Source organism: Anabas testudineus, chromosome 14 (genome assembly GCF_900324465.2).
Source record: "Anabas testudineus chromosome 14, fAnaTes1.2, whole genome shotgun sequence".
Classification (NCBI taxonomy): Eukaryota; Metazoa; Chordata; class Actinopteri; order Anabantiformes; family Anabantidae; genus Anabas; species Anabas testudineus.
This window is the reverse complement of record NC_046623.1, coordinates 1,020,722-1,597,437: the sequence shown is the minus strand read 5'-3', so window position 1 is coordinate 1,597,437 and position 576,716 is coordinate 1,020,722. Positions and strand designations below refer to the sequence as shown.

General features: G+C 38.7%; 2 protein-coding genes across 5 annotated transcripts in view; one reads left to right on the top strand and one right to left on the bottom strand.

Annotated features, from left to right (window-relative positions):
* Nucleotides 1-171,916, top strand: part of opcml (opioid binding protein/cell adhesion molecule-like) — a 262,498-nt gene extending 90,582 nt beyond the window's left edge. The window contains exons 2-8 of one of the 3 annotated variants that reach the window (XM_026370142.1): nt 20,421-20,496; nt 86,546-86,781; nt 117,114-117,239; nt 165,501-165,638; nt 167,771-167,891; nt 168,800-168,951; nt 169,225-171,916. In XM_026370142.1, coding sequence (XP_026225927.1) covers nt 20,421-20,496; nt 86,546-86,781; nt 117,114-117,239; nt 165,501-165,638; nt 167,771-167,891; nt 168,800-168,951; nt 169,225-169,325 — 950 coding nt within the window. In that variant the 3' untranslated portion in view covers nt 169,326-171,916. Of the gene's footprint in view, nt 1-20,224; nt 20,497-86,545; nt 86,782-117,113; nt 117,240-165,500; nt 165,639-167,770; nt 167,892-168,799; nt 168,952-169,224 lie in introns of those variants that run through there. The other 2 variants (XM_026370141.1, XM_026370143.1) reach the window with 2 other exon arrangements.
* Nucleotides 171,917-197,073: 25,157 nt separating this feature from the next.
* ntm (neurotrimin) lies at nt 197,074-540,150 on the bottom strand. Of its 2 annotated transcripts, XM_026370325.1 has the most exons (9): nt 539,999-540,150; nt 304,155-304,245; nt 227,503-227,735; nt 214,846-214,971; nt 202,270-202,398; nt 201,056-201,176; nt 200,703-200,854; nt 199,747-199,782; nt 197,074-197,380 (listed from the first exon to the last, which is right to left on the bottom strand). In XM_026370325.1, the coding sequence occupies exons 1-9, from the start codon at nt 540,057-540,059 to the stop codon at nt 197,280-197,282; spliced, it is 1,050 nt and encodes a 349-aa protein (XP_026226110.1). In that variant the 5' UTR covers nt 540,060-540,150; the 3' UTR covers nt 197,074-197,279. The 2 variants fall into 2 exon arrangements, with proteins under 2 accessions (XP_026226110.1, XP_026226109.1); XM_026370324.1 differs by lacking the exon at nt 539,999-540,150 and having other exon boundaries at nt 304,155-304,327.
* Between the last annotated feature and the right edge of the window lie 36,566 nt (nt 540,151-576,716).

Here is a 576,716-nt window from a genome sequence, read left to right as displayed (position 1 = left end):
TTTTTGCAGAATGAAATAGTTTAGAAATTCAAAGTCTGGCATATTGTGGCCTGGATATGTCAAGGGTAAAAATTAAGGCATGAGGCAGATAAGAAAAAACATAAATTGCAGACATTACATAACATAGAGTATAAGAGAGTTGTTCTGATGCTGAAGCTCTAAGGACTTTACATAGGTTTTATATTGCTAATTTACTGTGACTCGTCAAGCCCAGTTTAAAAGACCGAAATGCACATTATCTCTTCAAATGTGTAAATGTTGGTTATGAGTCATCACTGACCACAGCAGTTAAAATTCAAAGGAGGATCACTTAGTTGAAACAAACTTTATGACAGTGAGAGATGTGGCTTACCAAGTCCTTCTTGCTGTGACATTACTCATCATTGCCAGTTCAGTCATTTCAGGGTTAGCCTGGACATCCATCATCAGTTGACTTGAGAGGCTGCTATTGAATGAAGGGGGATTGGGATATTTATGGACAAAGAAAGCAAATATCCCAGCTGCCTGTGGCTGGAAGCACCATCGCTGAGTTACGTCATTAGTGACCCTACTTATTTATGGCGGGTGACTTCTTGCACTCATGTCAAAAGACGCACTGTCAAGGACCCTGTGTCTCTCAGCTGACAGAGAATGTTTATGGTATTATATCTAAAGAGTTTTTGCTGTGCATCACGTCTTAAGCAAGATGCTTCTCTTGCTCCTCTCAACCCAACCATGACTTTTGATTGAGCGCCAGCTAGAGTTTGAAGCAATGGGGCTCATTCACAAATATTTCCTTAAGCTGTTTCTTAAAATTGCTTTTGCAGAACGTTCATTCCATGTTCTTAAATTGCATATTGGTGCCTTCGTTCTTACATTATATTGGTGAATATATAGCCCCTAAAAGGACATGAGACTGAAGGGCAGTGTGCACACAAGGGAGCTCACACAGAAACTGAAAAGAAAAATTGACGTCAATAGAGGAGTAGTTTGGAGGTTCACAAGCTGAAGCTAAATGAATGTTTACACACAGTTATCTTTTCTTTTACAATGTTATAATTTCTACATTTTTGTTGAAACTGTCAGAAAAGAGTAATCCTACTACAGTATGTGGTTAGTATCAAGGTAGTGGCCGGGTGTTATTAAGAGGTATTTCTATTGCCACCCTAGTAACATAGATGAGGAAGCCAAAACATTTGAAACACCTCTTAATACAAATAACTCCAGATTTAATCGTATTCACAACCAGTAGCTTTAAACTGAAAGTCATGTAGTGGACAAGCTTCAGTATTCATAGGATATTCATAACTGTGTTTCCCGATGACAGCATACATGACTCACCCCTCTGCTGATCTGCTGAACTCCTAAAACAGTATATACAACTAATGTTGACCTACAAATCCCAACAGATCACAAAACTGTGAAGAAATTTGCAAGAATCCCAGAGCGCTGCACTTGTATTAAGTTTGGAAGGAAAGGGAGAAGATGAATATTTAGAAAAGAAAGATATGAAAAAAAGAAAGACACAAACTAATTGAATTAACAACATCAGAAATTGAGAAGGACACAAGAAACAAAGAATCATCCATCGCTGGACTCTTTAGGAAAAGGAATCAAAGTAAGGACGTCATTTCCAAAGTACTGTGATCTTTCTAGGGGGTTGTTCCTTTTTACAGAGATTTTTTTTAAGTTTCCTTATAATTCCATGGGCTGCTGAACACCGTCATCTCTAGTTTCTCCCTCCAAGTTCACCTTTAAAGAAAATTCACTTGAGTGCATCCTCAGCACACCTGATTTTGGCTCGTCTAATTCAGAGTGCATTTGTCATCATCATCGATGGCAAGAATTTGGTGAAAATATGCTGGTTCTTTGGGGTAATACTTAAAATATAGTATAGTTTGAGGCTCTTACTTCCAGGTGGAGACTTCATTATGCTTATAGTTAGGGGTGTGATGACATAAATGAGTTGGAGCTTAAATGAGAAAGCCAGATGTGTATCTTAGTAAAGTTAATACACAGTCAATTTATTTTTAACTACAGAACTACAGAGATTTCAAAACCATGCGAATTATCACCAGGCGGTGTTGTAACTATATTTTGAGTCAGTGGTATAACCTCAAGTCACTGCACACTGTGGCTGTTAAAGCAAGTCGTACTGACAGCGAACTGCATGGTCATCCATCAAGCTGTATTTGGAGAGTTATCTAACCCTTTCCAAGAGGCCTGAATTAGTTCATCCTGCCTTTGCAATCAGTTTATCCAAACTGCCTCAATATTTTACTGACATACCTGTAGAAAAGTGTTACATATGGTCATTACTCAGGAGGCGAGTGATGCGTATCAATTCACAGCATATGTACAGTACCTGAGCTATGAAGTGTTCAACTTTGCTCTCCTCGGGGCATGTCATGATGAAATCAATTGGAAATTAGATAACTGTCTTTGTCAGTCAGTTCAGAAATATCATTTCTCAAAGTAAAATTGCAAAGAATTCAGGTCTTTCACCATTTACAGTACATAATACTGTCAAAAGACTCTCAAAATCAAAACACACTCTTGGCATAAAAGTTGAGTGGAAACCACTGTTGCATAGCTCCATGACCTTCAAGGCCTAAGGTTGCACTGAATGAGAAACCATGTCTCTATGAATATAGCCACAGTGGCTTGGTAAATCTGCTGAAACACTAATACACAAGAAAGGAGTTCAGGAAGGGATTTAAATGACAATAATGTAGCTAATAGATTATGATGTATTAACCACCTGGCAGCACAAAAAGCAGTTCAAACTAGAGATGTGTGTCTTTGTCAAGTTTGTTTGTTTCGCAAATGTGAAGTGAGTTGACAATAGATATTTTCATTAAAGTGAGTTTATCTGTATGTTGCCACGGGCATTTGCCTTTTTATTGCTACTAACTAAAGGCCACTTTGTGAAAGGGGAAATAGAATGGATGTTGATTAATTTTTAATGTAGATGTACACAGTCAGAAATTAGGTTTAAGGTGGTTCTCTCCTTGAATCCGTACATAAATTCAGCTGAAGACCTGACCATTTTAGATGATCTGTGAGGCACATGTGGAACAAATATAGACCATATTTGTATATTTATGATATCAACATCGGAACTTGTGGTAGAGTACTTTTTAAGGCAGCTTCTTGTGCTTTCACTTGTGTCTCTAATATGTGCATGTAAGTAGGTAGCCATGAATTTTGTTTATGTTAATATGGTTGTCAATTTTGTCTATTGGTCAACCACTTTGGTCCAGACTGAAATATTTAAATTATCAAATGGATTTACGTTAAATTTTAAATAGTACCACCATAGTACTTTAGTTCGGGAGAAGGTTTGTTCTAAACCAATCACATTTCCTTCAGCATCACTTGTCTTTTGTGTTAAGTGTTAATTACCAATGATTCCAAAACTTAGCATTGGCATGGAATCTTTGGTATTGTTCACATGCACTCAAGCTGGTGTTAGCATTTCAATGTGTACGCTGCTGAATCTCTTGTTTCACGTAGAGTTCACCTCAAAAATTAATTACAGTGCAGGTGAGTGCATGCTCAGTCTGTGAATGTTTCTGACATTATTGCTCCCAGGCTATTAATTTTTATTCTTGTTAATTAGCACACCAGCAGCCAAAAAAATTTGACCATTGTTGGTGTGTGAAGGCACGTTGGTTGCAATTTTAAAGTTAAGTGAATATATTTTTCTGGTGAAAACCAAACTGAAACCGGCAATGCATTAATTTACTGATGACACCAACTACTACTAGTACTACTACTAATACTACTACAAAACCTGCACTTTGCCACCTTGCATCTTGTGTTAAAATGTTATTTAGCTTTATTATTTTATTATTAATGTGTATTGGGTTTTAATTGAACTAATATCTTGTCTTGTAAATACACACACTGTAAACATGACCTTGTTCCCACAATGACTTCATTTGGGTGGTATGTGGAACTATAACCTGGTATTTATTTATATTTTCTTACATTTCTTTTGACTGAAGATTTTTAATAAGTCAAGGTCACAGTAACCTCATGTTCATCCAGTTCTTACTGTGAATGTGATGAACTGATTAGGTTTTTGGGGTCAAAGGTCAAAATCACTGTGACCTCTTGCAGGTAAGTATGTATACTGAAATGTCCCTGTTTTGCTTTCAAGCAAAGTGCAGTGATTCTAGTTAAATTATACTTTGATGCTACATTTAGACACTTACTGTAATATTAATATGTAATTGTGAATTTTACTTTACTCTTTTAAAACCAAGGATTTTATTAAGTGACCTCAAACTTTTTCACAGTAGTGTAAAAGTATAGGCTTAAATGATCTTAACTTCACACTCCTCTGTTTTATAACCATTCAATGCCACAATCAAGCACAGTAACAGCACAACATCGCTGAGACACTGTTGCTATGTGTTCAGTGCACACAGAGAAGATGAGGGGAGGTACCATTGTTCTTGCCTTCACTGTTTGTCAGTACAGACTTTATAGGAAACAATAACAGGTTTGGAGATGAGCCTATTATATATATGCTGTGCTCCTCATCACATGATAATAGGTTTGTGCAATTCTGTATCATTTCCGTTCAGAACACTTAAATACCACATTTTAGCTGTCTTTATGCCACTCCCCAAGGCTTTGTGCTTTGGGCCCATGAGCAGAAGAATGGTTTATATTTGTCTTCTCTTTGGCTTTTGATAAAGATAATAAATCCATCCTCCAAACCTTTTCACTCATTTTTTGCTGTACAAATTGTGAAAATTGAAGGCGCCACATTGCATTCTTAGCTTTGTAATGCCATTCAGTGCAAACACACTGGCCCTCAACATCAAACATGTAAAACTTAGTAAAGAATTTGAGCTTTCAATAGCTACTTCCACAGTACGAAATAAACAGCTGAATGCAGCTTGTTGCATTTGTGATTCAAAGGGAAGGTTAAAGCTGCTTTAATGTTGCTGAATCAACTGGGGAAAAATATTTCATGACTGATTAATTTTTAAAATAGTCACCTTTTTGATGGAATGAATTTAACATGAAGGCTTCAAATTGAACTCTTTACGCACACAGAGACATAAGGAAGATATCTTGATCTCAGGAAAGACCTGCTCTGCCCCGTGAGTAAATGGGACATGGGGATAATGAATATTGAATGAGCATATCTACTTCAAGCAATCATCCCCATTGACCAAATCCCATCAGCACACAAATCATCTGTGTGGCTATGCTGAGTTAATTAAGATCTAGTGTGTGGAATTAATCGAGTCATGCCATTGCAAATGTCTTCAGTCACTGGACCTGTGCTGTCTTATCCACGTACGTTTACCGCCATAAGGTGGAATGAAGATGACATAACATAGGAAATCATCACAATAGAAAATGTGGAATTTCTACAATAAGCCAAAACCAATAGGGATACCAAGTGGAGATGGTAAAGGCTGTTATGTATTTCTGCATTGCTGTTTGTGTGAGTGGAATATCGTTCGGGCTTTTATCTGGGGAAATACTGTACCCGCTCAAGCCTCTTGGACTTCTACAGATAAGAAAAATTAGTGAGATTATACCTCATTTTTCTTCTCAATGCCAACATTTTCCTTCCCATTGCCAGCTGTAATTGTGCCCTCCAGACTTTTCTACAGTGAGCGCAGAAATTGGTTGGCCAAAGAAAACAGCCTGGCTGAACAAAATGCCCCGATGAGCCATTTGCTGGAGTTGTTGTGACACATGAAGGAAAACAATTACTTTTTATTGCGTTAAGTTAATTAAGTAAGTGGTTTAAAAAAAAAAAAAGCAGGAATATGATCCTAGTTCTTAGACACTGTCTCAATTTCTGCATGACTTCACGTATTTAATTGTTCTAAGTGATAATGTATCATTTATCAAGTCAGAAAAGACAATAATCCATGTGGGAAACATATATTGCACCTCCAACTCACTGATCGTTTAGTTGGGAAAAGCAAAATGACTCATGTCAGGATATATGTTATCTTTGCTAATGCCACACTTCTCCTTTTACTTTATTAGTAAGAAGGTGTCCCCCTTCTTTAAGGCACATTTGTCTATTTACACTGTATTTAAAATGCCGCCATGAAGCTGCTCCAGTGTGCTTTTCACACAGTTAACTGTCACCCTGGCTGTAACCATGTGACATTCAATGTGGAGTATAACTCTTCTAACATGCTTGTTATACTTGTTATAAGTATTAAACCATTACTGGTGAATGCACTGTCATGTGCTTTTGCCAGTTTAGAAATTATTTACTTTCAAAACAAAGTTAATGCACTTCGAGTACAACATAAATGTCATAATAATTCAAGTCACCAAATAACTGATCACCTTGGTCTGTTGTCTCAAGCTAACTACTTGCACTTCGTAGTGGTCTCCTCAGTTCTCCAGTGAAGCATTATGTCAATGCGTTATCACTTAAACACATTGCTTGATCAAAGCAGAACAGTAATTAATAATATAGTGAACACAATGTTTGAAAACTGTATTTTAGTTCAAATCATGTCATAAACATTGTTTCTCCTGCAGTAAAACAACCACAGTATCTGGTCTCACAATAAAACATCATCATAATTTCGCACTCCTTCTCTCCGTTGTGAGCATAGGTCAGGGGTAGGCAACCTTGCTCTTAGAGAGCTCAGCTTGTTTTCCAACAATCCCTGCACTCACAGCTTCTCATAGGCTGAACACACACTAAACATGCTGAACTGAATACAAGCAGTACTGGGCTGTGGCCTTCTAGGAAGAGGGTTGCCTGCCCCTGGGATCGGTCCAACCTGCTGTTATCATTCCCATGGCCGTGCCACTCCCGGCATGTAAAATGGTGATGCCAAGTGGTAGCGTTAGGGGTATGAGGATTTTATTACAGAGACTACCTGTTTGCTTCTAGACAGTTACTAGAAGTGATTGGTTTAATCTTATATACCCATGAAATAAAGGAAAAACAGGTTACCAAAATATCAGCCTATCTATTAGTCTATTATCTTGCTATTACTGAGCTGTAAAATGCTACCCAATTAGTCAAAGAGAACAGTTGTGTGTAAGTGTACACAGCACGTGTTCATGATATAGTATTCTGCCTTTGCCATTTCAAATAATCAAGGTAGAATCTTTGTATTCCTCAGCTGGTCTGATGAGTTTCACATACTACTGTATCACATTGATTTTTCACAGTCTGGGCTGGGGTGTGGTGATAGTGCACATCCTCCCAGCACCATCACTGTCAATATTTCTTTTGTTAGTACTGGTGTCCATACACACACATACACACACACACACACACACACACACACACACACACACACACACACACACACACACACACACACACACACACACACAGAAACAGAGCTGTTGCTGGGCTGATCCAAGTGTGAACTTGGCATGCAAGGCCCTGACCACTGGCATGCATTTGAGCACAGTAGAACGCGCACAGCTATTTGCAGTTCAAGGTCAAGCTTAATTACATGGCAGTTTAATACAAATGCAGTTTAAATTGCCTGACTGTGTGATGAACATGGAAACAACAAAAGGTGAATACTAACCCTTGACTTTTCATGTTTGTTTCACGCTACAAATTTTTTTTTTGTTAAAATGGGTGAGTTGATTTTGACAGGGAGCACGAAAGGAACATAACACATTACCATTAAGTGTGCTGTTACAACATTGTTGAATTTAAGATTTTTGTTTTGTTGACCTTATTAGAGACCTTTTGAAATGTTGTGGTTTTCTGCATTCATTTGTCAGAAAATGTGATCAAATCTTCATAATGTGCCTAAAATAACAACACAAACAATTCTGATCTTTTATGTCTTTATTGAGAACAACCATGAAAACCTCATAATACTAGTGGAAGACGTACGTGAACCCTTGGAATGAATAACTTGTTGATCCCGCTTGGCAGCAATAGCCTCAACCAGGCACGTCCTGTGGCTGCGGATCACACCTGCACAGTGTCCAGGAGAAGTTTTAGCCCATTCTTCCAGGCAGAACTGCTTTAGGCCTGTCATATTTTTTAGACACCTCGTGTGTGTGGCTCGTTTCAAGTCGTTTGAGCCACTGTCCTTCCATCTTATAATCACGCCCCCTTATGGAGACTTTTTTTTTCTGTCTTGATTCCACATTTCCCAGGTTTACTTGGCATATACTGCTTGAATGGACACTGACCTTTGAAAGGGCCCACACGTTCTGTTTCATTTCCAATCCCAGTATAGCCATGACAATGGCAGATGATGAGTGGCAGATGCTCCACCCACTTGTCCCTAACCTTTTAGGCTGCAGCAAGCTTGTTGTGTGGATGACGGCCAAGTCGGGTATCGGCCTGTCAAAATGGATCATCTGTGACAACATATGAAATGTCAACAATGACACGGTGGCAATGGAAAGAATCTACACGCCATAAACTAGAGGTGGATTCATTTCTGGTTCTCTATACACGAGACAGAACCAACAGACCCAACTTTTCGTGAATGTCTATCCAGTCTAAATCTTTTGAGTTCTCTTTGAACCCCCATCCATTTTTGTTATATTACTAGGACTATAGTTCTGATTGGTTCAGGATCAGGTCAAAGCAGAATTTAATCAGTTTGGATTATGGTATTTTTTGTTGGTCATAGGGTCACTTATAACACTCTCAGACGACATGGTACCTTATCTCATATGGGAAACAGTAAGGGCAGATTTCTTTTCTTTGAATGGAAGGTAACAGGCTTAGCAGCACCCTCCTCATCATCACCTGGTTGTTTCTCATCAGTTGTTTTACATTCTGGGTCATATTCTCTGTCCGGCTCCGCTTCTGACCATTCCTCCTCTTATGCATGTCCACTGTCAGTCATTGTGATGCCACAGTGTGACAAATTTCACAAGCAAGCTTTATATACCAGAGCAGTGAGACAGGTACAGTATCCTGTATTCATGTGTGTGCGCACATGTGTGCATGCAAGAGTTATTTAGTGCACTTCTGTGGGTGGGTCTGCCAAACTGATGGATGCACATGTTCACAATCTCTTCTACGCTCAAAAATTGTAATAAAAATACCCCGCAAAAAGAAAAAAAAAGTTAAAATATTCCACCTTAACTAGCGCTAGCACTCCATCCTGCTCCGCCCAACCTTTCCTCTCCCTGCTCTGCTATACTCTTTTACCATCTGCTACTCTCTGTTACCCTCTGCCCAGCCCTTTGAATATTAGTCATTATCAAATTACAATAAGTAAGAAGCTACAAAACTTACTAATCAAGCAGAAATTGACCAGAAGGGCGAGCCTCACACAAAAGTCTTTTTCCAAACAAAATCATTCATACAGTATGTGATTGGAACACAACAAGTCAGCTGGGGAAAAGGGAATAAGGTGTTTGAGCCATGTAAGATATAGATTTTTTTCTAAATTTCCATGACAGCACAATAACAAAAGGACATCAAAACATGATCAACACTACAATGAGTGTTACAGTCACTTTGCACTCTGCTTTCTTGGCAGCAAACTCAGCAATACGAGTTGCATAACCCAGATGCTAGATGCTGTTTTTTCTTTTTCCATTCCACATAGGCCTATTCTGTCTTGAGGCACTGATGTGTGCAAATAGTTTTTAATTACTTTCAGCTTTCCAAAGTTTCTCTCACCCACACACAATCGCTGAGACTGTCAGTAGGATTCTGGTGCAAACGTCTTCAAAATTCTCCTTTCACTTTTTCTTTTTCTTTTTCACCCTCCTTTCTCTCTTTAAATTAAGCCTGCACAATCTGTTAAGCTTCTGCATAGCTGACATTACTTCAAAAGACATTAAGACGAGGATGACCTTGCCCCAGGAAGCATTAAAAGCAAAGTAACAAGCTGAGTTTTGATTGTAAGTGAAATGTATGGTAGCTTTCAAATGAATAACATTCAGTTTTTGGTTTTATACATAAGGCCAAATGCCTATTTTCAAAAGTATATGTTTTCATATGCTTGTATCTGCATATACATATTTTCAATGCAGTTCAATGCCACTGTGTAGTGTGCACAAGAGGTCATACATGCAAAGCATGTTTAGTCAGTCTAGAGTTTAATTACATAGCTTTACACAACCTACATCTGTGAGCTTCAAAAATGAACTGAAATGACCAACATTGTCACCACAACTGGGTTTGTCTTTTCAAATTAAATTAAGAACTTGTGTCCAAAAGCCTTTTATGCTGTCCCATCCCACACCTGACATCAATACATAATCAGGCAGATTTTGTTTTTCTCAAGCCATTTTGTTGTGTGTTTTGGGTCATTGTCCTTCTGCAGAGTTTAATCTGGCGTACAAACATTCTCACATTGTCCTGAAGAATTTTTTGATGCACTTGGGAATTCATCTCTCAATCACCCCTCAATGGCATCATGTTTTACCTACTGTAGACTCATAAACACAAATGTTAGCCAGTTTAAATGATGCCTTCAAATCTTTGGCTGTCACTCGGGGTTGTTCCTTTATCTCATTAATGAGTGTGTTGTGCTCTTGGTGTCATTTTGACTGGTCGCCCACTTCTTGGTAGAATAACCACAGTCCCAAGTGTCTCCATTTGTAGATTGGTTGTCTAACTGTAGACTGGTGAATTCCTAAAGTTATTAAGATCACTTTGTAACCCTTTCCAGCTTAATGTAAATCAACAATTCTGACCGTAGAGCCTCTGAAAGCTCCCTTTGGTGAGGCATGGCCCACATAAGGACATTCTTCTTGTGCAGTGCAAATTCAAAAAGTTTGATAGTTTTTTGTCAGTCAAAGTAGCTCTAGTCCACACCCTCTAACTTATTTCCTTAACAAGACTACAGCATACCTAGAATTTGCTAGCACCTGACACAAGTTAGCTAAAAGTATTTACAGTGTTACTTTTTCCACCAACACTATGACATTTTTTTTTGTTGTTGTTTTTAATAAAAAAATGTTAAAATTAAAAAGACACAAAATTCACATACTTTTTCTTCTATCACTGTAGACATCCAGCATGTTTTTCCCCATTGAAATTTGTTCCCTTATTTTTTTTTTTCAGTAGTATATTATGTTGCAGCAAAATAACAAATCAAAAGATGATATATATTTTATACAATACATTCTCAAAATATACAGCACAACATTCAAAAACATTATAACACCACTCAACCATCTTAATAAAATATGATAACATTAAGTAGTTTAAAAAATGGTTTAATATGTTGCTTGCTATGTTATCATGTTAATTTAAGATGCTCAGTATTCTTTCTTTCCCAGTGTTGTCTGAGTTTGTTAAGAAAGCTAATAATAGGAACCACAAGGGCTGCTGACAGAGGTGACTGCATCATACCATGCAGGAAAAGTACATTTGGACAGTCAGCATTTTCTTACCCAGTGTTACACAGCTGGAATTCCCTTCCTGCTGATTTTAGAAGTCAAGCAACATATGGGCTATTTGCAAAAAAATACAAATTTGGTTGCTGGGAAAAAAAGAGACCCAACATAATATGAATTACTTTTTACCTGCCTCTGGTCTTTGGCCCTTTCATGCCAGGCAGCCTTTTGTCTTTTTGTCTTCTCCCTGATTCCTAACTTTCCAATAAAACCCAAAATTTGTTGTAGTTAGTGTTATGTAGTTTGACTTTTTTGTATCCTTTGTTCATGCTTCTCAGATATTTTTAACAGTGCTGTATGTGTATTTTTATGTTAAATCTTTTATGTGACATAAGATATGTCATATATGTCACTTGTGTTCTGTTTTTGGTTGTTGTTCATTTGGCTGCTGTCTCCCTGTTTGGTCAACATGACATGGCAACATGTCTTCCAACCTTAATGCCCATTCGGCTCTATCCCCTCATTTGACACAGACCTCTGTGATTCTCCAACAAGAAATGTGAGCAGTTGTGTCTAGAGTGTATAGATACACTGGTCTGTACCCAGTATGCCTATTCAGCCATCCATCCATGTCTATAGATGCACTGCTTAATTTGAATTCTATAATAAAAATGGCAAATGGTTGTGGCTGGTTATTGATTGGTAATGTGGCAGTTAATCTGCAATGCAGTAAGAAATTTAAATAAACTTCAAGGTAAAAGTCAGGGTGACTCTTTTAGGTACTTGATATCTTTGTTTCCCTTATTGCATTCAACCTTTCTAAACTGATATCGTGATCCTATCTGCACCATCTTTTAGAAGACAAATCAATAACAACCCTGAGGAGTCTTGTACTCTAACCACATTGGCTGCACATTTTATTCTTCCTGCATATCTTCGCAACAACTACATTATCTTCCCAATATTCCATTTATTTCTTTACTGAAACTGGTGATGGAGAGATAGAAAGAGATTAACGTGACATAGTGCAAAACTCCTGGGACTGTAATTGGTTGCATTGTGATTACAGTGATTACAGTGCACCTATGAAATCATATTTATTGTACACATATGCTGGACATAAAGAAACACCATCATTGGCAGTAGGTGTAGAACAATGAGTTGCAGGCAAGTGTGCATTGCATATAAAGACTATCATTAACAATTGAATATTGCAGAGGTCTATGATGGTTTAGTTGCTTGTAGCTACAAAGGGCACCAGCTCAACACAAGAAGAAAACCCTTTAAATTCTTAATTCTTTAAAGAACTGTCAAAAGTTTGGACTCAGTCTGGACTTTTCGTGAAAAAAAAAAAAAAACATCATGGGTAAGCAAAAAACAATCTCAATAATTATAACAACAATGTACTGAAATATAATTAGCAATTATGTAGCTGACTTGTGCCAAAACAAGGTAAACAGGGAAGGGAAGATGAAAAATCATGAGTAAAGTCAGATGTCCTCACGAGACAAGGAAACTGAAGCAAAGACGGATCACAAACCTGGCATAATTTTGTACACCAACGAATGACTGTGTCAACACATGTTTTGCCAAACAGCAAAATGCTCTAATCTACACTGATATTAATCATTAGCAAATGTATGTGTGTGCAGAACAGCAATGGGTCATTTCAGGTATTCGCTAATGAACAGTAACTTCACAATTAACATGTTGGTTAAAGTGCTTTCACACATCTTCACTCTATTTCTGATGCTGCATGCTCCCAGTTTCAGGTTCCTCCAATGATTATAAATTTAATAGTATTGAACCAAGACATGAAATAGCCTGTTTGTTATATTAAATTCAGTGGAAACATGTTGAGCGTATGTGGATAATGATACATAGGGGTATTAAGTCTATCTATTGATAATTATTGATATAATTGGGATAAATATGAAGAAGATGATTGTTCAGGCCTAGGCTGCACCCTATACACTCTGTTTTTATTTCTGGCTGTGAAAAATAAATCTTCATTTATATTACCTGCTGATAGACTCCTGCTGATGTACACTAAATGATGAACTGTCTGAAATTGCAGCTAACCTCTCTTTAAATTCCCCCAGAAAGAAATTCCCAACTTTCCCAGACTGCCCATCCATCTGTCAGTGTCAAATACAATCCGAGAGCTTTCTATTCCAAAGTATTAGTTCCATTTGACTAATATTTGAATGGAAATTGCTCAGTCAGATGCATTCACCTTGAAGTGAGCAGAATCCATCTTTGGCATGACAGTTTCTGCTTAAATAAGCATCACAGGGAGCCGCTCCCCTCGCTTCAGATTGGACACTGTTATTGTCACTGTCTAAATTGTTTCTAACCTTAGGGTTAAAGACGGCAACATTTGCATACATACAAATCAGCTCTTTAATGTTGATGAAAGTGCCGTTGAAATGCAGTCGCGCCGACTTTGTCCTAGATGCTCTCAGAGAATAACAATGGTATTGTGTTGACGGACGCAGTTACCAAATTGTTGATTTTTTTTTTTTACTAATAAATTTCACTGGAAATGACCCATAGTATTGAATTTAGAAATATATAATTAAAAAAGTGACTTTTGTTCATTAAGGAAAGAGATTTTAATTGTTTGCTAATGCTGGATGTTGTGCAAATGTCTTTATTCTAAACATAACTAAATACTGACATCATGAGATCATTTCGCTCTTCATTAGTCCTGTCTCTTAGTCCTAACACGCTCCAAAAAACTTATTAGGCTTTCTCCGGCCCAAGGTAACTGTCGAAATACCATTGCAAAGCCATCATTATCCAAACCAATCTCAGATATGATTCTGCCCAGACAGATGTGTGCCATAACAGTCTCACACTCTTTCTTCTATTTTATTATTTTTTTTAAGCAAAGAAAGAAACAAATTTCCAATGTAACAGTGTGAAGATAAAATGTTCGGGAGGTTAAATTCAATCTCTTTTGTACTCAGAGTGTAAACATGCCACCATGGTTGTAGAAACATGCACACACAAAGACACACACTGGGCTCTTGTTGATGCCTTTCATATTTTCTAGGCTCTCATAAAAGCTGGATACCTTAATGCAGGAGGATTTAGCTTTGACCTTCAAGCAGCTTTTATGTCCATTACTTGTAGTCGATAGAGTTCCTAAAAGTGGTCAGAATATTGACTGATTGGATGAGGGGGAAAAAAATAGTAGTATAGTATGAAATGAACATGCAGTGAAGACCTATCAACACATTTGTGTGCAAACTTTGAATTCAGACATGAGTCCACAAAAGTCAGGCAGAGGTCAGTAGTGGAGCGTCCGATGGTGTATCTGTATATCTGCTGAACACACGCCTGCTGGGAGCACGAGGGAATATTACACCTATTGATAACACAGGAAGTCTGAACATTCGCGTCATTTAAAGGTAGCAGCTTCTTAAATAATTCATGCACTTGTGCCGTGCATGCGCCGACTGACTTCGCAACACACGTCGCAAAGCGTTAGCAGGGCGAGGGCTGGAACCGGATCAGCTCTGACAAAGACCAGCAAAGCTCATTGGAAAGGAAAGAAGAGGCCAACTTTACACTTTAAAGCCTGACTGCAGACATAAACAACCCGCTACCCACATGCTGTGACTGCAGCTAAGGTGTCTGATTAAAGCTGTCTGATAAGTCAAGACTGAGACAGATGCAGTTATCGGAGATCAAAGTTGGAATCATGGGCAGCTCTCCATGCCAGGAGCACTTAGGTTCCTACAAGTATAAAGCAGACCTGAATTAAGCTTCTATTTTATTTAAAAAGAGAAAATATTTTTTTTTTCTTTGACTTAGACAAAAGAAGAAACTGGTTTTGTGGGAACTGACTCTGGGTTTTGTCTTTTCTCAGAGACAAAACCCAGAGCCAGTTCTGCTGTTATTTTACCCTACAATAGGAAATTGTTGGGGATCTTGATATAAATCCACCACCCTCTGCCCAGCGTGTTTAGCTTTTAGCTATTTTAAATTACAGTTTATTAATTACAGAAATTATGCTCAATATTAATACTAAATATTACAAAGCCTACCAGTCGAGCAGCAACTGCTGACCTTCTTTGATTAGAAGGGTGAGTCTAACTGCAGAAATTAATATTTCTACACCACTGCCAGAGTTGTTCAATGAGTCACATGAGCCTTCGAAAGCAGGTCTCCAAACTAATGAAGTTAACACACATTTTGGAGCATAAAACATTTAATAGAGAAAAAAATTACCAAGTGTAACTTTAATTAATACAGTAGTTATAAATAGTACATACAATATAATATTGTATGTACATTGCAATATATAAATATTGCAATAAAACACACATTGGGTGGTGGGTAGAGTGGTTGTCTGTCAGTAATGAATCTAAAAACATGTACACGTGGGTGGCCAGGGGCAGAAAGACTCCCTAAAAGTTAATACAGCAGTACTTCTTTGTTGCTGTTAGCATAGCTAAGGAAGGGGGCAGTAATGACCTGTACTAAATTAACATGAGGATCAGTTGATCTGCTGGCTGACAGCATTGGGATGAGTCCAAAGACATAAAAAGAAATTAAAAGATGTGAAAAATATCAACCTACTTTACTATCTTGAATTGATAATATGTTAAATGAATTATATTTAACATAATATTAAACTTACCTATTAAATGAGACAGCAAGACTACATAGATCATTTTTACCAGCTATGAACAAAACACAGGACATTTCCACACTCCGGTGTAAAACTACTGTTGCTGTTGCTGCTACCTGAATATCTTCCAGGTGAACTGGACTTGCTGTGTGGCTGACCTGCAGAAAATAGTGTAGTTTGCAAGGAACTCTGCAAGGACGTTTGCTCATAGTAGCGCTGTCTGATTTAGAGGTTCTTTAACCATCCACAGACTGTTTAGGAACTAAATACTCCTGCTGTAAGATGAGATTTCCTTTAGAAAAACATACTTTGTGGATAACATCATATAAAGCCCCCTCATGAATCAGTTCAAACTGATTATGTTTTCCACACTCCTATTGTTTAGGCTGGCGAGTGACACATGATAAGACAGTGACACAGTAAGTTCTTGTGTGATAAAACTTTGATGGACTGACCTCACAATGTCAGGCTCTCATGGATGCGTTGCATAACAGTGGTGTTTGTGTGCCAGTAGGATCTGAGCTTCTGCAGATGACTGCATCCATTGAGTGAGCGCTCTTTATTCAGTCTACCCATGTTTTTTGCTTAGGGTATTAACTTGCTTTGGTCAGAGGCCCCTCCATTGTCTGCTAGCTCTGCCCATCCTTGCATGATATGAATGGAGATTAGCATGGATTGTTTGAATAAACCACACAGGGGCTGGTGTTAATAGACGCAGCAGGAAATTATGTGAATGTCACTGCATGTATAAGTAAAATAAATGAGAAACACAATCTGCCGAGAAGAGCTGGACTGTTTACAGCTGCAACCGATCAGAAAAGATGGTGATTTAAGTGAAATGACTTTGTTCGTTTAAGCATGCTAAAATCAATACCTCCAGCTCCTGTTTTAGAGCATGGCTAGTTGTTCCAGGCCACATAGTTGAGCTTTTCTTCTTTTCCTCTCCCTCTGCAAGTGTTTGCGTGTGCTACATCAAGAATGATTCATGTGGGCCAGGCGACAATCCAATGCCATTCTAATTTGTCATTTCTGCATGCTTGGCACCCTCGCTCGAGGTGGAGCCTGGACAAGGTTGTGGGATGTACCTGACCTGCTGTAAGGCAGAACAATGAGGGTCAAAAGCATAATGCACATGACATGGATTGAAATGGATTGCGGACTTATTTTACAACACTGTGTGGAGTTGATTGCAGAAAATGCTGCGCTTAAAGTCAATATCGGTGACTCCTGCCTATTTCTCTTGACCAAACATCGCAGCCCTAATCGACTGAGGAGGGTGTCTGTGAACAAGCTCACACCCTCCTCCTTGCATCCTTGACTCTAATTAAGAGCACATATCTTACATTTTGCTGAGGTCAGGGAGGGGTTTTAATTTAAAAACCATTAAGACACGCACATAGCCAGGACTTGTGTTGCATCCTAGGCAGATATAATTTCAATTAAGTCTTATCTTCGCCCAATTTCTCCAGCAAAAGACATCATCATAATTCCACAATAAGGGGCTGCAGATACACTGAACAGTCAATGTGCTACGCTGCTCATACGGGATGTTACAGCACATGTTGACTTGTGTATCTATAGCCTAACCTGTGATCTGTGTGGATTTTCTGAAGTTTGAATCAGGGGTGAAAACAGAAAATACATATGAATATTTAGTTTTATTGTCTCATCAAGGCCCACTTCTATAATGCTGAAGCATTGCAGCAAATTGGACAAAGAAGTGAGAAAGCCTCACACCTATAGGCTGCAAATGTCTTTGCAGCACATTATTGTGCAGCACACTCGTGCTCATCTTAAACAGAAAGACTTTTAATGTGAAGTCAGTTGAACGTTTGGCAAGATTGATGAACGCACAACAGAACGCAACGACTAGAAGCCACTGATTGTTTGCCTCTCGCACAAATATTTGATACCAGACGAGAACAATGCCATGTGTCACTTGTATGTTTCCCCCCCCAAAGTGATGGCATTCAAAGCTGCCAGTGTGTTGTCGTTTGTTGCCTCCCATTCAGCATCTTAACAGCGTGCTAAATTGATGTTAAGGTAAAGAAATTATCTTGTTCAGTCTTCTCATGAGACTCAAAAGCTGTCAGAGTAATTCTGAGTGCTGCTGTTAGACGAGCAGCAAAGTGCCACTCTCGTCCCTTGTGGCCAGCATCCCCACTCTATGCATACAGATATGGATAGGGAGAAAAAGAACAAGATCACATTAGTACAAAAAAAGTGCATGTGGTTTGAGCGACTCTCATTAATGTTAAAACTTATCCTAAAAGTTAGCTCTTATCCTCCACTTCACATCAACTGCATATTTTTGAATAAATTACCCATCGGTCACCTGGTATGTTTAAAAAAATTAAAAGAAAAAAAAGAAACAGGCACCTTACAAAAGCCTGAGGGCCCCCGACGGCTTTTATAATATTATTATTAAGTCACCTTTTTTTTTTTTTTTACAATTTAGCACAATGACAGGATGGACAAAAACGGTGTTTCAGATTAAAAGTTCAAGATCTGCTGCATTTAAATCAACAAAATGGCTATGCAGCTTTTAATTTAGCACATCAATACAGATCTTTCCTGCTGAAGGTCAGTGGGGCAACCGTTCATTAAAACCAGCTATTTCGCAGCAGGGTTCTTGACTTGAATCCTGTGGCACTTGTTTTTCCTGAGGTTAATGTTAGACTGCATCTTTTGATACTTGGATTCTCTCAGCAAATACACTCGATGGACACACTGATCTGCAGGTCGGTTCTTTGCTTTGCTACAAGGTGGTCATGCCACTTTCTAGTTTGTGACCACTGAGTTGGCATAAATTCACAATTGTGTGTAACATAAGCACAAACCAGAAATAATGAAGACCTTGAAATCTGATTTTAACATGTAAAAACAAATTTCCATGGTGCTCCTGGGAGTAGTTGCCTGGTTAGTCTCCTAGCCTTGCTTGTTCTTCAAGTGATCAAGTGATGGAAGGATGTCACCCACTGCAAACTCATTTGGAGTCCCAAATAACATCACCTATTTTATTCTCAGTAGTAGTTCTGTGTCATTCTTAAAGAACAATTCTTAAGGGACATGTTAAATTGTTCTCCCTCTAATTCAATCAAGTGGTCCTTCACCTCTTTCACTGGTTGGCTGCCAAATAAATGCGCTCTGAAGTCCCATTTTAAAGAGATGTAGTCCCAATGACCTCTGTCTTCAATCATTCAAAAGCACACCAACAAAAAAAAACAAAAAAACAACAGAACTGTATTTGAAGTGCTGTGAAGCGGCACTCGTAAAAGTGAGTGAAGAGTGTAAACCCTGTTATTAGAATCGTGCTTTTGATTCTCTCTCCGATTGCATTTGTCTCCAGTAGATTCAATTATTGTGACATTTTGTTTAGTAACCTGGAGGGGCCCCCCGGGTGCCCCTGCTGCATGGCTGCCCACTCTGACAGTCACCAGTGATCCCAATTAACATGAGAGTGAATATTCTATTAACAGGTCCATGTGCAGCTATTGTGCTGACTCACGTGTGCACGAGTAGTGCTTCTGATAAAGACACATTAAATGATTTATTATTTAAAGTCTCCTTAAAAATCTGTAGCCCGGCTGCGTCCAGCCAAGTCTGGGAGCCATCTAACCCCTATGAATGCGAGCGCGCAGGTTACCATATGGTCCTCCTGGAACCAGAAGTGATGCTACCTGGATAGAGAGAGAGAGAGAGAGAGAGAGAGAGAGAGAGAGAGACAGAGTGGGGTGGGGGGGGGAGAGAGAGGTACTTCAGGGGATGCAGCCTACTTAACGACAGAAAGATACTGAAGCGAATTCAGCTTTTTTATGCTTGTGGTGTTCGCGGCAAAGAATACATAGAGGGAGAGAGAAACACACAGACACACACAGACACACACACACACACACACACAAGGAGACTTGGCTGATGAATCCCTGCGAGAGCATCCATTTCACGGCGATTACAGTTTGAAGCGGAGGAGACTGCGCGCATTTCTCCGAGAAACACGGCGCTCCTCTCTCCTCCGAAGTCAGTTTCCTAGAGCGACTGGCGGGCGGAAGACACCGTCCTCCCCCCCACCCCCTACCACTTCACCCCCCCCCCCCCCCATCTCTCTCTCTCTCTCCATCCTCCCTCCTCCTCTGCGTTTATCGACACAGACGGTATTTCATAACGCGTCTGTTTACTTGGAGCGAAACCAGGTCGACCGCAGTTCCAGCAGGGCTACGGCGCATCTTTGGTCGTGGAGTGGAATTTAGCGAGATCCGCGCGCGCACACAGCTCCAGACGCAAGGGGGGGAGAAAAAAAAAAACAAAAAACCAGGAGGAATATCACATCCGACGGTTCAAGTTTTTTCTTGGAAGTTGCGCATTGACAGAGAAAGAGAGAGAGAGAGAGAAACAACAACAATCCCAAACAAAACAAAAGCAAACATGGGAATTTGCGGCTATTTGGCGGTGCCTGGGAAATGTCTTGTCGTCCTAGGACTTAAATTGTTATTCCTTGTACCTGCAGGAGTTCCAGCCAGAAGCGGGGATTCAGTATTAAAGGACAACATCACCGTCAGACAGGGGGACAGCGCCGTCTTAAAGTAAGTCTTTAACTGTATGTCATCACCACATCACTGATCCCATCTTCTCCCGTGCGCCCACGGAAGGGGTGGGGGTGGGGGTGGGGGGCACACTGGCTCCTGCTTTACGCCATGTGCTGGTCCGGGAGTTACTAGAGGTCACCACAGCCTGTGAAATAACGCACGGATGCTGCTGCTGCTGCTGCTGCTGCTTTCAGAGCTGTGATAAGCTGCACACGCTGCGTGCGCGCCGTTTTGTCATGTGCAAGCAACACAGTTGAACGCGCCAAACCTGGTCGTGGAAGCTCTCCTGCTCGTTGCCCTTGAATGATATTGATCCGGTTGGTTAATGTCTTGTTGAGGATGCACGGAGCTGAGATCCTCAAATTCGGCGTGAGGATGGATTGTGTGCGTATCGATCTGCGGGGGTTACGCATCCATAACTTTAATTTGCAGGGCCGCGTTGTTTTCGTTACACTTCACGAACTGTTTTAGAGTGTGCACACACACGCACACGCACACACGCACACACACACACACACACACACACACACACACATACAGCTACTTGCTGTTTGATTTGAATTTAAAGCGTCTGTAAAATGTTTTATAGTTTGTAATGTGACTGGCAAACTGGCTGTGCACTCATGAGAATGAGGCTCCTGCTGTAGCAAAGGTAGTAACAGTGTGTGATAGAAATAGAAAAAAAATAAGAGGAGGTGTGATAGAAAATATATGCAGCACTAGAAATAGAAATAAGCAAATGTATGCACACATATGAATCATTTCAGCACCGTACATTTGCACGGCCTTACTGCATTATACTATGTAATGTGAGAAGACATACATTTGTAGCACTGCTGTGAATGTGACTGTGTGCTGATAGCATATGACTTTACCATGTCTTGAAAAAGGGCTGCGTTCAGTACCTCGAGCTGTCAGAGCAGGGCAGCAGAGCTCAGGTGGCCCTCCGACTGCCTGAGGAACTGGACAAGTCAGCGGTGTTACTGTGTGGCGGGGTTGACACAGATGAGCAGAGAGACAGCTTGATTTTTTTCCAATTTCGCTAGATTAGGTGGAAGGTAATCGTGTGCTGTAGCCGCACCTGCTCATTACCGATGAGGAGGGTGGGGGGGGGGGGGATGAGAAGCGTTGTCCACTGTGATCAGTTCAGTCCTCCTCGTCTCCCCTCTGCTCTGTGCAGCTGCTCTGTTGGAACTAAGCTGGTTTTCCTCACCGCTGTGTTCATCCTGTCTTCATTCTCACCCTTTATCCATGTGCAGGCCTCCACTCATTAGCAGAAGTTGTTTAATAGTTGTTAGAATCTATTAAAACCATTCATTTCTCCATCTATCAGGGTGAAATCCATCTTTTTACATTTTTGTCGAGCTGCATTCGGCGGCAGCAGCCAGAAAGGCTCCTTTGGCAGCCTCGTGTTCTCCTTTTCTCGCCCTAAACTATACACCTGACAATAGGTGAGTCATCAAAGAACTTGTGGAGCTGCCATGACCCTGAGTTGAATCCTAACAGGAGAGGTGTAGAGAGGAAAACTCGAAAGCTGACAATATAGTTGTGCAGTGTATCCAACATGCTGTCCTGGAGGAAGATGAACTGCTGCCTGTCAGTACGCTTGGCAATCCAAATCCAGGAAACCGTGCTATTCACCCTGCACCGCTTTGAGCATCTCCCCGAGCAGGAAGGGGCTGGATGGTGTTAAAAGCACCAGATAAATCAAACAACAACATCGTTCTCATCCTGATTCCAAGCTTCTGCTGGTAGGAATAACTTCTGTGGAGCTGCTATATGATAGCATTGTCTGCACATTGGACAGCTAACTGCCATATGCCCGGGGCACCTCTGAGCCTGATACACGTTGGGTCCCACAGCCTTGCTTGTGCAGAGACTTCTTTACCTCCCTCATCGTCCAAAATGGCAGTAATACAGAGGCTTGGATGGGAAGCAGGCTGCAGGGGTTGGGACTCAGGGAGGTGGGCCAGGCACAGGAAGCTGTAGAGAGAAGGGTGGTGGTAGAGTGGTGGTGACCTTTGATTTGATTAACAGAATGGGAGAACTAGACAGGCTGGAGATGATAAGCACTGCAATGTGTCAGTGTCGTCATGTGAACGTTTTATGACCACAGTTGCATCATATTGTAGATTCAATTTCAGAATGATTGTTCGGCCACATACAGTAAGCATGGCGCTAATGTCCTGTAATATTGTTGTAATATTATACTTATGTAATGGCAGCTAGTATGTCACATTTTCCTGAGGCTACAATCATTTCAGGTTCTTTGGATCTCTTATTGTACAACAACTGTTATACAAACAGTGATACACAGGTTTAATAATTCCACACTGGCTCAGTAAGCGTTTCTATCTCACATCAGAAGTGGGAAAATGCTGCTCTGAGCCAATTCACACAGTCTAAATCAAGAGTTAAACGCTTTCAGGCCGGGAAAGCTACAACATTTGTGCGGTCCCGGCAATAAGTTTTTAATGAACGATTCTTGCTGCTGTGCTGAGTGATTTCCTGTAGCTGGCAAAGTTCCTAGGGCGTTATTTTATTTCCACTGGGCAGTATTATTAAGACAGTGAAGGGCAACACAAAGCTGTATCAAAGCTGTCTCAAATAAATAAAAAAAAGGGAATGATAACAGGAATGTATGCAGAAATGAGCGGGAGGACAATTAGCATGGTTGAACACAGCTGTAGCAGCAATAGAAAATGAAAAACAATGAGAACTGGAAGTCTATGCCAGTTGAAGCCAATATATCATGCATCTACTATGAAACTTTGCTAGTAATTCAATTTATATTGTTCCCATTTTGATCCTTTGTAATTCATAAATGGCTGGACCGCAGCCAGTATTTGTATTAATGCGACAGCTGTAATAAATATGTACTGTAACTGTAATTAGCCGCTGATGACCATGACAGGTGACAACACACAGACACGTCCGGGTGGCGAAGCAATGGTAGCAGAATGCATCCAAGTGTAAAGCATTAAATGACTCATGGTGGAAATTACAGTACAACCAGTTTGGAGCCAGAGGGCATTGATTCTAGACGTCCGTCAGTGGAATGCCACGTTCCTGTTTGCTGCGAGCGAGCGTGCTGGAAGCATCAAGTGAATCAATGTATTTGTTTAAACCTGCACAATTGACAACTTGTGATGGTTGGAGGCGCCCAGACACACACTTTACCACAGATCTCACTGTTCTGTGGCTTCATATGGGGGCTGTTTGAATCCCTCACCCACCATCCATTAATGCACAGTCCCATTAGTCATCCTGCTGTTTTTTCCCCCCCTCACTAATGCACCTTGCATGGCTTTAAGCAGTAAGTAATGCTGACCACATGGACAATCTATAATGTGAATTTGCTTATATAAATACTCAAGCAGCTTTTATTGACCTCGTGAAAAGCTCCACTTCTTCTTCTTCATTGCTGTACATTTCTTCCTTCCAATTAAAATATTAGAATTATACTGAGTTAAAGTTTTATTCAAATAAATATAAAGAATATGTGGTTGCATCCAAAGCAGCCACTGGGTTGCAAATGTTTCCAGAACCATTTGTAAAAAAAAGGCACGCTTTTATGTGCCAATTATTTTTAATTATTTTATTATTTATTTATTTCACTAACATTTTGTTTCCTCCCGTCAAAATCGGCTAATTTGAAGCCCACGCTTCCACACCACGCTGCAGTCCTTGACACTGCTGCCTCTGTGGTTGACCTGTGGACGCTCGCACATAACCACTTTTGTGTCACACGGTGTCACCAACTGTTCATTTTCACCTTCAACATGACGAGCTTTACTATCGCTGTCCTCTCCGAGTTCCCGGCCCCCGTTCCGACTGTGCAAGTTGCCCCGGAGCCAACGGCGCGATGACAAGGTCAACAACCCGCGCTGGCTTCTGACCTATGATCATCATGCCAGTTGTGTTTATTGGAATGTCAGTGATGTGAAGTGGCCCTGTGCCATTCGGCAGTATCATTAAATTTAGACTGTACATGGTGTGGGCACACAGGATTTCAGTGCTCACAATTTGATAGAATGTTCTCGGATACCTAAGTTTAGCCTCTTCATGTGTATAGGAGGTAAGTGTTAGTGGTCATAGCACTTGTCCTTCCTTACCCTTGCCTGTACTGACAGTGTAGTTATGAATGGATACTGACCTGCTCTGCTTGGTAGCCTGCACTTTTATTTCCCCTGCTAACATCCAGAAAAGTAGCACCATCCAGCCATCCTGATTGCATCTTGTGTGGATTGCATCTAACTGAAGGCTGTCTGGGGAAGAGCTTGTAAATCTTGTTTTCTCTATTACCATTGTCCTTAAGGAGAGCAACACCTACTAGTCTGGCTTGATGATAGCAAGGCTGTCTTACAGCTCCCCTCCCACTCTCGAAGAGAAGTAATACACAAGCCCACGTCCCTGATGTGTTTCAGGACACGTCTGGAAATATTAACTGAGAATCACTGCTTTCCCTCGCCGCCACTGCTGTGTCCCTGGCTCTCAGTGGCACCACTCCCAGGCTGAGGTGATGTGCAGCCCACCTTTGTTACAGTCTCTGTCTTATCCTTCTAAAACAGAGCGTGCAGAGCAGAGTGACAGCTGTCTGAGTGAAGACACACCACAATTCACACCCCGTTCTTAAAGAAGTGTGTCTCCTGTGCCGTCGGAACTTGAATCTTTGTAGAAGGAAGTTTTCTCATCCTGTGATTAACCTGATCTGTGTTGATGTTTGAGAACAGGGTGATGCAACAAATTCAGGGTCAGCTCCTCGCACTGCAAATACATATGTAAGCACAACACCTTGATTCAGTGTAGCACATTTACAGGTAAACAAACATCAGCATTGAGAGTCTGTCATTACAGCACTTAGGCTTGTTGTTCAGAGCTGCCTTTTATAGCTACAGTAACCGACAGTAAAAGGAGCTTTTGACTCAAAGATACCTGTTTGCTTCTTGTCTTTAAGTTTGAGGACAACAAACTGTTTGTGAATTTCCATATTCACATTACATATCACATGCTAAATTATCAAATTAAATGGCAATCATTAAAAATGGAAGCACTGAATTGCTTAATAAAAATAAATAACAATAATCATCAGACATATGACATTTGAAGAAATTATTTTGGGCTGTGGGAATCTGCGATGGATGTTTTTTTTTTCCTTTTAATTTTCTGACATTTCACACAAAAAATTGACTTCACTAATTAAAATAATGCTAATATGTGGTAAAACAAACAAACAAACAAACAAACAAAAACATAAGCTGTCAATTTTAGCCCTTCCAAAATTAAGTTAAGTTGTAAGTAAAATTTATGTCATTTTTAAAATCTCTTCACAGGAACTGATTTGACTGTGATATAATCATGTTTCCTGCAGTCACTTGCAAAACTGCACAGTCGTACAAATTTGATGAGGTTTGTATGACTCAGTCACAAATGTGTTGACGAATATTATAATGGAGATGAGCTGAAACTGAATCTACTACTGCTGAAACTACTAAAACTGGGTTAAGAACTGTCCAATGTATGAAGGTCATGTGGTCTGATGAGTCCAGATGTACCCTGTTCCAGAGTGATGAGTGCATCAGAGTAAGAAGAGAGGAGGTGAAGTGATTGAACACAGATTTTTTCGTACCCAATTGTCTTCATGCCTAGACTCAACCAAACTTTGACGTTTCCACAATTGTAAGTGAGTATTTAATGCATCCGCCATCATTCCCATGGCATCAAACAGTGAGACTAAAGTATCCTTAGTGTTTGTAAGTCCCCTGGGGTCTCATACAAAACATCAGTATCTGATGCTGTGGGTAAGAATGTGCTGTGTGTACACGATGCAACTGAAAGAAAAGGAATTGTTTCTTCCTCCTCTTTTTCTTTTAGTTTGACCTTTTCAACATCCCTCCTTTATTTAGTCTCTGTTTTAGTCTCTATGTAGCTGTGTAGTAGTAAATATATTAGCTATATACTGCATATAGTTGTGTTTGTGGCCCGTGAAACCTTGAAAGTCTGTGGCACTTTGAATCTAAGTCTAGTGTTTTTCATCTCTCACTCAGAAGTGATGAGAAGTACTTGCCTCTAATGAGCAGGCGTATTATTTCCAGCTTCTGTTTTATTGTATCTTCACTCAGCCATTATTCCGCACGCTTTTCTGAAATATTTGGTGGAGATGTGCAGGATATTCTGATTGAAAGGCTGGTTTCAAGTCAAAAGAAATGAAACAAAGCCCTACCCTTAATTGCAGCCTTTCAGGCAGCTGTGTAGAACTGTAATTCTGTCTGTTGTTCAATAGACGGTGTCATTAAATCTGCAAGGCTTTCACTGATTCCCCAACAAAACACCAAGGATAAGTGTTTTATTTTGTTTTCATTACATACAGTACAGTAACTTATGTTTGGAAACTATCCAGCTGAAGTAAGAAAGATGCATGGCATGTGGAATATTAAAACACTGAGGCTCTGTGATGCTTTTATGTTCTTACCCACTTGCTTTCTCTCAAATCGGAGCTTGCACACAACACCGGGGTGTTTTCTTGATGTATGATGAAGGTTTTGGAGTATATGAGCCACGTTAAATAATTCAGTGACACAGCAACTGGTTCCACTGAAAAGGCATCCACAGGTCTCTGTATCAAGCCCAGAGAGGTACAGAGTATTGAGTGGCAGGCTTCAAACAGCCAGGGCTTCATTGTAACAGTGAATAGATGTTTTTTTTTTCAAAAGCAACAGACAAATTTCGTAGAATTACAGGTCAAGTGGTTGCATGTTGCATACTACACTGCCTCAGTCCCTCTGCTGTCTTTACAGAAAGGAAACCGTTAACTAGCTCCTGTCTCTCTCTCTCTCTCTTTAATTGTGCTTCAGGCATTGACCTAGGAAAACACCACAATGCTTGTCCACCACGACGATAGTTTGTTAAAACAAAAAATCTGAATCATGCAAATGGAAGCCTAAGGGGCGTGGGGGCGGGGTTAATGGGAATGGAGTGAGTTTTTCTATTCTTTTTTTATTATAATGCATCATTTCAACCAATACATCTCAGAAACCCACCCAGTCATGACAAATCATGACTTCTCCCTGATGATTTCTCTACAAACTCAAACTGCAAACAACCCTAGTATGGATACATACAACAGTGACTTCCTTGCTTACTAAAAATCTGGAATTATGTTTTGATGCAGTTGCTGGAAATTGTTGGAATCACTATCCAATTTAACCTTGTTACTGGAATTTGTTGCATTATCAGATGCATATTTCACTGATTACTATCCATATATTACCATATATTTACCCTGCAAACACAGTTCTACTGAGTTTCAGTAAAATATATACCTTTTGATGTTTCCCTACCTGCCTACACACCACATCGACCATAACAATTCCTTCATTGCCTGTATTTATTTATTCTCTGTGCCTTCGGCCCTCATCCTGTTCAGAAACTACTGAGTTCGGAAGCAGCTGGACAGAAACAGTTTTACTATGCATCAGTACTAATATTTTATGTCCAAGACAACAAAGAGATTTATTTGATATAATAGATAGTCATTTTGTCTCAATACACTACAGACATAATGCACCAATGTATTCAGCATCGGTGGAGTGCAAGTGGAAAGCCTTTTACCACTCCACAACTGAGTGCAGTGGTTAAATCTGAGGGCAAAAGTGTTTCAGATGTGCCCGCCCTGATGGTCACATGACTTATGAAGTTCAGTAACACTGATACAGTGATGTCATCTACTGTAGCTTGCTTGATCAGGTAGGCCCACTTTATATGTACCTGACGTTGTGGTTCTGATTTCCACATCCTGTTCTTCAGTAGTCCACCAGAATTACATCAGTCTTCTTCCAGCATTCCCTGCACATCTATCTTATACAGGTTGGGTTTCAGCATCTTTGTGTTGTCGTAAATCACTGAGATAGTCATTAATTTTTAATATCGGGAAACCTATGCGCCGTGCTACAGTCCCACTAGATCCTCTACTTCTGAGAGCTAGCCACATCCATTACAGCCTGTCTCTGCTGTCCCCTCTCTGTGCATGTTTGGCTGCACTTTTCTGATATCATTAATACTCATCAGCAACACCTTCCATTCATGCCATATTCTGCCAGGCAATTTACGCTCTACTACTTTCACTTTCCTACCTACTTTTCTCCTTCCTCTTTTTTTAGAACATTCCCATCCCTCTTACTCATCTACCTCTGGCCCAGCACTTTCACTGCCCCAAAGTTTCCATAAAGCTGGGAACTGCACATTATACCGTAGCTCTGACTTTGGTGTTAAGACTGGCCAAGATGAGAAAAGTCTGTTAAAGTTAGGGCCTTTTTTTTCGTCAGACTACAATTTTGTAGCAGTTGCAACCAGGCAGGTAATTTCTGCACAGGATGGATGTCACCTCCACCCTTACTACTGCAATGAAATGCCCCCTTTTGATTGTGTGCCAAATGCTGTCAAGCCTATTAAGAAATTTCTAGATCTCTGTGATAGAGGCTATTATATGGTTACCCTGTTCATCAGGTTTCGAGGTAATTAAGCTTAATACGAAGTTCAAAAAACAACCAATCTTTTTTGCAGGCTTCTCTGCAGCGGGTCATCAAAATGAGGCATTTTCTTTAACTTGTTTGCCTTTTTTTGGTAGGGGGGGAGGAATCCACCCTTATTTTTGGGGCACAGTTAAATTCACACCTTGGTTTTGGTTTGTTTTTTGGTGGGGTTTTGGGCCTTTCGAAAGACGAATGACCTACACTCTGTACTGTCCCTGAGTGCCTCACTACATCAATGACCAGTACTCTCCCTGAATGCAGTGCACCGGAACAACACCTGACACACCACTAACGCTATTTTGAACACCATGTAGCATTAACAAAGCCAAATGATGCCCTTTTGCAACAAGAAATTTCAGATTTTGAAGATATTGAATTTGGGGTACATCAGGGAGTATGAACAAGCTGCAGAATCGCAGCAGGTTGTGAGTCTTGGGTTGTGTCCTAGTTCTAGAAGATGGAATCGCAACATGATGCCGTGGATGTGTGTTTTGGTTTCAGCCTCAGTCTCAGAACCATTATGCCCCTACTTTTTGGTGAAGTAATAAATTAGCATTTTCTTTTTCCATTTTGTATTCACTTTGTGAATACAAATCCTGCAGGATTTGTATAGGTTTGCATAGTGCCACATCAACTTACAGTAGCTTGAGTTTTTGTTTGCTTAGAAATGAAAAATACAGGTATTCAAAGAGTATACCCATTAACAAAAGGACTAATAACCCTGATGATAAACTGCAGATGGGTTTAAAGAAGTAGTCAACTCAAAAGGTGCATAGTTGCAATTCGTATGCCATTTTAAAATTTGAATAATCTTACCAATTCTGTGTACCGGTACTTATTTTTCTAGAGATGACAACCAACAAATCCCAGGCATCTACATTATGTGATTCAAATATCCCCATTCTCTTACCCAGTCTGCTCATTTGAAACTCTATAGAGTTCAATATGGCAATTCTTGGCATACAAGCAATGACAGACTTACAAAACCTTGAATGAATAAAGATTGCAATGCTTAGTTAAATTACAACATGGGAGACATATATCTCTCCTGATAGTGGAGCCGCTAACCCTGTCTGACTTTCCAAAACAGAGAAGCAGACAGACCCCCTACACCTTCCCTCCACAGAGGGAACGATCTAGTTTGGAGCACTGAGCTGAATATATTTGCAAAATAATGAGTGAAAAGTGATTTTCCTCAATCCTTAAGGCTGGTAGACAGAAAGTTAATTTTGATATTCCCCATGTGTTATGTGAAGATAAGTATGTTAAGATCTGTTAATTAATGACTAACATAGCTTAATTACTGACCTCCGTAGCATGAATTGTTATGTTTAATAAATCGTGGTGATTATGGGGGGGACATTGAGGAGCTAGTGTGCTCTTGTGTCTTGTAATAACTGCTGTTATTTTCCATTTGCTGCTACAGTTCTGTTTGGCTATCAGGTGCTGAAAAAAGTAGGACATTCTCTCCAGAGGTGATCGAGCTGCTTCTAGAAATGCTGTACATTTTACATTAGCACACTGTGTTTGCTTGCTACTACGAGGGGGCATCGGTTTTACATTTCAAGAAACAGACTGCAGCAGTAGAATCTTTCCAGTCAGAAGACTAAGGGGGCACACCAGATTTGGAGCTAAAGTGGGACCCAAAATACAGAAACTGACTTCTTACTAAAGGCACTAGAGAATTACAGTTTTCTCCTATTTCGTGCTGCAACTTGTTGCAGAACCTTGGTTGATTTGATTACCGCCTCCTTTCACATTTAAGTATTACCAAATGAGTTCTTGGACTCTTGGTGGGCATTGAAGCAGCTCTTGTAAGCTTGTATGCCATGCTCTTCGTCCGTTCCACTTGAGCTATCTATCATTTCAGAAATTAGATGTGTCCGACCATCTGTCAACTCAAAGTACTGGTCTCTCATGACCACACAAATCATTCCTAATTCTCCTGACACCCTTCTGGTCCTGGATTCCTGCTGCTAGTCGACTAATGAAACAGATCCCTCTAATGGGGGAATATGGCAGAAAAAGGTGCCTCTCCTTGATTCAGTTCCCAGCCAATGCTACCTCAAGGATAGTCCAGCTGAGCTATCCTTATAATTAAGGATGGAACTGATGTATTTTTCTTGGTTTATTGTGTTCAAATGCTCAATAAGGTCAGTGCAGTGAAGAGACCTAGCTAATCCTGATGGAGCAATTTCAACATAAATACGAGTGGCTACAGAAGTCAATTAGGAGCAGAATGCAGTAAATATGGCTGTTAAATGGGGACTTGGCTGCCAGCCTTAGCTTATGCTGATCACAATGTGAAAGCATTCCATTGAACATGTCTATCATGTACCAGACAGTGCATTACAGTGATTATGTTGAGATTAGCAACTTGTTTATTGCTCTCTGAGACTATTTTTAATGACTGTATCCCCCTCAGTATTAATCAGAGGCCTATGAAAACTGCATGACTGACTCTACCTCAAATATAGTATAGAAACATGCATGCTGGAAACAACAGGCTACGTTTAAATACTGACAGGTAACTAACAGTCAGGTGTCTATCATATGTTGAACCATACAACATTAATTTAAAGAGAGGTAGCAGTTTCCAAAGCAAAGGCATCCATCTTGGGACGTACAGTGCATCATCCCTGTGTACCTTTGCTCCACGCTCCCTGCCTTTCTGATTGATATCGCATTTTAATGCACACAGTTTTGGTGTGGCTGTTTCAGGCAGGCTCAAATCGATGCCCTTGTTATATTTCACTGACTGAGGACAAGGAGGGAAAGGGAATTTGTCTCAGTCTGCCATCTGATGGTGCTCATTAATATGGATAAAACTGACTAGGAGTCATCTGGGAAGAATGTCATACCACATTAGACAAATAAGTGGCTGAAACCACTGGCTGTAATGAATTGATTTGCTTCACATTGATCCCCCTCCCATCCCCTCTCTTCCTGTCTCCCCTGTTAATCACATTTGGGAATCATGTTCATGTTGTGAATGTGTGCAATTAAGAAATATTAAATATTCTAAGTGGATGGGGCTTGATTTGGCATTTTATTTTTGTACCAATCAGTGTGTTTGTATTATGTTGAAACACAACTTGCAAAATCTGCTAAATGCTATATTCTTTGGCAATCGATACCTATTGAATATGATGAATTCCCAGAATTTATATACTGAACCAACGTATTCTGGTTTGTTTTATCTTTATTCAAAGGAAAATCAGCTGGGATTATTTCTGCTTTTCTAACAGCACAACAACTTTTATAAAACTCTTCTTCACATTCACTCAGCTGGACACATTCACTTTGGGATCTGCCTTGTGCTGCTAAAATCTTCTACTGATGGCCACTCAGCAGCTCCAGTGGAGAAGTTGGGAGTTCACTTACTTGGTCAAGGCTATATTGACAAAGATTGCTATGAAGAATAGACTGTTGATATGCTTGTGTATTAGTTTTTGTGATGCACTGTATCCTGTACAATGTCCTGCAGTATTTCAAAGATGAGTGGGGAAGGAGTGCATGATTTAACAGACTGCAGTGCAAATATCACATCACAAAGCAATCCCTCTGAAAAGTTTTAACTAGCTAAGCTTTTGCCAGAGCGCATATAATGATTATGAAACCTGAGGCTAAATCAGCCAACAAAATCTGTGCAGAGTGCTACAAAAAAGAAAAACATCTGCATTAATTCTACTTAGTTGGTTTTGAAGTGCAGCAGCTTTTAAAGTGACATCTGCTGCGTGATCCATGTGAACACCACTGTCTTTTTCTTTTTTACTGTTCAGTGTACAACCATCTAGACATAAGGCCACTTTTCTAACCTGTAGAGTACAACCTTGTCACCTAGAGAATCTGTCTGGAGCTATTGCTCAGATAATAAATGGAGGTCCGACAGGAGGAAAAAACAAGAAACTACTGTAAAACATTTCTGACATACACTCTTTAACTCTGGAAAAAAAAATCAATAAAGCCAATTTAGAAGAATATTTTTCTTGTTTATCAGAAATGGTCCATCTGAACTAGGTCAGTTTTTATTTGTCTCTGTCTTTCTTTTGGGAGAATATTATCCTATAATAGTAGAAGCTATACGCTTTCACTTCCATGCTCTTTCCATCACTGTTCAAATTAACAAATTCCTTTGACTGCCATGTGGGGAAATTGTTTCTCAGACTAATGCAGATTGTTGACGCTGACCAGTAATCAACAGCTCAGGCTGTTGCATCAGAAGTACCCCAACATTTTCAACATCATTTAGTGCTGCTGCTGTTAAAAACGCTAATTAAATGTCTTTTCAAATCAGTCCACAATGGAAAAAAGTGCACATTATTAATATGCAGAGGAAAGCAGTAGCATCATTACATAACAGGCATTTATTAGTTCTGGTACTGTATAACATGTTCACTGAGGCTCTAATAATCATATTAGGTTAATTTAACAGACAAAGCTCTTGTATTCTTTGATAATAAAATGCAATGCAGTATAAAAGTCAATACATTTTTTAGAATAATAACGTTACGGATTGAGTGATTTATTAGCCAGGCTGACATATCGCCTGAAATTGCAGATAGATTGGCATGGTTGTATAGGCCAGTTGATAATTTAGTAGAAAATGCAGCACAGAAATGTCTCCTCATATAAGATATCGGAATGGCAAGGCCAGTTTATTCGTGTTTCCTCATTTTGTACACATGTATTTGAAAGATTGGAGCAATATAAGAAGAAAATTCCTTTTATATCCCGCTATTTACACCTGTATAGAAACATCATGAACATATCACCTTTAGTGTCATATTGGCAACATTTCAAGTGGAAAAAGTGCGTCTTGTTACCCAGGGGTGTCCCGTGAGCTTGATGGTTTAAGCAATAAATAGGTCTACTTGGTTTTAACTGTGCAGTTGTTGTTAAAATAATAATAATAAGAAGAAGAATAATTGATACTTTATTAATCTGCTTGGGGAAATTTTTTGTGGACAGACTGCTCCCTTGAGGCGCCAAGTTTTCAGGGTTCAATGTCTTGTCCAGGGCCACTTCCACATGTGGCCAGAAAAAAGGAGGAACTGGGAATCAAACCCCCAACCCTTGGATTCTTAGAAGACTGTTGTCTGATGACTGTTGTGCAGCATTGCCAATTTACCTACCGTGTCCCCAGATTTACTGACTTTTAGAGCCCTTAAACGTTTTCTTTTTTTTTTTTTTTTTTTCACAAAAACCGTATCAAGCCCAGACATGAACTACATTCTGTGAGAAGGTGTATCCCTAAGACTGTCGGTCTTATTTTGTGTGTGGGGGAGAAGCTGAATCAAAGAAGTCAATCACCAATCACACATTTCCATTCTTTGTCTCTATACGACTTCTTTTATGTTTTAGTTGTTTTTTTTATTTTTAATTAAAATATTTGGGTTTAATTTTCCCAAAACACTCGAGTAGCAGGAGTTGATTTAATGTTTAAATTCAATCAATGGTCTACATAAACAAAATAGAATAATAGTATCAAAGTAGAGGATTTTATATGTTTTAGTGTCATAACTTTGCTATGCAAGAATTGTACACAATGCTCGCAATATGATTTTGTCACCACACCGTTCAGCCCTAATCATATTATCATTTCCATTGAAATGAACATAATTAAAAGTGTTAATTTGATTGTTTACAAAAAGCAAAGAACAACATGTCCATAAAGCTGTGCTAAATTGAAACAATTAATTTTTTTTATAAATAATTAGCCCATTTGTGACCTTTTTTGCTTTTAAACCACACCTTAACAATCCTTCAGCATTAAACGCAACTTGAAGGATTCTAATAACCAGATACTCACTCCTCAACAGTAGTATGAACATTAACATTGTTTGTAAAAGTACAGAGATGAGCCACAAAGGTTTTAGGTTATACACTGATGACGCTAAGGCTAGCATCTACACCAAGTGTGGAAGAAGAAAGAATCATGGGCCAAAGCATACAAGCTCATCTATGTCATGTCGGTAGATGGTAGATGAATTTAGAAATCTTTATCTGCTTATATACAGAGAAATGTATCAATACACATTGGGCGGAGCTTCATCATGATCCAAAACACTCGAACCACTCAGAAGAGGAGTTTATCAGAGGGAAAAAAGTGGAGTCAATCACCAGACCTTAGCCCATTTGAACATGTATGTCACTTGCTGAAAAGGAGATTGAAGGGAGAAACATCCCAAAAACAAACGACTGCAGGAGGATGCAGTAAGAGCCTGGAAAAGACATATCAGAAGAAAAAAAACAACCATATGGTGATGTCAGTGTGTCACAGGCTTGATGCAGGTATTTCAACAGGATGTGCACCAAAATAATAAGTTTTATTTACTTTAAAACTACTTGTTTCAAAAGTTTTTAGATTTAAAATTTGGTTGATCTGAGGTCATTTAGAAAAAGGTTGTTTGTTCACTAGAGAGCCTTGAAAAGTTGACTTTTATGCAGGTAGGGTTCTTTACCACAGTGATTTTATATCTTATTACAAACTCTTCAGTAAGTAATTTCATCAAATTAGGACCAAAAATAGTTAGAGTTTATATGATGTGCAGTGTATTGAATAACAAACATTATAAAGCCTAATTGAAATAATGTGTTGGCTCTTAATTATCCTTATCTATACTGATTACTACATTATTCGTCAGTGTGTTACATTAACAGGGGCAGAAGTTACTACATCGCCTGTGAGGCCATTATGTCTCTCTACTGTGTGCTTTCATTACTCTGTGCAGTATGTGCTCGTTTTGTTCACTCAGGGTGTTGTATGTGTGAGAAGCTGAGGTGAGAGAGACGATTATGTATAATTGAGTAGGTCAGTGTGTTGTGTTTGACCCACATAATTTAGTTCCTGTCTTTGTCTTTGGATTCCTTTGAAGAGGGCAAATCCGGAAGAACCAAATACATTTTATAGAGGTGCAATATCTGTGATTCAGAGCAATTCACCACAACATTAGTCAGTAATAAGCTGTTTTGTCACTTACAGTGATACCATAAAGGAAAAGCCTTTAAAAGGATAAAACTGTTTATCTACAGTATGTTTTTTTTTTTCATTAAAGGAGATCAGAATTAAATTCAGATCACGGTAGATGTTTTTCTTTAGGTGTAGATGATAGTTGTACTGTGTAGACTGTTGTTGATGTCAGTTTTTCTCTCACAGTTAATTATTGTTTTTTTTATAGTACTCAGTTATTCTGCTCTTGTTTTTTGCAAGATAAACATCCTTGTGAGGCCTCTGCAAATGTAGAATTTGACAAGACATAATTTGTGTTGATCACAAATATGGCTGACTAACAGCAAGTATATATGTATCACATTGCATATTACGGAGAATAATAAAAGACAAATTTTCCCTTGAATCAAGTCACTTTTCACCAGGAAGCTGATTGTTATTCTTAATTTTGTTACCTTTTTCCCACCAACGTCCTGGTGCATTTTCATATGATTAACCTTTTATCATTTTTCAACATGTGGGAGGACAATAACCTGATCTAAATAATAAGACTATGAACCTGACAGGATCTAATTAATTTCTCTATGCAGGATACTGTATAACCTTTACCACTCTAACGCTTACTGTCTTGGCAGTCAGACCAAAGCCTAATGGTTGGCCTGAAGTGCAGTGAGCCATAAGGAAGCCATAGACTATAATGATCACTCAGTAAAAAAGTACTAGAAAATATGAAGTTGAGGGTTAGACAAGCTATAAAAAGCACACTTTTCACCCAGTGGAATAAAATTAAGAAAGGTTACATTGATCAAGCATTTAATAAAAAAGGTAGTTATGTCTAGATTCCAAAAATTTTCAAAAAATTTTAAATGCTTTGTTCTTAGGTTTTACACACCTGTAAATTGTATTACAAAATTAGAGCTTTGGATTCTTTTAGGATGCAGCTCTGTTGCAACCTGTGGACAGCATGTGGCTGTCAGTTGCTTTATGTATGGATTTCAGAAATACATTGTCAAATTTGTATTTAAGCAGTGTGTACCTACAAAATATAACAAGTGACTTTGGGAGCAAAAACTAGAAGCAACTTTGGGTCAACATCCGAAGATTGAAGCACTAACTCTGTGGTTAGTGACTGATCCCTGGGGTGCCTTAAGAAAGAAAAATGTAACCGTGACTTCATACACAACAACATTATTAACAGAGCACTTTCGACCATCGAACAGTATGTCCATTCTGTACTGTCCCTGAATGCCTCACCAGTGTGAACTGACAGCTCCAGCTACGTCTTCTATATAGACACGGTCTTACTTTCTTAATGTAAATCTTGCCGACAAAGCAAGTCATAGGTCCTCTTACAACAAGAAGTCAGATTTCTGGGATGTTGTATTGAATTTGCAGTTGTCAGGGAGCCTGCATTGATATGCAGGAGGTGGGATCACAACGGCAGTGAATTATTGTTGTTGGTGGAGGCAGCAACGTATTTATTAACTTTTTCCTTTTCTTTTTTCCCCTTCCTCTTTCATAGAACCTTCTTTTTTTTTGCTTTTGACCTTTTCTCTGTGGATCATTTTTCATCAGTTTTACTTCCAGGTTTTGCACTCGGATTCACCTTGGCTCTTACAGCTAGTGATTTCAGGATACAGAGAAAGAGTCAGCCTTCTCGTAGCGGCTGTCTGAGGTTGCTCAGGAACACATTCTTGCTATTGAAACACATGTTTTTAATTGCTTGTTTCAGTCAGGGTACAGCACCCACATACTATAGTCTTGTAATTTCATTTTGGGTGATCATTTTCACCTTCCCAGCAGGGTTCATCGACAAAGCCTCTAAATATACCAAGCTCTCAGTGTATTTCTACCCACAGCAAACAGATATGATATTGATAGCTAGTGACAAAAAAATATCCTCAAAACCAAACCAAAGATACCAGATGCTCCTTCAGAACCACTCGGGTCATATGGCAACCTCACTAAGATGAAGGATCAGGAGGCACGTGGAGGGCAGCTCGCTCCTTCTTCAAGAGTCACAGAAATAGAACATAGAAATGCAGGCTGATGTGACAGCCCCACCAAGAAGCGAATATCATATGGTTAACTGCCCGGACAAGGTGGCTAACCTTCAACTCAGTTAAGTGAGGTGAAGAGCAGAGAGGGTCAAACGTAATACATAAACTCAGAGCTGGCTCTAGCTATTTTGGTGCCCTAGGTGGGATTATGGCTCCAACTCTTTTTTGGATTTTTGAGTGTACAGTTTAGACTGAGACATGATGAACTAGCTAGTGACAGAGGCTGTGGAAATCAAATGCAGTAAATTATTGTCACATAACACTATGCAAATGATTACTAATATGTTATATTATTATGTTATTTATTTATTTATTTTTGCAGCAACAACAGCGCCCCCTGCAACAGGTGCTGCCCTAGGCCTGCAAGTTGGGTTAGCGAGTGAGCTGTGGCCACTGCCAGGGACACTCACCAAAACCCCATCAACCTTAAACTAGAAAGAATCAAGGCAAGAATACCATGTGTGAGAGACAGTGAAGAGTAGAAATATCCATTAAATGCACTAACTGAGACATGCCAATGTCTCCATTTATTTTAAATGAGCTGTTCATTCACTTAATAAATGGGAAGATGAGAATCTGAATATGTGTGGCAGGAAAAAGATAGTCACTGACTAAATCTGAGCACAATTTGCAAAAAATTATATTAAAATTGTAATTGACAGGTGTGGAAGTGAGGTAAATAACACTGGATAGGAGGAAGCGTAACAATAACACGTGAAGTGATTTACTGTTGCCAAGTGGCTTTCAACCAGAATTTAACAACTAACCCAGAGCACAATTACTTTAGGTTCAATGTTCAAATTACTGGATTTTTATGCCTACACATTTTTTATTGTCTGCTGGCTTGTTGAACAGTGAGATTTCATTGCTGTAAAGTATTTCAAGACACACTTTTACCCATCTTACAGATTTGATTTAGATCTACTCAAGGCTTGGTCACCTCATCAAGGTCATTCCGATGTGCTCAAGCAAAGTGCGGTTCAGCCTACATACATATTACATAGTCTCTTCCTAAAACTAAGTCTTTCTCTTCCTGTCTGTTTTTATATAAATTTATTTGCATACCACTGTGACTATAAGTTACTTTATATTAACTGTCATTATCTAATTAGCAGCTGTCACTATTTCAGAGAGGTAGCAGAGTGATTCCCTTGCAGAACATCACCAATCAAACTTAGAGGAAGTAAATTGACCGACACACACCACACCTTCTGGATTTGACATTCAGATGTAACTGAAAATAGTAAAACATTTGATTACATCTTACTGTAGGTAGAGGTAAAGGACTTTGCACTCAACCAAAGTCAAACACTAGGGGTTAGAGGGTGCATTCAACCACATTCCACAGAAGAAAAAATAATGGTTCGCTTATGCGAAGCCACAGAAACTTTTCAGCCAGTGCCCACTTCAATTTTCACCAACATGTGTCAATCTGCTCATCACATAACAGGTGTGTCAAGTGGCCTAATGCAATCAGGGGCATCCCCTAAGCTGCCTTTCTGGAAATAACACAAGATCCTTTTTATTATTCTGTCCCAGTCCTAGTCTGTGGCAACACATTTAAATGAGGCCTTTCAGGGGTCCATGTAACCCCAGGAATGGGAATATCAGTGTAGAAAAGAACTAGCTTCTCCTTATGTTTTACTGTACCACTATGATTACAGGGTGAAATGCACACAGACCAGAACAGAGCAAACATGCCACAGATCATAAAAAAGCTGCTCCAAAAAAATCTGCAACAATAATAACAATAAAAGCTACAACTGGATAATTAAATGTCTGTATTAGTGTCCACAGAATGACATGACAATGATGAATTTCAGTACAGCATTAAAAACCATCCCCATACTGTACTTCCATTTCTTTTGATCTTCATAGTGAACAGCATGTCTGCCTTTGTTTCTGTTGTGTGGTAATAAAGTCGATCAGAGGATTTTTTCCACTGATTTTGTTTTTGATGCATTTTTCATACCTTCCCCTGAATGCATGAATGAACAGCAGTCAATTTATAGACCTATGGTTCACTTTGGAAAACATCTTTCTGAGTTTGTCAGATTCGAACCCAATAGCTGCTTTGTATTAGATTTCAACTGAGCCACCATGCTGCCAATGTTGATAATTGGCCAATCAATATTGTTCACTGCCAGTGTGATGCAGTCAGTTCCCATGTACTCACGGGGACTTAACATGTCTAAACCGTGCAGATACTCTTTTACACCACAGGTGCTTCATTGATTTAAAAAGAAAATACAACTTTTAAAACCAAGAAATGCAGAAAGACTCATTCAAAATAAAAAGTATTTTTCATATCAAAGAAAATGAATAATAATAATAATAACAACATACAGTACCGCGAAAAAGTCTTAAGCCATCATTCAAATTTTTTTACCAATGCTATGTAGCCAAATGTATATTTATTTCTCAGTTTCTTGGCTGCTCTCTGTCCACAATTCTAATCAAACTTCTTCTGACTATGGAAGGATCTATGAGTCCTGAGGTAAATTATATTGAACATCTGTGGAAAGAGCTAAAACATGCCATCTGGAGTATGCACCCGGGACAGCTTGAGCAGATTACTCATGAGTAGAGGACCAAAATAGGTGCAGGTGCAGTAACTCTCATTGAGAGTTACAGAAATCGCCTGATTGCAGTGATTGTCTTAAAAGGTTTTGCAACCAAATATGCAGCTACAGTTAAGTTTTAGATTTTTTAATGATTCTGTTGAACCACGCAATGTCTGAGTTTCATAAGTTAAGTTTTAGTAGAGATTTTGGAGTGGCAGTAGCTCAGTTGGTAGAGCAGTCATCTGCAATCCCCAGCGGTTTGTTTCCCGTTTCCTCCTGGCTACCTGTCAAGGTGTCCTTGGACAAGACACCGATACACAGTTGCAGCAAAGATATGTATTGTCTGGCAGCGGTCCAACCTCAATTTAGCCAAGGGGATCAATAAGGTATGTCAATATTATTATTAAAATTTCATTTAGTATTACTTTTGTCAGCTTTATTTCAATAACCATTGTGGGTTTTCATTCTTTTTTTCTTTTTTTTTCTTATAGGGTGCCAACAATAAGGCTAGTTTTTATTGTTTGTCCGCACTGTTATCATAATTCAGACCCCATGTCAGGGGCTTTTTGGCTGGTTCAGCATGTATCAAAACAAAGTTTTCTGTGCAACTTAGCAAATGAACAGAAAGAATAATGAATCATAGTGCCATCTACAACTTCTTTATCAGACTTAATTAGAAGTAGCTATAAACCATCTGTGGTGAGCAAGAGTGGTGTGAAAATAGTAAGAAAACACTGCCAAGTGTTGCTTTGTTTACGGTTTGTAAGTCTGCAGTTCTAAGTTTTCTTCTGCTTTCTCTTTTTGAATGATGAACACAGACTACTGCCACCTGCTGATATAGAGACTTATTTCTTAGTGACATTTTTTGGCCCATTAGCCCAGCCAATGTAAAACAACTCCACAGTCGATCTAAGTAACTCTTGATGTCATAATTTCTCCGGTACATATTTGGAGATGGGGGCCAACATCCACAGTCCTGTACTTATCTAATATGAGTTAGCTAGCTACATTAATATGATGTTTCAGCAGTCTGAGATTATTAAAGCAGTTGGATATCTTCCAAACTTAGAGTCTAGTGTAAAATTCCCTCATTGCATTTCCATTGACAGTGTCAATTGTCAACAAACCTTGTCAATTATCAATGGACACTAAAACCGGTTGTGTGTTCATTGTAAGCTATCAACTTAAGATGTTACATTTGTAAAGTTAAAACTTATATTATCTCCAGATAAATGTTAATACACTTTTGCATTAAGAAAGGGCTGTGGATTTGGCCCCCCGTTACTTACATAAGAACCATCTTTAGGAGGCATCTCTTAAAGTCCAGAAGTAACAGAATGAATTGTTACAGCAATGGAATTTTTTGTACAAATCATTACAGTTAGTGTCTAATCTAAAACATATTTGATATATCAGTACCAGAACTTCGACTGGCTGTTTGTTAATTTTATTATTTTCATCACACAGCTAATAGCCATTTACTTAGATAAGTGTACCATCCAGTATGATGATATTATAATTGATGCCATTGATTAAATTCAGCAGTAAAGATTGAGAGATGAAAGTGTAGTAATTAGCAATTTCCATCTGTCACATCACCAGAGGAAACAGCCCTTGTGAACATGTTTAAAGAGGCAAAGATAAATCAAACAAGTATCTTGGCTATGAGACAAATGCCTAAAGAAAATGGAAAAGCCTGCTTTTAGCATAGCCTAACAAGTACTCTGATTTGCCCAGCAGCAACTTAATGGGCCTCCAGACCTTTGGAGAGACAAAACAAATGTAAGCATTGAACTTCAATGTTATTATTAATATTATTATTTATTCTTTTTAGGGAAACAGTAGACTGTAATAGTATATTCCCTGGTTGAAGATAACTGTGACACATTGCCCACTTATCTCAGATGATGTATTAAACATTTAAAATGATATGCAGGATATTTCTGTTGCAGGAGCTGAACGGCACTCTCCTCAATCATGTAATGATAGTAGTAGCATAACTGGTACATGATGAGTCCAGTCTCAGTAATGGGGGTTTCACTGCATGAATATTAAGGCTGTGGACATTTAACCTTAATCTGACTGTCCAGTGTCCCATACTTGGCATTGAGAATAATGAGAACCATGAAAAGCAGACTGTTGACAGCAAACCATTATGACCCCTTTAACTCTGCACTAAATTTGTAGCCATCAAGTGGAGACGGCACACTTGGCTTCTGTGGGGGTCACAGCTATCGTGGCCATAAAGGTTTAATTACAGGGCTGGGAACCAAGTGCAGACTGTCATGCATTGTTATTAATGGATTATGATCCAGTACTGCTTCTGCACATGGAGACATGCAATATAGTGGATTTTGCTATACTTTCCTGTTTTATAATGCTATACAATTTATATACATATACAGATTGGACATCACAGTGTTTAATTTGTCTTTATTAAGATAAAGCCTTACTTGTATGGGTGTTTTAACCATGGAATCCATATTCACTATAGTGATTAAACAAGCTCTAACCTCCAATACCTATAGCATATATAGAATCATTTCTACTGACTAATTCATGTAACATGCAAGAGATATAGAAAGAGAAGAGTATCTTGTAGTATTGCACTAGTAAAAGGTCTACAGTTTTATCACATGGGTTGCTAAGTTCGCTTAGATATCCATGCTAATTTAACTCTTGAAAACATTATGAAATATTGCTGGCTTCTAGGTCAAGCACAACATCACATAGAAAATGACCTATTCAGTAGTTTTTACTAAGTGCTGTTCATACTCTTTTGGGGGGTTTACATTGATCTGTGCTTACATGTATGCATCAGTATTTGAACATTGCTGCAATTGTTCTTATATTTAATTCAGTTTATTTTTAAGAGTGCCAAATCAATACATACAAATTTAAGCACAGACATCTAACATTATTACCCAAACCCAATAGCGTTCAACTAACAGTAACATAGAATACACCTGGAAGCATGATGGGAGAATGATTTTTAGTTGATCAAACTAGCTGTTGAATAATTGTGTTTCTGTTGCGTGACTTATCTATTAATTGTCTAATCATGTCAGATATACCTTCCACTTATGTTGGGCAAAGAAAATCCTGTAAATCTCCACAGCAGTTTCCAGTTTTATTGAATCCAAGCAATGGCAATGAGCGACTTCATAACCTAGCAGCCCGACATCATTTGTTGTAAAACGCCACAGGACTGAACTTTTAAGTGACCATCCCCTGCTTGTGTGTGTCAGCATGAACCATTACTGGAGCCAGCCCCTCAGTGTGCTGCCTTTATATTACACAATGTAGCTTTTGAGTTTTATTTCTTCACCTGATGGCATTTCTGTCTTGCAGAAAACCATTCCAAAGACATACCGGAGCAACACACAAACAGCAGGCCAGCAAATTTTGTTCAGAAATGTTTTTTTTTTTTTTTTGGCACACACACACAGTAACCACACAGGAAAGACAGAGTACTGCTTACTGCTGGATGTTATTAATAATAGATAATGTATCAAATTTAGAAGGAAGCACAAATAGGATGGTAATTTTCTGACATATGAAATACTCTGGCAAGGTGCACCAATAGATTAATACCTAAACAGGTACAAAAGTGCTTAAATTAATCATTGGCTGGTCCTTGTTTGTGCCCCTGTGGATATAGAGCTCACATTGGTGGAAAATCTATAGCTGTGATGGAGCACAGGGTCAATGATGTTGTTCTCCACAAAGTGTATTGCACACATTTGTCTGCCTTACAGGTGGCACATTTGCCTGGCAAATAAAATAGAATGCTTCCTGACCATGGCGGTACATCTGATAAAATTAGCTCGGGAACAAGGGCAGGGCCACCTTCATAAGCCGTGATAATGGTCTGCCTTTGCCGTGCACTTTCAAACTTTTTGGGACACTCGGCGCCCTGCTCTAAATCCATCAATTGTCTTAAGTTAAATGAGCCGTGTCACTTTGGATCGGTGCTGCACTATCCTCCCTTAAGAGACACACACCAACTTTCATGTTTTATCTGTAGACTAGAAGTAGAAACATTTATGATTTTTAGTTGGAACCAGTGCCTGATGATATTGCTTTGTAATCATCATTTATTTTAATAAAACTAACTTTTCAGGGTAATTACATGATGAAAAGTAATATTTAACCAACATAAAGCAGTTTTGAAAAAAAAAAAGAAAAGTCAGTTTATGTGAAAAAAAGTTTATGTAATGTGTTTGCAGATTGCAGATTTTTATAGCAGAAGGCCTCAGCAGAAAGTGATGCATATCGAAATCATTGTGCAGGCTCAGATTGATTGGTATATAGAGTTATTAAGTCTGAGGCAGGATTGGAGTGGAGGCTACAAGAAACGTCTTTGTGTTTGAGAGGCAGAAAATCTGATTCCATATACATAATCTCTTTATCAGAAGAATGGATTTCATCCATAAGACAAGTAGTCAGTTTCATAAACTCCTGAAATCTTAAATCTCAAGATGAACTAGTCCACTTGCTTTGAATCTTATCATGTCATATGGTAGCTGTAAGCCGTTGGTATCAGCACCATAGAATTGAGTTAGTAGGCCCCTGCTCCACTTGCCAGTACTGTGTCACAGGTCCGTCTTCGACAGCCTTCTCATGGTCAAGTCTCCCACATGTTAGTAAAACCGAAAAACAAAAATCAAAGTGTCAACCAGTTGTGGTTACAATAATAAATGTGGTGCAATGTTCCACTGCAGACTTAAGGTTTATAAATTTGAATAAAATTATAACATTGACCAGTTTGAAATAGAAAATTAAATTGTGTTGCTATTTCCAAAACCCTATGTTTTATCTCCCACCCATCCACCCTGACCTCCTCAAAGTCATATTGTGATATCTCATTTATGTCACCAACTGCTATACATCTGAAGTCTTATGTTAAAGCATAAACACTAAAGTGGATTTTTTCCAACCTAATATATAGTTGCTATCCTCTAATCTTTTAATTTAAAAACAATTTGTTATGGGTGAAAAACAATTTCTAATCAGATCATCTGTAAAGATGTTTAAAGATAACATTAGTAAGGCATCTAACCTGCTAATGCAAAGTGGCTTTGGTTTGTCCTTCGTTTGTAGTCACTATAGTGTGGTCAAGACTTTTTCCACACTCGCTTGCTGAGAGAATATAATTAATTAGTTCATTAATTTTATTTTGTAAGAGACAATGATAAGAGAGCTAGAGATATAAAAAGATTTGATAAATAAGGCAGATAAGAATAATGGATAAGAGCAAGATTTATTGTATACTATATGTTTTTTTTTGGGGGGGGGCGGTATTCCTTATCTAAGCAACACAGGGTTTTCAAGTAATCAAAAGTTATTTAGTATGAGTAAAATTAAAGGGCTTATTCTGCAAGAAATAATGTAGATTTAATGGGGCTAGGGTGCTGATAAGGTGAACAGTTCAGTAAGCAATTACAATTAGTTTAAATCGTTTCAGAATTAAGGCACTCTAGAGTCGTGTAGTATGTGGAACCTATGCATAAATGTATTTATTTTGAATATTTCTAGACTGTGGCCAGTTCATTTTCAGCTACCTTATTGGTTTGTTTGAAACCCATTTCCACACTTGGAATGGGTGTGCTTGGTAGCAGATGCTTCAATTTCAGATCATAGCACTAGCACACACAGACACAAACATACACACACACACACGAGGGGCTGAAATCATGCCTCCATCAGCTGTGGCTTGTCTGTCGTACAGATATCGATTTACAGGCCAGTTATGAGCTGGCTCTGAAGCCATCTCTGGAGTTTTATAGAAACATGATAAACATCATCAATCTCTTTGTACAGCCTTCAAAAGGTGGCAGATGGTTCATAGCCTTTTAATCAATTGGGATTCAATGGTCCAATATACCACATGTAATAGTGTTTATGCTACTTTGGCCCACTGTGTCGTGAGTTCATGCTGATAAAGTCAATTCGGTGCACCTGTTAGTTTTAAAATCCAATCCAAAACATTCAGCCACATTTTTTTTCATCTAATATGAGCTGTACTATAAGGCAGATTGCATACAATACTTGTACAACATACAACATGTTCATTATGTTGAATTTTTTGATAATGAACTGATGCCTGACTTTTATTTTACATTTAGATACACTCCCATCCAGAGGTATTAGCAAAGTGAGGGTAGTTCCTTTACTTTAGCTGTAGACTGAAAACATTTGAATTTTACATCAAAAGATGAATATGAGACAAAATATCAATATGTCAGCTTTTATTTCCAGGTATTCACATCTGGATTCAACACACAGAAACATTGTGAGCACAGAGAGTGTACAAAAGTACAAAGGCTGTACCACAAGATGCAAATCATTCGTAGAAGAAGAATAGGAAGCCCAGGTTGAAATTTGCCAAACATTACAGAAATGACCCTCAGAAATTCTGGGACAAGTTATATAGATTGACGAGGCACGATTAACATTTACCAAAGTGATGAAAAAGCTAAAGTTTGGAGAACCAGCTCAGCTGTGAAACACTGTGGAGGAATGGGAAATTTTGGTGTTGTCAGTGGGTCACAGGCTAGATGTTGTTATTGCAAGCAAAGGAGTTGCAACTAAATATAAATTGTTATTCGCTTTAATCTATTTTAAGTCTACATTTTCAATACTTTAGCTCATATGAAAATTGGATGGGTTCAAACAAAAGGTGCTATCTTCTAAGTTGTGTCTTGGATCCAGACGTAAACACCTGGAAATAAATGAAACGTTGATCTTTTTTTTTTATATTCCTCTTTTGATGTCAAACCCAAATACAAAAATAAAGGATCTGGCCTTTTGGAGGGGAGTGTATGTTGAATGGGTATTTTGAATATTCAAAAAGAAAATCTGCCTTTGAAGACACATTATGCCACCATGTGTGGCAGACCAGCATTGCAATAAATGTAATATTAATGCCAATTAAAAATTGTGGTTTTGCCCACTGAAATCTAACCCATTAACATTTTCACGCCACTGTGCTTGCTTCCTATCAGCCCATTCACATAGCTAAAATTAAACAAACAGAAAAAGGAATAATTGCGTGACAAGCCCCGTGTAGCTACATAGTAAATCATTATTATGTGACAGGTCATTTAAAATAAAACCTGAAGCCAACATATAGTACCTAATATTGGACTGCATAGCTATTTTATGTTGAATTAAATTAAAACATGAATTGGTGAATATCACACAGGATGTTGCAGGCATAAAAGTCATAAAATTCTGAAAGCAGCTTCTTCAACTTTCATTATTTTCTGCATGGGATGGAAATGAGTTCACTGTCAGACCTGAGGGGTCTTTTAAATCTTGTTCTGGGCCTTTAAACATGAAAAGTTTATTATTTCCTGATCACACTCATATATAGGGCCACCTAAAATGTCATGATCATCTATTAAGACACAAAGGAGATTCTGTTAAACCTTTGTAAATGGAAGAATCAGTCATGAATGGAAGAGCATTTGAGAGTTCAATGTGAAAGACAGCCTAATGTTCTCGAGTGTGAGTTTGTATTCACAGTCAGTTATTAAGAGTAAAAGAAGAAGTTGTTAAAGTGGGATGGTATGGAAAAATACACAGCATTAAAAAGTCACACTTCAAAAATAACCCTCCATCATTTACTTTTACCAAAACCGTGTTGATGATGCTGGGAAGAGACTTAAAGGTACTTGGGCATTAACTTTTATCTGTGTGATTATACGTGCCGCTGGACAGAGAATATACTGCTCTCAGTTCCAGTATTGTGCCTACCTGCTGTATATCCTCTGGATTAACAACCTCCAGAATGAAATTAAGAAGCCACTTACTGTGAGGCAGTGAGCTTTCAGATAGATATCTCCTCATTAAATAAGGCACAGAGTAGCCAGCCAATTTGGCTGCAGAAGCTCTGGCAACAAAGTGTCAGTGAATAGAAGTACACAGAGTGATGCCACCAGAGAGAGTAGAGGCATCAAATTAAACTGATAAAGTAAGACATAAAGACACTGCGTTTGTCAGAAGATCTCAATATCTGAGCTAAACTAGAAAAGGGTGATTTTGTTTTTTAAATTAATGATACTTTCTTATTATAAAAATTGGTATAGACCACTTAGTGGCTCCTTTACCCCTAAAAAGAGCACTGGTGTAACCGGATTCCTGATTTCTACGTTACACAAGCAGGCAGCCTTTTGTTAACGAGCCAACTTTCAAGTGAGGAACGCGGCTCCAAAAGCACTGGAGCATAATGTCTCCTACATCTTGGTGTGTTTATTATGCTTCACCAGGCTTGCATGTCTGAAAAACTTTTTTTAAAAGTATTACAATACATCGTTCAGCTCGGTCTGCTCTTACTGGCAGTCTGCTCGTGTTCAGCACAATCGCCACAGCCGTAACACTGTACAGTAGGAAAATCGCAACAGATATTTGACACAGCCTTTAATTAGTCAAGATAAGTCAAGTCACACTGCTCACACATGGGTGCCGCATTCAAGCAAAAATATAGACCACCTTCTGCTTAAGCTTTGTCCTTTTGACAGACTGACATAAGTGGAATTAAGGACAAAATATAGCTCAATTTAAAGAAAATTATGAAAAAGTAGAAGGAAATGGCATAAGATTTTAACACATAATATTCTTAAGAGCTATAAATGTGACATTCAGATGATCACCATGTCTGGTCTGATGTATCAGCTCCCCAACCACAGAAAGGACATCCACCAGAGAATGGGATCTGAGGTTGGTGAGCTTCAGTCTGTGGATAGAGCCCAGTCCTGCTCTTTGTGAGGTGGTGAGATGGATGAGAGACGGTCTTTTCTTCTCTATGACTAAAGATGACCACATCATCCAAGTAGCAGAACTGGGGTGACGTTTTCTCATGTGAGAACAGTCTCTGTTAGTTCATTGAAAATGGGAAGTGCTGCTTTGAATCCAAATGGCATCACTGCACAGTGATACTTACTTAGTCATTGCAGGCTCACTAACCTCCATCACGGGGACCTTTGAGTAGACAAGTTGACAACTTATTCTAAGTTAACTCATTAGAAGCTGCTTTTTAATGCCTTAGATACCCTGCCCAAGGAGCAGAATTAGTCCTTTATTACTACATGTAATAATAACATACAAATTGTTATTTGTGGGGATTTATTTTCTGTGATTAGATCTTGTGTGCGTTTATCATCGGGAATTTCCCAAATACAACTGTCAGCCTCAGATTAGGGCTCTGTTCTCTGAAGACCTGGTTTAACTGGAGGACTTGCGACCACAACATATCTTTTTTCCCACTTCTTTGTTGTTTGACAAATTCTATCGCAATCAACTGGTCAAGAGTCAGAGTCCAAATTAACACAAAGGCTTGGCTGTAAACACAAATAATTTCTTCAGCTGGGGGTCCTGTGAGTGGTACCTCACAGCCTAACTGCCCATGCAGACAGCTTTACTTGCTCAACAGTTATCTTTCTATCCCCCTGCCAATTGTCACCACATGCCCAGTGCTGATTAGGTGACCACTGCTGAGACCTGGAGTACATTGTTTTCTGGGAGGTGATTAACTGGGTTGCAAACTTTGATGCTGCCGAGAGGAAACTCTCAAAAAAAAAAAAAAACTGCCCCGATGCAGTGGCTTCACAAATGTCCTCCACTTTCCATTGGTTTGGATTAATCCAGTGCTAATAAGATGTTGGTAGATCTGAGTTGGCATTCCTTCCAGCATTACGGTGGGGACTTAGAGAGAGACTCATTCATAGTCCGGCCAGTCCCAAATTACAACTATTAGTAACAATAACACTATTAACTACACAAAGTAGAGTTGGTAGCTACTCACTACTCTTGTGTTAAAGTAGATCGACAAGCAAGCCAATGGCTCTGACTTGATCCCACATCAATAAATACCCTTACAATGTAGATCGCTGTCGGCACAGCTGGCAGACTATTCTACCGACTGGGGCTCAGCTTGTAGAAAAGTTGTCCATGAACCACATGATTGGTGGCTCAACTCCAGGTTTCTTCTGGCCACATGTCAAAGTAACAAGACATGGAACCCAAGCTGTATCACCTTGAATTTAGTGGCTGTCAAACATCAATTTCCCCTTAGGATCAAGTTTTACAAAGTAAAAAAAGTCTTGTTATTTATGTATGTTTAATGGGTGGATGTTGTTCAGGAGATGGCACAAGTGTCCTTGGGCAAGATACTGAAACCCAAGTTCCCCCCAGTGAGTCAGCAGCATGGCATGGCAGCTCTGCCATCGGTGTGTGAGTGTGTGTGTGTAAAAGCCTTGAGTGCCAGTTAAGACAGTTAGGGTAGAAAAACACAAAGATTATGCCATATTTTTATAGGATCATTTATTTCTTTATTATTTTGAATTAGTCAACAGTATTTGTGATTTAAAGTACATTTGATATTGTCACTTTAAACAAGTCTGAGGCACTGCCACAAAATAGTCCTTTCCAGTCACTCCAGCACCAAATACTAGCTAGACAATCATTAGTCCATTAGGTTTTCAATTTATCTAGTCACACACCTATTTTAGAATCAATCAACCAATTTTAGGACCAGTGCTGCATAAAAGTTGTATAAGAGTTTTTGTGTCTCTGTGTGCGTGTGAAGTGTAATAATTCTGAAGAAGAGACTAAGAGAAATAAATTAGATAAAGTAGTAACAAACAATATGTGTAAATGTGGGCTGGTTTGGTAAGAGGTGGGGACGTGTTACTGCACCACACCCTCACTTCTCCCACACAACAAACTGCTTTTTCCAAAGAAGAAACGATGCAGGTCTTATAAAGCAACTTAAAAAAAAAGAAACATGGAGGCTTCTCTGCACAATTGTTTCTTTTATATTTGCATTTTCACCAGATAATCAAAAGTGCAACATGTTCTATCATAAAGAGCAAATATTCATCAGTGTGTCACACCAATGCACTGTCTCCATTTAATGTGCTGACCACCTCCGTATTACTCTCACCATGTGTCCTATGACACACATCTGAGTAATATCTGTGAGAATACACTTTAACTCTAGAAAGTGTGCATGCTCCCATCTGTTGTACTGATGTAACAGAACATCATGTTCACAAAAGTCTTTTTAGTGTTCATTTATTTATTGGTTAAAAGTAGATTGAAGTGGCTGTTTAGTTAAAGGAGTTAAAGAGACAAATTCATATTTTCCCAGTAATTACTTCTGTCAAATCATCATCTGTTGAAGTTTGAGTCTTTATGAGGTCTTTCTGCTTTGTCATGCTGCTCATACAATTGTTGGTGTTCTTCTCTTTATTCCTAACAAACCACAGATGTAACATAACAAAGATGCATCGGACAGCATTCACATTTTAATAACAGCACGATATTAAAAACGTGAAAAGCTTTTGCCACATAGGACTGAATCCCATCCATCTATTTCCAGTTGCTGTAAAGACAAAGACAGCACAGCTCAATAAAGATTATTCAGTAATAGCTGATAAGTTTTTTATATTTTGTTCAAGACAGAAATAAAAGAACTGTAGAAATTAAAGATTTGGATGATTTGACTGGTCTCTGCTTTCGCAGCTTTCTTGATGATGAAATAACCAAATTGGAAAATTGATGACTTCACTTCAAAAATAGTGATTTATCTAATATTACTTCCCTTGTATAACATGTAAGGATCCTGAGGATGCTGTAATAATCTGCACTCAATTGTTGTATGTCAATAATAAACTGGATGAAAAAATGTTCATTGAATGGCAAACATGATCAATTATAAACATCATAAATATATATACTTAATTGGGTTGGTCTTGGACTGTGGCTGCTTAATTACAAGGTGATTTCACTTTATGGAACTCTAATTCTGATTATGAAGTTGCTGTAAAAACAGCACGACTTCCATGTCGGTGTAGGTGTGCACGCAGAATCACAATTGTTCAACCATGTTTGCAATCTGCCATTATGATAAAATCTGATATGAATGCATGAAGATATCAATTATGTTTTAGTCTACAGTACCAGAATGGCATTACAGCGATGGGATACAAGCATGACTAATTAATTCCAGGTTACACAATGGTTACACAAATTCACTTGAATGAATGTGTACGGGCTGATGGAAATTCATTCTGTCATTTAATCTGCTGCTGCTGATCCTCCAGTGGAATGAGAGAAAATGATGTGTACATACAGAACAACACAAAGGCTCGGCTGTATTGGCCTCACTCTGCCAGGCTTCCCCTCATCAATCTTACTGTGGAAGGCTCGTATAGGGAGCCAGCTGGGCCTGTTTTGAGGCTGCGATGCTTGACAGCTTAAATAGAACAGCAGGCACGATGTCCACTCTGTGACAGAATAAATGGTGTTTTACGGGCCCGCCCATGTGCCACAAAACGACGCGTCTCAACCTTACCTGTGTCACTGCGAGCGCTGAGGTGCCAGGCCTGGTATTAACTTTTATTCTAAGGTTGAATGGGCCTTTGATTGACCAGAGGATAAGTTCTCAGGGTGGCTATGGAGGACGGGACTGGCAGGATGTTCAGGCGAGGGGGCATGATGGCCTTTCGCCTTCAGCTTCACTGCCTTATCAAATTTGTGTTTTTTATTTTTTTCTTCTTCTCTTTTTGTATCTGAAGCTGTTTTGCTTTGGACATGTTGACAGCTTACATGTCCGTGTACCTCAGAGCTGTTCCATTCTTCCTCATGTCTGCGTTATAGATCAAACATGGGGTCAACAGCTCATCAGCAGGTTAATGATTTCCTTTAAGTGCAGTAAGAACCTTGTTTTAGTGGAGAGCTCTGATACTTAAGCAGCAGGAATGCTGCAGGAGCTCTAATTGTTTCAGGACAAATGGCACTTGAGTACTGTACTGTTACTGCTAATCTCACATGCTATATGGTGCATTAGAAATTAAGAATTTTTCTTTGTGCAGCCAAAGGGAGAAAAAAAAATAAAATTAAAGCGACTGACGAGTCTCCAGCTAGATGCTGAACAGACTGAGCCTCACTCATGGTGAGCTCAGCAGCAGTCCCCTAATCCAAACCTTAACCAAGCCCAGAGGAGGAGCCACTCATGAAATCCCACAGCAGGACTGACTAGACTTTGTTGAGAAGCGAATGGCTGCAGATTTAATATTATTCCATTTAAAGACGGGTTAAGTATATTCTTTTACAAAGCCGCCATTGTACATGTAAGAGAAGGCTTTTTTTTTTTTTAGACTATAACATTTTCTAGGCTAGAAATTTCAAATCTTACCCCACCCATTCAGGTGTTTGCCTTTGCTGTAAGAGAGAGCGAGAGAGTGAACACAACATGATGATGAAGATAACGAGAATCTGCAGTTGGAGAAAGGGTAGGCTGAGCATCAGGTGCACTATTTTCTCTGACATTGTCATTGCACAATGATAAGCTGTTACACAGGGCAGAGGGGGAATTTGACTGCAGGCGGAATCTAGGCCATGTGTAGGAATCATCTTCAATTTGTAGCCTCCCAGATAGCCCAGGGGAACAGAAAATCGTTGCTCCATTCTCTATTATGGCCCTGTTTGTAATTAAATGGAAACTGAATGCTGGATTGCAGATCCTGGCTGCCTGAAATACTCCTAAATGCACTTTTGCAGGTATAGGCAGTGGCAGTGTGTATTTCTCTGAGTTCTTTCTATGGTTGTGTGGCCAAGTCTTGATTTGAAATTACTGTTGAAACCATTGTCACATTTAGATTGGTCCTCACAACTGTGGGGTAAAAGTTACGGTTGGACATCCGATTGTGATGGCTAAGAATAGAATAATGGGCTAGGAAATGCATTATGTCTTCACAGCTATATGAAGACTTGTGTGTATGTGCGTCATGCCTGTAGTTGAAAGGATTTCTGTGTGTGCACATGTTTGCGTCCTGTCAATGGGGAGGAGGCCATTGTGCACTGGGACAGCTAACCAGTGCCAGGGTGTATTCAAAAGTTGATTATGTTTTTGGCTCTGTGTTGCTGACAATTACAAAGTCGTTCTGCTTTAGAGAAAATTCTACTAGAAAGCCAATGTACTCGCTTTCTCTGTGCAGAGAATCTGCCAGTTTTATTCCAATAGCCAAACAGAGAAAGGGCTTTTTTCCTGCGGTGCTGGGAAGCATCGCAAGTGCAGATGACACATGGACAGGCGCTCACACAAAACACATTAGGAATACATTCTCCATTGTGCATATCTTTTAACAACACTTCGTGTTTTAGCCTCAGTTGATGGCCCTGCAGTTTGGAGTTGTTAGGATCAAACATGCCAAACATCCTGGTTATAGACACAGGAATAGTGGAACAAAAAGGAAAAACGGGGCTTTTCACATTAAAACAGCTCGTTGTGTTCCTCTGTCTGCTGTCTGAAAATCAGAAGACATGAAATCAAAACATTAGATGGAGACCAAATGTGAAATGAACTCCATCTTCCATATGGCATGTGTTTGCAGTCTAGTCTGCAATGCAGTTTATATTTGGAACAGAGCCATTGTGCCAATCATCAGTCCAGCAAATTATTACTTCAGTCCAAATCAGTAACATTGTTGAAAACAAGGAGAGCAAGGCAGCTCTTATGCATAATTTATATCAGGATCGTATTGGTGAAGTATCTGTAATTTAGACTGTTCACGCTGGGGTTGACTCTGTCATTGCATTGCATCACATTTAAAAGGTCAACTTTCAGTCATCAGTGTGCTGAGTGTTTGACATCCTGCCTTAATGTCATTTGGTTTACTCATCGCTTTGCCCTTTACAGCCCTGACACAACAAGCCGACTTCAAAGACCTAGTGCGACAGCTGCGCAGCCTCAGATCTGTTGTTAGCCCATTAAAATAAATGTAATTTAAATTATATTTAAAAGCTTTATGAAATATTGTAAATTTGTGTCAAAATATAGTTTTTTTTCTCTGGTCACAACTTTTATCCAATTTGTAACTTGGATAAAAGCGACAGCTAAATGACTAAAATTAAATTTTACCTGATTTTTTTTTCAATAATTCAATAATTGTTATTGAAGGTTGGTCACTGGGGATTAGATGGAAACAGTAAAGCTGAAGTTAGGGATGGTTTTGTTCTGTTTTATTAATTTATTTTTGTTTTTTTTGTTTTACTAAAACTAAACAAAATTTAAAACAGCTTAAATTATTTTTGCAGTTATTTCCAACAGTCACACCTACTTTAAACTTTAATTTAGGATTATTGTTCTTTATGTAGTTTTTATGTTTTTATAACAGTACATACAGTACAAACAAATATACTCATTAGTAGAAAGTACATTAACTTAACTACTATACTACTACTAAGTAACTACAAGTTTAAATTTTCTGTCAATTTATTGACATTTCAGAGTCAAAAATTATACTACCATATTCCACTACATTTAAGTGATAACTACAGTTACTTGTTACTTTTGACAATGATATTAGTAAGTGAAAGTTCAGAGTGACTGTAAGAATTTTCAGGTGTGAATTATAATAATTTAAATTGATTCAAAACTGTGTATAATGCCTTTAAAATCAATTATAATCAAATCCTCACCAGCTGTGATAAATACATACATGCATCAATAAATATAGTCCAATAATAATCAATAATATTCATTGATATGAAATGAGCAGTACTTTTACTTTTGATACTCAAAGTATTTTCTGATGTAATACTTTTATACTTTTACTTAAGTAACATTTGGAATGTTAAAAGATGTGGAAAGGATCTGGCTGCTTCCTCCACCTCCGCCTGGCCTAACATACTGCATCTCAGTATGACGAAGCAGAAGAAAACTATTTCCAGCCCTTGAAGAATGTAATCATTATGTGGGGAAAAAGCTATGGTAATAATTTTGGTCTTTGTGTAGAACACGTACTCACTTCAACAGCACTCAGCTACAGTGCAATACAGTGTCTGTCAGACAGCAAGACTCATGGTTCTGCATGTGCAGATGCGTTCAGAAAACGCAGTGGTCAGTCATGTGACAGGTTTCAGATGATTTCAAAGCGGATCCAGATCAACTGGCATTATTTATTTGCTGCTGAAGATGGGACTGCTTTTTTGGATTTTCTTAAAATAAATGTTTTCCTTCTGTGGAGCCCCCCGAATGCAAAATTAATGTTAAAGCTCCTCTTGGTTTTGCACATTGCCAACTCTAAATTGAGCCAGCTGTGTGAATTTAAATTACCCCCACATGATATATCTATCTTTTTATTGCTTGTAGGAGTAGAAACTGTGGAGAAACAAATAATGCATCGTGTAGTGGTTACATTGCTGCCCCCGTGCGAGAGACTGGGGATCAAATCCTGGCTGCGGCCTAACTCCAGTAGCTTGCTTTGGATAAAAGCATCTGCCAAATGACTAAATGTAAATGTAAACGTTAAAAACTAATTTGTCTTTATTACTTGGGAACTTGGTTTGGTTCGTGGGGACTCAGTGATCTTCACTGTCACACTGTGCTGTGCAGGAAATATACTGCATATTCATGTAACCTTCACACATCTTTCCTCACATGTTCATGAATTTATCCTTAATGGTATAAAACCTTCATGAATACTTCTGACACTGTAACTCTGTTTTTCCACCACTATAACTACATCTAGCTTCAAGTAAGTGTTAGCTTGTTTGAACTTTATGTAACAGCATCTTTAATTGAGCTCTAGCTTCACGGAGTGCAACCTCACCTTGTTAGCTAGTGAGGAGATCTGTAAGGAGCCATGACACAATGTGTGATTTGCATTTGTTTCATCACTTCTCCAAGAGTACAATTGCACACAACCAGTTTTGTACCATGCCCCTTTAAGGAAGCACGAGTGTATACTATTTTTACATAAATGTTTCACGGTTGTCAGTGAAGCTGCTGCAGTTCGTGTACCAAAAGGCAAGCATTGGGAGTTAAAGTGAGGGGGGGGGGGGGGGGGGGCTTTATTGATTGGTGCATGTGCGCTCTTATATAGCTCAGTGTGGAGATTCACATTGCCGATCCACAGTTGGAAGGCCTCGTTTGCGCAGAGCTGTCCTTGATCAAGAAGTGTTTGATAGCTGCTCAGCGAGTGCTTGGAAACAGGAGGAGGTGGCTTGTACTTGGCCAGGATGGAAGAGTGTGTGTGCGTGTGTGTGTGTGAAGGAGTAGAGATGACAGTAAGGAAAATGAGAAGTGCGCTTTGACAGCGAGCTCGCTCAATGCGGGGGTTTGCAGCTGTCTTGTGCTTATTTGTTTTATGCCGTAAAATGGGCATTGTCGGGTTTCTCGCATGACTTACAGTGGAAAGTGCCTTTCTCTGCACAACATGGTAAACTATTTTTAAGGGGATGAAACATGGTGATTACGATATCAGGTTTTCATATGGAATGAAAACCCCATTCAACTTTTGTGGTTGCTCATTGATTTGTATCCAATATGGTTTTGTAGCTTCTTATGAAGAACACCGTTTCCCATAAGCCCTGTAGGCAATTACAGAGTAAATGTCACGACTCAACAGTAGAGGTGAGCCCATGTGCAAGAGTGTTGTGTGGATGTGTACCTGCTCTATGCAGATGTTTTATTTCATCATTTTTCAAGATGGTTTCAGCACCTTACTGGACAGACTTTTGATTTTGTCACATTTCTATACTTGCCCTATTTTTATCTATCATTCGCATTTAACTGCGTGGTTGAAAACAGTTCAGAAACCATAATAGTAATAATAATAAACAACAATAATTTGGAACTGTGGATATGGACAATCATTAGACGCCAATTAATAAAACTTTTTTCTGTGGTGTGACAAACTCAGAACAGATATTTATTATTATCTCTCACCGACTTTAAATCAGTTGAGATTTACTGATAATTGACTTGATGAAATAGTTTGTGTGTTCGCTGCTGTCACAGCGCTAATCTCAACTGAAATCATCAGCATTTCAGTAGGCCCGGTTTAATTAGAGGAAAGACATTTACCGAAACCCTCTGCCCTCCAGACCATTAGAGCAAGTTTTGACATTCTTTTGAACAACAAATGTCAACTGGAGTTAGTTCACCCAAGGTCATTTTGACACAGCCTGTGCTGCCTTTAACTACCACTGTACACACACAACCTGGGTGTAGCTTCATATAATGAGACTTGGAAACATCACTCATCTGAAAACTTAGAGTCGACTTGTCTGTCTGAAGTCTTCAATTAGGGTTGATCTTTTGCCAGCAAAGAGGGAAACTACAAATCTGTGCGCAATATGGTAGCACCACCAATTAACGATACAACTAATTTCACTTTATTATAGTTTCCTTTTTCATTTTTTTGCAAAATGCGAGCTCTTCCACATCGTTTGCTGGCCTGTCATGTCACTGTGTGTGTGGGTGGAAAGGGGAGCCTAATGGGTCACGCTGCGAGTTTCCTGGCAATTAGCCTGTCGTTCGTAGATTGATTTGTCTGTAAAATGGAGGTCATGTTGTGAGGCGTTGAGACGTCTCGGCCCAGAGCCTGGAGCCCAGAGCATATACCGTGGTCTTCTGGTGTTCGTCTTCTCTGCTTGAACTCATATGCTTTGGCAGCCACAGTTATTCTTTTGATGGGTTATTAGCTGTCTGCCTCTCATCCCCTGGTGTGTATGTGTCTGCATGTATGCTGTCTGAAATATCTTGTTACTTCCCTTCTGTCCTTGTTACGCCAAAACACAAATCGAGCTGCTTGATGTACAGTAGAAAAAATGGAAGCTTCTTTCCGTAAAGCAGAAAATGCATCTTTAATTGCTGCCATCAATCTGCTGTATAAATCATAAGCTAAACGATGATGAGAAATGTAATAGTGAAAGTACAGCATAATTTCCTTCTTTCAAGTGGAAGAGCACAATTTTCGAACAATAGCTAAAAAAAGATCACGAGTAATGCATATTTTTACGTGTGGAAGTACTAAATCTAACATTAACTCAGGTAAAATCGTTTTCAAAAGCATTTCAGTGTTCAGCCAATCCCCGTTGTAAAGACAAATGACACAGATTAAGGGGCAAAGCAAAGCGTTCTCTGTTGTTTGTGGCTTCAGACGCAGAGCGACGAAATTAGTCAAGTGTTGAGATGCTGATTGGCAGCAGCCGCTGTTTCTTTAAACAAGCATCTGGTGAAATATTGGACTTGAAACAGCAAATGAAAGCTGATGAATCAGACAAGAAACCGTCCAACAGAGCAGTGCTGCCAACATCTAGCCAGTTTTTTACAGTAGGCAGTGTGGAAATCCCCTCCTAGACCTGCATGCACTAGTCCCTCCCCTGTTAATTTCAAATTAATTACTCATACTTGTGGCATATGGTGATAGAGTGTTTATTCATTATCACCTCTGAAGGTGCACTTGCCACTGTTTAGGTGAGACATCTAGGTATATCAGCCCTCATCTGATTAATATGTTCAGGGCCACTGCAGTATGCAGATAGCAGTGCTGGGGCTAGAGAGAGAGTTATACCTGCACGCTGGATTTGAGTACAGATACAACTTTCAGATGATGGATCATGGCTATCCTGCAGTTGATGGCTCCACCTGCAGAACATACCGTTTCACGCCTGCTGTCACTTTCTCCCTGTGACTTTAGAAATGAAAACTGTGGCACAAGCTGGAGCCCAGGCCCTTGACGCCCTGTGGCTGGGATTTTCTGCAAGTTATCAGGCGCTGTCCGTAGTAATTCAGATTGATGAAAGATAAGGAAAACTGATTGTATGGGATGATGGACAGCTGTATCACAGATAAATCTAGCTATCTCCGACCCAGCTGAATTGACAATTGTGAGCGCAGAGCGGCTTCTATTTCAGACTCTGGTAGTTATTCTGCCTCCGTCACGCATGTTAGTGAGATGTCAACTGAGAGCTGAAACTCCCAGTGCTCTGCCATGCAAGCAAGGATATGTGTGAAATGATGTGAAAATTTCCAGACCAAATAACAAAATTGATATAACTCTGAACAACACAAAGGTCTGCTCTGTCTTATGAATATGCCTGCAAAACCACTGCATTAGCTCTTTGCAGGGGATAGGTAATATGATCAAAGGCAGGCTGTGCACAGCTTCATCATTTCCCTGCATTTAAATCTTAGTTTTAGTTAGAATTGTAGCTGTTGGTTTCCTGTTTAATTTTGATAGTATAGTGTATATTTTATGAAAACGTGCCAGCCATCATATCATAAAGTATGTGTCTCTGGCCACACGTAAATACAGTAGCTTTTATTACTATTTAAAACACAACTGGGGAGCATTACTTACTCAGCACTACTGCTTGGTAAGGCCCACCTCATATTAAGCTACTACTAATAAAAATATGTAATCCAATAAACATTTTAAACCACATTTATAAAAATGTAGTTTATGCCCAATTTTAGCTTCATCTTAGTTGCCTATACAGGTTGTACACATTTATTGATGCACTTCTATAATATGAAATGCTTGGTCCATTGCACAGCAGTAGATGGTAGGCAGCACGCTTCACTAGTAGTGTGGGAGTGGATATTGATCCAAAATATTAAGTTGATATAGTAAGTTAGTGCCTCCAGTAGGACTTTATACAGTATAGTCACCAGCACAGCATGTCATTTTTTTTCTTTTTTTAATCTCTTTTAGCTCAGGGCTAATCTTCCTAGAGATTCACAATAAAACATCTCAAAAATACTAAACATGTGGTGCAATAAAACATGCATGTTAGCAGATATAGGACAAGCTTGTAGTCCACGATACATCAGTGTAACCTGTTAGACATACTGTGAACCTTTACTGAATTCTTTCTTTTTGTTTTTACCCTTCCCATTAATTTAGAGCCTTTTTTTCTTTTCCTCATATCTTGCACCATTCCTGTTGCCTGTGTAATTCTCATGCAGTTACGTGATATCCTTTCTGAAAGTGTTATAAATAATAAGTATCTGGCACTTAAGACGATGACTCACTTGCTGCCAACATCACAGTCAACAAGGTTGAAGCTATTAATTGTGTTTATCATCAAGTCAAATGTAAATCCTGGCTATAATAATACAAATGTCATTATTACATAGCAACAGACTGTACTGACCAGACACATCAGTTATATTAGCTACTTTGCAGAGACACAGACATTATAGCTAACAAGCATGGTCTTTACATTAACACAGTCACATATCAGTAATTTCTTCTCACAAGTCTATATTTTGGCATCATACTTCGCCAGAATTAACGCCCAGAAACTATCACAGTGTTTGAAAACCATAGACATATTTCACAATGTACTAAAAAAAAAAATAAACAGATGCAGGTCCCAGTTGTATAAGTTTGATGGAGTCATTGGTGGGGTCACTGGTCTGTGAGTGTGGTGTATTTACACTGGGGAGAACTTGTAAAGATATTTTTCCACTTTTGTAATGGAGCACAGAGGGTCATGAAGCTTTTCAGCCATAACACTGAGGCTATTTCCTCATCATTTTATCGTCTCTCATTTCTTTCTTCTTTGGTGTAATATTTTTCAGTTTGGGTAAGCTGCGATGCTGACTGATGATGCTTTCAGACCTCTCTTGCCCTCTTTTTCCTCGCATCTTTGCGAGGCTCAATATCCAACTAAACCTTGCTAAGGAGGCCTCCGGGGCGATTTAACATTGCAGTTGTGTGTATGTGGTGAAGAATATTCAGCAAACAAACCCTGTGGTGTACGGTTGTATCTCAGCTCTCCCACCTCATCTGTTCCACCACAGTCACCTTAAGAGTTATATTGTTCATAATGCACTGCGGCTAACCTATCAGCAGCTTGTTTTTAAGACTGTATAGTTCAAGCTGCTTCAGGCATTAAGATTGTGATGTGTTAAAACTGGTCTTGAGTGGTACAGCATGGCATACAACTTTTTATTGATACTTCACATCCAAATCAACATGTTGCAGTGTTCATTCATATTGATTAGCTGGATTTTTTTTTATTTCGCTGTAAGATTGAGAAAAGTTTATTTTAACATGCCTGTGTAGAGATAATGCAGAAGATAATGTTCTCTTTAAATCTGTAGGGGTGTAGATAGGGGTGAGTGAAGTGGGTAAAAGATCATCACAGTCTTTGTTCAACAGAATCCCCATCCACGTTATGAATTGCGATCCTTCTCAATTTTGAGATGTAGTCAAACCAAAAAAAAGAAGCAAGAACAAGTTATTTGTCTAATGCTAGGGGTGTAATGCTTCTGAAAAAGAGGCCTGAACAATGAACGTTTTTGTCATGAGAATCATCTGCTTTGTCTGTAGACTGCAGAAAGTCGTATCTATGTTAAAGGTGCTGCATGAGCTGTCCTTCAGCTTTAGCGAGGCGTTCAGGGACAGTATTTGTCATTTGTGTTGTCAGGTGGTCAGACCCAGAGTATAGGCTATCCATTATTTGAAAGCACTCAGAGCCCAATCAAAGGTAACAAGGTTAAGTGTTCCAAATTGTTGGTTATTTAGTTAAAAACCAGCATTAAAAAAAGGAAAATCACTGACTCAAAAATTGAAGTCTGAACCGGACAGTTCATATGAATTGACATCATCACTTGGAGGTGCAAACTGGTGAGGATCCAAAAAGGTGACAAAAAAATGATTCTCACCCAAAAATGAAGAAATAAGAAGTGCTTGGCACTAAGGCAACTGGAAGATACTACAGCTTAAGAATACATATGGCCACTGAGGGAAGAAGAGATGATGTCTCACTCTGTGCGAGTTGCGATGGCTGAGCTGCTGTTTGACATTTGTATCAGCAATAACAACGACCTGTGAACTGAAAGCTGTTCCATGAACATTGTTTACATTAAACGTAGCTAACAACCCAGATCATTTCTCAAGTTTGACTTGAGTCTGTAAAACATGTCATATTAATGCAAAAGTTAACTCTGACTTCTAGTCTTTTTTGACAACAGACACAGGGTGAACGTCGTGACTGAAAATGTGTAAGTACGCCTACTCATAGATGATTGGGATGAGAAGTGAAATGTGAGCCTGTGGACACTTCACTTCTGTGGACCAATCACAATATAGGAGCATCAGATCGCCCACACCATCTGTGGCTATAACAATTTTTTCACCAAGCGTTTTCCTGGATGGATGGATGCCAGTAAAGGAAAGATCCGGAATGCTGTTATCACTATTCCATCGCCAAACCAGCACACAACAACAATAACCTTAAACCTGATCAGGCAAAATTTGGGCTTCTGTTTTCTCTCTGAAACCGGATCAAAGGCGCATGTGCTACGATTGTGTTTGGCGGGCTGTTTCGAGATGGCACAATCAGCACTGCAGGCAGCAGTTGTAAAACTGGCAATGACCTCCAAAAGATGAAACAGATAATCTAAAAAGTGTGTTGTCAGCTCCAGCATGATACTAAACACTTAAGAATGCCACATTATATATAGTGTGGTGCAAAAAATGCCAGAAAATGCTCTGGTTGACAGGCTTGAAATGGGGATATGTGAGGTCTTGTCATATTTAAGGAACTATATTGAAACTATAATGAAATTCTTTTTTGAATACATTATGTGGAAGTTTTTCCTCTTGGACTCAAACATAGTTTGAGCTCATCTGATACCCAGTACTCCCGGAAGACCACAATTTTTCCAATATGCCATTGTCATCTGCATTTCAAACAGTTATGCTGAGGTGCTAAAAAAGGACACAGTTTTTCCCTTCAGAACACCATCCACAAACTGATATAGTGCACATAGCTCCATGTGCTGCAGAATAAAGGACCAGCTGTTTCAAATGCCTACCCACCTGCGATTTTCCTCTGAGTTGTTTTGACTGGCAGGTATTTATGAGCCTCACAGACAAATCAAATATCTTGCGGAGGTCTATCAAAATGCTTGATGTTCTATGATGTGCCAAATCATCCCATTTCACAAAGGTAGCATTATAATCATTTGTCGACACACTCACATTCTCAATGAAAGACTCTTTCTTGTTCTCATCGTCGACAGGATGAGTGAAAGGAAGATGTGGTAGTTTATCTCTATGCTGCACCCACCACACAAGTCAATCATCCACTTGTGTGCTGTCATAACGGCCTGGAAGGTGGCAAGTAAAGTAAGATAAAAATAGCATTCTGGTAATACAGCTTTTACGTTTACTATTGTTTGCTTGCTGCAAACAAATATCAAGGCAAAGCAAAAACTATTAAAAAACACATTATGAGATGCTGTAGCATGACATTTGTTGAGAGTATGTTGCAGTTTGGACTGGATAAAACATGACTGCATGTGAAAACCTAAGAATCTTACCACCTAACAAGACAAAGCATACTCATTGGCTACCAAGCAAGTTACAGGGCTGATTCGGGGCAAGTGCAAAATGTTAAACAAGTTAATGTTTCAACAGGCAAAGAACCAGGAAAACTAGTTCCAGAGTGAGAGTAGAGTACCGACCCTGTCAATCACAACAAGTAGGTAGTAAGTTTGTTGGACCAGTAGTGTTTGGATCCAAGTGTAAGCTCGGGACCAGTGCTTGTACTTGAGACATTTTAGTGCCTGTTGTTGTGCTTGTTGCAAATGTATATATTGGCATGATGATATGACTCTATAGTAGCTCTCCACTATAGTATGTGTTGTTTAATGGAGATTGAAAGAGACAGCTTCTGTGTTGTCAAAATCTCTGCCCATAAGATAACTAAATAAAAGATGTAAACCAACATTTTCAAGCTTGTCCTTCAGCAAATCACCAAGGTGGACTTTTACACATCGGTCATTCAATCTTTAAGGAGATTTCAGTCATTTCAGACATGTGTAATTGGTAAAACCCAAGGGTCCGGTGAGCTGATGACAGCTGAAGTGCGTATCGATGACCTTTTTGAGCAATTTGTGCAGCGGAACATCAGGGGAAAGGTAGTCGACTGTGTACAAGATATAATCTCCTCCGGCATACGTGGTGAAGTGGGTGCAGAACAGCTTAAATCGGCAGAAATCCAAGTGATAACACTTGGTCCCGGGCTATTTTTATGAAACTTGCCAGGAAGGCTGCACTTCTCCTGAGAGGATTGGCTATGATTGCTGGCAGGACTACCAACAGACTACCGCAATGATAGAACCGTGAGGGATGACATTTTTTCTTTCTTTTCTTTTTTTTTTTCAAAATGATTTCCTGCTAAATTGAACTCTTGATCTGGGGGGAGGCTTTCGGTTCAGACTGGATGATGGACACAGGGTTCCAGGGCCAGATCTGTCACCCGCAAATTTCCAGCCAACTCACGGATGAGTTTTATGGCTTGTTGATTCCTTTTGAGCTGCAGCTTCTCTAGAAACTTATTTGTCCCACAACACAAATTAAACACTTTTCCCACTTGCTGCTCTGTGCCAATGCTCCATACAGCAATGAAATCACACAGCAATAACTTATTTGCAGGTATCATATGCATGAATAGAGATGCATAATCAAATATTTTCATGGACTACTAGAGACGGAAGTGTTTATGTGACAGTGGGTTTAATTGTAGCCCTGGTCTTGAGCTGATTAACACTGTAGCATCTGTGTTTACTGCTTATGTAGAAGGAGAGGATGCAGGTGGATCATCTCATGATTGTTGATTAAACCTCAGACTTTGTGTGAGAAAAAAAGTACACTTACCATTAAATACACATCTCACATGCTTTTGTGGAACCCAGCTCAGCAAATGATGCTTTTATATCTTTGGTCTGGTTAAGGCTGTAACCAAACAGACCAACCAAACAGCACTGCAGCTGTTATTTTCTGTGCCCTGTCTGTAGACAAGATAATCACATTTTCTATTACACTGTTACACTCATCATCACATATGTAAAATTCTTTAGTTCTCAAAGTAAAGAAGCTGACTCAGACCAACCCCTCAAACAGCTCCCCATAGCTGTAGTGTCTTAAAATAACATTTTCATGTTTCAGTTTATGTTTTCCAAAACATGAGAATATATTGACAATTTACATAAATAGGAATTTGCAAACTTGCATGACAGTGTATTTTTCTGGCTAGTACATATATCTAGTTTGTTTTTCAGATATCCAGCCTAGATCAGTTAATATCTTTTTTATGACTCCACGTGGGCGACGGCCATGTTGGCTGTCGATCGTCCCTCGCTGCCATTCTTGTGAGATCAATATCTCAAGAACATCTAGAAGGAATTTCTTCAAATTTGACACAAATGTCCAGTAGGGCTCAAGGATCAAGTGGTTTGCTTTCTGTACTCAAAGGTCAAAGTCTCTGTGAGCTCAAGTTCACGAATTCTTGTGACTGCAATATCTCAGGAGTGTCCTGAGAGAAATTTTTTTTTAAACTTGGCCACTTGGACTCAAGGATGAACTAATTGCAGCTTTGTGGTCAAACGTTACTGTGACCACACATCTGGAAGACACTTTAATTACCCAGACGAAAATCTTTCTATGAATTAAGAAAAGTCACATCACACAGATACATTTAACCTCAAGTCATCTCTATCTCCACAGTGCTTGTAAATTCAAATCTGTGCTCATTGTGACGTCATATTCCATTAGTGAAATCAGACATGGATATAAGCCTATACCTGCTGAGCTGCTATAGAGACATAAGGAGAAAAACGTACTTTGTAAGGAAACTTACAATAACCTGACATACTGTAATATGTATATGAAACATCATTTGGTAATTAAAATAACACAGGACATTTATAAAAATGAGAAGAAATGGAGCCCTAATGTCAGTCTATAATATTTACATCTTCTGTGGGGTCGTTGAAATCTTTGGGTTTATTTGTGGGATTTGTGGACAGTAAAAAGCAAACAAAGCTACATAATTAAAAATTATAATTTGCACTGTTCCGACTCTATCATGTTTATACTGGGTTTTTTTGCATTTCACAAAACACAGGACTACTGTCTAGAGATCTTAAATCCTCAACTCATTAAGTTAAGAACTTAAAAGTGAAATTTAAATTCAGCATTTTGACATAGCATTGCACAAACACTGTCACAGGACAGTGAAACTGCTTTACTTTACGATTGAGCAGTTTGTTGGTATCTTACTTTCCTTTTTTTCTATCTGGTATGTTTGAACACCTCCAAGATAACATAAATACTTCAACTCCAGTTGAAAAACCGGTGCCGTTCCTAACGTGTGTGACCGTTTTTTGTAACAAGTCTCATTTATCATTTATTTGAACCACATCAGAGACACTTTCTAGTCCTGAGACAAGCTGCATTTGACAAAAACAACTCATGAAAAATCAATTCAGTGGGACATATCATGTAAACCTTGTTTTTTTTTTTTTTTGTGTTTTGGGGGTTGTTGTGAGAATTGTTATGAATTCCTTTGATGTGCCATTTGACATTGAATATATTTGCAACATGTTAAAAGCATTCTTGATATTTGAAGCATATACAATACCCGGTAAAACTGTGGGTGTGCAAAGATCGATGGCAGCTCAGTAAAAACATGTTATGCAGTACATTATGCAACTATGGAAAACAGGCCAAATTCAACATGGGCATAATGCTGAAAAAGCTATAACATAACTAGCAGAGAGCACCTGAAAGCTGCTCTGCAAATAAGACGCAGCTTGAAGGACAGTTGATCTGTTGAGGCAACTCTATCACTCGACAAGAATGCACAACTATTCGGCTAAAACCACACTTCTAAGAATTTTCTCCTAACATTTCACATTCTAAGTGGCTCGTCTGTTTAGCTTTCCAAAAGCCATTAATTTCACCCACTACAAACAGGGAGTGTGTGCTGGGAATAGCTGGACAACGTCTTACAGAGAGATTAGGGCAGGGTTAAAGCTTCAAAGCTAAAACACCAGTGATTTTTCTGCAGTTGGTTTTAGGGTCAGAAACCCAAAACAAGCTATGGTGCAACAATGTAAGGACAGCATGTGTGTGTAATTGCAGATCTGTGACAGATGCAAATGTGGATCTCCAGCATTAACGGCAGACTCACATCTGTCTATGGGATGACCCATACTGTAGCAGCTGCAAATCAGTGGTGAAAAATAATGTTTATGACGTGAACACTGATTAAAGTTCGATAAGGACTGGGATTGGGATTAGGATTAGGATTAGATCCAGGCAACAAAATTACTTAGGTTTAGGAAAACATCCTGGTTTGAGGTATCATGGCATTGATCTTTGGTTGAAAGCAGTGTAATCTGTACTTTACTCATCCATCCACTCATTGTGTTGAGTGGATGGTTTCAGAACCCTTTTGACCCTTAATAGGAAAACTGACAATGGATGACATTGTATAGAGCTGATGCTTTTCTTTTTGGTGCTGTAGTTTATTCTACCACAGTCTTACTCTCTGTCTTGTCTAAACATTGGCACTTAAATTAAATTAAATATAAAATACATTTTGCAGATTCAAATATTCAGCTAGGATTCTGACAGATTGTGATCAATTTTGAACTATTAAAGATCAGAAGGTCAATAACAGGAATTGATATGAAACATAAAGGACTTGGTGGAAAACCATAAGAACAGAAAAGTGGGTTTTAAAAAAATCTCATAACTGTGATGCACTATATATATATTCGTCTTGATCAGTAGGACAAAGAACACACATGAAGAAACAACTGTATGGATCTTATAACTGGGAGAAAAAGATAGTCTCTGAATCACGTTAATCACAATCAGAATCTGAAACCGCTGCTATTTATATTATTGTATATATGTATAACAACTTAAAAGAATATTTACGACCAGTTAAAATTGATTTCTAAAAATGTTTTTTTCTTAATATACAACAAAACCATTTAGATCTTTTAAAATCTCCAAACTCTACTGAAATTAGGAATGGCTTATCTTCTATATTTTAATAAGAACTCTTTTGCCAAATTATACATCCTCACTGAATGCTTAGAATTGCAGTGAACCTCTGAGACACAAATTCGATGTGAATGAATCATATTTACAAAAGGAAAATTACAGATAGATGTTAAACATATTAACTCCTCGAAAGAAAAACTAACATTTGACCGAGTACAGAATACTTGGCTATGCTAAACTTTTTTATTATATAGTCTTTAGAGCTTACCGGAAATGTTACAGATTTCATATTCCAAAATAAACAGCAAGGTCTATCTGACCTATGTAATACCCACTGTATTTTCTATGCAGTATTTCAGGAATTAAGTGATTTATTCACTTACACTGTAATGTAGCAAATTCAAGACAGATCAGGTTAGGTCCTGTTTATAAGCATACAAATGTATTTTACAATAAAGTTCATGTTGTCTGTCAGAGTAAAGGTTTAGGAGTTATTTAACATGCAAAATATAATAATAGCACCATATCTACTGTAATAGAACAGGATATTAAATCCAGATCAGACACGATGCAAACACCATCATGTGTGCTTATGGTTGCAAAGTGTGTGTTTTTCAACAAGTGACACACTGGTTTGCTCTCACCTTGACAGTCCAGCTGCCCTGCCATGCATGACTAGAGCACACTTAAAGGAAAGTGGCTGATTAATATTGCAACAGAGCATTAGTGTTTTATGCTGCCGGGCCGGCCGGTAATGGAAAACAAAGCCTCACTTTGATTTTGCTGCTCTAGGTTGTGATGTAAGGTGTACTGTTGTTTTCCAATATTCTACGTCCTGAGGAGAAAAGTGATTCCGTGAAGTGGTTTTACCTTGAACACACACATCTTTTATTAATGCAGGCATGTTTGGGTGAAATTGTATAATAGTTTTACAATAAATATCAATTGAGAAAAAAAAAAAAAGTGATAAATGGGAGTTTTCAGAAGAAATTTGAAACATGACAGGTTGAGTTAGTAAACCATTAATACAGTTCAGGCTTAGACAGGCTGGCTATTATAGGCTTTAAAAACAAGCAGAAAAATCTTTTGATACAGTCCAAAACTCAAGGGTGAAGCTGACCCCTTGAAGGGCAGCGTGATTTGGTCTTTAACGTTTTGCAGCAGTGTTTTGTAAAGGATGCAGTCTATGGATGTTTCACCTGTCTAGATCAGATTAAAGTGCATTGCCAAGTCTGGGGTAAGTAAAAGCATACATGACCTTATCCAGATCAGCAAATGAAAATTTATGTAAGGATTCAAAGCAAGGGGTAATGGGCATTTAAACATATAAATTCAAAAGGCTGGATCAGCAACCGCTCCTATTCTCTGACAGTGAGACCTGACTTTGCAGCTGTGCACCCTCTGCAGAGCTGGACGGATTCAAAAGGAGCACAGCTACACTTCTGTGGGAAGTTGAACAGGCTCAGCTTTATGCCAAGATGCTCCAACGCACTTCAGCTTGATTCTGACAGAAACTGATGCAGAGAGTTGTTGACTTCCAAAACCAAACAAAAAATAAACTAAATAAAAACACAAAAATGGAGGAAAATCTCGTCTTCACTTTCTAAGTTTCTCTTACTGAGTATTTAATATGTTACCTAACTGAAATTAACCAGCTACTGACAACTACTTTACACTCATATGTATGAATTAAGGACATTTCAAGTGTTCAACCTTCAACCTTAAAGGCTGACCTAATGGATTGTCACATAATGCATGGCAGCCCGATGGATGTTTGTTGATTTCTTTTTGAAATTTATGAATTCCTGCTGTTGCACAATTCTCATACATATAAAAAAAAAATATACAGTGTATGCATATACAGCTCTGTTATGGTTGTTGTCATGCTAGGCATTTTGCTTTCCTATACATGAGCAGACAGAAACACTTCCCTGGCTCTCCTGCCCATCAGACATGATGAAACTGTCATTTTATCTCCAGCATCTTCAGTTGAGAGCGTGTGGCAGGGCGTGGCAGTTTGTGACTGCATACCCCGTACTTGAGTCTTGGCACTGAAAAGAGGGCCAGTAAAGCTGAGGAGCTTGTTGTGTGCTGGTGTTGTCTTCAATGCTTTGTCCAAAAGAAGAAACGATGTATTTTGTCTTTTCCAAACCCAATCCTAGTACTCTGACAAGGCATATATCCACTGAGTTGGTGTTCAGTCACACTAGGGTGTACCACTTTATTGACTGTGAAAGTGGTCACTTAATTGGTGTACCACAGCGGCCATAGCCTTGTTGTAAGTAATGACTTTCACCCCCTCGGTGTTCAGCGCCTGTTAGAGGACCAAACTTGTAGAAACTTAACAATGGCTGCTTATTCTAACTGTAGCTCTATAAGAATATATTTGACTTCTCTAGTGGCCATGATACTGGCTTTAAAGTAGGCTATATTGTTGCCATACCTTTTTTTTAAATGTTAGACATGGCTTGTTTTCCATCAGGGAAGTGAGTTTAATGCTGACTGCATGTAACACAGTGGCTGCTGCTGTTTCACTGTGCCCTTATTTAATTTATAATCTAATATCACACATTGACACGGAACACATCACCACTCTGTTTGCTCATTTTATTCCCATTTGTATCATTTTTCCCCCTCCCCACCACAGTAATTAACCATTACTGGCACACAGCATTTTTAAAGGTTACAGTGGCATCTGGCTCAGGGAACATGTCCAGAACTGACATGGTGTAATCAATTTACAGGCGGCCAAATCAGTTCAAAATGAGTTTCTAGTGACTATGATGATTCGAATGAGCACACATTGACGCCTCTGTCACTCCCGCTTAGCATTTTAACAGAGACACAATAATCACGTTGGAATGGGAAAGCAGCTGCATTTTAGGAGTTCTTATTTTCCCTTTAAGGACAGTGTTTGAGATATGAATCGTGAAATAGATTGAATTTGGAAGCATCAGTGAAAACAGCGTACAGTAAGTGACTCTAAAGTTCAGATGTTTTCTCCATCAAACTGCTGCTGAATCGTGTCGAAATTTGGCCCGTTGAAGAAAAAAAAAAAACTCAGTTATTTTGTAATTCATTTAAAGTAATTAATGAAGGCTCCATATGACAGGCTTAACGCTCGCGGTTACATTACCCACAGGGGTGCTGTCACAAGTGAAACAAACCTCAAATTCCACCTGTAAAACCATTTGATTGCAAAAGGTAGACAAGTGTGATGTCAAATCTACTGAGTCAGCATTCTGCAGTGACAGTGTATGTCACTTGAAGTGGCGTTTACATGGCAGCCACCTATTACACGCTTCACCACTGCTTTGTGAATACACTGTAGTACACATATGCAGCAGTTTAGTTGTAAATAATCTGACGACATTAAAGCAAGATTACTAACACTGACTGCAGCTGGTCAGAAAGTGTTCTGAAGCTCTAGTGCTGAAACTTTGCAAAACTTTGACATGAAATATAAGTAAACATTATGTATGCATGAATTACGTATAATAAGTAATATAGTAACATCCAATAGTGTGAATTGTTTTTCCTTTTGTGATTCATTTTATTGTTGTGTCATACCTTTTTTAAATGCCCAGCACAAAAGACACCAATATACATAGACAAAGCCGGGCAGATCCACCTTGCAGTATCATTTACACAACAGCCAGTCTTTTCCAGGATGCAAATGTTGCCACTTTAAAAAGACCATCATTGAACAACCATTTCCTCTTTTCTTCATTAGTAATCCAAAGTATTCTACAATCTTGCAGAACCCCTAATTTGGGCTTTGGGTCTTGGGTCAGAAATGAGGGGACTTGTAAAGAACTCTGCTTTCACCTTCTTTTACCTATTATTCACGACCCTACACTAACAAGGGGGCACAAAAAATAACAGTAATGACGTGTTCACATTTTGTTTCACAACTGTAGTCTATGTATACACAGTATAATCAGGCACCAGTAACCCATAGTTACTGGATCTAGTTCTTAAATGAGCCTATTTAAGGCTAGAATACAACAAAGCGCTACATACGTGAAATGCAATCCATTTTACAGTTGACTTGCACAGCAGCAGTAATTAATGTTTCATTATGTACTCTAGCTGTAGCTGGCTGGATTGAGTTCTCTCATCTCTGTGAAGCCTGACTGCTGCGACTTTGCAGCAGGAAAATTACAGACTAGTGCACGTCATGATATAACAGATAAACTAAACTAAAAAAATAAAATGCACAGTGGTGAGTTACCCATATAATATAGCCTGGATGACATCATTTGTTTAGACTTTAACAAGCACTAGGGTTTAAGGCATGTGTGATTGTTACATATTAGAATCTGTGAATGCATGGCAAATGTCAGACCCTCTGCTCTCTGACAGTCAAGCGTCCTGAGCGATGAACCCATTCATCTTTCTTAACATTGTAAAGTGACAGCACATCAATCAACCCATCAGTTGCCCTCATGGGGACCATTAAGGTTTCAGCTACTCTAACTAGGGGGTATTACTTGTTGAGAATAAAACGCAAAAGTTGAATGTTCTGTATTTTTGACCTTACTATGGCATGATGGACTGAAATACCACTCGATGCACGTGCAAGCTGCTCTCACAAAGTCATTAGGATTAGCTGAACGGTCAGGGACTTTACTGGATTTCTACTAAAAACATAAACTCAGAAAAAGCAAAGAACGGCTTTGCATAATAAACAAATTAAGGTTAAATATGTGTATAACTATTGCAAGTAATGTTAATATTAATTCAGTCACACTATCTAATTAACCCCATTAGGAATTACAAAAAGCAGCATAGACTGCAAACTCTTTGAACCAAGTCAGGGCCACCACGAGTTGTATTCTAGCAATTCTAGGATTGCGAATGGCACACAAGATTTCATTTAATTCAATTTGATTTCAAGTTTAACAGCATTTTAAGTTGAAGGCAAAATGTGTGCGTTGTAATATATGTAAATAACTGAAATAAAGATAAGAAACCAAAAATGAAGAAAGGGACAGCATGAAATTTTAAATAGTTCATAATACACCAAATATTTTAAATGGGTGACAGATCTACACATGCAGAATGTGGTTTGACATTGTCTTGATAAATAAAGAAGACCTTCAGACCTTCCCTGAAAAAGACATCATCTAGATGGCAGCATATGTTCCTCCAAGATCTGTATGTTACAATCACAGATGTGCACGTTATCCATTGCATTAGGTGCAGTGATTAACCATGTTCACTGACTGTGGTTTTCTGAGGTGTCCTTGAGCCATGCAGAATTTCCACTACAGAATTATGACTGATTTTAATACAGTACCCCCTGAGGTTCTGAAGATCACACTCATTAAGTATTACTTTTAGTTTTTGGCCTTGTCCCTTGCACACAGATTTCTGAAGACTGTTTTAGTGAGATTATAAACTGTAGGGAGTATGGTGAACCAGAGCCCATACTTCTAAAGGAACATGAGACTCAGCCCCTCTGGGACATTCTTTTTTATGCCCAGTCATGATGTTGGCATGTTAACCTCATTAGCTGTGAGTTGTTTTTTGAAATATTTTCAATTAAATACAGGATTTAAATGATTTCCAAATTCAAAATGAGTTTTTAATATGAAATGTAATTCGGCCCCAAACTCTAGAGAGCTTCCACAGACCTGAGACATACTGTGATGCTTCCAGCTTCCTAGTAAAATTCCATTAGTGACTATACTCGTTCAACACTGTTAAAGAACTGAGCAGTAGTTAGACTGGGCGTGAAGCAGCTTTTAGGACACGGATTCGAGACTGTATGGCTTCCATCACTACACCTAAATGCTGTCGAATCATATGAGAAGCAGCTCTCCAGCAGCTTGGTTTATTTTTTTTTTCCCACAAAAGTGTAGTTATGGATACAGTTTATGAGAAGAGTCATTCATCTCCACTTGACTGAATGCTATTCCTCGTTCTTAGCCACTCGCTTCTGAAATCAGTTGAATTTCATTTGAGGCGGGAGACAGTGATCCTTGTTAGTGAAAGCCCCTGAGCATCTGTGCCATTTTTCAGCTGGTTTTAAATGTGTTTGTTTCTAACGGACATCACTTATGAACCATATGATTTTTTTCCCCTCATCACTTCAAGCTGTTTTTTTTAGAAGAAACAACACTAATGGTGTAATGATTGCATTACCAGACTGCCACTAGGCACTGAAAGCTGTCTGTGTGTACACCCACCATTGTAATGATGAAGAATCCTTGACATGAGCCTCGAGGCTGCCCACCAGTTATCTGTTACTTATGATTAAATGTGACAGGGCAGAAGCATCCATTTGGTGTATATACTAACCAGTGTCCATGACCTTGAATAGATGAATACTGAGTGAATAATTATGAATAATTTATGGTAATAATTTGTTGTGTTATTGAGTGCCTTGTGTTCATAGAGCAATAGCACTTTAAGTGTTTTTGTCATATGTAGCCATCCTGGTGGTTCTGGTGAGTATTTCAATTTAAGGTTTCCACAAAGAGGAAGGGAGATTAATCAGGTCATCAGTGACCTGTGTGTAATATATTCACAACAGCAGTGCGGTTGTTCAGTTATTTCTTGTACCAGAGGTACCCATGTGGCGTACCTAAGTGGTAGGTTTAGTATACATTGTGTGTGAATGAGAGTTGCATGAAGCATAAAACAACATGTTTAAATGCAAACAGATTGTAGACACAGGAGGAAACATGACTTATCATTATCCCTAAAATATAACTAATCCGATTTCACAGACATTAAAAAAAATAAATTGACTCTACCCCTAGATAATATTAATAATAATATCCATCCGTCTGCAATCATTGCTATAGACCTTGGTTATTGTTGTCCAAAAACAATCTCGTCATCCAAACATGCTGCTCCATGTGGCGAGATGCTTCTTCATTCTACAACACTTGGTTAAGATAGTTAAAAAAATATTTGCACTGAGATCACACACGCAGGTTTTATTCAGCATGCTGTGCAAAGATCCTACTGTCAGTTTAGAGCATTTGAAGCAAAAACTGTTAAAAATGTACCGACCAAGAAAAGTTATCCTGTAAAATGCCCATCATATACATCCATCCACTGTCCTTATAAGTAAAGGGTTATAGTAGGGCTGGACAGTACACAGGGTACACCTTGGACAGAATGTCAGTCTAATGCAGGCTGACACACAGAAACAGACAAACATGAACACTGCACTTCCACACCTACAGGTACTGTATGTTTACCTCACTGGTCTTGAAGATCAATACCAAAAGTAACTGCAAAGAAAAAAGAGGATCTGAGACATTTTTGGGGTCAGCAAATTCAGACCCATAACCTTGTACTGTAGCTGTGTAAGCTGTGATGTTGCAGTTCTAACCACAACACCACCATGCTGCCTGACATTACATATAGCCTTTCATAAATATACATAGTAATTATAAGCTGTAAACTAGCATGAATAAAGCTGATTAATAAAATGTAGTGGAATGAAGTATAAATTATTGTGTAAAGTACTACTGCAAATTTATGAATTGCACTTAGATCCATTCCACCAATGTATATTTGTGTTTCTCTGCAACTTGTGCACCATTTCATTTACAGTGAACCAGACATGAGTGTAACAAAGCAAGATTGAATCAGGTTCACTTCAGTGAGCCAGGCTAAACTACAAGAAATTCTTAATCATCCAGACCTGGTCCTGGCGAGGTTAGCTTTCATGGTTAGGTTTACCTCAGACCAGCTATGTAACTATTTCTTTAGCTGTTAAAACCCCCATTTTTTGCAGTACTGGCTCAGCAGTAAGTAAAACATCCTGTACTTGAAATGTCTGTCACACACATCCTGTAGGGAGTATTTCTCCACTCTCTCTGATTCACGTCTTGACTTTGATGGAGCACTGTGATAGAACTGGATTCCCATATGGCTGTCTCCTCTGACCCTGCAGTGGCTGTAGGAAATGACAGTATGAGTAATGCTATTCATCCAGTGTGGTCCATTGAATTGAAGGCTAGGCATTGTGTGGTGAGAAAACAATAATCTGTCTTTAATATGAATCCTTTGTCGCCCGTTCTGTCCCAGGGACTCTGCGGGGCAACATCTCACCGTGCTCCGTAACCTTCTCTTTTCAGGCACATTTTCCAAACTGCTTTCCAGAGAATGCTAAAGATATGCAAATCTGGCACTCGGTGTAGACTCGTGGCAAATGGAAATTTTCACAGGTGCTGACATTTCGGGCAGTGTAGCGTGGTGAACATTACGGGCTACATTCGCTTTACGTTTGGCAGTTGGTGGCTCCTCTGTTGTTGTTAACAATCATTTTGCATACGGTGGAATGGAGTATTCCATTTATTCCTCATATCTCCCAAACACAGAGCACTTCACAGAACAATGCACTTCACTTTCTTGTAACTGTTTTTAGGTCTGCAAGGGCCATGAGTGCCAAGTAGCATACAAGTATTTTTATTTATATACTATCCTGGCAGTCTGTGTTAAACTATACCTGTAGGTCCATGAGGGGGGGGGGGGGGGGCTGACTCACAGATGCATCTGTGTTCAGTGTCTTTTCTAGTACACAGTCCTTATAGCAGCATTGGGCATACAGTAGATGTGTATTTTTTTACTGAATGCTGCTGAGAATGCTGTTGCTTCAAGGGTACACTCCAAGTTCCCGTTTTTGTGCTTGGCATGTGAAATATTAATGTGGCATTGGTGTGCAGAAAAATAATACAAATAAAAAAACATTCTAGGTCTGAGAAATTATGATAGGAAGCACAGCTGGGCGGCTGAGCAGAATTGTTGTCAGTGTTCATGTGATTGTCATTCCGGGCATTTTTCCGTGTAATAAGAGCTCACAGTTGAGTCTTACATTCTTGTGCTCCCAAAGTTTAGCTGAGAGGAGCAGGTTTTTAAAAAACAAAAACTCCAGCACGCGACATGAGTACATTCGTTTTTGTCTTTTTTCGTCCCAGCTTCCAGTTGTCATTTCCAATTCACTGTTTGCGCCACGGTCCATATTGCTGTTGACGACAGTGTTGGCTCGGTGAAGATATAAACCACCATTTGACTCCTCCACTCACTGCTGGAAACTACTTTTACCCCGACAACAAGGACACTGCGAAATTGTAAACCCAGCAATTGTATTCTTTGGAGTGCAAACACATCTGAGTAAATGTGTTTAGACAAGCTGACAGGCTTCATGCAGTGTCAGTTTACAATAGAATAAGATAAAATATAAGCAATAAATGTTTTTTTTTCAGAGGACAGAAGCAAATATGAATGGACATGAGTGCACCCCTGAGACGGACGAGATTAGATTTAGGTGTACATTAAAAATGGACAGAAACATGAAGACACACTGGATAAACAGTAAATACATGCAGAATAATTCAGTGCAACCAGAGTTTGTACATTAATAGATGTTTGGCATTGGACTAAAGCTTTATGCTGTATCTGTTTACTTTTTTTACAGGCAAAAATATTTTAGCTCAAGATGCTACTGTTGCTTTGCTCAATACAATTCAGAAGATATTTTAAGTCTCCTGTGGTCTATGAAATCCCCTGCATAGTGCATTATTGGAATGCAAAGTAACAGCAGAGAACATCAGCTACTGAGTTAGAAATACTTTTGCAGAGGGAAATGTAGGAGTGTGACATAGAGCGATGTTGAAATGCTGTATTTGTCTACAGGCTGCGAGTGAAAAAATAGAAGTGCTCAACCAGAGTTCCTGAAAATGTACATTTCTATGAAACTGTACAGAAGTCATGTTTTGGTCTCTGAAATATGGAAAAATGAAAAAAAGAGAAATAAACTTGGGTCAAAGCTAAGCCTAACTGGTGCACTGTGGGATTTGTAGTCTATAGGATGGAAACATTGTCTGTCCTTTGTAGGTTTTTCTCTCCTTTCTTTTCCCTTTTCCTGTTCATATCTCCTGAAACAAAGATTTCATCACCATGATGACATTGTTAATTAGTTTGCGGTAATGTGTCCAACATCTACAATGATGCATTGTGCTGCTTTGAGCTAAAGGCTAATGTCAGCATCCCAACAGGCTTAGAGCTACAAGCTGATCTTGTTCACCAGCACTTCATAATTAGCACGGTAGGCTACAGCTGAGGCTGATAGAAATGAGTCAACCATTTTTTGGAGTTTTGTATTAATTGGAGTTTTTGTATCAATTTTTTTTGACCTGATGAATTCATCCAGACTCCACTCTTGTCAGTGCTTAGAAAACATCAGCTATAGCCCTTCAAAAATATTAATCTTCAGTTATCTTTAGATAACAGGAAGAGATTTCAAGGTAGGTCCAGTAAAACAAACTAAATAAACTGAATGAATTAACCTAATTCTAATTTCATCCATTTTTTCTCTGACCAGGGAACAAAATAACACAAATTCAATTAAAATAGATCTTTACTCTTGCTTGAACTTTGAAGTAAAAATCATGACAAAAAAACAATTAAACCCCACAAACCCAAACACTTGGGACTTAAAGCACAGCATACTGTACCACATTATACACACCAAATGATGGCTGTGATAGTTCGTCATAACATTACCTGTTTAAAGTAGTGCACATAAGAATCATCATTTAATGTGGTTTCACTGGGAGAATTGATCAGCTCAGATATTTTCTACTGACAGCATTACACTGAAAGCTACACCAGGTTTCACCAAATGAACAACAGCAATAGGAAAGACGTTTCCATTAGCAGTAACTTCATACAGCTGTAGGAGACTATACAGTAATACAGTGGTTGACAGCAGAGGGATACAATTCTAATTGTGGCACTGGATTCCACATTACAAATGGCGTTTCTTTACAGCTAAACTGTAACTGCAAATGAGCATAATTGAATTAGATTTTCTGTTAACATCATGAGAAGATGTTGATGGTTAACATAAATTGTAGTATGTCGATGCTGAACATATCCACCAAAATGTCCAGAACACTCACAGCGCTTGGTTTAGGGCTGGAAAATACTGGTCGGGTCTGGTCTGGTCTACAGTGTGTGTAAATTGGCATAACTCCTTTCCGGTTTGCACAATCCAGTCACTTAGTATGTTGCCTGGAAAACATAATTACATTTGGACTGTGCATAGGAATGTAATTTCTATGTTGCTCATATAAATCCCAAAATGGACATGGTAGGATATTCAAATAATTTCATGGATATTTTCTGGATTATGACTTAAGCTAAAAATAGAAACAACATTAACATCATATGAGTCCAGCAGCATCCAGTTGAACCATGAATATCAGAACATGTATAGAATCATTAACATCTTTACTTTGAACGTGGATCAGCAGCAGTGCAGTATACCAGAGCCACACGTAGGTAATAACAAGCAAGTAAAACCAAGAAAGGACAAAGGACAAGAAATTAATAACATAAAAGTGTTGGAAATGATCCTTTAATCACTAACCACTTTCTGTGTTGCAGCAGTAATGGAGATGAGCACTAGACAGAGGACAGACGATTTCAAATGAAACACAACTTCAAGTATCATCACACCAGGCACCGAGCACAAACCATTTTGGCATGAAGAGCAGTTGAGAAAAGTACACTGACTGTCAGCTAAGTGTTACGACAGGACAGTTTGTGACAGTGTCACCCACTGTTGGCCTCTCTCCAAGTACTGGAACTCATAAGTGCGGCCAATTCGTAAGCTGTCTGTCGTTTGATGTTAAGGTGATGTTAAGACCTAATGCGCCATCTTGTCAACTAGGTGTCTTAGCAGGGACAAACCCTGTCAAACCTCTGAATTAGAAACCACACATCAAGGTGTGTGTGTGTGTACCTTATATACACATATCAAATCAATGTTCCTCAACATTTGTTTTCGTTCATTTGGACATTTAAGCGTGGAAATGGGGAGTAAAAACTCAAGTGCAGTGTCAGAAGACTGGGTTCATAGCCAGGTATTGCATGTGTATTATATTCTGCTCTACTGAGCCTCCTGTCAGTAGAGAAATTGGTATTGTATTGGTATCTTCCTTTTTTTCTGATTGATTTCTCCCTGTCTGCCCATTGAACACTGCCACTATTGTGGCTGAGAAGAAAATATCTGAATGTTGTGCTGTCTCTGCACCTTTTATCTGCATGGATCAGATAATATACAAAAAAACAAACAACTAAACAGACCCATGGGTTTAATGTGGTTTAGGAAATTGTATGTGCATTTTTAAAGGAGACTTTATAAAAGTAGAGTCATCCATCTAGAACTCACAGAGACAACACAGCATAATCAGCCATAGTCTGTGGTGTTACTTTTACAAAACTCTCCTGCAGTGCTCTTGTTTCCAAAGCGTTCACGCAGTTACTTGCTGTGATCTGCAGTACATTGCTTACTGTGAGCAATTTGGCCTATATACTACCGCAATCTGTGCATTTCTGCACAGACAAGAGCATGTGTAGGAACCGTACTACAATTTATGGGAATATTTGTGGCTGTGGATGCACTTATGTGGCTTTTGAACACAAAAAACATGACACAATCCCGAAACTTTTGGCAAACTGAACTGAAACTATCGGGATGAAGAGACATCCATCCAGTTAAGTCGGTCAGTTTCCCCTTTAAAGGTTGAAGACGCACACTGGAAGGTCACTGGTTGAAATCCCAGGGGCTGCTGGGGATTACAGGGGAAAAATAAAATAAAATAAAAGATTAATATGCTCTTCTTTCCAGAGGCGCTCCTGACAAGGTGCCCTTGTGCACTTAACCTCTCGTAGCTCCACAGGACCGAACTGAAGCTCCCAGTGTGAATGCGAGCACTAGTATGAATATGAATGCAGACAAAGAGGAAGGATAGCACGGACTGCGGACATCATTTCTCCTTATCACACTCCCAGAGTAACTACAGAAAGAGACTAATAAAAATAAATTTTAATAATGAATTAACTATCTGAATTTCCTTTTGTTGCACCTGCAGCTTTATTCTCCTTTGCAGTAGCTTGGCATGCATTCTACTAAGTGCTAAGTAGCACTGCAGCATCTGGCAGGGACAATGCAGAGGGGGAGATAACCTTTTTGTAATAACATTTTATGACCCCATTTATCCCCAAACTGTGGACTGGAGTGCTTTTGTAGGAGTCTTAGTAGTCTTAAGTATATTGATTGGATGTTCTTGCACTGATATTCACATCATGTTTAGATGTTTAGATTTGCTACTGGAACATTTTTCTAAGTAATCCAGTAATTCATTATTTAAAAAAAACAAAGTTCCTTTTTTTTCAGTTGCTCTCCTTTATTTAGATCGATTATTTGAATAAAAACAATTGATATGTAACACTCAGCCATCTTACAATGTGCTCTGTGCTGAAGGACCCACTGTGGGAACCCAGCCCAGAAACAGAGGCTGTATTTTCACTATTATTCCTACAGCATTTAAAACTGATCAGCTGAAACTAAAAGGCCTTGACAAAAGCTGTTTGGACAGCTGCAGTTGATGAAGGCACTACTGTGTTGGTGTCTTGTCCAAGGACACGTTGACATATAGCCAGGAGGAACCAGGAATTGAACCAGTAACCCTGAAGTTTATAGATGACTGCGCTACCAACTGAGCTAAGCCAAGCATTCATAGTATAGCTCTACTGCTATAGGGAATTCAGACTTCTTACGGGTGAAAACACTCCAGAACTAACAGGTTGATAATGATTCTTTAAAAAAATAGTACTTTACTATCTTCGGTTGTTTCTTACAAGAGTAACATATTCTCTAACCTTAATGCCCATTATACATCATTTGGCCCTATCTTCTCATATGTTTCATGAGACTTTTTTGTTGTATGGGCGCCCCCACGTAGGGAAGCAGTTACTGTATCTGTTCAACTTGCACTCCTAGCAGCAGATCAAATTGAGAAACATTTCATTAGCTTATTTCGACTATAGCTTAACTGTGTCTGATAATTGCTTTTCAAAAATGTTGGACTACTGTAAAGCTAAAAGACCTGGTTGCATTTATGCACAAAGACAAAGAGGTTTAGGGCTTGAAACAAGATGTAACATGAAGTGCATCACCAGACTTGTTACAAGAACATCAACAGACAGTTTTTTCACAGTGGACTCAAACTATGGCCTCCTGTAGGAGATGCTTGTGTTTCATTTACCCATCCTGTAAATGAATGAGCCTGTAGTGTGTTGTCCATCTAGTCAGGTGTCCCCTTTACCGCCGTCCACCTCCTTTCTTTAAAGTGGCTGGCACTACTTAGCTAGTTTATGTGGGTCATACTCTTTATTTAAAAACTGAGATCTGTTTAGCATCACAGGTTTTTCAAAATTTGGCTGTAATTTCTCCAGTTATGTAAGATGTAAATCTTCTAAGCCTCAAATGAAAAGGACACAGTTTAATGACCATTACTGATCTTTAATTCTTTAATGTTTTACTTCCTTATTTAATACCATTAGGGCTTCTCAAGAAGACGTGACCTGTGTCAAAAAGCCTTGATTTCCATCTTTGCTTTTAGAAAAATAAGAAAAAGCTTTTATTTATTTTTTTTAGGTATATTCTCCCCAAGAGCAAACATTATGGAATCCAGTATTTCTTTTCAAAACACATAGTTTGCCTCATATTTGTTGGGAGGCAGTCAAAATGATGTTTCTTGATGGTATCAGTTCAGCAAACCATAACACTCCTCAAACACGCAGTCTTGTCTGGCTGCATTTTCTGATGTGCATTGATTTCCCTCTAATGTCTATCACTTCATCTAAATTGACTGCTGGTCTCACAGTTTTGGCTTTAAGATAACATTTTATGGAGCTACAAGAAGAAATATTAAGGTGCCTTTTTATATAAGACGTTATGTGAGATTGCAGTTCACTAAGCACCATTCTGTTATAGTTAGGTTGTAGTCACACACAGTCAGCCCAATCAACCATTATTATGTACTTCATGTTTTCAAGTGATGCTGGTGATACACTGGCTTCAGAAACTATTCACACTCTTCACTTTCTTTTATAATGTACTGTATTGTGATCTAGTTTTTATAAATAAATAATACAATTGCTAATATCGCTTTTAACAGACTAGGAGTGACATGTTTTTTAAAAATCAAAAATCAATCACCCACCAGGGATCCTCCTAGAATTGGTTGCCCTGTCAAAGTGTGTAACTGGACAGCTGGACGGGACTCGACAGGACAGGCCATAATGTGACCGAGAGCCTAACACTCAGTCTAACAGAGCTTCAGAAATCCTCAGCAGAGATTGTTGGAACTTGTTGAAAGGACAGTCATCTCAGTAATATTCCATTAAATCGACTTTGAGTAAAAGGCAAATGACAGCCCACTTGGAATTTGGCAAATGCAATTTAAAGGAGACAGATTTCACTGGTCTGATGAGACAATGTTTCCTATGAGGAAACCTGCTCTAGAGGGCACACAACCTGAGACTGGGGGGGCATTGTTCAACCAAGACACAGCGCGAAACTCTTGAAGTGTAATGAAATGTAATGACCATGACTACTGTATCTAGTTATTATGGTTATTTTTATATTTTCTTTTTAGCGTGAAAGATACTTTAGCCATTCTTCACAGCCTTGGTGAGACTGAATCTGATGGACCAGGTTTATATAGAGACATCTTCTGGCCTGGTCTACTTTGTGCTGCAAGAATATAATGGAAGCATCAGGCTATAAAAATCAAAATTTCTTTGCTAACTAAATGGAATTTCTCTCAATTAATTTAGTTTAGTAACTACTTCTTTAACTGTTTTCCGCTTTGCCAGCTTCATGTGTGTCCACAAATGTTTTTTTTTTAATGCATCTTGATGATTGGTGATGTTACTGTATCTTAAGATCAAAAAGGAAGAATGAATGTGTTTTCAATTTTACAAAGAACACAATAGAATATTGATCTCATTCAAATGTGTATGTGTAATTCCATTTCTAAACCACTGCTAATCGATTAATGAATTTTCACAATGATTAGCATTCTGCGTGTCTGGATGTTTACAGATACATTTATTATTTTATAGTGGTTTCTAGTAGTTATGAAATCTAAGCAGTTGGAGATTTAACATGAATCTGTATTTATTTAGTTTTTTCTCCAGCTTCATATTTTTCAGATTCATATTGACACATTTGACACAAACAAACTTCTTTTAGCATCCTGGTTGCTGATAATGAATCTCTTCATGTTTGTTGCCTGATTCCTTCTGATTCCCTCCTTTCTCTCACACCTTCCTTTTTCCCTGGGTTCAGCACCACAGGCAGCCTGCACACTTTAGTTTTTGCCAGCCCGTGTTAATCTGTGAACCTGAAATGTCTTGTTTTGCTCTATTTACTGTGTGTGTGTGTGTGTGTGTGTGTGTGTGTGTTTGTGTGTGTGTAAGACTTAGGGGTTAGCAAACACTGTTGGGTGTGTGAAGCTCTTGTGGCTCTTGCGCTCTGTGGACCGTGTGTGATAACGTCTGCTGAAACCAGCAGACTAATCAGATAGACTCTGAGGCTTTGTGCACTGAATTCATCTGTCAGTATGTGAAAGTTTTCAGAAATTTCCAGCTATTCTGGATTTAGAGACATTAAAGACATTCATGGATTTTTTTACATTAATGCAAACTCAATAACGTCAAATATTAATTTAACAAAGAGGGAAGAATGGCTCACTTTTTTCTATTCTTTTACTGATACAATCAATAATTAATTGTACTTTCCCTAAAGACAGCTTAAACATTTTTGTCGTGTTCATGTGGGTTTCTTTGTGGTGCTCAGGAGGCTCAGTGGTTTGGCATGCCCAAAGACATGCAATTGGTGACTCTAAATAGGTTTGAATGTTTGTCTGTATCTATATGGAAGCCCTGCACTACAACCCGTTCAGGGTGTACCCAGCCTTTTACCCAGTGACAGCTAGGATAGGTGCAAGGACCCCCGCCACTCTTAACAAGCAAAATGGTTAAGATAATGAATGGATAGATGAACCGTCCCTAAAGAAAAGACTGATCTGGTAGTTAGACATAAACAGCTACTCGCAGATAACAAATGAAAGCAAATGTCCTGAATTCTTGACCCCTACAGTAAGGGGATCTGGTGGGTCTGTTATGTATTGGGGTGCATTTTGTTTGGTTTGTATCCCTATTTCCTATTCAGCCGCCTATACAGTGTCAGATATGAACACTCTTATAAGTTTACTGCCAACCTCACAGTTTAACATGGATCTAATAGAAATTAACTTTGATGTAGACTGTAAAACGATAACACTTAATGAATGGTGGGCTACAGCGAAAGTAAATATAGAAGAATAATGTGATAGGTAAAAGATCACAGATGGTGTTTCATAGGTTCTGACATACATTTAGACAATTATGTTGTAGGCCAAATATCTAATGCATAATTTTGTTTGTTTCTCTCTACCAGATGCAATGTGGACAGCAAAGTATCACGAGTGGCATGGCTCAATCGCACCACCATTCTATTCGCAGGGAAAGAGAAGTGGTCTTTGGATCCCCGCGTCATCCTCATGGAAAACACAGCGATCACAGAGTACAGCATCAAGATCCAAAATGTCGACGTCCACGACGAGGGACCATACGTCTGCTCTATCCTCACAAACAAGAAGCCAAAATCCACAAAAGTGCATCTCATTGTTCAAGGTAAGTTGCCTTCTCAGCCCTGTCGGTAAATTCAGCTGAAAGAAATGAATGTGTCAAACAAGCAGTGCTGAAGCACTGTGCTGGTTTCTTTCTTTCCCCTAGCTGAAGCAATGTAAACTCAAGTTCTTGTGTGACTTTAACCATTAGAACTAGTCTTCAGTCAAATCAAATAAGAAATCATAGCGCTTCTGTTTTAGGATGGTGCCATTAGATGGAACTCAGCGAGCATTAGGCCTGCTGGTGAAACCAATCTCGATTTCATTCCAGATTGCTGATGGATATTGATTTAGGGCAAAGTACATTGAAAAATGTCTCGGCTCTGTTTCATTGGAAAGTTCTTTTACATCAACTGTCAGCGCTGAGGCTTTTGTTATCTTTTATGATGGCGAGTTTCCACAAACAGTTATCACCACCGCCCTGAGTCTGCATATGAGGTCTGGGTCATCTAACTGCAATAAGTTAACGTATAATTAAAAATGTGATGAAGTCGTTGCGTTAAAGCCTTCATTATGAGTGTCAAAGCTAATACACCACAACCTGTGAGTAAAGGCAGACCCAACCACTGGTGGTTTTAACATCAGTTGCAAATAGGAAAGAATTTCTCTTTCTTTTAGAATAAAATGTCATTTCTTTTTCTTTTGAAAGACACTGCATCCAGCTCATTGCTCATCTTATGAAAAATAATTGACATGAACTTCATGAAAACCAGTTCAACTTTTTGATATTCACTTTCATGAAATGATAATTACCATTGAGTATTTTTCACACTGTATAATTCATGATGATATCTCATTAACTCTTAATTGATGCTGAGAAGCATCAGGCCATGCTTTTAGTCAAACAATAGACAAGTATATTCTCGCACAGACAAGGAAGCACGTTTCCAATTATATTTCCCATGGATTTTATCTGTCCTTTTTCGAGTCCTTGAATAACCCAACCATCTGGATACTTCAAGCTGACTCTAAAAAACAGCCATGAGATCGGCAGAAGGAGCAGAGATAGTCTTTGATACACCAACAAAACAATGGTGGTGCTCTGTGTTGTTCACACCAAAGTAGGAATGCACCTGCTCTAACAGTAAGTCTGTATATGAGAGCAACAGTGTGCGTCACTGCTTCGAGGGTAGCAAACCGTAAGCCGCCTCCTGATAGGTCATTTTTGCCATGTAAAATTCAAGAAATGAACAAGTAATAGTGATATAGTGTAAGATGTTAATGATTATGTTAATCTCGCTCCTGTTTGCAAGATCACATTCAATAACTCTCATCGAGTGCACATAAAATACTGAGCACTGCAATAGACTTACAACCGATTAATTTAAGATAAAGAAAATATATATTAGCTCTAACTGCAGCACTGATTTCTGCTGTTTCTCAGCATAAATCTCTGGATGGCTAGCTAAACCAGACACATGTTTTAGAGGCAGTAGTTCTGTTGGTAGGGGGGCCAGTGGTTTGACTCCTACTGTCCAACAACAATTTCCCTAAGGAGATCAATAAAATAGTATAAAAAAATCTTGAGTTTCTTTCTATGCTGCAGGAGTCACTGACAGCTTGTTCCTCAGTCGGAGTTAACCAGGTGAAATTCCTGGTGAGACTAAATCATCATGATGTAGAATTTAGTATTACATTATTGTAGACGACATATACAGTACATGTATGTACATGACAGGTTTCCACAGAGGTTTTTCTTTCAGTTTTCTTTCTAGTAACTTTCCCTGAGGTAAAGGTCATTGAGGGAATTCAGATTTGCATTTCCACAGCAGACACAAATCCCTGGTAACATTAAGCGTATTATCTCGCTGACATATCAAAGGCGTGACAATGCAGCTAGTACGTGTAAAATGTGGTAATGGATCAGTCAGCAATGGCTATTGCTGCAGGCAATGCCTCAATAGTTCCTGCACCTTCAGAGACTATTACTTCTCAATCCAGGGACCTTTTTGGAAGTTGCCACTACTATCTTGGAAGTAAATCTATCCCCCGTTGGAAATGCAGGTAGAGGGAATCAGTTCCTCAAAGGGTTCTTATATGTTCTGCTTTGGGCGAAAAATAAATAAAAAATAAATAAATAAATAAATAAAAAGGAATAAGACAGAATGCATGTTTGTGAAGATATTTTTAGTTGTTGCTAATACAAATGGGAGAGGCAGCTGTAAAATCTATTTCTGAGCTCTCTCGTGTTTTGGATTAAAATCTGAGATTGACTCTCTCCAGGCTTGAAAAACATTGATGCTTCCATTTGAAGAGGTAGTGTCAGTGTCTGCTTTACAATGCAAGTGAGCACTTTGTCACTGATCTCCCTATGAATTCTTGATACACACTTGTTTGTCTGACATTACATGGCAGAGAGGGAATGGATGGCTGACTGGAGAGGAGCCTAGTGTAATAATTATTTCATACGACCTTTTGTGCTGTATAGTTTCTGTATCAGTGTGGTGGCAGTAGTGAAGCAGAATGTGATATTTTATGTATGCAATCCTGCTGTTTAATTGGTTAAAGGGAAAAACATGCAGGGAAATAGCATAGACTGGTATTTTTCCTGTCCTTACCATATTTTTAGGACCGAATGTGGTGAAATGTTGGGCTGACCTAATTACACACACGATGAATACAGTGTTACAGTAATTCACTGATACCATAATTGTCATTTTATTGTTAAACTTTGTGAGAGTTGGGTATTTTTAGGAAGAAGCAGGAATTTATGTCACACCCTGGAGTTACAAATGAATGGATTCAGTACATATTGCCACCTTTATGGAAAGACACATGGAGAAGTCTGTGGGGGAATGTTAGTGGTTCCTTTCGTCCCCATAGGCGTTCTTTTCCATAGCACCTCAGAAATGGAGATTGGTGTTGAACCTGTACACCGAGGACTCTGGAGGCTAGCATCAATCAGCTCAGTGACCTTGTCAGCTGTTACCCTCAGGAATATAGGGCATCTACTTCCATGGCCAGTGCACACAGGGAGTGGACTGCCTTCAGTTAAGCCACACTACAAGAAATAGTATTGTGGAGTCCTTTGTAATGCATAATATGGATATATTCAAGGACTAGAAGTGGCAGAGAAGGAGCCAAGGACTCTGAATCAACATCAAGTGGTAGTTATGCTGTGATGCCAACTTCAAGGACTTCAGCTCTGTTTCCTTAATGAGCAAAGGGCTTTGCAGTTTTCCACTTATTGACCGTCGCTGGAACACCGCTTATTTTTTAGTGTAGCTGCACCTAAGTTAGGTAGAGGTTGGCTAGTTGGTGAATTGATAGCACCAAGATGATGTTTACAGGTGAAAATGCATTGAAACTGGGTTTCTTTCCTTAGAGTCTTGCATAAATTCCAGGATTGCTAATATTTGGAATATTGTTCCCCATATTAGGACAACTACTGTATATCCTGGTAACACATACATTCACAACCCAATCATGCTACACTGGCACTAAGATGCTGCAGAAGCCACCATCATAGTTAAGAGTGAGAGTCAGGGATCACATATGACTAAAAGAAAGTATAATCTTATTATATTTCAAATATAAAATTTATAATAAATGTATAATATAATATATATTATATATATATTTATAATATATATTTTTTAACAGTTCAGCTGTTATGTTGGTGCATGCTTTGACAGAAATGAAATCTCCTGCCTGGATACATTTTATTTGTATATGTTCATTATCTATACTTTATAACTTGCCATTTATATTAATTGTCAATATATTAATATAAAATATAACCTGGTTTTAATTACATTCCCTAAAAATAAATCCATTTTCAATTGCACTTTAGTTTAGTTATGAAACGGATACAGCAAGTGTACAGTGAGTCATGCAGTCTGCTCTCTATCTGATCCATCTGGCTGTAATGTGTTTCATGACGAGAAACAGAGCAGGCCATCACAGGAGGGCCCAGTATTTTGCCTTGGGTTGTAGATTTATCCAAACTTTGCTGTGTCGGCGTGAAAGCAGTTGATAAAAGACAAGCTTTTCTTTGACCACTCTTCAGGTGTTTAGTAAACTTCCAGGAGCGATGCTAGAGTAGCTCAGTGGTTTACAGTGTTGCCCTAGAGCGGACAAGGGCTGTGTTCATGTCAGACATTTGACATTGTCTATTCACATGCAGGTCAGCTAGTGGAGGGGATGTTTAGTTCCTCATTGATTATATATGTGTATTAATTTTGAGATGGAGATGCAACCTGCACAAGGTTACATATGATTTCATGCTGCCTTATGCTGCCACTCTCTGTGACCCTGAAAGCCTGGAAAAGACACTGACTATATGAAAAATATCAGTAGATTTTATTTTGATTCAATATCACATATATTGCAAATTCTAGATTTTTTTTTATTAGACTATTGCAGACATGGCTGGGACATTGAGGCTACTCCTCAAGGCAAGCATGCTTCAAATTCCTGGAAGATTATTTATTCCTAAAGCTACGTTGGTGCCATGTCCATGTCATGGCCCATCATCATTTAACTCCCAAGGGTCTCTTCCTGGGTTTTTTTCTCTATGTTATATACACACTTCAAAATGCCTGTGTCATTTCTGATATTGTGTTTATGTCCTGACAGGAGCATTTGTTCTTGTTAAACTTTTTTTTTAATTTTGCACATTGAGCCTAAACAGAGTTTAAATGGATGGTGTGTAATTAAATTTGACCTACAGTACATGTAATGAATGGATGGAAGATGTTCATCATGGAACCTGTAATCCTTTTGACATAAAGTCAATGATCATTACAGATGGATTACTCTAAAGACAATAATTACAATGAACAATCAACATTGAAGACTGATTATAGTCTGTCTCAACCAAAGTACTGTGGCTAACAATAGTCAATTTTCTTATTTATTCAACCACACTTAAATGTTGATATTTGGGGTTTAACCACTTGGCAAATGGATTGTGCTTTTTTCTGTTTTGACAGCAAAGGCTCAGAAGCTCATACAGAGGAGTCCAAACAAACATAATAAACTGATAGGACAGGAAGGCAGGAAGTAACTAACACATAACTAGAAAAGGGCCCAAATGGTCAGCTCTGTAGCTCCAGCAGGAGGGAAGCTGAATTCCTCAGAAGAGACGACAGAGTGACAGGGGGAGACAACAGGGCACAGGTGTGGGAGCTGAGTGCTGATGAGCCGAGATGAGTCTTCAGGGAAACAGGGAGAGACCAGACAGAGGGAGGGGCTGTACCTGAGAATGAGAAGGTAACAACTGGTGAGAGACAGGCAGAGAAGGAAAGAAAACAGGATGCTGCAAGAAACCATGACAATTAAGGTTATTTTCTGTCCTATGCTCATTTGCTGTTCTGCTGTCAATGGTTGGAAAATGAAACCTTCCATTTAAGTGTGACTTGTAGAATTAATAAGATATGAATGATGTAGTTAATCAGCGTTGCAAACCAACAGCTGCATTATAAAGTAGTAAAGATATTATAAAGTTTATAATGATATTTAATATATTCTATATTGAAACAGTACATCCTTCGGTACTGAACAACACCTTTATTTTGGCACCATGGTTACATTTTATAAATAAACCTTATCCCTGCAACATCAGCTGCTCCTGTCACTGGTGCCAATCTAGATTTTGCTTCCTGAATAAATATCAATCAGTGGAGACAGATTCAATTAATTCTTGAACAATTTAGCCATGGTCACAGATTGGGATATTACCTTGCAGCAATGTTGTACTGTATTTTATTAAAACAAGAGGCAAGTTGGTGTTTACAGCAACTGGTTACTAAACAACCAGGATTGCTCTGTTCTACATGTAGGCAGCACTGTGTCTAATACCTTTTTTTTTATTTCACATACACAGTATGAACACTCTACACTCAAATATAAGCAAGGCTTGACAGCAACATTCACAAATCAGTACTTTAATGTCACAGTAAGGATACAGATTTTCTCTGTCATAATTCCAGTCTATGGAATTTATGTAATGCATTTTCACTCCCCTTACACACACTTATCTCACACTTCATCTTCTTCATAGTTGCAGTAACTAATGGTACAGCAACATGAAACCAGCCTGGCAATTTGCATGATTTAAGTGCTGTATGTGCATGTGCTCATTAATTTCTCTTGGAATGTGATCTGACACACTTCGTCTCCCGTTTTGCCTCTCTTCCTATCATCCGACAGTCAGGATATCAGTAACACTGCTTCTCTGCATTGGTTTGTCAAGGAAAATTTAGGGCTGCCCTGTAAGTCTCTGTAAATGTGAGGAATGTATGAAGGTGGTTTTCATGACGTTTTCCTGCCATTGGTTTGATCAGTGAGGAAAAGGTGCAAAAAGAAGATTTAGAGATCCACTACTCTTCTGTTGTCAGTGCACCATTAATAGCAACATGAGCCCAGTATGCTCCTTGGGCTCATGTTTAACACAGCGTAGTTCCATGAAATCCTACTGAAGTATAAGAAGACTGACACACACACACACGCACGCGCTTACACACAACAGTGACACAGGTGTATGAGGTCTGGGTCCCGCAGCTTACAGGGGAGAAGCACTTTGGTGAAAGGTAGACTGAAATACTTTGTTGAGCTCAGAATCATTTGATGCTTTAGCTGCAGGGGGAAAGTCTGTCATCAGGCTTAGCAGAGTTTAACTGCTACGTTCATGAAAAAATGCCATTACAGGGTGGACTGCTGAGAAATGGTGACGATGCATGAGTCTCAGGCCCAGTAGAAGAAAGCTTAGCATGTGGCACACTGGGACGCACTGGGGAGCCATCTTTTGTGCCTATCTCTGCAAAGCTTAAATGGCTCCAGCAGATTTCCTTTAGGGATTCCAACTAAGAGAACAGTGGTTAAATCTTTCTGTTTGATTGTATCAGTAGAAAATGCAGCTTGTTTATAAGAACAATACTTGCTGTTTCACCTTTTGTCAATACTGAGTTACATTGACGTCAGTCTTTCATTGACTATGCAGTTTTTTCAGCTGGCTTTGTATGGATGTAACAGATTATTTACTGATATTTAGAGGTGCTGGCAAGTGCACTTTGTTACCTTCAGACAAAGCCAGTGTACATGCTTACCCTTATTCCCACACTAGTGTCAGCACTTTGGTTTTCATATAAAGCTTAAGTGCAAAGACACGAGCCCTTGCAATATATTATGCATGGCACGGACAGTACAGTGCTTGTACAGTTTAGTGCCCTTTTAATGTCCAAATGTCCCGAATCCTAATCAGAATTCACGTGGTGAACTGTTTATGAAGCTGGGCAGAGTGCTTGAAGAAAGTAGGGTGCTTGCTGAGAACTTAGCATAACACTGGATTAAAGAAGTTTCCCTAAAATAATTATATTCTCCTGGCTGTTTGGCCATTACCCCAACCCCAGCCCCCATCTCCCAGACGGTGCCAAGAGCACTCTCATCTTAGACTTATTAAAACTATGTCGGTATATGGCTTCCTCTGCAAGCCAAGATGAAGGAGCCAGTGAATGGAGACTTTGTTAGTCTGTTTAGTCTTCTCAGCAGTACTGCCACACATTGCAAACGTGGGTCTGGACTGTAGGGAGCCTCTGCATGGTTGACGCTTCACACATTTGCTCCCATGGGAAGCCATTTGATTCATATGCCCATTTGAAGACATCAGTTTGAGAGAAACATATGGCATCTACTGAACAAAACGCTCGTGCACAATGATATGTTAGAAGGCAAAAGTAACTCAATTCAATTATAAAATACCCTAAACGGACTACAGGATTATCCTCTTTAGTTTCGTCAAGTGTAATGATGTAGTTCTGTGTTTTTCTGATTAGGGTCCAAGCCTGTCTCAGTCATAAAGAGAAGGAGAAAAGAGAAAGCATCGGTCCTTTCAATTGAATGCACACTGGTCTAATAAGCTTCAGGGCTCATTATAGAGTAGAGAGAGGCTTCTCTCTTTCTCACAAAATGCAAGTAATGAGGCATTTGAAATATTCCACAACATTAGGATAACTGAAATTGGAGAGGAAGCCCTATAAGCTTTGCTTTAAAAGTGCTTGTTCTTTCCTGAGGCTGATGGGATTTCGCTTTCAATTTCTCACCTACAGAGCTCAATGGCTATTTGGCCCAGACTGTACTGTTTCCATTTTCCTTTTTGGTACAATGGCTGTTTTCACACAAAGAACACATGCAGAGATGTTAAAGCATTTTCCTTGGCTTTCATATTTTATATTCAACTGCACTGTGTGGTCTATTAATTATTTGCTCTGAGACGTTTTTACATCCTATCCTGCAGTTTGTGACACTCTGATGTCTGACTTCTGGAAGTGGTAGTAAAATCAGGTGCAGTTCTTGGGATCCTGAGATGTTTTTCAGAACTGAACAATGATACACTCCTCTGAAGGGTAGTCAGTCTGCATATTCTTAAAAGTAAGCCCTGTTTGAGCTGATGGGGCCCATTGCTAAGGAGATTATCTCCTGTTTTTGAGGCGTGAAGCAGCTTAGCAATTCATCCCTATGGACAAGAAGCTAGTCCATTGCAGAGGCTCAAACCACATCTATCTTTTAAACAAAAATTGCCAGGATAGAACGGCAACATGACACTTTTTTTTAATTCCTCGGTGTTTAACTCAGAATCTCACAATTACGTTGTGATACACTGATTAGTGTTGGTTTAATCTACCTTAGAAAGTTATGTTTGCATTTTGAAGAGTTTATTCTCCTAATTACCTTCTGGTAATGTGATCATTAGCTGATGGTGCACTTACTGCGCTGTAGTCAAAAGGGTGTCAGCTGAAGTACATTATTAGTAAGAACTCTGTTTTGTCATTATCCGTGCATTATCCTAATAGCTTGTCTTCCTATGGGTCACGTGATTGCTGGAGCCTATCCCAGCTAACATTGGGCGAGAGGCAGGCGACACCCTGGACAGGTTGCCAGTCTATCACATGGCTAACATACAGAGACAGACAAACATTTACACCTATGGGCAATTTAGAGTCAGCGATTAACCTAACACGCATGACTCATGGACAGTTGGAGGAAGCTGTAGTACCTGAAGAGAACCCACACAGACATGGAGAGAATGTGAAAACTCCACACAGAAAGCTGTGAGGCAACAGTGCTTAACACTACACCACCGTGCCATCCTTTTCATCATTATGTTAACAGAACGTGATCCAGACAGCATTTAATGCAAGACTCCAGTGTGTGGTTGGGGTTAGGCAGGAAAGACACCTATATTGGAAAATATTGGAAAAATATTGTGACTTTGTTTTAAAAAAATGTGTTTGAAATGAAATCAGATCACAATCTTTCTCTACCAGTCATCCACGAACAATAATTTTCTCATTGACAAAAAACTTTAGGTGCTGCCTAAACCTTGTTTATTTAGTGCCTAAACCTAACCCAAGGTCTTATTGCTTAATCTAAACCAAATAGCTTTGCTTGCACGGTTGTCATGCAGTGTTTTTGACTCTTTGGGGGGAAAATAAATGTTACATAAGACAGCAACTACCATTTTTGCAACTGATGCCAAAAGGGGTGCTATTTCAAACAGATGTCTGCCTCTGTTGGTGGGGGCTCTCTTAAATCAGACACTCATGTGGGTCATGTGAAAATATCCTCATTATGTTAATAGAAAATATAATCCAAATGCGATTGAAAACATACTTAAGAACATTTTATGTTGCAATCATCTATGTGGCTGTAAATTCTGAGCCTGCGATTGAAATACAGAGTAAAATCAGATGCATTTACATCACTGTAGGTGCACTCATGAAGACACATCATGGTTTTCACTTATGGACATTTGTCCTTTAATGCATATGAATATTTTTTTATTGATCTAATTATCTAATGAATCATGCTTCAGGCCTAATTGGATCATGTCTAATTATCCTTGGGTCTTTTTGGCATATTCACACTTTTTCGAACACAAATGCCTTTTTATGTTTAGGTGGTGATTTAGGTGGAAGAAGATGTGCTGTAGCTGCAATATTTGAGACAAAATAACTGGTGGTCCAGATCCAGATTAGCTCAACAGCTTTACCTGGAGTGCAGAACTACACATGCCAGGGTGGAGCTTTGCCATGAAAGGCAGACTGATTGTTCAGTTACAAGCTGGGATATCCAGTAATCATTCATTCTGTGCCAGCAAAGCCAACTCTTTTTGTGATGACATAGATCAAAGGAGAGAGTTGAGGCTGTGTTTCCTGCCTGGGGCAACCGTCTCAGCTAGACTGGCAGTTTCTGATTTTGGCTGTTTCTATCTAAGAATCAACTTTACTTGCATTGCATTTATTTAACTTTGGCTGCTGAGAAACATACTTCATCTGGTTGCAGATTTAAGCGGCCCTGTTCCCTCTAAAAATTAACGTGTTGACTCAAAGGAAATAAATGCAACCGTTTGCATTAACCTTAACAAAGTTATGACAAGATCTGGTGAAATGAAGTTGAACCAACATGCTACACCGCACAAGGGGAAATAGCTTTTCTGCTAGACTTAAAAGCATTTTTTTACTACATACTAATTACTGGCAGAATAAACACAGATTTTTTTAAGTTACCTGCTCATAAATATTAAGATGCTACAAGTAGTTTTTTCCAGGATTTAGAGGAAACATTTAGGAAACAATTACTATAAACATTAGCACAAGCTTTTTTTTATGTTATTAATCAGTTAAATAATAATTTATAATTTATTAATCCCCTTGGGGAAACTCTTGTGGACAGGTAGCTGCATTTTAGGGTTCAGGGTTCAGTGTCTTATCCACTGTTAGGATGCCTGTCAACAAATATTATGATTTCAAAATGCAAGAATCTTTATTGTGGTCACAACAAACCCAAATATGATATACTGGTGAGCACAAATAAATGGTTTCATATTCCAAAAACACAACGATGGTGATGAATAAGGGATCCCTTGCTGGGGGTCAAATTTTGAATTCTGAAAGACATATTTTAGAAATATATGTAACATATGCACCTCTATTTTAATATCCGTCTAAATACCCCTTTTTATGCATCTTTTTGAAAACCTTTGAGCTGAGTGTTTACTTGCATTTAAAATAAGTGTATGCATGCATCCAACACTTAAGGCATTACGTATGTGTGTGTGCAGAGTGCACGGAGGAGTGAGAAAAGAAAGACATGCCATCAGAGCAGAGCAATTATGTGTGAATTTAACAAAAAGTCTAATGATCTGAAGTGAAGACAAAGTATCTCATACTGAAATCCTTTGATGTATTGGTCTAACAATAAGAAAATACCGCTGGCTGATTCCTATACTGGCTGCAAAGGGATCACTATTAAGAGGCTAGTTTAGGCCAAGCCTCCCCAAAACGCTCATTTCTTAAAAGTTTTAGTAAATCACTTGGCTTGTATGTTAGATGGCTGATTGTTATACAGTGACATAGCACATGTGTGTATGTGTGATTCTCCCCTCCTACTCCCAGTTCCAAGAAAAACCAATATACCACCAAGATAATAGTTAATTAAATTATTTTTGATTCAGATATGAGTCAAACAAAACAAAAGTGTTACAAATCCCAAAGTTTCCTAACCGAAATAAAGCTCCAAAATAAAAGACAGGGTTTCTAACCTAAAGCTAAGACTAATATCCTTCATAAAACAATTGTAAAATAAAATAAACTGTGCCCACGGTTACAATAATGTACTCAATATATACAGAAAAGATTTGTCTTTACATTCACACAGCTCACTTAACTAATTCCATTTCATAAATACACAACTTTCAAGTAGTTGAAGCAGATTCTCAATAAAGGGGTTTGATTGGAAGCAACAGGGGATGAAGAGGACGCAGGCTGTTGTCATCTGTTGTTATCTAACCCATCATCACTAGGGACTGTATGGTGGCTTTATGACAGATACTGAGGCAACACAGACGGCATAAGCAACTACAGGGGACAAAAGAACACAACTCTCTTGTGCAACATACTTTTTGAGCATGTCAATAAGGCACACGCAGGTTTTTCTTCCGATCCGGTGTGTGGATACTACAGTATAATCTGTTTTGCTGAACTGCTTACTGTACAATAATATAGACCCAGGGTTGTAACAGAGACTAGCGTGGTGATCCCACCATTTACTTAGCCTTGCCTGCCTGTGAATTTATATGTACTAATAGGAGCCCACGGCTATTCAGATCAAACACTGCAAAGTGACTTATCTGTGTTGCTGCACTAAGAAAAGACATAAAGTTGAACCACTTATTTTTCTGAGCAAACTAAAATCTACCAGCAAATTCACATAAACACCATCATCCACCTACTCATCCATTATCTTAAGCAGTGATTAGGATTTGAATTAAACTTAAATGTATAGAATTAAATGTGAATGAAAAAGAACCATTGTGACTTGTTCAATGATGTGTTAGAACAGTTTCCCCTTCAGTTCATTAAATCTCTGCAGCTTCTTTCCGCAGCAGGACAGATGTGCCAGGCCAGAGCGGAGTGACATTACACCGCCGATGCTATTAAAAGGCAAGAGGCAGCCGCCTTAAAATAGCAATGGAAATATTGTGCTAGACATTTTGCCACTCGGCTTTGCTAATTGTTATTTGTGCAATGAGCAGGTTAATTTAGTGAGAAAGAGAGCGAGCAAGAGAGAGAGAGAGACTTTGACAGACAACCAGCACTAGAAAAGTTTGCTGACCTTTAAAATTGTCTGTGTATTTTGGTATTAAAAAGCAAACGGTGGTGTAAAGGACACAAATAAACCTGACCTGTAGACCTGTTTGGCTTTTGATAACAGACAGGTGAGAGGTCTGTTCAGACAAAGCAGTGCAATGTTCCTGATCTTCTTCCCACCTCTATAAACATTTTATCAGTGTTTCAGCCCCACCTCCCACCCCTCGACTCTCGCACACACCACCCTCCCCAGGCTTGATGACTTGGCGCTTGCTATGTGTGAAGATAGGTTAATGTTACCTAACACATATCTGTGGGAAAACAGACTTCACTTCCCCCCCAAAAAATCTGCTTCTGGTTCTTAGGAACGATGTGTGTGTTTGTGTGTGTGTGTGTGTGTGTGTGTGTGTGTGTGTTCCAATCAAACTTCAAAAATGTGCCTCAGTGGACTTTACAATCTGTACAATATCGACATGCTCTGTTCTGTTAGACCCTGGAATCAGATACAGGAAAAACTCCTCAAAACAGTCTCAGGAAGTTTTATTATTTATTATTTATTTCTTAAATGTTATGTAAAGTAAAATATTTTCTTTGAATAAAGTTATTTTATAGAAGTAGTTATTTTAGACAAGGACTTTTTTCAGCATATTCTCTTTGCTAGCATATGGACTGTGCATAGTCCTTTTGAGAATATGCATGCATCACTAAAAACGAAGAATCTAGTTTGCAGTGGATCAAAAAAGTCTGTTTTGAGGGAGAGCGCGAGATTTAGTTATTCATTTGTTTATGCAATCGATACTTCTCATTTTATAATGTTAAATTGTGTTTAGATCTTTTCACATTCTGAAGGGTAATGGTCTGGACCTTGGAGGACGATGCATGGTTGGAGCTTCTGGATTTATGTGTGGGTTCTAAAACAGTAACAGGACACACTGAATTTAGCAAACAGGCAAAAGTTCAGCAGTGAAAACAATTATTCAGATCTGTACATGACCATTTGTGCTAGTTACACTTTCTTGTAAATGCACAGTCGGGACATTTGGATCATAAGACGACTTTGCCCGCTCTCCATGGTTACGCCTCAACTTTTTTTAATAATGAGGCTGGGGGTGCTGAAATCTCCTGCAGCACACAAAACTGATTGATTGGCATATGGTGCTTTTTTTGCACGCTGAAGCGCTAGTATACATCTGGATTGCCATCTTTCCAGACATCAATGGTTTGCATGTGGTCTCTTTAATTAAATATCAACAGTTGAGATCGGCCAGAAAATTCTCAGTGGTGGGTAGAGAGGCACTCAACTTTTTTTTACTTACATGTATAAATGAATGATATTTCCTGTAACTATCCCCAACTCTGCTAAAATTGTGGCAGTGTTAGCGGCAGTAGGAAAACGCCTCGGGTTTCTTGCTCATAAATTACAATCTTGTTGCTCTCTCATCATATTTAATTGCATCAAACTGTTTATTTGTACACTGACTATACATAGTCTAGTTGTGATGTGAAGCTGGGAGCCACATCAGACAGTTTTGACACACTATTTTTCGCCTCAAGTTTGCCCCAAGCCACCGAGAAGGACTTGTGTTGCGACCAGAATCTGACACTTCTTATCTGTCCAGAGCTTAACATTAACATGCTGGCATTTGCAATAGTTATTTTTGGCTACTTGAAATGTTGATCCATTTCAGAGATTACATAGACTGTAAATAGGTGGTTATACTCGTTGAATGTAAGCCTCTTTTGATAAGAGCTCAGAATGTAAAAGTAATATCATATCTTCTTCCTATCTCATTGATTGATCACATTTCCCGGCCCTCAGTTGTACTTAGCATGCCAAGAGTAAAGGTTCTATTACAGCCTGGAAAGTGTACATTTTTAATAATGGAGGCTTGGATTACATGGAGGATCGTGTGTGTGTGTGTGTGTGTTTGACCTTTATGAGGCATAACAAGAGCAAACAACTCATCAGTGAATCCAAACTCATAGCTTGAACATTACTCTAAATACTTTGAACACATCTTTAGGACACACTAATGTTCTCTCAACCAATTCTGGTGTTCCCAAGTCATTGAATAGTCATTATTACCATCAACTACATGCTGCAGTTTCAAACAGTTTTTCTTTCTTTTTATTTTTTAACTACATCATTTTTGTAGTGTTTGGAAGTGTAACCATGAAAACAATCATCTTGAACAAGTCTTTACTTAATACAGGGCGGGCTCTAAGTGCTGGTTTGAGCTAGGGCAGATACTAACCACTGAAATGGGTGGTTGTGTTGAGCTAGATAAATGTGGAGGATGAGTACTGTCCAGTGCCCTTCGGTTTTTAGAGTCAGGGCATGAAAACAAGTATTACTGATAATACCAAATATCTAAGAAAATTGCAAAATTTATTTGTCTTCTTCAATTCTGATTGTCATGAAACATGGAAAGTACGGAATTGTGTTTTGCATTCCAAGAAACCTCCAGTTCTTTCTAGTTGGGAATACTCCATTTAGTAATGATGGGGACAAGAAATGTTTTTGAATTGTGAAAAATGTCATCGGAGACGCCAAACCACACTCCTGCTGGCAGAACACATTGTCAATAGAAGGTCACATCTATAATACATTTTTCTACTGACTCTGACCAGAGCTAGGTCCCAAAAATACACAATGATCAACATACTTCATTCTGTGGCTTTAAAATAGAGAGACGGCTCATACTGTGGTAAACTATGTACATAACTGTCAAACTTGATTATTCACACATGTAAATGTCAAGGGTTAAGAAACAGGATAAAGACTGAAAACAACTCTTTGTTGTCTGAATTGTCACTGACGCACCATGCCTCCACTGAGACTTGAGCATATCTTTAAAATATTCAGCAGCATAGTTTGTTGGAGCACTGCAGGATGCAGTACATTTTAATTTGGCACAAACCATCAAATCTGTTGTGTGAAAACATGGCTACAGGCATGAGAAGGCAGCACACAGGGGTGTGGAGTGGAAGAGATGCAAAGGAGGACAAAATGCAAAAATAAATAAATAACTAGTTATCTCAACAGTGGCTGGTTTTTATGACTGACATATACACAGTTTAAAAACCATATTATTATGTAGATATAGATACATTTATACTCAAGTAGGAATGAAAATATGACCTGTATCATATTACGTGTCTGTTGGAGTTTCTTGTTCTGTTGATTCAATCAGTTAAAATCCATTACACATTTATCTAACACAATGGAAATAAGAGCCGCCCTGCTTTAAAACTGCTTATGAACTTTTGATATTCAATTCAAATCAAGACTTCTGTAATTGACATGACAGGATCCACTAGAGTGAGGACATATGACTCAATTCAATTCAATTCAATTCATCAATTCATCATTTTATTGTATAGCGCAATTTACAACAGAGTACGCAAGGCACTTACGTGTGTTTAAGACCTAAAAATATTTATACAAAAAAATAGAGAAACCCACAATCCATTGAGCAAGCTTTAGACATGGAGGAAAATCCCTTAAGACTCCAGAACAGCTCATGTGGCGCATTGCTGACCGGTTGGGGTGATGAAAGAAAGAGAGAAAAGACAGCAGGCAATAAAACACACACATCAAGGGGCAATGAACTGGACTGGAGATGTACGCTGGCGAGGTCCTGCAGAAAAGTACAGAGAGAGGGAGACAGAGAGGAGGAAACACAACTAAAAGAGAGAGAAGACACAAAGTTAATGACATGCAATGGTGGCATTTGCATTGATACAGGAGAAAGGAGAGAGGAGAGGAGCTCAGTTTATCAGTAGAGGTCCCCCAGCAGACTAACCTATAGCAACATAACTAAGAGATGGTTCAGAGTCACCTGATCCATCTCTAACTATAAGCTTTATAAAAAAGGAAAGTTTTAAGTCTAGTCTTAAATGTAGAGACGGTGTCTGCCTCCCGAACCTGAACTGGGAGCTGGTTCCACAGGAGAGGGGCTTGGTAGCTAAAGGCTCTGCCTCCCATTCTACATTTGGAAACTCTAGGAACCACAAGTAAACCTGCAGTCTGAGAACGGAGAGTTCTGCTTGGAAGATAAGGAACTATGAGGTCTTTAAGATAAGATGGAGCCTGATTATTAAGGGATTTATAAGTTAGGAGAAGAATTTTAAATTCAATTCTGGATTTAACAGGGAGCCAATGGAGAGAAGCTAACGTTGGAGAAATATGATCTCTCTTGCTAATTCCAGTCAGAACTCTGGCTGCAGCATTTTGGATTAACTGGAGGCTCTTTAATGAGTTATTGGGACATCCTATTAATAATGAATTACAATAGTCCAGCCTGGAAGTAACAAATGCATGGACTAGTTTTTCAGCATCACTTTGGGACAGGATGCTCCTAATTTTAGCAATGTTTCTTAGGTGAAAAAAGGCAGTTCTAGAGATTTCTTTTATGTATGAAGTGAAGGAGATATCCTGATCAAAGATAACTCCGAGGTTTCTTACAGTATTACTTGAGGCCAGAACTAAGTCATCAATGGTGAGAATGTGTTTAGACATAGTGTCTCTGAGATTTTTAGGCCCAAACAGTATAACCTCTGTCTTGTCCGGATTTAGGAGAAGGAAATTGGAGGTCATCCAGGCCTTTATGTCTTTTAAGCATTCCTGAAGTTTGACTAATTGATTAGTTTCTCCTGGTTTCATAGATAAATATAGCTGGGTATCATCTGCATAACAATGGAAATTTATAGAGTGTTTCCTAATAATATTGCCTAAAGGGGACATATATAACGTGAAAAGAATCGGTCCAAGCACAGATCCCTGTGGAACTCCATAGCTGACTTTGCTGTGCATGGAAGACTCATCATTAACGTGTACAAACTGAAATCTATCCGATAGATACGATTTAAACCACTCTAGTGCTGTTCCTTTGATTCCAATGACATGTTCCAGTCTGTGTAATAAAATGTTGTGATCTATAGTGTCGAATGCAGCACTAAGATCTAACAAGACGAGTATAGAGAGTAGACCATTGTCTGATGCTAATAGAAGATCATTAGTGACCTTTACCAGTGCTGTTTCTGTACTATGATGTACTCTAAATCCTGACTGGAAATCTTCATACAAGTTATTGCTACGTAGGTGGTCGTACAATTGCTTAGAAACTATCTTTTCAAGGATTTTAGAGATAAAGGGCAGATTGGATATTGGTCTATAATTCGCTAAGACCCCTGAGTCCAGAGTAGGCTTTTTGAGTAGGGGCTTGACTACAGCAACCTTAAAAGCCTGTGGTACGTAGCCTATTTGTAAAGACAGATTGATCTGATCTAATATGGACGTGCTGATCAAAGGTAAGACATCCTTGAGGAGTCTAGTTGGGATGGGATCTAAGACACATGTTGATGGTTTAGAGGAATTAATTACTGAAATTAATTCAGAATGATCTACAGGGAGGAAGCAGTCTAAGTACGAGCGTGGATCTAGAGTTGTTGTACAATCCATGCTATATGCAGGGATGATCTGATCAATTTTTTCTCTAATAGTTATGATTTTATTTGTAAAGAAATTCATGAAGTCATTGCTGCTGAGAGTTGAGGGAATACTAGGGTCAACCGAGCTATGACTCTTTGTCAGCCTGGCTACAGTGCTGAAAAGAAACCTAGGGTTGTTCTTATTTGCCTCTATTAATGAGGAGTAATATGAAGTTCTAGCTTTACGCAGGGCTTTTTTATATATTATTAAACTATCTCTCCAGGCTAGGCAATATTCATCTAAATTGGTGGAACGCCACCTCCTTTCCAACTTACGTGATTTCTGCTTTAAGCTACGGATTTGTGAATTGTACCATGGAACTAACTTCCTCTGACTCACTAGTTTCTTTTTCAGAGGAGCAACAGTATCAAGTATTGTTCCAAGTGAAGCACCAGTACTATTAACAAGATAGTCCAATTGTGCTGGAGTAACATTGAAATAACTGCCTTCCTCTGTGTTGGTACATGGCTCTGAAATAAAAGATGGAATCAGTTCCTTAAATTTGTCAACAGCATTTTCACATAAACATCTACTGTAGTGAATCTTATCTGTAGGTTTAGTAAAGTCTGGTACTGTAAATTCAAATGTAATTAAGAAATGGTCAGATAAAAGAGGGTTTTGGGGAAAAACTATTAACTGATCAACTTCCACACCGTATGTCAGAATAAGATCAAGGGTGTGATTAAAACAGTGAGTGGGTTTATTTACATTTTGGGTAAAACCAATGGAGTCTAATAGTGAATTAAATGCAGTGTTGAGGCAGTTATCATCAACATCTACATGGATATTAAAGTCACCCACTATAATGACTTTATCTGCACTAAGAACTAAATCAGATAGAAACTCTGAGAATTCAGTTAAAAACTCAGAGTAAGGGACAGGAGGACGGTACACAATAACAAACAGGACTGGTTTTTGATTTTTCAGGTTAGGATCAGAGAGGCTAAGAGTGAGGCTCTCAAATGAATTAAAACTATGTTTAGGTCTGGGGTTGATTAACAAACTTGAGTGGAAGATTGCTGCTACTCCTCCACCCCGACCTGTGTTTCTAGGAACATGATAATTAACATGACTTGAGGGGGTCGACTCATTCAGAGAGACATATTCATCCTGCTGCAGCCAGGTTTCAGTAAGACAGAATAAGTCTATTTTGATGGTCCATTATCAAATCATTACTAAAGGATTTAGCGAGAGATCCTGATATTTAAAGAGATCTGATATTTAACTCCACTGCATCACTCGGTCCTCTTATGCTCCTGTGGTAAAGTGTGAATAAAGTGAAGCCTCGCTCACAGCAGTATTTGGCTACTTACAGATAGCAGCAATGCTAGTCATGGAATAATGTTTATTAGAGAGAGATAAAATTACCTGCTTCTGACCACATTATCATTTTAACCAGTAAATGCAGCAGTCGGCACTGGCTCAAAATGAGAAGCTGCCAGCTGAATGTTTTGTATGTTAACATTTGATAATGATAAATAACATTTAGGTTCAGCGCAATTAGTAGATTTTTCCGACCTCACATCAACATACGCATCTATTCCACATGTTAGCATATAACACATTCTGATGAAACCAGAGTAGGAAACTGAGCTACGTGAGCAACAATCATCTGCCAATTAAACCCAGTTAAGGTTCATATTCCTCCTGTTGCCTCCCGTTCACTTTATCTGTGAAATGCTGACTAAAGTTTTTGTAAATCCACTCTGCTCATCGTCTTTTCGGTCTGTCGTCTGCTCTGCTAGTGCCGCTAAATACATTTCAACATTTAGATCTTGAACTTAAACTTCCAAATAATATGTGCAACTGTATTCACAGGAACACCAAGCTGCTTGGAGATGTTCTCACAGCCTTGAACATGTTTGTCTATAGTTTTTTCTATTGTCCTGAGACACCTCTCTACTGTGGTCCATGTTCTGTGTGGTACATACCGTGATACCAAACAGCACTGTGACTACTTTTCTTCCTTTAAATAGGTGGAATAACTGATTTCAAGTTTAAAGACACCTGTGATGTTAATTACGGGATGCATTTTAGTTTAACATGTCCCTATGGTAAAATTGTTTTTTAATCTTTTCCAGGGGTACCATCATTTTTGTCCAGGCCAGTTTCATTAGTTTTTTTTTTTATTTATTTTTAATCTGTTGGACCACATCTCAAAAGCAATGTCTGATATTCATGAGTTAAATGTTGTTAATATAATAATAACAATGTATATTATTACTTTTGTCAGTTTCACAATATTTCTGTGACCATTGTGTTTTTTTTTTCTTTAAGTGATAAGTACACAACAATTTTGTCCACGTCTGTATGCAAAAAAGATGACATAGGTTTGTGAGCTCTGCATGTTTTATATAATGACAGTAGCAACCTCACTCTGAACTTGAGTCATGAAATAATGTCACTGTGTGCGTTAAAATACTAACCACAGTCACTGTAATCAATGCCAGGAGACAAAACACAGGACTTTTGCTCTCGAGGAGCTGCAGCGTTTATTTTCTGACTACTGAATAGTTAGAGGTTTTCCACACAACCTACATGACATTACTTTCTGTTCAAACTTGCATCCACAGCATGTGGTTAATTGGGTCCCCTTTAACACTATAGGTGAATGCTGACTCCTCTTACACATGTGCATTCATCCGGCATCACTGAAAGCTTCTGTTAGTGTCGTTTACTTTTAATCCTCCTCTTACACAAAACACCATCTGCTTCCAAATACAGGATATTTTCCTATCCGTGTCCATCATTCTTCAACATCTTGTCAGCAGCAAAGTGCATTTTGGGAATGCTGAAATCTTTTAACCATTTAGTTTTGTCTTCCTGTTATTATGTCTTTGAATTTCATATAAAGCAAGTGAGCAGCAGTAACACTTGTATATATTTATGTTATAGTTATTTATTTATTTTCTTTAATGCTCAACAACAAGCTTTTTCATAATTTATTAATTGTTTTATAGAATGGAGCTCTTCGGTTTTTGCAAATCAACACTGCCCACGCAGCATGTCATCTTACTATTAGCAGCTTTGCAACTAGAAACATGTACGGGATTATAAAGAACACCATTAAGAATCAGTTATGGGCAAGCCATGTCCAGTTTACAGTAGAGGTGAAGTAAAGTAAAGCAAAGTTTTGGAGAAAACACTTACAACTTTTTCTCTATTAAAAAGAACTATAGGTCTCCAGCAGTAGGAGGAGTATTAAAATACTACACTGCTCTGCCCAGCACTTCAGGTAGTCATCATCATGAAATTACAATACACGAGGAAGCTCAGAAATATAAAAGTTTTTCTCATTGGCTAGAATGGCAACCCTCTCAGTTTCCAGTGTATTTCACAGCACTGCTAGCTCCTGGCTTTTCAGAGAGCCTAGGTCACAGGAGGCTTAGGCACATCTCCACATCAAGTATAGAGTTTAGGAGAATGTTTTCAGTTTAAAGAGTGTCTTATAATACTTCTTATTCAAGCATTTGCAAAATAAAAATAAATAACAATACAAGCATGACAGTACAAGTTAATATTCTGAAAGCAGAAAATAAATCCTAGGTGTTGTATAAGCAACAATATGTAATGTATCAAATGATGATGCTGTATCACTGTTGAATTACTACTGAATATTATATTCAAGTAATAGATATTATTACCAAACATCATTTAACAGTATTTAGAAAGTGCGATCCCCATGGGTCAACACCTGTTCAGGTGGAAACTCTTATTCAATCTGTCCTCAGAGAATAGAAATAGATGAAGCCTTCAGCTGAAGTAGTGAGTTGATCCCTTTTGGTTTGGGTGTGAAGCATCACTGAGGTGGTTTTACATTAACTGCACACATAAGAATCCAAATACGCAGATCCTAAATGTACTCACAATGAAAGTTCAATATATGTGTAGGCCTACGACTGAACACATTAGAGCTCCTAAATTAGTTGAACTAATAATTTATTAGTTGCATATTAAGTCAGTCATTTGAAATGGGATTTTGGTGATCATATTTTTTGCCCTCCATTTAAAGCTAGATTTTCCTGTCCAATTTCCTCTTCTGTAGCCTGGCTTCAGCATACTAATTCAGCCGGCACGCACAAACATTGGCTACAGAAACGTGTTCAAATGCTTTTAGATGCTTGAGCATGAACTGGGTTAACACGAATGCTGTATGTGGAGGGAGATAGAGAGAGGAAGACTCTACTGAAGGACTCTCCTACGGAGATGTCAGCTCTTTTTCTCTGGGTCTGAAAAGTAAAAAGTGTGGCCATTTTATGGTCAATGTAATATCAGATAATGTTGTACTGTGTAGGAAATAAATAGAGCTGCAAAATAAAGACTTGCAGGTTGAAAATGCATGAGCCAAGAAATGCTGAATAAAGAAGCCAGCAGTAGTATTAATCACAGTAAACTCAAAGTTCATAAAATAGCTAACATGCAGGACAAGTAAATACAAAGACTGAAAGGCTCGACTATCTCAGCCAGCATGTGTGCAGTGCTTTTCTCTGATCACAAGGTAATATATTTACACAGTGCATCATCCTCTGCCATTTGGTTTCACTTCAGTGCTGCTGTCATTACTTTAGACCGGACCCTGGAACACAAGATGTGATGGGTCCCATATGAAAAGCTGCCTTTGAACTGAGAAAGCTCAGGCAGTTTGAAGGCAGGTGTCACCGCTCGTGCCTTCTACCAGCCGGCGAGGAAAGTTAACCTACTTTATTTCTCCCTCACCAAAGCAATGAGCAGGCATCCCAAGTGTTTTATCACACTTCCCAGGCTGGTAGGTTTGGAGCTCTTTCCTGTTTCTCCTCTCAGTGTTGGGTGTGCCTCTGAATTAACAATAACCACTGACAAGAACACTGAATGTAACCAAGATATGTGTCACGGATGTCTGTTGTTCCGAGATGAGATGGCAGATTGGAAAACTCCCTGACAGTGATCCCTTTGATGTTTCAGCTGCATGGTAATTTGTTATGAAGGAAGAGTTAGCATCTATTATAGATTTGGTGAATGTTGGCACAGGAGCAGAGACTTTGATGTAGGGAGGTGTCAGAGGTTCAGGTTCACCATAATACAATCCTAAGCACAGCTTCTTTTCTTCATGTTCTCATTCATTTAGATCTAGCAACAAATCACATAGGTGGTATTTTTTTTTTGTTTGTCTGTTTTTTTTTTTTTATCTCAAGCTTTAGAGTACTGTTCTTTTGAATGCTGTAAAGGTATTGCTTAATTGTACTGAAGGAAATCTTTGAATGGTTGTTTGCATGGAGGCTATTTGACCATATTATGTAGTGATACAATACCTGATGATATATAATAATAATACATCATCATCATCCATCATAATTTGTACCAAAAAACGGCAAACGTTCTACACAAGACAAAACAAATCAATACATAGCTGAAGTTTGCCTATTACAGAAGAGGACAAAAGACATTTCGGCCATTTGTCCATGTCTGAGTTGCAGTGGCAGCAGACTAAGCAAGGTAGTCCTCATGACTTTGTCTCTAGATATGCTCCCAGATTACCCTGGGGGATCCCAAGGCACTACTGGACAAGGTGTGATATGTTTATCTTCCACCCTTGTTCTTGGTCAGCCCCAGGACGTGTTCCCCTATAAAACATACCTGGAACACTGAAAAGTGTCTTTAAGGGCATCACTGATGATATCCACCCTGTCAAGAAAATGTATAATAACAGCTTTAAATGGGTTGTGTTCTCATTTTTCTGGTCAAAATGCCATGACTAAGGGTTGAAATGTACATAGAGTAGAAGAGAGAACCCAAGAGCTTTACCTTCATGCTCAGATTTCTCCTCACCCTTACAGTCCTATCCATGGTCCAGGCCAGTGTGCTTGGTTAGCTGATGCTGCATCTTAGTAGTGTGAACAGAGCCTAGAGATATTTGAATTCATTCACTTGTGGTGTAGTGTGGAAGTGACTCAATCTCAAGCCAAAGGGAACAATGTACAGTACTATTTCAAGCAAACTACCGTGGCCTCTTCACTTAAGGGAGCTGACCTTCATCCCCTCTCTATTATTTTTTACCCATGCTATTGACTGGCTGTGGGGATGTCATTTTCTCTCTGATGGTCAGGCCACATGTTGACTGAAATATCTGACTGACTTTTGGATGGACTCGCATGGAATTTCAATCTCAATAATAAACATTTAACACAACACACAAAAAACACACAAAAATGACCAAAATTAACACAAAAACAGGCAGGTGTCACATAAATACACATACGCTACCTTTTGAAAGCTTGCGATCATGCAAAAATGTTCTAATTTTCCATGAAACCATATGTTTTTTTTAGCTCTGTTTATATAATTGCAAAAATGTTTGTAACAGTCAGTTACATCAGTTTTCCTTATAAATTGATATGTTTACATTTGCAAACACTGATGATGCACGTCTGTACTTCTATATAGATATTTCCTATGTAGCACTTCAAAGCGCCAGCGTTTGTTGCTGTAGTGTGGGTGTGGAACGTTATTGTTGGCTGTGTGTCAGTCATGTACTATTTTAAACCAGAACCAAGCAAAAAAACAAAAAATTTAGAATAATAATACAACCTGCCGTTCTCTGTTCTGCCACTGTTTGTCACAAAGTCGCTCCCTTATCCCCACGTGTAAATAAGATAAGATAAGAAATTTTATTTGTCCCACAAGGGGGAAATTGCATTGTCATTTTAAAAATCCCAACCAGAGGAGGTGATAAGAATTAACATCTCACTTTTTAAACAATAATCATTATATGTATTCTTTTTGTTGCCTGCTGTTCTTTTCTCTCTCCCCAATCGGTCGAGGCAGATGGCCGCCCACCATGAGCCTGGTTCCGCTGGGGGTTTCTTCCTTTTAAAGGGAGTTTTTTACTCTCCACTGTTGCCTAAAGCTTGCTCAAATGGGATTGTTGGGTTTTCTATATAATGTTTTTGTATAATTATACTTCGTAAGGTCTTAAACCTTACACTGTAAAGAGTCTTAAGATGACTTCTGTACAAATAAAATTGAATTGAATTGAATTGAATGTTACTGATTAGAGAAATCTGTCAGAATGATGCAGATAATATTGTGCAGAGAAATGTTTTCTGGGATTTTGGTGAATGCATGTTTTTCGCAAACCCACATAAATGGTTAATGGAATTATATTTGTGCTGAAATGCAGAGAGAGGTTAATGTTCAGATGCTGTCTTGTGCGCAGATGTTGACTAGGGCAGTGCTGACAGCAAATGGTGTAATCAACAGTCCTACATGTGGACAAAATCACATAGATCATAGATTTATCTGATAGCTTTGTCACAGCTACTAAATGGACCAATGGCTATTTGATTCCTACTTTTCTAGTACTGTAAACTTGATAGAGAGAGAGAGTAGGACCTTATTAAAAGTTGAGAAACATATTCTGTAGCTGTTATACTCCTGTTTGGGAAGCCAGGCTGAGGGAGAGGTGGAAAACCCTGAACATTCATATATAGGATGCACTCTGTCCACGTGAGATGGACGTTATTATAATTCGAGATTTAATAACTTACAGATTCTGCCTCCCTCTGTCTTCACATATACTGTATCAAAATAGCAGTGTTTTATTATTACTCTGATTTAATACAGAAAAAGCAATAACAAATGACTCTTCACTGAATCCGGACTTGAACTCAGACTGCTGCTATGGAAGTCCTGCACCCTGCTCATTTGCCACTGTTCATAGCGTCGGTGAGCTGGTCATCGTTTCTCTGCTGCTCTACACATGTAATAGGTCTACTTTATAGCCTATGATCCGTTTCTCAGTGGTCATCTGTCTTAAACATAGGCTACAACTTGTGTAAAGACCAGGTGCTGTGAGATGAGGATGAGCGCCACCTACAGATATTACACGGTAACACAGGCCATGCTGCAGCGCAGATGACGAGCAGATGCGATGTAGGTGGCCCATTCACAAGCCAGAGACTGGCACTTTTAAGCGCTACATCAGTACAATAAAACAAATTGCTGTTTCCACCAGTTTTGCAACATTAACAATGTCTACAATGTGATTTTTTTTTTCAACAACAAGGACATGACCTCAAACTTTGAATAGTAGTTTACATGCTTAAATCATATAGTACTTCTTGAATACTCTTCAGCAAGATAGACCATCGCCAAGGCAGTCAACACAGATATTTAACCTGCATAAACACTGTTGTGGGTGTAGAGCCTTATGCTCCATAAAGTCTAGCCCTAGGTCCTACTTTTTTGCTTATTAATTTTTAGTTCATAATATGTATCCTGTGAGTTTACCATACCTCTCACATACATTTTAAATTAAGGGTAAAGATAACTATTGGCCAAGCATTTCTATTTTTCATTAATGCTACGTACATTTTTCTGTACATACAGTATGCATTAGTAGAACCTTTGAAAGGGGACATACAGTATAATAGGTGCTTATTTACATTTTACTCTTATGTACTTTGCTAATTTTGAGAGCAGGAGTTTTGAAACTATTTTTTAAAGTTTTGTTCTGAATAGTTCTGACCCTTTAAACCCAATTTCTTGGAATCTTTTCTCTTTGTCATGAAGTAAAAATAGAGCAAAAAAAAATCTACCACATATTTCACTATTGCATTGTCTGACTGGAGAAAAGCCATAAATGTATAATTCATATTCTGACAGCCAACAATGTACGGTATTGTAACAATACATCCTATACCACCATGTTTTTGTGCTCAGCAGATAACGACACATTATTGTATGCCTGCCCCGTATCTGCTCCACTTTCTGTGAATAAAGCACATATGCCAACAAAATGATGGTTGACACTAGGAACAAAATATCATTACAAAGAAATACAATCACCTTAGTCGAGACCTTATGTTACATAAACACCCAGAGAAAGTATCCTTTTCCTCAGCATCTAGGTTTCATCTTTTAATTAATTACTGGCTGTAACACCTTGGCTGTGCTGACATGAAGACTGATGTGTCCCCGAGCCCCCAGTCATACCTACCAGCAGCCCTGGTGGCAAAGGAGTGGTGTTTTTAATCACCTGGCCATTGGCATTATCAAGCTGGAGAACCAGCCTGTTCATTCATCTCTGCCGGAGGTCAGTGTGGCTGAGGAAGTGATGACTGCTGTGTCCTCAAAACCACTGCACTTCAGCCCTCCATATTTATAGCCTCTTAAAGGCACCACATGTTACATTTTATCCTCTATGAATCATTACTACATTAGTTCTGTGGCATTAGTCTAATTGCTGTAAACAGAAGACAACTGCAGGGAGGCCTCTTCACTGCACCATGCAGGTTTGGCAATAAATCTATTGGATAATTTAGCAGTTTTCCTAAAGTGTCTCGTTCATGGAACAGAAGGTGTTTCTACTTTGAACATACAGTAAAACATACAAATAATTCTGGTTCCGTATTCAGAAAGTTTAAAATTCACATTATGAGAATTTTGAAAGCTTTTCTATATTTTAACAATTACAATACAAATCTGTCAGTGCCCAAAACAGGTTTAATGTATTTGTCTAAATATGTCTGCTTTTTACTTTTGTGAGAAAACTTTCAACTTTTGTGAGATTATAGCACACTACATTTCAAGATAACCAGAACCTTTTGTTTGAACCCATCCCATTTTCATGTGAGCAAAAGTATTGGCAAATGTGACTGACAGGTGTGTTTTGTTATCCAGGTGTGTTGTATTCCATTGATTATTAAAACAGTAAATGAAACTTTACTGCTTTCAAACTAAATGTCTACACTCAGTTTCAGATTTGGGTTTTGCCTGTTCAGACTGCATTCATAGTGAAAAGGTGTAACCAACATTAAAACCGGAGAGCTGTCTATGGGTGAAAAACAAGCAATCCTTTACCAAAGTTTGGAGAAAGAACAAATCTGCCATGGCTTGGGCTGTGTGGCTTCTTCTGGGACAGGCTCAGTAATCTTCACTGATGATGTAACACATGATAAACCCAGAAGTCTCCAGAAACCTTTTGTTTGCCAATTTAAAGAAAAAATACAGCAAAAATAAAGAAACTGGCCTCACCTTTTGTTTGGAGAGGAGTGTATGTCAAGCAAAAATGGATATGGCATGACAAAGCTTGAGTACTGTCAGTGTCCTGATATCACACCACCAATCTGCTGCTGAAAGATATTAAAGTCTATGTTTCTTCACTTCTTTTATAAGCTTAATTCCAACCGAGGGCTAAGACGCCTCCAAAATCAGAAGCTGTTGTGCTGTCATAGCCAACTTAACTAGAAAACAATGGCTAATAAACAACAGCATAATGGACAAAATACAGGATGAGATATAACATTGCTGTGGGACTCTCAGGCCTACACAACAACTGTTAGCACCTAACTTTACACCAATTTCTTGTGTTAAATATATTAAAACTTGAGCTGCTTTTTTAACTTAGTTGCATTAAATGCATTTTAGAATCTTTAGAAACATTTCTGACTCTTTTGAAACTTAAGACTTTGACTTGGATCATACTGTATTTCCTTTTTTAACCAACTCTGCTATATTTGCCTTCATACATAATCGAACAGCAACTGCAAATATGTTTTAGGCATAGATAGTGATTTGATCAAAACTCTGATTAAATTAATGATAAAAAAGCAAGTTTTTTTTAGCTTAATGCTGCCGCTAGCTTGATTCCCAAAAGTTGCATATTGTAGCTTTAAGCCAACATGCTTTTGTTGCCTAAACCTAAACCCAGATGTAACTTTAGATGTGAATTCCAGTCTCTGGTGTCACAGTTGTGCAATAAAAAAATTAATAGATTAATAAAACATTGCCCAGACATAAAATATTTCTTATAAATAGCTTTGGCTTTTTGCAGTCATCTTGTAAAATATCATATCCAGTATACAAAATTGTTTTTAAAATATGACCTATCAGTTTCTGGCAATTAGTGGTTTAATGATCAAACGATCTCACCAAGGTTTCCTTCTATTCCCCTAATAATTGTATTATCAGCCTTTATACTGCTTCAACTTTTGTGGATAGTATTAAAAATGCAAATCAAAGAATATTCCCTGCAACTTAAGACATTTTGGGTTAAATACACGAATAAAGGCACATGTGGTTGATGAATGCATTGATCACTTTTGTTTTTTGTGTATTTTGTTTCCAGACACAGTGAAGCAAAGATGAAGGGGGCAGAAGAGGTAGCCAGATGGCTGTGTAACATCAATCTCTCTTTATAGGAAACTGACAAAGAGAATAAAACAAAAACAAAACAAAACAAAAAATAAATAAAACAGAATGCCACATAATGTGCAATTTGCTAAATTGTTGAACTTGTGTCAACAACACTTTCACTGGAAAAGCATGGAACTGTACTTTCTCATTAAATAAAATGAAAATGAAACAATAAATTAAAAATTCTTCTCTTAGGAAAGTAAAAAGGTAGACAATAAATATAAACTTTTTGAGTAACTTATGATCCCTGAAAATCCAGTTTTTGGTGATCTCTTGTGATTAGAAAGTCTACTCTTGGGTGTGAACATGATTGTTGGGATTGGTTATAGGTGCAGCACATGTGTAAAGGTCTGCAGATAAAAATGGGGCAGTAGGTAAAAGTCATTCCAATAATATTAATTAATAATAGTAATAATATTAATAAACAATATAAAATGTGTATTTGTGTACCAGAATCATATTATGCAGATCCCATACTATGACAACACTATTCATTATGTTTATATATATTGAAAATCTGACAAATTAGTTCCAGTGTTTTATCACTACTTAATTGTATTGAACATGTTGCTGGGTATGTTTTACCATTATGTTAGGAATAGTTTCAAATGAGATGCTTTACTCACACTGAAAGTAAGCTGTCATTATAAATAGCATGTAGCATTTTTCTTTATGATATGGTGTTTCAATGTCATGGCATGCATGGGATTCTGACCCTTGATTTGGCTTTAGGCTTTAATCTCACAAGGTGCACTTAATTAGCAACCCAGACACACATACACACAGATCAAGCTGGTCCGGTCAGAGAGATGAAATCATGTTACTCCGAATCAGTCTGATGCTCGTCTAATGAGCAGATTGGCAAAGATGCATGATGAAGAAGAAAATCAATCATGTATAACACCACAGTGAGCCAGAGAATTGTCAAATTTGTCAGCTAATTTCATGCTAATTGAGTCCCCAACCCAGGGTTATTTTGAACCTCATCACTGTTCTGATCACATGGGGAAGTGGGCCCACTGCTCACGTGTCGTTAATTAAGCTAAAAACATCAATCAAGATTTTCCTTTCTCCTCTCAGTGCCCGCCAGGATCACGAACATATCGAAGGACATCACAGTGAATGAGGGCAGCAACGTTAATCTTATGTGCCTGGCAGTGGGTCGACCTGAGGCCAACATCATATGGAATCATCATTCACCAAGAGGTAAGCCTCAGGGGTTTTGATTTTATTTCATTGTCTTAGAGCTGTCTTTGTGTGAAGAACTAGAAATGCTGGTGTTTTTACTAGAATAGTTAGCTGAGAATAGAAATACAATCATTTGGTTCCTGCTTGAAGACTTTCACAAAGTTTAGGTTTGTGACATTTTCCAGGTGCACAGCCAGATGTCACATTATGGTCCTTGATATGATCCCATATTTTTGCATTTTTGTATACACCTGTATATTTTTCATAATTTTCTTGCTCTGTCAGAGGTAATTCAGAAATTTACCTAAACCAATGTTTCAGGAAAATTGCAGCATTACCTCAGTGTAAAGGTGACTGATCCTTCCTCCTACACGTCGACATTCCCACACAACACACACCTCCGTGACTTGCTTCACTTGAATATTCGCCTACGTGCAGCATAACCGTTTACTTCCAGTGGGATATGCATGTGTAGCTTTTGAGTTAACATAGCAATGAGAGGATTTACGATGAATAAAGCTAGACTTTTAATCTACTGACTAAGGTCTTTGTTTTCTTTTGAACTTGTTGGATTTGTGGAGTTAAAGCTTCACAACCTGTGACCTGACAGGACCCGTTTGGTCGGTTCTGTTGTATTGGCACCTCTCAGTCTGAGGGAGAGCCAGGGAGCTGTGTGTGTGTGTGCCTGTGTGTGTGCATGTGTGTTCTGTGTTCTAATTGTGTCTGCAGCGCGCTTCCCACTGAGCATTCAGCAGTGTGAGTCATGCGCTGCTTCTCTATAGGATCAGATGTTCAGCCTCCAACATGACATGAATGCTTACAGCCCAGCTGTTCCTCTCTCCCTTCACGTAATCTAGAGCCAACAGAATGTGGTTCTCGCAGCTCAGGCAGCATCCTTTCCCTGCCTAATTCCCCAATATTTACTCCTAATATCATGATTTCCTCACAGACCATTTGTTTGAAGTGCATTTTAATTACATTCTGAAAGGACAACTTTAATGACCACCAGCCAGATGGCGTTATTTACATTAACTCTATCTTTAGTAACATACCTTTGGGGTCTGAGAAGGAATTGATCCTTCAGATATACATAAATTTGGAAATTAAAAGCTCATGTTTTTTACTATCAATTTTTAAGTAATTAATATGTTGAATAATATTAATATGTTGCAAGCTGCAACTGTACCAAAGACTTGTTGATGTTGCAATGTTAACAATAGCGACTAATAAAATTGAGATTATGCAATTCCCCTTTAAAGCTTTTTGTTCAGTGAAAGTTCAGCTTCTCTTGGAATATTCCCCAAAGTTATAAATTAAGGAAAGCAGGAAAGAAACTAGCAGCAGGGAGGAGTAGGAATAAATTCACTACCCACAGCAGCAAGAGCAGCGGAAAATGAAGCAATACGATCACACTTCAGTCAAAGTAATTTGCAGGCATCCATTGCCAGGGAGTTCAGTATGCTGCATTTATGTATGTGTTATTGTCAGCAGAAAAGGTTATGGGTTATCTTACTTGACATTTTTCCAAGTTGCTCTAATGAAAGGACAGTCTATGTGGAGAAATGTTTGGCCGGCCAAAGAAATCCTTGCTGGGAGTCTGAATCTTAAATGTTTTCCTGCAGAGTGGCATTTCCCCAACTAGCTCCTCACCGTTTGCTTTTTTTTGTTGTTGTTGTTTTTGTTGTTGTTATGTTTGTCACTAGCGATAATGGACTGTTCCCTCAGAGGATAGTGCTTGTGTCTGTTAGTTTGGCATTAAAGGAGGCAGGCTTCTCCCACAGTTAAACTGCATTTTTAGAAAGTCTCAACTGTTGTGATGAAACCCGCCTTGACATTTGATAGTTGTTGTTTTTTTTTTTGTTTTGTTTTGTTTTTTGCTTTTTTTTTAGTACCATGGCATATCATTTAAAATGTTCACACGGTGTCAGGAACATCAGAAAATGTGCCATAACAGCAGATGATGCAGAAATATGCCTCACCTTACGCTATGAAAACGATAAGTCAAATAAGGAAATCTGCTCTGGCAACCGTAGAAGAAATACAGAAAGATGGGAACAATATTAAATTTGCAGTGCCTAGTTCTTTAACGAGAAGTAACCTCAATTATTGTCAGATTTCCTGTCACTGTTTCATATAAATCCTGTTGTCATTGCTCTATTGAATTAAGAAAGACCCTGAAGCCTATACAGTGCATGTCAATAAATTCTCTAATAAATGGTGACATAGGTAAGTAGGGGCCCATAAATGCAAAGCCTCTGTGTTAGTTTACTAAATATATGTACCCTCTCAATTGAAGTCCCATCTTTTTTTGTGCACTGCAATACTCAGTCTGCAATCAACCCAGTGGGGACTACATAAATTATACAACAGTGTCCACTAAATCACTGGCTGCTGGCTACTAACTAAAAGGATTAAAAGATATATGGTTGAGGGAAACAGTTTATTCAGGGGACAATGCAATATAGATTCCTCTGACCCATTAAGACTCATTAAAGCAGATGGGTTGTGAATGTACACTCATTCAGATGTCAGATTGTGCCTGTTTTCAAATGAATAGAGACATGTGCTGTCCTTTAGAAATGCTGTGATTCAGCTGCTGTCTTAGTGTCATTGGCTTATCAGTTAGAGCAGTGGGTCTTCTTGAAGCCATAACCACAACTACTACCATCAGTTTGATGGTTTTATGTTACAGGGTTGCACATTAGTCTCTCTAGAAAATTATGTTTATTATGTAACAGCTAATTTATTAACATTTAACAACATAACATTTATTGATAGAATGTGACCAGGATTATGTTTTTAAGTCAATAGCTGAATTATTGGCCGTGTTAGTCTGTCAGTTCACTCAAAGATACGGTGTTAATTACTGGGTGGATTGTGATGAACTTTGCTACACACATGCATTTCCTAACTTTGCATCAGCACCATCATCAAATACAAGTTTAAATTTGTCCACTGCTGCTACTGACATTCTGCTGTTTATCCTAAGCCTGAGAGAGGTTTTAGAGCTTTCTTGCTGCTTGTAACTGATTAAGTACCATACTCTGACCTTTTCATAACAATCCACAGCTACTTTAAAGAAGGGGGTATTTATTGTGTAGCTGTTTACCATCAAAACAGTCAAGCGTGGCTAGTAGTATCACTTCTCCACTTCCCTGTGGCGTCAGCATCATCTGGGAGACATTTCTGGGCCATGGCTCCCAGATGAGTCATTGTGCCCCTTCACCTGTAGGCTAAGCCTTTGGTACAAAATGTTGTAATATACAGCACATCTCCAGAGTAATTAATAAAATACAGTCACAATATAACCACAGACATTTGATGGGCAAGCATTAATTCTCTTGAGTGGGAACAGTAATCCATATGTTTAACTCCCACCATGTATATTGTCATAAAATGTGATCTGATATTCATCATCATTCAAGTCAAGAGTATTTACAAATATAATGTGCCTAAAGTAAAATTCAGATCTTTCATGTCTTTATTGAGAACAACCATAAAAGCCTCACAGTGCGAGTGAAAAAAGTATTTAAACCCTTTCCATAATGACCTTAAGGAAGCTAATTGGAGTCGGAACGATGAATTCCCAAGTGTATCAAAAAATTCTTCAGTATAATGTAAGAATGTCTGTACATCAGCTGAGCTCTCTAGAAGTTGGGTGATGCAACAGGCCAATGACCCAAAACACATAACATAATGGCATTAAAAAAAAAAAAAAAAAATCTGCCTTTTGGAGTGGACAAGTCAGAGCTTAGACCTCAACCCAATAGAGATGCTAAAGAACGACTTGAGACAGCAACACACATGAAACATCCAAAGAATATGACGGAACTAAAGCTGTTCTTGAAATTAATTAGTTGTTAATTCCAAGGGTTAACATACTTTTTCCACTAGAACTATGAGGCTTTTCTGGTTGTTCTCAATAAACTCTAATAAACACATAGTTACTAAACCACGTTCATTAAAACCCAACCATGACCCATGATTCTACTCAACGATGGACTAAGTAAAAGGTTATTATGTAACAGGAAAATATAGTTGAAAACTGGAACCAATATCACAGATATCACAAGTGCATTACAGTCTAGTCAGGGACATGTCCACTATAGCAGGCAAAACAGGGTATCGTGACTTATAAAAGTGAGAAACTTCTATAGCAAACTTGACAACGCATGTGGCATTTTCTCTCTACAATATCCACTTGTGGTAGATTAGACACTGGACACTTAATTCTCATGCATTCATTTATATGTTATATAGCTGCTGTTTTCTTTGTCTCTGCAGATTAAGTTAGGGAATGATTGACTTGAAGCAAGAAGATGTGTGAATATGAACGCTCACATTGATTTTTATCTGCCACCATGCGTTTGCCTAAATCTAACAAAGTGATGGTTGCATTTAGGTTTTTACTTGCCCACATAGATTTATATCTTTGAATGTTTCTGAATGAAGAAAAAGTGAATGCAACTTGTGATGCAAATTGTATTTATAGTACTTTGTCTATCTAACATTGAAGACTAATGAACAATTGAATGTAGACAATGTTTGTAATGTTTGTTTACTTTAAAACATGATGTATTTTTATGCATACAGAACAGTCTTTATGATGTTCTCATTCCTTTTTTTTTACAATTTAAGTCCTGACAAGTAAATTGTGAGGCAAAAAGCTTACATGACGTCTGAAGGCCTATCGTAAAAATTGGCAGTGGCTGACAGAACACCAGCAGCATGGACAGATGTTGTCAACTTGTGATTAGTCTCCCGATGAGTGCCATTCACAGTGTTATACAGCTAAAATGAATAGCATGCTATTTGCAGTGATGCTGCCATCCACTATGAACAATAGTCCAGCATCGCCTGCTGACACTGGTGAAGCAGTTATCACTGGGAGAAGAAAAAGCATATGTGCAGGTGTTCCTCACAAAACAAATGGAAGAGAAAGGATCTTTAGAAAAATTAAATTGCATGACAGTCACAAAATGTCTCTCAAACTGGAAAGAAAGAATTACATAGAATCTGTCTTTTGGATGAAGAATAGAAGACGCATGCCTATTTAAAACCAAGTTCCACTATCTATCAATAAAGTAATAAGTAATTAATTTGTAGTCTGGATCTTGAAAAAGCTTCAATATTCCAATATCAAAACATAAATACAAGCCTCTAATAAGAGTATTGGATCTGGCAGAGACAGTTAATAAAAGAGAGTCATGTCTCTGCACAGTTTCCCTTTAATATGATTAATAACTATTGCAGACTCTATCACTCAGAAATAAAGAGCTGTAAATGCAAAGTAGAAAGTAGTAAAATAATAAGTGCAATAATAGATGTGTGATGTACGTTTTCCCTTTATGTGGCAGTGTAGCACATTCACATGTGCTTTCAGATTGAAAAATAAACATTATTCTATTTTATTTAGTTTAATATTTAGTGACCAGCATTGCTTAGAGTACAACTAGACATTAAAATCTATAAATTAATTCAAACCTCATCTGGAGGCTCAATCAGGCATACACTCCCCTCTGAAAGTATTGGAAAAGTGAGGCCAGTTCCTTTATTTTAGCTGTAGACTGGCAACATTTGGGTTTCACATCAGAAGATGAATATGAAATAAAACATTTCAGTTTTTTTTTTCCAGGTGTGTAGGTCTGATCCGATGCACCAGTTGTTTGAACCAACCCATTTTGTATTTGACCAAATAAGTTGGAAAATGTAGATTTAAAATAGATAAAGTGACTCAATATTTAGTTGCAAATCCTCTGCTTGCAATAACTGCATCAAACCTGTGATCCATAGGCATCACCAAACATACTTTAGGCTTTCACTGCACCCTCTTTCAGTTGTTGTTTGTTTGGGTGGTTATTCTTTTCCCTCTATAGTTTGATCAGTTTGGTTTCATCCTTTTTTAAATTGGCAGACTAAATGTTTTTGTAGACTTCTGAGTTAATTTTGCTGCTGCCATCACGTGTTACGTCATCAATAAAGATTAATGAGCCTGTACCAGAATAAGTCGCACAGCACAAGCCATGACATTACCTCCACTGAGTTACACAGATGAGCTTGTATGTTTGGGGTTATGAGCAGATCCTCTCTTCCAAACTTTAGCTTTTTTTATCACTTTGGTAAAGGTTCATCTTTGTCTCATCAATCTACAAAACTTTGTCCCAGAATTTTTGAGGCTTACTTCTGTAATGTTTGGCAATTCCAGCCTGACTTTCCTATTGTTGCTAATGAGTGGTTTGCATCTTCTGAAAAAGCCTCTGCACTTTTGTGCAGAGACATTAGGTTTTCTGAAAACAGTCAATTGTTATACCCTCAGTCCTGCTATCTGGAGGTCGTTTGTGACAGCACCAACAGTTTGTTTTGTTTCTGTTGACAACTGCTGTCTATCAGTTCAATGTCTGTTGCTTAGTTCTGAATAGAAATCACAATTCTCTAGATCTTATACCATTGTGCAGTTAAAAGTGCTTTTCAATCCCTTTTTTGAAGCATACTAGCCTTTGCTCAAGTTAGTTTCTTTAAACCACCCAACCTCCTCTTTGTAATAATTTTTTGTCTGGGGAACTCTATATGTTCCTAACTTCCCCATGTACTTTTTGCCTCTTCTCATCCGAACCCATCATTGCAACTGCTACAGCACCACAGAGATGCCCACAGGGAAGAATGTTCAAGGACACAAGCAGTCGAAGAGGCCTCCACTCTGGCCTGTCTGACCACATTAGTAACATAACAACACCTCAGTTAAAGGCTCGCTCACTCTCCTCAGCTGTAGTTGGCTTTACCAGTGCATCCAATCATTAACCAACCCTATAGAACAACTGTTTAGCCGCCTTGTTGGTAATCAATCTAAAGGAGATGACTGGCTTTGGCTGCATAATGAGAAAGGAAATGATGCGTGCAGTAACAATAGCTATCCAGTGCAAACTATTCTTAATTCTATGATTTGTTGTGAAATGAGCTGTCTTTTTTATATGACCCCTATTCTTGCTGGTTCTTGATCCCACTGATACCTCTTGTAGAAAGGTAAGAAAGAAAGAGCACATTCATTATGCGTGAGTATTTTTGAATTTATGGAAGCAAGTATTAGATATGATTGACTTCTAGGCTTTGCTGTCAATCTTGAATCCATGACAGGTTTTGATATTCAGATTACCCTCAACTCACCCAGTGTCCTCTATAGGATGCCCTTCAACAGCAGCTACCTCAACAAGAAAATTGGCAATTTGTGAGAACATGGCAGTGAATGACCAACAATTCAGTCTCATCCTAATTGGTTGAATATGTGCATTCAAATTACAGTGAGTGGTGCATGTAATAGAACATCAAATGAAATATCACATACATGTGTGGGAAAGCAATGCATTCTCAACCACCTCAAAACAGACATTCATTCCTGATACACAAGACATTACACAATCACACACACTGATCTTTCAACACTTGAAAAAGTTTAATTCTGATGCTTTTTCTCTTTTCTTGTTTCCTACCACACAGTAGATGTTGAGTATATCCAGCTGTGTTTATCATGGCACCTGATTTTTCTGTAGGTTTGTTCTTGAAACACCCAAGTATCAGACACATTAGTGATGAACACATCATTTAGTTGGTGTTGGGTTTTAGGCATGTTCAGTCCCCAGCTTGTATTAAAGTAGTGTACTACACCACTACCACTCCTCGTGATCCACAGCCACTTTGATGCTCTTTATGCAGCTGCAATGAAGTTTGTGTGGTTCTTCTTGGCTCTTATAATTTGAGAAGAATATGTATCTATACCTCCAGTCCCTGCAGCCCACCTTATTTGGTTTGCATTGGACCTTCTATCCATACCCTCTGTATAACTCTGTCAGTTGAAAATGTTTGTATTATCCTTATATGTTTCCTATTTCAGATCTTCCCAGATGACACTGAGTTCCATCATGAGCACTTGCTTAGAACAGTTAAAAGTTAAGACAAAAATATGACCTATCAGTGTTATCCTTGCAATGTGTTCTGGAAACTTGCTTCCCAAGGTCTCCTTTCAGCTACCATTCACAAGCTGAAACTATCCCAGATGATTACCTGATGTCTTCCTCCTACAATAAAAAGGCATTACTGTGCCATGATCAGGGCTTCTCCATTGGATTTCTGAGTAGATGGTGTTAGCCACTGCCTCCATCAACGCCACTTATTGTTTCACCTGTACTTTCCCTGTCCCAAGGCTTTAGGACAGCAGCTCAACATGTCCTCCAAGAAATCTTTTGCCAGGAACAGTGGGCATGCCAATATATTGGCTGACCCCTATTTGTGTAGGATGGATAGACTCAGCATGACTTTGTGTATTGACTGGATCAAAAACCTGATGAATCAAAGTAGTTCTGAAAGATCTGCCCATGTGATCTAAGAGTATGGGTAGTTTTTTGGTCCCAATTAGTTTAGCTAAAATTTTGTCTATAACAATTTGTTAGATTTAGTCTAGTTTCAGTCATTAATTAAACATTTTAGTCAAATTTTTGTCATGTATAGATATATATATATATATATTTTAAACCATATCTGTTCTTAAGTCACAAAATGCCATTAATTGTCAGTGCCAGAGAATTGTCTGATAATGGGACATGTTTTGTTTTTTTTTTTTTTTTTGTACTTTTTCTAACTTTAAAATAGACAAATTACTAAACAACATGGCATTTTATAAAGCAATGTCAGAGCAAACAGAAAAAAGTATTTTGCTTTGATTTTGTGCACTATCCATGTTGTCAGCAACTACTAAGATCAAATGCCAGCTATCATATGAAATGTCACCACAGATAAAACTCTTGGTTTTAGGAGCAGTTTGTGGGCTTTAGCTGTCCCCCAATCAATATAGTCTGACTATTCTCACTATTATCCATAACACGTCTGGAGAAGCTTGACATGCATTTTCAAGACAATCATGAAATAAGAGAATCAAGATGAAAGTCAAAAATAAAGGCTTTACAGTTGCAATCCTGTATTAAAAACCCTTGTGTCTGCTTCCCATGGAGAGAACACTTTAAATCTCAAGATGATTGACTTCACCACAGTCAATTCATAACAAAAGCCTGTTTGGACATGTTCACAAACCCCACAGCTGCTTTCCATTGGCTCCTGAGTGTTGAGAGATGCAAGTGGAAAGAAAGAAAAAAAAGACAAAAATATGTATATATATTTTTTAGTTTTTTACTTAGTGCTGAAGCGCAAAATGGTGAAGGAATAGTTAACCAAAGTGAAACATTATGATACTAGAAAAATAAGATCTTGGAAAAAGTAAATGACTGTACAGAAGCATTGCTATAATCTTTGGTATTGGGAACTGAGTTGATGCCTGTGGACTGACCTGGTTATCTTACTCCAGTCAGGATCTGGACCTAAAGAGGCATCTATCCGGACTACTGAGATATGTTAAAAAAACGGAGGAACACATTAGATACATGAAAACTATTGTTCAAAGCTCTGACAAAATAAGAACATTACCAGTGGGTAAGATATCTTTCTGTTATGTCACGGTATGGTTAAAATAATGCAGTTACATGCTGTTTCCAAGAACTGCATAAACACGAAGTCACTGTGACCTTGACCCTTGATCACCAAAATCTAATAAAGGCATATAGTAAGAATTCACAAGAATGTTTACAAATTACTTATGAACTAATTACAACCACGCAGAAAAACATTCACTATTTAGAGCAAACAAGAAAACAAACAAAACATTTGTATACACCAACAACAGTAACTAGCCTTGCAGTAAGGTCATATTGTTGCATTTATTGTGTTGTGTTTTTCTGAGCAAAACCTCACCAGTGTGATTTAACAGTTTTTTTTTTTCATTTTGATATATTATATTAAACACTAAACATAAAAAGAACAGAAGAAACACAAAATATGAATAGAAACATTATGTATTTTTTCAGTGTGAAAACCACAAACATGTTAGATCAACTGTTTTTATGACTTAAAATAAAAAATGATTTAATCAATTAAAATGCAGGAAAAACTCTAATGCTTTTTGCTTCTGCCATAAAACCTTTAAAATAGCATCTTTATAAAGACAAAGTTACACTAAATCCCCTGTATTGCTAAACTTAGTTTCACACATAGTGTTAATATGTACCGCAAAACTCAAACTATGTACAATTATTTACAACAAAAATCAGTTTCTTCAATCACATTATTAATGTTTTTTTTCATGTGTGTCACTCAATGAAACACTGGGAGTTTCTCTCGCTCTCGGTTGCCCTACCCTCAGTTTTTTCAAAGGCTGCTTGGATGGGTGCTTTTGCACATGTACGCCCCCAAATAGAGAGGGGGTGTACCAACCAGCTTCCTGATGTTTTTCTTTTAGATGCTAGTTTATTCAGAAAGTAGAACACTGTGAGTGGATTTGTACCTTTTTGATTGTGAATGTCAGCAAGAACTGTACATTCAAGGTCTTTGCATATTATAATGACATAAGCAACATTGATTGCTACAATTAGCAGTGTGATCCTGATAATGACAGATATATATCTTTCTCTGGCTATAACGATGCTTAGCAAAGCTAAGATAAGGCCAATACAGCTGAGGAGTGGTATAAGGTTATCAGGTATGTGGTTTTACCAATTGGACTCCACAGTCATGATTTCTTAATATTTGCAGGCATATGCTGCAACGTGTGCTTTAGTTGTTTTTTATATTCTATTCTAATATTAAGATTCAGTTACACCAGAAGTCAGGATAACATAGGTTTTAGATCCACAGGCATGTCTGTCTTTGAGAGTATAAATGTTTGCATCGAAATGCACTGCTTTACCAAAAATTTAAGTAAAACAAAACAACTGTGAAAATGCAACTTCTCTTGCCTCTCTCCCATAAAACTGGGTCAAACTAATTGGTGCCTGATTGCCACCCAATAAAGAATTCATTGGCATAGAGACTTAGCTGTGCTCACACAACACAGCTCTATCAGTCTTGAAATGATTAAAAAAAACCTCTTCCATGCATATTCATGACTATTTCTTTTTGACTTTGAAATACTACAGAGGTCCCTCCAAGTCCTCCTTTCTGTCAAAGGCTTTAATGCTTATAACAAGGTGATTTTGAAGAACATCATGTATATATATATACACACAGTATGCATATATACACACAGTATGCATATATACACAGTAAATCCTGTGTATAGTGCATAATCTGACAGGGAGTATTGTGTGTGTGGTACCAACTGTTAGGAGCATATGAAATAAACACCAGTGCAGGGTTTTAGTGATGGCCAATGCCAGAAAGTTAGAACTCATTGGCTTTACATACACAGTGGTAAGAAAAAGTATGTGAACATTTTGGTCATTTTAAGTCAAGATTTTTTTTTTGGAATCTTGACTTATTTACAAACTTAATGTGCCTAAAACAATAGCGCAGAGATGTGGGAGAGATGACCTTGGCATTGTCCCACCTGTCGCTGTGACAGGCGCTGTGTCAGCAACAGCAGAGACAGAACTGGTGCTGGAACTGGAACTGGAACTGCTACAGTGGCAACAACAGGAACTGTTTTTGGAGCAGGAACTCAAACAGGAACAGGAGCAGGAGCTGCAGCCACAGGAGCAGGAGCGGCAGCAGCTGCGCCAACAGGAACAGAAACTAAGAAAAACTAAGAAACTAAGATTGAAGTATTTGGAAAGAACACACAACACTACATCTGGTGTTAAAAAGGGCATTTCCTATATAAAAACATCATCCCATTTGTAAAGTATGGTGGGGGAAACATCATGATTTGGGCCTGCTTTGCTGCATCAGGGCCTGGCCAGCTTGGAGTGTTTTAGGAGAAGTTAAATTCCCAAGTGTATCGAAAAATCTTCAGGATAATGTGAGAAGAACACAACAGAATGCCTTCGGAAAAACAAAATTCACCTTTTGGAGTGGCCTAGTCAGAGCCCAGACCTCAACCCAACAGAGATGCTATGGAACAACTATTACAAGAGAGTAATAGACATGAGCCATACAAAGAATATGACAAAGCTAAAGCAATTTTCCAAGACACAAAAGATCAGAATTTTCTTTTGTGTCATTATTTTAGGCACATTATAATAGCCGCTGCCACTTCACATGCCAAAGTGTCCTTGGGCAAGATACTGAACCCAAGTTGCCCCCGGTGAGTCAGACCAGCTCTGCCATTGGTGTGTGCTTGTGTGTGCGAATGGGTGAATGAGACGCAGTGTAAAGTGGTTTGAGTACCAGCTAGGTAGAAAAGCGCTATATAAGTGCAGACCATTTGTTACTAATTTGAGATGACCTTCTTTTGACTATATCAAACTCAAGACTGTAGTCACAACTTCACTCCTTGCTCTTCTTGTCCTGATTTAACATCACTCACTATTTAAGCTCTTAGGACCTGTCGTACACATGCGTGTACGTCACATTTTGGGTTCTTGTGCGTTCTAGCTGAGCACAACTGTTACACAGCCTTTCACATATAGGTGTGTAAAGAAAAGGACATGGCTAGTTTTAATGAAAAATGTTTTGAATGTGTTATAATTTGATGTTGTAGGCATATGATGATCTTCCTGAAACTGTTAAAACGATTATGCTTAGTTTTAATACTTATCAGGTTCCAATGAGCCCAAAAAGCTGAGAGAAATAAAAAATGCATATCAAATTAGAGCTCGGGTCTTAAGAGGTTAAGCATTTGCATAGCCAATCTCCTGTGCAAAGCTAGCACTAGCTGTTAGCAGGGCCTTTATACCGCTTTATACCTGCTTTTAAAAATACGCTGGAACCCTGAACACATCTAAATATCCCAAAAGTAATCTACATGTAAGAATGCAAATATCTGAGTCAGATGGCTCATAGATTACCCGGACTTTATCCTGTAATACCTTATGGCAAAGCCCAGGAAATGTGTATATGTCATATCCAGTGTATCATGTCATGCCTCCCACACATTTCCACAGGCGCCCCTGCCCTATGTGGAAGTCAAGCAGAGTTTCTCTCAATGGGAAAACATGGCTGACTCAGATAATCCAGTGTTTCTAAATTTTGACACGTCTGGGTACTGGACTGGATTAGTCACCACGGCCAGGGCAGCAGCGACTGCAGCGTTGCGACAGCAGTAGGACCACGAACAGGACTGGAACCAGGAGTAAAGACAGAAGCTGGGATGGCTGCAGCAGCTGGAGCGAGGACAGGAGCCAGCATGGCTGCATTGACAGGAGATGGAGCCGTGACAGGAACGGTAGCTGGGGTGGTGGTGCTAAGTATGATGGGCTTGAACAGCAAGCGGCGTGCAAGCGAACCAGAATGAACTGCTGGGATGAGCAGATCGGGTGAGCCAGTTGCTAGCAGGGCAGCTGGGCGGCAGAAGCCACTGCGGTGACAAGAGCAGGTGCAGCAGGGGTAGGCAAGCCCGGGGATCGGGCAGGTGTCAAGCGTGGCCGAAACAGAGGGACCAACACATTAGCCATGAAGGCGGGAGTGCAGCCGCATGATGGACGACAAGGCCGAAGGACTGGGGCTGGGGCAGCTGTGGTGGTGCCGAAACTGGCAAGCTAGGGGCTGGGAGCAGCTGCGGGTGGCGAAACTGAAGGAACTTGGGGCACTGCGGTGCGAAACTGAGGAATGAAGCTGGGGCTGCGTTGGCCGAAACTGAAGGAACTGGGGCTGGGGCAGCTGCGGTGGCCGAAACTGAAGGAACTGGGGCTGGGGCAGCTGCGGTGGCCGAACTGAAGGAACTGAAGCTGGGCAGCTGCGGTGGCCGAAACTGAAGGAACTGGGGCTGGGGCAGCTGCGGTGGCCGAAACTGAAGGAACTGGGGCTGGGGCAGCTGCGGTGGCCGAAACTGAAGGAACTGAAGCTGGGGCAGCTGCGGTGGCCGAAACTGAAGGAACTGAAGCTGGGGCAGCTGCGGTGGCCGAAACTGAAGGAACTGAAGCTGGGGCAGCTGCGGTGGCCGAAACTGAAGGAACTGAAGCTGGGGCAGCTGCGGTGGCCGAAACTGAAGGAACTGAAGCTGGGGCAGCTGCGGTGGCCGGGACTGAAGCTGCCGACTGAAGGAACTGAAGCTGAGGCAGCTGCGGTGACAGGGACTGAAGCTGAGGCAGCTGCGGTGACAGGGACTGAAGCTTCGGGTGACTGGAACAGGTGCTGAGACAGGAACCAGAGCTGGAGCTGAGGCGGCCTTGGCCGTGGTATCCGGAAGTGGAACCAGAGCGGGAGCCGAAGCTGGAGCTGAGGCGGCCTTGGCCGTGGTATCCGGAAGTGGAACCGAAACTGAAGCTGAGGCCTGGAGATTCCACCGCTTCTGGCGGAACTGCCGCAGGTATCTGGATTTAATGTAACTGACCGGTCTTGGGGCAATAGCCAGACGTGTACCGTAATACAGAGAATCCAGGTAATCGTACAAGTCATCATCCAGGTACGAGTGCTCCTCCTGGTAGCTGGGCGGGTAGGCAAGTCCCCCCCAGGCCAGGTCTCTGACGGAGTCCATTTTGTGGCCAGATAGTTCTGTCACAAGCTGGATGAACGACTCCATGGCCAGAGATCAGACAGGACAGAACTGAGTAGTCAATCTTTAATTTATATCGACAGAACACAGTAAATCAATGAATTGAATGAAACAGTCACTAGATGGGAGGAGATGAGGTAGGGTGAGTATGGTGGTCTGGTTGGTAACCGGAAGTGACGTCAAAACCAAGATGGCCGACCAACGGAGAGCACATGGATAAAATGGAGGACAATAGAGATGGTGAATGGTGGCGACTGAGAACCAGTGGAGAGTGTCCAGTAGTGTAACCAGAGTAACAGAATCACAATGACAAAACAGTCACAGAGTGTGATGAAATTCAATGTCCAAAGCAATGCAAATAAATGTCTTGTGTGGAAAAACAGGCTGGGGGAATGAACACAGGCAGTCCAAACTATTAATCCAAAAGGCTAAACTCAGGTCAAGGGTAATCCAGGTCATATACAAAGGGGTCCAAACAGTCTGAGCGGGGAAAAGAACAACGAGGGACAAAACAGAACAGAGAAAAACACTCACTGAACCAAAGGGGTGTACAGGAAGCAGAGTCAGGTCAGGCTGGTCCAGTGAGGGGGAATCCAGGGTAGACAGGGTGGAAGGGGTACAGGTCCGGGAAAGGGAATCAGGCAGGTACGGATACAGGTCTGGTACCGTGAGCAGGGGGAATGACGAGGAAGAAACAGAACTCACAGCACCAGGCAAGAGACGGGGTCCAGAGCAGGCAAAATCGGCAAAATCCAAAACAAATTAGTCCAAAAGAAAACGCTGGATAGTGTCCGGAAGTTTAGAACAGACTATCTGGCAGGGGAGACAGGTGAGCAGGCCGGTATTTATAGAGTGGGGGAAAGCAGGTGTTGTCAATTAAGTGAGTGTGTGTAATCAGACCGGGAAGAGGAAACAGGAAGTGGCAAAATAAGAGCGTGGGGGGAATCACAAGCAGCAAAGAGGCTGGAATCATGACACAGTGATATATTTCACATAGTGTTTTAGGAGGCTTTTCTAGGGGACAAGTGACCTGCATGATTGTACAGACAACTTCTTGGTGCAGATGATGTGAATTTGACATGTTGGGGTGCCTGCATAATGTAACATTCTCAACTGCTCGTGTATACAAAGCTGTATGTGATTGGCCCTGCTTCCTGGCTGCCAGCTTGAGCATTATGATTGGAGAGCCAGACTGGTGCCCTCCCAATCAAATGGAAATCAACTTCATCACAACTTACTACATGCTGTACATGTAATAAGGGTGGCTGTGAGGAGCTTGACTTTATGTATCTCCTTGAACTGTCTGTTTTGACAAATTAGTATCTTTCTATTCATACTAGACTTATCATACTTTTGAGGCACACTTTAAAGGGACTGGGCCAAGTCTACTTTTAGCAGTAACACACTCACAGGCACACTGTTCTGTAAATCTAACTGTAGGAGTGGGAGTGTTGTTCTAAATATGTCAGATACAGTAGGTAAGACCTTTTAAAAAAAACTGTGCTAGGAGTTCTTTTTTGGTTTCATTTTCAACACCTATTGTTTTTGATTTGTTTGACTTGTTTGACACATTTCATTTGCATTTGCATACCTAAACAATCTAACAATACATAACTCTGTTTTCTGTGTTTAAATATATCTGCACTTTTATCTTGCATACCTAACTTCCAGTAGTAATACATCTAGTTAGGGCACTTAAGTCAGCAAGCTAACACAGTTATGGGTGCACAGTAAAATAAGGTTGCCCAGCATAAAAAATTGTCAATAATAAAACTGTGTTTAGCAAAATAATTTTTACCTATTATTTTTATCTGTGTGAAAATCTATATATTTTTGTACTGTGCTCAAGGACATTGAGTTCATATGTAGAATACATAGGGCGAATCTCATTATAGTCAGTTACAGTGTTCATTGTTGGGTTTTCTATATCATTTTCAGTAGAATTATACTCTGTAAGGTCTTAAACCTTGCACACTCAAGTGTCTTGAGATGACTTCTGTTGTGAATTGACACTATACAAATAAAACTGAATTGAACTGAATCTGAAAGGTTGATGGCAGGACAATAGGTAAAGGTGATTAAAGTCCTATTTACATTATAGAACAGCTTAAACATGTTTAGTTCATGATTTAAAAAAAGTCATGAATAAATCTACATCAGCTTAACATTCTCATAAAATTGTTTTGCACTCACAACATCTTTCGTTTAAACCTATTCTGAATCCATAAAATATTAGTCCACTCTAGTTAAATAATTTAGTTTAAGGAAAGCCAAGGCTGCATTACAATGATCAAATCGCAGGGAAAATCAACACACTGATATGTTCTTTGTCCTGATAGAGATATATCATGACCTTGGGGAGCTTTTTAACAGGTAGAAGGATACATTTGTCTGAATAGTAGTATTAGTTCTTCCGTTTGACTCCAAGGTAAATGCCCCACAGGCAGCACAGTAGGAACTGAAGATCTGTCTTTCAACCAGCGCCGATTTATTTATTTAATTTTATTTTGGTACACACTAGTAGTAAAGACAACAGGAAAGTGGTGATTCATAAAAAATACAGTTGATATATTCTATATTGGGAAAATAAGTGACTTTGACTTTGTTGAGACATTATATTTCCTCCAAGCATCGATGACACAAACATTATGAAAGTTTTGACCTAATTGTTCCACCAACAAAACTTAATGTAATGCAACAATTGCAGCAACATCACAGTTGATAATGTTTGGAGTAAAGACAAACCCTAATACCCAGCAGCATTTGCTCCTGTGTTCTGTCTTTATATTTTCATCACTCCTACATAAGGGATTGTGTTTATTGTGTATCTTATACATGCATTGCTTTGGCCAGCTATATTATGTACATGAAATATTCCCCATCACTGAATAGTATGTGAGCAGTTTTAAGATTTCATAGAATTCATACAAAGTTTTTTGCAGCAGACTTCGCGTTATATTTGTTAGCATTTTTGATGATTTGGATGTTTTTCTGTGGCAAAATTATGTGGCATAATTTCCTTTTGTAAAGTAGTGTTTAACATCAACCATTTCTTACCTAGTACTTTACCTGGTACTTTAACTGGTACGACTAATGCTGTGTGGATCCACGGCCAATTCCCACACTAGATTGGATACTGTACCATTTACCTGCAGGCAAATCAGAAAAATAATTTATAAAGGGTTAAAGAAATGTAATATGTATGGGCATGGGTAAAAACTGATTAATGCCTGTTCAATCAATACCTGAACAACGGTATTAGTACGAAGAAGCCCTTGCATTTAGTCCTAGACTGATTATTATCTTTACTTAAAATTCAAAATAAAAGCTACCCAGTTCAGGTATTCACCAGAACGCAGGTCTAGCAGACATGTTGAATGCACTGCCGCCCTCATTAATGGTATTAAATTATTATGAATAATTATCTATATCAAATGGAAAATAACCTTCTTCATATTTCATCACTTCTACATTAGGGATTGAGCCAAGTATTATTGGCATCTTATACATACATTGCTCGAGCCAGTTATAGGTATATATATCTCTGAGATGGTTTTCTGTGGTATAATTTCCTTTTGTAAAGCAGTGTGTAATCTACAAAACAAGCAGTTGTAACTTAGACTGTTTTTAAAAGGCATGAAACCCAGAAAGTGAGATAAGCTACAAATAATGGACAAAACTTACCAATGAGGCTTCCACCCATCAGCTGTCAGTTGGATTCCAAACCAGTAAAAATAATAGATTCCATTGTAGCCTGGTAAAAAAAAAGTCCAATATCAAAAATGTCCTGCACATTTGAACGCAACAGATTCCTGAACTATAAACATTAAATAGCTCAGTCCCCCTTTCCTTCATTCTTGTGTGTTCATATCGATGACAGTATCCAAACAGGCAAACAATAGACTCATGAGTGTCTCAGGGCGTTGGGGTTCCTGTAAGGGTTAAACATTACGTTGGGTTATATACAGTATATGTTGTCTTCTCTTCATACACAAAATCTCCAGCAATGTCCATGACAGGTGTGATTGATAGCCATGAACCTTGTGGCAATATCTGTAGTCTGATTTAAATGTGTTTACACACTCAATTATACTGCAGACATTACCAATTACTGATATTTCAATTCTCATCTGCTTGCCATTTACTCATTCAAGTGACATTGTAGGGTCATCAGCTACGGTCCACTTTCCCTGGAGCTGGTACAGATTGAGAATCAGATTCCCGATTTGAATAAATGTCCTTCTGCTCATGTCAACACCATCCTCCATTTACACACAGAAGAACAAATACACAGTGTATAAAAAGGTGGTGAACACTTTAGTCCCAAGAGAAAGGTTGTGAACAGAGTGGAATGTTTTTAATGGTTTGGACTTTAGTGTGGGATCACAGTGCGCGTTACTATCCCTCTGCACCAGGGATTAAATGTTCAAAAACAAGACCAAAAAAATAAATAAAGAAAGAAAGAAAGAAAAGAAAAACATGCTTTGTGACCCATTTTGAGTGCTCTGGGAACACTTTTTCAGCCTTTAGTTGAGACAGCAGTGGCTCTGCAGCAGACAGCATCCCAAGCATTAATATGGATACAGCAAGTCAGACCGAGGGGAGTAAAACACAAGTTCCTGTCTTGTGTGAAAACTATTCTAAAAGGACTGGTGGTAGCATTAAAAACTGATTGTTAGTCATTTTCGGTTTTTATTGTGAGACCTACAGTAGCTATCATAGTTTTGTCTGGGGATAGATGACTCTGGTTCTGTAAATGAGTTCAGCTGAAGCAGGGAATGCTGGAGATGCTGATTTGTGAGCCACAGTGGTGGCTAGTGAAAAAAATGCACATGGCATTAAAATAAACCTTTCCCAATAAGCTGTTCTCTGGCCTGTGTACTTTTGGGAAGTCTCAAACCAAACTTTTTTTTTTTTTTTTTTTAATTTATTGACCAAATGCACTTTTAAAATCACAGTGTGGGAGTGTGTTGTTTGGCTGTTAAAGGTGGCAAAAGTAGTATGTGGTTGTGAGAGTACAGAATACCGATGTAGGTGTGTGTGTGTGTGTGTGTGTGTTTGTCCGTGCATGTTTTGCAGGGGACCTGGAGGGCTCACTCAAACTTTCTGTTTCACCCTGCCACCCACACAAGACACAAAAGACTGTGAGAAAGAAGTGTCAAACCTTCAGAAAAAGAGTACGGGTTAGGGTTAGGAAAACGGGAGAGGGTCTGAGTGCAGCAAGTCTAAGAGTGAGCCAGAGATGGAGAAAAAAAGAAATGCTGAGGAACAGGGGGGCACAGGTGGGCTAAAGGATAGATTAGTGCACCATGGATCTCCCAATTTGCCGTTAGTGGTGTCTTATCTGGAACATTTTACAGGTAAAAGCCATCAGAAAGCTTTGGACAGGTGCAGACTATTGGCTGGAATGGCTTCTGCTCTCCTGTCCTCCATCATTAATCACAAAGCCAATGCAAGTAATTCCCCCTGGAAACTAATTCATTAATAACACATAGTAGGTGGACATTTGCACTCACACCTGTTTCCCTTTTCAGAATGGCAGAGGGGTGGGGTTGGTTCACACTGCCTTATCTTTTGACTGAGGGTTAGGAGGAATAATGTTTCCTAATTAATTGCTATATATCAACATAATGAGTTGTTGAAATACCTGAGCTGCAGAGCGCTTCATTGAGAGGGGGAGGAGAGAGTCTGCTTTAATTCCTTTGAACGAGTTGCTTGTTTTTTTTTTGAAGACATGTTCCAGTTAGAAGCTTAGCAATGGCAGCTTATTAAACTGATGTTTTATCAATAGAATTCAGGGCACTTATTTAGACCCTGAATTTTTTCTCTGAAGTATAGTATAAAATACATTTAAAAAGGCATTCCTTTTTGACATCAATGCAGACCTGCCCACCTGTATGCATTTTTGAAAAGAAATTAAATAAAATACAAATATGCTAGTATGATTTGTTAATGATTAAAGTATGCAAAAAGGTGTTTGTGTGATGACTGATCATCTCTCAACAACAATGGCGCTATACCTGTAGCTGTAGACAATAAAAATAATCATTAGACTTTCATTTTTATATTCTCATTCTCATCAGTGTTTTGTTTTTGTTTTATGGACAAATGGTACAAATGGATTTATGATTGCAACTGTCATCCAAAGTCTCCTCTAACCTTGGTAACATGAGTAGTAAGTCATATCGATCTATTCGTCATTGTCTATGTAGTACATTTTGTTATCTTCAGTTGATTAGTAAGTTGGTTTTTGTGCAGGATTTGTTGCATATCTTACACTGCAGAAATAGAAAATTTGAGTTGTAAATAAAAGTTATATTCATACATTTATTTATTTTTAGTTTTGATATGCTAAAAGTGATACTGGTCATTATGTTCATCAGGTTGCCAGAAAACCCAGAGTAAAATGATTGCATCCATTAGAATCTTTTTAGTAGGCTATGCCTGTTAATATACATACAGTATACCGGATAACATGTACATTTGTGTATTGAATTTGTGCCCTGTATGACTTTAACACCGAAACTGTGTTGCCCTTTAGCTAAATTATGGCTTTTGCATTTCAGTAATGGTGCAGGTCTCGTGTTTAAGCCAACATCTAGCCCATAGACATCAGTCTTTCTATGTCTATTTTTAGATGCTCAAGGTCATGCTTACAGAAATGAGAATTTATTTCTCTAAACCTTTTCCTGCAAGAGTTTATGGTTAACCTACTGAAAATAGCTCAGTTTTCTTTCTCTCGGGTATGCACACAGCACAAATTTAAATTTCTGATGTTAATAGTCGGCTGTCCAAAATGTACTATGTATTATTTTCTATGTAAATGCTGAATATTTTTTACTTTTTTTTTTTTTTTTTAGAACTTATTTAGAACTTAGCACGGTATAATATGTTTTTAGCTAATGACTTGACTCCTGATGATATTCTTTACAGTAGTAACCTGCCCTTATTTTAATCCTCCACTGAGACACCTCACACCATTCATGCGCAACTGGAATTACCGGAGGTTTTTTTCTACTCAATCAACAGTACCCAGGTAGAGATAACAAGTAATTTAGGCGTGAAGGACACAAGATTGTTTATGAAACCCAAACCAGGTGGAGTGCCTGAAGTGTGTTGTTAATCACACTCTTAGGATTTTCCACTGCTTTAGAATTCAGTGCATTTTAGTGGCCTGCTTCTACCCTCTACCAAAGCTTGTTTCACTTCACTAATGCTTGGTCTTTAAGAATCAACTAAGAAACCTGGCAATGCTGTGTCTTCGTGACAACAGGCGGCACCTCATCTGAAATGTGATTTTTATTCCCATGCAAATCTAGTCACAAGAGAATAGAACTAATGTGCATATTTGTTATCCATTTATTACTACCTACCATCATTGACAATTAGGTTGTTTTAACCTTAAGCATGAAATAATTTGAGGTAAACGACTTTTTAATTAATTCAGAGATGTTACATCATCTTCAGGATGATAAGTCATCAAAATAACACGGTCATTGTTTTGAAAGTTATTATAATATACAAGTTTTAACAGGGAACTGAAAGTATAAATTACGAATTTTCCAGAAACCTGCTGCACATAGATCTGCTGTCGCCAAACTGCACTCACACCTGTTTTTACAGAACATGTTAACAATGTGATTATCTGGTTTTGGATGAAATGCTACATAAAGACGATTGTCAGCTGGCTCATCAAATCTTACCAAAACACCATCTGTCAATACACCAAATAGAATAACAATGAAATAACAGAACTAAAATGTTTCTGACTGTAAATCATACAAAGGTACTTAAGGATGCAAAAGTAAAATAGTAAGTAAAATACGTGAACACAACTATAAAGAGCATTGTGTGAAAAGACTGAACAACTCAAGCTACTGTTAAATTTTAATGTTGATTGTCTTTGTGAAACATTTAACTCTAGATTGTGGTTTATGTTTTGGAAAGTTTATATATACAGTAAATGACATTTATATAAAACATAAAAAAAATAATTAGTACAGTTAAATTGTGTATTGCAGGATTTATGTTTTCGCAACCTTTTCAGTAAAGCTTTTCGTTCAAATACAAGGAGCTAGTTGTATTTTGTATAAACGTGACAGACATAAGCAGACAACAACAGCAGGCCCTAAGTCGACATTAGCATTTGCATTGGCAATATAGCACCAGATAAAGTTCAAAGCATAAAGGCTGCATGAAGCAACAAGACAAACTAGCACACATACAAAGGCTGAGTGGGGTATACAAAAAGTCTATTGGGCTTGTAATGCTGATCAGGTGTGGCAAGTGTGGTTAGGGAGATTGACCAAAATGAACAAAGGGAAGGGGACAACATGGTGAGTATAAGGAAGTGCCAAAAGTAAAAAAAAACAAAAAAGAAAAAAGAAAACATGAATATAGTAATGCAACACAAGCAGGCAACAGGAGACACCAAAAGGATCTTGACATAGGCCATATAGGTGATGGACTGGAGGGGGCCCTGCTGAGAGAGGAGACCCACACCACTGTGTCCACGCTGCAATTAGATTGTTTATGCAAAGCCCTGGCTACAGAGCGGGATGTAAATATAAATGTTTTTTTCACTGTTATTCTAAAATAATTCACTGCATTTCACTCGCACAGCCTCAGGCACTTACACACCTTATCCACCGTGTTTGCTTTTTGGTGCTTTTTCTCGGTCTAAAAACCATAACCATACCTAGGGATGGTTGGCTAGTGCCGACTTTGCTTAATAGTATAGAAGGATCGCATTATGGGATCCCTCAAAATGATCGTGGTTGAAACTAACAAACTATTGTATTAAAGTAGTTATGGAACCAACTGGAAATTTAACAATGACAATTGCAGTTTCCTGTGTTTTTAAAAAATAGCACACAGTTTTAGAACTACCATTATTTGCATCACATATAAAACACTGGAGGAGGGAATATTTTCCTGTTATATAAGCTGCTTTTGTAACCCCAGTATACAAAACAGGTGACAGATCTTCAGTGCTAGCAGTTGCTAGCAAAAAGTATTACTGTAAAATATTACTGAACAGCTGGTAGAGCACCTGAAAAATGATCTGATCCATTCCACTTTTAGTTTAAAGGCAGCCATTTTACTGAAACTGCATCTTACTACTTTGAAATCATCAAGGCAAACTTAGATAAAAGAAGGGTGGTGTGAGCAGTGGTTTCTTCATCTTCATTAATTGGCTTTTAACACCCGTCAGCTATTCTTTCTACAGTAAATTATATAAAACAGACAGCTGCCAAATTCCAACCTTTGGGAATTTCTTGTTTTTTTGCATTCATTTTTCAAAAAATCTAATCTGATCTTCATCTAAATCAATAGTATAAACAAATATAATGCACCTAAAATAACAAAAAAAATTCTGATCTTTCATGTCATGTTTATTGAGAACAACCATAAAACCGTAATAGTGCTAGTAGAAAAAGTGATTGTTAACCCATGGAATTAATTACTGGTACTACAGTATACCCCCCTTGCTGTGGATCAGATCTGCACATCGTTCAGGAGGAATTTTAACCCAGCTCAAACTGCTTTAGCTCTATCATATTCTTCGGACGTCTCGTGTGTGGCTCTCTTAAAGATATTCCACAGCATCTCTAATGGGTTGAGGTTTGGGCTTTGACTCGGCCATGCCAAAAGGCAGATTTAGTTTTTCAAAGCTGACTTGCGCCGGTGTTTAGGTCATTGTCCTGTTGCATCACCCAGCTTTTACTTCACACTAGAACAGCCTTGCAGTAGTACACAGATATTCGCTTTTAAATGTGTTGAGGTAGACAGATGGTTGAAGACAATAGAGAAGCAGGAAGAGGGAGGCTGGGTGGAGCACATTGTATTGATTTTTAGTCTCATGTTAGCTCTAACTTCATGGCTTATAGTTGGAAAGTAAAGTGCATTTTTAAAGTGAAACTAGAAAATTTGGCAGGACACATTCTTGGACATATTGTTCTGATGATAGAATACAGATGCCAGTCTAGTTACAGAAGGAAAGGTTGAACAGTTAGTAGACTTTATCTAGACCTTTAAGGAACTTCAACTGGTCCCAGATGCAGAAACAGGTGCCTTTAAAAGAGCTAATCAATAATTCAGGAGTTTCTTGTTGGATCTTCTCCAAACCCAGCTTGAAGATGTTTTGGGGGAAAAAATGTGTGCTACCTCAACATAGCGTTGCACTTCCCCCTTTAGAAATGCAAAGCACAGCAAGGCCTGCAGCAGCTCACCTATGACCTTGAGTGTGTAAAATGAATTATTTGCAGCTTGTTTGAATCCTCATTGCATTAAAACATGGGTGATTGGCCTTTTCCCACCCTGAGTTACAGCACTTGCACTTCATAACTTCAGCTCTGAAAGGCTTTTAATTCACTCACCAGTTTTAATTTGAAAGGGCCTGATGAGGGAAAACACCTATTGATTGATCATTGTTCTCAAGAAAGGTCATGCATTTGAAATGAACAAGACAAATGGGGGCCAGGGAGAATGCTCGGCAATTAAATTATGATGCAGCAGGAGGTGGGGTTGGTGAGGCTTCAAGAGGAATAAACAGCACATTCAGGGAAGTTAACGTGACCCATCATCAAAGGTACATAGAAGAAAAGGAAAAAAAATATTCTGCTGTCAGAGGTGCCGGTGCAGTGAGGAGGGAGGAGAAGAGGGCATCATTACTCCAGGCTGCTGTTGTACCTCACTTAATAGCACAGATATAGAAAACAGACAAACAAACACACACTAAGCACATAGAACAAACAGCAGCCTACACTGCAAAGGTACACAATGGGGTGCACGAGGCCCTAGCTGATTTTCACAATTTTCACAATTCAATGTTCGCTCGCAACACAGGGAGGACTTCTTATTTTTTCAGGAAACATATTGGATGTGTCAGGAAAGTCAAACACGAGTATTAAAGCATATTACGTTTTTGCAGAGCAGCAGTAGTGATAGCAACCTTTTGTTGAGCTGAGAAACAGAAGAGGCTGGGATATACTGGCACTTGAAATATATCGTTCTTTATTATGTGAAGATGTACCACAGAGACTAACTACTGTATGATAATCATATTACTCATTAGTTGGCCTTATGCCAGTCAGATATTAGTCAGGTAAATCTTACCAGCAGTAGTATTTACGACTACTCATTAGAGCACAAACATGTCTACAATCACAGATTTATTACATACATGTTCACAATATCAATAAGACTAAGACTGAAATGGCAGTAGCTTTATCTTGCCATCCCTTCCAATGTATATTTGTTTTAGTATGAATTAAAAATAATAATTAAAAAAACAGTAGATATCAGTGGGTTGCTGAGTAATATCCCATACATTTCCCCCCATATGTTGAATAATATGGTAGCATGTCACACTCAGCACTGCTAGATAGCAAAAAAAAAAAAAAAAAGCTAAACTTATTCCCATTACTATTGCTATTCAGTGTATTTATGGAACTTTCTGGGTGTCTCGCCTCCCCCCCAACTTTTTTTTTTTTTTTCCATTTTTTATTTGTCAGACATTTAAGCAACCTACATACTGGAAAACTGAAGCCATTTTTTTCCCCATAATTAAGCCGTTATCTTGCCATAATTAGGGCATTGTGAAATAAAGTGTAACCATTTTTCAATATATAATTTGTTATGCTCTGCTGAGAAAGCAAAAAATTTTATCGCCATATATCAAATTAGACTGTCCCCATTCTGTCAAGATGTGAGAAACAGAGCCAAGAAAGTGGAAGTACTTTCTTGGCTGTGAATAGATTTTTTTCTTCGTCTTCTTCTTTCTTTTGCTAGAGGAGAATGTGGGTCACAAGCAAGTGAGAGCCCTACCGCGTTACTTTAATTTATGAATTGATATGATTAATCCCTCTCATTGTTCCACAGATGGGTTTTGATGATTTCAACTGAGTACAGCTGGTTGGTATTTTGGGCCTTTGGTGACTGATACCTGCATGTGTACAAATTTGAATTTCTTGGCAAAATGGCTGCCCTGTCTTCCTGCAAGGGCACCTACAGAAGCATAAGCTCATCATTTTCTTCAACATGTCCCAGAAATCCTCACCCACAAATGAGTATTTTATTCCGTCTGTTGAATGTGGGAAGCGCCTGATGAAATATATGGGCATTGTAATGAGTTCACAACTTTATCAGGCTTATCTGTTGTAAAGTAAATCAATGTTTGTTGATCTGATGCTGTCTCTCAGAGATGAATATACACTTAACACAGTCACTGCCTGCCTGAGGATTGGAAGGGAAGTGTGCATATCAGAAGCATGTCAATCTTTTGCCATACTGTCACTGAGATGATGCTGATTAATCTTTTCTTACATGATGAAGACTGGGAGGATGAAGACAAAAGCAGTGTCTGGTGGTTTTATTTCCAAAGTGCCGACTATCAAAGCAGAAGGAGATAGAAAGGCGTGTTGTACACATCTAATGTTGTTCTTAAAAGGATTAAATTTCAGTTACTTTCATTTTTTGCTTTTATTACTAGTGGATCAATTACAAGAAAATCATATGTCTATCTCTGTAGCTGTGGATTAAACAGATATAAACTTACATTTTACCTGGATCACATACTAATTGAACGGATCAGTGGATACAGTATTAGGAGCAAAGTACATTTACATTTTAAATCCACAGTAGGATCAAAACAAAGCTGAAATAATGCTACTGTGATGATTTCCTTGACGAATACCACACTTTCTCCTAGGATTGATATTTATATTGATTGGGAATATATTGAATAGTAACATATTGTCAAAAGGATCTGTGTTGACATAATTCTGAAATGCTTTTAATGAAATGATTAGACAAGGTCTGAAATTATAATATTGACATTTGCTTCCAGTACTGGCAAGGAATTGGCCTGTTCTTATCCCCAGGACATCAGATAAAGACGCTTTGCCAAGTCGTTGGCACCTCATACTGACATTAAAGGTTTCCCTTTTCGGTAGTATGAGATGCACAGGGATGTCAGTTCAGTACAATAATAACCCAGGCATGTCAATATTTGACACCTAGAGCAATGATGTGCTATATTAAGCCAAAGGTCCCCTTAGTGAGGAGGACGGAGTGGTTGGATGGGCCAAAAACATATAGGACTTTTCCACAGGAGACAGAAGTTCAAGTCCAGTGTGAGACACTATGTTTTTTTGTTTGTTTGTTTTATTACTTTTAGGTTTACAGAAAGAATAAGCCAATAAAGGTGAACATAGATTTATCTCCTTCAATTTTTAAACACTTTCCTGAATTGTACACTTACACATACTGCTGAATAGTATATTTGTACTAAGGGTATGATATAGCTAAAAAAAGTTGACATCAGTTGATGTATGTGCGTGTGTTTTTGGTCAGCAGAAAAAAATGTAAGAAGAAAAAATAAATAAATGATAAATGAAAAAGAATAAGAATGATCAGATTAGAAAAAAACTAAAAGAGTGAAGAGGTGAGTAGAACTTACTGATAAATATTCTAAAAAAAAATCAAAGGTGAATGTTGGGCAGAGGTGGTTTTCAACCTCCACAGTTCAGGATCCCCAGTCTTTGGTGTTAAAGTCCTGAGCTGTGTCTGTCATCATTCGCTTTACTTGTTGGTTATGTGGATGTTAGCCAAGAACAGTGCACCTTGACTGGCTCTAAACACACTCCAGGCTGGAATTACTTTGTGTTTTCCAACAACTGTAGGCAAAAGAAACATCTAATATAAAAACATACAGTACAGTACACTAAAAATCAAAAGTAAAACACAGGCTCATCCAAGTTGTGGTGGCACTGGGTCAGCTGGTAGAGCAGTCACCCATGAGGGGTCAGGCCAGGGTCAGTGGTTTGACTCCTGGTTTCTAGCTGCATGTCTAGTTGTTGCTGTCTGACAGCTGTCCTACAGCTATTTTCCCAAGATGATCAATAAAGTCTTTAAACAACTCAAAACAATGTCAGGGCTTGCTCCTGACAAGTCAGTGGGTGGTCTCCTGGGGTATCTCCTTCCAGATCTGGATCACGGCATCAATGAGCTACTGGGCAGTCTGTGGTGAGACTTGGTGGCGTCTGATGCACTGATACATAATGTCCTGTAGGTGCTCAATTGGATTTAGGATAGCAGGACCCACGGCACCAACGTAAGGTCTGACAATCAGGATTTAATTCTGTTGCCTGATAGCAATCAGGATATTGTTACCTATTCTATGGAGGTCTGTTTAGCTCCCCAAGGATATGTATCCCCAGGTCCTCATCCACCCATCACCATTGCGGTCATGCTCAAAGATGTAACACGCAGTATAGCATTCACAACAGCAACTTCAGACTCTTCCATGCCCATTAAATGTGCTCAGTGTGAACCTGCTATCATCTGTGCAGAGAACAGGGCACTAGTGGAGGACCTGCCAGTTCTGGTGTCCTCTGGCTCATGTCATTCAAGCTGAAAGGACATCAGGATTTTGTGCCACCCTCGTAGAGTCTGTTTCTGAAGCATGCACGCCAATAGCACGCTGGAGGTCATTTTGCTCTTGAGACTATTTCGGAAGCAAACCTTCTTGCATAGTAGATATAAGGAGAAAGCATTTGTCTGTGGTCACCATGTGTAAAACCATTCCCTTTCTGGGGGCTACCTTGCTTTTGCCTCTCCATTACCCCTTTTGTCACTTACTTTTGCACCAAAGCAGGTGAATCTAATTGCTATAAAGACTGATATCTCTGACGTTTAACTGACTTGGTGTTATACTATGATGATTTTGTGTGTTATTATTATTGTTAATATTTATTTTTTGTTCAGTGTACTTCAACAATCATTAACAACAATATAGCCCACTGAGCTGAATCATCACTCACCCTTCATTGACATCACGACATCACCATGGCTATTCAGAGGCCAAAATGTGAATCCATGACATTTTTTTTTTATCTGAAAATGTATTTATCCTTAAAGAATTGGATTTGTAGCATAAAATGTATTTTAAGAACTATTAGTAATTTTCCACAGAGAGAGCCCTTTGCCTTTTTTCACTCAATTATATGCCAGCACTCTGTCAGCGGGATCCCCATTTCTTGATAAAATACCTAATGCCGTGTTCCAACCCCGGATTTCTGTCACTGCTAAGCTGAAACTTTTGTGACAGACCTTCTGACAGGTATTGCTGTTCTAACCCTACAGGGATGACAAGGTATCTGTAGTGGGGTGAGAAATGCTACATGCTAAATGGCTGTCACACACTGGGCTGCGAGAGAACAGATGACAGTCACTTATCCATGGAGGTGTACATGGCTGTCAGAAGGCTCAGCTTAGAGCATTTGTGATTAAGGGGGCTCTTCCTCCACAGACCCTTGGAGTGGAATCCTGTTGCCTCTTGACACATTATTCCCATGATTAGTCCATGTTTAACCATCACAGAGCAAACAATGTCTGCTCAGTGTAACTGCAATTGTAGTGAATTGGGCCTGGAGTTGCCTATCATCATTAAAGCCGTGTGACATCAATGACTTGATGAAGAGGTTAATCATTGGTTCAGAGCGAGCATAATGGTTGTGTCCTGAGAGCAATTCATCATCCAGTCTGTAGCAGTGTGCATAAATACATAGATATCTAAAGGAGTGGATGCTTCCTTTCTATCCCGCAGCCCTCTCACTTGTCTTACTAGCAAAAACATTAATGAACTGTTCAATAGACTCAGGCTCTTTGGTCCCTAAAGCAATGGCTAATGGCTTGTGATCCCTCCAGAGAGCTACCTAAAACCTTCTCAACTAAAGCTGCTCTATCAGATAATTACCAAGTTACCCATAGCTGCTTTCACACACAGTCCCTTTTTTTTTTTTGCGTATTATAAAGCCAGTCGCACACCTGATGAAGCTTGAATGCAATGTGTATTCCCAGTTCATGTCATGTTTCCTTTCATCTCACATGTGTAACCACTGTCTCCACTCCGGCTTTGTCAAATGCCACAGGGAGTTCAACTGAGATGGTGTGCATGAATGCCTCGCCGGTGGATCGTTATTAATTATCATCAGGAAGAATTATCAGGCTGATGCAACACAGGCTTGGGAATTTCATGCCATCACGCACAGAATTTCTTAGGTTTTTGGAAGTCTGCACTAGCAGTTGATAAGAGAAAGGCAGATTTTTGACGGCATAACATGCCAAGACTGCAGCAACTGACAAAGTCACACTGTGTCACCTTAAATATAGAAGGTCTTATCAAAAATGTCTCCTTACTCAAAAAAAAACAAAAAAAAAACATGTTTGTAATTCCTATGACAGGGCCTCTTACTAGAGTTTCTCCTGATTCTGTCATTTAGTGGTCGGAACACTTGTTCACAGTCGAATGCTTGAAGTGGTGTCCTATGTCCTCTGCAGGTTGTCTGTCACTGATGATGCTTAAATAATTTCAGACTTTTTGGTCTTTTTTTTAAGATTTGTTTTTAGCAGAGCCATGGTCAAATTTCACAGGATTTTAGGAAGGCACACGTTGGAAATATAACTCAATTAAAAATAGCGAATCAAAGTTTCCTTCTTTTAAAATTTTACAACGCAATAGGCAACTCAGGCAACTCAGGCAACAGAATTTTCCAAATCAGTAAATACCAAATTAGTGTTTGTAGTGCAGATGGTATTTTAATACTTTGCTTTTCACCCACATCTGTAAAGGCTGTTAATGCCTGTTAAAGGACGCTTTTGATTTGTTTTAACATTGTTCTTGTGCATCTTAGAACATGTGCAGTTTTCTCCTGTATGTGTTGGAAATAAAAGCAGTGGAAACACAAAGACAACAGAGTGGTAATGCTGGTAAAGGAAGCTGGATCTAACTAATCTGGAATCACTATATGTAACTTGTAGAAAAGAACGTGGATGTGGATGAATTTCAGTTTATCCTTGACGACACACATCACCCACTTCAAAGTGTGTTCAGCCCACACAGAATCTGCTGTGGTATTTATTTAATAATTAGCAAACTGAGAAATCCAAATGCTTATGTGAACCCAGTATGATAAATATTGGAAAGATTAGCATTTATTTCGGTAAACACGGGTAGATGTGTTGATGGATAAGAGTTTGCTGAGACTGTGTTCAGACAGGTTTTTGCTGGGTAAAAAAACAAAACAAAAAACACAGCCCTTCTCATTGATTTGAAAGGAGTAACTGATGCAGCTTAGGTCAAAAATGATATGTCATGTTGTAAAAAAAAAAAGAAATAAAATTGAAGCTGGTTAATCTTCTTTTTCTACTTCATTTAGCAAGGTGCTGTATTGGCCAGTCACACACAATTTTGGTGTTGATTAAGATTCTTCCAGGTGAAGTTATCTGGAAGTTGAGTCATGGCAACTGGACTTCAACCAACTATCTTCAGACTGAAGAAGCTACTTGGATGAGTAGCAAAACATTTCAATCTAGAAGAAGTCCAGTTGCCATGACTCAACGTCCAGACAATTTTTGGTGTGTTCTTTGCAGCATGAATGTTTCATTTCTTCTGTTTACCTCAAGGTTGTGATGACCAAAGATAAAACTGTTGCTGCTGTGATAACTTTCCAGAGTTGCACAATCTTCTCTGAGAGTATCAAAAACTGCTGTGCTGTGTTTTTGGCATCTAATAAGCTTTAAAGACATTAATGCCACCACGTTACAAACATGCTCACAAGTGGACCCAAACCCTACAGAGACAAGTTGCAATTCAATTAGTGATTTAATAAAACAATCAACAATAGCAAAATGACCACAGTGCAAACTGAAGCCAATGAAACAGAACTAAATAATAAAAGACTACTGAAGTGGAAAGAAAAGATCACAAAATAGAAAACAGAAAATCACTAACCAAAGTCAGGAAGAAAAACAATCAAATAAACAGAAAAAGACAACAAAATCACAGCCGAGCTGGAGAAGAAAATGAAACACCAAAAAGCAAAACTCTAACAATTTGGAAAAAGACTAAGAACAGAAAGCACTGCAAAAAAGCAGGATCTAACTAATTACTACAAAGAAAAGAAACCTGAACTACCAAACTAGATACTCACAGTGAAAATATTGAAACTCTAATAATCTGAGACAAACCAAAGGAGAATAGGAGAAAGAATGAATGGGAGCAAACAAGGAAGACATGCTAGCAAGGAACATAAGTAAGATACAAGGTATAAATACACAAGAACATAAGAAAACATAAAACGCACTAATCAAACGAGCTGAGACAAGCCCTCGGAAGTGACAAGATAAACAAAGGACAAACAAAGCAAGTTCCGGGAACAGTGCCCCTGCTGGTCAGGTAGTCGAACAATGACAACATCAAGCACCACAACAATAGGGCAAATGCCTAAAGCCCCCCGTTCTTCATTGTGGTAATTTTTTAAAAATGGAGATACTGTAATTATAAAATGACTGTGGCACTGTCTAGTAAACGCTGTTAGTGAATTTATATAATTGCTGTAAGTACTACTTTTGACTGGCTGAAGTCGCCTAATGGTGCTACTTCCTGTACAGAGCTGATGGTGATTCAAAGAGCTTACACTGAGCTCACATGGACACACATAGAGTATATAAATAAAGGATATGTGCTGTAAATTTGCCAAGGAGTTATTTTCTACTACCATTCCCGTTGCACACAAGCAAATCCCCATCTTAAAATTGTTGGAGATGTGGTGTGGGCTTGAATGAACCAAATAAAGTCAGTACTCTTTAGAGGTGTTACTGATGGCGCTTGTAATGAATCCTGCCCCTGGTTGTTAAAAAATCAATTGCAAAACTGCTCTTTTATGGTGCATTTGATGTGTAGTGCTCCTGGTGCTGGGTTGCAAAGGCACTAATGCTTTCAAACAACTTACAAACTGCTCTTTTTGTAGGGGAAAGCGGGAAGTCCTTTCTGGTCTGTGGGGCCATTATTTCTCACAATCCTGTCTGCAATTATTCAGTATAATCACTTTCCAGTGATTGATTCACTCTGCGGTATTCCATTTAACTTTATTTCCGCTGACAATGTACAAACCCAATTTCCAGAAAAGTTGTGATTTTTTTTTGAAATGCAAAAAAAAAAAACTCCAATCTGTGATTCGTCAGTTAGTTTGAAGTTTTATAATCTGACAAAAGTAAAACAATAAGATTCTCAGGGTTTTCTGACCAGCTTAATTGTATGTGGTAGATACAAACAAATTTGGAGTTTCATGCTTCAACACACAAAAAAATTTTGGTACAGAAGCAATATACCATGATATTCAAGTGAAATCATTACGGATGGTTCCAAAGTTAGGAAGTTAAATGATGGGTTAAAGAAATACTGGAATAATGTGTGTCAAATGTGAAGAGTGAATTGCCAATTCAAAAATATTTCTCAATTCAATATTCTAAAGAATTTAGATCTATCACCATTTACAGATTATAATAGTGTCAAAAGACTCAGGGACTGCTGGGAAAGTCTTAGTGCATATTGCTCAAGAGTAGAAGCCACTGTTGAATGTACATGATCTTCAAGCCCTCAGATGGCTCTTTGTGAGAAACTACCAATGTGATGAAAAAGGGCTCAGGAACAGTTCGTAAAACTGACCCTGCACCCAGCAATACATTTTTAAACTATTTTACAAAGTAACTTACTTGTTAATTTAATTAATTTACAACTTCAGCAGTTAGTATCCTCAGTTTCTATATGATTAAAAAGTGTAATTAGAGGGAACGGAAAGATAATATTACAGAAAACCTCTAAAGTAATGTTCAAATTGTGTTACTGTAACTATACAATGCTATGTTAAACAAAAAACATATTAAAATTACATGAAATTACATCATTCATACAAACCTGCATACAGGAGTAATGCAGTTGGAATTTTATTTGCCTCAAAGTAATTTTTTAATTATTTATATAATTAATATCTAACATTAAACAAATTATTAAGAATTATTTTTTATTATTGATCCAGCAAAGATGATATTGAGTTCTTCTACTGTTCCTGAGGGCAGTAGCATTCTCCATTATTTTCACTATACTGTAGCTTGTTGTTTAACAAATGTCAGCAGTGTCTTAATTAGTCTGCCAACAAAAAGTCACAATTATCTAAGGGAAATCTATTCTCAGCATCTCATCCAGGGATGATTTCATATACACAATTAGAAATGTTACCATCAGTGATGGTCAGTGCTTTATTATGAAATTGTTTGCACTAGGGAATGTAACTAGAACTTAAATGTTATGGTGCAGCATTTCAACGTTAATTATAGTAATGTATGGTGGAGGATGGAGGATACAGACAGAATCCTGACTATTTGAACGAAAAGAGCAGACTGAAAATAAAGTAGAGGACAGTGATGAAGTGATGTCCAGACACAGGCTTGACTTCAAGTGTGTGCAGCACTAAACTGTACTGGGTAATATAACAGTTTCAGTTCTACTGATTCTAATGAAAATGGATAATCACCATAATGAATGAAATTATATTGAAGTTGGACTGTGATAGCGAAGTTAAGGAAGCAGTAATACTGAAGGCAAACATAAATTTTCACCTGAACAATGTTTATTTGGTGCCTAAACTTTACTTTGAAAAGTCCACTTAACAGTTGTTCAGTCCTTTGTTACACTATGTGTCTTTTGTCGCCAGACACCAAAAGGGAACTCCCGCCTTTATAAATGGGAGCATGCCTACAACAATTGCACACAAGTTACAACCTATTTGACTGTTGATGTTGGAGGACTTGGTGGGACATCAGTAGTAGAGTCCACCCCAACCTTCCCAAATGCCAGAGGTTTCTACAGATGCAGAAAGTATGAACATCGCTTTAGCGCTTACAAAGTGGATGGAGAGGCAAAATAAAGGTGATACTAGTTCCGCCAGATCCTGACCTGACTTAGAGTAAGCTGAAATTCACGATAAGCACAACAGTGACCATTACATTCAGTGAAAGCGCTTCACTGCTAACATGTATCTACTCTGGTGCATGCATTTTCAATTTGTACTGGATGAAGCCTTACAGAACAGAAAAAATAAAAGCAGTGAAAAATAGCAGTAAATGGGGAACAGCAGTGGTCTTTTCATTTTGCAAATCTTATGGTACAAAAAAGTGGATAGACACATCAGTGGGAGACAAAGTGAAACACACTGACAGTGGTCACCTCATGGTCAAGTGCCGTGGATTTGAAACTACATCCACAAGCAGTTTTCTCAGTTAGTGCTGTCAGGACCACATGACACCACAGTGGCACCTTCTGAGAATAAAACAAAGCACAATTTGGGCACAGCAGTAGGCACGTAGCAACTAAATTGTGAAATGAGAGCTCAGGTTTTACACAGACACACTGGTTTTACTATTTTCTGTAGGTGTTGCTGTTTTAAAGCCAGCAGCTTGTTGTTGATGGTGCCATTTAGTTTGTGTATTGATGAACTGCTGGTCACCACTTGACATTAATTGGTTTGATGCTCTTACTTTATCCAATTTTCTCTCTGAAGGTTTTGTAGCACTGATTAATATTCTCTAGAATTTCTGTAATAATTATGCTAAATTATATGTATCCATAATTTGATGTGCTAATTTAATTTAATATTAATTGTTCATTTGTGTTTCTCTGGATGTATTTCCCTGTAATATTTATCCATAGTGATTAGCTTAGTTCAAAGACAAAAATAATGTCAAATATTATTCATTACACACCCTACGCAACTAATATATTCATGTCCTGCTGAAGAACAAATGCTAATATTATATGTTGTTTACATTTATGAATGCCTTTGTCGACTTTGAAAGGTGTTTGAATAGCAGCCACAACTATCTATCATATAACCTTTGGTGTCCAAAGTCAGGTGAAGCTCAGACAGTCCCTTTCCACACAGACAGATGGTAATTGAGAGAAGCCATGGTGGTTAATATTTAGGGTGCATGCTAAACGACCACTCGAGCTTTAAAGGGCATATGGCACAAGTCATACAGGAACTAAATGGCTAGCGGGAACAGAAGGCCAATATCTTCTTCACCTTTTAAGCTGACAAAACAGACTTTGCATAATATATTACGATGCACATTGTAGTGGTGGGAAGGTGAGAACTTTGCTAACTATTAAGTTTGCCCAGTGGGAGCTTCTCAAGCTGGTGTAAAGTGTAACTGAAGCCTGCAGTTACACACACTTTAATCAAGTAATTATGATAGATGTCCAAGGGAATTACGTCATAATAAAACAACATCCTCATGTTTTGATTATGTGTAAGAGCTGCACGCATTTTGCTGCTAAACGTGACATATGCACCTTGATATAAATATTCTGATGCCAGCTGCTGCGCAGCGTGAAAATAAGATAACCCTGTAATGTAATATAATAAAGAGTTCAGGATATGACAGAGCAAAAGATTAGAGAGCAAAGCGAGCCAAAGATTCAATCAGTGGCTTAGAGAGCAGGATCAAACAAAACAAACCTGGGGCTGCTATCACTGAAACCTTTGCATTATTACGTTTGTTGACCGTCTTCGTCAAGGTTATTAAAGAAAAAAAAGTAAATGTGGAAATTTTAAACCTTGGTCTTATTCTTATAATTGTGGCCATTCTGACTGGAGTTTAATAACGTCATGCTTGACACCTTATTGCACAGACACCAAACGTCATAACTGGAAAAACAACAGGAAGAAACTTTAATGACAGGTTTTCCAGATGAACTTCCCTCAGGGTTACATACACTGTTTCTGCTCTCAGACTTGTGTCTGAGATAACCAGTGTACTAATCAAGTTAACTGTATGGTTCGCCTACTAACATCTACTGTATACAGTACCAGCAAATATTTACTCCCTTCATCCCCCAAACATCTTGAGCAGTAAATAAAAAGCAAAATCATAAACTGCATTCATTACTAACCAAATTTAAAGACATATAAAGGCAACATGGTCACATTCACCCTAACTACTATAGTCCATGCAGTTGTGCACAGAAATTTCACAGTTTCCCAGTATTTTCACTATTATCTGGAAACTGAACTGGACATCACTATGTAGTGTCAGTATAAAGCCTCCCAGAGATCTTTCGCAGATCGGGTAAACAAAACTTTTTTTTTTTCTTAAATATACTGGAATTTTAAAAGATACTGAGCCTTAGTGGGGTCAAAAACCACAAACGATTCCTATAACAGGTGTTTAAAGTTATGTCTATTTATGTGACAAGTATCTGGCTTTATTCTATGACACATGGCGATGCTAAATGTGCTGTGTAGCGGCACGCATATTGATCTGTAATGCATTTTCATTGCATCATGTCTCAGAACAGGGATGTAGATATAAGAATTTACTTAACATATAAACAGGAACCTAAGTAATGCTCTACTTTTTATGATGCCCCACTTTTGTTGACTTCTCAGTACAGCTGCTGTGTCATAATGTTCACAGCTCTAATTTATGGCAGCATAACTATGAGATGGTTCAGAGTCACCTGAGCCAGCTTCTTCAGTCTTTTAAGCCTAGTCTTAAATTTAAAGAGGGTTTCTGGTTGCACAGGAGAGGAACTTGATAACTGAAGGCCCATCCACATAAAAACTTTTCTTCATAAATTGTCACTGTCATTGTATCCCTATACAATTAATGTAATGTGTTCTAAATTACCATTCAACTGAAAATAACACTTTTCTACTGTCAACTGTTTCTACACAAACTAAACATTGTAAGCTTTATTGCATGACTGTTGCATTGGAGTTATTCCTAATAAACTATAGAGTGGACTTGCAAAAGCTCAGTTTGTCTTTTTGCATGCCCCACTTTTGTTGACTTCTCAGTACAGCAGCTGTGTCATAACGTGAGACACTGCTCTGTTAAATGACAAAGCTCTTAAATTAGAATTTACCCTGTGCGCACTCATGCTGCAAGAGGTTCTGTACAGGAGATCCCTTCATGGATGAAATGATCCAGTCCCAATGACCAGTGTAAGTCAAACATGGACTGTTGCTGTGCAGTCTCTTTGCTGTTTTAGTTTACTACATTTTCAGAGTTGCATTATACAGAGAGATGGTTAAAGAAAAATTCAATTAAATTCAGTTTATAAAGCACCAAATCACAACAGAGGTCATCTCAAGGCATTTTATAGTGTAAGGTTTAAGACCTTACAAAATATAACTGTATACAGAATTATACAGAAAACCACCAGACTCGACCAGTTAGGGTAAGAAAAAGAGGAACAGGAAAAGAACAGCAGGCAACAAAAGAACACCACCAACAACATGCAGCAAAAACACTAGACATGTTGGTAGGGCCAGTAACTGGACTCTGTAAATGTACAGCTCAGAGGCTGAGAATACCTGCAGAAGGTACAGAAAGAGGAAGACAGAGAGGAGGAAGCACAACTAGGGGAGAAAAAAGACAAAATGTTAATAACAGGCAATGGTGGCATATAAGTGCACAAAGGAGAAGAGCTCAGTGTATCAGTACTGTAGTAGTCACCCAGCAGACTAATCTATAGCAGCATAACCAAGAGAAATACTTACTTATAATACTATTATCATTATTTTTTTATTAAGTTGTTATTCATATAAATGGTGTTAACACATACTGTCGACTGTTTCTACACAAGCTAAACATTATAAGCTTTATTGCATGACTGTTACATTGGATTTATTCCTAATAAACCATGGTGTGGACTCTTTTTGCATGATAGGGACACGGGTTATGGATCCATTTCATCCAGCTGGACAATTAAATAACAAAGGTGCTCTGTACTGGAATGTATTTGTGACAGGAACACGTAGACCTTATTTGCCTGGAGAAGCAGTGCTGATTCACTCTCATGGGGGAATTGATTCCCTGATAGTGTCAGGTCAATTCTTGTTGTCAGTGGTCAGTGCCCTTTTTAATGGATTATGGAAATGAGCATTCAGAATCTGTGCAGCCCATACCCTAGTTTGCAAAACTACTGATGTGTACTGATAAGTCTGTAGATAGAGACGTCTCGACATACTGCAGATATGACAAAGTAAACGTTCACATAGAGTTCTAAATTAAGAAAACAACTAATCTGACAAATGGAACAAGGCAAACATTTATGTTTGTTATAAAGTTGAGTATGTTTTTCCTTTTCTTTTTGTAGATCTGACATTGAAGACAGAATTGTCATGTGTTTCTTGTAATGCATGCAGCAATGTTTTCCATTTGAATAACACTTCCATCTGTCTTTTATTCCCTGTAGATATAATATGAGTGAGCATTTAACAGTGATGGTTTGACAGCCGTTATTATATCGCATTCCTCCTGTGCAAGGTGTGAGTTTTGGTTGCCGTTGGTTGCCACCAGTTTCTAAGACAACTAGCGAGCTTTTGTAACCATTATTTATTTTAATTACACTTCCTGTTGAGGCATTTTGCTGAAAAAAATATATGTGGTTTTGTTTCCAAATGGCAGGCTCTGGGGTGTAATAAGAACAGATTGGCAGAAATTAGAGCAGCACACAAGAGAGAAAAACTTCCTCTGACAGCACATCTTTAGTGAAAACATATATTTTGACATTTTATAAGTACACAGAGATGCTCTTCATTTTCCTTTTCTCACAACATGACATGCTTTTATATTTTATAACTAAAGTCTACTGGACTAAAGAACTATTTACAGTGGCAATAAAAAGTATGTGATAAGCCAAGAGTATTAACAAATATAATGTGTCTAAAATAATGACAAAAACAATTCGGATTGTTCATGTCGTTATTGAGAGCAAGCAAAAAAACCTCCTAGTGCTAGTGAAAACAGAATGTGAACCCTTTGAATAATGACCTCAAAAAAAATAAATAAATACTGGAGTAAGGTACTAGCATACCTGGAGTCTTGTTAAGATAATTAGTGGATTATGTTGTGGATTAGAGCAACTATGACTCACAAAAAACACTTAAACTTTTTGAGTTTGCTCAACAGAAGAAGAATGTGCTCATGTGAGCCATGCCTCACCAAAAGGAGCTTACAGAAGATCTACAATCAAGAATTGATGATTTACATGAATCTGGAAAGGGTTACATAGTGATGTCAAAGACTTCAGAAATTCACCAGTCTACCGTTGGCAAACAATCTACAAATAGAGACACTTTAGGATTGTGGCACAGTGGAAGAAAAAAAAAATCCTCCTGAACAATGTGCAGGTCTGATCCACAGCTACAGGAAGCACCTGGTTAGGTTATTGCTGCCAATTGCTGCTTGTTTTTCCACTAGCACTATTAGGTTTTTTTGGTTGTTCTCAGTAAATACGTGAAAGATCAGAATTTGTTTGTGTTATTATTTAAGGCACATTATATTTGCTAATACTTCTGACTTGTTTGACATGTTTTCTGACAAAATAATGCAGAAAACCACACAATTTGAAAACTTGTCACTGTATAATTAGTTGATTTGCAGAGCTGTTTCTTATGTGGATCAGGTTGATAAAAAAATTTGAATGCAAAAAGTATTTTACTAAATAGTAGCAGTAAAATGTCAAAACTTGTAATCAAATGTGCCTTTTTCCATTAAATGTCTTGCATGTGTGATAATGTATAGGGGTAAGATGAGAAAACCTTTATTTATTCCACAACAGGGAAATTGCATTGTTGCAAAATCAAAGGACACGTACACAGCAGAGTGCCAAAAGTAACAAAGGTGTAAGATAAATAAGAAAAAAAAAAAAGTGGAATAACACTATAAAGCTACAAGAGCTGTAAGTGTGTACAATATATGGGTATGCATAGTATATGGACATCGATGGATAAATAAATAAATAGCAGGTAAAGTGACAGCAGTATATGGTGGTGACACACCTTAAAATACAGTATTGCACATGATAATAGTAGATGGATGCCATATGTATAGTCTTAGTAGTGTTTGTTGTAGAATGACTGCAGCTGGGAGGAAAGAGCTGCAGAATATCTCCCTCACACACTGAGGGTGGATCAGTATGCCGCTGAAGCTGCTCTACAGGGCAGACAGGCCACCCTGCAGTGGGGTGAGACTCATGGTCCAGCAAGGATGCTAGTTTAGCCAGGATGCTTACACATTACCATTACATTAACAAATTAACCCACATCACAAACTGGTGGAAATCTGATACATATCGACCAATGCAGTGACATTTATAACAATATAGGGTTTGATACAATGCTAGTGTGCTTGTGTTCCTATGCTAGGAAAACATATCCAGTATCATGCACCAATGTTAAGTAACCTTTGCCTACCTGCTACAGACATGAGGACAAATTTTAATGAATTGGAAATAATTCAAGATAAGTAACAGTGACAAAAGTAAAAGTATAGATGGCTGCAGGTCTTTTTCTCTGCTGTGTCTGAAGGAGCGGGGGAGAGCTTATGCAAAGACACCAACTCAAGTTTGTTTTTCTCAAGACGACAACATATCATATAATCTGCCCAGTAACTGACAGGGTACAAGCAATTTGAAAACGTTTTTTTAAAGAAGTAGGACACAAAATTGCAAGAAATGCAACACGTTCGCTCTAACCACACCCATACAGCGCTTGCTATGTTAACTGTAGTGAACTGTCTATCAAGCTTTGTATGCAAAGGCTGTTAATACTCTTGACTGATTCGGAGATCAGATCATATTTTTGACAAATTAATGCAGAAAAACATGAAATTGTTTACATATTTCTTCTTGCCACTGTATGTGAAAATCAGTTGAATTTAACTAAGGCGGCAGCAGTAGAGGAGAGAATAATGTCACAGACAATTTATTGTATAAGGTACCCAGTAAACTACACAAGAAAGGGAAGTTTAATTTCCTTTACAATTTAAAGAAATTATATTGTTAGAGATTACACTCACTTTTACCGTGTTACAGTATTTTGTGTAGTCCTAAAATTCATTAGTTAATATGCTAGTTACCTTTAAATAGAATGATGGCAGTTGCATGTTTGTCTGCACAGAAGGTTTTATGCTAATTACTGAAAGAACAACAGACTGCTTGTTGATTTTATATTTATTTAACCAGAATTAGAAAATGGGATCTGAAGTGGTATACAACATAGCAGCCAGTCAGTTAGTTATCAGTCGTTACCACAGCCATACTTATAGGTTCAGTAGGGCACCTACTACCTAGGTAAGTTAGTTTTGAGGAAAAAAGGACCAAGACATTTCCATTTTTCCTTATAGCCACCCTATCCACAAGTTAAATCAGAATGCAGGTAAAACAACGAAATACACAGTACAAATGACATCTTTTGTCATTTTCATTGATGCACATGTAGACTGTATAAAAATAAGTTTATACTGTTTACTCAAATGTGGCTCTGATTCATTGCTAGGACATTGTTGAATTAGTTAACAGCGAGAACCATAGGCCAGGTTAATCTTAACCAACAAATTGACCATCCACAGATGTCTCATTCAATGCTGTTTTTTTTATCTACAGCATGTGGAGGGGTTTACACCCCAATTAAGCATGGTATGTGACTAAAAGTAGAAGTTTTACATTTGTGAGAGTTATGTACACACAAATGCAACCTTTCTGGAACCCTTTACCTGTGACCACTGCGTAAAACAATTAAGTAACAGAAAATGTGTAACTACAGCAGCAATAGACCCAACCCCATGGGACTGAGGCAGCAGCTCTGCGGGAGTATGGTAATTGTTAGAGCCTCATGGGACAGGGGCGGGGGTTTATTGCCCAATTTCATAGTCCATACAAACCACATTGTGGTGCACATCTAATGTTCATTTTTCCTTGTAAATAAGGGGCCACCTAGAATGTTGTAAGCTTACTGTATGTCACACAATACTGCCAATCATGTGACTTTCTCAATGGACAGGAAACTGTGTATTCATCTCCTTGGAGATAAAGATTTTGAGTTAAGCTATTTTTGAGTTGTTTTTAAAATCTATTTTGAGCAGTTTGCTGCTGACCAAAGGTCTTAAGTACCTGAAACATCTTTACTTGTACTCTGAAAAGCATTTTTCCCCTGATACTGTCACTTCTGCAACTGAGATTACTATTCTTGTACTTATCTCTACATTTGGTGTGAGAAATGTTCTAAACACTGCCATTCTAGGAAGAAATGGAACTGGGGAATGTGCTTACAGTACAGGTGCAGGAAGGAAACGAACGTTAAGAGCATTGGCTGTCCCCAAGCTGCCTCCTCTGAGACCAAACAGTTGCAGAGAATATGGCTACACTGGCCTTCATATTGTAGCAGTGTTTTCATTCCCGAGGGAAAGAGTGAAAAGAGAGAGAAGGTGGTGCAAGAAGGTCATCAAGAAAAAGATAACAACGGTGGCAGATGCAACTAAAACTTTAGTGTGTCCTTCAACAACCAGACTGATGCCTCAGGCAAAGGTGTTAGTGGAATGTGACAGCAAGGTGAGGGAGAAGCGAAAAGGCCAGTGGCTGGTGTCAGCAGGAAAACCAGTCCTGAGGGAGACACCGTGCTTGCTGGGGCAGCTGGAGCGTCTAGCCATCAAATGGACCATAGGCCGTTTCAAGTACTGTCTGCTGGGTACAGAATTCAGCTTAGGGAATGACCATAAGGTCCTGCAATGGTTAGAAACCATGAAACTTTAGAATTACCTGCTAGTGGCTGTGAGCACTTCACATCAAGAGTTGTTTTTCAGGCAAGTGACTACCGGTCCCTGCTCTCTGAAAAAGACTGACCCTCTCTACCACTGACACACACTCACACATACACACATTTTGTAATTTATTTCTTGTGCATTTCTGTTTCTGTGTGTTTGAGGATGCTGCCTGTTACTGATGCTGACGTGGGTTGACACTTTTTTAAGCTTTGACTTCCTCCCCTTTGAGATCACCTGGTGAAAGCTTTAAAAGTAATAATATAGAATTCATAGTGACTCATTCTAATTCTTGCTGAATACATGACGGTTGTGCAGTCTAAATCAATGTACATTTTAAGTCGCGGCTGGTTAAATTATTCTGACTGAACCCATATGTTTCTGAATGATACTGAATGACCCTCACGCAGAAATGTTATTTTGAAGTCGCTAATTAAAGTAGTCATTTTGGTTCAAAGAACCTATTCAATAAAAGCTTGTTATAAAAAGATACACTTTTTTGTTGCTATTATTTAGTTTGCTTGTTGAAAGCCCTGTAATTAACCTTACTTTTTGTATGAACACTGGCAATTGCATTCTCTTTTGTACATGTTCCACTAAAATAACAGACTCAAGTAAGTGTGAAAATAGGGGCAAATGTACTGTCACACAGAAGTTAGCAGTAATCACAGGTTGTTTTCTTTTTTAGTTCAGTTTCCTGCCTTTGTCTCGGACTAATGGACTAGCTTGCAATTAATTACCATACAGGTAAATAAAATGACATATAAGGCTAGGTGTAGAGCACAGCCTTTATCCCTTTTGCTGAGTTTTCCTGCTTGTGCCAGAGCTAAAACTATAGGGATTTCCACTACTGTGCTCACCACACATTTAATAAGGCTTTTGCACCTGCTTTTCATGTGACACATTCCACCTCAAAGACTTTCATTGTATTTATGAAACCAGTGCAGAATACTGCAGTTACAACTTGGTCATTTAAGAATATGTGTGTCCGATGACTGTAATAGGTGAATAGTACATGCTAACATAAGTTGATGTATTCCATTGAGTGACTGTGAATTTTGAATATTGACATTAACCAAAGTCAGAAAAGAAAAAAAAAATGAAGAAAGCTGTGTGAAAGCTTAGAGTCTACAGCCATGCTAAGAGCACTGTTAGATTGTACCTAAATACAACAGTGCTTTAAGCTACTGCAAACCTATAGGACATATTCGGTGTCACCCAAAGTGACAGACTCAACAATCAACTGTGCCATCCACAGAGCCATGCTGCTGGCATAACCAAAGTGATATGAAACCCACTCAAAGATGAAGCACAAAGCATTTCAGGTATTCAACTTCTACATACCCTTTGCTAGATATTGTCATTTGGGATCTGGATAAAGCAACTTTATTTAGTAAAGGCCAATTCATGGTCTAATGATAAAAACATATAGTAAGTAGACAAGTGTGTTTCTAGTTGTTTAATGCAGCATAGCATTGCTAAAAAACGGATCCAAACGTGGCCTAAGACTTCGGCCTATGCACAAAAACGGACTAGGTTAAGACTCCAAAGTTCTGTGCTTTGTCACGCAAACACTATAATGCCTACTAGGTACAGTATTTCCAATTTCTCACACCCTCCCATGGTAGTGCTGGTTGTGGGTGCGATGTTGACCTTTAACATGGGCATGGGATAACTTACCACAAAGTAGGTTGTACCAAAACCACTATTTAGCTGTGGTATGAATTTATTTTAGTGTTTGACCCATATGTAGGCCAGGTAACAAATTTGTAATTATGTTCCTTTTTTTGTTTTTTATACGACACTATGGGCATCTTTTTGTGACCCAGTGTGTCACACCTTGGTAGTCAGTCATGTCTCCCAACTGTGCTAGGAAACCCACACAAACACGCTGGAAACATACAGTACACAAACATGCCCTAACTCCACAGAGAAGTGCCAGTTCATGGATTTGACTCAAAGACGTACGCAAATCGTACAGCTTGTATGTTGTGTATTTGGTTAACCAGGTCCCTGGTTGCAAAATGTTGCTCAGTTCCATCTAGATAGATTTTATTTCAATAGCAACAACATATGGAAATAAGCAGGCTGACCTAAAAGCCAAATAAAGACTGTCCCTTGCCTACTGAGGGGTACATTTGTGCAAAGCATATCGGTAACTACAATTAAAAGCCTTTACTGTGAAATTAAAATGGGTGCCTGTCAGCCTCTATTACTATGTGATCAACATTTTAACTTTTATAAAATTACCCATTTTTTTGTTTAAACTACCTTTTTACAACCTGCTCAGAAGAAGATCCTTTCCTACAATCTCTACAATCTTTTTTTCTATTTTAATGCTTGTAATCGGCCACCAGTAATCTTTTTACCATATCTTCACAGAGTGGGGTCTAGGCAGTACAGCTTCTTAAACAAATGCCTGTTATTGCTGGGCTGCTCCGCTGAGTGCTTTTAGACGCTAATTTGTGCCGGCTGCCACCCGGTACTTTAATGGCTCTACTATTAGTCATCCAGTCATGCTATACTGACACTGATGTTGTGCTGGAATTACAATATGGTCATCTCTGCAGACCACTGATGTTAGTGTTAATGGTGATTGTTTTTTTAATTGTTCAGCCAGAGTAATAAGCAATGATTATGACCTCTTTATATTAATTTGTCAGGGTAATTTAGATTGGCAGTTAAATTTGAATATTGCAACCCTGTCTGGGTATTATCTTTATGTAACCATGTCTACATTTTGACAACTCTGTGTATTTTGTTCAATGATCAAGTTTCTCAACAGGAGTCAATAGTGTATCGATTGTATTCTATTCACTTCTGTTCTTTTCTTGAGCAGTTTTTACAATTGTGACACGCCACTGTTAGCTGTGCCGTAATGAGCACACACATCCATTCCCAGCAGTGGGCTGAGTGGGAATCAGCAGAAAGTTGACACAAACCCACACATCAGTGGCTGCCTTCATTTGTAGTGACAAAAATGAGCAGATTTGTAGACAAACGTGGTTGATTTTGAATGGAAAATTCACTGGGAAAATGGATTAAACACGATCAGGTGCTTTGAAAGTTAAACTGGAATTTTTAGAAACACCCTGTAGTTTCAATTTTTATTTTCTCAAGCATCTGCTGGATTTTGTTAGGCTGGACTTGTTCCAAATTATCATTTTGGACAGTTGCATAGAAATGTTCCAGGCTGTGTCGGAATAAGGTGAATGATATTTTGTCTGCATTAAAAAACAAATATGTCACATCCCAGAAACACATTTAGTAGCTTTATACCATTAACTTAGATTTACATAATAAATAGATTTTAATTGTAGGTTTGGGGGCATGTAATGCTAAAATAAACAATAATGCAATATATATGCAATCTGGAAAGTAATAATCCAGTGTACTACAAACCCAATAAAGTAATGTGATTATAATTTGACTTCCTTCCACCCGTGGCCATCATTAAAGCAGTCACACAGTACCAGATAGTAACTCAACATAATGTTGTCACCCACACTCTGCCTAATATAGTTATCCATGATGAAAATGTTCAATTACCTGTGCTAGCAGTTCCCCTGGTTATATGCAACAAGCTGATTAGCCCAAGCCCACAACCTTTACAGTGAATCCCCCAGCCAGCTGCAACAGTGTCTGCAGCTAAGGATTTGGAAAACATAATGATATTATGCTAATGCAGAGATAGTGCTGGATTGACATTTCTCCTGATTGGGATTAGTGCTCCTATCCATTTTCCCACCCACACAGCAATAGCTTAAGGTTTCTCTGTCACCAGAGCATGCTTTTAACATTGCTGGTGTCAAGGGTAAATTGTGGTGTTACTCAAGTGGGCTTGTTTCAATGCAATTAGTTTATTTTCTTTGTGTAATGAGTGCATGCCCTGAGCTGTATGCCTTCTGCAGACATTTGGAAACAGAGCAAACACCAAACTCAGAGACAGACTGGTCCTGTGTTTTCTCATGATAATAAACTGTGCAAAGTGAGGTAATGTAACACTTGTTATGTAACTCTGTTTCCATTTGTTTCTGTCTATCCATTACTGCATCAACAAAAATGTATCCATAATATCTTACTTGATTGTCCAGTTTCTACTTGACTACTTAACCTATTTAAAACAGCTGCATATTGTCCTCTGCAACTCTAAGAGAGCTGTGTCATATAAGAGAAAACCACTTCAGATTAATGGGTGGTCTGGTGACCACTGTACTGTATATTTAAAATCTCTATTCCACATGTCAATTACATTTTACTGTAACTGAGTGCTTTAGGAAGTGATTAATTCTATCAAGGTCAAGAAAGGTCAGACTTATTGCTAATGTATTTTTTTCCTCTGTTTCTTTTCATGTCCTCAGGCACACATAAATTATTGACGGAGGGAGAACATCTAGAGCTGAGAGGCATCACCAAAGAGCAGTCAGGATCATATGAATGCATTGCCTCTAACGACATCTCCAACCCTGATGCTAGGACGGTGCAAGTGACTGTCAACTGTAAGGGTTTAAACTTCTGCATTTATGGTTGAACAATATGGGGAGGGCTTAAAGATCAGGACATGAATGGTAAATATATATGGGGCACAAATGCAATATATTCCTAAATGACAATGAATAGTGTAAACCCACATTTTTGAATGAGGGCCTGAAAATTACATGTGTAGTCTTCCTCTAACCCTATCACTATTGGGTTTTTCCCATTTGGGCTAAATCACACTAAAGAGAAATTTGCCACCCGGTGTGTGGGCCCCATATAAATAACCATAAAAAAGTCTATTCTAGCCTTACAGCATGATGTTGGTCTAACTATCACACCAGATTAAAGGGGTCTTTGTTAAGTGCATAGACTCAACAAATGAGCAAACAAGGCACAAAACAGTAATTTGAGAGAGCGGTCGGCAAGTCGGCAAGCTTCTGACAACACTATTGAGAGAGATGACATCTCTGGCTATTTATCCCTTTTGCTTGCACTTTTGACCACAACCAGGTTTGTTTCTAATGTTCTTACTTATTTACAGGCTGATTTTTTTACGTTTTCTTTACTTTTCACTCCCCAAATTATTGTAATTTTAAAAAGTTAAGGATTTTATTTGACTTGTACATGTTGGAAATATCTGAAAACAGAGGGTGTAGTCCATTTTTTGGTGACATAACCCAACCAGTCGTGCATTATTATGATCAACCAGACCTCTTCAAAGCACTGTTAAAGAAAACTCTCTGTTTTATTATATTTCCAACATGTACAGTTAAACCCAAAGCTATTATCACCTTTGTGAAGTCAAACACACCCCTTAACTTTTGCATTGTAATTACAATAATCAAAAGTGTTTATAGGTAAATTTCATCAAAAAGAGCAATGACAAAATCTCCATTAACTTTCCTCAAGATATTTTACTAATGTTCTGATCTGAAACAAGCAAAAACAAAAATAACAAAGCCACAATTATTAGCCCCCATATGATGCCCCTGACACACCTGACCAATCAATCAGCTTTTAAACCACATCTGAACTATAAATCAGTAAGAGACTCCAATTAGAGCCATTGATTGAGAGGAAGTACTCTTAAATCTTGTGTGTGTAAATTAAATTTAAAAGTAAAGAAATCAGTCTGTAATCAAGAAAGACAATAGATGCTCACACATTTCACGATGTCTAGTCTTGCCGATACAGTATTGGATACATCAGACTGTCTAGTTAGAGCAGAGCATGTAAATAACGTGAGCAACATAACATTTTCTCTCTTCTCTACCATATGTCTGAGCAAATGGTTAGAGGCACAAATACAGTAGTAAATAGGTAATGACATGTTCACATTATTGTAGAAAAAGTGCCGCACTATGCATTTCATGTTGTTTACCTTTTTTTTTACTCCTCCCAAACTCCCACAATGGCTGTACTAAATGACCCCACCTTAGCTACAGTACATTGTGAATTTTGGTAGCAGTAGATCTCTCTCTTTCAGACTTTCAAACTGTGTTCTTAACCACTTTTGGAGAGATTCAGATTTTTGTCAATTAAACACATTGTCTATATTACTGTCTGGTTTTGTTATAAGGGTCATTTGCATAATTTGGGAAATTCTGAGACACCTGGGACCTGTGAAACATACTGTGGGTAGATTCATTTTTTGTCTCTTTAGGCAGTGGCCAGTAGTGATTAGCTGAGCCTACAAAGGTCAGTGCAGCTCAGGTCAGCCTGTCTGACAAATGTGAACTCTCAGTGTATAACTACTCCACTTGGCACACTGTCTATGTCTTCACAGAGACGCAGCACACCAAATACATGGCAATGGCAAGACACGAGCTAAAGCTGTTTTCCACAGTAATGTGAACAGTTACTTTAGGAAAAAAAATATCAAATTTGAAGTTGAAAAAGGTCATTTAAGAGGTTCCTGTGCTGTTAAACATAGCACACAAGTGTTAACTGTCTTTTTTTATCTACTGAAATAGATTTAGGAGGATTTGTGCTTTGAAATCATATCTAGTCTGTCGTGGTTGAAGAAAGATTAACTCAGAGCATCGAATGTAGTAACCCTCACATTTAAAGAAAGTATGATGCAGCCAAACAACACAAAGCAACACTGTTTTCTAATTGTTACTGTCCTCTATATGATCACTTTGTTTTATAGATCCTCCCTTCATTTCTAAAGCGAGGGGTACGGGTACTCCAGTTGGACAAAAAGGAGTCCTGCAATGCGAAGCATCTGCTGTCCCAAGGGCAGATTTTGAGTGGTACAAAGAAGACCGCAGGCAAGTCTCCCAATCTGAGCTCTGTGATTTCTATACGCTTGGGATTGTTTGAAGTCAGTGGAGTTAGTTTATTTGAAATCAATGTCTAATAGCTTCGACACGTCCTTATTTCAAATTAGACTTTGCTTTTGATTTAATGAGATAATCCTCCATGTCCTGTTCTTTTTTACCTCTATTGGTGATGCTGTAATCACATCATGTAAAAATATTAAATGTAATAATAATAATACATTGAATCATAATAACGTCCGCTCGATTATTAAAAAAATACACATGGTCACCATAACCATCAATATTTTTACACCGTAACTGCTTTATAGGAGTGTGGGGCTCAGAGGTTCAGATTATATCATAATATAATGCAATTCTTTTCAGCAGTAAGCTGGAGAGTGGAAAGATGTTTATGAGCAGCCCCAGAGCTGGTAAGCTGATATAAACACAGGACATGTTGCACTGTTAAATGGTCCCTGACGGTGACTGCAGCATTGCTCGTTAGAACGAAAAGACAAAATCAGTCCTGAAGAACAAAAACGTGGAGGATACTGATAAAATTAATTTACTAGTATCATGAAATGAGACAAACAAACAGTAGCAGGGGAATGAGGAAATGGTGAGTAAAACAGAAGAAAGGTTATGTTCCACAGCAAGAGCACAAATACATGAATTCCAAAAAGCCAGTGAACTGTTTTCAGGCAATATGACAAAAAAATATTTGTTTTTTACAGCCCACAGATGTAAATGTATTTCTAATTTCATGCTGATATAAATTTGAAGTACATAAGATTTGCCAAAAGACCAAAATAAACACACACTTCTCACAAATCAAGAACACAGAAATCATGAAGAAGTTTCTTTCCTTGACTGCCCACTGGCAGAAGCCTTGACAGCTGTTCCCCTCTGTCTCACAGGCTCTTCAATGGCCTAAATGGGGTTAAAATAGAGAATCAAGGAAAGCAGTCGATGCTCATCTTTTTCAACGTCTCAGAGGAAGACTATGGGAACTACACGTGTGTTGCCATTAACACCATGGGAATCACTAATGCAAGCATAATCCTTTACGGTAAGAACACAAATGCTACATTACAAGATCTTAATAAAGGGGTCAATTATGTTTATATTATCATAATTTGCTTTGTAATTGACTACTTTTAGTAGCTTTTTTTTGGCATGCTAGTAATTGATTAAAAAGGTCACGTGTGGGTCACGCACTGGTTAAACTTTTAATTCTAGTTTATCACAGGTAATTGTGAAGCAAAGCTATGGTTCCCGCAGTGATTTTAACTGTAAAATATTGTAACACAGATGGTGTAAGTGTTACATTATTACCCTGCAGGTCCTGGCGCGATGCACGATGTGAATGGGGGGGCCGTGTTGCCACGCATCTCCACATGTCTCCTGCTGACTATAAGCTTAATCTACCTGCTGAAGTTCTGATGTGAAATGTGACAACCTTCAAGTTCCACTCGACACTGAACAGCAAGAACAGACTATTAGTCCTATTAGAAGAATGGAAATCCAAGAGTGCCAGTGGTTCACCTTAGTTCTCTTTATTTGTTCTTTCTGGCTTTGAATGGAAGTCTGTTCTCTGTTGGGTCACCAAAGGTGAGGCACCAATCCACAGATGAAAAAAAATTGATTGATGCTCTAATTTGTTGAAGATAGATGACTACTGAGTTTGTGTCTCCCCAAACTTTTTTTGTATGTGAAAAGGGAAAAAGGAAAAAAAAATACATGTAACTGTTGATAGTTGACTGTTTATTGCCCAATATTGAAGTGTACATTCAAATTATTATTATTATTATTGTGTCATGTCCTGTTCAATATCTGTATAATACCATTAAGCTTTTTTAAGTAAATGACAAAAAAGGGAGAAAATGCAATGTGATTGTTGAATTTTACTGTATTTTTACAGTCGTATGCAAAAGAAAAAAATCATTGTTCATGTTCAACAGTTCAGAATAATAAATAGTACACCATAATTTCTCAGGCAAAGTCCTACAGCATAGTGCATCCCAATTTTTATTTCCACTGTAGTGTATGTAGAAAATGTACAAATGTGTACAGACAATTCCTGCACTGTTGTTTTTCAAGATGCACATACTTCACACATCAAATGGCATTTTTGAAACACCTAATCACAGTGTCATAGCAGCTTCATGGTATATTCATGCTCAGTATTGAAAAATCTGAAATTAGATTTTTACTCTAAACTTTGCAGTATCATTAAGAACACAAGTGTTTGTCAATCAGTGTGCCGCTTTGTTTTCTACAGTGACAAATAGAATTAAATGAGTTGAAACCACTTTAACTGTTAACCTAGTGGTAGAATAATGGCATAACCAAGGTCAGCTTCATTCCTCTTGCAGAAAGTGGTGCGAAACCTCCATATATACCTGAAAAACCTGTGCAACTATGGTACCAAAGCTGGTGCATGGTCCTGCAAAGGCCTGGCACATAACCCTTGGTCTCTGAATATCTGCGCCTATCGATGATAGCCTAATTAATTGGAGGTAATATCAACCAAACCATTTATTAGTATGCTTGCTTCCACAATAAGTTAAACAACATACTTATAAAACCTGCAAAACTTATGAAAGCTACTAAAACCCAGGTACACATGCTGTACAGCATTTGTATACTGAAAGTGTAAAGTTTGAACACAAAACCATTCGGCTTCGTCTGCTTTCATTTTTCCACAAACGCTGATTATATTTTTGACTTTTAAGTTTGTGCTGCAACCAGTGTAATTTAATGGTAAATGATTGAGTTGAAAAAACAAAAACTGTTTTCACATGTATTAACTAGCCTTTATAGTACTTTTCTCAGGCAGCCACAGTGATCCTCAAGTAATCTTGGTTGAGGAGTGGACTTTTATGCAATTGAGGCTTTTTGTTTGCAGAGCCAAACACTTTGCAGCTTATCACAAATCATGTTGGTGTTAGTTTTTTAACCAATTACCTTATTTTATTAACACCTGAAATTCTAAATAACTATTCAAATTCATATGTTCACTATATTCACTTACATAATATTCTTTTATTAATTTTCATTTTATTGTCCATATGGTTCAATTACTGTTGTGTGGTATTGCAAATGCTAAATATGCACTGTGCTGCCACTACCACAATACAAAAACCTTACTTTGAGCAGAATAAAAACACACATGTGATAGTACAGTTAACTTAAAAAAATGTTCCTTGTAGCTGCTATGAAGCTTTTTTTCAGGTGTTATGAATGTGTGCTTTTAACCTGGTTTACCCCAAGATAAACAGCAGACACTGTTGGCTGCAGGAGTGACTGTCGTGTTTTGTGGTTGGTGGATGCATTTTTCAGTCTGCCTCGGACAGAGATTTTCTGTGAGAAGAATATTACAGCACAAGTGATTGATAATGTGATGTCCTGCTATTGTCCCATTCACTCCTGTGCATACCTATGAGTAAGACGTGTCGAAGACAAAACAACAAGGGATGAGATTTTTGTATGTGGGAATGCTTTTGTTGTACTCTTATGTGCTTGTGATGATGGTGAACCAGTCAGGTGCAGAATATGTCACAGGATGTGATTTCACTATTTGAGGGTTAGCAAGAAACACAAAGAGGTAAACTTCCGATTCCTGCAAAATTAAAGGGTTACTGTAACCCCTTTCATCCCATATAGGTGAACATGATCAATATTGATGTCAATAAGTGTGAATCGATTTGTTTTAAAATTCCCATTAAAACTGAATTGATACTAGATTTTCCTTAAGGTGTATTTTTGCATATGACAGCATTGTCACTGCCATAGTGACAACTTGTAATTTGTTTTTTATGGTTTAGGGATATAAAAGTAATGTATTCAATATTATCTATCAACCTCATTAATGCATAACTCTGGTAAATTTCAAGTTTGCAGAATTCACTGCTCATCTGTCTTTTTTAAATAGTTAAGTTTACACTGTATGATTCCACTGAATGCTGCACTGTTGACTTGTTTAATATGTTTTCTGACATTACTGGAGGTTTAAAATACAGTACTCACTATTGTGGAATAGTCATCGTATAATTGAGATTGCCAAATTGTCCATAAACTGCTTAAATGTGAACTCAAGTTGCCAATCATTTGTTCTGACATGCATTCCTGTCACTACTTAGTTTTTATTGTTTGTTTGTTTTTTTACCCTGCACTCTCCCTCTAGGAATTTTGCAGTTGTAAATGGTCTGCACTCATATAGCCTTTTTCTACCTAGCTGGTACTCAAAGCGCTTTACACTGCGTCTCATTCACCCATTCACACACACAAGCACACACACACTCACACTCACACACCGATGCCAGAGCTGCTATGGAGCTGACCTGACTCACCAGGGGCAACTTGGGGTTCAGTATCTTGCCCAAGGACACTTTGGCATGTGATGTGGAATTGAACCACCAATCCTATGATTTGAAGACAACTGCTCTACCTATTGAGCCACAGCCACCCCTTGTAGCAAGTGACTGCAACTCCACAAATATGCCCATATGCATTATGTGCTGGTTCTGAACTTGAACACAAAGACATAAAAAATAATTATAATGTTTACATGATTTTGCAGAATTTGCAGGCCCATGAGGCTCCAAGCATTGGGATGGTTGCAAAAATTATTAGAAAGACCATGCAATATTATCTTAGATATTTAAAAGGTTATACAAAGAAATTGCAACTATATTTGCAGTTTTTTCATGCTCCCATAATTTCTTTGAATGAGAATTTTCCACATAAAAACATAAACACGCCTAAACCACTGCAATATACTGTACATAGCAATTTTTGAAGAAGGTTGTAGCGAGTTTGGAAATTTTAGGCCACAAAAAAAAAAAACACTATGAGATCCTGGAAGGGACAGAGTTTTATACAGGATTAGAAATGGATTAACCCACAGATTATTGCCACCAACCCAGCAGATCCTTTCAACTGTACATAGCTTTTTAGCATCTTTCAGTTTGGTTTGATTTTATAGCCCACAGCTTTATTGTTTCAGTAGAAAGGCTTTTATGAGTTTTTGTACAGCACAGAATAACAGAGTAATCAACACATTATGACATGAAAAATTAAAGAAATTCTAGTATCTTCAAATATGTAAATATTGTTAATTTTTATGTTTATTGTAACTGCTCAGAATAAGGCATGTCCTGTTTCAAGTAGTCCAGTTTTTAGAGTGAGCTCAGAGAAACTTTCTTATAGCATGAAACTCTGCACGTACTGTAGCTACATCATTCATGATTCATAAAACATATGTTCTAGTAGAACAGTTCTAAGACAGATATTTTTTACCTTAGTTTGTTTGGTGGACATCATACAAAGCTCAAAGGTGCATACTGGACAAATTTGTCTGACAGCTAGATACACAACTTACAAATTGCATTGTTTCACCATGTCAAGTCAGCTCTGTTCATTTGTAGAGCACATCGGAGATGTAAGCTTCTGCCTAAAATTATTTCTGGTAACCAGGAGGGAGGAAAGTACAGAGGAGGCTATGTCATTTTTTGGTTCCAGTGAAGAGCCTTGCTGCAGCATTTTGAGTTAGCAGTAGACATTCTAGGAAAAGTCTCAAAGTCTGCAAAAAGCAGAGATAAGGTTTTATTTTTCCTGTAGGTATAAGATACTACTGAAGACCAAGTTTCTCATTTTAAAGCTGTTCAAAAAAGACAGAGATTCAAGAAAAGCTGAGTATGCCACAGGAATGATGAGGATCTCCATAGTACTCTTATTAATCTGGTTATAATTTTCCTGCCAGTTGGTGATTAATATTAATTTCAATGTAGTATAATTTCACCATACAGTGTTTACAGACGTAGATTGATATGAATTTACAAAATTGCACCTAACTAAACTGATTGTCCTAACACTCACAATAAAAGGTAATAATATGCTGTTGCTGTCAAAAGGTACAATAATCCAATTTTATACTGAGCTGTGGCCAGAAAGAAAATTTGAAGTATAAAATAAAATGATCATTTGAAAACATCAAGAACTGACAGATACATATGACATGAGGAACAAGATTAAATACTAACAGATGTGAACTGCATATGAACCTGCATCAGTCTACATGAGCAAAAGGCATAAATTCCTAAAAACTATTTACAAGATGGCACACAAACCTGTGGAAGGAAGCTGGAGCCACAAAGACACCCAGCCAACCCATGGACTCCAACCCCGGTAATATTAATTATTTTCTGATTAATTTTAATGTGTTTCATTTTGGTGGCTCTTGAGAATTTTTGTAATGATGTAAATACAACTCATAGCTGAAGTTTGATTGTTGACCATGAAATATCCACAGTACATTTTTTTGCTTATTACATTTATTTTAGAGGCTTTGGCATTGCTAATACAGAATATGACTTGAAAATGTCACCAGCTACGTGTAATGATGACTAATTCATTTTGAACTATGTAGTAGCTATTTAGCATGATATATTTACCTGGTGCAGAAAACTAGTAACTAAAGATGAAAGAATGGGTAATGGATGAGTTGTTCATTCTTATTTGCTTAATTGAGTTTGTGCAGCTAAGCAGTTGCTCTGTCTGATACTTATTAGCTATTCATTACTTAGTGATTCATTAATCTTGTATCTTCCTCAGTTTCTTATTTATCCAGCACCAAATTATAACAATATAATTTACATTGTAAGGTTAAGACCTTTTAGAATTATTTACAACATATATCTACTACATAGTTCTTGATTAATGCAAGACCTACTCATGAATGTTTTAATTATAATCAAGTCTTTCTTTAGTTTTTGTGTATTGAGTAGCAAAATGTTAACCACCATAAAATTGTATTTTGCAGTTGTAAAAGGCATCTATTTCTGTCCTCTGCATTCTTTGCACCTCTGCACACCAGTGGCACCACGCCCAGCCATTCTTAATAAACAGGAATATTCAGTGTCACTGCTGTCAGAGCTGATATGGATTTATACAGTCTCAGCACAATGACATCAGTAGCGAATATGTTAGATCCTGGGATTCTTCCAGTGTAACCTCCTTATCAGAGCAGAGCTGTAAATAGAGCAAAAATGAAGGGCAAGTTTGGTAACCGTGGTGTCAGTCAAGCTGCCTGTTAGGTCTTTGTGTTTTTTAAATGAATGGCAGGAGATGCACTCTAGTGACAAATCTGTGAGATATTAATGCAAATTCTTGCCTTGAGGTTTTCAATGTGTGAATACTTTTCTTACAGTTTCCACAAATTATAATCCACTAGTGTGCTGACACTACTGTTAGTTCCGTCCAAAGTATAACAGATATTTTCTTGTGAAGCGCACTGGCAGTTCATGCCAGCATCAAATGAGTAAGTGCCTCCTCATCCATAGGCCAAGCATTTGGCACTGCATTTTGCATTTAATTAATATACTTTGGAGATTGCGCTACATACAGCAAACCTTCCCAAATTACCACACACATCTAATGGAAATTATGCCCATTAACTACTTTCAAACACGCTTGAACATTTGACACTTCCACAATAAAATGCAAGAATTCATTCTCCATTGTGACAAATGTACTTTTGGACCATATTGACACAATGCTCCACATTTAGGTCAGCTAGTGCCTGAGAGGGACCTAACCTGAAAATGCACAACTGTATTTTTGGAAGGACACAGTTTCTTAGGATGTTCAGTGCCAACACTTGCCACTTGCAACTCTCATAGAAGTAAAACATATGTTAAATTTACTTTATGATGCAGCCTGTGTTCTAACACACCAAGGACAGTCTGTGTGTGTAAGAGAGACAAAGGGACAGTGTGTGTATTAAGAAATATAATGTGCACAAACAAATATTTCTGATCCTTTATGTCTTTATTAAGAACAACCATAAAAACATCATAGTGATAGTGGAAATATTATGTGAAGCCCTGGAATTAACAAATTGTTGACCAGACACTTCCTCTAGCTGTGGTTCCCAGCTGGTTATTGTTTGGGAGGAATTTTAGCCCATTCTTCCAGGCAGAACTGCTTTAGCTCTGTCATATTCTTTGTCTCATGTGTGTTTCTCTCTTCAAGTCGTTCCATATCATCTCTTTTGGGTTGATTGGTGAGGTCTCGGCTCTGACTTCTCCACTCCAAAAGGCAGATTTTGTTTTTTCTAAAGCCATTCAATTGTTTGTTTTGATTTTATTCTCCTGTTGCATCAGCCAACTTCTACAGAGTTTTAGCTGACGTACAGACATTCACATTATTCTGAAGAATTGGTACACTTTGGAATTCATCTCCCCCCCATTCACTGCAAGATGCAGAGGCCCTGATGCAGCAAAGCAGGCCCAAATCATGATGTTTCCTCCACCAAACTTTACAGTTGGGATGAACTTTTCATGATGATATGCAGTGCCCTTTTACACCAAATGTGGTGCTGTGTGTTCTTTCCAAACAATTCAATATAAATTCATCAGTCCACAAAACTTGTCTTGTGAAACAGGTTCTTGACAGAAATGTTTTATGAAATCGTAATGCAGCTAAAACGCTAAACCTGCCAGTGGTCACACAGCATGATAAACACAAACAATGTTCCAATTACAATAACTACATTGCTTCTTCAAGGTACAGGAAACAGATTTTGCTTTTAAAGGCACAGCAGTCTATGGCCAGTCCAATTTAATAAGCAACCTTTATATTCAATAAAAGTTTTGTAAAAAGACCCTCATGAGGGGTTGATGATGTCCTGTGTATCTTCTGGCAGCATTCAGTAATGTATATGCTTGCTTATGACCTTCTGTAATTTGTTGTTTCATGTCTCACCATCTCAATTATCCTTCATCACAAATGTGACAGTACAATATAACAAATTCAGTAGGTTCTCTGCAGAAAGGTGCAATGTAAAGTGATGTTCTTGCTTACGCACACTTCAAGTACTGGACTGATGAACCATGAGTCATCCAGACCTTTATTTTTTACTGCTTTGTCCTTGAACGTCCTCATTAACGTAACAGCTAGGTTAGGATTAATAGACTTAATGATTAATACAAGTGCTCTCTAAGCATCCATCTACAGACATTTATTCTTTGCTGCCTTCAAATTAAAGTTCATGAGAAGATGGGAGGTACTGTATGAATGGCTGTAATTAAAACTAACAAATATGAAAAGATCATCAGTCGGCCTCCCTGTTACTTACTCTGATTGAGCCACAGGTGTGATGATCATGATCATGCTAGGGAATCCATCATGGTGTACTGTGCTCCTACCTCACCAAACATATTCCATCACATATGTTCACAGTAAGTCTAACGTTTCATGTCAAATCAATGATTTACGAATTCAACCCTGACCATAAACCATAAATAGAATGCCAAAGCTAATGTGACAGATTTCACACATGCAGCGCTGAAGAAACACTTGGTGTAAAATAACCTGAGCTACAGCCTGTAATGCAGGGGACATGAAAAGAAGGCTTCTGTATGGCGCTGCCTTCTTACTGGTTCTTCTCTGTGCAAACTCTCCAACCACATGATTAAATCAAACTCTCTGATGACTCCTGACTCTTTGCCAGTGCTGAAAAAAACTGATGCATCTTTTAGTCATCTGAGGCTTTGAGTTCTGCTCCACATCTCTGCTTGTAAATAGTGGAAATATTTGGCAGCCTGGCTGTTGTTTTTTTTTTTTTTTTTTTGTCCCTGTACTTTCTATGTTTTTTTCTGCTTCACCATCATTACCATCTTTAACCTTGTATCTTCTTTTTTGTATTTCATAACCAAATATTTCCAACATCTACAATTACCCATACTGAGCTTTTTTTCATGGCTACCATTAGGCAACCATATAAAGATATTCTGACTCAAATAAACACTCACATTTGGATTCAGCTACCCTTCCTGCTTTATTAGACACAATACAACCCTGCACAGTCGTTGGCCTTTAGTCACCCTGTCAAACCTAATTAATGCGTTTTTGTATTATGTAGTTTTTGGCTTCACAGACCCACTGTCAGATAAGATGAATCCATGTTTGTGTGCTGAAGATGAACCAATAAATGCAGGACTTTATTTGTGAAGAAAACAACAACATAAATGTGATAATGTGTTCGTTGGCCAGCTGATAAAGCACTATGGGCAGTGTGTGAGAGTGTGAGTGGGCGCAGCTGGCTCACTGCAATGACAGGTCAAGGCCGTGGTTGCAGGGGAGGGATCACATCAGAGGCCTGTACAACTGCTGAATTCTCCAGTCATCCATGTGGCCAATGTTGGCCTGTAGATTAAACCATCTCCATATCAGAGAAAGTGTTCATGTAGTTTCAGTACTACACTGTAATACATTTTCATACTCATATGAGTGAGATGGCACGTGGTACCACTCAGAATAGGCAACAGACTGTACCATGCAAGAATCCTTCACCCTGCTGGAGGCACAGAGATTCAATCCAAAATATGTTTTAGTCTGTTTGTGTTCTGGTTTTAATACAAATCTTACTACACTGTTGCTCACATAAGGATCTGACCAGCTTCTGGTTGTCAGGCTCTAAAACCTGCCTCATCCCTACTATAATATAGTAAGCGAGTATTTCTTTTTCTTGTATTAAAATGAAGCCCTATAAAACATAACGCGTCAGTCTCATAATATACTCATCTTCCTGTTCTCTTTAAACTGATAGCCTTCTACTGCTTTTAAAACTTCATGAAAAAGACCTCACAGGAGACACTGCATAATGCTAACAAACATGCCCATTACATTAGGCAACTGGGAGTTTCTGCTAACATGACTTTGCAGCTACATCAAATACAAGTTATTTGTGCCAGATTTAAGTTTGACCTGCATCAGCACCTTACACTGTCTGTAGATTTATCTTCACTGCCAACAGAACTATGGATGAGTTCCACACTATTTGCATTAATTGCAATAATTAGCTGCATGAATAAAGTCTTCCCATGTTGTGCAGAACAAAAGTCATGTTTGGTCACTGCATGCTCTGACCTTCCAAGGACCATCCTCTCAGACATGCCACATAAATACACTCGATCCGTGCCCTTGACTGTGCTCTCGTCTTAAGGTGGGACAACAACATCAGTCACTGCCAGTGGCTTGCCGCCACATTAATTTCTCTGGGTTTTGAATAGACTATTCCTGCGATACCTGCGGGGATGGAGGGATCACCTCCATCTTCCTGCACTGTGAAAAGGCAGCTTGTGTCTCTGCTGTGTGCTGACCACAAGGTACAGTTTCATAAATAGGATAAAACACAGAAGGAAATTCCCTGAGTTGATATTTCACAGTGATTAAATGTGAGGTGTTGCCAATGAAAATTTTATTTTAATATGTGTAAAAACCGACTTATTCAACTAACTCTACTCCACAGTTTCCACATTCAAATAACATTACAACAACACATGATGCATTTATGTCCCCATTCAACCTCACAGCATTAATCATCTATGGTGGTTATAGACAGTGTTGGAGTTAATGTAAATTCAGACTTCCTGTATAATAAATTAAAACATGCTTCAAACAGGCAGAATCTCCTGTGGCGTCTGTCTTCTAACAAAGCTACAATGTCACAGTGTTCCGTGCTTCTGACTGATCATTGATTTATGCCTCTGCACTTTGTGCATGTAGATCTATGTATGCCTGCAGAGTGTTCAGAAAGTTTCTAACCCTCTGACTCACTCCACACTTCTGGCATTATAGCCAATGCAAAATGCAAAATGGATTCATTTCACTTCATTTATTTATTTATTGTCATAAATCTAGACAGAATTTTTTCTTTTATTCTATGTATTGCAATTGAAATCTGGAACTGTCTCATTTCACATTACATAAATTCACTCCCTTGACTCATTACTTTATAGAAGCATTTTGACAGCTAGTACAGCTTCAGGGCTTCTTGGAAACATATGTAACAGCATGGCACATCCTGATCTGGGATTTCCTCCCAGTCTTCCCTCACAGATTCTTTCAAGCTCCGTCGAGTTGGACTGAGGGGCATTTGTGAGCAGTTATCTTCAAGTCATTCCACAAATTCTCAGCAGGAAGCCCGGGCTTTGACCAGAGCCTCTCAAAGACTTCCACATGATTGTCTGAAGCCTTTCCAGTTGTAATTTGGCTTAGGGTCAATGCTCTGTTTTACAGCATCACCCAGATGTGTGTGAATGTGGGTCTACTCATAATTCTGTTTCTAACTGTATATGTGTATATGTTTCCTTCTAATTCATGTCTAGTCATTTGAATGTAAGTCTGCTGTCTCAAGGACACTCAAAAGAATTTGAATGCAATTAGGAGTGACACTGCAGAGAAGCTGAGCACTCACTGACTAAAACACTTTGCGCTTTTCATTTTTTTAATTAACTTCTGGAAGGCCAAGTGTAAATGTGTGACAAAAAAGACATTTCGCGTTTAATGCAGACTGTAGCACACTGTAAAAATGTCCACTTGACAAGCATATATCTTTTAAAAACTGTCAATTCTGATATGTAAATAGATATGCTGTAAAATAATAGAGACCATATTATGCTAAATCTACTGTTATATAATGTCATTTTGTGACTCTGGTGCATGCAGACACACACCAAGTATGTTAGAAGTGCAGTGCCATTTTTTTTTTTTTTGCCATTTTCCTATTTCGCAGAAACCAATCTATTTATGGCCCATCAATTTCCCGCTTGAAATTATGTATTGTCGAGTCTCAGGTAACCAATCCCTGCTTAGGCTTTTTTCACCATTCAAAGAAACCTCTGCTGAAAACTGCAGTCCACCATTGCTACTACATCAGACACACTCTAAAAACAGCACAATAGTAGCAACAGGGCACAAAGCACGGACAGACTTCACTTGTTGGATGTATAGATGAACACAGAAGTCACCATCACAATGTGAGGCAACACTTTGCAATTTTACGTTGAGGAACGTTTATCTAAAGATTGATGAATCTCTGCCCGGCTTTACTTCTCAGAAACTCTGACTCCAAAAGATTCATGTTTTTATACCCAATCATGTTACTGACATGTTGCCAATTAACCTAATTAGTTGAAAGATATTCTTCCAGCTCTTTTAGTTAGTACCACTTAATTTTCCAGTCTTTTGTTGCCTCTTCCCAAATTTTTTTGCCATCCATCCATTCATCTGCTGATTCGGGGCCGGGTTACTGGGGCAGCAGTCAAAGCAGGGATGCCCAGATGTCTCTCTCCCCATACTGGACTCTAACTGGTGGTGGTCATCTTGACAGAAAGGTAAAAGTCCTTGTTTCTCTTCAATTTATTCGGGTTAAAGCAGACAAAGCATTTCAGATTTCAAGTTTCATCAGAAGGCAAATGGTTAAATTCAAATTAAGGCAAGGAGAAATGTACATCTACAGGAAATCAGACTTCACTTACACCAGAATCAGCTGTCCAGCCTCAGGATCGGGACACCACAGCATAAGGTTAGCAGAGCAACATAATTATTTCACCCTGGTTAATCTTCATTTATTATGTAAGGCTGATACATAAATCGTAATGGTGAAATGTTACAGTCTAAACTACACAGAAAATACAGTATTACATTATGATGTCATTATATAGATGATACCGACTTAGCTTATTCAAATATGATTATTTAGGATGAGAAAACGATGCACAGCAACATCTCTGAGCAGGTGTTGCTCAACTGGAACAAAAGATATACATATAACCCAAATCTAAAGCACAGCACCAAACCAACACAGCTATTTGTGATACTGCAAGTACAGTGGATTATTGTTAAATTAGGTTAAAACAGGGATTTATGTCCCAATCCATCCATGACCTGAAATTGTGTGCACAGCTACTTTCAGCTGAACTATAGAAATTACAGTTCTCTTCTGAGATTTAAGTGTTAAAGCACTCTTTATTTTAGATTTCTAGTGAGTTATTTTGGGGTGATGATGATACACAGTGTGACACAAAAAGCTTTTTGTACATTAGTCTGTTAAACAAATGTAATGATTTAGGGGAACTGCACGTCCAGTAATCTAGATCTAGATTATGTTTGCAAGTTCCTAAAAACAGTATGACTAAACTGAGTGACGGAGACATACATACACAGACATAGTCCTGAAAAATGCGAGACGAAGAGGTGGGAGGTTAGGTGTTGGTGAGGTGGTGAGTCTGTGTGCATCAGCAACTTGTCTCATGCAGAAGTGGGCAGCAGGGCTGGGCTGCTCGTCCAACTGAGAACACACTGGAAAAAGGAGCCGTGAAGCTGCGAATGTGTTGCCAAGGAGCTGCTCGAATAAACAGTCTGTGAAGAACAGACAGAGAAGGAGGCGAGAGAAAGCCAAAAAAGCCATAGGAGAGCCTTCATGTGTGCCGCCAAGGGGGGATGGGGGGTGAGAGGAGGGGAGGTGTGTGTGTGGCATAGGGAGCCAAACTGGTATCTGACATCCGGGCTTGGTGTGAGAGATTATGGGGAATGGACACTCACTGGAACTGAGATCTGCAAGGAGCTGCAGCCTTCCCGGCAGCAACCACCAGTGGTGGGGATGTTTTTGGATGCTTTACAGGGAAAGGAGCAGGAGCAGGGAGAAGGCCGGCATGGTGCTGATTTATTGAGGGGAAGTGATTGGAGGACGACATTAGGGATGAGGGATGGTGATTGGTTGAAGGTTTTCCAATCAGCTGGTTCCAGCAGGTGAGTGGCAGCAGGATGATTATGTTATTTTCCCCCCTCGCTGGAAACACTGACCGGCTACATTTCACATCGTCACTGTCATATTGTCTCACATGACATTAAACACGAATAGTTTGATGAGGTCTGGAAATGTTTGTATCATCATTGGATTCCTTTATTATATATGTAAAAGTTTAAGCAGAAGGACGTGATGAGACAGAGTCAGACATTTGATGCATGCATACTGTGATTTTTCACAGATCTCTACCTAGTTTGTGATGCTAACAGTCTTCCCAGAGCAGAGGTGTTGTATTCCCTGTGTTCCTGCCTGTGATAATAACACCTCCTTCGTCTACTCCTACTCAGCATTGATTAGATGTCACATTGGGCCAGCACTTTCCTCACCTGTGAAACACAAATGCACTGCATATACGGCCTGCTACAGTACTCTGTGTTTTATCGTGTCATGTAGATGTGTGTAATGAAGAATCGGACTCTGTGTGGCTGAGACGTACATTTGTTCCCAGTGAGATCTCAGTGGGTTTCATTTCAGTAAAGTGTTAATTTCAGGGTCACAGTTAGCCATGACACAGATGGCTGTGTACACTATGTATTGTTCACTGGAAATAAAGTAGTCTTGCGCTTTCTTTGAGCAGTGTTAAATTATGGACTGTTAAAAGACAGCCGCTGGAGTTGAGAATTCAATTAACATATCTGCCATAAGAGAAACAGAACATTTAAATTCCACTCCATGTCAGGTGTTTATTTTTGCTTTAATTCAGTGAGCAACCTTCCACTGTCCACTCAAATAAATGCATTCTTTCAGTTAGATTTTTCAGTTTGAAAGGCCATACTTTCCATACTTTAAGAGTGTGATTTAAAGCATTTAGCTCCTGTCTTAGATGATAAAAGCCAGAGAAGGCCGACATTTGGCTGAGCTCCAAGAGTAATGGTTAAAGCAAAACTCCACTCAATCAAATCCAATCCAATTTTCTTTAAAACCTCATTGAATAATGGATCACCTACAGAGCAGCTCAGGGTGTCAGCTCCATACATTCAGGTGGTTTAAAATAGTTCATCTTTACATAATCATGCCTTATATCATACTGTAGTTATGTCTCACACTGAACCTTATGCAATTAACACCCCTCAAACAGCTTCATTTGCATCTGTGTATCCGTGTATATACATGTGCTTTGCTTTGTAACTGTGTCGCTGCTGCATATTTGGCCCAAAGGTAGTTCCCTTTGATATTATAAAAATACACACGCACACAAAAGACAGCTGTTGGAATTTCTTTTTTGGATTTTCACTGGGAAGTGTCACCATTTCTAAGACTTCGTATTTTGTTGCTCAAAGCACAGTTTCTGGCCTTGGATGAAAGCAGTGAGGACTGCGAAGGTTGATGGCTGTCAGCTCATTAATCATATTTTCAGGGGGAGAGTTGTTTTGGAAGATGCATCGCTGTTCTAGCATGTCTCATGCACAAAGCAAACACACTGGATGAGATTGTTTGCATGGGGAAACAATCTAAATAAATCAAGTGATTCTTTTTTGGGTTTTTTTTCCCACTGCCTCTGTTAGATTGACACAGTGAAAGCAACTCTTGGTGCCTCTGCTGCTCAGCAGGTTAGGAAGCTAATTTGGCCAAAACCCTGCAGGTTACAGGTCAGTAGATCATTAGATCAACCAATCAGAGTGTCTTTGTAACAAATTTAATCATATTAGAACAATGTTCTAGTCCGATAAGTATTATTTTTAAGAAATCATCTGCAACATAAATGAATGAAAAGGGCATGTGAATAATGTGTAGAGTCAGCAGAATCCCATAAGTCAGAATTTACACCTTGTGTTGTGTTCATACATGTGTTATTCACTATGTTTGTTGGTCTGTTGGACCTGCTGCAATTTGGGGTTTTTACACTTTTATGTAAAAAAAAAACCTCAACATGTTTTCTCCATTTTGATTACAAGCAATATTTTTCTTTTTTATCATTTCTATTTGGGATAGAGGATAAGCAGATAGTGATCGGATCCCGCAAGACAGAAGGTAAAAAGTGAGGGAACGTGAGCGCAAACAGATGTTGGTGCTTGAATATTGCAACAATTGCATGTTTTAGCCAAAACACAAAACTGAGTCGGGAAGTGAGTTTGAAAAAAAAAAAAAATTAATCACATCATTTTTCTTTTGATAAAAAATGAAAATGTGTCAGACCTGAACACCATACAAGGGATAAAAGCGCTTTGGTTACTTTGGTCAATATATCCGTACTGTGTTAACAGAGGACTCAATCTATTGCAGTTTTGTTTTCTGAAAAAAAACTGATATTGCCACGATATCTCATAATAACTTCCCTGGCAGGAAGAGCAGGAACCTGCTAGCTGATATCAATGGTGCTGAGAACAACACACAACAGCCACTGAATGTTTGGCAATTTGAGGGTTTGGTTTCAGTATGTTGAGTAAACACCTTGATGCAGGGCCTTCTACCAAACGTGGGCAAATATGCTTTCAAGTGAAAACATGCTCCCAGCACAGTGAGAGTGAAATAAATCTGAATAAGATTTGCATGTGTCAAGTAGGTGCAGTTGATTTGAGGGAGACTCAGAACTTCTGGGAGACTTAGGATGTCTCCTTAGGCCCAACAGACAAAGCTTTTCCCGTCTCCTCTCTACTCAGTATACCTGTTGGTCATATGAATCAAACCATTACAACATTAAACAATCTTTAAAGAGTCTCACTACAGTACTGTATGACTCGTTTTTGCTGCTTTTTAAAGATATACAAGTGATAACTGATCAAGTTTACCCCTCATGCCTTACCGTAGCTATGTGCTTGCTGCAGAGACCACTCAGTGCTACACACCCATCTTGACTCTCGTGCTGCCCTTGACAGTTTTCATATATGATGAACTGCGGCCTGCTGAAGATGCTGACGGGGTCTTGCCACAGCTGTTTGCGTACCACAGTCAAACAGTACACTCTGTACATGTTCAAAATACCCGTTAGTGTATGCTATTTTGATTTATTTATTATCGTCTCCAGGTCATTATGTCTACTGTTGTGAGTTAGTATAGTTTTATTTACTGTTCCAGTCCACAGTTAGTCTGAATAAAATTTTATCTGTGTTATTAGCCTGGAGCTACATATTTTGGGATAATGAAGCATATTGTTTTATTTCCCCCAGATACTCACATACTATATTATCGAGTCCTGCAGTCTGTCAGACTGAAAGGCAGAACATTCAACACTTGAAGAAAAATAACACTTTAACCTGCCTGCAAAACATGTTTCAAGCAGCTACAACTACTACTACTACTTACTTGCAATTTCAATTTATGTAGAAGGTGAAATCAGCCTAATCAGTGACATTCATTATTTCTTCTTAATTAACCACCCACGGTAGTAAAATCTAACTTTTATAGATGTAAAGATACATTGGATTTCATAAAAAAAAGAACATCCCCTTAAGGATTTGATTTTTTTATTATTATTTTAATTCAGAAAATCTTATCATAGGCCAAACACTTATTTAATTAACAAAGATAATTGTGTGAATTCATGCTTTTGAATAATAGATAGGAAATAAAAGGAAGTAAAACTCAGCTGTGTTTTTTTTTACATCCATTTTTTGTGGAAAATGCCAATAGGGAAAATTTGGAACACCTTGCAAACAACAATATGGGATGTAATTCCTGCCATAATCATGCATCAATACAGTACAGTGAGTGCAGATCATTGATCCTCTCTCATGATGGCTCCAACCCTGACACACCTACTCTCACAGTGCTTCTGTATGATTGTACATTTCTCGACATGTTTATCATATAACTTTATGTTTGTTTGCTACAACAAATAGTATTTTTCTGAAAAACAGTTGAAAAAGCAAGTGGTGCAGCGGGTTAGTGTTGGGCAGAGGGGTGGGAGATATCAACATAAACACTCGCCTGGAGAGCCAACAAGGTCAGGGCTGGCCCCAGGGGTGACCAATTAGTTAAAACCTCTTCGACTGTGTCCAGGAACTTGATAAAATTCTCAATAATAATTTAATAAATTTGCAATGTAAACTGTAGCCACACAATCTTAAATTTTGCATTTGAAAACTATAAATCCAACTAATCAGGAAGGATTTTGCTTTTATATAAACAATAATTAGTGCTTGACAACACTGTAAGAAGTGCTTTTGAGTGAAATGTGGAAAACAACATCTCTTTGTGAATCTGGGAAATGCAGTTTCAAATGAATTTGTATGGAGGAAGCACCAACAAAGCTCCTTTCAGCACAGATGTTATTCTCTTTGGTTTTAATAAGCGTTGCGTTCTTCCTCCTCAGTTCTTCTCTTCTCAGCTACAGTTCACTCCAAGTCCTGTGAGACAATCAGGCCTATCAAAAGATGTTTACCAGCCATTTAGATCGTTTGCTTGCCTCAATGAGAGAGGACATGAGGAGTGTGGAAAAAGAAATCAACAACTTTTGGAGACAGAGCCTTAATGATTTTTACTCTGTTTTGACATTAATTAGGTTGAAATATAGTGAGGAGAGCGGAAAGGAAGAGATGGTTCCATCTGGGAGTTAGATAGTAGATGGCAAGACATTTCTCCGGTGTTTAAATGTCTATCATGGGCCTCTAAGTGGGCGCTCTGCAACACAAATACTGTACATACTGTCTAACAATTAGCATTTACAGTAAATGCAGGCTGGCAAAATGAGTCTGATTGTTCTAGCTGTCTCTGGGTATCTAAGCATGATAATGAATGACGGCTGATATTCCCCTCACCTTCACTGAGAACGTTGGGGAAAGCAGTCATTAAATTGATTAAATTGTAATATTAAACTGGTTTAGCTCAAAACAAAAACAGAGTCATTATTGTGTTAAATAAAAGCCAAAGAGCAAACTTCATTTACATTTCAACAACTAATGGACATGGGCATGTGGTGAAGGGTACTCGACATATAAACTCTGTAGTTCCATATGGAACCCCATAGTAAGAATTCATCTACTTTTACTGGCTGCTCAGAGAGTGTTTATTAAAGTGTAAGGGAGAACAATGGCTGTAACTACAGTAACTGTATAAACAAAAATTGTGACAAATTAAGTTAAAATAAATGAGTAAAAATACATTCATTTTATGTTAGAATTTTAGATTTACTATCAAAGCTTTGAATTTTTATTTTCCATATTATGTTTGTTCTGCCCTGGAACAGAAAGTGCATACATTTAAGAAGCTGTATTTAGGTTAAAGAGAGTTGGAGTGGAAAAAGTAGGGCTTATTCACCCTACTCTTAGGGCCTACTTATTCTTAGACACAAAAAACTATCTCTCAGTGCTGTAAGAGTGAAGCCAACCACTACAAAAAATGTTAAGAATGCAGTAATCATGCAAGATCAAATCAGTTAAGACAGAAACAAAAATTATTCTCTGAAGTTTTTGTTTTCGCTTATTATCAATGTATCGTCCTACTGGTTTAGTTAGTTAAGTTAAGTTAGCACTTAGAAATAAATGCTAATGTTAGCATAGAAATTAAAGTGTTCCTAACGATATTACTAATGTTGGCATGATCACATCTAAACACAAAGCACAGGTTATTGTTAATGCTCTGTAAAGCAGAGGAGGTTCTAACTATAAACAAAACTGACATGGTATCATGGTGCTGACATCTACAACAATGTTAGGCAACCACAAAGAGAAATATTTATCATAGAGTAGGCTGAGGCTCAGATATTTCCACGTCCCAACGGAAAGTCTCATCAACAGACCCACAGCCTCAGTCTTTGGTTGTTACCACCACCTACTATGCAGTGACCAATCATTCCAGTCAATCTTTCTGCAACTGGTGACAGAGTTCAACTAAAGTAATAAAATCCACAAGACTAGATTGACAGGATGCTGTTTGAACCTAAAAAAAAAAAGAAATCAAGAGTCGTAGAACTCGTATCCCCTTGGCTATACTCATGAACATCCAATGGAGTATAACCAAAGTAAGTATTGATTTTTGCTTTTTGTTTCTTTCTTTTTTCTGTTTTTGTTTTTTTTCCCCAAAGGACTTGTGCAAAAGAGATGTGTCTCTTGCGGGCCTCAGGAGGATAGAGACACTGAGAAGTCCTTTGGCTATGTGAAATATTTATAACTGAAAACATCAGGAACACAGTAAAACAAACAAGCAGTGGAAAACTTTAACAACAGAAACATGGGTAGAAAAAAAATGCAGAAATAAAGAGCTCTTAAGCCTGCGACAGGCCACCTCACCGAGACGACCCCTGGCTAGTACATCCTTCCTTACCAGTAAGCACAGAGCCTTTTCACACACAGCTGACCTTGGATTGTCTGCTGCTTCCACACAATATCCCCAAACTCAGGAAGGTACAGTGGATGCTGAGTAAAAGGTTATATCATACCTACGGCTTGTTGACTTTGCTCTGAACTATTGTTAAAAAGTTTACTTGCATGGACTCACAAGTAGATTATTTATGCAGAGTGGAGCTATAGGGTTTTTTTTAGCAACTGAGCGAAAAGTTTGATCTCTTACAACCTATTGTAACTTTAAAATATAATGAGATGGTGGGATGACCATGTTAGCACATTCTGCCTTTTTTCCCTTTAATGCCAGTTATGAACATACTGTACAAATGAACATCTGAATGTGGCCATAATCCCAGAACAATTAAACTTCATTCAGTTTATTTGTATAACACCCGACCGAAGACCAGGACCAAAGATCTGCATCTGTTCAGTTTGGTCTGTATTCTGGCTGTATTCATTGTTTTCAGAGGATGAACCTTAGAACTGGATGGACACAAAGGTACAGTTCTTTATTTTATGACAAATTGATTGCAAAACTAATGGTACTGTGTCCAGCCTCCACTGTCTTCATATACCTTTGCAGACTTTGAAACTAATTATAAAACACACGTCTTTAGAGTGACAATGCCCCTTCTTAGGCAGCAGGGTGGTGCTTCGACTCTGGTCAGTGCACGAGAGGATTGTCCAGCTCAGACCCAGACGTTTGCCTCGGACCTTAGGTCTAGTTATTTCAGGAGAAGTGTGTTGCTGGCAAATGTTGCATGTGTCTCACAAAAGATGTCTTAAGAGTCTGTCCAGCAGTTTAGTTCTCTGATCACTCAGTTATTTTGGTAACATTCCTGTCAGAAGTGCATCTATATAAGGGTAAGTCCCACTGATTGTGTGGGGCAGATAATCTGGGGGTGCAACTAAAATTTAGGGGTGCACAGCGCACCACAGTACCCCCTAGACATGGTACTGAGGACGTGCCTGCCAAACATGCTTGTTGTGAGCACCCTCCTACTTGGTAAAACCGATGGTTATGCCACTGCTTTACTGTCTTACAAACGGTAACACAGCCGGCAGTTCATCATAAAGTCTAAACTTCTACAAATACAGTATGTTATATGTATTTCATTACATACAGTACCTGAAACATAGTGTGTTGGCTTTGATTTCAGGGTCACAAGGCAAAGGAAGTCATTTTACAATATCTAACAGTCTCACTGTTTTCAGTGTCTTGTGTATTGAGCAACACTCAGCTGCAGAGAGCAGATGTTTGCATGAATTAAATATCTGTTGATGCTGAAGTAGAGCGGCGGGGAGTTAACTGCAAAGCCGTTTTTCTTATCGCTGCTTAAAAATGCAATAAAAAAAAATCACACAACTTGAAATACTGTAAATATCATGAACATGTGCATTATTTATCACACAGTGAGCACTGCTCTGGGTCACAGGCATCAATGTCAGCGACAACTCACAGTGGAAACTATAAATACATATAAATTCACCTGCTGTATTGATGATTCATGTATCATCTACACAGCGGGCGAATGAGAATAGAAAATTGCTTTTATATGCGGCTGCAGTTTGCAATTAACATTCATGGTGGGTGAAGAGAAACTGATTCAGAGTGTTATGGCAGACCTCCTGCTGCATTTGTACATAATTGATGTACAAGACCCATTAAAATACACTGTATTTAGGCCTAAAGACACACTTGAGTCATTTAGAGAACTGCAGTGAAGGGTTGTTTGTAATGTGGCGGACAGACCACAATGAGCTCTGTGCAAGGTCAGGACTTCTGAGGGATACACAAGTCAATAGGTTTGTCCTGTTTCCAGTTTAATGCCACTATGGTGAACCCGACTGTGTGTGTACCTGGACAGTGAAGTACGGCAACAAAAGCCTGATTTGTTCTAGAATGTCTGCAACACACAGAAAACAAACAGCAAAGATATATTTCAAACACACGATTTTAAGATACAACATTTTATTATTGTCAGTCTTAAATATGAGCACACACTGTTCATCAAGAAAATACATATGAACCAACAATCCTTTACAATACAGGGAGTCAAATAGCATAATGTCCCCCTCCACTTGTGAACAATCCAACTGAAGGGAGCCCTGTGAACGAGAAGCCAGGCAAAGGGCAGGATGTTTTTTTTTTTTTCCTTCTGTGAATCATCTAAAATAAATCCCATCAGATCATGAGACTATACTTCATGCTTCTGCTATGATAAATCCCCTGGCAACTGAGACAGAAGTTTGATTTCTGACCTCTTAGCACAGTTCACGACTTTAGTTCCAAAGAGGATGTCCTCCAGACTCCAATGCAAAATCACACAAATGCCACAAAACACCTAAAATGAATATTACTATCTCCTAGGTGCAATACAAGTTCAGTCATTTTCTAAATTGGTATCAAATTTTCTTCAAAGACTGCTCTCTTGCCTTGCACATATGGAGACAATGAAAACAAATATACCCATAGCTTTTAGTTATTTTTTTTTTCCCTCAAAACTCAGCCCGTGTTCCAACTGGGTCCATATTTGCTTAGGCTGAAAGTAAGAATGAGCCCTGAAATCCCTATGCAGTCTTCAAACAGACAATGGAATTGGTCATATCAACATAAATATGCAGCTCCACTGCCAAAATATAAGCCTTCACGGGCAGTAATTCAGAATTAGCTGACTGGAGTCGGGCAGAAACTGAAAAGTTATGTGTGTTCAGGCCTTTTCAGTACAGTTCCCCAGCTGAACTCTGGGGGTGGATCAAAAATGTTTTACTCGTGTATTCCTGCGCTCCTCTCCCTGGGTGTAGGTTTTATCATTAGAAATTTGGCTTGAATGGGACTTTCAGTGTGTCTTGCTCATCCTTTGTAAAAGTCATACTTGGTTGGGGTTTGGATGCATTTGCATCCGCTCTAATAAGACAGCACACAGGCTGACTTTCTTTATTGCTTCACAAAAGGAAACCGTAGAATGACTGCCTACTGCTTTGTCTGAAAGATGATGAATTATTTTCAATTACGCGAGCTTCTCATTTCTCAGTAAAACTTGTACCTCATCGGCTGCTGTGTTCGCTTCGCCTGACCATGATGCATGTTATATGCAGCTGTTTACAGCGGGTGGAGAAACAATCCGTTTTTAACTTTAACTCCTGTGGAGACAGACTGTAAAAACAGGGCGTTGCTGTATTTAGCACATATCTGCAATCATCACACTGAAAGGGACCCCTTAGCTTTCATAATGGAGAATGAGTCCAGTTAACAACAGGACAATATAAAGTCCAACTGAGAGCTTATTAGACTGTTTGCAACTAAATGAGCCATAACATGGCAAATAGTTGTATAGTGCAACACAAAAGATCACACTGTCTCAATAAATGTAATTTGATTGTTTATTTAACTGCTCAGCAAACCAGCATGTTTAACCTTGAGGCTACCAGTGCTCATAATGCTGTGAGAATACTGGTGCTATGTATTACAAAAGGCCTCAGGTCAGAAAAAAAGCCTAAATTAAACCTTTAAAGACACAGCCTACAGAGGAGCTCTCCTCGTGTTTTCTCTCTTCGCACATTTGGAACAGCGGGGATATGAGATGAAGGAAATGAAGATGATACTTTTCTTTTGGCTGCATGTGGCTCAGACCAAGGCCAACACGTAGGAAATGTGATCTAGCAATATTTCCAGCAGTGATCTGACAGGCGCTCACTGTTTTTCCATCTCCACCGAAAAGGCAGAACACACCTCATCCTCAGATCACAGATCAGACTGCGATTTACCTCAATCCTGCTTCCTCAGCTCAGTGCTCCACAGTTCACAACACTTCAGCTGTAACCACAGATCTCACCACACTTAATAAAGGATTTTTCTGTTTGATATTGACAACCGGCAGGGGTCCTCTTAATGATGCATCTAAAACCTGAATATTCATTTGCCAAGTTTAGGTTTTAAGTCAGTGCTGCTCATTGCAGACTCAAATCTGAATCGCTGCCATAGTGACGAAGTGTATTAGTAGGTTAAATTTGCCACCTACTTATTTTTATGTTTTTCTAGAGATTCCTAGTGTGTTATGTGTTACCAGCAATCTCTGGTTTGTACATATCTGCTTCTATCCTATATGTAAACACTAGCTTTGTCCTCAGTAATATATATATATATATATAATATGTAATATGGTACCAGCTCAGCTCTACTCTACTTGCTTTTGGTACCAGGTGCTTCATTTTCCAGATAGACTCCAGATGCCCCCTCAATACAGCTGGTCATCAAAGTGGTGCCACATGAAACATCCTCTTCAATGACACACACGGGAACAAAAGAGGATATTGAAGGGATGCTGCTTTTGATTCTCTTTATGCGGCTCTGGTTTGTCACAATAAGCATAAAAAATGTGTAAAAAAAAAAATCAGAAAAGTTCTGACTTTAGATGAGGTGACTGTAATTGCTCAAAGGTGATGCAGTGGTAGTAATGCGTCTCTCTAACCAATAGGTCTGTTTCTTATTGTCACTTTAGCTCACCTCGATGGAAGCGATGTACCATGTAGGTACCAACTACAGCTTTAGCGTGATGGAAAAACCACAAGTAGAGTAGAGCTGAGCTGGTGCAGTGGAAAAACACTAAGAGTGTGCTTGACTTAACAAATTCTAGTGTATTCTAAATTATTCAAATTAATAAATGACATCGAAACACAATATCACAATCACTCATAAACTGCAAACGTCATCTGCATTGTCCTTTGAAGAACCTGTGGATTTTTTTTGTCATAGCGACTACTACAGCAGTGTGGTACAGTTTAGCAAGGGTTTCTGTAACTGTGCATCATTAAGACAGCACATATGAATGCACATCCATGACCTGATCTGAGTATTACTGTGAGCTTCTAATTGCTGTGGTATTGCTGAACAACTGCTCAGAGGTATGAATAAAAAAAAAAAACACAAAAGTAAAATAAATGACCCAGTTTTTCCACTGTGTGCTTGGCTGTTCTACAAAAGAAATGCAGGCAGAAATCCACAATAAACTGCCTTAGCTCAGGAGAATTTGTGTGCGAGTGCGAGAAAAAGAGAAGGCGTTTGTTTGTCAGTTCATATTTCCTGGCAAACTGTGAGGCAAGGTGTTTTCACGTTTGCTTCCTTTTCAACTTTTCAAGTGAACTCAAAGTGATGAGGCTTCACACAAGCCGCATCTGCAGGGATCCAGCACAGACCTCCTTGGGAGGTGATCTGACTTTATTTCATCCTAAATGTGGTTAATCTTGTGTGCAAAATAAAACGTGGGATCAGCGGTGCCATCCTTCAAGCCAGGATGGAATAATTACAATGTCATTTCTAAACATCAATGTGCAGGAGATGAATAATAGTCTGTGGTGCCTGTCTTTCTTCCTCTCTCTCTTTGTCTTGTGTGTGAAAACAAACCATGATTAGCCTGTCAGATTCAGCTGATGATTACCCAGATCAGTTTCGGTAATGGCCCTATCTGTTTCATGCATTTTTGATTTGAATATTGGCTCTTTTTTTTTTTTTCACGCGAGGGAGCACAAACCTTGAGCTACAAAGCGTCTGAGTTTAAAAGAAACTCTGAGGTGCACATGGACGATGCACTAAAACGTCACTCGAGTGGCGAGCCAGTGAGAAAGAGCATGAATTGTACTTTAAAAGAAGGAAATGTGAATGAGAAGAGAGCAGAGACTATGCTCTCGTACTCACTGTCAACTAAGTTCCCATTTATTTTAAAAACAGCTAAATGTGAACACACGTTCAATAAGAGCTGCTAGATGATAAGAAGCACATCATTGTCCCACCACTAAACCGACACAAACACGTTTGTTCTAATTTACTGTTTCTGTTGCACGTTGTGTTGAATCCTACAAATTCTTAAGTCAGCTCTGTCCCATGAAGTTATATTCAATGCAACTAAACTGCTATAGCAAAATAAAAAAGCAATCACCGGATGGATTACGCTCTGATACAACTTTTGAAAGAATAAACCACTATAGTGATTGACAGAAAGCAATTCCCAAGATGAACAAGCGACACACTAGAGAGTTTGACTCCTGGGTCTAGTGTGTTGTTAGGTTCATGCAGTCTCATGCAGCTCATGTTTGTCTACATACGAGGCATTTGGGTCCAATGCAAAGCGAAGGTCACCTGTGTTTTCGAAGCACTCAGAGCTCCAACACAATCACTGTGGTTCTGTACATAAATGCAGGAAAATAGACTTGGAGCCTGAAAATACGTTTCGGATTGGATTTATGCTCAAGTGATTGCAAGCCGGGACACTAGCTGTGTCGACAGCTAGGCTGATTCAATAAGAATCAAGCGTACACATTGAAATTCTCTCTTTGTTTGGAAAACTGTCAGATAATCTCAAATTACAAAGACATTATGTACTGTAGTTTTAAGGTTGCATATAACCATTAAAACAGTTCTAAAAGACTGGGTATTGTCCCTGGAGCATCTAAACATAATTAGTTAGAACACATTTGCCACTTATGTTAATTATCAGCAGATCTTTGTCACATTAATAGAAGTTATAGTCACACTTCCAACAAAAACATATTGGTGATTGCAGTTTAGTTGTATAGAAAGATAACATCAGGGTTGTCAGGGTTGCTTCAGTGCTGCACATAGTCCAGTGATGCATTTGAGGTACTTCCACAAACACATTCTGCGCAGATTTATGAGATGCATGATTAAGAAAAAAAAAAAAAAAGTCTCATTCACACTATAAAACCAGTAGCCTAACTCCTAGTCTTGATATTTTGGTGTTGTCACTCAGCGCTTTCCCCGACGGCAGGCTGGACCCTGAGTGCAGTCTAGCAGTTGCTGCGAATCACTTGCCAACACAGGAGACATGATATAGATAAATTACTGGCTTTAATTCTTGCTGCCGTGTTGAGGTTACTCACTGTTGCATAAAACCCTCACGCTCATAACAAAATAAGGTAATAGAGGTCTGTTGTTTATTTACTGCTTCTCAAAATGCCTGCGATACTGTCTGCACTGATCTTCCTCCACAATAAGAGAGATATGATTTTCTAGTTTTCTCATATATCCTGCCTTTTCTGATAATGCAAGCTATATATCAAATGATAAGAGCAGTTGTAGCCTTTTCTTTGCTCAGACCTCTGATCAATCTCAGTTATTGCAATTGGCTTGCATACTTTACAGAAAGCCAGTTCTCTTTCCTTTCTGTTACGGCTGAAAACGTAACGGACATTTCGTGATCAGGAAAAACACACTGTACGTTTTGATTTAAAGGTATCAATAACTTTAGATTACTGTTCAACCCATATAAAACACAGCATGTTAACCCTTTAGTTTGTGGAAGGACTGTTGTATGGAAAAGTGTTGTGTTTAATGTGGAGGTGTAAAAAAAAAAAAAAAGTGCAATATATGTATGATACATGTAGAAACTGCTATAACTCTTTGGGTTACTGGAGTCTAAATACATGCAAAACGTGTTGATTATTTTTGTGTTTACATGATCTTACTGAATGCTCTCTAACCTTCCACTGCTGGTTTAGATCATGAACAGCAACAGTTTCCCAAATTAATGTGCTGTGTGGAAATTGCATGATGTTCAAATAAGAAGCAACAGCATTAATACATTTGCATTACTTAAGTCAGACATTGACTCCACACAAGTGGAGTAAACTGTGCCTCCATTTACTCAATGAAAATGATTCCTGACACAATAGCTGTGTACAACTGTACTGGTATATGACAAACAAAACATAACATAAAACTAGGGTATTTGTCCTAAATAATTACAACTTTATATTTTCCCTCTTCAAAAAATATGTAAAACTAAGCATAGTCAAAAAAAAAAAAATTAATATTAGCATAACACAACTGCAAGTATATCACTGTAACGCTAAGAACAAAAATACTTGAAGGTCAAAAACAATTCTGCTTTCAACAACCAGACTGATAATTGTTATACATTAAAATATGATAATACCAGGCTTTCAGCCTCAGGGTAACCTAAATTCCTACTGCTTCACTGTCTCGGTTTGACTTTGAGGTATTTAACATTCACCTCTCATACTTGTGGTAAATTTGTCTCTTCCTGGAGTAGAGATGAATATGCAATGCAGTTAAAAATTAAGACAAATCCATTTGAATAAAAGACGCCACATTTAAAAAAAATCTTTTCTTTTTTTTACACCGAGACACTGTAAATGTAAAAAGAGACAATCCAGAATAATATAATTTAGAGAGAACAATACCCAACACAACTCAATTAAAATGTGAAACATTAGTTACACCCTTAAAAGTAAAGGTTAAAAAAAAAAAAAAATTGTTATGCAGTTATTTAGTGGGTCAACATCATTATGTAGCAAGGTACTTCATACACTCACTGTGCATCAGTTTATGGTTCTGGTTGAAAAATACACACACACACACACACACACACCCACACACACACACACACACACACGCACGCACACACACACATTCCCCATACATACAAGCGCACACATGCACACGGGCATGCCCACAATACTTGTGTGGAAACCCATTCCTCTTCAAAATCTGAGCAGGAACGGCAGAAACACTATGAAGAGGAGACAGGTGTGTGAGTGCACCCCCATCGTGCCGCCGCTGCCATCCTGAACTGCTATCGGTCCTGACGGGAGGGGGAGAAAACACAAGGTAGAAAGAACAAGACACTTAAGTAAGTGAGGTAAGTTTCACCACTTTGTGTTAGCACTACTGAAAGTTAGTTTTTAAATGAATGTTCTGTTATAACAGTTCATTGGCTCAATTCCCTCCCAGCCTGACACACAATGTGCAACTCTGTGATTACTATGGACTGTATAATAAAAAAGCCTGTTTGTTTGTGTGAGAACAGAGGATGACTTTGACACTTTGCATTTTACACAAACCAGTGTACGTAATTACAGTGACACCAGAATTATTGGGGATTAGGAGGTCTGTGTAACAAGGTTCTGTTAGTGGCATCAATAAACAGCTTATTAATCACTAGCTATTTCCTTTCCTTTCTTTCCTGCTCTGTAGCTAAGATTCCATAAAGACCTAAAGTGAATCGAGTGGCTGATAAACAATGACCACTGGACTACTGAATCTGTAACCTGTGCAAACCTGGCTCCTAGAAATGACAACAAGGGTGAATGTGTTTGCAGGAAACATAATGAGGTCTGGATTATGGTTTTATCAGCAGAATTAGGACAATATTTGAATTAACATTTCTGCCAAGTTAGAAAATGTCTGAATGGATCTGTAAAATTCTGTTCACTTCACTTGTTTTCCTAAAGTATCTGATCATTAAAATATTTAACATGCTTTGGTTTCACAGTTTTTATAATCATGGTTAAGCACTCACAGCATCTGATTAAGGATATGCTGGTCCTGCACTAAAAATGTATCAACCGTGTTTTCATACATGTCTTACATGTATCATGCAACTGATATGCTTCTATTTTATCAGTTTAGCTTTCTACATTGGATGCGTATTGGCTCATGTTTCAGACTAGAAGCATGTCAACTCAAAGCATTTTATATTTCTACGTGTGTAAAACCTACCACAGAGAACATCAAACCAAGTATTATACTCATAGTGCTGGGGTTAAAATATGTAACAAAATGCCCAGACAAACCTGCCTTTGTAAAATACAGCAACAACCTCTATTAGATGAGGCAGGAGGGGAATGTTTAGTGCTGTTGAGTGTGTTGTTCAAAATGCTCAGCAGCACACTTTGTGTAAATGATTTGACTTGAAAACTCAATCACAACTGACCAAGAAACCTGGAATTTGAAGCGTTTTAGGAAATATTTTTTTACAGTATGAAATAATAATGAATATAGTGCATATGGATGTAAACTATGTGCAGTGAATAGCATCATAGCACACTTGGACACATTTTTCAATATGCTGCCGTACAGTACACAATCAAGATCCTCAGTAGCTATGCACCTGCAGTATTCGATTAATACTAAAGGTAAAGGAAAAGGTTTACAGTAACCTATTATTGAAATGCAATGCAACTTTATGAGGCAATGAAAAAGACTATTTTCATCATGCTCTTTTTAAGGATGAGGCAAACACCATGTAAATGAATGCATTGTATGAGGATTGAGGACAATTTTGAACTTTTTTCTTTGATGCTTGTCACACAATGACTACTCATTTCCCTTAGATTTCCATGAGTTCACCACAGCGTCCTTTGGGGCATCTATCCAATTACCATGCAACACTGGATTATCCCTAATCCCACGTATGGATAATTAGAATAATGACGTTTAATTCAAAGCAATTTATACAGTTCTGTTGCATTAATGGAGTGAGTTGGCTTACAAGATGCCGCAACCGGCAGTCACAAGGACACTTTAACTGACAAGTTTGTGGGAGATGTATCACTGCACTAATGCCAAAGTTCCACACATTATAACACGTTTAAAGGAACAGTCTATTTACAGCCATTATTTGCAGATAAAATACACTACTTTCACATTTAGTAGAGATGAAATACATGTTTAGGCATGAATAACAGTACACACAACGCACAGTTTATGAGGATGAAAGACGGTAAATACTTACATTGGGGGAAATGGCATGCAAAAATCAAAATGAGGCCAACATCACACAGAGAGGTGGTTAGGTTTGGAAAAGAGAAACATGAAACATGGTTAGGACAATGAGCTGCAGCGGCCATTTTCACAAAGATCCACATGACACGTGTGTGTCACTTTATTAGTTTTCTTCCTCAAAGGTGGCGCCTGCCACACAAAAGCACTAACACATGAATTCATAAAAAGAACAAAGAGTTAAAACAGTACAATTTTGACAGGATCAAAGAGCAAAGAAATAATTTGTCTCTTCTTGTTGGATACAGAGGAATCACTGTTGGATTCCAGTGATGCCGCAGCCTAACTCCCAGTTTGTGAAAATGGCAACGTACGTCATGTTCCAGCATGCGGTTTAATACTTTCGATCCACAACAGTTGAAGTGCACACTGGTGCAGAATACTAACCTTGCAATAGCGTCGAGCTAGTGGGTTCAATTACCACTACACCAGGGAAACAAATGAAAGAGAGCAACATATCGGAAACAGAACAGCAACACGTCATTGACAGCACTTGTAAAAAAGGATGAAAAGTAGGCTGCTGAATGGACTTTTGAAATCATAGCCTCACAATTTGGAGTTTAAACTGATAATAGTGCCAACAATCATTCATAAAAGGTTAAATCACATGTTCACTTCAAAGATAAAACTCAGTGGTAATTTGATTCTCGCTGATAGAATGACTATAACCTGCAAGCTTCTTGTTTTTAGTGATGTCTTTTCTTGATGATTTGTAACGGGCCCTGAGAAACAACACCAGGCTGTGAGATGTTTGGAATTGCAGGTTAGTCTGTATTATTTTAATTTTTGGTGCTTAAAACAATCAATAAAAATAAAAATTACATGATCATAATAGGAATAGACGAAAAAAAAAAAAGCCGAATCAGGAGCTGAAAAGAAGCTGCTGTTGTGTCTGTGACCGTAGTTTGTAACGATCTTGTGTGTGGGCTACATTTAAAGTTGCTGTGGACTGATTCAATATGTCCTCTGAGAATAAACGAGCGGGGAAGTCGAACCTAGAAATGCACAATTACTATAAAAAAAAATTGTAAGACAGTGAATGCACTTTAATGAGCTTCAGAAAAAATCTTAATAAATAATGTATATGCTGTTCATTTATGTGGGGTGCCAGTAGGACATCCGCCAGCTCTAATGTGCATGATTTATAGGAAAAAAAAAAAAGGAACGGCATTAAGTCGTTTAATGAAGTCATGCACAGCTTGAACCCACCAATAGTAAGCACAGGTTTATGTTTTCAGGTTAATAATAAATTCACATAAAAGCAGACGGTGGACCTCCATATTTTTGGGTAATCTTCATATTTAAGCTGCTGCATTCATATGCTCAATCTAAAGGTAGCTCACCATACAGAAGAAAGCTTGTGTTTGAGCTCCCCAGTATGTTCGTGGCAACGCAGGTGTAGTTGCCATAATCTCCGTCAGACACGTTAAAAAATGTCAGCTTTGATGCTGATCCAGTATTCACTATCTCCATGCCATCGAAGCCATTGAAGATCCTTGATGGGAAAGAAAATAGATAAATAAATCACAAGCAAACATTCAAAGTCACAGTGAAATCACTAACAATGACTTTAGTAATTATTAAGCAGCTAATCGATAACCATACCTCAAAACTCTGTTGTTAGTAACAATTCCCACGCACAACACATGCATGCACACCTTTCTGCCTACTTAAAATGCAAATGTAAACCCATTACCTTCTGTCATCTTTATACCACTCAAAATCTGCCTCAGGCACTGCATCAGCTTCACACTCCAGCACTCCCCTTTGGCCCAGTGTCACTCCAACATATCTGCCCTCTGACACAGTTGGAGCATCTACAAGAAGGCAGCGACACATAAGGGCACTGTAATCAGGACTACAAGGCAGCAGAAGGCAGGAATATCAGGAGATGAGGTCATAGTGGTTTTATTGTCCTTTTGTTTTTCTTCCTCATCCACAATTTAGATTTGTATCAGTTCAAATTATTTACAATATCACACTGTTGAAACTGCATGGTGTTAAGATATGATGAAGGGGAATTATTCAGGATCTACACTCTATTCTCCTTCTTCTACAGTAATGACACTGAAACTTAAAGTATATATTATATTATATTAAGTATATGACATTTGAGCCTCAGTTTTACAACTGTACTTCTGGTTTTTGCTGACACTGAATGATTTTGTCACTTTGACGAAGAAAAGTATACAGGAATATTGGAACTGCCCACTGGTGAGTAGGAGAAGATGTAACTAGATAATGTTCACCATTTGTGTCAAAGATGAAACAATAATTCAATTATCAAAATTGTTCCAAAATTGTCTGTTATTAAGCTAAGTGCTAGTTTTGGCTCTGCTACAGTCTCTGCCACAGAGAATTGCTGCTTGGTGCCGAAAGCCAGCTGGCTGCCAGCCAAATTCCAGCCAGTTCCTAGCCAGCTACCAGCCATAAACACACCCACTCGGCCAACATTCAGTTGCAGAGTGTTACCGTTAGATGGTGCCTTGTTTACAAAAACCCATTCCCACATAAATCAATGTAATTGCCGGCAGTAGTTTATGCCAACTTTATGTCACTTCCTTTGTTTAGACCATGGGTTAAGATTTGCAGATTTATAGAATTTGCTGGAACTAGACAAACCACTTGATCATTTATTATTCATATATTTTTAACAAAAATAAACACATATTTTATCTTCAAATTCCATCTAAGGATGGAAAAAAAAAACATTTGTCATGTGTATATTTTTTCTACTTGAAAACTTTGCATTACATTAATAATTATATACTATTATAATACTTGACTATTCTTTTGATTAAACTATGTTGAACTACACAAACTGGATTCATTTAGCTTGTCTATGGATTAATTGACACAAAATGTGTCTATGTGAACTATTTGTTGTTAGTCTTTAAGCAGTAGACTCACAGTTGACAGTGATGTCTACCGTCTGCAAATCTGCGTCAATATCATTCACAGCTGTGCATTCGTACGTCCCCGCTCTCTGTCTGGAGATGGATGGGATTTCCAGGTATTCATCATCTGATGCCAGGTCCCCTATGAAAGATCACATGCACAAAATGAAAAACAGTCATTCAGGGTTAACATGAGTGAACAGCAGTGCTCTGGATCAGTGTTTTCACACTGTTTGGACAGTAATAATAATACTGATATACATTATTGAGCCCATTGTGGTTGGACAGTTGCCAGACGGTACATATCGACGCTATTACAGGGCTTTGGTGTCTTGTCCAAGAACACCTTGATCCTGTTGCCTGGGATTCAAACCAATTCAAACCAATGGTTCTAATATCAGATTTTTTTTTGTACTAACTAAACAAAAAGGGAAAAGTTCAGCCCAAACGGCAACACAGAAATCAAAGATCTAATTTCAGCAGCAGCATTGGGAATGACAACAGATCCGGTTAAGTCTTTTTTTGCAACCTGGATCTGTGATGACAGGGAAAATTCTCAGTCACATTTGTGTCAAAACTTAGACTCGTAAATATCGTGACATGTGCCCAATTCTGTCTCTTTCTCTGACGCTCCTCTGTTGTTTCTTTCAACAATTACAAAGACCAGTTCTTGAGCTCACTGACATTTTTCTGAGGATGTTACAACACTTGGTGATTATTGCTTTATTCAGCCCCCACTCATTATCACTGGTCTGTCAGAACTTTTCATATTATCCTCTTTTTGTGTGTCTTTCAAGCCCTCAAGTGCACCAGGACTACTACTGAGATATGGGAACAGGGGAAAATGCCAGGCTTGCTCCTTTTTTTTTTTGTGTGAATTTGACACGCTTGACAAAGATGCTTAATACAGCACTCAACATAAAGAACAAAACACATAATTGACTTCAAACCTCCTCCCAGGATGTTGGTAGATGACAGTAATAAATTGCAAATGGATTCACTTTGCTGGGCTTAGGCACATTACTGAATTGCACCTGGGAAGATTATTATGGAGAAAAGTGCTCACTGATCACCTGACAAGGGGTATCAGGAGGACTCATATAGGTGTTCCACTCTGTTCCATTTCTTTGCCTCTTGTTTCTTTTTCAGCTTGGCCTTCTCTCAAAAGAGGCAACGTGTCACCAATAGAGACTGCAGTGTCAGTTAAAGCGAAGCAGCAAGACACCGAGGAGAGTTAATCAAGACAAGGCTGCCAGGTGATGCGTCTCCTCAAAGTACAGTACTCACATTGAGCATCAGTCTTATGGCTGGTAGTCGTTCTCCATGACTGACACAAGAAATCAATGTTTCACTGTAGTTAATGACCTCAAACTAAAGTCATAGATATAAGAAAAAGATGCCAATAATAGCAGCAAGATCCCACACGTCTAATATTCATAGTATTGTTGTGTCTGAAATGCGTGGATGCTTGCTTTGCTTAAAAATAATCAGGTCACTGCTGATGTTCAAAGCCTTGTTCTATAGCATGACAGGGTTTCCCGGTGTTTTGTAGTGAAGACGCAGCACCTCACATAAAATACAGAGTGCCTCTGCACAGAACAAAACAACATTGCACTTTTATCAAAGGTAGTATAAGGCTTTGATGAAAATGGGCAGAGCAGCCACACTGAAAAGCAAAGATCACATATTTAATGAGTGAGGTGATTTTCAATGCATTTACAAACTAAACTGATAAAGAGACGTGTGTCAGGATTTCTCGCCTCCGCTGGTGATTAAGCGGCGCATAACTTTCACAGCAACTAATCAAAGCGGCATTTCACAGTGTTGGGGCAAAGCGAAGAGCTGATGTGAAAGTAGGCTGCTCACTTCAATGAAAAGTGAAGGACCAAATTTTATCTGGTTTCAAAGCTCCGTTTTGTTTCACTCTTTATCCAAGTGATCATAATTAACACAAATGCAAAAACATTGGGAATTTGCGAACAAAAGAAGGTCCCACTTGAAGGCCACAAAGAAATGCGAACTGGTCAAACTAGTTAGTAATTAACAAGGGTGAACTGAAACAGACAGGCGAAGTCATTTAACTGATGTTTGTATAGATATGTGAATGCTGCTAAGATTGGGTTTTCTCTTTAGACTTTAAAATGTACGTGACATGTTATTTAGCCCAGATTTTAGAATTGTTTCCTTTCTCTCATTACCACACATGGTACAGTCCAAATTGCCTTCACCTGTTGGAAACCATCCTCAACCTTGGAGTGGATCTACAATTATTAGAACTCATAGCCACATTAAACCAATGAATAAATAAACTAAAATGAAACCTACAAATTAATTTATACTAACTACCTGAGGGGTATCAGTTAATGTTAGGTTATGCCTGTCTAACCCGTTGTCCACCGTGCTTCTGAGCCAATGGTAACAGTCCACTTATTTAACAAGCTGACGGAGGAAGGCCCTGCTTACCCTACACCTCCACCTAGAGTGTTAATGACAAAGTGATAACTGTGGTTTAATAGTGGGAATTACATTTAAAGCAGTGGGTTTATTGTTTGTTCTTTTAAGTTTTACCAACTCATTTTTCAATTTACATTGTGTGTGTGTGATCGAGTGCCTGAATACATTTCTTGTTGTGATTACACATTATTTAAATGGTAAATGGTAAATGGTCTGCACTTATATATTATATATTTACACTTTACACTTAAATATTGCATAAATATGTATGTTTTATTTTTTCTCCAGTCTGTCTTGCAAATGATGTCTTGATATCAAGAAGAGATCAGGCATAAATAACGCTTCGCTAAATAACAATGTGTTTCCAAACAGGTCAGTAGATTTGCTACTTACAAGTCAGTGTCATTGTTTGTGTCACTGCACTAAATGTCCTCTATGTCAAGCTCACACTATACAATCGTGTTGTCGTGCTTCAGTTCACACTGTGCTCCTCCACCTCCAACAGCATCTACAGCAGATTCTTCACAAGAGGCTACAATTCTTTAAATAAGTAAAGTGGCAGGGTTTTTCGACCAGTTACCTAGTGTTACAAATAAAGTAAGTAATTGTTTTTTTCCTCTTGACCTGTCCTTTTGTGGCTCTTCTTCTGAGGTGTGTTATGTCAGTTTGACCACCACAACCAATGAAAGCAGCACATACCATCTGCCAAAGAATGAAGTTCTTCTTTCTGTGCACTAAAGGGAGAACAATTGTTATCTAAACAAAAACTAAAAGGGTCGCAGGGCACTTCAGTAACCACTAAGAACTCCTTTATATGATTGTTCCATTTAAAAGGGTAAGTGTCCAACAATATGCACAGCAGCATGCCCACCAGTATTTGACAATTTCTTCAAGTTTCCATTCTTCTCGGGGCAAAATCCACATTTCCTGCCTCTACAAGTAAGCTGCCCTTCCAATTTCAGAGTCTTTGTTAAAGATGACTGCAGGGTTTGTGACCAAGTCATTAGTGAGATAGTGCCATGTCCTGCACTGCCATCAAAGTGACATGGCAGGACATTGGGGAGACCACACGGGAGAAGGTGGCCAAGAGAAGAAAGCGAAGAGAGTCAGTACGTCTCAGGAGAGGCCGGCAGAAGATAATGTACCCTTTCTGTGTCCCTGAAATTCCATCCTCAAACTCAAGGGCGAAGAAGAAAATGGGTTAGAAAATGGAAAGAGAGAAAGATATTTGTGTGCAGGGCAAGAGGAGCAAGTTTGGAAGGGGGAAAAAAAGACAGGAGAGCAGATGTGTGAGAGATATAGGCATTTAAGGAGAGAGAGCAAGGGGATATGGTGTGGTAGGATTTAAATTGATGAATCCAAGCAAAAAGGAGAGAAGGAAAAAGAAGCGGCATAGCAGAGAGGAGCCATTAACAGACAGACAAGCACACACAACCATACAGAGAGAGGGAATGGAGATGCTGTTACCACTGTTGTCTTGAGGGAAAGGTAGTCGGAGTGAAATGTGTTGAAGAGGCAACAAAGCTTTTGTTAGACACATACAGAGAGAGAATGCTTATTTAAAAGATGTCCAAGACAACAATAAAGGAGAGCAACTGACTGCTGCTGCACTGCAGCTCAAGTCTTAAAGTGTTCCTCTGTTGCTGCCGCCATGCGAGTAAACACAGTATATAGATAGTTATTTTTCCACTGATTATCAGCCTTTGGCATATGGAATTTGTTAATGTGCCAGGCCCTCTTTGATGCATCATCCTCTTTGAAGGAAACAAACATAAAAGGGGTGAGCAGAAAAAGGAATCACACACATACAGTAGCTTGAGGTTCTATGTATCACTGCAATGCAATAAGGCAGCTTTACTTCTATTGAAGAGGCCTTCAGAGAATCCACTGTGACAGAATGGTTTAGATTTGACCCATCAACCGCCTTCTTATTTTTGAGTATTCTGTGTGCAGCAGAGCTTCTACATGTGTCAGGCCACAACCTGCTTCTCAGTTATATTATTAGAGGAGCGTATTGCATGTACGTGTATATGAGAAGGTTAGGAGTATCTCAGTTAAAAAAAAAAAAAAAAAAAATCCTCTCCAACCAAAAGAACTGTTGCCAATCCAGGTGCTCCAGTTGATTTAAAATAGAGTTTTTTATTGAAGAAGCTTAACTGCAGAAATTGTATTATTTATATTTCAGCTGTGTCTGTCTACACAGGGGAACCAGATGGGAAGTGTTGTGTACCTAAATCTGCTAAGGCGCATCAACAAATTTGTTGATTTGTTGCAATTTTTTAACTCATATTTTAGTGTTTAATTATTTATTTGTATTATTGTAATCTTTCAACTTATATTAATGACCAATCTTTGTCACATTAACATTATTATTCATGAAAATACAGTGTGCATAAAAAAATAGTGCAGTAGGTGCACGGTAAAGGAGAGATTCAGAAGCTGGAGTCCATGTAGACCACATGCGCATGGTCTGAAAAGGTATTTGTTTTGTAAGTGCTTTGCTATAATTTTGATGAAGTTAACTGAAATGTCTCACCATGTGCTGTTAGTCTGTGGATTAGTGCATGCCCTGCTGTGTATAAATGCATCTCTGTTCTTTGGTCGTGAAAAATAGTAGCTAATGACATAGCAGATGAATGCACAAAATAATGAAATAAAAAAAAAAACAACTGAATTAAGATTAATATCAAGCAGTTATCACATTTCCTATGCTATTTCAAACATTAAAAACAAAAATCGGTGTAATTTACACATACAAGGCCAGTCTATTTGTCAAAGCCACTGGCACCTCACGGTAACGCTCCAGCTACCCGTTGGTATCTGTATTCTGACCTACAGGGTTTTCCATTGATGCTAATGTTAATCCACTCACAGCATCATTAGATGCCCAGAGCAACTGCTTTAGTTGATGAGTATCAGTAATATAAAAGAACATTATTAAATGCATTTACATAACTTATAGTGTTTTTAATCTTCCAAACACAACATATAGCAACAGTTACCACAGGTCTTGAGTTTGTTGTTCATTGACATAAATGACCAAATATATAGAAATGTTATTGTTCTGTATTTCTGATACAAATTAGAAACCAATGGCATTTTCTGTATGTTTATATTCCTATTTAAGGTGTGACTAGTACACACAGAAACCCCTTTGTGTATAGGCTACTTCCACCTGGATGGCACCACCAGAGTGAGTTCAGAAAATCCCATCCTGTCTAGAGCTCATAGTAACAGCAGGCAAGCCACCCAACAGCGCGGCTGAAAAATTCAAGCAGAGTCGTAGTAGTGTGAGGTATGAAAAACCAGTCTCAGTTCACAAATGGAAATAGTTTGACTTCAATTAATTTGCAAGTTCTCATAAAGTTCCTTATCTAAAGTGACTTTAGCATTAGTGGTTAACCTATAGCACACATGCATTAACACTATTGTTGGCTTCTTCTTTGCTATAAGCACTAAATTTATTGTCAAAAATATTGTTACTAAGTCAAATATGTCCCTCAGAAAAGAGTCAGGTTTCTCACTGATTAGGATAGAGATAATAAGTCTAACGATGACAGATTTAACATACTGACTACAAAAATGACTACAAAATTAGGCAAGACAGCCACAGAAATAGCTCCACTGACCACTAGAAAGTAAATAAAAAATATTAATGTTCTCTAACTGCTAACAGTGGGAAGCATTTTATTGAAAAAGTCAGTGAATGCAGTCTTTGAATAATAAGGTAGAAAGTGAGTTTTGTTATAGTAACTAATAAAGAGAGCCACATTCAGAAGGACAACAGCTGTAGGTTTAGAACATACAGAAGGAGGATCCTTTTTTTAAATCTATGACAGAACTATAAGAAAAACTCAAATATACTGTATTTTCATTCAAATACTAATAAAGCAGAACAGATAATTATCCCTGCTTCAAACATCTAAAATTCCTATGGTATTAGAGTTTGTAAATCTTCCGTTCCCCTTCAAAGGGGTCAAATAGATTTCAATCTACTATGACTACCAACTCCATCAACTCCAACTTTAGATGAATATTTCCAAGCGACTGAGCTTGTGCAAATCTAGAAAACTTTTATTGCTCCTAGGCCAAATTCAATCATGTGCATGTTCATTTTGACTGCCTTAATGCACCAGGACGTTGACTGGCCACCTGGGCTGACAAACTTTGCAGTCAGGTTGTGTGGGCTGTGGAAGATACCGCGGATCACTTCTGATCCGCCACAAGCCCCTAAAGCCATCTATCTATCAAAGGTGAGGGGGAGCTAGGTCACGACTGTGTGAGAGCCACAGCCTCAGCCTGAAATCATCAATCTTTATGCACACACACACACACACACACACACACACACAGGATCTTTATTTATTTAATTTACTCTTTTTAACACCCCGGAGTGCTTGCAATAGCTGGGCCCACTCTGAATGGCCCCAGGCTGGAGGAGGAGAGTTGCTCTGCAGCAGGGAGATACTGGAACAGAAGTTTGGACTTCAGCAAGTGCTGGGACATTTTCTGCTCTGCTCCGTTGCTCTCTCTCTCTCTCTGAGTCAGGGTGACAATGGTGCACAGTGAACGTGTGTATCCTTACCAAGCTTCCTTATCAAACCCTCAGTTGAATACTGGAGATGAAACTGACAAGAAAAAAGGTAAATAAAAAATAGCAGCTACATTTCAGCACATTGAGATCGAACTGTGCGTAAGTAAATAAAAAAAAAAAACATATAAAAGTGACTGAATCGCTGTGTTTTATTGCAAGAAAAAATCTAAATGTTGATTGCATAAGATAACATTCGTCGATTTACATTTTCATTCCACACTAAACTAAAATCCAAACTATACTGTACGTCCATGAATTGCAGTTTTGTTGATGCAGGCCATGAAGGATTTTCGCTATGAAATTCAATGTACTTTCTCAGATATGGATTTTAAACAAGATAACTAAACATAAGCCAGCATTCACTGCATCCATTTTGATCATGGACAGCCCTGAGATGATCACATAATAGAGACAGCCTCTGAATGAAGCTGCTGCTCTCTGTAAAAAATAAATAAAAATAAATACAAATTTAATAAATAAAAACATCTTGTTTTACATAAAGCTTCTCAGGCAGTTTGGACTCGTGCATGCAGACCGGGTGGAGGTTTAGCCACATGCTGCACTCACACTCGTTCCCTGCTATCTCACACTGAACAGATACACAGCTGAGATCAGAGTTTGTGATCTGAACTGTCTCCATAAAAAATTAGTTTTAAGACCTTTGCTTTACCGGAAAACACACCTTGAAAAACATGAAACAGTCGAGAGAGATGCAAAGAAAGCTGATTTAGACCATTTAAGTCACAAACACATAGTGGGCACCTTGAGGTGATAAGTCACCAAGGCACCATCTACAACTGCTCCTCACATTTCAGATTTATCAAACCAACAGATGGACATATTGAATTGTCTATAGAGAGATCAGCTGTATTATCTACATTATTTTATTAACACACTGTATGAAGATAAATGAAGTCTAATGGTCTTGTATGGTGTTCAGAAACAAAACTTCATAATTTGTCTCATAGTTGACTCAGCTTCCTTAATGCAACATCAACATGCATTTATAGGCAATTGCCTATAATAATATAATAGATTGCACATTTAGGAGGTCTGTGGAGATAACAGCTCTGTTGTTCACATTATAGCAGAAAGTTAAGGCAGCAATGAAACCAGCTGTTGGATCCAGTTAATGGGATTTCACAGCGACAGTTCCCAGAGAGAGCTGAGTTGTTCAAACCCACTTCTCAGAAACAGTTGTCACCTCTCTCGCTTTTGAGGCTTTTTGCCTGATTAAGACTTTTGTTTTATTACAAGGCAATTGATTGGCTGCTAAAGTGAATGGGCTAATAGGATGGTGATTTATAATTAGGCATTAGTTTTCTTTTCTCCATACAACTAATAAACTGGCATTTAGGTATCATTGCCATTTAGCCTAGCCTTACTGATGTTCAGTATGTCAGATAAAATAATAAAAGCAGTGTGATACAACTCAACACCAATATCATAAACTAGACTGCAAATTGATCATAACCCAGCAAGCTGTAAATCTGTTCAAAGACTGTTGTCTATTTCATAATCTGATGGTACATACTGACACTTTTCTGATACAGCAGTACATGTCAAAAGACAAGTTAATCACTATGAGCTCCTTACAGGTTGCAGCATCCTGCACAAAAACCAGACACTGGTCAAGCTTCTTGCATCGCGTGCCTTACATCCTGATTTGGTCATGCTACCAGACCTGAACAACCTTGTTCAGGTTAGTACACAGAGGCAGTGCATGTTTAATGGTTGACACTGACAGTAAATATTACAAGATCAGCTAATACATGATAACGTTTTTTATTTCAAATGGGAGAACAACTACTGTTTTTCTAATGATTGGAAGAAGACACAGAATATAAAAGGTGAACCGATGGTCTTTAATGCACAAAGAGTAATGTTATGTTTACCAATAAAAAAATAGCAAGTCGCAATTCTCCAGAGACACAATGCATCAGCGCCTTGCAATGAGTCAGCAACCCTCATTTCTCTGACTCCCTGCTGGTAAACACTCCATCTCCTCAATTACTCACCATGCCATTTGTACAGCTGCTGTATGAGTATACAACAGAATGTGCTAATGAGATAAATATCAAATCAACATCTGAAAATAGAATTGTGCAGTAAGTATCAATAACTTATTGTAGTTGTAGTAAGTAGAGCTGTAGTTAACCAGACTACTTGTGTCACAGAGGCATCAATGTTCTGGCACATGATCTACCAGCACTGGGCTTGACAGTATTGTCTAGCATGAGCACATACACTCAGATGGCATCGGCAACCCCACCTTTAAGGTGACACATTTCAAGTGTGATTTTTGGAATTTTGCTCTGCTGAAGGCAAGAGGCTTGAGTTAATGGTTTCGTCTTCTTTAAAAAATCGAAGTCAAAGAATGTCTGCTTCAACCTCGTGGCTTCTTATTCCAACATATCAGTTCAACCCTAGTATAATTGGAGCTCCATTATAACTAGAATACAATATTTGGCGCTTGAGGAAAGTCAGCTATTGAACAACTATTGTTTGTGCCATGGTCGGCTGGGTACGTAGATTACTGAAGGTTTCTAAAGGTAGGCCACATGCTGCACAAAGTGTTGTTTAGCCATTCCCTTTTTGAAGCTTGCCCTTTAAAACAGTGCACAGGCATGAAGTTTAAAGTCATGGCAAGTGTTGTAGGAGAAACCAGGTTACATTCCTCTTTGAAACTTTTTTTTTTATGAATAAGCCATGAAATACTGCAATGTTTTCATCAAGTCACAGAACAATGAGCAAGTGTCTCCAGCATTGTGCCATAACCTCAGGACTGAGGCACCACAGTCTAGTGGGAGAGGCAGCGGTTAACTGTCTATCTTTGGCTGACATAACAAAGCACAGAAATAGCTGCTTAGGTGTCTTTTTGGACCAGAAAGATGTGTTAACGGCAACCACATAAGGGATCCAGAGGGGATACTACACACTGCTGGGCAAAGGCAAATGCTCACCTTAGACTTTAAGTGACAATATAGTACTGGAGGCTACGTACTAAAAGTATTTGAGTTCTCTGGTGGAGTGTACTCCTAAAAGGCACAAGATAGATCTGTACTGAATGCACTGTACAGAATTATACTGTTTAATGCTCCTTATAATAAAACCAGCACTGTAAACAGGAATTATTAGATGAATGAATGACGTTGTTGATGCCCAAACATCTGTTTGCCAGAAATGTAGTGGCTGTTGGATGAGCAACCATGTTTTCTGAACAACGAGGGTGTCCAATAGTTTGATGTATCAGTCAAACAGACTGATTTGTATCGCTATGAGCTTTACATGTTCACAGAGACAGAAGTAAGGCTACAAACATCTGGTCCTGTTTTCTAAACCTTAACTTATAAACTTTGTAACAGCACTGTTTTACTCATTTCAAAGTGCTGTACTGAAGTAATCCATTCAAAAAAAGTCATTTGAAAACAACTCTCAAAACTAATTCCAATTAAGATCAATTCAAAGTCTATGTAAATTTCTCCAGACATGCTTTCCTGAGTGTCAGCCAGTGAATTCACTAAAAAATATGTAACATTCTCTCTGTATCACTGCCATATGTGGAAGCATGTCAACTACTCTGCACTGCCAAGCTTAAACTGACTAAACAATCTTGAGTAATTTAACCATAAAATGAACTAAAGCTGAAAATGAAAACAAGTGCAATTTTCTTTTACTTTTCCACTGTTTAATTTAAACAGTTATAGCTTATAATGCAAAACCTCTGAGAGGAACAATCAATGTACTTAGTGATTATGTGGTGGTAAAGTGTGTGTTCCGAGTCTCAGCTGCTTCATGTTTGCATCCTGCAAGAATCCTCTAAGTTGGATCTTTTTGCCTCAGTTCAGCAGGTTTTCTTTGCATCTAAAGGTAATAAACCAGAAGATGTGTGCTGTGTCTTCGGGTTAATGCTGTATGATGTACAACATAAGTCTAAGAACCCAGAGACAGAGTTAAACTCAGTCATTAAACATAAAGTTTTATTGGTTGGTAGTTACACTATGGTCATTCAGACCATAATAGTCAATGTCATTAGCTCGTGGAACACCAAGAATTTACGATGTACAACAACAGCTGCTGTTGACATTTCAACTTTTTTACCAATCACAGGAGCAGTGATGACAGGCTGTTTTTGTGCATGTAATTTTCCTGCTGGGGTGGCTGCTGATGTTCAACCTCATGCTTCTTAACGTCTTGGTGCCAATGCTCCAGGCCATTTTTCTTACCGCATATATGTGGCTTTCTGCACGGTCTACTGCCTGGGCACCATTCTCTCTATTCAGATCTCTCAACGATTTCGGAATTATTAAGGAGATTTGCAGCTTCCTATTTATAGTGATTTGAAAATAACTAATATCTAAAGGACAGTGTGATGGAGTATACATAGCAGGTGGTGGAAGTGTATAGTGTAGGGGAGATAGGCAGGCCTGGGTGAAGCAGAGTACATTTTTAAATTTAGTTTAAGGCTAACTTTAATTGCTTACTGTAGCTTTGAGCATGTAACAAGATCATAGACTGCCTTCTATTGTTCATCCAAAAGCATTGAAGTTCTATAACTGGTAAATACTGCACAGACATGAATCAGTAAATAATAACACAAGTCAACAAGATGATACTCTAACATCTAAAATAACTGTGACACCAATGAGGCAGTTGTTATACAGAGTCCAAAGTCCCCAGACTCTTTCACCCAAACAGTCAAACTAATAGGAGTAATATCCCTTCTCCCTAAAACGAATGGAAGAAAACTAAGAAGTCAAACAATAAAGCTGGAAGCATGAGAGTGCATAGTAATATATGCACAAGCATGTAGTATGTCAAAAATAGGAGCCAATCAATGTCCGCTTTCAATGCTTATCTCCTTACAGATAGGTCAGTCACACCCCTGTTAACAATTCAATTACCAGATGCCTGCTTCAACACAGAGTGCAGGATAGATAAAAGTACAAAAACTCTAGCTTTTTAAATGTAATTCATTATGAATGAAAGTCTCTTACCTGATTAAGAAAAGCAGCAATACACAGGGTACATAAATAACAACTAACACTTGGTTTCATTCAGTCTTCAGCAAAGGATAAACGAATATTGAGCAATGAGCATTTACAATGAAAGTAAACAGATTATAGACACAAATGCTGCTGCATGCTTGTCTATGCATAATGCTCCACACTGTGTTAATCTTTCTGCATTAATCCTGACATTCAAAGTGCCTCCACTACATTTACATCCATCCAATTATCCTAATTAATTAGTCCAATTACAACAGGGCCAGTTTATTTTCCTGTGAACAATTACATTGTAATGATGATCTGGAAACAGGTAATGATGGGTAATAAGTGAAGCGAGAAATCCACCAGGGGTCAAACAAAGTCAAAGATGGGGTGATAAACACTATGCGAGGTGAGGGGAAGAGAGAGTCGCAGCCAGAAAGAGAAAAAGAGAAAAATGAAATTGGATATGTGATATATTTAAGAGGAAACCATAAATATAGGAGGGAATGGTTCTATATGTAATGTACTTATTTACAGGCAAACAACTTACCAGATGAGGAAATGAGTTTCCAGCTGATGGAGGGCTCTGGTTTACCGCTGGCTTGGCACATCAGGGTGACATTGGAGCCTTCGTTTACCACAATATCTCTTGACAGGTTGATGATTTTCGGTGGTACTATGAAAGAAAATGAAATATGTGCTTGAGTTTGACATGTATCTTCCATATGTTGTTTTTATCTGTCGCTACCTTGTACCCAACTTCGGCAAAGTCTATAATGAGTAACCCAGTAAAGTTTGTTGTTGTAACCATGTGGTGGCCAATCAATAGCAATTAAACACTTTTAATGCATACAGAGGAATAATCCAGTAGTAGAATGCTGACTTCAACTTCTAGTTTTCTGCTTGAAGGCGGAGAAGATGTGAATTGGAGATGTGTAGCTTCATGGATTTAGGAGCTAGTTCGTCCGGGGAAAGGTTTGTAGAGGTTTGTATAGACTTTAGAGGGAGCAAGGGAGAAAAATGGACACCCTATATCACATGCAGAGTTATTAGGGCATCTATGGTTTCAAAAAGCTCTCGTAGTCACAGCCCATTGTGAACAAGAGTGTGCGCCCTCTGTGGAGCTTGACAGATTAAAAAATAACCCAGCTAGATTATGGGGTACATTTTAGGCCCAACTTTATACAAATATACTCTGATGCAGTCAAGACAATAACTGGCTGAAAGGCAATTGGGATCTTGATTCTAGCAGAAACAGAAGCAAAGTGTCTTTTTACCTCCTAACAGTACATGGAGTAATTATAATAATAATTAATGGAGAGAGAAGCTGAATGATGCATTCTTGGTTTCCCAATTTTTTTACCATGCATCTTTAACATTGTGAGTAACACAACCTGCCAGGACAGAAAAAAGAATGACTGTGAAAACAAATATTGGTGAAACCATCATGTTGATCAAATAAAGATAATCAAGAACGTTTCATTGATGCAACTGCCAAAAATCTGCTGTGAATTCATCATGCATCAAGCGTGCCCCAACTTCACCTAACCATGAAGTTACTCTCACATACAGTATCCCACCTAGGGAGAATAGTTTCTTTGAATCTGTTGGCTTTCATGCTCTAAATAAGGCACATTGGTGCTGAAAAAACAGCTTAAGGGTAAAAGGTCTGTGCTGCATGTCAATGCGCTCTTGCCTCTTTGTAAGTATTTTATTGTATGCTGACTATAACTGTAAATGTGTCTTGTGCAGCTAAGCACACCTCCCTAATTCTGAGTGTGCTATTGTATAGCCTACAGACAAAGCATTTAGCAGCTATAGAGACTTTGAGATAAGAGGTAAAATTAATCATAATGTAGCTTGTTTTTGTTACTGTCAGTGTTGTATTTTCTGCTTCCTTATTATCTTTATTGCTGTTTTACCAAATGCTGTGCAGCTCTAGCCGAGGTTCAAATATCGACTGAGTGAGGCAAGGCAGAGTTAAATGTACATACTCAGGTAAAATGGAGGTGAAGTTTTGCAAATCAAAAATGTCAATTGAACATAATAATGGTTTATATTCTGTCAAGACAATTCTTTGTTTAAGTCTCATTAACTTGAATGAGCATGATCAACAGCACTTTTTTCTGACAGTTCCTTACATTCAGATCACATTAGGACAAATTTGAAATTAGACTCTGAGAACTACAGCATATCTAGAACCACACTGTTGCCTATGGAAACATGTCCAGAACCTGTGAAAACAGCTGGCAGCACAGCTCATTAAGTTTTGATAATAGCAATGCTCTGGAGATCAAAAACAATCAGATTACTCTCAAACTAATACAAAGAGTATCTAAATGGGGTGTGCCACCAGTTTTAAATGTGGTTTTGTTAAGAACTGAGGATTTCTGCACTAGTCATTCATTGATTCAAGATAAATTCCCAAAGAAGGTTGAGTTATTTTGCATTTGTACATTCAGCTGTATAAAGCTGAGCTGTAAAAATGTATTGATTTCTTAGAAGCCTGCCTGTCTTTTCCTCAAGGCAGACAGCTTAATCTAGCTGCCTTCACAATGAAGTATTAGATAAAAGTCAGCCTAGACAACCACTTTAACTATCTACAGAACACGAGAAGACTGCAACAGTATAGCATTTTCAGCAGGTGGTTAAATGCATCTGTCAGTGATGAGAGGTTCATGAAATATACTGTATATCTGAAAAACAGGGGCCCATCACATAAATCATAAATAAAAGCCAGAAGGTAAAATTATTGGATATTTTATGTAAAGTAGATGTACAAACTCCTTAGTGCTAAACTTTATACAGTAATTTTAAAGGATTGCAGAGCAAACAGCTTCTGATAGATCCATAATACGGAGCACTTTGCACTTTGAAAGGTATCACCAACTCTACTGAGAGTACTGCTCCAAGGTGAAGACAGATGGTCACAGTGAGGAGTGTAAACCTGCGTGTGTGGATCACAACCACACTAATAAGACCCTGAGAGAATGATGTCATGCAACATTTTGTTAAGTCAGTATTGTAATATAATAAGCCTTTATTAGCTTGGCTACCTTAACAACCATTCACATTTAGTCAGTGTATAAAGTTTACTTTCTTACTCTCATGAACAGATGTCACTGCTATCTGAACATGTAGTAAACAGATAAAAACACTTGGCAGTATAAAATCTAACATTTTGTGGTAGGTAGTAGGTTAAGTGTGGTTGGCTCCATCCATCCATGCTACCATAGTCTTGTACTTCTTTAAAATACTTTTTAAAAACATTGCACCTAATTAATTAGAATCTTTTTAAGTCAAAGTTGCCTGTGGTTTTGCTATATTGGACATTATCAATAATTAACACAATACCATTGTTTTACACTGTATATTATTAGACATACCATCCTAGGGCAGGGTATGAGGATGTATTATATTCCACAGTAACATTTTCACAACACAAATGACCTATACTCCCTACTCGTGCTTCATACAGTTCACCAGAGCTATTGTTGACATGCTGCTCAAACTACACCTTCTACTCTTTAACACAGTGTTCCTTTCTTAAAGCCCACGCACAAAGGCAAATTTTAGGTCCACTTATAACAAAAGATAAAAAAACATCAGTTTACTGGATATTGAATGTAATTCATAGGCATCAGAGAGCCTTTAATCCAGCTGTCACAATACTGGAAAAAAAAAAACCCTGCAGTTATAAGGCTCTAAAACAGGTACTGTATGACTGAATGCATTTCCAGCAAATAATAATAAAAAAACGGTGTGTCTTTACCTTTCTTACCTCTGTCATCAGCAGATTTGATTTTTTATTTTTTTCGCTGGCTGGTCTATTCTTTGTATGTGCTTAGTACACCAGTGTTTTCTTTCTTTTTCAGTCCAGATTTGTGCAATTACATGTAGACTCTACAAGGTCCTCCTGTGCGCACTGCAGTACATTTTGCTACATAACATAAATTTCAATATTAATAAAAAAGGTCTATATTTTAACTTCAATATGTAAATAAATGAACATTCTCATTTACATATTTTTTCACCAGTCTGTCAAATACACCTTCCCCCAGTTCCTGTCCAAACTTTATTGTTTTATATGAGACTTTGTTTCTTTTTTGTAATTATATGAATTTTAATTGTGACCTCCATTACCTCCAGGAATATTATTAAACAGTGTTTCACAGGTCAGCTAATAATGAAATGTGGAATGTTGACTAAATAGCACATCAGACCATGACCTCATTTGCATTTACAGGTTAATTACACCACATCTGTAAGGAACATTTTGCTGAGAAAAATTAAGTTCTGCATATAGGATATAGGGATATGTTCAGTTTGCAAGCTCACTTTAATACAGAACTTCCCCGTACTTTGCCAATGTTATCTTATGCATGTGATGAAATCATTCCTCTCTAGTGGTTCTAGAGATCCTTGAGCAACTCCAACACTGAGGAGCAAATTCACAGTCATTGTACCATCTTCCATCTTTCAGTTGTAAATTGTATTCATTTCCGCTACTGGTCGCTGCTGTTTTGTGTTTTGTGTTCTGTTTTTGCACTGTCTTCTGACGTCTGTCTGCACTTTTTCTTTGTGTTCTTGCACTGTTTGCACTAGGTTGCACAGGATGCACTTTATGTGTTTTGCTAGGACAACTTAGCAGTCCTCGGCCCCATGTTTGTCTTGTTGCTGTTTTATGTAGCACCATGGTTCTGGAGAAACGTTGTCTCATTTCACTATGTACTGCTTCAGCTATATGTGGTTGGAATGACAATAAAGCTTCTTGACTTGATGTGAAAATCCATTCCATGCAAATCAGCAAGGAAGGGTCAATATTAGATGATTGCCCAAAACTCCTGATTACATTCCATCACATCATGCCACCTTGCATGAAAGTAAGACTTGTTCTGACTGTTAACATTACACCTAAACTGAGACGTGCAGAATCCTCCAATATGTCCACAATTTTTGTCATTAACACAAATTTGAATGCTGCACCACTTGATTTTTATAGTTCCCTAGTGAATGCACCAATTGCTTAGATATTAACTAAACAGTTAATGTTTACATAGCAATGAATACACTATAAATGTGGATAAGAGTTTCATCTGAGTCTCTAATTGACCATAGAGTTTACCAAAATCTCCAGTTATTCCATTGTTCGCCCTTAGTCTCTCCTCATTGCTGTCATCTTACCTCTGTGTGACTATGAAGCAGATTCATAAAGCTTTAGGATAATTTATGTCAAACTAATGGCTTCATATACAATCAAAAATACATCTAGAGCTCTAGCACATGGCTGGGTATGTCGCTGATAACTCCTTCTTTTCTGAATAAAGATTCTTTTTTTTTTGTTTTCCTTGACAGGATCTGTTCAAGCTGTCTCTTTGTCATCTCCAGTTCAAAGTAACACAGACACGTCTCTATTTTAACTTTTGAGGAGGATCAACTGAAAAGCGTATGAACACAGTGTCACCGGTGATTTAACTTGTTTTAGTCTCATCAGATTTGTTTGTAAGACAAAATCTCTATGAATAATTTATTGGATGTCAGCTTAATCCCCATTTACCCTTCCTGAATGACAAAAGCATACAGCAAGCGTGTCAGCATTGCTTCTTGTTGTGTAAGAGGCCAATGCAGGACCTGTGTTTGTACAATAATACATAAATAAAGGTTGAGTTTCTAATTTATTCAATACAAACTCTCAGGTTATTACATATTTGAAGTGGTAATTTTGCTAATTATAGGCAAAGACACCGTGGAAATTAAAATGTATCTACACTGGGATTGATGCAATCTGAATTTTGAATAAAAAAGATTATTACTGTATAAATACATAATTGCTGTACTGAGAGCTTTGTAGTACAACTAATGGTTGATAGACAAAACTTTTCCATTGCCAAACTTTTCTCCCCTTTCTTGTCCATCTAAAGCTACAATTAAAGCCAAGAAATTCCCTTTTGTACTTAGCATTGTGTTTTTACTTTTCCTATCCCCTGTGTTTTTAACAGCCAATAACACGTCTGTGCATATAATAGGTTGATAGAGAACTGCTTTGGTGAATGTATGTGTGTGTGTGTGTCTGTCTGTCTGTGAGTGTGTGCGTGTTTGTGTGTGTGCGGAACAATCAGATTGGTCCTCTCTGGCCTCAATTTCATATAAAGCATGTAAAATTTCTTTTTAATAGAGGTGTAACCTCACATCTTCTCTCAGAGAGTACCGCAGTGCTTCAAAGACTGCCCCAAGTCAACTAGGAGACTATTGTAATAATTTATTTTCTAAACCATGTGGGTGGTGGAGCCTTATACCATTTTTCAGTGTTCCAGGAATATATGAAGTGTGTTGCTGGGACATTTTGTATTTTTACAATGCTGTTATAGTGCAACATGAAAGACATTAGCAGATTAAGTGGTAGTAGTATGTACGGCATGTACAGAATACTGAAAATAATTTATAAATTAGCTATGTCACTCTATTCTTGCAGTGTTAATTAACGTTGGTATAGAGCCCTCTCTACATTACTAAGTGTTTCTTAAAATGTTGACTCATGCTAATATGACATACATTTTGTCTGAATTAAAATGTTAGCTACAAAACACTATAGAACTGCCTATGACATGCTTTAGTTTATAGCATCCCAAAAAGATAAAGTTAAACAAAGATAATGAAGTAGCACTGAGAAAAATATACTGTGTGGTAAATACCCAATGCACCTATTAAAGTAAAAAAAAAAAAAAACTTTGACAGAACTGGCCAGACAGTGTGTTTAATGAAAGGAGAAACTAATAAAGTAAGAACAAAATAATATACAATTATTGCTTTGATAAGCATGCACTTCCATCTATTTATTTCCATCAAAGTTCTCATCCGACATGGCAGCTAAGTTGAAGCATCACCACTAATGAACAGAAGTGGGTCAAATGGCATCGATAATAGCTGGATCTCAGTTACCTCAATTAGTCATTAATAATATCTGTAATTTCCTACTATGATTAACATTGTCATTGAGATCCAGAGTGTGAGGATGGGTATATTTATAACCTGCAATATATTTAAATAATTTGTTACATTTGTTATTTAAAAGTTATTTTAGCTAATAATGTATTTGTACAAATCAACAGATGAATGAATAATGAATAGAAAAACAGAAAAGCATTAAATGTAATGTTAACAATAAATAAAATGTTTGCAAAAATGCAGAATGCAAGTTTTAATAAATGAGTCAATGTTTATATTCATAAGAAAAACATCTGTGCAGATGGTGCTAACCACGCATCCTACTAATTATTTGGATAAATGTGTGTTTTGGCACAAATAGAAGGTCTAATCTACTAAAAGTGAGCAGCGACTCTAAAGTTTGACTATCAGCTAAACAACAGCTGACCCACAGCTGATCCACTGTCATCAGAAACAGATGATGTAGTAAATGACGATTCAGAGAAGAGAACATCTATCCAAGTCTCCTTGACAGAGTTCCAAGAGCTGATGTCACAGAATCCCAGAATTCATCAGTGAAATTAAAATGGATAATGGATATCAGATAGGCATAATTTCATGTATGAGGAGATGTCTTTCAAAATGCATACAGTGATCCTGTGATGACCTATTTTTAAATTAAACATTTTTGCAGTTATACCTGCAAACACATGTTAGCATCAGTTAGACACACTGTTCATTGCTCAAGCTAATATTAACTAGCATGACGTATTTTTGTATATTCCACAAGGTCTTAACCTTAGCATGTAAAATGCCTTGATATGATTAATCTACTTATTTATTTTTGCTGATATAGATAAACCAAATTTTAATTTCTGTTGGTTTTCATCATATCCATACTGGTTGAACAGGTTCTGAATTATACTGTATAAACATATTAATTGTAATACTGTATAGCTGTGAACATTTTACTGTGATGTTTAAGTAACTAATAAAATAATGAGTATTGCAAGACTTTAAGATTTATTAAATTTATCATTGCACTGGACAAAGATTTAATGTAGAATATTCTAAATGGACACAGGGAAACAAATTAAAGTGTCAGCAGTGGCAATCATGTCACATTGCTTTTATTGGACCTACAAAGAGAGCTTGTATTACATACTGGAATGAGCTTTCAGTTACAACATAGCAAGGCTTATGCTTAAGTGCTCACTAATTGTACTTTTATATTTGTAAGACAGTTTAAGAAAAAATAATTAAAAGGGACAGTGCATCCTTTTCTAAGGAAAAAGATATAAAGTTGAATTTATTCTAAAATAATTATGTAGTAAAGGGCTTAAGAGTCTGTAAATTGCATACACCTGTCTACTGGTTTGTCTTTAAAGGTAAGTAAACCTAAAGGCATCACTATGGAGTCAGTACAATCTAAAGGGATGATCTGTAATGACAATAACAGAGACTGAAATGAAAATGATCTTAATATTATCATTTCTGAGAGGCATAAAAACATTTTCCATTAAATGCTATGGCAATTATGGTTGCATAAATATACTAAATATAGCTATCTGGGAGCCCTTACAGTCTCCAAGGACAATAATGTGCAGGGCATTTTTAAAGAAGTATTAGTTATAAGTTATTTTCATTTTTTAAAAGGATATGTGTAACTGAAATCTCTACTTATGCTAATCACTGTGCCATTGTTTTCAGAGCTTATTGTACTATTGCCATCAGCTAATGGAGATCTGAGGATTTAAATAACTTTCATCATTGCTAATGGTTTATGGAACTGATACTACTTCGCATCACAGCACCAAAACCAAACACAGCAATGTCTGAATGCTTACATACATGTTAAAGCTAAGGGTAATAGGAATGCCATTAGACCTACAGGTATTTGGTCAAAAACCAGGGTCCTGGACATGTTGAATACAGTAATGAAACATATTACTGTTAACATTAAGTGGTTCTATTTTATAGCAATCAATAATAATTGAATCTCAGGGTGACACTGCTGAAGGACTGGAAGATCAGCTTCAATCAGGTGGCAAATACTTTCATTCCGTTTGCTGTTTGGTTGACAGTGACATCATCAACAGCAACACATACAATACCTCTGCTCAGATCTTATTATGACATGACAATGACTACTGTGGTCTTTTATCATTGGTAGGTCATTACGGTGCACTGAACATGGTTTGTTGCTTCCATGACTCAGGTTAACCCAAAAACCCAACCCAACCCAAGATCATCTTAGAATAAAGTAGACTGTGTTTGATCTGCAGATCAATCTCCACTCAAATGCGACTAACCTTTCTTATGGGCTAAGCCACAATAGCACAGTCAAACGTTGCGAGATGCTTTTCTATCTGCCGACATGAATCTTATACACATACAGTAGGGTTATTTGGGTAATTTGAAGTGCTAACACTTGATATATATATTGTTTGTAGTCATATAATATAGCTGTAATTACTTATCACCTACAATATGCATCAAATTTAACTTGCAATGGGTATGAACACATTGGAGGTCTGAAAACGTTTAATATATTGTAGATTTCTGTAAAAATCTATATATTTGTAACCAGGATTAGTTATGAGAGAAAGAAACAACAAAAATAAGTTTTAGCTGTGAAGGCTAAATTCTATATGATAAATTGATGGATATTTTTTGTTTTCTAAAGTACTGTGGGAAAGTCTACTGAGATCGTATGTCTTATCTAATGTATGATTTCATGTAAATCAGACATTGCTGACATCAGGTGAGTTTTTTTTTTTGATCGGGCAGGGTTCCAGCAACTGACTGCTCGTGCTGGAAAGACATCAAGATCCTCTGATGAAATAGTCTAAAAGAGAGGGAGGAGAGCCAGTTGTACATAATGAGTTCTTTTTAAAACCACAAACAAGTGCTTATCTCCTTCATAAAACTTGTCATCAGTGTGCTTATAAAGCCAGTTTCACTGATCATGTCATTAGAGCTACTGCTGGTTAATTCACATCCCGTAACAGCAAGATAACCTTTTTGCATAGAGCACAGACAGCACAGTGTGCTTATAGCTTTAAATGACTGCTTTTCTTTAAATACAGTGATCTAGTGAAGAGTCTCAATTGAATCACCCTGCAGATACAGTACATAACAACAAATCCAAATGGGTGTAACTGTTTTGCTCTTGTGAATTTTGAATAAATTACGCTGTAGAAATGTCACAGTTGTATTATGAATACCACAGAGTAATTTACCTTACCGGAAATTAATTCTCAACTTCTTAGGTGCACATATACTGTAAATAACCCTCCAAAGACTACATTTTAATGTATTCACCCAACACAAGGAAGGTGTTGTACCAAATAGAATGTCAGCTGAATGACTAATGTCATGCAAACAATGTCTGAGCACCACCTGAAACGTATAATTGATGCCTGTGACAGATTTTCAAATTTAATATATAAAGATGCATTTCAAAAGCTATAAGCAAAGCATCTCCAGGTTTTTGTAGACGTTAGTGTGGCAGTCAGTAATGATGGAGAGGTTTGGTTCCTCAGGTTCTAGATTTAGCTTTGTATGAGTTTTCAGACTTCAGGGCTGATTTATAACAAAATGCAATGTAATAAATAAGAGAATGAGAACTTGTGCATAATAAGTTTTTCAGTAATTCTGGGGCTGTTAGATTTCTTTGTAGAAAAAAGCAAATAATGTTAGGTACCTTCCCTAAATCTAACATAAAATGATGCTAGAGAATTAGAAATTTAGACATTTAGAATTTAGAATTCTGGATTCCAGTGGTAACCAGATGCAAGATAGATCTGAACAGGAACCTTGAAGACATTGGCGGTATGAGTGGGCGTTTAACTTGCACAGGAAAAAACAAATAGAAATAGACCAGTTTCCTGCCAAGTGGCAGTAATGCACCTGTAAAGTGTTTACCAACAGTCAATAATCATGACAAGAAGTGAAAGAACAGAGAAGATGTTGCCTGGTTGTGTGAAAAAATTAGACTAATTGTTTCAATACAGTCATCTGCTGAATTTCAGCCGAAGCATAATGGCTCTATTTATGCTCTTATTGTAGCTGTAACATGTGATCCGCCATCTTGCCTGGTTTCACTGATGTTGTTCCTTTGCATCAAGTCCACTGAGAGTTGCAGCTGCAGTTGACATGTGTTTAGCTCTATTGTCCCCAAATGGAACTGGTTCATGAAATGTAACAGAACCTATTCTCTGTCAGTCAAAAAGTCAGATGAAAATCTTTATACATTCATGGGGCTTGTTCCTATATAGGGCAGATGGGGGAACTCCACTTTCTTACTGAGCCTTGAATACTAGCCGTTCTCCTTAAGCAGACGCTCCAGATCGCCCTCTTTCCATCAGTCTTTGGTCCTTTAAAGTCAAAACTATCAGCATGAGGTATGAGGTTGGGAAATAAACCCATAAACCTTGTGTGGGTATGTTTTTGTATCTAAGCGTGATGGGAAGGTGTGGAATGCTTCGCAGCGGAACAACACAGCACCACCGTGCTCTGATGTTGGTTATCAACTCTGTGCATAGAAATTCCATTTGCTTCACTGGAATACTTTGCACAAGATCCTGTGACAATTTCCTCTGGCGACCTGCTGATGTTGGTGACCGGCGATTCATAGAATATTCTTTGGATAAGGATATAAATGTCACATATGACGAGGAGTTTTTACATTATACATTAGCAATAAAAATGAAAATGTTTTTTAATGTGTGTCGTGTCCTTACATCTGATAAATGCGGAACAAACCCACAGTGTTTTCATTTTTATTCAGGTAATGCCTTCCTTCCTGTCACACATGCAGCGTGCGGAAATTGTCTTTTGATGACAGTAACTGCTTGTCGTTTAGCTTCATGACGACAGCTACGATGACTTTTACATTTGCGAAATTTATGAAGAATCACACACAGTCTAACATTATGTGGTATCTTACCATTAACATTTGCATTCTCACCCGCTTTGAATGTTATCACCTCTTTAATTGGCTGTTATCAGTTTTTCATCAGGAGAGTAGATGTTATGTTGTTGCCTCCTGCAGTGCAACAGTAGCGGCTCAAAATCAGCTGGTATTTTCTGACAGTAAGTGTTTTGATTGTGTTTCGACAAAGGTAAAAGCTTGAGCTTGTAATCGGTTTCTTCAAAAGTTATGAAGTTGTGAAGGTGTAAAGTAATAGTTTATTCATAACTTTTATTCAGATTAGCAAGACAGAATTTTTCAATTCTTTTTTTCTGCTATTTTTTTTGTCTCAGTTAAGGGTGCTGATTAAGAATTAAGGTGCTATACAACTATGTTGGTAATGTGAAATATCTCATAAGATACCAGAATGTTAACATGGAATAGGTGTGCCTCTCTGTGTCGCTATTATATGCACGATATACACAATTAAAATACAGGTCAGTTAAGTCAGATAAAGACATTTATTAAAATGCAGGTGGTGTTAGTTGACCCGACTGTTTTATGTCTTAATCTTGCATAATTATAGTTTGACAGAATGTTACAGAATAAAAAGGAAATCTAAATGTGTCCAGCAACACTAAATTTGCTGTTTTCTTTTTCTTTTTTTAAATCAGGGATGGCAGCAGCACTTAACGCTGCACAGCTCATCTGCATATTAAATTGGTAGCACTGAACTGTTTCATTATGCAGTATGTGCATACAGTACAGCACAGTGCACCTCACTGTGCCATGTATCTCTATGAGGAAGCTATTCCAACTCCACACATCAATTTAAAAGCAACTTAACATCTGGTATTCCCCATTAACCTCACCCGACGCAGTGAATGATGATCACACTCCCCTATCCCTCCTTGAGCAAGGCATTTAGCCCGTAATTGCTCTGGTGGAGCAATGAATAAGGAAATGGGATTCAAGAAAGATTGGACATGTTTTACTCTGGTTTGTTCAGTTATGCCCTCATGTGCTGGTCAGAAATAACAACCATCAATCATAGTGGAAACCAGAACAATTTAAGACTATTGTTATACTGTATGACTAAAATAGATCTCAGTGTGATGCTGGTAATTGTGCATAATCAGAGAACTGGCATGTTCATTAATAGATTCTTGGTGTACCTGATAGTAAATAGATATTTCTTTTTTGTAATGTTACATTAAACAAAATCAAAGTTGAGATTATAGAATAATAGCCAATATCCAGATTTGTGGCTTGTAGCTGGTTAAAAATAACCTTTTTATAGAAGTTCACAAAGAAACAAAATAAAGCTTAATCTAGCAAAATAGTAGCAGCTGTAGCTCCAGCAGTTACCTTGGACCAGGATGTGCACTGAGGTGGTTCTCGGTCGACTGCTTGTCTGGACTGCACACACATACTGGCCCTCATCTGTCATGTCCACATTTTCAATCTTGATGGTAAACTCCTCTTGATTAAGGGTCACAAGACTGACTCTGGGATCCACTGACCATTTGTCTTCTCCGGCATACAGTATACTTGACCGGTTCAGCCATGCTGTGTGTGTGACAACGTCCCCCTGTGAACACCTGTAAAGGAATAAAAGAACAACAGTGTGAGTAGAACTGCAGATTATGTTGCTATATACAAGTCACAGGAGTCAAACTCAAGGCCTGTGGGCCCTTCTCCTCTGATTGCTCAGTTTGGCCAAGCAGCCAGCGATTGGAAGCTATCCTGTGAGGCCTTCTATAGAGACATGTGTGCCTTTCCAAATCATGCCCAGTCAATGTCATTTACAACAGGTGGACTCCAGTCAAGGTGCAGAAACATCTCTCCAAGAGAAAAGGGAGTCACCTGAGCTAAAGTGTAAAGAGTTGTTGTAAAGAGTCTCATTACATGCCAGTGTGAGATTTCACTTTGTCATTATGGGTTAGTGGGTGAAGATTAGAATTAAAACTGTATCAGGCGGGAACATAACAAAAATTGAAAAAAATGAAGGGGGTATGAATAATACCAAATGCACTTTTTATACAAGCTCTTTATTATTTAAAGCCAATTGAACTGAATGAGTTTCCTTTGGTCTTGTGAAGATTAGCAAACCCTTAACCGGAAAAGAGGAAACTGAAACCAGCTGGTGTAGTGTTTGGTTCAGATGAAAACATACAATATACATCATTTAATTCAATGTAACTACATCACATTTTTAAAGAAGGTGTCAAGCACATATCATACTGGGTATTTTACTTCCCTACAAATTGTCATTAGAATATAATTTCAAGTAATTCAACACCACTGGCAACACTTTTCTTTAAAGAAAGCCATTTGATTGTATACTGGTATCCTGCTGTACAGAATATAAATATGGATATTTATAGTATTTCAGCTATTAGCAATCATGTTAACAGCTTGCTTGAAATATTGACAATTCTCAAATCAGCTTTGTAACTAGACACATTGTACACATGCAAATGCAGCTCTCTAGCAGTCATCAGGTTTCTTTTATTAATCTGCCCACGCACTCGACTTGTGACATTCAAAACTGAAGACGGTGAGCTGAAAGAGCGCTGTTGTGCTCTGTTGCAATTACAAGAGATTGGCTTCACCAGTCACAAAATGCTGCTTTGATACAGGAGCTGGGTCACTGCTCTTCGACTGTTCCCACAGAGCAATGCATCTGCTGCTTTTTTATGACAAAACTTTTGGATGCTGCTGGGAAAATGCTGCCAGAACTGTAAAAAAAAAAAAAAAATAATAAAAAAAATATATATATATATATATATATATATATATATATATAACTTACTCATAAGTGTAACTTATGAGTAAGTGTGCCAACAGAATAAAGTCATACTTTAGGCAAACTGTACTTTTTGCTGCCAAATTTCTGTTTATCATCTGGTTTTATTTAACTTTTAGTGGCCAAATTTTCCAGAATACAGAGGAGCAAGAGATTTCAACTATGAAACTCTTTAGAATGGTGACAGTGTAGCGTTGCCTTAATGCTTTGCTGCTGAAATACTCTCAGCTCCATTTACGCTGTCACAGCATCTTCTGTTACAGCATCAGTCACTTCCACTTCAGCAGCTACATTGGGGTCAATGGTATCCTTGGGGCATTTGTGGTACTATGGTGAAGAAAGAAGACAAAAAGGAGAAATGGTGTTTGCATGTGTGTAATCAATACACAGTGAATGGATCATGGTGAATGCGAGATGATGAGATTATGAATATACTATGATAAAGTGGATTTCAAGTAGGCTTAAAATGTTAATGCCTACATTTAATTAATTTCTCTGGGCTGTAAATATATTTGACAGTGTAGACACACTGTGCTAAATGTTAACCTTTATAAATAACACCGACAATAGACGGGTCTGAGCTGTGCTTTTCTTGTAACAGCCCTTTAAAATGAACACAGCACCTTGGGTATGCCTGAGATTTTAAGGTCACCCAGAGATATACAAGGACACATGTACATGGATGTTCACTGAAGTGTAAAAACCGAAGGATGAACCACTTCTTGGAGAAGATCCAACACACAACCTTTTTGATGGGTGGGATGTCCACTCTATCAGCCCTGGTGTCCTTGTTATTCATTACCTTAAGAGATGTTTTCATCAGTACCCCATTTCTGATTCATTATAAAGCAAAACAGCCTCAGTTGTGCTAAAACAGGAAATAGGCAGCAGCACAAGCTTTCTATGTTTAAAACAAAAAATAGATACAATTTAGAAAAGAGCAGAATTGAAATGCATAGCTGTAAATTTTGATGCTGTGTCTACAGACATAGAGGCTCATGTTTGTTCGCATGTAATCACTTGTATTAACAAAGAGGAGAGTGGAGCCTACAGGAAGAAACTGAAACAACATTACTGTTGTCAATGCACAAGGGTGAGGGTGAGATAAACACTGTAAAAAAAACACTGATTACATATCGTAACCCTAGCTCTATGAGTATAAGCATAGTAGTAGTAGTTAGAGCTTTGTTTACTTGATATCTGTAGTAATACTTTGGTTTGGTGGTTTTGATGCTTTCTGTGCAGAATTTTAAAAATAATAGATATATTTACTCACATGTAGCATGCATGATATGTGAGCTAAGATGTAGGCAAACAGACAGCTAAATTCCTGACTGCAGCTGAGTAGACTTGTTAGGTAGAAGTTACTTTATAGTGATGTTTCTGATGACCTTGAATGACACATAGCAAATTTAAGTAACAGTGTTTGCCTAACACCTCCATACAATGATGCACAGGCATAGGTAATTTAAAGTAATAAACTTCCATAAGGATCTGTCGGCTCGGTTAGTAAGAGCTACATTTTTGCACAGAGGCACCATAGCGGTTTTTACTATTTCATCACAAGTTTGTACAAATGTGAAAACATGAAGATTGTGGATAGGCACTCCGCTGATTTTTCACCAGCTGACATGAAATGTGATTATGAGGAGCAGTCAGACTGTGAAAACAGTTCTGAAGTTCTGCAGGGAATTTTTAAAAGTTCAATAAAAATGATCTAGACATCAGCAGGTTTATTATACAGGCTTGACTTGTGCTTGAGAGTTAAAAATGCTGTAAGGGTTTTAAACATGCTTTTGACTGTACATGTAAAAAGGATGTCATTTGGCTCCTTTTAAGATGCAATATATGGTCTTCTTAATTTTAATTTCCCCTTTCCAATTACATTTAAAATCAGGTAATGCATTAATTACACAATTTACTACATATCTCTTCCATTTCCTTAATTATTGAAATGTGAAGTTTTGTTCAGGTGTACCAATAGCATTATAATTCCAAAAGAAAAAAAATCGTGAAATGAATTTAAAAGAAAAGTCTGAGGTGTGTGGTAAAGTGTTTCCTGAAGCCACCATACACTGTTACTATCCAGGACTTCTGACACAGGCTGCACTCCAGCAGAATCCAGGACTAAGTTGTGTCCAACATTTAACAAAAAAACCCTCATCATATGAATTTTAAAACCTTCCTGTTTACTTCTCAGTCTTAGAGGTGAAGGCTATGGTCAGGGCCTCCTGCAGAAATGCAGCCTTCAGGGCTTTTCAATTCATTTGAGAGGGTCAGTGACACAGTTAAGGGTATCCTGGCACCATGTTTACACTGCTTTCCAATTTCCAATTCATGAGAAACTTTGTGCAGTCATGTTGAGTGAGTGGGAGTGCTGCTCTTTGAGTGCGATAAAAGAGTACAAAAAAGTCATAAGATATGAGATTGCAGCTGCTGGTCCTTCGAAAGTCATTAAATGAAGAAGAAAGAGGAGCTCCAGTGGCTCTTTGGTTAAAGTTTTTCAACACACTGGTAAACTTTCTCAGTACCCGTGTGATGAAATGTTCATTCACATTTCTGCATCAAGGTCAATAGTTTTTCATCAGCACTATACAATTACTGTTACTTTACACTATTAGAAATGAAACTGTTCAGCAGGGAATTGGACGAAGCCTCTTTAAAATATATTTTTAGAATTTTATTGACAAGAAAATCTGGTTTAAATGGTTGTTATTGCAATAAAAACTATATGCCTCACCAGCTAAATCCCCCTAGAAAGCAACAAGAAGAACAACAAAGGGATAAATGTTTAACATTTCGTACATTTCTTACTTTATCGCTTCTGCACAGATGGAAAAAAGAAAAAAAAATCATAATAATAATAATGCAAATAAATTTTGAATCCTCTCAAAAGCTTGAGAGGAGGAAGAGAAGGAGAGATGTAAGATTGGGAGGGGAAAGTGTTACCATAAGCAAACAGCTTCTCCTCTCTCCTCTTCATGTGCTCGCTGACAGTAATGTGCAGTTCATTAAAAATACATGACACCTGTTGCTCCACAATTACTGTAGATGTCGCAAGTAGATTTTGTTTACACTGTGGATCAATTAAGTTAATGTTTAATGCTACTATGTCAACGGTAGTTTTGTTTCCATGAGGACCACACTCATCTCTTTTAAAAATCATTCTCAGTCAAGGGCAAAACACTAAATAAGTCTAATATTTTGTTTTGATCTATTATTTGTTTTTGTGTGTTTCCATGTGTCAGTTTGTTTTCATAAATGGACTCCCTCTGTAATAATGAGTAAAATAAATGTAGAAAGTGTCTGACAGTACTATGCTGTTGCCAGTTTAACATGTAAAATGCTGTAAAATACACAAAAGACATATAGACTCATATTTTAGAAGAGTAAAGTGTCTAAAAAGTTCCACAGGATGCCATCCACCCAGGATTGAAGGGAAAATTATATATATCCATATAATGTATAGATATATAGATTTCTATGCAGTTTGTACACATACTTAACATTATGTTTAATCCTATTTATTATTTAAGATATGTTGTGTCTGGTCAGGTTGCTCCTGTATGTTACCTGACTTGAATATGGTACTGTAAGGCAGCATCAAGGCAGCTCTGTTACTGAGACACAATTTGATGGATCAATGTATCTGGAAGGTTGATTCTATGAGAGTACAATAAAAATGACAGATGCAACACAATAAGTATTTTGTGAAATCTGCGGGGTTTTTTTTTTTTTTTCCATTAACTCAAACTAAATATATCCAGCTTATATTTTTAGCTTACTTCAACTTCGACATTTTAGATTTAATGTCAGAGCTTTTTGTTTTGTTGTTTCAACTTGAAGTACTTCAGTACATTAAATGATAAAAGTTGAATGAACAAATATTTGAGAGTTCACTCAACGCACTGAATTAAAAAAGCTTCAGCATTCATTGTTTGAAAGTTAAAACTTTTCAAATATGTCAATTGGCAAAAAAATTGTTTTAAAATGTCAATAATATTGTCTATCACAATTTGGTTGGTTGTTCACAATAAGGGACACAATGACAACCATAATTTAAGATATGTCATCTGTTCAGGTTCATCCTGTATGATTGTTATCTTGACCAATATAGTGTTGTAAGGCAGCATAATGGAAACTCTGTTACAGGCTGTGTTTCTGTGTGCTGCTGGTATGTAGGCCAGTGTGGAACAAAAATTCCAGGACTGTTTTTCAGTCCCCTGGTTGGCCGTGATAATCCACTGGCATAAAAGACTTATAGACTCGCATTTTATAAGAGTACAGTCTCTAAAAAGTGCCACAGGATGCCAAATATCAGTGCAGTTATTAGCTTAAAACATTCTCAAAGCTTTCTATTTCCTTTATTTGTTGCTTTAATAGCCAACGAAGTTTAAAAAAACTGTTCTGACTCAAAGTGACTCAGTTTGCAATGTAATAAATGCAGACATTAAGCAATCATGAAGACATGTATATCAAATGTGAATCCAGTAATGGTGCTCACTGTAAATAACCACTTTTTATCTTTGTGTTTAAAATACAAACATATTATCATTATTATTATCATTATATGTGGAAGCTATAATTGTGTGCTATGAGTAAGCATATTTTTCCACCTGTGTTGAACAAAGCAGATAAACAATAGCTGCCAGACCTGATGTAAAAAGAGGCAGTTGAGCTGCCTAGTGTCCTGCCATTATCGAGATGATATATTAAGCCTCACCAGTTATGCTGATGGAGCCATTAATTAGCCCAAACCATGTACTCATTAAGAAACATTTCTGTGTCAACATATAGTACATGTCTCCACCTAATATGGTTGGAATAAATCTGTACCCACCATCTTAAAGCACTGCCATGGTATTTTGACTGGGGAGGCTTTAATATGTTGACATTATGGCAGATGCACAGACACGGTTCTGTGGAAAAGCATCATGGGGTGTAAGATTGTAAATGAACACATCATTAGTAAGACTGGTGTAAGTGAAGAGTAATCACTGAGACTCACTCCTTAATGACTTTACCTCAAGGCTTCCTGATAAAGCAGGGCTACTGATACTGCATTAATTGTTCTAAAGGCAGATTCTGCACAGCAGTGTCTGTACAGTGACTTCACTGTATCTGCTTCATATTTGTAATTGCATTGCCCCAGTTAGTTGGAAAGTTCTTTTTTATAATGGATTGAAGGGGTTTGTTTCAAAAGGTAATTTTATAAATCAAAAAATCTAAATCAATCTCAGATGTCTCATTAATTTTAAATTTGCAAAAACATGTCCTACGTTTTGTTCAGTTAATATATATTTTATCTTTATATTAAATTGTAGGTTTATCTATTGTTAAGCAAATGTATGTTTATTATAAATAAAAACTTAAAGATTTGACATAGTTTAACATACTAAGAATTAAAATGGCACCAAGAACTTATTTTTAAGACAATAAAAGATTTTGTTTATTTTAAACAACACATAGTTTATATTGGTGTGAAAAAAACAGCCTTGATCAAATGTATTAAAGACACATAGCAAATTTCCATCCTGACTATTTTCGGTAAAGAACTAAAAAACACAAAGTTTTAAGAGCATTAACTCAACAAATGCATGCTGGAAAATGCTAATTAGTTTTGAATTGTCTCAACTTAATTTAACGAGTTGAGTGAACTCTCTAAGAAATTAGTTCATTTAGCTCGCAATTTTGGGTAAAAAACTTCTAGTCAGAGGGTGTTAAAATGAACATGTGCAATGTAGTTGACCTGGCTTAACTGGGGTTTGACTACAGTCTGTGAATTTTACCAACATTAGATACCAACTGTCAATAAAAAACTTAGTTAGTTGAAGTTGTTACTTCAGTATAGTTTTAATGCACTTTTGTTCAGTGGAATAAAAATTCACACTAAGGTGAGCAATTTTCAAGTTTTCATTTTTGCAGTGTAGTTCTAAATGTGGTGCTGTGTATTTTGTTAATTTTGGAACTTCCCATCATTCATAGAATTGAACAAAGCATTTACAAGTGCCCCCTGTACGCAAATGAATGTGGAAGGGACAAACTTGAATACAAAGATAATGAGCCTGGTAGATACAGTGGCAAGAAAAAGTATGTCAACCTTTTGGAATTTCATGGTTTTTGGCATTGCTTTGTCATAAAATGTAATCTGATCTTCATCAAAGTCAAGAGTATTAACAAATATGATGTTCCTAAAGTAAAAAAAAATGTCTTTATTATGAAGAGTTATTGCTGTCTCTATAGTAACAACAACAAAAACAACTTGTTAAAGACTAGTAAAACTCAGGAGATGGTAGTGGATTTACAGACGAAACCTTAGCAGAATTACACACCCTTGAGAACTGACACAACGCTTGTGGAGAGGGTGGGGACTTTCAAATCTCTTAGAGTCCATATCATCAAGAGTTGTCATAATCTATACACACCTACATCTTAGTGAGAAAGGTGATTTTTTTTTAATTTAGCAAATTCCCAGTCTCCTGCAGACCTGCTACTCTAGTGATGTGGAAAGCTTCAAAACATCGAGTATTGCAATCTGGTCTGGGAATGAAGAGTGGTTGGTCCTTCTCCATTAAATAATTATGCCGCATCTATACACCAGGAGGTGTATAACCACAGTGAAAATATTAGCAATCCCCACCAATACAGGTTTTCTTACAACTGTGATTTCTTACAACACCATCCAACCACAATTTTCCATTTACCTGGGAATTTTAATATGGTGGTGAACAGGGGTTAGCGTGGCCACTGTGGCTGGTCTGCAGCTAGATAGGTAATACACAACACACCTATCAGTTATGGCCAGCAATCCATTTTTCTCATGCTAGACCCTGTCCACTATACAACCTCTAGTTACATCACATAAACAAAACATCACTTACATTATTGAGGTCACATCATATATTGTACAGCAAAAGCAGCTGAGCCAAAGTGAAGTGTATCATGATGCTTTGTGAAGGTCTTACAGTGTGGGATACATTAAAGAGATTGCTTAAATTGTCCTTGGATTAACGCCACAATGAATCGGGGCATTTCTATTTTAGACTGTGGGCATCAGAACCTTTCAAGTGGCAGAACTGCAAGTCATGGCTGAGATGAAGAGAGTGAAAAATGACAATCAATGCCAATCTGTTGTTTTATTCTGGGTAGAGGTCCTTTGCTGCTCTGATAACTACCCAATAGATCATACATTTACCCTTAGTCATTTAGAAGACGCCTTTATCCAAAGCAACTTACAAGGTACATGGCAACTTACAAGGCAAAGGCAGGGTAAGTGTAAGGAGGTTTGCTTAAGGACCCCTACTGGAGGTAGGTCACAGCCAGGATCCAAACCCTAGGCTCCTAAATAGAGGGTGGTGATAATACCACTACAATATCCAGTCTCTCTTATGCCAGTGTGATGATTTTTATACTTTGTAAGAATATTGTTGATATTTCTATCAGGATTTGAGATTATTTAAATATATTTTTGGACAGAATAAAAAGGACATACATGGACAAGAACATGCATGCACCAAAGCAGTCTAACAGTTAATGTAAAAAACAAATTATAGACCTGTTTACAATACAAAAAACAGTTCACACTAAATCGTACTACACATTTTAAAGTTAACATTATTGACAATGTTATTCCTTAAATTCTCTCCTTTTAATGAAAGTCATTTTTCATTGTCATATCTTTGTATCTCTGGTTGTAAGTATGTTTAGAATATCTGTTAGCAGTAAGTGCTGTTGTGCTTCATACATTATTTGCACAATGTCATTATCAGATCACAGAACATTTCCCATTTCACAGAGAGAAGAGCTCCTACATCAGCCACTTTTGTATCACAACTTCCTTGTTGACATTTTGACAGATACAGATTTCTGGATTGCCAGAAGCTGGTTTAATACAGAAGAAATTAAAACCCTCTGTGAGTCTACATAAAAACACTACCATGTTAGTAGAAATCCCAGCATTCATTATTTGAAAGTTAAAACTCTTTAAATATGTTGATTTTGAAATGTCAATAATAATGTCTGTCACAGCTTGGTTGGTTGAACATTATTATGTTCTTTTTCACAATAGGGGACACAATGACAACCATGAGGAAGGCTGGTGTTGAATGCAGTTGCTAACCAGATACATTGATAATTGATCAGTCACTGGGAGCAACTGACCATGATGGTTTTGCCCTGATTCTGCTACTATGTGGTTTTTATGAGCTAGTTCATCGTGTTACCTGCAGAACTATTGCTGTTTCTCTCAGTTAGTATGGAATTAGTGAGTTAGTTGAGTTAGTGGGAATTATGGCTCTTTGAACAGACCAGATTCATGATGTTCTCGTTTCTCTTTTGTATTGGCGAGGAGGTTTCTGGGTTCTTGGTGAAAAAAAAAAAAAAACGCTTTTTTGATTTTGCAGCCTTATCTCCTTAAAAATTAAATATCCCATTAAAAACATTTGTTTTTGCATTTGTGGGTTTATGAGCATTAAATTACTAATTGTCCTGTGATCTGTAGGTGATCTGCAAGCAAACATTACATCTGTCCAGCTTCAAGTCTGTGTCTTTGACCACGGGTCACGCACACCCCTGAACAGAGCAGACAGGATGATGAAGTCTGTGCATAATTTGCATTCATAGAAAATCCTTCCTGAGGGTTGTACAGAGGTGTATTGAACTTTAGTATAAAACCACTGTGAAACAACCAGAAAACATAACTTTACTCTAATATAAATAGCTATCAGGTGGATTAATAAGACTGTATTGCCAAGAATAGTGAATATATTAATAAAATGAAGTAAAATAAGACCATTCTAATTAAGGTGGTATTTATCTATAAGTTCAAACAAGTTGCCTTGTTCAATAAAACAACAAATATACCTTATCTAAATCAACCAGACAAAAAAACAAAAGTTCACACAGTGTGCAATATTTAATCAAGATGTGTTAGAAGAATTAATTGTATTCTTAGACCTGGCATACGTTAAGGAAGACTTCACTCATACTGCATGCTAAACAACAAGTTATATTTTATTATGTAAACTCTGCTAAACTCTGCTAAACATTCAAACATTAAACATGCAAAGCTACCAGCATGTTTATCCTTTCATCCAAGTGCAACCTCTGACTTTGTATTTCTATAATATAATGGCATATTAACATGTCAAAATTGATTAACGTAACTGTCCTGGCCCATTGGAACAGCATATGTAAACTCTTTAAACGGAGTGCTAATTTCACCTTAAAGGCAGCAGCAGTTGCCTAGTGAGCAGGAAGTCTACTCTTTTATATATTTATTTAGTCTAGGTAGGAGTGATTAAGCACTGCAACCCTTGAGTGTAATAAATAGCTGTAATATATATTCTTGGACATCATCCAGGAAGCATTGCTATTTCAAACAACTCAACATCACTGCATTGCATTCTTTTCTAACTGCTAAGGTGCTGCCCTGACTTTGTAGATTCGTAGTTACTTAGCCATGTCAGTCCAGTTGAAAGCATTTACTGTTCAAAAAGATAGAATGTGAAAGGGACAATTGTGCTGAGCATAGCTACAAGATGAATTGCCTTTTGTTTGCAATGCTTTTTGTGGCCTAAAGCATGGAGACATTGAGCATTGTGTGACAAAGAGGATGAGTTTTTGACAATATAATAACAGTCATAGAGAATAAAGAAAAAAATATTGCAATGTAATGGGTAAATACACATAAACTTCAGCTGAAATACTGAGTGGCTACATCTTTACCCAGCAACTCAAATAAGTAGCTTGTGGTTATGACTGGTTTCAGTTGGTGTATATGAATTTTGTGCTTCCTAAAAAAGTAGGCAACAAATTCACAGCAACACCTCCTCTTTTACTTATCAGTTGAAGTTACAACTATCAACGGTTTATATTAGTAATAGTCCAAGTGTAATTATGTAATAGGAATTAAATATTTACTTCATTTTTTTCATCAATTAATTTTTTTTTGCATAGCCCCAAATCACAACAGATGTCTTCTCAAGGCACTTGAGCTTACTTGACATAACAAACTATTATATATATATATATATATATATATATATATATATATATATATATATATATATATATATATATATATATATATATATATATATAATATATTATTATATATATTAAATATTATAAAAGTTAAGATAAGTTAGAAAAATTCATTTGGAGGTGTGGACTACAGCTACTTCGACTAACACAAAAATACTTTTTGAGTTTGCGCCACACAAAAAGAACATGAGCCATGCCTCGGCAAAAGGAGCTTTTGGAGGATCTACGATCACAAATTGTTGATTTACAAAACAAATCAAGCTGGAAAGAGTTAAAAAGTGATATTAAAGACTATCAATTCACCAGTCTACAGTTAGGCAAATAATCTACAAATGCAGACAATTTGGGACTCTGGCTACTCTACCAAGATGTGGGCCAGTCAAAATGACCCTAAGAGCACAAGAAGCACTCATGAATGAGGTAAAGAAGCAACCCTGAGTGACAACCAAACATTTAGAGGCATCATTGGAACTGGCTAACATTTGTGTTCATGAGTCTACAGTACGTAAAACGTTGAACAAGCAGGGTGTCTATGTCAGGACACCACGAAGGAAGCACACTAACACTCCACAGCAGTATTGGCAAAATATTTTGTCAACTATTTGGAAGAACACATAGGACTACATCTGGCATAAAAAGGGCACAGCATATCACCATGAAAACATCATCACAACTGTAAAGTATGGTGGAGGAAACATCATGATTTGGGTGTGCTGGCTAGCTTGCAGTGATTGGGGGGGGGAGATAAATTGTATCAACAAAAGTGTATCAACAAATTATTCTGCATAATGTGAGAATGTCTGTACATCAGCTGAAACTATGTAGAAGTTCAGTGATGCAACAGGACTAAGACTTAAAACACACAGAATGACTTCAGAAAAACAAAATCAGAGCAGAGGCTTGTTATTGCCAACATGCTTCAATAAGTAGCTGTCCTAATTAAGTCAGATTTAGATTGTACATGAAAAATGTAGTCTAAGTCCAACCTAGAGTTTAAACAATGGGAATATTAAATTCAAGACACTGTCAGAAGAACATTGCACACTCAGATGTGATAAAATGTGCAACCAGTAAACCACTGCCATGTAACTGTCACAAAGCCACACACAAGTGCAGAATTACCTTGTAGTTCTTACGTTTATTGTTCAACTACTTTAAGAGCTGTTGACAGGGGAAAGAGATGGATGAGCTATTGTGTCAATTAGAGGTGTGCCAGCAGTTCACTTCTCTGAGCCTTTAAATGTATAAAGCAAACACCAAAGTGAAGACAAAAGCACTGACTGGAGAACTCTCAGGGGCAATTATTGTGTGCATGTCTACCATTTGAGTAATCCCCTCCTACTGCTGAAAAGCCATGCAACAGGAATATGAGCCGTGGGGGAGAGAGGCATGTACGTCGTCTGCATTTAAAAGTGACAGATCATTGTGCTCACAGCAACAGCTGAGCTTTTCAACTACTGTAACTGTGAGATTACACTCCTATTTATTTGCTTAATTTTGTTTTCTTAGATAATGATGTGAATGAATGCAACTACAAACACATAAAATGTTTACTCCAGTAATTTTGAGTTAAGGTTCTTGGCAGATGAAATAAAAAAAATAAAATAATGTTCAGAATAAAATCAGCAAATGGATATATTCCAAATAAAAGACTGAATTCTATCCATACATTTCCGATAATTCCCTCTCTGCCTGTTAAAAAAAAACATGTCTCTGAAACTTCATAACTCTAGGATGTATGTCATCTTGTTGACATCACTATAACATCATTTGGGTCATTTCCTCAGGGTTTAAAAGGTTTCCTTCAGAGCCACCAAAAACATTATATAACTGTGCAAGGCTGAGTAGTTCTCCTAATGACGAGTGAACTGGGGTAAAATCAGTCGAGTGCCCGTGTAACGAAACGTTTACCGCAGTAAATACTGTATAATTAAATGGGCACATGGCAGCAGGCAAAACCTAAGAAATAGCCCCCACAAAGTAAACCTCGGCCCACTCTTCAAGGGAATGGATTTGTTGTGAACATGTGTGGACATGGTTATTTTATCTTGTTAAAAGGAAGCCTTGCTAACTATGTGCTTTCCAAATGGGACCTTTCAATGTTGCATACAGAAGGAAACATGCTTTGTTTTGCAGTGCCGTTTTGCAATTTGTTGAGTTATAATTTGTAAACAACAAACAGTTGAATGTTTACATTAGCTGAGCAACTTAACATATAGTGTAGGACTCAGCAGTAGCTCACTCATCTCACGGTCGCTTGTATACGTTCAGTGCCCTCTAACTAGCCACTAACCTAAGCTTGCAGATCTGGGGAGAAAGAGTGGCGGTCCTACTAATTGTTACTTTAAGACCACCCAGTGTCTTCATCATTGTGGTGGACAGGAGTCCACCGATCTGACCGATGTGAAGCTACGTAGGCTCATACACAACAAGCTGACCCCTGTCCACCACAACATTATAACATCCACATGGTCTTAATGTTGTGGTGTAAGCACTGTGATGTTGCTCTGCCCTTTCGTAGTCTGTGAACATTTGCACCCAGGGGCCCATTATCTCAAAATTCTATGACCACATGGCTGCTCCAGTTTATCTTCCTCCAGCTTGTGGGGGGGAGGGGGTCACTCATGGGTCATGAGGCAGAGTCAGATTTTACTTGTTCTGGTTCTCTAGGGGGCCCTTAAATAAAAGGACGAAACACTTGTTTGGGGAGTGTAAGATTTGTCCCAGAAGGAGTTTCAACAGGCTCAGAGCAATTGACATGGCCAAGAAACACACACATAAAAAAAAACATTTGTGTTTCCCACTGTGTCCTACACTGATGTGTCAAAACAGGACAGTTAGAACCCTATCCCCGTCCCTACTCCCACTCTGTTTTCACAAACACAGAGCGAGGACACAATCAGAGAAGCTGCTGGCCACGTCCCACCAATCCTCTGATGATAATCGAGACTCACTGTCTGAGAAAGTGTGTGAGCTTTGCTTAATAGAGCTGGACACAAAGCTAAGCCAAGGATAAAACTACTCTTGTGAAGAAAATCAACGCTTTCGCTGATCTACACATCAGGCCAAATTTGCTGGAGCACTCATTTCTACTTAAATAAATGTTCTCTTCTCAAATAAATGTTTTTTTTTTTTTTGTACAGTGCACAGTAATTACAGTAAATCAGATGCTGCAGACCAGAGCAATTCTGTGCTTCCATTCCACTTGCAAAAAAATCTTTAATTTTTTTTTTAAAAGGCTGATTTAAAGTATCACAGTTTACTAATGTGCAGGACATTTTTCAGTCTCGAGAGAGTCACTGAGTAGCCGGTCTATTTGCTGGACTAATTTGGTTCATTTATCAGCCCACTCTAGCCAAAATGCATTAAAGCTTGTGATCCTTATCCCTCAGATAGTTTAGTCTTGTCTGATGAAAAGTACCACAAGTTTAAAAAATGTGACACACAAGACACGAGTCTCACAGTGTCATCAAGAAAAAGATTCTCCTGCTGCAAAGGCAGTTAATAGACTTTATAGTAGACGATTCCCAGTGGGATTGTATAATTTCTATAAGATGATCACTGAACTCTGTGAATATTAACTTTTGTCTTAATATCAAAAGATGACACAAAGCAGAGGAGTTTGTTCTTTGACTTATAGCTTTGGGGAACAAATTCCTGTTCACATATACTGACTGAACTGCACTACTACACTATGATCAGAGGATAAACAACACAGAACATGAATACTAAATCGTTTGTTTGTTGTTTTATAATAAGTGCAAGCAGGAAATCAACATATGTTTTCTAAATTCTATCTCGAAATGCACCAGTCTGACATTATCTTTATATGCATCTTTTAGCAAACTCAGAGAGAACTTCAGAATTGTGTTTTAACCGTATCTGTGCAGTTTGCAGGTTTGGCAGGCTTCAGGGAGGTGGTACAGACACAGTTAATGGTTAAAAAAGAGTATTATAGCCATAATGTAAAGTAAAAAAATCTACTTTTTACTTTTGAGTCACTATGAATACAGTTTTTTGCAATTCCTACATTGTTTAGCTGATGTGTTCATCAGATTTCGTTTTTATTTAGCATGAGGACACAATGGTCAATGGTATAAGCTCCCCATTCGCCCAACCTTTCCACTGTTACTTTCCCTGTCTGAAGTTGTGCACATTTACATATACATGGCTAAGAAAACTGCATTCACCAGGGAAAATGTAGTTTTGGAAATCAGGTTACTCAAATTCCCCAATGTGAATAGAGTCATTAGATTTTATGTTTACTGTACATGACATTTAGGAAATCAGTTTACAAGAGAATTCTAGCTGTAACCCACTTGGAATAAGTTCCAGGTAAGTATCAAAGATAAATCTATCAAAAATGTACATGTTTTACCTGCAGTAGTCCTGCAATTCTACTAGACACGACAGCTGCAAATTCACAGTGCTGGGTTTTGGATAACCTTTAAGTTTTAACACTTCACTTTCAGCATTCAGCATTCAGCTGTGGTTCATTGCAAGGACTGTACTGGGCAGGTCAGAATCTCTCATTTATATATATACTGTATATACGTATATATATATATATTTTTTTTTCCCAGCAGAAAAAAATGTGCTATATTTTTTTCAAAATCAAAAAACTTCTTTGGGCTTCCCTTCTTGGATACGCTCTGGAAAACTACACACACGCAGTGTGTCGTTTGCAAATAATACCCACTGGCCTTTCATCAACCTACTAAGTCACAGAGTTCAAGGAGGTTTGCTGGGTGGAAAATTTGAAGCATGGTTCAGCCCTCTTGTCATGCTGGGGTATTTTTGACCTTCAAAGTTTCCTCATGGCTTGGGTCGTCTGTGAAGAGCACATGTCAAATATCATTCAACTCAACTGTGACTGCTGATGACTATACTACATACTTTTGCCCTCGGACCTACATGCATTTACCAAGCGTCCGCCTCGACATTATGAAATCATTTCTCCATACTTTTGCACTTCCTAGGCCTGTGTGAAAACCTGATGAATTGAAAACACAGTGGAAATAAAAATCATGCACTATGAAATGTCAGTTTGCTCCTGATCTTCAACATTTTACTAAATAACCCTCATTTTGAACTACCAAGCACAAACAGAATGACATTTAATATATTCATATTAATTTGTTGTGAGGGTTTATTGTAAATCTAAAAGACAATAACAGTCAAAACATGTAACATGCTTAGTGTTGGGATTAAATCATTTAAGGTTTTTAGAAAACAAAGTTTTGACAGGTCAGATTTCATGACGGCATTTTATGTGAAGATGTCGCAGCTCACCTAAAGTAAACACAGCCTCTACTAACATACTATTAGGCATATTACTGCACCAATACATGTTTTTAATAAGTGACAATGTTGTGACAGTTCAAAGCGTCATCTAGCTCCTACCAATCATTTATCATTTATCATCAGTTAGTAAAAACAGTAATACCACAGTGGAGAAATAGTCAAGTAAAAGTACTCTTTATGCAGAATGGCTCATTTCATATCAATGAACATTATATTATTAACGATTACAATTACATATATATGCACAAACGTGCATTACTAATGTTGCAGGTGGTAAAGATGGAGGCAGGTTGTTAATTCGTAACAATATAATATGTTTGTTTATCATCCATTTATCCATTATCCTAACTGCTTTTCCTCTTAAGGGGTTGACATGAGTGCAGGAGTCTATCCCAGCTGTCATTTAATGAAAGGTAGAACACATTTTGGACAGGTTCCCGATCTATAGAGACAGACAAATATACACACTCACACCTTTGGACAATTTGAAGTCACCAATTAAACTAACTGCCAAGCACAAACCCTCTTGAATGGTTGGAGGAGGCCAGAGTACCTGGAGGAAACCCAGGTACAGGCAGGCATGTTCATGGAAAGAACATGCAATCTCCACAGAGAAAGTAGAAACAAACATGCAGTGAAGTTAGAAAGAACAATTTTTCCCTCTGAATTTAGTGAAGTAAAAATAAAAATGAACATGAAATTGGAATACCCAAGGATAAGTACCTTACAATCGTTCTTTATTACAGTAGTTGAGTAAATAATCTTATTTACTTTCCATTACTAGCTCCTACATACAGTGGGAGAATTACAAATGAGCTTACCAAAGGTATGTTCTTGTGGATTTGGAGTAGACTTTGCTAAGAAATCCTGGGAAATACCCAGGTCTCAAATCCTATTATCACAGGGGCCCATGAGAGACATAAGTGATTATTTCTGCAAATGGAATTGTACAATATATTGTTTCTGTTACTGTTTCTATTATTGAATGACATACTGTGTACTCAGTCATTTGCCTAGTTTTGGTATTACAGTAATAACTGACATTAAAACAATCCTACTTTCTTCTAGAGTTCTAGAATTTCATTGCAACTACATCAAATCTTGCCTCAGCGAACCTTTCAGCTGAAGAGAAAAGAAAACGAAATGTACAGTCTACATTTCCAAGCATAGTTTTATTTTTGTTGAACTTGAACAAGAAATGTTGGTTCTACATGAATGTGCTTTCTAAATGGTGTGCACTTGCCCACCTCCAAATTCTGCTGGGTTACTGTATCACGCGCACTGGAGCAAAGAGTAAATGTAGTGTGGATGGAGATAAATGAAAAGAATGATTCCTACAATATGGGCTGGCCAGCCATTCTAAGTCTCCAATTCTCTCTAGTCTGGCACACAGAAACAGTCAGTGGCAAAGGCTAAGTGGATAGCTGGGTCTAATGGCCTGGTGATCCTATAAATAATAGCTAACACAGTTTCCTCCCCATTGATCACAGAGCCTTGGTTGACTGATACAGGGATTGGTGTATATTGGATGGAGTTGACCTAAGAGCATGCTTGGCTGCCTTTCCTTCCATATGCCTCCTGTGCATGATCTATCAAAGTTGGTGCCTGTACAGCTCAAGAAATTACACAGCCTAATTGGCTGCTATGAGCAGCCCATAACTTAAGCCTAGTGTGAAAGTGGGGGGAAAGGACTGACTCTGGACAAGGTTAACTAACTCTACTGTTAAATCTCTGGCCTTGAAAAGTTTCTTGGCTTCAAAAAAGATTATAATTCATGAACACAGTGTAGTGTAGAGTGAAGATTTTAACATGAGAAGTTAAGGCTCAATACATTTGAAGACAAAGAGTCTCAAAAGCTCTTCAGATCATTACTGTCTGACTTTCTTTATATTCTTTTTTTCATCAAAGGTAGTTCTTAGTCTTTTTGCACCTCTGATATCTTAATTTGCTCACACAGGTCAAGTGTCAGGTCAGAGGCCTTTGCACAAATCTATCAAATGTCAGCTGATTTCCATTTAGAAACCACCCGGGTTGAAGAAACACAGGGGCAAAGGTCATGTAGTCATCTTAAGTACCACAGCATGTGTCCTTCAAAGTAGGGAGAACACAGCAGGGCATAACTGCAGGCAGTAGAATAAAGTCTAATAATTGTGTAATTTTAATATGATCTGCACTCTCACACATCACAAAGAGAAGACATTTTTTGAATACACAAAGATCTGTTTACTTACTTTCTTAGTTTGTGAAGCCTGAGACTTGTCTCTTACTGCTTTTCAAAGTACTAACTTATGTAAATCTTCATGCAAACAGAAGGTAACTTAGTTCAAACGAAACCAAATATAACTGAAGTATGGAAATATTAGAGCACACAGGAAAACTGATGAAGAGAGAAAATATACAGCAACAGATTTGAACCAAATTGGATAAAATATGCTAAAACAAAAAGTGTTCAGTATGTCTGGTACTCCGATGATACTGGTACTGTAAATGTACATGTGTGTCAAATTATACATCCTATCCTTTTCCTGGTTTCCCAACCATGAACATGGAAGAACATGGGTCAGCGAGCACATCTTTCTTCATAACTCCAGAACACGCCTTGTGTTCATCATGTTTTTAACTCTTTCTGTGTGCCAAAATAACACGTACATCCATAAAAACCTAAGCCCTAACCCTAGTTCTAAACCTTATGGCATACTTTCTAAACACCCAAACACAGAAAATTAGTTGCTTTCTGCTATCTGAGCATTACCATTTAATGGAGAATGAGTTATTGGTAGTCATCCTTAGTTTGACGGTATAGTCTCCATATGGGGAGAATTTAAACACAGAACAAAAGGTCTCCCCACATGGTTGAATCTTTAACAACTTAATATTTCCAATGGCTTTCAGCTTATTGAACAAGCTTTCACCTAGAGTCAGTAGGTAAAAAGTTTACGGTCTCGTACAGAAGACAAAACGTCTCTTGGAATAAGAGACCCACTGTTATGTTTCTTTTGTCCATAAGTCTAGTAATTCTCCATTATGCAGCTCACACACAATAGATAAGAGCCAAATCCTGTCTTGATGAATAACAGCTCTTTATTTGCTTCACATGCCAAGTCATTTTTAAATAATGTAACATGCTGCTTGTGCAGCAGGCAGCCATGAAAAGAGGTGAGTCAAAGCCATGTGGGTTTATGTGTGTGGAATATCAAGAGACAATAAGAGAAATTGTTTACTACTGTTTTCGTTTCCTTATTTAAACCTGACAAAAGTGCTGAAAGGCTTCTATTTTGGTTTTATAATCCCAAGTGCAAGTTTGCTTGTTTGTTACATACAAACAAGCAAATATATATATATATATATATATATATATATATATATATATATATATATATATATATATATATATATATATATATATACCCTTATATATATAATCTATCCTTTGCAGCTATAACAGCTTCAACTCTTCCGGTGTGTTTATGGGAATTTTTGAGCATTCTTCCAGAAGCGCATTTGTGAGGTCACACACTGATGTTGGACGAGAAGGCCTGGCTCTCAGTGCCCGCTCGAATTCATCCCAAAGGTGTTCTATCGGGTTAAGGTCAGGACTCTGTGCAGGCCAGTCAAGTTTATCCATTTAGGAGCAAGGAAATTTCACGACTGGATTTGTTGCACAGGTGGCTTCCTCTCACAGTTCCACACTGGACTTCACTGAGCTCCTGAGAGCGACCCATTCTTTTACAAATGTTTGTAAAAACAGTCTGCATGGAATCACGGAACACCTGCCAGTAAGTCCACAGGTGCAGCTGCTGCTGGACCAGAATTTCAAATCTGCAAAGTAAGTGACCTGCTAAACTGGTTGCAGAAGAGGAGATTGGAGACTGGATCAGTTTGTATGTGTATTTAATTGTAATCTGCATATTATATGTTAAATCATATTAAAGAAAAGCATATGCTCTCACCCTTAGTAAAAGGAACAGTGTTTATATAATATGTCTCAACAAACATTCCTGAAGACCTATAAACTCTCAATAAAACTGTTGGGAGCCATCAACAACGGCAAGAGTATAAAGCCAGTCTAAAAATTTAATAAACACATTGTGTCTGAAGTGACTTTTCTCTGTTAAGCTAGACCACAATCTGTCTCTAACTTTAACCAAGTGCTGTAAGTTCCTAAACATAGTTACAAAACTGGATGGTTTTCTGCAGGATTGGATATTTTGCAGACAAAACAAAGAAAAGAACCTTTGTTAGTGAGGTGACCAAGAATCCAACAGTCAACCTGGCTGAGCTTCAGAAGTCCTCTGCTGAGAGAGGAGAACCTGGCAGGACAGTCATCTCAGTACCACTTCATCAATCAGACCTTTAGGATAGAACAGTGAGCCATTTTGACACACAGACCGTCACTGTGACAAGTACCATTTAGATCTCTGAGAGCATAAGGAAAATGTTCTCTGGCCTGATGGCACAACATTAAACACTTTAGGCACAACGCCAAGTACTATTTGTCTGTCAAACACCACCAGACCATCCTTATAATGAAAAGATATCAGCTTGGGGAAAATACAATAGTGACCACAATCAACAGATGTCAGAACACACAGTGCATCACGTCTTGCTGCATCACATTTAATATAGTAACAAATCAGTGTGTAGAGTGGAAGTGTAACAGTTCTATTCAGTTCATAGACTGGATGGATGAACATGGATGATCTAAACTCTGCACCTTGTGGTGGAAGACAGACACGTGTGGTAAAGGTTTAAATCTTTCCACCAACATCTTCTGTTATAAAATAATCTCAGTATATGCTCTAGATGACCAGTATCTGAACTGTAAATCACCCTTTTGCAAATCCCTGCTGTTTTTCTATTCATTTTTTTGCTGTTCAAGGACTAGACAAAGCCAGCAGCAGACCCTGACATTGGAATGCTCAATGAGTCAGCCTTTCATTGATAACATGCAAACAACATTCAGATCTTTTGTCCTCTCAAAACATGGAGAGAACCTAAATTTATCAAGCTCAATGTATGACATGCTTCTGTTTTAACTCAGTGTTTGTCTGTGTACAAAGAAAAATCTTTTGTAAAGATGTACTAACCTTGCCGAGTTGTGAGTACTTTGGTTCTGCGCACATAGAGAAAACAGCAAGTGACATTAACATTGGCATTGATTTCTGAAACCTTCATTTAATTTACTGTTTACTACTTATCGCCTTATAGTCAAGAATGTAGAATGTATTAACAGCTCTCAGTAATAGAAGCTATTCATCATCACTGATTGAGGACCCTCTTTTATTTATTTTTTTAAACCACTCTAGATAATAAGTGACATGTAAATTTGTCTCTTTGCCTTTTCTGACTTCATGATCATGTCTTTCACCTTTTCTACTTAATATCTGACAAAATATGTGACAGAATGAAAGAAGAGAAAAAAAAAAACAAGAAATGCATCAGGGACGCCTGAGGTAACACAATAGTCCAACACAATACTTGGTAGTGGAACTTTTAAAGAAGATTATGATCGATTCAGAACCTTTGGATCCAGAAGTGCAGCCTGACATTGCTTTCAAGCATTCAGGTCCAACATTTCACATTTAGATCAGGAACTGTAGCCATGCAGTCTACCTCAGTCTAATCAAGAATAAGTTGTTGCAACAATATTACCATACAACCATTCAATTAACATAACGTCATGGAATTTCTCCTCTGTCATTCAATTTTCATGAGCTGATCAAAGTCAAATTTAAACTACAAATGTCAAAAACATATTCAGCTCTTCAAAAGACAAAATACTGAACACGTGAAGCTGTGACATTGTGAGAAGCCCAAGGGCGACAACAAGCTATAGAATTAGGAAGAACAATAAATACTGCTTAGATTCACGCTTATGTTTCACATTAGGACCTCATTACCCAACAGTCCATTACGGAGGAAGAGTTCAAACAAACATGCAAACCAGCAAACAAAAGGTCTGCTGGCAAACCGTATCATCAGGGATTCCACAACTCTCTGTTGTAATTACCCAGTATTCAGCCGCCTCTCCAAACACGCAGCTCCTGATGAACGCCTACTGAATAGTATACTGAATGTGGGTCAGCATCAGGTATTGATAATGCCATATGCAGTTTAAATTAGTCTGGGTGGACGCTAATCGATAGTGCAGAACCATCAGGCCTTTACAGTCACCCCTGGCCTCTGCTGATGAATATCGATTTAGACTTAAGTGGACCTAAGAGCCAAGCGAGAAGAGCAATGGTATCTGAGGCGGGTAAACAAAACTCCCACAGAATAAACATGGCAGGATGGGGAAGAGTCTTTGTATTTATCAGTCTTACACCAGCCTGTTTCATTATTACGAGAATCAAAGGAAAGCAGACAGCTGCGGGGATGGGCAGCGTTCTAGGCCAGAGCAGGCATTCAAACAAAGTGGGTGGCTTTGTTTTTTTATTTTATAAATTCAGTTAATTTGTTACCTTATCTGCCAAACATGGGTACAGATGCAGTGACAACTGGTGCATGTCAGGGATGAATTGAGAATGAGATGAGTGACACACAAAAGGAGTAAGTGGTACCATGAGTAAAGCTTATCATGGCTCTTATAAAGGCAGATTTACAACTCACTGTCATTTTTGTCATAGATAAAGGCTGATGCAGTATTGATCATTACTTTACTAAGGCCACATTTATAAAGAGATAGGCTGATAATAACTATGCCATTTTAGGGGTTTGGGACCTTTATAGTTAAAAGTCTGTTTTAGTTAAATTTTGCAGTGATGACCCCATCAATCAGAACATGTTGGTATAAATAACGTAACACAAAATGGTTAGACTATTAACCAAATGATGTTAGACAATTATTTAAAACCATTTGATAAGGAAGCAAACACAACATCAATTGGAAAACAGTCCTAACGTTTGCTAAAAATGGAATATGTAGATAGATAGATAGTCACAAGAATAGTCACAAGTAATGGCTCTGCGGCTCCTTTGCTGCCTCAGAAGCGTACTTTATCATTAGGCAAAGGTCAGCAAGTGGCTCAGGGCTCAAAAACAGACTTCATGAGAGTGGCTTGAGGCCCTGACATCCTCTATTGGGCCCTGTGCTCACTGCCCAGCAACGTGGAGCTTTACTGGCATTTGCCATAGAACACCAAAATTGCCCTGTGCTTTTCACAGATGAGACCAAGTTTACTCTGAGCACTTGAGACAGACATAAAAGGGTCTGGAGAAGCCGTGGAGAACGTTATGCTAACTCTAACATCATTCAGCATGACTGGTGGGTCAGTGATGGTCTAGGGAGACATATCAATGGAGGGATGCACAGACATCTACAGACAACAGCACCCTGAGTGCCATTAGGTAGTGGGATGAAATCCTTAAGCCCACTATCAGACCCAACATGTGTACAGTGGGTCTAGTGGGTATCCTGGTTTTCTTCTGGCGCATGACCAGTGAGAGTATGGTCACAGTTCCTGGAGGATTAAGGAATTGATACCATTGAAAAGTCCATCCAACGCCGCACCTCAGACCTGACACGACGTCAGGCATGCACACAAGTACATGAGGGCCATACAAACTACTGAGTACCATTTTGTGTTAAATTATAAAAGAATATTAAAGGGGCAGTATGGTATACTGTTGCCTCACAGCAAGAAGGACTGCTGGGATAGGCTCAAGCACTTTAACGTTTGAAAGGAAAAGCAGTTAAAGTAATGGTTAGGTGGCATATTATATGATTGGGAATATGATTATGAAAAGTATTTTATATTACAATATTTTGTATTAAAATCATATTCTGTGTGAATGCCCTGGAGGATCATTTATTCTAAACGTGTTTTATTTTAAATTTGGCATTTCATGCAAATCAAGTCAAATTCGTTTTTATATAAAAACTGAGGATGTGCAAAAGTGTCTGTTTGTGTCAACTAGAGGAACCACTGATGATAAACCACTCCACTCTGTGGGTTTAGCAGCACACAGAAAGACTCATGTATGAAACATGAACTGAATTTGAATTTTTGGTTGTGACACATACAGTACAGACATGTCACTTCCATTGGCATATTTGCTTGGTTTTTCTCTCAATGGGCTGTAGAATGGATGCCTATAGTCTCACCGGACAAAGAAAACACAAATGGTGTTGCAGTTTATTGAAACCTAATTGTTTGATGCAAACACTAATGCACCGCTTAGTACACAAAATTCCGATAGCAGTAGAGGATGCCTGATTGCCGGTGTTACTCATGTAACCATTGCAACAGAGGAGCAGCTGTTCCTTCATGAATCACATTGGCAGGAAGGAGCTTGACAATTGGCAGTACCATTTATACTGTAAACATGACTAATTTCTTGATCTGTTTTCAATATGCCAAAGCTTTGCCCTTTGAGAGGTGAACAATTTGTTATTGTGTGCATGTTTTTTTTTTTTTTTCATCCCCAGCAAAAAGTAAAATCCAGCATTTATCTGAACTCCATATCCCACAAGTCCTCAGGCATTGCTATCACAGTGAAGAATTGATTATGATATGGTAGCAAGTTACACTCAATGCCTCGGGGTTCTTGGATCCACCCATGAGGAGAAAGCTGTTGTTCCGGCCACTGAGATTGTAGACAGGGATGGTCTAGAGGGCAAGAAGTGTGCTGACAGCTGATAGTGTGCACCAGAGTGAGGCAGAAGAAAATGAAGAAGTCATCAATGGACTCAATCTCCTACAGAATAAAGTCCAGAGCTGATTCTGGACACAGTAATTCAAACAAACGTACACAGTCACCAAATTCAAATAGTCTGTAAACATATTTACAGTTTTTTTAAACAAATGATCGACAAAATAATAGATTTGAATTATTCCAGCTACAATCAAAAAAGACAAATTATAATACTAGAGTGTGTGTGTAAGAGAGATTTCAAATGCTGTGAGCATATGGCTTAAAGTAAGGATGAAATACACATGAAGCCTACCAATCCTCTGAGTGATGCTCGTGTTTGTTTATGGTAATTTCAGTCCTGTCGCAGAGTTATGTGGTAATGATTTATTACTCCCCTAAAGTATGTCATAACACATTTACTGTCCCAGCATGTTTTTTCTTGTATAAGTGGGCAGTTGGGTACCTCTAGATGTCTTAGTAATTAGGACACAAGGAAAAGAAAAAGTTAAAAAGTTACAGAGCCAACAAGTCAGGGGCCTCTGAGGTGGACAGATGGGTCACACAGGATACTAGCAACTATGATGATGAGGTATATTAATGTTTTTAATTAATTAAACCCAAAACACAATAGTAACTGAGTTGTTTTTGTGGTTCAGTGTAACCAAAGCTCCCAAAATGAAGACAGTGTTTAAACTGTCTCTGTTGATTCTAAAGTCCACAACCATCTCCTTGGTATTTGTCACGTTCAGGGTCAGGTGATTGTTTCCACACTACCTTACAGAACAGTCCACCAGGCCTCTGTACTCACTTAGACTCACAACCTCGCAGCCGTACAAACTGTGGTCTGTCTGTCAGGTAGTCAGTAAACCAGGAAGCTGTGCAGGAGACAGCCAAAATCTTTAGAAGTTTCTCTTGCAGTAGGACAGGCTGGATTGTATAAAAGGCACTGGAGAACAGAAAAAAAAACAAAAAAAAACATGATCCTCACAGTGCTGCCTGCTCTGTCCAGGTGTAAGAGAGCTCTCAGGAGCACGTATATGATGGCATCAGCTACGCCAACCTGCGGGCAATAGGCAAACTATAATGGGTCTAAAGATGTTCCAACCTGTGGCCTCAAATGGATCAGTACCAGTTTGTCCAGAACCTGACGTGTGAGGTGAGGACAACTGGTCTGTAATCATTTAGAACAGTTGGAGATAAACATTTCTGCAGTGGCATGAGACATGATGTCTTCCAAACACAAACTCCTGCCTAAGGCTGAGGTTGAAGAGGTGCTGTAGGATCCCACAGAGCTGATCAGCACAGGCCTTCAGGACTCTGGGGCTGACCCCATCAGATCCTGCAGCCTTATTTTAGTTCAGCCACTCCAGTACCTCTTCACCTGGCTGCTGGAAAAACAGATTGCTTGGGGGAGTGAAAATGTTGCAAGAGGGAGAGAAGGGTGGTGGGAGACCCCGGGCGAGGATGAGGAAGTGTATGAGGAAGGGGATCCTACTGTAAATCTGTTAAAGAAGTTGTTTAACTAGTTTGCTCTTAGAAGAACCTAGTTCCCCTTCTCTTTGAAGCCTTATTCCAGACCACACATGCTTCATGTTGTTATGCTGGAGTTGTTTCTCCAGCTTTCTCCTGTAGGTATCCTTACTCTCCCTCAGTCTCACTTTCAGCTATCTCTAAACCATCTTTATTTGGTGCTTGTCTCTTCTGCCAAGAAGGTTTTATTCTTCCTGTTCAGTAGCTCCTTCAGGTTGCAGTTAATCTAGGGGTTATTGTTGGAGAAGCACCTTGCTGTCCTCGTTGGTATAATATCATCCACAAAAAAGTTGACATGCTCTGTGATGGTGTCTACCATGGAGTCGATGTTGTCCCCATTCTGTTCACAGAAAACTTTCCAGTCAGTGGCTTCAAAGCACCCATGCAGAGACTCAATTGCTTCCTGGGACCGCTTCCTGTGAGTTCTTCTGGTCACTGTCTGCTGCTGAACAATGTGTAGACAGGGGGAAGCACCAGGTTGTGATCTCATCAGCCTGGGGGGTGTATGCATCCTTCATGTTTGCATTCAGTAAATCCAAAGTTTTATTGTCTCTGGGGCAGTTGACATTATGGTGAAAAGTTGCAAGAATTTTGGAAAGAGATATGTGGTTAAAGTCTAATGTAATGATTCTAAAAACATTTAGATGTTGATTTTGGAGTTTAGTGATGACGGAGTGAATGACGTCACATGCTACCATGGCAGTTGCTGACGGGCGGTATGTATGCAGTGATCACAATAACACATGTAAGCTGACTCAGCAAATATTATGGACACAGGCTGACAGATAACAGTTCAATGACAGGGCTACAGAGATGTTCTTTCACAATAACATGTCCAGCATTACACCACCTGTTACTCACAAAAGTCTCAACGCCGCTGATGGTGCAGTTGGACTCTGGGATATGTTCCTGCAGCCATGTCTCAGTAAAGCACATAATACTCAAGTCACAATAACCCAGCTGAATCATAGTCAGTGCTTCAAGCTCGTCCATCTTACTTGCCAGGGACCTCAAATTTCTTGCAACAATAGTACCTTCTCTCCAATGTAGGCCTGGAGAGTGCAATCAGCTGGTCACTCTGGTAAATAATACGAATGCTCCTGAACTCTCCGCTCCCAGATGCATCGGTTGGCATAGCTTCAGGGTACAACAAAGGTTAGAAAAACCTTTCGAGTAATCCACTGCCCATTCTGGTTAGCAAGAATAGTGTTAACAGAAAAGAAAAGAGTAGAAAGAACAATAAAAATACAACAAAAACTATAAAAAAAGAATAGATCTAGCCTGTTAAAAGCCCTTTACCCGTGTAGTTAATTCAACCTAAATTTAAAATGTAAATTTTCCAATGTTTTTATTTAATAAAAAAAAGAAAAGAAATCTACTTAACACATCTCTTTTACTTTATTTATTCTGATTCTAGCCAAGTTTTAGGGGCTACACCACAGAGTGAAGCTGCAGGTTAGTCAGACACAAAGCAGAATAAGCAGTGTGTCGACATAAATGACTTAGGACATACAATATCATACAATAAAACAGAAAGAGGAAATAATTTATATAGATATATATACTGTAACTTAGTTGCCTTATAGCTCACTGATGCGCTCGACTAGTTATTCTAATAGCTCAATAGGTGCTTTCAAGGTATGGTAAATCTTACGGTAAAAGTATAATAAACAGTTTTTAATAGTATTAATAGTTTATTATACCTATTATGGTATTATAGACTGCATATATTACAATGTAAGGAATGCACAATATGAAAGGAAAATAGCTAATTACCAGCTTTCTCCCTGTTAAAACAAACCAAGCTGATAACTCGACTTAGCATGCAAAAGTGAGATGGAGGTGAAAATGGATATGTGATGGTTAGGCAGTTGTCAAACTGGTTTGATTGACAGGACACGTTCACACGGTCACACTGAATTCCAAATCCACACGTCAAAATCAACACACTAAAAGTAAAGAAACACTGCGCTGAATAACAAACTACAAACAAAACTACGCACCTGCCCCTGTCCCACACACGGAAAAGGTTATGTTTTATTTTTTTCTATTCTCAGCTATTCTTTATTGGCACATTGGCACACACTAATTAATAGTTTTACCAGTAGTTGATGAACACTGTCAACTTGAATGACTGTTCTAAACAAAGTCACTGTCTGACAGTGATAGAATCAGCATTTTTTCTGGATATTTTAATGAAGCAGTGACTGAACTCAGGCCAGGTATAGATCAAATATGCCTGATCTACATCCAGTGGTTGGTTCAATTGTGATGGCTTCGGTAAATATTTAATATTACTTTACCCAGTCATGGTCTGTCCACACATGCACTCCTCTGCAAAGGTTTTAGGCTCTTAGGCACAGCGCTTAGCTTCTCAGTGAGAGAGGCATGTCATGAGTCCCAAATTCATTCTTAAGCAAGGAGTCAAATGTATAGCCAGAGTCCTAGAGAGCTATGTATTAGAAAAGAAGAAGAAGAAAAGTTCTGCACCAGATGGTGTGTCCCTCAAAGGGCCCTGATCTAAACACAGTCTGAGAATAAATGAGGAGACAGAAGACATTCAGACAGCCTCAGTCCACAGATGAACAGCGAAAAGTCATGAACCTTGTAAATATGTGTGACAGTGTATCAAGAAGAACTGGTTCTGTTTCAATACCAACGGGTGATCACATCATATATACAACTAGATGTCATTTACTTTTTCTATTTACTGACAGTTGCTGATAACTAAATGTAAATGTCAACAAAACAAAATAACATAACATCCTTAGTTGCAGCCTGTAGCAAATGATGAAGTACAAGTCTTCATTTCAGATGGAATTACAAGTTACCACAGTTTGCTAAATGTACAGCATGTTGAAGAATTACCTCTTAAACGGCAGCACATACCACAGATATTACAAATCGCTTGATTCAGTTTTTGACACACTGCAGTTGCTCCATATTGTAACTTACTCCCAGATAAACTTATCAAACCTTTCACATTAGTGACTACAGTATGTGGTATAATGTGCATTACTTTTCTGCACTCCCAGCAGGCCAACATGTAGAGGGATGCTGGGGTGCCCCTGTACATGCTCTTCCAACCTGCCACCTGATCCACATGGGCAATGTGGATTGGTTGGCAGTTTTGAGAGTGTGCCTCAACGGTCTAATCCCTGGACAAGGAATCTGGCTATTAGGACATGGAATGTCACCTCACTTTGGGAGAAAGAGACTCTCTTCTACTCTGAAGTTTTGCATGTTGATAGCACAAACACACATAGCAGTGTGGAGTACCCAGCTTTCTAAGGGTTTTTTGAAGGACTGAAATGTGCTCCGACTGAGGACTCTTCTACTGGGGGATTTCAAGGCCATGTGGGCAATGACAGTGACAACTTGATGAGCATGATTGGAAGGAATGGCCTCACCAATCTGAACCTGAATGGGGTTTTGTTTTGGACTTAAGGATTGTGGTTCACATTGCAGGCAATAAGTCAGACCTATTTCCAATGCCTGCTCACCGTTCTCTTAATTATTTTCATGGACATTATTTCTAGGCACAGCCAGGGGCCAAAGGGAGTCTAGTTTGGGGACCACAGGATTTCATTCCTGCCTTTTTGCAGATGATGTTGTTCTACTGGCTTCATCAAGCCAAGGCCTTCAGCATGTACTGGAATGAGAATCAGCCAGAGTTAGGTAAGTATCTTAGGGTCTTGTTCATGAGTGAGGGACGAATGATGCGTGAGATTGATGGATTGGTGCATCGGCAGCTGCAATGTGGTCGATGTACAGCTCTAAGTTTACTGCGTGGACTGTTGGCCCTGTGAATTCAAAGTAAAAAACGAAAATCTCTGCAAAGGTAGGCAACCAACCCACAAATTAAAAGGGGAGAACAAAGTCCAATGAAATCCAACAGATGAACAAACAAACGTGAAGTGAAGTCCAGGGTGATCCGACAAACAAACGAACGTGAAGAAGTCCAACCAACCAACGAACAAACAAACTAGTGGCAAGGTTCAATGTGAAAAAAAAGTCCAACAAACCAGCGGTGAACAAAGGAGTGAAGTGCGCTTATAAAGACAACGGACCGAGCATGTGAATGAAATCCATAATCAGTGAGCCGGAGAGTGGAGGGAGTCCATATAGGGGCAAACAGGAAGTGGCAGGAGAGTGGGGTGAGAACAGGTGACAAAACAATAACAAAACCAACAGAACGGGGATGAAGGAAAGAACTGCAACATTTAGTCCCCTGTGAATGACTTTGGTGTTTTAAAACTAGAGGCAGGTGTGGAAGCAGCAGGAAATGTGACGGAGGAGTGCAAACACTTCAGACATCTTTTTCCTTAGTCTAATTCTTTTCTAGATGTGTTGCTGTTGAACTAGCAGCATCCACTGGCAAACTGAAAAATGATTTGTTCCAAAACTCATGTTGCTCCAAAGATTCATGACCACAGAGGTGAACACTACTGTTTACAGATGTGTCAAAAGCTACAAGAGAAATAAGTACAAAATGAACATGTTTTGTTCAAACACTTTATTTAATACTGCAGGTTAATCTAAATTCCATGACATCTTTTAATGCACCCCCAGAACTGAAAGCAGATATTCTTTCAGCTTCAAATTTCCAGCTATAGTCTTTTTTTAATGTATCACAGTAAGAAAGAAACAAGAGTGTAAACTAATGTGTCCAGGTTGGAAAAAGGAGATTACTGTACACGATATTCATTTGTTCAGTGCAAATGAATCATTCAATCAAAGACAGATTACTGATCCCCCTCATTGTTATTCATTGAGGGGATTTTGGTTTAGATCCTTAAATTGATTTACATCTTTTATATAATGTTTGAAACTAACCTAGGAAATACAAGAGACATCTGACACTATCAGGAATATATTTTCCTACATGAAAAGAAATATAAAACACCATATAGTACTATTTTCCTTCCTTTCAATGAATACAATCTGCCTTGATATGGTTTAAAAAGGTAATGGTCTCTGCCCTGGTATTCACTACATGGTGGGCGGAGAAGCTTTCACCTTGCAAGGAGTAGGCAGATTTCCCCTGTGGGAAAATGAAAAGACCTTCACCAGCTCAAGATTTAGGACCTCTACTATACAGTGTTGTTACAATGCTTCAATTTATTAACGATACAAACATAAAGATGACAAAGTTGATCACTTCCCCAGGACTCCGCTGGCAAGGTGTTCAAGCAGCTGGGCCTGTCTGAATGAATAGCTGTTCACAACAACTGCAAATTAAAATGGAGGTCAAAACCCACACAGTGATGTTTTATTTTTATGATTTGATATCAGTCTCAATCACGTTGATCAAAGTTTTTACACTGTCTGGAAGAGGCTCTTACTGAATGTCAACATAATACACAACCACCCTGTCACTGAAAATCCTTCCAGGCTATGGTAAACTCCACCAACAAATTTACATTCCCTTTTGCAGACTGGAATTTTCGTATCTCCACACATGTCAATTTTTCCAAGAACTGGCGAAAAAAAGCAGCCTTGACAGCTTGACAACCATGAATTTTTCAGTCAATCCACTGGGTTTTTGAAGGTTTTTCTATGCCCAAGAGGTTGGAGAACTTCTTAAAGACAAAGATCCTGAAACCCTGAAAGGCTGAGTCACAATTTCAGTTTAAAGCAACAATGAAGTATTCCTAAGCAAAAACAAAAAACGGACACTGAAATACTTTAATCTAAACAATGCATAGAACTGGTCTGGAGAAGGAAAGGGAATATTTGAAAGTGCTCTCTTTTAATTATTGTGTGTCAAGTAGATGTATGCATTTTAAACGACTTTTCTAGTCCCACCTGTTGTCTCAATGATTCATTTAGGACACAGGCCAAGTCACGGCAGACTATGACTTATGTATTACATTAAAGTCAAACAACACCCAAGTTCTAAAAAAGATGAACTGGATGTGAAAATCACACAAAAACATAATCTCATGTCTCTGTCTGCTCTTTTGCAACACTTCCCTGAGAGTCTCCAAGACTTTTTCTTTGCGAGTGATCATATGTGTTTCTTGATACACACTCACGCTCAACAGTTCAGGTGGTGTTTTTTCACCACTCTGCCCAGGGCTACTCATACTGTGAGCAGATTAACATGGAGAAAGGTGGGGTTAGGTGCCCTCCCTGTTGGAGGGTTTGCTCCCCAGCTGCCTCCACACCCCATTCCCTTACTCCATCACTCCAGCTCCATTTCACAGACAGATTTTTCCCTACCTGCACAGTAAAGGTATGGCTACCACAGTTACTGTAGAAGTAACGATAATCAGGCTATACATTATGTATTGTGGAGAGTGTTCTCATGTAATCACCACAATAAGCATATATTGTATATATTGTAAGTCAGTAAAAATATATACAATATGTTCCACTGTAAACAATGTGATTCTCTATTCTTTAAAAAATGAAGATGTATAAAATACAGATTTAGTGAGATGTCATGTAAACTGCTGGGTCTCACTGCAGCTAAAATAGTGTGCAGCTTGGGTGCCAACGTGAACTCAGCCGACACTGATGTTTCTATGCAAGTCTGGTTATGTGAGAAAAAAATCTGTTTTATTTTTTATGAGGTGATCCTGTAAGTACAGCAAGAGGGCTGACAGCAGCTGTAAAATAAGATAAAGAGAAGGGAGAGGACAACTTGAGGGTAGAGACAGCCAAAGAAAGACGTTTTACAACCTGCACTTAAAATATTGCATTCCTGATGGCCTTATTGATATGCTGTACTGCGCCTCCTACGTTCTTTCACAGCGGAGTTTTGGTGCCGTGTATTGTGACGGCACACAGTGAGTTAACTCTTCCTTTCATTGACCTATCATTGACTTATTATTACACTCTGTGTACTTTAACTGCTTCACTAAGATTTTACTTACTTTGACTTCTGTTCTTCAGCACATGAAACTACTGTATCTACTGCTGAACTTCTGGCACGGTGTGAACAACAAAACTGTGCAGGGATCTTTCTATTTCCCTGACAGTAGTTAAGATTAAGGAAGATGAAACTGAATAAGTCACCTGAAGAAGGCTTTTATCGTACAATGGATCCCCTACTATGGGTAATTGATTTGAATGAACTAATTAAATCCCTACCCCTTTCTCATGTGTAAGGTTTCTCTGACATACATTTTTTGCTACATCCCCCTTGCCTGACTGTGGGATTCAATGAAGGCGTAATTGAATTATGATTACCGATGTACTTACAAACCTCAGCAAAACATGCTCATAAAGATGTACAGTAAGATTTCACATGTCTGAAATTGAGACTTCTTTTTTCTAGAAACGTTTAAAAATGGTGTCTCTCAGACAGGCAGAATCACAGTGCCGTATGTGGAAAGCTGTTTGCAGTCAGCATGCAAACGGCTGAAGATGGCAGCATTCATAATGATAAGCGATTTTACAGCAACATGTATTTCGCTGTTGGTTTTGCAGCAGCAAAACCTCCAGCCATCTTAAGTGCAGTTCACAGCTTGGATCTCTACAGTGCAAGCTGAGGAGTTCCTGTTCAGTCAGCCATCACTAATGTTCTATAACTCTTGCTGTTTGATAAGTACGGCACCTACTGTAAAGCAGGAGCGCCTCCTCCACTCCCTAACTATGAGCAGCACTTATAATCAATTTGCAAGTTTTACTACTGTTTCCAAATCTTTGGAGCTTCTACTTGTCATTGGCGTTATTCTCCCACTAAGCCATAATATTGATACTTGATTGAAAGGACATAATTTCAGTTGCTTTAAGCAGCAAGAAAAATGAATCATGTCAAACACCTGCAGCAGACAAATTCATAGCAGCAATCAAAAGCCCGTGCTGCCAAATTAAGCTTCTTGATAGGTCCTGAATGGTGCTTTGATTTCTTCCCAAAATTCCACACAAGCAATCTATCATGTTAACTGCAGGCTGCATATCTAATGAAGTGAAAATAAAAGTAGAGGACAGTAATACCGTGTTACTATTACCAGTTGTAATATTGGTAATAGTCTGTAGTTACTATACATCTGCCAACCCAGTCACCGAAAAATTAAGTTTCTAAAACTAATTCAACTAACTGAAATCACAAATTTGTTTTAGGGGGAAATGTAATTGCACCCATATTATGTTTTCTGTGATGATCTTATGTTCACAGTTGTTAGTGTACATAACAAATACCAAATATGTTGGTACTTAACATATCAATGAAATGTACATAAGCAACTTAAGCATTTCTTTTTAATCTCCAAACATATCAGACCTACAACATCCCAAAATATATCTGATCTTCCAGCACAGCATTCAGTTTATGACTTTAATATTATTAAAGTTTCCTATAGTTGGATCCACACTGTAAAAACGTCTTTATCGGAATTGAAAGAAAACTGTAATCTTTCTCTAACCCTAACCAAAGTGTGACTCTGGATTCAAACTTGGGTTTGCAGTTAGTCAGTTATGCACATTGTATGCCCTCCATGCACCTCAACCACCTACTTTCTAATAAGAAATGTAATGCTTCTTTCATTAATCGAAAAACATGCATTGCATCACAGAACTCGCTGCACTTTAGTTGCGTATTTCAGGAGAAATCTACAGGTACTGTAGTAGACACTGTCAAACTGTGTTGCAGTTCGATGCAATTTCCAGTTGATTCCCATGTCTGTGCATGGTTTGTATTCTGTCTCATTAATGCTAATGATAAATAAATAAATTGCAGAAAGTAGACACTGTACGGCATTCATACTCAGTAAACAAATGTTAAAAACTTAAGTCTTTGTTAAGTTGTGTATGTGTGTTTCTCCTCTGTACTGTGCATTGGTTTGATGTGGGCGTAGCTCAGTTGCAAATAAGTGATAGACTGCAATTCAATCTCAATTTCCAGCAGCAACATCTGAATTTAAATGTGAAGGCAACTGTGGGATTGTTTGTTTCAAATGGGTTCAAAGCGCACCCACACAGTCTCGAAGCTGATTAGCTCAGTTACTGACTAAAATTAATGCTTAATTATTACAACTTAAGAATGTTTTCATCCAAAATGTCATTAGTTTAGACTCTAAGTTTATTTGCCATGGACAATGATAAACATTGCTGCAAATGTGTCAGATTTAGCCAAAAGGTTATTTTTCATCATCGTCTCTGGACAGATGTTTTAAAGTATCAACCAACAAACTCATTCAATTGTCATTGTCGGTCATCATCACACCCATAATGAATGTTCAGATTGACACCTCCTGACCGGACCTACCACTAGGCCAGTAGGTGATTATCATCAATAAGCAATTAGGTGACATCCAGTGACTGTATTACATATAAAAAGAAGAAAGAGTCCACCCACTGTTTCTAGCACATGGAAATGAGAATATACTCATTCAAGCTAAAACATAAACTTTGAACTAAACATACGCATCTTGCTTTTGTGCCTTATAAAAAGCATTTTATTACAGCAAGTCATTGATTTGCATTTACTCCACCATACCATACCATCACAAGGAGATCCTGGCACATAATATTGCACAAAACCAAACCTACAAGCCTACTGGTAGGCAGAACAGTCCATTTCTATGGTGCTGTTAACAATGTCCATTGATTGGCATCCAAAGCAGCTGCAACAATAAAATCAGTTTTACCATATTGAAACTTTTACTTATTGAAACTGACATTTCTGAGCTTCATGAGCTTCAATATGCAGAATGATATAGAGTTGTCAAATGTGTCTGTTTATGCTGACCTTCGTTCTTAGTTCAACACATGCTAAATTGAGTGTTATGTGTAAATACTGAAGCACGAGCCCCCTTGCATCTTTTTCAGTAAAGCTGACTACATCATGTGGCTAGCAGTTAATCTTCTGAAATTAATAACATTTACAAATTCATATATTCAGATTTTGTACGAGAGAGGCGTCAATAATGAATTTTTATGAGGAAGGGAAAGTTCATTTATGCAAAAAACCATATCAAAAATGAATTCTAATTACAAGCACAGTGTTTTTATATTGTGGAGCTTAAAAGTTTGTGAACCTAAGTGACAAAAAATTTGAAGTCAACAGAATAATATGCACACCGCACTTACTGAATATCACCTTATATCCCCAGGAGAAATCCGAGTTTTGAGTCAGTGAGGCTGTGGAAGGACATGAAGCAGGCAGTCCATGCAAAGGAGCCGACTAGCATCTCTGGGTTGAAGCTGTTCATTAAGGAGGAATGGCCCATCTAAGCCAATCTGCGGACCTGATTACCAATTACTAGTAATATTTAATTATTTCAGCAACAGGTGGTCCCAACAGTTACTGACTCACTTAATTTTGCCACAGACACAAAATATTTATTAATTTCTAAAACTAATTGATTAAGTTTTGTTTTTGTCAGTGTTCCTATTTAATCATCTTCAATAGGATTAACAAAGCACACAGTACTGCAACATATAACACATGTAGCATCTACCCATCCAAACAAAAGCACTCATTATACTCAAGTCAAATAGCAGACAACAAAGCACATTTAATTTCAATGAGCTGACATATTCCATATTTCTAAAAAGTTGTAAATAACAAGCTGTTGCCTGCAGGTTGTGGAATGTTTAGCAGGCAGAATACAAAGGCAAGCCGTGACAGTGTGAACAGCCATGCACGGCGTTTTGTTAAAACATCATTAGCAAAGTTGTTAATTAACACAAATAACAACAATATTGCTTTCTTGGAGAATTAGAGATAGAGATTTTTATATTCTGCCATGCCTTCTGGCTTCATTTCTTAACATCCTCTGGATGTTTAAGTTTCTGTTTAATTTTGTAACTGATGTAACTGAGCCATCTGTCTAAGCCCTTACATGCAGCTCACATCTTTAATATGAGGGCCATAACTATTAGTAGTTTGATCTTCTGTTCTATTACATTATGGTTGATACAATGAGGTGATGAGTGCAGGCTGCCACCTTTCATTTGCTGATCTATACCAGCACAAAGGATAAACAGAAGAGTGTTTTATTCATGGTCCCTCAGGGATTTTCCATAGCATTTCAAAAGATTAATATCATATTCAATGAAGTACTCATTTGTCACATGTAGCTGAAAAGCAATGTACGGTAATTCAATTCACCGTCCAAACAAATTCAGCTGATTTGGGTTGAGATGCTCTTGTGCAATGTGGGATTCAGACCATATTTAGCTTGTCAGTATATTAGGCTGAAAAATGAAGAGTTATTTGTAATATGTGTTTCTTCTCAAAGCTCACTGTGCTGGAAAACATGAGCTTCAGAACACATGAATACACTCTATTTTTAAGTCTAATTGTCACAGATACAAGATTCCCTATGTCAGTGCACTAGGTTATGATTAAAAAACACAATGTGTTTGGCCTTAATTATTACAGATTTCTAATATGAGCAATGTTTTGGGAGTTAATAACATACTAGAACTTGAACTAGCATTGGATGTCCCTCTGCATTTCAGATATGTCGTTAATAAATATGATGAAGATTTCTTTGGTCACAGCGTAACAAAAGCTGATTACTAGACATGTGTATGGGCTGTGACCAGAGGCTCATCTGTCCTATTCTTGTGAACATAATATTTCAAGAATACATAAAGGAAATTTCTTGGCATTAAACTGATTGGTTTTTTGTCGTCAAAGATGAACATACACTGTGACATCAGGTCATACCAGTTAATCCCTCTCACTCTTCTGTGATTTCACAGAAATTACAGGCAAAAATGTGTACTTGGACTCAATGATGAAATGATTTTGGTAGTCAAAGGTCAAGGAGCACTAATAATAAGCCTAGTAATAAGCTCTGGTAAAAATGTGTCTGTGGTTTGTTGACACAAAGTATCAAAACAGCATGTTGTCAAAAAGAGCAGAAAATTCTATTTAAACACATTTTTAACAACGTCATCAAGCCACAAATGTCATTGTCAAAATGTCTGGTTTAACTGTCTTCATTTTAAAATGCATGCAGTGTGAAGCACATTTAAGAGGTAGCACAATAGGGTGGGCTCAATTAGTCATCTGATCAATGGCATGTGCTGACATCAGTTATTTATGGCTCCAGTTAGTCGGCTTAAGTAGATGTTACAGTGTTGCTAAAGCATGGCAGCTACAGTAGAGTCAACAGTATCTGACTTGTTTGTAAAAGAGGTTCTGTGTAAAAAAAAAAAAAAAAAAAAACTGCTTCAAAAGTATGGGAGTAATGGAGTAATTCAAATAAGCAGAAAACAAACAGGTGGTTTGTTTTTTTGGCAGCGCTGTGCACAAGCACCTGAAGAGAAAACAGAGAATAAAAACCACCACTGTAAGTGTTGTCTATTCATGTATATTAAATTATGATTAGCAGAGAGAGCTTTTTAATACCTATTGTCCTTGCAGCTGCTAAACACATTATGAAAACTGTAAAGGTGTCTGCCTGCTATCTCAGAATGTACACTAAATAAGTGTTTGAGAAAATGTTTAGGCCCAGCTTATGTAGGGTTTTTTAAAAGGCCAGCGCAAAGTGTCACGGTCGCTCCCTAAAGCCATGGTCACTGCCATAATCCTACAGAGGAAATACATTCATTATTACTGAAAATAGCTTCATAGAATTTAATAACATCTCAGGTCAGTAATGGCACCAAAGCAGAGCCAGAAGATTGCATTGATCTATGCCCAGTCATTTCCCTCGGGCTCAGAAAATATCTTATCCAAACATGTCTGTCAGCACTTCCAACAAGCCAAGGATTATAGAACTGTAGCAAATATAATCATATGCAATTTAGTGTGGCGTCATCTGAGACTCCTAATGATTTCTGGGACCTCTAATACTCACTGTACATCTAAGACAATTGAGATATCTCTTTTTGTAAATGATACACACACACACACACAGAGACACACACGCGTGCACTTTAATGCATATTCAGCAATTGTGATCTACACCAGGAAACTCAGTCTAATACAAGAAATCTAGTGAAATTGGTAAAGAAGAAGTGAATTCAAAAACATACATTTGGTTGATCAGCGCTTGTTTTAATATAAACACTGTATTTTAAACCTTGAAAGCAGAAATTCAGAAGTAAGAGAGACAAAGGGAGGTGGCAAAAGTTCCTTTTACACTGTTCAAGGTGGGATTTTAGTGGGATTTTATCATCACTGTTCTGTTTAAAAGGCATGAACCTGGTATGGGGATGTCATTGTTGACCCTCCTCAGCGCTGGTACCAAAGTAAGTAAAATTACTGTGTTGCTTCTAGCCTGCCCTCAGTGTAAAAGAGAAGTCTTTACAACTTATTTCTTGTCCTGGAAGAGTGTCGCACATACACTGGAGGAGAAACTGGGTTATTCCGAATCAGCAAGGTTGCTGTGCACTGTTGAAACATGGTAAACATGATAGTCACACTCCGATTCCTGTGAGCAAGATGTGATGAGAAAGATGTTGGAGGAGAAATAAGCAGACTTGCAAAGCACTGCTGCAATGTGCAAGCATTGGGGCAGCCGAAGACAGTGGTCAGCTACTTCTCCCAACCAGCTGTGTTATGGTGCTAATATGACCCTAACTCTACTCCAACCCAGTTATCTCTCCCTTCTCCTGTGCTGGGTGTCGCAGTGGTCCTTGGCATCTCTGTCTCAACAGGGCTTAAGGGTGCCATACTATGATCCAGCATGGGACACAACATGTTCACTCTATGGTATGGGTATAAAGCCCAGGACCACCACAAAGCCTAGCTAAGACTTTCAGTTGCATAAATTGTGAAAGAAAAACACACGTGTTAAAGTTAGGAAGAAACATTTTAGTTTTCTTGGTACATATCAAAGACTAATTGGCACCATACTGTGTCATCACATTGGCAAGTGTTTGACTAAGACCACATCTCATGTGTGCAACACATAACAAGCCATTTGCTAAGTGAAATCCAAAGAGTAATTTAATCATCAAACATAAAAAAAAAAAAAAAGCAATAATGAAAATGTTGTGTCTAAGATGCCCCTAGGCTGTCACAATATCCTGAAAGCACAGCTCATACATGCTCAGCTCTTCACAGCGCAGTTAGCCTTTCTTCACTTTACATTTAAACCAGTCTTTTTATTTAGAAATAATACACGGTAGATTTAGTGCTCATGGTGCCCCGCTGACTTTTTCAAAAATAATCAGCTGTCCTAAATGGAATGATTTTTCACCATTGCACATGAGGAATGATGGCTTGTCTAATTTCACAATGCTTACAAATGGTTCAGAAGTGAGTTATGGGTTAATTAAAGCTCTGGGGAAACAGGTAAACACAGTGAATCTGCTTGACACAGTGCACGTTGGAAGGTAACTTCAGCTGCCCTCGACTGCAGTAATTTCACAGAGGATTGTCTCCACATGCTAATTCTACCCTTTAATACTTCTCCCTCAGTTTCATCCCTCTTTTTTAATAAGCTTGAAATTAAAACGGCAGCACACGCTGGCCCATTTTACAGGAGAAATGATAAGGCCCAACAATGCGCAGAGAAATGAGTCAGGGGGTTACATCAAACAACAGCAATATCAAAGCAGAGGGTACAAAGGCACATTGTGGGAAATGAAGACGAATTTACACAGCAATATACATCGGGTATGAGGACTGAACCAGAGGTTAAGCAGATGCTGATTCCATCACTCTATGATCTAAATAAGTGTTTCATTACATTTAGGTTGCACTCTGTGATAATGACTGAGGCATTATCACATGTAAAGTACGGCACTACACTCCCCAGGGAGTTGAAATATGTCTGAATACACATATACATGCAGCAGCCAACTAATCAATGAAGCATGAATGTGTATGTGTTCTCTTTCTTAATTGGTATGTCGCAGCTTCCTCACGATCCTACAACATGTAAGTGGATGTAAAGAGAGAAAGAGAACAGATAACTGAAATAGTGATTGCCAAATAGACAATTAGGAACATTAGTAAAGCGAGTGAGTGAGTACTGATGAATTTGAGGTCGAGTTATACAGAAATTCAGGAACAAGTTGCTTTTAACCTTGCAGTAATTTGATGATTTATTGTTTGGGTGCTGCATGTGTGCATATGTTCAGAATATTTTCTTTTTAGTAATTAAATAAATAAATATAGTAAAATCATATCAGTGCTGTTTACAAGTGAACAGCGCACATTTCCTATATGTTAAAGCTTTGTATACAAGACATTGGAAAGCATATAAACTCAATATATTGCTCAGTCTAATTGTCCCACCTGATATTAAACAATTAATTCTTTCCAAAAGCCATAAGGCAGAACATGTTCTGTATTCTTATCAGTTCCAGGGAAATATGGCTCATATATTTCCCACCATATTTATCAATTTTCTGTGTCTTGACATTTTTAAAACGCTGCAATTGTTCCATTACAGATAATTCTGTCTGACTTGAGGGTTCAGTGTAAACAGTGATAATGCTCAGCAGCAATTTGATATCTTTGTTTTCTGAGGCAATTTGGAGTTTTTGTGCTATGTGTGTAATAAAAATGCATTTCAACTTTTACAAAAGTGTTTTTGGGCAAATCTTGACTTTAGCAAAGTTGATATTTAGTTGGCGGCTGCTCTGAAAAAGAAAAGAGTTTGAGCAAGGAACTATGCAAAGCTGTCTTCACTCCTGCTGCAGTTTTCATGTATGCAAACCATCTGGCTGTGTATGGACTGCTTCACAATTATTTGTGGAGCAACATGTAGCTCAGTTGGTGAAACAGTTGTCTATAAACCACAGGGTCAGTGGTTGACTCCTGGTTCCTCCTGGCTACATGTCGAGATATCTTGGACAAGACGCTGACACCCCACAGTAGCATCTACTGCAGCTGTCCAAACAACAATTGCCCCAAGGGGATCAATACAGTATGTCATTATCATTAGCATTATGTCATCCTGTGAACTGGTGATTATGGCAGGATAATAACTTAGGATTACGGCCATGTACTGAGATAATAGTAGATGCTGCTGTGGAGATGTGTTGCTCAGGAAAGTTTTAAAAAAACTTAAAATGTTGTGTATGTGATAAAATCTGAGCAGCACCAAAAGGCAAATTAGCTTTGCTGACCCTAAGCTGTACTTCAGTCAATAATTCCATCTACTGTATATTAACATGAGAAATCCATTTTTATTACTATGACATTTACTTTAACTGCAGCACAAAGATCCCAGCAATTGAGCCAATTAGACACAACTGTAATTTGTGAATTACAGTAAACTAGAAATTTGGCCTTCAGCAAATTGGACAAGCTGTGTTACAGAAAAAAGTATCTCAAGCACCGTCTACAAAATTGCAGTATTTGTAATGGCTGGGTGTGCATTTCATGCCTGGCACCTAAAGTATTAAGCAGCACAGCAGTGTGTTTTATTAAGCATGTCAGATACAAACCATTATATTTAAGAGAGTAATGGTTTAGAAGTCAGACCCGATTGGCTCCCAGTTAAAATCGCACAAGACAGCTGTCAGGCATTACATTTGGAATTGTGTGCGACCGCTCCAAAACTTCTTTTCTATGGAAGACAGACAGGAGGTTAATGAAAATGTTCTAATCTTTTCCTTGTATAATTGAAAGAGTGGACGATATCACTTCTAATAAAGTATGATAATGGAGACCCGGACATGCAGCTGAGTCCCAGATGACCTTCTTACCACTTCCCTGTGGTTAAGGTTACATTTATGCACCAGAAAGAGCAGATCAACCCTGTGCACTGTTATTGGCCTTTTCAGCAGAGTCTGCTAGCAGCATGCTGTCACTGCCTGAGGAATAAGTGGCCCACCCCAGGCTGCACTTTGTATTATTGTCATGAACTCTCAAGAACTTAAAACGTCTATGTATGTCTTCTTTCATAATCCAATGCGCTTCACCCCTTGAACTCCAGTTGCCATCAGTTCCTGAATAATCAAACTGATCAAACTTCCGAGGCTTGGATCCAGCAATGCCTGGTTTGTCTACAAAAAGATCAAGTCGTAGCTCCATTACAATGAGTGACTAAACATTGATTTCCTTTAGGTGCAAGGCAGCACCAATAGAGTAATGAGTCGTACTGGTGGCTTGGACTCTGTTTCCATATAGTTTTAATTGTAAAATTAAAACTATATGAAATGTAAATTGTAAAGAAACACCAAGACAGACTGTGATCTCATCTTTCATGTTCTGACATTAGTAATGTGTCCCTATGTGTCCCTGATAAGGACATTACAGGAAAATACAGCATGTCATCAGTGCAGGACATGGTGGCTGCTTTTGGCGAGGCATGGTGACAACCATACAGTCTGTACTGTACGTTGTATGTTAGGAGCAGTGACAACATCTATCTCACCTTGGAGATAAATCTCATTGACAGTTATGTGTGTTGGCTTTCCACTTGCAGGCCTGTACATTGTAGCTAGATACTGACCACCAACACTAACTCTGCAACGGCAGGGCATCAACAAATCAGCAGTTTTCTCATTGTTGTAATTGTAATAGGAGACTTAAAAATTCGATATACAGTGTGACAATGAAGCTGGCTGTAGCATGAGACTCAAAATCAATCCAACCACGGCGTCAAAGTCAGACACTGTGTCAAAACCTATGGCGTCTCCATCTCTCAGATATACACAAGGTCCCCTTTCATGTCAGTATGTGACCACAGAGTTTGACCTTCTCTTAAGTCCAGTTGCCACTGAATTTTAGGGATAACCGTGACCTGGATGACTGAGACATGAGCAACACTATCCTCTTACACACACACACACACACACACACACAATGTTTACACTGTATGTCTGTATGATATAATATATATCAAATCCACTATTCCCTTTTATGAAAGAGATACTTTGATGTAATTTTCATCAAGGTTAAAGGTTAAATTGCAAATGTGCAACACTCCTCCCTCAGTAAATAGCAATAAACCCAGAGTGGGTTTCACTGGCACTGAGTGTGAAATGCTCCTATAACATGCATCTTCACAATTGTTCTTCTAAGTTTGATATCTCAATTAGCAAATAAGCTTTTCCAAAACTCACTGAATATTGACACAGTACTGCCCCCCCCAGCACACAGTACTCTTTGTGTGTGTGTGTGTGTGTGTGTGTGTGTGTGTCGTGCAGTACCACTCACTGCTAAATATACAGGAAACAACCTGTAGCCTCTGATAGAATGTAATCTAGATTTGTCATGGAACAAAAAATGAGGCAGTGCATTTATCAAAGGGAAGCATAACGAAGCATAACGTTTCTCATTTATAATTATTTGATTATCTCTCCGGCAGATTCATCAGTGTTCTGCACCACCGGCCTGTCTCACAGTCGCTATGGCAGAACAAGCTGGATTTCAGATAGGTGGTCGAAAATGAATGTGCAACTAATATTATTGTTCTAAAAATATTGGAATTCAGCGTTAACGTCTTCAGCTCAATAACAATGTTAATGGCAATTTCTTTTAGTTGATGTTTTGCTGTAAAATATACTTTCATCACCTCATCTGTTAGTGTCTGTAATGTCACCCGGGCAATATGCTTCTAAAATTGGCTCTGAGGCTGAGTCATTGAAGAGAACAGTAGATCCGCTGTTGTCAAACTGCACTTCAGAACTCAGCACTTCAAGTGTCACTTCTTTTAGGGCACAGTACACTTCAAATGCATTCAGACTGCTGCCACAGAACAAACAAGTGCGCAAAAAGCATAGACTGAAAAGTGTCCATCCAATGTACGTGGGTTACAAACACAGGCTGTCAACACCAAATCAAAACTAAACAAGAAAAAAGCTGGGTTAGCGTGTCCAGTGGGTACAGTGTTAACGAGGTTCTGTATGAAATTCCAGCTCAAAGAATCCAGTGCTTTGATATCTGCCTCTCAAAGACAGCAACTCTGAAGAAGCACTGTTATTCACACATTTAAATGCTCTGTCAAATATAGATAAATGTCTGTGTTGTCATCCAAAATACTCTTGATAACAGCTACCATCTGCTGAAGGATATATGTCTGTATTATTTATTTTTTTGTTTGTTTAATGTGACACTAACAGTTTTATAACAGATATTCACTGATAAGGGCATGGACAAATGGAAAAAAGGATTGGCCTTTGACCTTTTGATGAAAAACAGAGCTCTGCTTTCAGAGACTTGAGGATGGTGGGGACAATGGTGGAGGAGATTATCCAAGGACTGATAAGAGACCAGTGGTGCTTAGTTAAGGGGATGAGATGATTTCCTTATGGTTCCTCTCACTCTCAGCATTTCAACTGTTGGCGTAAAGACAAATAATCAAAGAGCCTGTAACACTTATGCTCTGGGTTAAAAAAAAGAAAATCAACAGGGGAACAATGGATTGTTTTGCCATTAACTGTGCTACGGAATATGCTGTTTATCTGTGTCTATGAGGACGCTGGTAAAGGAAGAGCAGCCTTCCTGTCCTTGGAACCAGGATATCTGCTGCTGTGTCAATGTCGAGATGTCCCTGCGTTTGCACTTTTGGCACTCTCATGTCCTCTAACCCTTCCCATAGCAATAAATGGCAAAGGCAGCAACAAGAAAAAGAAGTGTATCACTCGCAGTATACAGTATACTGTAAGCTGCAGGTCCATTTTAGTATGATTAGCACCTGTAACACACCATTTCCTAAAAAGAAACTAAAGATTGATGCACAGGTCACATCACTTCCTGATAATTTTGAATTACTTTCCGTTCCTTTTCCTTGTTTAGTGTAATAATAAACTTATAAATAGTACTTTTTATGGCATCTTTCACACATATTATTCAGTGCAGCTCAAGTGCTATAAATCAAAATATTCATCACACAGTACAAGCAGGGAGATTGTTTTGCAGCAATGTGTCTAAACATAAACCACATAGTCATAAAGAACTATGTTCAGGGACAAGACGTGGTCAGTCAGCCTAAGTAGATAAAGGGGCAAAGAGAGGGTCAGCCTAGTTATTAAATAAAAGTCTTGCAGAGTACCATAAATTACTATTACTAATACAAGACAGATTCACAGTCTAAAAGAGACAGTATTAGCAATTGTGTGTTTGTGGGTAAATTGCCAACTATGAATGGAAAGACCCACTGTGTTATTTAAGAAGCAGGTGGGGACAAAATGGGGAAGATGGAGCTGCGCAATGTAGTCCAGTGTTTCTATGTGGCAGGTTAGTATTTCTATGAGAAAAATAAAGAAGATCCAAAGCAACAATAGTACAAGCAAAATCCAATACCAAGGTCAAATCATGAGTGCTGATTTGACCTTAGTATTGGTATATACACTGCAAGTTCCAAAAAAAAGACACCACCTGGATTTAACTTATATCATAGGAAATAGGTAAGAGCCTCCCATTGAATAATTACTGCAGGGATGATTGTTTTTTAGGTGTTTCAAGTTAATAAACTCATGGAAAATATGATATTCTGTTTCAGAAGGCCCAAATTATTGGCATGCATCAAGCACAGAAAACATGGACGGAGATTGATGAAACTACTAAACTGTTACTACTTAACTGGGTTAAGAACTGTCCAGTGGAAAAAGTTCATGTGGTCTGATAAAGCTATATTTACGCTGTTCCAGAGTGAGGCAGGTGAAGTGATGCACTCATCATGCCTAGTGCCTACTCTACAAGCCTGTGGGGGCAGTATTATAATCTGAGGTTGCTGCAGTTGGTCAGGTCTAGGTTCAGCAACGTTATCTGTGCAAAGAATGAGGTCAGCTGAACACCTGAATATACTGAATGACCAGGATATTCCAATGGACTTTCTCTTCCCTGATGTCACGAGCATATTTCACGATGATAATGCCAGGATTCACCTGGCTCAAATTGTGAAAGAGTGGTTCAGGCGGCATGACAAATCACCGATACAAGATCTTAGTGAAAAATTAATGCAACTTTGGACTGGAATAAATCTTGTGACATGCAGAAGTTTATCAAAACCATGCCACAGTGAATGCATGCCGTAAAGCTAAAGGTGGTCCAACGAAATATTAGTGTCTGTGACTTTTTTTTGTAAGGTCAGTGTATGACAGTTGACAGTGCTGCTGCATCCAGAGATGCAACATGAAAAGACAGAAGCCAAACATCAATTCTGTATAGAAATGTCACCAAGCTCTTTGGGCCTGAGCTCATGTCAGAGGAATGGAAAGACAGTAGAAATGTGTTCTGCGGTCAGACAAGTCCACGTTTCAGTTTGTTTTTGGGTTCTCCATGCCAAAAACTAAATAGACTATCGAGACTGTTGATATGTCGATAGGTGCCAAAGCCAGTATTTGAGATGGTATGGCCGTGCATCAGTGCCAATATTTGAAAGTACCATTGAAGAAAAGCTGTTTATTGAGAACTTTGATAGACATCAAGACAAGGCAATGTGAAAGTCTTGATTTTTTTGCAATCAGTATGCTCAGTTTCCAAATAAAAAAGTAAAACTAAGAAGAACTGAACACTACAATATTATTAGTTGAACACGCAATCCAGCTTGTTCTGCCATAGCGACTGTGAGACAGGCCCGTGGTGCAGAACACTGATGAATCTGCCGGAGAGATAATCAAATAATTATAAATGAGAAACATTATGCTTCGTTATGCTTCCCCTTGATAAATGCACTGCTTCAAGTGAACACTGGGAAATGCACTTTTTGTATAAGAGTATGTAAGTATGAGAGTCTAAATTGACTTATATTGACATAATACAATAAAGTTGTTAGTGAAAACACTATTTTCTTTGTATTTCAGATAGATAAAGGTTCAGGTGAAATCATATAGTTCACATTTTACCGCATTTTACAAAAAACTACAGGATTTTCTTTTTTTCTCAAGTTCATTTAATGCAGCCGCAGATCGTATGTAGGGAACTTTTGAAATCAATTCTAAAACCCACAGGAAGCTGATGTAAAGTTTGTAAAACAGGTGTAATGTGAAATCATTTATTTTTTATTTATATTTTGTTGAAAATCTGTCAACTGCATTTTGTGTAAACTGAAGACTATACACTGATTTTTTTTCTTTTTTCTTTTATTGCAAGGCCTTTTAAAATTGCAGTAGTCCAGATGGGAGAAGACAAAAACATGAATCAATTTCTCTGCATCAGGAAGAGAGATGTGGTCAGACTTGTGCAATATTTCTCAGGTGGACAAATGCAGTCTTACTGTTCAATACTGTATTTTTATTGAGATGTAATAGCTGTCTGGAATACATTTAGTCTGCTTTGCCAGAGTTTGAAGTCCACTAATGGGACTAATGGGACAATTGTAGTCAGTGTATGTGCACCATAATAACTTTGATAGCATCAGAAATGGTTTTAGATGGCTTCACTATTAAAAATATTTAATTATTATTAAAATTGTTACACTTCATTTACTTTCTTCTTCATGTCTTTAACCAAAAGGAAGGACTACTCCTGCAGTCCTGACATAAATATTTAAATAGAGCATTATTACAGTAAAACAAAATCTTCAACTCTACGTCCCTGTTCCTCTTCATCTGACCTGATTTCTGTATTAGAAGCGTGTGTTTTACAGTGTAAACCTTCATAAAATAATGGTATGTTTCAGTTCAGGATATTGTTAGAAACCTCAGGCTATTCCTGATCCCATTAAAGCTGTTTGTGAGTCACAAATATATGAATGCAGAAGTCCAAATGTGAGTAATGTGTGAGCATGTGAATCACGTAACGTGACGTAGCAGTGCCGCCGTGCGGAATCACTCGAACAGACTGTAACGGCTTTATTTTTTATTTTTGTTGCCTAATTTTATTCACAGCATCAGAAAATGACGACAGCACCTATGTATGAGGTCATCATGAGTGGTTCAATTATGGCAGCAGCACCACAAAGAGTACATCAACCAGGCTTTTACCTTTGTCTTCCGAGGCTGAGCTTGAGGAGGAGACAGGGGAACAGTCTGTGAACATTTCAGTTAGCCTGTTGTTAAATGTGCGCTTCACCTCAGAGGGGAATAAAGACCAGCAGCAGCCTATAATGAGATCCTGTGGGATGACTTCACTTGTAGTGGTCAGTAAATGATCACAAGTAAGATGTTCAATCTGAAGACCTAGACTGAGTAAGGGTCTTTCTGATGGACAAAGCAGGATGATAAAAATCACTACTGCACTAACAACATCACCACATTATACATAACTGTACACACACAAATACAGCAGTCTGCTACCTGCCTTATATGGAATGTCAGCTGGGCTGGGCTCCTGAACCCACTGTAAGCATTTAAAAGATATGCACTCATAGCTAACGTGTGGATGGATTTTAACAATATATTGTGACTTTTTAAATTAAACGACTGAGAGGTTTACATTGCTTCATGTTCCCCTCACACTTATGTGATATAGTTATTGTTAATGCCACCTCTCAAACGTCAAAATACCAAAGAAAGAAAGAAGAAGCCATTACAGCAGAATGCTTTAACCCATTTTTCACCCATTTTAGTCTAGTCTGAACACTGAACACTGAACTGTTTTAGCCAAATGACTCCAAAATCAGGATGAACTACAATAATAGGAATTATTGTAATTTTGACTGTATTACATCTAAAGAGTTTTATAAATGAGATATAGAATTACTTCATGTTGTCGTAAGTAGGCCACCTGTAGAAAAAGGAAACAGCTCAGGAAAACAATCTCCAGAGCAATTCTGGGTTTTCCTGACAATGTAATGACAGAACAATCCCTGAACCTGATGTCTGCTTACATTTGAATATATATGAGCAGAGGCCCTGAACAACTTCAAAGAGGAGAGAAACACATAATGCTGATGGGAAAACACTAAGTTAACTCCTCGTTAATCAATGTCTACTCTCGAACTAACAAAAGCTCTCACGAGGCATTCACAGTAATGAAGCGCTCACTATTTCAATTCAACTGCACAAAAAGTCTTGATCATTGCAACAGTTGTTTTCAGGCACAGGCTTTTCTCTTTTGTTATAGGTTCGGCCTCAGTGCAATTCACTGCAATGCTGAGTTCAGGAGCTCAATACTCAATCCTCAAGCCTGTGATGAGATCAGCAACAGAACTGTGTCACGGAAGACAACAGAGAAACCAGCTGACGAGTGAATAGATCAAATAAAAAATTAAGTATTGTAGATTGTTAAAAACCCAGCTACTGTATACAGCAACTAGATAGAAAGACATAAAATAGAAGTGGTGTCTTCACTGTTGGGGTACAATTTTACCTCTGCACTACCCAAACAGGAGTGACATTTGATAGCCAGAACTCTCAGCTCCAGATAAAAGTACCATTGATTTACTGCTATAGACCAATACCCACACAAAACCCCTGCAGACCCACCATGGCCACAGTATTATAAGCTCTGTTGGAGTACAACACTTCCTCATATCCCTGCTTACTTGGAAAATAGAAAAGAATTGTGTTCCTCAATAAAATAAGATAAATAAAATTTATATTATAATAAAAATACCAATGTAAGAAGAAGTTTTGATGGTGTCTGTGAATTAAAGGATATGTTCACATTATTGTGTAAATCTATCATTTAATGAATTTCTTAAAACTTGGAAAAAGCTTCCATCAGAATTGAATTATTAAATTCTGGAAAATTGTAAAACAATTAAGAAAATTATCAAATTTGGAGGCAACATGTCAAAGGTCAAGGCCAATTTTCTCAACACAACCCTTTGAAACACCAATGTAACACCATTACATCTGGGACAAATGTCCACTTAGAATGCAAGTTTGGACAGAAATTAATGCAAACTGTAATTGTAAACAACTGTGATGCAGGAATTCCAGCTGTTTGCCATGCCATATGTTCCTGTTCGCACTGACTGAGAAATACCCTCCACATAAGCTTCCAGTAGCAGTGAGGAGGGACAAAAAGTTGAGCTGAAGTTGTTTTGAGGGTTCACTAGTTAGGGAGAGTCTCCTTCCAAAGTTATTTTTTTGTTTTGCTTGACAGGAACAATAACACAAAGACAAACTTGTACATCTGGTTAACATGAAAAATTAGATATAATACTATATATTTTTTTGTCCCTGATTACAAAAGGTGAGAACTCTGGTGTCAGTTGAGTAGTGTACAAACTCAGTGTGTCCCTACCTGCTGGGTAGCTACCACAAGCAGTCCAGCTGTTTCCAGACTGATGTCTTGTCATGAAACAAAAACAGCAGGAGCAGATGAATTAGTATGCAGACATTCCTGTTCTGTCTGTGCTAAAACTGATTATTAAACTGTCCATGCTCTATTTAGATAAAGCATCTGGTGCTGATGGTCCATAGTTGTACAGCATAACCTGTATTTTATGAAAAATGCATAACAATGCCATCCTTGCAGGTGGTGCAGGTCTTCTATTATTCTTTCTTTTGCTGTTTTTCACATTAAGTCCTACAAATAGGTTTCAATCATGTTTTAGTATTTTACCATTTTGCAGATTAAAAAAAAAAAAGAAAAACTGACCAAAACATTGTAATGAGGTTTTCTGTTGGCTCAATGCCAACAGAACACACCATTCAAACAAAGAATCATAAAGTGAACAGCAAGAATATGCAGTGTATATGAACAGAAACAGCAGCAGAGCAAGCAAGTAGCAGGCTCTGATACAGACGTGTTGTGGTGTAGTTTCATGGAGTAGGTATGGGCACGATGTGTTATGTGTGATTAAATGTGTAACTATTTGTGTGAGCATGTGTCAGTGTGTGGTACAGAGCAGATGGCAGAGTAACTGTAGGATGCTCCTCAGCCTGGTGATAGTGACTCAAACACACCTGCATCACTTCACAGGCGAGAAGAGCCACAGCAATTGTTTTTGTTCCACATGTTTAATATAAAATGGTAACTCGAAGGATTTTATTAGTTATTATTTAAGATATTGAAAGAAGAGATCCATCCATCCATCTATCCATCCATCCCTTTAACTTGGATAGCAAAATAAAAGATAATGTACAGAATTCAAGGAAAATGAAGGTGTTTAAATATAGTATAAGTGAAATACTTGTACTTGCAATGAAATCTGCACAGACACCATGTCCGATTTGCTAAATCTAAATCTAAATCAGAGATATATTGTAAGGATCATTTGCTCAAAATGGTCTAAAGAAATTACTGGATCTTTTTATTAGAGTGCCCATATTCTACAAAAATGCTTTTTTGTCATTTTATTACACATATGACTCTCTGGTGCTTGTAGAGACACAGGTCAAGTATGCTAGAAGTGCAGTCTGTCTCTCTTTTTTAGTTTTTTTGTTTTGTGGACACCAGTGCTGGAATGGTCTACTTAAAATTTGTCTTCGAATTTACACATTACTTGGACGGAATCCCTGCTGAGGCTCAGTCCAAACACTGCCCAAGACAACATCTGCCAAAAACTCGCAGTCTGCCATTATTTTCCTTGTTACAGCAAACTAACTCTGAAAACACTGTAGCACTGTAGCAACTGTAGCAGCAGAGCGCAGAGCAGACGGTGCTCACTGGTTGGATGTAAAGATGAACACAAAAGTCTCTTCGTTCTTCCCTCATTTCTGAATCTGAATAAACTGTGGATTTATTTGTTTTTGACAGAGCGGATAAAACAGGGATTATACACATTGGGGCCAGTCAGGATATCGTAGAGACATTGTTCAAAACCTTTAAAACTTTATTCTTAAGGCAGTAGTGGATTTAATGGGGGCAAAATAGCATATTTATCTGACACATTGTAAATAAGTGGAGCTCAGCTGCATAATCCACATACGTTTTGAAACTTGCTGTTCACTATGATCTATACAGTTTTACAGCACGAAAATGTACAGGTACATTTTGGAGACTTGAGGAACTTGTTTTTTGAGCCCCAAATATGACCTCTTTAAATTAAGTCATGCATTTCTGAGTTTCTAAACATTATTTCTATTATGAAGCACTTGTCTTAGGGCTGAGTGACACAGACTGACACATCACGTATATTGCTGGCTTTGGAATTTTTGTGGCATTTCAGAAGCTTATAGAATAATAGCTGCATCATCCTTTGAGCCTATGCTAATTTCTGTATCAACGAACCAGCAGCAGTCTTCAGCAGAACACTTCCTAAACATTTCAAATTGCCAAATTCTATGTTTACCTGGCACTTGCCTGCTTCAGAATTTCTGGACTGATGTACCCACTGAATGTCAGCCATACCATGAAATATGTAGTTGAAAGTGTGGCTACAGAGGGAACATATTTTAACAATATGCTAAACATAATGACAGTAGTAAAGTATAGAAACACTAGGGTTCCTAACATCCCTACGTCATATGCCTGCTGTTTCATGATCACTAAGCCAACTGGCAGCATGGATTAGGTAATCCACATTTGAAGAAGAGGACCCTGGAAACAGCAGCTTAAATTAGCTGAGCACTGCTGCCATATACCTCCACCGAGACACAGCGTCACTGGACGCTGATGGATCCGTTAATGAATTCATTTCTGAGAGCGGAAACAGTTGGAATAGCAAATCAGCTTCAAAGGCAAAGAGACATTTTTCACGGTAAATATTAGAGTAGAGTTTGAACTATCGTAGACAGGAGACATGCATTCGTCTGGGTGTGGCGTGGAGTGTGTGATTAGCATCAGCAACTGAATTAAATTCCCTATAGAGTTTTTGCTTCACTGTGATTCCGAAAAATAATAAAGAAATACTCAAAACACATTCCTCCATATTTTATATAACTAGAATGTTTGTGATTTTTAGAGATAATTACATTTTAGTATCTGCCAAACTACAGTTCTAGATTTCAAGCTACAAATCTGTGCTGTCAGTGTTCAGTCCTCTGTCCTGCTGTTATTACAGAACTCAATGCAACCTGACAACTCATTGACTCATGGACTCGCCTCTGCTGTCAAGCCAATAATTTTCGTTTGTGAATGCCTACAGCTTTAGGGAAATAGTGTTCCTTAAATGCTGCTAAATATTGGATAAAAACTTGTATTAAATCTACCATTTTTATCCAAACACACAGAATAAACAGCTGTGTTCCTTCGATTGCTGAGGTTGAGAAACCTGGTCCTCAAGGTCCACTGTCCTGCATGGTGGAGAGGGGCAAGACAAAGTGGAGTGATATCAAAACTAAAGGACTGCAAGCACATTAATAATGTAACTTCACACAGATGTTTCAGATGATTCTTTTTCTATGACCTTACTAAATTCCAAAATGTAGAATAGTACTGGTGGTGACACTAATTGGTCTCACACATTTAATGAGGGGGAAAAATATATATATTTAAGAAAGTGTGTACAGTGAATTGTCCCACAGAGTATTAATGATGGGATCAGCTGGGTCCAAGCAAGATGAAACTTCCGGTGACCTCTTTTAGATGAGTGTTGCCGATAATGCCGACATGCTTGACTTTGTCTAGCTACTACTACTACGACAACCACCACAGTTCCACGGGCGATAAATAATTCTCTCTAGGTTTCCACTTGTGCACTTAGAGCTTGCATGTCTGTATTACACCTTCCAACTGATAAAAGGTTCCAGCGTGAAGAAATGCAAACGGCACCACAACAAGAAGCAACAATTCCTCACAAAGATAGATGCCTCATCCATATTTAAATACAAGAACAAGAGAACAAGAGGTGAGAGCCAACCCTCTGGTGGATCCCAAATTATAGCAACTAATAAAAGTATTTAGCTAATGAAACAGCAGAGAACAGAGGAGAACAGAGCGGTAACAAAGCCACTTACGGCATCTCCCTGATAGCTATACTATATATACAGTAAGTACTATTTCCTGCCAGAATATGTGATCTTCCAGTTCGTCTGACTACAGCATTACTACATTTTTTATAGTTATGGTTAGATCCTGACAGCAGTGGGTTACAGTTAGGGATTAACTGTCATCTGGGTTAATAGAGAAAAAATATTGATGGATTCAGACACAGTGTGTTTTTTTTAGTGTGATTTCTTGACAAAAGACAATTAGAATATTTGGCACTCTGGCTCCAATGCTCTCCAAATGGGTGCACCATTGTTGTGCTTTATTATAACAGCATCAAATTTTAGAACAGGTTAGAACATATTCATCGGCATGACTGTCAACTGACCCCTTGTTATAATTTTAGATTTCTTCTGGTAGAAAAAGTTACAGTTTTTACTGCAGTTTTTTAATTCCTACTCTGGCCTGGGCATAGGGACAAACCGGATGTTAATTCAGAGTTTTTGTTTTCTGACAATTTTGTGAACTTACCCATTAAACATCAGACTTTTTGTTTTGGTGAATATCTCTAGAGGAGGCATGAGTATTGCAGAAACTCGTGTAGTGAACAGTTGATGCAGCAGTTGATAGGATTGCAGAGTTTGCAGAAGTGAGGTCTTGTGACAATGATGAGAAGTAATAAGTAACAGGACAAAATACTGCAGCACTGAGGGCGTTCGTGATTAGAAGCATTCCTCTGGGGTATCTAGGTCTTCATAATCATTTTATTAGCCACTCAGTGTGTTTATTTGCTGCCTCAAGAGCTTCTGTGATGTAAAAATGCCTAGATTGATTTTTTTGCTTGTCAACTCTCCCTTTTTACTGCCACCTTCTTGAAGGATGCTTGACTCAACAAAAGCCTTGCATGGTATTTAGATCTGAGGGGCTCATTTGCACAGTGTCAATAAAGATGTACTTAACCAACTGTGCAGAGGATCATTAAGTTAATCTGAGATGTCCTTGCTCTTCACAAACCTTCATGAATTTATTGTAAATGTACAATGACGTTAATCAGATTTTCCACATGAAGCAAGTAAACCTACCTAGCTGTTGAATTTATCATCTCTATTTGTTTTTTTTTTATTTGTATTTGATACCCATAAGCAAATAAACTGTTGAATTGATATATCATAGAATGTAAAGGATGTCAAAATCAAAATGTAAACACTTTATGAAAGTCAATAATAGAAACCAGAGCCCCTGGACTAAACTCGCCACTTCACGATGTGTCAGCCTGGAGAGCTGAAGTCTTGCCTGACATCCAGGTGATCTCCTGGGTGAAGGGCATGACTTCAAACCTGAGGGAGATGGGCCTGGATTGGTGACACAACAAAGCACAGGACTTAAGTTCAAATCTAAGCTTAAGTTTTGCCTCAGCAGGTTATCTACAAAAAGTCTAAACAATTAGCTGATCATTCATTGGGTTCTCACACACCATGCAGACTCAGACTCAGCAAACTGATCCCATATCTTTATAATTATGGAATATTAACAATGATATATGGACAAATTAAGTTTAGCTACTGTCACTGAGAATCATATAAAAATTGGTATGATGAGTTCAGGCCTCATGGTTGCCTAAGTCACTCATTTAAATTAGACTGGACCAGGTTTTGATATGTGTGTGATGTCTGTTACCAGTACCACAGTTGTTAAGTTATTTTATCTATTTGTGAACAAGCCGAATTAAATGTGAATGAACTGTCCATTTGATGACATGCTGTTGATTTTTGCTGCCTGCAGTTAATTATTTCTTTACTGAAAGAACCTGTCTCTAAGTGTGTTCAAAAGTGAGTGAAGAGAAATAATGCCTGCTCAAAGCCAATTAGAGACACTTTTAATGATGTGGCTAATCATTATAGGAAAATCAGCTGTAATAATTTGGACTTTCAGCATGTGCTCTCTGTCACAATTTGCATGTGGGAAAACCAGGCAGACATGGATTGGATAGTTCCAAAAGCTATAAGATGAAAAATAAAACTAGAAATTTTGGTAAAAATGTAAGAGTAATTAATGCATGCTGAGTTAGGCTAAGTAGGCTAAGTAGGTATAACTTTTTGTGGCTAAGTAGCCACAAAAAGTTAAATCATCAAACTATATTTCTGAGAATTGCACTCTAATAACAGTGTGTTGTATTTCTCAGAGGGGATTTAGAGGAAGAGTGATGACGTCTCCATTGACTGTATAAAAACTGTTTTTTTTCCAACCACAGCAGACCATGGACACTAGTTTCAAACCCTGGAAACTAGCAGTTTTGATGCTAGTGTACTAGGTGATCTCAACACATTTTTCCTAAGGTAACAAGTTAAAATCAGCTTCTAGCCAATGTGTTAATTCTAGTATGACTTATTTTTCCTTACATTTGTCTATTGCAGAATACTGACATTATGATTTATAGCATTTTAGGTCAGAGTTTAATAAAACAGATGAATCTAGGTAAGTAGTGTTTGTGATACTAATACTGATCTGGTTCTGTTATAAATTGGTTGGGTTTTGCTGCTAAATCCTGCTTTTCTCAGTGGATATGATCATGTGACAATCTGACATTTTTGACCCCTTAGTGTTGCAACATTTCTGTCTCTAGGGCTCTGGTATTTCCCAGCTTCTTCCTTATATAGCAAACAGAACAGTTTGAATGAGATTTAAAAACTATATATATAAGTGATAGAGACATTTCTCAATTAAACTGTGAAAAGGAGTTTCTATCTGTAAGAATGCATAAATATTATAAACTGAATGAAAGTTTGAGAATAGAAGTGTGAATTTTGAACATTTTGTCATTCAATATAAACAGCAAAATGTACAAACTGAATTATACAAAAAACAATTAAAAGCTGTATGTAAAAAAAGTAATAGCATGAATGTGTTAATTAAGCTGAACATGTGGAATTTCAATGGTGGACAAACTGGAAATGGGTGGAATAATAATGATAATAATAATGTTTGTGACCTGAGAATAACATATTGTTTGATTGCCTACACAGCAAGCCCACCAATAAAACAATGGAGTGAGGAGTGTTCTTTTGAAGTGACACAAATATTTATTTCTATTCTATTCTAAGAAAGAAAGAACAGTCTATCGTAAGAAATTTGAATGCAAAGTCAAAAGTACAGTATTCACAGGCAGTGATGCTAAATCCCTGTTTCCAAACTAGAAGGAAGCACAGACGCATTCAAGTGTGCTCTGGTCAGAGCGGACACATTTTCAGTATCTTATTTATAATATCAATGCTTTTTTTAACAGCTTGAGCTAATTAAGCATTAGCATTGGCGTTGATATATTTAACACAACACTCTCAAAACTGCTAGAACATCGGCGAACACTGGAAAGCAATTGGACATAACTTATTCCACCTCTGCGCAAAACGGACGAGGATCTGACCGGAATTCATGTGAAATCATGTCACAATAGGTTATGTTGCAGTGAAGTCTTGACAATAAACTGTCACCTGCATATGAAAAAGAGCAGCTGCAAAATGAAGTTCTAAAACTGCTCTGAATTCAGTAATGCTACTATAAAAACTTCTACGGTATAATTACAAATTGTTATTGTAATTTTTCTTAACCCTAAAATGACAAGCCTGTGTTTGAAAAAATATCCCGCCTTTTCAAATAGATTATAGAGCTCACAAATGACATTCCAGGCAAGCACTGACAAAAACCACAAGGAACCACATTTCAAAGTTGGCTTTCCCCAGCTCTCGCTTTCTGTCTCGCTCTCTCACACACACACTCACACACACACACTGACAGACAGATACAGCCGTCAGAGACATGCTTCCACTCCATTGACACTGGCAGCTTGTCAAACTGTGGACCAGGTCTGAGAGGACACACCTTGCAATCAGCCCAGCATGCAAAAGTGGTGAATCAGAATGCATTATGGTGGACTGCGCTGACAGAGAAACAGGGCTGATCTCTGATCCAACCCTTGAACAATACGTCAATCATTAATATATTAATTATAAATACAAAGATCTGCACAACACATTGCTTCTATCAATATGTATCAAGCCACACTTTGCATTTCATGTCTGTGTGAAGCACCAAGTCACAGTTGCCTGTGGTTTCAAATCAAACGTGGATCGATTTCAAATATGTACTGTTGAATCTATCAAAGCTGCAAAGCTGAGCGGGAGTCGAGGTGTGAGAATTTGTATAATTTGTGAGTAAGACCAAGCAAAAAATATCAAATCAAATGTGAACACCAATTACTTCATGTGATTCTTCCAATTACAGTTAAGTTAATTAAGAACTGCAGTTACAGAATCATTTTTAACACAAATTTTACAGTGAAAAAATAATACAAAAATAAAAAAAACAACCTCACAGTTAGATGTAGTTGTGGTTTACAATTGTGTGACTATCAGAGAGCTGAATGTAAGCTTCTCTACCTGCAGGATTCAGATACTGTATATATTTGGTCTTGAAATGTGGACTGCACCTGAAGTAGGACACAGCTCTAACCTGGAAACAACGGAGAGCCCTCATTGGTCAGTTGTTAGCACTATAGCAAGTAGGGATAGCAGTGGAACAATTCAGTGTTCAACTAATGTAAAAGGCACTCTGCATGCATCAACATTCATTTCATGCATCAAATTATTTTTACTGTGTTGTTTTGACTTTGGCTTGTAAGGCTCCTGCGGCTGATGCACAGCACCCCCAGTGAGGCACAAACACAGCAAAAGGAAAAATGCTTCAGGACAGGGGTAATGAACATCACAGAGCAGTGACAGTGACAGTGACAGTGGTGAAAACCCTACAACCTTTCAATTCAAAGCCACCTCAGAAGACTCTCTGCAGTCAGGAATGTGAGTTTATTCATTTTGATTAGTGTCAGTGTCGTGCCTGTCTGGCACTGGTCCCTAAATCACATACCAATTAATGCTATTACAAGATTGTGTGTATGTTAGTAAAACTTCCAGTTTAAGGTGACTAGTAACTTGCAAAGCTACATTTCCATAGTAGTTTCTCTAACAGTCTCTAACACTCAAATTGCAACACAAAACAAGGCGACTGTCTGCCAGTCAGAGGACTGCTGTGGTAATCGGTTCATTGCTGCCTATTTTTTACTTGAGCTGTTTTCTAATAAAAAAAAAAAAAAAAAAATAGAGAAATAAATAAATAAAGATTGCTGGTTTTCAAGAAGCAAGCTGAACTAAATGCTACACCCTAGGAGCCACTGTTTTTCATTTCATACTGTATTACAGGGATGAACAGAAACACCAGGAGAGAATCTCTCTCTGAATGAACAGAAAGCTGCTGCACATCTATACCTGCATCGGTATATTGTATTACACTGTGATGTGGGCGCGCTCAGTCATGAGGGAAGAGTCTATGAAGTAAAGTAATGGTGAGGAGGAACGTCCCTGCCTTACCTCTTCTTTAAAGCTCCCTGGTGCATTAAGAATGAAGAATTCCCTAATCTCTAGTACAGACGATCTCTGCTCCCACTATAGAATCAGACATCTGAGCGCTTTAGGAAAGTGAGGTGAACAACTGCTCAGGGAAAGATAATCTGCTTTGAATATCACCTGATTTGACTGTATCCACAGGAAGATACATAGCAGTGGTTAATGGAGCAGCGATGCCCATGAGGAATAGAACATGTTCTTGTTGCAGACTGATGCAGCTTGGAAACAAATCCTTGACTTATCAACTGCCCTAAATATAAATATAAACAAGTTACCAGGGAGCACTGTACATAAGTAACATGTGTGAATATGTTCCTTCTGAAATAAAAAAGAATATCATGTTTTGTTTTGTTTTTATTTTAATAGAAAATTATGTAAATTTGCAAGCACACACCTATAATTTCCTTTCATCCTTAATTCCCAAGCTCATCCTTACTCACTGACATCTAGTAAATATTCATAATAAAAACAGAAAATATTACAAAAATGATCATAGGAGAAAATTGTTAAGAACACATCAATTCACTGGATGTTGTCAGAAGTTTCTAAATTATACAGTTTTTGAGTAGTACAGTGTAGCCCAGCTAGCCCTATAGTGTAGTAGTGAGAGCCCTACCCTCTGTGTGGGAGTGTGGGGTTCGAAACCCAGTTGTGGCCTACTCCTACTCCAGTAGGGGTCCTTAGGCAAGACCTCCTTAAGATTACCCTGCCTTTGCTTTGTACCTTGTTCCTTACTTGTAAGTCGCTTTGGATAAAAGCATCTGCCAAGTAACTACATGAAAAGTAAGTAAAAACTAAAAGTCATCAGACGATTTAAGTAAATGTCTGTATATATATCTACTTTAGTATTAAAAGTAAGGATACACGCGTATTTTACCAGACCAACAGGCTCCTTTTGTCAGAAATCTGTTGACTTGACGACATAGCTGATGTTGCTGCTTTAAAGCTACAACATGCAATAGTTTGCACCTATACAGACAGCACAATCAACCTATATATATATTTTAAAGTAAGTAATATTTCCATATTTCTCCAGAGGTCTGAGTCTGCCGTCAGTATCCAGAGTGCGGTGGGGTTTAAAGAAAGGCTGTCATTTGTTTAATAAACACTACAGAATGCTCATATGCCCAAACCACAGACCAACAGATATGTTGACAGAAAAGAAAACTAGATGATGATATTTTGGGGGAATAAAATCTGTTGACTGTGCACAGTTTAATTGGTATGTTCTGTATCAATGTGATCAATGCAGAACTGAACAGGATGTCTGGAAGTGATGGTGTGGATGGTGAACTAAAATCAAAGGGATTCATTTCATATGGATTGTGAGGTGGCCAGAAGTACACCGACTGACTGACAGCCCATCTTTACTTTTTACCACTAACAATGCAAAAACATTCCTAGTTGGATAAAAACCCGATAATGTTTTCCAAGCGTGATTTAGGACACCAAGTGATTACATGTTTATGCACCCATAGTTTTACTGCCTGTCAAATAAATCAAGCTGTTTTATGATGGTATATGTATTGTTGACCTTGTCCTATTGCCCATCCAACTACCCCTCTTCTGTGCTCTCCACCAGCACACACGGCCCTCTCTACTCTTCCCATCACCCTTAACCTTCAGCCTCAGCACACTGACCTTTGTAGTAAAATGAAACAGTAAGCACTCACACAGAGGACACTCTCATCAGAATATAATCTTATAAGTGAACAACACCTCTTTACAGTACGCACCTGAATTTAATGCTTTTATTAAACAAATAGAATAAATTGAGACAGAAATAAATTGCAATATGTTGTGGGGTAAAGGGGTAAAGGGCAGGTGAACTGTAATGCTGCCAGAGTATAGAGCAATATTGATACTTACAGTAGTGTCATTATCACATATCACACATTGTTCCAGTTTTGACCACCAATGCCTATAATTCCTCAAACCTAAACACAGGTCTCAGGCTACAACATTCCAGCTCTACCTATTTATTCTTGTCCTAATTCTAGCCATAACCTTTAACCTCACCTGTAAATAATATCAATATAATTTTTAGTTAAGTAGATTTTATTTTATCTAATGCAACATAACTAAATCTGCTGCACTTCTAGTTAGACCTAACCTGCATTCCGTTGCCTTGTACTTGTACATGTGTAATGACAATAAAGTTAAATCTAATTTAACCTTAGTCAGTACTCTGTAATTAGCATGACATTAAACCAAAGCTTAAGCCCAAACCTATGTTAACTCTGTATAGTATTCAAGACCAGGCACTCTTTTGTTTTGTCGTATTTGACTGACTGCGAATGTGGATTGGCTTAATATAGACAGGTAAAGAAGTTAAAATGCTTAAATACCACTTACACTCACACTGACAAACCACTAACTTTTTGAGTTTGCTCAGCACAAGAAGAATACACCTTTTCCTCCTCTCTAAAAGGAGGTTTCAGAAGATCTGAGACTTTAGAAAATCACCAGTCTACAGTTAGAAAAACAAGCTACAATTGGAGACACTTTGGGACTGTGGTTACTCTCCTAAGAAGTGGCCAGACAGTCAAAATGACCCAGAGCAAAACAAACACTCATTAGTAGGGTAAAGCAAAATCCCCGAGTGACAGCCAAAGATTTGAAGGCATCATTGGAACTGGTTAACATCTATGTTAATGAGTCTACAGTAGGTAAAATATTGAACAAGCAGGGTATCTATGGCAGGACACCTTGAAGGAAGCCGCTGCTCACTAAGAGAACATTACTGCATTACCTGAGGTTTGCCAAAGAGCACATGGACACTCCACAGTGGGTAAGAATGGCAACATTTGTTTTGTGGACTGATGAAACTATGTTGAACTACTTGGACAGAGCACACAGCACTACATTTGGCATCAAAAGGGCACAGCATATCATCATTAAAACATCATCCCAACTGTAAAGTATGGTGGAGGAAACATGATTTGGGCCTGCTTTGCTGCATCAGGGCCTTGCCAGCTTGCAGTAATTTTGGGGAAGATGAATTCCCCAGTGTATCTAATGTGTATAAAATTCTTCAGTATAATGTGAGAATGTTTGTACATCAGCTGAAACTCTGTAGAAGTTGGGTGATGTAACAGGACAATGACCCAAAACACCCAACAGAATGGCTTCAGAAAATAAAATCTGCGTTTCGGAGTGGCCCAGTCAGAGCCCAGACCTCAACCCAATAGACATGCTATGAAACTACATGTACTTGAGGAGAGTCACACATGAGACGTCCAAAGAATATTACAGACCTTAAGCAGTTCTGCAGGGAGAATGGGCCAAAATTCTGAACAATGAACAATGTGCATGTCAGATCCACAGGTACTTTAGGCACATTGTTCATTGTTCATACTCCTGACTTAGATGAAGATGACATCACATTTTATGACTAATTAATGCAAAAAAAAAAAACTTGAAATTCCAAATGTCTCACATACTTTACTTGCCACTGTATATACAGTACCACTAAAAAGTTTGGGATCACTTGCAAATGTTTTTGTTTTCAAAAATACATTTGAATGCAATTCACAAACGATTTTATCCATTTCACAAACAATTACAACTAATCAGATGATTTTTAAAGACTGATCTACATTTTTGCATACAGGAATATCATTAGCAATTGCCCGTCCTCTGCATCAATCTCCTGGCATGGCTGCTAATTGAAGTTAATTATTTTATAAGACTAATTGATGATGTGAAAACCCTTTTGCCATTGTGTTGCTCAGCTTAGAACAGTTGTACTAATGGAACAAACAATGGAGCATGGTAGATTTTAGGTTATTTTAGTACCTGAACATCAGCAGTTGTTTGTTTACAAGTTCAAAATGACCAAAAAGAAAGGCCTCTCATTAGAGACCTGTCAGTCTATTGTTGTTCTTAGAAAGAAAGGCTAATCAAAGGTAGAAATTGTGAGGAAGCTTAAAAATTCTCATCATGCTGTTAACTAGTGCCCTCAGAGAGCAGCACAAACTGGCTCCAACAGGGACAGAAAAAGGAGTGGGAGGCCCCGATGCACAACTGTGCAAAAGGACAAACATCTGAGAGTGTGCGGTTTAAGACAAATAAGCCTAAGCTGTATCTCAGTCTGGCCAATAAAAACAAAAGACTGAGGTGGGAAAGAGAGCACAGACATTGGACACAGTGTTGTCTAAAGATGAGTCCAAATTTGAGGTCTCCAGATCAAACATAAAAACATTTGTGAGACGCAGAATAAATAAAAAGGTGGTAGAACAGTGTATAATACCTTTAGTCAAGCATGATGGAGGCAGCATGATGGTGTGGGTGGTAGAATAGGAGACTGTACAGAGTGGAAGGGACCTTGAGGAAGGAAGGTCTAAGGTCGAAGGTCATCATTTGAATCAAAATAATTATTTCTAACTCTGACAATGTCAGCATGTTCTGTTCTTCTGCTATATGTCCTATTCAGACTAATTTAATGTGTGTTTCCTTGGAAAACAATAAAATATGTGATGGATCCCAAACTTTTGAGCGGTAGTGTGTAAACAGTACATACAGTATAATATATTAAAGTGCTTTACAAGAACAGTTTCAAAACTACTGAAATAAACATATGAAACAAGCAGGTGGTTTAGGTTTCTGGACAGTCCATGAAGAAAAAAGTTTTTGTGCTGCAAGTGCACATCCATAAAAATGAAAGTAGAGTCAAGCATACATTATGTACTGGCCTTTAACTTAGCTGAAAGTCATGTTGACTGTTTCATTCCAAATCCCCTGTGAATGAACGAAAATTATGAAAATCCTACCACTGTCCAAATATATATTGACCTAACTGTATGTCAACTAGCAGCACACACACACACACACACACGGGTATCAGATCCTGGGCAGCCATGAAAGGTGTGTTGGAGCTTCAGCTCGGAGTGCTGCCTGTTCTGACTCCTCTTTCCAGTTCTCTCCACTTTCAAGTGTAAAGTCAGTAAAAATTTATTTTAGCCAGGGGAGCAGTTTGTTGGGCACAATAAAGACTGAAAAAATGAATAAAGCAGTTTGTTTTCCACCTAAATGCCAGATGGGTTTTGAGTAAAAGCAGAGGTAAGGTGTTTACATTGATCAGATGCACTCATTCAATCATTCATTTGTTCTCACCAATTGCTCATGGGAGAAAGCTGCCAGATACTGCAGCTATGGTGTAAGTTTACTACCGATGCTGCAGTTTATCATCCAGTGACACTTTTTATCGAACTCCACACAGATGCAAGGACGTATGTATCTGGAAAAACTTTCTTTTTTGTCTTTTTGCCTTTTCCTGTTTATAGCGTACCTGTCAGACGGAGATATTTATGGAGCTGTGAAGTAAGTAAAACAAGTCTTAAACAAAATAAAGGAAGCAGTTTGTTTAATCTTTAAGATTCTCTGAAATAGTGCTAGTAGTTTAATGTGATAAGAACTGTTCAACTTAGTAAAGTGAAACAAGTCTATCATTACTTTAAGACAAGAAGGTTAGAAAATCTCAAACTATCTGGAACTATCAGACACGGCTTCGTCTCCCAGGAAAGCCACTAGAAAAGAAATCGCAAGACATTAGCTACCAACCTCAGAAACTGCTGGTTACATGCATCTAAAATTAGAGCCCAAAGCAATGCTTCCTAGAGTTCAATTAGCAGAAAAATCTCAACAGTTCACAGGAGACCACATAAATCAGGCCTTCATGATTGAATTGCTATATAGAAATATTGCTGGGGGAAACAAATAAAGGGAAAAATTGCTTGTGCCAAGAAACGTTAGGAGTGGACATTAGACAAGTGCAAATTTGTACTTTGGGCTAATTGTTTCAACATTGCTCATCCGGAGAAGCTTTCAACACCATCCAGCCCATGCTTTTGAAAGCCAAACTGGAGAGGGCTGGTGTGGCCCTTCATCTGGTATAGTGAATCCTGGACTATCCCACAAATAGGCCACAATTTATGGGAGCCCAGGACTGTGTGTCTGACCTGCATACCTGCAGTGTGGGGGTTCCCCAGGGGACTGTCTAGGCTCCCTTCTTCTTTACCCTCTACACTGCCAACTTCAGACACAACATGGAGAGCTGTGTTCTGCAGAAGTTCTCCAAAGGCTCTGCAATTGTCAGCTTGATCACTGATGACAACGACGCAGAGGACTTACATAGGACTTTGTGGACTGGTGTCAGCAAAACTACCTCCAGATCAATGCCAAGAAAGCCAAGGACATGGTGATGGATTTCCGCCAACAGCAGTCTGCCATCCTCTCAAAGTTGTATGTCCAGGGAACGGATATTGAGAGAGTGGACTCTTACAAGTGACTTGGTGTTCACTAGAACAACAAACTGGACTGGACTTATAATGTGTACACACTGTACAGGAAGGGTCAGAGCAAAGTCTACCTCCTGAGAAGACGGCGGTCTTTTTAAGTAAAGGGGGTACTCCTAAAAACCTTCTAGGTGGCATCAGCCAACCTGTATGGTGTGGTTAGCTGGAGCAGCAGCTTCACTAAGAGACATACTGAACCATAAGTCTCACTTGCTGCAGGATGGCCTGTCTGCTCTGGAGACTGATCCACCCTCACTGTGTTAAGGTAAGAGTCCGCAGATCTTTCCTCCCTGCTGCAGACTCTACAACGAATACTGTTAATACTCTCATTACACCAGTGCCATATATCCAAAACTCCAAATGTACAATTATGTAACTCTGTGCAATATTTATAAGGTGCAATAAGGTGATTTTACAATGTTCATTTTTCACCACGGCTATTTATTAATATCCATATACTGTACATATTCACACTCATTGCAACCATATACAGTATGTACACATACATGTTTTATTTTATTATATTTTATATATATTTAGATTCACCCATCATATTTTTGCTCATCAACTTGCCACTGTGCCAGTTAAGTATTTAATGAAAAGCTCCTTGGTCATATTGGCCTTTTTGATATTCGAACTGTACTTCTGCTGTTGTAACAATGCAATTTGCAGTGGACATAATCATATAATAATTATGTTGTCACACACTGCATTAATGCCAACTAACAGTTTGGCACATGTCAGAACTCCTCCTCAGAACATATTTTTGACAGATAGATGTGTTTGGGTGAATATTTTGAGAATCCTTACCTAATGCTATTTCTGAGTAGTATGAAATGTATACTTAGTTTGAAATATCAGGAGAGGAAAATGGATTTCATGTGATTTCACTTCATCATTGATGATTCATGTGTTCAGCTTGTGTAATGGAACTGAAGCACAAACTGCATCCTGTATCCTAAAAGCTTAATTTGAAAACTAGATTAGGACTGCAATAGATGTTGAATCTTTAGTGCCTATCTCAGTATCTCTGAAAATAGTGAAATTGGCTGTTAGAATTCCATAACCAGTCCGTGTCCTATAAAAGAGTATCTGCACAGTCCCTTTCTGCCCTATTGGCAAAAAACAAATGGGGATGAGTAAGGGGTGGCTTACTTAGGTATGTAAAATCAAGATGTTCTTATGACATATTATTTGGCAATAAAGCTTTATAATTGTATGTACAGTCCAGAAAAAGGTGTAGTTACTCTTTGGTATACCTGTTTTGCGTTGATTTCTCTTCCTGAAAACTTAGTCGGTACATTTTTTCTTAGTCTGTATTCAGGCTATTGCTCAAACTCTGTGCTGCCTTCACCCAAAAGGACTTTTTGTTTGTCCATACTTTAAGACATATGGATTTTTTCCCCAGTCACGTTTAATACCTTTGCAGATTTTATGACCTCTGTGGGAGCTCTGTTTATTTCCCCATGTCTGTGTCTGGTCTGCCAAAGCAATTGTGAGGTATATCCATATCTAATCCTTATGTTGGTAAACAGCGTGCGTGCGTGTGTCAGTGTGTATGTGGACGAGCACAGTGCCCTGCAGTATTGATATCTTAGCGCTAAAGGGGAGGGAGAGAATCTTTTAAGCACATAATCCTGAGCACTCCACCTCATTCCCACCCATCTCCTCTTCTAATACCCAGACAGGACTGGAGTCCTCCTTAAGCCAACGAGACTCTACAGCAAAGCTCCGCTAGTGCTGCCCATGGGTCACTCAAACCCTAGCACTCTTTACTGCAATCACACACCAAAATGAGCTTTGGTTTAAACCATGCTTTTGAAGCCCTAAGGTGTTTAATATTAAACTATATGTTATATATGTTAACACAATCACCGGCATGAATCCATAAAATTACATAATATATGAAATGATTTAAATTCAATTCATTCCTATGAAACGCTGGCTCTAGTAAACTGGTTCAACACATAGCATGTGTGTCTTTCTAAATAATAAAGAGAAAATGTGCACTCTAACTATTTACAGCAGCAGATTCTGACTGATTGGCTTGAATTGTTTTACCCATGCTCTCCAGCTTAAAATTTACACTCATTGTGTAAAATGAAAATGTAAACCAGTTGTAGATGGTCCTCACAAAAAACAATTTGTGGTTGGATTTTAGGAGGCTATTTTAAATTATTAAATCAAACGATCAGCTTCAACTTGGTTATTTGTACAACAGCTCTTTCAGAATTTTATCAGTGTTATAGAAATGGTAGCAGAAAGCTTCAAATTGCTGGGGTTAAGGTTATAAAAATCAATCTGTTCCATCCAACCTGCCCAGTTTCAAAATCCTGAATAGCTAAAAAACGAATGTTCACACAAGGGCACTTGTCCAATCAGCCGCACTTCATTACAGTGGCTTTGTAATTTCCTGGACAGCATTCAAGGCAGAATTAAATCACTTCAAAGCAAGACAAGTCTGAGTGTGAAGACAGAGAGGGAAAAAAGATATCTTCCAGAAATTACTAACGATGAACCACCATCGTTCTACAGTTCAGCAAGTCCTCACTCAGTTAATCCACTGGAGATATGAGATTATTCTTTTCCACAATACAGAGTCTGTAAATGTAGGCCAAGCTGTTTCCCAATGCATCTGCACAAGTTCATGTCATGAAATCCAACACAGAACAACTCCTTCTTTTTGATTAAGATACAGTATGTTAATGAAATGTGGGACTGCAGCACATGTTTCACAGTTGTCAGCCTGCTGCCTTTTAGCTGTTGCCTGATTATATGAGTCTGATATAGCACTTCACATCACACTGAAATTAATGACCTTTTCAGTTTTTCTAAGTGGTCTAAGTTAGAAACTGTTAATTAAAACCATTAATTGGCTGCATTATTATATACTAGCTCCAAACAAGCAGGCCATCAACCATCTTGGCACAGTCTTCATCAAATAAAGCTACTTTCTCTCTCTAACTGACATCTTTTAGGTTTAAAATAAAGGCTGTGGTAAAACCTTTAGTCAACTGGAAATCTATCAAATAGAGGCTTTGAATGATAGAATAAAAGATTTAATAATGGCTTCCTTCTCAGTTAATCATCATCCAGAGGTCATTCTTTTATCCCCCTGTCATTTCCTACACACAACTGACTATAAAGGCTGGATGACAAATTAAAGGACAATTCAGCAAGACACACTGTCAAATCATCTCCTCAGATGTTTGATGAAGGTGTCCCACAAGACTCCAACATAAATCATAACATGATAACATATTTATTATCCAGCTGAGCATTACAATGTCCACTTTTATGCTGATGATACTACAATTACTTTCAGTTACTGAAGGTTACTCTTTTGTTCATTTAAAGCTTTGTCTACACTCCAAAAACTCTAACTTTATTAATATTAGAGCACAAAACAGGAATGTTCCAACTGTATTCCACTGTATACATATACAAAAAAACAGAATGACTCAATGACACAGAGGGGGATGCTCATCTTACTGACATCACAGGCTGACATCAGTCACACTAGGAATAAGTCATAAACATTAAGAGAAAAAGATAAACATCCACATCCTAATTCTTACTTAAATTAAGTAACTATATGATTTAAAATATTAATATTTATATAAATTTAACATTAATATATAACATCTTTAATAGTAATGACTATAAATTCTTGTTGCTAATAAAATTATTATTATTAAAGTATATAAGTGATCTTATTCTGCTGCCCTTGTCACTGTTAAATTCTTTTCTATTTTCACAGTGAAAACCTCTGTCTGATACAGTAATGTTGAAGACAATAAGTGAAAACAGGGGACTGATGGATGACAGCCTGTCTAGACTATGCAAGGTGGAAGAAAATAGAATTATGGACAGAATCATCAGTATCCTTCTGTGAGTTCAAATGATCAGTCCAGTCTTGGCCCAGAGCATAAGTGGAATACAATGAATAACCTCCTAAAATGACAGCTGCTTTACCTCCTAACGTAGACTGGATGAAAAAATCTTTATCACTGACACATGCACATGTGTACAATGGTTTTGTGCACATGCTCATCCACTTATAACATCAATAAACCAAACAAGTCAAAAGAAAATGAGCATGAATACAAATTTATACATGTGTCAAGCTAACATTTCCCCATGAAAACTAAATATCAAGGCAATTAAAAGTGTCTCCCTGTTTGGAATAACACCTCGTCCCTGAAGCATTTTAAATGGTATCATGGATGCGTTCATCAGGCAGCTAGGAAAGAAAAGAATAAATGTTAACATGACGTGGCTGTGGGACAAGCACGGTGTGTGCAGGTAGATAAGCGTCTCAGGAGGTTGTTGGCTCACCTCAGCCACTATGGTGACATTCATTAATCGCAGTCATGAGGGAGCTGGTGTCTTTTTTTAAGTGAGTGGGCAGAGTCTTGGGAAATTATTGCTCTCCTAATTTAGTCGAGTTCTAGTCTGGTTATGTAAAGCGCAGTGCTACCAATATGTTAACATGCACTAACAAAGTCTAACAAAAAAAAAAAATAGCTCAGCCTTCCAGTGAGGGTGTGGAGTGTGGAATATAAATGCTGCTTTAGCTTGCTTACAAAGAAATGTGAGAACTACATGTACGTGTGCATTTAACTGCCGCCCTTATGTTGCACATAAGGAGAAAGAGAAAACGTCTTGAACAAGTAGTGGCCAACCAACAGAAAAACAAAAAACGAGTGGATGGAAAGGAAGAATAAAATGACGACACAGAGGGCAGCTTAGGCCTCATCCATGTCGCATACCTTTATTGTCATGCTTTGAAAGGCTTTTATTCTATAATGTTCCTGTGGCACTCCAGCACAGGAATGCATCTCAGTCCTCACAATAAAGTTGTAGAGACTAGACTAAAATAGATTTCAAATGCAATTTGAGTAAGAGGGGATTCATCTAGCTGTTAACTATCTTCTTTCTAAAGTATTCCCCTTCATCTTTTCACTAGCACCCACAATAAAAATCTAATTCAATTAAAGATAGTAAAACACACACTGTGAAAACACTTTACTTAACAACAGCTCCCTGTCATCAACATCTGTTTGGTGCTGGAACGCATTTGATTTTGAAAAAAAAAAAAAAAAAAAAAAAAAAAAAAACAGAAGCCAGCAGCAACTATGAAATGTATTAAATGTGATAATACGTATTGTGTTTTTATTATGTTTGGATTCTGCAAAATAAAGCTGAAGAAGGAAGCTAATGAGATAAAGAAAATGAAAAATTCCAAAACTTGTTCCAAAAATTGTTGTCAGGGGAGTTAGATGCTGGATGGTTTGCAGAAAGATGATAAGCATCTGCAGAAATTTTAGGCCTTGGGAGGTCTTCTTGCCAAGGTCAGCAGGCCTGTTGGGCCGCAGTTGGAGCTTCTTCGTGCGAAAAAGTCTTGCTGGGAGAGTGTGGTCTCAGCTGCTCTCCTGGAGGTGGAATTCTTGATTTGAAGTGATGCTGGTTCCCCAGGCACTTGATAAGTGCATGTCTAGCTCTCCAAAAGTTAGAATTGTTATGCTCTTTATTGTCCGTTCAGCCTCCTTGGTTCTTTCAGCAACACTTGCATTTCTCAAAGTCAACAGTTCACACACAGATCAGGCCAAAGATTACACATTACATTCTGTACCTTGTATAACTACGACTACATTAATATTTAATTTTATTCACTTATCAAACCTGAGCACAATCATGTTGCATACATTGTTTCTTAATTAATGTTTTAAAGTGAATTTTCTATCTAACCTTCAAATCCTCTACTGTTATTTCCTCAGTTCTGCTCCTTGTCGCCCCTGGACCTCTTCTCTTCTCTAGCTGTCTGTGCCTTGTTGCAGATGGTTTGTATCTGGATCTTCGTCACGGATGGAGTCTCAACCAATACGTTGTCTCGCTCTTCTTCTCTCACTCTCTCCCCCCTGTTTTGTTATTGTCCTGTCTCTCACCTTCTGTGTGTTTGTTCTTTTCTCCCTTATGTGGATTTTGCCTCTTGTGTGTTTGTGTGATCATGATTCTTCATGTTTCTATAATAAATGATGTTTGATTGTCCATATTGTAAATCTACCTTGTCACCAGCACACAACATCTATTGTACAGGGAGGGATTCTTCCTCTGTTGCTCTTCCCGAAGTTAAGAGTTTCATTTCTGTGGACTATAAAGAGCCATGAGGCAAATTTGTGATTTATAATATTGAGCCAAGTAAATGTGATTTTCTCCATTTGTAGTTTAGTGACGCTAAATGTTTGCCACATCATGAAATGATGTAATTTGCCGCACTAGATTTTTCAAAGCACATTTAAAATGGGCACTATATTAGCAGGGTTGCACTCTGGAGATTCACAGTCACTACATCAAAATAGTTGAAGGTTTGCTTTTACAGCAAACTCAAGCAAACTCAGCTGATTCTATCACACAGAAAGACTTCGCTCATCTACTCATGGACGCAATCAACCTGCATCACAGTTTTCCAATAATCTTAATTAGACGTGACTTGCTCAAATGATGGCAAATGGAAATACAACCGTCGCAGTTAAAGGAAATTTGAACTAGAAATACCGATCTTGTTAATGCTTTGGATTATTTTTACAAGATAGCAAATACCTCACATTGTTGTACAAATATTGGTATTATGCAAAGTATGCTGCTATGTAATTTGCTGTGACTCTGTAAATACTGTACTCTCTCCCCGTGAGATTTCAGCAGCAGATCAACTCGGAGCTCAGATCACATTGAGATAAACGGATAATTAGTGTTATTTATACATCATCTCTGTGAAACCACGGCACTGAAAACAACACACACACACAAAGGAAATGGCAGCTCTGGCTTTCTTTAATTTAACATGTGATACCTCCCTCAGTTTTGGCAGTTCTCGAAAAGGGCAATGGGGAGCTTGTTAGCGCACAGCACAGCAGGGGTTGTGAGTCCCATGTCTGTAATATCATTTGTACCACCAGAAAACAATACATCCAAATGTCCCTGGAACTATAAAGACAATACAGATTGGCTCAGCTAGCTGATGTAGCGTAGCCTCCTTGCATTATGAATGCAATGCTAATGCTACACTGTATTTGTCATTTATGATGCTAGTTGACGACATATTAGAGCGAAAAGCAATCTGCAGTCAATGCTGAACCACAACACGCAGATTCAAATGCATTTTCAACCCATGTGACTTTACAAGCGGGCACTCTGCAACAAGATGAACACATAGCACAGCCATAGACTGAGTGAATCAATTTAAGAGTGAAACAGCTATTACTGTTCAGCCTGGAGGACTGATGCACATCCTGCCAGGTCTAGACTTGCCAGTCCCACTGATCTGTACCTTTACCGAGAGTGAAATGATAATGGAAGTGCATGCCAATTTCAGGAGTGATAGGAGCAAAGTTTCACTGTGTTTTCATCAGCAATACTTGGTTTAGTGTACAAGCTGGCTAAAATATTGTAATATGTGCGAGCAGATCAAAAAATAAATAATAATCCCTCCTGCATAAGCATATGATGCACATATACTGTTAAAAGTACGGTTTTGTCCCTATGCTGACATTGCCTCTTTACAAATACTACCCCCGCTACACTGTAAACTACTTGCCTTCACAATAAAACATGACTATGGGTTGTAATCAGCTGCACAGAAACATGGAATTGTTACTGAATATTCTCTGCGACTGCAACTACCTGCAATTGAAAGCATGGCAGAGCGCTGTCCGTGGTGCTGAAGGGGGGTTACTAGTGAAGGCTGCTACAGTGCTCAACTTGAACTGACTTGGTTTAAGTGACAGGTGACTGTAAATTACTCAGATGTACATGCAGCTGCCTTCTGCCAACCTCTATTAACATCATCTTATCCCAGCTGGTTCTGCGTCCTTTGCTGGGTTGTAAGATCACTTCCACAGATTTGTGACTTTATCAGTTCTGCTGGACAATTATTCACTCATTTTGTCCCAGTTGACCCTTCATGATGTTCAAACTGCCAGTGCAACCAAAATGCTCCCCTGTCAACCTGAAACAGACGGTTACGCCCCATGGCATTGGACAGGGTTTCTGAAACAAATTACTGTACATCTGAAAGAACCCAGATCGGCACAATACTGACCTCTGTCTGTGTGTACTGCTGTTGGATTCTTGAGCAGTGACCCTTACTCTTCTCCTCACCGTGCGAGCTCACAGCAAATGAAGAAAGCGGAGCTCCTCCTCACCTTACTGATGACCTGCCAGAGCCCGACGAACCCCGTGGGCCTCCCCCGACACCAGCTAATGAATCAGTGCGAGGTTGTAAAAGAATTCTAAATGTGCAGGTCGTAGAAACACTGTCAAGTGCTTCTGACCAAAATCATATCAACGGAAAGTTTTTAACTGGTTCATTTGAATAAATAGGATAAATATTCTATCTCTAAGATACATACATGCTACTGACTTATATTTTATCAGTTGGTGCAAACTGTTGCAAAATGTGATTTAATAAAGTATTTCAATGCCATTCCTTAATGGCTACATGACTTTGAAAACTGTGTTTTGACACACACCCTCAGGCTCTGCCGACTGGACAGCTGTCAGCCTGAACACAGAGTCCATCAAGCCAAAATTAACAATTAACATCAGGGAGGAAAAAAAAAGCCTGTGGAAGAAAATATCAATCCGTGTCTGCACAGCTCCAACAAGCTCTCCCACACTTTCTATCCCTTCTTTTAAACTTGACATCCGCACAGCGCGATTGCCTTAACAACAACACTGTCACCGCCAGCTGTTAACATTCACCCCCTCTGTGCCCTCCACCTCAGCGCACACGGCATCTTTGCCAGCTGGGGTATCAAAGACAATCTCTGCCTTTAGCCGTTGTGATTGCTGCTGGTGTTACTCTGGACATTCCCGACAGCACTTGAAAGCAACATAAATCCCCCGTACGTCCAGTAAGCCTCTGAGGGCGCAGAGGAGGGGAAAGGTCACCGCAGACAATCTCCTGTCTTGATGGAACGCTAGTCAATCTATTTCCACGACGGGACTATTTACAGTGGCTCTCCTTGCCTCTTTCTTTCTTTCTTTCTTCCCCACCTGCAGCCCTCCCTCCGCCCTCACCACACACTTGACTGTGTTTTTGCGCTTTGCCGTTACGCACTCTCCCCTCCACCTTTAGTTCAGCACCGTCAGCCAACAATTAAAAGAGCTCTGAGTGTGTCGTTAACAGCTGCTACGGATCTGAACTGAGTATTTTCCGCAGACTAATCCCTTGAAATCCTCCCAATTTTTCCTGATGGAACAGACAACACTTGAGTCATGCCCCCCCCCTCACACACACGCTAAACAGTCACATTGCTGAAGCCTGCAGGCAGCGCTTAACTTTGGGAATAGATTTCAAAGCAGCAGCAGCAGCGATGAGTGATAAAGACAGAAAGACAGAGAAAGACAGGAATGTGTGGACTCACTTGAGAAAGACCGTCTCTCCTTGTCGGACGGTGATATTGTCCATCACTTTGTTGTCGGAGTGAGAATCCCCTTGGCTGCGGACTGGCAACCCTGCAGGCACAAGAAGCAAAATCCTCAGAGAGAGAAGAACTGTGCATTTGCAAAAAGCGACTAAGTATCCCCGGACAGACATCACGTCTTCAGCCTTCGGACGCGCACAAAACCAAATCCCACAGAGAGACAGCGAGTCGGTGTTCGCTCCGTGGACGCTTTCGTGGAGATTATTTACCCCCTCAACATCGGTCTTAATCCAAATCTTGTCGCCAGGTAGCCGCGGTGAGCAGAGGCAGAGAGGAGCTCGACCCTATCCGGCTGCACTGGATAACATCCACTGTTTATAGCCCTCAGAATAGACAGGAGCGCACACGCGTCTCTCACCGCCGGTGAACTTCTAGTTAAAAGCACTAATCTTTCCAATATAAATGAACTGATTAGTAAAAAAGAAAGAAAATCCTAAATACGGAGCAAACAAAAAAAACAAAAAGGCAAAAAGAGTGATGCTGCAAGTTTGCAGTTTGCATCAGTTTCCAGTGACTCTGTCTGTGGTGAGAGCACTTAGTCTGTTGGAGCTACGTCAGAGAGCAAGCTGAGGTAGTTCACGTTTACATGAACAATGGATGGCATCATTACAATAAATAAATAAATAAATAAATAGTTCAGTTTATCATAAACATGCACAGGAACTAGTAACACTTGTTATTTACTGATTACTGGTTGGTTATTTTCTCAGATAATAATTTAAATGTTAAAAAAAAAATTATAAAATTGCCAAATTTTTGACAAAAACTACTATTTATTTAAAAATAAATAATAGTTTCACACTTAAAAAATTACAAAACTATAGAATCCAGTGTGGCAATTTTTCATGTGTAAAACTATTTGAAGACAAAACCCACCGACTTATGTCACAGTCAAATAAAGTGGGATTTCTGAATGAAGTTGTGTGACTCAAATCAAATATTATCATTAAAGTTACCATAGTTGCCACATAACACGTTATGTCGCTGCACAAATATCACGTCATGTCAAACAAAACACATAACAAAATTATGTCGTGCAGTAAATATGCATGATCAGACACTTATGCTAAGCTAATGAAATGTGAAGTTCAGAAAAAATGCTGCTAACACAATATCAAGTCTTTAACAAAGTATAAATGTGAGACAAAAGTCATATTTTACAGAAAAAGACATGAGAGGGGTCAAAGTATCACAATCTAAATTATACTCCAAAATCCAAATCTAGCATACTGGGGCTTTGACTGACTGAATCCATTTTCTGCATTTGCTATCACTGCACTCCATTTTGGCATCTTCCACTGGATTGCCTCAGGTGGCCAAAGTGGTGTCTTTAACAAAAGCTAACATAAAAAAAAAAGCCCTTTTTGATGGCAGATACTGTGACATGTGACAGCAGGAAAAGCACAGGTTTAAAGAAGAAAATGAATGATGTCTGAATTTCTTTTTTTTTTTTTTTTTCCTTTAGTGCTGCTGTTGTTCACACTGACTCATGGCCTCCTGGAACACTTGTGTGCAGAAAGAAACATTCATAATGGCATTTGTAAAGCGATGCTTTTCCTAGCTTGACATGTGAAAATGTGTGCAGTGAAAAAGGCCTGTCACGTGACACTGGCTGCTTTTGGCAGACCAAGGTTGCCGTGTGGCCAAACAAGGTTTCAGAAGGCACAGCTTAGTCTTAGGCTTTCTAAATGTTACTTTTACTACATACTAGATCAACAATGACAAAAATGACATCAGAAAGGTGTGTTAAGAATAAAGTCAAATGTTGAACGCCTCATTTACAGACACTAGATTTGAAACTGTAATTCACACTATTCATTTTCAGTCTTAGCCTGAACTGAATATGTGCAAACCGTAGCTGAATATTCACCACTTACAATTCTGCGCCTTAACATTTACACATTCGTGTTGTGATCCATCTCCTTTTACACTGGGCGTCCTCTGCGTGCGTGATGCATCAGCCCACTCCGGCTCTCTCGCAATCAATGCTTGATTAGTCTGATTAGTGATTACATTTTAACAAGCTCTGAGGACTCAACAGGTCACCTACAGTTCATGGAGTAGAGCTATACATTTTTATTTGGCGTGTTAAAAATAGTGTCAAAACGTGTTTTTCCTAAAATGATGCATCTCAGTAAAAAAGGAAGATGAAAGATCATTACAGTATTCAAGAACAAAATGTGTTGCCTGCTCACAGCCTAACACAACATACAACCAAAGCAACAGTAATTATGCTCATTTACTGAAAGAAATTAAAATGCTAAGATACATTTTAGAGGGAAATATTGCACCTTTTGCTCCACTAGATTAATGTGACCACTATAGATACTATGAAAAATATAAGAAATAAGCCCCACCTTTACAAGCTACAACTCTGAAGTGATGAACACATTCATGCATCAGTAATTACAATATAGCAATATAGAGCAATAGCACCAACTTCCTACCAAAAACTAAATAAACAAATAAAAGCACTTTGACACATACACTAATGTAAACTTCTCATGTGGGAATTGCATAAAAGCAGTGACCACGGTGGCTAATTTTGTAATGTATTACAACCCCGCATGGGAAATTGTAAGAAAGTGAACACCACTGCAGTGTACGCTTCACGAGCATGCAAGGTGAACAGAGCAGACTATTTTAAGCCAATGAGTCACAGTGGCATCATGTCAAAGCACAGTATAGGCGTGAGAGACAAAGAGTCTATACAGAGACTAACTGCAACAGCCTAAGAGGCTAAAAGTGGCTCTCTTGGGAAGAATTGTGATCAAACCTGGTGAAAAAGGGGCATTTGATAAATGACTGTCATGTAATAAACAAACACACTGCCGATTTTTGTGGAGTTTGACCAGCTGGCTGATCTTGAGACAGCTGCAGCTTAGAGGTTAAGATGCCGACCCAGTGGGCTGCATCATCCCAGATTGAAACCTGGTCAGGAAGCTTTGTTACATCTCTGTCTTTCTGTGGCTGTTTTTTTTTTTTTTTTTTTTTTTTCATTCTGGTAATCAAGGCTTTGAAAAAATACCTATGAAGGAAAATGACTGTCCAAAGTGCATACTACAAAAAAAAAAAAAAAAAAGATTCTTAGAGCAAATTCGAATGACAAATTTCCCAAACTAAATTATGTCCTTAGATATTATTTGTAGGTCTCGTGCACTGTTGAGGGAGCTTGAAGCTCAAGCACTTAATTGCCAGCAATGACTGCCGTGTCTGTATTTAGCATACATTAAAAAAAAAGGCTTGATCCTCATTACTTTTTTATTCAAATGTAGGAAAATTCTTGATTGGTGCATGAGTCTGGCTCACTTCAAATCATTAAGAAACCAACAAAAAATTGTGTTTCTATTTATTTTTTTAGGATGAAAAGAATGAAGCAACTACGTCAGCACACATGTACCAACAGTGGACAACAAGATCATTTTTGTACCAATCTGCTGGTCAGGTAGTAGTGTGACCAATGAGTCAATATATCCAATGTAACAGTAGCCACTGTGTATTTCCTGCACTTCAGCGATTTTGTTATCTCTCCAAAAGCTGTATTTTTTCAATTTGGTGTGAGAAGAGCCTCATTTTACAGCACTTATACCAAAAGTTAGCTGCTGTTTTAGAAGTGAAACGTGCTGCATTGTCATGGAGGTGACATTTGTGTTGCTGATCCAATCTTATAAAAACCTGATGAAATAAAATGTGGACAGGGTAGAGAGGGTGCTTCTCTTATAATTACACAAATGTATGCTCGCTGGATTAAGCCTAATTACTGTGGGCTCCATCTGTCTGCAGCCTTATAGCACTCTCCTTTTCCTATTCATCGTATGACATGTGACTACTCCCCTGGAAAAAGAAAAAGGACTCATGCAATCTCTGAGTCCTGTGCTCACAACTGCTACAACTCTCACTCATTTCATCACAGCATTCACTGGTTCTTTTTAATACCTAATATTTTGCCTGTCAGCACTTTTACCTCGATTTGTCACACTGAGTGCAGGTAATGAAGTCATACAAATGTGAATCACAGGAGCTGCACTTAAAAACACATTACCACACTGAGCATAGGATTTGACTTTTTTATACTAAACCATTTTTTATGATTTGCACATTTTCATCATTTCGGCCGTCATTAAATTCAGAAATAATGATAACTGTATGTCCAGGTCGCCCAGTGTTCTGGGTGAGGAAAAGATAAAAAATTTTAATTGGTGTGACTCCCAAGGTGCCAGTTAGTCATTTGTTTCTGAGCCCAAAAGGCCTCAAGAAACACTGCCTGGCCAATAAGTGTCAAAATCCATGATGAGTCTGAATATGACAACCTGCATTCATTACTGGAAGGAATCCAAGCCTTTCTGACTTTTGAGATCTTCCCTCCATGTGCAAGAGCATCATTTAAAACTATTAAGGGTTCACTTAACTTTAATCATAGAATGTGAAAACATGTTATACTGCGTCAACACTATACGGATAATATGGATGCTATACGTATCAGGTTCCGCCCCGGCAGCTCTAAGCAGTGTGTTGTAAGGCTAGAGGAAGTGGGTGTGCTTCAGGCCTGACAGTATCTGAGCTATTTTATGGTCCAGATCTTGAAAGGGAGAGAATGAGATGTCACCATCCAGAACAACGAGCCTCCAGGCAGCACATTCCCAGGAAGCCATACAGTCATGTCACTTGACTTGCTCGGAGCACTGCAGCTCATAATCGAGGCTTCACCTCCACCGCAGACTATAAATGCCACTGCTCTGCAGCCCTCTCCATCTCACCTGAATGAAGTTGTCAAGTAAATGAATGAGTGAGGTAAAGCCCTCCTGTGGTGACATCTAATGTTTCCCATCTAAAACACCTGTTTAGTCAATCTCTCACTTTCACCATTTTGGTTCAGTGCTAAGTAAGTAAACGACATTTTTATGCCCATGTGGTTGCAATTATATTCCCCACACAGTTGAATTATTTACAGTTGAAGTTTAGCTGTATAGAAATGGAATATTCAGGAATGAGGGTTGTCTGAAGACAGTAAGAAAACTACTAATGACCATTTTTATTATTGACAGTGGATCAAATACTGTATGTTTCCTAATAGTAATGAGCCCATAGAGAAACATCACTAACTCCGTCCTTCAGCTCTATGGAGCATTTTAGCCTCCTTTAGCTCATTGCTTTGCTTGTAAACCCTCCAACTCTGTTCTCATCAGCTCAGTCGGGGATCTAGCATGAGGTTTTGGCAGCGTGGTTGGCGACACCTTGTACAAACCCCATAATGGGGCGGGGGGGGGGGCAGTTGCATGGTAGGAATTGAGTGCAGTAGGAGATTTCCTGAATTTCACAATAAAGTTGTTGGTGGAAAATATGTGTGCAGAAATTCTAACCTGTATTTGGAAGGGAACTATATTTGGAACAGTGTTATTCTTGACAGCTATTTGGATTTTAAAGACAATGGCAATTAAAGACAGAAGCTGTGCAAGTAGTTCTATTTTCAGGTTGACAGAAACACAACAACAGTGAAAACACCCCATGTTCTTGAAGATGGCGTGCAGCTAAACTAACGCAGGCCTAACTGGGTGGTTTGAATCATAGGACCACAGTGAAAAGCTTGCTGAAATGACACACTCCTTCAAATACTGCCAAGATGTCAGTATTATTTAACCTGCAGTGACTACACTTCACACTGGAGCAGGCTGGACAGCTTCCTGGTCTGACCCAGTGTGAAGCAGGGTGTCACACATTTACTTAGCACAGGTCCACTTCTCTGTCTCGCGGTGAACTGACCTTCTGTTGGAGTGAACAGCAGAATGAAAGACACTGACATGAAGAGCATACAGATGAATAATGTAGATGTTTAGATGTCACTCCTCACTGCCTGTCTGTCGGAGTGACTTGCTTTTTTTATAATCGCTAATTTATTACTAACATAATCGTTCAGGCATAAAAACTCGTGTGATGGGGTATAGTTATGAAAACAATTCCTGAAAATCATGATCATCATCACATTTCAGACCACAAATCAATCAGAATTTACAGTCAGCACTGTCCCTTCCTGCAGTAGCCATTGTGCTAATGCTGAAAGTACAGCGCTGCCTTACGAAGCTAGAAGCTAGTGAGGCCAAAAACAAACTGTTTGACCACAGGATTTCAGACAAAGCAGGCACGTAGGGAAACCACTGGGTGGCATATTTGCAAACTTGAGGGAACAGTATGCAGGGCAAATGCACCCTAATGCATAATTAAAAATAGGGAAAAGTGACATTTTCATCTGATGGGCCCATAACTATTGGGAAGGCAGAAAGAGTTTTACATTATTCTTATACATGTTCAAATTAGATGTTAAGATGTTAGTTTAAAAATGATATTTTGCAGCCATCTCCACGACAACTGCCACCAAACTAAGTCAACCTTGAGTTAAGATTATTGTGTTTTTTTATTTCTTTATTGTAACTCAAGTGGATTCAATGACTTTAATTTGCAGGTGCAATTAAGTAGAGAGTGTTACATTTTTTGCACCACATGCTAGTGAGAGAGAGGTAGTCCAAGACAACAAGACAACAGTGGACAATAGAAATTAAAATTCACGTGCTGATGTGGCTTATTAGGGTTAGGGAAGGTTAGATAAAATTGTGGTTTACCTAGGCACCAATATAAGATGCCTAGAGCACTGATATGCTAGATTAAACCAGAAGTCTAAGGAGGAGGACAGGGTGTTTGACAGGATTAACAACACACTGGATTTACCCAGAGGCTTTAGAAGGCCAAGTCCAGGAAGTACTTATTTTATGTCCACTGTACTTAATGTATGTTTTGACGTAACATAACATTTCTTGTGCTTAACCCAGTTGTGTTTTTGCCAAAACGCATACAACTGTGATGTTTCCACAACCGCAATGGATGATTTATGATTGCTGTCATTATGTCAGGTCCAACGTAAAGTTGTCATTCCCATGTTGTCACATATTGATGTTGGTTGGTTTTTATAAGATGCCAAAAGAGAAATGTCATTATCAGACTATGGAATGAGAATGTGTTGTTCCTATTTTGTTTCCTATATTGTGTTAATGAAAATACTTCTTTATTATAAATTTGAGTTTTTTCATACATCATTATTTTTCTCCAATAATGTATTTGCTATAGGAACTGAGCATGTTTGCCACTTATAAAGTGTAACACCAGTATAAATATTCATACTCGCTTTATATCAGGGCAACTAATTAAGAAAACAATAACGACAAAGTAACAATAATTAAGTGCAGTCTGTCTTTCTATGTGGTTCCTCTTAAGAAAATAGTAGCTGCTTGCTATAAATGCTGGATTAATCATTCTATGAGGATGCCTCCTCTATAATGTTCCAACTCTTTTTCTTGCAAAGCCATCAGTTAGAATTCTACCTTACAAATATCCTCTTTATTTTCAATGTGATCCTGGTTTCACTGCTGTCCTTCACAGACCTAGCATCTGTATATCTACAACAACATGCTTCACAATCCTTTCAAATGCCATACTTTCATAGAGAACTAAACAAACTGAATGCCCCTTTGATGATATGGTGATTAGTTGTCTTGACAACAATTCAATGCGACGTGGAAGAAGTTAGCTTCTCTAGAAAGAACTCCACACGCAGGAGAAGTCGATGCTGAGAAAATGACATGAGCAAATTCAGCACAGCACCAAACAGCAACAGCCGCTGACCAGCTGCACTAGGTTTCACAGTATAATTTACTCTTTAGTTGGGAGCCACAGGCCAGATGTGCATGAAATGGATCACGCTGGTGTTCTGGACAGTGAGTTAAACGGTTATTGCTGCTGCTCTGCACTGTGATCCCTCTTGATGGCTTCCAGATGGTAATCCTCCATCTTTAAGACTCTCTTTGTCCACAAGGGAAGCTCAGGTAATGAGGTCTTAGTCACTGGCATTAATGAAATCACCTTGCAGACAGAAAGGAGTGCCTTGTGATGAAGTCGGACCTACAGCATGTGACAAAACGGCAGGAACAGAGTATAAATATGTGATTAATTGTTCATACATTAATCACACATTTCCCCCGCTTCGAATTAAGCTGAAAGTATAATTGGATCTCTGGAGAGTCTGGTGGGAAACAAAAAAAAAGACAATGTCTTTTCAGTGAGATTTCCCCATTGTATGCAAGCGATTGCATGTCTAAGTAATTGTGCTGAAGCACTTGCAGATGTGTAGACAGGAAGCACTTGACTTGTGGTTTGTGCTCTTGGAGAAAAACAATAATTAAGAGTGAACAAACAGTGGCGATAAACAAAGCCACTGTGGTTGAGTGGCCGCAACCATGGCTGCTTATGGTCTGGGGAGAGGTTTTCCAATTGGCACTGAATCAGAGGACGATCGCGCCCCGAGGCTCGCTCTCTCTGCTCCACCCCTTTCATACCCGGCATTCGCCAAAGAGCAAGCCCTCGCCAAGATCTTAATCATGGTGGGCTCGAGCAATCAATAGCAGAGTGGCCCTTAGGTGTTAGACATCCGCGAGTGGAAGTGACCATTACTTTCTAATGAAGAGATTGATGCTGACAAAGTCGTCTTCATCACCCCTCAGCAATAGCTTCCTGACTGCGGGGCACGCTAAGTGCACCTTTGCAGTGACACGTCCTCTGCGTTCAGTCCCAGCAAACCCCTCTCCGTCCACCCCCCCCCCCCCCCCCCCCCCCCACTCTGAAAATGGAAAAGAAGCACATTCCATTCACAGAGCAACAAAATAAGGTGCTAGTGAAAACACACACTTCTTTGCCTCTACATAAGGAAGAGATGTGGAGGTGAAACCATACATCACACAGCTACATATTCATGTTAACAGCTAGATACAAACTAGATATATATAAAAAGCATCTCTAGGAGATCGACTCCCTGATTCACACAGGTCAAAGTAAAATGCAGCAATTGGGCAAAAACGCACAATAAGAAGTGGGCACTTTTTCTTCACCGTCTTAATAATGCGGAGAGCCGGGGAGAAGCTTAGTAATTATTAATGGCGATGTTGTGGGCTTGTTTGTTTACTCATTTCAGCAGTTCTTCCAATGGACACACAAACAGATAAAACAGCTGTTTTAAAAGAGCCCCTCCCATAACAAACACACACACACACACATACACACAATTTGCTTCCCTTGAGTGAAGGCAGTTTAATAAACACGTTTTCTGCTGCTCTATGGAGTTTTTTTTTTTTTTCAGTAAAGCTTTATAAAAGTGCCAGCTTAAGGCGGGAAGGTGCACACATCTAATTATTATGTGGTTATATTCTTTCTGTTGACAAAATCAGGCCTCTACGAGCTCTCCTACGGGAATGGAAAAAAGGAGCTTACTGTGACTAACAATACATTAATCAAAGAAATATGCAAAGCCTCACAGCCACCCCAAACTTGGTGATTTTATTTTTTTTTTAAGGTTGAGGGTTTTCATGCACGCTTAAGAGGAAAATGCTATTGTAAGGTGATGATTACTGTAGGAGCTGTACTGCAAAAAATAGCTCAACAGTAACCTATAAGCCTTTCTCTACTGTTAGCACATAGAGCTGTGGAAGCGGAAGTGCAGCCAAGACACATTTCATTTCAATCTGTTATTACTTTTTAGGTAATGCGGATAATTGTGGTTTATGGAACACTAGACCTTCTTATATTTGATTTCATAACCTGAGGGACGTGTTAATAACTGTAATCGTGATGACAAAGGTCCTCAGGGGTCAAAAACATCACAGGACTTCTAGTTTCAAATAGTTCCAAGAAAGTGACTGCGATCCACTGGTTTCTGTTGAAAAAACTTTATTTGTTTTTTTTCTATTTACCCCAAAAAATGTGGATGACAGCCTAACAAACTAAATCTATGTATTGCAAATTGCCAAATGTATAGTTGAGACAAACCAGTATATAAAGCTGAAAGATGGACTGATTCTGTCTGTCTGCAACCTCAACCTCAATCTGACAGCAAAGGTTTTGCATGCCTGACTCCTACTAGTGTTAACAGAGGATAGGGGTAAGTGACTTTTATGATCCGTCTGCAACTTAGACTTAGCTCAGCTAGTTTTTAAATAGCATCTAACTGAATGTACTCCTAAATATGTAAATGGTAAAAATCGAATCAGACATGGTTGACAAATATGATTAATGATGGTTTAAAATGCTTATAAATATGAAAACTTAAATTAAAGATATAATTTTAATTGCGCACTACAACTACAACCACATACTGTGGAACTTGTCTATGCTATCACCTTTGATGTGAACTGTACAATGAAAACACTTACTGAATTGTTAGATAGAATGCAACTCTATTTATTGTTTCTTAAGCCATATTTGTTTAAAGTGTATGAATTTAAGTATCATTTAAAAAAATATAGCCTATGACTTCACAGGCATGACGTTTACCAAATACTAAAAAGTCTTAATCCTAGTTATGAATGCATCACAGAAGATGTTATAACTGTAGATAAACACATACATACTTTAGAGAGTTATTATATCTGTTTAAACAAAGCATTAGTAGTGAATTATAACCACTGGTAATAAAACTTCACCATCATTTTTATTTTTGCTGAATCAGAGAATGTCAGAAAATGTTGCACAGCTTTTACTTCATTGCTATAATACTGCTGTGATGTTAGTGCTGTGTGTGGTTTTTGACCTTGACTATACTTCACAAAACACACTGTGAGCTATTAATGCCTTCCTCTCACATGATATATTTGATTGTTTATCTTCGACAACAACACGCTGAAGAATAGGTCAGAGTCCCTGGAACCTGGTGCCCGCTCAAAATTATGAAGTCTAAATGCAATGTGCCACCAAAACAAAGCGAGATAAATAGACCTGAGCTAACTCTCGGGCCAGCAGTGAGTGTGTAATACTTCACACAACCTGCTACGGTGTGTACTTCTAGATGATGAGACATCAGCACAGGGAGTCTGATAAGGTCAACTCAGCTTAATCAAGCACAGACAGTTAAACTGTGTAAATAAAACATATGTGGTTCAGTATTTTCCTACATCACAGTGAAACTGAGACAAATAAGACACAAGGAGAGCTAAAATGTGTTGTTGCATTGGAGTTTTTTTTTTTTTCATTATCACGTTATTTTATCTTTGCTGTTAAAATACAGTATAAAAAATATTCAACATAACCTACAGTATGTTTATGCCATTTGTCACTTTCATGATCTGTGACATAATCTGTCTGATCTGCCTCAGCCTGTCGTGGGTTGTTTGACTGTGCTGTCAGAGTCACACAAGTGGCAGCAACTTGAGGGCTGCAACACTGACAAACTTTTAGGTCAGGGTTGAATCGCTTAATTTGAGGGCTTTGGGCAGTGTGAAGACATCCATTTCTTTCTCTGTCCACCAAATGCTGTTAATTGAGGACAAATGTGAAGATGTGAGGAGGTGAAGCGCCTCACAAACACCAAGTCTGATGACTCTGCAGGCGAAGTAACGTAATAAACGATAATCAACGGGAAGACCAATCCGCGTTAACATTGATTGTAAAATCATCTCTCTCCTGCCATACAAATGTACAGTAGTCCACAACACTTTGTCCTGTATTAATTTTTTCTGTTCCTGTGGCAGACACATCTGACCAATAAGTGGAAAGAACGTCCTCGCCTGATTTGACGTAACTCATTTTAGTTCACTTTTTCTTAGTGTGAAAAGAAACCTTAATTTACTCTGTATTTATTTTGAATTCATCACATGTACTGCCCTATCCTAACACTAACCATTACAACTAATTGCCTCAACATAAACTTCACCCTAACCCTAACTAAAACCTAAATCTAACCCCATTCTTAAACCTAACCTCAAAATGGCTTTTTAAACACCCTTCTCATTGTGAGAATGAGCTAAAATGTTCTCACTTTGTAAAAAATGTCCTCAGTTAAGTGGTTAAAAATTCATCAAGCCATAAAAAAAACACACACACACACACACACACACACACACACACACAACTGGACACTTCTAGGTTACCCATCAATTCTTCTCTCTTATCTAAAGATGATACAGCTCCTGTGTTGCTTGCATCTTGTGCCATGGCAGAAGGGTCATTGAGATTAAACGCCAACCTTAGACCTGCCTTTTAGTTGATGAGGCCTGTCAAGGCAGTGGGAGAGTGAGGGATTGTGCTGAAATAGAAGCACAAGTGTGTCAGATCCCCTCAGCCTGCCAACAGATCCTATGACTTTGTAGTATGGAGGCAGGGATGATGTTTGTTCAGCACTTCGAGCATTGCTGGACATAAGTGTTCAGAAGGATTAAGTGGTTAATTAAAGTAGAACTCTTTCAGTTTATATCAACAAGCATATTCAGTCAATTATTGGTGCAATATATTCACAACGCCATTAACTCTGACTTGTCCCTACAAGTAATTTATTTAACAACACGCTATGCACATTTATTACATTTTAAAATCTATAAACTGCATTCCTGCGTTGAGGTAAAGGACTTCACTGATTTTCAACTGGCTTCCTATGGGTCTAATTTGTGGAGTACGGTGTATAAGTATATGATTGGTGTGAAACTTCCCTCTGCTTTCTCTGTGTCTGTGTACCTAGGCTGCATCTCCATGTCTCTCTCTGCTTCTACCTGAAAAACTTCTCACCTGGAGGATTTTTCAGTTTAGTTTATGTCATCTGGAGGAATTCTATAGGAGCATGTCAACCAAGACTAGAACCTCTTTAGCAAACAGATAACATTATCTTAAATGAGTGACTGAATGAATGACTCCACCAGACAATGTTAATTTGGTTAACAACAATTTTCACCATAAGTATTTGGTATTTGTTGACAAGTGTTAATGAATGACTAAATTGTAAAGACAATACGATATTATAATGGAAATTACAACAAGATCTCTGTACAGCACAGCAGGACAAATGAAGGTCTGACAGATCTGTAGCGTCAACAATATACAAGACTGACCAACCTTTGGTTGGATCTAGCTTCAAGATCGTGTCTAGATTTCCATGCCAGGTTGGGTTTAGGCATGAACAGTACTTTGGTTATGGTTAGAAAGAGATTGTGTTTTAGATTGTATTTTAATCCAGACTTATTAAATCCTCTCTATTAAACTAGCACACAGTCTTTCCCTGATCTGCACCAACAGTGTCTGTATCAGGGGCGGTTCTCAGATTGCATTGTTAAGAGGGCTTAGCCCACATCACTACTGACGTCAATCTCCATTAGCATGTTAATGGGGAATTTCATTTTGTATTAGCATTAAGTTAATAGGATGGTTTTTAGCACATCATGGTACGCTTTTATTGTCATTTGACTAGGAACAGAATTTTATTATGCTGTTGTATATATTTAAATGTGCTGTCAATTTAGATATGGTTGATTTTTATATCTTTTCATTAGTATGTTTCAATTTTAGAGTTTTTCATTTGGGGGGCAAATAGTCTAAACTAGCAACTCTTGTCTCTCATTTGGGAAAATGGTCACCTATCTGCTAAACTGGATATTCAAAAGCACAATAGCAATGAGAACAAAAAAAAGAATTGACATGGCTTGCATTTCTTCGTTATGTTTATTTTAATTTTAAAAAGTCTAAATTTTCCGTGATACTTTGATAGTTGAGAATTTTAGGGGGCTATAGGGTAAAGGGTCTAAAACCGCTCCTGGTCTGAACAAACCCATAAAAACACAAAACAGAAAATACTGGAGTCACAAAACTGAATGCTGAATTTTAAGATCAGATGTTTTTGTGAAGAAGAGAATGGGATGTTATAGAGTAGGTATTTTGGCAGACAGAAAATGTTATCTGTGTATGTTTAATTAACATGGTAAATATCAACATATTTGTGCCATTCACATTGATTGCGAACATATCGGCTTGAAATTACATTTCTCTCAAAACATATTTATGACTGCAATTTAGTTGTAGCCTATAAAAGCCTATAAAAATAATTGTTAAGAAGCCTGGTGTTATATTTAGCAGCTGTGATACACTGTGAGTTGTTGCTCTGACACATGTCAAACAGTAAAATCAAACCACCACATTACGTGATCGGTGTAATCACTCACTTTAAAACTTCCCCAGGCTGAAGCTCTTTATATTGTAAGTAGGACTCTGCAGAATGACTGATTATCCTGCTTACTTATACTTATTGGCACTGTGTAGTATGTGGATGACATGCATATTGGCTTTTTCTGACATTATAGGAAAAACACATGAACAAATATTTGTCACACAATACATAAAAAATTTCTCACACTTACTGATGTTCTTTTTTGAGAATTTTTACCACATGTTCTTATATATAAAATACATCAGAAAATGTTTTATTTTTTTATTTATGTCACAGTCATTTTGGTGGTGAACATCTGAAAATCTCATATTTCATTTTTTATTGTTTTGCAAAAATGTGTTTATTTAGTATTTATTTATATGTATCTGTATTTTTATGTATAAATGGCATTGGTATCCACGACTGTTGTCAGTTCAGTTATGCAGCAGTATAACTGTGATATTCCCTTTTGTGCAGAGAATGTAAATATGTTTTACAATAAAGACAAAGAGGTCTGATGAATGAAAAACAAATTAGGTTTCATAATAGGGTCCTGTTGATTTTTGTCTCACAAAGTTGTCTCCAGTCAACAAACAGATAGACTTTAGAGTAATTGTTTTAATATTGTGCAATATTTCAGCACAAAAGAACATTTTAAGCAAGAAAGTCAAAAATTAGGTTAGTTTAAATTATTATTATTTTTATTTTTTTGCTGTGTTCATTGTGCAACAGAGGTCTTATGTTTGACAGTAAATTAAGATGGCCAACCCCCCCCCCAGAAATAATTCTCTTGTTCCATCAAACTGAAAAAAATAGCACCAGATGCACATATTGTATGAAGTGCATTGCTTTACTTGTAGTATCTGTGTGTGCATATGTCAAATGACAAATTATACTTCAATAGCATAGTTGTGAGGACATTTTGGTCCAGGTTTAGTTTTGGGGTAGTGTATTCTAAACCATGAGTACCTTAATTTAAAACAATAAACTTCATATTAAAACCTGTGCATTAAAATGTGACTTTCCTGGTTCATTGACATTTAGATTCTGAAGTTGAATGTGCAGTTTTATTGCTACAGTAGCAGATGTTATTAATGGAGCCAAAACAGGAGAAAGGGCAACGTCTGGACTGGTGACATTTTCTTTTAAACTAGCCAAAGTTGATTAAAGAAGATCTCAGTTGCTGCTGATAGTGCTGCTGTTATCAATGCTGCTACAAACATCCATGAGTTTCGAAGTCTTAATACTACAAAACAAATCTGCTTTATGTGTTCTGTCTCACATAAAGCTGCTCCTTTCCTGCACACACATTGTTATGATAATTATAAAAATGCTTAGTAGTCTAGTTTTAATAGTGAGGTAGTTGTAATCTTGTGGTGTTGTCTGTTATGATCAGGGTGTGTTCAATTTTATTTATTGTACATAGAAAAGTAAAAAACATGTCCATGTTGTGTTTAATTGCTCATTACATTGCTTTTTCTGAACATCTGTCTCAACTAATTAACACAATGTTATGTCTGATAAGGAAAGCTACAAGAAGTCATTCCTGCCAACAGCCATCACCCTGTACAACAACTATATTTAGACAGGTTAAAAAACAGCTAACTCTCACCTGTGAGAAAGACTTGTCGTTTCATTGTATTATATGCATTTCATGGTAGTGCAAATTCATCTCAACTTAGTTTAGAACAGTTTTGTTATTGTTTTTGTTTTTTGTGCAATATTTTAATGGAATTTAAGGTGTTTATTTCAGGACACTTCATGGATGGAGTGTCAAGAAATATTTTGTGATTTCAGAGGGTAAAACAAGTTGAATTTTCAATGAAAGGTGTATTCACCTTGGTACTGTCAGCAAGTCACAGAAAGGCATGACAGTCATTGCTTAGCAATAAGCATTAGTATGACTGGCCGGGGGGGAGCAGTGGAACTCAAGCAAGAGAACTAATCACAAACAACATTTAAAAAAGCTCTTTATTAGCCATCCTGGCCTATAGCTGTTGCACTTGAACAGCTTTGCTGACCCAAGTTGTCTGTGAATATACCAAAAGTAGATATTATTGCAGTTTCTGGAAAAAGAGTTTTAGAAACAACCAGTGAGGCAGTCAAGGTATTAAGGAACAGCACCCAGACAACTCTATTGTATTTCTGATGTCAGATAAGTGTTAGGAAATAAACAAGAAACAGCAGCAGGTTTTTATTGGAAAGTTGAACCTAACATTAGGCTACAGTAATTATCTGATTCACTGCTGCTGCTGACTGACTCCTCTTCTTTTGACACAATATTGTTTTTTTTTTTTATGGTCTAATGTTTTCAGCTCCATTAAATGTTTTCTCTTCATTCATCTTTAAATGTGCTTTGCGGTGTCCTTGGGTGCTCATGTGCCATCTGTGTTATATAACAGTCTGCTTCAAATGACATATCAGTAAAAAGAGGCAGGAAATCACAGGCTTATCTAACACTAGCTTTTTCTTCTCCACAGTGTATTTCCTTAACAAGACAACTGTAAACATACCACACTGTAGCATGAACATAATGCCTGTGGCAAGCATATTTGCAGCTATATTTTATTGAACCATTTTTTTATATTATTCTTGTACTTACACTTAAACATGTTTAGTCAAAGGGACAGTTAGTTTAAAATTAATTCATTGGCAGTGTCATTGTTTGTCAGAAGCAGCAGTAAATCACCAGCAGGATCCAGCATCAGTATATGTTCAGGGGCTAACCACAGGGAAGTCTCACATAGATTAATCAGATAATGAGAATGTCTGTGTATAGGGAGGAAGCGAAAAATGCTGGATCTGTTCCAACACAGTCCATAGACAGTATATTTAAAATAGTCATCAGCCTACTGTACCTTTGGGATGTGTGCAATGCACAGTGTCCCAGTCCCTTTTAAAAGTGTGAGCAAGCACGTGGATCAGATCTTAGATCAATAGGACATGCTTGGTTAATAAGGACGTTGTATCCCACCTGCAAATGAAAGTACTCAGCGCGATCAAGCTCGAATTGGTAAAATAAATAACTAAAATCCTACCATAACTGATTACAATTACACTCAGATGTGTGATACAGTTAACAGACTCATTAAACTAAATGTTTTAGTTGCACCTTGGTATTATTTGTAAAATTAGATAAGATATTATTATAATGCTATAGAATAAGGAAGTGCAATGTTGTTATTTTGTATATTTCCACAATTTTTTATTGTTTATTGGGGTTTATCAGACAATGAGAATGTCTGTTTAGAGTTTAGAAGTACGATTCAGTATGGTTGAGTTCATTTTTAGTCTAAAAATACAGAGAGTTAACTTTTCTTGCATGTTCAAGAAGACATTTCTCGATTTCGATGTAAAGTGCCTGAAGACTACTCTGTTTATAATGATATTGATACTCTCAATCTGACTTTCACTAGCACAAGCAGAATCAAAGATGTCCCTCAGCATTAATTAACCCTCTGGAGTGACTATCATCATCAGGTCATTATCAGGTCATTTGTAACAGGAGCAAAAATGATCAATACATAAGTGTGGCATCTGCAATGAGTATGGTGGCACAACAAAAACACAAGACATTCAAGTCATTTTGATTTTATTCTGCCATGCTCCTTAGTGGTAAATACAGCACTTTGTACTCAAAGCACTAAAAACTTTTTGGTTTCCTAAAGAATGTGATGTCCATGTCAGTGAATGTCAATGTGGTAACACTGACCCCAGACATGATAAGCACTTTTCTTATAATAGAAAACCCTTATCCTTTGTGTGTGTGTGTTATTTTAAGACTTGGGGAACAATTGTTTGTAACATTACAATTACAGAAAAAAGGACCTTTTGGCAGTTTTGACCTGGACACCACATAAGGGTTCAAAAAATCAATAGAACCAACCCAATTCCCCAAAGCAACACATGATTTACATCCAATTCTACTGTTTGATGTTATTGTATAAAGCCTTTATTTAGCACACAGACAGTGAAGGCATAAGGGTCAGGGTAGTGGGTGGGCATGTAGAACAGCTGACTTCTGTGAAAGAGACGCCACAGACCTAACAATTCATATGAAAACATTTTTTTCCCGTACATACCACTAGTCAGCCCTTCCTGTGTTAAACCAGGTGTTATGTTACCTGATTTTAATTCAGTGTTAACCTGTAATTGCCATGCATGTAGTAATAATTATGCCGTTTGAGTTGAAGTAGTTGAGGAAATTTTCCATTTTGTGAAGTGTGAAACAGGTGTGAGTTCGTTATGGTAGATCATGTGATTGTTCCTTAATTCATTTTAGTTCCAGTGAGTGTCACCAGTTTGAGAAAAACAGCAACAACAACAGTACAATTTTAATTTGGTGAAGAGGGAAAATAAAGCAACAGTAATTAAACAGTGCTGCTGCGTCTTTCTAATAACCCATGCAACCCTTGACACTTCCAGGCTTGTATTAATGTATCCTACATCATTGCAATTTGGTCAAATTATCCCTAATTATTACCTCGCTGTAACTTTCTGTGAGTTTGAAGGTGACTTGACGGCCTTAAATTATGTGGTAGAAAATGTTTTGCAGCAAAAGGCCACGGCGACACCTCCTCTTTAGTTCTCCTTGACAGTGGAGCATGCAAATTCTCAGCTTTAACAAGCTCCTGCTGTAACGTTCGCAGCTTCCATTTAAACAGACTTGTCATCAAAGATATTCTCCAAGACAATTTGGAAACAAAACATATCGGCATTATCCTTCCCTAAACATAATGCGACGACAGTAATTATTCTGTTTTGTTTGCATCTGCTCTCTGGCTTTCTACCATTTACCGACTGCTTGTTGACATGCAGCCCCCTCCAGTCCCAAACAATTACAATAGAGTGCTGGTGAAGCTTGTTAGAAAATTGGTACACTGGAAGAAAAGAAAATCCACTGTACATATTATTGTGATACATGTGTGTGCCACCATCTCCTTTTTTTTTAACAGAGAAACTAACAGCTTAGGAGAATAAGGCCAATCCTGACTTTCATAACTTTATTTTATTTGTGTAGGGTATAATAGAGACTGGGATTCCGCATGATGGACCAGTGTAATGATTACATCCTGTGAAACACAGACATCGGCCCAGGAACACCTCTACAAACAGTTCAAGATGTAAAAAAGCAGACATATGCATGTAGGGCTGATAAACAGGGAGAACTTCTACTACAGCATGTAATTAAATTCTTCCGGTGCAAAATAAAGATAAGGATTCCATTAGCCCCTTAAAACATTCTGGGATAATGGATTTTTGTGGTTGATGGAGCACCTCATGTGGGACAGGTGGGATTTACTCCCAGGCTCGACTCGGCAGCGTGGCAGTGCGGCAGGCAGGCAGGCACCCAACGACAGCAGCCAGCGACGACATTTGATGCACCATTGGCACCAGAGGCAAATGAGATTACAGCAGGGGGAATGGAATTGACTCTCTCCTTGACAGATTTACAGATCCCCACTGGATAGAATACAGGCAAAAAGGCTGTAAAACCCATCATCTGTGGGGTGAATTACACACAGCTTGGAACAACTTGTTTGGTTTAGGAAATCCACACACCAGCCTCTTTTGATTTGACTACACCCCCACCACACCGAGTTCTCACCCATCTTCATGAAGGCATGAATGGGTGGCAGTGTTTTGCTGTGATTGTGAATCAGGGGTATTCTTCTTTTCATCAGTTTATTAAATCACTGCACAGAGCTGTCCTTGGCCTCTGATCCCCTTGCTGCTTACAACAGGATAATGCTACACTGCATTAATAAATGTACATCACAAAACTGGTGAGAGCATTGATTTTTTTTTTTCCTATTGACCAAACAGATACAATATGAATATGATCATCTAAGACCGCTGGCGTCTCTTGGTCTCAAAGCAATAACATGTAGAGGTCAAACACTGTATAGCTGCCCAGTCGATTTCACAATAAAAGTGTCTTCACTTCACTTTGGGAATTCTGAGACAAACTACACTATATTAAATATTTAACCGTCTCTTAGCTCGTGTTGCAGTCAATCCATCGCCTCCATCTACATTTTATTGATACACATATGCACTGCGTTGGTTTCAAAAGAGTATGTGACTTAAAAACATCTAGTGTTTCTGTATGAAGAAGGCCCGGAAAATCAAACATAGGCTGCACCCCAGCCAGGCAGAACTGCAAAATGACACTTCTCTCTCAGCATTGAACTCTACACAAATGGCTTCAGCTATATTCACAGTCAAGTCAGTGTACATTATAAAAAGCCAGGGTGCTGTATAGTAACAGATTGGTGGTTATGGGATAATATACCTTTAAAGAAATTAGATGGATCCTGGATGATCTGCTTTGCACATTAGAACTAGCTAAAAGGAAAACCGAGACAGACCAAGACGGTTACCAAGACAAAAAATAAAAATAAAAAACACAAGGAGCAGTGTGACGCAAGATTATTACCTTAATCACTTCATAAAAAAGAAAGAAAAAATGTCATATAAATACAATTAAATGGGCTAAATGTAAAATAAACTATCACAAAACATCCGGGAGCCATCCTGTGGTGTGTTATTCATGGAACTGATTAAAACAGTGTTTTGCCTCAGTTTTTTGAAGCAAACTGACTGCTTAAATGAGTGTGAGCTTTTTTCATCAAAGATAGTTGGAGGCTGATACAGAGGAAGCTGCAGCAGCAGTGATCAACAAAACAATGACAGATTGTTGTCACTGTCACTGACTATGGGACTCGTTATAATTCACAGAATACATAATTCATATGCATATGCTCATTACAATTATATTGCAATCAAATACCCTTGATTCAGGAGATTTTCAACAAAGGGCCACATGCTTCCTGAAATGACATCTTGCCTATACAAATTTCAAATGTGACAGGACAATATTTATATCATCACAGAATCATGGAATAAAATTAGCTAATTACCAGCTAAAATGGGCAGCTTTGCACAGAAAATTCACAATAAATAGCATTTACTGTTTCAGCTATTTCAAAGCTAAAGTCAAAAAGATCATTAGGATCCATCCTCTGAAAACAATGAAGACAATTTATACCTGAACAAAATTTTACTGCAATACATTTACGTCATAGTCACACAAATCAAGTGATCATTAAAGCCATTTAATGTTATTAATTAATTAATTAATTAATCGTGTTACTATCAGCTACTACACTGTCTTAAAATCAGATGTCACTATTTTTCTCTATAGGGTGAAAACCATTATTAATAAAATGATACATTGTATTCTTAGGAGTGCAGAACCAAAACTAGGTGCCTGGTTTGTTAATTATATCAATAAACCCAGACAGGAAAAAGGACAAAAACTAACTAATCTTAAACTACAGTGTAATATTGTACAATGTCAAAAAAACAAAAAATCGACTAAAACAAACAAACAGAAAAAGAAACTCAACACAACAACCCTGCATGTGTCTTAAGCAAAAGGTTAACAAATTTAGCTCCTGGGCTTCTGACTTTTCGGGTAGACTACTGTAAACCCTATTTTGCAGGCAATGTAGCAGCGTACTGTAGCTATAGGATGCTAATTTATAATGTTGGACCACTGCGTTTATAGTAGGTACAAAATAATAGCATTTGTCTGTAGGTTTTGCCACTAGTTCAACTTGAATCAACTACTGATTCTACAACTACTGATTCGCTTGTCTTTCTTTATGTTCTCATCAATGTTGCATAAAAATGTTTTAATGAAAATGTATCAACAATATAATTGTCCCAGCATAATAATGTGAGTTTGATCCTGTGGTCGGGAGTTCTGCAGAAACAACAGTCCAGCTGTTCTGTATTACAAGTTGCTGCTCATAGCGACTTGTAGGACGTTGTTCTTTTGTGACTTTGGTTAAACACTTATATTTATCACATAGCAACAGAATTATATACTGTAGATACAGCCTCTGATTGGACACAGAGGCCATGGGTACTTATGTCACAGTAATGTATCTTCATTAATTATTTATATCTCTGAACAGTTATTATATGAAATGCAAATATCAAGATTATATTTGTCAGTATTCTAGGCTGGCTGGTGGCAGAAAGAGAAGAGACTGCAGACCCAGCTAGTGATCATGAGTTCCACAAAATATGTCAAGTGGCTGAGCTATCTTTACATTTTCAGTATTTGGTGTTTGCAAATCCATCTCTTTTGGATGTTATATTATTCTCTCAGTGTTAGCTTGATGCATGGATGGCTGTAAGTACACTTCACCAGTTTTCATTAGCTGTGTGTCTCAAATACTTTCTGTCCTGATAAACTGTGTCAGAGTCTGGAGTTACATTTATATGAACAGTCGCTACTGGCAGCAGTGATAAGCTAGATAACCTTACCTGAAGCTCAGTGCTAAACTGTTTAGAAGGCAACTTGTTAACTCTGTGTCCATCTTAAAATCCATTAGGATTTGAAGGGACTGAACCCATCTCACTGGTCAAAAGCGCAGTGGGCAGTTTCACACAGGTCCAAACAGAAACAGACGTGCCGCGGCTGAACAAAGATTTATAAAGATCATTCACAGGCTGTAGGATTGTTGCCTTAGAAGCTATTACTGAGTCTACACAAAATGATCTGACATTTAAAATCTTTTTACTGGTAATTCTATTTCTTAGTATATTAAATATATGAAATATTTTTCTTTAAATATGTGGTGCAATAAATGAGAAAATGCTGAGAAATAAATGAATAATAATTTCAGCTAATAAAGCATACCTGTTCATTTAATTAAATTAGATTGGCTAATATTGACTCCCTCCTGCTCATTATGCATTCCTTTCAGTGATAATGTATTTCTCCTGTCCCTGTTTGCGCCCTGTAAGGCCAACGCTAGCGGACATGAAATTGCAAAAAGATCCCTCAACACCTTCACACAGAAAATTTAGGCTTGTGTTTTGACTTTGTCTGGCTCCAGGAAAATGGGGCCCATTTTTGTTTCAGAAGACACTGGAGGCAGGAAGACGAAAGACTGCTGAAAATCAGGAGAGTTTCGGAAATACTACTGACCAATCAGTAGTGTGCAGTGTTTTAAGATCAGCCATTGCATCATTGCCTTAGCTCGCATGGAACATCAGCGGAGGTGATACAAAAAAAAAGCATCATGTGCCAAATGCTATATACACCTTAATTATTATGGAAAACAAGATAAGTCATTTTGATCCAGTACTATGCAGTGGTGTAGTGTCTTTCTCTCTGTATGCTTCCCAGAGTTTTTGGAAAAAGGAACATTACACACTATTTCTAACTAAGTCCAATGTCAACATATTTTTCCACCGGATCTTGCATCTTGTTCTCTTCACTCTTTATACATGTGTTATCCCATGTCCAAGATTGAGTTTAAAGATGTGAAAAACTGATTTCATTCAAATTATTTTCTAACCAATTTTCACCAATTTTTCTGAAATAAATTTAACCTGCAGAAATATTGTATGACACATTAGTGTATTATACTGAGATCCAATATGTTTCACAACCTAGGTGGGCTCAGACTTTTATACCAAAGGATACCAAAGTGCAGAGCCAGTAATGGTGAGCCTAGTTTCTCTGTGGAGAGTTTGCTCAAGCTGTTACAGTTCATGCTAGAGCCACTGCTCCTCTCTTCTGCAGTCTCCTAATAGTCTTCACACCACTGCCTGAAAATAGTGAGTGCAGTCAAGTCTGCATTTTCATAGTGTCATCTAATGTGCTAGTGTGTCTTTTCTGCATTTGTTTCCTTCTTCATCTGCCCTTAACTGCTGTATTTCATCTAAAAGTTTTTCTTCCTGACTGAAAAAGGATTGTACTACTAAGGTCAAAGGTTTTCAAAGACTTGGCGTACCTAAAAAAAAGTGATTGTTGTAGAAGTGGTACTCATGTTGCCCGCAATTTTCTACCATTCCAACAGCTGCCATCGCCAGCAATGTTGACAGATTTACCTCCGTTTACAGTACAGGAACAGTGCTGCCTTCAGGTTTTGCACCATTAAGTAATTTAACTGAATTTCTGTTGCAACCAAACAGGAAAAAACTACTCAATCATAAGTCGCTTTCAGACATGCACTGGAACCTTGCTCAAGTTGGCCCGCACATTGAACAAACATTAACCTACCAGCTCCCCAGTACAAAGTCCAGATAATGTCCGATTAAGCCCATTTGTGAATATTTCTGGTAATTGTGTGAAGAATTCAAATTAAGCAAAGGATCGTTTGCTGTCATTCAATTCTCTCAACATAATACCAAAACATATGGGAAATATTTACCCTGCTGTCTGGTATTATACCACACTTCCCTTCTTCAGGTAGCTGGAGTTATGTATATATAATGCATTGTTGTTATGTGATTGGTGCTGCTTCGATGTGCAGTAAATAAAACACTGTCATGTCCACAGCTTGTCACATTGAGCCTTTTGCACTAGGCAGGGACCACCTCCTACTGGAACCAACAAACTCAAGTAATGTTAAGAGGCAATGTTCATAGTTGATGCTGATAATGTTGACCTGGCTCCACATTTAAAAGAGAAAGTCAAACAAAGACACAACAGACCTAGTTTAGCCTAAAATAAAATACAGAGCACTCAGCTGCTGTAGGCCTGATACATGGTAAAAGATAAAAAAAATTTAAAAAGTATAATTCATTAAAATCAAATGTCACCATCAGTTCTTTTAAATGTATGTGCATAGTTCGGTCCAGGTGTGCCTGATGTGCTGTCAGTAATAAATGACATGATGATCGTGATGGTTTTTATTGGCATTTGCCATTTATTTTTTAGTTATTGTTGCAAAAAGCAATAGACTTTTGCTACTGGAGACTTGTCCTGTAGAGACCTGTTGTTGTTATGGTAACCATGTAGTGTAACATACTTTGAATTACATTAATCGTGTCATGTATGATTTTGCTAAATTACCACATTTTTACTACACCGAACCAACCTTTCTTGTGCCTAAACTACATTGCTTTTACCTGGCATTTTAAGGTGAAATTTATTGGTGAGAAATCCACCATTTTGGTGCCATTGTGAGGGATCACAACAACTGGCTTAGTGCCATGGGGTTGCAACTCCAACATATGCCTTCTGTCATTGGGGTGCTTTTCAAATAAAGCTTCTATGGGTCATGTGAGAGAGTGGGAACGAATAACATATATAGTTGTTTAGGTTGGAGGGCTTATTGATTCACATGCGTTAAAAGCAACATATCAAAGTTTATAGTCGTCAGCAGGCATGAAATAGATAAATAAACCTCTCACTGCTTTCAAACTGTAAAGTGCTGTCCAATTACATTTCTGAGTTGAACAGATAATTTGTGATTAATCAACTAAGCTGCTACCAATTCACTGACATTACCTCATTGATCCAGGAGTGTCCAGATGAAATAGAACTTAACATTGTACCTCCATTCATTAATTGATTTGAACTACAGACCTGTCTATAACCTCCCATCTGAAGACCTTTACATATTTACACTTAATGTACAGTAAACTGCATACAACTAATCTGTATGAGGAAGTGGTTTATTAATCATTTTTAAAGCCATTTATTACTGCTTATGAAGAGTACTTCTTTAAAAGGTGGAATTTAACCGTGCAACTGTAGGTAACTGCCACTGCCCTGATAGAAATACAGTGAGACAAATTAAAGCATTTATTTAGACTTGGCCCTGTCAGGAAGGAGAACATTGATCATGTCCAGCCGCAAAGGACAAGAGAAAGAGACTTATCCTGATAAAGAGCTATAGTCCTTGGCATTATGAGCAACTGAAAGACACAAACATTCCACTGAAATGTTTGTGACAGTAGTGTTAAGGTTGGGCGAGCTGAATAGCAGAAAGAAAACTGTAGCATGAGAGTTATCTGGCCTAAAAGTCGTTCAAATTGGCCTAACACTTGAGAAAGAAAATAGAAAAGAGACTTTGTCACCATTCATATGCTCAATTATTAAGTGCACATTGTGACAATTTCCCTCAAGAAATGATCCTTTTCATGTGTTGAAGAAAAAGAGCTAAAAGCAGTAACGGGGCATTAGTCTTAGAAATAAGGCCAAGCTAATGAGGGTTGGTCAAATATCATTGCAATCCTCTTTAAAAGACCTTGGTATGAAGGTTTGAAGGTGCAACGCTCCCTTGGGATATTTCTATCAAACGTACATGTGGAGATGGGAAATGAGGTTGCCATCATTGGGATAAATTAGGCCACCTTAAGCATGAATTACAAATTGGGAAAGAAACTGTCACAAACTTACTTTGACCTGCTGATAGGACTTGGTATCCTGTTACCACATGGAACCTGGATCATAACATACAGTAGGAGCATCTGTTGTCATGTTCCAACTTAAGGTCAATACGACTAAAGCTGCATTGCATTACTGGACACCATTTTATTATTCCTATGAAGAACACAGACATAACAACAGCTCATGAAGAAAAAAAGTTCAACTTTGGCTTGAAATTCTGCTGGTTGTTTTAGACCAATCACAGTCCTTAATTTAATTGCTGATAAGTGGTGGTATGGAGACATAAGCGTACCAATGTCAGGCCTTTAAATGTTTGCTTGCTTTTCAAAAAACACTTGTGGATTCGCCCCTTCAGTCCACTGAGATGATGATTATTTGTTTTTTTCAAAGAGTTGCATCTGCTTTGCTCCACTCCCCAAGGTTTTCACTCACACACAGTTGCATGTTTTATAATCTATAGTACAGTTTCTGCAATATAGCTCATTTTAGATGTGTTCTTGCCCACAGTTTGAGTTATAATTCAGTTTAACGCAAATGCTATATATTTTTTTTTTCTTCGGTGGAATAGTATAATTTTTGATAGACCCACAAGAGTAAACAGTGCCATCTAGTGCCTATTTGCCATGAATTTTTCAGAAGCCACATCACTAAATCACTAAATACATGGCGTAATGTATAGTCTGGAATGTTACAACAACTTCTATTCTTTGAATTACAACCTCCCACCATCTGCTACATAGACTGTTAGAGCACAATGTTCATGTAGGAAAAGTGAGGGAGACATGCTGCCCTGCAATCCTGGTAGAAATTGGGGCATTAGACTGCTAATTAAAACATTTGTATTGGGACAGTGTAGACCTATCTATTGTGTCACAGTAGGCTGCTTCTGAACTCAACTGAATAAATAAAGGAATAATCAACATATGCTAAATTTGTTCAGTTTTAGTGGTCTACATACATTCTATTTTCTCTCTGGTTTATAATGCAGTGTGTATTCCAAGTAATCCATTTCTTGATTCTCATCTACCTCTTTCATATTAATTAACTCAGCAAACAAGCATCCACTAGACAAACAGAGGCACGCATCTTTGTTAGATAGCAAATAATAGGGAGTTGCATATGTGCACAATTTTCCCTCATAAAGTGAAAGCAAAGTGCTGGATATAAAAGAAATCAAGATATAAATCTAGATTAATAACGCCTCTTTGGGTTTTGTGCCAAACGTGCCACCTCAAGCAACCATCTTTATATTGCTGCAAAGCAAAGGGAGCAGGTAAACCTTAAGACATATTTCTGTGCTTACAGTTCAAACAGCGCACCTGACCCCCACTGGATCCCACTATTCTGATAAATCACAAGAATTCCCAGTGAGCTTGTAACCTTGGCTTTGCAGAATAGAAGATAACTGCTGATGTGCTTAGTTCTGATTGTGTCCTTACTGCAAAGCTCAGGTCAAGGCTGAGCATTTTCACTGAACCGCAGAATGGCTTCTAGCTGAATATGAGTACATTCAAGGCCTCAGCACTAAAGGCATAAACGCTGCCACAACATTGCCGCATTACATTGTCCAAAAGGTATGACCTATCTAAAACAGTGTGAATGAGTGTCTGTTTCTAAGCATCCTGCAATGGAGTAAAGCAATGTTGGCAAAAACTAATATTGTAAGGTCTGTAAAGAAGACAAAATGCAACTGCTGCAGGTTCTGTATTGTTCATAAATGAAAGCAAAATGGCTTGCGTCATCCTCTTCAGCTACAGAACCCACCTCCCCAGCCAGTAACAAGCTCTCATTTCATACAAGAGTCCACCATATTACACAGAGGCCACTGGGGTCAGCAGCGGCTGTCTTGCTCTGTTGCCTGTTGTTGATAAGTAGCTTCAAATCTCTTCAGCAGAAGCAGGAGAAAAGCAAGGGCAACTTTTCTCCTGCTCCTGTTCGAATTGATCTGGCAGCACAAGTTGGCAGGATGATCAAGTGGCTCGTTAAGCAGAAGAGGAATTAGGTCTGTGTCAGACAGGAGAGAGTCGTGGCTGCCCCCAGGGCACCCGTGTGGTTTCCCATTGCATGACACCTGTGCTCTCCGAAGGAGTTTGTTCCTGCAACCAGGCGCAACGTCGTTTCTTAAAGGCAACCGAGATGAGGACTTAGCATTCAGTGCATATTTTACATAGAGCGGAGAAAATTGAGCTCTGCACCTGAAGATATATTCTTGGGAAAGGTCAGTTTTTACATAAGGACATATGCAGAAGTCCTACAGGAAGAATAATTAAAAAAAGACACTTTCGGAGTTTGTAATAATATCCTGTGCTAATGAACGTTTACAGCCTCTCCGCTTAACCATCTGTTACCAAGGAAACTCCGAAGGGTTAAAAGAGAAACTAATATGGGGAGGGGAGGTGCATTGCTACAAGATTAATACCAGGCTACAGTGCAGGTTACAGGTCTTCAGCGTTCTCGGTAAGTCTCACTGAACTCCATTTAGAGGAGAGAGCTTGTGAGCAGGTACTCCCATTCAACGAGGCAACGGCCATTAATTCTCCTCCTGCTGTTATTGGTAACATTAACTGTGTGGTCTGTACTTGTCTGCTATCTTCCAACACACATAGTAAAGCAAATTACCTCAGCAATATAAACATCACCAAATCTTTCACTTCTTTAAGTGCAACAATTGCCAGACCAATAGCGCCACTGTGTCACCGGGAGTAAAATAAACAGACACATAACCCATTAATGTTGTTGAAGAAACGCTGCATGGGAAGGCTACTGTACATCGCCAAGCAGTCTCTGCTGGATATTTGGAGAATAATTATTCTGTTCAATTTTTCAGCTGGAGGGCCCGAGCTGCACTGTAAATACACTCACTACATAATTGCCCATCTTGAAAAAGAATATTTCTGAAGTCTTTGGCAGATAAACACATTGCTTTCCCTTTGAAGCAAGCCCTATTTGGCGCTAACTGTGTGACACACATACACTCTCAGAAGAGGGAAAGAGGTGTCCAGATAGCGAGGACAACAATCCCGGAGTGTTCTTCCAGCTATCTGCCCTCAGATATGGACACAGAGGCAGGGGATGGCCAGCAGTACATGGTGCACAGCCATTCGCGCTCTGACAATACGTCTGATGTGGACCCAAGATGCACAAGCAGTTGAAGAGGCTCAAATCCATCGTTCACAGTGCTAAAGTTGCTTACAGGAAATTGAGTTTTAGCTAAGTTATACAACTGCACATGTAAAGAGAGGGGTATCATAAGCCATACATGTGCAAATGAGTAACCCTCAACAGAGTCAGAGGCCTAATTCACACATTTAAGTCCACTTTATACATCCACCAGGAAGTCAGTTATTGAGCCACATTAATAGGGTACTCACACTTCCACTGTGCACCTACCAAGCCTATTTAGGGCAGAGGTGATGTGAAACCAACCAGGTTTATCATGCAAGTTGCCATGACTCAACTAACTAATACTGGTTAGGAGAGTGTAATCACCAAAATATAGTAGATGGAACTAGCAATCTACTAGATTTTAGCACACAATACAAATATTATGTATATTAGAGCGTAGGGATCCTTAGTGACAGTAATGCACTATTGTAACTCTTACTTTTAATGGACAGTAATATTATACTTTTAACAAGTACATTGTGTGCTTAAGTGGCTTTGAGGCTGTTCCTAGACTATTTGTTTCTGGTGTCAAATACCAGAAAAATGGATGTTAGGGTACGCTTAGGGTACTGCACACATTAGGTAAGTCCCAGTCATACAACCAGTTTGTTCAAATTGACAATTAAATACTTCTGGACATGAATAGCTGAACCTATCAAGTTGGTTTGTGTTTCACTTTAACATTTGATTGGCCTTGTTAATCTCATTTCTCTTCATGGAATAAAAAAAAAAAAAGTCTTACTCTGATTAATTTAAGTGTATGCGTTTCAGTTTTCACTCGTTCAGCCCACAACCTGGCCACATTCAGTTGCTGAATGGACCCTATTCTTTGTCAGGTCAGGTATTATCCTGTGGACCTGTCTCCACAATTAAAGCTGTGAGAAAGCTAGATAATGGTGCGGTGAATTAACAACTTTTAATAACCCATCGGAACTTGATATGCCATGGAAATGGCCTTGATAGTGATTTTTTAAAAGGTTACTAGAGAGTTCAGAAAATTACAATATTCAGCAGAACTCAACACTTCATTGAATAACTGTTCACTCTGTGGTCTGAAAATTCATAGTAGGAGGTATGTCTGTAGCTTTGTGGAGTCCAAGGATTTAAACATATTGAAAACATAAAAATAGCAACTAGAGTGTAGCACACAGGCACAACAGGTGAAGTCAGGAAAAAATTAAATATTTAAGCCACATTGTGTTCAAAATTAATTCAGCATGGAACACAATATGCCAGTTTTCTTTACCGAAAGACTAACACGTATACATTTCACTGCATGGCATGACCCCGTTCATATCACTAGATGGGAAATGATAAGAGCCAAATGAACCATTATACTCTATAGTAGCTGTAACCATGAGAGGACAATGACAAGGACTAATGACACAGTTGAAGGGCAGTGCAATTAAAAGGACTTTATAATGAGCTACAGGTATCTCTGTCATGTTCCGGTAAGCATAGATAGAATGCAAAAACGATTTTGGTAAACCTTTATTAAAAATGCCAAGGAATAACAAATGTGTAAGGGAACTGCTGTTGTTATGCACCTCCAAAAATCCTACCACAAGATGTTATTTAAAGCTACAAGCTCACTAAATTACTCATTACCGAGAGGTTCAATTCCTCCAAAACCAATAAGCTCAACCCATTATGTATTAAATGAGGTAGAGAACGAGGGGGGGGGGGGTGAAAAAGATTTATCTGCCCCTAATTTGGCATATATGTGGTGGACTATCAAGGATGCATTTCAATACACAAAACGTGCACATAATCAGTAGTCATTACAGGGTGAATTTCCTAGTGGAGGTCACACATGTTGCAGAGATAACAAGCTCTCCTCTCTGTCCCTGCCAGTAATAATGCATAAACCGCATCTATCTCTGGGTTCTGCAACTGATACCGGGCACTGGGCTTCTCATTTCCAGCTTTAGAGGAGAAAAAGACAGCAATCCTTGTTTGACAAGAAAACCAGCTTTTGCTGTCAAAGCTCAACGGCACCACACACACAGAACATCTATCTTTTATTACTTTCAGATACAGGAAAGAAGGACACGTTCTCTCAGTCCCTTTTTTCCTCTCAACATTGTCATAACGCTAAATACATGCTGTTTTTTTTTCCCATGACCTTGGCCCAATTTTTTTCTTTCTCCCTGCTTTGCTGGCTCCTGGCATTTCCAGTGGGGTGGCTGAGGTCACAGTGGAGCTCAATTAAAAATATGAAGTCACGGGCAATCTCTCTGCAATTGATCCAAAAACAAAGTCAGCCCAAGGTGACGTCCAACACTCGGTGCTGTTTCATAATTCTGCTGGCCTTTCCTGAGCTGATCACAGCTCTTTCTAAGCCAGTGAGGCAGCATGATCTCTTGTAGCACTGTCAATAAGGGTGGTATCCCTTGTTGACAAAATTAAATGCCCCAATATCGTACACTCTATTTCACCATTTAACCTTCTGTTTAAACATTCTGCTTTATTTGGAATGTTTTGGAAGCTGTTTCGAGGGGCCGGACTTGAACTTTCTCTCTCTACATTACAGAAAATGATTTGAATTCCGCTCCCTAGTGGGGCGTGTTGAGGGCTTCTTTGAAGAGATCAAAGAGAAATATGTCATCAGAATGAGAGATGTAGACCAGTACAAGTTGCAGAGTGGTTAAGCCTTGGATTCCTGATGGATCACAGGGGCCGAGGTGAGTGTCTGTCCCCTCCAGACACATCCCGGCACCAGAGCCACTGCCTCAGTCGCTAATTGAATTTGATGTTCCTTCCTCGGTAAAGGTTTCCCACACTGATAGATACCAGCCCTGCCTTTTGCTCTGTCATCTCGGAGCAGAAGCCCATTTACATGAAACAGATCCCCCTGTACACGGTTATTAGACGATGTGCAGAATGGAGGTAGGTAAGTCAAGGTGACAGAGAGAGAATTACAAATTCAAGGTGCACTGCAACGCAGGCAGCCATTTTGCAGATGAAGAAGTTCTTGTATGTCAGAAAGTCATCAGAAGCTGTTTCTGCTGCGGCGACGAGGGATAGCTTAATGCAGTCATGCAGAGCAAAGTCACCCGCACTGAGTAACAACTTCAGTAGAGGTCACTGGGTCACTGGAAGTGCACATAAGTTAGGAAAAACGATTAAGGACAGATGGATAATATGCTGTAGGTGTATTGGCTTATTGATCACTTTTAAAGGTTTAATGATAGGACTCAGTAAAGAGTGAAGATGAACTGTGAAACATGAAGTATGATGACTGACTACGCTTTGTAATACATCGCCAGATCATTAAAAACTGCCAGAAATATTTGTGTAATGCCGTTAACCAGTGCACTGCGAGCTCTTTATGTGCTACATGATTTCACTTTTGGCTTTGGAATCTAAATGATGTATTACTTCTCCTTTCCAAAAACATTAGATTAACTCTGTGACATTTGCTCTTTTCCTGCTTTGCCAATAGTGGATCACTTTGCTCTACTATTCAAGCGTAATTACTATAAAACCGTTCTGTTACATGAAAGAAAGCGCCCCAAGGCATGGCGCCCTTGTTCAACATTTACATAACTGTAAATCAGAAATTCCTCCCATCTACACAGACCACAGCCAGCATGGAATCTATTAATATCATGTAGCTTGTTCTGCTTAGCATTTTTATTTCAAACAAATATTCAATTATGAAGTGAGACACACCATATGGCGCAGTGGGCTGTGGACTATCTGCCCCATAACACTATTGCCTATGATCGTCAGTTATATCTATTATTCATGAAGGTCTATTGGTCCACTATGGGCCACTTGCTTTGTTCTGGGTTAACTTTGACTTATGGCCTGGATTAAAAGGAAGCTGTCAAACTGACTGACCAGTGAACTGGTTTGCTGGAGAGTTTTCTGGACTGCTCTAATCTGTGTTAGATGACTGATTACAACCAGGGTTTCATTTTCATTGATTTTCCCTCCATTCCTTAGAAATTCTAAACATTGTAAACATCAAGTCAGTAGCTAATCTAATCTCAAACACAATAGTCACATTTACTTTAAAGAGTTAGTCACTGAGGTGTAAATAAAATGTATCTCTTTATAAAATGGAAATCTTTATGTGAAATTAATTACATTTATAAAGCTTTAGACGTTTGACTTTTCACTGTTGTATTACTAGTATTTACACCTCTGCACTGGTGTGTCTTTGTTACTGATATGTAGAACATTTTCTACTGAAATCACTGCAATGCAAGACATAGAGCAAACAATAGACTAAATAATAATAATGGAATAAAATTCCAGCCTTTGAATGCAGCCTTTTGGTATGTTCTAGATTCAAGATTAAAAAAAACTTTAATAATACCAGAGGGACATGGTTTTGCATGACTTTGTTGGCATGCTTAAGGATAGACGGATGGAGGTTTGTGTAAATTATTCTAATATTGTTCCTTATACAATGTTCAGGTTTGTAAAGGCCTTTAAACACCATCTTCTCTGAGCTCTAGCCACTCCCGGGCATAATGTCACAGCCAGACAAAGAGCCAAGTTGACATGGCAGAATGAGTTCAGACATGTCTGTAACTACAGCAGGATAGAGACAACCTAAACCCGTAGATGCTTTTAGACAGCAGAGATTACAGCTGGAACACTGAAAAGACTTAAGATGTTTGTAGTTTTTGTCATTTCATTTCATGTTAGCAGTAGTTTTGCAGTTGCTAAAAACTAAATTGGGGTTTTTGAACCTTTCTAAAAATCAAGTTCAGCTTCTAGTATCCAGTGCTCTTTTGTGTCACTTTGTGTTAGTAAAGGGAAAGAAATGCAGAGAACATATTTTACATTCAGTTGCTGATGCTAATCTGCTGGAAACCAGCCCAGATGCAACAAAATGACTTTATACTAGTGTAGTAGCCTCTATACTGTCGTACTACCGCAACCAAGACTGCCTACAGTAGTCCCCACAAAGCAAAGTTCTACTATACCTGATGTATATTTAAAATGAGTGCATTGGACATTTATTTATGAAAATACTAAAGGTTATTTTGATAAACTACTATGTGGGGAGTTTACACAACAACCTGTGCACTGGAACTACAGCATCATAGGGAAACTCGATTTGCCTTCACCCTAACCATATCACACAAAGCCATAAGGCACATACACACAAAACATTTCTGCAGCTCACAGTTGGCATTGGTGCCGGACGTCTTGATTCTATACAGTGTTTGTGACAGTGACATGACAACATTCTTTTATGACTGTCTTATATTCCCCTACAGTGACAGCAGAGGAATGGAGAAAGATGCCGGGAATCATGGAGAGGAATCCCTGTCAAGCGTTACCCCGAGGCTTCCCCTCCCTCGTGTCAAGATAGATAACCACTAGAACCTCATGGAAAGTGAAGAGAGAAACAGAAGCAGGAAGATAGAGAACAGGGACAGAGAAAGAAGAGTAGCACACGAAATGTTTTCTGGGAAGACGACATTATACTTTAAAAGAAATGTCATGGGCAGAGGGTTATTTACTGGACTTTTGGATACTTTAATTTCAGTGGCCTGGAGATGAAAATATGAAGATGTGAATGTTGTATTTTCTCATCTGATACTTTGTGGTAATGTATGTTCTGCTGTATTTAGAATGATATATTTTCCCTTTAATGTGAATGAGAAACTCTAATGGAGGAAAATGCAATGGTAATGCAGTGGTAAACCTATGTGGCTAACAATGTTTACTTTTTAACAAAATGTGTTTTTATTATTGCTAATTGGACTGGACTGCAAGTGTTGCATTTTGATTATTGTCTCTTTTCCCAGCTACTCAAATGTGTCTTAATTTATGATCTGCACATTTTATTACAGCATATCTTCACATAACCAGGGTAAATTACAGCCTTTGTGTCTGTGCATTTACTTCTAAAGTCTGCTTCATGCTACAGAGTGATACTGGAACTATTCTATAATAGTATCTTAAAAATAAACAGAGCGTGCCCTAAATCAGTGACATGGCCTCCATTGTGGGAGAAGATGATTTAACCCAGAATTTAAGAGAAGACGACTGAATTTAAGCATAGACACAATAAATTCACCAAGCATGACTGCTGGCAAATATTTGCTGATATTTGTGTGGCCATTATCAGACAACCAAACTATCAATTTCAGTTACATTACCCACAGCGCCGGAGAGCCATCTGAATATCACATGGAAAAACAGGAACTATCCTTTCAGTTTGCCTCAGTCCTCGTTGCCAAACAGCAAACGGGTCAATAACCCATCATTATAGAGCTTCACACTTCGCTGCCTGCAAATTGACTGCCTGAAGGATTAAGGAGAAAGGCAATGATGCCAATGCTGGAGATGAGACAACATTGCTCATCTTCTCTACCTACTAAAAAACCTGGGGTGCTCTGAAAATACTGGAGCTGAGCTAAAGAAAGAGAATGCAGCGTGACAGGACATAATCCAGGCACTCAGGGTATTGTTGGTAAAATGGGAGGGCATAAACTTACTTGGATCTATGTACCGTCAACGTACAATAGAAAGTAGAGCAAAACAGTAAGTGGGTCAAAGTCACATATTAGACTAGACATATTATAAGTTACTCTTGAATTGGGAGTTTTAATTGTCCTTATTAAAATCGTTTCAGGTAAGTTGAACTCTTTTATTTTTGAGGGAGAATGTGCCCGATATTCTTGAAATGCTACTGTTTCCCATAAATGGATTATTTGTGGGAGTTCTTCCTTACCCAGTTCAAGGATCTAAGGACAGGGTGCGTGGTATGTATGTGGCTTTTTTATTGTATTATATTTATTTTTATTTTTTTCACGGGGGGTTACGTTTAAAAAGTGCACTGCATGAACTACTGTATGTATGTAGCTAAACTGCAGCCATGATAACACAGAACATTTGCAATGCAACTCATTTTCCAGTGAAGAAGTGGTTTGGAGGGATAGAGGCTGTCACACTAGTGACCTGATACCAAATACTTTAGATCTGGTGTGTCACCTTGAACTCAGTGGTGAACTGATTATATTTTGGTAGACAAATGTCAAACGTCTAAAGTTGCGTTCATCCAATTGTGGAGCATACAGTACTTGTAAAAGTGAAAGTTATTTGTGCTGGAGGAAATTCTTGTGCCAAGAATGCTTGGAGGAAATTCCAATTTAATAGAACTTCCTAATTGGAGCCAGAGATGGCTTGATTAGTTTTTGGTGGCCAAAGGTCCTTACTTTTATTCAAGGCGTGTGAACTTATGTTTCAGGAATGTGTTGAGGGAAATTCAACTGTCCACTAGGACTGTTTAGGTTTTGGTGGCCAAAGGATACAGACATCTTATTGAATTCTTGTTTTTCCAGTTCTTACTCCACTAGACTGGCAAGACGGTCATTCCAGTTTGAATGATTAGTATGAGCTTATTTAAATACATATTTGAGTTTTCAGTTTAATTATACAGAGACATTTAAGGAGACATGTTGATTTTCCATTTAACCTCTAAATATGGAGGAAGACTAACTGAACACTGTCCCAATATACAGAAATATACAGGGGTGTGATTGCAGAGGTGGATATAGGTGGTGTATGTCAAAGGATGGAAGGTATTTGATTTATATTTATTAGAAGAAATAATCACTGTCTGGGTGTAACACCTTTTAAATCATCATCCAAATTTGCCACCTTCATTTAAGTGTGTGCTGCCTTCTGGCCTCCTCATCAAAAAAGTTCTGTCAATAAAATATTGTCAATAATGCCAATACCAAAAACGTGTAATCATATAACACATTATATATATACACTGATGAGCTCAAGCTTATAGGATTGTGTCAGAACAGCACTGCATTTTAATGTCTGGGTAATATTAGACATAAGTAAACAGTCTGTTCTAGTCTCTGTGCTTGGGCAGATATAAAGACATAAACTGAACTAAACATAGTTAAGAGCAGCAGTCATTAGAGCCAGTCAACTACAAAATGGAAAGGTTTGTGGGCTTGAGTACCTAGGACAGTGGTCCAAAGAGGGCCAAACCAGAACTGACAAGTCAGTGTTGGGGTACAAGATGTTGCTAACTGAATTTGAATGTTAGAAGAAAAAAAAAAAAAGAAAGAAAATCTGCCATTCAGTGTAGAGAAATTCATACCTGCCCTCAGACAATAGTGCCTGCTGATCCCTTACTTTCCCTTATGCCATTATAATTCCACAGGACTCAAAGTACTCATACGCAATCATGATTACTGAAATTTTGTTCATCATATCCTGGAACTCATCATATCGTAATAGCCCTAGTGTCAAAGTACAGCTGACAGCTATTGTTAATGCTTGAGCAACCCCATGATTACAAATCTAAACCTCAAGTATTTTTTCTCCCCCCCACAAAACCACAGAAAAGCAGCTGATGTAAGTGCGAGGGTGGCGTTGTGTGGTGGGCAGCGGAACAGGCAGAAATGTTTCATTTGGGGGAGAAAATGTGAAAGGACAGAAAAAGAAAAAGTAATGTCAGTCAACGTGACTTTAATACAGCGGAATATCCCGCGGGAAGTTGGAGGGAGTGGCAGTGGTTGGAGGGAGACGGACGCTGTTTCTGATTCGCTGATATGGTTTTATTATCTCTTTGAGTCGTGAACAAGGTGCTGGCTGGCTGACTGAGCTGCCTGGCGGTATAGCCAGGGCTGATGGGGCTAATGGAATTCGAATGCTTGGGCCTCATCTCTCAGTTGTGATGGCTGGGTGACAGGCACTGATGGATCGCTGGAGCTGAAGGCTTGCCTGACAGTCACGCTCGGCTGATGAATTGTGAAATGAGACAGACATACAAAAGCTGTGGACAGCCCAGACCTGGACTGACCGCCTCACCACCTCCCTCACTCCAACACACACCCCACCTTCCTCCTCGGTCAAGGAGTATGCTCTATATGACAGTGAGCGCTGTGACACTCGCATCCATCTTCCACACTGACTTGTTGCTGGGTTAATGTGGGTGGCTCTGCTGGGCACCCTGGAGACACATGGCCCAGCCTTGGGACCTGGCCAGGTTTTGAAGTCTTTTAATGACAGGCTGGGGGCATCTATCATGCTGACATTTGTCCTGAATGTAGTCTTTACAGTATAACGCCATAAAGAAACTTCTATACTTAAAATAAGCATCTACACCAAGAAGTAAATGAAACTGACTCCACCACAGTACATTTTGTTTGAGAGAAATACAGTTTATATGTGGCACATAATCTCAATGCAAAAGCCTTAAGTAATAACACGTATAAGATCTTTGTATTCCCTGAAGAGACTTATGGTAAAATAAGAATTTCCAAACGAAATGAGAATTCAATAGAAAATGGTGGACAAGGTGACAGAGAGGGATAAAATGTAACAGTGACTAAAAACACACTGGCAGATTAATTGAACTGAGTCTACCAGAGGGCTGTAATTACAGCCCATCATAATCATAAAAAAGATGTAATTTAACAGTTTGATGGTGTTTCTTTTATTAAGTAATCTAAACAGATGGCAGCTGAAGCATCCTAGATGTTTCTTCAGGCTGAGGGCCGAGGATTAATGGAAATAAGCAGCGAAGCCGGAGGATGTCAAGAAAACTGCTGCCTGTGGACATTGAAATGACTTATTACATGATTATACAAAGGCATATTTCTTTCTGTTTAATCGTCACTCCGTTTCACTTCCCCTCCCACTCTCTCCGAGCTAATCTGCCCACTGCCAGCTTTAGGTGTTTACATGACCTGTAATTGTGGTCAAATTCAGTGTGGAACTCTAGTTCCACTCTCTAGTGATAGTGCACCTCTAACACACACTCATGTTGAGAGCTCTCCTTGTCAGTGTTTGCCTTCATCTCACTGCCTCTCCGGTAGATGCAGCATTTATTGACTATTTTTTTATTGGGAGTGTATTTTTTTTAACTAAATGATATCTAGTGTTTAGAGCATTGCAGTCCTAATTTTTGTTGTGCTCAATTTAAAGGTTATTGGGAGACTATGGTAATGATCAAAATGTCTATGACTCACCAGAGTTACAAGTAAGTAGTTTTAAGATGAATAGCAGAGTTTTTATTCAGAATATTTAATACACAAGTTTTATTTTCATTAAACAGACTGAAGGAAGTTTTTTCTATAGTGTTAAGTGAATGTGCACTATAATAAATAAAATACAATAAAACACAACATCTGGCAGCGTCTGTGAATGAAATGTCAAATAACTTATGATAGATCCTTGATTTCTGGAATCTTTTTGGCAAACGTCCACAGAAAGAGATTGCACTTAACAATTACAATAAACAAACAAAGAAAGAATAGATCTGATTCTGTTCGTATTTTTAAGGCACTTTGAGCATCTAGTGTCTTAAAAGAGAGCATTTCAGCACATTTAGCTTTTATGAAAGCGGAGACAGCTTCTAATCAAAGGGTATATATGACTTCCTGCACAGCTGGGAAATAGAAAACAAGTAGCAGAGGGTGAGTCCACTGACCTCAGTTCAGATCACAACATAAATCTGTTCAGGAAATGTCAAGAGTCACTGTGTTCTTTTAGAGACAGGAAATCACCGTGTTGTTGCCACAAAAAAAAAAAAGAAAAAGAAAAAAACAACAACAACAAACACAAACAAAACAAAAACAGAGAGCTGCGGAATTAAAAACTCCACAGGGTGGACCTTTTTCCAAGCACTGATGAGATGGCGGCTGCACAGTAATCTGCAATGTTACAGTGACATCATTAGAAATGTGTTTATTAAAGGATACATCATGTAGCATGGACAAGATGACAGAGCTGCTGACTCCCTCTGTGCTGAACAGAAACACGCTTCCTTGACCCTGAATATTTTCCAAAGAAACTCCGATTCTGCCTTTGTGTCACGATGTTATCAGTCTAAATTGATCTACCACAGCAGCAGCTAGTGAATCGGTTACCTTGAGGTGTCATCCACACTGTGATTCAACGTTATAGGACAGCCGTGATCTGTGTGAGGCACAGGGTTGCATTTAAGCAGCAGGAAGTGGAAAAAAGGAAGCACACGTATGTTGTCATTTGCTCACATTTAAAGGTCGAGTGCTGTGATCTCTACTCTTTCATCAACACGCAGCTTTCATCTCATAAAATATGGTGGATCTTGTTCGCTGTCAGTGAAGTCTTTACCAGCATTCAAGTTAGCTGAGTCAATGACAGCAGGAAATAACTCCCTGCTTGAGCTGATGAAAATTTCATGAAATATATAAGAAAGGGGAATACAAGAAGAGAATGAGGGAACGCGACAGTTTTGGACGACAGTTCAATTATTGTAGTTGATGGGATGGCAACCTGACCCTTCATCTGCATGCCGGCGAGACGATATTAACTGCAATCGCCATACCTCATGTGTCAGGTCCCCGCAAAAATGCTCAGCAGAGGATATTCATCATTTATTACAACTCCTCCACGGCACCTGTCCTGATTTCACTGCTTCTTTCGCCTGATCAATGCCGTGTGCGAATAAGGAAGGACGACTCAGGCATCGATGTCTGATGAGAACGGGCACCGGGATGGGCTGGTAGGAGAATGATATCTATATAAGAGGATTTGTCAGATTGGGTTTCTCAGAGTGAGGGCAGGAGAGGCTGCAAAGACACATGCCCTCCATCCGGACAACATTAATGAGGATCATCTGCTCTCAAAACGTCCAGGGACAAGAATGAGGACATTTAATACCCCAGAGGGACAGGGGGAGTTTAGAGGCTCAGATGATAAGTCATACTCAGGGAAGAGGGATGGCACATGCACACTCACCTACCAACAACTCCCGTTGTAGCTCGATCAGACCAGATCATTAAGAACTTGAGGAACAGAGCTGTGACTGGGACAAATCTTCCTATCTCATGATCTCAATAGGAATGAGTAGAGGGGTTGCAGCATTCAGATAAATACAGATTCTAAAAAAATATGTATTATATTACATAATTTGCATATATTATATTATTTATTGTATTATATAATTATTTAAAAAGCAAAGCATGGTTTATATTTGAGCCACACCATCAGCTGAAGCAAAATAAATGCTGTTTAAACGTAAGACTGTGTTTTTTAGTTGGTGGCCCAAGCATAAAGACAGAGATAAAGTCACTGACCAAACCATCTGCTCCAGCCTGCGCTCATGTCACACACAGTGCTCAGCTTCTATAAATTATTGCCCACAGTTTTACTTCTATACAGTTAGTTACCCAAAACTGAAAGTCCCTAAGGGGATTAGTGCTATTAAGTTATGACTCTAAGAAATGGTGTGACATTTATGATTAACTGTTAACTGGGTGGGCTGTCTGTGGAGAAGAAAAACTACAATAAATTACTGAAAAGTAGGGCTAAGTAGCAGTTCACTGCTGAATAATGCATTCTTTTTTGTTTTTCCATTGAGCTAACACTTTACTTACTATAAGGGATGCCCCCAAAACTGACTGCATGATATACTTATTGTGCTGAAGATGAATAGCACACCAACTGTCCTACTCCCATCTTCTCTACTACTCAAATAACTGGCTCAAACATTCAGCTTCTGCTGTGCAGAAGCATGACTATCTATGCAAAACCAATTAATCCTGCGTGGAGCTAGGTATTTAAAATGTTGTGTTTGCTTAAAAAATCACAGGATCGAGGTTCATACCATTGTGTGTCTAAAGTCTCCCCCAACTGTGAGAATCACACCCCAGAGGGATCAATTAAAAACTTGATGCATAATCTGTGTGAGCACTGGAAAAAAGAAAGAGAGAGAACAATGTGGATATTCATGAAGCGAGCTCTAGTGTGGGTGTTGGCAGTGTTGGTGGTGCTGGCAGTGGGTGGTAGTGGGGTGAGGAAAGCTTGTCACATCTCTTTTGCTTCTTTCTGTCTCTTCCTAAGACCCAACAAGCTGGCACCTTCGCAGAAATGCTAAGAGGGAGCAAAGAAGTACACCAGCAACACCGCTGATTGGTGTTAATGACAGGCTTCCTCCAAATGGGCCCCATTTTATTTGTAGTAGTGTCTTAAACAGATGAGCACACAATAAACATTGTTGTGCCACTTTTCACAAGATGAACTGATACCCTACCGTTTCAATTGTCATAGTGATCAACTCATTCTCAGTTGCACTCTATAGGTTGAGGATTTCATGGACTATCAGCTTGTTTTGTTGGCTTGTCTCAATAAGAGATGTGTACCTGCCGTAGACTTCGTCTTAGTTGCCGTCAAACCGAGGGCTCTGAAGGATTCACTTAGTTCTGCATTACTTGTGAGAGGAATGGCGATCCACATCCAATAGCAGCGAAGGATGCAACACATGAGCGGGATTTGGTGATTTCACAGTTGTTCAGATAAGTGAGCTGAAATCCACACAAAACATCACGCCTTGCACACTGTGCAGCTGGTTTATTTGCGGGGCCCTTTCAAGACACATTTGCCTCTAGCAAACAATAATAAAATGCAGAGGTGTGACTAATTTCAAAAATCAAAACCATCTCTCCAAAGCGCGCCACAAATGGACACTAAAGTGGACACTTGCAGAAAAGAGAGAGAGAAAGACGATCCCAGTTCAAAGAGCGTGTTACAGTCGAGTGGATGATGCTGCTGCTTCAGATACTCCAAATGGAATCACTGAACATTACTAGAAAATTATGGTCAGCATGACAGCTTGGCCTGCAAACATGAGGGCAAGTGAGGTTTCCATGCCTTCAGTGGCCATTAATTCTTTGTATTGAGGATAATTATGTCCTGGCTGATTTCCAGGATTCTGTTTAAAACCAGATGGACAAACATATGAGCATCACATTGAGATTAAATCTTGTGAAAAGATCCCACCAGAGCATGGTGCAGTGCAATTCTGCATGGTTTTGTTTTGTTTGTTTTTTTCAGATGTCTTTGGTGACTTAGTGAATATTCACACTCTTTGTGTCTAGTTTCTGGTATTTATGCACATAAACACAATATGGCACCTCAACCGCTGAGAGTTCATACAGATATTTAGAAATCAAGTTTAGGTTTGGATAGAGTTTGATCAGGTAGGGCAAACTCTAAGCTATATAGGCTTAATTACAGTTTGAACTGTGATTACACTAAACAAATAAATTGATGCCTGGAGCACTGAAATGTCTGCTTAGCGTAGTTGTCAGGAGACGTTTTGACTCATGGGTCTTCTACAGAGTCAATACAAGGGTTGCACGAGAGCCATACTAGGGTAAATATACACAAACTGAGGTGTGCTACTGAACCATAACTATGGGCTTGATAAGAACTGTCTGTAAAGATTCTCAGTTATCCAGGTGATGTTTAACCCAGGATTTCTGCTTAGTATCAACTGGACTAGTTTTAGGTTTATGAACACTGTGTCTCAGGGGGTCACAGGGACACACGTGGAACAACAGGTGACCTCTATAGGGTTTATAAGCCTGCATTTTCAGCCAGTCCATCAACTGATGAAGCCTTCTGGATAGGAGGCAAAACTTAAAAACACCCCAGCTGATACTAAACAGCAGTTTTGGGATGATAAGAACCGATAACTGGCCGCTGAATAGCATGAAAACATTTAGTCAGATGTGTACCTAGCAAGCAACATGTGGGTGATTTTTGAGAGTAACACTGACCGCAAACACAGTAGAATTTGGTTACTTCCACAAATCTCTTCATTCATTCATGAATCTAATTAATATATAATTTATAACTTTTTTATCATATCACTTCACATGCAACATTGGTAGAAATGCCATCTTGAAAAATGTTTTTTCTCTGTAATTGTTAAGCAAGCAAATGCAGCAAGGTGCTGAAAAATCTATTGTTTCGTTTATTATGTAGGAGGAATTTGTAATTTGTTTTTTGAAACATAGAAAACTATACTATTAACTTGAAGCATAACAAAATATGGCAAAGGAGAGAATTTTATTTTATATGTGCATTGTACCTTATCTTTACACTGTTGATGAATGTGTTGATGAAGGCATGACTGTAACTAAATCATCATGCAGTGGTTTCATTAGCAATTTGTTTTTACAATGTTGAAATTGGGCTTTTTTCAAAAACCAACCTGAAAATCAGAGTTGAAAGTTTTACAGTTATCATTGATTTCAGTGAGAACATCTGATCTCAACCTTCAACACACAAAAACCTATTTCCTTGGCAATTGCTTCAACTCATCTAAATATTGCTTTGACAATCCATTTACCTCTGACTTTTAAAGGCAGCTTCTAAGACTAAACATTAAGAACAGCTTGATACTCTTACAGCACAGCACCATCAGGTCCAACCACAGCATGGACAGCATGATACAAAAACAAAGTACAGGTAATGTTCCAGTAAATTGCATAGTCAGGCATATGTTGGCTATTCCCCCAAGAACCCAAGTGGATTCCCAGGAGTTCTGGCATGCTGATCTGCTGCAGGAGAGTTAGCCAGCTGCAGCTTAGCCATATGTTTTCATGCCATTAAAGGGGAATGCCCTGGTTCTACCTGGTGTACCACACAGAGATGGTACAAACCAGCAGAATCCTTTCAATGTGACCTAGAAAACATTCTGAATGAATGTTGTAGGGACAACTTGCTTACTTCCTTTGTGGAAGTTGAAAAGAATTTTTAAAGAATTCAGATTAAAATATGTTCAGGCTACAACACAAAGGTTAGAGGTGGAATGACAAGCAAAACAAGTGGGCACATGCACACGACAGGCACGAGTGGGTGAACATTTTATTTGAACCCACATGTTTAAAAATTAGGCGTAAGATATAAGACCTCGGTGTGGGGGTCAGACACTTCAAAACACTTGAAGATCTATGGAAATATGCACCTCTGTCTGTTGAAAATTACATTTCTTTCCAAACTGTGTTTTTGTATAAACATGATCATATTTTATTATCATGTGATAGTTTGTGGAGGGCTGAATCACTAAAAGAGGGGGTTATGATTAATGGAAGGCGCATGAAAGGCAAGAGGTTGGATGTGGGTGAATGACTGCTTTTCTCTGTTAAACCAGTCCACAATCTGTCACTGATCTTAACCCAGAGTGCCTGAATACAACAAAAGTTGGAAAGTGTTAATGAATCAAAATTTAATCACAAAACTGGATGTTATTCTACCAGATCAGATTTTGATCTATGTAAGTAGATCAGTAGGATTAAGTAGGATGTTGTAGATTGGATATTTCGGTGGAAAAATGTTCTGTTGCCCAACAAAAAACATAGAAGCATCTCTGCTTACCAACTTAAGATGTTAAAGTAAGTTATTAATAGGCTTTTGATCACAGCAGTCAAATGAATGGTAAAATAAATGTTTCCCTTAACGTGCTACCTTGCTGACTGAGCACAAAAGTGCTTTGTTTTATGAATATTCTCCCCTGAGCTGTGTTGCTGCCCAGTGCTGACTTAGGCTTGTGTTACACTGTCCAACAGAGGAGTAGACTTCATCACAGCTACATTTGTGCTCAACAACATGTCCATCACAACTTTCTTTCTATAAATACAAGTAAGCACAAAGGCCCAGCAGTGTGTCTGTGCGGTCTCCACTGAGTATCTCAGAAACATTATTAGGCTTGAGAGAGGTAAATGTCCTCAGCTTATCTGAGGGCCTTTTGGCCAGCAGCCTCCTGCTGCCACTGTTTTGTATGCAGGGGCGAAGATGCGTGTTGCTCGTCTGCAGGTCCCTCGCTCGCTGGGAACCTCTCCTCTGTCTCTCTCTCTCTCTCCGGACTAATTGACTGTAATGAAATTGCCGGAGACAATCTTGAGACCAGGCTTAATTGATAAAGGGAATCATGGAAATGAAAAAAGAAAAGAAGTGAAGGTGACAGAATGCAAAGGCTTTTGGAGAGTCCTGATGACATTTCCCTCCATCTCTGTGAAAGTAATAGCATCTGCCTCTGTGCATATGAGATTGGACGCATTAAGAGTGGCAGGGGGATAGTGCTGGTGCTGACTGTAGGTGTAGCAATGGTGTAATATGTATCCCCTAAAAGCTCCTTCAGCAAACAACAAGCATTTTAACCACACAAGCTTTAAATCATAAGATAATGACAGCTGTTTAACTTACAATTGATCCTGTAAGTCCACCATTTCAAATTGATGTCCGTTAAGGGTCTGTTACAATAAGATATGAATGCTCTGTTTGTGCATAGGATGATGTATGAGGAGACTCTACTATAGTAAGCAATTACTGGTTAAGGCAGGATAAAGACTGTGAAGTGCACAGGTGGTTTGATGTTTTGATGGTGCTGTATCAATCAAATAATTAGACTAGAAAGTGTAACTGGTTAAACCTCTTCTGGCAGCAATAACCTCAAACAAGCACCTCAAGTAGCTGCAGATTAGCACTACACAATATTCAAGAGCAATCCTCGCAGAACTGTTCCATCTCAGACATACACACCTGGTATGAATGGCTCTCTTCATGTCACTTCACAGCATCTTGGGCTGAGTTCTGGGATCTGACTGAGTTACACTGTAGATTATTTACTTCTATATTGTCCTGCTGCTTCACCCAATCTATGAATCCATTTATCTCTGCCCCTCTCTCAGAGTCTTCATCTTTATTGAGGTTATGTTTTCGGGGAATGCCCCAATGAACAAAACCGTGTTTTATAAATTGTAATACTGCACATGCCATAGAGAACTATCAAAAATCAACAGCCAATATTTGGTAGATAAGGAATGTCATGCATTAAGGACATGCCAAACATATGCTGGTTCCAGCATTTTAAATGTGCTCGTTTTGTATCAGTGTTAAATTATTATCTTTTGACATTGGTTTTGGGAGTGGAGTCGTCACTGATATGTGCGAAGCTATTAATATGTTGAATAGACTCTAAAACAGTTAATAAATACCGCCCTGTCACACAACATAACAGTAGATATTACTGTGCACTCAGCATCGGCCATGTGAGGCTTTACATAGCTGTTCTTTTGGGAAATTGGATGTTTTGTCAGCTGAGCCTCCAGAAACACAATGAACCCAGTCCCACACAGATGCATTGAGAGGATCATAAAACAGAAAGCACTTTAACAACTTTACTAGAAAAAAGGTCAGCTACCTGTCAGTTGCCATGGCTACTATCACTTGACATATGCTAGTGTGTTTAGCATAGAGCAATGCAGAGGGCACATGGATCATTTTGGCGTCTGTGTTCTCGTCTCTTCACTTACCCAACAAGCTAATCTCCCATAAACTCAGTATATTACTGTTACAGGTTCACTGGCGACTGCAGCGTTCTACTTTTCATGTGTGGCTAGCTGTGCCTGTGAAGAAGGTCAACACAAAGAGCTAGATCCTGCCAATGCGGTGGCTGCATGAACATCTGTGATGGGGAGCTGCCGCAGTTGGCAGGAGCCGCTGCCAGCTGTGTAGACCTAAGGATCTGCCTGTCCCACCGGAGTGCAGGGCCACAATGCTGTGCGGCACAGCAGAATTGCAAAGCGAGCTGACTGTCATCTCATCAGAATATCACTTTGCTGCCACACAAGCTGCTCGCTGCCAACACCTGGGCTCCTCAGTGCTCAGGGAATAAAGGGAAGAGAAACACAACCGCAGCAGCCAATGGCGGCTTTGAACTAGCCAAGTGGACTTGAGAAAAGTTTGGAATATTGCTCGGCGTTCTCCAACAGTTTGACTTTTTAATTTCGACAAAGAATGAAGAAGTAGCCAGAGGTCAGGGGTCATTGGGGCCACAAGAATGGACAGATGGATTTTGTGCAGTTCAAATGCAATTTTGTTTGCCAGAAAAATCTAATATGTCTTAATCTGCACCATAGAGCTAATTTTGAAAAGAGTTGAGTAGAAGAAGTCCTTGTTCTCTCAATAAGCAGAAAACTAGATCAACATTGTCCCCAAACAGTGCATTGCAAGTGTGATGGCTCACCTTTAGGTAAGTGATTGCCACTCGCCACTCATTCTTTTTCACTGAGGATGGAACAGGCTAGAGAGCTCTAGGCAGTCTGGTAGCCAGAGTAGGGCTTGTTCATTAAACAAGAACAGTTAGTCTGTGGAGTTAATATAAAGCCGTTGGCTTTGTCACTGAAAATGACAGCTTTGACTTCTCAGTTGCGGTGGAAAAGTGGAATCTAGCTGTGAGGGTTCCACGAATTACAGCTCTGTTGCTGAAATTATGTGAGAAAATTAGCATGGCAAAGTAAGTGGGGTGATGAACTAAGCAATGTTAAATGCATATTATATTGTACATTATGCCGTTCTGCTTCACAGACTGAAATGGTAAACAAACACACCTGGAGGTGCTATTGTACTTTTATGGGAGTGGGAACATAAAAGCAGCTGCAGTCTTCATGTATCTGTTTGAAATTTGATATTGGATGATGCAAAACACTGGATTATGGCAAAGCTTTTACTACATATTGTTGATATCAAATGCAATTTTCTTAGTTAGCCAAAGTCTGCACAAAAAACCTGCTTGTATTAGCTCAACAAAAACCCTACTAGTTAATTAGTGAGAGTATAAAAGTGCAGTAGTGATGTCTAATACATCCACTAGTTAACCAGTTTAAACCTCTGATGTAAGGCTAGTCTTATGTGCCAATGTGAATTCTCACTTTCTACAGCACTCAATTAATGTAACAAGTAGGTTACTTATGGCAAATTAACCACAAGTATAGTTAACAGCTTAAAAAAATTATGTTGCTGTTAATTTTTTTTTTAATGTCAGTATTAATTAATTAAAGACAGGTGTCACACCCCCCATGCACCACCTTGACTTCTTTCGTCTGCTTTGATGCAACGTGAACGAACTATTTCCTGCAAAATGGCCCTGACACTTGCCATTAAATGTACATCATGACATACTGAACTGTCTAATATGGATGTAATACCCAGCACAATAGCTCAGCTTAGCACAACTGACTGAAAGGATTCACTGCATCACACTGTTTTAAGGTCAACAATGTCATCTGACACTAATGATTCTATGTATTCATCTACATTCCATGAAATCTACCTACACACCATGTTTATTTTGTGTCACATCCAGAATGTCTTGTACATATGTACATGTCTTGTATCTGGTGAACACCTTCAGCATGGCTACTTGAAATCTATGAAGCAAAGGTAAGCATAGGCACTCAGGACTTCTAACTCTGGTGTTGTGCTGAGCGGACCGGCTGAAAGGAAACGCCCCCTCACGCTGTGAATACTTTGGACTATTACCTGATGTTTTCCCACCTTGGTTCACTCAGACTTTACGCGCACTAGGGGGCTTGTGGGATACAATTTGAGTAATCTCCGAGCTGAATTACTCTGAAGTTTGAGTTCTCACATCAACAGCAACAGCACCGGCTAAAAACCGGACATGTTCAGGGTCAGTCGGTAGACTCAACAAGATCAGGAAATGCGCACACAGTGGCGTATGATTGCTGCTAAAAAATACCAGCCATGAACAGTTTCAAAGCAGAGGTTTGACATTGGACACAAACACAAAGAAGTGCATGCAGTTACTCTCATCGAGATATTACAATCTTTGCCTGTCAGTTTTAGAGTTGATATTAAAACTATACCGCTAACAGTTGCCTCGTCCAGGCCTTGCTCTGAGCTATATTTCAGACCTTTTAACTTATTCGGAGTGCAGCCTAAGGTCTTCGGGCAGTGCACTGTTGGCTGTTCATAAGTGAAGACAAGTGAGAGTCCAGAGGCTTGAGAACAACCTGCCTGAGGTGAGAAATCCTTGCCCAGTATTATCAGTTAATAAACTTTTAAATGCACATGAACAGACAGGCTTTGTCAGAATTCGACTTGCAGGTCTTGTGCATTAAATTAGCTTCTTTTTACAGCAGTGTCTGTTTTGAAGTGACTTGACTTGACTGTATGTTCAGGATTTTATTTTACCTATGTATTTTTAATCAGTCCCACTTACTTTAGCTTTCGTCACACTACACACTGACTTTTAAGTACAAGAAGTACTTTTACCTCATGAATACGCTGAGAATACAGAAGTGAAACAAAGAGCATTTTGTAAAAATATGTAACACGGTAAAGGTGTACTAAAAATAACTAAGTCATAATATCTGGGACAAGTGGAAAAAAATCCAAGCCCTGCAGATTGACACTCATTATCATGAAAACAGCTGAAGCTCTTTGTAGCTCATAAACAATGTCGTGGTGAGCATGGGACCCACAATGCATCTTTATACTGTGAAAAGAATTAAGCCTCCTCAGTTTGATGAGACAGCTCATCAAATGCACTTTGAGTGGATACAGTCGTTACATGAAGATACAAGAAAGAGGCTCTTCACTTCTAAAGTTGAGGTGTTATAAAACAGGCAGCTGGATGTCGAGCATAGCTGGAGCGTGAAGCAAAAAACAATAGCATCTCTGAATATCTTATCCAAGGCCACAGTTACAGAAGTTAGCTGAGTAGACACATAGGGTGAAGCAGTGGTGGTCTAAACTGTAATGACTGTCATCTAGCAATGTGTGATACCATGATCCCAAAGGTGATTCATGGTGGGTAGCAAAGTGCAAGTGGGTCAAAGGTAAAGAGGTGTGATGGTGAAAAGGAAATGATAACGGTTCAAACACTGCCCTGTTCCGCTTGGTACTTTGTGAATAAGGAGGAGAGGAATGTTCAAAGATGCTAGTTAGAGTGATGGAAATGGCGATGTGATCCTCCATTATCTGTCTTCCTTTCCTCATAATGTACCTTTCCCTCTAGCCAATCGATTGCGGCCACTGGATGTTGTCATTAAATCAATTCTTCCTGGAAGAAAAATGGTTTGTGTATGAACAGTCCTTGCCCTTACTATCAATGACAGCACCAGTAGCGGTATTGAAATGGATAAGGATGAAACCGGAGACAACTGGAGTGTATGGAGCAGGAAATTTATTTTCTGCTTGCTCGAACCATTCTATTAGGCATGCATGTTTGTTTCCAAATAGGACGGCATGCCATGCGCACGTGGGCCGCCAAGCACAATATTTCCTGACAGTCACTTATTCTTCCTCCTTTTCAAGGATGAAAGTAATTTCAGAAACATTCTATCCTCCCAACATAAAATCTACTGAGGTAGGGATTTTTTGTTTGTGCAACAACAAAGAATAACTTTGAAGTGATTCAACAATATGACAGCAGGAGATGATGTGGAATTTTGATAGGCAACACAATTTCTATAGGACTAATAGTAATGTATGACAATGGTTACTTATGGCAACCTGGAGGAATATGCTAAACCCTGCTGAGCACCACTGCTGCAACAATGTATATCCTGTATTGGACTCAAAGGTCACATAACAATTATCTGCAGTCATTATCTCTCCATTTAAAGTACCTCAAAGATTACCCTAGAACTAATATTTACAATGAGGAAGCACCAGTGCCAACATCAGGCAGAGTAGTTCTCTAAAAAGAAGATGTCATTCAAGGTACAACTGCAGGGTTCCTAACATCTTATCATGAAATCCCAGTGGGATCATTTCATTGTCTTCCTTTGCAATACATCATCAACTTATTCGACACCCAGTAACAGCAGAGTGCGTATGTCAATCTGCACAGAACCACGGTGATCCTCATGACATCTAGTACAACCGATTTCTCATGTCTTCCTACTTCAGTGATGCATTTATTATTATTATTATTTTGTTTTGTTTTCTGCATAGGGAGCAACAAAGAAAGGTATGTGCAATACAGTAGAGCTCTTCTGCCACCAAGTGGAGAAGTGCATTCAAGCTCAATTTGGAAAAAAAAAGCACATTCGGTCACATGTGCCTTTTGATACACATGGATAGGAAAAATCTAATTTGGCAGGATTATTGTGCAAAGTCACCCCTTTTTCAAAAGTCTTACTGGGGCCAGCGGTGAAACTTGCTTGAAGCACCTCGGTAAGGTGCATGAAGGCAGTTGCGAAGTCACAGGTCGCAGCCAGATTAGCCAGGCTTTTGTTTTGCCATGAAAAGTTAAAGTTTCACTGACTGTGTCCAATTTGCCCACTCTGACACCCCCCTTTGCTTTTAATTAGCGCGTCTCAGGGGGACCCTTATCTGTAATGGACTATGCTCTTAATGAGGCTGTTATTAAGTCGTTTTCCTCAGGGCTGATAGACTTGCAGCCACCTATGGCATGTAGGCTGATAATACTGAACCTCAGTTAATTCTAATCCAATTCTTTTATTTTTTATACCACTAAAGGTGCACTGAGAGGTTTTTAATCCCCCGGCCAAACACTAGACACAGATAGTCATGCTGCCAGAAGAATAGAGCAGTGTGAGAGAAAAATCCTGATGAAGATTAGGTGAGGAAGAGTAATAGGTTTTGCGCCTTCCCTCACTCTGCTCTTATGCAGAGTAAGTTCTTGTTCTAATAAATGGAGGAGGGGACAGCTCAGGGTGGATCCCTTGGTTTTTCAGAGACCTAGCAGGCTGGCTAGCTCACAGGGTGGTATGATCTGCTCTAATAAATGGATCCTGAAGTGAATGGGCGCTTTGACGGATAGAGCAGAAGCAATCTAGGGTGGGAGGGTTCTGCCTGAGGGCTGACGTGGCCGGTTGTCCACTTGGTGGCAGCGGATCATGCTCAGAATGTAGAAAGTGGACGCCTGTGCTGCGAGGGCCTGAATGATGATACAACCATATTTCAGCTTGTTTTTTGTTTTTTCAACCTGTGACACCGCACAGCTGGTAAATGCAGTGTATACTGGATACAGCATGCAGAGTAAAGCATCGAAATCTAAATGGAAATGTAGTTTCTTTAAGAATCCAAGCTGTGAGTTGGTGCGTGGGTGAAAATTTGTTCGTGCTGTGCATAAGAGACCATTAAATGGTCAACAATTTTGTGCAATTATGTTATACAGTGCTTTTTTCTTTCTTCAAAAGATGGATTCAATGGCAACCTGACCTGCAGCACTATGACTCTGACTCTTCTTAACGTAAACTGCTGCTTATTCTGGCAGGTTGCCATTTCAACACTGCAGCCTCTGCAGGAATGTTGTTTGAAGTTCAAAAACCATAAACATTATCCAGCACAGATAGGGAAGGATTGTGTCTAATGGATGCTGCTGCTCAGCTTACTCTTCTTCTCCTCCAGTGAAAATGAAGATGATCATTGTGCTGCTATATAAGGCAGAGTAAACTTCAATCTGACCAATATGACCTTTTGAAACTCAGCATAAACACTGGTGTATTTTTGTTAAGATGGAATTGCTTCTAAAACTCAATTTAGGGCTGGGGGGTAAAATGCTCTGGACTGCGCAGCACTCCTTCAAATTGACAGTCAACACATCACCTGGCTTCTTAACCATCCACAAATAGTCTGACAATCCATTTCTGATGATGATGATGCTCTAGCGTTGGCCAAGCTCAGCACTGCTTCACTGCCGCCTGCATGTGCTTTCCACACCAATGCCTATTGAAATCTAATTATGTTCAAAGTGGCAGCGGCGTGTGCACAGAAGACGCAATGCATTTGTACAGTTGTTAAAAGATGACACAGGCATTGTTCTATGTTTTAACTCGCACTGTCAAGAAATATAAAAAGCCAAAAACTGAAAACCAACCATATGTTAGCCGAAAGCCTTATCCTATCTGTAGCTCTCAGTCCACTGGTTTCTATTGAAGACACAAATCAGACAAAACAGCTCTCAAGCACAAAATATTTAGTTTTGTTATAACAATTGCTGAGGTTAATGAATCCACATTCGGTCTCTAGTGATTATTACTTTTCATTATTGGCACTGGCAGCAAAACTTACAATACACAACGGCATGTGTTCATGGTAAAACAGCAAAGGAAGGTGTCACCCAGTGCAACAGTGTGACTCAGAGTGCTTTTAATAGTTTATAGCAATGAAGCTCTATGGCACAGATGAATAAAAACAAACTCTGGATACACACACACACACACACACATTTTTGTGTGTTTGACATAATTCATTCCTTCCATGCCCTACCCTAACCCTAACCATCACAACTAACTTCTTCACCCTAAACTTTACCCTAACTCTAAAACCTAGTCCTAACCACAGAATTGCTCTTCAAACATCCTTTGAGGACCTACAGTAAACCTAGCTATTCTGCATTTTTTGAAAATGATTGTCAACATAAACTTTAGCCTCACACTGTTCAGTGAGAAGCTTGTTGTGCACAGCAGCTTGTTAACCAAAAAGAGCATGTTAGCAGAGGTGGACACAGGAACAGAAAAAGGAGGCTTTGAGCTTGAGAAAGTCCGGACAAAATCCCATTACAGTGAGCTAACAGGCAATTGGATGAAACTGAAGATGAATCCACAGGGTCTGATTAGCTGATGCTGAAACTGGGACTTGGTGCTGCGCTTGCAGAGAATGGATAAACAGAGTGCTTCATCTCAGTCAGTGTAGGTATGATTAGCCCTGTCCACATTGGGAAATTAAAAAAGAAGGAGAGAGAGAGAGAGCGAGCACAAAAAAGATTACCTCAATCACATAGTGTCAGAGTGTCTGACTGAAAGTGACTGAAATCTGAAATGGATATTTGAATTAGAATAAGCAAACAACACAAATACTGTACTGTTTATCTGCAGCAAGAAATCTTAAACTAGTACCAACTACTGTATGTTCTAGTCTCAGGTGTTGCATCTTCATCCCTCACTGTGAGGCAGCAGTAAAAGAAGAACATTTATAAGAGTGAATTTCATAGTAAAAAAAGTGTCCTAATCACTTCTGGCAGCTTGTCAGTGCTGTCCAGTAGTGTTTGAAGTTGCAATACAGACAGGACATTCAGTTTTTTACATAAAGTAACTGCTAAAAAACAAGACAGACAGAGTTATAATCAAGTCCTTACAACCACATGCAGGTCTGACTTAACTGTTCAGTAATCATTGAAATTACTGGGAGACTGGAACAGTTTTTACCGCAAACCTTGATGTCAACAAATCAAAGCAACAAATGATTGCACAGCATGTTCAGGTAATACCACATTAATTCTGAGGCTGACAGCACTCGCATCAAGCTGATTTTTCTCTTTATTCACACGCCCGCCTGCAAACAATCATGTCAAAGAGCCTGGATGAAATGATATGGTATTGATCAGTCAATGACTAATGGAATATGCAAACCAGGCCGACACCAAAATAGCACTCATTTTTCCTGCTTCCTTCTTAGACAGTTCTGTTTGTGTCCATGTGATGAAGATGAATAGCACTGTCTGCCTTTGCCTGGCAAGAACAGAAGATGGGGCTGGTGCGCTACAAGACATATCCCCAGGTTTGGCAGGCCTGATTCTCCCTGCTTTCCTGCAGAGTTTGCAGTTGTATGTGATTGTCTTTTGTTGGCTTCTGCATTCAATCACAACCTATCAGAGCCTCTGACAGGCAATAACAGTCCACAGGCAAACCAACGTTCGAATTCAGGCTTGTTTTTGTAAAGTAGGGATGCCTGGATCTCCCTATTGTATGATAACTAGACTTAGAAAAACAACATTTATTCAGCAGTGTCAGATAGCTGCAGGGGACGGGAGAGTGCTGTCTAATCTAACAGCAAGCGTCCGCCCTGCATGTAAGTTATGAATAAAAGAATGGGTGCACGCACCCTTTTGCTCTTATGCTCAACATCTTTTTTGTTAAGTGAGGAAAGACAAACAGCATTTATTAACATAGAATTCAGTTCACAAAACTGTGCTCTGGAGGAAGCAGTGAGTAAATATCGTAATAATCACTCTGAAGTTGCAATATATAAAGAGCAGAGGAAAATAAAGGATGGGGGCTGGAATACAAACAGTGTGAACTCAACATAATACAGACCTTAGTTCTTATCGTTATAAGTTAAAGGATATGTTTCTTTTTTTTTTTTTTTTTCAAGTGTGTCTTTAAACAACAGTCGGGCACCTGCAGCAATTCTCTTGCTGCATGCCACTTTTGTATCCCTGCCATATGTAGATTCCCTCCTAAAGTCTGTCACATATTTTTTAGGTTCAAGACATTTTAGTATAAAACTTCATCTCTTCACTGTTGAGTAACAAAGCCAGGTCATTTTGTCCCAAAAGTCTTGTGTTGTCTAAAGAAAATCAGTTAATACAGCTTTGTATAGTTAGACCATTCTTTCTAAGACCTCACTCTGTGAATTAGTTAATGGCCTGTCTGAACGTTTAAACACATGCATCTGCTCCTCTCACATATCACACCTTTATAACATTAAATACTGTCCACTGGAGGAATTATATCTGCTGAAAGATTGAATTTAAGTGGCTGTTTGCTGTTAAAAGGTTGCACTCTGTAGTTAACTCTTTTTTTGAAAGGAGGAAGTCCCTGACTGCCCCAAACATAAGGGTGGACAAACAGATGACAATGTTTTGTAAAGAAAAAGAGAGATTGTTCTAAGCTTCTGTCTAGGCCACTGATGTGTCCATTTGGAGAACAGTAAACATAACATATTCCTTATAAAACAATGTTTGTTTGATAGTAGTTAAGAAAAAAGTCCAATATTACATATGCAGTGGTAAGATGGGTCATCTGTGTTTTCTGTTACTTATATAAAGCACTTTGTAACACATGTTTAAAAAGTGCTCTATAAATACATTTGCTATTTTATTATTAATATTAAGAAAAAGTATCTGAACCTTTTTGGAATTGGATGGTTTTCTGCATTAATTTGTCATAAAATGTGATCTGATCTTCATCTAAGTGAAGAGTATTAACATAATAACATAATGTACCTTAAGTAACACAAAACAAATAGTTCATGTCTTTATCGTGACAAACCATAAAAACCTCACAGCGGGAGTGGTTAAAGTATGTGAACCCTTTGAATACCTAAATTTTAACCTCAAGAACTAAGCTCCACCTAACTGGGGTCAGGTGTTAACATAAGTTAAGAAAATAAGTTTGGAGGTGTGGACTAGAACTGCTTTGACTGACAAATAACACTGACTTTTCTTCTTGACGTATTCTTCTTGAGTTTGCTCCACACAAGAAGAATACGCTCCCTACACTCTCTACGATTAAGAATTGTTGATTTACATAAAGCTAGAAAGGTTTACAAAGTGATGTCAAAGACTTTAGAAATTCACCAGTTTACAGTTAGGGAAACAGTCTAGAGATAACAATGGAAGTCAACCACCAATTATTTCCGTGAGTTCACATACTTTTTACTTACTTACTTTTTTACTACAGTATCACTACGGTTGTTCTCAATAAAGACAATAAAGATTAGAGTTGTTTTGTGTTATTACTATTACTACATAATAACATTATTATTATTATTACTGCACACTATATTGTATATATGATGGTACTCTTCACTTGCCTTTCTGTCTTTATTTCAGTACTACACTGTATTTTGTATCTATATTGCCCAGAGCTACACTTTACTGCACATCCACCTTGATCCCCCTCAGCTGAGCCACAGGGCTGAAACCCGAACATCCCTTTTTGAGTGTTTGTAAATGGTAAATGGTCTGCACTTACTGTATAGAGCTTTTCTACCTAACTGGTACTCAAAGCGCTTTACACTGCGTCTCAGTCACCTATTTGCGCACACACTAACACACCAATGGCAGAGCTGCCATGCAGCTCACCTGACTGGGGGCAAATTGGAGTTCAGTATATTGCCCAAGGACACTTCGACATGCAACAGGAGGAGCCAGGAATCAAACCCCCGACCCCATAATTGATAAAGACTGCTTTACCTCCTGAACCACAGCCACCCTAATATGCTTGTGTGTGTGCTTAAATGGTATACACACAAGCATATTAACAATCTTTGTTGCACCACTGGACGAAGTGCAACTCATGTGGAAAATTCCTTTTTTAATAAATAAAAATAAATAATCTACATAAGCTGTGTTTCTCTTCCTTGACAACTGTGGCAGCTGGGATCTCTCCTAATCTTCGGTCACCTGCACACCAGTCAGACAGAACAGCCATCCGAGGACGTGTTCATCTTTATACATGAAGCTGTCAACATGAGTGAGAGGCACCTTGTGCACCTTGGAGTGCACTGTGAGACTGACTTTATTACCATTCCTACATACGTGACCTGTGGTTCACACCCAGTGACAATGGAAGCTGTGGTGAGTGTAAATTACTGCAGTGAAAGTGGCCTTTTCTCTGGAGCCTTTGTATCCAACATTTGCATGACTGTCCCTTTGTTTCCTTGCCACTGAATAAACCTGTAGTTAGTGAGGGAATGCCTCAGCGTGGGAAGTAGAACTTGACAGGACACAGATTTACATGCAATCCAGCTGGATAAAAATGTACCTTTTTCGGGCACAGACAATAAACCACACAACAGGGAGGTTTAGGCACTTTTGTTCACAAGTCAGACCGCTTATTCTCCGTTCCCACAGGAATCGTACATTGTGTGAGCCTCTGCCACAGCAAACACTGAATTTTGTATGTCCTCTCCATCTTTCAAATGCTCTCACTATGAATTGCTTTTGGAAAAATGGGGAGGGAAGACGTGCACCTTCTCAGGAGTAATACAGGGTTGCCAACACTGCATCTGGCTTTTCACGCTTTTAGTCTTTGCTTCACACCCTCGTGTCCAAAACAGATGATGCGCTGAAAAGGGGGTTGATGGATTTTTAAAGAGTAGAGAACGAACAATTATGATTGATCCAGTGAAAAAGAGGGTAGAAGACTGAGGCAAGGATGTGATTTACTCTTACACTTCACTGTTAAGTACAGCAGGTAAAGAAAGGCTACACAAATGTGTTTGGAGTGTATGCTCTGCATTCACAGTTGAGCAAAAAATAATAATAATTTTTTTGGTCGTATTAAATCTTAACTGCTGTTTGTAAATTTAATGTTTATAGTCAAATATTTAGATTCACAATTAAATGTAAACTTTTTTGACTCTACATTAAATGGCAGCAGTCAGATTACTAATTACATCCTGTAACTTATTATCATGTATTAAGTATAATAATAATAAATAATATTATAATATATATTTTTGTGTAAATGTTCAGAACACTGGAATGGATTTATGTTGTTGCAGTTACTCTTCGTTCAGCCACATTTCTGCCTATATTCACATGCAGCTGCAGAGAGAACACCATATATATATCTAGTGTAGTAAAGTTGGTTAAAATGTTCTGACAACACTGGCTGATTTCTTCCCCCCTACGTCTCCAAGTTAAAGTCTTCCCAGCTAAAAAACAGTTCTCTACATTGTGTGCCAACTGATCATGTGGGAAAACTGGTGCATTGATTTATGACGCAAGGTGTGAATGCTTTACAAAATCAAAACAAGTAGAGGATATTGTTCTTCCAGTGCATGCAATGGAGAGCTTGTAATGGAAGTAGCACTAGGAAATATTTGAAAACACTGATGCATGGGATAACATGATAAGTCAAACACTGACTTAAGTTGCCAACTGTCTTCAGCATGGTCTAGTCTGTTGGCCATTTCATTTGACAATTATGTAAATGTTCATTAACCTATGGTGAACACTTTACTGTCCTTGAACACTGTAGATTAAACCAACCAGCAGTTAGCTGTCTCCATTTCTATTGTTTCTGACCTCACTGATGCAGCTCACTATGTGCCTCTGGTGCACATGGGGCCACTAGTTGCTCCTTGTCACCTGCAGAGAGCAATACAAGCAACCCCCTGCCCTCCCACCGAGTAAGCAGCCTGACTAACCAAATAGTAGCAGCCCCTCCACAAGCATCAGTAACAAGGTCTGTCTTCTCACCTTCAAACACAGCAAATTGCCGAACACAGCAAATTACTGAGAGCTGGATCTAGGTCTCCGTGGGTGCGGGTGATTGTTTTTCCTTCTGCACACCCAATAAGAGAAGTCATTCTGTCACTAGGACACCCACTGCCTCCTCTTGCAGTAAATTATCAATTTTGGGAAAGAGAATACTAAATTGAAACATGAGACCTTGTGGCTATGACAGGAAAGAAGTGTTTCTGATGAGTGAAAGTCGGCACCCAGTTTGAGCCTGAAGCAGCCTCTGTGTCTGCCTGAAATTGCGACTGTTTGTTAACAGTATAAATGCAGCAGCTTTATTTGTGTCTCATTCGCTCAAATGACGCACGCTATTTAACAGCAGTGAGGGGGAAAAAAAAAACAACAATATGACGCGAGCTAAATTTAAACAGACCACAGGGAAATTACAGGTTGCATCTTCATATTAAAACTCAACTTTTCTCTTCCGATTCCCATGAACAAAATCTCTCCTCTCTAATAATAAACTGTCAGCAGGACTAAAGGCCAAGCTCATATTTGTATTTGCTCACTGACAGGATGATGTATGTGTCATTTAGGCACAACTACACAATTAAACTGTGTCAAATTAGAGAGACAATAACAATGGGAGGCACGTGGGAGCAAGAGACTCTACATGCCGGTCCATTAACCACCACCCCCACCCCTCCTCTATTCTCCAGCTCCGAGCCACTTACCCAGGCTGTTGCTAAGCTACAGAAGCTATAAGAGAAGGGGAAGGCAGAGGCTGTAAGGAGCATTGTTCTCTAAATTCTTCTCTATATTCTGTCAAGGAATTTTTTTTTATACATTGTACATGTGTGTGTCTTAATGCATAAATATAGCAAGATAATCGTCATGGTGAGTGATGGAACTGTTGTGAATAACAGGAATGAAACATAAAACTAGAAAACAGGGCGCATGCTGGGATATTTTCACCAAGATATTACATGTGGTTACATACATTTGCTCCCTTTAGTTTAGCAGAATTGTGCTGACCTCTGCAAAATGTGCATTTAAAGAAGCTACAGAATAAACAGTCGAGAGGTCACTTAACTCATTAAATTAAGTTTTTAAAGTAAACAAAACAAGCAAAACTAGCCGAATTTACAGAGTTTCTACTCTTCAGAGACACTTCTCTGTCTTCTGAAAAAACCCATTAGCGATGGAAAGCCACTTGCTACTTTCTGCCTTATTAAAACAGTGTTAAACAGAGTCATTGTTGTTGCTTTTAAATAAAAGTCTTACATTTAATAATATGATGATGACATTTTCCAAATAGGCACTTTACCAGAGAAATATTACAGAACGTGTTTGTCTCCCTCTGAACTCTCAGATTCTTTCTTATTTACCCAGGCAGACAGCCAATCTTCAATGTTTCTCCTAAACATTTAAAAATGTTTCTTCTAAACATTTGAACATTTTTAGGAGAGGTTAATTTTCTATTTCTAATTAGTTTCTCTTTTGAGAGTTTAATTGTATTTTCATCTTGAGGTCGTGATAATAGGACTTTACCTGCACAGTGATGATTTCTTTCTCGTATTGTAGTTGGAATTTGTACATTAAAATTAAAAAAAATAAACAAACTAAGAAAAAATCTGATTTATAATAAAATAACAATGAAGAGATGTTAACTCCACACAAAAAAGGCAAAATGAATTTGAACCCAACCACTACACCACCATGCTACCTTATTGTATTCTCAGAATAGTACATTTTTGGTGTATACTACTGTAATTAATTAAGACATTGTATGACACAAGACCCATATTTCACAAACTTGAAAAGTTTTTACTGTGAGATAGTGTCACTCACATTCAAGCCTTTATTTACTCCTAATGTTCCACTCCTCATACACTTTGCGAAAAGTTAGTTCACAGTGTACCTTTGTCATCATACATGTTGCAGCTCATGTTCATGATTGATTCAAATATATCACATTATGATTGCACCTTTGTAGTATCCCACTGAAGAGAAAGAAAGAAGAAGAAGAAAGAAAGAATAGAGTCTTTAACTTGCACTGGGATATTCTTTGGCGTCTATATCAATTATCCCCACAGAACACCATATTAAGTCTGTGCCACATTTTATTATAGACGAATGAATGGAAATTTAAATTTCTACTGTGCTGTAGTGAAAGCAGCTTTGGCTTTCAGCAGGTTGGACATGCTCACAGTAATATGGTTTAACTAATGTGTAGTAGTGCTGCCCACAAGCTACACTGAAAACACTTGATTTATTGCACATACAGGGCTTTTGTGGATTTACACAAACATCTCATTTAACATGCAGATACTGAGATGGTTCGTGTTTTAGAGCTGCTGGGAGTCCTGGAGGGCTGCCAGGACTGTTGAAATCAAAGATATTATAGTCACCATTATGACTACTATAGGTAGCTCACTGGTTTAAACTGATGACAAAAACAATCTAGGCTGCATGAGGGAGGAAACTCATCCAATTTAATTTACGCCTGCAGCACCAAAATGCTTGAGATGATGCACCAGTAGCTGAGCAACACAGTGCAGCTTGTCCATCAACGCTGAAGGCAATGAGTACCCAGTACGCATTAAAGATAGAGACATGCTAAATGCTAATGCATTAGGCCCCATATGCACTTAGTTTTAAAAGGGGTTTCTGAGATGTGATCACAAGTGGACAGCCAGGACTGTTCTGCCTTTTTACCAGTGCATGTGTCTCCACTTGCTAGGTGCACCTGGCCAGGCATCGGACCAGAGGTGGAGTGATGGCACAAGCAGGTCAACCACCACGTTCTGCACTGATGATGTACTGTATTTTCCGCTGCTGTCAAAAAGATTCAGAGACTGTGTAAGTCCTTTAGTCCTTTATTTCACCAGGCTGATGGGCCAGCGTCACAGTCTACATTTTATTTATTTAAATCTGCGAGCTTCAAACATCAGCATGGACCAGAGGACGGAGACCTCTTAAACATACACAGCATGCTGCATACACAGCACAGACAACACTAACAAAAATGCACAGCTGGGTAATCGCCACCTTTCATGTGTCATTACAGAGCTTCTTCAATAAAGGTCAGTAAGCTCTTCTTTGTGCCCAGGTAAACACAGACTTCATAAAGCCTGGACATCCAGACAGGATGAAGATGAATGGAGCGGATAAATCAAAAGAGAACTTCAGACCTGAGTGTCTGCAGTTAGACTGAGGTGATCAATGAGTCATGCTTCACATATCCTATCAAATTTGTAGCAACACATTTCACCCTGTGCTGGGCTGTCTATTAGGTTGAAATGCCAGAGCACCTGTTTTTCGACATTTTGAAATGTCGAAACCCAGTGAGTAAATGGTGATGAATGAGAGACGGACTGAAAACAATGAAATTCATGAATGTAAAGAGGAACTTTTATTCATTTTTTTCAGCATGCGCTCATTCTCTTCAGCACCATCTCCTCTGCAAACATCCTTGGGCTGTTGTACAGTTGAGCCTGTGCAGACACTACAGGGAAGAGATGTGATTTACTTAATTTTCCTCTAGAGGACAGTATAGCTGCAAATAAATCAACCGCCAAGACTGGTGAACCCAAGAGAGCTCAGTGGTTTTGTTTGTATGTTTTCCTCATCCACTCATGCTGCATTTTGTCTTATTAAAACAGGAAGTGTTGTGTTTCACTGTATTTAATTGTTCCTGTTACCCCCTCTGTCACCAACATTAAGGCTACATGAGAAATGAGCTCGCCAACAATGTGGCTAATTCCACAATTGCCTAGTCATTCTTCTGGAGGGAATAAGACGATCAAAAGAAGCAGAAAGGAAATGACTCATTTTCTCACCAGCTTTTGAACGTCTGAGCTGTTGACAGCAACAAACTCGGCAGCATTAGCCGGGCTGCTGATGTTGTGCTACTAGTCTTCTATTAATCTGCTACACAATAGGAGGGCAAGGGCACCAGTCTTAATTCTTCCAGATTCTATGTGTCTGCCCCTTACGGAGTGAGAGGATTATTGTTGCAGAGGCTGATTTCCAGTGGTTCACCCAACAGCAAAGCAGAAAAAAAAGGTGTCAACACTGAAGGACGAAAAAAAAAACCCTCTGCCAGTCAGTTTTATTCCTTCTAAAGACAAGAAAATGGGAAAAGCTCAAAGGATGCATTTGTTCAGTGACAGTGGAGAGGGAGCAGAAGACTTCAGGGAAGGGGATCAATTTTCCTCCCTGAGGGCTTGTGTGGTGTCCTCAGCTAAATGCAGGAAGGCTGTTAGAGTGGTAGGGCAGACTAGCAGTATTTTATTATCTGAAAGAAGCCTAGATGGAAGGGTCTATCACGGCTTAAGTATGGATATTTGCCTTAAAAGCAGAGGAAAGATGACATAAGCAGGGCTTAATTTGTGCTTGAAGCAGCCAGAGGGAAATTCAGACATTATTCTGCTCCTTTCAGACACCGGGGTTCTTCACATCTAATAATCACGTTTGAAAAAAAGCCTGCCATTCTGTGGTATCACCCCTGTGGCTCCTGTTGCAAAATAACTAAATCCTTGTCCTTGAGGGGCCTCTGCCCTGCTTGTTTTCCAGCTCTCCCCGCACTAACCACCGCTGACTACCTGGATCGGGTGTGTCCAGCCGATCCAGAAGCTGTAAGTGCAGGTATGGTTGGTTCTACTCACTATCTTCACATCGTCTAATAGCCTGTTTAGAAGAATTCAAGTGTATAGTTGTAATGGATAGCTAAATCACTTCTCACAACAGTACTGAAGGTGATGCAATTTGCCACATCTACGAAAACATGCTGCTAAAAATATAATCATAAAATAATCATTTAAATCCACACATGGCTACTTTCACACAGCACAAATTTGAAAGCTCCCGTCGACGTACTTTAGATCCACTAATACAACCTGACACCCCATTTTGTTCTGCTGCAGCAGCACAAGCACAGTGTTGTCTCAAAATAACACTGTCCTACCTATGCACTGGCGCAGGGCGCAGGCTGACACTCTAATCTTTGACATGGCGCATCAGCATGGAGATTATCTGTGTCGGATGTCCTTATGTTAAACAGCGATCTCATGAGTGTTCTGGGACCTGCGCTCTGCTTCCCGTTCCAGTGGATTATCTCTGCCTTCGTACGGCAGCACCTTGTGATTTGTTGGTAAATTAAGCAGAGAACAGAAAGTGCACATTTGCAAGTGTAATGCACAAAAAGAAGAGAACAGTGCTTGTTAATACAAACTTTTTGAGAGATGTTTTATTACATACTCAGACAGTGCAGATACATTAATTAGTGAAAAACAGCCAGCCAGACATTCACCCATAAAGTGAAATTCTAATCAGTGTTATGTTGTGGACATTTTGTCAACTAGTCCTATTCAAAGTAGATTAATGAATTTCCACTTGTATGTGAATCCAACGCCTGCTACACTATATCTTATTGCTCTTTTTCAATGTAGTTGTAAGTGACTTGTAAGATTTACACTATGTCTGCAGCAGCAACCATCGGCAACTATAGCTGAGAGCTATAGACAGGTTTAACACACTGCTGACTTTTAAAGTGCACTTACACACCTTCAGTTCTGTCTTTTTAATGGATGTACTGACAATAGGAAAAGTGCTCAACAATGACAGCCTTAAACTCGAATGATTCAAATGTCATAGTGTTCAAGTGTTTGCATCTTCATGAAATGAGATGTACTCGGAGTCAAGCCTTTCTTCAAATATTGTATAAGGTGACAGGTGGGCTGAGCTCCCAGACGTCTTAGGCCTTGAACATTTCAATCATATAAAAGCAATTAAACAATGAGTCAAAGTAGTGCCTAGTATAAACAGGACATCATGTAAATGTAAATGTAAAATACATGCTGCTAGCTGTTGAAACAGGTATTTGATTGCACACCTTCACAATGCTTGTAGCCCTTGATACATGGATCCTATTGTGACTACACCATTCTAACATAGGACTACTATACTGCAGCCTTATTAATGTAATTAAACTGAAAGGAACTGTAGTTCAAGCAACCACTAGGCAAGTTATAAATAAAAAGAAAGTCTATGAACAAGATTCACGACAGCGCATTTTATTGCACCTTAATCCAAAAATGTTATCATCATGAGTGAAGTACCTTTAATTAGCTTATCATGCTAAGTGCTGTGCAATTGAAATGGAGTGTCTGGTGTAAACAGTTATTGAATTTCAAGTACAGTGGAAGCGAGTGGAGAAAGCACGTGGCAGATTTAGGAATGAACACTCAGCATCATGAGGTCTGAAGCTGCAAAGATCAGCTTGCTGAAATGAAAGTTCAGTGTCATCTAAACACTCACTGGGCTATAAATATGATGAAAGACAATGGAGTTCCTTCATTGTAATATAAATGTTGCCATAGTGAGCCCCACTTTATGACAAGTGAGCAATAAGCTCCCACAACTGAATTCATTGCCCAAAACCAGACATACTACTAAAATGGTGACATACGCCAGATCATCCATCCATTATCCTAAACACAGGGTTAGGTTAGGATAAGAGTGCACCCTGAACACGTTACCAGACTATTTGAGAGTTATTATATATTCATATCGTTGTCATGCCCGTACCTTCACATAGCAGTAGGCCAGCAGCTGATTATCAGTGGCAATCATGGTATTAATATAGATCTTGAATCTAGTGGCCATAGTAAATATAGAGTGGCTGTTGGTGATGAAACTTAAAAGCTACAAAATGAGTGTAGGAAGGAGGTTGGGGCGGATCGACAGGAGACAAAGACAGGACTTAAAATGAGAGATGTCAGAAACTAAATGTTGTGACTTTATTTCAACCCAGACCACAGTCATTTCTCTAACAACTTAGTAGACAGTTTTTGTGCCAAATCATTACAACATTGTTGCACTGCTTTGTTTTAACAGTGATAAATAAGGTCCAGTATATGAAATTGCGTGATATGAGCCTGTGCAGTAACTAGATGGTGTGCTAACATCTGAAGCACATGGCTATACCTTCCCTCTGAGAATGTATAATCAATGCACTAGTGACAATTAATATTGCATGAAAGACTTTCTAGTTCGAATGCCTTGCCAGGCAGATTCCTGCCCCTGCCCAGGACAGTCTTGCCTCTCTTGGGCTGGATCCCTTGTTGAGCTCCATGCTCTTCTGGTTGTTCCAACATCTTGGTGCTGACTGACAGAGTTAGCAACTAAAGAATCTAAACTAACCTGCAAAAAACTAGGGTTTATATACTTCATTTACTCTTTCCTGCATTAGGTAATGCTTACTTTACAGTTTTGATTATCCTAATATGTATTTCCATCGTGGAAGTTTGTCCGTTGCCAGGCAGAATCAGATGGTGTGATCGGAACGTGGCCTATCGTTACAGTACACATGCTGCTTAAGATCATCACGCCCTGGTCATGATTTTATTATAAAATCATGACCATTTTTATATCTATTTCATTATTTCTAAATTCTATTTTAATTCAGGTACCTCCCTTTTTCTTTCAGCCATCTGTTCACCATCAACTTTTGCTTCCTTAACCACTGTTTTATGCTCACAATACTTAATTTTATCACAGATTGACTTCTTAAACAAATTTCACATTGATTTCTTACTATAAAACACATTTATGTATACTGTAATTACATTTTATTAATATATGTAAGGTAATAATTATGGTTCTTGCTGATTAACCATACTGTTACATGTCTTGATTACCATTTCATAATCAATTTTTAATCTATCCTCCATCTCCACCTAGTGCTTGATCCATGGTGCTGCTCTTCATCGTCTCTTTTCTTCTTCCTTTGGTGGCAATGCCTCTGAAATTGGAGACATGAGGGTATAATCAATGACCAGCTCTGATTCTTCTTCCTGATCCTGAATCTCTTCAGGCTCCTCTCTTGATTCTCCCTCTACAGGTATGTTGTCTTCCTTCTAGTCTGGCTGCTCAGGAGAATCTCTCTTCTTTCCTGATGTTGTTCCTCCTGATGCCTCCATGGCCTTTCCATTCGAGATTGGACCAACTTCCTGTTGTTCCTTTTTCCTCTCTGAAGTCTAAAAGGCCTCCTCTTATTCTATTCCCTCTGAGACCCGTATAATCTAGTCCTATTCGACCTTCTTCGAGACCCATGCAGTCTCTTTCTGTTCCATCTTCTTCTACCCCTTTGAGGCCAGTAGGGTCTATACTGCATATTCCTCCTTTCACAGGGTTCTTTCTCATACCTTTATCTATATTTAATTTTATCGTCAGTGTTTGTTTTCCTGATCTCTTTGACACAGGAGTGAATGAATCTTTCTTAAGCAGCTGCATGTCAGTCAGCTGCACAATTATCATAAGCAACTTTTGATAAAAGAAACCATCAATAAATTGCATTGTGTATTTATAACTCAGGCTCTTCAAACATTACGACTAGATGGTACTCTGATTCATCTGTCACATACATACAGTATGTTCTTTTTTCCTCTAATTAAAATAACTCCTCCATTTAGATGACATTGCGGCTCTATAACAAGCGAGAGAGAAATTGAGTAAGCAAAGCCATCTAAATAAAGACTCCCTAAAAAAAAGTTCAAGTTGAAAAAAAAATCCTCTCCTAACATGATCACACAGTAGAGAAACATCTGGTTTCTTCAACAGTGGCATTACTGCAAAAGTGGAAGGAAAGATGTGAATTTATTCCAGCAATGCTATAGAAATGTGGCTCAAAAATTGAATTTCTGATAAGACTTGAAGCCAGTGGATATTTATTCAGTGCCACAACAGTACAGATGTTTCTCACCAACTCGAATGCATCACCATATTACAGAAATGACATATGATTTCTTTCTGGTCAAACACTGAAAACTCATTTAGGCCGTCTTCAGTACGAGCTGACATTTTTCCCACCTTTCTTGGCAATTCAGACTTTATTCCTGAAAGATGTTTCACAGTAATAACACAGAAATCTGGGCCTCAATCAGCAGCCCTCTGGGAGTTGCAGCTGACAAACCTGTATGAATGTTGCAATTTACCCAACTCCTCTGCCGCAATACATTTTGTAAACTATACAAGACGATGAATATAAAGAATGTGCACCAACTCAGTGCATGGCAAATGAAATAACTCTGTAGAATCCTCCCATGAGGAAACAGAGAGGGAGCATTACATCAATCCCAATCCGGGAGTTGACACATTGTTGATGTCAGCTGTGGAAATCAGTCAGAGTGCAACAGGGAACGTCTTAGCCCTGACCAAGAGGGGCTTGGAAACCTGATGCAAGAGTAGAGAGTGAGAGAGGGGAAAACTCTATTTATCTTCTGGGGATGGACAGAGTCACCATCAACAGAGCTGCTGTTGTGGTCAGTGAACATCCCTAGTGATGCACCTTCACTCAATTCCACTGCTTGTTCATCCAGACAGTCTGCAGGCAGGGAGGCTAGTCATTTCGGGGCTGTGTTTAATTTTTCATATCTGAGGAGGTCTTCAAGTGCAAGAGCGATAGAAAAGATTTTTCAGTAGAACAGATAAGTTAAAGGAAGCCCCTTTAAACGGAACATTTCACAATATGGCAAGGTCTCTTTCGAGACCCCAGAAGGAAAATCACATTATACTCTCCTCTAAATTATAGTGTTTCTAACATCTTCAACATGTTCAGAGAAATGCTGTCAAACACTGTGATACGGGTGTGCTGAATAATCTACCAGTAAAACAGTTTTAGCTTAGCTCGTTGCTGCACTGGAGGCAGTGTGGAGGTGGTCAGTGTGGATGACCAACACCACAGCGCAGACTTCACACTACTACTACGAAGACTAATACTACTACTACTACTACTCAGGAGTAGGTAAAATAATTGGAATATATGTCAAAGCAGGCTATAAAGTATTAACATAATCTCAGTATAAGAACTGTGATATTAAAGTGATGAATAATCCAGTTTTATTATATTCACTTATGTGAAATGAGTCTGCATCTAAAGTACTTTTACTTCTGTTACCTCTAATATTTCTGTAGCTTTAAATTATATTTTGAATGTGGGACGTTTTTCTGTGTTAATTATACTTTTTAAATATATGATCTGAGTACTTTTTGTACACTGGTTGAAAGGATCGTGGTTTATGTATGTAGGCTTTGGTGGACTAGCCAAAAGGGCAAAGAACCATGCAGTATCCCAATAGTATAAGAGAACGCACAGTAAAGATAAAAGTACCATATTTTCAGAGTTGCTATTTTATACTAAAGAGCTGCTCCCTGAAGCATATTCAGTCACTTTCAGATTCTTTGCAATTCATCATTACCATAACATTGCATGCACTACTAATATTACCAGCAATGACTGATTATATTGCAGAGACAAAACTAGAAGAACATAGAGTTTCTGGCTATTGTGATGTGCAAATATTGTATGGCTGATTAAACAAATGCACATATGCTTTGGAGGTAGTTATGGCCACTTTGAAATATGAACTTATTGCCAAATCATAATTAGGTATAGATTTCATAACCTATTAAAAGTAATGAAGATAAAAATAGAAATAAATAAAAACAACAGTAAAAAGACACCACTCAGTTGTTGCATTGCTGCAATAATTATAACCCTGTCTCTCTGAAATGATGTCTGTTATTCCACTGTTTTCCTTATTACTGTGGTGACAGTTACTATGTGCAGAGCCAATGTTTTATGATTACATAATGAGCTACAAGTATAAACTACACCAGAGGCTGACATGGCACAAGACTGTGACACCAGAGGACTAGGTTCATATCCTGGTGGCCATCTGTGCTTGGGGTTAGATAGACACGGCACACTTTGTTAACTTGAGTGCTATGTTTGCTTACATATCCACTTTTAGGCAAGTCTAACAGGCCTAAAGCATTAAGGGGTTTTCTAACACAACTTGGCTGCAAAACTTTTTATGACACAGCTGTGGACATCATGTCATTGCCATGATGTTTAGACAACACGTAGGGTTAAAATTTCAATGTCATGGCAGTAACCATAAGAAGGATAAAGTGCCTCATTCTTTGTGTAAGATGATCATTCCCCATTTTTTGATATCCACAAGTTTTATTTGTACCCTCCATGCTGACCCAGGTACAGCTGGACTGCTCCTGCAAACATGGGCAGTTACAACACAGTGTGGACAAACAGGGAAATGTACTGTATGCCCTCAATCACATGTACAGTGCACACTGGGGACAGAGTGATAAATTGGGCCAATTTTGTCAGTTTATTAAAAATCCAATAGTGGCCTTTCGGTGCCATCCATCTCTGATGCTGTGGTCGTCTGTCCAACTTTGAAACATGTCTCTTCTCACCTTAAGGGAATAAAGGAAGAAACTCACATATTCATGGGGCAGCAGAGCAAATGATCGAATGGGGATGCATGGATGATTTTATTGTCTATGTTCTTTATTCAGCCCTGTCTTTTGAATAAAAATGACTCCTCCATGCAACTAATTTCCATTGGATAATTATGTTTTGTGGAATATTTGCCACATTGTGATTTTGTAATAAATATAATAATGAAGCTTTTTATATTTAATGTGTCCACAAATGACTCTTTGTTGAATGTTCAATCTTTGATGGAAACGTCCTGGAGGCAGTAAAGGTGATCATCATTAAAGAACGAGCTAATGAAAAATGCAAGACAAGCAAGCAGGTTAAAAAATGTACTTTTCTCACAAATTATTTTGACATGAAAATTCATTAACAGACCCTGGAAAGTTGTATTATCTATCATGAAATGTGAACATCGCGAACACAAAGAGAGTGGAACAAAGGGAGCAAGCATAAGACGCCTGCAAATGTAGGAGTGCGTGCTGTATGTTGCTTCACTGACAAAGTAGCACAAATTCCCCTGATATTGTATCTGAACATTGAATTGACTTTGAGCAGATCCGACAATAGTCACTATGTGGATGCAGAATATGATGTTGCTATGTCAGAACTATGCAGATTTCTAAAGGATAATTAGGTTCAGTGAACCTAATTGGTTGGTAAGCAATGGTTTCCTCCACCTTGAACACATAGAATATCAACAGCTACTATAATAATAATACCTAATATAATAAATAATAGTAATAATTCTGTATCATAGTTGAAAATGAACACAACAGGCACAGCACTTGACATACATATCACCTGTAGACAAGTCTTCTGCCTGCCCTAGAGAACAGTCTGTGATATCCAGGCTAATCTGAGTGCCTTGGGGCCCGCTGACCTTGGAAAGAGAGCGGTACAAGCATGGTGCTGATGACTCTATTGAACCTAATTGAAGCAAAGGGGGGCGCCCTTTACAGGCTCAACTTGCAACACACAAACAGAGCACGTGGAAATAAAGACACACAGATCCACTTTATCCACAACCTGTCACGGGCAAAGTTATAACTACCACCCTCAGGCATGTGAGCAGTGAAAGAATATTGGGTGAGTATTTTTTTTTTCAAATTGCCTTTTTGATAGTTTTACTTTTTATTATTATTTTTTTTTTTGTCACACCATCAAAGTTATAGGTTTCTAACAAATGCCAACAGTTAATCCCAAAATGATGACTTGCTTTTGCAGCAAAAGACTGTGCACTCTGGGCTGTTGCATGGCAGCTATGCTGTGCTGTAATTTAGTACCTCTCTTGCGCTACCTAAATTTATAAGCAAACATGCAGTGGATCAATATGTCCTTGTCCTGCAGACATAATTTGTAGCACAAGTAAAGAAACACTATTTGTGCTGTGGAAACTACTGGAGAATCCACTGAAGGTAAGAAGAACAAACCGAAATGATAACAAGCATAATCAAGACACAGTTGTAGTACAACCCATAATCTTAATCATTGGAAGCAAACATTAAATGGTAAATAAGCAGATGAAATATTCCTGCAACGTTGGTTGGTGTGTCGTTTATTGAGGTTGACACGGATCATGCTTGAATTAAGGTGCTCTGATATTATCACAGACCATCTCTTTAAAACATAACTAATGGACTATATTCAGCAGGGCATGGTGGGACCAACAGCATAAGCAAAACTTGATTTCTGTCACAGATGAGTCCCCAGCTTCGTCTTATGCTCTATTTCTGGACATGTCCCCACAGTTTGACTAAGGATCAACTAGACTTTCTTTGAGGATTCAGATAAAGGTTAATAAGCTAACAATAGCCCTCTTAAGCCACTGACAAAAAAGGTCAACGAGAAGAGTGTCCAGCTTTACCTGCATATATGCTTATTAGTTTTAAAGACAAAAAGCTCTTTAAGGTCAGTCCTGTATGGAATTGTGGCAGTATCGAGACACTACCCATCAGTTATGATTTCTGCACAATTCAGTATTATTTGAAGCACTTCTTAGAAGCCCCACACCCCAAATTAAAAGTGACGGTAAGAACAAATATATACTCAAATCTACTTACCATGGAGGCCAAACTCCATGCCATCAACGTGCCTACAGGCCGACAACACCATAAGTCGTACCAGAGGTGGATGTAACACATTTGACTTTGCGATTAACTCTACATACATAAAAATGATGCAAAGACGAAGATGAAGATGAGATGTAATGATGAAAATTGCTTCAGCTACAGCTCCCGTCACATGGTCCATGTGCATTTCAAGCACTCAACTTCCAAGTCATTAGAGAAGGTGCTGCCTCATCCATTAGCAGCAGCTACAGAAGCGAACATTCATCATTGAAAGGGAAAACTCTCCCCCAAATTTCCCTATAATTAATTTTCCATTTAGGAATATACCCTGCTTTGGACCACAGTGACTGGACAGACAGATGAGTCAAATTTATTTCTATTTAATGGGCTGTATGGTGGTGAAGGGGTGGAGCCTGGGCCATATGGCAGGCAGGAATATTGAGACATGGAGCACACAGCCGCATAAGGCACACAGCTGTTCAAGTAGGGAGGCAGAGGGATCCCTCGCTGCTTCTCTCTAATGGATACACAGATGATTTGCTTTAAAACGCAAGTGTGTGCACCAAGTGCGTCGCAAATATTCTGTGTGCTCACATGTGAGAATGGCTTTGTTTGTTTCAGTGCATTTACAAAAGCCAGAGATTTTCTTGTTATGTAATTTCTTTGAAGTTACATAGTCCAGCACGCTACATGTACACTACACACAGCAATTGGTGATTTACACGTGACAAAAGAGAGTGCAGCAGTTTTTGGGACCACCTAAGCCATACAGGCTCTACACCAGCAAAACACCTTGCGGGCACTTTTTCCAGCAAACATAAAACAAAATAAGTAGTTCGGTGTTTACCTTCAGTCTCCAGCTAAGCTGCCACAGCACAAGTGGCTTTAATTTTGTGCTTGCATCACTGACCACGGGATCTGAAGTTCTTTTCCAGAAAAACTGCTTGTTTGCACTTTATCCTTCTGTAATAGGTTTCTTTCACATTCCATCCAACACAAATCAGGATATTTAATTCAGTTTATCAGCCACTTTCAAATTTCAATTAGTGCTTCTAAAAGTGCCTTACAACATATTCCCAACACTGTGCACTATCGTGCCATTTGCTGTTAGGTCAGCAATTGCTCACTGGAGAATGCTAATTAAGTGTTTAGGGGGGATCATGCGACGACAGTAAAATGCTTCCCTGTTTCTGTAAACGTCTTAAAAATTGCAAGATTTCAAAAACACTGACGTGTACGGTGCCTAGATACACACTGGAGAGTCAGAGTCAGCGAGCCCAGGATGCATCTGTAACTGTGTTCACGATGATTTTATGCAGAATGTTAACAGACCCCGTCATCTGCTCTGCTTCACTGGTGCCTACTGTAAATAAGATGCGCCCACTTACTTTCTCTTCAGCTTTGACCTTGACAAATCTTCCACTCAGAGAGATGGCAGGCAAAAACCTGTGCTAGTGTGTGTGTGTGTGTGTGTGTGTGTGTGTGTGTGTGTGTCAGTTAATTTCCTTGTATATTACCACCTGGAAGAACTAGGGCAAAGAAGAAGAAAGAGGCCCCTGATGTAATTTGCCAGGAGTACCTGCCTTCGTTGTTATCTGTGACTGCGAAGGAGGCTCATGCAGCAACCGTGAGACGATAGATTGCTCTGATGGAGTCATGGTGGCAGCCGCGGCGGTTGTTTAAAGGGCCATTCGGATGCAATCTGAGAGATTTCAGCCTGGATTTATGCCTCCCCTATTGCTCCTTACCCTGGACCTATGGTAAACCGGAATGAATTATCGTGTCAGGAAGCAGCCTTCCCACCTCTCCCTCCAGCTCCAGAAGCCTGGCATGTGCTGTGCATTTCATTAGCACTCTGCAGCACTTCACCTGCAAGTGCAAAGCCCATTAACACTGTCATTAGAGGAACTCAGTTCATGTCACGTTGAGGCCAGAGGTGTTCTCACGCCACGGGAAAAACAAAAAATTTAGCTTGACCAGTCACTTTTCATTAAGGGTGAAACTTGGCTTCCACTATGTGATGATAAAGTATTGTGGCTGTTTATGTTTAGACTTGCTGAGCCTTTTTCAGACATAACATTACTGGATTCATCTTTCTGCTAAAGTGATGGATTTTTGTCATTCAGACACAGATGACTTTGTTCTTTATGGCATCATTCAGACGAGACAGGACATTTACGGGAAGAGACAATGTCTGCACAATATTTCTCTCTCTTTCTTGGCACCTGATGCACACACACACACACACACACACACGCACAGAACGAGCAGTAGTTCTAACAAGATGGGTTTTGTTCTCTCAGGCTGCATCAATAATGTGAAATATACAACTTAAAAATGTTGCAGTGAAAGTCTTAATTACGGTAAGGTTTGAATCAATTATAAATGTGAGCATGAGCGACACTTGCCCTACTTGTTATAGCGCATCACTGACATGGCAGTGACATCACTCTGATCCTTTAATGTTATTAAAGAATACATTTTTTTTTACATTTCAGCCTTATTTTCTTAAATCCAACACAGCACAATGTGACAAGACAATGCCTGTTTCTCAGGCTGTAGGCATTTCTTAAGCTGTGATGCGAGAAGAAGCTTCACAACATCATAACTGGCTCCTTTTCTTCGAATTTCTTAAATGTCTCAGAACTGAGGGGACCAGTTGCTGGAGTTTTGGGTGTTCTCTAGCTGGAGGCTTTGAGAGTAGAGAGAAACACATGTATTTTTGGATCGTATTCAAGTGGACTGTTCTTGACCAGCCAAGAAAAGCATGAGAAACGTCTTAGAGATGTGAAGTGGATATTTGGTGAGTGGTTTGGTAACTGGAGCTTAGGAATTTTACTCCATGTTAGATCAAATCCTAAAAAGTAATATAACAACTTATTACTTTTAATGAATTTCAATATGTAATAATAGTATATGGTGTACTCAGATGCCAAACGATGGACTTTCAGAGTGGACTGAAACTGCATTATCCAACATACAGTACAAACCAAGGGTTAAGAAACATGATTTATTTGTTGGGGCATGTTGTAGCATGACTTAGAAATCCTTTAATTGAGTGGGCGTCAGGCACAAGGGCACAGAAACTCAGCCGACGGCAAGGTCAAGCCGAAAGAGAACTGGATGCCAAATTGTGCATCTTTCAAATCGGCACCTGTCTGGAGCTTCCTGATGTGAACCAGCTCTCCAGCAGCGCTGTCTGGATAAATGTTCCGAGCACAAACAAACGCAGCGATCAGCTCCTAACAAAGGCACTCACTTTGCTTTCAAATCATTGTAAAACAACACCACACAGGCGCACACAACAAAAAACTGACAATTACAAATGAAGCATTGATTGTTGAACTGAGCCGTTCATAGAAAACTGTTTGTTTTCACACAAACATTCATCTTTAATTTAAGTGATCTGAGCCATAGGAGAAAAAAAATCATATTTGGGGCAAAGTAGGCTCTGATGACAGGCCGAAATTCATAAAGAGTCTGTCTGCAGCTGGAATAACTTTGGAGAGTAATGCAGCAGCACATCACAAAACTATAAATGATGTCATCTGTTTGCTTTTCCATCAATAACCATTCCCCAAAAAACAAAGACATATTGCAGGATTACAGTGTCACTGTACTGCAGTTAATATAGTTGAGTTATTGGCATGTCATCTTAAGGATGATTAAATAAATACCTGAGCTGAGGAATTTGTCAGGGTGTTTGTCTCTTTGGCATTTGACAGCCACCATAATAAAACCCTTTGTCACATGCTCATTACTCATATTTTAAGAAAGGAGAAAAGAAGACGAGGCTCGGTGCTCGGTGGTTAGTACTCCCAGTGCACGGTGGTACTTATCACCATTTTAATCCATAGCAATTTTACATTGAAGATTATTTGTTTTCTCTTAAGGAAGATAACACATCTGCAGCATACTCATGCAACATCCCAGCATTACAACATTACAGCACAGGACCAACTCTTAGCTCGCATGTATCGATTGAGTTCTGTGTTGGAACAAATTCCAGCACCTTTAATTAATGGCTGTCTGTGCACCTCCTGTCTCTCAGCAACAAGATACCTCTGCAAGTCATTATCAACAAGTAGAAATAAATACAATAAGCGAGGATGTCTGAGGGAAATCACTGAGTTGGAAACATTTAAATTAATCACAGCGCACTGGTTCGTGTGCTGGTTTGTGACATGGATGTGAAAGGGGACATCACGTTATGATCTGAGGTGTGATAGGACACACGGCTCCTCGTTACGTGGGTGATAACCTTTAGATAGATCACTGGGGCCTTTACTGACTTTAGCTATTTTGTTTTTATTCCTGCAAAAAGAAAACATAGTTTAATCTGTGTTTCTGACAGTGCGTCACACCCCTTCATTATCTGATGCATACAGAGGATGAAACACATTTCAGCATTATATCCAGGTAGGTAGCCTGAAATAGACATTTGAAAAAGAAAAATGTGATAGCACTGCTAAACTGAGCATCACCACAGAGACAAAGCATTTATAATATTGTTGCTAGCAGCCAAAATGTGTCCAGAAATGGATTCACATGTTCCCACAGTGCTAAAGGCTCTGCTCACAGGCCACATGAGGCAGCATGGAAATAATGTTTGCTGGAGCGAGATCATAAAACGGCAGCGGGCACCACTTTGCAATCAGTCCATCTCCTCCAATAAAACGCCAATGTCAACACAGAGCTAAGTGAAGGACACACCTGCTGAGAATTCAATGGCTTCTGCTCCTCTGTGTTTCACTTTAAAGTGGCACGTTCAGGAGCCCTAAAGGGGCCGACTCATTTTCATGGCACATATAGGTACATTTACTATTCTAACCTTAAGCCCCACAGCTTTATTAAAGTTACTGACGTCTGTCTCATTAAGTCTGATGTCCCTCCTCAATCAGAGAGAAATAATATTATAACAATTTACTGGTGGCACATCTATTTTCCATTCAACAGATTTTTGAGAAAACGTGCATATGCGTGAAAACGTATGCCTGTATAGCAGCAGGCGGAGAGAGAAAACGATCTGAATATGAGGATGAAGAAATGATAAATATTCTTAGAGATTAAATCATCTAAAGCCTTGTGACACTGCAAGACTAATTAGAAGACACTAATTAATCACATGTTGCTATGGTTGTTCTGAATAATGATACTCACTCCAAAAAGAAAATGCAATTTATAAATCTGAGTGGGACTAAGTACTCTGTTTATTACTGATCATGGACATAACTCCCCGACCGCCTCTGGGGTAATCCTCACGCAGAGGGTAAAATTGCTAAATATTAGATTTTCTTTCACTCTCTTCTCTCAAGAATTCTTATTTTAGGGCTTAGAGCCAATATAATAAATTAATAAAAAAAAACTCACTTGTCTTTCTTACCCCCGTGAACACGCAAGCTTAAATTGTACACTGAGCATTATGAAATATTAATTAAGTTGCAGCTGATAAAACAATGTGTTGATATCACATCATCAAATGGCATATGCTAATTGCGTATTCCCGGACTTCATTATAAATCCTGCTACAGAAATTCTAATCAAAGCCTTGCCAGTGCTTCATCGGGGCAGCTTCCTAAGGGGCCTGGTGTAATAGTATCATCAACTGCGGCGAGTCATCTTATCCATAGTTTTACTCCGCCGCATGGGAAGCACTCCAAGCTCCACTCTGATAAGAGCGAGCCTCTTCCTGAATGGAGCCACTGAGAAATACTAATGTACAAGTGTTGTAGAACAGAGAAGCCGTGCAATTTGTCAGCGTTTTCTAAGGAAAATGAAGACTCTTGTAAATGTAAAATATGCTCATAAACACATTTAAGATGTTTTAATTATAATGGCAAATCATTTAAATAGGCATTAAAAGTTGCGCAGAGCCGTGCTGCAGCTGGTTGCAGTTGTTCTTGGACAAAGCCCGGAGCCTCAGTGAGGATTATGCTTTTTGATTTCTCCGGTGCATTCAACACCAACACCAGAGAAATTAAAAAGATGCAGGCTAACACTCCCCTGATTTTGTGGATCATGGACTACCTCATCAACCGCCCTGAGTATGTTCGCCTGTAGAACTGTGTGTCTGACACTGTGGTCTGTAGAACAGTTTCTCTACTGGGGATCGTTCTGTCTCCATCTCTCTTCACCCTGTACACCTCAGACTTCAGATACAACTCAAGAGTCCTGCCATCTCCACTTTTTCTTTTTTTTGTATAGAACAGGTTTCCTAGTATGTATTTTAGATGTATTTAGAGGTGCCTCTTATATTGACTATTGTGACTATAACTGGAGCCTTGCAGCAATGTTCAGTTAATGTTAGTATTAAACTAGATCAAATAACCACAATGAAAGCAATCTTTCATGAGAAACTCAACCATTATTATTGATCTGATAGAGGATCACAAAACAGTGCTGTCAGGTAGCAATATAGGGTGTGTGAGGATTATTACTGGACATTGTTAGAATTTTAGTTATAAATGTACGTTTTTAAGTAATTTCTAGGCAAAACTGGGAATTACCAGCTATAGAACACTATACTGGCCTGTATGACAACAGACTGTATACTGTACTTCTATTTACTCTTTAGGCCTCGACTGCCTACAAAGCAGGCAGATCTTTTAAGATTTTAAGTTACATCAACAACTGTAACTATGAGTTCTGACATATTCAGCACAACTTCTAGATGACAATCTATTTACCACACGTATCTATGATAATGCGCCTACTGGTACTACCTGTTTTTCTTCACTGCATCAGATTAGAAAATGCTAACAAGCTCTTCACAGTACGTCAGACAGCAGCGGTCACTTTAATTGTTTTGAGACAATTACTGTAGATGCCATTTGTGTCTGACTGCAGCTCATTTCTGTATTCCGTGATCCATTAGCATGTATGTGCTTTGAGCTAGATACTCTCTCAAGGTGGGCTTTATGGAAAGAAACAGAGTTATAGGACAGTTTAAGATGCTGTGGATCTTGTTTGAATTAAGCAGCAGAGCAGCGGCCACAAACTGAAATTTCATCAAATGCCACAGATAAGCTGGTGAGAGCTGTGTTTATTCTCCATGCTGAGCAAACTCTGAACCCAGTTCAATTTATAAACTTATTGACTTTATTGTCTTCTGCCACAATACCTTAGACTTGTGGCTGAAGATAAGAATAATAAATCGTGGTAAACAATAAAACAGTCTCTCGACATTGCTTGGAGGTGAGGCTTTACTGTAATGCTTGTGAATCTTTATTTACAACTATCAGCCAGAATGGCAAAATCTGTGTGGGCTGCCATTAAAAGGGTTTCAATATGCTGTTTACCCCATCTCCCCATTTAATTAACTGTCATTGATTTGTGTTGACTAGGTGTGGTTTATGTACCTTTTGTCCTTTTGTAATTTCACCATGTCTCCATTCTGATTCATTGGTGCTGTGGAGGAGCCCACCCAAATTAATCTTGCATTTAAGAGTCATTTTCAGCCCCGCAGAATGCAATTGCCAAGATTTATTTTGTTTTCAAGCAGGCTCCGTCTGGGCCAATGCAAACTACCAATCCTTTTCATTAACACTGCCTGGGTTGCATGCGTGTGCCCTCATGCCGTTGATTTGATATCTTTTTAAAATTAAGGTAATGAATTGCTCGTGATTTATCAATGCCTTCCACTGCCCAGATTTTTGAATACAAATCTGAATTTCCACTTAGCCATCTGATAAACGTGGAAAATGTAAAACTAGGAAGAAAATTAACCATTATCAGCATGAGACCATCATCCACAGACTCTAAAGGCCATGACGAGTCCCACAGCTCAAATACTTTTACAAAGTTTGACAAAGCAGCTGAGAAAAATGTCAGAGGTGCCTCGCTACGGGTGTTGCTCTGCATTATGCTCACTCGGTTTTCACCTTTAATTACTCAGACAATCTCTTTTCCAGGAAACACTGGCAGACTATTTAGATTGCAATGCAGTTATATATTCGTAGTTAGTGCGAAAGAAAATACATGTCCAAACCATGGAGAGCTTCAGAGAAAGAGGTAATCACTCAGCACTTTAAAAAAACTGGGTCTGTTTCTTCACAATGAATTAATTACACTGTGGTGAAATTGTTCGCAGAGGATGTTTCTTATCCATTCTGATACAGTTAAAACTACAGATGACAGGAGTTTAATTATTTCATTGAGATCATCATTCACTGACTCTAGACAGATCTAGAAAAGATATTTGCTTCTAACGTTTTTCTGAGAATGATCCAAATAAATGAATAGATGAATGTATGAATGAAGCTCGCGATTCTATGCAGTCCCAGGACTTCAACAATTTCTACAGTAAGCTTTGCAGCTTCTTATTCATACTCTAGGTACATTTCCAAGACATGAAGGGCTGTAACAAGTGTAACATATGTAACAATGTCATTTGCATCACCAACTGTGATGCATTCGAATCAGAACATGTCAGCTTTTGGCTTTTTTCCTTATATAATGTATTTATCTAGGCAGATCTTTTGACTAAGATATCCTCAGAAAACACAACAAAAGGCTACTGTATAGTACTGTATGACTGTAAATCAGTGGCTTTTTTTCTAGATGTGGATCGACAAGCTTTGCACTGCACAGTGTCTAGGTTGTCTAAATGAGTTTACAGAAGTGGGACAGGAGGTGAAAGTTGTCCTGCACAGTCACTATATTCCATTGATGCTTTGCTTGAGGACACGGAGGCAGCGCTCGTTTAAAGGACAACAAATCAACTCACTCGCTTCTCAGTAATTATGTCAGGCTCCCTTGTACCTTCTCCAGGTATTTGTAACCTTTAGGCTAAATCCACAGAACATTTGATATTACATATCAACACTGTAGAGATTTATCATTATATTTAATCACATCGTGTGCTGCCAAGTGTTTTTTCACATGCCTGTCATTATATCTGGAAAAACATTATTTCAGGCAACAGAATGGGAGACCCTGATGAGCCGTGGATAGAAAAACACAGTTTTGAGATTGGATTTGAATTTAATGAAATGATATAACAAATAAGGTAACATGCTATACAATACACAAGCTAGCTGTGTATACATTAACTGCAATAGTATAAATGTTAGCCACTATGTATCTGATACCATAATAAAAATTAATATTAATCATCAGAATCTGAACATAGTCAAGCAGTAAAAATATACCTAAAAAGTGTAATAGTTTTGAAAATGACCTACAGCTGAGGTAGCTGATTTTTTGTTTTTATCAGCAAATATAATACAAAACTATAACTGGCAAAGGAAGAGAGTTTAATACTTCAGGCCATGTATGTACAATATACTGTAATTAGAGGATACAATTAGATCACTACCTTCTGATAAACGTAATAAATAGATAAAAAATAAAAATATAATACAATATTAGATGATTGTTCTGAAAATACATTAGATTAGAGAATCTTGTTATTCAAAGGGCTCTTTATTCCTGTACTGTTTCATTCATATTTATCTGGTTAAACAGTTTTGCATAAAACTGAGATCTTTCCTGAGACAACTAAATAATTCAGACCTGTCTGTGTTGATGTGTAGTACCCGCAGGAGCTCCCTCCTAATGTCTGTCAAATGCGGCCCACCTGAGCTCACGTTGTGTTTTTGTTTTTTTTTTTGCAAGACCAAGACACATGTAACAATGTCATTTGCATCACAAACTGTGATGCATTCAAATCAGAACATGTCAGCGTTTGGTGTTTTTCCTTATATAATGTATTTTTCTAGGCAGATCTTTTGACTAAGATATCCTCAGAAATACACAACAAAAGGCTACTGTATAGTACTGTATGACTTTAAATCAGTGGCTTTCACATGTAGGACAATTTGCTTTGTTGTCCATGTACAGTACAAAGGGCTGAATCAGGGCCTGACTGGGCCACGGGCAAAAAAACCCAACTCTTTTTCCTTAATTGCCATCACTCCCACCAAGCTATGGATACAAACATTGCATGCATGGAGATGTGGATCGAAAAGCTTTGCACTGCTTAATGATAAATATGTGTTTGGCATGATGTCGTGACATGACATTGCCTTACAGTATTGTCTGCCAAGCTTTTATTTCTTTAATATGAAGTAAGACAATAACTGCTAGCACAACTCACTAACAAAAGAGCCAAATTAAAAAGAAACACATTGATGGTAGGATGATTTAACTCAAGTTACACACAAAGTACAAAAAAAATTAGAATCCAAGATCTTACACTGTGACTTGCAGCTGGCAAGGAACTGATCTTAACCATTAAATATACATACAACTGTTACAAGCATAATTATACATCAGCAAGTCTTAGTTGATTAAACTTTGGTTACTTGTTGTAGAATATTATAAAACGTATAGTGTGTAAAATTGCAGTATTTTCCCACTTAGTGCAGTAAGAGTAACAACCTACTCCAGAAACATACTTCAAAACTGTATTATATTAGAGTCCTTAAAAAATCTACTGTACCTACTTACAACTGATGCTACTTTATTTAATTGTTACTAAATATATTATGTTTAAGATTGAACTAGACCCCAATTGTCATGATCCCAGTTCCACTTCTTGTCCTATATTTTTATACATTTTCCTCATGTTTGTTTTTGCTGCTTTCCTCCCACTCTGCTTTTCCTGCTGCCTGTTTTTATATTATTACCTTCACTTTCTTCCTTGCTTCACTACCATATTGGTGTCTCCTCATTAACCTGGTGGAGGACACAGACAGTGCTTCCCTCGTCCTGTTTCCTTCTGACTTCATCTCCCAGCATTTTCTTCTCCATTGCAGCTTCTGCTTTAATTATCAAGACCCGACTACACTCACCCCTCAAACTAAATGTACACAGTTATGATTTATACATTAAGAATAATGTCCACTTACTCACCTGGTTCTCCTCCATAGATCCGTCTTCACAGGTTTGCGGAGCCATCTACTCTACTGGTTACCTTATTCTGCACAATAAGTCTTCTTTTACTGCATTCCCGGCATTGGCATTTAAATTTGGGTCCTCTCAACTAAATCCTGATAGAACAATCTGGCCTACATGGACCCAGCCATCAGTCAACTGCTGAGGATAGTCATTGGCGAACCTTAGTTATGAAAATGATCCAGGCCCATAGCTCTCACCTAGCTAAACTTATAAACCAGTCTTTCAGGCCAGGCAGGGGAGAGCTGGCCGTTTCTAACACAGTGTGAACTTTTTTAACTGCAAACATCAGCCTATCCCACAGATAGAGCCAAGGCTGTCTATGTGATATCCTTATTAACTGGTAAAACCTGGAAACAGGCCACAGGTGAGTGAGCCCAAAATCTGTTTACACCATTCTGACACTAATCCAGGTTGAGTGTCCATAACTGAAAAAATCTTTTCCTGATACACCACTCCCCTGTTGATTGATTATCATGGATTAAATAACATAACTGTCAAAACCAACTACCCCTTACTCCCTTTTACTTCGGCCTTTGAACTTCTACAGTTCAACCATCTTCGTGAAACTTGATCTCAGAAAAGCTTCCCACCTTGTGCACATCCATAGGGTGTGAGTGGAAAATGGCCTTCACTACACCAGCGGGCCATTACGAGTATTCGATCATGCCTTACAGTTTGACCAATGATCCTGCATTTTTCCAGAACTTAGTTAATGATGTTTTGGGAGAATTGCTGAATAAATTCATCAATCATCAAGTTCTTTGGATTCGCTAACTTCTACTGAAAATTCATTTAAAGCTAAAGCGCCATTGCCTCACCCCTTCACTGACTCATCTCTCTTAAGTCCAATTTTCCTTGGTATTAACACACTGAGCAGGCTTTTGAGGAGCTCAAAAAAAGGTATGCCTCGACCCCTATGCTTACTTTACCCTTACAATTCATTGTGGAGGTAGATGCCTCAGACTCAGGGGTAAGCACAATTTTTTCTCAAAGATATAGTTTACACCCTTGTGCCTTTCCAGGTACCAAACATCGTTCCTCGCTCCTCAGAATGAAATAGGAGGCTTTGGGACATCCCTCCAGATGTAGGAGCAGAACAACTACTGGAGCAAGCAAGGATCAAGGAGTTGGGATGTACCCTTTGTCTGCTTTCCAGCCTTGTTTCTCTTACTCTGTGTCTTGCCTTGTTTACGACCGGTTTTAGACCCTGAAGAAGCCCGCCCCCTTGCAGCTTCAGCTTTACTTTTCTTCTCATTCATATATTGAGAATATTTTCCACTTACTCACCTCGTTCTCCATCACAGATCCTTGCCACAGGTTCACGTAGCCCACTACACTCCTGGTCCCCTCTCTCTACACACTATACTTTTACAATAAATCTACTTTTACTGCATTCCCGCCATCTCTCAACTAAATCCCAATTCAATCATTTCTTAATTAGTCAAAATGTACCCATAAAACTGCTTTATACAGCACAAGTGAATGGTGTAATGCCATGAGTAGTACTGATGCCAAATACACAAATTAATAACATGTCATCACTGTGTTAATAGAAAAGTGTGTCTGCGTTTACATATAAGTTGAATTTGTGGGAATTACTGAAACAGTTGTAGTTAACAGAGGTGATAGATACCTGTTTGACTGGAATGTGGCCTAGTGAGGTCAGTATAAATTTATGGTGAAAAAATATAGTTAAGGTCCCAACCTGTACACCTAAGAAGAACAACCTTACATCCATCCTCATACTAAAGGCATAAAAAACAACACTCCCTCCCTGTTCTGACTGGTATTGTAATTGAACAATGCAGTGTTTCTCAGCTGCTACAGCTATGTTTATTGGCTCTATGCAAGCTTAGGACCTGGAATGTAAAGCTTCATTTTTAAATGTACATGTAAATGTACACAATGGCATTTTCACACAATAAGTGGGATTTAAATTCTGTTTAGGTACACAAGTGAACATCTGGTTTTATTTTTATATTTTATAATTCTAAAACTAGTTAGCTAAGAATGTTGAGTGTTGTCGGTGTCTGACATGAGCAGTGTGACCACCAGTAAAGTACATATATAGAGAATACAGTATATTTTACAACATATCGTAACTAGCTGTGAGTCTCACTGCCTTGCAGTAATCTGAAGATATGCACAAAGTTTTGTTCAATTGTTTATGAATCAGCATGTGAGAAAATTGCTGTAAACTGCTGTAATAACTATTGTTATTATTTAGATTCTATAATTAAATAATTTAATTACTAAATTCTAAAACCACAGAAAGTTCTCAGGTCCAAAGAAACTCATCCAGCTCAAGAGAACCACATTTGCCATCCCTGCAGATTCTTCTCCTGTGCCTTCTCTGCATTATTTATATGTACGCACATACTGTTGCAATGCATAATAAGTAATATAAAGAGCTTGAATCAAAAACAGCTTGTGGTATGAATGTTTTACATACAGTACTGAAAGCCAGCATTTAGATTATAATAAGAAAAAGGTAAGATGGCTCTCACAGACCCACAATTACTGCACTGACATGCGCACACAGCTTGTAACCAAGTCATTAAAAGCAACTGCAGAGTTCCAGAGAAGCATATTCTTGTTCTACTATGATACCTCATAATATTTTTTTTCCCTGTAAACCTGTATGAGCTGGCTTACTTTTCACTTCTCCTCTGAGCTAAATTGATCCATTAGTGTAACCAATTGTTCAGAGAGTGCACTCATTCATTCCTCTGGTCTGCGGCAGTTACAGTTTCAATGAGTGGAAAAGGCAGTGAAATAAACATCACTCCACACTCTAAGGGCCAACCTAACTCATTCTGGCATATTGTATTTTCTCTTGCGTATAAACAAAAAACCCACTATGCGCCAAATTCTGTCGAGTGTATCTGGTCAAAATTGAAGGCGCATTACCTTGAATTGCGTCCTGCGTGCTACAAAACACTTTAGTCTAGGCATGCATGATATTAGCGTAATATCCAGTGTACAGTAATACATCATCGGACAGGATTGGATAGCAGCTTGCGACAGGGTGACTAAACAGCAGAACATGAAGGCCACATCTTTTAGTTAAAGCTCATTAACTCTTTCCCGATGAAATAAAGTAAAAGCATGAAACAGTAATAGTTCCATATAAACAAAGCAAATCAGTGTACAAGTCAGTGTCGCTTTGGTTTCCAGTCAGGGACTATGCATAGAGAAATAAGAAGTACAATATGAAGAATATAAACTACATAAATGAACATCATCATCCATATTCATAAAGTAGACTTTGCAATGTTGCATTTCATTAACCTCTGCAGAAGCCCCAAATGAATTTGTGATGAAACTGCAACAGATTCCAAGGTGAAAGAGGCTCTGCCCATATTTATTCATGCATAGCAGAAATATCTACACACAAAGAAAGAAAACAATCTTATTTTATGCTCCTCCATGATGACAGCCGTGGAATGTGATAGCTTCTTGTGGGAAGGCAAATTCCATGGAGGTCCAGTAAATACTGAATGTAGCACTGAAAACTCTAATGATGTACCAGTATTTAAATCTGTAAATGAAAATCAGGGTGTGTAAAACTGCAGTCTGCATTATGCTCCAAAATATGATATGATAATGTGTTTATGTGATAAGTTTGGACAAACTCACTTTGTGAGTTTGGAGTCAAAAACGATAATAGAAAAAAAATACAACATCAAACAGAAGGTGTTCAGGTGGATATTGGATTTGGACATCACCTGCACATTGTCATCAATCAAATATGTCCCGGGAAGACAAATTACAGTCAAGAGAAATGATGAAAGTAGGTACTGTTCTTGTAACAAATTCAAAAGATGCACAAAATTGTCATTTCTTCCAAACTAACGGCTGTCAGGGCTCCTCAGTGTGGAAGACATTGTTGCTATAATTTAAAAATGATAAAAATGACAGTTTGCTGTGCTGTCCAGGTTTGCAATAATTCTCATTAATCTTGACATTTTCTGCAACAACTGGTCAGTGGTGCTTACAGTAGCAGGGAAAGTCAGGCAGCTCACCCAAAAAAGGTGGTCTACTAAGGACTAGATTAACACATTCAGCTAAAATATTAAAACCTCAACGGCACACACATACTGGAGACTTTCTGGCGTCGCAGTGAAGCACTATTTTGTGTGGATGATGACTCCGAAAATCTCAGTTCAGACAAGTTGGACTTGACAGCAGTGACAACAGTAGCAGACTACGTGCAGTACACACAATCATGTTGCAATGATCACAAGACAGTGACTGTGATTTATGAACAATGTCCTGTCTAATTAATGTTTGGTAAATTACAGTAATCTTGTTAAAGTAGCGAATGTGCAGACTTTATGATACATTACAGTGGATGTGGACTGTGTTAAGACAGCACAGCTTCCATCCTTTGTCACAATGTTTTATTTAATCTATTTAAAATCTGAGAGACTCAGCTTTCACTTTGCACCTCTAATGAAAAAAACAAAAACATATATTTTCTATCTGTCACATTAATATTTGTATCAGTACATATCAAATTTTTATTTAACCCTATGATCAATGTAATCTCATTCCACTATCTATTTCTTTATATTTTTTGTTTTAATCAAATCTTTAGGTATTATTAAATTGCTCAAGACTACACAATTTAAACAAAAATACTGACGTCAGCTCAGTACACGTAAATCTAAAAATAGGCTCTGTATAGTCAGCAAGCTATCATATATATCATATGTCACTATTTTCTCTTATAACTCACAGAAAGAGCGCCCCCATGACAGTTGGTGACTGTGGAAATTACACTTAAGGACAACTTCTGTTTCTTCAAATAAAAACAAAATTGCACCTGGCTAAACTATGACGTCTACAACTGTGGAAACCCTGCACTATTTTGTTCCCTATGAAATTGTTTGCCTTTATATAGTATGGGACTGTATTTATTACCACCACTAGATGTTGCCCAACTGCAATACGTTGTGTTTAAAGATACTAGAACAAATAACCTGTACAATAGAAGTTCACGCAGCATGGTGTAGAGTATTCTGATAGAGTACCTTACCTAAATCGTTGCTCCATTATCTTTCTTTTGCTTGTTTAAAAATGAACTATTTATGTAGTTGAAAGTGAACATGAACATGCTCTTTGTATTTTGTAGTAAGGTCCTCAATGTAACATGCTGTTGTTTCATCTTCTACATGTTTTATAAGAACTACAGCCATTTTACAGCATCTGTTTGAAGACTGCCAGTTCGTCTACAGAGAAGACTAAGCTTTATGTGATCTAGATACCAAATGCAATTATGCTTGATCTTATTTTGGAAAGTACAGGCTAGTGTTAATCCATTTAGAATATCCTGTGAAGTACACAGCATCCTGGTACACAGGTCAGTTGGTAGCTGTGGTGTGTGTCATTGTATAAGATTGAATTACAAAAACTGAAATTAACCATGTTATATTTACAAACTCAAATATATGCCTCCTCTCTTTTGCAAAATTTGTCCTTACTATTAATACTAATTTATTTCCCTCAGGGTAATATAAAAATAATAGTAGCTTGAAAAACAAAAAACAAACCTGCAGAACTAGTGATCATCAATATATTCACCTGAACCGTGCCCTAACTACTTCACCTTCTGCTATGACAATAAGCCACATTAGAAACCTGATGAACTGTTGACCATGGTGCAGCGGGTCAACCTGAAACCACCCGCCCCTCCACTAAATGATTCAGAGCCAGCAGACGGTGTGGGACAGTGTTTAACCTTGCTGTCAACACACAGATGGCACTCACACCTCAAGACAAGAAAGGAAATTTCACGCACACGATGGGTATGCATGATGATTAGACAGGGTATGGGACGCTGTACCATGCAAGAGAGCGAAAATGTATTATATTTAATAACTGATTGCTGGTAGCTCTGGGAATATTAGACCTTTAAGATGAATACTGAGCACAAGTCGTGTTACATGTGTCTTTGACACATCATCAAGCCGACAGACGACTGTGTGCATACTAAGACCTAGTATCTTGACCATGACTTAATGTTTTCCATTTTTCACTGTTTATCTTATTCTTAAGCAGTTATTGATAATGAGAAGAAGAACTGAGACTTTATTATTGCCCTTGGGGAAATTCTTGTAGACAGGCAGAGGTGCCAGAGGTTCAGGGATTCAGTGTCTTGTCCATGGACATGTCAATATTTGGGAAGTTAACTGGGAATGTAACCTCCAACCTTGGGCTTCTTAGATTCTAGGAAGAGTTAATTTTAACTTGCCTTAAACTAACCTTTTTTCTTTTTTTTTTGCCTTTCCATGCATAATTCGGTTGTCTGTGTGCATAAGTCAACCAACCATCCTGACTGTGATACGAGCAGCTAAAAAACAGCTTCCTTTTCACAGCGGTACAATGTTAACTGTTGAAAGTGTGAGTCTGTAAACTGCACACATGGGTAAACACACACAGCTCATGTTTACTAGTCTGCAGTCTGCGATACCTTTTACCGTCTAAGAAAGCAACACTCTTCTATTCCAGTGTCATTCTTTTTTACATAAAGAAAACCGTTTCAAGCCCAGGACGTCGGAGATTTCAGGGATTCAGGAATTTTAATACGAGAATCCTCAACCACTCATACAACAGAGCAGCCGTATCATCAACTGAATGTATGGATTAGGAGCTGTGGGAATTTAAAGCACAATTTCAGTGTGATTTGAGCTTGAGTTTTTTTTTACACACAATGTGTGACTGTTTTTATAGAATGATAGTCAAGTTTGCAAAGGTCTCAGGCTCATTCACTCTTATTTTTACCATCTGCATGCAGCTTTCACTTGGTTGTTTCACCAGTGATGACAGCAGATCTCTAGCTGTCTGACTTTGATGTTGCTGCATTCGCACCTCTCATGTCTAACATTTTGTGTAATTTCTGCCGAATATGTGAACCTTTGACGCACTCTGTTTTACTTGGCTGAGCCATGCCTAGTGTATTCCATTAAAGCTAATGTATCCATTCCCTGGCTCAGCCGCCTGGTGAGGTGCAGGGGGGCTGTTATGTCAGCCACTGTGGTGAAACACATGACTGACTCCTTACATTAGAGACATATTTGTGGAGTCGGTATAGAGCTGAATCCTACAGGTATGTCCTCTATTTTACACTGAGTGACAGGGCAAGAATAGAAGTATGCTAATGTGACATTATCAAGTATGTACTCCCTCAACACACCCACATACACACATTTCCAGATTACCGTAGGTTAGAGAAGTGAGGTAACTGCTACTGATTAATAAACGCCGCTTTCTTTTTTTTTCTGCATTACTGCGTAAAAAAGCGAGTTATTTTAGTAAAGTCTGCGGCATTTGCTTGACATGCAGCTTATGTACCTTCTCGAAGCAAAAAATAATCTCTATCATCTATCGTCATGCCAGCTTTGCAGATGCCATCAGCTCGTACAGTATTCCTTAAGGATCTATCACTTTCTGTGTGTGAACGACTCAACTGGAAGACATCGGGTTTTGACTGCTGTGCTGTACGGCTGCTGAGAGAACTGCTCAGTATTCATGTCTTTTTTTTTTTTTTTGTCATCCCGAAGTCAATTCCACTCTAAGATCTTGTCTGTTTCAGAGCAGTGAGCACCTGTGTAGCACCACTGCTGTAAATGGAGTGCCTGTCATAGGTAAAGTGCAGACACCCTTCTTGTAGCGCATTCGTGCAAGCGTGTGTGTGTGTGTGTGTGTGTGTTTGGGAGTCTATTTGTACCTGCGTATGTACGTTCACATCTGACTGAGGCTTATGGCGGATGATTAACCACGTCTGGTAATTTGGCAAGAATTCACTCAATTAGCTTCTTCCCATTACACTAACGAAACATTTCAACAGCATTGCCTTACGCATTAGCATAATGGCAGTGCCAGTGGAGCATACTGTATTAAAATGGAAATACTGCCCCGGTGCACTCAAATACCTGCATCTTATTTTGCATTTCCTTCGCCATGTTGTTTCATGTAATTTATTCTCATTTAAATCCACATTGAATCAGCATGTTAAGGGTTTCAGCGCAAGACCCCCACACAATATTTACTGCTCTGATAAGAACAAAAGAGCTGGGGTTACAATACTTTCTTTCTGCAGTGCAGCAGAGATCTGGCTCATGGCTCAATCATAATCACTTCCTTCTTATATGGCCATAAGCAGAACCAAGCCTCCTTGACGAAGGAGGTTGTAATGCCTGTGAGAACACAGAACCAAAAAAAAAAAAATAAGGCCATAAAAGCCATATGCACTGTATACACAGAAGCAGCAGTGATGCCAAACATTAAGATGTGATTATGATAACTGTATACAAAGAAGTGCCCAGCTAAGTAACCAACGGAAAATCTTCTCTCTCAAAAAAAAAAAAAACACTTTCCCAAGTCTTCTCCGTCTTCACAACAAATCACTGCAATTACTATAATGGAACCAATTTGAGTCTTTCCAAAAACGATGGGCCAGAATTCAATAGAAAATTATACAGAAAAGCTTCACGAAGAATGTGGAACTGAACATTAAAATGATTGTAAGAATATGTCTAACAACCAAAACACGGGCCTTATTCAAACAGTTATGTCATCTTTCAGCCTTATGATCACTATATAATTGTGTTAAGGGAGAATGTTATTGCCACATATTAACAGCTACAACAAAGAAGAGTCCCCAAAGAACTGTATGATGTGAAAAACACTACATCAAAGGAAGATAGAGATTGGAAAAATTGTTGTATAAAGCTGACAGAAATCAGAGTAGTGGGGGGGCTTGCAGGTGATTCCAGCTGTCATTGTATGAGAGGCAGCGTATACCCTGGACAGCTCACCAGCCTATCTTAGTGCTAACACAGAGAGACAGACAACTATTCAAACTCACGTTGGAGTAATTTAGACTCACCAATTAACTCTAAACTGTTTTGGACTGTGGGAGAAAACAGGAGTACACCCCCCCACTGGGAAAGTCAGATCACAGTCTGGTACATCTCCTCCCACAGTACTGCCCTTTGGTTCAGAGGCAGCTTGCCACTGTTAACACTGTAAAAAAGGTGAACAGAGGGGGCCCCCATTGCCCTGCAGGGATGCTTTGAAGATACAGAATGGAAGACTCTATGTGAACCTAATGGTGAGGACATTGATGGACTGACTGTCTGTGTGGACACCCACGTACCCACAAAAACTATTTGCTGCTTTCCCAACAACAAGCCCTGGGTCACTCAGGACATCAAAGCCATCCTGAATGACAAAAAGAAGGCGTTCAAGTCAGGAGACAGGGAGGCAGTTAGGAGGGTCCAGAGACTGCTGTTTGTCAGGATCAGGGAGGGGAAGGAGGCTTACAGGAGGAAACTGGAACAAAGCCTTCAGCATAACAACACCAGGGAGGTGTCGAGGGGCATGAGAACCATCACTGGCTACAAGTCCAGCAGCCAGGTGACTGAGGGGAATGTGGACCAGGCCAATAAATGTATTTATTTTTAATAGACTCCAGGCTGAGCCTCAGAACCCCCTGCACTTCACTACAACTCCTCAGTTCCTCCCCCACATGACTCAGCCACCACCCACATGATGTCCATGTCAGCAGACCAGGTGAGGAGAGAGCTGAACAGGCTTCATCCCACAAAAGTTGCAGGGCCAGATGGAATCAGCCCAAGGGTGCTAAAAGCCTCAGCACATCTTCAACCTCAGATCCTAGAGTCCCTTCAATCTCTGGTCAAACCCTCACCTGACCCCCTCTAGTTTACCTATCAACCCTAACTTGGAGTGGATGATGCTATCATACATCTGCTCCATCACACCTACACCCACCAATACATGCCTGGGGCTTTAGGGAGGATTAGGTTTTTGATTTCTCCAGTGCATTTAACATCATCCATAAATTAAAAAAAACATGCCTAGGGGGTGGTGGACAGTTTCTTGGACTGGTGTGGACTCAAATATCTTAACAGCTTAACATCAGTAAAACAAAGGAGCTGGTGATGGACATTAGGAAATCTGGGAGTCCTGTCACCCGTCTCTCTATGCAGCAGGAGGAGATGGAGGTCGTATCCAAGTATAAATTCCTGGGAGTGAACTTAGACAACAAACTAGACTAGTCAACGAACTCATCAGCACTGTACAAAAAGGCTCAGAGCTAGATCTACTCTGTAAGGAGGCCCAGGTCCTTCAACGCCTGCAGCACCATGCTGAGGATGTTCTATGAGTCTGTGGAATAGTAACATGAAGGTGGCAGACACCCCTCAAACTGATGAGGAGGGCTGACTCTGTCATTAGGGTGGAGCTGGACCCTCTATAAGTTGTAGTTAAGTGGAGGATGCTGTCCAAACTCCTCTCAATCCTAGACAGTGTGCTGGCTGGACATAGGAGCATGTTCAGCCATATACTGATCAATATTAAGTGCTCCACAGAGAACCACAGGAGATCCTTTGTACCTGTGGTCATCAATCTTTACTATTCCTCCCCCCTGTGTAAGGGGAGGGGACAATTTCTTGTCATAAATCTGTTGTCATTCCATACTGGACTATAGTTATTGGCCTCTTTTCATCTATCTTACATATTTTGTGTATATACTGAGTTTTCTGTATTTGTGTTGGTGTGGATCCTTTCTGGTTGCGGTTCCTTTTCTTTCTGAGTCTCTTTCTGCGTTGAGGGAAAAAGTAACAAGGCAAATCATTTCCCTCTGGGATTAATAAAGTTTTTTTGAATCTTGAATACATGGAGGAAGTTCATGAAAGCTCTTGGAGAACATGCAAATTCTACACAGAACCAGCTTCATATGCAACACCATCTACTGCAATGACGTTTCAATGCAATCAAACTGTGACAAGAGATAATATTTGGTAGGAAATCTAATAGCTGGCTACGTTTTTGATTAAATAAAGCAACAGGCAGTTTAGACCAGCATGTCTTTGCGAGTATAACATTTATGTGATTGATTTTGTGACTATATTTGAGTCCATGAAGGACAAAGTTGTAATTTATGTATCTTTTGTGTGTGAATCTGAATCTGAAGTGCAGGAAGAAACAACTATGTACTTAAATGTATACTTTATTAAACGTCTCATAGTTGCAGCTATGACAAGTAGATATATAAGATCAGATATTTTGGTGGATAAAATCTATTATCAGTGAGGATTTTAGGGATTTGTTAAGTTTCAAATTATCCTCATAGAAGACACAATTCATTTGCAATTACTGTAATGCTTTTCACAGCATATTTACTTTTGCAGTTTAGTTGTTGAGAAACAATTTCAGACACCACTATAATTTACTCTATACTGCACTTTTTTTCTTTTAGCTGAGGTAAGGGTTAGTCTGGACTTTTTGTAAGAGCAGAGTAAGATTCTTTAACATTTCATGAAGGTGTGTTATATCAAACTCACAAGAGAACAACTGTGTCTCTGAATCTGAGCTTGTTTGTCCTCCAGATGTCCATTCCGAGAAGAAACTTACATTAGGATTATACAGCGGTAAATCATGATGCAAGTACACACACACACACACACACCTCTTTCTACCAAACTCTTTCAACCAAACTGCCACACAGACACTGATAGCTTCATGTGACTTAAAACAAATAGCTTACCAAAACAAACTGTGTATGCAAGCGTGCACACACACACACTGCTTCCCTCACTTCATATGTCATTGATAAATGGACTTTAACTCATTTCCTGGCAGTGACTAAATTATGCTTCTTCTGTCTCATCTGACTGGAGGAAATGGTACAGAGGCTCCAACTACTGCTTGAAAGAAAAAAAGAACTGGGCCAGATGCATACCACAGGGCCAGTGATTGGGAGAAGACAGAAGATACAAGAGACATACTACGATCCTGTATTAGAGCATTATTTCTTTTGTTGTTTTATCAGTATTTTATAATCCTTAATTTGAACTCTACAGATTTAAATCTAATGTTGATTAAAAGTTTAATAAATAATGTTTTAATTGTATCCTTCTTGTTCTTTGTATTCTAATTCTAATTTAGGAGTAACTGTGCATCAGTTGGTGGAGTACTTGTCCACGAAATGTCAGTACTGATCTTTTATTTAATTATGATGTTGTGATATCAAAGAGATTGTGGTTTACAGTTATGTAGGATGAATCTCTGGTACAGGTACAATAGCTGGGCAGTGTAAAAACAGCTTCTCTGCTGCTCTTGAGAAACACCGCTGATGAAACACAGATCTAATGAGTAGTTGCTCAGGCAAGTGTCAATATGCAAAAGTGTGTTTGAAGGCGTTTTACTTCTCCTCATGGGGCTCATGCATATATGCACATTTCATTCCTTTCCACAATGACTTAGAATGCATGCAAAAGAATGCATGTTTGAGTGCCTGTATGATTCAGGTTCATGTAACTGCTTTCATTACGATGAACAATTAATTTAATATTTTATTATTTTATATATTAGACAACATTATGTAATTTTAACAATGCCCCTTGCAATGCTCTGCCTTAATACTATTTTAGCATGGGAGACTGCAGCAATGAAAGCCATAATCCATAGTGTAGGTGTTGTGTTTTACAGCAGAGCACAAAAATAGTTATGATGCATTTATTGCAATCTGAAAGCCAGTAGCTAGAAATAGACAATTTAATAAAAAAAAATAAATAAATAAATATATATATAAACAACACATAGTCATATTGACCACGTTACTAAAAAAAAGCACAGAGGAAAGAGTTAGTGCATGGTACCTAGAACTTGACTGGGTTGGGGTAGGAGGTGTAAAGGGGTGACAACCTGAAATATACTGCTGTGAATCTGCTTATTTAATCTGAGTTTAGGAAATATTAGTGCTAAAAATGCTTATTAATAGGATGTCCCAATAACTCATTAAAGAGCCTCCAGTTAATCCAAAATGCTGCAGCCAGAGTTCTGACTGGAATTAGCAAGAGAGATCATATTTCTCCAACGTTAGCTTCTCTCCATTGGCTCCCTGTTAAATCCAGAATTGAATTTAAAATTCTTCTCCTAACTTATAAATCCCTTAATAATCAGGCTCCATCTTATCTTAAAGACCTCATAGTTCCTTATCTTCCAAGCAGAACTCTCCGTTCTCAGACTGCAGGTTTACTTGTGGTTCCTAGAGTTTCCAAATGTAGAATGGGAGGCAGAGCCTTTAGCTACCAAGCCCCTCTCCTGTGGAACCAGCTCCCAGTTCAGGTTCGGGAGGCAGACACCGTCTCTACATTTAAGACTAGACTTAAAACTTTCCTTTTTTATAAAGCTTATAGTTAGAGATGGATCAGGTGACTCTGAACCATCTCTTAGTTATGCTGATATAGGTTATTCTGCTGGGGGACCTCTACTGATAAACTGCGCTCCTCTCCTCTCTCCTTTCTCCTGTATCAATGCAAATGCCACCATTGCATGTCATTAACTTTGTGTCTTCTCTCTCTTTTAGTTGTGTTTCCTCCTCTCTGTCTCCCTCTCTCTGTACTTTTCTGCAGGTATCCTCGGCCTGGAGCTGTACATCTCCAGAATCCAGTTCATCTGCCCAATGTTCTTGATGCTTGTTGTTGTCTTTATTGCCTGCTGTTCTTTTCTCTCTTCTCTTTACACTCACCCCAACCGGTCGAGGCAGATGGCCGCCCACTATGAGCCTGGTTCTGCTGGAGGTTTCTTCCTCTAAAGGGAGTTTTTCCTCTCCACTGTTGCCTAAAGCTTGCTCAAATGGGATTGTTGGGTTTTCTCTATACTTTTTTGTATAAATATTTTCTGTAAGGTCTTAAACCTTACACTGTAAAGTGCCTTGAGATAACTTCTGTTGTAAATTGGCGCTATACAAATAAAATTGAATTGAATTGAATTGAATTAAATGGTGCAAATAAATATAGCCTGTTGCAGATCCCTACACAGTGAAATACTTAATATTGATTGTATGTACAGCTACTGTTAGTGGCAATATTTGCTTCCTTTTTCATCATCAATCATATCTACTGATTTGAAAATGTCAGAACAACGCCTCACAATTGCTTCAATGTACAATAAATGAAAAAAGCAAAACAAAAAACAGAATAATCAAGCATCAACTGTAATCAGAGGGGAAAATAATGAGCAGATCTACAACATGCCATGACCAATCTCAGGACAGTCACTCTGGTGCCTGTGAGTGCTCAGGTATTAATATATGAAGACTGGGAAGATTAGTCTGGTCTGTGCCCTCACAAGACACACTCCAATCCTCCATTAATCGCACTGATTGGAAGCTCATATTCAATTTGAACTCAATTATGTTGCACGCCACACAAATGCAGTGCCTTCACCTCAGAACCTGTGTGTTCGACCTTAACTGTTGATGCAGCCAAGACACACGCTACGAGTTGCCAATTAAAGCAAAGCAGTTAGAAGGCTACAAAAGGAGAAGGCCTGCTCATAATGAAGAAGTGTGGCATTAGTACAAGAAGCTATAATGACAATTTGTCCATCACAAGATACAAATAATTAAGGCAGCTTGAGCTACAGGATGTTTTCACTAAGTGCAGTCATTAAAGGACGGTCGATGTGCGTTACAAGTCTTGTCTTCATAAAGTTTCCATTTTGTTGTCAGGATTTGAGATGAATATTACACATTACCTAAAACAGACTAAACAGATTGATTTATTATTTTAGAAATTACTCTTTTTCTCTGGACTCCATGCATCAATGTGGATAATTATAAAAAATAAATACAATGCTAGGAGTGGGCAATATCAATTTAAAACTATATCACAACCTATTACAATATTTAGCAACAAGTGACAATAAAATTGAACAATATGTTTTTGGCTGCGAGTCACATTGGCATGTAGCCTTTACAACCAACATAGTGATCACAAATTATAAACCTGGACATCAAATACCAAACAAAATCCAAATTAAACACGTAGAGAATAAAAAGGATATTAATTCAATTTTTTTCTTTGCATTATTCACTTATTATGGCAAACGTAGTGTATATAAATATCTCATCACGCAGTTGTATTTTTTGTATTGTATTAGTGACAATATTGTTTTATTGGGGAGGAAAAAAAAAATATATATATATATATACACACACACACTGGGTATCAAAATTAGAGAACAAATTATGAACACTACATTTTAATGTTATAAATGTATAACGATTTTCCAAGAGGTTTTTTATTGGGTTATCATCAGGACTCTGGCCTGGCCATTTCATTATTTCAATGTTTTCAGTTTCAAAGAACTGCCTTACCCGTTTGGCTGTGTGACAGGGGTTATTATCCTGCATGAAAATTGTGGGCCGGTTGAGTGACGAATGCAGGGACAGAACTGATTGTTGTTGAAGAGGGTTCTGATAAACATTTGCATGCATTCAGTCTTTCATGTAGCTGTATAAGAGGCCCAACACCTGCTGCAGAAAACATTTCCCAAACCATGACACTTCCTCCTCCACATGTTTCCCATCAAAAGGAGCTTTCAGAGGATATACGATCAAGAATTGTCGATGTACAAAAAGCTGAAAACTGACTTTAAAATTCACCAGTCTACATTTAGGCAAAAAACACTTTGGTACTGTGGCTACTCTACCAAGAAATGGGTAGCCAGTAAAAATGACGCAAAGAACAAAACAAACACTCATCAATAGGGTAAAAATAATAATATGAGGAACATTAAGTAATCATTGTGGAATATAAGGAATATTCCTCATATTCCACAGTGGACATTCCCTCCAAACTAGCTTGGGGCTAACCAGAATGAAAAACGAGTGGGTTCAAACTAAAGGTGCAATCTCCTAAGTTGTGTATTAGATCCAGATGTAAACACCTGGAAATAAAAGCTAAAATGTTGATCTTTTGTCTCATATTCATCTTTTGATTTCAAACCCAAATATTTTCTACAGTTTACAGCATGTAGTGCTTTTCTTGCATCTACTAGTCATACCATATTAACAGAATGCTTGGAGTATGTTGTTGCAATTGTAGCTCTGCACAGAATTGAACCAGTGAATATAGTACATCTATGTCAAACAGTACAGAGCAGAGCATCAAACCATCCAAAAATACCTCACCAACAATAGCATACCACTATTCTAACCAAAATGCAGCAAAAAAGAAGTGTGTAGTACTAGGCCATTTGATTCTCAGTCAGCATGTGTGTACTAATTGAGTGGAGCAACAACTTCATCACTATAAAGGCTGGGTACTGTACCAGAGCAGGTTGTGTTAGCCCAAGGCAGTCGAGTTTCAATCGGTCTGAACAATTTGTTTCACTTACCTAAAGAGAAAGAGAGAGAGAAAAGAGAGGGGGGAAAACAATTAGATGATGCATTGAGAGGAGTGGATCCATTCATTTGTTGATTGCATTCTGCTTTGGCAGTGACAGGACAAAGTGGGATTCAAAACTGAAATGAAAATTCAAATGAAAATGAACTTTGATAGCATATGGTATACTATTTGAAACCCAGTAAACTAATATACTGCATGTATGTTGAAGACCTATTGTTTAAAATGCATAAGGAAATCTGCATTATCTCATTTGCCCTCCAACACCTGCTAAAGTCATGAAATTCTTTATTGGCGATAGTATCATAGGTAAACTTAATCATTGAATTTCAAGCAAATTAAATCCATATCACTGTACCATTAAAAGGATTATAGCAGATAAGCTGGGTAGCCAAGTTGCAACATGAGGTTTAGTTAGTGTGTCTGAGCAGTAAAATACCCAGCTGTCAAAGAGCTCATTTGGCACATTAATATCGAATCAGTTCAGTGGAAGCATGAAGAGGTGAGTAATTAGCTGGCCAACCCGAGCTCAGGTAAATGTGTTTTAAATGAAGCTGGCTGAACTGAATGATTTTTTCAGTAGGACACATTCATTTTTTGGTAGCATCTGTCATTGTACTGGAGTGGACAATATTCTAGGCCAGTTATACTCACAAGCAATGTGTTAGGAATGTCCAGCTGATATTTGCAAGTGTTCACATACAATATGCTATACGTGTGCACTACTAACCCTTTTTGAGAAGGATTGGGAGTTTTAGTTGTTGGAAGCCACACCATGCTTCACAACACTCTTCATGGCTCATTGATTGGTCTGCTACACACCCGTATCTGGTTGGGATTTATCGATTCTCTGAGCATTTTCTGACTTAATCTTAACTGAGCTTGTGAGATAGTCTTGGGCTTTGTGAGGCTAAGCCTTTGCAGCCATACAGACACCTTGATTTCAAAATAGATTTAAATGTAATTCATTCCTTTCCTGTGTTATCCACATGAATTTTTACTTCAGAGCAACATCTTTTAAAGATTGTGGGTTTTTTTTTTCTTTTTCTGTGTGTAGTGTACCAACATAACTTTAAAATTGCAGTTTGACTTATATACGTCTAGAACAGGCTGCAGCCACATTGCAATCCTAATAAATTCCATGCACATCCAACTATGTGTGTCAGAGTTATGACAGTGACTGCTTTGGACTGAGGTGCATACAGTAAATTATTCGCACTGCATCTATATTACTAATCTATTGATCTGCTTGGGACAGAGGTGAAAGACAGAAAAAAGGCAGTTATTTTTAGATTGGTTGATTTTCTTTCACTTAGAGATTGAATCAGAAATCTCTCAAGTTGACCTCTGTTGTTGGCTCTGATGGAAACTGAACATAACCCTGAAATAAGAAATCAGAAGTCAACCACAGCCCGAGCTGGGTTTATAAAGATTCGATTATAGAAACAATCACTTGACAGTTTTGTTAAATGTGTAAAAAATTTAATTAAATAAAAAAAGATTAAAAAAACAGCTCTCTTCACACATTGTGATGCGTAATCAGTGGGAAGTGAGCTGTGATTAGGTGAGGTGGAGGTAAAAGCATTATTATGCAGAATGTGTTAACAATTGTTAATCCTTCTCATAATTACATTATGATTAGAAAGAAATCAGGTGTAATCAAATTTCCCTTAGCTTTTTCTATTGCTACCAACAGGCCAAGGGTGGCGTTTCTACTGCTGATATCACCAGTTGAAAACATATGATATTCTCCAACTGTCTGCATGTGCTATAATTACAAAAAGTGAAGCAGTTCGCAGAGATGGAGTTTGAAGGCTTTGATGTGTAATTGAGCACAAAAACCCTTTGCGCTCAATTAATGAAATGCTGTGGGCTGTATCAGTGCACATGAGATAATGACAACAGCTTATAATCTAACTTTCTGCACACATATGGTATGGTAGCCCATGAGTGGATGTTATATCAGGGCTTTGAACTAGCATTTTAAATCTCCTCCATATGTTCTTTGTTGACATTAACTCACTTGAGTAAATACTGTTTGTGCTGAATGCTTTCACGCCATATGTCTGTATAAAGGCAGCAGGCTATGAGTAATTGTGCAGACTATAAGAACAGGTGGTAATATATCTCCTCCTAAACACTTGAAACAGGTAAGGTGTGTGAAGACTACTAAGATTACCAGCATGAAATTCCAATGACCAGACATTGCACTTGTGAAATGTTTAGCAGTGCTAAGGTAAGAAGACAGGGACATAGCTTTGGCAGCACCACCTAAATCAAAAGAGAAGAATTAGATGCTGTGAGAGTGGGGCTGCAGAACAGACAGCAGGTGCTGTTGTTCACCTTATACTTGAGAATAGCACATTCGTTTTCTAGACCAGACCATATAATGTGCTGAGTGACAAATCACATCAGCAGCAAGAGTAGCAGTGTGGTTTAAAAATGCAAGACATCACATAGCTGCCAAATGTCAAAACCTCAGAAGACGCACAACGCTTTGTGAAAAACGCAGAGCTTCTGTAAACTATATATGTATAGTAGTTATGAGATGAAGCTTGTGCTGCAAAGATTGAGATGTCACTTTTTGTCACTGATTTTCATAGAGACCTTTCTCTTTATTTAATGTTACCTCTGAATTTAGCAGAGACACCTTTTATTTTAGACACACACACTACTCAGGAACTTTATGAAAAACTCTGCATGGTCAAATGAATACAATGCTAAGCATAATGCCTTTGTGTTGTCTACATAAAGTAAACCTTTTTAGGTGACGTTACCTGCTTCTCAGGTGTCTAAACAATTCCATATGAACAAAACACTGACAAGATTCCTGTCTCAGTCTGATTTACTTTCACCCTTCTTCCTGTACCCCGCTGTTCTCCAGCCACACACCAGATTGCCCTTCTATTTTGCCTCCATTCCCAACCATATGACTGTTCCCAGCTCACCCTCTGCTTGTCATTCCCCAATTACATTGCACATGCACCATGTCAGATCAAGTTCTTCATGTTCACTGTGGATCTGCATCTTGCCAACCCACCTGTTAAACACGCTATGAATGTTATCACACCATTCAATGGCTATTAACTGTCATTATCAACACTATAGATATGGGCTAGTACAGGGGTGGCTAACCATGGTCCTCTGGAGCCATAGCCATGCTTGTTTTCCAACCATCCCTGCAATGACTAATTCTGATTGGCTGGACACACCTGATCCAGGTAATAAGCAGTGAGTAGGCCAAGGATAGTTGGAAACACAGACCAGGATACAGTATGTCCACCAGGATTCATGTTTATCCACAAAGATGAGTTGATAGGGTTTAGAGAAAAGATTAATTGATGGGTTAAAATAAAGTTAAACATTGCCACTCTTGATTCTGTCATATTTCCTTTGGCCACTGGACGTTGCCCAACTCATTGACGATAACCACATCCTGTCCTACTGGTAAGCAGGTGACCTTGAACCATAACTTTGGGCATGATAACAGCTATTTAATGGCCTGATGATATTCAAATCAGCTGCCTGTTAACCTGTCTCTGCGTGTTTGCCTGCACATTCAATTAAATTAAATTAAATGTTATTTGTATAGCGCTTTTAACAATTGTCTTTGTTGCAAAGCAGCTTTACACAACCAAAGAAACTATGGATGTTTATATGAGCAGTGAATGCGTATGAAACATAATAATCAGATTGTCCCTGATTGTCACATCCATAAGCCTAGTCCTTTTGTGTTTCATTAAAATCTCTTCACTGCATATTTCTGTCTGCTAGTGTATCTGTGCCTGGTTCCTCTCTGCCTGTTAGTTATTTCAATGTTTGTGACACAAATATTTAGTTTAGGCATAATATGTGCTAAGTTAAACATGGTTGGTCGTGATGATTGGGAGGACTGTATACTTATTTACGAATGACATGTAGGGGTGCCAGAAAGGCAGGAGAAGGATTGTCAGGTAAGGAGGGAAAAAAGAAGACAACACCAGGACTTGTCTAGTTATTACTAATGCTGTCCAGACTCAATCCAAATGAGTGTTGGCAGCTGTGAAGTATTAAGCTTTGGAACGGAGAGATGGCAGGTACTGTAGGTTGAGTGACAGTTTAGATGGCAGAATAGCGGAGAGAGGGATGGCAGATAAACTATGGAGAATGGAGAGAGTGAGTGATGAAAATGACACAGCTCTGACAATCATGAAAAGTGCAGGGCAAAACTACATCTAGGTTATTATTTAAAGGTCCGGTTTGGGAAACACAAAATCACAGAAATGTTTTCTGATTAATTGGTGATCAGAAAGACCATTTTTTCTTTATAAAAATTCTTGTCAATTTACACCTCAACCGCACAAGTGATGTCCAGTATTCTTGTGTCTTATGACTTATTCAATGTCTATACTTCCCTGGCCTCCATACACCGGTATTTATTTCTTTGACATCACCTGTGACACAATATTATGCATTAACTTTCCCTCACAAGATGAAACTGGTGTTAGGGAAAAAACTGCGATTACATTACACTGTCAGTATTGTTGTGAAAACAAAAAGGTTGTGTGAAAATCCAAACTGGCATAATCTTGACATGTAGGACAAAAAGAGATAAAATACATATGTTGTTTGCCATGTTTTTCTTGATCTCTACCATCTAAGTACTAAAGATGTCCTTCAGTTTGTGGCTTCCTGTCATTTATTGGGACTTTCTACCTCTGCTGCAAATAAATTTGTAGTGTTGTGCCCACTTTCTGAGGTTATGCAGCCAGTCTAGACAATTCAGTAGAGGAGTTTGCTGAGTTTAGAATAGCAGGCCATACTTTACTGACTAATGCTGTCACAAATGGGACAGAGCACAGCAGCAAAGACTGACAACAGAGTGAATTTAAGCAGGTAAATATCAGACTACAAGGCAATTGGAGGTAATAGGTAGCAGACAAAATGTTCTGGTGAGACTAAGCAGTATCAGTTGAAAAAAGCATAAACACTAAGCAGATAGCATGGTCAAAAAAGTCTTCAAAAGAGTGACAGAAGAAAGGGTAAAGAAACCAGGCAAGATCCAATTGCAGAAACAAATAAGTGCTTAATGCACTCGGTAGCACGCTGTTCCACTGTGGAGGCAAGCGGAGTCCAAAGGCAAACAGAGAAGCAACAAGTCAAAATGGGTGCATTGTGTAAACACAGCTTGACAAACAACGGGGAAAGAGAGTGTAGTGTGCTGTGATTGCATTGATGAGACACAGGTAAGTGTGAGCTGACAGGGGTGGATCAGGTGGTAAAGGTAAGAAATGAGAACAAAGCAATGCACATTTGAGGTAAAATGAATAGGCGAACAGGATAAGAACAGGACGATGTGTAGACTGGAAGATTTACAGAGAGAAGTCAAATAAAGATAAAGAGCTGAAACTGGAACAAGGTCATCTAAACCATTATGACTCATACCTCGATTTTCCATTAGTTTTTTTGCTTTGTTTTTTGTTGAAACCTGAATGACCTACACTTTGTTTTGTGCTTGAACACCTCACAACACAAAGTTCGTCAAAACTGCAACACACGATTGTGGATTGTTATTGGTCTTGTTGCTTAATTTCCACTCCTAATGGAACGAGATTCCATTCTTACAGCCACACTGTTAGCATGGCAAAAAATAAATATATTAATTAATTTAAAAAATACATTAATCAATTAGTTATTTAGCTCTGTTTAAATAATAAATTAATTGTTTAAATATTTTATGATGCAAAAAATATGATTTGCTGGTTGCAGCTTCTAAATGTTATTGTTTGCCGCTTTTTTCCCATGTTAATATCACTAGAAATTGAACGTCTTTGATTTTCAGTCTGACAAACAAGTACTTGGCATTTTTCACAAATTCCTGACATTTTGTAAACTCAGCAATTGATCAATTCACTAAAAAAACGAACAGACACACACTTCACACAAATGTAAATAAAAAAGAACTGCCAAAATTAGTGCTGGCATCAGTGGGTGTTACACTGAAATGTTAAAATTTTCTATTTCCTTACTTCTTGTCAAAATCCAATCAGCAGCATATGTGATACTGGACAGAGAGATAAATAATAATATAGCAGCATATGGATACTGAGAAAAAGTCCTGCAACAATCTGGCCAACCTGCAGCACAGCACACACAGAAGCAAAGTCTACAGTACGTTGTCATTACAACCACGTGTGCACTCCTCTGATGGAGATGTACAACACCTGCTGATTGTGAAAGACAAGTCGAGTGACAGATCCCTACTGCAGATGACACATCCTGACTACAATGAGTATTGGCTTTATTACATAGGCCCCTGTTGAAACGCATTCTTGAAATTAATTTTATGCCTGATTTGGTACATGTTGTCGCTTGAATGCACCTATGGCCGATATCATCACCATCGAGCTACTTCTTCTCTCTGTCTGACTCTCATAACGTGAAGGAGGAAATAACAGTTTTTTCCTAAGGTGATATGGAGTCAGATTCTCAAGCGAGCGGCAGGTTCAGCCTAATGTCATATGATAATTTGTCAGACTGGGACATGAGGCTTTCTGTGTGTATGATCAGTGGGGGAGTTTGTCAGAACTGGGACTCATGTGACGAGCACTTGACAACTTGATCATGGTCATATTTGCATAAATGGGAAAGGACTATATGTCCTTAAAGGTTAGTGATTTTCATTTTTCAAATAATAATGATATTCAAAGTTGTGGTGCACCTGGAATTGATGGGTGTGTGTGGGTACAGTTATTTGAAGGTTCTGATGGTTTCACAGGATTTATTGAAAGAAAAGTGTGCAAACATACATAATAGGGTGCCAATTTGGTAAATCTTGGCAGCATATTTTCATTTGTCCCTTTGGATCTTGTGCACCAAGTATGAATTACTTGTCTGAATCTTAATAGCAGTTAGGAGAGAAAATGTCTTTTCAGTTCCAACAACATGTATAAATATCAGTCTTAAGCTCTATGAGACAAATAATGTGACAATGATTCACTTTACCCTAATAGTTTTGTCAGCTAATGTCTGAAATTCCAAAGCAGCATTAGCATTTTGTCACTATATCATTCTTCAGGTTTACACAGTGAAATTCAAATAGGAGTATATAACTTGCTGGTTTAGAGAATCTCAGCCAAAAAAAAAAAAAAAAAAAAAAACAGTTTCAGTGTCACAGGAATTCAAAGCAGTTCATAACAGACTCAGGTTGAGTTTCACACACCATTTGAAGTCAGTCAGGCAAATCTCCAGATCAAATAAACCATGACAGGTATCCATGCCTCTCTGATTTCTTAACGGTCAACTATATGAATTCAGATTAGAATTTAGCTTTAAGCTTTTCAGTTTCTCATATCTGAGACAGATTAATGGTCAAGATGCTTCCAGAGCTTGACAGAGTAATCTGAGTAAACTGATACATGTACTGTATAACTTGGGCCCCATTCACCAATGTCTTCCAATATTTTTCCATAAATGTGTTTGAAGTCTACGTCAGATGAGGTGTCATGAGGTGTTTTTAACCTGCAGATTGAAGAACACGGATATATTGTACTTTTGTTCTTATGTTGATAAATTCCATTTTCTTTGTATTTTAGTTTTTCCTATTAGCTAGTTCTGAAGCAGAGGCTTCATTTGTACTGTCATTACACACACACACTCATGGCACACACACACACACACACACACAGAGAGAGAGAGAGAGGTGCATGGGAAATGTGCTTCTATTCTGGAGATCTGGCTTTCCCAGAGTTATGTGTGCCAGGAGTGGGTCATGGTGATATTGTACATTGTAACCTAAGGTGCTTAATTTTGCAGACTGTAATGCTTTGGAAATAATGGAAATAATTATAAAGTATATTTGTAATGATAAAAATATAATAATTAAAATTCACTGATGTTATATATCTGTAGAATCTAAAAATATATGTATATATATTAAACAGACATGTTGCACAAACATGTCAGGATCTAAATCTTCATATTAACTGCACATGAGGGTTTAAAGAATAAATGTCTCTTAAATAAATTATTGATTTCACACAATGACACTTAATTGTGTTTGTCTGAGAGACATCACAATAGGTTTTGTCAGATTTGTCTGAATTGACTTTATTTGTCCTCTTTTAGGGACACTAGTGGGGCGCCTGTTTATCCTAGGAACTAGAAAACACTTTACACACACCAAATCTGTGGTTTAGGAGTAAGTCCCAAATCAGATGTAAATTTTTCTTAGGACTGAAATATTGAATATATTGAATTAGTGAATGAGGCCCATTCCACCTATCCAGGGTTAAAACCTGTCTTCAAAAAATGATGTTCATATTCAACTCACCTGCAATATCAAATCTATTTCTGCAGGCAAAGTAATTGTAGCAAGATAATGTTTTCAATTAACATAATGTACATAATAAAACATAATTGTTTACAATTACCTTAAATGACAAGTCAGCTCAACATCCAGATAAATGACTCTGGCACTATTAAAGCTTTTTTTGGTTGGGATCAGACACTACAGAACTTGGTTAAGGTCAGTGAAAGATTGTGGGCTGGGTTAATAGACTTTTTCTAGTACGTAAACCCAACCTCATGCAGGACTTGAATGGCATTACGTCACCCTTCACTCTAACTGCTCCATGGCAACTCACTGTCTGTTAATAAGCATAGCGCTTCTTTCATTCAAAAACATGACAACATGACAATGACAAGTTTAGTTGTATAGGAACATCTATAACGTATAACATATGATGACTGAAAAAGTACCTAGACAAATAACCTGATGATAATATACTCAGTAACTCTGAGTTGCATTCATTCAACTTCAGCCTAACAAACTGTGAGCAGCCTTTTGGCCATCACTTGTTCAGGAATGTTAAGTAAGTGAACTACACACAAGAGTTTCTTCTGTTCTCCTCGTGGCCAAGGTTAAACTGAACGGAACATCCACGGCGGGTGATTAATGCATGGAATAAATGTCAAGCTAACTTATTAGCCGGCCAGGAAATAATATGAACCTTTAACATGAAGGATGGGTCCATTCAGCTAATGCTACACATTAATGACTAGTGCATGAGCCGCGTGCCACAGGCTGAGAAAGATTCATGGAAGGAACCCTTTTTCCATTTCCTTCTTTATGTGAGCAAGTGATGTGTTTTCATGTAGTGTGCAAGTAAACAGTAACTATTACAACCATACTTCACACTGCAGTAAAATCTCTACAACACTTACTTCGACCAGAATCCCTGTTCCCACAGCCTCTGCATTGCAAACGTCAACTCACAATTGACTTGATAAAGAAACCCATCACTCCTCCCGATACATGTTCCTGAACTCTGAAGCATCAAACCCAGATACGCTAGTATTGAGTAAGCCAGTCATATATCAGTGTTTTTCCAGAGTGAGAGAAACACAAACGGTGATAACAAGCAAAATTTGACTAATTAGGCTGTTTATGTACAAAGGCTAGAAGCTGTAGCTTTATCTGTGTTTATTATGATGTACAGACACAAAGACGCAATACACACACTGCTGAAGACTACTTCATTTTAGCTGAGAAGCATTTCCCTCTCTCTCTTCCCTCTGGCTATATTTTATTCATGCTGGATCTACTGTACTTTAGTCAAGCAATTACACCGCTATTGTAATTTGAGTGCATTCAATTAGCCCATACACTAGAAGTGCAAATTTGACCTTATACAACACCCCAGATCCTGCAGTGAATTGTCTTAAGCTGTCCTCTGTGGGTTTCAAAGTAAAGTCGCAGCTACCCATAATCCTTTAAGTCAGAACCATGTCCCACCACTGTGTCAGATTATATCAAACAATTACAACTTCTGAGAATCTCTGATATTATCCCTTCACTCCACATCCACCATAACGTTTGAAGCTGGGTAATATTGTGTCCTGAGGGGAACAAAATTAACTTCCATTAGAGGCTATTAGTACGTTAATATGCAATTGCTCATTACGAATTAAAAGTCAATTCCACAAAGAGGGGAGCAATATGCCTGCAATCTGTGCCTCAATATATTATAGGCTTTAATGCTTTATTCTTCCATTGCAGTCAGGCAAATGCGAGCTTTTCATGTCAGAGCCCAGAAGTTAAATCAATCTTATGAATTTAACCAGCCAACAAGGTCACAGAGCACATTGAGATCTTTGTTTATGGCCACAGGCTACTTTCTTTCCTTATTTTAATCTATCCCAATTCTAAGAGAGTGACTCTAGGAGGATAAGTTGTTGCAGGGTACACTGAAGGACGGAATAAAGTTGCTGATTTCTCGTTCTGTTTTCTTGAATAGACAGGTTCTACTGTTACATAAACACCAGCAGGCTGAGCAGCACAGTTTGATTTACACTTCTGCATCAAATCTACACCACAGCCTAATGTACACCTCGCCACAAATCTACGTAAATATGTATCATGGCAACGCACAAGTGTGATTAATTGTTCAACATCTATTAACTCTAAGTCCAACATGACGTGCTCAGTTTCAGCACCGGCTTCAGCTTATTTGCAGAATGATTAAGCCAGACATATCAGTGCAGCAGGAGAAATGCTTATGATGGTGTAGGCCACTTATCAGAAAAGCTTAAGTTAACCTTAAAGATGCTCCAGAAAAGAGTAACGGCGTGAGAAGTAAATGTTTGAATACTAGAGAATATGAGGGCTTTATGTAAGAGCTGCATGTCTGACTTCCTGTGTTCACTGACTTTGTGTTTTCTTCTAATTCTTCATCTTTAGAAACCTACTAGTTAAAACAAATGAAAAATAGCAAATAGTGTAAACTTTGACCAATAAGGTATTTTTGGTCTGACGATTTTGCACTTGACACAAGCTGCTGAGAGAGATTTGTTTCCTGAGATCTAAGCTTTTCAAAACTCACTCTCCAATCTGGGCTTGACAAGAAGGCGAGTAAAAAAGAAAAAAAAATGACCCATTGTCAGACACTTTCAGCTGCTCTGGAGGAGTGGGTTGTGCACCAGAGACCCATCAGTGTTTCTACAGTTCCTAGAGTTTGCTGACAGAGGTCGATGGGAGGCATGCATTGCTTAATACGTCCTCAAAGTGCCAAAGAAGTGTTGTGTGTCATTTTTGTCGTACACAAAGACAGGCTTGTTGACCCGGTGTGTTTTTTTTTTTGTTTTTTTTTCAAGGACAATGCCTCCCATATGAGTCCTCTTCACCTTTCTGCGGAGGAGTGTGGAGGAGGTGAGGCGGTGACATGCTTGTTGTTTCCACCATCATCCTATAAACAAGGACAGAAAGCAATGAGGTGGAACAGCTCGGACCTGAAGGCCGAGTGGTGGTTTACATTTCCACTGGCAGCTTATTCTCACTTTCATATGAACATTATCAACGTTGGCGTATGTAATGTAATAATGGGTATTTAGCTATATTTGGGAGGTTTATTGTTGTTTCATAGAAGTGAGCCACAACAGCAACAAGCCGCAGCAGTGTGAAGCTGCACAATGTTCACAGACGGTGTGGCGTGAGAAGCAGCAGCAGCCTCACGGATCTGTCTGTGCCTACAGGAGGCGCTCATCTCCTCAGATCTACAATATATAATGGCATTACATAACATTCATCATCATTTACAGGATGAGGCAGATATTCCAATAATATTAAAAAACACTACTGTGTACTGTTTTTTTTAAATGAGTCAAGATGCACTTAGAGAAAAGACAAACCCCCTGACTGCTGCTGCGAACGTGTTTACGATTCACATAAAACACATTTTATTTTATAAATAAATGATGTCGAAGCTCCTCTGTTGAGCTCGTTGCAGCATGTTGCTGCAGCACGAGTGAAGGAGGTTTTCTTTGTATGAGTTCTAAGGAAAACTTTGGGCTTCCCCTCAGCAAGTGACTTTTTCAGTAGTAAATACAAATCCACTGCTACTTTATGTTGTATTCCATCTCCTTAAAAATAAGTGACGCGCTCAAAGCTTGGGCGCCATTATACTGTAGGTCAGCACTTCCAGCTCAGTACTGGTCAGACATGAGATCACTTTTCCCCGCTGTGAGTTCAAGAAAAATCAGCTCTGCTTGACATCATTTATGAGACATCGCTGCTGTTTACGGAGCTCCAGTACTGTACTGGGATACCTACAGTATGTCCAGGACTGTGCATGCTGCAAACAAGTCTTTAATAATTTGTGATTTACAAGAGGTGGAAATGTAACACATTCATAAAAGGATAAACAGTTTGTAAAAGTATGACTGCATCAGCTGAAATGTTTCTAAACTCTGCACTATAACTCACAGTGGCTTGGAATTTAGTCTCACTCTTCCATGTCTGTTCGTACCTTCAGATGATTGAAGAAATGTACCAACACGCATTTTGAACAGCCACTCAGAGAACTAATTAGCGCCGCTCTGTAAATAGCAGGCGAGGTTTATCAGACATCTACAATTCTTCCTCTGGCTGCCTGTGACAGTGCTTCCCAGTGGAATTCACAGCTAAGGTCAAGGTTCTCATAAATGTAGAGGCTCCAGTCAACCTACACAATGTGACACATTCCTACTTCTGCTGTATTTACTGTACTGTACATGTATAAAGGAAAACAATGTCAGATGAAATGCCATTGGTTTTGGTAATATTGAACTCTCATCCACAGACAGTCCTAGTATCTCAAGTCTCTTATGGTCATCTCTGTCACTCGAGTCTTTAACTTGCATCAGGATCAGCTGTCAGTCGGACTTTAGAGTTTCGTGGTGGCATTTTGAGTTGGTAATAGAGCTAAATGTTTTGGACAAATCACAGTTATGTAAATATACACTTGTTTTGACACACAATAACTTTTAACCCAGTGTTACTGAATGGAAATGCAGATAGACAATTAAAATATTAGAAAATAATAAAAGAGAAAAAACACTTCACAATATGGGGGATCAGAAAAATTTAAACATGGGTCTGTTATTAGTGTAATGTGGTTATGAACCGTGCTGGTGTCTGATCAGCTGCAGCCGAACATCAGTAGGTTTCCAGTAGAGGTGTGTTTGTGTAAAAGACTTCATGTATTCTCATTATCTATTATCAAACAGTGCTCCTCGCTCCTCAGAGCTCATATGGGAGACTGAGAGATCTCCTCGTGAGGAGTGAGTGCAAGGAACCATCATAATAAGTGGTTGCAGCTACGTGTATTAGCTATTTAAGTGAATTTTATCTTGTAGCATATCAGTAATTTTATTTAAAATGTAATTAAACCGAAAAAAATATTTAAAAAAGAGCAGATTTTGCAGTATTTGTTCTCCTCTTACTATTTAGACAGAGGACCTGTTTTAAATATGTAAGAGAGAAAACGGACAGGAGGCACCAAACAAGCGGAGCTGTTAGATGACGAGCTGCAGACAGCGAAATGTACTGAGCTTGGTGGCAAACAGCACATCACCAACACCTTTTTTATGTTTTCTCTGCTGAGCTGTGGAAAAAACACTTACACCATGTTAGTGCAACTAAAACAGTTGCAGTTGTTTGCAGTTTAATATAATAAAAAAAAAATTCCAGCAGTTATAAAAGCAGCTACACAAATGAATCCTATTAAGTTTTCAAAACAGTGTCAAAACCGAAGCCAAACACAGACCAATTACAGGAAGCCAGTAGTCACCCTGTCTAGTTTGTTGTGATTCACCTTTTCACTAATTCAGCTCTTCTCAAATGCGTTTTCAACAAACACATAACATTGTGTTTAATGGTAAAAGGTCATATTTTCCAGTGGGTTGCTGTTATTTTGGTATGTACTTCAACTTAACTACTAATCTGTTCAGCTCTAGGTCAGAACCCAACCGAGTCCCACGGTGGAGCTAGATTTTTGTTGCTGGTAGATATAAAATTCAAATTAAATAAAACAAATGCTACCGATCTAATCCCCAGAGGCAGCTGTTTCCCAGCCAGCTCCCGGGTCACTGCATTCACTCTGCACTTTAACCAGATACCCCAGAGGATCCTCACCTCCTTGTCTTACACTAAATAAGTCTTGCTATTCAGCCTCCACAAGCTAAGAGCCAAAACAGAAAGGTGACATCGCCCCAGGCGGAAAAAATAAAGACTGCTCTTTTCTGAACATGTGGTGGTAATCTGTCTTCCAAACAAATCCACACCTTCAGGTGGCCGGAGAATTGGTGCGGCTATGTCTCCACACCTACAGGGTTCATATCATCTACCAATCAACACTTACACTCTGGCTTTCCTGAGAGCCATGCTGACACATGCCCCATTGATTGAGGCTTTGCCACGCTTGGTTACAGAGTGCACAAACTGTACCACACGTGTTACAAGAAAAAAACTTCACGTCGTCAGCGATGGTAACCAGAATCAGGGAAGATGCATCATCACTCCGGATTTTCCTGATCATTCGTGTGCAGATTATTATGAGGAGAGAATTGTGAGGGCTTTCTGCGACAGCTAGTGGTGTGCAGGACGTGTCGACGGCAGCAAAGACTCAGCAGTGTTCGATTCCTGCAACCAGCTCCAATAGTTGTTTATAAAGTCGGCTATAAAATCAAATAGAGCAGTGAACACAGGGTAGGGAAGTCATTCTACTATTAGCCAGGATGGGCTGGAACAAAATCATTTGACATTGACATTTGTCTATCCAAATTAGCTGAACGTTCAATTCTGTTGCAAAACTGGCAAACATATATTACTGAACAGTGGCAAAGAAAAAGCAAGCTCTCATTAATAAGATGCTGGTGAACTATTGTTTTTGGGATGCCTTTAAATCTGATGTATCCAGCTGTTACTACTACTGTTAGCTTGCCATTGTGTTCATGCTGATGTCAATGAGCGTCTGTCTAAGCTGCACCTGAGTACATTACAGAGACTGTCTGTGATGTACTGCAGAGACATCAGAGACACAGATGTAGCAACAAGATCATGTTAGAATCATACAGAGACGTGATGGTGTAATTATTGTTGATGGCATGACATGAAAAAGAAGTCGAATGAAGTTCAATTTGATTGAACGCGTCAGACTCATGTCTGCTGACTTCACATATACCAGTACAAACATATTGGTGTAATCTGTTCATTTTGAAGTCTGACTGGCTAAACTATCCACTCACGTCGCTCTCATTGAGAAATGAAAGAAGCTCATCCCCCAAAATGTGAAGCTATTCTTTGACTATAGTCATTTTAAGAATAAAGTGGGATTATTGCTAAGCTGACTGTTACACTTGGAAGATACTTGTAGGATCCAGGACTTCTGTTTACACTTTGGACCATAATAGGGTGAATTAATTGGTCGTGTGCATTGTGAGGAACATGGTGTCGCAGCCTAAAGGCTTTGAAAACATTCCTTTGGGACTTAATTCAAACCCTTGATGGTGTGCCACATTTGCAGTTGACTGACTCCGCAGTGTGGTCAACCTCTAGCTGTGTCCCATCTGCGTCTCCACATCATTAAAACTGATACTGAGTGGCCATAGCAGCTGGCCAAAGGAAAGCAATCAAAGTTAGTCAAGCAAGAAAAGCCTTTAAAAAGCTTCACATTTTGCACGATGCTTTAAAGAAATAATGCACAGAATGGAAGGGCAATTTATTTTCAGTCCTCGGGCTCTGTGCTCGGACGATAACAAAAGGAACTATAAATAAATGACAGTTTGCAAGTTGCTTTCCATCCCCTGCCTGTGAAATAATCCACGTCTTCCTGTGCAACAAATGTAAAAGCAGCGATAAGATGAAAACACGCTGCAGATCAGAGCACGTGTGAGGCGTCTCTTCTTATTCCTGGTGATTGCAGCCTTGACCTGTGCTTGTCTGCTGCTGAAAACCACCTTCTTCTCCCTTCACTCTTACTGATGTTACCAGCCTACCTGGGTTGAAAGCAGGCGGAATATAACACTACTAATCAAATTAAAAGGGAGGCCACGAGAGCAGCACATCGTCTGACCAAATCAAATGCATTTCTTAAGAGACCCTCTCAGCTCTGCATGATGGTGTTTGGTGAGCAAAATTCTCTTTTAACGTGCTGCACAAATCCAGACTCAAGGTGAGTAATCAATAATTAAAAGGGTCTAAAATCTTACTAATTGTTTTTTATCGATCATATTCCAAACCTAGCAATTATCCCGTAACATATTTGGTCCACACTAAATAATGAATAGCACAAATGAATAATTGCATGAGCTTAATCACAAGGCTTTTTAAGTGCTTTTACATTTATCATGATTTTGTTAATTAATTACAAGAAAAAAAAAAAAAGCATATTACATGACAGAAACAACCGACATTTTTTCCACTCTCTCCACAACGTCTCTCAGGAGGTTTAAGCTTTAACTTTAGGAATATACGTATGCTATCATACAAAATATGATCATGAGCACTTTACATGGTATTTTTTTTCTGTAATCTATTAAAATATTAACCTGTTACGGAGACGTTACCACACTATTAGGTTGTTATTTCAGAAATATGACCCCACTTTAATCCAGTTATTACCGAGAAGGAATGCTAAGTGATACCCAAAATATAGTATAAGAGGTCTCTCTGTTACAAGTGCTGTTAAAGATCACTGAGCACTGGTCCAGCTTCAGTGCTCACCTGGCAGAGACACTGCCCTTAGTGGTAACTGATCTTAGCTGAGCAATGAATGATAACGCCGTTGCCCCTTCTGAAGTGACATGAGCATCGCGACGAGGATGTGACCTTCAAGCAGGTGAGATAATGGTGAATTTTTCAAAAACCTCTTCAATTATTCATGACACTCTGCTCTCAAACATCCCCTTCATCCACTTGCTTTTCCTTTTTTTTTTCTCTCCTGTTAGTCCTAGGTAGCTAAGCTCATTTGAAGGCGCTTTTATGAACTTGTTGTATTATTCATCAGAGAACGTCCCCATCCACATTCTAATGCAGCTGAACGTGGCCTCGATGCAATTACACGACAAATACCTTAACATGTACATACTTGGAAAAGCTAAGGCTACACACACACAGACTCTCACTCTGACACACATAATCAAATGCATACGTAAATATTATAGATGTACAAAGCACAGCGTTGTTTTATGCAATCCATCAGGGAACTATAGAACTATTACGCTTTGACAACCTTTGTGAAGCAGCTAAACAATGAAATGCACGCATGCACGTATTTCTTCATCTTGAATACACACACACTGTCATACAATCACATCACAGGTGCCAACTCTTCAGTTTGCTCTGCAGCTTTTCATTTCCAGCTTACCTTGAGCTTTGGGAAATGTATTGTCATTCTCTCGCAGACACAAAGTCATCACAGATCTGCAATATTCTCGTTTCTTTTAAACTGTCACACTATTTGATGGTAAGCCGCCACTGCTGTTGGTATTTGAAGAGCTCGCCAAGAAGTCCGACAAAATCTCCACTCAACTCTTGGATTTTCTGTTTGTGAAACATTGATTCAATTAGAAACACCACATATATTAATCAATTCCTTTCTCATTTTTATTGGGAGAAAAAAACGTACCAGTACATTAAGCCATTTTATGCTTTTGCCTTGTGTGTGTTATTGTTATTTTTGTGGAAAAGAACCAACTTGTCTGCACTGATGTGATTGCAGTGGCACTGTTGATATATACAGATTTCTATCCACTCTGATCAAATGTAACTACAAACACACAGAGAGGGCATCACATTATTTTTAATTTAAGAGCAACACACACTGGCCTCTGAAATCCCATCACAGTTAAATTTTATGTAGTTATTTCACTGTTTCATCCGCAATAAAGATTGAAACGACATCTTAATTGAATTTTATTAGGGCTTCACACAATATTTGAGAACGTCTTATTTTAGTGTCCAATATAAGGTAAAGTGCATCATACAGCTGTGTATGATGCACCATGCTGCATGAGAAATTATGTTTGAAAAGTTGTCATCAAAATTTGAAAAAGTATATCATAATAATATAATATGGTTACATCCGTCAGTTAGAGGCTAACAAAACAGATTAATATGGGAAAAAGTCATTTTCTTCAATTGCATTTTCTGAAACTATTGCTGTTCTCATTTCAGTTTATGTAGCACATTACTTTTTGTGCATCCAACGGAAATTAAATCATTAACCAGTTGATCACGGTCACCAATGTGACATTTCCCTTAAAAATGAGCTGAGATAGTCAAGAAACATCCGTAAAATACCAGTAAAATGATTAAGTCCACTGAAAACACTTTCACACTGTATTTCTTGTGATGTTGACTATAAAAATAAAAATAAAATGAATTCATGTCACCTACAGGTTTCTAGCTGTCACAGGTTCTATTCTGTGTCCACCTTTGGTCAAACCAAAGAGTCATACTGCACATTTATATATTTAAAATGATATTTTGTATATTCAGTAGAGTAGTAAGGTGATCTCTGGGTCAAATAAAGATGTTTGTGGTGCATTTGAAACTCACAGAAGATGAACTATGGATGTGAGAATTTCAGTTTAGAGGCGCCTGATAAAATCCTTAGGTCATTCCTACAGCATTAATACGACCATTTTCATTAAGTGAATGACATAAATGGGGACAAAATGTGCCAGAAAGTCTCAAAGTATCAAGTTTAAAGAGATTTTATAGCTTTGTTGAATGGGTTGTCCAGTAGAAAACACCATTTTGTTCCATCCACTGAACAGGGACTAAAAAAAAAAAGAAGGAAAACACTTCAAAGACTACATGTACTGAATGCATAAAATTGATGTCTTTCATTAAGTCACTCTGCACTGGCTTTACTGTAAGCAGGGGACTTTTACTACCCTGAGCATGTGGCACGCCTGTACGTGCAGAAAGGCTATCAGTGTAAAACACAGCTGCTTCTAACAACTCTCTCTCACACAGCGCCCTCACTTCCTTTCAGTCCACGCTTCTCTCCGAGCAGGAAGATCCTCTCTCTGAGGCTGTTTTCGAGCAGCCTATGTTTGCCCAAGGCACTGATTGCCAACTGGGGGGGATCCTTGTCTTTACACCCCCCCATCAGCTACATCAAACGAGTAAATACTCTCATTTCAGGCCTTGCTCCCCTCCCTGTCCTTCCCTGAGCACTCTGCCATCAGTCAGCCCTGGGTCCTTCTGCATCTAACGTTTGACATAATAAGCTTCATCGCTGCAATGGTTCCTGTGATCATGACGATAATAATACCGGTGGTAATATGGTTTTATGAGGCCTCTCATCCTCCCATCTGCTCTGCTCTCCTCCCCAGCTCTGGCTGCCCAGGACTCCATCTGAACTCCCTCCCTTCGCCATCTGGCTTCTTCTGCTAATCCAGTCTTCATTTCTTCTCCCTGTTGCTGCCTGTTAACCCTCTATCCTCTCACCCACAATCCCCACCACCCCCTCACTTCTACAATATATATATATATATATATATATATATATATATATATATATATATATATATATATATATATATATATATATATATATATATATATATATACTGGTGCATCTTGAAGAGCTGAATACTGGGTGATTAATATGAAATAAACTAAGGGATGGACATATGCTGTCTTAACCTGGTTACAGTAAATCTACGTACACATAAGATTTCTCCTTGAAAGAGGAGCTCAGAGTACCTTGTGATAGAAGACGCTTCTCTTGATGGGTTTTTTTCACATTTTGCTGTGTGACTGTGTCCAATCTACCTGAAAGCACGGTGAGTTCAAGAAGACACACAGTTGAGTTAAGTTGGTTTTGCTTGTGGTCTGACTTTTGTGGATCAACTTTACATAAAAGGGGATCTAATCCCTTAATAGCGCTCCTCTCCATGACTCAGGGGTAAAAGCGAAACAGTCACACAAGCTGTGTGCTCAGCTAACTCAACCCGCCTTGCTGTGCAATTGTTGGGCACAAGCTGTCTATTCTTATAAGACTATTATGTGATTGGTTAGGATGGCATTTGCTCCTGTTCACGTTTTTGTTGATTTACACCACCTGTTTTTCCTTGGAAATGTATTTACCTCAGCAGTAACATTTTAACTTGCAAAGGACAGGGGAGCTGCTGTAGATGGCAAGCCATGTATAGAATGGCTTTATTAAGCTCTGAGCAGTCCACCAAGTTACGGCATGCAGAATTTCATTAATGCCTTTAATGAGAGTGGAGACTCACATCCAACTGTATTGACATGTGGAGTGATCGGTGCTCCCGTAGGACGGCAAATGGAGCATCTCAAAGTGACAGCACAGACTTTTGCAGGAAGGAGAAGAATGTTCCCGCAGGGCCGAGGTGAACTAAAGTGATGTGATTTTGGTATAAATAAATCAACACAGATGCATCATGTTATGTTGAGCGTAAAGGAAAAGTTGATGGAAGTTTTATTCCCTATAAAAAAAAACAAAAACACAAAAACAAAAAAAAACTGATTTATATTAATTCACGAGTCATGAAGCTTTTATCATGTGTTCAAAATGCAAATGCTCCTTTTCATCATTTTGCCTCAATTAAAACATGCATGCTATATAATATTCTGTTTCCTTTTGTAAAAAAATAAACAAAGATGCATAGACTGTTTGCAAGGCAAGCTGCTGTCACGACAGTCCCAAAGTACGCAGTAAGCCACACAAACAAACCCCATATGACTAAATATATTTCAAAGCAAATGAGAGTGTTTGCCAAATACTGTAGATGTTTGTTTCCCATCTCTCATATGAGACACCAAAAAACACTTTAAGTACTTGTCAGCTCTGTGCACATACAGTAGCCGACATGAAACTGATCAGCATGCATGGTATGACAGTATCCTGCAGCATGAATCACACGTTCATGTGTGTTAGAGTCAGTGAATTGTGTCTGCAGTCGTGTAAAGATGACAGTAGAAAGAGTAGACAGAGATGGATTGAAAAAAGCAAACAAGTTATTTTTTTATCTTGAGCCATAATGACAGCTTGTACATTTGTCCTGTTTATGTAGGATCTGACTTTAACAAATGACAGAAACATTTTGTGTGTGAAGCTCAGGGGTGTGGCTGGAGGGGTGACCGAGGGTGGCACTAGAAAACCTGACCACATGTTATGTATGGCTACAATAAATAATAATTATCATTATAAAATGAAGCTAAATTCCACCACTGATAACATACATGAGTGATGCATGCGTCTAGCGCAAATTCCATTGTTCATAGGCTTGTATTGCATACAGTAGTATTCTAGTTTCTGCAAGGCATGTGTTCAAACAGTTTTATAAAACTAAATCTAACATTCCTGCACCAATGGTTGAACTGTAAACAAGCAGACACTTTTTACAACAAACATCTTGCATGTGTCATTTTTGTCTTATAATTTTACATCACATGTGCATTGTCAGTGTGACATTAGTAGTTAGTAGTAATAAATGTAGTTTGAACTCTTCTTTAGTTAACCAGACTAGATTTCTCCCTAGAGTACCTTTACTGTGGTTCAACTTTCTCCAGTGTGAAGTAATTGGTAGCTTGCAAAGCTCCACTTTCAGAGTAGCTGAGTATCAACTAAGACTAAGTTGCAGCGTTCCAAGTGAGATCTTATCAAAAGGGTACAAGTTCACTGACAGCTGCAGAAATAAGAATGGGAGCAATCAGTAATATTGATATTTGTACAGATAGAAATGAAAAAAAGATCTGGCTAAAAATTCACTGTTGTTATTTATTTATTGATATTAATTCATACCAGCATATAAAGAAATACCTTAAATAACATTCAATTTAGTAATTCCTAAAACCACGGATTTAAATTTCAGTGAAATAATAATAATCATATGTTCAGAGTGTAAACATAAACTTTCAGATATGTTAATCTTTAATATATCAGTTCAAAATATGCAGGAAACTTTTTTTTTTCTCTGCAAAATGTATTTTTTCAATCCTTGCAACTGATGTGACTCCGAAGATATTCAAGTATTTTCATGATTGGTTTTAAGAGCGCTCAGCACTGGGTTAGTATCAGGGAATGATTGTGGGCTGAATTAATAAAGAAAACAATTCACTGTAGTAAAAGCTGTATTAAAAAGTCAAACCAGGTGTGTGGTTTTCACTTCAGCAACGTTCACTGTTTTTGTGGATAGTCACCCTGAGTTGTCGCTGCCATTTTCCAATATCAAATGCTATACAAACAAAATGCTAAATAAGCTAAGTAGGTTTTGTCTCCAAAACCTTGATAACTCAAAATAATGACGTGTTTGTATCATTCATATAGGGTCAGCCAGATCTCTCCTACATTCTACACTTTTCCGTTTGTTAATGTAAATCCTGCACTGAAATATCCCCGTGCTGATAGATAGACCCTTGTGGGTTAAAGCCACCAACTACAAGTAGAGAAAAACAGCTACATGATCACAGCATCATTAACATGACGCGTCAGTGTCACTTACGGTGTCATGGAGTGAAACCCTACTTGAGCACTTGAGTCAGATTAAACAGGCAGAAAGTTCATCCATTTAATCCTCTTTGACAAATAAGCAAAAACACGATAAAAGCTGAGCAAGCAGCCACTGAGCCGAGACGCAACAAGAGCAAACACTTTATGACAGGTGAAGACAGTTTACACGCTGAAGGATCAGCGCTACTTGAACAATTGATGATGAACAGAAATTGTGAGGAACCATAATGAGAGCGTTGCTGGGCACATGTTCTGAAATTCCCATTGACTCTTGCTAAAAATCTGACAATAAGCTACATAAGTGTGCCATAAATAAAGAAACAAACGGCGGGTTGGTGTGATGACTTCATCAAAGCACTGGGCTGGCATGTTTATGACATTATTCTCTCAGTGGTCTAATAATAGAGCAGTCACTGCAATGTCTTGTTGCCTAAAGCCAATACATTTTTTTTTCATTCTGTCAGCCCGTCCCATATCTGCCATCATTTTCATCCTGTTACACTGTTGGACATTCTTTGTTCCCTCACTTCCTTCACTTAAATATAACATTCCCATCCGTGTCTGTATGTGGCTTGAAGCTGCGCACTTGTCACTGCACTGACGCTGACTAAACCTTTCTCTGTGAGTGTTTCTGCAGGTGTCACCTTCATAGGTTCATGGGTCAACAGTATTCACTGACATTATCATAAGAGGTGAAGGATGCGGCATGTTGTGTCAAGGTCATCAGAAAAGTCCTCTGGCTGTTATTTAGGAAGCATCCTGAGCCTCCCAGACACAAACCTTCCACAGAGAATGTAAAAAACGTTCATTAAAAACAATTGATTCGAACATCCATTCGCTGCCTTTACTGACTTATTCCTATCCCACAGGCACCAAGGCGCTGGAGCCCACCCCAGCATGAAGCGCATGGGAGGCCGAGAGACATCTCCGACAGGTTGCCAGTCCATCACAGCGCTAGCACAGACACTCTGATATGTGAGCAGTTTAAACACTGCAGTTCACATCACTTCAAAATCACTGCGGAAGGAATTTGCAGGAAAGTCAAACAAATGCTAGGAAGGTAACCACGACAACACAAGCACACACGAGCATGGTTTGTCAGGCCTGAGTCTTTGGGTGACCCTTTGTGCACATGTGTGAATCACCTGTTTGCCTTAAATGGCTTTTATTGATACTGGGGTTACTACTTGTGTAGTAATATGATATTTTTCTTTTCCTCTCTTGTATCCTCTGTCAAAAAGAGCATACTCAGATGCTTGCCCCTTATAGCAACACGACACTGACCAGGATAAAAAGTTGAAAAGCAGTGTGTGGGGTGAGCACAAGACACATACAAAGTGGGGGGGGAGGGCTGCTTCTTTGACTTGGGAGTTTGTGATAAGTGAATGTTTACATATACATGAACTAAACCGACAAACTGAAGACTTGTTATCTGAAGTAGTTACGAAATGTGGCTCCCCTCAGTCAGTGGTATGTGTAGAATCTCTAGTGACAAGGTTTTCTCTCTGGCTTGTGGAACAAAAACACAGCAGTGCACTCACACACACACACACGCGCGCGGGATTGCTAAATTCCCCTGTCTTCCTGCTGCTGGGCTGCAAGGTGAATCAAGATGACAAAGCAAGTGATTTCCCTTTATTCGGCTGGCACCAGGGAGCCCGTGGTGGCCTTCAAACCACAGGTTTACAAAGGAAAAGAACAACACAGAAGAGGTAGGGGATCCCCAAGAGTGTCTGCACTTAGGAGAGTTGTGCACGACTGATGCTTGTCTTTGTTCATGCATTCAATATTAATGCGCGGGTCGATGGGAACATGTGCATTATTTCATCTTGAAGAGTGAAACCTGGTCTGGGGTGTTACAAAGATGTGGACATGAATATCCATTCGACATAGGGCTGGGGCCATATATATTGACTGACATCACTTCTCACATTTACAAACTGTAGATTTTCAATTGTTTTTTTGGAGCAGGATGTTGTGCCGTGGAGCCCGGCTGTGAAGGAGAGCACAGCAGATTTGCCACAATATCATCATTTTGTGAAGACGTGTTTCTCCACGTACTTTTGACCTTTTCCAACAACTTCCGTGCCACCTTTGTGATTGTTTTCCTCGTTGTGCTCCAACACATGTAAGCTATAGTACATAACCACAGCAGATGAGGTCTAATTGGATGATTGTACAGCATAGATAGATAGACAGAAACTGTCTAAAGTGCTGAAAAAACAACCGAGGCAGCAGTTCTAATTCTTCTTGAAAGTCCCCTTTCAAGTCCCAGTCATGATATCACATTAAATATTGTAATACCAGCTGTATTCAGTCTATATTCATGCTAAGAGTTAAACATTTTCCCACAAAAAGCATCACTTTGACTTGACATTATTTGACAAATTCACCATTTGCATAATTAACATATTCATTAGTTTCTAGCATTTTCTAATGATGTGACACACTTATCTGAAAAGCAAGTCATAGCCTCAAAGATATCTGCATAATGAGAGTTGCAGACATTATTACAGGCATTATGAGAGTTGCAGCACAGCAGAGATAATCAGGCTAAAAGCAGAGGATAACACCTTTTTTAAACCTACGTGGCAGCTTTTTAATAATTTGTGAAAAACCTTTTTTTTTCTTTTATTTTGTTGTAGCCTCGCAGTCGTCTGAAATGGAACAAGCACACAGTAGTCTAAACAAACTAATATGAAACAGCACAGAACCTTGTCATAAGCTACTGAAAACCAGGTTTGATGAAAATGAGACAGTGTCATAATGCACCTGCTTTCTTAGAAATTGGGCAAAGTGGCCTAATCATGTCCAGGATTTATTGACACATCCAAACTACTGTGTCATCTGGAAGATGGAGAATTATATCATATGCTGGAGATAATAGTGGGTTTTGTGGGTGGTGGGTTAGTCCAGATCCAAAGCTCACCAATGGGCATCATAAAGGAGCTCTTAACATCACACCATCATCACCTCTTTCTAATCAGTTGTTTAATTTTACAATATCTTGCTGCTTTAAAACCTAGTGGATTCTTTAAGGTGAGATTTACTGTACCACTACTGTAAACCTAGAGAAACACACAAATCTTTCAATTTAATGTCTTGTCCTGTGTCCTCTGTCATGTTGACTGATATGTTCTGCCAACCTAAGTGTAAAGGATCAATGGTCTGTCTGTGGCAGTACGCTGTGGTAAACCAGTAACACTAGTCCGAGGCTGGTGATTTCGATGTGACTGTTTTATGGATATTCTGTCGACTGTGTTCAGCTCCGGCTGCTACAGTGAGACAAATGTCTCCTTGCAATCAAATATTTTACTCACTGATAGGACAATAATAAATGAATAAAATTGATTCTTATCAAGTTAATATGAATACTTTGTGACTTTGTATGATATTAGGCATTAGATAATTCAATTACTAAACTGTAGACTGTTGGTCCAGACAAAGACACTGTTGGAATATTAGGAAGTATTTTACATGATTTAAAATGCTTGTTTTTTATGATTCAAAGATTTACTTTTGGCAATTTCTATACTCTGTTTATCCACAGTATTTGTTATTAGGCTATATTTTTCAGTGACTGACGAAGAGGACCTACAAACAAAGTTCCACCGCCCACCATCAGTAGCTCTGTTCCACCTCTGGCTGTGGTTTCTTCAGACAGCCTCTGATTACCATATGGTTATGATTCTTTCACTCTCAGTTGAACAATGCAGAGTTAGATGGTCTTTATATCTGAGACAGGGGTGGTGCTGTACCAGCAGCAACCCTAAGGACTAAGGAGGGAGAACGTAAAGACGTAAAGGAGAATGTAAAGCCACAGTTCTGAAAGGCAGTCGTACTTGTTGCTTGGCTTGTTAAACTTTACAAGATGTCCTTCATACTTTTCTTGTTCATCTTGTTCTACTGCATACCAAACCAGTACCCTGTAATCATTTTCCCTTTAATAGAAACCATGCAATTGTGCATTTCCCCTGACCCACTTTCCTGTCAATTTCTAAAGAAGCCTTCACAGCGTGAGTTCTGTCTCCCATGAATTTTCCTCAAATGCTATTTCTATCATACAGTGTACACTCGGGCCAGCATGGTCGGTTACATTTGAAAACCAGCCTGCAGCTACTGAACCCTTTTGACAAAGATCCCTTTAAGAACTGCTTTGGCCCAATGGTTGAGGCCAGTGTCCCCCATAGGAAACGGATAAGACACATGCATTGTTAATCGGTGAATGCTTTTCAATGTGCTGTCAATTCTACACGCAGGGCTGACAGTGGTGCACTGGGTACAGCACACGCACTTTTTACCAGGGAACTTTGGCCCACTTGGACTTTAGCTGGTATCCAAAGAAATTCAATGATTTTATGTAATTGTGAGTGTGATGAAACTACTGACTGAAACCTCTGAAACAGTCCTCATGAACAAATACTACAGCTAAAAATTTGGCAGCAGATGAGATGAATAAAATAAGCTCTTAAATGTAGCTTGTTGATGCCCGAGGGCCTATTTAATCACACATTTAGATTTATAAAAATGTCAAAAAAAACTAACTCTTTGAACATTGTTTCCTCTGAATAAAAGCACAACATTTGTAATGAAGTCATTAGAAACCCACAGCATCTCAGATAAAGACGCTGTTTTTCCTTTCCTCACCTGCAGATCTGGGATCTCACAGATGGTTTGACAGGTGGACTGATTTAATGATTTTAGTTTTTTTTTTTCACAAAGATAAGTTGACAGTTTAAATAAAATAGCAATCAAAATGCACAAAGTCTGCAACAGGCATACAGACTGAAAACTGCTAATAATGTCTCCCTTCAAAACAGCCAACATGGAGTCCACTTTTGTAGAAGACGATGTCATGTTCCTCTATTTTCCAGCGTGATGGAGTTGTGGTTACTGTGTGGAGTGTGGACAAGTTTGTTACTTAGTTTTTATTCAACACCTCTGGCTTTATAGAGTGGTATACCAGAGCAGAGAGCTTACTGGCCATGAGGAGGAATGTATTTCTCAACTACATCAGCTGGACATGAAGGGAGCAAATAGAATTAAAGAGAGGAATTCATTTAGTAACTTATATTTAATATTGTCCAAAATTTAACAGAGTCCTGATGTGTCACTAAACAACGCTGCCGTAAACAATCCAAATCACCAATGTGTTGCTGGACACATGCTCAGAGGTGAAAACTCTAAGCAGGATAATGAGTGCTGAGCAGCCCTTCACAAATCTAGTACATGGGAAATATGTAGAAATCGTATTTTCTCCTTTTTTTGCAAAACACTCAAGTGTGAATGCATTTAGACACAAATTGGACTCAGCATCATGAGATATTTATTAGACTCATCACTGTTTTATTGCCTTAACATAAAAGAATCACAGGCCCTAGCCCATATTTAGTCAGTGATGAATATTATATTAACTGAGTCATGTCTGAACAGACCTATATGCATCTACTGTGTAACGACACCTCTTGCTACCAGCGCAGCCTCTACAACTGAAACAACTTAAACTAGACTTAGTGGCACACAGCCCATGCCAAGTGGCACTCTAAAACACTTTATTCCAGTGTACTGTAGCTGATTGGAAAGATTTGCTACTAAAAACTTGTCTACTCCAAATCTGAAGCTTTAGTAGTTAAGCTTTAAGCTTGGTTGGAAGGCGACAGTAGAAAGCAAAGAAAAAAAAGAAAAAAAAAGCGGGGCCCATGGAGTTGCTGGGGTTGCATTTGGAGAGATACAGCAATAGTAACTGGCAAGCTACTGAGAAAATCTGCATGCAAAACAATTCCCAGACAGCATCAAATATAAATCCATGGAGGTGAGGAGTGTGGGGGATGAGAGACACATACAGACAGGGAGAAACATTTGAACTGGATGGATAGATGGACAATAGACAGACTAAATAAAGAGAGAGGGCAGTAGGGGAAACTATTTCCATAGGACTGCAAAGCTTTTTGATTCTGGCTTTTCTGGCTTTCCTGTTAGAATGCCTCTCGCTTCTTACCCATCACTTAAATCCATCTTTCAGTGGGGATTTGTACAGCAATGGCTCTTGGCAGACAAAGGAAACCCTGGCTAAAGAGTGGCCAGCGCAGAGCTTGAACTGCATTTAACTTGACCTTGAGCACACAAGTCAGGGTTGTGACTTCCATCTGTGTGACAAACACAACTCATGTTAAAATACACCAGACACTTGTAGCTGGGTACACTGTTCATCCCCCCAGACACATAGTTATAGAAACAAATTCTGTGTAACTCCAAAGGTGTTTCAACAACATATACAACAAGTAATACAACATGGTGATTGCATTCTTCACAGACTGTGGTTGTATGATGCAGCATCAACACATGATGCAATCATGTTCAAGTGATTGCACCATCTAGTGGTTCTAGTAATTGTGATGCGAGTCAGCTGATGTTTTCATAGTGTAGCGAAGTCTACATGGGGAGGTGGAGGAGGCTGAGACTGACGGACAGGTCGATAGAACACTAGACTTTAACACAGCAGATCCCACTTCAAACCGATCAATACTGTTTCTTTTAACGGCCATTCTGAAAATGTAACCACGTGTTTATTATTATAGTGATGACGAAAAAGGTCCTTTTTTATTTTTCCTTAAACTTAACCAAGTTGTTTTTGCGCCTAAACTTAACCCAAAAGTGTAAAGGTCAGATGTTGGATATCGCATACATTTACAAGTGTAAAGTAATGGTTAATTTTCTTTCTTGGGTCCAAATCATTTTATATGTTCAGTTGGGTGTGTGTATATATACTAGCTTAAAGATACAAGACATATATGCTTAGAAAGACAAACATTGCTGATGAACCACAGAATTATCACAGATAATGGCGTCACACTACAGTAGAGCAACAGTATATGCAATAAAAACATCCCCCAGAGAATACAATGGCCTCACCATCTTGTTTCTCCTCCAGCTTGTAGGAGCACAATGGTTGTTTGCAAATGAGAAAACATAAAATGGAGAGGCTTTACTACAGCACAGCATTTGCTGGTGAATATTTACATTTTAATTCTAACAAATTGCGATATGCGAGTTTGCTTAGGCTATGCCCAGCCACACATGGAGCACGGCAATGTGTCACACCATCTGCTTTGCTGTCAGATGAAATTCAGGCAGTGGGTGAAAGCACCGTGGACTGGTAAACTTGAGGTTTTTCAGACTTTCCTTCCCCTATACCTTTATTCCCACAAACTGTTTAAGCTGCAGATGAAAACTAATTTTCTACTATGAAAACTTGGTGGTTTGGAAACCATCCCAAGGAAATCACTTGACAGGATAGGAACTGGACATGCTTGAGTGGGTCCTGAAGAATAAATCAACAAAATCTATTTATCCAAAAATAAACTAAAAATCTGCACAGGGAGAAAGATATTGTGCAACACTTAAATATTTGAATGTACTTATTTTATCTATTCACTTAACCTAAACCTGATTTTCCTGACAGGTCCAACATGCAGCTGGCATCATTCCCATCGCATCAAATAGTTAAAGAAATATAAAGACATATATCTAGATATAAAACAACAATCTGGTTTCAAATGCTACTACACCTATACTCATATACTTGTGGTTACAATATGTTACCAATATTGCATATTCTTAAAACATTTTAAACCACATTTTCATGAAGCAACATGATATTTTGTCAGAGTTGTAAATGGTATCTAATGTGTTCCCTATTGGCTAATCTCTGTACTGTGCTTCCAATGTGCAAGTAAACATGCCCGATATAGACGCAAATGCAAGTCTCATTTTCTCCATGGATGTGATCAGGTGGAGATAAAGATTCAGGTCTGTTTCAGCTAATGCTTTAGCCTCAAAACTCTCAAAATCTACATAACAATGTACATAACTATATAACAAAAGACTCGTGTTTATCAGACATCGTGCAACAATGATAGAAATATTTTGAGTGTTTTAAAAATCAGTCCAAGAAATTACAAAGGTGACTAACATATGAATCATGAATCACAGCCTGATATTCACTGAGATATAACTTTCCCCCAGATGGCACGTTATTTTTTATAAAGTGTTTACAAATATTAACATCAATTAAAAATGCAGTGCATAAAAGTCAACAGTATGTTCTTCATGTTTTGGATGGGGATATTTTAATTATGTGCTTTGAGGGATGTGAAAACAGAGTGGCGATCGACAGCGTGTGTGTTTGTGTGTGTGTGTGTGTGTAGGAGCAGAGATCAATACCAGTGCAGATGCTGTTATTTGTTGTAACTGCCTGAGAGATAGCAAATAAATAAATAAAAACTATAATTACACTATTTGAAACACTATAAGTAAAAAATGTTTCAATATCAACATGCAGAACAGACAGGAAAACAGGATGTGTGTACTTTGAAGGCTTTGAACCTGTAGTCTCGCCACTCTAATAGAAGTCAAACTATGAGAAAGAATCACCTCCAGCTCTAGTATGTACGTTTCCCCTAAGGCAATTAAAAAAAATACCACCAACAGAAAACTGCGTTCTAAAGCTATTGTCAACAACAACATACAGCACGTAGAGTGCAGCAACACAAACTGCTTTGAGGCTTTCAAGCATCTTAAAATCAATATAATAAAAACTGAACTCTTCTAAGAGCACAAATTGTTATTGTAAGGCGAAAGTGTGTTTGAAATTCAAGGGGAAAATCCAGGCATCAAATTGAGAAAAGACAGCCTTCGAGCCAAAGATAAACTAGGATTTTTATGACTTTTTATGTTGACCTTTTTTAAGTGGGAACACAAGACCAGGCAAGGGCAAATAGAAAATCAGTGCTTTGTATGTCTCCTTTCCTAGAAGTGACACTTGAAGCTTGGTGTAGTGGTACAATCACCTCTATGTAGAAGAATAGGGTTCAAACCCCAGCTGTGGCCTACTTCCAGTTGGGGTCCTTACGTAAGACCTTGTATTGCTCATCCTGCCGTTTCCATGTGACTAGATGTAGGACTACTTTGTAGATCCCACCACAGTAGTTTTCATGGGAAGCCTTTCAAATCCCTGTATATGTGTAATCCATTATGAATTTCCTAGTTTTCTATATTTTGTTATGAAAACATAAAGAGTCTTTGGTGGAACAGTTTGATAGTTCAATGCATTTTAGTGCATCCATGGGAATGTTTGAAATAGATATTCATTTTAATTTAATTGATTTAATGTAGAAGTGGTTCGCTAATAGCATCTAGACATGAAGAAAGAACAAATTAGTGAGGTAATGGAGAAACTGTCCAGTGGCTTATAGGGTGCTCTGAGCAATTTCAGTGGCGTGTGTGTGTGAGAAGAAAGTGAGAGGCAGGCTTTGAACATAAACAGAAAACAAGAGAAGCAAAAGACTGAGAGACCTGAGGCTGGAAGCTGGGAGAAGGTAGAAATGTGTATGGAATTCATATTTATGGTTGTGTGGTTACACAGAAAAAACTACAGTTTGTTGAATCTTCAAAAGCCTGAGCATTAGAAGCTAAGAGGTGGGCAAGGCGTGCTCTCACGGAACAAGTGCTTCACCCATAACCAACTCAGACTACTCTTACTTTAGCGTGAGCAGACTCGTGGCCACTGGGAAATGAACGTGTTAGGAGCTGAACATCTGACTACTCACATGGCAAAGTGAGGCTAAATATATTCAACATAGGAGGTGATGAGGAACAGAGGGAAAGTAAAAATGACTTGGAAGCACAGCACAAGGCAGTTGGCAGCGGGGTTACAAATAAATTGTATTTAGCAGTGTGAAGGATCCAGACAACATAATGTAGAGCATGTGATTTACCCTCTGAGCGAAATGTAAAGCTGTGGTATCTCACTTGAAACTTTCCAAATCGGTAAAAATTCACCCGACTCTCACAAAACTTCCAGAGGTTTGAAGGCAAATGCTAAATGGAAACTGCTGCAGATCTGCTCCTTTGCCCACAACTCTAGCATCTCGAAGCCGAAGAAAAGTGTTTTCCTCTAGGCTCCGAGGACATACGCTCCCCATTCTTACCTGTCAGTCAATCACGGCTCTCTGGATATTAATTTGACCTGCTGGGATGTGATTTTGGGCTTCCAGCAAAGCAAACAAAAAAGTAGGGGAAAAGAAAAACTAAACACCACAAACTCTGGCTTATGACTTTTCAGCCCAAACCTATTATTTACCTTCAAGATGGACCACATGAGAAATGTGAGCCCACCTTGTTCAGATGGGTTAATTTGTCATCAGGACGTTTTTGACAGCAATGAGGTTAGAGACAAAAATAAATGTGAACCTTAGACCCAGGAGACAGATCTGTGGTCATTTGAAAGAATTAAAAACAGATTCAACACGGGAGGCAGCTCAGAGTCCCATAATGAGATGTAATAGCGGGGATATCACATTGTTCATGGTTTTGTCTTGGCTGTGTTTTACTGTCAGCTACTCCACAAGAACATGGTCTTAGTCTCCAAACTAATTATGATGGAAAGTTAGAGGATCAACTGGGTTATCCACAGTGTGATTACATCACTGTTTTGCATTGTCTACTTTTATATTGAAATTTAGAGGAATGGGGGGCAAAAAATACATATCGCAATGAATGGGAAGCAATCCAAGTCTGAGTCACAAGGAGGTGATTGAGGTGGATAATGTGTGTGCAGTACGTGAGAGTCTCACCCCACAAACTCTACAGTAAAAAACTGAACTTGGGACCCAATCAGTACCAAGGGTTTGCGGTTCGGTTTGGGGAGATATTTTTGTTTCATTTTTCTAAACTAGCAACCAAATAATTAAACTTGAATAGTAGTGTCATGTTGGGAATGACCATAAATATGGGTCACAGGTCAATTCTGGCACTGAGCTTTGTGGGTGGTACAGGTTCACAAACCTAGATCCATTTGGAGGTTTTAATAATGACACAGCTGCTGACACCTGTCCTCAACTAAATCAAAACCACGAGATAGGTTTAATGCTGTGGCTCGTCTAAAAATACTTTACCATATCACATATCGATACCCTTATCATGAAGCAAAACAGTATGTTCTACTTTGTGTGCTTATAACAATAACATCAAGTTCATCAAGTTCAGAGTAGAGCGGAGTTCCTTACATGACCGAGGCGCTGGCATCAGTTGCTGTGGAATTAAACAGCAAACTGTGACCAATGCTGACTGCAGTCTGAAACCAAACAGACACATTCCCATAAAAAAAAAAAAAAAAACAGTCAACAGCTGGCCTCAAAACACCTCCACAAACAGTCAGCAGCTGAGTCAATCACCCGGAGATAGACAGGAGGCGGGAAGGTGGGAGATGTATTCTAAAACCTGTCTAAAATGTCTAAAAAAATAATAGAAGTGCTGTACCAGTCTGCTCTGGATGCACCAGGAAAAACTGGGGCAAACTGTTGTGCCTTATGTTTAAAAATACTCTATTTAGAATATAACTAAGTTTTACATTAATACACAAGTTAATCCTCGACTGTGGCTGTTTCATTCACAGTGGTTGGAATATTTTAGTTTGAAGGTCTCTGTATGATTTAAACTAACTGAAACTGAAGCCTGAGGTGTTACTACATCAAAATGTTAGTGTTAGTCACTGTAGGTAGAAAATGGTCATGGGATGTTGGCCCATCTTCAGCTGATAAAATGACATTTATTGACACCATTACCTATTATGTGTTAGCTGATGTGTGTGTGTGAGGCCTCCGGTGGTTTTATATTCCAGTTGATGGTTTCAAGCTACTGTACCTGCAGCAGCGATCAGTGCTATTCCACTGGAAGACTGACTTTTCCATTTCACATTTGTGTACAGTCCAAACAGCTCTGGAGCGTTTGTTTAACTGAAGGCTCCCTGCTCTGCTGATAAACCAGGTTTTGTCTTTTTGCATGTTTTTCACATTCCCATAAGATTTGGAGGATTTGTAAGGGTCATGCCTTGCTGGCCTTAGTCCTTTCTTTGAGGCTACTTAACGTGACTAGTGTGTGTGTATGTCTATGTGTGAGTGTTTGTGTACTGACAGCCATTATCATTCATAATTTTTATACGCAAAAACCTCACATCAGCATACCCTAGCCTAAAGAAAAACAATCCCATTCCATATGCTTCACCTACAGGGGACAGCATTCCCATCACACATCAGCAGAAGGTCTTCTAAATGCATCACAGGCAACCAAAGCAAGTCAAACTCGATAAAATATTCTCAAGAGCTCACTTCAGGGTCAAGCTTGTGGTTAAAGAATAACCACTACTGCATTGACAGACTCAAATAAGAGAGCTCCCTGCCGACAACTGCTTCCATGATGAGATTCTGCAATCTAATAAACACTGGCAGCGAGTTCCGCTGTTATTTGCAGAGTCAACCTTTACATTTCGGCGAGCAACAACAATGCTTGTGCTTCTTCAAGTGTTATTGACCAGGAAACTGAGCTGGTGTCGCACGGGGTCATGTGTTACAAGGCAGCCAACAATCCTTTGGAATATATGGTTACAATTTAATCAATTTCCAGATAAAGACCTCGTGCATTGACCTCATTTACTAGGAGGGTCCTGAGATAGCAAACACCCGTTCCACATCAAATAGTGTATGTAAGATGTCCAGCATAATAATAAGGCACGAGGCACACTAACAAAAGAGACAAGGCTTTCTTTCAGCTAGTAAAAGGCGACAGATTGCATCAACTTGTACCTGCAAAAAGTTTCTCAAGAGCTCAGAAACTTCCTTACATTACTTTTGCTAAGACCCTTGAAATATATTCAACTTCTCAGCATCAGCCGTGTACTGAAAGTCTGCTAATGCTCCGAAGGATTTATTAAAAATTATAATCCCTGGCATTAGAGAAGTGACCTGCACATTCTGATAACTTAATATCCAGAATGTGTGATACGGTGTGTTTGAGATACCTTGCGAAGTCGTAGTATTTGCTGAGATAAGCTTTGTTGGGGATTCTCATTTTGCCCTAACATTTCTGCTCCTTACATAATGTATCATACACTAATCAGACTTTTCTAACCAAAAGATGTAGCATACTTTCTTATTTTCTATCAAAATGTCTGTTCTAACACACTGTTTGTATTAAAAGCTGTAAAAAAGTTTCCATCTCTTCAGGTTTTCTGCATAATCAGCAGCAACTGACAGTTTGCTCCTTGAGCCAGTTTGCTGCGGTGTTACAGTTGTTCATTGATGTGCACTTCTAATTCATTCTAGCAGGTCAATTCTCAGTTAGATCATTACGATGGAAAGGCAAAGTAATCTGTACAATGCTAATGGCAATTCAATCATGATGATGGAGACAGAGAGTGGGCTATATGGTACAATGTGCTTTTCACTGCTGTCAGGGAGGGCCATAATGACGCAGAGGAAACCCTACTGAGAAATGAGGCCAGTCGGAATCTAAATGTTCTAGTTCATAATGGGAAAAAAAAGAAACAATCTACGCTTGATGCAACAACACAAGTCTCCTTGTTCTGTTCACAATATCTGCTCATCAAGGTTTTTGTGTTTTGCGTCCCGGCCCGAATGAGCACAAGCTTGGTCCTTACATGTAAAAAAGGTTAAGCTACTTTTCCAAACAATGCCCCGATAGAGTAACCGCTGGTCATGCTTCAGCTGCTCGTTCTCCTCTGTCTTCCTACACAGCTGCACACAATAGAAAATGGGAGGGATTGTGATTGTCATAGCATTCTTGGTCAGTGTGCTTTTCTGTCCTTTCATTTCAAAGCTGGCTCACAGGCACAGCCACACAAAGTAACCCAATTTTGCAGACCGCTTTAATGTGTTTACAGAATTGGTTTGGTGGGTTCATTTAAACTCTCAAATCCACTGCCACTTTCTCTCCACAGCCAGGTGTGCTTAATACACAGCAAGACATCATTTGTACATGTTAGTCGCTAAAACCTAAAGGCCGTTCGCAAGGCAAGTCCCACATTCACATTCTGTTAAAACTGGGCTGGGGTGTAATAACTCAAAGTTCATGTATAAAGGCAAGTGATAGTACTCCTGCAACACTAATTATCACATTTCTGGGATACTGGGTTTCAGTGAGCTGTGGTTAAAATGCACAAAAAGTGAAATGTCTGCAACAGGTTTGCAGCGAATTGGAGGAGGTGGAGGGTGTCATGATTCCACACTGTGCGTGGTTGTGTGACCGTTTCAACCTTGGTTTTGGAACTGTTACTTTAAAAATTATCATATAGTAAGCAAATTCTCCACCCTATACAACACAAGCTCTATTATTGTTGTGTTATTGAATGTTTTGTTTCACTGCACTGTATTAGTGAGTGGATTTATCTGCACAAATTTGTTAGCACACATTAGCTTCATAAATCTGGATAAACATTCAAACTGCAGCTAGCCATGAATTCCCAGCATATGCTAGTGGGTGAGCCACAGAAACCCATAATCAGTTGTTTATATGTGTCATATAAACAACTGAGCAGTGAGAATAGAGCAAATCCAAAGTGGTTTAAGAAGTAACAGGAATTGAGGATTTTTTGTGTCCAATCAGTTTATTCATTGTACATCAAATTCATTCATGTATTATCTTTAACAACGTATAGTTCGGGGTTTGTTCGTGTACCATACATTTTTTAGATACAGATTTATTTAGGGTGAATGGGCTATTGAACAAAATGTATACCATTTTTTAACATTACAAAGATATTCATGGGGTTACACGGGTTTGTAGTAAGATGGACAAAAAGTTAAAACGACAGTGCTGACAGGCAAATTATCAAAGCTGAAGGTGCACACAGACATGTTGCTGTACTGAACCAACAAGGTAAAACTTCAGTACTTGTCCAAAATCACTATCAAACACAGAAGGTATAAACCACTTAGAGACTCTAAATTCAAGACATCCACTAAGGAGTGTGATCAAACACCACAGGAATCACCTATGGCAATATGTGTGCGTATATGTACTACACACAGGAAGTCACATCTACCATGCGGATTAAGACCAATTATCAAGAACTGTTATTTCTCAAATGCTTATGTCTGGAGCTGAGATAATTTCTCTGGAAAGCGCTTTGTCCCCCGCTGCTCAGAAAACACTGGCTGCATATTTTTCTGCTTTAGAAAAATCCCCATTTGCAAGACAGGGTTTCAAATGAAACTTCAACTTTCACTTTGTGTTTTCTTACTGCATGCAAATGATTTCAGGCAACAGGGATCTTTTCACCCAGACACTGTTTAATCATAAAATAAGCGGGCCACTGTGTTTGCTCTATTGTTTTCTTGATGCATCCTCTCACTACTGAAAGCTCATTGATTGAGACTGAGGTCTTGGAAATTCTTCGAGAGGGGACAAGGCACTCTAGAGATGCAGTGGGATAACAATGAATAACGAGCAGGTGGCTCACAGAGCAGCTTGCTCGATGCCAGTCAAATAATTGGTGGTGCTTGAGAGAAAGAGTGAAGAGAGAGAAGACAGAAAAAGAGCGTAATCAGAACAGTGGTATTACAGTGGTTATTTGAAATCCCCCCATGACTTCCATTCTGTACAGATGAAAAAAAATCCTGAGGGGAAGTCACATTGTTTGTTATGCCCTGCAATACCCCAGTGGGCCCCACACAATGCATATTAACATAAGTTTCAAACAGAATGGAAGACGAGGAAAATAGGAGGAGTCTTTCATGTGTTGGAAGCTCAGCCAGGCTGTGTACATAAGCTATGAGCTACGTTATCTATGCTGCTGTCCTTGCAATGGAGGCAGTGGTTTATGTGAGGGGAATGTTTTCTTTTTGGTTGTACTTTGTGATCAGAAGAGTAAGTTAAAGGAGCATTAACTGCAAAAAAGTGATTCAGTCAATAGAGCTTTAAAATGAAAGGAAGCTGCAGCATAAAACAACCTTTTCTGTGACCTTTTCATTCACCACTTATGGAAACAAACTACTGGTCAGTGCTGTTTGTGCAGCACTATCTCAGGCTTCAGCAACAAAACTAGCACAACTACACTGACGGATGTTCTACATCCCTGTCTGCTAGTGCCTGACAGTGGTGTTATGTCTATGGGTCAAGATGCAGGAGAATGAATTGGGCTTTATTTGAACTATTTTTTTTTGGACTATGGAAAATCTGTTACAGAAAGTTATCAGAAAACCCTTTTGAAAATGTATTTTTAGTAGTTAGAATATTAACCGTTCATAGAATTATGATATATAGTGTAGAAATTAAGTGACGACCACTGGCTTGATTATGTATGTGTGCAAATTGTATGACTCTACCATCACAGGCCGAATTCGGCTCTGGAGGTTTAGTTTGTTGGGTTTAGACACGAAGCCAAGAGAAAGATTGATTGATTGATTGATTTTCTTTACAGGTTGAGAAACATGTTGTGTCTGAAGTAAATGTTAAGCTAAAGACCAAAGTTTAGAAAGTTTAGATATTTTGACAGAAAGGTTAGATCTTGTCTGGAAACATTTTTTGATATGTTCAGTATCACAACATTTGTAATTTATCATTTACAGAAATTAAGAAAATATCTTTACTATGATACAATGAATAATAAATACAGATTATTAATTATGTTCCCTAAAATACTTAATGAATCCACAAACATAAAGCACAAACTTCTTTTTTAGGAGACAGCTACCAGACAACTGCAAAGTATATGGCATCCAGTGAATGTGGTTTATTCAGTTGCCATTTTTAGTTCAACACAACACAACACGCTTAGAATATATACACTATATAGTGCAATGTTAATATAATAAACTGTGATCTTTTACATTCTGGGTCTTAAGGTGAAAACTGTTCAGAATATGTGAGCAAGACATATTCACCTGTCACAATACTGCATCAAAGGAACAACCTGGATCTCCAGTGCAGATGATAAATTGGCACCACACTCATAACCTTTGCCTACGTTATTACAAACACATGATTACAGACCTGGAGCAGCATTATGCAGAACGAAGAAAAAAAAAAAAAAGCTATTTTTTGTTCATTTATCTTACTTCCAAGAAGCATTATATAATAGCCGTGAAATGTTTTATAACAGCGGGCAATGCGGTTGGTGTCCTGGTCACAGTCGATGTGTTTACAGTACATGGCTCCTTCTATAATACATCTGCTGTGCTGTAGATATTACCATACATTACAAAACAATCGCCATGTTCTTTCGTCTTTATTGCTCCACCAAGCAGTAGCAATGATGTATTTGATGTTAAATTTAAATGGATTTTTTTATGTTGTTGCTTAATTACAGCATTTGACATGGACGTATCTCATAACTACAGATCACTTCATATAGCAGATGTGTATTATGTTGAGCAAACCTAATACAGCCTGTAATTTTGTACTATCGAGTTTCTCTTTGAGAAATACCGTTAAATATAAATCACTCATGTGTTTGTTTGGTGACTTTTGTTTGTTTGTTTGTTATCCTCATACTCTCTACCAGGTGTTGTGCCTGTTTATGACAATGAGATTTGTGGCTTTTTGCTGAAATAGAGTTTTAATTTTGTCTGGATCTCCATCATTAATGCCCTTTTGAAAGAATAATAAGTGGGGATTAAATGTGTTGTAATAAATTACCCATGCTCTCTTTCCTATTCTGTGTCGTCATCTCTGTGCAGTTTTTTAATATTGAGCTGTTGTGTACAAGACGTGCGCATCTGTTGCTTGTTGAACATCTGGCCTCATTTGCATATTAATGAATAATTATGTTAATTTGATTGTCACTGGGTCCTGCAATGCGAAAGATTAAAGATCTACGCAAGCAAGAAAAAAAAAAAGTCCAGTTTTTCCTGCTACCAAGAATGCTTTTGGCTCTTTTATATAAGATAACAAGTGAAAGGCAGAAAACAATCTGTGCTCTTTTGATATGTGAGCAATTTTACAAGCGTCAGCAGGATAAGAAAATAAAAAAAATTCAAATTGGATTGTCTATGTAGTGATGAAACGGGCCTTTAGAATATTTGGCTCAGGGTATGAGGGACTATTGATACTCTCCCTAACTTCACTATTGAAATCACATTGTGGCAACATGGAGTGGAATGATGTTCAGAACTTACTGGCCTGGTCTTGTGTCATATTATTCATGTAAATGCACCCTACATAAGCAAGTGTGTGGCATGAGAGGAAATAACACAGCCCGCATGTTTTTCTGTGTTGTCCTTGATCCTCGTACGTGGGCCCGAACATGCTCCTTGAATCTAACCTATCGTGTCTAAAAATATCATTAACAAAACAGTGAGAGAATGACAGTCGTGCTCACAAATACGCACAAATACAGAAACGTATCTCTCTCTCTCTCTCTCTGAGTACGGGTTGACTTCTCAGCAGAGATGACAGATACATTACCAGTCTGCCTGTCTGGCTGCTTATAAAAACATGTGCACATTGGGATTTCAGTTATATTAATGTTTCTGTTAGGCAAGGACATTCAACTTTAGCAGAAACAGTAGTTCGTGGGAACAGTGTCAGGTGTTTTTTATTACACTCCTGATGGACGGTACCTTTAGTTATCTACCTAAAAAGTTTTTTTTGTAGCTTAGTTGTCAACTGTGCCTCAGTCACTCTTTGTTTCCGTCCTGCATCTTCCATGATGCAATATGTAATTGATAAAACATAATCCAGAGCAAATGTAAACAAGGGAACAGACAAAAAAGTTGCAAGTTTACCTGAAGGGACGCCTGTAGATACATCAAATACAGACAAAATGCCCGTAAGAGTCCCTGACATTCATTCCAGGAAACATACATTACAGTCCAAATAGATCACATTCTACAGCACGCAGCTATCCAAACCAGCTGGGAACATATCCCTAAGTGAATCTTAATTGATCACATGCTACTACTCCGAGCGCAGAGCACATCTTAAAAACAGCACTACTGGAATGTAGATTTGGACTCTCTCGCTCTGCCAATTGATATTTAACTCAACCAGTATGATTATTCCTGCCACAAGGGAAGCTGTTCCAGGGATTAATCACTTTTATGAGTAAAACAGCAGTCTCCAATCAAATCTTTGCCTAACTTTGGACTCCCTTGATTAGATTTGCATTAAATTTGGTTTTATAATGTTTAGCAAATTTGCCTTAAGTTACAAGCAATTATGTGATGTGCCACACTAGTCATGAATAAAACGGTATGTTATGCTGGAAGAAATACAATACCTAAGGCCATGTTTGCTATTTCTCTGAACCATTTCAAGCAAGAGTAACAAGATTAATGAGCAGTAAAATAATGATCAGGTGAATACAATCTGTTTCAACTGCTAATCCTGACTAATTCCACCAGCTGTGAGGCAGTAGGGATTTCTTTCACCTGTTCACGGTGAAGAACACTTTGTAATTCATTACATAAAAGTACCTGAAGTGGAAATTTCTCTACATCCACCTGTTAGGCAGTGTTGATGTGGTTTACACATCACATAACATTTCCAGCTGCTGCTATTCATCTACAGTGCCCTGATGACCCTGTTGTATCAAGTATATAGTTTTATAATGTGGTAATAATTATTAATTTAATTTAATTTACAGTATAATATCATCAGAATTGGCAGTACCTGTAAAATTATTAAGTTGTATAACTGTACCTTTGCTAATGAATTCATTTACAAAGTAGCATCTACTTTGTATCTCTTCTCTATAATGTCCTATTCTCATTCCCAGATAGTAGCAAAATGCTGCTTTGTCTAGACCTTTGGCATCTCACAACAATCCTACAGGGACCTTACCGTGTTGTTGTAAGCTGCAGGGGGTTGTCAGCCATCTAAAGAAATATTAAGTGCCTCAACATTTGACACCTAGTGCAATGATGTGATTTATTAAGTCACAAGTCTGCATAGGGAGAATGGTGTGGTAGTCGGGTGGGTCAGTAAGATGCTCTTCCAAAGATGACAGAAATATTTATTTTATCTCTTCACCTTATTTTATCTTTTCTCTTAACCTTAACACTGAATCTAACTGTGTTTTTTCTCTAACTGAGGATCTATGTTTGTTTACATATACATTTACACTCACATTTGGTGAAATGCTTTTACCCATGGTGACTTACAATTAAGATTTTTTTTTTTTATTATAAGCTTTAAGTGCACAGGAAGTTGCAGAAGACTTGTGTGTGAGGTGAAAGCATAGCCTGAAATCTTTTGAGGTGAGGTGGGGGGACCACCAAATGTCTTTTGTTGGCAGATTGCAGTGGATGTGAGGAATTGTAAACCTGGATGAGGGAGTTCAGGTAGGCAAATGCTGTAGAGTTGATCACTTTGTAGACAAGAGTCAGCGCTATGAACCTGATGTGGGCAGCTACAAAAAGCCAGTGTAGAGATCTGAAGAGTTGTGTTACGTGTTGTTTTTGGTTGATCAAAAATTAGATGTGGAGCTGCATTTTGGATAACATGGAGGTGTTTGATAGAGCACGTTGGTGACCCAGTCAGCATGCTTTTGCAGTAGTCAAGACGAGATATGACCAGAGTGCTGTACTGTTCGTTTTCATGATGAGCGGTCACACATGCACCTGCCATTGTTTGAATGACGTCAAATAGCAATGCCAAAGGGCAAAGGGTGCCGTTAGCGTTGGTATGGTTGGTAAAAGTATCAAAGTATCTTACTCTGTGGGATTAGAACGTGTAAACTGTAAATGAAGACTTGCAGTCATTTGTAGGAGGCTGTTGAAGAAAGAAAACTAAATTGAATGATTGAATGTCATTTCGAAAACAAATTCAATTAATTGTATTTAATTTCTGTAAAATGCACTACTCAGTATCCCTCATGGGTACACTGTAGAGTTATCTTGATAGAAAACAAAAGATGCATGCTGACCTCTAAAATACACAGATAAACAGACTTGGGGCATCGCTCGGGACCACTGAGAGCTGCCCACTATATCCACATTGTTTGGCTCTTAGCCGCTGTTCACCGCCACTAGAATCTGAGGGTTAAATGCTTAAAGGCACTCACTGACTCATTTTTCCCACCTACATTTCCTGACTGTTGCGGTGGGCAAAACTTACATCATAATGTAAAGCTTCAATAATTCATGTAGCGTCAGTGTTGTAAAACTGCTACTGCTGAGCTGCTCAGTGCAAACAACAGAGGCCTGACTTGTACCGGGCAACTCCCAACTGTACACGAATTGAGCTGGGGATGCACACTGTAGTAATAACTATCTATCCCTCTGGACAACTCTCATCAAATGTGTGTTTACTAAAAATCTTTTTTTATCTCACACTGTTTCCATGTCACTGTCGGGGGCTTTGTAGAAGACCTGCAACCCCACACAGTTTTGTGTGTGGCGTAATACAGCGGCTGTTATGATCAGATTGCAGAGAGGGAATAAAATCTATTGATTTCATTTATTTCTGCACAAAAATAGTGAAGCAGGGAAGGTGGAATGTCTTTTTGGAAAAGCAGCTCTGATGCCTGGTTAGAGCTGTAATCACTGATTAGTAAACAAGACAGTGATGCTAGAGAGCAGAGATGAGTGGGAGTGGGTCTAGAGTCACTTCCTGGGCGCAGGGGTCTATAATGCCTTGCTATAGCGCTGTGCAGAAGTGCAAGCCGTGGCAATGCTGAAAAAGAGCCTTGTGTAGTGTAAACTCTCCACTCAGCGTTCCCTGGATAAATAAAGGCTGAAAAATTGCTGTATGCATTTATTTGCTGCTCTCTCGGGGTCGGACGTAATGGGAAGCAATAAAGATCTCATTCATTCATTTATCACTGGTGGGAAGATTGACCTCATTGCTTTTCACCGGGGCCTCGGGGGTGTGGACACAGCCAAATAGAAGCACTAATGCAGATTTCGCTCGGCACTCGAAGGTTTCAGCTTTGGCCTTTAGTCAAAACTCGCACGTACATTTGAACATCTGTTCAGACGTCGGAGAATTTGCAGAAGCACCTGTGAGGTACAAGATTTCAAATCTCAACCCGAAAACACAATTATTGTTTGAACAGAAAAGTTTTGTTTGAGGTAGTCCTAGAATTTTTTTGTCGAGCGTGATGCAACTGTGCAGACACTATTCCTCAAACACCCTCAGACATTTCTTTAATAGCACTGCGTGTTGTGGGAAGACGTATGAATATGGCAAACATGAAAAAAAAAAAAGAATAAATAAAATAACTGACATCTTTTTTATATATTTTTTTTCCCCTCTGTGCTGCGATCTGGACAGCGGATTAAGATAATGTCACATCTAGAAGACAAATCTCTTCCCTCTCAGTGCTGCGGCCAGGCAGTGCAATTTGAACTTTCTTTCATGGTGAAAGAATTGAAAGAACATTTTCCTCTCCCTCCAGCACCGTTCTGGGAAGGGAGCTGGTGCCGATGCAGAGATGAAAGTTGAGGGGTTTTCATTTCCAAATGCTACAAAATCGACTTTTTTTAAGTCTATGCTATGCCCCGATATTCACTGTGTTTCAAACTAGCTCTATTTATTTGAAACTGTTATTCAATTAGTTCGTTTGTGTTGGTTTAGTAGAAGATGTGGAATTAGTGATCACTCATAAAAACTAGGTGTGTCTGTGCATATCTGCCTGCCTGAGTGTGTGTGAGTACATATTTATGTCCTTGTGAGAGCGTTGCCATCATTTGACTAAACACATTCTCTTTGATCATGTATACTGAGGACTTCCAAATATCTATTGTTTGCAGGCAGGATATCAAAGCGTGTTTTTCTTTTTTTTTATTCTCATTTTTCTTTTTATTATCATTATTTTTTAAAGGCACTCACTGTGGAATACAGGAATTACTGAGACACTGAGACTCGCAGTAAGCCACAAAAATAACCAGACAGGAAGAGAAATCTAATTTCAGTATGTGAGATGATGTCTGACATTCTGAAGACATATTTCGTTCTCTTCCTTTGGTCTTGACATTGAGAGGTTAGGCTTTGGGTAAATTAAATAAGCTGGGTTTATTTCCAGCACGGGCTGATCCCATAAATTCAGCAGCATTGAATTTCCAATGTGTCTCACACATTTCATTCTCCATTCGTCAACAGCACACTCAAGAAAGAAAGCTTCTACTGTTTTAAGATTCACTCTATGATACTGCGGGACCTCAGGGTCATTCCACAAAAGTGAGCAAAGAAATGAACCTGAAGGGGACCCGAAGTACTATTAGGCCTCTGAGGTGCACCATCATTCATCAGAATGGGAGTTTTCTTGTTCTGTTCATTCTTCTCCTCCTGTTTTTGTTGTCTTCCATTTAGCCCGCGACGCTGTGTTGCTTTCAAACTCCAGTGCCAGAGGCGACTACAACATGGACTTCCAACATGTGCTCCCTCGTCTCTCCCACAGGCTCTTTATCACCAAGCCACGCCACTCAATTGTGTGTGTGTGTGTTCGCATGAAACTGTTGCACGTGCGTCAGCCGGTGCTCGATCTCATTTGGCATGATGTGCAGCAGACTAATCTCCTTCTTAACACCCTTGCAGTGCGATGGCAACCCCTCCCACCACTGCCGCCGCCACTTTAAACCTAGATAAGTGTATCAGCGCAGCCAGGAGGATGAATCCCCAGCCTGCCAAGAACACAAGCTTGCCTTTCTCATCAATCAATTTGACAAGGCCAGCCACAGAGCAGAGCCTTCCGGCAACCTGCCCCTCCCTCCACCACCCCACCCTATCAGACACCACTCTCCTCCCTCTTCTGATCCATTTTTGAAAATACTGCGCTACCACAGTGTAGCAGAACAAATGTGGTGAAGGAGAAGGGCAAAGGGGGGGGAAGAAAAGACACACAGAGAGGAGCATGAGTGAGAGTTTACACGGCTTTCACTGAGTGTGTGTCAGTGACCTCATAGAAAAGCAAGGGAAGAGAAGGTTAAAGTGTTGAGGGGCCATGAAAAATGACCCATGAATGCAACCACTGTTGACACTGTTGCATGCTGGGCAAGGGATGAGGCGCGGAGCGTGCCTCTCAGCTTCTGAGGCGTGTTGTTGCAGGATGCCGGTTCCATGTCTGACTGAATGAGGTGGGATGGGAGGCAGGGTGTGTGCGTGTTTGGTGACAAGAGAGGCAGACAACCCAAACTGAGAGTGATAACAAGACATGCTGACATGAACAGCACACAGGCGGCAGACAGTATCTGATCTTCTATATCACCCTTTTTGCGAGCGAGCAGAGATTTGACTGGACTAGAACTGGGGTTCTATCAGTGATGCTGTGATATTTGCTCAAGTAGAGACATCACAGATGCAGTAAATGCATCTATAGATAGACACGATTTCAGAATGAAGCTGGTATCAGATTACATTAGATCCAATGTATTTATGTGGACTGCTGAAGGTGCATGAGATGAGAGTGTAGCTCTATAGCAGCAAAACCTGCACACACGCAGTGGAGACAGCAGCTGGCTAGAGTGTGGTCCCTAACACCCTGTGTTGATCCCACAAATAATTCAAAGCATGTGGCTGCACTAGCCTTATAACAAAGCAGTTATCTAACAATCAGAGAGAGAGAGAGTACTCTGAAAGAGACTGCAGAAAAGGTCAGCAAGGATACAGTAACAAGTACATAAGAACAAACGCGGCTGGTTCTCCACACACACACAGAAAACACATGAGTAGAAACTGTAATTTGTATGCAGACAAGCATGAAAAGCCAAATGTAAACATACCATAGCATATCTGCATGTCTGCCAAGAGCAGCATTCACAGGCTGGCAGCCCGGCTAATATCATAATCCCTACACAGGCAAATGGGCACTAATCTGCCAATCACAGCCACAGCCAGTTGACAGCACAATGCGCCGCTAATAATTCTCCGCTAATGTGTTTGTGTATTAAATAATTCACATTCATTTCTCGTAGCCGCAGAGTAATCTTGCTGCCGCCACTTTCTCGAGTCCAAATTTCGCAGATGTAAGATGGCAAAGTTGGAAAAGACAAACGCACAGAGGGATCGTGCCGGGTGATAGAATACAAATATTGCTTCGTGAAGATTAGTGTTTGCTTTCATAATTCGGATGCTAAAGTTTACTTGAAGCCATTTACTTGAAGTCTACTTGCAGTGGCAGTGCTGTCTGTGGAGATCCAAAGGTTTAATTATGGTTCAGTGTGACAATTTGTGTCGGTGGATCTTCACTGATGTAGACTCAGTGTGTGAAGAAGAAGATTGTTGTGTCTACATGGAATGAAAAGAAACAAAATAGTAATATGTAGATTTTCTGGAACAAAACTTGAGTGTGAAATATCCTTTATGGCCTTAGTATGATGTGAGCTGCAATGTGCAATGTGATGGAGAGAACTATTACCAGGTAAAGAGTGCGGAAAACAAGTATTAAGCAGTGCTTGTGTTACAAAAGTCAAGATTCAAAAGCTACAAAAAGGTTTCACACACTCAAATAAATATTACTGTTCCTTTTATTTTGTTTTCAATATCTAAATTGAGGACATAAAACAAAGACCTTTCTTCAGCAATAGCAGTTCAGTTGAATCCATTTTACCATTTCCCACCTAAACGGCCTATGGTGTGTGTGTAAATCTGAGACTGCAAGGTGGGTATTATGGTGTACATGGGGAAAACGCTGGAGAAATGCTGTTACACTGGTCCTCAAAATGGTAGAGGCAGAAGTGCTGCATTCTACTCTCTGTCTGGATGGAAAGGCCCGGCAAAGATATTAGATTTGTTTGTCCAGACTTAGATACGGCGTCGCGTCTCAGGCCGTCAGCTAATTTGTCCTTGTCGGTACAAGTGGTACTGTGAAAAATCTCCCTTTTACCCAACCAATCTTCAATCAATATGATTATAAAAGATTTGTTGGTAAAATGGTTAACTGAATGCCAAGAGGCCCTTATGTTTCCGTCCCGTCCATCCATGCTTGTTTGGTGTGAATGCATGTTGTTCTGACACTAAAAGAGCATTTAGAACATTTCATTTTAAAACATTTATAAAACAATTTACGTGTGACAACACATAATCAAATTTACTGTAACACTGCATTGAACTGATTTTGTTGATCCTTTTTCTGCTTTTGCCTTTGTGAGTTCTAGCATTAAGTTTATCTATTCAAGTGGGCAGTCCACCCTCGGGTGGCTTACAGAAGGGCAAAGGGAAAATGAATTCATTTTGATTTTGTTGCATTGCAACATTTATATTAACTACATTTTGCAATACATTTTAAAACATTAAATTGAAAATAGACATTAACAATAATCCAAATAATCTATGTAACATCCATTTTAGTTCATATACATCAATAATCCCATAATCCAATAGAATAGTTAGTACTGTAAGAGAAGTGATTCAATTTGGAATTTGGAATTTAGTCCTTGGTGTACGATACTTTATAATTTGTCTGTATTGTCATTCTAAGTGTGTTTCTTTTTTTACGACAATGTCTCAGTGTAAAGAGTGGTGGAATTCTCTGATGGCAAAGCTGCAGATATTCCAGACTTACAGAAGCTGGTTCATGTGGAGAAACATAGATTTTTTTATTCTTTAGTATAAAGTGTAAAACATGCTTTGAAAACGCTCCAAGTCAAGTTCGGTGCCTTGGTTGGAATGTTCCAGTATGGATCCAGCCATCATCTTAAACATTCCCCTATTCTTCAATCATGTTGTCTTGCAATAGATGAGTTTAGGCTTTATATAATACCTGCCACAAACTTTCAACACTTCCTGTGTAGAGCTGTGCTCACCTAAATCCTTAAGCAGGTAGAGAATTTACATAATTACAGTGAGAGACACTAAGCTAGGTCAAAAAAGTTCCATGAATTATTGATCATGTGAATTTTGATGTCATTTTTCTTTTCTTTTTTGCTGAAGAGAGTTTGTTTCACAAAGCAACATCGCTTTTTATTTCATGTCATCACATGCTTCTTTCTTTTCAAATTTAAAAGGACTACCTCTGTTTAACCTCTGTTTGCCAATGTGTGCTACACAGTAGTGGGGCAAATGTAAGAGCAATATCACGTTGACCTCGGGAGAGGTTGTGGCGATACTGGTGAGTCAACCGTCAAACAAGACCTTCGATTGCATGCTGGGAAAATGCAGTGATCAACAATTCTGGCCTGAGAAAAGGAAATAACCACACCGTGCCTGGCAATGCATCAGGGTAGTGGTATTTGTAAAAAGCAGCAGGAAAATATAATATGTGTTTGAGAGAGTCCCAGCTGGGCAAATAGCTGTGCATTGTGTAAAACAAGTACTTTAGTGGCGGCTGAAACCCCCCAGTGGTTATGTTGACATTGATTTGCTGAGGTGCCTTCAGGGAGCACCCTTAGCCAGGCATGTGTGACTATTCAGCACAACGCTCAGACTGCAGCACAACTTTGAACAAGGTCAGGCAAGCAGATGACAATACACACTTCTGCTTTTCCATTTCAGCATTTTCCTACAGAGGAGAAATGAACAGATGTCAAGTTGACTGACACTAACATAGAAAGTAGAGAAAAGCAAATGAAAGACAAAACTAAAACTGATTCTACCAAGGACATAGTGAGTTGTCGTCATGATAGGTACATCTCTATGAGATGGATGTAATTGGATAATGTGGTGTAGTTAAGTGTGTATAAAGCAAGCCTTCTGCAAAGACTGAATCAAGTAAAGGAAGTAGCAAGGAAAGAGTAGAAACACTAAATAGGAAAAAAAGGAGACAAGGAGGCTGCCTGCTGCTAAAGGTATGGTACACACAACTTCTAATCTAAAACCTCTGTGTTGTCAATTCCCAAAATCAGGAGAAAAGAGTCAAAAAGGGAGACGAAAAGAGAGAGTGGCAGGTGAGACATGCCACAGTAATACCATTTTATGGACAAATATGAAAGTAGTCTGTGCCACCGCACCGGGATAGAAAGGCTGCCGCTTGTAATGATGCATTCTATTTCAACAGATTTACTGGATATATGTTATGCCTTTGCATATTTCTGTCAAAAGAGGAGAACAAAGAAACGCAGGACTGTAGATCTCAGAGGGATTTCTAACAGACGAGTTGGCAAAAGGTGCATTACATAGGCACTTAGACCAATTTTGAAGCTGAGCTACTGCAAGTGAATGCAGGCAGGTGTAACCAGCGTGTGCTTGGTTCGAGAAAGCGATGGCTGAGGAGCTGAGGAGGGGACGTAGGAGCACAAGAGCGAGAAGCAAAAGATCGAAAGAAAGAAAACATGGGGAGGAATTGGCTGATCGATGACGACCTATGAGCTCTGAATTTCTATCAGTGCGGCTGTGACTTTCAGCAGCACTGATGTATCATTGCCCTGTGGAAATGATGCATTGTGCGCACACACCCACATCGCCCTCCGCAAGAGGAAATGAATGCAATCTGACTGCAGGTTATCACCTCTGCTTAAAAGGGACAATGCAAACCTGCAAGATAAAGGTTTTGTGTTTGTAATGTGATGTGAGCACAGATGTAATAACAGATGGGTCAGAACAGAAGTTACAGAAACGAGTCTTGGGGGGGTGTCAGCTTCCAGAGCTTAAAAACAAAAATATCACTGTTACATTTATGAAATATTTATTAAAATCTATTATTTTTGCCACTGGATTCATGGTGAAGAAAAACAGAATTGATCAGATTGATCAGATCATTTTAAGTTGTGTTTGTGTGTAGCACGGTCACACGCACAACCACACACACACACACACACACACACAAACAGTTATTCGAGGTAAAATGTTCAGAGTTTGATATTCATTCAAGCAATGTTAGGCCAGTCAAATATCGAGGCAGTGCAGAAACACAAGACGTCATTGTTGGCAGTCAGCAAAACAGGCAGCCAAATCAAAAGCTTCTTTTATACCAAGCCATCGGTTTGCTTTGCTTTATCTGGCTCACAATCAGAAGCCGTAGCAACGGTCAGATAGGAAAAAAAAAAGTTTTGAACGAGACCAGAAGCCCCAAGGCCCAAAACGCAATGTAAAAACTCAAACGTAAAAAAATAAAGAAAAGAAGATTGTGGAAAAAGTTACCAGCTAGTGTGGCAGGTGACACTTTGATTCATCTGCCAGGGAAAAAAAAAAATTTTCACTGACGTTTTTTGGACATTTGGCAGGTGCAGATTTCGGTCCCTGGTGGAGAGTGCGTGGCAGGACACTTTTAGAAAGATTGCTCTACAGAAATCCCCAAAACACTGTGAAGAGAAGGCTAGAGAAGGAGCCCACTGCCTCCCCTCTGGCTTTGGGTTTCCCACACCAACATTCACCTCATCCCTCCAGCCCTGGGCAACTCTTTCACCTCTACTTTTATTTTGCCCAGCATGGTTTTTAATACTTAATGTCAATGCACCGGCCAGAGTCCTGGGAACATGTGCAGGCCCGAGAGGAGAGGATATACACACACACATTTTTATATGGCATTCAGTGTGACACTCATTGACATAATGCATTCCCTAGCTCCCTACTGTCTCGAAGGCCATGCTAATCTACTCTGTTTCAATTTTCAAAAATTCATGCCGGTCCTCATATGACAGTAGTACAAACACACACACACACACACACACACACACACAGACACACACACTCACACATACAGGCTGAGCATATAAAGGTGTTCTGGAGCTCTTCAATTTCAAATGACAGATGACAGTGTTGTCCAGATTGATACAGCATGTGACATTGTCCCTTGTGTCCCCAAGACAAGTGAATAGGATCAAATGGAGGAAAAAGGGTTTATTCAAAGGCGATACATGCTATACTCAGATTCTCTCTCTAATTTTCAGCTCCTGCAGAAACTGGCCATTAAGATGCCACTCTGTCATTTATGTAAACAGCAGTTTGCACATAAACGTGTCGAGCGTGTTTTTGGGTTTGGGTTTGATGTGTGGGTCAGAATTACAGTTGATACACTGACTTCAGGGAGTGTATTTATATGGAAAAGAAAAATTCTACATTGTAGCATTGCAGCTACATCTACTTTGCGCAAACTGGTTAGTCATGATAATGATGATATGGTGAATGGAAAATTCTTGTAGTGTTGGTTATATGTTGTATGTTCTATTGGAATACTGTATTCCTTTATTTTTTAAGTTTATAAAGAGATAAATCTTTGTCTAACATGGCCTGGACAGATTGGTTGCTGCTCCCAGAAGAGATGATATATTATTGGATTATACAAAATTTTAACCTAAGTGCTTCCTTTAATCAGCATCACGTCTTCAATGTCATTCAGTCTATTCACTGTTTCTGCATGTCTTCTTACAATTTATACACAAATCAGTTAAATGAGAAAATAATTGGTAGATGGATTAGTAATGGCGCTAAATGTAAATTGCTGCTACTTCTTTCCTCTGTGTGATTTTGACATAAGATATTATAAGTGCAGCAGTGCCTTACCACCTGGTGAGATCCAGTTGTGTTTGCTTCAGGATACTATGCTACTTTTATTTTTCTCCCCCTTCTGCTTGATCAGCCAAGCAGACTGCTTCTTTTGATCTAACGACCCCCTGCAGCAGCTAACCAGCTACCCCAAAACACCTGAGTTCTACCCCCACCCTGGGCTGACTGGCTTAAACTGGTTCAGACCATATTTTGATCTGCTAACACCCCACAGGCAGAGAAGAGAATGTGGTTCCCCAATTCTGATGCCTCAAATCGCAAAATTATAGAAAACTACTGGACGTTTCTGATTCACTGCAGAAAGCTCAACAGTGGTTTTCATTTTAGAAATTCAGTGCACAGTGACAAAAATGTGAAATTTAATATTTGTTCAAATATAAATAAATAGCCTGTGGCCTGATGAGACCAAGATGAACCTCTCCCCAAGTGACAAAGGCCAGAGTAGAAAACAAAAGATCCACTCAAACCGCACCAACCTTTTTGTGAAGCATGGTGGTAGTGGTGGATGGTTGTGGTTGGCAAAACACCTGCTGAAGAAGAAACTGAGGGGAAAAATCTGCCAAAACAAAGAAACAACTGAAGGATGCTCCAGTGCAAACCTAGAAAAGTGTATCAAAAGAACAAGCCAGCGATTTGGTGTCAATGATTGCAAATAAATGACATAATGGCAAACAGGTTTTCATGTTTTACTATGTGTTCTAATAGTTTGGGTCATTTGGGTCACTGTCAGAAATGCTAAACTTTGATCTCATATTAATTTCCAATCTTAAAGCCATCTGTGTTCAGTATACAGTAAAAAAGAAGTTTACATTCCAATACTTTTGTAGAAGGCTGTATGTACGCTTTCCTCTAAATGCCCATCTGAGAACACCTAAGAGCAATATCCAAAACTGATATTTCCTGGTGTGGGTCGATTTATCAGATCATAGGTGATGTACGTATCAGACAGACAGAGGAGGAGATAAAAACACAGATAAAAAGAGCTGATTTATACGGGGTTAAAAGATTAAATCATCTGATTGAGAAAAGGTGAACAGTGCAGCAGCTTGGGCTTAATAAAACAGAATGGCAATTAGTGCAGAGAGCCAAGTCTCCGCTTTTAAACCAAAGCTGCCCTGTCTATAAAACTTAGCTAATAGCAACATTTCACATCAGGACATTTTGTCTTTCTGCCAGCACAACTCCATGTTGTGCCAAGATGTATGTCATTAAAGCAGTAATAAAGAGACAGCCTCACACTGACATCTTAAAACAAGTATTGAAGGTTCAATTCTGATTCTCCTCTCAGTGGCCTCACAACCAGTCAAAAACCTGCCACCATATGGGATAAAATAATCATCTCAATCAGGTTACACTGCTTGTATATGAAGTCACTTTACATTCCTCTTTGGGTTTTCGCACCACAGCAGGCTTTCGGGGGGGGGGGGGGGGGGGTCCCTGTCACTATGGTCCTAATCGGAAGTTCAAACACTCTTACTTACAATGTTTTATATCAGACATTAAACCACCCATATGTCTCTCTAGGGGCGTCTGGGCCCCAGATAACACACCAGTTGATTATTTAGATAATGAACAGCCTCACACATGTCTCAGTGGAACAAAGAGCTTTGAGGAGGTAATAAAATATGAAGCGAATGGCCAAGCAATCCCACTGAGATATCAAACAATGAACAAATAGAGATAAGGAGCTTTATACATAAGGCTGCCCGAGATGACTTCTCAGAAAAAAAAGAGTAACGTATTGAGAAAATAAGTTTAGTTTTGTCATTTTGTTATTCCCTTTTTATTTTATTTGCTTCCATGAAGCTGTCCTTTTGAGACTACTGCAAACTGAATCATCATATACAGTATATATCTCTGCCAAAAGTTATAAAAGACTGTGCATGAGAGGGAAAAATAAAAAAAAATAATAAAATAGCCATGGTTCACACGAGATCGCATGAAGCATCTCCCATGGTTAAGTTGTCTGAATCCCTTTTATGTTTTATTTATTATTTGTGTCTCAGTCAAAGTCCTGTCATTTCATACTCAGGCAGCTTGGTTTTAATGATTTTATCAATGAAAAAAAAAAATCTAAAGTACGTTCAAATATTCAAATGAAGTTTTTTATAAAGCATAAATAAATTTACTTTTCAAGCGCATCTGTACTATGCATGTGTCCACTGCTGCGTGGTTGCAGATCAAGAAGCATGAAATGTGCTCGAATCAGGTCTTGATGATGCCCACCACAGCTGGAATTTTGAAAGGCTCAGTTCAACCAAATTACACATATACAAAAACAGCATGAAGATAGTTGCAATAATATTTTCCCTTATTTTGCATTTTAAGGCTTTTGCATCCACCTTGATACACTGAAGTTAAATGAAATTAGTGGTTTTGTTGAAATCATGAATAAATCGGTACTTTAAATAGTCAGCATGATGCAAAGCACATTAACAATTTGCATAAAGAGAATTATTAGGATAAAATGTAGCTGAATACTGCATGGATTGATAGCAATAAACATGCCTTTTTGTAATTTGTGTAAACCTACTGTTATACTGTTATGTGAACATGTCTTTCCAATACAATGCCTATTTTGGAGCACAGGTTACTCTGAATGTCTAAAGAAAATGAACAACACACACACCTTGCCCATTTTGAAATTAGTAGAGAAAATGTTGATGGAATGTCATGTAGCAGGACTTCCACTTCTTCCACTGGTGCTGACATTTTTAACCAGTTACTGACAGAATTCTGTATAATGTCACATAATTTATCCAGGTTTTGTCAAAATTGGATCAATACATTTCAGAAATACCCTGTCCAACCCATCATCATACACTAATCCATAGCTTTGCTCCATCACACCCATCTAAACAAGAGAAAATATCTGAAATACAATGGAGATCCATCAACCAGAGCAAAAGCAGCTCAAAGTGCAGCAGAGAGCACAGCCAAAAAGACCTGCATTAAGAACGAGGAAAGGCACTTATTAATTTGCTTTATGAGAACAGAGTGGGGATGTGATGATGGATTGTTCAATCTAAGTACTTTGTTACAGGAGACTGATGGTATTGGCTACAGAAGGTAAGTGTTTTTCCCTCCCACTTCCCCAACTCCAATAAATGTTGTGAATACCTGGAGGGCTGTTCCTCATAATGACACCTTACGTGCTCCCATTATGGCCCCACATTTCACCATCTCTGTGTGATCACATGACAACATGCTTTAAGGGTAATCATCAGTTTTCCATTTTCTCTTTGAGTTGTTTCTAACGTGATGCAATTGGAAGGTGAAGACATTCACAACTGGTTGATGAGGTGATAGAGAGGTCCAGACGTGAGAGATTCAGAAACAAGCATTTCCAAAAATATCTTTGTCTTTGTATGAGCTATTGAAGGTAAACTGCTTTGCAAACTTTTGGCATTTTCACAGCCATAAGTTCCTGCCTAATGCTGAGCACTTGTCAGCTGCCTTTAAATGCATGCCAAACTGTCTCAGTTGGCTTTAATCTATCAATTAATTTATCATGTGATGCAAAGCTTAAAAAAGACTCAGAAAAGAAGTGAAGTATCTTTTTCACGAGTGAGGTAGGAATGGAGGGTGAGATTGACAGACAGATCGGTGCATCGGCAGCTGCAATGAGGTCGATATACAGGTCTGTCAGGGTGAAGAAGGCGCTGAACCGATTTACTGGTCAATCTTCGCACCTACTTTTAACTGTGGTCATGAACTCTTGGTCATGACCGAAAGGATAAGGTCCTGGATACAAGCAGCCAAAATGAGTTTCCTTTGCCTCCCAGTGGGGGTTGTTCTGGACATATCCCACTGGGGTAGGCCCCGGGGAGGACCCAGGACACATTGAAGGGACTATGCATCTCAACTGCTCTGAGAATGCCTCGGTATTGCCCTGGACGAGCTGGAGGATCCGTTTAGGGAGAGGGAAGTCTAGGCTTCTCTGTTTAGGGTGCTGCATCTACAACCCAGCTCAAGATAAGCGGAAGATACATATATATATATATATATATATATATATGTATGTGTATATATATATATATATATGTATATATATATATATATAATCGTACTGAAGTATGTTAATTATAGCGCATCTCCATCTATAAAGGAGCTAAAGAAGAGACCTAGATACTTCAATTCATATATTTAAAAGTAGCTAGTAGACAAAGTGCTTGGCTTTGGCTGGAATGTTAATAATTTCACAGCTGAATGCCCCTTTTGTTGGCATTGTGTTCTAGTCAGAACTGAAAGAAGTTATCCACAATTGGGTAGCACTACGAGATTCGGAGAAGCAACACAAAACACCCCATATCATCACCTCTTTTTCGCCTGCAGACACAACCTTGTTTGCCATCAAAATAAAACCACCATAATCATTGGCGAACCAATGCCACGCACACAGCACCATCAAGATTCTAGGACTCCTTGCTTATTTTGAAAATAATAATTCAAAAAGTTAACAGGACTATAAAATCTTATCTCTGCCACCTTTGTATCTCAGTAGATACAATACAGCCAGTATGATGGCTGAATCGTGAAATCTCAAAGAGCATCCCCAACGAGTGAGGTGTAATCTTTTTTCTTTTGTACAAGTGGTATCAGTGAACATGTCCTCGCGTTTTTTTACTTAGAATAACTGTATGATGGTGCTTAGTACAGAGATACTTTAGCTGTAGTGTTTACTGAGCTGTGAGAATAATTTAGCTTAAATGCAAATCAGGGTGGCCCAGACTTGAAGTTCAGAACCTCTTCTGTCATTTTTTCTTCATGCAATCAAAGCAAATAAGAACAAATAGGGGGAAAAAGGTGAGACAGATCATGTATAGTAGGACAAACAAAGCTCTGAGCTTTACTCATGACGTAGCACAGAACGTGGGATCTGGTTCAGCTTGCTCAACTGCCATGACACCAGCTGAAGGATGAGAAGCGAAAATAGCAGTGGTGAAAATTCAGGTTTAAAAAGTGAACAAAAACAGAATAGTAAAGGAATGTTTCAAATGATTAACATCTTCAAAGTCCCAATTCAGGTTTGAAAATATTAATTCTGATATCATTTGTTGTAAGATCACACAAAAATATAAAGCATCCTGTAACATTGGTACAGTGCAGATGCAGGTATTAATCAGAACTATGGCTGCTTTAACTAATGTAAAATAGCCTTTCTATGCTTATTTCATTGAAAGATCATTTAATTCTTGTCAATATGCAGTGAACTTTCGCCATTATGAATGTCACTTTCAAGGACGTGCCACGGGCTGGTTTGAGCCTGCTTGAGCATTGGTGGGCACATGAAAAGCATGTGGGTGGAGTGCACAGGATTGTTAATGAGGTCCAGGGACAGTCTCCTGTGGAGGATAAAGAACTGCTTCAACACTTTGTTCCAGAATGTGTTCAGAAAGGATCTGACCAATTTACAGGGTTAGAGATATCTGCAGAGAATGTAAAGCAGATCATTTGATGCATTATAAGTTTGTTTTTTTTTTTTATTCATGTGCTTTAATGGAGCTGAATTAAGGTAAGCAGTATTGAAGTGAAGAGGAGCAGAGAGGAGGGTGGTGCCTTGACACTGGCATCACTTCAAAATAAGCTTCTGTTCTGTACAGTCTATACAGTATCAGTGGTGCCAGGTAAAAAAGCTTCCAAACTTTTCATGTGCTCAAAAAAGCCTTGGTTTAGATATGCTTTTACATTTATCTTATACTTCAGCTTATTAAAAAATATCACTGAAACTAAGACTGCGTGTGCACCACCTTTGTCATTTTGGAGATCACACAAAGGAAATGTGTTTTTGGTTTAGAACCTTGGCAGACGCATAATTCTCACTAAAACTACTGCAAGGCTAAGAAGCTTGGTATCAAATGAAGATACGAGTACAAAACCTGATGGAGAGTTGGCAATTAAACCAAAGAAAAAGATATGCATATTTCCTCTTGAATCTCAACCCTTGCCTACTCCAGTCTTTTATCTAGTTTTCTTTTCATCACCAAGTGCAGAAGTAGTGAAATGACTTAATTCCCTTTACCATTTTCACTTTTGAAAAAGTTAGTGGATCACCTACCAGGTTTGTTTGGTTTTTTGGGCCTAAGGGCCTAAGGGCTACTCGAACTGATCTGTGTGACAGCTGTGTTAGGAGACTTAATTGGCTTGTAATCTTACAAGCATATTAAGTCACTTCAAGGTTGAACAAGTGAAACATTTCAGGGTTTTATTAAACACAAGAAGGGGTTGGCAGAGTGGAGATGATGATAGTGGGGCTTCAGCACTGAGTCCTCCCGAACAGAGGGTGGCACTTTGTCAGGATCTACAGAGGAAACGACAGTGAGTGGGAGAAGTCTCAAACTGAGTGGCAACAACAGGCGTACAAGAGTAACAGGTTAGTGAGGCTTATGCGAATTTTATGCGATTTTTTTCATTGTGAGAGTGAGCCCTTGTCGCCGGATGCAAGGGTTGCTGCAGGACGAGGATGGCTGAGGGTGCGTGCCGTTGCAGCCGCAAGAGGGTGGAAGGCTCTGGCAAACAAGATGGCAACTTTCCCTAGTGGCGTCCATCACATGGTTACGGAATGGAGAGGCAGACTCACAGTATTCTCCCAACACTCGCACACTCACTGAACACACACTTCAGTTAATCTCCGTGACAGTAACAGATATCCAGAATCCTAGTAGCCAGGTCCAAAACACAATCCACACCATAAAACCAGCGGAGGAAAAGCCAGAGACAGGTCCAGGTAGAGCCAGAGATTCAGAGAGGGAGGTCCAGAGTATGGCCAGGGTCGAGAGAGAGAGAGATCAGTCAGTAGAAAAGGGCCAGAGGCAGAGGTTCGGGGGCAGAAAGGAGTTCAGAGCCAAGACAGACAAGAACAGGAGCTGATTTACGTCAGGCAGGGGTCTGGCGAAGGCAGATCGGATACGGTCGAGGGTCAGAGTCAGTAATGTAATAATACCAAAAGTCCTGGAGGATTGCCTCGAGAATGAATGCAGACAATCTGGCAAGGAAGTGTGAGTGCGGTGCTGCTTATGTTGGGGAAGACACAGGTGAGAAGAATTAGCCAGAATAACTTGAGGACTTCAGAGCGAAAGAGCGAACCGGAAGTGGCAGAAAAAAAAGAGGAAGTGTCAATGATCATGACATGATGATGATGATGATGATGATGTTTCCTTTAATTGAAAAATTGTTGACACATTGGCATTGATTGCAATGATTCTCTTGTGTCTCTTCTGCTGTTAAAGTGAGTAATAATGAAGAAAAATGTATACAAGAAATACAAATGCATGGATTCATATTGGACAATATTCAGAAGCATTTGCAGATACGTACATTACTGCTCCTTTCTGAGCTTAGTCTAATGTGTCTGAAGGGTTTCTGTACTCTGCAAGTGTTTTTTATAAGAAGATAATGGGTGTTTTGACACACCTCTTCCTCTGGCAGAGCCAGAGTTGGTCTCCATTAGCAGAGGAGCAGAGCCCCCGGGAGAGCTGGCAGCTGTGGGTGCTGGGTTGTTTGACAGGGTTATCAGTAGACGGCCCACAGCGGTTCCTGCACGCTCATACACATACAGCAGGTTATTACAAATGAAAAGCAGCAGAATTCGAGAAGGTTGAGAAAAAGGCAAAGGAAGTGAAACAGAAAAAAGGAAAGTGAGATTGTTAGTGTGCCGAAGGTTCAAAAATTGAACCTCTACAATCTCCATGTATATATAAGTATAAACAAATTAACTGTATTATAAAGCTCAACAGTATAGTTTTTTTTTTCCAAGAAGGTACAGTATGTCATTGTTTGACTGGTTCTACAGCTGCGCCTCCTACAAGAAAGTTTAAAATTACAGTTGTAGACCTGTTGATGTCCCCACCTGTAGTCAAAGAAAGTAGTAGCTGTTGTAATTCGAACACTTGCCCCATGTGCAGACAATGTTTGTTGTATAGTAGCTGGACCCCAAAATATAGAAGCCCACAGCCCATATATGGAAAATTTTGAAACATTAAGTTTCTAATTATTTGTGACTAATTTAATCACAAATAAATTACCTCATTTGAAAATAAAGGCAAAGGTAAGTAAGACATTCATGTAGGGCAACATACTCTACTTTCCTAGAGTAGATTTAAAAACCAACAGCAGAAACTTGAAAATCGATGCTCTAAACTACAGGGCAGCTAACAATGGCATGTTGGAACCAGGGTGTGCTCTCCCTGTGGTCTTGTTCAGCATAACAGTGGATCTGGGCACTTATTAGATAACAGACTCGCTGCAGCCCTAAGGTGACACACAGGGCTGCTGTGTCCACTCATCTTTTGTCTCTCCACCTTTGTTTTATATTCTGAAGGCAACATACAGGGACATACTGGCTGCCACTAAGGTGCTTGTGCGATCATAGCTGACTTTTATTTGAGGATCACACCTTAAGGGTACGTCCCTGAAGGACAAAAGAGTCAGTGGGAAGAGAGGGGCTAGTGTCCTGTATTTACGGCGACAAGTTTCTCCCTGCTTTAGGATTATTTCTCGAAAAAGAGCTGTTCACTGGTTAAAACCATCCAATAAAGATATGGTAAAGCTGAGTATGCATGCGTGTGTGTGTGTGTGTGTGTGTTTTTAGTATTTGTTCAGCTTATTGCAGTTATTTTCTGTGTACCTGCTCCGTGCAAGGTCATCTTTTATCTTTCATGTGTCGATTATGATGCAATCAATCTTGACAGGCAGTGTACACCTTCGCGGAAAGCAAAGTGATTGCCCCCCACAAAGGCGTACGCACACACACACGCACACACACCTGTCACTTCATATTAAACTATGTGAAACGTGAGCCTACCATGACACAGGATTGATTGATAGGCAGCATCCTAGGCCTCTGTTTGTTGTTGCTGTTGTGTCTCCATTGCTGAGCAGATTCTTATCTCCCAGTTGCTGCTGTTGCCAGCCCCCTTTGCTCTGTTATTTCTGTGATGCTAGCTTTGGCATGGGAGGAAAGCCTCTGACGGCACAGTGCTAACCGATGCCAGGCTAATCGCCAGACACGCTGCCAGCCTTCACAACTTATCATCCCCGCTCTACCCTTCCACACATGAACTGCAGCTGACTGGGTGGCTCACTGACTGAAGTCAGCAGCCAAACTGTGTGTGAGGTAAATCATCTTTTTGACACTTTGTCAATCATGACACAAGAAAAAACTCTCGCCATTATGGAATTAGAAAGCAAACTGTGACAAGAACAAGGTGCTGTGCACTTGCAGTAGACCGTTTATTGTCTTCTCTTTAGTGCTAGTGATACGAGTCCTGGTAACATCTACATTTTCTGGGTGCTAATTTCTGCTGTGACCCGGTTTATAGATAAACAGTATATATATATATGATAACACATTTGATAACAAATTATGCAGAAAACCATGAAATTCCAAAAAGAAAACCTTTTTTCTTGCCACTGTACATAATGGTTTGATTTAGGATTTGATTTCTGTGCCACAACTTGGTTCATACCTCAGTTTTTGTTTTGATTTTGCTTGTCCGTATTTGGAGTTTGACTTCTTTAGAAATACAGATAAACTGATCTGCACTGCAGCTAATAGACTGCTATCACTACCCTGGACACTACTATTGTACATAAGCTGTATGCTAAGAAAGTGTCATAGTTTGCGGTTTCAGCCTCAGATTCTATATAATTACCCTTAATAATTGTTTTATTTTGTTTTTGCTTTGCTTTTCTGGATGTAACCATCCATCACAAATATAGTTATAGATATATTAGGGCCATACACACACAATCCAGTGTTAAACCAAGACCACTGACTAATACTAGAGTGCAATAATTACAACTGGAGGACTTCAAACAACATGATAGCTCCTCACCACTGGGTTGAAAACATCAAGCATACTCTCAAAGAGCCTAATTTACAATCATAGCACAGATATTCTCAGCAGCGTATTGTGAAAATCTCCCACGATTCCCAGTCTAGCATGAAAAAAAAAACACAGGCAAGGGGACCATCAGCTTACTGATGCACAGAAACAGCTGAGACAACTTGAATTCTAATGTCCAAAATCAAATTCTCCTTGGAAAAAGATGGAGCTGAGGCACATATGAATTTCTGCTTTTAGGAAATAGCCAGGCAAAGGACAACTGAGCAAGACAGACACAAACAGGCACCAGCCTTTGTTAATGAGCCTTATAATCACAGCAAAAATAAATCAGCTTCATAAACCTGCTGGACTAATTGCAGCTAATGTACGTTGTCTTTGATATGACAAGGTCAATTTAAAATGCATATTATTTTCAGAAGCCTAACTTAGCGCCATTTAAGTACATGCCATACGTTCCCTATACTATTCTCAGTCAAGATGAAGACATAAAGGATCATTTTCATCCTGGGAAACATGTATTTTTTTATAATTAGTTCTTGTTGAAAGGAAAAAGCCCTTTTTCACGAGCTGAAAATGACCCAAGTTACAGTAGGTACTTTATCACATCACGAGACCTCACAGAGTAGGATGTTAGAAGTCTGATTGTAATTTCGTGAGGTTCAAGTCAGGTGTTCACATATCGTGCTGCACATTATGTTAGACACTGCTTACTGCCAACTAATTGACATTCACAGGAAGAATTAAAAGTCTCCTTCAGGAAATAATCCCTCCAAACCTTTCCTCTTACACTGTCTGCTTTTTTAAAGGCATCTCTGTTTAAGTTAGGTTTAAAATCAACTTCAATGAAAAGAAACTTATAATTATATATATATATATATATATATATATATATATATATATATATATATATATATATATATATATAAATCATCCTTTAAGACATGATTAGATTGCATCACTGTAATTACATAAACATACAATTCTCATTCTTATTCTGCTTTAGTACTGCTCACACCATAAATCATGCCAAAGCCTGACCCTACTGTGTGTACAGCTACCATTGAAGCTGTGCATGTGACCCAGAATGCATTTTTCAGTCACAAATGTCTGTTGCGAGTTTTTGTTCTGTAGTTCGTAAGGCTATGGTTTAAGCTATGAGTGAAATACGTGCAGATGTTTTTCTCTGCATGGCTGCAATCTGAGCAGAGTGGGCAAATAGCTCTGTGAGTGAGGAGAAGAAATTCTCATTGATCCATTTCACTTATATGCCATCCATCCATTTTCTTAACCACTTGTCCACTCAAGGGTCGCGGGAGTGTTGGGGCCTATCCTAGCTATCATCAGGTGAGAGGCAGGGTACACCCTGAACAGGTCGCCAGTCCATCGCAGGGCCGACATACAGACAACCTTTCACACTCACATTTACACCTATGGGCAATTTAGAGTCACCAATTAACCTAAAATGCATGTCTGGAGGTGGGGGGAGACCGGAGTACCTGGAGAGAACCTACGCAGACACGGGGAGAACATACAAACATCCACACGGAAAGCCCCCTGCTGACCCATGAGTTCCAACCAGGGTCCTTCTTTCTGTGAGGCATGCTTTCTGTGGTAAGCTCCTCTAGAGGTGAGTGTGCACCGTATGCAACATTCAATTTGTGTGAGGCATGCAACAGCTATAAGGACATTTTTGCAAAAGTTTAAGTGCACTATATTCTCAAAAGCCCATGGGTAAAGCAAATCTTACCCATGAGGATGTTAAACTGTAATTGCTGATCCTACTAAGAACCAAATTACGGAGAGATTTCAGTTTATGATTTTTAATAAATTGGCAAAATGATCTAAATGTCTTTTCATGTTCTAAGTATATAATATTTAGTGTAGCTTGACAGAGATTTTCTTTTTATTGAAAATACAACCTACAACACAATAAAGTATATATACTTGAAAAAAACACTTTATGTATAAAATAGGATATGAACACCTTAAATCTTCGAATGTACTGCAGTCTCAAGGCTGAAGCTGCGACTAACAGGTGAGTCAAGTCACTGGTGATGTCACTGACACTAGTTAGAGTGAGTTGCATTATGACATTAATCCCTAAGACATTTAAATGAGCCCATAACGTAAGGGTTATGGAGCATGTGGAGTGATGCATGATGATTCAGCTCTAGGTATCATGTGTGTATCAACTACTGAAGCTGTGCACACAAGACCGTGGTTATAGATCCATCAAACAGTGATTTAGCTGTCCATCTCACTGCCAGCTAATTGTCCTCACTGAATGCTATACAATCAGATTCATGGCTGTTTGTGGGAGAAACGAGAGCGTGGTTTGGTTTTGCTGCATTTCACAAGCTGTCTAAATGAAGCCCTGCTTTGTATTACTGAATACTGAACCAGTGGCAGTCTATAAATCCCAAGTGGCCAGGGCATCCTTGTGGCTCAACCACTTAGTGCAAATTACTGTGTACACACCACTGCATGGTTTCTAATCCTGCCCTTAGCTGTGTTTTTCTCAGTCTCTTAATTGCAGAAAGTAGTGTCACAAAACCACATAATAGTTGACAGCCTATTAAGAAATACTGGACAAGTCTACTCTGTGGTATTCCATGCAGAAATTAAGTCAAAGCTTGGGGAAGGAGGCTGAGATTGCTTCAAACACAGATCTTTTTGTTACTCTGACCAACATGCAATGATAAGCTATAGTGGAAACCAATCAGACGGCTTGTCTGATAGTGTTTATTTATTTTAATATATAACATTGTTCATCGTCAAGCTTGATGATGAATTATTTTAAAGTTTAAAATGGAGAAGGAATAAGTACTAATTCTTCTAATACTGACTAGGGATTAGCACTGGCTCAACTGTGACCTACTGTCCTGTACTTACTGTGAATGTGTTTTGACAACTACAGTAAGTACAGTACAGAAGGTCACAGGTGAATCAGGAGAATGGCTGCTTAAAACAGTCAGGCTGGATAACAGCCTTTGTTTCTCTGCCAAATGACGCTGACTAACCTGTCTGTTTACAACATGTCTGATTGTCTGGCTGCTCGCTTTTCTTGGTCTGCAATAAACTGGAGAACCCGTACTCATGGCTGCATCTAAAACGAGCTCGAGCTGCTTGTTCAGTACTCTGCATCTTCCTCCTCTCTTGTGGGAAATATTTATTCATCTATATTCATACAAGGAAGTTGGCTCAGCACACGTGCACATTTACAGTAATGAGAAAGTAAAAAAATGAAAAATACCCACAGAAAAAAAGCTGTATTAGTTCAGATTTAGCGTTATTAAAAGCATTCACAAACAGGAATTAAAAATTATACATTGATGTAAATATTCTTATTTTTAATAGATGTTGCAGACTGTTCTATGGAAACTGCTGCACTAACACTAAAACCAGGTCTGGTTTGGAGTTCGTGGAGCATACAAATAATTGTATGAATGAATGTATAAGGACTAGACCTACATATGTGAAGTCGCAACTAACCCTACAGCTAAACTGCTTCCACAAATATGTTTTGTACGTAATAGAACTGCAACTAGAATATATGTTTTATTATGAGGAAAATGAACAGAAAAGTCACAACTGTGTGAGTACAGGACATATTGATAAAAAAAGACAGCCTACTTCTTAATTACAGCTTGGCTTTAGTTGCATTGGAGACACACATACGGTATGTGTATGTACTGTATGCGTGTCTTTATTTCTGTGAAGCTACTGTCACTGCTTTGCCATTAACCCCATTGGTATCCCAGCTCTCTGTTGTAGAATTATTATTGTGTAAAACATTCCAAAATGTGATTAACTTAATGACTTAGTATTTAAGTAAATCAAAATTCATGCAAAAACTATGAACTTTGCACAGTAGCTCTGTAATTTCCATTCCCAGTGTCTTCAACACAAACCTTTAAACAAATCTTCAGGGCACTTTTAATCACACTGTCCCCAAGCTGCCTTCCAGTCCCTACTGTTGAAGGTGATGAAGGATCCAAGTAACTCATCACCTAATCACATACTGTATTTCACATGCACTGGTGGCAGACATTTAGTGAAATATCTGGTACGGCTCCTCCCTCCTTGCTTCCTAAGGTTTAAATTATGTCTTAGGATATAGTAATAATCCCATTAGAATGAGGTGAGCACTTAATTACTGCATATTTTTAGAGGCCTCCTGGGATATCCCAATGTAGTGGCAAGGCTATTTGAGACAGTGCAAAACAGACGCTGATAATGCTATTTAACACTGCTCAGTCTTTAATCTCCTCACTACACATAAAGCTAACTACTCTCCTTCTAGTTTGAATTTAAAGCTTGATTCAAGCTGGAATATTACAGACAGAATCTGGTCCTGCTTTCAAATCATTGATAACAGCTTGAACGTGGACTAACTACTGTGAACGGATGTGATTTTGTTCTTCATTTTGGTCACTTTTGGACATACCTTTCAAACATGTAATGTGAAGTAAATGTGACTGCTCAGTGAGCCTTGACTATAAAGGCGGTTTCTAGTCCGGTTTTCCTCCAGTTGACAGCAGGGAGGGTGGGTGTGAGGGGGAGGGAAACAAAGAACAAAAACAAACCAGAGGCTCACAAGGGTTTCATTTTGTTGCAAAGCATGCAGCAGACAAACACGCCAATGGCTTGAACCATGATTAAGCTCACTCATCACTAGAAATGGCTGTATGCACTGAGTCAGAAAATAATATTATGGTGGGTGCTGGTCGGTTGTAGCGGGGCTAGGACGTGCGTTAGTCGCTGAGCGGGGGTTTCTGAACTAGAGGTCAATTAGGCATGCTAAACAGTCTGGGCATCAGTTCTCCTTGCTGCTAATCTGTATTCTACTCCAGACTCCAGCACTGATCTTGAAGTCTCCCTGCATTCTCTGCTCTGAGGATAACGTGGAGTGAGTGGAGGAGGTGGGGTGGGGGGAGTTCGGGGGGGAAGGAGGAGAGTGTTCTTTTATCCTCTGTGACTTAATGGGGAAAAAAGAGACAATATTCCCCTCCCATGTTAGCTCTTCTCAGTGGAGCACACATTTAGTCGGTGCTGGAGGTGTGAGGGAAATAACTGTGTTGCAGCCGAAATGGGATGGAGAAAGGTCAACAGTGTGTCACACAGTCAATCTATCAGGCAAAGCTGAGTTACAATTACAACTGCTGAATTTCTACAGACAGAAAAGAAATGTGACTATAAACAGTGACTGTGATTTCCCCATTACTCTACTGAGGCACTTGGATAGGTTGCTATCTTCCACAAGAGAGAAAACAATGTTGACAAGTGCCTCTAAATGCTTTTCCTTTTGTTATCCACACAAAGACAAAGAAAATGTATATGTAGCATGCTGGCAAACAGGAAATGGACATTGCTTCTTACATTAGAACAATCAAATTTGTATGTATGATCTGTAATCATACATCAAAATCAGTACCTTCCAGTTATTTCCCTAGGCCATGGGAAGTGGAAGACGTAAAATTAGCTATTACCTTGTTTTCCATATTCTATTTTTTCATAAAGCAGTGGTGTAGTATGCTCAGGTTTGGGGACTCGTCTTCAATTTGGAGCAATTTAGCCAAGTGATGGGTGTAATTTGTTTCCCCCGTCAAGTTGCCATTTGCATTTAAATTCATCATTACCAGCCGTGTTTTGTGGAGATTTCCCCAGATCGTAGGTGTCAGGCCACTCCAGTGAATTGATACAAACGGCCCATTATGAGAGATGCACAACAATTTTCATTCTTTTGCAAAAAGAACACAAGGTTCATTTTTTAAGGTGGGCGTGAGGTGCGGGGTTGGGGGGGAACTTGCCAGTAAATTCCCCTGAGGCGGGGCTATGAGACATTAGTGAAAAACCACTGCCAGAAGAGGCAGACCTGCAAGACGACCTGAATCACCTGGCACAGTCGGGCTTCGTCCTCATGGGCTTTGACATTCTCCTTTTGAGAGAGCTGACAATTGAGTAAGCAAAGGGCGAAACAGTCAGAATTCTGTAGTCACATGGCTTTGTGAATCATTAAAGAAGATGTGCCCCTTTGGGTAACACAGCTGCCCCTTACAATTTAACACAGGTATACTACTTGTGTTGGTACAGTATGCACTTCTTTCTTGTGTGGCATAGGCAAAAATGAGAAATTAAATCCAACAGCACATGAAAATGAATTCAAGGCTTCATAAGCAGGTACCTAAAACCAAATGCTGTGGGGAAATTAGAATGGCTTTTATTTTTATAAAAAGCATGAAAATATGTTCCACCACACATGTATTTAAATTATTATTATTTTTGTGATATTATGTTGTGATGATTAAAACATCTCTTTACAGGTAAGGGTCTAGAAATCTTTAACGTGGTGAGAGGGGGTCATAAGAATAGTTGGATTACTACAGTGTTTTGCGTTATGGCTGGTGTCGGATATTAACTTAAGGCCACGTGTGGAGCAGCGTTGCAGAGGAGCATGCTGATCTGATCACCTTTTGGGTCAATGGATCGAATGCTTATCCAGCTTTCTCCTGGGGCCATTAAAATTGAATGTAATATTGCTTAATTATTCCTTATTATTATTATAAAATTGGGCCACAGGAACCCACAGCAGTCTTACAGTTTGACTGTAAAACTGTTTTTCCTGTTGGGTCTAATTGGATAGGTTGTTGCTACAGGGAGCAGAAGCCTCTGTACTGCAAAGCCTCTCCTGCAAACTAACTACAGCACAGATATGTTCCCATTTCTGGGCAGAATAAGCTTTATTGTAACAAACACTGGATAAGAAAATGCAGCTGGCTTATGAAAAAACACTGCATTTCACAAGATATAAGCTGGCCGTTGCCTAATACATTCCTACTCATTTAATACTGATAATCTTAGCTCAGAAACATGCACTCCTGTCTATTATAACTTGAATAAGATTTTTTATCAATGCCACTGAACAAATCTGTAGTAGGTGGGGGACAAATCCAGCCTGCCAATAAGAACGTTATCCTCAGGTTATCACTATCCAGCAGTTAGGAAGAGAGTAATCATCCTTTGGGAGTCCAACAGTTCATCTGCCATGTTTTATTGACATTTTTTTCTGCACATACATGAGACTATGGTATAAAAAGTGCAAGAGACAATGTCAGTTCTGCAATTTACAATGTCAAATTTAGCAGAACGCCAATATGTTTTTACTACTAAGAGCTTGACAACAAACTGCTGTACAGAACATAGTTACTCATGTACAAAGATGAGATAAAGCAGTAACACAGTGTCATTGTATTTTTATATCCATTAATGAAAAAGATAATATGTCACAAGCCTGTGCTCCATATGATTAGGCTGGTTGGGGATGGTTGAATGATGTACTCTTTGCATTCTGCAAACACATTTGGTTCATATCTGTCAGCCTTGTCATTAAAATGTGTCTATATATGATAATATACTGCCTTGGAAGAGAAGAGGTCAGGTGTTACAGCTAACCCATCCATTAAGATGAATTAAAATGGTAGAAGTCAGATTAGGATGCATATGTTTACTTTGGACTATTACAATATTAGATTAAACTATTTGAAGGCACTGTATTGATGCAAATCGAATAAGTAATTTATGAAAAAAGTGAAGCCATTCCAAAAGCTTTGCAATGTATTTATAGAGGTATTCTGTGAATAAACAGCAGGTATGTCACAGCTTTTATAGAAGATGTAATATGTGGCTGTTGTAGCCATTATCATTGTGTTGAAATGTAAATTTCACATCCCACAGAGTGGGCAGTGCACACCGTTTTCATATTCAAAACAGTGAATGCTACACTTCAGTGTAATTTCTTAGGCCTGTTTTTTTTCTTTCAGACAAATTACTGTGGGAGCAGAGAACACATGGATGTTCACACACACTGTGAAAACAAACATCGACAACAATGGAACGATGGCACGTGTGCATAAAAATATACAAAAAAATAAAAAAAAAATCCAAAATAGCTTTGACAATAAAATGAGCATGTGGAGACTATTTGTAGACATGTGTGCTCAATTTACACTTAATTTTCATATTTTGAGGTGAGTTCACAGCTAGCAGTAATTACTTTTCCTAGGTCTCTGGAACTTTTCCAGTTGGTATTTGAGGAATACCAATGTAAGAAATAGATTTTTCAAGTATTTATTTTTAGAAGGCTTGAGTCCTAAAAACTATTTATGGAGTTAAAATGTAGGAGTTAAAATGTAAACATATTAAAATCTATAGACACATAAGCGAATACTGGGCTGATTGTGGCAGATATAGGCACTTTCCCTTTGAAATATTAGTAATAAAATATAAATAGATGCAATAGGATGAGGTCAATTATGGAACATAACACAGATTCAATGAAGACAAAAATGGGATCTGTTCTTTTCAGGGACTCTTACATTATCCATTAGCATCACATTTGACTAGACCATTTCATGATCATATTCTACCATATGGCTACCATTAGCTTTAAGGACAGTAGTAGTCATCATATAATGAGTTTATTATATCACATTTCAATATTAAACAATTCAAAAGCCCAATTCAAAAAACTTCTTAATAACCATGTCTAGATGTAAAGGGAAACAGAACACTGAACCAAAATGATTATCCCTGTCTCTGGGACAATTGGGTTATCATTTGTCTACTTAGTGTAAACTCAAACAGATATCAGACTGGAAAAGTCATTTGAAATTATGGAGAGTGAGAATATTTTATTGGAGATCTTACATCTATGTGAATGAGCTTGAGATTGTCTAAAGAAAAATCTACTGTGGTGCAGCAGCATGTATCAACCACATGCAGTGTTAATGCCAGTTCATAGCATTTATTCTATATGTACACTTTGGGAACAGTAGTTGCATAGTGTCAGAGTACTAATGTTTCAAATTAAGAAAAAATGATTAGTTCAGTTTGAATAAAGTAACAGACAAACAAACCCATAAATACAAACCTGGACCTACAGAGTGTAATAATAAACAATGTCGAGCATTCACAAGAATGGCCCCCCTGGCTACAACAATCGCCTCAACAGTTAGTGCAGTGCTGTACAGTGTGGGTGCAGTTTGTAAATGATGATTCATTTTTCATTAGTTTTTTTTTTCCACCCCACCCATCACAAGTCCAAATTTCTGACTCCTGTCAAGTCGCATCCATCATGGATCCTCAGTGGTGTGGTGTGACATTGTGTCTCTGCAAAACTGCTCGTGCTGGAAGTGAAGGCAGTGAGGTGGGTCAAAAGGTCATGAGACTTAACAAGAGGTATCTGAGAGCTGAGCAGTAGAGAACGCAGGGTCAAAGAAACTAGTTTTTTTTGTTTGTGTGTGTGTGTGTGTGGCTATTCCTTCTGCTATGTCAAGAGTCATCGAGCGTATGTTACCACTGTGCTGACGACTGTGTTAAAAGGAAGCCAGCTGATGCCTGACACACAGGGTCCAACTCAGTTTATAAATGACAGAAAAGCATTTTGTAACCTGTGTGTGTGTGTGACTGTCTCTTTATGTGCGTCTCTAGAAGAAGATTGTGCATGAAAGGGATTTGCATGATAGAAACAGTGCTGGAATCCAACTGTATTCATTCCAGTCGGTGATTCAACATCTGGCAACATTTTTCAAATGGTTTCGTTATTCTCAGATTAAACATTTCAGCACGTTTCAATTAGCTGCCACACGCAATTCTCATGAATGAATTCAAATGCAGATTCATAAAGTGAGGCCAGCAGAAAAGGATGAGTCTGATAATTGCTGGCAACAGCTGCCCAAACTGTGAATACCTTCACATACTGTAGGTCAGTGCATCTGGCTTAATCATGAAGTAAACAAGTAAAACAAATGACATTTTACCGGTGTGCATTGATAATTAATTAATCTAATTAGTGCTGCTCCATATTGCATTGAGATGACACAGCTAAGTCTTTGTGGGGCTTTTGTGCAACGAAAGATGCAGTCACTGCAGAAATAATGCTCTATGATCAAACCAAAGCTCTATTTCCTGCCATGCATTGATCTGTACTTACCGTTGACACCAAAGTACTGAGACCTTGCGGCAGGGTCGGAAGCACAATATTTGTATCTACAATTTCCTCTAATCATTGGTGTTTGAGAGTACCGCTACAGATCTGCCACTCACACTGCCACCCCTCCCGGCTCTTCTCCTGAGACTTGGCAATCCACTGAAAGATCCCTTGGGTGTTGCAAATGAACCCTGCTGTTACCCCAAATTCAGAAAAAGAGCCTGCAGCTATAGAAGTGAGTCACTCTTTGAATTCAGCATCTCATATCTTTTTCTTTGTGCTGTGTTTTACCCTTCTCTATTTTTGGGTCCTAATTAGGCTCAAGAGGTACCTAGAGGTACCTGAGTTATTATACAGGAACACTTTTTCTTTTTTACATCACAGTTTCTCCAAATGGTAACCAAGATGTTAGCAGAGGTGTGGAGGAAAAAAAAATCATACATCAAAGTCTTATTTGAAAATATTTTGACGTTTTGGAATTCCTCAGAAATCAAGACCCTGTTTTTTTTTCAGTTACTTGGTAAGAGGTTCCAAAAAAAATGCATGTGACTTTTAACATGAAATCAGAAATGTACAACTTTCAAGTCATCTGTCACAAACTTTAGTTCAAAAATTCCAAAGGAAATCTGTCAAAGTTCAATCCAACAGCCCGAATTAGAAGTGAGACGAGTCAGAAACCATCAGGCCATATTGATATATACTATGTTAAGTGAAGATTACAAATCAACCAAGTGTTGTGGAAGCATATAAAAGCGTTTACAACACTTCAAACCTTGTTCTATCTGCCTATACAGCTGGTAATGTGCCTGCTTTTATTCTATGCACTATTGTTGCTCAGTTAATGACTCAATCAATGATTCTCTTTGCTCGAAGTTATAGAAGTAAGAGAAAATATGGCTCTGCAGAGAAACAGTGCACTATGCAAAGATGCAGCACTGTCCCTCCATATTGGTAACTACCAAAGAAGCAAAAGCGCTCGAGGGGAGTACTGATAGTACTCATAGTCCCCCAACAAACATTCTGAGTGAATAGGATTCAGCTGAAAAGCGTTTTCAAAAACCCACTTCTAAAAAAGTATAAATAATCAACATCACAGCTGAATGGTTGCATAATTTGAGAATCTACAAGAGAATCCTCCAGTCCGTGCTATCAACACACTTTTGTTGATGTAAAATCAAATCAAATTATAATGATGTTCAAACCTGCTAAATAAGAGGTGCTATTGAAATTAGAAGAAATAACTGATATGCATGCAATACGATAGTCAAACCTGGTGTCAACTCATTCCACAAAAGACTACATCACTAATTAAAGGTGGTGTCTAGGGCATATTGACAAAATATTAGCTTGTTTGTTTTGTATTGTCAAGTGGTAAACTTAATAAAATATATTTCTCAGCTTGAAAAAATAGGTTACAAGTTTGTTTTAGTTTATCTGTAAATTTGCAAATGTACTTTTGTTTTATTTGTATATTATGTAAAAAGACAAGAGGTGTGCTGCCAGAGGTTCACAAGGCTTTACAAAATGTAGTCACATGATAGCAGCATTAAATAATACTGTATGTAATTATTCTACCAAAAGACTGACAATTGCATTTGGTATATCCCTTCCTATTTTTGTGTGTATATATCACATTTGCAAGGAAAAAATGGTGATTCAAGTCAACCCCTAAACCAAGGCCTAGCGCTTTGGAGACCCAAAGATATCTATACAATTAACCATCTGGAGGTGACGCTTGATATAAAGTCCAGGCTTCCTGTTAGTTTGGCCAAAGTAATATTTTCAACATGATGAAGTCCAGCATAGCTAAGTACGTTTGAGCTCCAGTTCAAGTTTATGTATCACTCATATGTTTTTAATTTCTGAGTGCTAGAGCACCCATGGTAATATGTGTAAAAAATATTTTAAACTGGTAAAATATTATTTCTATAAAATTGTGGGTGCTAGTACAGGTAAAAATTCACCACAGGCGGGAGGTTAGCAGGTGAATGAAAGGTGAGGATAAAAACAGAAGAGAAAATAAAGGCACAATTTCTTCTTTAACCACTACAATTTTACCACATCTAATTATCATTCTATAATTAGAGCTGCAGCTTACTGAGTGCACCTGGATATGTGGACAGATGATTAGCACAAAATCGGTTACCTTTGTCTCGCATTGCATGGTAAGCAACTGGAGCTGTGCGAGTATTTTGCATCTAGATTTAAATAAGATGAGACATTCTGCAAGTTCACAATAAAACCTCCAGGTTGCGTTTTGTTGTAGCTGCACTTAAGTCAGCGTAGGGTCGAGTGCAGATTATAAGTATAGGTAACAGGTCTGCTCTGGTGTCAAACTTTGCGGTTGCAGTGTGGATGCAAGTTGAACTCTGATTTGGGGTCTATGTTTGTGAAGACCTGAGCTGGAAAACAACACAGCAACACTTTCTTTTAGCACAACGTGGCTGGATTCTACTTAATCAAATTTCACTATTACCTGTGGTTCATGACCTTGTTTACAACCTTGCGCAGCAGCTGTGTACCATGCACTATGTCTAGTCATTGTAAACACATTCATTATAGGATATCTAGACTATTCAGTTGCAGCCTGTCTGTTTTTATGGCATTAGAAAGAATTAACTTTCCGACTGAACCTTAAACAGCCGATTAACTGTTCACATGACCTCACTGTGGGCCGAAACAGCTCGTCATACAAATTCAGATTTGTATACAACAAAGTTTACAAATGCAGCAGTTTGTACAAAAGTGATGCAGGGTTGCTGGATGGTTTTCACTTGTTGAACGGGTAATCAGTGCAGTCTGAATGCCGTTGCCTGCAAACTTTGCCTGTGTTTTCAGCCAGCTTTGAGAAAAGAAAGGCTTCATGGTTTTATGTTAAGAATTCTCTTAACTTTCTTTGGTCTAAGAGAAAATAATCGACATCTAAGGAGAAAAAGACAGATTGATCAATACTATTAAGCTTCTCAGACTACAGGAGTAATTTGCTGAGACGCGTATAGACGATGACCTGACTCCTGCGTGTTTATTGGATACATTTACAACAGACACATTTTAAGGCTAATGGAATTATTTGTCCTCCAGTTTTCTTTTCTTATCATCTTAGTTTTGGATGTTACTTTGAAGATACACAAAGTAGCCCTGAAATGATGGTGATGCTACCTACTAATAACTATGTGCAAACTGTTCACTCAAGTGATAATGGAGGAATATCAGCAAGGCGTTGCACAGAACTAGATGGTACCTCATATGACCCATCCACATTATAATGCAGTCCACACATTATGACAGTAATGACAGACAGACCAGTAACATTCAATAAATCATCACACTGACTTTCTAATACATGGTTGTAAAGTCAATGTTGTGTTCAGTGCTGTCTGCTGCAAACTTCATTTAAAGATAATGGATACCTTTCATTTTTCAATTGTACCTCCTTCATAATTCATTATTTGCTGGTGTACTAGTTAATGCATATGTACATTTGGTTAAAAAGTGAACTTAATTGTATAATATGTTTTTTTAAAAAAGCATCTGTTGGAAGTCAAAGTGTCATGGCTAACAGGAGGGAAAAGCAGTGTTTGACGGTAGAGAATTGCTGACATCTCTCAACAGACAGCATCAAATAACACGATGGGAGTGAGGCACTAATTTACTTCTGGGACAAATTTGAAATTCATGCACATCTGGAGTAATGACCTGCGCCGACATGCATCCATATGCTGTTTGCAGAGTGACCTCAGCAAAATGAGTGAGAAACAGCAAGGTTAAAATGAAAAGGAACTAGACGGACTGAGAAATGTAGTATTATGAAATGATATATGTAAAAGCAAAATTAATAAAAAAGCAAACAACTAGATTTCATTTGGAGATGGCAGCACAGAAATGCATCTACTTTGCATATAATACTCGTGTATGAAATGTATCCTAAAATACTTAGTTTTCAAAATTATATATTGTGGAGAGAACACAGGCTCATTCAAACATTTGGGTTTGCTGCAATATAAAGTTAAGCGACCTTAACAAACCGTTAACATAGCAACAGCTAAATCAAGTTCAATCATCAAAAAAAAAATTCTAACCATTTTATTTTACTGGGCATGTGAGCTACTGTGTTATTTCAGTATATACACACACACACACATACACACACTAGATGGATCTTTGGTAGTAAGAACAGTAGGAAGTTAGTACAACTGTTCCCGGCTGCTCTATTCAGTGTTCAGCAATCCTTTGCTCATATGTAATTGCTGTAAGAGCATTCCCAATTTGAGTTAGATTGTGGGAGTTACAGTAAGGGCACAGAGTAAAATAACACCCCCCTGTAGCAGGTTTTGTTCTCTAAAGTTGTAATTCCCTTCATTATTGTAACTGTGAACACTTAGAGCACTTGTCTGCTTGGCCTCAGACACACAGTTAAAAAAAGTTTCCAGTTATTATTGAAGAAACTTTATGGAGATCAGCGTGCATGGCTGTAATGTTCAAAGTACCTCACATTATAATATTAATTAAAAATAGTTGAAACAACCAATAACACTATTTTTCTCTTGGTTTCATAAGTTATTAATTACTGACAAGAGAACAATAGAGGCACACAGCAGCATAGCAGGCTTTTACCTTAGCTGACTTTGAAGTTGATAATTATGTGTCAAGTCTTTTGACATGTGACACACAGCATATCACCACATGAAAGCAAAACGTAATGACAGACATTTAGTGTTTTCCATGAAGAAAACGGATAAGTGAATGAGCCGACAAGTAAAACCTGAACCGTAACAAGCATTTAACGCTAAGCCTACTGTTTGCTGCCATCCCGAAAATGTGTTACCAGTAGAGTACATAGCAGGATTAGTGAGATTGGAAAGTTAAACAACAGGAATGAAGACATATTTTTGTTATTTGTATGTTAGTATTAATGTTCACAGAGTTTTATTAAACCACCAACAGTTTGGAAAACCTCTGGACTACACAGTGCTGTCTGTAAATGTCTCACACACAACACCTGGTATCATGGTTTAAGCCTTGGTTTCACAACCTGTTATATCCCTAATATTAAATAATCACAATTTAATTAAATGTGCACCAGTGTGATATTCACCACTGTATGACGGTGCTTATTCGCGAAGGCTTGAAGTAATGTGATTTTACTGCTCGAACACTGAGGACACAGCTGACATAGCCTATGTGCTCTGCACAAAGCTCGTGTGTGCCACAGCTTGACCTACATCTTTTAAGGTTTGATGTGTGTTTATAAATTTTTGATCGCTGTAATAATTTAAAATAGGAAGCAGTAAAGGATGGGAGTCAACATGTGAATGATTGATTACTGTCTGTAGATAGCCTCATTCATTTTAAATCCCATTCACACACAGAAACACACAGAACTGACACAATTCGCTGCCTTTCTGGCTTTTAGGCCTTTGTGAATATTATGTTTTCTATTAATGTAATCAGGGGATGTTGTTAATTTACCATTTATTCATCCATTATGAAAATCAATTATCATTTGAGGGTCACGGGGGTGCTGCTGGAGCTCATCCCAGCTGCTATGGGTTGAAATGTTGGGTGCCACAAGCTGGATGTGAACCCCTGTTTCGAATCCAGCTGGATATAATCCTTTGTTCTATTTTTAGATAATTATTTAAATTACATTTAAATACATTACTCTGCACAAATTGTCCAAGAAAAAGGGCTAATTTGACCCAGTGACCCACTGGTGATGTATAAACCAACACTGACTTACAACAACCCACTAGCCCTGATAACTCAGTACTGTCTATGTGGTCACTGTTCTCTTGTGTTTGTAACAGCAGCAAAAAGATTTCAAGGCAAATATATTTTTTACTAAGTCTAACCATGTTCATTTAGTGCCAGAAACTAAACCAGACATTTCTATGTCTAATTCCCACTTTGTCTGCACAATTATCCATCTTTTTTGACCTTTAAGGGTTAAATTAAGTGTTACACTAACTGACATTTTAGCGCCATTAAATCAGTGCTATTTTGGTATCTGATGTCAAAAGGAGTCTGTGTCATACTAGCTTTGTCAAATATGACACCCTTACATTTCAAACATGTGCGTATAAGATGAGGTAATTGTGTTATATTCCTGATTTAAACTATTTTAAACGAATGTCTAATTAACAGAGACGTCTTATTTTTAATCTTCTAAGAGAAGTGGCCTTTTTAAAAGAGCATCTAACTAGCTGCACAAGGCAGTGGGCATGTAAGCTGCCATTTGACTTACTGTAATCCATCGTGTCACAACAAAATACCACAGATGATGAGTACAAAAAAAGCTGTCATCAGCATATTGAAAGATGGAAGCTTGTTGCTTGTAGAAATGTCTTTTAGCTCCCTTTGACATAATAATGGAAAGAGCAAAGTGATGAAAGCGAAGCATGCCCACACAAACACACACACACCAGTTTTCCTCAACCCCACTCCGCCCTTAACAAATGTAAGAGCCTTAGCATTCGCAGCCAAGGTTTGGGCTCAGATCTGTTTTAATGACATTTCAAAGTGAATTCAATGTGTCATGGAGCATCTGAAGATTAAGAAAGAAAGAGCTATCAGTGACATGAACTGAATCAAAGTTCAGAATGATCTTCAGCTGTACTGGGTAAATGCACTTGATGGGAACAGTGACATGTCAATTGGATCAATATCAACTATGCCACATCCCCCGATTATTATATATTTTGTGGAGCAGAGACATGCTGGAATCGTTTTAACTAGTTTAGCCCGGATTATTAAACCACACAGGTTAAGTTAAATTTAACTAGTGGCCCATTATCTGTTCTAATTAGCCCATCCTTATGGCTTATTAGGTGTCTGCTCTACCTGCCAGTGGCACAGAAGGTGTTTAGCATGCGCTATCATGTGAATGAAAATGCACAAGTCATCCATCCATCTACCCGGACAGCCATATTTACATGCAACAAGACGGGAGCTAACTAACCAGTCTACTGCTAAAAAATATATATAATAATATTGTCATGAGGCTGCACTGAACAACACTCAAGATGATCGAGACAAGGTGTTTCATCTTGTTGATTTTAGGTAAAACAGCACTCCAGGTACCAGTGTACGGTGGGATACTGAAATTGGACGTGACTAGTCACTGTCTTGTCTCTTAATGACAGTTTGAGGCTGTCATTATGAAGCAAGACAAAAGTTCCACAAAGAAACACTAAAAGGAATGTATAATTTCTAACAAGATCCTCTTTCATCTCAGCTACATTCTGTTTGAAAATTTCTAACAATACTGTCCTTTCAATCATTTCTACTAGATTCTCTTTGAGGCGAGGAGTTTGCCTGAAGTATTAACACAGCCACAGCCGCTTCATCCAACCTAACTGAAATCTTATGTAACCCCCCAAATTATCTTAAATGAGGACGAAGAATGGAAATTCAAATACAAACCGAGGGGGACAAAAAGTCAGAACGTTATGTTTTCTCTACATTTGAAGATGTAGAGTCACAGAAATTGTGACTCAACTCTTTCTAAGAGGTTTTCACTGGTTGATTGAAACCATTCATTAAACCATTTGTTATTTCTCTAATGTAATGCTGCCTTCCCCCTACAAATTACTTTCCAATGCAGCTAAACTGCAAATGTGAATATGCTTTATTCTTGTGCAAGATACCGTGTTTTCTTAATGAAGAAGGAACTTGACAGAGTGGAGGGTGATTGTACAATGTGCATAACTCTCACACTTCAAGTTTGAGATGTACTCCAGGGTCCTGTGTATTCTTCCTTTAGTAGCTCTGTACGGACACCAGTTACATTTAGCATGTTCAACCAACAAGTTACTGATGTATTTAATGTTCACGAGTGCCAGCTGGAGATGTCAGTTCTGGTTAAAAATAAGAAGCTGCTAACTGAACTTGAAGTACACTGCCATTTGCTAATAAATAGTGTTAAAGATGAATAAATAATGTTTTAGCCTTTTGACAATGTGTCTGAAAACAGAGTTACAGTCCAGTTTGTAAAAATACGCAAACACACTGTGTTGAGACAAAAACAGTTCAAGTTCAGATTTGGATCATTTTTATTTTTGTCTGGATCAGTTGGATACCAATGATCCATATCAGACCAACTCTTGTATCTACACAAAAGTACAATTTAAATGAATTGCCAACATATGTTCATTTTTTTAAATTTTTATTTTAATAGGCAACACAAACCATGTTCCCTACAAAAATGTATTTGTAGTTTTGTTGTATAGAAACGCAAGAGACGGCTTTGAGATGTGTTAGCCATTAACTAACATTCTCATATGGCACCACAGAAAATCTAGCATTGGATATTTAGATAACTACTAGTGTAAACATACCATCACTGTCAAAAAACTTTATTTCACAAAAAGTTATGTTCATTTCTTTACATTTATTAAAGCTAAAGTTGTCAACTTTAGATGACTCATGTAGCACTACTGTTAATCAATTCCCACCAAAAAACAGAGATAAATTTGGGGGCGGCAGTAGCTCAGGTGGTAGAGCAGTCGCCTACTAACCCCAGGGTTAGTGGTTTGGTTCCCGGTTCCTCCTGGCTACTAGCTGAGGTGTCCTTGGACAAGACACCGAAACCCCGTAGTACCGCTGATTCATTCTGGCAGCTGTCCAAAATGAATTTCCCCAAGGGGATCACTAAAGTATACATTATTATTATTATTATTAAATTCTGACAAAGACCAATATCACTATTGCTCCTGACTCACAGCACATCTTAGATAGTTGTAGAGATTGACCTAACCTATTACATCATGATATAACAGGACAGGGACAACCATGATCAGAGCACTAATCAAATAAAAGTCAACACAAGATGTGAGCTTTGAAAATAATGACATTTCATTTAATTTGCTCCATACAAGAGAAAACACTGTTTACAGTTTGAATCTGTGGCACATTTCAAAGTGGACACACAGAAAGTTATTTTAAATCTCCAGCAGAGTCTCTTTCAACCTTGGAACAATGCAGTTAATATGAGAGAGGGAAGGAGTGAGCAGTTCACAGAGCTCCAGAATCAGAATATTAATGATACTTTGAAGCTCCCAGCTAGCAACAATGATCTATGAATTCAATATGCTTAGACAATTCCCTCCGTCAAAGCCCAATGGATGAAGCAGAAGGCATATGCACTTACATTTATTTGTTCAATGAAGTGCCACCCTGAAACAGGACTAGAGAACGCAAACAGCCAGGAAGACAAAAAGTCATTAGCCAGTTAATAACACCATGATAACCATCTGTGTTGTGGGATTTTTTCCTCCTCATTCATATCAGAGTTTTGTGTTGGCACCCTCAGGAGAACAACTGTATCTCTTTTTATTCTGTGCAGACGTTGTTCTCAGGTTGATATATATGAAGGGATAAACTTTACACTATCTTTTTCAGGAAGACCAATTGCATTTAATCTCGTTTTACAGTTCATGATTCTTTCTGAGTGCATGGCTGACTTTTGTTATTATTTTCCTCTTTTTTTGAGACAGATGTTATGAAAAAATGTCACATTGTACTTACTATGACATTAAAAATGGGAAAAGTTGGGAAAGATGCTTTTATTCTTGAAACTGAAAGAGGTTAGACCAAATCATCTTTAAAATATGAAAATATAAATGCCACTTTGCTTTACTATTTTCCAATAACAGCATAAATAAACACAACACAAAAGAAACTGTACAGAATTTATAACAGGTGCCTCCAAACAACCATAGAGCCCTTAAATGTCAGAAACAATCAGATTCAACCTTTCATAACCAGTGTGCACGTGCACATGCTTTTGTGATAATACAAAGGACAGATTGGTGCTGAAACAGACCAACATACAAACACTAAGTCAAACTTTGCTGGGAAAATGGGAAATCATACACGTACACCACCAGCGAGGGTCTGAAGTGGTTGATTTTAATGCAGCTGAAGTGTGTTGCCTGACATACTGAGGACTGTTGCACTGTTGCATCTCCATAATGAGATGGAATAGGGCCTCAAGGTTTGGTATTCAGGGGAAGGTGAACAAGAGCAGAATTACCTGACACAGCTTGTCCTCCAGACCTGGGAGGAGAGCTTTAAAGCTAATTATTTTCAGGGTAATCGGCAGTGATTTACTTCTTCAAATGCAATAAAAAATGACAGTCAGACCTGAAAAGTGGGCGAGGAGGGTGAAAGATGCTAACTTTGAAGTTTTTGTGCTAACGACTATGTCAGCTGAGGACAAAAGGAGGACTCTATTGATGCAAATCTGCAAAAAAGGAGAAGGCTGCGCATATTAGTCATAACACTTCACATTAGGACAACGATACTCAGGCTGTGATGAGGAAATAAAGCTCAACTGCTTCTCAAAATGCAGCAGTGAATACCACTGAACTAAATTAACAAATTCATTCTGACAACTCTGTGAGACTAGTAGTTCAACACTTCAGTACATTAACAACTATTGGAGAAAAGCTGGAATTTAGCTACTGCAGAGTGGCACCACAGTGCTTAAGTCAAGCACATAATCATCACATGGCAACATGTTTTTAATCAGCATATTAATAAAACAGTGAGCTCTAAATCTGTGTTCATAGGAGACAGAGAGATTTTCAAATCCTTGCATCTGTGATTTACAGCTGGGAGGTGTTAAGAACATCTCTTGAATATCAACACTGTACAACAGAGGCATCTTGGCGCACACAATCCTCCTTTTTATATGCCATGCCTGTATTAATTCCACTCTAATCCTCAACTAAATTTAAAAATCCAATGTCCTTCTTTGCAGGATTCCACCAAAGAAGACCATTATACTCCCCTTTGTTCCCGTAAGCTCTGCTTAAAGGGAACCGATGGCCACTCTTAGATTGAGAAAAGTTTCCGCATCCTCCTTTCTGAAATTCTCATATCCTCTGAGATTCTTTAAAGCATGGAGGCGTCAATTTGAAGGCAGTCACATGTATGAATTATAGGCTCCAGGCTCATCACATACCACTGGAAAATAAATGAAACACCAGTCAACATGACGCATATGTGGTGTATATGCAGGTGCCTTTGAAAGCTTTGAATAAATGTAGAAAAGAAAGGAAAAATATGTATCCTTCAGTTACAAAAACCCTAATTTAAAAGTCACATGTGCTTGAGATTCTGGTTGAAATCATAAACAAGCGTCTGATTACAGTGTTTTCCATCATGCGGCACCTGGTCCTCACTTTGCCGGGCTTTTGAAAGGGAGAGGCATATTTTGCAGGAGGTCTGCTATCCTGCTAAAATGAGATTTTCTCCCTTCACTGGGATCCTCCACCCACTTAAATCATTTTTTTCTAGGGCATATATGTGTTTCCCCCCTAAAATTGATCTTAGCACCCCTAAAAATGTTTAGAATTATTACTATTAATTTTGCACATGTTCGTGTTGGCAACAGGACAAACAATCACGGGCTCAAATTGTTTTATTATAGGTTTAATATTATAGGTATTCTTTAATAAACCATGATGCTACAAACTCCTGCAGCACCTTTATCATCTGTAGTCTTTAATCACAAGTGAGTTGAATGATTTGCAAAGTAATAGCTGTTTTGGTAAAATAGCACTGGGTCAAATGAATTTGTAATGTAGTGCAGCAATATTACACTGAAAGTGCCAGTGAAAGTTAGCCGATGTAGTTCACTAGCTTATAAGCTCATATCAGAGCCACATGGCTAATTTGCATACATCAACATGACCAGAATAGTGTTTCCAAGTTCCATGTGTTATATGTCCTTACAAAGCTATTTTTGCCTTTTGGTTGACATCAACACGACGGAAAGAGATTGATGGGTTAAGCAGAAAGAGAGAGACAGAACCAGGTGAGGAAGTGGTCAAGTGGTCAAGACTAGAGTGATAACAACATCTTACATGGCGTTATATTTTAATTTGATACCACTAGTTCATGAAGTAAGTGACTTTCTTATAAAGATCACTGAGTAGTTCTGTTCTATAAACTAAGTTATGATTGTGTGGTTAAACATTGAGTTAGATAGTAAGTTCTCTCCGATGTATTATTTTATATTATCTATGTTGCTGGGAAAATGTTTGGTGGGCAGGATCACCCAGTTCTAAACAGACACCTCAGTCTTTAAGGAACAGTTTACAGGCTGTAGCCTTATTGTCTGAGGAAATTTAACCTTAGCATAAAGACTGCCTGCCTAAAAAATAAGTCACCACCTGGATTTAACTAAGCAAATAGGTAAGAGCCTCCCATTGGGTAATTACCTAATGGATGATTATTTTCAGCTGTCAACAAGTTATTTAACCCTTACTGATGCAGTGAGTAGCTTGTATCTAACACAGAAAATGTCTAAGGAGATTGATGAAACCACTAAAACTGGGTTAGTAACTGTCCAGTGGAAGAAGGTCATGTAGTCTAATGAGTCCAGATTTACCTTGTCCCAGAGTGATGGGAGCATCAGGGTAAGAAGAGAGGCGGGTGAAGTGATGCACCCATCATGTCCCACTTACAAGCCTGTGGGGGCAGTGCTATGATCTGGAGTTGCTGCAGTTGGTCAGGTCTAGGTTCAACAACATTATGTGTCCCAAGAATGAGGTCAGCTGACTAATTGAATATACCAAATAAACAGGTTATTCTATCAATGGATTTTTTTCATTCCAGATAAAACGGGCATATTTCAAGATGACAATGCCAGGATTCATCGGGCTCATCATCAATATAAGGTCTTGCAAAAAATTAATGCAACACAGACGGAAATAAATCTTGTGACTTTGTAGAAGCTTATTGAAATGATGCCACAGTGAATGTGTGCTGTAATCAAAGGTCCAACAAAAAATCTAGCGTGTGTGACAGTTTTTTTGGACGGGCAGTGTATCTTTAATCTCTATCCTTGACATTTTATTATTTTGTAGAGCAAATATACGGCATTACATATTGTTTCTTTAATATAGTTGTTGGTGTGTTTCAGGCAGGAGGTTTTCTTATTAGCGATGTTAGACATTTTAAATCAGGATTTCCTACCTATGGAAGTACCCAAATTTCCGGTTTCACGTAGCTCTCTATAAAAAAGTATAATAATATTTGTGTTATCAGTGTTGCTGTGCAGGTTTCAACAGCTAATTTTCAGGAACTGGAAAGTTTCCTTCCACACATGAACTGGAGGCATACAGAAACACCAGCTGACATTTTATATTTATCTACGTTCATTACCATGCACCAATAATGAAACACTGACAATAACAAAAGCAGACACGAAATTCATTGTGATGGATTGTGTGTTGCAAAAAAGCCTCACGTCTGTGCAAGCTGATCTTAGATACTGCATAGAAATGAACAATGTCTGGCTAAAACATTAAAAAAGGCTTTCATTCATCTAAAAACTTTGAGCATGCTTTGAAAACTGCTTAATAGTCACTGAAGTATATGTGATATTTAGGAAATGGCCCTGCAAAATTACTGATCTAATCTTTTACATGCTGGGAATGCCGGTTGTTAACAGTCTAAATGTCACAGTGATTGACAGTAAGTGCCATTTGTAGTGGTTTAGTTCTGCACAATGAGGCCCCTGTAAAGCCGTACCTTTCATTGTACTACTGTATGGAGAAAGTCTGGACAGAATTTGCTAAATTATGCATCAGAGGTCATTTCATGATCCACCTGTGGTGCACCAAAGATCAATACGTCATTTTCTTGTGAGATTAATGTCTGTAATATGCCACAACGCTCCAAACCTTATGGTCTGCATAGAGAGTCTGAGGTGAATGCTTATGAGCAAGGCGGCTGCACCAGGCTGTCAAAATGAATAGAAGAACTACAATTGTAACATATGTATAGTGATTTTGGAACAGTCATATTCAACATCTCCATCCACATCTATACTGTTCAGTCCTACTGGGGGAAACACACTGGAAAGACCCATCCTGTAATATTTTAATATATAGAAAGACTGCAGCAGAAGAAGCAAAGGAAAAAACTTCCAAACGGCTTCACAGGTGAATCAATGTCCCCAAAACATTATATCAACAAAGTGAATATAGCGGCTAAGCCTAAACTTAAAGCCACTGAGGGGCTGCTAGACGAGAAAAAGTAATTGATGTGCTCGATCATTTATTGAACATGATATATTAAGAAGTGTCCAGTTTTTGACGGCAATAGTCCATAACATAATATCTATAATTTCCATGAATTCATCAATCAATTTATCTTACAAGAAACACCCCTGGCTTGGTGTGGTTGAAGAGCAAAGTAAGAAACGTAAACATAGTGGTATGATGCAAAACGATGCAAAGCGAAGCAAAACGGTCAAAAGCGGTTTTGCTTCGTTCATCTAGGAAGACCCGCCCTCAGCCTGGTGGTTCCTACCTAATTACCAATTGGAGCCAATTATGTTCACTGACATCTAGTGGACCCAGAGGTAAAATACACAACACCAATGCTCCAAAAACACCAAAAAGGCTCCTACAGTGGATATAAAATGGTCAACCAATCAGAAAAGTGAAATGCACCCAGTAAACTTACATATGAGTTGTGCACATGTGGACAAAGTTGATGGTACCTTTCAATTAAAGAAAGAAAAACCCACAAAGGTCCTTGAAATAAGTTAGGTCCAGGTTGTGCAATAAAATATTAGGTTAAGGGTACGAGCATTTTTGTCCAGGCCTGTTTCATTAGTTTGTTTTTTAAAATGATTCTGTTGAGGCTAAACCCAAAAGCTATGTCTAATTTTCATGAGTTAATTTTTAATAAATTTTTATTTATTGTTACTTTTATCAGTTTTAAGTTATTTCAGTGACCTTTGTGGGTTTTTCTTTCTTTAACAGAATGATACCAACGATTTTGTCCACGTCTGTATGTATAAGGAAAAGTCTCTCAAACTCTCTGACTTGGACTAGGATACAATTGAAGTCCCACAATGTGTCGCAACTATATCGAGGTCCAGAAATGTTTCTGTCACTATTAGAAAAACATCTAAGTAATAATAATTACATGAGATAAATGCGACTCTGGGGGATTTAACTACATTCCTAATTTGTTGGGTTTGGGTTTAGTTAATGGGTTGATATCATGGTGCATATGGTGTCCCAGAGGCAATAAACATTCTCTTTCCTTTGGAGACTAGTTTTCATACTTTTATATGCAGTTAGTGTTCACAGCCAAAGCATGCAACATCTATTTGATTTCAACACTGGACTGTTTTCTCATTGCCACCAACACAAGCTAGAAAAGCAGAGAGATGAAATTACTTTCTGAGCGACAGTCAGGTCCAAATACGAAAGCCATTTCAGTTCCCTACAGACAGAAACACAACTGACACAGGCGCTGTGGTATTAATGCCAGTTACATCCATCCTCTGCTACCTTCTGCTGATTGAGGCAGCCAAAGGATTTAGCAATTATCTGTTGAAGCTAACCTGGCATCAAGAAATTCATTTCAATTCATCAAGCAATTTGTATTCTACCCAGTAAGTAGCTGCTTGAGTCTGTTGAAAACCATCCCAGGATTAGATTAAGAAACTGACTGCTGCAGGAACTCAACATCTCTGTTTTGGTTAGGTTTCAAGGGCTGTGTGCCCCTCACTGGTTCAGAGATAAGACATAAGAACTACTAATACTTTTTAGAAACCCACCAAGGTATGGGAAGACAGATATGAGATACTGAACCCATTTTCTAATACAGCACCTATAAGAATCTTATGTGCCATATAGTTAAAGCTAGTATGCATATATACTAATGTTTAAACATTTAGGGTCCTTATTTTTTATTTTATATTATATATACATAATTTTGAACAATACAGTCATTGAAAAAGTTAGAAATAATGAATTTCAATTGAAAGAACAATTGTGTTGAACATATCTCCTACTTTGCCACCACCAAATCAGCCCCAGACAATCACACTTCCACCATGCTTGATGCCCCAGTCTCTGCATTTTAAGGCAGGTTTTCACCTCCAATATTAGGTAACATGCAAAAAAAAAATTACCACGAGACAGATCTGCACCCAAAAGTGCCATCTGCAGTTTCTACTGCTGCCTGAGAAGAAGGCTGGAACTCATGTGAACGGAAAGAAAAGAAAGTCTGCCAAAAACATGTCATATTTAATTCACATTGGAATTGTATTATTAAATGGCACTTCTCTGCAAATTGCAAATCACATTAATAGTTGTCTAGTCTACTAATGAAAGATACAGCAAATTTACACAAAAATAAACTTAATCAACATTATTCATACAGTGTAGATCATGCTCTTGACTACAAAGACATTACACCTCTGCCTGGGTTTGTTGCACTCATCTTCCTTCCAAAAGAAACCCACAGTACGTTTAACAAAAAAATATGAGCCCCATTCCCAGTGTTTCCTCCGAGATTGAACACTGTGAATTTGACGATATCAATGATTCTTGTAGGACCAGTAAATCACTGGCACTGTGATGCAATTGCATGAATTATTCAGAATGCTTCAAGTACTGTGCATTGTTTCAATATGTATCAAAGAAAGTCATCAGTAATAAGGCTGAGAGAAAATAAAGAGATGAGCCTGTATCTTCACCAGCCTTTCTGTGATGTTAACTGCTTTGCTCTAATTATGGCTGGGACAATAAGAAGATTACTACTGGCATAAATTTATGTCTCTGCCTGCCTCTTGTCTGCAGCTCGCCTTTCCCCTGCCATCTTGGAGGCTCTCCTCACAGACAAGCCTATTCATAATCCAGCCGATCATAATCGCACTTCTTCCTCTTCTTCTTCTTTTTTTTTTTTTTAATAGTTTCCTTCTCTGTTTTGACACCAATTCATCTCCACCTCTAAACCGTTCTCTAGGGGTAACAGGCAGAAAGAAATGGTGGGAGTTCTGCAGTTGGAACCTAAAAATTCAGTTTAGATTCTACATAGAATCATCATAGATTTCAAGTGGATGTAAAAGCTGCAGTAAGAAATGTAAATTTGACAGTATCTCTATTGCAAAGTGTGGTGGGTATAGTGGTAGAAGTAGAGAGCTCTAGTTTATCAGTGTCTATGTGGCTTACTTGTGCTGAACTGCTTCATTTCCCAGTCTAATGCATATAACCACCAACCTATGAAGCACTCACTGATCTTAGGTCCCTGTAGTGAGTGGTCTGTGGAGTATCAGAAGCACTTAATGTAGCGTCCATTGAGAGCCAGCTTTCAGTGGATGAGATGTATTCTGCTGTGACCTGGACCACTGAGGCCCTGGGGAGCAACCAGCAATTTCCACAAGGTCAACAGTTAAAGAAATAACTAGGACAAGCAACACAGAGCAAAAAAGCAGAAAGAGTGCTCAACATTCAGTCAGCAGTCTTCCCAAAGCCATTTTCCCACTGGCTTGTCAGTCACCAGTGTGTCTATCATTGAGTTTTTCAATTGTGAACGACAGGAGGGGGAAAGCAAAAGGACAAGATATGACCTCTAGAGAGGGTGGTGTTTGAAAAAGGCTTGTGATGTAGTAAGCTGATGTTCAGAGGATTGAAAACCACAGTGACTTTCACACTGAGGTGGAGAACACAGCATGCTATCTGCTGCAGATTTCCTCTCAGATGATGCTGTTAGTGGAACTATGGCCATACGCACAGGAAAAAGGAAAACTGACAGCGGTTAGCTCATACATGACATGACATGTTTATCATTAATTACCTGCCATGATCATGTAAGTATATAAAAAAAACATCGCTATCTCCCAAACACCAATCTTCAGATCCTGACATTCATCTGTGTAAATTTGAGTGATAGTAATGTTAAACCAATGTAATTCTTCTCATGCTTTTTCATCCAAGTATTTGCAAAGACAGAATTTGGGGTGTGAACGCCACTCTCTGCTGTGGATTCTCTGCGCTCTGTATGACCATCATCTTCCCTATGATTTGAGAGTGTCTCTAAAATATCAATTTCACCAAAAATAACTAATTTCAAGGATGCAGGCATGCTGTTACAAAGTGCCTACTGGTTGGTATTAGTATTCAGTCTTACCACTGCATTGGCAGATAACACCTATGGGATAACAAGTATACTTGTAAACAGATGGTTTCAGGTGCTTCTTTTTTTTCTCTACAAAAATAAATAAATAAAGAAATAACTCCCTCATCACGTGTGCGGTAGCGTGATCCAAATCAGACAATTAGCTGCAAGTTGTGGTTGCAAAGTGCCAACAAAAGTGAACTTTCAGGATAGATTTTCCAGTTCATTTACATTCAGAGCATCAGCTCACGTCTCAAATAACAATACAATTAGTTGTGTAATCAGCTGCCATTTTCTATCTTTTGTAGCTGACTTTAACTGCCTTTTCTCCACTTTCAGTGCTCCTGCCTGCAGGGCTTTTTTCCATTTTTTTGTTATCTTTACCCAAATGAGAGCAAATTCTTGTTTACATTATAGCTTTTATGTCAGGCATGTTTATTTTAACAGTGAAGGATCTGAATAGCAAATAATGTATTTGCTTGATCTGAGAGGAAAACACGGTCACAAATATTGCTGCTACTACCATTTTAGTTATGCTACTAATTGCACAATTAACTGCTGTACTACTAATATGATGACTACCACTGAGTAAAGTGCACATAAATCACGAAAGGCTGTAAGCTAAGGCTCCAATTTATATCTTAAGTCACATGCTATGAATATCAACAGTCATTTGATGCCACACAGACATTTTCCTCCATTATCTCAGGCTCTAAGCCTGCCCTTCTTTTTTCTCCCTCACCCAGCAGCCTTGAAGCTGACATGGACCACCCTTTTCCTCTGACAAATATCAATTACAGGCTTGGCTGAGGCAAATTTCTGAGAGTTTAGGCTCCGTCGGGATCTCATTGTGAATTGGATTGCCTGACTCTCACCATTGGAAAGGATCTGTAGAAGCATGGCCCTGCCTGTCTTCATGCTAAGCCCTGACACATCCTTTATAGCAATTTGACCCTCACTGACATGGCTGTGAAGCCCAGGGGAGATCAAGCACTCGTTTGATAGTACTTGGCCTAGATTTGTTACATAACAGTGCTTAGGATTCTTTCTAAGATAGCAACTGAGTGAAAATACCTACTATAAATATATTTCACTACGTGACATATGTACCATCTTTTATATCCGTGAGTGACAGCTCTTACCACTGATTATGTGGTGAATTGCCGTTTCGCATATAGTTATCAGTATATCATATGGATAAACAGAACAAACTATCAGTATATATAATTAGCAGTTTATATCTGAGGTTATTTGCTGTCAAACTGCCGAAGTCCTTACTGGTAATTAATATGGTTTCTTTCCAATCAAATTTTAGGTTTATTTATATTGGGTCAATCCCTGACATACACTATAGCCTCAAGCTACATTTAAAACCACTTGCTGTGATACCTAAACACTTAATGCCTATTATGTCTATTGAAAATTGAAAATATATTTTCTTCTCCACAATATTATAATAAAAAAGTTTGTGTTACACATGCTGTGAAGACAATTCAGACGTCTTAAGTCAATGTATGCAGATTTCAGGTTTTGTGAGACATAACAATAGGTGTAAAGACTGTATAATTATTAAAAAAAGAAATACTGCTACTATGGTGGAACTGTACTCAAACATATGTAAGATTACTTGTTTATAATAATAATTAATAATATTTAGTAGTAGTAATTTGAGTAGTAGTTTACTTTGAGCAAATGATACTTACAAGGCAAAGGCTCGAACCCTAGTCTCCTGCATGGTGTGCAGCTATCTTAGCACTACAGCATCCATCTAGCCAATTAGAATAACAACATCCTTTATTGATCCCCTTGCGGAAATTCTCTGAGCTGCAAGACAGCACACATTCGAGTTTCGATGTCTTGTCCAAGGACACCTCGTCAAGTAGCAAGGTGGAGTAAGTGGGAATTGAACCACTAACCCTGGAGTTCACAGACGACTGCTCTCCTAACGGATCTACTGCCGCCTTACTGCTGCTCCTTTTTTTGGGACATTGGTTATCAAGAAAATGCTTTATTTTAAGTGTAGTGACTTTACAGCGCAATACTTTTAATTTAGTTTCTTGCTGTAGAGCAACTTATTTGCAGCAACTTAACAAAGAACACTAGCAATGTCCAAAACACGACCAAATGCAAATACCCTACAACACAGAATATGTTAAACTTGGTTTTAGTGACATTAAAAACAAATGCTCTGATTAAAAGCATGACACATTAAGTAAAGATTTGGTATATATCTATAGCATACAATATATAGGATTGTTCCTTCAAATGTTAGAAGGCCAACATTTGCTGGGCCACCAGCTTTACACAGTCACAGACCATTAACAACTGGGTACAAACACATTATGAACCAATGGAAGCAAAACTACAGGTTATTACCACATATAAATTCAGTGACTGCAGTTAATTGACTTGAGGATGAGTACACAAAGAAGTCATCTTTGTTACAATATTAATAAGTAATAATAATAATACGTTTAAATATTACTGGTCACTTCCATTACAGTTCATAACTAACACTGAAAATATTCCTGAAGGCAATATCATACTATAACCAGTAAATAAAAAGCATCCAGATAAACAGAACAGACAGTAGAATAGGAAGGCAATACACTCAAAGAAATGAAACTTAAACAAAGGTGGCCAGTTACCAACAAAGTTACCAACATGATGACATTATTTAAACCACGTTTTAATATCACATACAGTAGTTTACGCTAATTTCCTCTAAAAAACAAAGCAGATCGGTTAATAATACACAAGGTTGTAAGAATAACCACGATCTGTTGTTAGCGGCTAAGAAACCACTGCAGAGTACAGTACAGTACAATACCTGCAAAGAGTGTGCTGTGTTCGACAAGAAAGTGCTTCATCTCTCCAGGTCATGACAAGGCAGGGAAAATCAGGACCCTCAGTGCTGCTCTTGAAGGGCATCTGTTTTGTGCTGAGCGAGCAGCAACTATTACTGAAAGGTCAACAAGGCCTGTTAGTGGGAGAGCTGTTGAGATATCTCTATCACTCCGATGTCCTTCCCAGCAATTATCTCACTCAAATATCATGAGTCGTTACGTGTGATCTCATGAGATATGTCCTTGTCAGTTAAAGTTGTGATCCTCCACGTAAAATGATCACCAACTTTGGAAAGGTTACATCCATCAAGACATCCTCTGTCTTTCTTTGTTGTGTTTCGGCTGAAAGTCCAGGCCCTGTCCCTTATCTTCTGCAACTAGAGTAATGTGAGGCAGCTAAAACTTTTGGCATGATGAATGGATGTGGTACTCTGCCATGAGGCACAGCAGTCTGAACCTACAATAAAGAAATATCACCACAGCTGTGTATTTTGATCCCTCGCCTTGGTGCCAAACAGTCCTCTGCATGCCCAAGCGTTTTGTGTGTACCCTCCATGTTAGCAGATACCCCACCACCACCACCCATCTCTACTGCTGAGGCTACAGCAGCTCTGTGTACCCCAGCTAGCTGTGAAATATTTTGTTAACATGTTTATGTTGGCAGCTTAAAATAATGTCTTCCAGTGAGACTGCTGTAATGTCCTTTGACATTCGCATTGCAAACAAGCACTGGCAGCTGGGTATTTATCTGGCCACATATTTGAATTTCTCATTCCCTCCTGTAATAGCTGCAGTACAGAGTGGATAGTCCTTGAGGCACTTTATAGATGAACGAGCACTGTTCATTTGTTTAAGTTTGTTATTGATGCAAATGTAGATAACAGCTCAATTAAGGTCCTAATGCTGCTAGTCATTTACGTATACAATGAGGCTCAAGTGGAATCCGAATGTGTTGGTAGCCTAGGCATGATTTTATTATGCCAGCCTGTTCAATAATCACTTTAGCAGTTTGTATATGCAGCAACAGATCGAACTTAAGGCAATCCCAGAGGGGAGAGAGAGAGAGAACAACTGCTGGATGGATGGTCATTCATGCTCCCCAGAGAATGAACCCCACTGAGCTCAGGGATGCCTTCACTTTCATCATGAGGTCAAAGTTTTACATAAAACAGTGAAAACACCCAAAAACTAGGCAAAAAAGACTCAATTGTGTTGTTAGTGGATTGACTAATTAGTATTTTGATGAATACAATATGTTCTCAGTATGAACCTGTCGCCCCGCTTCTTGAAATAAAGGCCTGGTAGCACATCTACAAAAATAACAGATGGCTTTGTAAGAACTATTAAAATGTGATTAGAATGTCAGACATTTTCTTGATGTGGCACAGTGTGTGTGTGTGTGTGTGTGTGTGTGTGTGTGTGTGTGTGTGTGTGTGTGTGTGTTCATGGTATAGAGGGAAAATATAAATTATATTATATTCTACATAGTAGAGGCGGAAAGAGCCTTAAATGCAAGGCTTTTGCAGATCTAGGATGTCCGTTAGTAATTTACTACTGACCAATACACTGTATGTACTGGAACCAGTGTAATGGTGCAGACAAACCAGGATCAACCTAATTAAAAAGAAAAAAAACTTGGTAGAACATTAACAAAAGTAACAGATGGTTTTGTTATAATGATAAGGATTATTTAGTGCAAACTATTTTAAGTGAAGACGTTTACTTAATAAGCAGGACAGCAACAGAAAAATGTAAACTTAATGAAGACACTGAACTTGGCAAGGCATTGTCATATGGGCATGTCAGCACAGAGCCCAAACACTGTAATTGGAAATGGACAGATAACGCCTGCTAAGACTAACAAAAGGAGCTTTATTTTTCCTGTAGTGCCACCAAATTACAATTGACTGTGTTGAGTCTCACATCCCAGCAGGGATTAGAGGTCATCTGTTACCACAGATGTCAGCTGTGGGTGTGAGAGAGTTTGTAAATGAGGATATTGAACTTAATAAGAACATTCCAAGGGAATAGGCTACCCAGGGAGCTTTGCTATTTTTGCCACTGGCTTCTTTTTCTCAACTTTAAATGTTCTGAACTGCTGCTGATTGAAAGGTTTATCTTTAAATGCTTTTGTTTGAATAGCAAGCCATTTAAAAAAGGGCTAATTTCTTAACATTTAGTCACATACTGTATACATACTCGTGTGGAGATGTCTTTAATTAAAATATATTTTGTCCTATAATTGAGTTCATTTATAGGGCAGTCAATTGATGAGTATGAAAAACAAGCATAATATAATAAGAGCCAAATTTTGTATAATTTTCATACTGTTTCATATGTTGCTCAGGGTGTACACCACCTCTCCCAATGTCATCTGGAGTCATACACCTTAAGGAGATGTAGGTATAGATGATAGTAGGATCGAAATTGATTGATATTCATATTGAGATATATGTGTGTGAATAAAGAGAACATCTATCTGTTACAAAGTACAGTAATCTTGTTGAGTCATATAATTAGGATAGAATAAGTCCCATCTCTTTCATGGAGCTGTTGTTTTATGCAAAAACCAGTAAAGAATAAATGAAAGTATGTCTTGACATGAAATGCATGTCTATGTATTTAGTTTTATGTACTTCTCCTCCTTTACAGGAAGGAGACATGCCCCGGAATCAATGACAGCTGATGCTTATCCCAAGGTTCCTGCTAGTTTGTCCTATTTTGTCATCTGATCAGCAGCTACAAGGTTGAATCCAAGGAGCTACTTCTTTAAGTGCTGCATCTATTTCCGCTGTACTCTGGTCATTCTCCCTCAAAGTGGTTTGATGGTGAAGCAATTCACAGAGTGAGAGGGTCGGGTGGGGGGGGGGAGTCAAGAAGCTCAGTGTGCCAAAAAGGCAGCTGTGCCAACCCTCACTGACAACTGGATTGTGTTAATCTGCACAGTGATATACATATACACACACACACAAATCTGGATATTTTTAACAAAAAAGTATTTATCAGCAGACACACGGCACCTTTCTAACTGGAACACTTTGTTAAATTGAAAGCTGCAGGCTCTGTTTATTAATCTTCAACAGCTAGTATGGTCTTATGGTTTCATGCCACAATATTGCACGAAATCAAACCCATGCGAAACCATGAGCTACAGTATTCCCCTCTCTATGAAAGCCTTTTGACCCAGTTACATTATTTTTTAGAACAATGATTTACTTGAAATTCCACACTGCACGTTACAATGCCATGAATATTTTATGCAAACACGTGGAGATGTAATCGGCATCTCTAAAACGATTAATGCGCCACCAGAGTGGGAACTTATTCATATCCATTTATTCCTTCACCAATGACAGACACAGTTGAGAGTGATTTACTGAAAAGCAACCTATTTGTATAATCCACTTCTCCCCCAGAGCTTAGAGGGTGAATAGCACAAACATATTGACAGAACACTTCATACTTGGTGCACTTCATGCATATCCACCTGCTAAGTAGATTTTTGTTGAAGACAGCACACATGAAGCTGCTGCTCAATCACTGCAATATTTACAGACAACTGAGGGGGCAAAACATTTGTTCCTGTGATGCGCTGTGACTCAGACACCTTGACATAAACTGCTCTGATCGAACTGAGAACTGCCATCCCCCATGTCATGCCTTCAGCATCCAGTTAGTTGAAACTACTGAGATCAAAGCGAGGGACCCTCCTGCACCAGTCAATGCCAAACATAACAGAAAAGTCCTCCAGTGAAGAAATTTCGCCTACGGGGTTCCTCAGACACACACACACATTTATGGTGCCATTAACCTTGTCAAGACAATTAAAATAGATGGTGGTAAATAAAATGAGGAGGATGCCTGAAATGCCTGAGAGGAGTGAGGCAGTAAGGAAAGATGCTCCACAAACAAAGATAAATTTTTGCTGGCAGCTGGATGGGAAAGGGAGGGGAGGACATAACTTTTGAAGGTTTATGAGGCCTTCATAAAAGTGCTCCGGCCATATGTAGTGATGATGGAAGCTTGCAAAGGTGTATTGATGTTCGCTGTAATATCTGACGACACATCGGATAAAAGACACCACTGAACAAATAAGATTAGACACGACGGGGTTTGCTGGTGAACCAGCGGCTGATGAGTATCTACTGTTTTCCTCTCAACCTATTAAAAGTGCGGGTTCAATAATATCTACTGGTTTATATGAGACGGCTTATTGTTTGAAGCAATTATACCTCCTCGTTTCCATGGCTGCAGTGTTTCCCAAAACAACCATTATCTCATACTCTCATTTCCTGTAAATGTCAATATGCCTTCTTGGTGAAGCAATCAGTGAATCTTTTGAGTGCCTCCTTGAATTTGAGTAGAACAAATGAACTACATAGAAATCATTACACTCATGGTTTCTTTTTCAGGGGGAGGAGTGAGACTACCTTATAATTTTCTTTTTTTTTTTTTATGCAGAATAACTGCTGACATCTGTAGTTTAATTATTGGAGTGCATAATGAGCAGTGATAAAGGACCATGAGGACCTGTCCATTTATTCTTATTAGCACCAGCGGGAGCATGCTCATATTCAAACTCATGAAGTAATTATTAGTTTCAGAGGCAGCTTAATATTGATGGACAATATCTGACGGAACCCTTGAAAACTAAAATTTTCTTTCTTTTTGCTAAAAAAAAAAAGATTAAAACTTTATTACAGCATTCAAATGATGCTGTGTTATAATAGCTCCATGAGCTTGTTCCTTTATTCTTTACTTCCCTCGGCCTCAGACAGTGAAGGGGAGAGAACTGACAGTATCTCCTTGCTAGTATCTAACCGCCCACCCTGCTTTGACCTTTCCATTAATAATAGGCTTTCAGTAAGGGCTTGCACTGTGCAATCTGGAAGGATCCTCCAAATAGTGTACAGCAAAGGGCTTTGGCCAATCCTTCAGAGAGATCGGCTGGAGTAGGAAAATTAGCTTCCTCTTGCACTATCCCCCAAAGCCCAGCAATCCTCAACACAGACATGAAGGTTACAGGTGACTGAGGAGCCTGCGAACATGAAACAGGATGGGCAGTGCAGTAAGAATGGAGGTGCTGGCAGCTTTTCACTAAAATACATTGGATTTTTTGGTTAAAGCTGATACCTGAGGCTTATTCTAGCTAACAGATTGGAATTTTTGGTATTTGTCATCTGCATGAGTGAGCTTTACAACATTATGACACCCACATTTACACTGGTTGAAATTGCTGTCTCTGTGTGCTGCTATTCGGTCAATCCACTGCAGGTTTTCAGAAAGAGACACATTTCCTCTTACTCGTTTTGGACATGCTGAAATCTAAGCAAATTGTAAAAAGGCGTGTGGGGAAAAGTTGAAAAGTTTACTTGCAATGGCTGATTCAAATAACTGGCAGGCTTTCAACACAATCCTCTGCACCATATGTAAAAAGGAAGACACATTTATCTGTGGCAAGCAAAGCCACAAAAGACACAAATCCTCAAAGATGAGGGTGAATATTTGTTCAGGACATACAAAGAAAAAAAATGCAGGTATGGTCAATAACTTTTTTGCAATGTCTGGGACAGGAGACAAACTCAAGTCTCCTATAACAATGAACTAACTCAGTCAAATGAACTTCAGCCATAAGTACGCCTGTATGGGGAATGGAAAATGCATTATGTGTTCTATTAAGAGAATGAGGAAACATATACATTTATACAGCAAATCAAAAATACATTCATAATGGCTAGTAACAGAAGGGCAATCAGTAGGCAGGAGATGGCAGAAGAGCGGATGTGGAGAGCAGAGTTACATTTTAGGTCTCTTACTACCTCTAGCTTAAGTTGCATGTCGTACCTTAGTGGCCTAAACCTAACCACACACAGATGTCTGGAATCAAATTCAGGTCTGTAGTGTGATAGCAATTTGTATGTCCACCAACCAGCTTATTAAGATACTGGCTTTTAACAGCTAATCTATTTTGCATATTGAGTGAAAGGAAATTCAATTAACCTCTGGCTGCTTAAGAAGCTCACAGCAGGCATGACGATATTGATTTCAGTCGATCAGAAACAACTAGTCAGTTATTGACTACACAATCAATAGAAAATAGAAGGGTCCCCACTGTCCATTGAGGCCCATAAAGAAACGTCAGGCCACAATTTAGGAAAACTGTCTGTTTTTACCTCTACCGGTTCAAAGAAGGACTCGACAAAAACTATGTTTGGTTAAAAGATTTATTTCAAGATGTTCAGATGGGAAAAACAACTGAGTCAAAAACAGGTGAATGGAGGAATCTGGGAACTGTAGTGGAACAGGTGAGTTTACAGTCAGAAACCGGACATAGACGATGAGTGTGGGTTGTTGGCACGAGGCATTGTGGGAGTTGTAGTTTGAATTTTGAGTATCATACAGACGGGCTAGTAACAAGAAGTCAGGTGCAGGGGAGCAATAGGTGGGTTCAGAAGCCTGAATCTGAGAAGAAACCAGTAGGGAAGACCGGAGAGGTCAGAAGAGAGGTGACACTTAATAATCCACAAAATCAATAATCAGAGTCAGGGGAAGTTCGATAGTCAGAAAATCACAATAGCCAACAAAGTCCAATGTATGAAAATCCGAAGAGCAGGTTCAAAGGCAAGCAAATGGTCAGAGTGACCAGGTCGAAAGTCTGGTCAGAATCAGGTTTCAGTAATCAGCAGAAAACAAATTGCTGGAGAGTGGCTTCTGTCAAAGTGGCACTGTCTGGAGAGGGTGTGGGGGCTGAAGGGCTGGTTATGAAGGCAAGGGCACAGGTACAACAGATCAGAGTGATTAATGGCTGGTAAACCAGGAGGGAAACAGGGAGGGTCATATATTGGCATAACAGGAAGTTAAGCTGGAATAGAGTAGGAGGGGGAGGCCAGGTGAGTTTGAGCTGAGCTGAAACAGAAAGAAAACTAAAGGCAGGAGGAGGGAGAGATCGTGATAAAAAACCTGTCAAACACGAAAGCTTTCTGAATAACTGACTCTATAAAATCATAATGGGCATTTTTCACTATTTTCTGAAGTTACATTGACCAAGCAATTAATCTATTTAAAGATTTATTGATAGTCAAAGTGATCTTTTGTTGCAACCATAGATTTTAGCATGAGATTGATCACATTAGCCTGATTATTTCAAGTCATGTAGCATTAATTTAATTAAATGAATTATCAGTACAGTATCACTGTATGAGCAAGACAAAAATCGCTACTGCAGACATCAGTTCTTCTTATTCTTTCAGTAAACACTAAAAACATGTTGCCACCCCAGCCTTTTCCAACTTTCAAACTTTTCTTTCACTTCCAGGTTTATTTATCACATTGAACGACTGTGACTGTAGAGTAGGCCGCTTTATGAAGCTCAGGTCACAGTAGGCCTACGGAACATCAGCTGAACGGTGATGTGAACAATCCCACTTGTTTATCTCATAAGGGCATTCCTTTTGAGCAGAGTAACTTTAATATATAACCCACTCCTGTTGGCCAAATGTAATCCAATTTTATGCGTGACATGACATTCAACACATGCTGCATCTCCAAACATCCTGACAGCAGCATCAAAGTGCTGCCAAAATTGAAAAATGATGGAGGTAGAGACCATAAATGCCACAGCAGTAGAACCTTGTTCCTTGACTTCTCACAATAGAAAACTATTTTGTGTATGAAATGGAAATTTCCAGCTGAGCTATGAATGATATTAACCTCCAGATCCCCATACGTATGTACACATTGACAAGACACCTTGCTTTGTTTGTGTTACCATTCTCACATTTCGATTTTAAAAACCTTATCATGTTTCTTGTTGTTGTTGTTTTTTTTTTAATATTGAATTTTGATTCAAAGATAAAAAAAAAAAAACATACTGTTGCCAAGAGGCACTTCAACTTTTTTTGCAGTTGGGTTTGTATTCATACACAAAGTGTCGGTGTTCACAGCTCTCGTCACCAAAAGTAAGGGCTTGTTAATTCAGGTTCATTATTGAAGGGCTAAATGGGGAGAAGGAGAAGACATTAATCACCCAGTGTCTGCAAGAGTGGGTCTGTGGATGGCTTAATGGCACATTGTCAAACCAGAGTGCCTCCCTCTACCCAGCATTTATCAGACGAACAAGCAGAGTGGCTGATGACTAGAAAATGCATTGTAAGTGGGAGCCTCTTTTGCCTTTATGAATCCTCTGAGTGATCATTGAGCAAAATATTAAATTATGACACGGAAGGCTGGAGTGACAGGAGGTAATCACGCTGCCTGAATGATATGTAATTGTTTTCTGAATTGTAATTATAGGGTGAGAGAAAACATTGCCCTCCTGTAATTAACGGTGAAGAACAAAGTTTTTCAGTGGAAAATTGGAATTCTCTGGGGATGTGAGCCCATAATATGAGAGAAAGAGAGCAGTGTGTAGCAAAAGCTAACTACTGCTGAGATTTCATGAGACAGAGCATCAACTTCAACATTATGATTGTTTATCTAAACTGTGCATGTCCGTAATGACTATGTGAACAAAGCTGGAATTAATTCCCAAAGTTGGTTCTTTAAACAGAAACATCCACAATAAATCACCTGTACAATGACGCAACCCCAGTTTATCTTTTGTTTTATAGTACTTTACTGAATATGTTTAACTAATTAATTTTCCTTTCCAGATCATGCTAAGGCTTTGTATGCAGCTTTGTGTCAACATGGAACAACGTGATATCAAAGTCTGTAGTGGTTTATCCAGGAGTCTGTGTTTTTATATGACTAATTTGATTTGATGAATATGTTGTGCGGGTAATTACCATTTGAATGATGTTCAACAATTTTTACACTGACACATTTTAATGTATATACAACCAGCACAAGTAAGAAATCACTATGGATGCTGGGTATGCATAACACAGCACAAAAACATTAGCTTTTTCAAAACTGAATGGACAAACTTTACTGAATCTGAAATGTAGCGTTCTGCTCTTAATATAATTTGATATATGATTTTTGGTTTATAAATCAATGTAGACTCAATAAGATATATTTGTAAGTATTACAAATACAGTATGACCATTTCCTGGCATAAATTCTATCAAATAAAAAATAAATAAATACATTTAAATTATTTCATACAGTAAAGTAAAGAAAAAGTGCAAATATGTTAATATAATATGTCATAATATTATATATAATATTATACATATTCTAACATGTTATAATCCCTCTTTAAGCAACAGCTCCTCTAGCCTGGTCTGAAAAAGCCTCATCTGAACCTCTGCGTCACCTGTGTCCCGTCACACTCTGTTCAGATTGGCCTGCTTGTGGAAGTTTTCCTTTGGGCCAAACTCTGCCTAGAGCAGTGGTTGTCGGCAGCGCCTCTATGTTTCACCATAGGTTCCAGCCCGACTGTAGCAGTACAACATCACCTCATCAAATATGTTGGTTTTGGAAAAAGTTTCCAGCCAGTATGCAAACACACATTTACCTCAAGCTTTGGGTCTCTGACTATGTTTCCCAAAAGTATGTATGTAACACCAGATCACGAAAAGCATAACATGCCTGTTGTTTCGCAGCCAGTCAGTTCACATACGTACAGATTCATATCGCTGGGGCAATATTAGCTACTGTAACATCACTCAGCGTCATGAATAAGAGCTTTGCAGTGCCTGTGGAGTTTTCAGACACACTCAGAAACTCATTTAACAGCTGAAATATTGCTACACTTTCAATGACCCATAAAATCTATTTAGAAGTTTTGCTACTGTGCATGGCCAATTTGAGGTGGTTTCTGATGACCATATGCTCATCAACTCAATTGGCTTTGTAGGACGTTGTACTAACTGACAATTAATACCACTGCCATAACATGCGAAAGGGAATTTAAAACTGCATGAAAGCGTCACGTAGCCCCGCACTTCAAAGAGCAACACACGGACTAAGTTGATAGAAGCTGTGTGTGTGAAGTCTGGTTAGGGGAAAGAAGCAGGAAGGCTCAAAGGAATGCTGATATCCACCTTTTGGTTGGCAGCCCAAATCTGAGCCCTGGTTGCTTCAGGCTATTGGGAAGAGGAGCCATGCGAAACAGCATGGAGCATAGCAATCATAACTCTCCTGCTCTCTCCCCCTTTCCCCCCATCCTATTTACCCTTTTCATTCTCTCATCACTCTTTTACTTTCTCCTCCTGTCCTCTCCTCTCCCACACTGTTTATCTCTCCCACCATCTCATCATTCTCCTTCTTCTTCTCCTCCACTGCCTCTGTTTCTCACCGGTTTCCCTCCAGAGGGGTCCTATAAGCACATAGCGAGCTGCACTTTCGCACTTTCCTCTGAAGGCAGTCATATGAAAAAGCTGCTTTATTATTTTTTTCTTTTTTATTTTTCTGCGGAGGAATAAATAGGTTGGCTCCCTTGTGAGAGACAAACAAATCAGCACGAAATGCAGATAGGCCCCCATATCATGTGAAAAGAATATGATGTTTGTAGGCTTGTAAAGAGACGGTTTCTTTTTATCTCCTTTACCAATGCCCTCCCCCACCACCTGCACTATCTTGCCTCTATAGCTGTTATACATAAACTGGTCCTGTCATTGAGACTGCCCATCCTTTCTCTATGCAAACAACTGGATGCAGTATTGACTAACTTGTATTTCTCCAGGGGTGAAGAGAGGATGTTATATTGTAGTAATAAAGCCATCCCTATGGGAGGGAGGTTTCATCATATATAACCTAGTAATTACTTTTCAAAGTCATGTGTTATGAAAGATCAATAATGTTCAAGTTTCTCTAGGTATTAAGAAACAAATGGCACCTCCACCAGGACTCCTGCCTCTGACCTTTGAGCCATTACCATTCTGTATTTTATGGGTAGTGAGTTATAGCTCAGCTCAAACGAATGACTTTGGAGCATGCGGGAAACAAATGAGTCCCCTGGTCTAATATCTACTCTATGTCTTTAATCACAGGTACATAGTCATTTTTTGATTGGACATTGGTTATCATGCAGTATGTGATGAGGTGTGTACAGATGAGGTGAGAAGGAAGTCACACTCTTTTTACGATGAAACGCACCTCGCTGTCGAACTACCAAGGTTGTTCCATTTGGTGTTCCTCAGGTTTGATCATATACAAAAAACGTGTTCTACGGGAAATACAGGTGAGTCTTTATTTTTTTATAAAACACACTCCACTATTCACACAACCAGCCACATGGCTCCAACCTTTTATTGTCAACCTTTCTCTCCTCTGTCTCTGTCTCTTGAGGACAAGGAAGTCAGTGAGCTTGCCAAAAGCAGAGTGAATGCTATTTACCAGTCCATCAAGTGTTAAACGTGCATTCCGATCCATCTGTCCACTCAGAGGAAACCAACGCAGTGTGCAGAAACCTTGCTAAAGGTGGGGATCCCATTTTTCACGTTTACACACATGCATTTACTGTATGTGACCAAATACAATGCAAACACATGTCAAGCACAAGGTTAAGAAGACGGATGAGCACTATCGTGATAATGTACACTGACACGCAATAAAACATACATTTGCGTGGCCAGGCGTGACTTTTTGAATAACTCTAGGGATGATTTTACTGTTACAGTTGTATCTATTATATACTTTCCATGCTATGTTTCAAATGACTTGCAGTCATTTTGTTTTCCAATTGGTGTTGCACATTTTCCATTTGTCCTATTATCTGAAAAGTCCTTGTTATGCGCATGTTTCTATTTTCAAGCTTTAAACTGGCAAAAATATTTTATATGAAGCTTTATATGAAGTTTTTGTTTTAAATCCACAAACATGAATTAAAATGGAGATTAAAAAAGAAAAGAAAAAAAAGTCACCAAGTGGGGGAACATCTGAACCAGATCACAGTGCTCTCGGCTGAATGAGTCTGTAAATGCTGGTTTATAAAGTGGTGGATGGAGCAGAGTAGTATACCTGATACACTCTGAATCCCCATAAGGTTCAAGGCATGTACTGTGGAAGCCATTTAATATGTGTCTGTCCTCATGTCTGTTTTCCTCTTTTATCCATATTAACCCCCATTCACAGCACATCAATATTCACCTCTTGCAAACACAGACCAAAACTCACAATCAGGGTTTCATCACCTTTCAACATGTTGATTTAAGCACAAAAAACTAGAGTCACAATATAGGCACTGTAGAATATGAGTAGAGTATGCCATTTGTCAACACTTTGCTGATTAAAACATCAATAGTAAATGTAATGTGAAGACAACTGCATTTCTTGCCAAAGCCATTGTGCACAGAAATGTAATTTAGGAGACAGGCTAGTCACACACATGCCATTACATAAACATGAAAACAGGGCCTGTGTCTCCAATGTGTCACTGCTGAGAAGGTGAGGGATCCCCCTCGAGCCATTCAAGCAATATCTTAACAAAGGACCGGTGGGAGGGAGCAAGCAGCCCTGGGCGGAAGGACGTTATCGGCATCGTGCAGTAAGCACCTCTCTGCAGCTTTCTCTGAACAGCCTTAATTTTTCTTTAGTCTGACAGGCACCAGGAGAGCACACAGAAATCCATGACCTTTACTTGTCTGCTGAACTGCAGTGTTTGTTTGTGTGGTTGTGGTGCAGCAGTGAGGATAATGTAAGGACACACTAGTAGAGCTACTGTTGCTATGTGCACTGTGTCCGCTTGTTGCATACAGATGCCCCCAGTCCCATGCCAGTAATACACACTGCTCAAAAAAATTAAAGGAACACTGAAAACATGTCAGATTTCAATAGGTGAAAAAAATCATGCTGGATATTTATACTCATATGGGTGATGTTTTAGGAACGAAAGGATGTCACAACATTTGATGGAAATTAAAATTGTCATCCTACAGAGGGCTGAACTCAAAGACACCCTGAAAATAAAAGTGGAAAAATTATTCAGCAGGTTAGTTCCATTTTACTGAAATTTAATTCCAGCGACTCAAAATGGTACCCAGCACTTTGTATGGCTCCAGCATGTTTGTATACAGGGGTATCTCCTCCCAGATCTGGTCCAAGGCATCACTGAGCACCCAGACAGTCTAAGGTGCAACCTAGAGCATCGGATGGACCAAAACATAATATCCCAAAGGTGTTTCATTGGATTTAGGTCAGGCGAGCGTGGGGGTCAGTAAATGGTATCAATCCCTTTATCCTCCAGGTACTGCCAGCATACTCTCACCACATGAGGCCAGGCATTGTTGTCACAAGGAGCAACCCAAGACCCACTACACCAGGTCCAAGGATTTCATCCTGATACCTAATGGCACTCATGGTGCTGTTGTGCAGCCTGTAGAGGTCTGTGCGTCCCTCCATTGACATGTCATGCTAAACGATGTAATAGGCAGCATAACGTTATGGGAGACACAGCAAACCATCTGACAATGGCATGGACTGATGTGACATTCTGGAGGATTTGGACTGTCTCTTCAATCTCTGTAGGGTCTAGGTATCACCTCATGCTACCAGTAGTGACACTGACCCCAGCCAAATGCAAAACTAGTGAAAGAAAAGATGAGGAGAGAAGAAATGTCAGTGGCCACTACCTGTAAAACCATTCTTGTTTTGGGGGTCATCTCATTGTTGCCTCTCTACTTCACCTGTTTCAATAACACCAAAGCACCTGAAATTCATTAACAACCCGATCTGCTACTTAACTGACTAGATGAATATCCAAGACGTTTAACTCACTGTTCCTGACAAACACTGCCAAATGAAAAACACTGTATTCACAGGGAGCTTCTCGTCACCAGAATCATATGTTGACATCCCAAGAATATCTTCTATCTCTCGCTCCCTCAGTCTTTCCAATATAGAATTACACAACTCTAGTTTCAATTTGTCCAGCTAATCCCTCTTTATTCCACTGTGCAGTGAGCCGCTACCCAACCTTCTGAGCAAGAACTGTGCTTAACGGGCTTTCCAAGATAATGACAAGAGATTGTATTTTTGATGGAGTGGATTTGGCTCACATTGGTAAACCAGCCCAGGTCAAGCCACACTGTGCAGGAAAGCTCATGACTCAAAACTGGTCTTTTGAAACATGAAGGAAAGAGGGCATAGGTCAATTTAGTAGGAGAGAAGAAAGCAATCCAAAATAAATATTTGAATTATATTTGAGGCGTTTAATATATATATATATATATATCTATCTATATATATATATATATCTATATATATATATATATATATATATATATATATATATATATATATATATATACATATAACATATACATATATAAATGTACCATATATAAATGTACCTTCTGGAGTCTGCGATTACTTTATATCTTGGCACATGGCATGACATTTGTAATGTTACAGCTGTAATTGTGTTTAGTTTAGTTTGGCGTCATGTGTCTCTTCTCTAGTCAGGACTTTCCCCATCATGGATGCATCATCCATTTCCCTATGCTGTTTAAATTTGATATGTTTCTGAGGGATGTAGTGAGTTTCATTTTGTTTATTGTAGGGGTTTCCTCTCAGATGCCCCCCTACTATTTACTCATTGCTAAATAGTTTTAGTAATGCATGTGTGTGTGTGTCTTATGTTGGATGGTGCTTTCAGGGTACAAAAAGGTTGCTAAAAGGTATGTTGAACCCTAGAATTAATTATTGGTTCTCAATGTGCTCTTTGGCAAACTTCAGGCATGCAGCAATGTTCTTTTTAGTAAGCAGCAGCTTCCTTCGTGATGTCCTTGTTGTTATTTTGACTGGCCGCATCTTCTTGGTAGTTTAGCCAAAGTCCCAAAGTGTCTCTAGATTGTTTGTCTAACTGTAGACTGGTGAATTTCTAAAGTGTTTAAAATCACTTTGTAAGCCTTTTCAGCATTTTGTAAATCTCGATTGTAGATCCTCTAAAGCTGCTTTTAGCAAGGCATGGCTCACATGGCGTATTCTTTTTGTGCGGGTCAAATTTAAAAGGTTAGAGTGGCTTTTATCAGTCGAGTAGCTCTAGTCCACACCTACAAACTAATTTTTATAACTTATGCTAACACCTGAATCCAATTAGCTTTAATTATTCAAAGGTTTCACATACTTTTTCCACTGGTACTGTGAGGTTTGTGTTATTATTTTAGGCACATTGTATTTGTTAATACTCTTAACTTAGCTGAAGATCAGATCACATGACATGACAAATAATGCAGATTTTTTTTTCTTGCAACTGTAGATCCACCACTGCACTGCCTAAACAGAGACTGACTGGTAAACTTTTTGCACCCTAACAGAACAGGTTGTCCTGACCTGTTCAGCCTGTTATTGTTTTATAATTGCAAAGGCTGACATCGTGATTGTGATTGAGCTCAATTATGCAGACCTAATACTGACCAAATCTGCAGGTGCAGTGAGAATAAAGATAATAATAATAAGGTAAACCCAAATGTATTCTGATATATTAAGTATACAGAAGTCCCACTACTAATCCTCCTGTGTTAGGCAAAGTAAAAAAAGTAAAAAAAAAAAATGCTCACAACACACAAACCCAGACAATTAGGGCATAAATCTTGAATGTGTGGCATACCAGTTCAAAAGATAATAGTATGATAATTCTGAGGCTGTTGACTGTTCATACTGTTGTTGATAGAAAAAGAACACACATTCACGTAAAATGGGCACCACTATTCAAATGCCGTACCACTTGCCAGCAGTTTCATCAGACTGTTGGAAGGACATAATTGAGGAATATGTAAAAGCTGTTGACAGAACTCAGGGCAGACAACGCTTTTTACAAATTAAAATAAAAAGCCTTTGGAGTCATATTTTACACTATGGGATACTTGCCAGCTGTTGTATGAAACCCACATAAAAGAAGCGAAAGAGCGAGGTATACTGTGTGAACACGAGATGGGGCAGTGAGGGGAATGCGCTTTCACCCAGCAAGCACAGCAGTCATAAGTTAGGTGGGAAAAAAGTGCTTACCCTCCAAACAGAGTGGCTTCTATTAGATTTGCAGGATGAAAGCTGTTTGTCTATGTGCCTTGTAACAGGATTATAACTCTTGCTTCTCCCCTGCTGCTGCAGACAGATGCTCCCCTTATTTTGCACACCAATAATTTAATTATATTTCAACTTTTCTCGAGGTTAAGATGCTGTCTCTTATTTGATGTGCAATCATCACTAAGGTATGGTATGTAGGATATGCTTAGGCAGTAAACAGCAACCCACCTCATGAAAAATATGACTGACGAGAAGATGAATAAAGTTTAAGAAAAAATCCCATTTACTATAAAATGCTCTATGACTTTTTAAGTGGAAAACAGTTTCAAATCAAGGTATATCAAGCTCACATTTGTTCTGACTAGGCTTGCTCCTAGTTTCTCACTTCAGAAGTAAGTGATCACTTGGGCCCAAGTAATAAATACATTCCTATAAGACAACTGAAACTGACTAGAGGAAGAATTTAGAAGTGGAGAAGTGCAGTAGCACCTTCACAAAAAGCTAGAACTCAAGCAGGCCTGAGCTGAGATAATTAGTTATATCAATCGGAGACAAAAAAGTACCACCATTCACCATCCAATCCTGATGAGGACTGTGTTTACTGCATACTGCATGTCTAACAGTTTTCTCCTTCATTGTTGGGGCAAACCTTTTGAAGCTCTTTTGTGTTGCCAAGAGCGGGAAACAGTGGATTAACACGGGATGCATGAAAAACTCATTCCTAGCACGACATGTCTGACTGCCATTCCCATTGTATAATTGTCAAGTGTATTTGCCACTTGAGGACTGACCAGCTCCAAACAAAATTCCATTATAAAGACATATTTTGAGCCTTTAATTTGAAAAATAAAGACAATGCAACCTAACATCTGATTAGACCACATGCGGTTCATCTTTCACAGGACCTAAAAAGTGCTCCATGTATGTCTAGGAGTTTATTAAGGCTGGAGCCTACTTACTGTACAGGAACAAGCATGTCCACCTTTGAAGATGGCTAAACACTCTATTTATTTATTTATTTATTTATTTATTTATTTCAAATACAGAGAGGTTCTCACCAGGCCCTCACACCGGCTACAATGATGTACTGGGATGCATGTGAGGTCTTGCACCACCTTTCACAAGAAGCATGAGTAAGCCTTCTCTCTCATTGCAGGGCCTAAAATCTGTTTGCACACTAATTTGTGAGGATTTGCCTTAAAGCAGGGGTGTCCGATCGTGCTCCTCGGTGGCCACTGTCCTGCTTGTTTTCCAAGCATACCTGCACTTACAACTTCTGAATGGCTGAACACACTTGATCCAGGTAATCAGCAGTGTTTAGGGCAGGGATAGTTGGAAAACAGGACAGTGGCCCTTGAGAACTGGGACTGGACACCCCTGCCTTAAAGTGATACAGTGTAGATTAAGTAAGGTCAGGTGTTAAGGTTATGCAAACAGTGGTTGTGGTTAAGCTTACAGGAAGTCTGTAATGAATGTAAGTCAATGTGAAGTCCCCACTAGGGATAAAAACAAATGTGTGTGTTTAAACCAAGACTGGTCAGGTAAAACAACTGAAGCTTCACTCCACTACAACAAATTAGAAAGACAGACCAGCGAGTTTCAAGCGAGTGCTTGCCAGCATGTGCACATGAGAACATAATGAAAAAGTATTGATCACATTATGTACTTTACTTCAGTATGTGGGAATAAATGATAACTGGTATTTCAAAGATGATAAATGGGCCAGGATTTTATTCTACCAGTACTTCCAGTTGTTCAGTTGTCTGGAAACAACATCTCCTGCTTATTTTGGTATATTATATCAATATTTAAAACATGTTCTAGTTGCAAAACAAGATATTAACATCAATGCAGGAATCCCCATTGTCTCATTGTAGAACTGTGAGACCTATTTCAGAGGCATTTTCAGCAGAGTGCATGAGATAGCAAGATTGATCTGAGACCGAGAGTGTAATTACCAACACAAAAACACGTTCGCTTTCTCTCCTCTTCTTGTCCTCGTCTGTATCTAAACAAGATAATCTCTTGCTTTTAACATGACAATACCACAGTCTGAAAAAAACCTTCAGTGACCTCTCCCACTGCTTTAAGACTTAAAATACAGCTGAAGATGGAAAGGGGGCTCCAGAAAATGAGCCTTGCTGGATCACCTGTTCTCCATCTTTTAGCCTCCCATCACCTCCTCTGTAGTCACATAAAGTAAATGAAGTGCTGTGGTGCAGTGCAATGGGGAAAAAAACAGACATTCTGATTGAAAATGTAAAAATAAAATGATACCGTCTTTAAAAGCTTCATAATTTAGATACCAATAGCTGTCTGACCTTAAAATTTGTCAAGGTTCATGCAAATTATGTTTTGCTGCATGAGATCATGCATTTTATACTCAGAAAACATAAAAACCACCCCAGCTTAGCCGTCATGTTTTGGTATATTCCCTGGTGGAGGAGACAGTTGTTTCCCTGTGCCTTTGGGTAGGGGATTGGTCTTTTACTGTTTGTGCCTATGAGCCGAACAGCAGTGTATAGTACCCATCTTTCTTGGGGTCTCTGGAAGGGGTACTGGAAGGTGCCCCGAATGGGGACTCCATTGTTCTGCTGGGGGATTTCAAAACCCACGTGGACAACAACAGTTATACAGTCTCCCCGATCTGAGTGGAGTTTTGTTATAGGACTTCTGTGCTAGTCATAGTTTGTCCATGACAAACACCAATATTCAAACCTAAGGATGTCCATCAGTACATGTGGCATCATAAGGAAACCCTATGTTAGAGAGGAAGTTTGTGCCTACCCAGGAAAGTCTATGCTAGAGTGCTGGAGAGGAGAATTAGGCCTGTAGTCAGACCTTGGATGAATTGCCCTGTTCATGGAACACTGGACCCGCACCATACCCTCACTATGGTGCACAAGGGCATGAGTGAGTTCGCCCAACCAGTCCATATGTGCTTTGTGGACTTGGAGAAGGCGTTCGACCATGTCCCTCATGGCATTCTGTGGGGGGTACTTTGGGAGAATGGGGTCCAGGGCCCTCTGTTAAGGGCTGTTCAGTCCTTGTATGACCAGAGCAGGAGCTTGGTTCAGCAATAAGTCAGACCTGTTCCCAGTGCATGTTGTACTCCGACCAGGCTGCCCTTTGTCACCCGTTCTGTTCATTGTCTTCATGCACAGAATTTCTAGGCACAGCCAAGGGCCAGAGAGAGTCTGGTTTGGGGACCTTTAGTGTGCACTAGGGCGGTTTGCAGCAGAATGTCAGCTGCAATTAGAATCAGCACTTTCAAGACCGAGGCCATGGTTCTCAACCAGAAAAAGGTGGTTTGCCCTCTCCAGGTTGGAGGAGAGATCCTGCTTCAAGTGGAGGAGTTTCAGGATCTTGTGTTCTTGTTCACAAGTAAGAGAAGGTGGGAGTGTGAGATGAATCTGTGCTTTTGTCGCCGCTGCATTGGATAGAATTACTCTGTCAGATTTTATTTACCCTAGATAAACTACTATATATACATACAGACACTGACCACTTTATTAGGCACACCTGTCTGACAAGTCTGTACATTTTTTTATTTGCTTTAATAATAAGGTAATAATTTTTGTTGATAATGTCACAAATGTGATGATTTTATTATAACTTTATAATTGAGTCCATATTAGGTGGTGGAGTGGTGGCTTTTTGGGGGGGCCAGTATGACTTCACCACCAACTATGGCCTCAACAAAACAACGATTATACGAGTGTACCTAATACAGTTGTCATTGAATGTGGATGAAGTAAGGAGAACTGCACAACATGGTACCTAGTCCAGTTACGTAAAAAAGTCGCTTAGTGGTACACACACCAAAAAAAAAAAAGGCATGAAAACGATGTAGACATTCTGCATGCTTCCTCCCACATACACATGAATGCGAATACAAATGGTTTTAAACTAAATGGAATTCTGTCTGGTAATAAAAATACTCAAATCAGTGGTTTGTGACACAGTTATTTTTAGCAATCCTTTTGTAGTGATTCTCTATGGGATAGTAGTTTATTAGACCAATGATAAACACAGAAGTTGTAGTATTAGAGTATGGCCACTAGGACTGCTCCACAGACCCGTACTCTTACTGGTGTCATGTCTGAGCCGGAAGGACAATCTTAAATGTCCCTATACAGTTTGCATATGGTCTAACTATTTATAATTCAGCTCACAGATAAAACTTTATTTATTGGTGTTATTACCACAGTATAAAAAACATGACTTATCTATAAAGGGGTTGACAAATATATAAGAAATCTGCATCAGTGAGCATTAGCATCCACACCATCATGCACATAACTGAAAAACAGTGAACAAAATGGAGAAAGCATGATGTATGGATAAAATTTCATATTGGCTTCATGCATTATTTTGAAGAACACTCCAAACTTCCCATCACTCCTATCCACGGAGATCTGTTTTTCATTTTATGCTATTTACCGACTCTTCAGTGGATGTTTAGATCATATGATTTATGCATATCATAATGAATTATCTGAATATGTTTCTCTTGCACTGAATTGCATTTTACTGATATTGAAATTGGGATTAGGTACAATGTACAATTGAAGTTTAGTATGTTACTTTATTTTATTTTATTTATTTTTTTGGCAGCCACAGTTTTCTGAATCTTGAATCTGTAAATGTGGGAATATGTGATTTCCCACTTTGAACAAGGCACAGCATTAGTTCTGGTGGGTCCACTGCTCCTTATCTAATAAAGCAACTGTCTGTCAGGGACAAGACTGAAAGGTGGAAGGAAGGCACAGAGGGGAGAGAAAATGTTGATGGCCAAGCTTCCACCTCTGGCCTGAGCCAGCAAACAGACAGAGGGGTGATTACCAAGCACTACACAAAAGCCACTTCTACTTTATTCTCTTGATTGAAGCCTGTGAAGCGACTTTACAGATTCACTGTGAAAGGGTCTAGCATCACCAATAGCATGCACTAACTAAGATTTAGTGCTCGAGGATCTCATCAGCTCTGGATGGAGGATATGATTTTCCTGAGCTTAAAATATGGTTTTAGTAATGCAGATTTGCCCCTGCACAGTGTAGGATTTGATGTAAAGCCAAAATGATGCAGTGATTCATGTGAGCATGTAGGCGGGAGAGCCACTTAAGAGAAATCCTAATCACAAGCCTCCCCTCCAGCTTGCTGCAGGGGTTTGTGGGGGATTTAAAAATCACAACTACTTAGAGTTACTGTTAATTAACTTTACAACTAACTTGCTTGGCTTGATTAAGCGCATGCAAATACCCCTAACGCCACATGCAGCCTTTACAAATCCCAATGTTAGTCATCATTTTATAAATGCCCCATTAATGTCTAAATAAAAAATAGAAAATGTGTTATAGACATGGTGGGTAGAAGCTTGGAGCAGCCCTGCCAGCAGCTGAAGGCTCTTTGTTCTAGGTGAGACACCCCAAAGAAAACAATTAGAGCCCTTCGTAGTAGTAGCCATTTTTGGTTGTCATGGCAGCATAGCCTCACGCAAACCAAACATTCAGTATGTGTTATTTGTGTTATTATACATGTCTTCAGCTGTTTACAAAATGAGACATTTTATACATCAAGTCAGCTACAGTTACCAGAATGTTCAGGAGACTGTGTGTAAGGGCTGTTTACCTCCTGTATCTGACAGGAGGAGAAATTAGAACTGTATTTACTGTTGTTGGTGCTAATGTAATGCAAAGTCTGGTATACCCTGTGAGATTTTAGGCTGTCTCCAGACTAAAGATGAATATACAGTGTGATTTCTTTGATCATACAGTAGCTCCAAAATGGTGGTCCTACATCACAGTGTGAGAGAGGTTCAGAGATGGCTGCCACGTGTGACAGATGAAGATGCTTTATTCTTTTGTATTGACTTATGTCATAGGGCATAATTAAGCAGGTGTCATTGTACAGAAATACACATCAAAGTTGATGTATGATACCAAGTTTATTATTATTATCCATCGTGTGGCTGCAATAACTAGCATTTTTAATATAATTTAGCATGCTAATGGTGCCTCGTGTTAAATATTTTCATTTTTGTATGTGAACAAAGAAATATATTACAACACTGGATTCAGGGTATATAATAGATTTTCTCATTTCTAACTTCTATATGTTGATGTATTCATGGTTGTTCCTTCCTGCTGCACAATGCTACAATCAAACACTATGACAAAGTACATTTAAAGACATTAAAAGACCATTGGTAAATACATATACACTAACATGATAACAGGCCTTATCATTGGAATGTCTAATGATTATTGCTCTGTCATCACAAAGTAAAAGTGAACTCAATAGCAGAAGCACAATTTATTTGACTTTTGCTTAATAGACCAAACATTAAGGGCTGTAGCATTGAAGTCTCATTGGTGAGGGACAATGGAATTGGCTGGCACAGGAACAAGTATTCTGAATAAATAGAGCCACATTAGACACATTTCGAGACCAACTCTTCAGAAGACAAGCATGAAGGCCTCCCTATCATTATCTGATTGCAGTCCATGTGTTTTGACCTTGAGTTCTTAATAACGTCCTGCTTTTGGAGAGTCTCAAAGGTCAAACATGTCTGCATTTTGGCCTAATAATAAGCCTGTCAGAGGGATCTTCAAGCACTGGTCTCCTCTCCTTCTGCCAAGGGCAATGGGTGTGATTATTTCCATCAATTTGCTGGGTCAAAGCTAGGTGAGCTTCCAGCAGCATACTTGTAATGTAAAATCTAGATGTCGGAAGATGAAGAGGATAATTAACAGCAAAGTCAAATGACATTTCCATGTGTTTTCAGTTCAAAACTGCAATTTTGTTTTGGAATTTAATAAAGGGGTGGACACATACAAGTGAAAGCCAATGTCATGTTTGCAGTTTTTTCTTTAATTATTGGGTGAAGAGAGAAATATAATAGAAAGTGAGTGAGTATGAGTTTATACTTAGATCTGCAGGTACTGAATACTACACCGCACCCTGCAGTCTAACAGAAAATGGGCTACTGAGATGACACGATTTTCATTTTAAAGTAGAAGTCCATACTCCATAACTCTGTCTGTGTGTTGCAGGCATCAACATCTAAACTTGCTGTATTTACAAAAATAGATTTTGTCTGAGAAATCTTTAAGAGAATTAATGAATTACAGATTTAAGTTTGTACTGTATTTTAGAAACAGCGATGGGATTTGAACACTGTACACCGAGAAATGGGAATTAAGCAAAAAGGCTGAACACGTCACTTGGTGTCAGTTGTCAAATAGTTCTTCAGCATCGCATTGTTCTGTCACTACCTGCCATTCCCTGTCACGCATACACTAACACCAGAGCCTGTGAAGCATTTGCAACATTTTATGGCAATTTTTGGCAATACAGACATCTGACAGCAGACTGTGACAGGAAACACGGGGGAAGATAATAGAACTAAGAACACTGTGGTGACACTTCGTAGACCACTGGTCCAGCAAGATGCCCCAGCAATTTGTAATTAAACTAGAATCATGGAACCACAGATCATTCCATGTGCAAATACACAGGCAGAAAATTACTTTTCCCATATTTTCTCGGTACACGGACCATGCAGCAAAACCGTGTTTTGCAACAAAATCACTTTGCACAATGTCTGTAAGGAAACTCGTTCAACTTCCAGGTAGGTTGCAGTCTAAGGTACTGTGTATATAAGGTAACAGTGTTGCAGAGGAATGTGGTTTATTTTCATGCTAATTTAAACATTTAAACATGTTTAAACATGTTCTCCACACAGAAACAGTTTGAAAATTTCCATATGAAATGTGAACTTCTGTTGAATACTGCATCTTTAGGCTGCATCTTCAGTTTTATTTGGCGCTATACAAATAAAACTGAATCTTGCCTCTTAATTCTGGTAATTTCGTATAGATCCCACTGTCATACAATGTCCTGGGATGGAACACAGAACCCATATACAAGCACCACCATAACAGGTAATGTACAGTATTAACGCTGCAATGGATTGCCCCATACAAAGATCTTATTTGAATTACTCACTTTGGTCAAGCTGAAGTTTGTGTCAGAGCAAGCCCAAGGTTTATGAAGAAAGGTGTTAGCATCTCTTTGCATACTAATGGCAGTATTACCTCCCCCTGCTTGTGGTAGTAAGATGAGGAGCAAAAAGAAGCACTGTAAAAACAACTTCCAAGAGGCCCACCATCTGCCGGGAGAGATACAGCATATCAGGACTTTCAAAGCCGTGCTGTAGAAAATGCTATGAGACAGGAGTGATTCATTTCGGTCTCACACTTTCCAGAATTTCCAGATTTAGATATTATTTTAACCTCTTGGCTGCACTACCACAACAGTGTGTCAGCCTATTGATGATCCCAGTGTGGGCTTGTCTTATTTTAGAACACTCCATACATACCAATGAACTTGTCCACCGTATCTGCTCTGTGTGGGAGTGTGTATAGCGAGCAGGGAAAAGTGGCACAAAAAAGCATGTAGCATGGGGATGCATTACAAAATTTATGGTTGACTATGTGTCTCTCTGAATGCGTTACAGCTGACAGTTGATGACAGGGAAACATAGGTGTGCAAGCATATTGTTGGAGGAAATAAAAAAATGCCATAATATAGCAACAAGCACCGCGGCTATTACTCTGAGAGCCAATAGGCCCCTGTCAATCCCCCATATTGAACTGGATGAACACACAAAAGCTTTTCTTTGCCGCGTGCTGTCTGGCACTCTCGTGCAGAAAAAAAATATGTATGGCACAGCTGGTGTCCACCTACCCAGAGGGCATTACCATTGCATGGCCTCCCGACTAGCCGCAGGCTCGCCTCAAGGATATGACTGTCCCAATCTCTGCAAGTTCAAATTAGATTCTGCATCAGCTATTTTTGTGAATTCCTTTGGACTGTTCTATGTATTCTTGAGAATAAATTACAGTATCATCTTTGTCACTTTTTCCACTTTCAGAAATAAATCCAAGGATTCCTCAAGAGAGCAATGTAGAGATAGACAGGAGCTTTCATTTTGTATAGTGTGCCGAGTCCCTCATAGCCATCATGCTAGTCCCTAAATACTATATAACACATCTCTCATATAATTCCAGTATATTGCTGCACAGTCAGTGAAAGTCACCTGGAGTTACCTGGGCGGTGGTTCTGTGGCCCCAACTGCTCTATGAAACACTATTATAGGGTCTGAAATTCAAACGTTATATTTTTTTTACAGGTTTTACAATCTGCTGTTTGTAGTTCACAGCAGAAGTGGAAAATTGCTGAGAGGTGTTTGGACAAAACTCTGTTTAGATGTGTTTCATCTGAAGCCATCTATCTGGAGTGCTCCGCGAGGCTCCACCAGAGTCAACCAGCATTCAAACTGGGGTTAATGACATACAGTATGTGTCTGAACCTGCAACAATCCATTATTATCCCATCTTACACAGAAGCTGTGTGACTGTAAAATGTGATTAACTGTAAAAACTGATGCAACAGATGTTATACAGCTTTCAGTTCTGTAAAGAAAGAAGACGAGTAATTAGTAATGTAAAATCATTTCAGAGAATAATATGTTATCACTGATTTATTAAAGTTTTTATCTAACTTGCCCAGAAGTAGTCAAACCTTGCTTCTGGATATTTCTGTCTGTATCTGCAAACGGCTGCTTTGAACCACTTCTTTAAGCCGACTACTTGTGCTGTCTCGCTCTCTCTGCTGTACAGAGCAGGCTCTGTAAGCTCTGTGTGCACACTCAATATGAATCATCATCTGTAAAGCTACATTAACCTTCACTAACCACATTCAACACAGCCTATTACAGTGTTAGGCAACTATGAGCATGGTGTTTATTATGCACAGTTTCCATAGTGAGGCCATGAATACTGAAAAAAAAAAGCATCAGACCAAATTTAGATACATGTTACAGGTTGGGAGGCTCACATGCCATAAAGTCACTGGTCATAAAGTCAAACTCAGGCTAACTGACTGATGTATACAATCCAACTGTGTGTTTTTACTCAAAATGATTTATTAACTGTGCAATAGAGCAGCAGATCTTTCACTTGGACATCACCTTTGGACAGGGCCAGGCTAATTGTCCCTCCCCCATTTCCAATCTCCTGCTGGCTGCGGCTTTTACATGAACTGTCAATTGAATTTAATAATAATCCAGCCTAAGAGCAATGACATTATATATGAAGTCAAAAGTCTGCATAGGGAGGAGAATGGGGTGATTGGACAGGTCAACAACACGCAGGGATTTAGCAAAAGAGGCAGACGTCCGACTGCATTGTGTGTTTTGGGAAATGATTCCAGGAAGAACCTTTTCTCTTCACTTAAACTAACCCCAACCCAGTCTGAGTGCCTAAACTCAACTAGAGCCTGATGTATCTACAGCTGAGCATTTATGATGTCATATGCTGTCATGATGATAGGTCTAATACGCAGCCAACATCATTCCCATCGTTGCAAATAGTAATGCCAACAGGCTTATAAAGCGTTGATATTTGACAACGATGATGTAGAACGTGGGCAGTCTAATCACTTTACATTTACACAGCCTCCTTTAAATTCTGGACTGTCAACTGGACAGAACAACACATTCACAGTTAACGCTATGAAAGATTTTCAACAGTTGTTCTGACGATTCCTTGACAGCACATTCTTTGGTGAAAAATTTTCAAATCTCTCTTCAAGCAAAGAGAATTTCATTTCATCAGAAAAAAGTAGCAGGAAATACAAAAAAAAAAAAAAAAAAACACACACACAGGTCATATGTGAAGGAAATGTTGCTTATGTTACTGCTGATAACAAAATTCCACCTCCAGGCATAATCTGCATTTACATGCTGTACATCAGACATGACGCCAGCAGTGCAATACGAGCACTCAACATTAATCTGTCTACATTCCTAAATTCTGCTGCTCTCACTGTTGGCTGGTAAAAATCTAATTAAGTTGTTGTAAGTGATGAAGAAGAGACCAGAGATTTGGGAAAGGCAAGTATGGATCACACTGCATTTACTCTATGAGTGCACATTGTGCAATGAATATACTCTAAAGCAAAGAGATAGAGGAGGAGGCAGGCGTCACGCAATAGTCTCTTATTGGTCTTCAGCTGCCTCTCGACAGATGGCTTCAGGTGAGCCAGAAAGCTAAGTGGAGGCGAATATTTGAGGCTGGCTTTTAGATTTCATCTGCCGAGTGGCCAAACAGGCCAAGTCACCCATTTAGAGGCACAGCTCTCAGTTCTAGCGTATGTCTTAGGGAGGTATGTCCTTCATGTGCCTTTGTGACAAGGATTCAGTTATGATGTGTTAGCATCTCTATGCTGAAGCAAGTGTGCATACCCTTTAGAACAAATAGATGTTGTTATTCCAGAAGGCAGATACGAAATATTAAAAGCATGTTGTGATTTTGCTCTGAAACAAAAATGCTCTGTGGAGAATTAATTGTGGATGTGTGCTGGCTTGCTGGTCAGTAAAACCCGAGTGATGTAAGCCTGCTTTTAGTCTTCACATTCTTCACTGAAAAGCTCTCCTGTTTTCACAAATTGGATATGTGTGTTCGGCTTCTGTTTTTTTTTTTTTTTTTTTATGAACACCACACTGTAACCTGGGTGATACAGCTGAGCACACACAGCACAATAAGTACAGCCTATTGGTCCTCTACAGCTTCAATCTAAGTAAACACTCCAACAAATATATATATATTTTTTTTAAAAGTCATCTTTTTCAATATGAACCATCATTAAGCTGCTTATACGATTAAAAAAATTGATATACAGTAATAAACAAGTAGAACTTTAAACAAAGTGGCACATGGTGTGAAGGAGTAGCGGTGATACACGCTGACACAAGTAAATTCAACACCATGTGCTGTACAGTGTGTCCACAGCTCTTCTTGATTCACCTTCTTTCACCACCTCTGTCTCGCTTTCATCTGGCTGGTGTCTATGGTTGTTTCCAGATTACAAGGAAGCTCGCAGATTATATTAGTTGTCAAAGAGAAGAGAATAATGTAGGGATAAGTGTTAAGATGTTAATCAGTCTGAATTTGAAATGAGATGGAGGAGTACGCTGTGAATAATCAGAGAGCACTGTTTGCTAATTTAAAAAATTTAGATTAAAGTTTTTTTTAAATATGGGTTATGATGATTATGATGGTTCCCACATTCACAAAATTAGTATTGTATTTATAATTATTCACATGCAACTTTTCACTGGCAGTATACTAGTCCGTGTCTCACTGTGTGTGCACTTTTCAAATTAAACCTACAACAGAAACACGCTGCAAAAATGTATTTTAATGTGGAGGTGTGCTGTCGAAGCTTCTTGTGAAGATGTGTGCGCAGTAGATGAGACAAGTATGCTTCCAACAAGAAGAGGGGAAATAGCTGATATCTAGGAGAGTTTATTTGATTTGTAAATCTGAATTGCTATTTAAAAAAAAGAGACTCCAGTTACTTTCGGGAGACGTGGGACGTTTCTTATTTTGAGAATTTGCTTGTGCAACAGATAATGTGATAAACTATTTTATTGGCTTTTTACTCGCTTTGCTATTATTATTATTATTATTATTATTATTATTATTATTATTATTATTTATGCACGTACAGATTCCAACAATAATTGCGTGTGTGTATTCACATATAGCCTCACCTTTTTTTTATTATCTGCCTATCTGAAGGAACTGTTCACTGTGAATATTAAGATGAGATGGCTGACAGGTTTGCATTATCAGGCTGTGACAGACTAGATTGAATATGCAGACCATAATGAAATGTCACATCATGCTTTAAGTATGTCGTTGACTTTTTTACATCACATACAGAATAACCAGCAGATAGATAATTGCCACATCACACTGAACAGTGAGTCACACTACTGTTGTAAACATAAAGTAGTCTTCTCGATACAAGCTCACATTAAGGTCCATTCCAATAAAATGCAAGCAGTTGTGCCATATGTGATGCTTCCAGCTCTGCAGCTTCTGTCATACAAACATTTAACAAAGCATTTTTAAAAGCAGACATCTGTCTGATACAGCACAAAAAATAACTATTTCACTTGGATTTGCTGCTCCCTATAACAAGTCTATGGCTGAATAAACAATAGAGTAACTCATGACATTGTCTATGTAAATGTGCATGATATGCATCGATGCATCACAATGTTTACATTCATCCCTAATTATGGCAGCTCCCACTTCCTGACATACTGAAAGTGCATCTTTATCCTAAAAAGACTTCTTGTTGAGATTCCTAAAATGGAGATAAAAAAAAAAAAACTGGTGCTATGTACTTTGTAAAACAGATATGGCCTCACACATCTCACAACAAAACATCCTGGGGCTTTCCACCTTAAGATGACAAGGCAGCCAGATAGGTATTTATTGCGGTGAGCTTTGTCTGATTGTTGGCTTGCATTTGTGCCTGAGGAGTCGTTGGGTTCTTATCTGTTATATTTCAGATGAGATCAAAATCAGAAACTCCCAAAAGTAGATGCTAATGGCTTTATGGTAACACCAATTTAAAGTTGTCAGCAGTTTGTTTATTCGCATATACAGTACATAGTTCTACAGTATCAGACAACAAGAACACAGATTTTTTTATTGCCAGTGTGCTGCACATCAGCATAAGGATAAATAATAGAAACTACAAATGTTTTAATACAATCAGAGCTGGCCATGTTAGACATTTAGACTAAATGTCTGGGAACTAAGATCAGTTGCCAGAGTTTTGGGAGAGAAATGTTCCACTCTTGAATAATATAGGAATCTAACCGCTCAACAGTCCTGATTCGACTTTGTTGCATTTTGCATTTTTTAAAGATTTTTTCATTTGGTGAAAAATCTGGAGTGCAGACATTCTGACTCTTCTACTATTCTCACTGTTTTCTAAAGTTCTACAGTGTTTATGTTACATTTGTGCATGTTACCAGGCTTATATCATAGAGTCATATGGCATGTCTACAACAGAAGCATAGCATAAACAGTCAAATGTGAGAACATTCATGTCTGCATTATACTGTGTGTGTGTGTGTGTGTGTGTGTGTGTGTGTGTGTGTGTGTGTGTGTGTGTGTGTGTGTGTGTGTGTGTGTGTGTGTTCACTCACACACTGGATGCACTTTTACAAAGAGTACAGAGAGGAGCCTAGAGGGCACAGTTGATAAGAGAAAAATGCTGTTCAAAAGTAAACGGCAGTAGTGTTTTCTGCTTGATGAATAAAAAGTGGCCAAATTTTTTTGGACAAACATGCACAAAGTTGGTTTCTTCTTGTAACCTCAGCTCTATAATTGTATGCATATTAGTAGCACTGGAATCTAGACAGTTTCAAGTATTCCTCTGTTTTCTCTAGAAATCCTTGTACTACTACTGGTTTGGTGCAATAAGTGTTTTATACATGTGGACAAAGAATAGACACCAAACATTTAGGCTGTGGCAGCTATATTAGTAAAAATACAAGCATATTGGTTGTGTAATGTGTGTATGAAATAAGGTTGTTATTGTTATGTTTATCATCATTATTATTATTATTATTATTATTATTATTATTATTATTATTATTATTATTATTATTATTATTATTATTATTATTAATATTATTATTATTATTATTATTGGGCAGAATCACATAGTAGTCGCTGATTTTATGGCTATTTTGGTTGCACTCTTTGTTGGATTTGTAGCATTCTTGTAGATTTGGACAGTAATCAGCAAGCCTTTTAATAGACAAGCTTGATTATCAAGGCTTTTGGTGTTCAGGACAACAATATACTGTCATTTCTAAACCCCAAAAGATTCTAACATTACGAGAGGGAAAAAAACACCAAAAAGTGTTTTGTCAATTTCAGACAATGCTTTTTTTTTTTTTTTTTCTATAATAAACAGTGTGTTATAGCAAGAATAGGAAAAGGCTTAGCAGAAATCACAGCAAGGGGATTTTGATTAATGAGAAACATTCATTTTTGTATTGACCATTTAAAAGACTATTAAGATTGCCACTCAAGCATTGAGCATTAATTATAAGACAGGCCTACATAAGCCTCCATGAAATTTAATGAGCATTGTAAAGTCTGAAGTAATGCAAGGAGCTTCATAGTGAATGAGGTTGTAAATGAAGTCCTGCAACAACAGACATATTAAACTTTTTATTGCCAGGGCACATACTAATGATATGTTCAATGTTTGCTGATGAAAGTTTTTGGTATTCCTACACAATCACTGCTCCCAGTAATTAAAAGATATTGGGAAATAAAATTAATAATAAAAATACTGCTCTTGTTAGGGGCTTAAACATTCTGACTGCATGTAGCTAGTGGTGAAATAAATTTCAGCTTGTTTATGTTTGTAAAATTTTGAAAGTAGACCCAAAAAGTTATGTAGATGTAGAGTTTGTGTTAAATTCAAAATAGCTATTTTCACATTAATGAATATATTATTGGATTCCAATTTCTATTGTGCTTTTATCACAATTCAGTCTTACAGCCCATAAAGATGAAGCTATTCTAATAAAGTTCCAAATCTACTAACAAAGTAAATATTTCTTCCTAATACCTAGACCTTCTTAGAGACAGACAGCGGTTTGCGGTATCTGTTGCATGACAAAATCGAACTTCCCTACTCCACCCTGATGTTAACTCCAGATAAAAGTGGTCTCCTGACACTTTTTGTAAAACCATGTCAAAGTGATTAAGCACCCTGAATTATACCAGGTGTTGCACAGTCACATACATTAAACGTGCTGTTGGTCATCAGTGATGCTTTACCACCAGGAAGCCAAAACAAATTGAAAGCTGTACATCCACTTAGCTCCGTGCGTGTGCTCTAATCAACCTGTTAAATGGCATCAGGGTCCATCTTAGACAGCTGCTGCTGACGTGATTGTAATTGAAATCTACTTTAGTACTTAAGTGCCAACTCACAACCACAACACTCCATCTTAGATGCCAAGAAGCAACATCTCTCAGATTAAAGCTTGTCTAGGCACTCAGCCTACACTGTATTACAACAAGTTTCCTTAGCCTGCCACTGCATAAATATTCATGAACACAGGGCCGGTCTGTGAATGTCATGTGCTTTGTTTCTCCAGCTGAATCACTCTAGACTAAAACATAACTGTCATAACATCCATAATGCAGAAAATCCTAATCCTGGTTAAATATTCATGAGTTTGCACATTCTAAACGTGGACCTGTAAATTCATGCACTCACGAAAAACAAACAGCAACACAGAGCCTCCTAAGGCTCATAACTCCTCTCTACTGCCTTTCCTACCAGATCTTTAATCGGTTAACTTTATATTCATCAATCACAAGGTTAGGATAGTGATTCAGATAATATCAGCACGCTCTGTCTTCCCCTAGTGGGAAATCTGGATTACCTCTGTGTACTGAAGTGGGCAAAACTATGTCATAACAGTGTGTGGTAGTAAGACAGAGGAAGACAGAGATAAAGGAATGATGAGCTGCTCAGAACAACTTTACAGGGCAATTGTGAGGTTTTTAATATTAGCTTCAATGAAGATTCCTGCTCTCAACTAACACAGTCACAGCACTAATTGAAATATTATCTCCTGCTTTAAGATCCCAATGAAGATCACAGATTATTCCATAGAACATGTACTTGTTAACCACTAACTCGTCCATCTGCTGCAAAATGACAACCATACCACTGTGCCAGTACACAGCAGCTTCTCAACTGTGAGGTACCTCCTTGCTATTAAGGCATGAGGGCAGGTCAAATCTCAAGTGGCCTCCTTATCACATTGTCGATGTCAAGGATCCAGACAGATGATGGTGTGTGATTTATATTAGTATCTAGTACCCACCCACCTAAAATGTCTGTTTCCCTCCCTTGAGATTTCAAATCAGATAAAAAGAACATATAGAAGATTTAGGGAAGTATCTCAGTCTGTAAAAGCTGAAAGACTGGGAATTATCCACAATCAAGTGTGTGTGGAACATTATCAGAAACAGATTGATGGTATCAGTAGTACAGGCAGTGCAGGCAGAGGAGGGGTGCCATTGGTGCAATTACAAATTCTAGACACAAGAACTACAGGTAAGCTTATTAAAATGCAGACAATGGACACCTGTCTCCTAGAAATCAGAAACACTGTGACAGAAACAGAACAAAACACTTTTTGCTAATCTGTTGAGGATATGTTGTTAATTTAAATGTATGGTATGTCACAATTACAAATCTTTTTGTTATTGAATGTACAATAACATGTTCAGAGATAATGTGTGTTCTGCAAAACAGCATCCTCTTGCAGTGACTACAGAGTTATTAAACCAATTTATGGTTATGTTTAGACTTACAACAATTGATTAAGGTAGGAGAAAGATCATCATTAATTATTTATGCTGTAGCATTATCCTACATTACTGCAGCATAGATTATTTGCTAGATAAATACAGCTTCAACTTATGTCATTATCCACTGACCTCAGATCTGGGTGACTCTGAATGTTTTTTTTTTCCCCCTTCTTGGTTTTATGGATGCTAATCTGCTTTAAATTACCATTTCACAAACACCACTGAAGAACCCATGCTTTTATATGCACATATTCAATCACCTATGACTTTGAAAACATAACTAGCTCCTTGTTTTAGCAACCTGTATCCACCCCACATCTTGATAATCCTTCACAAAAATTGGCCAAGTATGATGCCAGGTGCCACCAAATAATTCCATGTAACAAATAAAAAAGAGGAGCCATTGATGTCATCTTGTTTGCCAATGCCAGAAAGACTAGTCAATGCTCCTGTACCATTTCATATGAACAGACATAATTGACAACAAACAGCGTCTTGACTTCACTGTACCACTTTCACTTATCTTTGCCCCAACCCCAAACCCTTGGTGCTTCAAAGTGGCAGCCTGTCCACAATGCAATTTTCCCACTCTGCAACTAATAAAGGTTTCTAATCCAAAGCTATTCACTGGTACTGGTTACACTGTCAGCCATGCTTGTTTTTTACTGCCTGTTTTAGGCTCTGCTCTACCATACTAAGGTCACTTAACAAAGAAACTATAATAACTACATTGCGGTCAATAGCCTCTGCTTACCAGTGACAACATAGTTTACACACTTCTGTCCAGACTCATATTTTAATAAGTTTAGGCATGAGTCCAAGTTGATGTTGGTACTAGATGTAATTAAATTCCTTCCTGCATTTTAGCAAAATAACATTGATGGAAATAGGACACACATAAGTGTGAGTGAGTCAGGTCAGCTGCATAGCAGCTCTGCCATCGGTGTGTGAATGTGTGTGTGCTTGTGTGTGTGAATGGGTGAATGAGACGCAGTGTAAAGCGCTTTGAGTACCAGCTAGGTAGAAAAGCGCTATATGAGTGAGGAGCATTTACCATTTACATAAGGGCACAGTGACCTTGACATAGAGCAACAAATTCTAATCAGTTCATCCTTTACATCAAGTGAAAAAAAAAAAGAAATTCCCTTAAGGTCGGACAGATAAGCTGAAATCATAATGTCTCACGCACTGGATATCACCAACATGGAGGAATAAGAAGCTTCTATATGTAAGCTTTGACATCTCTGCAGTCTCCTCACATGAAACTGAAAATACCACACTGTGCTTCTGATCCAAAACAACAGCTAGTACTAATCTAAGACAAGATATGTTCTGATCAACTATGAGCTGGTTTCCTAATTGCCAGTCCCCCCATATCTTTAGCTGCCCTGTATGATGCATGTTTTATGATGAAAGACAAATAAATACTAACGACAGACAAAAAAAATCATTTAGTGTGAATTTGTTGTCTTGTTCCAGTGAAAACAAAGATGCAGCAGATCTGCATTTCACACTGGGTAGTCATCTTGCAAACTCTGGAAAATCCTGGAAGCAGTAGCTGAGTTTATTTTTCTTCAAAAAAGTGTTGTTTGAAAACTTCAAACAACAGATGTTATATTGGATTATGCAAATTTGATGTAGAAAGTGGCAATAAAATCTAAAAACATCTAGCAACAATACAGTATCTGCTTCGCAGAATTTGTGTAAAACTTGGTAAATAGGCATCTTTGCCTCTTAACAATTTTGTCTTATCTTCAACTTATCTTATCTTCAACAAAACTTTTATTCCAAAAACCAAAAAAACAGAACAGTTGAAAACTCTGTGCTTCAAAGAAAAACTTCTCAACAGCCTTAGCATCCCTTTAAGCTAAAGGAAAATGATATACATCCATATATAAAGCTGCTTACATGGACAGACACTGCAAAGTGTAAGCTGTGAGTTTTTAAGGAGGCGGCATTTCTTCGACACAACAACCTGGTGAATGGACACAGTCGGAAGTCACTATCCCTGTTGCTTATTAATCAGCTCTCCTTGGCAAGGTCCCTTGTGGCCACCCAGTCACATGACCACTTCAATGAGACTTGGAAAACTATGTGAGGGAGGAAAAGCTTCTCAATAAGCTTAGCCTTTGTACTTCCATGCAAATGTATGTATTGCTACTGCATGATGACACTGCATTTTTATGATATTCAGTCAGTGAAAGTGAATCCATGTGCTAACTATGGACTTTATTCAGCACATTTGCATCACCTACAGTATGAAAAATAAGCAAAAGCCTGATTCAGATTTTATTGTCTGCCCATGATAGATTTATCCAGCTGTGTTTATCTGCATTTCAAATATCAAGAAGTCTGTGGATCCATCCAATTCCTTCTTCTAGTGGGCCTTGTGTCATCTTATATCTTGGAAGAGAAAAGTAGAGAAATTGTTGTAAAAAGTAAGTAATATTATAATTATATTCAAGAGATATGGTTTTATCAGCATCTCCTGAGACTTGTTGTTTTTGTTATTTGCCGATTTGTCAATTTCATACCCAGTGCGGCCACAGTTGTCAAAGCCTTCATTGAAATTCCAGCTCTGCAAATTGATTGCTGACACTAAGTATGAATAAATCGATCCAACTTCCATTAAACTCATACAACAAACTTTTTACAACCCAGAAGTCATTCATTAGTCATATGAAGCACACACAAACAAAAAAAAAACCCTTACAAAATGTAACACATAGATTGTTTCTCACCACAGGAATGAAAATAAAAACAACTGGATAACAATTAGCAATTTGCCTTTTGCAAAAACAAATATTGTCTCTTATTGTTTCCATGAAATAATTCTCAGTTACAGACACTCATCATCTCTTAATCTGTCTAATTTATTTTCTAAGTAAAAAGCTGTATGTTTTTAAAAAAAAACAGCATGAAGCTTAATAATAAAAATCATATCCAGTCCGATGTCTTCACTCGTTATTAGCATCAATAACAAAAAAACACTGTAGTAGCCTGTAAAGTACTCTAGAGATAAATAGTTAATTCCTAAGTGCATTTTGTTACATGATCCAGTATTTTTCTCATTTCATAGATATTATGTCCAGATATTTTCAATTCAAACAGAAGAAGCAGAAATACCATTTTAGCTTAGTTGAATGACCAGAGTACAAAGTACTATGTGACAATTTGGATTTGAGGTACAGAGGGCATTGCAAAAAAAAAACACATACCACAAAACTAACTTTCTATTCAACATTGACTTAGGTTGGAAGCCTTAGATATGCGGTCTATAGTTACGTCTGATAGGGACCTTGGGCCTTGTCTGCTTTTCTGACAGAACAAAAAACCATCAACAGTGCTACTGAAGTATCCATTATTATACAGACTCAAGCCTATGTACAGTACAACTGATACTATATGTACTGTAATGATGTTTTTACTCATTGATTCCAACTTGCTGTAACTTGTATTAACAGCAGTGAACTAAAGACCCAGGTTGATAAAAGAAATTAGTGCAACAAATCGATGGTCCGTCGAAACCAGTAACATTCCCAAATCAGCCATGCAGATTGACAGAATGTCTATTTCACACAGTTAGTATAAAGGTATTACTTGAGGAAGGTTCAGGAAAAGCACATTAGAAAAATACACATATAATGAGAGCATCTGAGGGCAAACTCTTGCTCTCCAGCTGAGAAGTACCTGGCTTTAATATCTCATGGCCAATTTACAAGACATTCACTTATAAAATTTGGACATCACGCCACTTTTCACAGATGGTGATATCTACCTGCCATTGTCAGCCATCTGCCTGCTCTGCTCGTACATCTTGCAGCGTGGCTTTTGTGCGGACTGTGTGCCGGGACACAGACACAGACACAGACATTTTTTACAGCTACAGCTCTGCCTCTTTTTCCTTGAGATCCCTACTGAGTAGCTGAATCCCTGTGATAAGAACGGAAAACACTCTACCCATCAACAATGATCTCAATGTCTTCAACAAAAGGCTGCATACAACGAGCACACCGCGGCCCACTTACAGCCACCCCTATCCATCTCTGCTCTCTCAGCTGGTCATCCAATAACAGCTGTTGCTCAAAATTGTGATCTAACCAGCTATAATTCATGTCTTTGGCTGACACGGCCTCGTGGACCAACGGGGCACAATGCACAGGCCTGCAAGGGTTTGGGCCAAAAAAAAACCCTCAAGAGTTTGCACTGCATCCTGGCAACACAGTCAGTACTGTCTTCTCCCAGCCACATAGAGAGAAAGAGGGAGGGAAGAAGCCCTTTTAGACAATGAGGCTGCCTCATTACCAGTGTTTATCTTAAGCTGGATTAATACTCCAGAAAGCAATGCTCTTCTTTTCTTTGTCAGGAAAAGAACATGTGTCGCTTTGTTTTGGGTGGTTTGTTACAGGGCTTTGCTGCTTTTTCAAATTTTTGTTCTCTATTCATTTCGTTTCCTTTTTTGCAACTTTTGTTTCCTTCTTGCAAACACACAACACCCACTGACGGCAGTGTACGATTGCTTCGTACCTTCCCCTTCAGATGCTGCTGGAGTTTGTTCGCAGAAGATGATCAACAATTGGGGTTTCAGATCCCTCCTGCTTTAAGGAAGAATTCTGAAGCTGCTTGCATATTCAATGCACTCATGTAAACAGTGAAAGCAGCTGCAGATAAGAAAAAGGTACCCTATATTTCCAGTTGCATGACAGTCTACTGCTTGACCTTACAGAAAACATGAAAAGATCTGTAGAGCTCATTCCAGGCACGCGTTCCTTATACTCCTGCTTGCTTTTATGTGTGACTTGCATGTCAAGCATAAATCAGTTCTGTCAGTGAATGAATACAACTGCCTGTGCCAAGCAAACAAGCAGGCAGAAAATAATGCAAACTATGCATTCAATGAGAGCCACAGTAAAGATAACCGTGACATATTACACATATTTCCCCATTGCACATGAGAAAGCCAAAGCAAAGAGCTGCATAATGTTGTACTGCGTGTGATGTCAAGTGCCTCTTGGAATTTTTGCTTTTTTTTTTTCATTTAAAATAAATGAAAGAAAGAAAAAGACATATGCCAAAATGCATCAACATAAATCAGAAGTGATCTGCATTTTGGCCAAAGCCTCCCACCCTCTCTCCAGTGAGCTGACACAGCCCCACAGCAAATTTAGCCTGCGGCTCATCCCCTCGAGGTGCAACGAGAAGCGCTTCAAGCAGTTATTCGTGTCGACTGCCATCCAGATGTACAGTGCTTCCTGCCACAGTGACTGCAGCCTCAGTCAGCCAACTAACAGAGCACTTCATCCCGGGCAGCTCTTACTGTCTCTATCAATCGCTCTGGATTGTTTTTCTCTGCTCCTGTGATCTGCCTTGCCTTGCCTTGTCCACATCCACCGCACCTGCCTTGTTTCTGACCTGCAGGGACTCCTGCATATTTCTCTACATATCCGTATGAGCAAAAACATCCCTTTCTTTCACGAAGTCACAATGTGCACAAGCTGCTTCTATTCGTGATATCTTACAGCGAGATCAATCCACAACAATAGGTGAATGTGAATATGAACGTATACTGCTTAATGCTAATGGCAGGCTAAATAGCTCTAAGCTGTGTTCTGACAAAAAACATTAAGAGGTCAGTCAAGACAGCTCAGGATTTGGATCAGCTCTATTTTTGTTCATACAAATCCTTTAAAAAATGTCTGGATTGAATTGTATTGGACTGTGTCTAGTTCCAACACTGTAGGATCTTACCTCTGTAATGTTTCAGACAGTGAATATGAATAACTCCAACATGTAATAGTCTGACTGATCCACCTGAGCTGTCAGAAACAGACATCGCTTCAGGTGACAGTTTAGGGGGGAAAGGACGTCTTGTTTCTGTTAAAAAAAACATATCCGCATTTGGTCTTTCCTTGTCTCTTTAGCCTTACATCTTTCCTTCCATCCTTGGTAGGGAGAGACTAAGACGAAAAGGAAAAGATGCAATTAAGGAAAAAGTGGATGCAATTGAGATAATTGTACCTCATGAGCACTCCCCCGACATTACTATTGTGTGCAGAAGTGCAAAACACTTTCTTACCACAGCTGGAAGAGAAGCAGGCTTCTGACAGAGAAGTTAGCAAAACTCTGCAACTTTCTGTTTCTGTTACTGATGCCAGCAGCAGATCACCATATATTAATTCATTAACTAAATTACCATGTCTAAAGGCCAAATCAAAGTTTTGCCCATTGTCTGGTTAATGGGCTGTTTTTAAGCTGCTGTCTGCACTTGGCCAACGCTGGTTTATTTGCAAAAGGAGCTTCTTTCTCGATGAGTTGTCTCAATTTAATTAATCCACCACTAAAAACCAAAATGTTCTGGCTTCTCAGCCAACAAAAGGTGATTACAGATCAACTGAACTGAATCCCTCAGTGTATAACTATATCATTTGCATATGTTAAAAGCTAACTGGGTTCAAAAAAGGGATTTAATAAAATGCTGCAGTATCCTTTCTCAACTCTAAGCACAACCAGTAAATGAAATCCAGCCTATTTTCCAATCAGAGCTGCTCCTGCTCTTGTACCCTACATACATCTGCTCGTCTGCTCGTCTTATTTTTATTCATTTATTTATTATCATTCCTGTGTTCTCTGGTCGTGTTTGTTATCTTATCAAAACCACTCTATATTTGCATCATCCTTATCGGTGCCCTATTCTGTAGCTGCGGTGACCCAATTTCCCCAAGGGGACATTTAACTTTCATCTAATCTAATCTAACACATCTCTGATTGTGCAAGAGATCTGCTGATATGCAAATGACTTCAGCACAATTTCAGTGCTGTCTGGAAAATGGATAGGAGCAGAAATGTGGAGGAGAAGGGACGTTTCTTTCCGAGCTGTATTAAATGCAGACATTTTAAATCACGCCACAAAGTGACACAAAACAGAACACTGTCTCCCTAGCTGCTCATTCCAGCCGTAATTTGTGTGTTTTTCTAAATAGCGTCAGGTAAGCAGAGGTGTTCCTTCAATTGGCGCCATTTCTGCAAAATAATGACTGCACTAACTACAGTATATTGCAACATAGGTTTGGATTTATTATAGTGGGGAGTTTTATTAAGTTGAGTTAAAGCAAGCTCTCTTTGGTCTACTAAACCACACAGAATGAGTCACTCGTCTTCCTCTTACAACTATCACGTCTCAAATACATAATTAGGTTGAAAAGTAGGGAGAGTCTACAGTGTATCATGTAACATCAGAGTTTCAGTTGAGCAGTGTAGCTCATGGTATTTAGTGCAACCATTGTTCAGTACAGCTTATGATGGTATAAAGACTGTAATTGAAATGAAATATGGCGACTTTCTTTTAATGCAGAATTAGATAATGGGATCAAATAAATTAACTGCTCGGTTTACGAAGCTTAATTACTGTTTTACAGCCGCTACTTTTTCAGTTATTATCTGGCAAAAAGCTGTTTGGAGCCTGTATATGTTAGTTAAAGTTAACCCCCACAATGGAGATCTGATCCTTTCTGTGCATGCCTACAACATACTCACAGACAGAGAACATCTCTGCAGCGACAGATATCCCTGAACCCTCTCACGAGACCACGTTAAGATGCTGACTTTCCCCCATTTCAATAGAAAAGTGAGATTAACGTGGGCCAAGTGTCGCTGCAGCGGAGTACAGAGCACAGAATGCACAGAGCAAAGTACCCTCTTTCCATCCTTATCCTCTATTTCAATTCATTTAAAGCGAAAGCTGCCGAAACATGCTTCATTTTATTTGCTGATACTTTGATTTCCATGGATCATAGAATTTTTATTTCTCTTTCGTATGAGCAGGTTCATTAAAACACTTATTATTGAACAGAGTACTCATCTTTATTGTTAGTACGAGCCTAAAATTACCACAGGCTGTATTTAGAAGCTAAATATGAGCCATTGAGCAATTCAGCATTTGAAAAGTTATGTGTTTCAATAATCAATAGATTAGTTAACTAGTTAGTCTTAGATTGCAGCCCTCAGGTATGCTATACATCATTGTTTAGCTCTCTGTAAATGCTGAGCTGCTCTGTTTTGTGCAGGAGTTCGGCTCCTCACATCCTGGAGGGCAGCATTATGTGTGGCTGTAAAGAGCAAAGGGGCTGCAGGCCAAATAAAATATAGTGAGGCTTAGAGGGCTGATAAATAAAAGACACCCCTCTTTGCTGTCCTCCCTATGTTCATTCATTGGTCTGTCCACTCATTTGTTTAACTGTTCACTTGTGGGGCATTATCGAAAGAGGATTTGGAAGCATTAATCTTATTGTGTACTGATGATGGAGCTTGAAGGAAAAAAAAAACAAAGGTAAACACACATTAGGTTGATTAGCGCTGATAAAGGTGACCCTTTCATTTTCCTTAGGTGACCGTTATTTGCACGCCTCAGTGTCCAGCCACAATCTGGACTGAATTTCTAATGTCAGGTGTAAACAAGGTCAGAAAGACTGAGCTGCTTCACTGTTCTCCCTCCCAGCAGCAAAGCCCTCCTGCCTGCTCGGAGAATACATGGCTTAACTTGGATGACCTGCCCGCGAAGTCATTGTGGATTAACAACTAATGCTTAATCAACTTTGCAGCAAAGACCTCCCGTCCAGGAGATTTAGTCTGCGTCAAGATGATCCTCGGACAGCAGGAGCCGCAAGCGCAAAAAGCGCAATTGGCACAGCGCAGGTGCGTTCAAAGAAAGAGCTGTGACTATAGCTTTTAGAGACAGAATGATGCACAGACTGCTTCTTTTATTTCTTTTATTTCTCTGAGATGCAAAAATGAACAACTAAGCTGAACTAAACCAGCAGCTGAGAATCACCTTGACGGGATTAAACTTCCCCACAAGAGAAAAGGCTGCAGACAATTTTAACTGCTGCAAAAACACATGCAGAGCACACCCGGATACTTAGAGAGTCAAGTCACTAGCACCCAAACAGCTCAGCTGCTCCTCACTAATCACTCCGTTTAAGCTGCGCCTCAGCATCCGGATGTCAAATGTAGGCAGAAGACTGCACCGTGCAAAGGGAACTTCAAACACTGACACACAGCCTCGTCCAAGCAGAGTGAAACCCAGCGATAACAAGTGCTCCCAGGGCAACACAGCCCATCACTTACCTTGCTCCATCAGCAGGACGGTCATCCCGACCAGCACAGCCCAGTACACGGGGTTCTTCATGTTTTAGGGGATCTGACGTGTCTGTGCAGTGTGATGTCTGGGAATAAAAATTAGCCTGCGAGTGTCTGAAAATCCCGAAAAGTGCTTTTCTTCAAGTCCCCGGTGCTCCTGTCTGACTGTAAAGCATCCACCAACGCAGCGCTCAACAAAGTCCCTCCTTCAACTGCGAGGTTATTGGCAGCGCCGCCGCGGGCAAGCTAGCGACAATCACAGCCACCACTTCCGGTTTGCCTTTTCAGGTAAAAGACGCTTACGAGCGTTCAGGGGTTCGTGTACTCATAAAGCAGAAGCTGGGCTTTTAATTTGGTGGGAAAAGCGACCCGTTTCCTGCCCTGACCCGGTTGCATGTAGCTAGCTTAAAGTAGCTGTCAGCGATGATCCTGGCGTGTCGGCAGTCCGCTCACTAATGACACCCGGCATGTTTTAATTAGTTTGCTCTCATGCTGCTTTTGTTTGAATTAAGCAAAAAGTGAACAACTTCTGTGACGCACGATCTCCATGTAGGCATCGTTTCCGGATTTTGCTGTCAGTATAAGAGGCGGCATAGCCTATAATAAGATGCTTTAGCCGCGCTTAATGCAACAAGTACCACTGTGAACAGCGGCACTTGAACGCCCCATGTACCTGAGAGGCTTCCTCTCACCTGGACGCAACGACACGCTGAGCTCCTCCAACATCACAGGGAACAAGAGCCCCTTTAAGTCCTGATAATTAGAGCTACATTCATAGATTTATGCCCAGCAGACAATAATGTTATCCATGTTAGTTATGAAGAATCACATTCCTTAATTCTCCCAAGATGAATTGTGAACTTGTATCTTTTAATAAAGCTTTAATTTTAGCATCCTTCATTTCAAAATTAAATGAAGTGGTCAGCAGTCCCACTTCAGCACTCGCCACAAGGTCACGGGTTCGAACCCACCTGCATAGGGTTCTTTTGGGTGCTCCGGTTTCCCCACACAGACCAAAGGCATGTCATGCTCGTACACGTTCATGACAGTGAGTATGTGTGTCAGCCCTGTGATACGGTTAAATTCCTTAATTATCAATCAAGTGTCACTGGGATAAGGGGTCTTTTTTCAAAAAAAAAAAAAAAGAAAAAGTAAAAGTATGCACCTTTCCCAAAATCAATGACTTGTGTTGTCTTTTCTGACCTGGTTTAATTTAGGCAGAACAGTTGCCTAAATGCCATGTCATGGAACAGATCTACTTTGGAATATGTTCTGAGCTGGACACAGCTGTTCAATTCACTGTTGCTGGTTGACAAGAAAACCGGCATGAAGCAGGAGTTCAGTGAGCGCTGAAGGGGTACACTTGATAATGACGATTTTGGTAACGTCTGGCATCTGCTACGAAATGCAGCTTGAAAAAATATGAATACATCATGATTTTAATTAATACATGATTAAAAACTCTGGGGCACCAAGGGCAGTCAGACTTTTCTTGTACACGGCAGGGGCTGGTTTTATTGTTTTGTAATGTTTATTTTAACTTATACAAGCATTTGCCTGGATTTTATTTTGTTTAGTTTGTTTTGTTTAGTTTATGGACAGTGTTCATTTGTTAGGTCTAGGTTTTAACTTATACTGTAGCTCTTTTAATAAATGGGTCCTTCTTTTAGGAACATATTGATAGACCTCACCGTCTCAATTGCACATTTAACCCTTATTTTGACTTTTACTTGTGCTTTCTGCACCACTTTGTTTCTCAGTGTACACTTTTACTGTAATATCCAGGCCCACTAGGAAAGATCATGGTACTAGCAACTTATTTTTTTTCTTATAGCTGAAACCTTGAGATTTCTGTGCTAGTTTATAGATGCATTGTATTAGGTTTGTTTTTATTAATGGTTTTAGTTTGGTGTACCCCAGTTGAACATCTCTGTCTTTCTTACAAACCTACTTGGCTTTTACACAAGTTCAGTTACACTAAGCTATGGTTTATAGCCCTAAAACAAACAGTGACCATCATTTACCACAAGCTGTTTCTCAGCCCTGAGGGCTGGGACACTCTAGTCTAGATGGCCACAAGATAAATTCAAGGGGTCACAAAGATCATGGATCATTTCCAGTTTTCTCATTCTTCTTTCTATTGGGATCAAGTCTGCTGTATAGTTTCACATCTTCACGCTTCAAAAAGTAGCAGTTAGGTTGGGTCCCTAATAAAGATGATTGAGTGAAGCTCAATATACTTTGTAAATTATTGTTAGTGGGGGGATCGTGAATGATGGACGAATCAGAGGCACCGCATCTACAATGTAGCACTGAGGAAGTGTATGCATTATCACTGAAATACTGCACAGCAATCACAGCAAATATAAAGCCGGGCTGTCATGGTTGAGTAGCAGAAGGCGGCTTTGCAGAGGACGGTGAAATCGCAATCAGGCACATTAACACAGCTGGTAGGAGTGTGCAAAGCACAGGTACTAATAGAGTGGGCAGCCACTAACACTGATCAACAATAATCTACAATCAACTTGTTTGACTATGTTTTGCAGCATTTGAATGGCTCTTAAATAAAGAAGAACATTAGAGAAATTTGTTTGGGCATAAGAGCCAGGGCCAAACTAACATAAAATATGTTTTCTCATTGGTACAGTCTGAAGTACTGTGTTTTTGAAGGACAATGTCATTCATGGTTTTTTTAAATAGAAAATGTCCATCAGTAAAACACTTACATTTTTTATTTTATTTTTTGCAACATTTATATCAAAGTTCATGTTCAAGGCTATTTTCAAAACACCACAATTAGGAGCCTAACCTTGTGAAAATGTGCTCCCATTTAACAACTAATTTCTCAGTAAAACCTTTAATTTTCCTGTAATTCACCATGTTTTACCCTTTGTCTGCACACACCCACATGTACACACACATTTGAAGCCTGGTTGCCAGTTGTATAATTGAACCTGCTTTTAATAACATATTGAGGAGCTTGTTACAACAGAATGGGCATAATTAATTAATGCTTCCAAGCTCTTCTGCCTCTGTTTTCAAATGGAGAATGGAGTGTGCAGTCACTGTTTGAGTTAACAATACATCATACAAGGCCAGGCTAGCATGTTGGGCATGGGGCTGTTTTTCACTCTCTACTCCAGTTAAAACAAGGGCTACCTTAGTGTGAGTAGTAGAAGAGCATATCAAATAATTCTTATCTCACCACTGACACACTGCATTTCAGAATGGGTTCCATCTTAAATGTAAATCAGTTCATTTCATCGTCTTCAGTGGTGTGGAAGGAGACAGGAAATGTCTTATAAAGGTCCAGATTTAACAAGCTGTCCAAACCTTGTAACAAAATATGTCACTGTTAGGCTACAGATGCAAACATGTGAACACTGACATTCGAGCACATTGTGGTGTGTCATTTGAAAAATCCTACTTGATGCAAGCACAAGCTGCAGTTAAGAGTTAAGAGTGTACGTTCATTAAGTCCACCAGGGAAATACATAGCGCCTTTCGGGCCACTTGCATGAACAATATTTGGGCTCCTTCAAACACAACAATAGTGTTTTCTGATTTGCCAACACTGTCACTAAGGTTTTATAAAAGAAAAAAAACATCATCTTAACCAAAACCATTCTTCCTCCAGGACCTTCCCACACTGTATTGCTACAGATGAGGAAAATGGTTATATGGGCTGCACTTCAGTGCCATGATAAAACTGGGACATGGAGTAAATCCACTGCATTTTGAAGGGGGTTAAGAGGCTGGCATACCCACTGTTCAAGCAAATTAGCTCTGAGCTAAAGCAAAACCACTTTGTTACACTGTTAACTTAGCTCTGCAGGACATTCAAATAAAATGGAATGTGATCATAAATGTGACTTTAGTTTGCAAATATAGAAAGAGGACAAAATACCAGAGAGAGATTTTCCTTTTTCGGTAGAGACCATGAGGGCATCCGATCAAATTATGAGTGATCATGTACAACAGCTTATGCACCATATGAAAATAAGCTGTGTTCAGGTCGGTCAAGAATATAAATCTCACTGACACAGTCTGACAATTCCTGCCTTTCAAAATAAATTCTTATTTTTCAAGAAATCTAACCTGACCTATCTAAGATGGAGGACAGCGCCTCAATTAAGTGACCCACATTATATTTCTCCCCAGCTGTAAAGCAGGTTATGTGACAGTGTTACAGTGTTGTGCTTGATGATATATGACATGACTGTTTTTGAATGGTCTGTGCTCCAACTTCCTATTCACATGTACCCAGCAAATCAGATTTTACTACACTTCAGTATTTCTTTATGTCGAAGGTGTAATTTGAACATTATGTATGGATTTATGGGATGATTAACATGGAGCGTTGTAGAAGTTGCTGTCTTTTACCTAATGTGAACATACTGTAACAAAACTGCAAAACGGTGGCTTTGTTTATGTATGTAAGTACTTACAACTTGTTTTCCTATATTAAAAGTGACAGTATAGGTGCTTACTATGACACATAATTATGTTTTCCAGTTATCTCAGCTAATCCTCTAAAATGATAAAGCTCTAAGACACAGTTCTTGCTGTATGACTAGAATCAGATGATGATGTTGTAAAGTGAGGTGTGAAGTAAATGTAGGGAGGAGGGTGAGGTGAATGGGTGGGTAAAAAACAACAACAACAACAATTAAATTAACAATTATTATTATTATACCCTTGGGGAATTTCTTTGTGGACAGGCTGCCCCCTTGAGGTGCCAAGGTTTTGGGGTTTAGTTAAACGTCCATTTTTGGAATTAATGACTACAGTAAGACTACTAATTATCAAAAAATAAAATCCACACCTTTCTGGCCCAGTTTTGACATCACTGCCTGTTACAGGCTATGATTTATTACAGAGCTGCAGAACTGATTTATTTGGAGTGGGTTGTTGGTTTTGCTGATGTTGTTGCATCGTTTCAGACTCCAGTGTTTTATCCTCTCTCATGTCTGAATGTATTACTTAAATTAATAAGAGCAAAGCTTTTGTCCAAAGCTCCATTCATTCATTTTCCTTTCAGCCTAAAATTAGTTGGATGAAATCTCCGACTGAAGTGTTCTTTCTTGGATTTGATTAAAACACGACTAAAATGTTCACAGCATTGTTGTCATATTGATAAATGAGTGTGTAAAAGAGAAAGAAAAGAAAGAGAGACGAGAAGCCCAATATTAGTGTTAGTCAAAGACAAACTAAATAAAAATACTTTTAACATGATCTTTTTTTCTAGAATAATTGTTTGTTTCTTTGTCATTTGTAACTTTTATTCTCTAATATCTATGGCAATCTATCAGTGTGACATATGTAGGCCAACTTAACAGAAAGGATTTGACTTATTTCCATGTTATATAACAGGGACTGACAGTCTGTCATTCTATGGAGAAGAGAAGCTGCTGATGGAAAAGAGATTTGTTCGTCCACGTCCAGTGTTCTGTTTTTTAGACGTGTATTTGCTTTTTGAGAGTGACTTCTGTCTATCATGTCAAGTTCTTTAGCTCAAAATATGCCTTTTTTTATTACATTCATGCACTTCTTTCTCATTGTTTAATATTATGAACCTATGCCTCTGTTTTCTGTATAGATGTGAAAAAATGACACTAATGTTTAACTACAACAAAAACAAACTATAAAATTAATTAATTAATTATATAGATATAGATATAGATATAGATATAGATAGCACTGCACTGCAAGTCCCCACTAACCAGTGATAATACTAATAATGAATACTTTATTGACCCCCTTGGGGAAATTTTGGTTGGACAGCTGCCAGACAGTACATGTCTGCTCTATTAGGGGTTTTGGTGTCTTGTTCAAGGACACCAAAGCAAGTAGCCAGGAGGAAGTGGGAATCAAACCACTCACCCTTGGGTTTGTAGACGACTGCTCTACCACCTGTGAATAAGTATCCAGGCGTTCCTGCAATATAGCATTGACAAGAATGGGATATAAGGTAACAGTTCATTCTTGACAATTTGCACCAGATTTGATGAAATTCCCTTGATGTGTTGGGAGTGATTTACAGCGTAAGTCCCCCAAATTAACAGTATACTATTCTGAAATATTGGTGTACTTGTACAGTAAATTAAAGCATTGCCAACATCTTTATACACTTTGGTTTTAACATGTAGAAATGACAGCAGTCTTTATATCTTTCATTGATGATATAACTGCTAATATATATACCAAAATGAATTCTTAAGTCTACAGTATAGACACGTCCTATAGTGAATTCCCTTGTAGTTATTTCTAGAGCAAGATAATGGTCTCATCTTGCTGAAACTTCACAGGGATTCTTCAAAGTTGAAAAATAGACTATTAACTATTTTTTTGCACTAGTCAGTCACCCAGTCTGAACCCAACTGAGCTACTTTTCACAGTTTGAAGAGAAAACTCAAGGATGCAATCCTGAAACCTGCAGGAGCTAAAAGACAGCTGCAATACAGGCCTGACAGAGCATCATCAGAGACATTACCCAGCAACTGGTGATGTCTGTGTAATCCAGACTTCAAGCTGCTATTGTACACAAAGAGTAAACAATAGTACACAACATGTAGATTCTCGTTTACATGATTTACACATTTTATACATCACATGGCCCTGACATGTTTGAAACATGCTACATGGTATAACAGCTTTTCACATACCTAAAAAAGAAAATTCAGTGCATACATGGATTGTTTCATGTTATTATATTTGTTGGGTGAATGTCAAACGTTTAGGAATTTACAGCCTAAACATTCACAGGAATTATTCTGCAGTTTTACAAATGGAAAACTGTACCATAAGTGTCCTTGATTTCTTTTGGCATGGGCCCCACATTTGTCAAATCAACATTAAAACTGAATCAGTATCCATCAGAATGACAATCTCCTGCAAACTGCACAGACTGTTCCAACACCTGCCTGTGAAATCAAATGGAGGCTCTGCCAGTTTCTGCAACATTAAATCCAGACAGAGCTGACGATCCTTTCATTTATTCATTGTGTAGTAATTGCCTACTTCTGAACCAGTATTTACATATTTCTATTGAATACGCTCTTCAAACCTACACTTTGGATTCACTAAATTGCACACTGAGTCACGTATGGCAGTGATTCTTCCCATTCTGTTTCTCTACTGGACATCCACACAGGATTGAGTTCACGGGAAAAGAAAATATGAGAAGGTGAGTTATTCACTGGTGCTTTCCACTTGTCATGGCTCCACCATAAACAGCTTTCATTTGTATGCTCACCTGCTCTTTTGATCATTCTCACACGATCAAATCCTTATGTCAATTTCTGACTATAGAAATAAAAACTATGTACTGTATTTTTCATACACAGCAGAATTAATTCATTTACCCTGTGAGTGTTAAATTTAACACTGGAAAAGTGTCTAAATGTGTCCACACTTAAGTATTAAACAAACAGTTTTGAAGTGGAACTGATTTAACATTTACCTAGAATTATTTTAGGTTGGAAGAAGTTGAAAAGGAGCCCAGCCTTCCAATGAGTGGTGTGGATAGTAGAGTTAAAACCAACACTGCCAGATTACACTCGACTCCCATGTACTAACACTACTTGAATTATGCATGCTACCTCTCGGATGATATAGTGTCAGTGAGAAGAGGAGTCTTTAAACTGCAAAGAATTATGATCCTCAGATGCACAGTACTCAGGAACTCAAATCCATCGCATCGGGGGAAGCGCCTGACCTTGAAAGAAACTACTCCCCTCATTCCCACATTTGAACTCTAGCTCTCAAACATTTCTCTTACTCTTGGATGGTGGGTTTGTTGTGGCTCTCGGTGGCTACTGAAGCTGTACGCATGTGAAAGAACATTAATTTGTTCACAAATCACTGCATCCAAGTTTTACTAGTTTCCTTCAAGAAGGCTCAGGCCAATAAAAGAATTAATTTAGTTCGATCTCTTCCCTCTGTTTGCTTTGGATGTCTGCTCCTCTCCGTTCCTCAAGGGGAAGCACGTCCTCGGTGATGTTGCCGTTGATAAATAGCTTCTAAGCATCTTTTGATGAGACGGTAAAATACCCTGCTAGAGATTCCGAAGGGCTCCTCAATATGTTATGGATGGTGAGTTCCCCAGCTATCACTTGCTTCAATTACTGGAGCTGCAGGAGGGAGTCAATAAAACCCTCACTTTCCTGAATCCAGCAGAAGTTATGAATGTGTCCTTCAGGTTCAGGTGCCTTGTTCAAACCAGCACTATTACTGCACTTTTATACAGACACCATCAATCTGATCGTCTGTGTTTGGATGAGTCTGTAGACGGAGGGTCAAGATACCCACCGGAGTCAGCACCGGTGAGCAATAGGTAGCTACACTGAGGAAAAGACCAACTACTCCAACATTTGCCTTTAGAGAGTGAGTGAATGCTTTAAGATCAATATCAATCAAACATATTCAGTTGCAAAGGTCAGCAACCCAAAGAAAATGGCCCGTGCCTTTGTTCAGTGCTGTTGCACTGGCAAAATATTTACTGCTGCACTGTGCTAGAGGGAGGGATACTAATCAAATCTTAAAATGTCAGGCCCACTGCACTAGAGCTTAAAGACTGACATGAAGAAATGTGATGGGTTATCACCTGCCACATCCCCATCAGAATCCAACAGAAAATGAACACGGAGAGCTTCTTGAAGCCAGTCCAACAAAAATGTATGTTTCATCACGAGTGAATTTCCATGAATTTGAAACTGGTTTTCATGTTCCGATCTGTGCTGCACCCACCACTTCTACTTTTGTAATGTGCAGTAATAATTTGAATAACAGTGGGTGTCACTGTCAACCCTGAAAGCTCTGAGCAGTTTACATGCATAACTGTTCCCTACTTGTTCAGTTTGAAAGCTGTGGGGTTTCTGAAAACTCTGTCAGTCACCAAGTTGTTCGTGCCAACACCACACCCACTGATGTCTGCTGCTGGACTTTTATTTTTTATTCCACTGTGTTATAATGGATCTGTTCTCTTTATTCTGTGAGCGCAAGCTTTTAATTTAACTTAGCAACATTTTTTATTGGCTGTGATGTTTGTGAATGCTAATTCTGAAAGATCACCAGTCAGATATTGGGTCATCAGCTCAACAAAGTCTTTTTGTTCTGGTATTTTATGTTGGTGGTGTTTGCCAGCTACTAACAGGGGCATCATTAGTACATCAGGAGCTCAATCTTTTGACAGGAGCCCCCCACCCTAATCAGCTACCAAATAACCTAACAACATAAATAAATGCTTAACTGTGCTGGCAACATAAACACGAAGAAGAAAAAACACAATTAATCAATTTCACTTGCAAAGTGTAACCTCAGCACTTAGTCATTAGTCATACAATGCAAATTAATTTCCAGCAGAACAGTGTGTTTGGCAAAAAGGGGGAAATGTATAACACTGTGATGTTCCACTCCTAAAACCCATCCATGAACACACAACAATTCAAATACCAAAATAAACATGAAATGTAAATGCATTTACATCTTTAAGAGTGAACACCCTCAGAAACATGCTACATGGAGGAATTTAGTTAAGGAACACTTAATAGACACAATATGGTGTGTTAAGAAGCACCACATACAACACAATGGATTTTGGTTTAGTCCTTGCATAAGATGTCTGTGACCAATACAAGATGAGGCTGGTCAATAAAGTTTAGAATCAACTATAAATAACATTGGAGCTTTCAAAGTCTTGTCCATTGTCACACTGACAGCGCCTTTAAAAAACTGGTTCCAAGATCACAGGGCTCCAGGTTTAATCAAAGACTTCAAAAAATGTCATTAAGTAAACCACACTTTGTGTAAAACAGGTACAGTACATGTAGTAGTACCTGTAATACGTAAAACAATGTGTGGGCTCGCTCCCCTGTGACATCCCATGACTGATGAAAGAACAAATGCAGAATGAGAGGTGGAAAGCAAACCTACTTGCTAGTACTGTATCTTTAATGCAAAATAATTAATGTAAATATAATTTTCATTATAAAATGATTGGCTGCCCCGTGCATGAACATAAATGTAGTTAAATAGCTCACTGGCATTGTGAATAGGCCACAGTGACACAGGTCATATTGCTGGTTTTACACGTTTGAGCTCAATAAAGTCACACAGACATCACCGCTAAAAGCGTTTTTTAATCTTCATTTCACACTTTCCCGGTGGACGTTTCATGGCCCTGGAGTTTTACATTTGTGTCACATGGGTTACATCTCAATTCCTTAAATTGTAAACCTTTTTTCTCTCACTTGCATTTTAATTTCTCCCGCTGAAGACGGAATGCATGATAAAGATATGACAAGAGAGGAAACTTGTCTTTAGACAAATGAGATTTCCCTCCCTCTGAATTCTCTTCGGAAGCAAAGTCAGCTTCCGACATCTGTTCTTGGATATTAGTGTTGCTATATGTGAGGGTCTTTGTTGGTGTGGCGTTTGCATGTGCTCTTATAATACTCCTAAGTGAGCGCACTTCACCCCTTGACACTTAAATTTAACAAATTTAAGTGTTCAAACACTGTTCAAACAGTGACTAACACAGAACATGTTTGGTTTTTTTTTTTTATTTAGGCTGTAGTCAAGTCAGCAGGTTAAGTCAGGTTTGACATTAGGGGCTTAGCTCTTTGAAGATTGTGGGTGCAATACTCACACAGTGCAGACTTTCAGGTTTACATTTGTGTATTAGGTGTATTATATATTACAATATTAGCCATTGAATTAGGCATCCCTATCTGGTCATACCAATTGCATGTTTCTAAGCATGGTGGTAGTGTTGCCTTGATTTATTGGTTTGTACATACAGTGGCAAGAGAAAGTAATAGGTACTGTATACTAGTACAATATTAACAAATACAGTGTGTCTAAAATAATAACACAAAAAAATCAGATCTTTCATGTCTATATTGAGATCAACTATAAAAACCCCATAGTGATAGTGGAACCGGTTGACACCCCCTTGGCTGCAATAATCTCAACCAGGCACTTCCTGTACCTGTGGATTAGACCTGCACATTGTTTAGGAGGAATTCAAGCCCACTCTTCCTGCAGAACTGCTTTAGCTCTGTCATATTCTTTGAACATCTCATGTATGTGACTCTCCTCAAGTCATTTCATAGCATGTCTTTTTGTTTGAGGTCTGGGCTCTGACTGGGCCGCTCCAAAAAGTAGATTTTGTTTTTTCTGAAGCCATTCGGTTTGTGTTTTAGGTCATTGTCCTGTTACATCACCCAACTTCTACAGAGTTTCAGCTGATGTACAGGCATTCTCACATTATACTGACTAATTTTTTGATACATACATACTATCACTGCAAGCTGGCCAGGCCCACATCATAATGTTTTCTTCCACCATACTTTATAGTTGGGATTATATTTTCATGATCATATGCAGTGTCCTTTTGATGCCAAATGTGGTGCTGTGTGTTCTTTCCAAATAGTTCAATATAGTTTCATCAGTCCACAAAACATTTTGCCAATACTGCTGAGGAGTGTCAGTGCTCTTTGACAAACGTCAGGCGTGCAGCAGTGTTCTTTTTTACAATCAGTGGTTTCCTTGGTGGTGTCCTGCCATAGACACCCTGCTTGTTCAATGTTTTATGTACTGCAGACTCATGAACACATATGTATGTGATGCCTTCGAATCTTGGCTGTCACTCAGGGTTGCTTCTTTATCTCATTAAAGAGTTTGTTGTGCTCTTGGTCATTTTGACTGGCCGCCCACTTCTTGTTAGTTACAGTTCCAAAGTGTAACCCTTTCAAGCTTTTGGTAAGTCAACAGTTCTTAATCATAGATCCTATGAAAGCTCTTTTTATCATGGCTCACATAAGCGTGTTCTTCTTGTACACACTAAACTTAAAAAGTTAGTAGTTTTTGTCAGTCGAAGTAGCTCTAGTCCACCCCTCCAAACAAATTTTAAATTAGTTTAGGTTACAGACAGAGTCAGTATTAGTTCATCTTTGAGCTTCAGTTTTGAAGTAAATCCAGCAGTCATGAACAGTCAGAACTTGGTGCACACACACATACTGCTTTGTTCAATCGTGTGAGACCTGCCCTGGCATAAACTAATAAATCCACAACTTGTTCAGATCCTGAGAGGATTGGAGGAAGAACCTTTACCTCTGCTGCTGCTGCTGCTGCTGCTGTTAGAGATTCTGCTGTAGTGAGGACAAACAATGGCACACTGCACGTTTTTGGCCGAGGTTGTCATAGGCAGTGTTTGGAGTGAGCCTGAAATGGGATTGGCTCCCTGAGATGCTACAATACGTCATTTATAGCATGAATTTTAAAAGGGGTGGTTTTTATCCAGGAAACAGGAAAATGTAAAAAAGAAAATGCACATAGTGCACTTTGAACAACCACCAAAAAGTCATGTGTGTGTACAAAAATGTCCAAAAAGTGGTTTTTGCTTAATATGAGCACCTAAATATTGAATTATTAATATAATATGAATGACACTGGTATGAATTCCCTGAAATTGACATTGGGGACCTACAATGAAGATGTATCACTGCTGGATGTCCTTTGAGTACAGCAGGCTATCACTCAATTCACATGGGATTGTGCATCAACTCCCGGAGCGGAGACCGGAGGGCCTTCTCTCACAAACAATATACATAGAATACATTAAAGAAAGGATTTTTATTAACTTTACTTTAGCCAACATGACTACTGTTTATTTTCTGCCTGGATTGGTGCTAGTACCAAACATCTGTGAATTCAGAACCTGATTTAGCTTACTTAGAATTGGAGCTCTGTTGTCTGGGCGTACTTCATTAAGCCACACTGCTGCACTGAGTGACAAGTTTGTTCTTCACAAAAACTATGGTTGCTATCTTGTTATCAAAAAAGACCACCAAAGTCACTAAGAATATACACAATCTCTATACACAATGTCTGAAATGGATGTCAGAAAGAGTGAATTGCAGATACACATGACCTCTGTCATACTTACACTAGCCCTACCAGTTCTCTAGCTTCTCATGCTACACATCATAACGTTTACTTTGAATTACAGTTCTTCGTAAAACATACAATGTCTGAAAAATATTCTGATGCACAAGAAGAGCTGGTCAGATGTGATGGCTTCATAGAAATGTATTTGTTTGAGTGGGAGGATTCAAAAGCTGAAATTTAACTAAGCATTAAGCACGCCAAACAGAACTACCAGAGAGTGCTGGTAAAGTTTTGTTTAGCGTTCAGCAAAGCTTATGGAAATGCAGACACTGATCAAAGCAGAGTGAAGGTGCTACAGTACAGTAAATGAGACATTCTGGAGCTTATACTGCAGGAGCTGCAAGATGTGAGAGATGAGGGGGAACTTTCATGTGTCACACACCATCTCAACTTCTCAGCACCCCCACAAACATTGTTAGACACTTTCTTCAGGGTGGACAAAATGAACTGAAGCATAAACCGTGTCCCAGTGGGCCCTGATGGCACACTCTCTGATGTAATCACTTTTCAGTAACATCCAATTTATTAGACTGGGATTACTGAGAGGACAGAACAGGTCATCCAGCAGTGTGACTCACTAATGTGTTTTTAATAAATTTTAGACAACACTGAAGCTCTGTGGCGCGGATGATGTGGCGGTTTATTGTTGATTTTATGTGATTTAATGACAATAACAAAAATACAGTAAATCAATGACATCATCTTTTCAGTTGCTTCTGTTGTTCCTATTTCTGAGATGTGACGTAGTTTGATTTCAATCTGATCAGCTGCAGTGTCCAATAACTAAAAGGTTTCCAATAAAGGGGAACATTGAACTGCAAAATATGTCCTTGTGTGTTCATGTTATGTTGATGGCTCCTCACAGGTCATTTAGTAACATATAAATCCACCAGTGAATTTTATTTTTCTCCCATCTTGGACAGCCGCAGTGTGAATTAAACTTTGATCTTGATGAAAGCAGCATTTCATGTAACTGCATTTTAATAAATTAATTTATGCATACAATGTCAAATAAAGAATTTTACCAGAAACTTCAAAAATCAAATCAGAAGCTGTCATGAACTCACTGTTGTGCATTGCGAATTTTTAATAGCAACAAAACAGATGTGTGTTTCTATGAAAATATTATGAATTATTTTTTATAATTGGGATCTTGCATTCCCTCCATACTCTCCAATGATTTTGTTCTGGTGTCTATCAAACAGCTTGTGAAGCCACTAGATACATTATTGATGCACTATTAGCACCAGTCTGCTTTGAAAAACACAGTCATGTCAGTAGATAAATATGCAAGAAAGAAATCATTAAGTAGGGCGCCCAGGCTTGACTGCCACAAAGTTCAGCAAAGTGCAAGAGCAGTCAAACTCATGTGTCTATAAAATCCCCTGGATCAATTGAAGAAATCTGAAACAACTCCCCATAGGAACAGCACATGTGTTTGGCAAATAATAAGTCGTTAGGGAGAAATTGATTATTTGACAATCCTGCTTAACTCAACGTGCCAAGCCGTATGGATTAGCATTACACTCATGGACAATCACTCACACAAAGTGTGTGCTGGCCAGCCTGAGGATCAGTAGCAGCAGTTCTGTCTAGCGCAGCCGATAACACAGCTGCGGAGGATGACTGGTGGCCAGTGATCTGATTTCTACATGTTTAATTAATCAACAAATACCCAGTGTAATCCAAATTACCACCCTCCTCTCCGACTTCTCCAAGGCACAGAGCACATTCTGTTTGAACAATTTGCTTTATTTCACATAGGCCTACACAAAACTGTTACACTATATAAGCTCTCCCAGTTTCAATCAATCAATCAATCACTTAATCAATAACTGTATTGTCCTCAGGGACAAGCCCACATCACATGTAGAAATGTTCAACATCAGCTTGCTGAACTTCAATAAGAACAGACAGAACTTTCACATGAATGCAACCGTAAACATTATTAATAGAAAAACCCTGTTGATTAGAGACACTGGGGGGAGGGATAGATATGCCAAGTCTGAGATCCCACTTAAATAAAATTACTTTTTTGGCCACAAGTGAAATAAATGGAATGATTCCCAGATGGGAACACCTTGGCAGGTTGAGAAAGTAGAGTTGATGTTTTTGTGAGCTTAGGGCCTCAGGCTGGAGTTTGAGACTTTTCAAGAAAATCCAAAGTCATAGCTCTAAGCCGGGACAAATCCAGGCTGCTTGCTGGATTCTGACAAATTTCTGCTAAAAAGCTAATTTGCTAGGCTTACACACATTGTTGGAGATGTTCGTCTGACGTGTGGATTGCTAAGCACCCGCTTCTGCATGAAACACAGGATGTGTCATGAGCAGGTTGAAATGGCAGATCGGCTAAAGGTACAGTACTGCACGGAACAATGTGCTAAAAGCTTTGTTAGAATAACAGCTATGCATACTACCAAATGTGTGTAATAAAGTCTATGTCTAATATCCAGTAATGGAAAGGAATTCAAAGCAAAGTTCATCTGGTAGCAAACCCTAATTAGCCTTGAGCTGGGGCCAGATTGCTATCAAAGGCATTGTGAACATTTTAGTTCTGCATGCATTCCAAAACATCATTATGGGAATGATATTTAAACACAAACTTATGTGAGGGAAGGTTTTATAAATGACACAACCATTTTAATGTTGTGCACTGTAGCTCTGCAGCTGAGAAACACTTCAGTCCAAGGGTGAGGAGAGAAATGTGTGAGCGTCTTTGATTTGTAGACTGTGCTCTCAACAAAAACAGCAGCATCAGTTGTTCTGGCAAGCATCCAGTAACATTTGCTTACATTGAAGTGAAAAGGGCTCCAGCATGTGTGTGTGTGTCATGGTTTGTGTTCAACCGGGCAAAAGGAAGAACAGTGTTGTTATAGTATTGCAAAATCCACATGAAGAAGAAGTTGGGGAAATGCATGAGTTCATAAAATATCCTACTTTAAAACAGGAGAATGCTCCAAGCTTCCAACCGACAGTAAATGTTCATGTCTTCTAACCTTGACCACATGTTTGCAGCAAAAACACTAAAGGCCTATATACAAATTGGGATTCTAAAACTACAACACACACTGAGACAGAAACAATAACACAAACGTGGAAATGGTGGGTATTTGTGGCTCCTATCCTCATCCTGTTGCAGCTATTCCACATCTGTCACAGTGGGGTCTTCCACATGTTAATGGTTGATACAGTGCCCTAGAAATCTAATCATTAGGGGACCTGTCAATTGCCTTTGTGCGGTTTTATGATGAGAAAGTATCAACTGTCTGTCAGCTGCAGCTCTGGTCATTCAGAGTGTAGGTCATCTGTGTTTTGAAAAGCCCCCCAAAGCCAAAAAACGAAAATAGAAGTGCAAGAGTAAGTGAAATAGTTAGGTTGTCTGACAGCACTATGGCTGGTAATATATACATTTTCTTGTTGTCTTACACGACCTTTAACACAATCACTGCGGCTGTTCCGACTACTCCAGTATCAAGAGGTAAAAGCTGAGATGTGAAGTAGAGGCCAGAGAGGGAAAGGTGTCGGTGTAAGTGAAAGGTGTCAAGCTGGAGCTCAAGAGTCAACCACTCTGCTCAGCGAACCATCGATTTCATTTCTAACTTCATTTTTCGTCCCTCTTTGTAAGGGCTTTGTATCCCTCTGTGCATATTTCAGCATGTTCCTCCACTGATGCTGCATTTCTTTCAGTGACACAGCCTCACTCGCCACGACATTTACAGAACCTCCCAGATACTAAATTGCACTGTGTCAAATTATTTGCTTGTTTGCCAGAAAATATCAACCAGTGATCTATTCTTGCAATTCTTTCCAGCAGACCTGACAGAGTAAGAATAACTGTTACAATATTTCAGCACGTTGGAAACTGTGCTGACATCTTGCTGGAGAAAGAGGGAGCGGTAAGATTTTCAACAGACTAGTTTCGTTGGGAGCAATGAGAAAAAGAGCAAAAGATGAATATGCCAGAGGCTCTAACTCCAGGGACCTGGGGGAAGAGGACGGCATATTTAATGCCAGCATTTTCATGCATTTTTATTCACCACCAGCATCTCTTGTATTGCATACAAAAGCGACCCCCTAGTCATATTAATCCACATGTAAATTTCAGTGTCAGTTCTCTTTCGTAGGGACAGCACGGGGATTTGCAATGACTTCAAGAGGAGAATAGCATAAGAATAAGGACTGTGAAAGTGTGTGTGTGTGTGTCTGTGCGTGTGTGTGTGTGTGTGTGTGGGGTGGGGGGTTGAGGTGTTCAATTTACGCTGTACGGTGCACACCAAAGTTAAAAGATGGGGATGGAGGAGTGTGACAGCGCTGGGAGAAGTGCTGTGTTAGCGTCACAGAGCAGAGGAAGGCCTGCCGCCTGCTAATGAAACTCTAAATTGTGCTGGATGAGTTGACAGCTGCTGTGTCCGTGCGCATGAGCGTTTTCCAGTCATAGTTAATCTTTTTCATGGTAAATGACGTTTCCGCCCAAGAGAGACGGATGAATGGCCTGACTTTTTCTGACATTTATTTGTGTTGCTGTATGGCATTATAATCACCGCTGGCCATCTGATAGGCTAGCTATCAAATCAGACCTCACTAACAGCGAGGTCAAGTGTAGAGGGATTTCATTTCATTGTGCTTAATCATGTCCCGCTCAAAGCTTCAGCTTCATGTCTAATTAGCTGGTAAATAATGTGATTCTAAGTGCCGGTAGTAAGGTCGTGGATAAGAGGCTTCTTGACACTGCTGACTTTGTTCATGTAAGCACAGCCGATCACACCAGGGACAAAGTTCGGTAGAAGTCATCTCGTCCACAGTTGAAGACGTTGCTGCAGTGTGGACAGCTTGAGCTCGTAAATGAAGGTAACAATAATGCACTTAAAATAGGATAGAAATGTTCCCTGTCTTATCTCCTCAGGCAAGAGGTTGCCTCAGATGCTCCATGCACAAATGACTAATGTATCTTCACACTGGAGCTTCACTTGTAGAGCCCAAGGCAAGAAACCTACAACTTATTCTTTTAGAAAACAGGTAATAGAGAAAAAAATACTGATTCAGGCCTACTGGCATTTGCCTTTAAAGTTTAAAAAAAGTCATTTTAATGATTTGTAATTGGATTCTTTTGAACAGGCTCATTATTGCAATGTTTTTGTTCTTATTTTTACAGGTCCTGTATTTCCAAGAGAATTTTCTAGAAAAAATCCTGATTATTTTTTTAAAGTGAGCGAATATTTATTGTTAATTACTAGTAAACATTTCTTTAATTGGACTGAATAAATTGAACTGATCAGGGACATGGAAAAAGTGTGAGTTGCTACAGTTCTACTTGTTAGGAAAACAGGAAACAAAAATTGACAGCTGTGTGAGGTTAGGGATAGGATAATGGATGAAAGGAAGGATGGATGACTTAGGTAGGCCTAACTGGTGACTAAGAGAGGTGTTTATTTGTTCACCATCAATTAGAATTACTGTGATATAATATTTAATAATTTCCAAAGAATACAGCTCTTTTTGGAAACTATGTTTGAACACTGGCATTAGTATTTTACTATTCTAGTATTTTTTAAAAACATTTTTATGTTAATATAACATTTTGGCCAATAGATGCTGCACCCTGACAAGTTTTGGCCAATAAACTGATGGCAAATCTCTGCTTATGTAAGGTTTTGACCACAACCAGGCTCTAAAGGAGGTAGGTAGAAAAGCAATACATAAGTGCAGACCATTTACCATTTAAAGGACCCAATTAGCTGTGACTGGTTAAAACCAGTCTTGTTTTAAAAAGCTCAGGTGTGGTGAGGGAGGTCCAGGAATAGGTATGGCACGGTGGATCTGGGCTGGCGGGTTCAGGGTCTTAAAGAGACAGTAACTGTGGGATTATAGGTAGAATGAAAACAAGGAATAGAGTTACTCCCTGTGAGATTTAAATTTCAGGTGGGAAATGAACAATGGGACCTGGGTGTCCATGACACTTGGAGTGTTTGGGAGAAGGTTTGGAGGACAATGGATAAAATCATGTGAGCAAGTGAGTGTTTCTAGAGACAAGGAAAGATAAGGTTGGGGGGCTGCATGTGCAATTCAGAGCAACAATAATAAAAGAAACATCCAGTTCAGTGGTCAGATCCAGAATGAGATTGTTACAAGAAAACACAGTCAAAAGAGGCTAAATAAATCTAGACTAGACAATCTAAAAGGGAAATTCAAAACAGACAAAACATGTCAGATCAGGAGGAACAGACCTTCGAGTGCCAGGTCAGAAACAGGAAATTGGACATACAATCAGGTCAGCAACGGACAGTCAGATATTAAGCAAAAGGTTCAAAAGGCTGGAGTGTCTTATGGAGTTAAGTGGCACAATCTGGCAACTTGTGTTGAGTGCAAACCTGCAAAAGAAGAGAAACTGGTGCATAGGTGAGGCTGATCAGATAATTAGGCAGCAGAGGAAAGTGCAGAGGCACAGAGAGTAACAATCAAACCATACAGTATGTGGGCAGAGCAGGAAGTGAGACCTGAGACCGTGACAGCTTACATTTAATCATTAAGCACAAAATGGCAAAACCCTTTAACAGGAAAAGAAAGAGCAACAGATGATGGGTGCCTCTTCCAGCCTGAACAAACATGGATTCCAATATGTAGAAACCAAATAGTTAGACCTAGTTGAAGCTACTGTAAGTTAGCCTAATTCAATAGTCCTGCAATAAATGATCATGAGGTAATAATATTCTGTTTTTGTGCAACCTGCTTCACAGATGTATTTACTGAACTAGAGGATCATGGAGGAGGATGTAGTTTGTGCTGTTCTTGAACTGAACTACACTACACAGACATTCATTTCTGTTATTTTTTTATTGATACAAGTTGGGTTGAAGGGTTTGGTGACTATTATAATTTATTTAACCCATATTTTATCCAAAATAAGTTACAAAGTCTAGGACACAGCACCAAAGTTTCGTTAGCTCAGTCTTTTATGCAAATATACCTGCTGTATGTGTGATCAGTTGATGAAATGAAGCAAGAGCACTCCTGAAAAACTGGCAATTTACAAGCTGAGAACAAAGTTGCATTCAGTGTCGAGCTTTTGCATCAGTCGCAGTAAACACAAGATTGTCACAGTGGAAGATTAGAAGTGGTGTGGTTACTGTCAGAGTACCGATGGTAGGCAAACAATCTGAAGAGTGAATGGGGAGTCAGAAAATTGAATGGAAATGAGGAGCATAGATGTGATTCATTATAGAACATGAATAAGATTAAGCTAAGGAAGCGTTTTGAATGAGAAGAATAAATGGTGAGCCGTTGAGGGTCGGATGAAACACTGATGGATCTGATGCATGCTGGCTGGGTGGACCTGTTCCAGAACCATTTAACTAACCTTGGTGAGTTCATAGCCACTTTGGAGCATCCGCTTGGATAAAAATTGTCCACAAATTCCATATAAGTTTGGCACTATTCCTACTTATTAAACTGTGCCCTCACTTACACTGTTCGTCTTTGTCATCAATAATTAAGTTGTCCCTGCCAGTCACATACTGTACCACTCAATGGAGCCATTAACAAAGGCTTCTCTGTTCAGAGCAGAATATTATGATGTGCATAATGGTCCTGCTGAATCCTAATGCAGGGCCGACTCAGATCTATATGCATCAAATGAGCACAGTTTTAAAAAAGCCTCCACCATCTGGGGGATAATGGAAAGAGCAGTGGCGTTTCAAACTGAACATTCAGCAGTACAAAAAACTGCAAGCTAACAGTGCTGCTACAACTTTTTCCTTGTCATAATTCTAAGTGAACCTATTGGCATGTTACCTGTCTGACTGTTCTTCAGCCCTTCCCGCACAACAAAAGAAGGAAAAGGACAAAGATAAGTTTTGCTTTCACTAATGAGTAAACCTGCAGCCAAGCTGGGACCAAAACTGAGACTGATTTAAAACCAACGTATCCCCACATGAACCGCTGCAACTTCAAAATCAATTACCTGGCCTTTTTCCTCGGCAGCAAGTGTTTGTGTGTTGTCACTTTTCCTCAGAGTGCTGCGACATATACACTCCAACATGCACAACCACAATTTCCCTGCAGCATTCGAACGGCTCACTTCAAACCACCTTCTAGTCTACAGTATAACCAGTGTTCGTGAGAGAGTTGTCAGTGGTGGATCTAGAAAAGGTTTTTGGTGGGGTGGCTGGAGGCAGAGAGGTTTGAACTGATTCTTATTGAGTGAATGCCACTTTGCATATAACCTGGTTGATCCAGTTGAGGTTAGCACCCTCTAACCTTAACACAGGCACAATGGCAGCTTAGGGTTTTAAAGTACACCTCTGTACTAGAACCTAACATAACTAGAGTTAGCTTTGGACTGGGCCATGAAGGCCTTTAGTTCCAGCATCTGTGCTACCATAAAGTGAACTGTCTGTTGCTTTTGTTATATTATATATATAGTTTACAGAAATCAGCATGCTATCAACCTTGTCATGTAACTCACAGCAGGAAAGTGTTATAACACTGCTCTGTTTTCTATCGCCCTAACTGCTCTCTTTTGTGTCAGCTAACATCTTATGGACATGTCTGCCAATTTATTGTCAATTACAGTTTTAGGGACTGAACAATTCGGCGGGACTGGTTGAGATTAGGAGGGGCATCTGGGGAGGAAGGCATCTCCCCCCTTAACCCTCATTCATTGCAGCAGCAGTGCTGTCAGTCACAAGTGTGTGAGGCCTGTCTTTTATTTCTGGACATTGGTCAAGGAAGAGACTAATCCTAGAATCATTATAGATAAGGTTATTTATGTTTTCTTCACTGTGTGCACTCATTTACCAGCAGCTTTTGATGCTTAAAGGTTGCTGGAGGCCATGATAACTACTGTGCCGCTTTACTCTCTCTGCTGTCCTCCGTGCCGGTCTCTCTCTTCTTTCCTACCTCGCCTCCACTACCTTTCTTTCTGTTTATTAATGGATCAAATTCAAGCACTCAGGTGGGCAACCAGCAAGTACCAGCATATTTATTCACTCCTACCACATAACTACCAAACATGTACACATTAAAATGTAAAAGAAACATTCCTTTATTAACCTAAGTGATAGTCAGGCAGGCCTCCCCACTCCTCCTTAGTCAATCATCCCTCTGTTTTTTTAATGAGCCGCTCTGTCAGACACAGGAAAAGTTCAAATAAAATTTGACTAACACAATAAATGGACTGGACAAAGTTGCACCAGCTTAGTGTCAGTTTACACAATTTGTTCCTCCAAGATGTTAATAAAACCATCTTGACTTGTTAGTACATTCCTTGTCTACACACAATTAAAATGTGTTTTGAGATATTACATTTTAAGTGCAGGTGTCAGCACCCACCTAATGTCCAAATCAGTGATTTGATTTGCTTGAACAAATAAGACCAGTCATTTGATTGTCAATAGGATGCTGACATACTGTTATGCCAATTTAATTTCTCAAAACTGTTGCAGGCACCGTTTTTTTCTTCGTGGACACAAAGAAACCGAAACATTATTATGCATAGACTTCTCATATGCAGTCCCAAAATTTACATGGACATTTAGAAACCTTCAAATCTGGCACTTACATGCAGGTTGTGTTTCTGCTGCTTTTGCCAAAGAATGTAGCAAAGCAGTAAGTTCTGTTAGGATCCAAAGGTACGGTAGGTGAGTCCAGCTTGTTGCCATAGGCTGCCGCACTGGAGCTCCTGACTGTGTGGCTGTGGGTATTTGTTTGTGGGTTTGTTTTCTTCCAAGACACACATCTGGCTGATAAATTCTTTTTCTTCCTTAACTAACACCTACTTAGCAGCTTCATGTACTGAGTCTGGTGTGCAAATAAATCCCCTTTAGAGGCCCTTTCATTAAATTAGCAGGTCACACAGTGTACCAGTGTTTGCACTGAGAAAGTTCAGTCCAATGTTGTTTTCCTCATCTCATTCCACTAAAACACTAAACTGTGTTTGCAGCCACATGCCCACAAGAGCAGTCGATGGAGCTGATTAGAAAACTGTCTGATGAGGGTGAAGGATGAGCCTCTAGACCTTCGTCATGAGGATAGAGCCTACAGACAAATCCACTGAAGTTCATAAACAAAACTTAATCGATTGCATCAGAGTCGGCTTTCTCAGCACAGGAGAGGAGTCTGTTTTCAATTCAGTGGCTTGAATATTTGTGGTTATTCCCATGGATAATTACAATTTCTGACTAAGAGAAAAATGAAGAGGGTGGGAGTGGGGTTGTTTTGAAGTTCCTTTCAAACATTTCTCCAGTTGCACTGGAAAGAGAAATAATCTTAACTTGGGTACATCTGAGTTCTCTTAATTGCCTCCACGTTTCCCTCACTTGTGTCTTTTCCTTAGGCCTTTGTGCAACTAAAGATGCAAGAAGACTTGTAACAATAGATGAGAGGAGAAAGGAAACAAATCAGGAAAAATATTGGGCTTGTGTGGGATGCATGTCTCCCGCACAGGAGGTCACAGACACATTCCTTTAGATCGAATGCCAATCCTCAAACTAAACTACAGTATTGAGCTTGTACTGAGTCGTCAACACTTTTAGTTCCAGTTATGTTCTTAGGGCAATTCTACATATAGCAATCGGCAGTCAGTGTGGAAGCTTTTATGGTTTAGCTTCTACATTACTCTAATATTTTATATAAAAATGTGGATGGACTGGAATTCTGCTGTGACAGATGTGTTTAAATAAGCTGAACAGGCTTGGACCTGGACCTGTTCCTCTGAAACTAAAGAAATCCATTAACCAACAGTCAAAGTTATAGTTTATTTATATTTTAGTCCTCATGGTACTGAAAACATTCAAAATATAGAACTATAACTACTTAGCTTGTTTGCACTAAACGAGAATTATTTCATGAAAATAATCTTCAAGTAATCCGAGTTTTTGTTTCTGTTGTTGATGTAATATTCAGACAAATCGTCTGCATCAGACAGTGGACTTCTCTTAATACACAGCTTGTTAGATTTTAGTGCCGCATTCAACACTATAGTTAGCAACATTGGGATCATTTGGGATTAAAGGAACAGCATCAGGTTGGCTTAGATCTTATCTATCAGATTCCATTGTGCATGTTAATGATGAGTCTTCAATGCACACAAGACTTACTTACAGAGTTCCACAGGGTTCTGGATCTGCTTGGACAGATGCTTTGCACTCTCTATGTGTCCCCCTTAGACAATATTATTAAGAAACACTCAATTCCCATTGCCCTGCTACATTGGTTTGGAATTTTTCTGGTTTTCTGCATTAATTTGTCATAAGATCACTTGATCTCGTCTTCATCTAAGTCAAGAGTATTAACAAATATCATTATATAATATATAAATAATAACACAAATAATCTGATCTTGCATGTCTTTATTGACAGCAACCATAACAACCACAAAGACATGATGTCTAATGATATTCTTAGCCTAAATGACATTCTTTGACCAGGATATCTCCCTTACATCATATATAAAAGATGGGAAAATTAGGAGCATCCTTTCTCAAAGTGTTGAAAACGGGTCCATGCATTTGTACTTCTAGACTTGGTTAGACCCCAACTGGTTGAGGCAGACCTGAGCCTGGTTCTGCTGGAGGTTTCTTCCATTGAAGTAGGAAGAAAGGAGGGTTTCCACTCCACTAGCACTTTGCACAAGCGGGAGTGATGAGTTTTCTGTTAAATTCTGTATACAGTTATAATGTACACTGTAAAGTGCCTCAACATGACTTTTTTTTTGTGATTTGGCTCTTTATGAAATAATTGAATTAAATTGGATTTAATCAATTAGCTCTGGTGAGAGCCAGGCATTTCCCATCATGCCATGTGTGGAGAGTAACTCCTGACTCCTGCATTTCCACAATGTAAAGGCAGGACCAAGCCAGACAATGGTCATACAATGTACAGCATCCAAAAATGACTTTGTCACCCACAGTATGTGTTTAAAGAGTCATTAACAATCCATGTCAGATCAGAAACTGTGATTTTCGAGGCACTGACAAATGATGTACTGATAACAAAAGTCAGAAGGTTCTTATGTTAGTCGTACTCTTAGGCATTTACAAAACACCTCTTTAGTGACAGAAATGATCCTGTTATACAAGCAGTCTTTTATTCAAAGACTGAAATGCAGTCAGGCTTATTGGTGTAAACGGGTGTGTGTTTAAACCAGTGTGTAAGTCCTGCCCTTGAGTCCCTGCAGAGTGGTTTCTTTTATCCCCATCTTCAAGAGCGTCACAAGAGTCTTTTACTTGCTAAATGGAGACGACTACATGGTCTTTTAATTTGTTGTTAATGTGTTTCATTCTTTTATATGAAGAACTTGTGGGATGTTCATGTAAGTCACATTGCTGGCTTTGATTTTGCAAATCCATTAAAGATATGATTATAATGAAAGCTTATACTAATATTAATAGTAAAAGCTTATAGTTAAATTAAACAGGTTGAAATAGTTAATTACACTCAGTGTAGCATGGCTAGCATGCTAACAGCGAAGTAAAAACCTACAGTACAACATGCAACGTTCAATCCACTGTGCTACACCCTGCCATACATCTCCCTGCTCCGCTTTGCTCTTCCACCACCCACTGCTTTCTCCCACGCTCTGCACAGCACTTCACTTATTAGTCATTATCAAATTACAATAACCATGAAGCTGCAAAACTTACTAATTAAGCAGAAATCATTCGAATTCTGCTGGTTGGTTAGAAAAAACACTTAGAGGCAAACGTCTGCAACGCTGGCACTGAGTCTGACTTGGAGGCATCAACAGCACCTGTCCTCAAAGAAGTATATGTTTTAAGGGTGGTGACACTCTGTCACTTTAAACAGCATTTCATTAACCCCCCACAGTCCTCACACACAGCCAGTGTGGGGTCAGAAGTCAGTCTAATCACATAACAATTCAGGAATGGCAGGGACCAGTTCTATATAAATGCTGTTTATTTGCCTCTATAAATCCAGGTGCACAGTGACAGGGATTTAAAACAGTTTAACGTGAGTTCAACAAGGGCAACAAGGAGGTCTAGCACGGGACCATGAAGTATTAAACCAAAAATCTTGATTGCAAGAGAAGAATACTCATGTTTTAGTTCTGTCTGGATACAGAAGTGAAATCATGTGTAAAATTGAGGGTATCAGCAAAGAACCTAGATGTTCATGGCAATCCATTTATTAAATAGTTGCCACAACTCAATAAAGAGTCGACTAGTGGAGCCTTTCAGCTAACAGGTCTGGAAAGAATGGCTGTCTGTTGTGTGGAAAGATCATGTGTGGACAAGTTTTCCTGTTCGCTCTGTCTTAAATGCACCATAGAGACTCTTCTATTTTCACGTTATAAAAGTCTATTTCACCTCCTCTCTTCTACTTTACTTCTCTCACAAAATGTAACTTCTGGTGACCCCCTCACCAGCATAGAAAATAAGCTAGACTTCCGCCTGAGGGTGGGAGGAGGTATAGAGGAACTCGACTTAAAGATGGATGATGCAGGGAAGCTTTCGAGTGGTGAGTGGTCGAATTGGACCTGGATCAGTTGTGAGTCACAGAGTGCCGCGGGAAGAAATTCTTTATTGGGTTTTCTTGATTAAGCTGATGTTCTCATTAAAGTGCGCTGGTGATATTGGACACTGAAAAAGTGCATGGCTCTGCGGAAGTTACAAATGAACAATTTTAGCTGTACTAAGCTACTTTCCACTTCAGGATTCAAAACTCAAAAATCATATACTATTTTAACCTTACCTTATATTCTCAGTGAAGAGTGGGGGTCTTAAATTTCTATATATGTCTGGAGAACATCACTTATCTCCAAAATTTAAAAAAAAATTGGTAAATCCAGCACCACAAGCAGCCCTTCCTTGTGATTTAGACTGACATGATATTTTAAACTTGAAAGAAAACAAAAAGGTCGTCTATCTTTAATCTGAGCTAACGGATATGTCCGGCCCCACACACCACAGTTTGGATATATATTGATCTCCAGCCTCAGTCTGTCTGCATGAGTCTACATGAGCTTATCATCATTGGTGATCAGACCTCCAGGGCTCTATTATCCACAAACCTGCAGTTTGACAGACAGCTGGCAGGTGGTCTGTCATTGATGTATAAGGCAACAGAGGAGGGAAGGGTGAGCACACATGCATGATCCCAGTGATGTGAAGCAGCGTGAAACTGAAATGCTTCACCCGTGTCTGATGTTCACATGCATTTTGTTTCAGAGTCCGGAGGCAGGCAGGTCCACTTCACTGTGCATGTGTACTGATGCAGTCTCCAAAAGGTTCTCTATATAAAGGATGAATGAATGTATGAATGAATTAGCCTTCAAGAGCAATAAGAGTTAAAGATTTGCTATCATAAGCGTTCCTCACTCTGACATTACACACCACACATGAAGTGGTGTAAATGGTAAATGGTCTGCACTTATATAGCACTTTTCTACTTAACCAGTACTCAAAACACTTTTACACTGCATCTCATTCACCAATTCAAACACTCACACACATACCGACAGCAGCGGACCTGACTCACTAGGGGCAACTTGGGGTTTAGTAACTTGCTGAACTTAATGACACCTCGATATGACAGGAGGAGTTGGGAATCAAACCACCAATCCAATGATTGGTAGACAAGTGCTCTACTCCCGATCCACAATAACAGTGTGTTTCATCAAATATATGTACAACTCACCCTGCTGCAGGTGAGGCTGCTGCAACTGCACTGGTTTTCCTCTGCTATAGATGTTTGCCTCCCTCTGTTCTATTACTGATAATTTAGTTTTCATGCAGCAAGGTAAAGTGGAAAAAAGCTGTATCCTCTTAGTGAACAGGAGGAACATCTCTCTTCACTCATTTGTCTTACTCAGGGTTTCTGTTGTGTTGTGCCGAAGAAGCACTGCCACAGCTGTAATGTATGAAACGCGTTTCAAAAAGCCTAATGAGATGCCTCATTTAACCCTCTGTCTGTGTCTGGAAGGAGTGGGAAATGAACTTTCTGACTGCAATAAAAAATTTGACTCGTTTCTATTCTATTAGCATAACAAGCCTTCAAGTTTTAGAATGTATGTATTTATATCAGAGTCTATGCAGGATTTATTTCACTGAAACAAGCCTGATCTGGAAATTTCCATTTAGTTTAAAGTATATTTGCATAAATAGAAAAGGTCATATTAACTCTGACCAGCACCTAAGTTGTGGTCATATTTTAATGCCATTATAGTGTTTAGACTATTTTTGCTTTATCTTGATTTCTCTCTCGAGTTTTTCACAACGTGGATATAAACACTTTCCACATAACCTGATTTGTCCTTTTGCTGAAGCTGTCATCTCCCACTGCATCCACAAAGAGAGAGACCTCACTTTCAAATATTTGAGTTGTGCGCCCTCTGCTGCCTTCTCCTGACAAGGCCTCGTTCATCAGCAGGCCAAAAGTGTGTGTGTGTGTGTGTGTAAAATGCTGGGAATAGGATAGAGCAAATACACCTGTGTCTGCACGTTGGTAAATTGTCAAATGTGCTGGTGAGATCACACAAAGCAATTTTACTGTGTCACTTTAAGCGCTTGAAAAGGAGTTGTGTCATTTCACATCATCTGTGTAAGCTGATCTTCACTGCTGTTGCCCTTCCCTCTGAACTACCCAGTGCCATTCCCTGTTACCATCTGATGTGAAAGTTATTTAACAGCAGCAGCAAGTGATTGTGAAGGTGGAATATTAGTGTACACGTTTAGCCGAACCCTCTCAAGGGTATTTTTCACGTACTTTACAAGCAGCCTGGAGTTAATAGGAGCTGTGAGTCAAGCATTATCTAGAATAATGACTTGCAAATGGGATGAAATAGTACACATATATCAAATAAAAGGAGACAGAGAGACGTGACGAGATGAGTCAAAAGCTTTGGAACAACAGAATGATGTGCTCTGACTCTCAGGGGAACTTCCTGCTAAAACGTCCTCTAAACTGAGGTGGGAGTTAATGTTTGTTTAGATGTTCGGGCTGTGAATACAGAATAAATGTGAAGAAAGGAAAACATATATTCTGTCATGTTTTCTCTTCTCTGAGCGAACACTTCTTCGATCAGTGGTCCTCACAAAGTTCTTCTGTTTAACTCTTCACTATTCTGCAGGAATCCACTGCTTTCAAACTTCATTTGAGTTCACTTCTTTTCCAAGCCTGCAGCCAATATTATAATGAACTGTGAAAAAAGAGAGGGGCTGAAACCTTGATGGCCACCCGGAGGAAGCTAACTTGCTAAAACAAAAAAGATCAATTCAATTTTATTTGTATAGCATCAAAGTATAATTGCATAAAAATTTATATAGAAACCCAATAATCCCATTTGAGCAAGCTTTAGGCAACAGTGGAGAGGAAAAACTCCCTTTAGAGGAATAAAGCTCCAGCGGAACCAGACCCAGGGTGGGCGGCCATCTGCCTCAACTGGCTGGGGTGAGTGGAAAGAGAAGAGAGAAAAGAAAAGCAGGCAATAAGACAACAACAAACCACAAGCAGCAAAAGCATTGGGCGCTCTCAAGATATACAGCTCCAAGGCTGAGGATAACTGCAGAACAGTACAGAAAGAGGGAGGGAGGGAGGGAGGGAGGGAGAGGTCCCCCAGCAGACTAACCTATACCAGTATAACTAAGAGACGGTTCAGTTCACTAGTACCGTGACGTTTTGTCTATAGATAAATATAGCTGGGTACCTTCTGCATAGCAATGTTAATCTATAGAGCGTTCCCTAATAATATTTCCTGAGGGGGAGATATATAGAATAAAAATAATTGGTCCAAGCAGCGAACCCTGTGGAACTCCATAATTAATGTTTGTGTGCATTAAAGACTGACCATTAACATGCACAAACAGGAATCAATCTCATAGGTATGATTTAAACCAGCCTAGTGCTGTTCCTTTAATCCCAATGACATGTTCCAGTCTGTGTAATAAAATGTTGTGATCTATAGTGTCAAATGCAGCACTAAGATCTAACAAGACAAGTATAGAGAGTAGTCCATTGTCTGATGCTGATGATGAAGATGAGTGCTTAGCAGTGCTGTTTCTGTACTATGATGTATTCTAAATCCTGACTGGAAATCTTCATACAAGGTCTTTCTGCACAGGTGGTCACATAATTGCTTTGAAATTGGATTGGATATTGGTCTATAATTTACTAATACCCCTGAGGTTTTTGAGTAGATGTTTGACTACAGCAACCTTAAAAGCCTGTGGTACGTAGCCTGTTTATAAAGATGGATTGATCTGATCTAATATGGACGTGCTGCTCAAAGGTAAAACACCTTTAAGCGGTCTAGTCTGGATGGGGTCTAAGAGACATATTAATGGTTTAGATTAATTAATTACTGAAATTAATTCAGAATGATCTATGGTGGAGAAGTAGTCTAAGTACGAGTGAGATCTTACAAATGAATCTAGAGCTGTTGTACATATGATTCCATCCATGCCGTTTGCAGGGAGGATCTGATTTTTTTTTTCTCTAATAGTTATGATTTTATTTATAAAGAAATTCATGAAGTCATTTAAGGGGATACTAGGCTCAACAGAGCTATGACTCTTTGTCAGCCTGGCTACAGTGCTGAAAAGAAACCTCGGGTTGTTCTTATTTGCTTCTATTAATCAAGAATTAAATGTGGTTCTAGCTTTGCAGAGGGCTTTTTTATATATTATTATATTGTGATTCCAGGCTAGGCAAGATTCATATGTATTTATATTATAATGTAAATATTTATGACTTATAAGCTTTGTGAAGGTTGAATTTCTGGCGCATGTGTACTTAATAAAGTGGTCACTAAATATACGCATGTTTGTTAGAGGAATGGAAAGCATAAAAGAAATGTGGAGGCAGTGTAATCAGAAGAACACCACTTTTCAGCCATCTTTTCTGCAGCTATTCCACAGTATGGAGGCTTCACAGACAACATACTCCGTTGCATAACTTTTATTTGCCTTCACAATAAAGTAATAAAACAAAATCCATGCCACTGGCACTGGCAGGTTTTGTGGACAGATTAGAAACTAAATCATCAAAGAAACTCTTATTTTGGGGAGCCTAAACACCTTGACCTGCTTCTCCCTCACTTTATATACAACAGTGTGGAGCTGTAAATACATGTTAAAAACATGTTGTATTTTGTAATTATGTAATTATTTATTTGAACACTGTACAGAGACATATATCAAATGTTGAAACTATTTCTACTATTCAATTTGATACCAGCAAAATATTTGAAAAAGGCTGGAACAGGAGCATGTTTACCATTGTGTTACATCAGCTCTTCTTTTAACAAGACTAGGTGTTTGAGAACTGAGGAAACAAACTGCTTGAGTTTACAAAATGTTTTTCCTCACTGCTTGATATGGGAATTCACAGAGGATTTCGAACTGTGCGCCAATAACAAACAATAATGACATAATAATGACAGTCTCTCTATTCTTCAGTTCACCTCAGTCCCTCTTAAATGAGCTCAAACCTGGAGAAGGTAGCCTCATTTCTGCTTCTTGTCTATATACTGTATGTTTGTTAGTTTACATGGTAAAGTTGTAATTTGCATTAGAGGATGCTGCAACAAACTGTGTTCACTGACAGTGGTTTTCTGAGGTGTTCCTGAGCCTATGCTCTGTGAGATACTCTTATTATATCCAATAAGATACTAACCTGTTGAAAATTAACCTCATTAGTTGTTGTTTTTTACAGCATTAAACAGCATTTGCTCAGTCTTTTGTTGGCCCAACTTTAAAATAAGATGCTGGAATCTAATTCAGAATGTGCAGAAAAAAAAATGATATGTTTCTTTGAAATGTTTTGAATTAAATGGTTTGTGCAGGTTTTTAAATTATATTTCACCTTGCTCTTGCGGTTGGGTTAGTAATGCAAGAAACTACCACCTGCTGTAGTTTGCAACAATAAAGATTTGAAAATATCTCCAAACATTTTCTTAAAAGAGCAGCAAAGCAGACTTCTTGGAAAAGAGTTGAGAGTGAAATGAAGGCAAGGAGAGCGCAACTGTTAGAGCACAGCAGCCTCTCAAAGAGAAGCATTTAAAAGATGCCGACATTAACTGTGTGAGAGGACTGGGTCTCTTTATTCTGACTAAGGAGGCAGGCTGAATCATCTGATTCAATAGGCAGCAATTTTCAACCTGCTTTTCCTATCATGCTCTGCTGTGTCCATCTATTTACGCTGTGAGCTGACATTTTATTGCTTGAGTGACATACCTCAAAGGCTTCAAAATAAAATATACATCTCTCTAATGCTTTGCTGGAGGAATGTGTAGAGAACGACACCAGTGTTGCAGCATGTCATTTTTCTGCTGCCCCATCCCACAAAAACAGCACCAATATTTCAGCAGGAGACAAGAGACAGATCAATTGACACTTTCATTACCTACATCAAGGGGCTGGGCAATATAGAAAAATTACCTGCACTTATACAGCTCTTTTCTACCTAACTGGAACTCAAAGCGCTTTACACTGCATCTCATTCACCCATTCGCACACACACTCATCAGGGGCAACTTGGGGTTCAGTATTTTGCCAAAGGCATGTGACAGGAAGAGCCAGGAATCAAACCACCAATGTCATGGTTGGTAGGAGACTGCCCTACCTCCTGATTCACAGCCACCACAAATACAGTTTGTTAATAATAGACTTATCACAATATTTTACAGTATTTTACAGCATAGATAAGCGACAATACGACAATAAGACACTGCTACACGATTTAGTTTTTCCATTTACCATTAATAAATAACATCAGCTTATGATCTTAAGATCAGTGATAGCTAAAAATATTTTTATTATTAAAAATAATAAGCCTAAAGCAGTAAAATTATGCAATCACACAATATAATATCATGTATCTCATACCAGCTCTTATCAAGTGTTAAAATACAAGCCACCAGTACCCTGCCAGTATTTGCTAGTGTGTTTAGGGGTTCCTTTACCTCCAGCTATGCTCCACCCACCAATAAAACTCATGTTCACTAACTATAAAGGGGTCCATACTAATGAGCAGCTAAGTAAATAAAGTTTTTTTAAAATGTAATAACTCTCCATGACTTGTCTGGCTAACAGGAAGCTGAGAGTTTGCAGAACTGTGGATGTTGTTGCAAAAAAGGTCAATAAAAATCAGAAAAGACTCACTTCTCTGATTAGACCCAGGAATGCACACTGCAGCCCTGACAATGACTCTGATTATTTTTTTTCTTGAAACACTCTTCAATGTTAATTAAACATTGATGGAAGCCGCATGGTCACTACTATCAAAATGGAGCACTAACAAGATAAGCAAAGACAATAAGAACTAATGAGCATAGGAAGAGAGAAGGAGAATAATAACAACCATTAACACATAAAAAGGAATCATCAAGAGATAAACATCATAGGAGCATTAAAAGGTTAAGTAAAGAGAGCAGTCAGGGTAAATAAAACAATGAAAAATTGTGTTTCTAGACAATAAAATAAAAAGAACTGTCCATAACATGTTTAAATCAAAGAAACAAACAAAGTAGAGAAATTTAGCAGTAATAAACACATTCTCCAACCATGTTGTATCCATCAGAAGTTGTTTTAACAGGGAACAAGTACTGTACTTGAGTAGAGTTTTGACGTAATTATACTTTACTGGTGTATTTAGGCAGTAGACACACAAAAAGACAATTCTACCCATTCAAAGTCTTTGTTCAATATGAAGCAGTAGGTACAAAGCAGAAAATGTACTTCACATACAGATGTATACAAAGTAAACCACTGAGAAAACTGTTAATAACATGGATGTTTGAGTCCAGATGTTCCACATAAACACAAGTTCTGCAGAAATTGTTGAGTTCAATTCATGAACAGGTTCAAGGACAGAAATGCTTCATAAATAGAAGACAATTCATTTAAAGAAATCATCACCATTCACTTCATTCTTTCTATTCACAAACAGAACTTTTAGTTAGTTGCAATAAAAAGCAAATGTTAAAGACTTACAAGGTGTAAAGATTCTGTCAATAAGGTAATAAGGAGAAAGCAACGGCTGACAAAAAAGATCCATAACAATACAGCAGCATTTATTAGTCAAGTATTTGTTATTGAGAACCTGAGTCTGCAAAGTATCTAAGAACTAAAACTGTCATATAAATAAAGGGAGTAAAACGTGTAGTGGTTTATTTGAAACTCCTGGAACCAGATGTATTAATCATGGATTAAGCTGCTGACCTGTTGTTATCATGTTCTCTTTTGCTTTAACTCATTCAGCCTCCAGTTAGACAGTGTGGGCTGTTGTCATTGTGTGGTCTAGTCTGTCACACTCTGGTTACACTGGTGGATGAACTACTTCTTCTTCTTCTTCATACTTCCTCGCTGCAGTCTGAATGTGCTTTTACAGTCTTACAGAGACACCTCCTGGTGAGAGAGGATAGTGGCCCCAGTCATCAGCACATTGTAAACAACAACTCCATTAGTGTTTTTCTCATTAGTCTTGGGATCATGCAACTGGCTAAGTTTTGTAGTCTTTATGTACTGTTTTCATCTTTAAACATTGTGAACACGTGGAGCTCAGGGTCTGGTGGGTCCATTAATTAAAATAGATACGTCTGCAGATGGTCTGGTTGGTTTTGTTGTTTTCTCCTGTTACCTTCCCTCAAAGGGCTTTAAATAGTCGTGCACTTGAATGTTACCCTACCTCAAAGGGCTTTAAATAGTCGTGCACTTGAATGTTACCCTACCTCAAAGGGCTTTAAATAGTCGTGCACTTGAATGACTGTACTAGTGATAGTGATAGTGATAATGTCACTATCACTGATAAAGAGATTCTCAGTGTTTAGTACAACATTGTTGATGTAATAACAGTAATCAAGAATCACAAATTGTTATGGAGACAAGTAGTGGCCTGGTGGCTCAATGGGTAGAGCATCAGCCTGGGATGTGTTCCTGATTCCTGGTTCACAGGTTTGTGGCTGCCCACTGCTCCCCCCCAGGGGGATGGGTTAAATGCAGAGGACAAATTTCATTGTGACAAATGACAAAATAAAGTCTTTTTCTATAACATCCTCTGATCTGTGGAGACATAATAGAAAAGCTCATTTAGTGAAAGTGAAATAAATTAATGGTATAAAATGTTTACAAATCCACCTATAAGAACATGAAAATGAAGTTAAACTTCACGTGAGGCTAGAAAAAGTGGTTCTTTTAGGATGAATGAATGAAACGCGAATGAAGAATTAAAAGTAAAGAGATAAGAAAGGTTGTTGTTCATATACTGCGTGAATCGTGTGTGTACGGACTGTTACGCTGCAGGGTTCTGGGACTGAAAAGCACTTTGGTTTGGGTTAGAGAAAGATTGCAGTTTTAATAGAAACACTGTGTTTATAAAGTCTGTTTTCTCTATTAATCCAGGCCACAAACCATAAAAAACTTTAATAACGCTGTAGCTGCTGAACTGAATGTTCTACTGCAACATCGGATAATTTAGTGGAGAAGGAAACTGTTTATTGAAGATTGGAAATTTTAAAGGAAATACATTAACTGATACATACACAGTATCTTCACAGTACATTAACTGATTTAAATGATTTGGTTTATAAATTTTTGCATATTTTCACCTTGCCAGTTACATTAATAGGGAAATTCGCCACAGAAACATGTTTATGATTGTAATTTATTGGTATAAAAACATGCCTTCCAGGGAACTGTGTTGGAGCACTGTGTCACCTTTAACCTAAATCTAATTAGAGCCCAGATATCTGTGCTCAAAAAGAGCTGGTTTCCTGGATTTGGCCTCAGAAACTAGAGCTTTTTACACTTTTGACATAGCTCAGTTTGAGCTAATAAGTGTATGACTGGATTGTGTGGATGTACATGTACCATGATTTCAGATTCACTTTCCACCATTTGCCTCTGAAAGTGACCAGTGTCTTGTGAGCCCACGTGAGCTGGACACCTTCCCAGTAGGTGTGTGACAGGTTAATAAAACATATGCCTTCATTGTTTTAGTTGTATTAATAAGAGGTTTCACAGTGGAAGCTCCGCTCACCTCATCCTTTTGCTATTCGTTGTACCAAAACAGCATTATGTAAACTCCTCCGTTTATTTCTGCACCCCGCCCCTTCCTGCACCATCTCCTGATTTATCCAACCCTTAATCTCTCATCTCTCCATCCTGACTCAGCCGTGCTGTTCTCCTCGGCCCACTTTCCACATAGACTCCATGTGTAATCTCATTATCGACTTGCCAGTGGAAAAGGGATTTATTTAATGTATTCGAGGAACAAACCAGCAGAAGCTTAAAAAACACTGTCTCCAGGGATTTGGGGCGCTGTCTGTCTTTTTTTTTTTTTTCTTTCATTGTTTCCCTATACCAAACCAAAAGCTACATCTGATAGTCTCCCATCATCATCATCTTTATCATCATCATCAGCATCAGCATCATCATCCCAGCAGCAGGTCATCACAGACGACAGATGAAACCTGAAGGAATGTGAAGTGATTAACTTGAAGTCACTTCATTCCCTTTTAATTGGCTCAGAGAACCTGCCAACAGTTCCCTTACAGCCGCTGTCTGTCCCCCTCAGAGGTTTAGTCTGGTTTGCATCAGGAAATGAAAGACATCCACCCAAGCTCCTCCACAATGCCAGTGGACAGTTGTGACGACAAGGTGAAGCCTAATTAGAGTGTGTGTGTTGGTTGACTGTTGGGGTTAATGGGTGAAAGGTCTGGTTGTTTCCAGACACGAGCATTACGCTCCAGTTTCAGCCGGATCTGCAGCAAAGCAGATCACTGTAGAGAAGCCTTGACTAAGGG

Coding starts and splice junctions, on each gene's coding strand:
- ntm (XM_026370324.1), bottom strand. CDS start 304,327: ATGTCTGTCCGGGGATACTTAGTCGCTTTTTGCAAATGCACAGTTCTT. Junction 227,736..304,154: donor GGAGAGACGGTCTTTCTCAA/GTGAGTCCACAC, acceptor ATTCCTTTACAG/GTGTTCACAGGGGGACGTTG. Junction 197,381..199,746: donor TAGCTCGACGCTATTGCAAG/GTTAGTATTCTG, acceptor CCCTCCCGTCAG/GACCGATAGCAGTTCAGGAT.